Here is a 576,716-nt window from a genome sequence, read left to right as displayed (position 1 = left end):
GCATGGGAGACAGTCACTTGCAATCCCACAGCAAGAGAGAGAGAGAGAGAGAGAGAGAGATAAGAACCATTGGCTCATTTGTGATCATGTGACTTTCGGTGTCACGTACTACTCATATTGCAAGACACTGCTCATTTATCAAGTTAAAATTTATTAGAAATGTTCGCTTGTCTTGTGGAACACCCACAGGAGAAGTTACTCGCAATCCAAGGTTTTATTGTAATAGGAAAGAACCTACTACATGTGTGACACATAGTAGGTGTTAAAAATGGCAGACTCCATTTCTTCTCATGGTTGTATTTGACTAAAAGAGGTTCTTTCTATAGGAATTAAATATATATGTGTTAAGCACATGCTTTATACTGTGGGAGACACCAGCTGTGTGTAATACACTATCTCTGCTCTCATAGGCATTAAAAACTTGTTGAAGAAAGAAGACACTTCAAAGGTGTAACTGATCCAAAAGGCACTTTATGAAATATACAAAATGGTGCATGACCTGGCTGTATGGAATACAGAGAAGTGGGAGAATTTGAACTTGGAACTTCAGAGAAAGCCACACAAAAGATGCTCTGGGAACAGACAGACAAATAAGGTCATATTCAGGGTCCATAGTCAAATTCAGGGACCCTGAGTGGGCTATAGAGTTGGAAAGCAATATTAAATAAACTGGAAGAGACGATGCTGATCAGTGTCTATCTTTGATGCTAGAAAATGAAGAGCCATTGAAGAATTGCTTTCTTTTAATGCTAAAAAAAAGTTAAAATAGTTACTCAGAGATTTTTAGGGGTTTTTTGCATGCAAATTGACCTTTGCAAGGGAGATGATCCAAAGGCTGTTAATGAACCAAGGCAAAAGAGGATTTATGAAAGAAAGGAGAAAGGAAAGAGAAAAACTATGGATGGTCTGGGAAAAGTGAACCTTGGTTTACTCGTTTTGGGTAAACAGATTTTCTGGTAGCTAGATAAAAAGTCAGCTGGAGCATCTGATCTTGAGCAGGTTAATAAGGTATTGAATACAATCATTTTATTTCTTTTCAGATGTGGGGAAAGCTTACCTTTTAAGTGTGGCACACACATGTGACAGGCCATCTCTTTGGAATCCCTGCATATTTCTTTCATTAGCATCTCCACCTTCCTTAGGCCACAATATACCATGTCTTTCTTCAGAGGTAATTTAGTGACGGTATAGGAAATTTTGAAAATCAGGCAGAAAATCACCCTTTTAGTACAATTTTTTAGCAGGGGGTATCACTTCATGGTCAATTTCAATTTTTTTAAAACATTTATTTAATTTTGAGAGAAAGAGACAGACCGTGAGGGGGAGAGGGACAGAGAGGGAGGGAGACACAGAATCCGAAGCAGGCTCCAGGCTCTGAGCTGTCAGCACAGAGCCCGACACGGGGCTTGAACTCACGAACCGTGAGATCACGACCTGAGCTGAAGTTGGATGCTCAACCGACTGAGCCATTCAGGCACCCCACTTCATGGTCAATTTCATATGCTTTTTGCCTCACATCACTTTTTCTCACTCCCAGCTCCTCAGGGGTTTTGGGGGAAGCGGTTAAAGAAACACCAAAAAAGAAAAAAAAAAAAAGCAATATTTAGAGAAACAAAAATTCATAAGGAGCAAGTAAGAGGTCTTTCTAGAGTTGAAAGTTTGCTTGTGGAGGAGAAGGCTGGCTTGCTCTGAATGGTCCCAGAGCTCTTGAGTTAAGACCAAGAGGTAAACATCACAGAGAGACACCTTTTACCTTGTAGAGCACACTGAAAACCTTGCCTGCTGTCTCAGGGTGGTAAGTCCCCATCATTGTAGTTCAGGTGAGACAGGAAGGATCACCTACCAGAGACACTTCTGCAGGTATCTAAGCATGGAATATGGGGCAGGAATGAATGGCATCTCGGAGCCTAACATTTAGCCTGTTGGGCTGCTCTGGTGTTCTATAGTTGTGAACAAATCATCTTAAAAAACAGTGTCTTGAGGGGCGCCTGGGTGGCTCAGTGGGTTGAGCGTCTGACTTCAACTCAGGTCATGATCTCATGGTTCGTGAGTTCGAGCCCCGCATCGGGCTCTGTGGTGACAGCTTGGAGCCTGGAGCCTGCTTCGGATTCTGTGTCTCCCTCTCTCTCTCTGCCCCTCCCTTGCTCGCATTCTGTCTCTTTGTCTCTCAAAAATAAACAGACATTTAAAAAAATTTTTTTAAAAATAGTGTCTTGAGGGGCACCTGGGTGACTCACTTGAGCTAGTTGAGCATCTGACTCTTGATTTCGGCTTGGGTCATGATCTCACACTTCGTGAGATCACTCACTGTCAGCACAGAGCCTGCTTGGGATTCTTTCCCTCTCTCTCTGCACTTCCCCTGCTCACGCACTCTCTCTCTCAAAATAAATAAATAAACATTAAAAAAAATTAGTGGCTTGAGACTACAATAATCATTTGATTATTCTTTCTCACAGCTCTGAGGTTCAACTAAGCTCAGCTAGGCAGGTCTTGCTAGGGTATCTCACATCAGACAGTGGTTGGGGTTGGGATCCTCTCAAACACTCCCTCACTCCCATGTCCGCACCTGGGTTGGCAAGACTCAAACAGCTGCAGGGCTGGAATGCCTGGCATCCTTGGGCATTTCTCTCTCCCGTGTGCTCTTTTCAGTACTGTGACTTCAGAGGAATGGACCTCTTACAAGGTGGCTCAGAACTAGAAATGTACATGTCAGGAGAGCAATTGAGAGAGAGAGAGAGAGAGAGAGCACATGTGCCAGGCAGAAGTCATTTTGCCTTGGTGATTCAGCCTCCAAAGTCCCATGGAATCTCTTCTGCTGTCCTCTATTAATTGAGACAGTCACAAAGACCTGCCCGGGTTCAAAGGAAGAGGACATAGACTCTACTCTTGATGAGAGAAGTGGAAAACTTCTTGAAGTTCATGTGGGACCAGAGATATTCTTATATTCACTTTGGAAAACATGAACTGCCACATGAGCTATCTCGTGGATGAGTTTTCTCCCATTTCTGGATGGGATGTCAAGGCAACATCATAACTCTCTTAAGGTGCCTCAAGCTTCTGGGGACATGGATGTCTCTAATATAAATGTCATAACAGGGGTCTGCAGTCTTTATGTGAGGAGAGATAGTTCTTCTTTTCCCCAGTTCTTGAGATCAACCCAGAACTGAAGAAAGGGGAATAAACAGGACAGACCTGATAGTGACATTCATGAATAGTTCAGGGAGACAAACATGGGTCTAGATGCATGGATATGTATCCCTCTTCGCTGGGATTCTTGTGGAGAGGGAAACACTGTCAGCACCCACTGATTAGCCTTAATCTACAGGTTGGGAAAGATGGATTCTACATTTCTATCCATTTGCATCAGTGGGGGATCACGTTCAACTGCTAACAACAGAGATTCATTTGCAGTAGCTGGAACTCACAAAGGTTTATTATATAAAACACAGCTGAAAATCAGCAGGGCAGGGCAGTTCTGCAAATTCTTTGTGGGTCAGTCTTCCCCATATTTTTTTGCTCTGTTTTGCTGCTCTATTTTTCCATTTCCATTCAAAAGATCACCTCATAGTTCAAGGTGGCTGCTGGAGTTCCAGCTATTATATCCACATTCCAGGCAGCAGGAAGGAAGGAGGAAGCTTATCTCATTGTCTTTTATTTTTAGAGAGAGAGAGAGAGAGAGAGAGAGAGAAAGAGCAGGAGTTGGGGAGACAGGAAGAGGGAGTCCTAGGCAGGCTCCATACTTGGTGTGGAGCCCAGCATGGAGCTTGATCCCATGACCCTGGGATCATGATCTGAGCTAACATCAAGAGACAGAAGCTCAGTAGACTGAACCACCCAGGCACCCCTCACTGTCTTTTAAGTAGGCTTCTCAGAAGTCTCAAACTATATCACTTTGAACAGAACTTAGTTTTATGGGCTCACCTATTTACAAGCAAGGCTGGGAAATATAGTTTCTTAGCAGGAGATGTCTGAGGTTTTGTTTTCTAAAGACAAGAAGTGAAAATTAATATTTGCCTTATCTGTCAAATTTCTACTTAATGATAAAAAAAAGATACCCACCCAGTTAAATGAATCATAGAGACCTTTCTAGTGACATGTAATTGTGGTAACATTTCTTCTTTTTGAGCGCCTTCAAGAAATCAGAGATTTAATTCAATATTTCAAAATCTGAGATGGGAAATAGATTTTGTAGAATCTATTTCCACTCTGAACAGTTGATGACAGCATACAAAGCATGTTTTTAACACCACCTCACCGTCCCCCACCCCACACTTCTCCAATTTGGCCTTTTGGTCTAAATGACTGAAGTCACAGCTAATGCAAGATACAAGAGGACAATTTAAACCTTAAAGAATGGCATTAACTCTCTGCAGCATTCAGTGAGCTGGTCCCCGAGACTCTCCTTGACGTGCTGGCAATTTAGGTAATTGCCGCTATTAAGACATTTGCGTGTGTTACATACACACGAATGTGCATGCCCATCCACTCAGAGAATATCAGGAAGTGTTCTAGCTTTCTCCACCTGCAAACATCTAACCCTTGAAGGGCCACCTGAAGTTCCATTTCATTCCTGAATATTCTCCTAACACCTGTGCTCTGCCATGTCTCCCCTCTCTGTACTCAGAGACTGATTCTACTGTTTGCGTTTAACGACTAGTACCCAACATTTAACAAACATTTAAGAGAACGTATGGGCTGCCTGGGTGGCTCGGTTGAGTGTCCGACTCTCGATTGGGGGTCGGGTCGTGATCCCGAGGTTGTAGGATCAAGCCCGGCCTCAGGCTCTGTGCTAAGCATGGAGCCTGCTTGAGATTCTCTCCCTCTCCCTCTGCCCATCTCTCCTGCTTGTGCTCTCTCTCTCTGAAAAAAAATTAAATTAAATTAATTAAAAAAAATTAAATTAAATTAAAAAAAAAGAGAATGTCTAACATGAGTCTCAAACACTTTAGGACTTCAGTGTGGTCTATTAGTGTCATATGTAGGATCCTTATCTCTCCAGGTTGAGTGTGAGCTCTTTGAGGGCCTCATACTTGTTTTATATCATTCCATTTTAAGCATTAATTATTTCCTGGGTTGAGAGATTGCTCTGGTTCTAGGCATCAGAAACTAGAGGAGTGTATACTAACCGGGTCATTGCATGTTTCCACTAAGGAAAAACAAAACAAAACAAAACAAAAACCTTATTCCAAATCTTTTTTTTAAATTATTTTTAATTAAACTCTATGCCCAATGTGGGGCTCCAAGTCAAAATCCTGAGATCAAGAGGTACGTGTTTTACTGACTGATCCAGCCAGGCACCGCCTGACTCCAAATCTTTGAGTGTCAAAAGCAAACTGGAAGACACATTCCAGAATAGTGTGAAAATGGGAAAGACAGACAATACCAAGTGTGGAATCACTGGAATGCTCATTGTTGGTAGGAGTGCAAATTAGTACAGCCACTTTGGAAAGCTATTTAACCGTATCAACTAAAGTTGAACATAGGCATATTTTATGACCCAGCAACTCCACTTTGACTTAACTACTCAATAGAAATGCCTATCAACAACAATAGCAACACAACAAACGTGCACCAGAATGTTCATAGCACTATTCGTAATAGCTCCAAACTGGAAACTACCCATGTGTCTTTCAGCAGTATAATAGATAAAGAGATTAAATGAAATGTAAATTCAAACAATGGAATATTATAGGAAGACAAAAACGGGCAAACTCTCGCTGCATGAAACAACGTGGATAAATCTTACAAATACAACGTTGAGTGAGAGAAGCCAGGCATAAAATAGGCCTTGCTGTTTGGTTTCATTTATATGAATTTTAAAAACAGGCACACTAATCCATCCTATTGGAAATCAGGATAGAGGTTACCTGGAGTGGGAAGGGGTTGCCCATGGAAAGAGGCACAGTGAGGGTTTTGGGGGTGCTGTGAATGTTGTATTTCCCAGTCCGGGTGCTGGTGACATGGTTATGATGAAACACAAGCTGAGCTGTACACACGATGTTGCATTGTTATCTGAGTGTGTTACAGCTCAAAGAAAACATATTAGAAAACAAAGCCAGAAATGACAAGCTGTGGGATACAGTAGGTAATCACCCAACGCAAACTTCCTGTCTTCCTGGGCATTATAAAAGGAGAGGGTTACTAGAAAACCTCCAAACTTGCTTATCACTCTAACATCCTATGGTTCTACGATTCTATTAAGAGTCAAGGGGCGCCTGGGTGTCTCTGTAGGTTAAGCGTCCGACTTCAGCTCAGGTCATGACCTCACAGTTTGTGAGTTCGAGCCCCCTGTTGGGCTCTGTGCTTACAGCTTGGAGCCTGCCTCAGATCCTCTGTCCCCCTTCCCCACTTGTTCCTCTCTCTCTCAAAAATAAATAAAACTTTTTTTTTTTTTAAAGAGCCCCTTGGAAAAGGACTAGAAGAAGAGTTCTTTGACTCTAGGTCACAGAAAGAAATTCCAATTGCCAGGTAGGAGCCTGGGACCAGGCACCCCATGTGTCCGAGCCCACTGTCCGGTGTCCCAAGACCTGGGAGAGGGCGGTGTGCAGCTGTGCAGAGCATCCTTTACTAAAGAGGCGAGAGAGGCTGGGAGGCTGGCTGCAGATACACCTTCTAGATTTCCTCTTCCCCTTCTCTTATACCATCCTCTGTCTCCCTTCCATTGTCAGCAGCTTTCCTGGCTGGCACCCTTGGTTTTCCAGGGCTGACAGTCGGTTGGGAGAAATGCCCCTTTTCTCTCCCTTCGTTGGCAGCTGTCTCAGTTCTTCTCATTATGGCTGTTCCTGTGAGCTCACAGGTCCTCTGTATTGTGTGTTCTCCACCCACCTAATAGCTGAAGTTGCCCTAGTTCCTTTTCCTGGCGGCACACAGCATTTCAAAGTTAAATATGTCAAAAGTCTCCCTCTCTGCCTTACCTCTCAATGGCACACTTGTCCATTTCAGTGTGCTCCACTACACTGATGGCTCAGAAAAAATAATCAAGGGATAAAAATCAAGAATAGAGATGCTACAGGGGCACCTGAGTGGCTCAGTCAATTGAGCATCGACTTTGGCTCAGGTCACGATCTCACGGTTCCTGAGTTTAAGCCCCGCATCAAGCTCACTGCTGTTAGTGCAAAGCCCTCTTCAGATCCTCTCTCCCCCCTCTCTCTGCCCCTCCCCCACTCTCCCTCTTTCTCTGTATGTCTCTCAAAAATAAATAAAACATTTATAAAAAAAAGAATAGAGGTGCTACAGATGGGCAGAAGGATCGAAGGTGGAGATGGACATTGACCAGCACCTCCCAGCCAATCACTTAGTTATTAAGTAGTCTCTACTCACACGTGGGGACAGGTTACAGAAAACGCAAACAATGCCAGGTGTGCCCTCCACAAGCTCCTGACCTAAAGGGGATGCGGGATGCGGGCAAATGTAGAGGTAATCGACAAAGAGAAATCGCAAATGAATAATAATGCAACGATGAAATGGAAAAGACACAGGGACACAACAGGGGCCCGGGGGCCCCCAAGACAGTGCCAGTTGCATTAACAAAGCCTTGTGGAAGGCAGACAGGTTAAAATTGGAATCACTTTCAGTGCAGTCCAAGTCTGAGGCTGGTTTGGGAGATTAATGGAGCATGTGGCAGGCTGGCTCCATAATCATGAAATATAGACGGGACAGAAGTTGGCTCTGTGAGTTTCACTTGGGGGCTTCTTTTGTGGAAGATTATTTCCAAGGGAGGGAGAAGAAATAAGGGTGACTGTGTGAAGCTGAGGAAATTTTTGAGCAAGGAGAAATAAAATCTAGTCCATGCTGGGAGATTTGTCAGGATAAAAATCGTGCAGGTTCTACCAGTTGTGCTTGGAACGTTGTGGGAACTTGGCCTTTCCCCCTCCCACCCCCAGTGCATGGTCTGGGCCCTAGTCCTGCCTGCTTTGGGTCTGATGTGTTCACCGGGTCTCCAGAGGTAGACAGGCAGGGGAAGTAAAGAGTATCAGTTTATTCCTTCCACCCTCCATTCCCACCCCTGATAGAAAACACCAGTCATAGGGTGCCTGGGGGGCTCAGTCAATTAAGCATCTGACTCTTGGTTTCCGCTCAGGTCATGATCTCATGGTTTGTGAGTTTGAGCCCTGCATCGGGGCTTGAGATTCTGTCTGCCTCTCTCTCTGCTCTTTCCCTGCTCACTCTCTATCTCTCTCTCAAAATAAATAAAATTTAAGCATTATTCTTTTATCCTTTAATGTTTATTTATTTATTTATTTGAGTGAGAGAAAAAGACAGAGCATGAGTGGGGAAAGGACAGAGAGAGCGAGAGACACAGAATCGGAAGAAGGCTCCAGGCTCTGAGCTGTCAGCACACGCAGAGCTCAAACTCACAAGCCCTGAGATCATGACCTGAGCCAAAGTTGGACACTTAACCGACTGAGCCACCCAGGTGTCCGAATAAAAATAAACTTTAAAAAAAAGAAAAAGAAAAAGAAAAAAAAATCTTAAAAAAAATAAAAAAATAAAATACCAGTCACTAAACAATCTAATCCAACCATTAAAGGATGAGCCAGATGTGGTGAGATGTATCTCATCAACTTTTAATTTCTGTGGTTTTCTGGGCTGCAAACCAATTGGCTATAATAGAGAAAAATAGCCCAGGTTCTATGGGAAGTACATGAAGTAAAATACGATGCTGAAGACTGGACCTCACCACCTGCTTTCAGGATCATTGTCTAGAAAGTCACCAAAAGATGAAAAAGGGGACAAAACTTAATAGTAAATGCCATAAGAGCAAACACTTTTATGGGGTTTACCATGTACCCAACACGATGTTCTAAGTACTTGTTCGAACCACAACCCTGTGATCGAGTTACTGTAACTACGCGCATTTTAGAGAAAGAAAGCAACTGAAGGACAGGGATGTCCATGTCACTCATTCATTCATTTGACAAATATTTTTGAGCTCCTACTGTACGCCCAGACACAGGAGGTCTGCTCAATTGCAGTCGACAGAAGGCACAGTCACAAGCCTAGCCTGCACAGGCTGTCATAACAAAGTACCACGGACTCGGTGGCTTAAAGAGCAGTTTATTTTCTCACGGTTCTGGAGCCTGGAAGTCCCCAGAGAGGTGGTTTCTTCCAAGGTCTCTCTCCATAGCTTGCAGATGGCTGCCTCCTCACCATGTCCTCACACAACCTTTGCTCTGTGAATGTGCGTTTAAAAAAAATTTTTTTCTAATGTTTAGTTATTTTTTGGAGAGAGAGAGACAGAGAGAGAGAGAGAGAGAGAGAGAGAGAGAGACAGAAGGCGGGCAGGGGAGGAGCAAGAGGGAGAGGGAGACACAGAATCCAAAGCAGACTCCAGGCTCTGAGCTGTCAGCACAGAGCCCGACGTGGGGCTCGATCCCACAAACTGTGAGATCATGACCCGAGCCGAAGTTGGACCCTTAACCGACTGAGCCACCCCGAAGCCACTGTGAGTGTGCATTTTTGATGTCTCTGTGTCCTAATCTCCTCCTCCTATAAGGACACCAGACAGACTGGATTAAGGCTGTGGGTCTCATTTTTAACGTAATCACTTCTTTAAAAGCGCTATTTACAAATACGGTCACATCCTGAGGTACTGGGGTGGGGAGGTTAGGGCCTCAACATATGAATTGGGGGTGGGGTAGGCATGGACACCACTTAGCTCCTTATAGCTGGGAAGACAATTGGATCCCTTGACCAAGGTCATGGAACCTTCACCTCATCCCTCTAAACTGAGGTTGGAAGGTTTCTTTCCCCCAGTAACATCAGAATCCACCAAGAGTCTAAACCCTGAATGCCTGTGGCGGGCGGAGGAGGAGGCTCACCGAGGCCGTTTCCCACATTGTTATCCAACGGTCTACTGACTGCAGTACAATGGTGGCTTGTGTGCACCAAGGGAAGCAACAGTGTCCAATTGCCCAGAGTGTTTGCTAAAAATGCTGAAAAGGAAACATCTGCTTATACTATATTTCCCCCCCTTTTTTTTCTCTCTCTCAATGCTTCAAAAGCGAATAAAGTGGATTTCAGTAACCCTGCCACACAAAGCTGGATTCATGCCTTCAGTAATCCCTTCTATGCTTGTCACATTCATTCTTGCTCTGAGGCACTTCAAACACTGTTGATTTATTCTTCCATGAATCTGAATGAAGGTAACGCTGCGGAGCCAAGTCGCCCTCGCTCTTCGGGTGGGATTTCACGGTCTATCTGCCAACTCATTAAAAACACCCACCCCTTCCAGTTTCCCGGATTTATCCTGAATGTAATTTCTCTTAGTCTTCTTAATCTTGAAATAAAGAGCTTTTGGACCCCTCAGTGTATTATATCCTCCAAAATATTCTTTTACTTCAATCCCTTGAGATGATTTGGAAGAATATTTAAAAATGTTTAAAAGGGACGTGAGTGTGGCTGAGCAATCACAAGGCACTGGCTGCACAATGCTATCGAAATGTGTTCCCAACTTGAAATGTCCTGATCCCTTTAGAGGGCAGGGAAATAGACAGTTCAGACGCAGCCACTCCTAGGAAGATAAAGATCCTTGTATGTTTCCACAGAACCATTTTTCTCTCTCCTTTTCAAGCCCTTTGTAAATATTCAAGATTTGGAAATCCAGGTAGTACACGGCATCATAACTGCTGGTCTGGAAGGGCTGCAGACAATTTGGTGCCGCATCTAACTCCCTCCTGCTGTAAGTTAAAAAGGCTGTCTTTGGTGGAGAACAAAGAGCAGCCATCTGCTTATTCAGGAGCAGCCCCTTTTGTGCAGAAGAAGAAGCTGGAAGGATGTGCATTCTGTGCCCAGTTCCACTAGGGATTCCTTCTGTGACTTAAGAGATCATTTTACATCCCATCACCTCGTGGGTCTTCCCTTTAAGATGGCAGTGCTTTACCACGTTCCTCGCTCAGGGGAGTCTCGTGCAGAACAATTAAGGGTTAATTAATTAATTACAGAACGACCGACCAAGAGAGATAATGAGGATTTCTGCTGCATTTCCTTGGCTTTGGGTAAGGCTACCCCTAAATCAACTTTAATCAGGCGTAGGCCTCAATTTTTCATTCGTAGTCACACTGTGAGGTTTCAAATGAGCATGAATCCCTTGAATATAATTTTTCCCAACTCAGATATTTTTTCCCTTGCAAGACTGATCTCTAGTAACTACTTCACTGGGTTAATCAATAAGTGTTCTTGCATTAAATTTCATAGTTCTGAGTCGATGAAAATGACAAGCATTTTTTCTTTGCTATTTAATGTGGGTTTTTGTTGTTGTTACTGCTGTTGTTGTTGCATATCTAAGTTAAAAGGAAAAAAATCCATATGAGTTTGCTTATGTCCAGCATTTAAAAAAAATTTTTTTAATGTTCTATTTATTCTTAAGAGAGAGAGAGAGAGAGAGAGACAGAGCATGAGTGGGGGAGGGGCAGAGAGAGAGGGAGATACAGAATCCAAAGCAGGCTCCAGGCTCTGAGCTGTCAGCACAGAGCCTGACACAGGCTCGAACTCACAAACCGTGAGATCATGACCTGAGCCAAAGTTGGACGCTTAACTGACTGAGCCACCCAGGTGCCCCTGCTTATGTCCATCTTTTATCTTCAGAGATAGTCCTGCCCAAACCCGGGACAGAATAATGGCACACCTTGGATGCAAAATCAATGACTTTGAGAAAGAAAAAAAAAATCTCTGACCACCTGCTGATTATCCAAATGCTGGTTTTCTAGGGTGAACATGACCTATTTTCCTCCCCATCTCCCTCCTGGTGCTCACTCTGTTGACGGAAGATGGGCTGGAGTGCACATATGTAGACCAAGAAGGCTGCATGAATGGATATACTCCCTGCTGCTGGGAGGGCTGGCACGAGTTCTAAGCTCAACCCTAAAGAGCTGTAGTTCAAGTGCCTTTAACGTTTCAGACCAGTGATGCCCCAGGTGGTGGCTGAACTCTTATTTCCTTACCACCTGGTTCTATTCCAAACAGAATGGGATCTCTCATTCGTGTCCTGCAGAATGCAAGATACAGTTCCTCCACCATATAAAACAGCCCACTTCCCTCTCTCACGGCCATAGCAAATCACATCACTTTCTTGCTGAATGTAGAAAACTTCTCCCTTGGGCTAGAGGTGCAACCTCCACTGTTTCCAGTTTCCCAAAGAAATATGCTGTCACTGTCCTCAAGAAACATGTTCTACTTGGTGAAGACAGCTCAATTTTATTCAACTCATTCAACCAATGTTTACTGATGATCAATGTGTGACATCACTAGGAGCAAACTACTAGGAACAGAAAGAAGGTATCAGACACAGTCTGCCTCGACGGGGTCAGAGTTCATCTAGAGGATAAGAGCCACATAGCAAGGCAAGAAGGTTAAACGCAAATTCACTGGTCAAAGGAAATCTGGTCAAAGACGAGTAAACAGAAAAAGTTTAAGAGAAGATGGAAGTTTTTCTTTGGGGATTAAGTATCCAAAGTCCAAATCTGGGAATACTCAGAACTCATTCTTGCAGTAGAAATTCCTGTACTTTCGGGATGCCTGGGTGGCTCAGTCAGTTGAGCGTCCGACTCTTGATTTCGGCTCAGGTCATGATCCTAGGGTCGTGGGATCAAGCCCTGCTTCGGGTTCTGTACTGAGCATGGAGTTATCTGTACTGCTTGGGATTCTCTCTCTCTCTCCCCACACCCCTCCCCTGCTCTCTCTCTCTCTAAGAAGAAATAAAGAAAGGAAGGAAGAAAGAAAGAAAGGAAGAAAGAAAAAGAAATACCTATTTTTGCTGGGTTCAGAAGAATTTCTTTTTGGTAAATTCTTACAGATAAATCCAATTTTCTTCTTACTAATAGTGGAGTGAGTAGAGGGATCCCAGAGATAATCCAACCCCCTCATTTAAAAAGGTTTATTTATTTATTTATTTATATATTTATTTTGAGAGATCGAGAGAGAGAACAGGGAAGGGGCAGAGAGAGAGGGAAAGAGAGAGAATCTCAAGCAGGCTCCATGCTGTCAGCTCAGAGCCTGATGCAGGGCTTGAACTTACAAACTGTGATTTCATGACCTGAGCCAAAATCAAGAGTCATACACTTAACTGACTGAGCCACTCAGGTGCCCTCAACCCCCTCATTTCACATATTAGAAAAATCAAACTCCTAAGCTAAATGATTTGCCCAAAATCACATTGGTAACGAATGGTGGACTGGGTCTAGAATTCAATTTTCCTGCTCAATCTCATGTTATATGGGAATAAAAAAATTACTATGTATTTACTGTAATTTCCCACTGTATTTTTTCCTAATACCTTCAAATTTGTGGAGAAACCTTTAAGCTACATTAATAGAATTAATTAAAATATAATTTGATAGATTGCAAAATGGCCACAGATTCTTTCATTCTGTTACCCCTTGAATGTTTTCTTTACTTTATGACTGGCTTTAACCAATAGGGCATGAATGAGAGTAAGGTTAGCTGAGGCCTCAAGGGAGCTCATGCTTTGGGGCTTGCCCTCTGGCTGCTGTTGGAACACAGGCTCCATGTAAAGGAGCAGAACATAGCCTTCCGGATGATGAGAGACGCATGGACCAGTCAGACCAATTGCCCCCATCAGCCAACAGGCCAGGCAGCTCTCAGCCAAATCACCAACTGGCTACAAATCCATGAATGAGCCTGGCTGAACTCAGCCGAGCCTAGCACAGAACACCCAGTCAACTACTGAGCTAGATAAATGCTGGTAAGTCCCATAATAGTTGGTGATGGTTCATTGCAAAGCAAAAATTGGCTAATACAATGAATATAAGAATGAATAATAACCATTGAAGAAGTAAGTTCAAGCAGGAGGGTGCACGTTGCTAGTTGGAGTAAATGGTTAGAGGTTCCATTAAAAAAAATTTTTTTAATGTTTCTCTATTTTTGAGAGACAGAGACAGAGTGTGAGCAGGGGAGGGGAAGAGAGAGAGGGAGACACAGAATCCGAAGCAGGCTCCAGGCTCTGAGCTGTCAGCACAGAACCCAATGGGGGACTCAACCTCACAAACTGTGAGATCATGACCTGAGCTGAAGTCAGATGCTTAACTGACTGAGCCACCCGGGTGCCCCAAAAGGTTCCTTTTTAAACCTATACTTGATATTCTGGAGGGCAGAACCTTAGTGCTGAATTTGCTATTTTATGAAGGAAAAGGCAGAAGCTGTATGTTATCCTTTCTTCCCAGGAGAAACTTCTTTATGAGATGGAGGCAACTTCTCATTACACTTGTTTCCTAATTTAATTTCGAGCCTTGGCCAATAACTGGCCACTAATTAACATGAAATTGCAAATGAAACTTACTATTAAGAGCACACACAGTCGTCTACACATGCACACATGCGTGCACAGGCACACACACACGCGATGCTGACAGATGCAGAATTGTGCCTCGTCTTACAGGATCATTTGTCCGGGAGACTGCATATTGTGATCTCTTCCAGCCAGAGCTCTGTTTACTGTGGATTTCTTCCAAGATAACCCTTGGCATTCTTCAAACAAAGATTTCTCTTTTACCAAGAACATCTCTATAATGCAATATGCTTTTCTGGAGTTGAAATATAACCCTGATAGAATATAAAGATAACTCCTTGTAATAAATAAATGAAACACTATATCCTGTGTTCTCTGAGAACAAACTTAAAAGAAAAACAGTTTTTAAAGTCCATTCAGAAAGAGATAGGCTCCTGACAATATTTGGAAACTTCTTCCCACTGCATCATCTTAGAAGTTCTAGGAGAAATATATATCTTAAGACAAATACATAACCAGTTTGGAAAACAAGAAGAGGTGTTTTTGGTAGATCAGAAGGAAAATAAGATTGTACCATAAAAAGGAAAAGCCCACGTAGGAAAAGACTTCCATAAAATATGGGTGGCTTCCAGCCTAAAGGTAGCATAACTGGGAGTGGACAAGGATCTGGGTGGGGGTGGCTTCTGGATCGCTGGTTGGGATAATGCCAACAAACAAGCCAGATGGTTGACCACTCTTCTTCCCTTTCCACCTCCCCACCAGCTGGATGGTGCTCAACTGGACTGCCTTAATCTAAGTAAAGTGAATCTGGCAGCTAGATGGGAGAGGCATCGCACAATCCTCAGGGGAATGGTGACCAAAAGGAGTACTGGAAATGACCATGTCCGGAGCATGGCATGCTTTGCCTACCCACGCATCCTGTGCCCACCGTCTACTCCCAAACCCAGGCAGGGATGCAGTCCACCCCACCTAGAAGCAGATCCTTCTCATCCAGTGTAATCAATGATGGGTGGCCGTGACGAACAGACAAAATATTCACAGAATCAGGTGAACAGGAAATCAAGGCAAGAATCCACAAACATGTGAATGGATCAAAAACACGGACAAAGGCTCACCCAACTCAACAAATGGAGAAACGCAGTTAATACGGCAAACAGAAGAAGCTTTTAGAATGGTTGTAATCCCCATTCTTAAGTGCATCTTAAGAGGACACTGTAGCCATCAAAAACAATGAGTTGAAGATCTAGGAAAAAAGTTTTTTTTATGTTTATTTATTTTTGACACAGAGAGAGAGAGACAGAGCATGAGCGGGGGAGGGGCAGAGAGAGAGGGAGACACAGAATCTGAAACAGGCTCCAGGCTCTGAGCTGTCAGCACAGAGCCCGACGCGGGGCTCGGACTCACAGACTGCGAGATCATGACCTGAGCCAAAGTTGGGCGCTCAACAGACTGAGCCACCCAGGTGCCCCGATCTAGGAAAAATTTTTAAATGTGTTTTTAAAATTAAAAACCAAGTAATGGTGGGGTGCCTATGTGACTCGGTTGAGTGTCTGACTCTTGATGTCAGCTCAGGTCATGATCTCATGAGATTGAGCCCCATATCGGGCTCTGCGCTGACAGCATGGAGCCTACTTGGGATTCTCTCTCTCTCTCCCTCTCTCTCCCTGCCCCTCCTCATTCTCTCTCTCTCTCTCTTTCATAAATAAATAAATAAACATTAAAAAAATTAAACCGAGTAATGGGACAAACAGCAAAATAGACATTGATTGTCACATAAGTTGGTGGCCTAGAATAGGAATTCTGCCAGAATGCTGAACAAGAGAAGAAAGCATTATAAGGCAGAGAAGAAAAATTAAGGGATTTGGAGGAACAAGTCAGAAGTCCCAATATTGTCTAGTAATAATTCTGGGAGAGAATAGAGTGAAGGGTGAGCATGAGAACACTCAAAGCAGTAACAGAAAAGGAAGTCACAAAACTAAAGAAAAACAGCACTCGAACTGGGAGGCTTAGCTCTATACTATTGACAAGAGATATATCTATATTATAACCATGCTGAAGGTTGAAAATAAATACATATAAAGCTCTATAAGGTAAAAGCTACCAAAAGAGGGCTGAAGACCAGTATTTCTAGGCAAATTGAAATCAGAAAACATTACAGGTACTAGAGGTATTTCATACTGATAAAAGGAACAATGAGCCACCGCAACTGTTATAAACTCTATGCCCCTTCTTTCCCTGCTTTAGAATATTAAAAAAAAATTTTTAACGTTTATTTCTTATTGAGAGACAGAGAGACACAGAGCATGAGAGGGGAGGGGCAGCGAGAGGGGGAGACACAGAATCTGAAGCAGGCTCCAGGCCCCGAGCTGTCAGCACAGAGCCCGACATGGGGCTCAAACTCACAAACTGCGAGATCATGACCTGAGCCGAAGTCAGTCACCCAACCAACTGAACCACCCAGGTGCCCCGGTGCTTTAGAATATTTAAACAAAAAGTGAATAGAAGAAAAACCTAAACAAATTCATCCCAACGGATACTAGTGATTACAACTGGGGAGGAGGGAGATTTGGAGATTTGGTTTAGACAATAAAGAAGACTGAGCCACTCAGGTGCCCCTAAAGAAGACTTTCCTAAATCTGTATTACTTGAAATTATTTTTACAAATAGATGGATCCATATATTAATTTTTCACATAATTTAAAAAATAAGAACTATATATTTTAGTTTGTACCCTACTTAATAGTACTTTACATATTTAAGCCGGAAATAATTCCAACCCCAGCCCAAACTGGTCTTCCTTTCTCATTTACTAAAATCTTGTTCATCTCTGCCACATAGATTTTATTACTAAATATCTTGCCTTTTTGCACTGTTAAGTTGTTAAGTGGACTTCGATCGTGTAACTTCAATTAGGGTATCCTGGATGAAAAGGGTTTTTCTTATATTCTAAATAATAGCAGAATATTATTAATAGCATTCAGAAGTAGTGTTTTGTAATGAGTGCTTCTGATGTAGTACTATTTGTATTATCTCATTTAATCTTCTCAATGGCCCTTTAGAATAAGTACCAGGACAGATCCCACTTTACAGGTGGGGCAGTTGAAGGTTTTTTTTTTTTTTTTTTTCTTCTTCTTCCTTAGGCAGGATAAATAACTTGTCCAAATTCCCAGAGCAAATAACAACAGAAAGAACCAATATTTGAAAGTAGGTCGGTCCAATGCGGGATTCTGAATTTTAACCGCTGTGAACCGGTCTGGGCACACAGAACCTGCTCAACATAGGTTTTGATGGCTGTTGGCTGATTTCATGTCTCTCGGGCAGTCCCCTGGCTTCAACTCTCTTTGATGTCAAGAGAAGGGATCTGAATTGGAGCATTTGAAGTCATAATTAACGACTGTAGTCAGGGGAGGATCTCAGCAATCATTTTACAGGGGAAGAAAATGAAGCCCAGAGAGGTTAAGGGAGTAGCCCCAGGTCACAGAGCTCGATCCTGGAACAGCTAGTACTGAAACCAACTCTCTTAGCTCCTGGATGGCAAACGCAGCAGGTGCAGCTTCCAACCGGCCCGTCTGCCGCATTGTTGGCTAGGGCTCTCCCAGCTGCTCCCTCCCTGGCTCCAAGCCCCAGCACATAAACCGCCCACAGTGTGGCTTGAAGTGGACCACTCGACCCATCGCCATGGGCTTTTCCAGAATGAAGGTGTGAAAATCAGAAAGGATTCCAGGAGCAGAATACAGGACTTCAGACGGTAAAAGAGGTGCCGAGGGGAGAAAACCAGAGAAAGGTTACAGAATAGAATAGAAAGACAGAAAGATACAGAGAATAGAAAGATCCTGAGAAAATCCGGAAGGCAGAAGAACTGGGGCTGTCCAAGGGGGAGAGAACAGCTTCAGACAACCCCCAGAAGGACTGGATGAAAACCAACCAGAACCTTCTGTAGTCATTCCAGGGCTCTTGTTTCTTCTGTGGTTGCCTCATCTGTGAGTAGTCACCATGAGAAACACCTAACTGTGGCCTTTGTCTGGGGTACAAGCTGTAGTCTGTGAAATGACCTGTAAAATAAAACGGATTTTGTTTCCTTTCCTGTTTTTATAAAAAAGCTTTGTAAACATTTTCTTTAAACTGTGTGTTTCAAAGCCAGAGGTGTTTCAAAAATGAAGCCATGAACACCTCTTGCCTAGATTCTCCAATGGTTTTGCCACGTCTCTGTGTATTTTTCCTATTCTTTTTCTTGCTGAACCAGTTCAGAATTCATATATCTTAACTCTTTACCCCTAAATACCTCAACCTACATATCCTAAGAACAGGGACATTCCCTTCTGTAATTAAAACCTAATCATCCTGGTTATTTTACACTGGTACACTATTTAAATTTTTTTTTTTAATTTTTTTTTTTAACATTTATTTATTTTTGAGACAGAGAGAGACGGAGCATGAACGGGGGAGGGTCAGAGAGAGGGAGACACAGAATCTGAAACAGGCTCCAGGCTCTGAGCTGTTAGCACAGAGCCCGACGTGGGGCTCGAACTCACGGACCGCGAGATCGTGACCTGAGCCGAAGTCGGCCGCTTAACCGACTGAGCCACCAGGCGCCCCTTTAAATTTTTTTTTAATGTTTATTTATTTTTGAGAGAGAGAGAGAGACAGACAGACAGAGTGTGAGTGGACGACGGGTAGAAAGATAGAAGGAGACACAGAATCTGAAGCAGGCCCCAGGCTCTGAGCTGTCAGCACAGTGGGGCTTGAACTCATGAACCATGAGATCATGACCTGAGCCGAAGGCAGATGCTTAGCCAACTGAGCCAACCAGGTGCCCCTCGCTGGTACACTATTATTGTCGACTCTCCAGTCCATATTCAAATTGCACCAGCTTCTCTTAAAAATATTCTTTATAGGGGCGCCTGAGTGGCTCAATCAGTTAAGCATCAGACTCTTGGTTTCAGCTCAGGTCATGATCTCATGGTTTGTGGGTTCGAGTACTGCATTGGGCTCTGCACTGACAGTGTGGAGCCTACTTGGGATTCTCTCTCTCTCTCTCTCTCTCTCAAAGAAACTTAAAAAAAAATGTTTTTTATAGCATTTTTTTCCCCCTGATCCAGGAATCCATCTCAGATCAAACACTGCATAGAACTGACATTTCTCCTTAGCCTCCTTTAATCTGGAACCGTTCCTCAGCCATTCTTTGTTCTTCATGACCTTGACATTTTGAATAGTACTAGCTGTCCCTCAGTTGGGGGTTATCCAGTGTTTTCTTGTGATGAGAATCATTCAGTTTTCATGGCAGGCCTCCTGCAAGAGTGAGGTTGTGTTCAAGTGCAATGGCTTTAATCACAAGGATTTTATATGGTATTAATCCTGTTTAAGGAGTGTAATGCTAAGTGACACCAAATTAACCAGGAAGCAAGCCCTGAAGAGAGAAAGCACACTCAAAAGGGAGGTCAGTGTGTTGACAATACTCTCACTGCCTGCCCATTCAGTATGCAAAACAACTTCCTCTCAGTGAGCTCCCTTCACACTGACCTCTTTATTTCTACCACGAGGACACCACTGAGCGCCATTAATTTTTCTGCAGAAAGGAGGGGAAAAAATCTAGGCGGAAAATTACTCTTCATTTCAGTCTGCCCATAAATGCAAATGTAAAAACTCTCATTGTCAAACATAATCATTGCCCTTCGGAAACATCATAGCCTTCAAAGAATTTGAAGAGTTGGAAGAATTAAATCAACTGCCTAGTTTTCACCACTGAAATTTTTAAAAATGATGAGGTCAGCCTGTCCCCTTTAAAGACGTCCATTTCACCGTATGTTTATAGCCATGTTTGTGTTAAGGGTGTTGTGTTAAGCTTTCGTTTAAGAAGCTCATAATGTTGAGTTTCTGAACGCTAAAGGTACCTCCTGCATTTACTGGTTTCCATTTCCCAAACTCATCTCTTCTGTCCGGGCACCTGCCAACCCTTGCTCCAAGCCTCCATTGTCTTCCTCAACACTGTTCTAAGAGTTTCCTGACTGCACGCAGCACCCACTCTTGCTCCAGCAGAATCCAGTTTCCACAGAGCAGACAAATAGATTCCCCTACAATGTACCTCAGATCCTGCTACTTTCCTGCCCAGTGACTTCCTCTTCACTGACTTTCTCAAAATCCAAGTCGCCTACCACGGCCAAAAGGATTACCCCTTCCTCCTTCTCCAACTGCCCCTCCTCCTCTTCTCTCCTTCAATCAGCCTCTTCCAGTCATGCTAACTGTTCTGTTCCTTGAGTGAGCCTGTCTCATTCACCTCAGGGCCTTCGTACTTGCCAATCTTTCTGCGTGGAACCCTTTTTTCCTTGACTTGACCCAAGAGAGTTCCTTCTTGTCATTTGGGTGGCAGCTCAAATGTCACCTCATAGGAGAGGTTCCACTCCAAACCAGTCACATCCTTCGGAAAATTTTCTGAATTCTCTTTCTGAATTTATCCCGTTGATACATTTGTTTATAATTTCATCATGTGACTCCACTGCAACCTAAGGTCCATGGAGACAAAAAGCGTTTTTTTTCTTGCTCCCTGCCAAATCTTGAGTGCCTAAAATGACTTCTGGCATGGGACGGGTGCTCTGTAAATATCTATTGGATGCGTGAAGATGATTATAGATTAAAACTAGACACCACTGATCCGGTGTTGAACAAATGCTATTGCCTTAACGAGCTATCCACCTTGGTCACCAGATTTACTTCCAAATGCTTTAGCTATTTACAAAGATAGTTCTACCAATTAAGGGAAAATAAACAGGGATGGGGGCCGAAGCATTAAGGAATAAAAACGTGAAACACGAGGGCCTCATGCAAATATGTTTCATATATTTCATATGTAACATATACAGTGGTTTAACTTAACCTTAACCTAAGGAGTGCAATAAATGAACCTTAAGAAGTACACAGTCTATTGCACGTGATGCCACCCTGTCCCAGGTCCCATAGCCTGCTGTCCACCTCTTGTGAGTCTCTATAGCACTTCATCTTCCTTCTGCTTGTCTCCCCAAATGTAGGCTTTTCCCCAAAATGGAGGTGAGATAGCCTTCTTTTTTGCTAATAAATAATGTAGTTTATTTATTTATTGAGAGAGAGAGTGTGTGCACACAGGCAGGGAAGGGACACAGAGAGAGAGAATCTTGGTGCTGGCAGTACAGAGCCCGACATGGGGCTCGATCCAACAAACCAGGAGATCATGACCTGAGCTGAAATCAAGAGTCAGACGCTTAACTAATGGAGCCATCCAGGTGCCCGGAAAGCCTTCTCTCTCTATATGCCTTGTTTCTCAGTGTTCTCATTGACTTCATAGCTGTACCCATCATTTTTCAACCAGAAAATCCCAAATTCATCTCTCAGTGCATTCCAGATCATTGCCAGCTGGAATTTTTTTGGCAATCTGAATACTTCTTAGAATGCCTCAGCAAGTCCGGTCTAGTTTGTCCAGAAGGCAAAAGGCCCGTAGTTGCCCATTATTCAGAAAGGTCTGTTAATTTCTGAAGTGCATAGATCATATCTCACTTCATTTCTTTATGATAGAATAAGGATCCACTGAGGCAAGTTTGAGGTCACATAAACTTAGCAGGAAATAAAGACTATGTTAGTGGAAATACACACATTGCAATGGCTTTTTGTGTGTGTGATAAACGACACCAAAGTTAGTGGCTTAAAACAGTAACCATTTTCTTGGTTTGTGATTCTGTGGGTTCGACCTCGGGCTAGGGCTCATCCAGTTGGTTCTTCTGGTCTTGGCTGGGCTTAGTCATGCACCTGCCCTCAACTGCTGAGTTGGCCGGGGCAGAGGTACTTCAACTCTTACCTCTGCTTCCTGGGGTCTCTCATACTCCAGGAGGCTAGCTTGGGCTTGCTCTCATGGTGATGATGGACGGGATCCCGGGAGAGCAAGAAGTGTGCAGGGCCCCTGGGAGTGTGCCCTGGGAAGTGTGCAGGGAGTGTGATTCCTAGGCTTGGAACTAGCACGCCGCCAGTTCCACTACTTGTACGCTACCACACAAACCACAAGGCCATCATCTCTCGATGGGAGATGCGGCAAAGCCACACTGCCTGGGGGTGTGGATGCAGCCGGGGAGAAGATTGTGGCTATTTCCACAAACAGTTCACCACAGTAAGGAGTGGTTTGCTAGGGGAATGCATCTCTTTGAAGTGTGTGTAAGAGAAGACACACGGAAAATGGTAGTCAGGCAACAAACCCTAACTTCTTCTTCTGTGTTTGCAGGAAATACCATAAGCCACGACCTGGTCCTCGCTAAGTGTGCTGCTCCTCGGGAAGGAAGTTGGAACTGCTACTGCTCCAGAACAGTTGTGCCCCAGTGGGTGCCCGCCTGGCCCCGACCGGTTCCCTGGGAGTGGGAGATGATGACAGCCACAGCAAGTAAAGCCTGAGATAGCAGTCTGGATGTGGCTTGGAAGCTACAGGGGATCAACCACCTGCCTGAACGGGTGACGGAAAAGCTCAGCTCAGGAGGATGGCAGAGGGGAGTGAGGCTTCTAGGACAGTGCGTTTGGTCATTCCTTTTCTACCTGCCCTGTTACTATGACAACCGAAGGCTGTCTTGTAGATTCATCAAATAGACAGGGGCATATTTGAAGTGCAGGAGAACTGCTTTGATGGAGATTTATTTTTTTTTCTCTAACTTGCCACAAGCAGGTGCTACTTCCTGAATTTTTTTCATTGGCAGTCCTGAATGGAAATTTACATGCCGATAAATCAGATTAAGGCTTTCTCAGGCAGTTAGAGGAAGGTGCCAATACATCCTGGCTGCTTATTCCAATCCCTTGTAATGCTTTTCAAACATATTGGAGCCCCACAAGCAAGAAATATAATTGGTGTAAGGTGGTACCCCTTAAGGATTTTTTTACACGTTTATTTATTTATTTTTGAGAAGGGGGGCAGGGACAGAGAGAGAGGGAGATGGAGGCTCCAAAGCAGGCTCTGTACTGACAGCAGAGAGCCTGATGCGGGGCTCGAACTCACGAACCTTGAGATCATGACCTGAGCTGAAATCAAGAGCAGGATGTTTAACCCACTGAGCCACCCAGGCGCCCCAATGATTTTGTTTTTAAAGGTGACCAGGTGACTGATGTGCATCTAGAGTTTTGAATGGCTGTGCTAACGTGATAAACTCGAAGTCATGAAGAATGACGGTGTTGCAAAAGCACTTGTAGGTGTATTTGTGTTTTAATTCTGGCTCCACCACCTTCTAAGTTGTGTGGCCTTGAGAAACCTCACTGTCCTCATCCACATAATGGGACCAATAATACCTATTGCACACCACTTGTGAGGACAAGAAATAGCATTTTTTTAAAATATGAAATTTATTGTCAAATTGGTTTCCACACAACACCCAGTGGTCATCCCAACAGGTGCCCTCCTCAATATCCATCACCCACCCTCCCCTCCCTCCCACCCCCATCAACCCTCAGCCTGTTCTCAGTTTTTAAGAGTCTCCTATGCTTTGGCTCTCTCCCTCTCTAACCTCTTTTTTTTTTTTTTTTTTTTTTTTTTTTTTTTTTTTTTAAGAAATAACATTTTGAAAGTATACAGCAGGGGTGCCTGGGCGGCTCAGTTGATTAAGTGTCTGACTCTTGGTTTTGGCTCAGGTCATGATCTCACGGTTCGTAAGATTGAGCCCCGCATCCAGCTCTGCGTTGACAACGTGGAGTCTGCTTGGCATTCTCTCTCTGCCTCTCTCTCTGCCCCTCCCCTGCTCGTGCTCTCTCTCTCTCTCTCTCTCTCTCTCTCTTACTCTCAAAATAAATAAATAAACATTTTTTAAAAAGTGTAGAGCAAAAGAAAATGAAAGGAAATGTCAAATTATAAGGAATGGCCAAGAACAAATGAAACTGATTGGGAATGCACAACTGGATGATAAAACTCTTACTAAAGTGTCTACCTATCAAAGTCAGAGTACATATTTGTACACCCATGTTTATGGCAGCATTATTCACAATATCAAAAGGTGGAAACAACCCAAATGTCCATCAACGCATGAATGGTCAAGCAAAATGTGGTGATACACACAGTGGAATATCATACAGGAAGGAATTTCTGACACTTGCTACAACAAGAAAGCACCCTAAAGACATATGCTAAGTGAAATAAAGAAGTCACAAAAGGACAAATACGGTATGAGTCCACTTACATGGAGAACCTAGGGTAGTTGAGGCTGGACACTTGGTTCCTGGGCCTGTTTTATTTACTTCTTAAATTATTTTTTAATGTTTATTTATTTATTTTTTGAGAGACAGAGAGTGAGTGGAGAGGGGTGGAGAGAGAGGGAGACGTAGAATCCGAAGCAAGCTTCAGGCTCCAAGCTGTCAGTACAGAGCCCAATGCGAGCCTTGAACTCATAAACCATGAGATCATGACCTGAGCCGAAGTCAGACGCTTAACCGACTCAGCCAACCGGGTGCCCCTGTTTTAAAAGCATAAGCAGAACCATAGTTGTCTTAGTTGCCTTATTAACTCAGCTCCACATTCTGGCTTGTTCCTGACTTAATTAACTTTGCCATTTTACTCCCATTCCTTGTTGACCCAATGATTGTAGAAGAATGCTTACCTCCAGATTGTTTCAAGGCCCCCTTCCTCAAGGTTTCAAGAACCCCCTGACTCTCCTCTCATGTATATAAGCTGCCCTGAGGCTCAACGGGGCAAGGCAGTCCCCTGCCTCCTTTGTGAGCTTCCCTTCTGATAATAAAGCTTTCCCTGCTTCAAAACCAGTGTGTCAGACATTGGTTTCCCGTGCAGTGGGTGCACGGATGAGTTTGGGTTTGGTAACACACTCAAATTCACAGAGACGGAAAATAGAATGGCACTTGCCAGGGGCTGGGGAAGGGGGTAATGGAATATCGTTTACTGGGTACAGAGTTTCAGTTGTGGAAGATGAGAAAGTTCTGGAGATGGATAATGGTGATGTTTGCACAACAGTGTGAATGTACTAAATGCCAATGAATTGCACACTTAAAAATAGCTCAAAAGATGAATTTTCTATTATGCATTTCACTACAATAAAGAAGATAAAACAATGGTTTTGTTTCGTGGGGAAAGGAAACAAGAGGTTCTGATTAGGGTGAAGCAAACGGGAGGGTCTAGTGTCACCAGCCAGGTTCTGTTTCTTGACGCGGTGGTGTTCACAACGGTATTTCGCCTCGTAATAATTCATTATTTGTTTTGTTTCATTTTCTGTTTTACAACTTGACAGTAAAAAGGTTTTTTTTTTTTTTAATGAAGACATAATAAACAAACAGAATTGCATTCGCCGTGTAGATAGCCATTGTTCTGTGGGTCATTCTCGTCCGTGCCCCTCTCCACCCTCCTCCTCTTCCTCCTCTGCTTCCCCCTGCTCCTCCGTCTCCACCACGACCACCCACCTAGCATGATGCTCTGCCCACAGGTGGCTCCAAGACCCACCTGCTGTATTAGTGATGACAACACTGGACCCATAAAGGCTGCAGGACGCAACTTTAGTGCCCTCAGTCTGATGGGAGAGGCCAAACCACCAGGCCTGACCTAAGTGCCGGGAGTAAAGGGTAATCACAGGTGCAGTCATGGGGCAGTATCAACTGAGGCACCTTTTTACCAAGAGGGAGGGTTTCCCAAGCCTACTCTGAAAATCCCAAGCTGGATTCATGTCTAGGATACACTGAGTCCTGTTTTAGAGCTCCGTGCTCAGTTGGCCCCGGGTGCATGAAAATTAATGTCCAGCGTGAGATGATGCAGAGCTAGGAATTAGATAGTTCAGATTATAAGTGCTGGAGGCATTCAGAGCAAAAGGAAGTGGCCTTGAAAGATGAAAAAGGCTTGGAGAGGCAGAGGGAAGCCTGAAAAGGAATGACTTTCCAGGAGCCAAGACAAAGAGGAGTTGGCTGGCATTTTGTGACTTGGGAAAAGACCAGCGGGGACCAGGGAGACGGGTGGGGAAATTGGGTTAGACTGGTCACCTGGATCCAGATGTGGGGTGGCCTTGGAGTCAGGCAGAGAAATGCACATTTGAAATGGTGGGAAATAGGCGGTCATTGAAGATTTTTGAGCAAAGGTAATGAAAGGATTGATTTTAGCAGTAACCCTGGAGGAAGATGGAACGTTCTTGGGGGACAGATCTGTGACACACAAGAGAGGTTCATTTGAGAGGAAAACCGGCAGGACTTGATAATAACTTGAGATGGGAATAAGAGAAGAAAACCATTTCTAGGGAATTAGGGAAGGCAGGTGGTCTGCTTCTAGCATTCTTTATTTAAGCTCTAGACAATCTCGACTTTGGCTGAACCACTGAATCAACTGGAGATCTTGTTAAGATGTAGACCGATTCAGCGCATCTGGCTCCAAATTCTGCATTTCTACCAAGCACCCTGGTGAGGCTGATACTGCTGGTCCATAGATTAACCGCACTTTGGGAAGAAAAGTTTTAGAACCATAGTTTCCAACTAGACTGTGCCTGGGAGTCTTCTGGAGAGCTTTTAAAAACCCAACGCCCAAGGCCAGACGTCTTCAGTCAGAATCTCTGGGTTGGTGGGAAGTAGGCATTAGGTTATCTAAAGTTCTCCAGGGGGCTCACTTGTACAGCCTGGGTTCAGCTGAGCTTTGGATGCTCTAGATTTCAGAGGTTAAAAGAACATATTTAAAAACATCTTCACGGGGCGCCTGTGTGGCTCAGTCGGTTTAACGTCCGTCTTTGGCTCAGGTCATGATCTCACAGTTTGTGGGTTCGAGCCCCGCATCGGGCTCTGTGCTGACAGCTCAGAGCCTGGAACCTGCTTCGGATTCCATGTTTCCCTCTCTCTCTGATCCTCTCCTGCTCACACTTGGTGTCTCTCTCTCAAAAATAAAATAAACATTAATTTTTTTTAATTAAAAAAAAACCCAACATCTTCAAAACCTTCCTAGCAATATTTTTTAGGGAAAATGACTTCCTCAAGATTTTTCTGGAGCGGTTCCATAAATACCCCTTTTTTGAAACAACAAACTTGCGTGCATCCGATAATCAACAACAACAAAAATCAAATTGTCCCTTAAGATGCAAGGTGCCTGAGTAAAATAACAGTAGATCTTTAATGCTACTGCAGGGAGTACATTTTTTTAAGCTGCAGGGTAGGAGACGGTTTGCAAGGCCTGCAAATGCTGGTGATTTATGAGCACGAATGCACAGTGCAGAAGCTGTTGAATTGCTTCAGCTCATCAAAGAAGCTTCTCTGAGAGGTATTTTGAAGACTTCCTGCTGGTCTTCAGTCCGGGTTTCTGTAAATCCATCTCTGAGTGGTCAGGGCTTCTCTGCTCCCTGCTCTACCAGGTGCCCAGACTCAGCCCTCTGCTCCTCATTAATCTTGACCATGTTGGAAAAACACGCAAGGCAAAACCCTATACTGAGTGGCAATTAAAGTACTTTACAACAGACCGCAAATTGTGGCTGTAAAAGAGTACTCCTCCCGGGGCTTTCTCCCAGCTCCCTGAAATTTATAGCAAGTGGCCTTCATTCTCGCGGGTATTAGAATTACACAATGCTGGCACTGGGCGGAGAAATTTAAGAGGCGGGCACAGACCCTCACCAAATGCACAAGCCCCTTTTAATCTGATTTCTGCTGGGCAGCCTGGCTGAGATAGAAATCGAGCTATCGCATTTCCTCCTGTGTGCATAGAGAGGCAGTGTGGTATCGTGCAAATATCCCTAATTCCAGAGCCAAGGGACCCGTTTCTTATTCGAGTCTTGTGTTTCAGTAGCCAGAGTTCCCTCGTCTAGTAATCTGGAATCAGACTGCCTTTTCTGAGGGATTGTTATGGTCAGGGATATGCTGATAGATGTTTAACACCAAGCTCTGGTGGGCAGAGGGAGCCCAAACTGTTTGCTGATTTGCATGGTATGAATACCCCTATCGTGGCCTATTTCAAACTGCCAACCCAGTATTCCTGAACCCACAGCAACATGCCATTTGTAGCGTGCACACCGTCCAGATACTATAACTCCAACCTACTTACAACTTCAAGGACATAGGTGATAGTAAAATGTAATAAAAACATTAGAGAGTGATGGAGTTTAGATATTTATCACCTTTTAAAAATACAATTTATTTAAGTGTAAGTTTACGTAGCTTAATCTTAAACAATGGATGTTTAAAAACCAGCTCACAAACATTCCTACAAAATTTTTAATTGGCTCTCGCAAGCCAGGAGAAGGTGGCTCCAGCGTACTCTGGGTTGTGACGACCTAATGAAATAACGTGTAAAAACATCCAGCATAGAGGCACCTGGGTGGCTCAGTCGGTTGAGTGCCTGACTTGGGTTCAGGTCATGATCTCACAGTTTGTGAGTTCGAGCCCTGTGTCAGGCTGTCTGCTGTCAGCACAGAGTGGGCTTCAGATCCTCTATCTCCCTTGCTCTCTGCCCCTCCCCTGCCTCAGAAAAACCCACCACATTCAGCATATTCATTAGGCATTTGTTTGCTAGGGCCGGCATGATAAAATACCACAGATTTGGTGACTTAAGCAACAGGAATTTATTTCCTCACAGTCTGGAGCCTGGAAGTCCAAGTTTAAGGTGTCGGCAAAGTTGTTTTTTGTGTGTTTGTTTGTTTGTTTTTCTGAGGTCTCTTTTCTTGGCTTGTAGATGGCCACCTTCTTGCTGTGTCTTCACATGGCCTTTGCTCTGTGGGTGCCTATCCCTGGCATAACCTCTTTTTGTAACGACACCAATCCTACGGGTTTAGGGCTCCACTCTTATGACCTTGTTTAACCTTAATTATCTCTTTTAAAACCCTATCTCCAAATGCAGTCATTTTATGGGTTATAGATTCAACATAGAAATTTGAGGGCGAGCACAATTCAGTCACTCTCAGCATTTAATAAATATTGCTTGCATATGAATGCAAATAGTGAAGTTTCAATAATGAGCTGAGAATGACCTATCTTCTTCTCTTAGAGGCTTTTTTTTTTTTTTTTTTTAATCCTATAGGGAGACTTAGGCTATCTATGGCTAAGAAAATCTTGACTGGGATCTCTCTTTACTGTGCTGAGGCTCATATGCAGAAGGTCCAAGAAAATGTCAAGGGCTATACAAATTGAAAATTAGCATCGTGGTTACTATTTCTTTCTCTACCGTGACTGGTTGTTGTGACTGTCATTTTGATACCAGCTAAAATTTCTCTCTAAGTCATGTATGCCCTTAGGGGATGCCTTTAGGTATGTAACAGTCCATAGCTGGCATGTGATTATTTATGTTTTGTTCTGTTTACTTCTTTACGCCTAGAGTCTGTGGAGCATAGAGGTTAACAGTTCAATCTCTAAAACCCGAATGCCTAGATTTGAATCTCAGCTTCACAATTATATTGTCATGGGTACAAACCACAGGTGTTGTTATATCATGCTATGATTTTTGCAGAAGTTAAAAGGTCCCCATCCAAAGGGGAATGATCATCACCAGGAATATGATCATCTTCCAAACATTTAGGTTTCTTTCGCTTACCGCAGCAAAGGAGAACACACTCCAGGGAAGCCATGGATGTCTGAGTAAGAAGGAATTAGGATGGGATTCTTGTCGGATCAGTCCTGTGAGTGTTTCTAGGGAGTGTTTCTAGGGAGTGAAGGAAGTGGCTGGGGGTGGGGCTTGGGCGAGAAGACACTTTCGATGGGTCCTGTCAATGCAAGGGGGTCACTCAGTAATTGGGAATCGACATCATTTTTATCTAGAGGGTAAGCAAGGCTAAAGTCGTAAGTGGTAAAGAAGCTATAGTCACTTGTGTTAGCTGTAAGAGGGGAGAGTCCAGCCACTTTTGTGCTTCTAGAGGATCCTGCTCTTTGCTTTATTTAAAGTATTGTCACTGTTGACAGTGAATTTGTCTGATGATCATTTTACAGTCTTTGAGCATTGTTTATTTCAATTGGGATCATTATGGTCCAATTGTCTTCAGGAATGTTTCCTCATAGGTGGCTCAAAATAGTATTCTCATCACTACTTAGATATTATATCATAATTATTAAACAAGCAGCTATTTAAGACATGAGTAAAGAAGCATATATATTACCATAGCATATATATTTTGTGAATTATGCACACATATACATTATCTTGACAAGCATATTTCAGTGTAAGTGTGGGTTTTTTTTAAAGTCTAGTATTTTAGGGGCACCGGCATGGCTCAGTCAGTTAAGTGTCTGACTTTGGCTCAGGTTATAATCTCATGGTTGGTGAGTTCGAACCCCATGTCGGGCTCTGTGCCGACAGCTCAGAGCCTGGAGCCTGCTTCGGATTCTCTGTCTCCCTCTCTCTCTGCTCCTTCCCTGCTCCCTCTCTCTCTCTCTTTCTCTCTCTAAAATAAATAAACTTTAAAAAAATGAAAAAAATTCTAGTATTTAATTTTATACAATTTACAAACATTATTCTGAGAAAGAATTCATAGGCTTCACCAGCTGTTCAAGAGGTCTAAGGAATCCAGAAGTTTAAGAACATGGGATAGCCCAACCCCTTCATTTTATGGACCAAGTGACAGTCTTCAAGAGGACACTTTAAGTCAGTGGCAAAGGAGGATGAAGATCCACTTTTGTGTCCTCCGAGGCAGGAAAGAAGAAGGAAAAGAGTGGAAAAGCCAGGGACTTTGGAGACCAACAGACCAGCATTTTTTGGAATAATAACACTGACTTAGTTTGGGTCTCCTTGAAAATAAAACAAATGGCAGAACTTCCTTTTAGTATTTTGTTGAGGAGTCCAACCCCAGGCCAGTGAGAGTGAGAAAAGGAAAATGAGACAGGGATGGATGGAAAAGAAATATAAGGTGATGGATCACTGAGTTTACTGCATGAGAATGCAGACGATTATTCAATCAGGAGGGTGGTCCACAGCAGTAAAGAATCAGAGTCACAGTAAGAGTGAAGACTAATGAAGGAGACACCAAGTCCTAAGTCTACTGCCTGGACCTGTCTTCATACTCCCAGGTTAGGGGCACATCGATAAGTTTGGCAAAAACACATTCTTCATGGATTAGCAAGAGGTAAGTTAACGATGGTGGCAGTGGGAGTCTCTATTGAGGGACACTTGAAACTGAGGAACTTTGGCAAGGTGCATAAATTGTACTTAATATGAATATCTATCTCATGCCATTGCCGTGAGGAATAGAAAAAAAGCACTGAGCCCAGAAGAAAATTCCATAATTGGAATATACAACATAATTGGCAATATCCACCTGCATACACCTCTTCTGGCATTTTTTGTACCTTACTGTAGAAACTTCCCTCAGTGACCTTTCCTCAAGGATCTCAGAATGTGGTAGTCTCTTACCCAAAAGTGTCTTACTCCTCAGACTTGGCTGCACATTGGAATCAGCTGGAGAATTTAAAAAAGAATGATGCGTGGGTCTCACCCCAGTGATTCTGGCTCAGTTGGCTAGGGGTCCAGCCTGGGCATCCGTTGATCTCAAAGGAGGGGTTGAGTCACGATTACAAAAGCTGAAATGCCAAACCAAAAACCCGCAGCCTCTTCAGTGGGTCTTCGTTTTATTCCTCATTTCAACTCTCTGCATTCCTTGGATTGGTTTTGCTTGAAAATTCCCCTCTGATTGCACCTTCGGGTGATCTAGACCAAAGGTACCCTGACATTCTTACCGTTCCCTTTCCCAAGAGGCCCTAAGAGAGAAATTTCTGCCTCTACCAACTTCGTGTAGGTAGTGCAGGCAACACCATTTTTTTTCCTCTCCATCACAGCTGTTTTTCTGTACAGGTGAAATCAGACACACTTGCTAATTGTGATTTTGCTCTGGGCATTGCAGTGGCCGTAAGTCTAGACTGAAGCTAAAGTATTGGGGGCCACTGCTAGTTGAAGATCACTCAGGAATGAAAGTGACAAATCTCTAGAATTAGTCGCCAGTAACATATTGAAAGATCTACACTCAGGATCTCAGACAGTTGGGAAGAGAAGGTGAATCGCTCGGACTAATCCCTCTCCACCTTGCATGAGCTCTCTTCCACAAGGTCCTGGCAGACATGTGGCCAAAGCATTTGATTTATGTAAATTAGTTTTTTAACTCCCAGGTTTTCAAGAACACAGCGATTGGATAAAATGAGGGCCATCTGAGGTCCTCATGGAGTTCACCAGGTGGTTGTGAGTTGGAGTACAATGAAGCTGCCTGTTATAATGAGAAACATTCAAGGCATTGCTATTCTGCACACAAATGCACAAAGAGATTGTTATTCAGGAGGTGTGTAAAGAGTTACCTTATTGCTATTCAAAAGGCGCTTTCTCATTTGAAGAAGTCAAGGAAATCAATATGCTGTAGTGACTGAGGCATTCAGAAGCTCAAGGCATAATAGAGAATGAGCCCCTCCCCCCTCCCCCCAAACCCACAGATCAAAATCAAAGCTCCAGTCTTGCTTGTAAGAGTGGAGACTTGGAAAATACACAAGGCAGGAGCTTGGCCTTGTTCCCCAGAGAGATAAAAGGTTATGGTTATTTCAGAGAATAAGAGAAAGCATCAAAGTTTGAAAATAAACATTTGAACTTTTTTTTTTCGAATAGTTATCTAAAGTCAATGGAAGCTTTTGAGAATGGCCCATCATTTGATAGCATGTGTGCACGCACATGCGTGCATGCTATTAACAATGCCTGCTGCAGCCAAGATCAGCAATACATAATTTCTTTTTACCCTTGACTTTGAAACAACATTCAAACCAGATGTGGAAATATAAAAAGAGAGGTCTACTGGCATCACACAGCCCCTAAAAAAAAACCCATTTCCTTATTTTGCTATTTGAACATAAGGAAGCATATGCAAAATTTATTACCTTTTATTTTTGTCATAAAATTGGAATAAAGCCTTTATGGAGAATTTACAATGCTCAGGTGACTATGCTAAGGTTTGTAATTGAACCACATCTTTGCTATTTTAATATTTAATACAGTCCAACCTGTGAACTCAGATTTGTGCCGGGCACCTGGGTGACCAGCTGTCCCAATTTGCCTGGGACTGTTCTAGTTTGGGCACTAAAAGTCCTGCATCCTGAGAAACCCTTCACTCTCAGGCCAACTAGGAAAACTGGTGACTCTCCTGGGCATTGAGGAAATTACCAAAGAAAGAGAAGTTCCTAAACTTGAGGAGTTTACAACTTAATTGGATTTAAAAACAAAGATCCATATATTCAACTGACAGGTCCACTTCAAGAAAGAATGTGACTAATATAAGCTTAGTCTATAATTAACATAGTGGTAATGCTGTAAACAAGTACTAAGGAAAAGCTCAGGAAAATAAGTACTTCAAAAGAAAGAGAAGTGAGTTTGCTTTGAAGTTCTTAAAACTTTCAAGTGTTGAGTCAAATATTTATTGAGGGACAAGCATAGTGCCGAGCAGGGTATATAATGTCAAACAAGGCATACGTTTGCCTAGAGACTTAGTTCTGGTCTCTGTGCCACTAAATCATCCCATTTTCATGAGCAAATCACTTACCTTGGTTTTCTTATTTATAAAAGGGGTATTATAATATTACCTTCCTTACCTATCTCATAGGGATATTGGGAGAATCATATGAGATGAGTAGTATATATAAAAACATTTTGAGGGGCACCTGGGTGGCTCAGTCGGTTAAGCATCCGACTTCGGCTCAGGTCATGATCTCATGGTTTGTGAGTTCAAGCCCTGCGTCGGGCTCTGTGCCGACAGCTCAGAGCCTGGAACCTGCTGCAGATTCTGTGTCTCCCTCTCTCTCTGCCCTTACCCCACTTGCACTTTGTCTCTTTGTCTCTCTGTCTCTCTGTCTCTCTGTCTCTCTCTCAAGAACAACAACAACAAAATAAACGATAAAAACATTTTGAAAACTACAGAATGCAGTGCTAATATAGGGAGTAAGTAATGTTATTTTTATCATGCTGATGAAGAGGAAAATAAACCCACAGTATGACTTCAATGGTCTATAACTGTGTTGGCCAACATGGTAGCCCCGTTGGCTATTTGGATTGAAATAAAATTAATTAAAGTTAAATAAAACTTTAAAAAGTCAGTTCCTGGGGCGCCTGGGTGGCTCAGTCGGTTAACCGTCCGACTTCGGCTCAGGTCACGATCTCACTGTCCGTGGGTTCGAGCCCCGTATCGGGCTCTGTGCTGACTGCTCAGAGCCTGGAGCCTGTTTCAGATTCTGTGTCTCCCTCTCTCTCTGACCCTCCCCTGTTCATGCTCTGTCTCTCTCTGTCTCAAAAATAAATAAATGTTAAAAAAAAAAAAAGTCAGTTCCTCAGTCACCCTAACCATATTTCAAGTCCTTAATAACTATAGATGGCTGGTGGCTACCATAACCAATAATGGAAATAATTTCTGCATTGTGAAAAATTATCCCATTATCACCGCAAGTTCTACAGAACACAGCTAGTCTAGAAGTAAATGATTAAAATTTTATACCTTGAATATGGTGATAATATGTCTTTGAGGTAGGGTCATTTCTATATAAAAGCAGGAAGGTAATGATGATGCTGTACTGTATGGCCATAAGTCAAGGTGTGGTAGTCATTACTGCTATTCACTGCTTAGTCCAGTTCTCTTTCTTTTCTGGGCATATGTTAGCATGGCACTTTCCAGAGCCCTTCTAGTTGATTCGGTCAGAACCATGACCAATTATTGTCAATAAACACAAGTGAGGTAAGTCACTTCCAGGTTGAGGATTTAAATTATTAATGAAAAGCGATCTAGGGTTCTATCCTTATTCTTCCATATTTACTAGAACCGTCCCAGATAATGGCTGCTGATCAACCTGTGTCACAGCAGAGTTCATTTCCCAGCTGACCCTTGATGGACATGTAGAAGGGGCAAGAAGCCAACCTTTGTTTGTGTATGCCCCTGAAATTCCAGGAGTGTTTGTTATGTTGGCATAACCTAGCCTATCCTGACTGATACTTTACTCTTGAACTAAGAACAACAAAAGACCCTATTGTCTAGGTCTCTGATCCTAGTTCTTCTCTAGCCCTGACCATTCACCAAATACACACACACACACACACACACACACACACACACACTTAGACTCACATGCACATGTAGTAAAAACAGAACAAAACAAAAAAGATACAGCAGACCCGCCTACCCACAAATGCATCCAAGCTGCTCTGCCTTGCTTTCTTGCCAAGAGAAGATTCAAAGCCACATGTAACTCATTTACCACAGCCTGGTTTTAGAAACAGAGTATAATGTTCTTGTTTTCTTTTATGAGGTTCTGGATATTATGATTTCATGAGGACTAGAGTTGGTGTAACTGGAACCTGACGTTTCCAACGTGGGTTCATACACTATTTACCAGAACGTACCTTTAGTCTTCGTCTCTCCATCTGTAAAATGGAGGAAGCAAGAAGAATGATAGCCATCTCAAGTGCTGAAGAGACAATTTCCCCTACTGAGAGGAAGTGTGGGATTTGCTAGGTTAATGACAGAAAGTACTTAGTTTTTGAGGAATGGAAGAAGATAGATTGGCACAAATTATTCATGTTCTGCTGCCTGATCCCAAAGCAAAGATTCCATTTTAAAATGCCAGGCAGCAATTTAGCTTTTGCAACACATTACATATTATACTAAAGAGGTGCCATTGGGAAAACGTTGTGAAGAAAGTGCAGAAATCTCATCTTTCTATGCAAATATATTGAAGCATCCCCCATGGATCAGTATACAGTACTGTACCTGATGCTTCTACTGCTATTCATCAACATTGCTCAGCCCAGTGTCTACACATTGCTCCCCTCTACTTCCTCCTGCCACTCAATTCTATAAAGCGTAGAGCCCGGCTTGCAAGATGATTTGCTGTCATAGCTACGGAGTGTCTACAAGCAAAGGGAAAGAGATATACATCAAGTACCTACTTGGAGTGCCATGTATCAAGCATTTTCCCCTCACATTAGCTTTTTGACCTTTTAAAAAAAACTCTGAGAAGTAGCTAGCATGATCTTCACTTTTCACACATGGAAACCAAGGTGCAGAGATGTTGCCTAACGTGTGCAACAGACTCACCATTCACATGCACACATTTACCTACAGACCAGTGGCTTCTTATGACAAACACCTGTCACCTTTTGCCTGGTTTGCTCTGGCTACAGAAGCAAGCTGAGCCCACATACAGATCAGAACAGAAAGGCTGGAGTGTTAATACCGCTGGGAGCAGTCCTCAGACCCTCATGGGTAGATGTCAGTGGATAAATGCCCAAAGCTCCTTTTCCTCTTGTGTAGGAGTACACAGACGCAGGCTTTGCATGGCCTCCCACAGTTCTCCAGCGTGAATGAGTCACAATTGCCCATCGTAGTAAATTGCTCAGTAACATAACTTGTATAGGTTTCCTTCCCTTTGCTGCCTCACTTCCCCGCTCCCATGTTAGTGCTTCCTAGAATCACCTCCTGAGTTCACTACTTGTCCTCAAAGCCTTTTCTCAGTCTGCTTTCAGAGTGAACCCAATGTCAGACAGTGTTCCAGCCCATATAATTAACAAATGCTAGAGCCAAGACTCAAATTTGTCTGACTCTATACATTAGGAGAGACTAATTTTTCAAATGATCTCTTGTCTTCGCTCCAGACCGTTGTGATGGATACTGAACACCACAGAGATAAAAGATTAAGGCAGGGCGTTATTGTCTCTACCAATGACCTCTGTGTTCTCCAGGGCCTTGACTTGATCCTTCTAAAGGCAGCAGCCCCTCAGGGAATCTGCCCCTGAAAGGCTTCTTGGCCCTTGAGCATCTGGGGAAGTGAGTACTACCACAGAAAGATACCCTTCCTGAGAACTCAAAAAGAATTTGGAGGGAAAGTTTCTGGAAACTCATTTTGATGTCTCAGAATGCAACCCAGGTTGCTGCATTTATGAACAGCCAGAGTAGTGAGGGAGAAGATATTCTACTCTGCTTATTACCACCTTAATTGTAGGTATACAGGAAGGCCAACCACACAGTCAACAGTGGTATCTCCACTTGCCTACTTTTGCCATGGCCATAAGCCCAATTACCTATGGTTGGAAACTCCCTGCAAGGATGAAGTTCCCTTATGTATCAATCACAGCAAGCAAGCCATTTCAGGAAGAAAGCATAACCTGAACTATGGAAGACTGATTATCTTCCTTGTAGATTTTATTATCGATGCCTCGTCCAAGTTGATCTGAGAAGTAGCTAGCATGATCTTCATTTTTCACACATGGAAACCAAGGTATGTAAATTTCTTTTTGGATGTTAGAGTCTACCCCAAGTTAAGAATGTCATCGCCATGACTGCCTTTACAAATGACATCACCCATCAGGGAATGAGAGTCAAGAATCTGGCCACCAGAGAGGGGAGTACTGCCTGGCACAGCCAGGAACTATAGTAGTGTATTTAATAAATACACATAAAGGAAATTGAGTCATGGTTTTCCTTGAAGTCTAATAAGATGCTTGAACTAAGGTCAAGTGATATATGGGTTTTTGTAAGAGAGATGAAGGGAAGAGGTGATGAGACATAGCCAGAGGGATTCAGTTCACAGAAAAGTAACACCTTCCCCCAAGTGCCTGCTGCCTTGACATCCTCAAGATTCTAGATTTCCCCAGGTGCCCTTTCCCTTATTATTAACAAATGGTTTTAAAAATTGCTTCTTATTAAAAAGTGGCTTGTGACATTTTTAAGATTATTTAAGTAGATCTTAAAAGTTTTCATCACTAGAAAAAAAATTGTAATGATGCTAGGTGATTGATGTTAACTAGACTTACTGTGATCACTTCACAATATATACCAACATTGAACCATCTTGTTGGACACCTGAAACTAATATAATACATGAAGTATATCTAAAGTTTTAAAAAATGGCTTGTGCGATTTCAAGAGCTTCCGTCAGGCCAGAGATGGGACAACTTGAGTACTAATAACGAGTATAATGACAAATGATTGAAACTTAGCAAATATGTTTTTTTTTTAATTTTTTTAATGTTTATTATTTTTGAGAGACAGACAGAGACAGCATGAGTGGGAGAGGGCAGAGAGAGAAAGGGAGACCCAGAATATGAAGCAGGCTCCAGGCTCCGAGCTGTCAGCACAGAGCCCGATGCGGGGCTCGAACTCACCAACCGTGAGATCATGACCTGAGCCGAAGTCAGATGCTCAACCGACTGAGCCACCCAGGCGCCCTGCAAGTATGTTTTTTTAATGTTTACTTATTTATGAGAGAGATGGAGAGAGAGAGAGCAGGGGGAGAGGCAGAGAGAGAGAGGGAGACAGAAGATCCGAAGCAGGCTCTGCACTGACAGCCAAGAGCCCAATGCAGGGCTTTAACTCGTGAAGCCCAAGACCATGACCTGAGCCGAAGTCAGAGGCTCAACTGACTGAGCCAGGTGCCCCAACAAATACGTTGAAATATATGAGTTCATAATCACTTAAACATTGATTGGAAACCATTGGGGGGGTAGAAACAAAACAACACATCACAGGTTTTCAAAACTGGTAAATAAAGAGGATGAGTTAATAAAAGAGTAGGAAAGAAGTCCCCTGCCCCATACCCTGCACTAATGGAGGTTGTAGATCCTGGTCCATTACCTCTGAGGGGTGTGAGGATACACTTTTTCTACCGCAGCAGCCCCTGCCATGCTTCCCTTCCCCACCGCTGGCTAATGCCCCCAGCTCTGCTTGCCTCCGCTGGGGCTGTCTTCCTTCCCAGTGTCTTCAGCCCACACCGGATGCAGCCTGCAAGCTTCTTTCCGCCCCCCACCCCCCAACACAACACTGTCACGAGCCAGTTCCACTTGGAAGACTTTAATTAAATTCTTGGGGAAATGGTGGCAGAAGAAAGCACAAAAAAACAACCAATTAAAATTAAACAACAGACGTCTCCATTTTGAAGTTCTTTGATCACCCTCCCTCCTTGGAGAGTCTCTCCCATTTTCTGCAGATTCTGGCTGGTATCATCCACATAGCTTGGGTCTCCCCTCCTTTTCTTTCCTTTCAAATATCTCTCAAAACCCCGCTCCCTCTCACCAGAAGCCCTTACCAGCCTCTTTAAACTTTCTAAAGCTTTTCAATTTCTTTTAAGGCAAATAAATTAACCCCTTCTTGATTAAATCTCTCCCAATCCAGATTATCCCCTGGAGAACATGACAGATATAATCGAATATGCCCATTTAAATTGCTTTTCTTAAACAAAAGAGACATTTCTCGCTAATTAGAATTCTGGCTTCTTGATGGTCTGTGTGATTCAAACTCTGGTCAATTTCTTTTTTTTTTTAATCTTCTCATTATAATGAAAAGTCTCTAACATTTTTAAAGGTTTAATTTCAAGTACTCGTTGGTGCTATTAATCAAAGATGCATTATGTATACATTTCAAACTAACTTTATTAATCAGCATGCCAATTACTTTTTAGTTTGTGTGGTCTGTTTCCCCCTCAGGCACCAGCCATCAGTTACTTTTGATCCAAAGTGCAGGCCTTTCAGCCTTGTTCATTGTAGTATTAGTCTATGACCTTCGCAAACAGACTGTTGCTTTGTTTGGGGGGGAAAAAATCTAATTACTGTAGCTAAATGAACTGGAATTAATTAAGTTGTGGATACTTGACATTTATAGTTAATTAGTCATATCTATCATAAAAATAAAAATTGGGCCTCTTATCTCTCTGTTTTATCAACCATGCTGAAAATCAATAGCGTTTCTAGAAGTAGGGGGCAGGATAGGGGAGTTCTGTACCAAGTCTCACAGCCTGTTTGACCCAGAAGTAAACACAGGACACTGTTAAATGATGGCTAGAAATTTCTTAGCTGGAGAGAGTTCTCTGGAAAAGAATCAGGGCTTCAGGCATTTCCAGGTGGGGACTTTGAGACAGCATAATTTGGGGACCTCTGTACAGGAAACTTGCTACATTAAAGAAATGGAGGCTTTCTTTAGCTTTCTTCAGTGTTTACGTGTTGAGTCTCCATTCGTCAACGGTCCCTGTGCCCAAGATGAGCACGGTCAGCCACAGCTAGGAGACAAGGGGCTAAAAGCCCATGGGAGGTTTGCTGAAGTCACCCAAGGTCCATTATTCTTCAGCCTTCCCTTCAGTGAAGGGTGTCATCTACGGGGAGTGAGTTCATAGGGTCACCGTGTAGGTATTAATTTACAGAAGTATAAATAAACATGAAGAGATCAGAGAGTTGTGCCTTGTTTTTGGGCCCCCGTGGTAAGCTTCCAGCTTCCTTCCAGGACGGCTGGTGCACTTCATATTTCTGTCAGCAATGTGTGAGATCATACTTCTCCCCAGAATTATATCGATATTATAGCTCCTCCAAGTTTTTGGTTTTTTTTTCAAGTCGATGGATGTAATGTTCCTTTGTTAGGCTAATTTGAATTTCGTTGATGACAAGTTAGCATCTTCTCACAGTTTGACTTTTGGCAACATCCGTTAGAATTCAAATTGTATGTTCTTGGTGTATCATTTCCACTCCTGGAAACACATTTGAAAGAAATAATGCCTTTTTTGTGTAATATACTTATATGTATAACAGCCTTGTTCACAGCTAAAAGCTGGACACAGGTCAGTGCCCATTAACAGAGAAATGGCTGGCTAAATCACGATGTGTCTATATTATGAAGTACTATACAGGCATTAAAAAAGAGCAAATTAGAGGGGTGCCTGGGTGGCTCAGTCAGTTGAGTGCCTGACTCTTGATTTCGGCTCAGGTCGTGATCTCAATGTTTGTGGGTTTGAGCCCTGTGTTGGGCTCTGTGCTGACAGTGTAGGGCCTACTTGGGATTTTCTCTCTCTCTCCCTCTCTCTCTCTCTCTGCCCCTTCCCTCCTCTCTCAAAATAAATAAATAAACAAACAATAAGAGCAAATTGGAGCTATACCACACGACATGTAAGGATTTCCTTATAGTGTTATTGAATGAGTAAACTAAGAAGCTGAAAGTAGGTACAATATCATTCCATTTTCGAATGTAAAACCATCCTTGGACCAGGCAAGAGAATCCTTGGCCCTGGGCCTTGTGCTCTTCAGGGCTTTGTTCTGGACCTTTTCCAGAGTTAGTGTGTGCAAGTTAAAGGGATGTGCCTACCCAAAGACCCTATGCTTCCATTCAGACCTTGGAACCCTGAAATTTCTCACTCAAACAGCTCTAAACCCAGTTATAAGGTCTGCATGGACCTCTTCCTTTGATCTTTCTTCTCAAAGTTGTCCATGCTAGGTCAAGTACCCCTAGGCCCAAAGGGAGGCCAAGGGGTAGCTTTTTGTGGAGGATACAAATAGGGCTTGAACTTGTAGACTGAGGTATCCATGTGTGTGGGCAAAGGTCTCTAGCTATGTGCAGAATGGAGTTAGGGGTAAGAAGGGAAGGAGACAGATCATAGGCTGAGAATCTCCTTTTGTGTTCTTGCCACAGTCCTACAAATATTAAAGTCAGGCCACCCACAGACATGGCACATTTGACCAATGACCAGACACCCTTTCAATTGTGGCTGGGAAGGTATTTAATGTGGCCACACAGGAGGTGCCAAGTTGTGCAAAAAGGTATGTTTCTTTGTCTGTTTCGTCTCCAGGCAGAAAAAAATTGTTCCCAACGGAGGATCTTTAGAACACTGCACACTGAAGGGATGAAGGTCCCATAGAACAGTGGCGCCTCCGAAGAGAAAGCAGACGCCGAGCCGTCAGCATCTGCAGAGAACTTCTAACTGGAGCCTCAGGTACAGCTCCAGCACAGCACAGTGTGGACATTCCAGGACACATCAGCCCTGCGAGACCAGGGGAACGCATCAGAAAGTCCGGCTCAGCCCCATAGTGCCCAGGTTGAAGACTGTAGGCGCCTATCAGAACCCACTGGAGGATCTTCCTGTTGAGTGGCATCTATATTTACCCAACGCAAGGCACAGGTTTGATGCAACAAATCCAGGTGTCAAAGGGCGCCTGGGTGGTTCGGTCAGTTAAGCGTCTAACTTCAGCTCAGGTCATGATCTCACGGTCCGTGGGTTCGAGCCCCGCATCAGGCTCTGTGCTGACAGCTCAGAGCCTGGAGCCTGCCTCGGATTCTGTGTCCCCTCTCTCTCTTTGCCCCTCCCCTGTTCATGCTCTGTCTCACACTGTCTCTCAAGAATACATAAATGTTAAAAAATAAAAAAAATCCATGCATCGATAAGCCTCTGCATATGTTTATATGTGGATACTTCGGTGAGGTAGTTCCTGTGGAAAAATAAGAGTCAAGATTTTATCTAGGACTGCATAAATCTAGATAAGGAATGTCCCTTCCAGACCCCATTTTAATGAGATCATTTTCTCTATGGATTTATGATGCTTCACAGAACTTGCTGGCATTCCCTAGAAAAAGATGCCCCTCAATATCATGTCTTCCCCAAACGCTTCAGACATTTATTGGGCTTACAGTTGTTGAAAATATTTAAAATTATCACATAGTCATAAAAGGTTTCTACTGGAATGAAACATTTAGTTCAATAATTTTTCAATGCCTTTTTTTTTTTTTTTTTTAATTCTTAGAGCAAAAACAAAACGGATAAAAGCTGAGCTGATCTAACCGAATTAGGGCTGGGGATTTCTATCTCCCTTCACTGGCCACCCCTGATCCAAATTTAAATACCAAATCTGAGCCAAATTTAAATACCAAATTTAAATACCAAATTTAAATAGATCATGTTCCTTCTTCTTATTTTAGGTAAAGAAAGGGCGTTATTAAGAGGTTAACCCTTGGAAGGAAGTAAAGATTTATTATTGTGCTTATTATGTGAAATATTAGGACATAAATATAATAATAGCAACACTGGTCATCACTTTATGAGCACTGTAGGCAAAGCACTGGGCCAAGCCACTTACCTCTATTACCTCATGCAATCCTCTTAACAACCCCATAAGATAGATACTAATGCTATCCTCATTTTCGGACGAGAAAACAGGCTTCAAGATCCAGCAAGTGGAAGAGTCTGAGTTCAGAGATATGGTCCCTGATGGCAAAATCTTTTTTTTCTTTTCATGTTTATTTATTTATTTTGAGAAGACAGAGAGAAAGAGAGAGAGCATGTGACTGAGGCAGGGGCAGAAAGAGAGGGAGAGAGAGAATCCCAAGAAAGCTCCACAATGTCAGCACAGAGCCCAAAGCAGGACTCATACTCATGAACCATAAGATCATGACCTGACCTGAAATCCAGAGTCAGATGCTTAACCGACTGAGCCACGAGGTGCCACCCCCCCCCCACCCCTCCTCCCAGTGCCAGAATTTTAATCTCCACTCTCTATAGCAGATTTTCTTAACTATGGCACTATTGACATCGGCAACCACATAATTCTCTGGTTCGGAGAGCTGTCCTGTGTATGGTAGAATGCTTAACGGCATCTTTCGCCTCTTTCTCCCCATGGATGCCCGTAGCACCCTCATGGTGATCAAAAATATCTCCAGACTTTACCAGATGTCCAAAGTGAAGCAAAATTGCCCCCACTAAATGTGGCCCCAAATTGCCTAGTCAACAGATAGACTAAGTATTCATAAAATCATTTTATGGAGTGCTGTCTTCACATGGCTGCCCGTGTGGATCTATGACATGGACCAGCTAAATAGCTGATAGAAGACTCCACACAATAGTCACTCTGGGGAATCACTGATGAAAGAAGCTTGCCTTGTGTATCCAAGCAACAGGTGTATTTACTGACTATTTCCCCTTCCAGGCTGTCACAGTGTTACTCCATAGACACTGGTCCAAGTGTCTTAACCATAATAATTTCTTTCGGAAAAATTGTATCCAATAGAGGGCAGTTCTAGATTTGGGGTGCCTGGAGGTGATTAGGTTTGGGGGTCCATTTTAGAAGAAAGGAATAGAAAATTTGTATAAACACAAAATTCAGGGCAGTGCCTTGGAGGTGCTTATACTTTGCGATAAATACACCTCTGGACGCATAGGAAAGGTATTCTGCCTGTTTTATGCACACATAAGAACTCCTGATGCTGTTTAGCATAGCCATTCTGCATTCTTCCACACTAAGGTGGCATAGCCATTTTCTCTTTTATGATGGCTTTACTATATCAGAGTGATGGAAGCTTCCTTGTTGCACCAAGATTGATAAGATCTCGCCTGAAAGTATGCTATCCAAATTATGGAAGGAATTTTTCTTGCTTAGTAGCAATTTAATAGGGCTGGTATAAAGTAAAACGGAGTAAATACTTGAAAAAGCAAGTTCCGCTTCACTGATGAAAACCATACTGTGGGTCTGAAGTAGCCAACTTGCTGACTATTAAGAAGAATTATGTTTCACTCCCCTGCTCATAAAGTGTCGTGAAGTTTTCTAATCAATAACATTTCCTTCGCTTTATTAAGTACAGAAAGTGATTGGGTGGAAAAATCAACTTGATAAACCTCAGCAATAATTTAATTTGCCTTCTTTAAAATTTCTCACCCAGCAGGCAAGAGTAAAAACTGTGGTAAACACATTAGGGGGAATAGTGGATTATGGTAATGAGGAAAGTCTGTCCCATAATACCCACCCCGAGTCGTTAGCGCGATTCATACTTCGTTTGCTGATCTGAAGGGGGGCAGCAGAGTGTTATAGACGCTTCTCTTTACCCAGCAGGTTCTGCTACACTTCCTAATTAAGAAAAACAACCCGTACCCCACTTTCCCTCCTCAGCTTCATATCAGCCTCCATATTTCTTCCATTTCTGCTTTGGGAGAAAGATGAATGCATTAAGTGGCAAGGTCATGGCAAGAAAGTAATTCATCCCCATCTCCCCTTCTTCCTCTGTATCCCCTGAGAACGACCCAGAATAGAGGCTAAATAAATGCTGGTTTCTAAGAGCTTACAGAACACGCTTTAAAGGGATCCCTTGGCAATACCCATAACCTTACATAGTGAGTCCCTTTACCAAGCAGGGCATGTGTGCCCCAGCTGCCGAGATTGTGGGTGGATATACCACACACAGCTGCTCCCTTCTCCCGAGGATCGCCCTCGGTCAAAGGTGCACTCATCCACTAGGGCTGACATAACCAAGTACCTCAGACTGGGAAGCTTAAACAACAGAAATGTACCTCCTCACAGAGGTGGAGGCCAGAAGTCCAATATCAAAGTGTTGGAATCATTGAGTCATTCTGAGGACTCTCTCCTTGGCTTGTTGATGGCCATCTGTTCTGGTATCTTCTGTGGTCTTCCCTTTGCATGAGTGTCTGTGTCTGAATTTCTTCTTTTAAGAAGACAGACATATTGGATTAGGACCCACATTAATGGCCCCATTTTAGTGTAATTACTTCTTTGAAGGCTGTCTCCAAATACAGTCACTCCCTGAGGTACTGGGGGTTAGGAATTCAACCTATGAATCTGGGAATAGAGGGGACAAAATTAAGTTTATAAAAAAAAGGGCATGGCAGGGGAGCCTGGGTGTCTCAGTCAGTTGAGCATCCAACTCTTGATTTTGGCTCAGGTCACAATCCCAAGGTCGTGGGATTGAGACCCAAGTCAGGCTTCACATTGAGCATGGAGCCTACTTGAGATTCTCTCTCTCCTCTCTCTCTCTCTCTCTCTCTCTCTCTCTGCCTCTCTCTCCCTTTCCCCTCTCCCCAGCTTGCACACTCTGTCTCTAAAATGAAATAGATGAAATAAAATAAAATAAAATAAAACAGAATAAAATAAAAAATGGTAGCACAATCCCCAGCTGTTTACAGCCAAAAACTGACATGGGATTCAAAAAACTGGCCCTCTTACCTCAAGGTCAGACCAACTCTGTGGTGAATCTGTGCTCCAGAGTTCCCCACGCAATCAGGTTGAAGTTTGTCTGAACCTGAAACCACACCCTTGCTTAACTTTTATCCCCTGTCCTATCCTGCTCTCCTCACTTGTTTTTTCTTGAGCTTTCTTCCCCAACAAATCATTTTCACAGGAATACCCATCTCAGGCTCTGCTTATAGGGGACATGGTCTTTTAGGACTGATCAGGATCTTAGAAAACAGGAAACCCAGTTTCCAGCCATGGTCCAGCTTGCTGTTTATTTAACTTTGGGCAATCTGACTTATCTTTTTCCTCACCTATAAAATGACAGTGGGATAAAATGACCTCTAAGTTTCTTGCCAGCTCCTATGGCTATATGTCTCCTACTAACCCATCCAGTGCCCTTATATTTCTTTTTTTTAAGTTTATTTACTTATGTTGATAGAGAGAGACAGAGAGAGAGCAAGCAGGAGAGAGGGAGAGAGAAGGAGAGAGAGAATCTTGAGCAGGCTTTGTGCTGACAGTGTGGAGCCCGATGCAAGTCTTGAACTCGCAAACCATGAGATCATGACCTGAGCCGAGATCAAGAGTTGGATGCTTAACTGACTGAGCCACCCAGGTGGCCCTCCCCATATTTCTGTTGTAACTAATGCATCCACTGCAAAACTAACCTCTATGGCGTTGGAGTCCTTAGCTGACATCAAACCCCTTTTCTTATATTTTTTCCTCCTAGTTTAAGTGGTTAAACAAGAGAGATAATCGGCAGCTACAGAAAAGCTGCCATCAATATTGCCACCAGAGACAACCTTGAAGACTTCCCCATCTTGGCCAGACTTGAGGTAGGAGCATTGTATATACTCAAATCTGTAACAGGCAAAAGAATTCCTTAAAAATTATTGAATTGCCAAGTAACAATAGCACAGAAACACTTGTCAGTCAATCCATTAAAACCAGTTTCTTTTCCCATCAGTCATTTGAACACATCACCAAGGCTAACTAGACCACTAGATGGGTTTTGTATTTCATTGAAACTAAAAAGTTATCAATAGCATGCTATTATTTTATGTACCTTTCAAAGAAAAAAAAAAAAACAACAATTCCATTTCAGACATGTTGCATTTAAAAAAAAATTTTTTTTAATGTTTATTTGTTTTTGAGAGAGAGAGACAGAGCATGAGCAGGGAAGGGCAGAGAGAGAGGGAGACACAGAATCCGAAGCAGGCTCCAGGCTCTGAGCTGTCAGCACAGAGCCTGACACGGGGCTCAAACCCACGAACTGCGAGATCATGACCCGAGCCGAAGTCAGATACTTAACCGACTGAGCCACCCAGTGCCCCATTTTGCATTTTTATCTGCTAGAATTTTTTATCCTAATGAAAGAGGATTTTGTATCCGTATTGAATTTTTTATCTGTGTGAAATGAATTAGATTCATTTAAACATTTTTTTTTTTATCTATCAGCCTCATACATTAAAAAAGGAAAGTAGACAGGAAATGTTGTTTAAGATATTCTCAAAACTTCTTCACATTTGGAGTTTAATTCTGAATCACTTTCAGCTCCCTTTTACCAGTGACTCAATTGATGTCATCTTTTGTGCCAAGAGCCAAAGTGACAAGCCACTTCTTAAAACACGTGCACCGCTCTCACCTACGGGGTTTTCCTTTAAGCCACTGACACCATGTTATAAGGGTTTTGTTCTGGTTTTTGGCTTTTGGTTTTTACTTTTCATTATGGAGAATTTTGAACAAAGCAAAAAATGTAATAAGATAATGAACCACGCTTCTGTGGATCCATCACCTAGCAACTACCAGCCACCAGCATCTGCCATCCCCAACTTCATAAACTTTCTTCTCCCCTGTATAATTCTGAAACAAATGTCTGACAGATCATTCCATGTGACGCGTCATTCCGACATGTGTCTGAGATCTCATTCATTCATAAACCTTTCAGTATATATATCTTTAAAATACAGTTTTATTTTTTAAGTTTATCTATTTTATTGTATTGTATTGTATTTTTTATTTATTGTATTGTATTGTATTTTAAGAGAGAGAGAGAGAGCACGAGCAGAGGAGAAGAGAGAGAGGGAAAGAATCCCACGCACGTTCCATGCTGTCAGCATGGAGCCCAATGTGGGGCTCAAACTCACAAACTGTAAGATCAGGACCTGAGCCGAAACCAAGAGTCAGAAGCTTAAATGACTGAACACCCCAGGCACCCCGAAGATAGGATTATTTTTAATATAATTTCAATACCCTTTCCAACACGAAGAAAATTAATAATTCCTTAACACCACCAAATATCCAGGCCATGTTCAAATTTCCAATGATTTCACAAACGTTATAACCTTTTAAAAACGTAAAAAAAAATAAGGATCCAAATAAAGTCCTCACATGGTATTTTATTGATATATCTTTTTTTTTAAATCTCTCTCCTCTGTTCACCTTTTTTCACTGCAATTTATTTCTTGAAGCAATTGGGTTGTTTGCCCATGCAGAGTTGTCATCATCTAAATATTGTTGATTTCATCCCTGTAGTGTAATTTAAAATATCCCTTTGTCACTTGTGTTTCTTGTTAATTGTGTGTTATTTTTCATCTAAAAGTTTGATTGCAGATAGGTTTGATTTTTTCGGCAGGAACACTTCATAGTGTTGTATTCTTCCATCAGGAGGCATAGAATGTCTGTTTTTCTCTTCTTGTGATGTTATCAGCCCTTGATGTTTGATGCCAAGATCCACTGGTTCATTAGCAGTTGCGAAAAGGTGACATTCCAATTCTATAATTCTCCTTCACCTAAAGGCTGAAAGTTTCTATAAAGGGAAACTTTCTCTCATTTCATCTACCAATTCTGCAAGTTTTATTTCATCCACGCACCAGACAGTCATTCCCTTTTACCCCTACCACCTGGCCATGAGTGATTGAAATAGAGTTGTTCGTGTGCATTTAGGGGCCATGTAGTATGAAAAGAATCGCTTCCTTAAGCATCGGAATTACACTTGTTGCTGAGGAGTCTCTCATGGAGAGCTGCATTGGAGTCCAGAATAGTTAGGAACAGATGATGTGCTTCTCTGAACTCACACTTTCTTGCAGAGTTCTGTTTGTGTGCATTGGTGTGTTTGTCAAATGTGTACAGTTTAACTCATATAAATTAAATGCAAATATGACCTATAATACTATAAACTTTGTTATATTATAGTGGTTAGTTCTATGCACTGTGTGTTTCTCTTCCCTTAGATTATTAGCACATTTATATAATCTTTTAAAAAATTTTTCACGTTTATTTATTTATTTTGAGACACACAGAGAGAGAGAGACAGAAAGAGAGAGAACAAGCCAGGGAGGGGCAGAGAGAAGAGACACAATCCCAAGTAGGCTTCACACCATCTGAGCAGAGCCTGATGTGAGGCTCGAACTCAAGAATCGTGAGATCATGACCTGAGCAGAGATCAAGAGTCGGGCACTTAACTGACTGAGCCACTTAGGAATGCTGCACATCTACATAATTTTAATCAACCTCAAAGTCCTCAAAGTCAAGGTTCTTACAAAAGTCACATGCCCTGAATCCCCTCATTCTTACCTCCCTTTCAGTCTGAGCAGCCCTCAGTTGTGTTCTCCCAACCATTGCCAAGACAGGAGCCCTACACAAACATGTCCTCACTCTAGTAGCTGGGGGTCTCATCTATACTGTAGCCTAAGCCCAGTTTCCATGGCCCATGATGCTCAAAAAACCCACACAAAGTAACTATTATTACTTTTTTTTATCCCATGAAAAAACTGAGGTTAAGAGACATAAAGGAGCTTCTGTATAGTAAAAGAGTTCATGAGCGTAGGGTTCATTTTCCTCTATATTTTCCAAACAAGATCCTGTCTAGTATCTTTTTTTTAATATAAATTTTTTAAATGAAATGTAACCTATGGAAAAAAATGCAAAAATCATTAAGTGCACAGCCCAATGGATTTTCACAAAATAAACACACCCATGTCCTCAGAAACCAGCTCAAGAAAGAGAACAGGATTCCAGAAGCCCCTTCATGTCCTTTCCTGTTACGGCCAGACATAACAGTAACCACCATCTAAATTTCTAACAGAATAGATTATTTCTATCTATTTTTGAACTTATATAAATAGAATCATACCAAATGTACTATTTTGTGTCCAGCTTCTCTCACACAGCATGAGAATCATCTAGCCAAGATCTACATTTCTCAGGCTCCCTTGCAGCTAGGGGGTGCTGTATAACTACTCGCGGTCAATGGAATGTGAGGGAAAGTGTCATTACCAGACACAGGTGGTAAGAATCTTATGTGCCTTCCTCACACTCTCCTTGCATCTCCTATGAAGACCCTTGAAGGCATGTGTTGAGACTGGCAGTATTTAAGCTGGAAGGGTGCTGAATTCCTAACACACTTCTCAGGCAAGCAGTGCAACCTGACTGGAAACATCCATGTGTGACTTTGCATGAGCAAGAAATACACTCTACCACAGTGAGCCATGCAGGTTTGGGAAATATTTGTTATAGCAGCTGGCCAAGCCTGATTGATACAGGGGGTCTCCTGGTACCTCTGTTTTTCAGGACATAGCTTCATAGGAAGACATCCAATGTGGCAAAAGAGTACTTTTCCCTTATCTCTTTCTTTCCCCCTTAAAGAAATGATTTCTTCAGCATAGGAAAGGAAAACAGCCCCTGAGTTTAAATGTCAGAATAAGGGGGTGTTTGGGGGGTGGAACAGGCTATAAAATAGAGAATAAAAAAGTGAATATATGGGGCTCCTAGGTGGTTCAGTTGGTTAAGCATCCCACTCTTGATTTGGGCTCAGGTCATGCCCCTCTCTCTCTGCCCCTTCCCTGCTCACTCTCTTCCTCTCTCTCAAAATAAATAAATAAAACATTTTACAAAAGTGAATATTTGAAAGAACTGAGAAACACAAGATTGTATTATGATGAAAGATACTTCTTTTTAAAATTTTTTTTAAATGTTTATTTATTTTTGAGAGAGAGAGAGAGAGAGAGAGACAGTGAGTGCTAGCGGGGGAGGGGCAGAGAGAGAGAGAGGGAGACACAGAATCTGAAGCAGGCTCCAGGCTCTGAGCTGTCAGCACAGAGCCCGACGCGGGGCTCGAACCCACGAGCTGTGAGATCATGACCCGAGCCGAAGTCGGATGCTCAACCGACTGAGCCTCCCAGGTGCCCCCTCACTTCTTTTTTAAATTGATGGGTAAGTTGACACATAATATTACGTTAGTTTCAGCTGTACAACATAGTGATTGGGCAAGACCATATGTTGTGCTCACCACAAGTGTAGCCACACCTGTCACCATACAATACTAATACAATACCATTGACTGCATTCCCTATGCTGTGCCTTCCACCCCTGGTGACTTATTCTTTCTATACCTGGACACCTGTACCGCCCACTTTTCTTCACTCATTTTGCTCTTCCTCTACCCCTCAAGGTGTTCACTTCTTGCCTCTGCTACATTTAAAATACAGAAATTATTTTTTCCTACATTTCTATTTCTAGGTCACTGGGGATGATAGTGTGTGTGGGGATGATTCTAGATTTTTCATGATATTGTCTGTTTACTCTCGGAAAATATGCCTGGAGGATTCCTGTTGTTTTTAGTGGCAAGGAAGACAATTGAGGGCACTTGAATTATTTTTTAATTTTTTTAACATTTATTCATTTTGGAGAGACAGAGAGACGGAGCGTGAGTGAGGGAGGAGCAGAGAGAGAGGGAAACACAGAATCTGAAGCAGGATCCAGGCTCTGAGCTGGAGCACAGAGCCCGATGCAGGGGTGGAACTCACGAACCATGAGATCATGACCTGAGCCGAAGTCAGTCGTTCAACCAACTGAGCTACACAGGTGCCCCATGGGCACTTGAATTTTGAATCTAGAACAAAGGTTAGCAATCTTTTTCGGTAAGGGGCCAGATAACAAATATTTTAGGCTTTGTGGGTCACATACAGTCTCTGACATATACTCATCTTTGGGTTTCTGTTTGCTTGTTTACAAACCTTTAAAAATGTACAAGCTGTCTTAGCTCAAACTATACAAATCCGGGGCACTGGCTGGATGTGGCCGGGGGGCCATAGTTTGCCAAACCTCAGTCTAGAGCATTGCTCACTTTGACCTGGATTCTCATGTCTCTGGAGTTGGAGACATTGTGGAGAGAACTTGCCTTCAAATCCATAACCTGGAACAAATTAAACAGGGCTATTTACTCAAGCATTCCTTGGTTGGTGCTGGAGACATCAAGGAGGTTCTTTTTTTTTTTTTTTTCAATTTTTTTAATGTTTATTTACTTTTGAGAGAGAGAGAGAGAGAAAATGAGCAGGGGAGGGGCAGAGAGAGGGAGACACAGAATCTGAAGCAGGCTCCAGGCTCCGAGCTGTCAGCGCAGAGCCTGATGCAGAGCTCGAACTATCTGCTAGCTCTGACCGAACTATCAAATCATGACCCGAGCTGAAGTTGGAAACCCAACCAACTGAGCCACCCAGGCACCACCAAGGATGTTCTTTTCATTCTTCTCCAGCTTCCCAGTCCAAAGAGTCCTCAGTGAGGATGTCAACAGCCAGAGGCCTGACTGAATAGCTCTTGCCTCAGAGCAGGTGTGTATGGACCACAGAACCCACAATTCCCTAATGCCTTCTGCCAGCAGAGCTCATCCTCGGTGGTGTCAACAGGAAGATTGCTCATTTCAGACTATTTTCATTTCCAGCCTAGTGCCGCTTCATCATGGTGATGTTTTTATTTGCTTCTAAACCCCTGGGGTTGTCTCTCTATTCACTGCAACTTCTGAGTTGGTGGCCACTGAGTTCCTGGACTCCTCACCAGTGCCTGCTACTTCTTGCCCTGGGGCCAATGTGAGGCCCCTCAGGCAGATGCTAATAAACCATTGTGGACACTTTGCCCAGATATTTCTGTCTCACTCTTTCATGGGAGCTTTAAATCCCAGCTGCTCCAAGTGTGGCCTTGGAGCCAGTAGCATCAGCATTCCCTTGAAACTTGATAGAAATGCAGACCTGGGATGCTGCCTCAGAATTATTCAACCTGGCTCTGCATTATTAACAATATCCCTGGGTGATTGGTATGCACATTAAATTTCGAGAAGCGCTGCTCTAACATTAGTTTTGTAGATAGTTTAGCTACAAGGTTCTCAGCTCTGTCTATGCATTGAGCTACCTGAGGAGCTTGAAAACACACAGATGGCTGAGTCCCACCCTCACAGTTTCTAATTGATTTTTCTAGGTGCAGGCAAATCAGTATCTCCTGGTTTCACACAAGGATCACTTAAGCCCCACTACAAACCAATAAAATCAGAATCTCTGGGAGAGGATTTTTGGTTTAGCGAATCTGCCCCGGCCCCTGGCCCAGACATATTGGCAGTTTCCGTGAACAATCTGTGTATTTTGGTGTAGGCTGAAAGGAGCCTTTGTGGTAGGGCTTTGTAGTTATAAACAGCTATATTATAATCTATCCCCAAAGCTCAGTGGTTTAAAACAGCAAACATTATTTAGCTCATGAATCTACAATTTTGACAGGGCTCAGCAAGGACAGCTCATCTCCCTCTACTCAGTGTCAGCTGGGACAGCTTACCTGAGGACCAGAGGACTTCCAAGATGGCACACTCACGTGGCTGGCAAGGTGGTTCTCTCTGTTGGTTGGAAGCTCAGCCAGTTTGGTGGGCTTGGTTACTCTCCACGTGGGCCTCTCCACATGCTGCTTGAGCTTCCTTACGGCATGGTGTCTGGGTCCTTGCAGTGAGTGTTCCACAGAAGAACCGGGCAGAAGCTATATTGTCTTTTATGACCTAGCGTCACAAGTCATATTGGATCCCTTCTGCCATAATCACAAGATAATAAAAGTCATATTATAAGAAAGACCATATGAGATGGAAGATACTGTTGCAACCATCTTTGAAAAGTATATGTCACTCACCACGGACCACCTAGAACATGTCTGTATGATGGTGAAATGACCAGTGACAGAGCTGACCCATCAGCATTATCACAATGATCAAAACCTTTCAATATCCAGAAGAAAGAGAAGCCTGACCCCAATATCTAGAGGCTTGCTTTAAAATAAAGTGTACTCAAAAAAATAAAAATAAATTAAATATAGTATATTCATCGACAATTTGAGATATGAAAATGCCAACAGATCAGGATCTGCCAACAGATCTTTCTTGTCTTTGAAAAGATCATTTGTTATTCACAGTTCCTAAGAGGAGGTAGCATGCCATGTCATGGGGGGCCACCTGAGAAAACAATGAGCTTGGTAACATGCAGACAGAGAGGGGAACTGTGTGCGAGAGCCTTTACTGTGGTTTCTTCAGGAAAGAATACATGAGGCAAGATAAGCAGGCCTAGGATTGGGTGGTTTGAATTATTTTCGCAGGCCCTGGGACACAGGAGCTGCCCCTGGTTGTCCGGTACCTGGCCCTGGGGTGATTAGGCAAGTGGATAGTAGCCCACAGTGTGAGATCCTGTAAAGGAAGTGGTAAGAATGTGGGCTGTGGATTGGTTGATTTGTATTTGAAAAGCGTGCTCATGGGCATGTTTTTCACCATCTCCAGGAATTGGCTAGCACAGGAAGGGGTCAGCCAGACCCCAGATGTCAAAGCAACAGAATACAGAAAATAAAATACATGGTTAATACAATACTAGGATCCATGTTTTTCCAGAGCCTTTTTCAGATCTCACTATGGTAACAACTGTCATGCAGTCATTCAGCTAATAACTTCTGCCATTTCATGGCCTAATAGCTCGACATTCTCCTTTGTCTCGGACAAGCAGGGGCACTTCTTGGCTGTTTGCCCCCAAACTGCATTTTGTAATAGCCAGGCAGATTAAATGCTATCAGGAGGGCTCCAGAGGACAATCAAAAAACTAGACATAATCCTGTTATAAAGGATGAAGTAGGCAGAGGAGGCAATTCTCTGTTTATACAGAATCTATGGGGTACTTCCTTTAAGGGATCCCACTGCAGTAGCCAAGGAGGTGGAATTTAATAGGATTATTAAAGCCTATCTATCCTAGAATTCCCCGTCCCAGTTCACTAGAGGGTATTCTGGGCCTGGCCATTCATTCTCTTGGCCGGAATCTAAACTCAGTTGGGCTGTCGCTAGGAAAGCCCGCTCAGGCCATCTCCATGTGGTTGGGCTTCCTCACAACATGGCAGCTGGCTCAGAGACTGAGCACCCCAAGTGTAAGCATTTTAAGAAGCAGGAAGCAGAAAAGCAGAAGCAGTGAGTCTTCTCATAGACTACGCCTGGGACTGGCACAGCGTCACTCTGTTACACCCTACAGATTAAGCAGCCACTGGGACAAGCCCAGATTATAGGGGAGAAGAACAAATCCCCCCTCTCAAAACAGAGTGACAGCATCCACAGTCATCTTGAACCCACCATGCAATGTGAAGCCGTCCACGAGAAACCAGACTGTCTCTGAAGACACAGTTTATTGCTAATGCCATCCTTTTCCCTCTGCTCAGCCAAGAAACGTTTTACTGTTTAGTCTCAATTCATAATTTTACCAGGATGTGCTGAAGTGTGTGTCTTTTTTCATTAATCACATTTGGAGCTCCGCGAGCACTTTTATCTGCAAACCAAGTCTTTGTCGGGCAAGCAAAGTTTTCAATTATGTGTGTGATTAACTCTCTTCCATCTGTCTCATCCACTCCATCTGGAATGCCTATTAGTCTCTCTTAGGTCTCCTAGATCTGGCCTCCAAATTTTTTTTTTTTTTTTTTGCCTGATGGCTTCTATTTCTGTATTATTCTTTCTGTTTTGAGAGAGGGTTTTTTTTTTCACTTTGTACTTTATCTTCCCAGCCGCTAATTCAATTGTTAGGAGAGACCGTTGTCTTCTTTCCATTTGTTTATTCATCAGGACAGGGCAGAGAGATGCTGGGGTAAGGGTGGACAACACACCTAAAATTTTTATCTCCAAATTAAGATATGAATAAAAATCATGCTATCAAGGAGCTCCTTTGCTTGTAATGTATTCTGTGTGTGTGTGTGTGTGTGTGTGTGTGTGTGTGTGTAACCTATGTATGCAAAGATTTCCACTTACATGTGGCATTTATGAAAGATTAGATAAGTGGGCATCTCCCCCTTTTCCAGTTTTAGGACATAACCTTTAAAACTAATTACAGCTTTTCAAAATGCATTTTAATATAATTAACATGAACGATTAATACCTTAATATAACATATAATCGTTTAAAGTTATACACAGCTGGTAAGAACAAAACAAGGCGCTGCCCCCCTAAGTGATGTATTACATGGACTCCTCAAAAAGAAAAAAGAGAAAATTGTAATATTTTAGGGGCGCCTGGGTGGCTCAGTCAGTTAGGCGTCCGACTTCGGCCCAGGTCATGATCCCGCACTTTGTGGGTTCAAGCCCCACGTCGGGCTCTGTGCGGAAAGCTGGGAGCCTGGAGCCTGTTTCGGATTCTGTGTCTCCCTCTCTCTCTGCCCCTCCTCTGCTTGCACCCTGTCTGTCTGTCTCCCAAAAATAAAGAAATATTTTTAAAAAGGAAACTGTAATATTTTAATGAAAATGTAAGCATATAAAACAGGTAAGATGGCCAAAATTATTATGTACACTATCCTTGGAGATGAATCCTGTGTGGGTTTCTCCACATCTGAGTCTCTGCCTATAATTATTTGCATGAACAAATGATCTGTTTTGTTTGTTCAGTTGCTGAGAGTAAAAAGAGAAGGTGTATGTGGGTCGAATGAAAAAGGCAGTAGTAATCACTTCTTCAGGGGATGTTCTGGAAGTGGGAGCGCTGGGCTAGCAGCAGCAGCGTCTGGGAACTTTGGAGAGATGCAAATTCGTGGACCTCCACCCCAGACCTACAGAATTTTATTTCTATTCATTTATTTTTTAAAGCTTATTTATTTATTTTGAGAGAGAGAGAGAGGGAGAGAGAGAAAGAGTGCATGGGTGTGAGAGAGCAGGGGAGGGGCAGAGCGAGAGGGAGGGAGGGGCAGAGCCTCCCACGCAGGCTCCTCACTGTTGGCTCAGAGCCCCACGTGGGGTCCCATCTCACAACCGTGAGATCAAGGCCTGAGCCAAAATCAGAAGTCGGATGCTCAACCTACTGAGCCACCCAAGCTGATATACTCCCAAGCTGAAGAACTGCTTCTCTAATCTGCAGTGTCATCAAAGAAGGGCAAAATTGTCACCTTTCCTATAGACCAGGAAGCCACGCTGGTAACAGTGGTCAGGTTTCTTGTGACCACTTCCTTTCCATCTCAGTCCACCAAATCTCCTTCATTGTCCTCAAACCCCTCCCAGTTCACATTTCCTCATTCTTGGACAACCACTTAAATCATATCTGACATAACTCAAAAATTGTTTTAGAAAGTATCTGTTTAGGTGATTTTTTTTTTTACTTCTCAGAGTCAATTTTGGTAATTTGTCTCATAAACACTTATGCATTTATGATAGATCACCAACTGTATTATTCAACACTAATTATTTTTCATGTCCTCTGTAGTTTGCCACAATAATTAATTTGCTTACATTCTTTCCAACATTTTATTTCTTTTTTAATGTTTATTTATTTTTGAGAGAAAGAGAGAGAAAGACAGAATGTGTAAGCAGGAGAGGGGCAGAGAATGAGGGACAGAGGATCCAGAACAGGCTCTGCACTGTTAGCATAGAGCCTGTTTCGGGGCTCAAGCTCACAAACCATGAGATCATGACCTGACCCAAAGTCATCGGACGCTTAACCCACTCAGCCACCCCGGTGCCCTCTTTCTAACATTTTATTATAGGGGTCTTCAAATGCACACAAAAATGGAAAGAATTGTACAAGGAGCCAGATATGCACCATCTAGATCCTACAACTGTTGATGCTTTTCTTTGCTTTATCACAAACCTATCTATCAGTCCATTTTACTTTTCTTTTTTCTAAAGTTTATTTATTGACTTTGAGAGAGAGAATGCACAGAGGAGGGCAAAGAGAAAGGGAGAGAGAATCCCAAGCAGGCTCTGTGCTGAGCAGAGCCCAACACGGGGCTTGAACCTATGAACCCCGAGATCATGACCTGAGCTGAAACCAAGAGTCAGATGCTTAACCGACTGAGCTGCCCAAGCGCCTCAGTCCATTTTACTTTTTGATGCATTTATTACTATGTTGTAGATATCAGTACGCCTCACCCCTGAACACTTCAGTATGAGTATCACTAGCTAGACATTAGTATTGGTTTCTGTTTTTGAAGTTAAAATTTTCATAAAGTGTAATGTTTACATCTCAGCTGTTCAATTTGATGAGTTTTGGCAAATATATACAGGTGTGTGCCTCGAATCCTCTCCTATTCCCCAATGTGACAGTAGGGGATAAGGAAAATTGTTATAGAATGATCAGCTCTGAGATATATGCGGATATTTATTGAACAAAGATAAATAATCATTTAGATATCTAGTCAGGTAAGAGTCATGTATAATGGAGGAATTAAGACTGGCCATGGGGCGCCTGAGCAGCTCAGTCGGTTAAGCATCCGACTCTTTTTTTTTTTTTTTTTACATTTTATTTATTTTTGATAGAGACAGCACAAGTGGGGGAAGGGCAGAGAGAGACAGAGACACAGAATCCAAAGCAGGTTCCAGGCTCCAAACTGTCAGCACAGAGCCCGATGCGGGGCTCAAACTCACGAACCATAAGATCATGACCTGAGCTGAAGCCAGGCGCTTAACTGACTGAGCCACCCAGGTGCCCCAAGCATCCAACTCTTGGTTTCGGCTCAGGTCATGATCTCATGGTTCATGAGTTTCAGCCCCGCTTTGGGCTCTGCACTGATGGTGTAGAGACTGCTTGGGATTATCTCTCTTGTCTCTCTCTCTCTGCCCCTCCTCTGAATGTTCTCTCTCTCTCCCCCCCTAAAATAAATAAATAAACTTAAAAAAAAAAAGACTGGCCTCAAGCACCTCAATTCTGAAAGGAAGTAGAAAATATCAGAAAGATTTGGAGGAATAGTGTGGTGTAATCTCTGTGAATTTGAATGGACACAGTAAAGTGAAGAGATGATATTTTCAGACAGTAAGAACTCAAACAATATCATACCCATGAGCCACTATCAAAGAAGACTACTTTTGAATAAAATATAGCAGCCAAGACTAGTGGAAAAGCCACCAGTGATACTAGTGGGGACAGTATCTCTGTATAATAAAAATAAAACAAAAAACTGAGTAATGAGGTCTAGAAGGTAAATTTTATATACTTAGATAAAGGAAATAATTATTTTATCGAAGCAGAAGTAAAAAGATATGAATACCAGCCTCCTCATTTTGTAAGGGGATTTGTCCAAATTTTAAACCACGAAGCTGAAACGGGGTAGATGAGGAGTTTTCTCTCTGCTTCCTTCTTTAGCTGTGACGCACACCCCACCTCACTGCTGGAACCACAGCCTGCCCCAAAACATGCAAAGGCATCTTGATAAAGTGATGAAAGCAGACTTGAGCATAATCACCCATCGGAATTATGTGAAGCGGAGACTGACCTTGGCAGTGGGATATTTTATCTTATATAAGCTTCACTCTGATGCTCACATTAAAAAAAAAAAATGCATAATGCCCTTGAGCTGGACTAGAAACACTGAGACATAAGAAATTGGACCCGGGGTGGGGGGGAGTTCAGGGTAGAGGGGCCAAGAGACCTAGTGGGCCAAAGGGGAGTGGGGGAAAGAAAGGGAAGGAAAAATCTGCCTCTTTCACCTCCTCTCACTAAGTTAACAACGGGCTTTTTCTTAAATCCTCACCCTCACTAATTATCCTTGTTTTCTGCCTCCACTGGGCTCTCAGAGGCCTGCACCTTCCTTGCGGGCTGTGGACCTCTCCATTTCTCTGGCCTTCCATTTCCTTCCTATAAAATGAAACTAATAATTCCTGAGTACAATAACACCTGGGCCGATGAGCCCGTAAGGTTGTGGTGAGGTTTGAATACAATAGTGGTAAAGGCATTTTGCAAGTGTGGCCCAGGCGGGAGCTCCTATGGGATATCCTCTGACCCACAGGAAACAGGTGGGTCATGCTCTTCCCTCCTATGCTGCTTTGTTTCTCAGTGCAACCACTGCATTCATCGTCCACGAGGCAGAAAAGCTCCCCCTTCCACCTGCAGCCTCGAGTCTTCTCTGTGTGGGTCATGTGGCATCTCCGTCAAAGCTGCAGGGGGTAAGAGATACAAGGAACCAGTGAACAGTCTTTCCGCCAATTTAATTATAGTAAGTGGAAACTGACCAGAGATGGCCTTTTCAAATTACTAAGGTTTGTTATAGCATCATTTGACATATCAAAGAATTTAATCTCTCTAGACTAAATCTTCCCTATTCATTCATACACGTTTCTTTGGAGCAGGGGTTATAAGCCACCCTGTTCTACTCCCTAGGAGATCCCAGGAAGGGACAGCAGGCACCTTGTAGGCATGGATACTCCCTAACCTCCCTGGTATCTGTAGGGACCATCACTGTGGATTGGATCTCATCCAAGGGCTCTTGTACCAGTGAAATCCAGGGCTCTGGCCAGCAACTGAACCACCCATCATTAAGCAGACGGCACATGCCCTGGTAGCTCACGATAGGTACCATCAAGCTGTGAATACTTATGGTTCTTCTTCAATTTATTTCTTGAAGTCTAATTGTGTTTCTCTATGGTGTCGCAATCAAGTTACATTTTACACGTGAATACAAACTGTTGTTATTCTCGTTATTAGGAACGGTTTCTCTGTGATTGTTTCCCTCAAGGGTCCTGCTTGTTCAGACCCTTACTATGATTGTATACAAATTCGCCAACCCTAATGTATACTGACCCTGGCTCTGATTAGCGCAGATGTTGGCTCTGCTACCGAATTTCCCAAACCGGCCATGGGTTTCATGGGTTTGTAAACCAACCCTCACAGGTTAGTGGTGACATTTTACGAGAGCCCATCGCCGGAATGTGAGCAGCCCTCGCGTGTGCCTATTGATAGAGCGATGTGACCAGCACTGGGACTTTAAAGTTATAGTTCATGTGCTTATTACCCTCAGTCTCCACAAGACAAATGTCAAGTTCTCAGAGGATCCCCTCAGCGCTCTTCTCACAAGGCTGGAGGTGAGAGTAAGCAACTCCCTCCCTCCTCCTCCTCTTCTAAGTAATCTTGGTAGAAGATGGGGGGGGGGAATTCCACATCCCTTTTATACCCAAGAGGTTGGTTGCATCAGGCGTTTGGCATAGATTCCATTCTCTACGGAATGGAGAATCTGGCACCTGTCGTTTTCTTGTAAGCCTGTGGAGGCCTTGGTGAAAACTCGAAACAAAGATTCTCATTTTAACATCCTACTAAATATTGCTATTCTGTTTAAGTGAAAAGGCATTAAAGTCTGTAAAAAGAAAACCTATTCACAAAACATTGCAAAATCAATTAATCCAATACACCAAATGTAAACAAGCAATTGATGTGTTTTAAAATTGTAAAGAACATGCTTATCTTGGCGACTTGGAGACCCAACTGATACCCTTATTAATAAGCCCAATGACACTGTTTTAATAAGCCAACATCCCTACACATCATTTGGAAAGGGAAGAAAAAGAGAAAATTGACTTTTTCTTCCGTGTTTATTGCTGAGATTACTAAAATAATTCACACACAAAGAAGCTCAGAGTCGAGAGCTTGTCTTATTTTTCAGTGAAATGAGCCCATCTTCAAAATCTCCATCTTTTCATTTGACCCTTCTGGTGCTATGCAGTCTTAAATATCTAGGTGGTACTCGAAAAACAAGTTTAAGGATGGTAGCGTCCAACTGGCCCCGGATACCTGACTCACCACACTATTGTGTTACCAGTACACTCCACACTCGGGCGCCGGGCCACCTTCAGCTACACTTGGCCAAGACACCAAAACCAACCACTTGTTCCCGCTGGGACTTGGCAGCCGACAGCCGGTTTGCCCTTGGTCAGAACGGGCTTGGAGACCAGGCATACCACACCCAAAGATTCCAGCCGTCAGCTTCCAAGTGACTGAAGGAGCAAAGAAGATGGAGTTGAGGTCAGTCCTTAGTCATTATCGTGGTAGGGAGCAGATACTCTGATGCAGGGGTGCTCAGAGCTTGACTGAGGTCTGAATCCCTGCTGTGGTTGGCAGCACATCTCTAGTGGGCTCTGTCCAAAGCATCTGAGTCATTAGAGTGGTCTGGAATAACACTGGAGGGTCAAGGTCCATTAATAATAGCATTTGGCAGTGGCCAGGATGCTGGAGGTGACCCTGATGCCGCGGCCATTTATAACATCATCAGTCATTGGCACTTTTGAGTGCAAATGTGTATTAGATCACCATTGAGATTAACAGGGATACTGGGCAGAAGGAGAAAGCCTGAAGGTGTATAGGTGAAGGGGAAGGACATTGATTTTGGACAGAAAAGCCTTTGAAAGCAAAACTATAAGAAAATGCATTACGAGTAAGAACATGTAGACCAACTGTTGGTAGCTGAGGAAAGAGGACAGGATACATCATCCATTTGCTCAACCAGGCAGAGACGAATGTGACAGAGGGCTCACAAAGATTTGCTTTGCTTTAGGTTTGTGTCTTATTCGTTTTTTTGGCCCCGTTTTCTTCTGGCTCAGCGACTCCAGAAAGAATTGTGTTTATTTTCCTTTGAGGAGTCAGGTCCCTTGGGTTCCCACTTGCTTTGAGCAGCAGGAGAACCAAAAAGGAACGAATTATGAACACTCTGAAAAAACAGATTCATGCAAATACACTAGAGATGGTGTTCAAGAAGAGTTTATTCAAGGGAAACTGGAGCTTTCACAACCCTGCCAAGGTCAGCGCGTCCCGTGGTGTTTCCCCACGGATTGGCATCCATGCCTCCAGTCAAGAGGAGCCCATCCTCCCCTGCTGTCTGCTCAGGAGGTCCCTGGCTCCATCAGGTCTTGCTATTCAAAGGGTCATTATTCAGCATCCTGACTTCTACTTCCACTCTGCCACTTTTTGACCATTTTGCTGCTCTCTAGCTCTGCTGCCTCAAGGTGGGCAGCAGGGGAAGTTACAGGACCTAAACCATGAACCCGCCATTGTTGTTACTGCTGATGGATGGTCAGGTGAAGGGGAGATGGGACTATGCCCCAGATGGAGGGTCAAGATATTCTGGGAATTTTAGCAGCTTATTCCATTTACATGGAATAGCAGCAATATCCATTTACATGGAAATTTGACAGTTAGCTATATGTAGGTCAGCCGTAAGGCAAGACTCAGACCAGACAAGCAAAAAATAAGTTTACCCTAAGTGATTGCTTTGTGAGTTTGAAAAATAAGTTTCTCCTAAATGATTGCTTTGGGAGTTTGACTTTAGAGACTAAAGGAGAAAGGGAAGATGAAGAAGAAGTGGGTCTGAGTATGGGGCTGACCACTCTCTTTTAGAAAAAATTGCTGACAGCCTTGTGATGCTGTAGCTATGAGATTTCTATCCTGCGACTGACTCACCAGCACCCCAGCTGGTGACTCCAGGCGAAGCCACCTGAATCAGAGGCTGTCAGTCCATGGGCTTGTCATCAACCTATGAAAAAAATTGAGTTTGTAAATTCTTGGGAATTTGAATTAAGTGCCATAGAAAAACAGTTGCTTTAGAAAGTAGAATGAACACCAAAGAAGCTTTCCTGGGCCATGTTCCAGTAGCCATGACAAGGGAGTGGACAATCTGAGGAAAATCAAGAGATGGAAAGAGGTAGACTCTTTAGCACGTAACCGAGTCATGTTGGTGGCTGTGTAAAGACCTGGGAGTCCCTGCTGCTGGGGTCTCTGGAGCTGTCTCATGAATCTGCATTTTTGCTTGTGCTGATTTCCAAACAGTGATTATCGCTCAAGCACAAAATAGCTAAGTGCATCTCTAGGATGACTTCTCAGGAATGATGTAGTGGGGATGTCTGCTTTCGGGGGGAATGAGAGGGAGCGGACTTCTGCCCCTCCACACGCTGGACATCAGTGGCTGTTCAGCTACCTGAATTCAGTCTCACATGCCCCCTTCACACGCCCCATCGAAAACAGTGACAGAGTAAGGTGGAGTTTGCCACTTGGCAGAGTTAGGACATAGGTGAATCTTGTCTTCTCTGTTCAGTAGTTTTCCTTTTTATGTGTTATAATGTTTTGTTGAAGAACATCTGGATGTACATCCAGAATAAATCTTAAGAGGGCAGCTCCACAAATTTTCACAAACTGCACTCATCAGTGTAACAAAGGCACAGAAACCCGGATCGAGAAAGAGGACATCACCAGCCAGTCAGCAGTGCCGTGGGGTCCACTTTCCATCAGAACCACCCCCCCAACCCCCCAGTTAAAGTCACTACATTTGCCTGCTTCCATATTTTGTGTGAATGGAATCATAAAATATGTGCTTTCTGGTGCCTGAATTCTTTATGCAATATTATACTTTAGAGATTCATCCATGTTGCTGCCTGTAATTGTAGATTTCTGCTGATGTGTAGCATTCTATTATATGAATCTACCACAGTTTTCTGTTCTACTGTTGATGGACATCTGGGTTGTTTTAGGTTGGGGCCGTCACAAATAATGCCGCAAGGATCATTCCTGAACACGCGTACACATTTCTGTTGGGCATATACGAAGGAACGGAACTGTTAGATAATAGAGCATGCAGATGTTTAGTGTTTATGGACACTACCAAAGATTTGCCAAAGTAGTTGACCGTTAGCTTTCTCTTTAAAAAAATTTTTTTGTTGTTTATTTATTTTGAGAGAGACAGAGACAGCCTGATCAGGGGAGGGGCAGAGAGAGAGAATCGCAAGGAGGCTCCACACTGCCAGCACAGAGCCCGGCGCAGGGCTTGAACCCACATCGTGAGACCATGACCTGAGCCAAAACTGAGAGTTGGATGCTTAACCAACTGAGCCACCCACGTGCCCCAACTTTCTCTTTAATGCTCCCTTATCTCTGCTTCAGTGCTTACATTTTTGTCCAGTCCCTACCTGCCACCATCACCCACCTCCCATACCCCAGAATTCCAAGCTTCTCTACTGCCTTCAGCTGCCCGAGGTTTGGCTGAATTCACACACATCCTAACCTTGCACGACATTAAATATTCTGGATCTTTCCTTTGAAAAAGAAATCTTTTCTTAAAACCTGCCTCCATTCCTGCAGCCCTTAAGACAGCAGGCTAAATGCCTCCAGGGTCCAGTTTGTCTTCAAACAAGGGCACTTTAAGACTCAAGGACACATTATATCTGTTCCTGCTATAGTTCCCATGGTCGGGTCCTGATGATTCTTTTTCTTTCCTTCTTTCTTTTTTTAAGGTTTATTTATTTATTTTGAGAGAGAGACAGAGAGAGAGAGAGAGAACAAGCAAGGAGGGCAGGGAAGAGAGAGAGGGAGAAAGAGAGACTCTCAAGCAGGCTCTGCACCCAGCACTGAGCCCAATGTGGGGGCTCCATCTTACGACTGTGAGATCACGACCATGAGATCACCACCAGAACCGAATCCAATAGTGGAATGCTCATTTGACTGAGCCACCCAGATGCCCCCTGATGATTCTCTTTCATGCCTGACTTGATTCACTATTGACCAAGCTCATCAAATCTAATGTGTCCTGTGTCCCAAGCCCTCTGCAACCACCCCTCCAGGAGGAGCTAGGTAGCATCGCTCCTGTCCCAACAGAGTACATCAACACTTGACACTCCACTGTCCCATCCACTGGCCCTCCTCTCTTGGTGCCCATCCCCAGATTTGGTGCCTCAGAGTCAGCTGGGCTAAGTGCCTTCTTTGGGAGAAGCAACATCTAGGAATCTAGACGATGGCAACCTTGAAGAGTTGCTCACTGAGGATTCCAGCAATGCTAGGCATTTTCTTGACATAGTTATCTGCCTACAGGAAAAGGAAAGAGCACGAGGGGAAATATTTTTGGAAGGCAGATCCTTCATCATCCCTCAACTTCCAACTCTCAGCTGCTCTCTGGGCTTCAATGACACAAAGCAGGACTCTCGGTTCCTGCATTTTTACTAATTCACTAAGGATCTAGCAAGGTTGGGACCTGTTCCCGGGTACTTGTGAGACACGATAGCAGTGCTTTTTTTGTTCACCGAATTTTGAAAATTAGTAATTTAATAGAGTGCCTAGTTTAGTTTATTGTAGTAGATACTATACAAAAGTATGTTTTTTATTAATGTTTATATTACTGACATATCAGATATGCTTTTATGTACAATTCAGTTCGACAAATATTTATTGACCATTTGTAATGTGTGAGGTATTGCAAATAAGTTGCAGTTCCGGCTTTCAAAGGAGGCATTGAATTTAGCCCTTAGGGAAATGATTACCCTTGAGGAATTAGGAGCCATTAAGGATTTTACTGTTGGTGTTTTTGGTTCTGGTTGCCCAGAAACAAACCGTGAAACAGAGACATGACGGCAAGTTATTTGGGAGGTGTTGTAGATGTTGCTGGTGTCTTGCCCGCACCTTGCACTCATTTGGATAGACCACAGTCAAGGACTGAATACTGGAGATTGGGGCAGTGGTAAAAGATCAGCCCACCTTCAAATGCAAGGTATGATAACCTTGTGACGTCAATCATGCTCCAGAGTCCCCCCACCCCACCCCATGGGATCAGGCTGAAGCTAGACTTCCAAAACCACATCCTTTCTCAGCTCCTTCCCTGCCTATCATGCTCCCCTCGTGAGCTTTAAGGTTTCTCCCTCAGAAGCACTCAGTCCATAAATCACTTCTGTAAGACTTCTCATCTGAGGCTCTACTTCTAGGGAACCTGACATAAGGTAGGAGGGAATCCCAGGGAGCATTTGTAGGAGACAGGTGAAATGATACAGGCAAGGAGGCCGAAAGTCTGCGATATCAGCGTGTCACCATACGGGCAACTGGGGTTCTACTCCTCAAGGATGATGCCGTCAAATTTGGCAACTAAAAATGCAGGATGCTCTATTAAATGAGAAGGTCTAACAAACTACAAATAATTTTTTTTTTTTTTAGTAGAACAATGTCCCGTGCAATACTTAGGACATATTTAACGAAACTGTTTTCCATTATTTGTCTGAAATTCAAAGTTAGCGGGACATCCTACCTCGCATCTAGCCCTTCTCTGTAGGCCTCTCGGAGACAAGGCAGTCTAGAGCATGTCTCAAAGTTGTCCCATTCAAGGGATGAGGGAGCTGGGGTATTTATCCTTCAACTCAGTCATCATTGGCTATATGATACGCCTGATGGTATTAACTGGTTGGTACTTCGGCCATGGTCTGGAGACTGGCAGAAAGACAACCAGCAGGCAGAGAGTAGCCATCTTGCAGGAAAATGGTCTCAACTGGTACCGGAACGGTGAGTGCAACAGGACACGGGCAAGACAGCAACAGTAGAGCCAGCTGGAGCTTTCCTGAATTCCTGACAGCGAAGTCAGATAAAGGCAGCTCTGTCTTTCCTCAGTTCTCTGAATGAGTTGAGATTATGACCACAGCACATGAAGGAGACAATTAGGCTGAAAGGAACTAACTGTTACAACAAACTGTGACAGATGGAAGGGTGTGTGTTCGTGTGTGTACCTGACAGAGAGAGAGAGGAAAGGCAGAGTTTACTCTTCCGGAGATCCATAAGAAACTGAAAAATTCCTGACCTGTCATTTTCACCAGAAGTAACGGTGCAATTATAGGAAGTGTCTGGGTAGTTCTAAAATTCTTTTGGAAACCAGGGAACAAGTTCTGTTTCCATTTCCAGTTAGAATAATAAAACCAAGTGATTGCCTCTCCATCATCAAGCCCAATTAGATTTTCAAAATTCTCTTTACACCAATAAGTGTCAATACTATGGGTATGTCTTTTTATCATCAGTTCATTGAGTTTCCATACGCCATCTGCTCTAACACATGGGGAATGTATATTTTCTCTTGTTTTTACCATTCTTTGGGAATTGTTTAATCTCTAATCAAAGCCTGTGAAAATGAACTAGACATAATTTCAGTGCTATTTCTTCATTCGTTGTGTAAATGTGTATATTCTTCTGGTCTGAAGGGCCATGGCCTCACTTGGGAACAGTGCAATTCATTTAGACAGTGGTAAGAAACCATTATTTTTTTTCTGAGCTCAAATTCTAGTTTTAAATTATTAGGAATAAATGTAGTTTGGTCTTGTGACATGTGATATATTCAATGGCTCTAGGGAGAAGGCATAAAATATGAATGAAATGAAATGTCTTTTAGTGGCATGTCAGAGGTTAGACATCAAGTTTCATTGTTTCTAAATAACATTGAGGACATTCAGTCTTGGCTTTTTTTTTTTTTTTTCCTTTTCCTGTTCTTATGAGAGGAGCATTATATCTGATTCATTCTTAAATTTTTTTTGTTACATTTATTTATTTTTGAGAGACAGAGTGAGACAAAGTGAGAGTAGGGGAGGGGCAGAGAGAGAGGGAGACACAGAACCTGAAGCAGGCTCCAGTCTCCGAGTTGTTACCACAGATCCCGATGCGGGACTCGAACCCACAAACTGTGAGTTCATGACCTGAGCTGAAGTCGGACAACTAACTGACTGAGCCACCCAGGCGCCACTCTGACTCATTTTTTTTTTTAATTTTTTTTTTTAACGTTTATTTATTTTTGAGACAGAGAGTGACAGAGCATGAACGGGGAGGGTCAGAGAGAGAGGGAGACACAGAATCTGAAGCAGGCTCCAGGCTCTGAGCTGTCAGCACAGAGCCCGACGCGGGGCTCGAACTCATGGACCGCGAGATCATGACCTGAGCCGAAGTCAGATGCTTAACCAACTGAGCCACCCAGGCGCCCCTCTGACTCATTTTTAAAGTCATGGTAATGGACCATAGCCTGCCCAAACTCATCCATGAGCCAGCTAGCCTGTTGTCCCACTTGTATCATTTCTGTCTTTAGAGGCAATGTGAATGGACAGTAGCTGCGGCCGTCATGTACAGTTGTACAGGTTGTTTACAAAGACACCCAATCAAATTATTGAGTTGGGGCTAAAATCCAGTCATATCCCACTCACCAAGTTATATCCCACTCACCAGGGCACATGGCTACTTCCCTCCTAGAGGAAGGGGCATTTTTTCTTTCTTTCTTTTTTTTTTTTTTAAGCTTATTTTTATTTGTTTTTGAAAGAGAGATAGAGAGCAAGTGGGGGAGGGACAGAGAGACACGAAGAGAGAGAATCCCAATCAGACTCCGCACTGCCAGCATGGAGTCCAGTGCGGGGCTTGAACTTACAAACCATGAGATCATGACCTGAGCCGAAACCAAGAGACAGACGCTTAACCGACTGAGCCACCCAGGCACCCCCCCAACCCCCAACCAGGCACTTTTTCTTAATAAACAGAAAGGTGGCCAAATGGACTATTAAAAATCTTAGCCATAGCCCTCAAAGGCATGGATTCTATGGATTTTGAAACCAAGTTATTTAGGCATTCCTGGCAGGTTTTTCACTGTTACTAATTCCATTACTATGCTTCATTAAGACATAGTTTATTTATAATACTCAGGATCTCTGTGAATTGTTGCAGAGTCCTTTCCCCTCAAAGCCTCCCAAAAAATGCAGACTAGTCTAGGTGTTCCACAGTGCAGCAAAAATGGCTGCCCGCCCTCTGAGGGAAGGAAATGCCCTAATTCTCACAAATTGAGGTGTGGAATTTTCCATACCATGTAAGAACTGTCCATCACCACAAATTTCTTGACCCTCAGACTGGCATAACAACCCCTGCAGCACAGCCCTTTGGGGGATAATTCTGTGAAGAGAGGCTAGGATTGACTGAGGGATAGTAATTCTTATCACCTCGATGGCGAGTAACATAAATCCAGGGTGTCCATAAGACTAATGCCAATTTAAACTTTAATTGCTTTGGAAGTACAAATGCTATAAGCTTAGAGCAAATAGCACTTGAAAAGTTAATTATCAGAGCATCTGGTTGGTTCAGTGAACATGTGCTTTCTGATCTCAGAGTGGTGAGTTCAAGTCCCACGTTGGGTATGGAGCCTACTTTTAAAAAAATGAAAGGTTGGGGCACCTAGGTGGCTCTGTCGGTTGAGCGTCAGACTCTTGGTTTCAGCTCAGGTCATGATCTCCCTGTTTCATGGGTTTGAGCCCTGCATCAGGCTCTGCGTTGCCAGCACAGAGCCTGCTTGGGATTCTCTGTCTCCCTTTCTCTCTGCCCCACCCCAACTCGTGCTGTCTATGACTCTCTCAAAATAAATAAAGAAACTGAAAAAAATTTAAATAAAATAAAAATAAAACCCTTAAAAAATGAAAGGTTAATTATTAGAATTTTCAAATGGTAATATGTTCTTACTAAATTTAACACAACCATTGCCCTGTGTTATGGATCACTCTAGTCAATTTTTGAACACGGTAAATTTTATAAGCTGCTTTTCAGTGATCAACCAATAATAGAGGCTTTGTCACATACATGATAGCTTTGAAGTGACCCCCACAGAAACAGCCTAATGGAGCTACATCAGGTGATGACACTGCCATACAAGAAGACCCCACTCTGGATCCACTGGCCTGAGAGGGGTTACCCAGAAACTGTTGCACGTAAAAAAATTCAATTTAAGATATAGTGTTTAAAATTTGTGAAAGTAAATAAGTGTAAAGTACACTTAAACCCTCAAACTTTCAAAGGAGTATTTTGTAGATTTGTAGCATTGATATTTCCGAAGTTACTCACACTTAAAAGTACACAGAGACTTTTGGGACATGCTGTGTGGTCCCGTAGGATGACACAGAACTTTCTTTTCTTCAAATTTGTTTCAATGTTTATTTATTTATTTATTTATTATTCATTTATTTATTTGTTTATTTATTTATATTTAGAGAGAGAGAGAGCAGAGAGAGAGGGAGAGAATCCCAAGTAGGCTCTGGGATGTCAGCGTGGAGCCCAGTGTGGAGCTCGATCCCACAACCATGAGATCGTGACCTGAGCTGAAATCAAGAGTCAGACACTTAACTGGCTGAAGCATCTCAGTGCCCCTTCCTAAAAATTTTTAAAAATATTTATTTATTTACTTGGAGAGAGAGCTCGTGTGCGAGCAGGCGAGGGGCAGAGAGAGACAGAGAGGGAGAACCTGAAGCAAAAACTTCCACACGTGACCGTATTTAATGTGCACAGCACATCATGAGGTCAGCTTACTGCCTCCGCCTTACAATCCAGTAAGCTGGATCTCTACTCCTTTGCTGTCAACACAAGCCGCTAGCCTTGTGTGGCTATTGAACACTGGAAATGTAGTGAGACAGAACTGATAGGTGTTATAAGTCTAAACACATATAGGATTTTGAAGACTTGGTAAGGAAAGATAATGTAAAATATCTTATTAATAAAATTTTAATATCGACATGCACTGAAATAAAGAGTTTGGATTAGGTTAGATTAAAAAATTTTTAATTCATTCCACCTGTTTCTTTATACTTTGTAAAGTAGTTGCTAGAAAATTTTAAATCACACTTGTGGCTCACATTTATATTTCTTTAAGTGTTCATTTAGTTTTAGAGAGAGAGAGAATGGGAGACAGAGAGCAGGGGAGGGGCAGAGAGAGAGGGGAACACAGAATCCAAAGCAGGCTCCAGGCTCTGAGCTGTCGGCACAAAGCTTGGTGTGGGACTCGAACTCCTGAACCGTGAGATCATGACCTAAGCCAAAGTTGGACACTTAACCGACGGAGCCACCCAGGCATGCCATCACTTTATATTTCTGTAGGACAGCACTGCTCTAGATCAATGCATCAACACCGGCTACCCACAAATATAAGTCTGTGACATGTTCTGTCTCACAGTGAGGAATTAACTAGATTTATGCATTGTCCTTTGGGAGATACTTGAGTTTTCTGGGAAACTGTTAAAAACTACAAATTTTAACCTCAATGATTTGTTTCTAATGAGGAAAATTCAGGAACTATTTTGGTTGTATAGTAACTTATTCCACTGAGAGACGAAGTCAAAGTGAGGGTTGAGAGGATCTCAGAAAGATGCCCTGAATCTAAGAGGTTGCTTTGCCTCTAAGCTTTGAGAAGCAGTAGCTTCCAGAGGCTTCCATTCCTCTGTCAAGTGAGGAGGTGACACTAATCTACCTGCAAAGCTATCAACAGGGACCAGGAATGTCAGGTGGGAAACTGTTGCCAACTTCCTTCATGAGAGCAGGAGAGGAGAGCTGGTTTGGATTGTAAACTCGCTTCCTCAGCTCAATCATGCTTTCTTGACTGTATGTTAGAAAGGCTAACAAATGCCAAGAGATCCAACATAAGACTCCATGTAGGTGAAGAGACTTTGTCTCACCTAAGAGCAGTGTTTAAATATGCTTGTACCTCAGCAGTAATCTCCAGGATCTGGACAATTAAGTTGTCATCTACCTGATGTCCTTGAACCTTCACTTCATCATCAATAAAGTGGAAGATAATATCACTCACCTCATGGGATTGTTGTGTGGTTTAAGTAAGACAACAGTTTAAAAAAAAAAACAACAACCATTAAGTGTATCAATTAGCCTTTGCTGCATAACAAATGATTCCAAAACTTAGTGACTTATTAGAAAATTTTTTTCTCAAAATCCCATAGCTATCTTTGTGGTTTTTTTTCCCTGAGCTTGGCCTCCTTCATGCAGCTGCATTCAGCTTCAGGGTTGGCTGGCCATCTCTCTCTCTGTGGTCCTTCATTCTCCGGGGGCTAGACTGGGCTCCTTCATATGGTAGTGGCAGCCTAATGCATACGCACTTACCAAGCCTCTACCTCCATCATATTAGCTGATATCCCATTGGTGAAAGCAAGTCACATGGCCAACTCTAGAATGATTTTAAGTGGTGTTGACACCAGGAGGTATATTTCATTAGGGGCCATTATTTAAATAATCTACCACACCGGGCTGCCATTGACTGAATCCTTACTATGACCAGGCACTGGGCTAAGCATATCTTATGTCATTTAACTTACTGACAACCTGGGGAGTCTGGTGCCTTTTAGCTACATTTTACAGGTATGAAACTAAGGCTGAGTGAGATGGAACTCTATGCCTAAGGTTCCAGGAGCTATTCACTGGCCTCGATCCCTCTAAAATTTGTGTTCTAAAATCCGATTACACCTCACATTCAACATTAGGAAAGGAAAGGAAAAGGGAGGGAAAAGAGAAGATTCTACTTTCTGTGGTGTCTTGAATTACCCTCAAGAAAAATCCCTGGCCAAAATCTTAGAGGTCTGAGGAAACAAAGCAAACAGCTCAAGGCACGAGACAGTCCGACTTAGAGCAATCTGAGACACCTCACCTTTTCAGGGTTTTGTCTCTTAACACGAAAAGCCAAGGGACAGGCGAACCTGGAGGGACCACTGCTATGACACACATTATTACAGCTCTAAAGTTGAAACTTATCAGTTGGGCTGATAAGAACTATAAAACTCATTGACATTTTCTGACTATTTGATTTCCCCCTTTCCCCAATTCCACGTTTATTTTTTTCCCATGTTTATGTTTACACCCCCTCACACAGAGAAGCAAAGATGTTAGACAACTTATGTATTCCAACCAGCAGATAAAGTCGTGATCACAGACAAGCTCCTGCAGAATGGGAGTGCCATTATCTTTCTTAGAAAATGGGATATGGCTTGGAAAGTGAGCGTCTCCATAAAGAAGCAGAAACTCTCTTTTTAGATAAAAATCTCATTAATAATTCTTTTCTCAAATGGGAAGAGAAGAGGCAAAGATTTGTTGAGATGGAGACCGCAGAAGCAGATAGCAGCAATCCCTGGCTGCAGCCTGGAGATGCTGGCGGAAGGCGCTAAAGGTTACGTGAATGAGGGTCGTTAATATTCATGGCGGCATCTGGTACTATGTTGCCAGGAGACAGTAATGAGAACAGAGCATCTTCCAGGTCTAATGGCACTGCGGCTGCCACATCAATCCTGCCGTCCCCAGAAATGAGATCTCTATCATTTGCAAACAGGGAAGCACTGGTGGCTTGGCTGTCATTCCAGAAGGTCACTAAAAGATATGCAGATGAGCTGCCCATATTTCTTGGGCTGACACCCACCAGTGTCCCTGCACAGCTATGCCTTTTCAGGGACACCGTCTGACAAGGCAAGTCATACGGGGATAGAAGGAACTGGGTATCTGCTCTTGATTCTTAGAACACTTTGTGAAGTTCTGTCCTCATGGATTGGGTTTCCCTACAGATGTCTACTACATGAACTTCTTTGGAGGCATTTATCCTCATCAGTTTTGTGCTCTCAGAACCTGTGTGAGCGTCTTTGCTTGCCCAACTGTAAGGTCCTCAAGAGCATCCACCAAAACAGGTCATCATAACCCCTAAGCCAGGTGCCAACTTGGATTGTCCCAGGAGCAGACCCTGAGACCAAGGTTCGACCTACGGTATTCAGTTCTTCCCCTGGTTAATGGGATTCTAAATGAGAAAGTTATTTCAAGATCTTATCTGTCTCTATTCTCTTCCAAAAGGGGCCAGAGCTTTCCATACACGTTTAGAGACCAGATAGGTGTAAAGCTCTTTTTACATTTGTATCAAAATTTCCCACTTTCTTACCACTTTTTTGAGAGAGAGAGAGAGAGAGACTGCAACCAGGGGAGGAGCAGAAGGAGAGAGAAATACAGATAATCTCAAGCAGGCTCCATGCCTAGCGTGGAGCCCGATGCAGGGCTCTGTCTCACCAGCCTTGTGATCATAACCTGAGCCAAAATTAAGGGTCAGATGCTTAACTGACTGAACCACCCAGGTGTCCCTCTTACCACTTTTAAATATAACTTCTCATGTTATTCTCACCACAACTTGGTGGATTAGATCATCCAAAAGCTACTTATTTTGTATTTGCCACATATGGATGAGGACACAAGGAAGTCCTCACCCTTGTGGAATCACCTTTCAGTGGGGTCGTGGGGAAAACAGACAACAAACAAACATATGCATAAATTCATTTATTCATACATCCAACAAATAGTTATTGATCACCTATTCTGTTCGAGGCATCCTTCTGCATACTGAGGAGACAGCACAGATGAAACAAAATTCTCCTTTCTTAAAGATTGTGACTTAATAGTCATAATTATGACAAATGATTACAAATAATGACAGCAAAACCTTAAAAATAGAAATCCATTATAAGTGGAAATAAATGCAATGAACCAAAATTAAGACAAGAAGAATGATTTGGGGCATGCTTTTACTATTTTAACTGGTGATCAGGGAAGTGTTCTCAGAGGAGGTAACATTGAGCAGAGACATGAAGTCACCCAAATACTGGTGCACTGAGTCAGCTCATTTGGCTCCCAAGAACTGATGGGGCACATCTCTTCTCAACTCCACATTCAACGACATCACTTTGGGAGCTTAAAATCAGCCATGGTGGGGGTGCCTGGGTGGCTCAGTTGGTTAAGCATCTCTTGGTTTCGACCCAGGTCATGATCTCATGGTTTGTGGGTTTGAGCCCTGTGTCGGGCTCTGCACTGGCCATGTGGAGCCCACTTGGAACTCTCTCTCAATGCCCCTTCTCTGCTCATTCTCTCTCTCTCTCTCAAAATAAATAAATAAACTTAAAAAAAAAAAAAAAAAACAGCCCTGGTAGGAGGAGTTGTACACCATAGATGGGCAAATGTTATAAATCAGGACTTTTTTTTCAGTCAGTTGTTAAGTATTTATCAATATCCAATTGCATGCAAATCCTCAGGGACAGAATCTTGGCAGAAAGAACATCCAGTATGAAGGCTCTGGATTGCAAGAATGTTTTATTTGTTGAGAAATACCAAAAAGATCAGACATGTCTTGAACAGTGGTCCTCACCACCTAGGAAATGTTTAGAATTACAGATTCCTGGGCTTTACCTCAGACTTGCTGAATCAGAAACTCTGGAGACCAGAAATCTATATTAAAAACCCTCCAGGTGACTCTGCTGCAGGGGTAAGTTTGACAACCACTGGTCTAAACTAAGCACATGACCAAGTAGGAAAGTGGGCGGAAGCAAGCTTGGAGACTGAGGCCTGCTCACAGGGGGCCTTCTGGCTTTGCTAAGGACTTGTGATGGTTTATGCATCAACTTGGCCGGGCCACAGTGACCAGACATTTGGTCAAACATGATTCTGGATATTTCTATAGGGTGTTTTAAAATAAGATTTATGTTTAAATTGCTGGGTTTTGGGTAAAAGCAGGTTGCTTCTCACAATGTAGGTGATCCCCATTCAATTAGTTGAAAGCCTAAACAGAACAAAAGACTGGCTTCCCTGAGCAAAGGGGAAATCTGCCAGCAAATGGCCCTTGGACTTGAACTTCTGCATTGGCCCTTCCATGGGTCTCCAGCATGATGGCCTATCCTGTAGATTTTGAACTTGCCAGTCTCTGTAATCACATGAGCCAATTCCGTAACAGAAAGTTCTATCCTTCTGGCTCTGTGATTTTGCTTCTCTAGAAAACCTTGACTGACACAGGACTCAAGCTTTTTCTCTTAGTGAGGTGTAACACCTAACAGTAGGGCAGCAGGAGGAGGAGGCTTGAATCAGGGGCATGACATTAACTGACATGTTTTCAAAGCTTCCCTCTACAACCTGGGTCCTATGGCTCCAGGGCCAAATACAGCCTTCAGCCATTTCAGACAGCTAAATGCAACATGTGATCCTGCATTTGAACTTGGTCCAGAAACAGGATATCAGTGCAACAGATGGTGACATTTGGATCAGGTCTGCAGGTTAGTTAACAGTATTGTACCTGTGTTAATTTCCTGGTGGTAACACTTCATCTGTGATGTATTGAGATGTTAATGTTTAGAGAAGTTGGGAGAAGGGTGTGCAGAAATTCTTTGTATGAATTTTGCAAACTTTTGGTAAACCACGTATTATGGTTTACAAAACAAGAACTTAAAAAAGGAAACAGGGACGCCTGGGTGGCTCAGTTGGTTAAGCGTCCGACTTCAGCTCAGGTCATGATCTCACGGTCCGTGAGTTCGAGCCCCGCATCGGGCTCTGTGCTGACAGCTCGTAGCCTGGAGCCTGTTTCAGATTCTGTGTCTCCCTCTCTCTCTGGCCCTCCCCCGTTCATGCTCTATCTCTCTCTGTCTCAAAATAAATAGACGTTTAAACAAAAAGTTAAAAAAAAAAAAAAAAGGAAACAAAAACAAGCAGAAACAAAGATCACTAGCGGCCCTTGAAGAGCAGACCATGGCGGAGCGTAATAGCTGTTGGGACTCTGATGGGGGACGCAGAGGATGAGTAACCGATACCATGGAGACAAAATTGAAGGTAAAGCTGACATAGCCCCTTGACTTCGGTAGCCTTTCTCATTTATAGATGAAAGCCTTCCGTCTCAAAAGGGATTGAACAAAAAGGAGCTTGTTGACTCACATAACAGAAAAGGCTGATGGCAGGTATTAACCTTAAAAATAAAACAGGGGAGTCTGAGTGGCTTAGTTGGTTAAGCATCCAGCTCTTGAATTTGGCTCAGGTCACGATCTCTCGGTCGTGATATCAAGTCCCACATCGGGCTCCATGCCGAGCACGGACCCTATAGGAATTCTCTCTCTCCTTCTTTCTCTGTCCCTCCCCCACTCATGCACATTCTCTCTCTCTCTCTCTCTCTCTCTCCCCACTCCCCCCCCCCAAATAAATAAATAAACATTTTTAAAAAGTCGGTTATTATACCAGCCAAATGGGTTTATTCCGGAATAGCAGAGAATTGCAATTTGGGATAAGCAAGCTATGGAAAAACTATAGGCAAGCCTGGAGAACAAAGTGGAGGAACACTCTTCTCCAGAGGAAAGGAGGGAGTCAGGAGGGGTTGTTATATAAGCAACACTGTAAACTGGGAGTTGGAAGTGTTGCCAGGCAAGGAGAAAATCTTTCTCCCTCCTGCTGGAGTAGTAAGGTGTAGAATTCTTCCAGTAGAGAATACTAGGTATGTCTCTTCCTCTCTGGGTCTGTAATTGATGTTGAATGGCAGGGCGCGAGCGCTCCTCCCATCTGACCTACCTACTCCACTGCAGTGAAGTTTCCCTTTACTAATTTTCTCACAGGCATGGCTGGGTTCAGAAGCTCAAATCACATCATCATGGCTCATCGCTCCTTTTCTTCATGGCACATTTCTGCTTTCCTCTGTATTTACATAATTCTTGGGTTAACCACAACATCTTCAGGCTTACATCCTTTTTAAAGCTAGCAATACCATAGGAAATAGGCCTCCTCTTCTCCAAGTGGTCCAGGGAGAGTCTCAGAATTAAGTAATTAGGCTTACCTTGGGTCCTGTTCCCAGTGATGGACCAACTTTGAAGGAAATCTGAATATGTCACCTCAAATTATACCTCTTTGGCATAAAAATTATTTTGAGCTGGAGGCAATTCAGAAGCAGTAAACACAGAAAAACGTTCCCCTTTATTCCTGAAGGCAGGAAATAAATTCTGCTTTCCCTGGAGACAGACTTATCAGCCCAGACATGGTACCAGAGGAATCTGCAAACAAACTTGTTAAATTCACCCTTATCTCCCTAGTGACTTCTTCACCATTTATTGACCTGGCCCAAATCCCTTTGTCTTGTCAATTCGTTACAGATTTATTGTTTCTTCGTCTACAAGGTACACAAGTTTCCTGTTCCAGTCACTTCTCCAGATCTTTGTTCTCTTGTGAAGGCGCCCAAGCACATGTAAAAATTTAATAAAATGTGCATGCTTTCTCTTGTTGTTAGTTTGACTTTCAGAACCAGCCAGGGACCTTAAGAGGGTGGAAGAAAAAATTTTCCTTCTATACAACCTCTTGGAAGATCCATAGAACACACTGATTGGCCAGCGCGGGATCATCTGACCACCAAGGTGGCTAAGCCCAGGGGTGCGGGGGGGTCATTTTCACCCAAACCTGTGATCCAAGAGCTGGGGAGGGGTGATTTCCCTTAAAAAAAAAAAAAAAGATGTTTTATCTGGAAGGAGATGGACAACAGGAAGATCAAATTGGGTGGACAAATATTTTAGTATGTGTGGACACGTCAAGGTGACTTACTTAGAATCATAATGGTGAATATATACCTAAGCAGATACTTCGGTCTCTACATCAGAATTCTTTCTTGTTCCCTCCAGACAGTCATGGAAGTCTCTCCTTGGATGGGTCTGAATTCCCATAAAGAGAATTTTTAGGAACCGGAGTTGAGAAGTTAGGCTGTCTGTGCATTTTCTCCAAACAGTTGAGAAGAGTGGACACCAAACTACCCTAAATCTTGAGAAGTCTTGCAATCTCAAAATCTTAAACCTTCCTTCCTCCACAGAGCTTTTTCCCCACTTGCTGAAAGTGAGACTGTGGTTCATTCCCCCTGCCCTTCATCTGTCATCCTGACATTCAGTTATTACTAAGGGAAATCAATGTCTTCCAGGAGGTCAGAGCTCTGTGGAGCTCCCTGCAGCTCAGTGAATCACTGCTCTCCCAGTCTGCAAAGCATGTGGGCAAGCCTGGGGAACCGAGTCTGAAGCTGGGGCAGTGGGGGGACAGGAGGAAATGTGGCAGGAGGGGATCAGGACAACACCCACCAGCAGCTAACTTGGTTTTGACCTATGTCAGCTCACAGAGCCCTGTCCTGAGGCCAAGTGATGACCAAGCAACGGGAGAGGGGAGCAAGCTAGACTGGTGGGTTGGCAGGCTGGTTGCCTGGACAGGACATCCCAAGGTTTTGGCCCTTAGCATGGACAATATTAGCTTGTGGTCTGGTCCTCATGCGTGGGCATCCAGGATTCTACTTGTTCATCTTCCACTTCTGATGACAAACTCAACCCATCAAAGACTAGTATGTATGCCAGAATGATGCCAGTTTACTAATTTGCAAGAGAAGAGATGTCTTTTCAATATTCAGCATACTCATCGACAATAACTCTTTCCCAGAATTAAGGTAGTTGGAGAGTCAAAGCAATCATTAGAAGGCTGCTTGCAGGCATTGTGGGGAGACAGACCATCAGAGCAAAGGGAGATGGGAGGTCTTCTACGATTGTTTACCCCACAAAAGGCAGAGTCTAGCAGATTTGGGCTGCCACACAAGGCCCTTTCCAGGGACAAAACTGGGCCCAGACATCACTAATCCATCACAGATCTCATTTAGGCCAAGCCTAAAATACAAGTTAATATGGCATCCCAAACAACCACAACCAAATTATTGGAAGTGGCCCATGAGGTGATATCTTCTAGGTATATATTATATATTAGGTATATATGTATAAATAATTTAGGTATACACACACACACCCCATCCCCCACCCCCACACATTAGTTTGAGGATTGTATGAAAATAAGCTGTGGCCAAATTTGGCCTGGGAGTTATAGTGTGCCAATCCCTGCTCTAAATTATAGGATTTATTTTTAAATACTCTGATCAATAGAAACTAAACAAAAGGGAATGGATTTCTGATGCAAAACACAGGCAGCGACTAGGAATATTTGGTACCTGTGATGACTGAAGATCTAAGACCTGTTACAAAAACAAAATTCAACTGAGTGAGTTTAAAAATCTAGGGGTGCCTGCGTGGCTCAGTCGGTTAAGTGTCCAACTTCAGCTCAGGTCATGATCTCATGGTTGGTGTGTTTGAGCCCTACGTCGGGCTCTGTGCTGACAGCTCAGAGCCTGTAGCCTGCTTCAGATTCTGTGTCTCTGCCCCTCCCATGCTTGCACTGTCTCTCTCATTCTCTCTCAAAAAATGAATAAACATTTAAAAAAATGTAAACATCTAGTTGGCATTATCCAATTATTTGGGAATCTGGCAACATCTTATTAAGCAAGTAGAAAGCAAGGAGCTGTACAAAACGGAAGGTGGTTGGGGGGCAAGGAAGTTATTAGCAAAAGAAAACAAAAGGCAAGGTCATGTTCCTTTAGGGAGAAGGTCAGGGGTCTTATAAGATGGATTACCTTAGCTTCCTTTGGGGATGGAGAGGACCCATATAACAGATTACCTTGTTGTTGCTGACCAGAAAATTCCTGACCAGCCGGTTAAGACTACATTTCTGAAAGAGGTTAAAATTGAAGTTAAGTTAGGTATTGAGTTCTTGGTGACTTGGCACAAGCAATGCCATTTTGGGCCTGGAGTTTTCTTTTTAACAGACCTAAAGGTCCTTATAGAATAGAACCTGGCAGAGGTTACATTTAAAACCCCACATGGAAAGAGCAAGGGTGCTTGGGGAGCACCGTCCTCAGGGGTCAGGATGCTTCTATTCTAGTTAACATGTCAATGGAAAAATTAGAAGCCATAGTCCAGAGACCAACGTGCCAAAGATAACCTTTCTGGTTATTTTGTCTTCAACTGTTGGTTCTTCTCTATTGCCTTTCTCTAAAGGCAAAACCACTAAAAGGTCTACATTCTTATCTTCAGGGGCAGCAGAGAAGACTGTGCCTCTCCACCTCCAGTCTCAGACAAGATGCTTAACCGACTGAGCCACTCAGGTGCCCCTCTATCCAATTTAAAGATTGTACAGAGGACAGGCGCCTGGGTGGCTCAGAGGGTTGAGAGCCTTACTTCAGCTCAGGTCATGATCTCACAGTTCGTGAGTTGGGGCCCTGTGTCGGGCTCTGTGCTGACAGCACGGAGCCTGGAACCTGCTTCAGATTCTGTCTGTCTGTCTGTCTTTCTGTCTGTCTCTCTCTCTCTCTGTCCCTCCCCTGCTTGTGTTCTCTCTCTTTCTCTCAAAAATAAACAAATAAACACTTAAAAAAAAAAAAGAGTGTACAGAAACAGGGTACTCAAAAATTCTATAGCTCAAAGTATGGCACCCTAGAAAGAGAAGGTTTAGGGTCTCTCTCTTGCCTCTCTCCCTCTTGCTCTCTTTCTCTCTGGAAATGATACTCACAATGAAACAAATTCTGGGCGTGCAAAATACTTATGGAGAGCAGTTCCATTGTCGTTATAGTCCATTAACTTTCTAAGGTTTCTCTTTTGGAAAATTGTTTTTGCTTACATGCGCTAAGACAGAGAAAAACACCCTTTTGGAAAGCTGCAGAAGCTTTAAATGGATTCAAAGAGGTTTTCAAAAGCATTTCAAGCCATTCTAGGTAGCACAGGTGTTGACATATCCTAGAGAACCCACTTCCCAATGTCTTCAGGTTAGGTCCAACAAATTCTCTTCCCCATTTCTGCTTTGGGCAGGGCTGGAAGAAATAGAGGTGAAGGCAGGCCAGATCATGAGTCTGACATATTCCCAAGCAGCCAGGAGCTTTGGTGTGGACAGAATCCCTTTAAAAAAAAAAATAAATTATATATATATATATATATATATATATATATATATATATACACACATATATATATATATATATACACATATATATATATACATATATACATATATATGTATATATATATATATAAACGAAGGAAAAAAAGACAGAGCTGAGCTGGATGGGAAGGTATCTGGGATACTGGGATACCACATTTGTTGGAGATTTGCCTACAGTCTCACTGAGCTTAGCACTTAGTTTGAGGTGACTTTGTTCACCTGCATCTAGGGAGATGCTCGGTGAGAAGGGATAGGAGAAGGGGGTGTCACACATTCCCAGGGTGACTTTCTTATTTCTCAACAGCAATGTGAACATCCAGGGCCCGAAGCATCTATATTAAATTAGGAGTCCTAACGCACTATTAAAAGCCAAGTATAAATGTTTCAGGTCAACCTCTGTTGGTGATTATTCATTTCATTATCAATTAATGAATTGAAATGATTCATTTCTATTAACGTATGATTAATGCATGTGAATAGTTCAGAGATACTGTCTGCAAGTAGAACTTCCCTGTCTTTGTCCTTCCTCCTCCTTTTCTGATTCAGTAGGAGTTTAATTGCAGTTGTCAAAGCCATCCTATTTCAAACAGAAAGGGATCTACAACAGGGAAGTAGGTGCTTACAAAGCTGTCAGCAACACGGCAGAAAGGATCTAGGCTGAGTTTTCAGAAGGACTTCCGGAACAAGCCTCCCTAAGGAGCTGCTGCGTGGCCACGGTCAGGAAGCCACAGAAGAGCTACCCCAGGGCCCGAGGCCACACAGCCTCTGTAATGATCTGAGGTCAGGAAGCCACCACCACACCAGTAGCTCCAGGAACATGTCACCTCGGCTATGACCCATCCTGATAAATGGGTTTCTCATGCTTCACTTTCTGAGAGTCTGGGACCTCTGCTGTCACAGCTGCAGGCAAACTACAATCCCCTGACCACAATTCACTGCAGAAACATAAGAGGGAACAAAGAAGCACGAAAAGAGTCTCTGTCTTATTGTTGCCTTCCAAATACTATAGATGTCTCCTGAAAGTGATTTGGTTCCCCAAGGGGCAAGGGAATCTGTAAATGTAGGCTTTATCTTTTCAATCTCTAGCAATAGTTGTAAGAAAGTGGGATGGAATGGAGTGGACAAAACTAGAATGCCTGCTTTACCTTCCTTTCTTTTATTTTTTTTAATTGTTTTTCTTTGTGTTTATTCATTTATTTTGAGAGAGAGAGAGAGAGAGCATAACAAGGGTGGGGGGAGGCAGAGAGAGACAGAGAGAGAGAGAGAGAGAGGGAGGGAATCCCAAGCAGGCTCCATGCCACCAGGGCAGAGCCCTAGGGGGCGGGCTCGATCCCACAAACTGTGAGATCATGACCTGAGCAGAAATCAAGACTCAGAGGCTTAACTGGCTGAGCCACCTAGGTGTCCCACCTACCTTCCTTTCTTGCGTAGTGATATCTTCATTTAGAAACTTCTTTAAATACATACATACATACATACATACATAGAAAGAAACTTCTTTCACACCCAAGTAGAAGTGACTGATGGCAGTCAAAGCATTATTGTTTCCAGGTAGATCTATATGTGCCGAAAATTTTAAATGGGAGAGCTTTTTATTAAGTGGAAAGATAGCAAGCTTCAGGATATATGTATAAAATTATGCCATATTAGAAAAACTATTTATATGTGTGTATATATATGGGTATTTGCACATATACGTGCATGTATACACATATACATACACAAAAACTGCTTATATAAGAATTATGTGTTTGTATCCACATACATAAGTGAAAGCGTAGCATAGAAAAGTCTAGAAGGATATACACCTCACTCATTAACAGTGGTTAACTCTGGGTGTGGGAATAGGGAATAATGTGAGAGGGAATTTTTTTATTTGTATAGCTTTGAATGTTTTATAAAAAATCTATATGACTTTTCAAATAGTGTAGTATTTTGAAAGTCTTGAAACCATATCACCTGTGAAGAGTTGTGGCCAGTCCTCTGGAATGCCAATCTGCGTGGTAGCTACATGGGATTCTACATATGTAAAAACACCCATTACAGCGTACACATGAGACTGTCATAGTTTACTTTATGTGATTTATGCTTCAATAAAACAAACAAGTAAAATAGATAAAAGATATAACAGTCTCAGCTAGTTGAAAGGTATGGGAGAGCACTTGGCAGAGCACATCTAAATAATGTCAAGGTATGTGGTCTTAGGCAACTTATGGAACTTCCCTGAAACTCAGTTTTACTCATCTGTACAGTGGGTATTAGAATAGTTGCCATCTCTGTATTATAGCACGAATTAAACAAGCTAGTTTATGTAAAATACTACGTGCCTGGATCATAACAAGCACACAACAGTGATTATGGAGGGAGTCCTTCTTCTCATCTATCAGAGTAAATATATTCTTTTTCTATGTCTATGATAATAGATTACCACAAACTGGGTGTTTTTTTTTTTTTGTTTTTTTTGTTTTTTTTTTTTAAATTTTTTTAACGTTTATTTTTGAGACAGAGAGAGACAGAGCATGAACGGGGGAGGGTCAGAGAGAGAGGGAGACACAGAATCTGAAACAGGCTCCAGGCTCTGAGCTGTCAGCACAGAGCCCGACGTGGGGCTTGAACTCACGGACCGCGAGATCATGACCTGAGCCGAAGTCGGACGCTTAACCGACTGAGCCACCCAGGCGCCCCCAAACTGGGTGTTTTAAAAGAGAGATTTAGGGGAAACTGGGTGGCTCAGTGGGTTAAGCATCTGACTTCTGCTCAGGTCACAATCTCACAGTCAGTGAGTTCGAGCCCAGTGTCGGGCTCTGTGCTGACAGCTCAGAGCCTGGAGCCTGCTTCGGATTCTGTGTCTCCCTGTCTCCTGTCTCTCCCCTGCTCGTGGTCTGTCTTTCTCTCTCTCTCAAAAAGAAGTAAATGTTAAAAAAAAAAAAGTTTTTAAAAAAATATTTTTTTCACAGTTCGGGAGTCCAGAAATCCAAAATAAATGTGTCTGCAGGGCTGGGTCCTTCTGGAGAGGGAGAAGAGAATCTGCTCTGTGCCTGTCTCCTAGCTTCTGGTGGCCGCCGGCCACCCTTAGCCCTCCTTGGCTTGTGGACTGTTAAATTAATTAAACAAGGAGACCATTACACTGAGTGGCCCTTCTGCTCTGGTGGCCCACAGGAGCAACCCAAACCTCAGCCTGCAAATGCCTCCAGGTTAAGGAACGAAAGCCTCAGGGTAACCAATCACAGGCAAGGAGCCATTAGGAGCCTACTACAGTAGGTCACATAACTTCCTTTCTTTGCTTCCATACCTTCTCTGCACTGGTTCTGTCCTTGGAGTGCTTCTGACCTCTTCTGCTTTCTTGATGCCAGATTTGAACTGATTTTTGCCCAAATAAACTCTTCAAACTTTTAACATGCCTTGGCTTATCTTTTAACAAGACACTTCGCTCCATTCTCTGCCTTTATCTTCCCGTGGCCTTCTGCCCTGTGTGGGTGTCTCTTTGTACCCCTCTCCTCTCCTTGTAAGCACACCAGTTATGGCACTGTGGGCTCAGCCTAATCCAGCATGACCTTGTGACCTCATCTTGACTCTGAAAAGACCCTACTTCCCAATAAGATCATATTCTGAGGTTTCAGGTAGACATAGGTGGGGGGGTGGGGGTGACACTGTTGATCCCACTGTAGCCAGACATTACTATCCAGCACTCATGCTCAGAAACATTTAAAGGGCAAGGGAGGGGGGATGGGGGTCTCATTCTCCCCAGAGGCAGCCAGGAATCAGAGTCCCTGATTACCCAATATTTGTAGACTTCTAGTTTACCGTGTTTAATAAAAAATAAAGTGCCAAGTGAGGATAAATCACAAAACTCCTATGGCTATGATCCAGGCTGCTATCCTGACAGCAATATCATTTTGCATAAATAAAATGCAAACTTTTCACCGCCGTCAGTAATAAACACATACTATAAACTCCCAAGTCTTGTGTAAACGCTCTATTTGTTTCCTTCCATTTTAATAGGCAAGACTGGCCTCTGTGATTCTTGAGGTTGCTTTTTAAATGTGCCACTAGAGGGAGGAAAGGCTGTATGTTTGTTTTTGGAGTGCATATTGCAGGATAATGAGGTTTCCTTTGTGCAATTACGGCAAGTATGAGCTCCGTGTGTGATGGCAGAGTAATTCCGTCTTCACGTTGACGATGCACACGGCATTTGCAGATCCGAATGGTACAGTATGAATCACAGACTGGGTTCCCATTAAAAGCGTATTGTTTGGATGGAGATGGGGATCTATAACAATTCAAATGCTTTCTTTAATCACCGAGGTTCAAACGCTGCCTTTAAAATTGGACTTTCGCAAAGTAAGGATAGGCACTGCGTTACACACAGAGTGGCTTCTGGAAAGAACCGTGGTGCGGTCATTTGAGAAGATGGGAGGATACAGTGGAAGGGCTTCAAGATTTGCCATTGAAAGCCCAACATGGTGACCTCTCAGGTTTGTTTTTATGCAAATATGGATGCCACATTGCTAAGCAGAGTGATCTAGCCCTGAGAAAAATAATAACAGTAATAATTAACTCTTAGGTAATACTTAACTGTGTACCAGTGCTTTACGTATGTCAACTCATTCTTCCCAGCAACCTTTCAAGGTAGATAATCCCATTATTCTCCTTATTTTACAGATGAGGAAACTGAGGCCCATGCTCACAAAGGTAGTGAGTACCAAAGCTGGTTGCAGGGTCCAGACTCTTAACCATGATGCTATGCAGCCTTCCAAGGTAAACTTATTGGTCCAAGGTCCCACCCAGATGCTTTAATTTTTTATTTAAGTTTACTGATTTATTTGAGAGACAGAGACACTGCGAGTAGGGGAAGGGGAGAGAGAGAGAGAGAGGGAGAGAGAATCCCAAGCAAGCTCCACACCGTCAGTGCAGAGCCCGATGTGGCGCTCGAACCCATGAAACCATGAGATCATAACCTGAGCCAAAACCAAGAGTGGGACCCTTAACTGACAGAGCCACCCCGGCGCCCCTCACCAGATGCTTTAACAAGGTGCCACCATACTCCTACTTTAAGCTAAAATTAAAAAAAAATTAAAAAACCAACCCCCAAATAGCAATGCCGAGTGCTGATGAGGATATGGAATAGCGGAACTCTCACATTCTTGGTATGACTCAGTCCCTTGGGAAACAGTTTGGTCATTTCTCTTATAAAGTTAAATATAAAATTACTACATGATGCAGAAATCCCACTTCTAGGTGCTTATCCAAGAAAGATAAAAAAGTGTCCACACAAAAACCTGCACATGAACATTTACAGCTGCTTGATTCATTTTTGCCCCAAACTAGAAACAAACCAAATGTCTGTCACTTGGTGGATGGAAAAACTATTGTACCTCTGTGTAAAAGAATATTACTTAGCAACTAGAGGGGACAAACTCCTCCACAAACCTGGATGAATCTCATATAAGTTATGCTAAATGAGACAAGCAAGACTCAAAAGCTACATTCCATATGAGTCTAGACAACGTTCTGGAAAAGGCAACATTACAAGAATCGAAAGTGACCAGCGATTGCCAAGGGCCGGGGGTGGAGAAGAGCAGACCTAGGGACGGCACGAGGAAATTTTGGGGGTGTGGAACTGTCCTAGATCTTTATCGCAGTGGGGGCTTCCCAACTCTATGTGTTTGTCCAAACTCACAGAACCCTTTACTGGAAAGGGTGAATATTGCCATACGTAAACATGAAAGTGAAAGACAACGTAAACAACGAAGGCAGGATTTGAACTCAGGCTGTCTGACTACAACTCCTCGCCTTTTCCGACACGCCCTGATGTGTAACCTTGAGAAAGCCCCTTGGCATTTCTTGGCACCACTTCTCTCACTGCACAATGGGGATAGTGATACCGATATCAGGATTGCTGCAAGATCATGTAAGAGTCGATGTCCAGGAAACAAAAGCCACATGAGGTATTTGACAGCAAGAATGCAATTACATAGGGATTGGAGGAAAGCAAAAGGGAACACTGAGGTAGTAACTGCAGGAAGTGGCTATCACTCTTAGGGCTGGGGAACCAAGGGAAGAAATCAGAGTTCTGACAGAATCTATAAAGTAGGAGGAGACGCCCCTCCTAGGAACTTGGACGCGGATCTCTGAAGGGGGCACACCGCATGGCTGCAGTTGGTCCTTCTACAGGCATGGGAGGCAGAACAAAGCTCAAAACTCAAGCCAACCGATGCCATTGGGGAAAATGCTATGGTTAGAGTCATGCTGACGGGGAAAGCAGCGAAACGGGGATGCTGCAATTCCCCCATCCCATGCCCTGCCAAGCCCCACTTCTAGCCTTCCAATTTCCCTCACAGCCTCCTAGTGCCAGAACCTATGCAGAAGCCCGCCGATGAAGCTATGGAGTTCGCAGGACTCACCATCCAAAGGCAGAGTGCGAAAGTGTGGGTTTGGGGTGGAGAACCTAATAACTGTCAGAGGTATATACTCAGCACTCATTCATTCATTCATCAAATATTTTTTTAAGAATCAGATACTCAGCTAGGCAAGACTCCCGTCCTTAAGGAGCTGAAACTAAATAAGAAAAAATAGAGCAAGCTAAGCAGGGGTCTCAGTGTGTGTGTGTTGATTGGGTATTGCAAGCAGACATGGGAATGTTTCCGGGGAGAAGTCATCTCCTCCAGGTGTCAGATGCTTGGAGCAGTAAAGCTAGCACATTATTGCTCTGAATGGCATTAAGACTCTGGCTGTCTTCCTGGGGAGAGAAAGGACTCTCTGTGCTCCCCTGACATCCGTGGGTCTTGCTTTGAGATGGGCAGGATCCGATAATCTGAGTTGCCTAGAAATAATCCTGCATGGGGTTGTTAGCCCAACAAATCCTCATGGCTAAATTTCTCTGGGATCCCAAGTGTTCCAGTCTCTCCTCCATCCTCCCTTTCTCCTTATAAATGAATGAATGAATGAATGAATGAGTCCCAAAAGTCCAGATCCCATTTTAGAACAAAGATGAAGTCCCATTGCCTTTGCCTATTATATATACAGATATTCATGTAGCCATCTTTATAAAGGTATTGACTTGACTCAATTATCCAGCTTCAAAATAATTTTGATTGTCCCAGTTGGTTTATTACACACTGTAGGCAAAATTTCTTCTGGCTTAGTAGCCTATCTTATGCTTGGGCAAGACACTGTTCCCATCCCAGTAAACTGCCTTCCAATTGAAGCTTGTCTCAGGCTCTGTTTCTAGAGAATCTGAACTAAGACATCAGTTATTCCTGCAAGTTCTCAAAGTGATCCTTTTAGGTGCCCACAAAACAGTCACATGCAGTCACCCCTGCTGCTGACGGGTCTGCTCCCATGATGAGAACATCACTCTCCATACTAAGGATTTCGTCCCCAGATGTGCTCAGAGTTTACAATTCTCAGGGAGCTGTGTGCAGTGCAGGAATGTGGGGGGCAGAACACAGTGTGTGGGCATCTGGAGGGGCTGAACAAGCCCCCCATTCTGTATGAAGTGCTTCCACCCTTGTGACCCAGGAACTGCTATCAACCCAACGTAGCAGGCCACGTCAAACTGGCCAAGTCCTTGTGTCAAAGCCAAAGACTTAATGTCAAAATATGTTTGAGCTACCGTAGTCAACCTTACTCCAAGTTCAGCTTTCTTCTCGGTGATTCTACGCATGTAACACTCTGCAGGGGAAAGAACGTGAGTTTTGGGCCTCGTTCTGATATATCAAATCACTTAATTTCTCTGTCCCTCAATGTTCGCCTCTGCAAAATAGGACACTAATACCCACATCGCAGTCTCCTTGTAAAAAGTACATTAAACCATATGAAACAAACAATATGAGGCCCGGTTCAAGTGGTAGCGTTGTAGGTTTTTATGAAGGGGCCGCAGCTACCTTCATAAACCTTCAGGCGTTGTCTTTGGCCTCCCTGGTCCACTCTACCTATATTAACATGTAAATGAATGCAAATATTGACAGTACAACTGGCCTACAGCGTGAAGACACTTTGATAATGCCATATGCCCCTTGGGACTTCTTCCATTTTATGTTGTTTCTTCTTCCTTACCTCGCCTGTCTTAGCCCCCTGTCCATCCCTCTTCTGTCTCCTTCTCTCTTCTTGCCCTTTCACTTCTCTTTCCCTGAGCTGTATGCCTATGTTAATAGGAAGAGAGGCTAATCGACCTTTGGGGATCACATAAAAGCATCACAGATCTGCCCCTTATGCATTCAGCCTATAAAAGATGCTCCCTGCAGCCCACCGGTATCCTGGCACTCACCTTCTCCATTATGTCCTGCAAACAGATGGAACACCCTACAGGCTTTCTCTGGCATGCTCAGTCCACTCACGGGACTGTCTGGAAATGCTAGGAACAACTCTCTGCTAAGAAGAAAACAAGAGTTGGAGGATTAATGCCCCTGTTTCCTTGCCTCTTGGGTCTATCAATTCTATGGCATGTTCTCCACAGCCACGCAGACATGGCAAGCAGGACTGAGTCACCCATTGGGGAAGCAACCTAATCCTTAACACGCCTTGGATTGCCTTCCTCCCTTCCCATCTCACTTGTCCACTCCCTGTTGGTGCATTCCAATACTTCTCTCAGTTCTGCTTGGAGGTTGGGGGGCAACTCAACATAAGACACCACTCCAACCCACCCAACATTTTCAGCCTCAGGGTGGTCCCTCCCTGTCATGGTCTAAGAGTCAGGAACCAGACATCCCATGCTAGAAAGAGAAAAGATGTTGTGAAGATCTGCCGTAGTGCACCCGCGACCAGTTTTCTTTGTTTGTTCCAAATAGAAGACATGATTATGGTCATAACTCACTGGATATTATTAAATCTTTCTGGTTCTCACTAGCACAGGCATTTGTCACCCAGCATTATCTCTTTATTACCTAACCATAACAGTTTTCTCATTTCTCGAAAGACACAGCAACAGTTCTGCGAACAATGAAGACAAAATTGGCTGATAGGGGAGATATATTGGGGGTACCAAAAACTCACCGACAAAGAGTTATTAAAACATCTCCCTGGTACAGTTAAGAAAGAAAACCAACAAATTGTTCCATTTCAGCTAACGTGAAGGCAGGTAGGTCGGGGGAAGAAAGAAGAGATCCCTTAGAGACATCCTTATTGTTCCATTCCCTGGCTCAGTAACAATTAGATGTCAACCACAAACACCTATTTTTCATTCATTCCCTCATGTATTGATCTCCAGCCAACATTCTTGCCTAAAATTGCAAAGCTGAGGGAGGTAAATTTTTTTTACTTTCAGCAAACTCAACACTAATGGTCAAATTTAAGTGACAAACATTCCTCATGATAAAAATAAGGCCCAAAGCTCCAGCACGAGTCATGCACTGCTTTCCATTCATCTAAACCCTTATTACTAGCAGCAGCTTGAAGATATAGTGAGCAAGGACTTCCACTAGATGTGTTCATTGTGAATTTTAAAGATTTCTATTAAAATACAACCACCAACCAAACGGAAAACCCATAAAAAGTAAGATCATTCATAATTTCTCATACTTAAAATTTTATGTAAAATAAGAAAAAAAAATATCTCTTCTTCCCCCCCCCCCCCCTTCAATCACTCTCCCACTCCCGGGGAATGGGATTGCGTTCCCACTGGGGTGGTGTTGGGGGTGGGAGCATAATTCCACTGTGATAGACAGACCTCCAGCCCCTTTGCATGCCCACTAGACATATTTATATTACATTCCCCACCCCCTGCAGCTATTTCTCTAATGAAAATAAAGGAATGTGTTCATATTGTTCAGAAATTTTCATTTCTACATAATAGATTGTGTATAAGCCCATGGCATCCACTTTTAACAGTTGTATACTGTTCCAGATTTAGATCTTCACTTCCCAAAGGGTGTTCAGTGAGAACCAGTTCTCTGAGATGTGTTCTCTCTCATTTATATCATTTGTGTGTGTGTGTGTGTGTGTGTGTGTGTGTGATTTCAATTTATAGTTCAATCTCTTGCAGATTTACAAAGCATACAAATCTATCAAGGATTTTGACATGTCTTCCAAAGCCCCCAATTTTTTATTCTGTGTAACAAAATGATCACAAATTTCTTGGATCACAGAAAATCCTCTATTATGGGAGTGTCCATTATTCTGCTAGAAAACACACCCTTAATACACTTAGGGAGACATTCATTTAATTGGGTGGCTGGGTGGCTCAGTCAGTTGAGTGCCTGACTCTTGATTTTGGCTCAGATTATGATCTCATGGTTTATGAGATCAAGCCCCACATTGGACTCTGTGCTGACAGCATGGAGCCTGTTTGGGACTCTCTCTCTCAAAATAAATAAGTAAACATTAAAAAAATAATTAAATAAAATAATGCCCTACCTGGAGTCCATCTAAAGTTAGAGGAGAAACCCCCCTTGAACCATAAGAGTCAGAGAAAGAAAGCGAGGAGAAAGCCTCAGGGCTGAATCCTCCTGGGGCTGAACACTAAAGAGGAAATGTGGCTAGAAATCCAGAAAGAGCAATTCACACACCAATGAGATGCTTGCTGCCCCCGTGAGGAGTTTGAAACACACCTGGTGTCCACCCTGATGGAGCTGAGGGGTAAGCATGAAGAATGGGCTACTGGTTCCTCCTGTAAGAGCTCCTTTGAAAGGTGAGAAGTAAGGGGGTGTAGAGTATGCCACCCCAAAATATGCCTCTTTGACATAAGAATTCTTTTGAACTGATTATTTTGAGAAACTGCAGACATAGGAGAAGCTCTGAAAACAGACTAGAAATTACCCTTTTGTAGGGGAAATTTCCATGAAAAAGGCCTGTGCCAGGCAGAGAGCTATTGCCAGAAATATCTTGTCACTGAGAGACTTATCTGCATGGCAGGGTACCATTTGTTTACCAAACATCTCACCTTCCTGTCTTTGGAGCACAGGATCCTAGCCCTTTCCTTAGCCCTGGAATGCAAGCCTCAACCATCTGGCCTCCTTCTGAGCCTCATATCTTCGGGGGCCTCTGGCACCTAAGGACATATATAATAAAAGTTGTGGGTTTTTTTCCTCCTGTAAATTCATCTTTTTTTTTTTTTTTTTTTTTTTTTGAGCGAGAGAGAGACAGAGACAGAGACAGAGCATAAGTCAGGGAGGGGCAGAGAGAGAGGGAGACACCAAACCTGAAGCAGGCTCCATCCAGGCTCCAAGCTGTCAGCACAGAGCCTGATGCAGGGCTCAAACTCATGAACCATGAGATCATGATCTGAGCCAAAGTCGGGTGCTTAACCAACTGAGCCACCCAGGTGCCCCTAATTCATCTTTTATTACAGGGGTGTCTCAGCCAAGAACTCAAAGGGGTAGAAGGAAAATTATTTTTCCTTCCCTAGAGAATGATCACAGAGGGCAAAAACAAGACAAAATCAAAGGAAAAAAAAGTAAGGAGGAAGGAAAGAGCTAGCTGCCCCAAGCCAGCGTATTCTTCAGATCAAGCCACATGGGTAGAGACTGAGAATAAATACCACCTGATGTCATAATCTCTTCCAGCAGAGAGTCCAGTCCCAAGCATCAGAGTGACACCAAAGTCCTCTGTGACAAGGAGACCACAATGTCTCTATAGGACTCTGGAAAGGAAGACTTGAGAGCCCTAAAAGTCCACACAAAGCTGATTGTTTCCTCTCCAAGTTCTTGAAAGTCTGGTGTTGGCTCAGCAAAGCCTATTAACAATGATGCTTTGGGGGCTAAAATAATAATAATAATAATAGTAATAATAATAATAATAATAATAATAAACTTGTTTCTCAGTCTTTTGAGGCCAGTAGAGGAAATTTCAATAGCTCAAGTCAAAATGGGCCAATGCTTCTGTCTGATTTTTAGCAATAATAATTAGCTAGGTTTATCTAGCACTTACTATATGTAAGCCAAGCTCTGGAGAATGAACTCCCACATGAATTAGCTCATTTAGTCCTCAACAGGCCCTCTGTGGGTACTACATTAATAGCTAAGGAGACAGAAGACAGAAAGGGTTTACTGACTTGCCTGAGGTCACACAAATGAGACCACGTGAACCCAAACAATCTGATTCTGGACTGTCTATACTGGTCTACACTGCCCGCCAGAGTGTCAGTTCTTCCTGGCAGCTCAGAGTAAGGCTGGGTCTTCTTGCTTAGCTCTCAATGCCCTGGTGGGTCTATCCCATGCCAGACCCAGAACTGCCTTCTCTACCTTGGCTCATGTCTAGATGTCCTTGTTTTGCTATTGGTTGTTGGTGCTTCCCTTGGATTTCCTATAAATGGGGCATTTGAAAAATCCTAATGTCATCGATTGACCTAGGAGTTAAAGGGAATTTTTCTTGTGCCTTCGTCAAAGACAGAAAGGAAGGCTAACATTGGCTTAATGGTCCAACGTGGTGAGGAGTGAGGTGAACCATCCCTGTCATTCAGGGTGAAGGAAGGGGGCTAGAAGATAGAGTGAGAAAGTATAGAAACCTGTGTGTTTACCGAAGGATCAAGTGAGGACAAAGATGTCTCTCTCATCTCTTGGGCCGATCCTTCTCAGGGGCATGAGAGGCTGGTATAGATCCTGCATTAGTTACGTTTTTCTTCCAGTCTGATTCTATCTCTGGTTTTTCTAGTTGATGGTATGGGGAAGAGAAGGAGAGGAAAATGATGAAGTTCTGGGGTAATGGTGGTATGATAGGAAAAGATAGGATAAAATAGGGAAAGGATAGGACCTGAGGTCCCCAAATGGGAAAAAAAAACCCACATATTTTGGAACAATTCTAGGAGTGTCTGACTACAGCAAACCCCCTCAGGCTTAAGGTCCCTCTTAAGAATGTAACAGATACCACCTACTCTTCTTCAGGTTTCATTCAGGAATTTGACTAAAGACCTAACTAAAAATAAGTAGTAGACCACAAAGCCTATGACCCACAAGGAATGATATGGCCACAGAGCTCCCCTCATACAATGGAAATGAGCCAATTAGGAATGGACAACACAGCACCTGGAATTATCAAGCCAATGAGGGTAGAAACTGAGAAGGAAGGAGGGGGAAGGGGAAGGGGTGTGGGGTGACCAGAACCTTATAAAAGGAGAAGCCTTGCTGATAGTCCTTGGGCATTCACTTTCAAATGTCCCCTCTCTGTAAAGAGAGCTTTCTTTACTCCTCTTCCTAATCTTATACTCTAATCAACTTTTGCCTGCTGTTCCTTTTGTGCCCACCTCTTCATTCTTTGAAGCGGTGAGACAAGGATATCCCGGGTATTGGAGTAAAAAATCCTGCAACAGTGGGGTTCGGAGCTGGCGGCCAAGAAAGAATTCCTGAAGATGCCTTTGGCGCAAAAAGGTGATTTTATTAAAGCACAAGGACAGGACCCTTGGGCAGAAATAGCTGCAATGGGGTTGTGAAGGGTGGCTCCTTGATACCATGGGCTGGGGGAGGGTAAAGTCAAAGGGAAGTTTCCAAAGAGATTTTCGTATGCTAAAGGCTCACAGATTACTGGAGGTTTAGCTATTGTCTAGCTAAGGTGGTTTTTCCCTCTAGCAAAGCATTAACATTCAGACAGTAGAGAGTTCCTAGAGAAATGTTCTACTCTGCCTGCCTCAAGTATTTGTCAATGGGCTGCAGGTTAAAAGGAAATTCAATTCTATCTGCCATTTCCTTCTTGCCTTTGTTCCCCACATCACTCTGGAGGGGAGGGTGATCTTGGGGCTCCAGGAAACTGAGTCTATAGGTTTCTGCAAATTAGGCTATTGATAAAATTGCCTTTTTCTTGTAACTTACTAAGATATTTGTCATCTGATGGAGACTGTCAGTTTAACCATTTGTTTTCTGTCCTTTCCTTTGTCCTTGGGCAGCCTGGAGTGCCTGAGGAATGTCACACACATCCCACCTGGAGGTGGGGGTGTGCTAGCTTGTGCTTTGCCCTCTGCCTGCCTTATGCTCCCTCATCAGGGAACAGAGAGGCACAGCTCAAAGCTGGCAGTAGGAATCTTCTAGAGTCTGAGCAGAGAGATGGATGTGTCCAAACTCAGTTCTTATGGGCCCACCCACAGGGAACATTCACCTAAATTATCTTAAGCATCAGAAAGAAAACTATCCGTCATGTGGACAAAGGTAAAGGGAGAAATAGCCTTCCAGGAACTTCTACCTCCATGGCCCAGGGTGGAAGTGACTTGGGGCTCAGCTATGTCCACCTTGGAAGGGAGGAAGGCCTAAGGCCCCTGATTCCTCCTGGTTCAGGGCTGACCTTGCAGGCCTCCATCTTCCCTAAACCAGTCAGAGTCCTATTTCCCAGATCACCAGCCCCAGGACCCAGCCAGCTCCCCATGCTGCCCACACCTTCAGGCACAGCCTCCCCTGGGCTGCCCCATGAAGTAAGCAGTGGAGGCTTCCTGATAGGCTCACCTCCCGCAACGCCCACAGAGAAGGACTTGGACTGTCATCGCTCGGTCCCTGTTCCTCCTCGGGGGAAGAGTTCGACAGAACAGAAAATTATTTTCGTTGGATTTATAATGGACAATAATGAAAAAAATTCCTTCTCATCCAGATTAAGCCAATATATGCTCACTATATGCTCACTATCAGATAATTGACAATTAGTGTGTGTGTGTGTGTGTGTGTGTGTGTGTGTGTATGTATATATGTGTGTGTTGAGTGTATGTGTATACACACTAATATATATATATATAAATATATATAAATTTATTTTCAAGGAAAGTAAACCATTTATATAGGAAACTTTCATATGCAGGCCAAGGCCTGCCTCACCTTCCTTCATCTGCTTTACTTAGCCCACTCCAAGGTTAGAGAATAATATGCTTAGTTTTAAGAAATAAGCTCTGTGGGAGAGACTGGTCTTCACAGGAACACGCCCCAAGCCATCTCTAAGGGAGAATTCAGAAGCCCCACAAGAGGGCTGGACTGAGGTGAAGGAGTATGTTGCCGCAGGATGGTTCCGCGCACGAAGCAGGGGCAATGTGGAGGATCTGGGAGCAGCCTGAAGAGCAGGGAACAGACAAGTGTGATATATTCAGAAGGGGGCAGGCAGCCTGAGGGAAGATGGTGGGATTTATAAGGAAGGTCAGCTGATGAGAAAGTAGGGCGAAGGGGCAGTGTTCTTTCTAACATTTACCTTTGTTAAAAATAAAAACCAGGCGTGTCCATGGCTCAGTCGTTTGAGACTCCAACACTTGATTTTGCCTTAGGTCATAATCTCAGGGTCGTGGGATCGAGCCTTGCATCGGGCTCCATGCTCAGGGTTCCTGAGTTTGCTTAAGATTCTCTCTTTCCCTCTCCTTCTGCCCCTCCCTGCCTCTCTCAAATAAATAAATACATAAGTAACCCATAGGCTCAAAATGGTATTGTAAAGGTTAAATTGTAGTGTAGGGCTAACCTGTAGCCTTAAGAAATAACAGCTTTGTTTTAACACTGTAGATTAAGAGATAACAGCCTTGTCTTATCAATCTAAGGGAATAAAAGTTCAAGGAAAATCATCTGGATTAGTGTTTGATTGGATTGGGGCAAGGGCATGTCTGAACTGTTTCCACCCCCATCTGGGAACTATTTCTTTGTTCTGTTCCCAGGTGATGAAAAGACAATGTGGTCGGCTATAAAAACTCTGTACCCTGGCTGTTCGAGACGCACTCTGGTCAAGAGTGTCGGTCCCGATCGGTTGGCTTTGCCTCTCATTGCGATAAACTTTGTTGTGACTGTCACTGGTGCCCGTAGCATTCTGTTTCAGGAGTCGTGTGGATGCAACAGTATCGATTAGGCCAAGTCACCAAACCAGGGTTTAACACCTAACCTAATCAGAGCTTTGACCTTCCCCAGAAATATAGTTTTAACTGGTCAGTCAGGAGTTTTCTGGTCAGCACCAGTGAGGACATCTGTCACATGAGCCCTCTCCCTCCCCCAAAGGAAGATGAGGTACTCTGCAGGATTTGACCCCCTGTATTTCCTCATAAGGGAAAATGACCTTGCTTGAAACAATCCTTTTCTTTTGCTAATAACTCCCTTGCCCTCACCCTCCTTCCTATAAAAACTTTCCATTGTGTATGACTCTTCTCAGCTCCTTTCTACTCTCTAGATGAGGTGCTCATGAATGGCCTGATACAGCCAATTAGATCTTCAAATGTACTCAGTTGAATTTTTTTCTCTAACACCTGAAAGATATTTGCCAGTCTTTTATATACTTCTTTTATGATACTAAGTCTTTTGTAGGGGAAGAAAATTTTTTCTCTACCCTTCAAAAATAGCTTCTGGCTGGTCTAAGAATTAAATTGACATGAGACAGATTAACAGGAGGAAATCAAATTTAATGTCATACATCTGGGAACCCCGCATACAGGAGAGGTTCAAAGACATAAAGATAAAATGAGATGTATTTGCTCATCTTGAGCTAAGGAATGGGATGGGGGCCTGGGGCTTCAAAGGGACAGAGGACAATTCACAGGACAGTAAGAAAGATGTTTGGTAATGAGACGTTTGCCCAGCGGTACAGATAAGTCATTTACATAAAATGTATCTCATATAACAACTCTGATTCTGGGAAAGGCCCCCCATTTACATTCTTCCAGGCAGGTAAGGGAGGAGCAAAAGATTCTCAAGACCACAGGGTCTCACTTGCTTTCCGCTCAAAACAAGGTCACGTGCTAGAGTGGGACCTTTTGTGGAGACTTGCTCTGAACTCTCACTTAGAGATCTCAGTTAGGACTGGCTACAGTTTTCAACAGAGCACCTCCGGTAGCTATGGCTATCGTGTTGGACAGCACAGTTTCAGATCACAAGAAATAGGTCATGCTTTAAAAATGGCTGAGCACAAAGTAGAAGCAGCCAGAGTCCCTGAACTTCTGTGATGAGGGAGCGTGGGCCAAGTTGAGGGCAAAGTGCAGGTTGACAGCGACCCCCTCTCCCTGACACACACCCAGGTGGGAAATGTCCCATATTCCTTGGACTCTCCAGGCTACCCAGAACTGGGAAAGGACAACAAAACAAATGGTTAAGCTGCTAAGAGTCTCCACCAGTTTACCAGAAAAAGGTAATCCCATCATAGCCTGAAGTCCAGGAACTCCCCATTGTCTTAATGTTAAGGCTTTGCTAGAGGGGAAAACCACCTTAGCTTGACAATGGCTAGGCCTCTAGTAAGTCTTTGCATGTTACAAGTCTCTTTGGAAGCTCCTTCTCCCGTGACTCCGTAAGTGTCACCCCCCACACTTACAGTGTAGCTCTTCCTGCCACGGGCCCTGTCCCCGTGCCTTAATAAAATCACCTTTTTGCACGAAAGATGTCTTCAAGAATTCTTTTTTGGTCGTTGGCTCCAGACTCCATGAACCCCACCATCACCCCAAAACTTCATCATATGGAGCTGCCCTGCCAACACTGAGCAGTTTCTCTCTAAACTCTGTTTTCCATTAGAAAAGGAACTTTCCTATATAGATAGTTTACTTTCTAAATATATATATTTATATATATATATTTACTTATATATTAGTTTACTTTCTAAATATATATATTTATATATATATTATATATTATATATATTTCTATATATTAGTTTACTTTCTAAATATATATATTTATATATATATATATAAATATATATATCTTCTTTAAACCATTGTTGTTTTGGTTTTCTGCCACTTGTAGCAAAACCAAATTCTTTCTTTTTTTTTTTTTTTTTAATGTTTATCTATTTTTGAGAGACAGAGCATGAGGTGGGGGGGAGAGGCAAAGAGAGTGAGACAGAGGATCCAAAGTGGGCTCCCCTCTGTCAGCACAAAGCCTGTCTCAGGGCTTGAACCCACGAACTGTGAGATCATGACATGAGCCAAAGTCAGAGGAACCCTCAACCAACTGAGCCACCCAGGCGCCCCACAAAACCAAACGCTAACTGATTCATGATACTGTGTTATACAACGTCCCCAGTCTGCTCCCAGCCCTCATAGGCAGCAGGCACATTAAGGAAGCAATTCTGCTGTGCTAAGCAGAAGGGTTCCACAGAGATGGTACACTGGAGACCCACATAAGGGTTTTGTTTGGACTTGCCAGCGTTTGCTTGACATTTAAAAATCAGCAATTTCACACAAAATCCAGACTTTCAGCTTCTCTCAAAATACCACACGAACTGGCAATGCTGAGCCAGCCTTGACTGTCTGAGGCAGAGGCCCAGTGGTCCTTTCAGACAGCGCCTGTATTCTCCATTTGCCAAAGTCCCTTCTCTCCCTTTCCTTAAGACCATGGCTGTACCTCGCTCAAAGATGTTTAGTAGATGCTGGCCGTGACCTGGTCCAGCGTCGGCATCCTCCACCTTCTGTGAGTGTGATGTTTGACAGCTTTCCTCTTCTCCAGATCATCATTCTCAGCCACATGGGAGCTGCCTCCTAGGAGGCTGTGTGCCCTTTCCCACAGGGGGGACCTCCTTGCCGATGACTGGTTGACCCAGGCATACAAAAGGCTGGCCTCCTTGCCTCAAGGTGGGACAGACTCTGTAGGACGATCCATGCCAGAGCTCCCCGTGATGTCGGGCTGCGGCTCACCTCCAGCTGAGCCCACATCCCAGCTCAGCTTCTCCCCCTGCTCTCCCCCTGCTTCCTTCACTCCCTCTCCTGAGCGTGCTTCTGCAACAAAGCCAAGTGCACCAAAATTCCCATACCTGCCTCAGCTCCCAGCCCCTTGTAAAAATTTGAGTTTTCATGCTTAAACTGGGGAGACCCCTGAAGTGTGCCGAAACAGTGAAAACAGCATTTGTCCAGCAAGCGGGGCTGACAGGCTGGCCAGAAGAGACATGCTTCAAGTAGCCACAGTCAGCCTTCGGAGGTCAATAGAGACTGTCAGATCGATGGGTATCATGAGGGACCCAGAAGGCCTTCTTGCGGTGATCTGAGAGCTATTGTTCTGAGCAAGCACATGGTTCTCTGTACCATATACCTGGGCTTACTCATCTCCTGATTAGTGCTTCCCTTGACTTGGATGTCCTTCCACTGTCGCCAGCTAGGCAAACAGCTCATCCACAGGCAACACCATGAAGCCAGTCTGATCCCCGGCTGCTGTCAGGAAGAGCCAGCATATGGGAGTGTCTTCCTCAACATTTGCCTTAGCAGAAGGGCGTAGTTCTGGGCACGGGATAGCGAGCCCATTATTTCAGACTAATTAGGTACCGCTCAACCTTCACACTCTGCTGGAAAGGACTGCACCTCTAAGAGCGTGCGTATGGCACCCCCGGAGTTTCTAAGAGAACCTACTGAGAGGAGTGTCATCGGATGAGAGCCTCCAGCTGCTACGACTTCAGATCCACTCAGTGTTCGCACCGGGGCCATGCTGCTGCCGGCAAATGATTAAACATGGTGGGGGTATGAGAACCAAGGCAACCCTTGTTCCGAGGCTCCCCAGGGACCTGGCCGTGACCTGAGGCGCATCCTACCCAATCCCTCTCCTTTGCCATCCCTCCCTTCTCTGGAGTCAGGCCTGTATCTGCTCCGAAGTCTCTCCCTACCTACTCCTGTGCCCTTTCCCTTTGATTCTTTACAGTCATTTCCCCCAGGAAATTTCTTGTATCCATCCCAGCATCTGCTTCTTGTAGGACCCAAGCGGACACATTAGATTTAAGCCCTGGGGTCTGATCTGTGGAGCTGTGGGTGCAAAGTGAAGATCAAGTCCAAATGAGACATTATAATGGAATCCAAGGGAGCAACGCTTAAAATTATGGCAGACATTTGCTAATTGGAATGAAAAGATGTTTATGATAAGGTAAGCTGAGGAACTATAAAACATATAAACAATACAACATGTATTCCAAATTCATTTTGACAAATGTATATCTAGAAACATTTTAGAAGGCTCCATGTCGAAATGTTGACTGCTTTGCAGGAGTCTTTGTTTTTGTCTTTTTGCACATTTGCGGTTTCAAATTTCCCATAATAAAAGTTGTTTCAGCCCAGGAGGAGAATATACCTTAGAGCCTAGAGCACTTAGGGAAGGTCACACAGGGTGTGAGATTCCACGGAGCCCCAGGGCCACCCCAAGAAGGGGCACCATGGGCTGGGGCACCCATGGGCTGTGGGCACCACAGGCCTAAGGAAGAAGGGACCCTGCAGGCATGAAGATCTGAGGTAAGGCCCTGGAGAGAAGATATGTGGGGTCCCTCTCCCTTATCAAAGCAGGGATCGGTTCAATTCCTATCCCTGCCAGTGCCACCTGGCTGATTCCCATGTCTTCCTTCTATGACCCAATAGATCTGGTCACATGTATTATTATAGCTCATTCATTCATTCAACCAAAATGTATGGAGCTGTACTCTTGGCTAGGCCTTCTGTTAAGTTCTGAAGATTCTGGGATGGGACAGACACCAACCATTGCTTCTCAATACCCATTCTCTCCTTTTTTTTTGTGAAGAAAATGCCGATTTTGTGTAGGGCAGCAATGTGTCTGGTTACAAACCATATGTCCCAGCCCCCCTTGCAGCCAGGAGGGGCCTGGCTCAATTAGCAGGCACCTTGGCCCTTCAGCCTGCACCCTTCCTCAGCTCTGGAAAGGAGACTGAGTGCTGGAGAGGAAACCTCCTTGGGACCATAAATGGAGCACGAGGGACAAAGATCCCATATTGAAGATGTTGGGACAAAAACCTTGAAAGAATCCATTTCTGGCAGCATTATCAAATCACTGAAATGGATCTGCAGACTTCTTGTTATATGAGAAAAGCAAACCTCTCAATCTGTTTACACCACTGTTTTGGTGGTTTCTGTAACTTGCAGCTCAAAATCCTAAGTGGCCCAAACAGAGAATGAGTCCTAAGCCCTGCCTTACTATGTATGGACAGAGGGCAGAGAAGTCAAAGGCAATTATAAACCAGTGTTATTAGCAGTATAGACGGGAGGCACCTGGTTCTCTGGGTGCACACATAGAGAACAACTCACAGAAGCAGGGAGGTCAGAGAGGATTTTTAGAGGAGAAGATTTTTGGTTTCATCGTGAAAAGCAAGTAGGAATTAGGGACACAAAGGGAGGTACAGAGTGTGAATGCTTCTGGGTAGAAGCAGTTCCCAACGGCTGGAGCAAAGAATGACAATGTGTAGAGATGGGGGCCGGGGGTGCAAATCTTAATCCTTACCCAAGGCAAGGAGCCAGATTTGTACCCTTAGAAAAATGGAGCAGGGTGTTGGCATTTCAGCGAGAGTATCTGTGCTACTCAGTTTGGGAACCGATGGGCAGGGTAGGGTTGGGTGAATGATGCTGTCCTCCAGGCTCTTGGTGACACCGAGCCTCTGAGGATGGAAAGGGATCCCAGGAAGGTGAAGGGGCCTGAGAGGGAGCAGGAGGCCATCCTTGCATCTGAGCCGTGATGTGTAGGAATTCTATAAGAGGGAGACGCAATAGTAGGAAAGCATTCAGGGAATGGCCAGCCTAGGGCAGAGCCAGGGAGGGCTCAGGGAGGCCAGGGGTGGAGGGAGCATCAGGGGATGATGTTCTGTTTACCAGGGTGGTGCTTCTGAGGTTTAGTGGAAAGGTCCGGGCAGGGTAGGGGTGACGGGTCAGTGGGTCAAAACAGAATTGCCAGAGCAGTGTGGGCGGAAGGAAATAAGGTGGACAGTCACGTTTGCCTCAAAGGTGAGGATGTTAGTCCCAAGAGGTGTAGCTGCTTTTCGAGAATTCATCCCTGCCATCTCAGCCTGGAATGACTCACTCTGCTAACGAAGGCATGGGACATCTACTATGTGCCCAGAAATGTGGGTTTTAACCAGCCCTCTTAGGACGTCTAGTATCCACTAAAGTTTTTGAGAACCACTGGTCTAGATATGTGTTTCTCAACCTTAAATGTGCATACCTCGAAGATCCTACAGAGTACAGATTCTGACTCAGTAGATCTGGGCTGAGGGTGAACAAGCTGCATTTCTTTCTTTTCTTTTTTTTTAAATGTTTATTTACTTATTTATTTATTTTGAGAGAGAGGATGAGTGGGGGAGGGGCAGAGAAAGAGGGAGAGGGAGTCCCAAGCTCCACGCTGTCAGTGCAGAACCTTGTGATCATGACCTGAGCGAAATCAAGAATCGGATGTTTAACTGACTGAGCCGCCCAGGCGCCCCAAGAGAGTCTGCATTTCTCTTGTTATTCTTTAAGAAAAAAAATTTTTTTAACATTTATGCATTTTTGAGAGACAGAAACAGAGCCAGAGGGGGTGGGGCAGAGAGGGGGAGACACAGAATCTAAAGCAGGCTCCAGGCTCCAAGCTGTCACCACAGAGCCTGACGTGGTGCTCAAACCCACGAACCGTGAGATCATGACCTGAGTCAGACGCCCAACTGACTGAGCTGCCCAGGTGCCCTGAGAGTCTGCATTTCTAATAAGCTTCTGGGAGATGCTGCTGTTGCTGGCCACCGACCACACTTTGAGCAGCAAGGGTCTAGACAAGAGAACTTGTTGAGGCAGTAGAGAAACAGTTTCTAGAAAGGTCAAGGAATTGACTGCTTTAGCCTGCAGAAGGCTGAGAGATGATTTAGTGGCATTCTTCAAAGGACATTGTTTTAATTTTTTATTTTTTAATTGAGGTCAAGGCACTAGAGAAATGGGCCAGCTCCGAAGCAGGCATAATTTAGGATAGGCTGCTTTTCATAGGTAATGACATCTTTTTTTTTTTTTTAATGTTTATTTAATTTTGAGAGGGGGGTTGGGTAGGGGCAGAGACAGAGAGGGTGACAGAAGATCCAAAGTGGGTTCTGTGCCAATATCATAGGAAAAGATAGGATTCAGTAGGCAGAGAGGGAAAGATTAGGACCTGAGGTCCCTGGATGGGGGAAAAAACATATTTTGGAACAATGCCCAGAGTGTGTGACCACAGCAAACCCCCTCAGGCATAAGGTTCCTCTTAGGAATGTGACAGACCCCACCTACTCCCCCTCAGGTTTCCTTCAGGAATTTGACAATAGATCTGAGTATGGCCATAGGCCACCCCTCATACCATGGAAACAAGCCAATCAGGAATGGACAACCTGGCACCTAGAGTTACCTAGCCAATAAGGGTAGAACCTGAGAAGGAACAAGGGAGAAGAAAGGGGGAAGGCTGACCAGAACCTTATAAAACAAGGACCCTTGCCTATATATCGTCTTGGGCATTCGCTTTCGAATGTTCCCTCTCTGTAAAGAGAGCTTTCATAGTCTTCTTCATTTCTGACCTTATACTCAAGCTTTTGCCTACTACTTATTTTGTGTCCACCTCTTCATTCTTCGAAGTGGCGAGACAACGAATCCTGGGTATTGTGGTAAAAACAAAAACAAAAACCCTGCAACACTGATAGCAGAGAGCCCAGTGTGGGGCTTGAACTCACAAACAGTGAGAATGTGACCTGAGCCAAAGTCAGATGCTTAGCCAACTGAGCCACCCAGGCAGCTTGGTGATGGTCTTAAGTGAGAGCCCATCTCAAGGCTCCTGCCAGCTTGGGATTTCCAGAGAGGTTTTCCTCTCTGCACTACCCTGCTGACGTCTAGAGTCTCTGCTGTATGAAGTCTGAAGGGGACAAACTGGAAGCAAGGCGGGCAGGGGGGTAAGGGTGAATTGAGTTTAAGAAACTGCTGCTGTGGTGACAGCTGAAGGAAACCAAGAGTCAGTAATGGTGGCTTCTCCCAGTTCCTAAGGGAACCTTGTTGGGGGTGGAGAAGGCCGGGAGAGCATGTCACAAATGCCATTTGTCCCCTTAGACTGTCAGCTGAACCTGGCAAGGGCAAAGCCATAGCAGAATGACTCCAAATGCATTTAGATAGTGATGTGTGGGCCAGCAGAACGTCTCCAGGAATAACCTCACAGCTTCAGTCTAGGAAAGACAGATTTTATGCAAAGATAAGCCCTTTCCAGCCCCCACCCCAACCTGGGTCTCTATGTGCCATTGGGCAAAGATTTCTCAACTAACAACTCCCTCCAAAAGGAAATTCACCAAAGAAAAGGCTTCTGACAATATTTTTTTGCACATCAGAGAGAGATGATATGAGGGTAGTTAAATTTGCCAGGCACAGTATCAAGGCTTCAATACAAACTCCAATATTTACTAGCTTTGTGTCCTTGGGAAAATTACTTTGCCTCTCTGTGCTTCGGGTTCTTCATCAATCAGCTATATTTGCTTTCTTCCCTTTGCCAAGCTATGCGCTGAAGGCAGTGAGTGCATTTTGCTCATTTGTGTCTTCTGGTGGCACTTGACTGAGAAGTTTAAGGTCCCTGACTATTCGTTTTATGATTTAAGTTGGGAGCTCCAGGAAGTAAGTCCCACTGGCATTCTGGACAGGGAGGAAAAAGTGCCCGTACACTTGTGGTGGTTGTGCTGGGAAGGCTTTGGAGAAGAGAGGCCATTCAGGCTAGGATGGCATCATCATAAATTTCAGAGGAGGTGACAACTGCTGGGGTCCAAATGAGGTCATCGGGTTTCAGTCCCCTTGTCTTTGCCTCTAAGGCGGCTTTCCCCAGCATTGTGCTCCTTCTCCAGGTCAGCTCTTCACATCTCGACCACATGGAGCTCCAGGCAACTCCAGCTGAAATAGTTAAGGTTCTTAATTCTAACAAAAGTCCTGCGGTTGAGCCCTTCTCGGACTCTGATTGGCTCGTGTGCTGGTACCTTGGGCCTGGGTCTGCTCTTATTTGCTAGGCCAAGGCCACGTGCTCAGCTTGGATGCTGAATGGGGGTGGGACCAGCTCTACCTACTCTTAACCACTCTTATGCTGTGGGCTGAGGTTGGGGGAAGGGTAGTGCCTCAAGCAAATGCGGTGTTGCTTCGAGAAGCATCGGGAATGTATTTTGCCAGCCGAAACAGCATCTGACTCTCAGAGCATCCAGCCCTGTGCCCTCGACTCCCTGATTCTTTTTTGATCCCCATTCTCCATACCCTGGATGCTGGGACCCGGATTACACTTCATATCCCTCTTATCTTTCGACTGCCTACATCTGATTCTTGAGTTCAGTTCATAGGATTTAGCAAAATTCAGGGGAGACCAGAAAGAGTGGGTGACTCCACATACGGGGAGCATCCCAGGTCCTATTTGGCTTCACTTGGGTCTTTATGCCAATATTTGTTACATCGTCTCGAGGAGAAAGTACATTGTGAGTTCCACACAACTGCTCTACAGATGAGATTTGGGGAAACAAGTATTCAGAGACCAGGGATGCTCTGTCTCCATCTGGACCAACACTCACGTGTCACTCTTCCCACCTCTGGTAAAATAAAAGCAGCTAACTGAGGTGTCCTCAAGCAAAATCCACGAGACTCAACTCTGGCTTCTGATGGTAGTTTAAATGTTTTATTACTCTGACTAGAGCCAGGGCACAGGGGTGCAAGAGCGTCTGGCTCCGGGGGTCCCATACAGACCAGGTTCAGCCACTTGCTGTTGGCAAAATCCAAAGGCAGAGAAATGAGTAGTGGTGAAACAAGACAGGCATTGATTTCAATGAGGTCAACCCTGGGAAGAGGGCAAGCCGACTAGCTCTCAAAGACTGTCTCTGAAGTGCCAAAAAATATTTCCAGGTTTCTATAAAGGAAAATGTGGGACAAAGATCAGTGGATACGTGCAGGTAGGCAACGAGGGTCAAATGGATCATTGTCAAGGGCAAGATCTTGCTGGCTCAAGGCAGTCCTTATTGCTTGCAGGTGGGGGGGGGGGGTTGTGGGGGGCAGTTTTGGTTCCCACCAGGGGATACTTTGCCCGCAGGATCTTTTTGCCTGAGTTAAGAGATAAGCTGGAAAGAGCTTAATTAGAAAGTTTGAGGTCAAAGTGGAGGTATTTGAAATCCTCTTTCATGACTACTTTGTCCATTTTTGTGACTCTCCCACCCTGCCCTCACTTTATCTTTTCCCTGCTTCCAACCCCAACACCACAGGCTTCCCTCCCCACCCAATCCTGCCAGACCAGGCAGCATGCCTGCTAAGAAGAAGAGGTAGGGATTGCCCTTATTTTAAGGGATCTGAGGCTCTGTTTTTCTAACAGATCCTTCATTAAAATCATGGCCAGTAAGCAGTGGAAATAGTAGTGCCAAGAACAGTCGAGAAGCAGATGTTCATGAGAAAAGTCAGCCAATAGGTAAATCACCTGAGCTGAGGTAGGACTTCTGGGATCATAGCAGTTAGGACAGGATGAGGGACAGAAGACAAGATTGTGGTGATTTGCAATGTTATATCTGTAAGGGTTCTTTATGTGCAAGCAAGGAAAACTAACTTTAGTGCAAATAAGGGAGGAATGCAATTTATTAGAGGAAGGTGAGTGCCCAAGTAATAGGAAGAATATACGACCAGCCACGTCTCAGAGAGGATGGAAACCAGGTGGTTTGGAGACTAGACAGAGGAACCATTTTCTGTTCTTGTAAGATTCATTCCAGTTTCAAGTTTCCAGGAGTCTGGCTGACACACTCCTGAGAGCCCACCAGTGACTGCATGCAATGGCAAGAGACCGGTCCCCATAAGAAAGGTGAAGAGGCTATTACGAAAAGGCAGGCAAAACAGTGATTTTTTCCACCCCAGAGGTCATCGTATTGTATTTGTGGGCTTGTCTTTCTGTGTTATTTCTCCATTTCTTGGTGACAATTACAAAGATAAAGTTTCTGAGAAACATTGCAGTAACATTCCACAGGCTTGTTACTGAGTGCCTACGTTAGACCCTCTGCTGGTCATTGCACATAAAGGCGCCAAGGAAACATCATCATGGCCACCAGGGTTTAGAAGGAGGAGGTGGATGTGGAACTCATTGGGGCAATGCAGTATTGTTGGTGCTACGGAAGAGGTATGTCGTTCTAGATAGATGGAGAGTGCTCAGAGCAAGAGCAAAGGCACAGAGGCACCAAACCTTCTGGGTTATTGAAGTAGAGTAAGTTCTCAAATGATGAGGATGAAGTGGGGTGTGTGGAGAAGTCAGGCTAGACTGGCAATCGTAGGCCAGACCAGACCATGGAAGGTCTTTGAAATGAATCTGCAGGAAGGGGGAGCATTACAAGGGTTTGAAGCAGAGTAACATAATGATCTGATTTGCATATTAGGAAGATCCTGATAGCTTAGAATAAAGACTGGAAGAGGAAAAAGAAGATTTTTGCAAAAAAGCAATAGCACTAAGGGTGAAAAAGAGACAGCAAGTAAGTGCGGTGTTAAGAAGGAACCATTTACAAAACTTTGAGTTGATTTGTTGGGAAAGGTGAGGGCGAGGGAGGCACCTAGCGTCACTCTCAGGCTCATGGCTTAGGGAAAGAGGTAGATGGTGACACCATTTTTTTTAAAACCAGGTTTTCATGAGGAAAAAAAAAGAGGAAGGAATAGATTTGGGAGAGAAAAATGGAAGTTCAGTGACAGGTACTGGATCCTGGTTGTCTGTGGGGGCACCCAGGAAGAGCTCTGCAGTAAGACATTGGATCTTAACGTCCAGGAGCTGAGAGACATCAGCATGTGGCAGATGGGTATATGAAATGTAGGGGAGAGAAGAGAACATAGCTTTAGGTATGAATGCTTGAGAGCAGAGAATAAGGAGCTGGGAGAGGAGCCAGAGAAGGAACTGTCAGGGAGGTAGGAAGAGAACAAGAGTACTGAGAAGCCAGCAGAAGGTGATGTTTTAAGAACATGAAGTGCTTAACAATGTCAGATGCTCAGAGAGGTTCCTCACAATAAAGCTCAAAAACTCCACTGGATTTGACATTTGTAAGGTCATTGTTGACCAAAGCTAGATTTTCCAGTGGAGTGGTAGGACCAGAGGCCAGATTGGGGTAAGTCTAAGGGCTAACTGTGTGTCAAGGAGAGGGAGCCATGATCCTAGGAAGTTGACTTCTAATATACCTTCTAATATACCTTCTAATATACCCCATACCTGTAACCCCATGCTACTGGCTCCAAGATGACCTGGGCCTCTGAATGGGATTGGTTATGAAGTCATGCATTCATTCATCCATTCATTTATCTATTTGTTTTTCAAGTGTCTACTACATGCCAGGTAATGTGCTAGATACCCAGACTCAAAAGATGAGTAAGACCCAATTGTTGCCCTAGAGACTCCGATGACTTAATTGGGAGACACACACAAAGATCAGACATATTGCCATGTGATGGAGTCTGTGTTATGAAGAATGGGGAAGTCGTGGCAGGCTTCGCGGAGAAGTGACAATAGAGCAGGGTATTTATAGCAACTGTCACATAGACAATGGCCATCCAAGAAATCTTTTGAAGCAGGGGAATGATATGATCAGGTTTTTGCTATTGTTTTATGCATAAAAGTGATGAATTTTCACAAATATAATGCTCTCACATAGCTACCCTCCAGATCAAGAAGCAGGACATGACTAGCTCCCAGAAGCCCCTTATATCTCCTTGTAGCTACTGGCCCACCTTTATTATGACCTCTTTGCCTCCAGCCTTTTGAGTTTCTTCACACAGAAACAGTACATAGTACATGTTTTGGTCTTCTGTCTTTCACTGGACATTACATCTATGAGATTCTTCCATATTTCTATATACAGCACTGGATGCCTTTTGGGAAAATGTGCCAAAGATGTGAATGAGTAGATTGTAAAACTCAGTCCCTTCCTATATTTTATAGTCCTTGAACATATAATTGACCAATAACTCTTGGCTCCTTAACCCCAGCCAAATTTAAGTGGGTGGAGTTGGCTCTCCCTACTTCTACACCTCTCTCCTTAAGATTCATTATTCATTCCTCCGATTGCTTAAAATGTTCACTTAAGTACAAGATCTCTTGTATGTCCATGTTTGCACATGTGAGTATATTTGTGTTTGTGTGTTTGTGTGCATGTGTGTTGCCTGAGATGAGGGGAAAGGAACTCTATCTAGGGTTCCTAGAGGGGGAAGCAGGTGAGGCTGATAGGCTCTCCCAGATAGAAACAGGCCAGTTTGCAGGGCGTACGGCTGTGATGGGCAGAGTGGGAAGTGGAGCAGTGGACAGAGTGGCAGAGTGTGAATTATGGAGCCAGAGCTCAGGCTGTCCCAGTAATGAAGGGACCACCCTCAGAGGAGACCTAAGTCATTACTGTCATTCTAACTGCCACCCTCTCGAATGCTCAGGAAGCTTGCGAATCCCAGAGCAATTCATTCCCCATTTCTGCTGGAAGAAAAATGAGAAATCATACACTGGGAGGAATAAGTAATTCCTGCCTGTCTGCTCAAAAATACATCAAGACCCTGCAGAGAATATGCTTTGAAACCAAGGCCTTCAGATACTGAGCAGTCGGGCAGCTTCTGCTGCCAAGGTCTATGCTGCCTGACAGCTCCCCAGAAAATTCCTGAAGAAAGAGGTTATACTGCTGATAAAACCTACCCCCAGAGTCTCTCTTGGCTGAGTTTTGTCCTATGAGCCCTTTATTCTTTCCCTCACTTATTCAGAGGTTAATAAGCTTGTATTTTCAAGGACAGCTCTAGATGTAAAGGAGAGCTGGCTCTTTTCTCTCTCCACCTAGAACGAAGATTTGTTCTTTCTTAAATTGACAGTAGAAATGTTTTGGGACCTGAGATGCCATTTGAAAGGACTCTAGTGTAAATCCAGTAGGGCCTAGAGCCTTGTAGCGAGGAGTGAGCTGGGGGGGGTCCCGCAAGATGGCGGTTCCTAGCCTCTGAAACATGCATTGGCTTTCTCTCTGTCGGCATCTAATCAAGTGCTTTGCCATCTCTCTCTCTCTCTCTCTCTCTCTCTTGCTCTTGCTCTTACTCTCTTGCTCCATATTTGTGAATTTTCTTGTCTGTGAGAGTCTCATTATCTTATATACTGGCAGGTTGGCCTGTGGGTTAGAAATAACATCCTCCAGTGGCCTTAGGTTATGGATTGGGAGCCAAGACCCTGAGAAGTAGAAGGGTCTGTCCTAAAGACTTTCCAGATGGTTTTGGAGATGACTATACCTCAGTCAGTGATGAGGCATCATCATCCTGTGACTATGTCGGTGATATTATTCTTGACTTTTGTTTTAGAATGACACATTGGGATGCAGTTGCTCTAATGCCAGGAAAAGAAACCCATATACATCATAAGGATCAACTTGATATCATCAGAAACAATGAAAAATTAATGTTCTTGAGCCAGTGTTGCATTCTTTCTGCACTCAAAATTTCTGAAATGACTTATTTTTGGAGGCTCCAAGATGGCTGTGTGATTTCTAAAAGTAAACACATTATTTTAATTCCTTGGGTATACCGTCCAAAAGACAACAAAAGATAAGCCGAACTCCGTATACACTCAATTTCCGAACAAGCATCCGACTCTCACCTTTGGTTGCTCTGCTGAGACAAGATAAAGTATAATGGTAAACATATGGGCTCCCAAGGGCCAGCTCCATGAATAGCTGTGTGATCTTGGGCTACTAGCTTAGTCTCTCTGTGCCTCAACTTCCTCAATACAAAATGGCAATAATTTATGCCTACTTCAGAGATTCATCATGAAGTTTAAACGAGGTCAACCTTGAAAAGTGCTTAGAACAGTGTTTGAAATGTAGGAAGAACTCAATAAATGTCAGTTATTGTAAATGTTAATTTTCAAAATATGTCTCTCAGAATATCATAGCTCCTTTGGGGGCATGCATTGCCATTTTCATGCAGTGCTAGTCTAATGTCATACATATAATCAGTGCTCAGTAAATACTTGCTGGTTGGCTTACACATAAAAGGAGCTGGCTTGCACATAAATTGGAAAGGAGCAGGTCTCAGAAGAAATTTGTTGTTGTTGTTGTTTTATGATTTTATGGCACATATCCGCAATCCACAAATCCATTTTGATTCATTTATGGCTTTATTCTTCAAAGGTTTTTTTAATGTTTTTTTAAATGTTTTCATTTAATTTTGAGAGAGAGAGAGAGAGAGTGTGTGTGTGTGTGCACACGTGGGAGAGGCACAGAGAGAGGGAGACAGAAGATCTGAAGTGGGCTCTGTGCTGACAGCAGACAGCCTGATGTGGGGCTTGAACTCACAAACCGTGAGATCATGACCTGAGCCAAAGCCGGACACTCAACTGACTGAGCCATCCAGATGCCCCTATTCTCCAAGTTTTTACAATAAAAAAATTCAATTTAAGAGTCTATGGTGAATTGGATAAGTAAATAAATCCAAGTTATTCTATGCTGGGATAATATTTGTCTAGGGAAGGCTTTTATTGTAGCTAACGTTTGGATGACATCCTTCCACTCATTACCAACCTCTTTCCATCCATCAGTTCGTCCACGAAGTCATCATGAATCTCCTATTACATGCCATCATTAGCGTTAGACAGTGGGTCTATGGTGCCGCATAAATCCACGCCCTCATGATGTTTGCAATCTAACAGGAAGACAGTCTTCAAATAACCACACTAAATGCAAAACTGTAGTTGCAACAAGTACCCTGAAGAAAAATAGGTATGGTAATATATCCTGAAGAACTAAGGCATATGTACACGTACATATGTATGTGCATGTGTGCGTATGTGCACACTCTTGTATGCTTGCATACATATGTGGATATGCACAAATGTTCAACATGCATTTTTGAATTTTGAGCGTCATGAATTTTGTTGGTCTATTGGGTTAGACTGGTTAAAATCTAAACTGAACTGCTACTTTTATGTAATAGTGGTATAAAAATAGACGACCACCTTTTCCGTGCACATATTGTCTCCTGTACCTTTCCAGCTATTAACAGCAGCTACTTGTTTTTGTCTTTTTTTAAAGATTTTATTTTTAAGTAATCTCTATACCCAACCTGGGACTTGAATTCACAACCTCAAAGTCAAGAGCTGCCTGCTCTACCAACTGAGCCAGCCACACACCCCAATGACAGCTACTTGTTGAGCTCTAGCAGATACTGTGTTAAAGCTTGAATATCCCCAACAACACTATGAGGCAGGAACTGCCATTCTCCCCATTTCCAGATGAGGGGCTGAGGCAAGGTGAGTTCAATACCTTGTCCTAGGTCAGCCACATGGCAGCATGAGTCCCTGGCCATCTGCTTTTTTTTTTTTTTTAATTTTATTTTTTTAATGTTTATTTTAAAGAGAGAAACAGAGCACAAGTGGGAGAGGGGCAGAGAGAGGCGGGGACACAGAATCTGAAGCAGGATCCAGGCTCTGAGCTGTCAGCACAGAGCCTGAGGCGGGGCTCGAACCCACGAACTGTGAGATCATGACCTGAGCCGAAGTCGGACCCTTAACTGACGGAGCCACCCAGCCGCCCCATCTGGCCATCTGCTTTTGTCTTTCCTCACCAAACGCAGTAGAGAAATGGCTCCTGTGGAAGGCAGAGGTGTACAGGATCTGTAGGGAGCAAGAATGTGGTAACAGCTCAAAGTACTGCAAGAGGTGAGCTTGGAGAGTAACAGGGTTAGAATCCGATTGCACCAACTGGTCCCTTGTTCTCCCTGAGCGAGCTGACTGTTCTAACGCTTCAACAGCCTCTTCTATTTGGACAGCCTCTCATCTGAGTCCCTTGTTGAGGTGGAAGACATCAATTGCCAACTGTCTTCAGGACACCTTGCCTGATGGTGTCTGGCCCTTCCAACTCAGTAGGACCAAATTCATCCCCTCCCCCCATCTCCTGTTTCTCTCTTGTTCTCTCATTCCTATTGGTGACATTAATTTCAGATTCCTCTTCAGCTTCTCCCACCCCCAATATGAAGCAGCTCACAAGGTGAGGTGATTGCGTCTCGGGAACATCCTGTTTAACCCCAAGAGGCTTCAATCCTATGGCTCTTGTCGGGTGGTAGTATGGCTCCCATAGTCCCCTTTGAGACATGTTCTTCTCCACTGACATTCCTTGTCCCCTCATTCCTCAAAATCTGAGTCCCTGCATGAGAAGCCACCCATTCACCCCGTGCTCCTCAGCTCAGATGCTGAGAATCATTTCTGTGCTGGAAACGTGAATTGCTCTGGCCACACCGAAGGTCCCGAGAGATTTCTGTAACAGGAAAGTAGGTCATATTTCTTCTTTGGGAATAGATACTGGTGTCAGCAGATATGACACTCTTTGAAATTGAACTTGGCGATTCCTCAAAAGTGCTTGGATCCTCCCCAACACCATGCTAGCAGGCCCTCCAAAGAGGCCAGCCTCTGACTGCCCTGAGGTAATCTGAAGAAGCCAGCTGCTTAGAGAATCCGAGGCCAGTGTTTCAGGGGCCTGGGCCAGGTTGCACTTCTGTGCAGCACATGGTTCAGGCTGTGCGGTTGGCGGCAGCTTGTACATGCCTGGGTGGGCGGCAGGTGGAAGCTAACATTTTCAGGGGGGTCGGTCGGGTAGGGAAAGCACGTCCCGCTGAGGAGAGCGGTGAAACTACGAGAAGCTGCTAGTGGTGGGGGCACTTCGCGAAGGACTGAATTAAAAAACAAAACTGACTTCTAAGTTGGCACCAAATATTAATGATCGTTAACACTTGTGAAGAACTTAATGGTTTTAAAAGTACTTCACATATGGTATCTCAGTTAGTCCTTGTTGGAATTCCAGATGAAGCTTTTATGGTCTCACCACAACGTACCTTTCCTAGAGAGTGTTTATCACAATGACAATTATGCTTTTCTTTTGAGATTTCTTTTAAATGGGTGTCTTCCCTACTAAACTGTAAGAATCGTGAGGACAAATATTGTTTTCACTCAGCATTCTTTTTTTTTTTTTTTTTTTTTTAAGTAAGCTTCATACCCAGCCTGGAGCCCAATGTGGAGCTTGAACCCATGACCCTGAGATCAAGACCCTAGCTGAGATCAAGAGTCCAATGTTTAACCGACTGAGCCCCTCACTCAGCAGTCTAGGCCCAGCACCTACAGCAATGCTCTAGCATATAGTAGGTGCTCAGTTAATATTCAGTGAATGAAGGAATCCAGTAAGTAAATGAATGGCTGTATGATAATTGTATAAAAAATGTTACTGGGGCTCCTGGGTGGCTCAGTTGGCTAAGTGACCGACTCTTGATTTCGGCTTAGGTTGTTATACCAGGGTGGTGGGATCAAGCCGTGTCATGCTCTGCACAGAGCCTGCTTAATATTCTCTCTCTCCCTCTCTCTCTGCTCCATCCCCCCACTTGCATGCATATGCTTTCTGTCTCTCTCTTTCTAAAATTAAATAAATAAATAAATAAATAAATAAAACCCAAAAATGTTACCTAAGCAAAACACATCCTGGACAGATATGCATGTAGGACTTATTTTTTTTTTTAAGTTTATTTATTTATGAGAGATAGAGACAACATGAGTGGGGGAGGGGCAGAGAGAGAGGGAGACCCAGAATCCGAAGCAGGCTCTAGGCTCTGAGCTGTCAGCACAGAGCCCAACGTGGGGCTGGAGCTCACAAACCATGAGATCATGACCTGAGCCGAAGTTGGACACTTAACCGACTGAGCAACCCAGGTGCCCTTTCATTTTATTTTTACTTTTTAATTTATTTATTTTGAGAGAGTGAGTGTGAGTGGGGGAGGGGCAGAGAGAGAATCCCAAGCAGGCTCTGTGCTGGTGGCATAGAGCCTGATGCGGGGCTTGAACCCATGAACTGAGAGATCATGACCTGAGCCAAAATCGAGTTGGATGCTCAACCAAGTGAGCTACCTAGGCACGCCCAGGACTTATGTTTTTCAGTGAAGAGAGATTCTATTCTCATTGTTATTGTTTTATTCTTATTCTTATTCTTATTCTTATTCTTATGTTACCTTATGCCTAATGCACCAACAAACCTTTTAAGAACTTTTTATTTTGAAATAATTATAGATTCAGAGGAAGTTGCATAGAAATCACAGGGAAGTCACAAGCACACTTCATTCTTTATTTCTCCAGTTTTGAAATCTTGCATAACTGTAGTACAATTCCAAGCAATTTTTTTTAAAAGCTGTGTTTTAAAAAAGGACTTAAAGGAATCAAAATCACTATCTTAAAAAGATATTGGCATCCCCATGTTCACTGCACTATTATTTGCACTAGTCAAGACGTGGAGAAAGCCTGTATCCACTGACAGGTTAATGGATAAAAAAGATGTGATGTACATACATCTACATATGGTCCATGTGGAATGGACCTTAAGGGCATTATGCTTATTGAAGTCAGTCAGAGAAAGTCAATACTGTATGATCTCACTTGTATGTGGAATCTAAAATAAAAACAGAAATGAAAATAAAACAAAACAAAATCGAACTTACAGTTACAGTGAGGCAGGGGGTAAGGATGGGTGGGTGAAATGGGTAAACTTGGTCAAAAGGTACAAGTTTCCAGTTAGAAGAGAAGTAAGTCCTGGGGATGTGATGTAGAGCATGGTGACTGTAGTTAACGATACTGTGTCCCGTGTTACATAATCGCAAACTGCTAAGCTTGTGTGTTCCCATCACAAGAAACAAATTTTGTAGCTGCACGGTGACGGATATTAACTAAACTCATTGAGTTCATCATTTTGCTGTATCTCAAATCATTGCGTTGTATACCTAAAACTAGCACAATGCTTTGTGTCAATTATACCAGTAAAATGAAAAAGAACCTGAAGAGTAGACTGAGTCATACATGGAAAAGAAGACCATCTCCGTTCACTGTGAGGCTGAGGGGCTCATCCTGTAAAAGTCCCTTCCATGGTCTGGGTGCTCCCTTGTACACTTAACTCAGGTGGATATGGAGGGAGGTTCACAGGTGCACCTTGACATGGACCCCGGAAGCACACTTACTTAGCTGCTCCCCACCTCTGTTTTCCTTGGGGCTTCCAAGGGCCTCCCCCAGGACTTGAGAACCATGCGTCAGACTTAGTCTTACCATGTTCCTGCATTCACTGAGTCTGAGATACCCATCTCAGCACTCATTAGCAGTAGGACTTAGGGAATCAACCTGCACTTGTTTCACCTCTGTGAATAGTATTTATTGGAATGGGAAGTTGAATCTCTGGAGGCTGGTCTAAGGTGCATTGGATCGTTCTCCCCTTGCCATCAAACAAACCCTGGAAAACACTCAACAAATCAGAAGCCTAGTGCACGTTTTTCTTTTGCAGTGCATCTAAGGGGCTGTGAACAAGCATGGCCAACAATCGATCCCTACTCCTTAATGTGGTAGAAATTAAATGCTCTTCTTTCCTCCAGCCCAATCAAGCTCCCCATGTGGTAGATAGGAATAAAGCCCATGGATGGGCTGAAAGTGTCTGATTTCTGTAACGTCCTGTTACCTTAGCACCTCCCCCAAGTTGTGGAATTTCTTTACTTATCTCCCCTTAGTAAATAAGCAGGACTAAGAAAGCTAGGGTCATGGCTCAAGTAATTCTCAATGTTTATGGATTCGGTGAAGAATGAATTAAATCAACATTGCATGGCAATTCTTGATTTTTTTTTAAGTTTATTTATTTGAGAGAGAGAGACAGAGAGAGAGAGATGGTGGGGGAGGGGCAGAGAAAGAGGGAGAGAAAGAATCGCAAGCAGGTTCCCCGCTGTCAGCACAGAGCCCGACATGCGCTCAGTCTCACTAACTGCGAGATCATGACCTGAGCCAAAATCAAGAGTTGGATGCTCAACTGACTGAGCCGCCCAGCCTTCCCAATTCTTGATTTCTTTTGAATAAAATTAGAAATCATGAACTGCCCATCTTCACTGGTCAGCTAACCTGGCCAGATCATACCTTAAGCCCAGTCTTCTGTGTCTCATCATCTCTTGGTGTCATCTTGGCATTGTTTTGGCTGTAGTACAGCCATGATTTGGTTTCTGATGGGCTGTCTCCTTCTTCATCTTCCCACATCTGCTCATGGGTGAGGGTGCAAGGAAAGGAAAAGACTGCAGAGGCACAGAGAGGGAGACCTTGGCGTCACTGCTGTGCTGAAGCATGTGACCATCTCTGGGTAACTCGAATCTCTAGAATATTACACACGTGGAGAACTGACTATGCCATACATCTGGAGTCCATTCAAGCTCCATTGTTTCCCAGATAAGAAATTTAAAAATGTTTCTGTTTTGCTTTGGCGTAAGTTATCTGATTTGACTGTCCATACAGTTATCAAACTCATCAGACAATTATCTGTGTATTTCAGCACTGCTTATATGCACAGTGTGCCACTCTCAGACTGCAAAATGAAACTGGGAATTTTTCCTATCTGACAGTTTTTAAATTACTGTAGAAATGGAGGCATTTTTCATGTAGTTTATTTTACCTGTGTCTACCATGATATTCTAAGATACTTCTGAATCTTCAATCCAGGCAGCCTGCTAGGGTCACAAAAGCACAAAGGTAGACAGGCTGAATAAAATCTGGCTTTGTCCGAATTTATGATTAGCCCGGAGACTTCTCAGGCAGATAACAAGATGCCAAACATTAAAATAAGAAATTTCTCAGATTGAGAAAAAGAAACCTAATGACTGATTTTGTAAACAACACTGAGTTCCATCACTTGGGGCTCTTTTATTCCACACACAATGTTGCCTACCTACCATGTTGAACTGTAAACAAATGCTTGTCTTGTAAGTGTAAGGTTCTTGGGGATGCAGCATCCCAATAAGCATGGTTAGTGTGCCTCTGAGAAGTGTGTTCTATCATTCATTTCTGTGGTTTTGGTAGTCTATCATTGCAGGGTATCCTGGACCATTTCTTTCCAATGTATTAAGTACTTATAGACTGATGGACCTCGTTTTAAGCTTCATGGGTTTGGAAGAACATTAAAAAAAATAAAATATACAGTTCTGTCTCCTGAAGTGCCTGTTTATTTAACTTAGCCAAGTTGAACAAACATATCACCACTAGAAAGGGAAATTGTCTGTAAAGGCCAGTATGTTGATTTTGGAATGTGCTCTAGAGTTGCTCTCAACATTAGCCTGATAAACATGGAGACCTGCATTGATATTAACTGGTGAAAATGGCCGATGCAAATGAATGACACTGAAGATTTGGACTTGAGCCATCTCGTGTGCTATGTGAGGCGCAACAAAGAAATGGCAGGATTTCTTGGGGAGGATGATCAAGGTCTACGGAGGATAATGGATCCAGTCTTTCTAGATGTCCTGCAGCTAAGTTGACAGTGTGTAGTGGGATGATGGGTTCCTGCTGCCGTTCATTCCCAACCCTTCCTGTTCACAACTCTTTCTCAAAGTCACAGATAAAACAGTCCCCTTTCTTGTTTCCCTTCTGGTACACTATTCCCTCTTAAAGGCGAATAGTATCAAATCTAGAAAGGTAGTTTGTCTCCAGTTCCAGTGCTCTGAAATTTTTTTCCTGGTGTTGTTAAATGTAACTATTATATTTTGGCCAAACAGTATTGCAACTTTTCTTTTTCAGAGCAGTCAGTGTGTTCACGCTGTGCAACAGAAGGAGAAAAACGCTTATTTCCATATTTACTGTGCATGTTACTTCACCCCCAAGTGATTGATCATTTAAAGCAAGGTATTTGGCATTCTTCTTGAAAAGCACTAAATTAGTTCTTTTCCCATCCAATGCTGACTTTCAGCATAGAGACGCATATAGTGATGTTAAAAAAATAAATAAGTAAATCTTCGGTTTCTTTAAAGTGATATTATCGAGACATTCATATATAGTACTACTTAGCTATTTCATATGTACAATTTGATGGTATTTATTTATTTAAGTTTATTTATTTATTATGAGAGAGAGATAGTGGGGGAGGGGCAAAGAGAGAGGGAGAGAGAAAGAATACCAAGAAGGCTCTGCACTGCCAGGGCAGAGCCTGATGTGGGGCTTGAACTCATGGACTGTGAGATCATGACCTGAGCCAAAGTTGGATGCTTAATCAACTGAGCCATCTTGGTACCCTGTTATTTATTTTGATTTTTTTTTTCTTATTTTAGAGAGGGGGGGTGGGGCAGGAGAGGGGCAGAGAGAGAGAGAGAATTTCAAGCAGGCTCCATGCTCAGTGCAGAGCTCTATGTGGGGCTCCATCCCACAACTCAGGGATCACAAGCTGAAATCGAGAGTTGGATGCTCAACTGACTGAGACACCCAGGTGCCCCACAGTTTGATGGTTTTTAGTGTATTCACAGAGTTGTGCAACCTTAACCACCACCTAATTTTAGAATGTTTTCATCACTCACCACGAAACAGCTTTGTACCCATTAGAAGTCCCTCCCCACTGTACCTGTCCCCAAGCCCCTGACAACCACGAAACTACCTTCTGGGTCTATAGATTTGGCTATTCAGGGCCTTTGTTATAAATGGGCTCATATATATGATCTTTTGTGACTGGCTTCTTTTCCTTAGCATAATATTTTAAAGGTTCATCCAGATTGTAGCATGTATTAGTATCATATTTCTCTTTATTGCTGAGTAGTATTCCATTGTATGGACATACCACATTTTGTTTATCCTTCCATTATTTATGGACATTTGAGTGGTTTCCATTTTGGGGGCTATAATGAATAATGCTGATAGGGAAGCTTATGTATATATGTTTGGCTGAACATATATTTTCTTCTCTCTTGAATTTATAACTGGGAGTAGAATTGCTGGGTCATATGGTAACTCTACATGTAACATTTTAAAGAACTGCCAAACAGTTTTCCAGAGTGGCTAGACAATTCAACATTCTCACCATTGGAGGGTCTCAATTTTTTCACATCTTTGCTGACACATTTGTTATTTTTAGTCTTTTTTGGTTATAATAATTCCAGTGGATGTGAAGTACTATCTCATTGTGGTTTTGATTTTCATTTTTCTGGTGACTACTAATGCTGAGTACCTTCTCATGTCTTTATTGGACATTTGTATATGTTTGTTAGGGAAATCACTATTCAGACCTTTGTCCATTTTTTTAATTAGGTTGTCTTTTATTGCTGAATTTGTTGTTTGATTCCCTTTACAAACATATGATTCAGAAATACTTGAAAATATTTTCCCCCCTTGTGTGGGTTGTCTTTTCATTTTCTTATTGGTTTCCTTTGAAGAATAAACACTTTTTATTTTTTTAAAAGAAACTTTTTTTTTTTTTTTAACATTTATTTTTAGGAGAGCACAAGGCGGGGAGGGACAGAGACAGGGGAACAGGCTGACAGCAGTGAGCCCGATGTGGGGCTCAGACTCATGAACCAGGAGATCGTGACCTGAGCTGAAGTTGGACACTCAACTGACTGAGCCACCTAGGTGCCTCTAAACATTTTTGATTTTGATAAAACCATTTTGATATCCATTTTTTACTTTGGCACTTTTGTTTTTGGTATCATATTTAAAAAACTATTGCTTAACCCAAGGTCACAAGATTTCTTCCTATGTTTTCTTCTAAGAATCTTTTTTTTTTTTTTTAAGAGAGAGAATGTGAACAAGAGAGGAAGGCTCCATGGAGCCAGATGTGGGGCTCAACATGGGGCTCAACACGGGGTTCTATCCCACGACCCTTGGATCATGACCTGAGCCAAAATCGAGTCAGATGCTCAAGTGACTGAGACACCTAGGCATCCCTTCTAAGAATCTTATAATTTTTAGCCCTAACATTTAGGTCTAAGATTCATTTTGAGTTAATTTTTGCACGCGGAGTAAGGAAGGAATCCAACTTCATTCTTTTGAATGTGGATATCCAGCTGTCCCAGTGCCATTTGGTGAAAAGCCTGTTCTTTCCCCAACTAAATTATCTTGGCACTCTTGTCAAAAATCAATTGACTATAAATATAAAGGCTTATTTCTAGATTCTCATATTCTGTTGATTAAATGCCTATCCTTATCTGGTAGCACCTTGACTTAATTATTGTAGCTTTGCAGTAAGTTTTTAAATGGGAGAGTATGAATCTTCTCTTTTGTATCTCTTTTTTCAAGATTGTTTTGGCTATTGTGGGTCCTTTGAATTTTCATATGAGGTCTAACATCCCTTGGGCTGCATCTGCAAGAAAGTCAGCTGGGATTTTGATAGGGATCGTGTTGAATTTGAAGGTTAACGTGGAGAGTATTGCCATCTTAACAATAGCATGTCTTTCTATACATTTATTCCTAAGTATTTTTATTCTTTTTGATGCTAGTGTAAATTTCTCAAATTCATTTCTGGATTCTTCCCTGCTAGTGTGCTTGACACACGATTGGTTTTTGTCATTAATCTTGTATCCTGCAATCTTGCTCAACTTGATTTTCTGTACATAAGATCATTTCCTCTAGAAATAGAGATCGTTTAATAATTATTTTCTAGCCTGACTACCTTGTATTTCTTTTTTTCTTCTTTATCTCATTCCATCCCCTCTCTTTTTTCCCTAACTGCCCTGGCTAGAACCTCCAGTACTATGTTGACTAAAGTAGTGACAGCAGACTTGTCTTGTTCCTGATCTTAGGGGGAAAACATCCGACCCCTCACTATTAAGTGGGAGGAAAAGTCTCATGTTTATTATGCAGAACTGCTGGAACAGTTCTATATAGACATATACAAACATATATATAGTTCTATATAGACATATACATATAGATACCACGATGTAAGGCAAAACGGTCAGCTCAGGTGTTGATCACTGGACCTTCTTTTGCTTTTTTGTCCCTTTTTTTATTTTATGTTTGGTCCCAGCTAAGGAGACCTGAGATACCATATTAATTTTTCCTTATCATCTTCAGCATGCTATGATCAGCAGTCTACTACAAGTCTCCTCTTTTGTTTTTTTTTTTTCCCTCTTTATTCCTAATTCTCATATCCATTCTCCTTCCCCCTCCTACGCACCCATCCTAGTGTGCTGATAGGCATTCCCAGCACGCATGTATTCTTTAAAAATTCTTACTGTTTTGTGTCTGAGCTTTTAGTGTATGTAAATGGTATTAAAGGTGCTATGACGTCTGTTTCCTGATTTTTTTGTCTCGACGTTTCGTTCCAGGTTGGCGTTGAACGCACCTTCAATCTGTTGCTTCTGACTGCTTCATTGCACTCCGCTCCTGTTGTTGATCTTGCCCCATTGTGGTGGACCCCAAACTGCCATTCCCCACCCCCAGTACCACAGACAATGCTATGATGAAGGTCTTCATTCACATTTTCTTACATGCCTGCCCAAGGTATTCAAGTAAGGGATTTTGCCTCCTTTGGCTTCAACATGTTTAACACAGTGAAACAACATCAGTTTATTTTTCAGAATGACTGAGTTGACATTTCCAATGGCAGTATGAGTGGGAAGTTCTTGGTCTGCTCACAAACACTTGTGTTTTTTTATTTTTTTTTAATCTTTTTAAGTTGCTATCCTAAGGAGTGCAAGGTGGGTTCGTTGTTTTGATTGTAACTTCTCTGATTTTTAGTGAGACTGAGGATTTTTCATGTACTTCTTTTCATTTTTTCATTTTCTATCTGCAAACTGCTTATCTATATTCTCTACCCACTTTTCTCTTTGGTTTCTTCATTTTCCCTATTAATTTACAGGAGTTATTTGTATGTTTTAAACACTGACCCTAATCCCTTTCAGATAGTACAAGTATATCCTCCCAGGTGGCCATCTATTTGTCTATTTTTTATTGATATTATTACTAATGAATATATTTGGGGAGCTAATAGATTAAAATGATGACAATGGTCTAAGTTTGTTGTAAGTTGAGAATATATACGAAAAATTTTAAACATATGAGAGATTGGAGTGTCCATCTTCGTAGATCTAAAAGAAGTCCAGTCACCAGCAACAAGATTGATGGTGGTGGCTGGTATCTTGTAAAACATATATACACAGCACCCAACACACGCACACACGCACACACACACACACACACACACAACTCCCTCTTTAACTCACTAGTTTCTTGGTTCCATACTCATTGACCTCTTCTCATTGGTTTTCTTTCCGTTTACCTTCTCTTCCCTTTATCCTGAAGCAACTTTCTAAACGAACTGTGATCACTACATTTAAAAACATCAATAGGACAACTATTAGGGTGACAATTGTCAAAAAAAACCAAGAAAGAACAAATGTTGGCAAGGATCTAGAGAAGTTGGAACCCTTGTGCATTGTAAAATTGTACAATGTAAATGGTGTAACCTTTGTGGAAAACAGTATTGAAGTTCTTAAAAAAATTAAATCTGGAATACCATTTGACCCAGCAATCCCACTTTGGGGTACATACCAAAATACCAAAAGAATTAAAGGCTGGAATTTGAATAGATATTTATACACCCACATTGAAATAATCTGGTCACAAAAGGACAAATACTGTATGATTCCACTTCTATGAGGTTCCTAGAGTTGTCAAGTTCACAGATACAAAAAGTAGAATGGTTGTTACCAAGGGCTGGGGGAAGGGAGGAATAGGGAGTTATAGTCCATGGACATAGAATTTCAGTTTGGGAAGATGAAAAAGTTCTGGAGATGGATGGTGGGGACGGCTGCACAATAAAGTGAATGTACTTAATACCACAGAAATGTAGGTTTTAAAATGTTTAAAATGGTAGGGATGCCTGGCTGGCTCGGTAGTGGAACATGTGACAATTGATCTTGGGGTCGTGAGTTTGAGCCCCATGTTGGGTGTAGCGATTATTTAAAAATAAAATCTTAAAATTGTTTTTAAATGTTTATTTATTTATTTTGAGAGAGAGAGAGAGAGAGAGAGAGAGAGAGCATGCATGCATGGGGGCAGAGAGAGAGGGAGAGAAAGAATCCCAAGCAGGCTCTGTGCTGTCAGTGCAGAGCCTGACGAGGGGCTTGAACTCATGAACCGTGAGATCATGACCTGAGATGAAATCAAGAGTCGGATACTTAACTGACTGAGCCACCCAGACGCCCCCTCAAAACACCCTAACAGATTGGTTGACAGCTGGATACATGTGCTGCACCCACCTATGGAGATGAATTGGGGATATTTTGATTCTGGGGGAAGTAACAGGCCACGGGACCTTCTACTCCTTGTGTGGAGGTGTACAGGGCTGGGTTGAAGCCTGCTGCTTGGAGGGCCCTCAGGATGGAAAAACTCTTTGCAGTATAGAGATTGCCATCTGATACCTGGAACTTCGACAGAAGGTCTGGTGACGGGCTGGTGTTGGATAAAGCAGTGTCAGGGGCCAGGACATCAATGGCATGGCTTCCTAGGTTGGCCAGAGGTAAAAGTGTGCGGGCAAGAGTACTGATAGCCCTTCTGATAGTCTTGCTGCGGCCTGGCCACATGAACCCACTGAGCTGGGCATGTTTCAGAGACAGATAAGAAATGTACCAGGGAACCCTACGTCCTTCAACATCAAGTGTATCCTTAACCTGCATAAGCAACCGCTTGCCCCCATCACGTCCATGTGTCTGAGTGTCTCATTGTTGCTCACCAAGAGTGACTGAAGGGCTGAGGGGTCTCCATCTCTCCTAGATGGCTACCTGCAGACTCCCCAGTGTGCCTGGCCCCGTGCTGCCCGAGGGCTCTCTCCAGAGAATGTATGACCACCGCACCGTCTTTTTCAAAAGGCAAAATACCCGGGGATAAGGTAGGCCCCAGAAAGTCATTTCCCCTGAAAAGAGTTCAAGGAGATTGGAGGCTGACTGTGGTGATGAGCTGATCTATAATTGTGACAGGCTGATATTGTTCCTCCGTGCTGCAACAGACTTCAAGCGCCAAAGAGCTCGGGAAACAATGTCTTTAAAAAAGATGAAGCACAGATAATGGTTTTATTTTGTCTGAACCAAATAGGAAATCACATCCCAAACCCTTTCAATCACCCTGCGATGTCATTACCCCACTCCATCAACACCGCTCATAACCCCTGACAGTGACAAGAAGACCTCCATGATGGCATTTATCTCAGGGAAATGGATGTATTAGCTATTTGCGTGACCTCGGAAAGGCAACATTTGCAAGCTGAGAGGCATTCCACAGAAGCCATCCCTTTTGGTGGGAGTGAAGTCGAAACGTTGTTGCTGGAATTAGATCTCCTCTTGAAAATAGCTGTAGGAGAGAAAATGCCAACCCTCACCCCCCTTGCCCTCTGTCTCACACTCTCTCCTCCATTCCAGTCGGCCTGGTCCCACGTGGTCCACAATAAATGCTGTTCTCTATAATCAGCAATGAAAGAAATGGGGAACTGTGTTCTCCACTCTGGAATGTCACTGGTGCCTGATACCTGGCTATCCTGCTCTCCTCCTGCCCCTTCCCTGCATCACCTGGGGTTGAGAAACCCCCTGAGAAGGCTTGTGTGTATCTCTGTGAGTAGATGACCTATCAGAAAAACTCTCCTTTTGCTTTTCTCGTTCCCCTCCTGACTCTTTGACTTATTTTTTAAATTAAAAGTCAAGCACACCCCCACACCCAACATGAGGAATGTGAAGTGGTAAAACTTTGCAATGCCACAGTTCCTTCTGTACAAAGAGGCAGTATCTAAGGGCACCTGGGCAGCTCAGTCAGTTGTGTCCAACTCTTAATTTTGGCTCAGGTCATGATCTCATGGTCTGTGGGATCGAGCCCCAAGTTGGGCTCTGTGCTGACAGCGTGGAGCCTGCTTGGGATTCTCTCTTTCCCTCTTTCTCTCTCAAAATAAATAAATAAACTTAAAAAAAAAAAAGAGGCAGCATCTCTAAGGGGGTTTCCAGGTCTAGAATTTGGGGACTAGGATATTGAATGCTTCTCTTGCTCTCAAAGAAGAGGTGGGAAAGCAAATAGATGCACAGATATATGATAGGAAATAGTTGATGAGGACCTAGGAGCTATAGACACTCAAATAAATGGTGACTATATTATATAGGCATCATACATGTATTATGTGTGTGTGTACACATGTATGTATGCATAATTCTTTTATGTAAGCACATACATACAAACAGGTACAGAGATATAGATATAGGTATAGCTATAGATACAACTGAAGCCTGAAAAATCTTATGAGGGAGGTAATATTTCTTTTTTACAGAGGAAGCACTTTCAAATTTTATGAGTTCAAGCTGTTTGCCCCCAAACACCCCAAACTGAGGTTCCAACTCCAATGGCCCGGGCCCAATGGACATGTTTTCTTCTTCTGGTGATGACATCACAGTTGGCCTTTTTTGGGGAACCAGTTTTCTCCCAGGTCATGCAGCCTTCTAGCAAATGTCAAAAGGCCATGCTCTTCTCTGTCCAAAGATCAAGCAGGTGATCCAAGTCAGGTTAAGTATAGACTCTCTCCGATGACTCTGAATGCTGAAGGGAAAAGATGCATAATGACAGTGGGGGCTGATTCATCCCCATGGTTGTTGCCCAGAGAGACCGTCCCGTTTGTTTCTGAGTTCCCAAACCTCACGGCTACTCTGAGCCATGTCCTTTCTGAGGGTTGTTCCTTCAGGCTGTCCCTCCATGCTGTGAGCTTCCCCCGTATCCTCCTAACAAATCCCCTTCTGTGTAGGTAGGTGTGGTGGGTGTGGGAGTGTGCCCCCACTAGGCCTGGGGGGCTTCTTCCCCTGCTGTCACTGTGCTGGACACTGATGGCTCGCAGCTGAGGCCCTCCTAGCCCTCAGCCACCCAGAGCTTCCTTGCCCAAGTTCAGACCCTCTTCCAGGAGACAGTCTGCTGGGGTACAAAGGCCCAGTGTCCTTGCCTCATTCTGGACAAGCCCAAAAGCCATCCCGGGTCCAGAGCTCCCCTTAGGATCAACTTGAGGCCTCTGTTGAAATTACATCATGGTTCAATTTCTTCTTCCTGCTTCCTTTACTCCTTCTACACCTTGTAGCTTCTGTGAACCCCACCCAGTACTGCTGCTGTCAGCAGATTTCTTTTTCTTTTCCTTTTTTTAATTTTTTAAAAAAATGTTTATTTTTGAGAGAGAGACAGACAGACAGAATGCATGCGGTGGAAGGGCAGAGAGAGGGAAACACAGAATTTGAAGCAGGCTCCAGGCTCTGTCAGCACAGAGCCCAAAGTGGGGCTCCAACACAACAGTGAGATCATGACCGGAGCTGAGGTTGGACACTTAACCAACTGAGCCACCACTATTTGTAGATTTCCACCAGAGTCTGGGGAACATGACCTGACGGATCTGGGTAAACTTCTAAGACTTGCACCGAAGACCCCAAGTTGATTCAGCCTGCTCTGTGCACCCCTGTATGTGCTTGCTGGGACTGTCATAACAAGGTACCCCAGACTGAATGGCTGGAACAACAGAAATTTGTTTTCTCACAGTTCTAAAGGCTAAAAGTCTGAGATCAAAATGCTGTCAGGGTTGGTTTCTACAGAGGTGTCTCCCGTCGGCTTGTAGATGGCTGTCTTCTCCCTGTGTCTCCAGATCTTCCCTCTATCTACCTCCTACTTCCTTGTCTTATAAGGACACCAGTCATTGGATTAGAGCCCACCCTAATGACCTCATTTTAATGTAATTACCTCTTTTTAATTTTTTTAATGTCTGTTTATTTTTGAGAGAAAGAGAGCAAGCAGGGGAGGTGCAGAGCATGAGGGAGACAGAGAACCCGAAGCAGGCTCTGTGCTGTCAGTGCAAAGCCCAAAGCCCAATGTGGGACTCAAACCAATGAACCGATGAACCCTGAGATCACGACCTGACCCCAAGTCAGACACTCAACTGACTGAGCCACCCTAACAGAATTACCTCTTTTAAGGCCCTGTCTCTAACTACAGTCACTTTCTGAGGTACTGGCAGTTAGGACCTTAACATATGAGTTTGGAGAGGACACAAGTGAGCCCTTAACAGCCTCCAAAGCCTGAGCTCCTCCCAAAAGTCTCTGCGGGTTAGAATTACATGGTTTGCTAGCTAGCCTGTGAGCAGAGCAGTCTGAATGTTTGCGTCTCTCAGTGCTTAGCCCTCCTCGTTGGCAAATTGGATCCGACTGCAATCTGTAACCCCGAAAGGTAATGAATAATATTGATGGCAGTGCAGGATATATCAAATAGAAAGTGGAATTAAGATGTACTGATTTTAAGTGAAGGAGAACTGCTTGGTGCTTCCCTTTAAAGGCAGCCAAGCTACCAAATCAGTGGGGGAAGATGGATGGGTCAGTGGGGCCAGGATAACCAGAAGTCTTGTTAAAATAAATCAAGTTGGAGCCCCTTTGTGATTATTATTACTCTGAAAAAGAAAACTATGGAAGAATTTATTTTGTAATTTTGGTACAGGGAATGTCTTCTGAGAAAGTCACAATACCCAGAAGCAATTTGTTAAAAGGGATACATGCAACTACATTAGAACAATCACCATTGAGGGCTCCTGGGTGGCTCAGTCGGTTGAATGTCCGACTTCGGCTCAGGTTATGATCTCACGGTCCGTGGGTTCGAGCCCGCGTCGGGCTCTGTGCTGACAGCTCAGAGCCTGGAGCCTGCTTTGGATTCTGTGTCTCCCTCTCTCTCTGCCCCTCCCCTATTTGTATCTGTCTGTCTGTCTGTCTCTCTCAAAAGTAAATAAACATTAACAAAATTTAAAAAAAAGAAAAAAAGAAAAATCACCATTGAAATCCTGAGTGACCTACGGCTAATGGAGACGGGGGGGGGGGGGGGGGGGGGGCTCGAGGCACCGAACACTTTGAATATCTCACCCCCCCCACCGCCCCCACCCCCTCCCACCATCCCTCTGGCTGAACATCCATTGTCTACAAACGTGGAAGTGCTTGACATCACAGAGGACACTGCATTCTCGCTTCCAGGAGGGCATGCCCCGTTTCGCCAGCCCATGCCTAGAGATGTTGCATCACTACCCCATTCTTTTTTTAATTAAAAAAATTATTTTTAATGTTTACTCATTTTTTGAAAGAGAGACACAGAACACAAGTGGGGGAGGGGCAGAGAGAGAGGGAGACACAGAATCCAAGGCAGACTCCAGGCTCCCAGCTGTCAGTACAGAGCCTGACACAGGGCTCGAACTCACAAACCACAAGATCGTGACCTGAGCCAAAGTTGGACACTTAACCGACTGAGCCACCCCGACACCCCCATCAATACCCCATTCAGTCGTCGGTGGGCACAGGTGGGTTCTAGCCTGTGGAGACTGACTATGCCTCTCAGTCAAGGCCCTGCTGGCTGATGCATCTGAATTTGTGGCCACTGCTGCACCTGCTACGGTTGAAGCAAAGGGGAAGTCAGAGGAGTCTCATGAGAATGTGGGACTTGTCTTTTTGACAGCAACCAACTCAGCCAAGCGTTGCTTGTGGAACAAGGAAACAGAGGCTAACTTCTCTTTAAAAGAAAAAGAAAAGAATTTTAAAAATCTGCATGGGAACAAAAGCACAACAAATCAAGCCAAAACTGTTGGGGGAAAATGTTTAAATAATATTGCTGAAAATGCTGATTTCCCCAACTTATAAAGAATTTTTATAGAGTAATAAGGAAATAATACAATCTACTGGGCAAATCATGGAAATAGTTCGGAGATAAGGAAATACAAATAGTTTCTAGACATTTGAAAAACTACTGACTGGCACTAAAAATAAGAGAAATTCCTATTAAATCCAATTAAGACACCTTGAGAAGCTGTATTTTATTTTATTTTATTTTATTTTATTTATTTTTTAAGTTTATTTATTTATTTCGAGAGAAAGAGTGACAGAGCAAGAGCTGGGGAGGGGTAGAGAGAGAAGGAGAGAGAGGGAATCTCAAGCAGGTTCGTGCTGTCAGAGCAGGGCTCAAAGTGGGGCTCCATCCCATGAACCGTGAGATCATGACCTGAGCCAAAATCAAGACTTGGATACTTAACTGAATGAGCCACTGAGGCACCCTGGATACTGTACTTTAGCTATTATGATGGTAAAAGACAAAAAATAAAAATAAAAAAAAAATATAAGCACACTCAGGACTATTGAGGGTGTGGGGAAATAGTCACACTCATATGTCAGTGCAGGGATTAATTGTTGCTTTTTCAGGGATGGCAATTGGGAATACTCACGAAAATAAAAATGCATACAACCTGTGACCCATCTCACAGAGCATGAAACTGAATGTTCACAAAGATCTCTGGTTTAGCAGTGAAAGAGCGAAAGAGCTGACAATCCTGGGACAGAATGGATATCGTTGTACCCCAATACTCACTCTTCCCTCCTTGTTTCTTAATAGATCCCCAAGTTTTCAACACCATCCCTAGATCGTGACTACATTTCCCATCCTCCCTTGCAGCCAGGTGTAGCTTTGTGACTAGGTTTTGGAAAATGGATATAACTGAAGGGATTCTGTGAGCTGGGAAGTGTCTTTCTTGAGGGGGAACACATAGATCTTTCCTCTGGCTGGTAATGCAGACGTGAAGGCTGGAGCTTCAGCAGCTACCTTCGAACACAAAGAGAAAGATCTTAAGTCTTTGAGACTGTAGCTACCAATACCAGCCCTGAGACATCGAACTCTGCTCATTTTTTTTTTTCATGATATAAATGTCTATCTTGGTTGGGCTAAGTCATTATTTTACATACTTTAAAAAGGATTTTGGTAAGGTGACTCATAGTACATATGCAATATTACATACCAACCAACTCTTTAAAGGAAAGAGGCACATCTACTAATGTACACTCAGTAGTATATACAAGTATAGAGAGATGAAATGCTCTACAACACACATACACACACACACACACACGTACATGAAAAAAGCAAGGTGCAAAAAGGTGTTACAGTGTGTTGCTATTTCTACAAAGAATAAAAGTATCTAGATTGTATGTTTGTCTATGTATAGATTATCTCTTTCTGAAAGGGCACCAGACACTGGTGACCATAGTTGCCTCTAAGCAATGGAAGCAGAGGAATGGTAAAGGAAGGGAAGAGACTTCTACCTCTGTGCCCTTTTGTATCTTTTGGATTCATCTTTTGTGCATGTATTATCTATTTAAAATAAATAATAAACTTCAGAAAAATGGAAAGATGCAGCTGGGGTTGTCTGCTGAATTCCTCTGGGGCTGAGGCAGAAAAATCGAAATGGCCGGGGGAGGGGGAGAGGAAGAACAGAAGGAATGCATGGGAGGTGGTACATGCATGAGGGTCTAATTGCTTACAGCACACCATTAGAACCAGCAGATGGGGCAGACAGATGCAAATGAATAAAGCATTAGCAGGGAGATCCACAGAGAAGCAACAGGCCAGGGAGGAATTTGTGTGACAAATCTGAGCAGACCGGGTTCTGACTATGTGTGTTTTCTGCCCACATCAGAGAAATCAGCAGTAGTTACTTCTGGAGAACAGCAATGTATGGCTCTGTGCAGATCGAGGGCAGAGCAGGAGAGTGATTGAATTAACCATCAATCCCCCGAGTGTGACAATTTGTTTACTGCAACAAAACATTTTTTCTCCTTTCCTCCAGCTTAGAGTGTTTTTGATAGATATGTTTTTGAAAGTAGACGCTGGAGGGATGTTTCATTTTCTGGGTACTGAAAACACACCTGAACAAGGTGATTAGAGGTAGGCTGTTGAGTGTTTCAGAGACACTGGAATGAAGTGAGGATCCTTACCCTTTAGACATACCCTGTAGGACCGCTGCAGGGAAGACACAGGACTCTTGTGTTTAACAAGTGTGCTAAGGAAATTGGCATGAATGCTGCTTGAGATATAGACAACTAAGCAAAATTGTACAGCTCCGGTAAAAGTAACTCCAGTCAGGATCGTTAGTATAAACTGCCTGATTGGTAGCCAGCCAAGTGGCTCTAATGTAATAGTAGATGTTTACGATTGGTTTTAAGTCTTTTCTGAAGATAGCAATGAATTCTATGAACATGTTTGCTCAGCTTCAAAAATCGGTGTCAGTCACCTAGTGAAATGACTTGAAAGAAAACACAACAACCCGCAATGCCAAGTTCTGGTGACAATATGGAGCACCTAGACGTATCATACACCGCTGGTGGGAAGGCGAAGTCATTCAAATACTCTGGAGAGTGGTTTGGCTTTTTTTGAAAAACAAAAAACAAAAAACTGAAGTTTAACATACACTTAGCATCGAGCAAGAAATCCACTTCCTGGGTTTGAACCCCAAAGAAATGAAAACTGAGATTCACACAAAACCCTGTATGTGGATGTTGATAGTGGCTTATTCATAATTGTTAGAAACTGGAAACAACCCAAATGTCCTTTAACCTCTGAATGGATATACAGATTGTCGTATAATTAAGTACTGCTCAGGAATGAAAAGGAAGGAACTACTGAAACACTCAGCCACATGGCTGAATCTCAAATGTATTTGCTGAGTGAAAGAAGTCATACTCAAAAGACCACATACTGCATGATTCCATTTATACGACATTCTAAAAAAGATAAACTGTAAGGACAAAAGACAGATTAGTGGTTGCCAGGGGGTAGAGATGGAGGGAGGGACACAAGGGAATTTGGGGGGAAAGGTCATGATACAGTTCTACATTTTGATTGTATTGGTGGCCACACATCTGTATGCATTTCTCAAAACTCATAGAACTGCCTATTAAAAATGGTGAATAATGCTGTATGAAATGTATGTATGAAAATGATATCTTGAGGTACCTCAGGGTACCTGGGTGGCTCAGTCAGTTAAGCATCCAACTCTTGATCTCAGCTCAGGGCTTTATTTCAGAGTGGTGAGCTCCAGCTCCACACTGGGCTCCACACTGGGTGTAGGGCCTACTTAGAAAACAAACAAACAAACAAAACCCGCAGAAGATGCTACCTCAATAAATCTGACTTTAAAATAAAAAGTCTGGGACGTCTGGGTAGCTCAGTCAGTTGAATGTCTGGTGAAGAGCTGTGGAACCAATGATGGCTGTCTCAAGAGAAGATTCTCAAAGAGCCGGTGCCCACATAACTGTGAAAAAGATTTTTGTGGATGGCGTTGAAGAAGACACTGAAGAACATCATCTAAGAAGTTACGGTGGACAGTATGGGAAAAGTGAAGTGATTGAAATCATGACTGACCCAGGCGGTGGCAAAAAGAACGGCGTTGCTTTTGTGACATCTGATGACCATGACTCTGTGGACAAGATGGTCATTCAAGAACGCCATACTGGGACTGGCCACGATTGTGAAGTAAGGAGAGCTCTAGCTAAGCAAGAGATAGCTGGTGCTTCATCCAGCCAAAGAGGTTAAAGTTGCGGAGGAAACGTCACTGGGGGAGATGGCTTTGGTGGCAGTCAAGGTGGTGGTGGATATGGTGGCAATGGGGATGGCTATAACAGATTTGGTAATGACGGAAGTAACTCTGGAGGTGGCAGAAGCTATAATGATTTTGACAATTGCAACAACCAGTCTTCAGATTTGGGGGTCCATCCAGGGAGGAAATTTTGGAGGCAGAAGCCCTGGCCCCTGTGGCGGTGGAGGCCAATACTTTGCCAAACCACGAAACCAGAGTGGCCATGGTGGTTCCAGAAGCAGCAGTAGCTATGGCAGTGGTAGGAGGTTTTAATTACTGCCAGGAAACAAAGCTCAGCTGGAGAAGGGAGCCAGAGAAGTGAAAGGGAAGCTACAGGTTACAGCAGTAGTGAACTCTGTCAAGCACAGTGGTGGCAGGGCCCAGCTGCTACAAAGAAGACACGTTTTAGACAATACTCATGTGTATGGGCAAAAACTCAAGGGCCTTATTTGTGACTAATTGTATAACAGGTTGTCTTAGTTTCTGTTCTGTAGAAAGTGTAAAGCATTCCAACAACGGGTTTTAAGGTAGATTTTCTTTTGGCACCCATGCTGTTCATTGCTAAATGTAATAGTCTGCTCATGATGTTGAAGAAACATGTCTTTTTTTTATTAAAAAACTACATGAAGAAGACAAAAAAGCCTAGAATACATACCTAATATTTATGAGACAGAGAGAGAGATGGGATGACAGGACAAAGAGGGTTAAATGACTCGATGGGATTGATGTTAGACCCTGAGTGTCATGTTTGATAATGGGAGGCAAGAGGCTATAGACCCCCAAAGCAAATGTCACAGTGTTACGGTCTTGCTTAGGGCTGACTCTTTGTTTCAGTGTGTGATTGTGTTTGTTTGTTTTCTTCTGTTTCTTTATTTAATTCTACTTCTGACAGCCTTTTTTTTTTTCCCATTACTAGCACTTTTTCCAACATATCCTCTGCTGGGGAGGGAAAAGAGAAGGCCTAGCTCTGAGAATGCAGACATTTGGGTTAGAAGCATATGACTATCAGCAAATTTCTCCATACTTTTTCATCTGGCAGAGTTTTCCTCAATCAGTCACACATTTATATAGAAGTCTTGGTATCTCAGGGATCTTTTTGAACATTCATCTTTCAGCAATGAGTTTGAAACACCCCATTTTGTACTAATATTCCTTTTAGGGGGTTTGAATGGTTTCTGGAGCATATTTTCTGGAGCAGTAACAGAAAATCATAAAAACTCCGTGGCCTCATTATCGTGTCATTTGCACAGGGCCAATTGATCTGTATGATACCAGTTCTGTTAATTCTTCCCTGGAGTGCAGTGGCTCAGAGTCCCACTTACTTTTTTATATACAGAACAAAAACTATTACAGCTCCTAAGCATCCCGACTTTGTTCCTAGAAAAATGGAAAAGTTCAAATGTGTGCCTACCCCCGCTGGTAATGGACCACAGTCACATGGGAGCATGGTGGGCTCTTCTTACCATGGATGGCCAGAATATATCATCGTCTGAGGTCAGAGAGAAAGGGAATTTAAATACACTCTTGAGTATATTGGGACATCATATCAATTTTGTTGGTTTTGTTTCTTGTATTTTGAGTAGGCAGATAGAGTTTATTTTCAGGTTATTGGTCACTGAGAGCTTTTTGGACCCACCGCTGCTGGGTGCTCATTGTTGCGCATCTTCGACCTGCTGCCATAAAGCCTTGGACGTACCCCAGGATTACGAAATGTGATATTGGCCCCATAATTGTCTGTCATGAGCCTTGGGGGCTGCTTTGCTGTGGCTGAACACTCCATGATCCGTCTGTCAGCCTTGAAATGCTTCCCTGTTCTGATTCAGGCATGCAATGAAGCAGGTCACTGGGAGCTGTGCCTTCAGTAATCCTTCCAAGGTTTAAGTAGTCAAGGGGTGGGGGACTGAGGGGGTTAATAGCATGAAGGTTCAATCAGGTAAATCCGATGAACAAAGTATTTTATTTCTAGGCTTAGTTTCGCCTGGTAGCATTTGTCTCCCTATGTAAAGAGAGTGCAAATTACTATCCCATCATCTTCTGTACTGTATTGAATTATCAATATAATTGTAATCAGCACTTCTGGAAAGTGCTGATGGCCTATTTTGTACTTGTTTGTGTTAATCAATGTTAATTACAAAGCAAGCACAGGGGTTAACAAATTATAATGGGTTTAATTAAGCTTGACAGTAACAAATGGCATAACCTTTATGTTCTGACCTGGTTAGAGGAACAAAAAAGGACAGAATGGGCCAAAGAATCATCACACAGAAATTCATATGTATATACTGGTTTCTACAGAAACAGAGTCATGTAACGAGCTTACTGGTTTTACCGATTACCAACCCTAGCATTTACTAATCTGGCAATACTGGAAGTACAGAGAACTGTAAAACCTGTTCTCTAGCCTTGAAGGATTGATAATCTGGTTGGAAGTGAGACCCAGAAAACCAAGGTTTAAAATTTGCCAACGAGTAGCAAATGAGTGCCGCCAGCCACGGTGCAAAGCAGTTGGTGGAGGGGTTGATTATTGTGAGTTGGTGCCGGTGCATGGGGCGGGGAGGGGGCAACACTATTGGCAGTAGAACCCTCAGGATGGACTGGATGCAGGAGACAAGGAGAGGAAGTGGCATTCCTCTTGGATGTGCAGCTGAATCGAAGTGGGAATGCAGAAAATTGTGTTGTGAGAGCATTTATTCTTCCGTGAACCTGCTTCACTGATGTAAGTTCCACTGAGAGGGTGGGTGGTGAGGAAGGCAGTGTCGGGAGTCATGTTGCTGGTCTGAGCCTGCCTGCCTGTCTTCTCATTTGCAATGTAAGAAATGACCACGAAGACTCTTTCAGCTCCAGATTACAACTGCAAAGCCCTTGATTAGGGCCCTGTTTTACAGCTGATTTTTATGTCACTCATATTTCTATATATTTAAAAGTCTCCTGAATTGCCACATCCATCGAAAAACCCTTCTCATTATATAAGATAGGCTGTATTTGAATGCAAGCAATAACACCCACATACCCTAAACCAAAGGGCTTAAGCAACAAATTGGGTTATTGCTCATGAGATTTATCAGGGATGAAAAAATACCACTTCTCCACTACTCTCTTAAGTTTCTATCTGGGGTGTGTGAATTAAACTGCGGGAAGAAAGATTAACAGGAGAAAGGCCTTATTTTCTCTGCACATGGGGGGCATCACAGAAAAGAAATGAAAAATCCCCCAAAGTGTTCAGACCTAGGAGCTTACATACTGTTTTAACAAAGGGTGATAAAATGCAGAGAAGTGACTGGACAAAGGAAAAGGACTTGGGTTCCCAGGGATAGTAGATTGTGGGAAAGTAAATACATGAGGGAAACTAATGCAAGATGAGGGTTTTTTGTTTTTTTTTGTTTTTTTTAGTAAGTTTTGCTGGCTCTCTCTCTCTCCAGTAATAAGGACTACTCTTTTGATGGTATAGGAGAGGAGAGAAGAAACACCTTCACAAAAGGAAATTTATGTCCTGTTTTTAGGCAGGTGGGGGAGGGGAGGGGGCTCTTCCTGTGTTTGCTCCTTCTTAATTGTCCTTCTTAATTCTTATGTCAAAGCGACATATTTTGGGGTGGCATATCCTGATCCTCTTAGTCAACAAGTGGTTCTGCTTGTCTGGATGGATTCTGTCACCCTGGGATGCCCTCACTCATGCATCTGTGATCAGCTAGTGAGTTGGCTGGGGTGGGCTGGTGCCAGGGGACCCCACTCCCAAGTCTGGTGGTTGGCTGCCTGTTGGCTGTGGCACTGGGTTTGACTGGGTCAAGCCATCCTTAAGCAGGCCAGCCTGGGCTTGCTCACATGACAGCATCAGGGTCCCTCGGGTGAGTGGAAGTATGCAAGGCCTTCAGACACCTAGGTTTGAAAGTGACAAAGTTAATTCTGTGGCATTCTATGAGTCAGAGCAAGATACAAGGGCAGCCATACTAGAGAGGTAGAGAAACAGACACTGCCCCTGATTGAGGGTAGCTGCAACCTGACGTTGCAAGGTCCAAATACAGGTGGGGAAGCATTTATAACTGTCTTTAAATCTGTCACACTGTTTTAGGTAAGGAGGCTTTCTCACTATTCCTGGAGCAAGACCCCCACTTTCCCAACTCTGAACATTTTGTTCCAGGTATTTTCTCTGGCTTAGAAATCAGCTCTTCACCCATCTTGGGTTTCAAATTCCACCCATCCCTTTGCAAGGCCCATCTCCAAAACTAATTCATCCACAAGACGTCTCCCCATCCCTTCAACTAAATGTGGCTTCTCACTCTGAAGGGTTGAAATGTCGCCACAGACTCTACAAAGTCTGTCGATTCTGAACTATTTGTAACCATAGGTACAGTTACATGCAGTTGAGACAATCTTTTTTTCATCTTAGTATATAAAATGACTATGATTTAGGGTGATAGTTTCCATTAAATTGAATCTTCTGTGATTTCTTCATTCACTTCTGCTATAAAAGAGAGCTGGGATTCACAGCTACCTGCGTATAGATTTGTAGCAAAATTTCTATGTATGACTTTTGTGATTATCTTTGCTGTTACTTAGTAGCTCAGGTTTTACAATCCGGCTCCAAAGCACACTTTTTCAAATTATCTTTGCTTTTAATGTTTAGTATTTTAGGAGATCCTAAATTTACCTTTACATTTTATGACTTAGAAAATGAAAACGGTTCTGGGTTTGGATTTGATATCTGTAATTTCTATCTCTGATACTATCAGGCAATTGTTTGAAAACCAGAATCCTCTTTTCCACTTACTGGCTCACTGTTTAGCTCCTGAATTCAACTTAAGTCCCATGGTGTAAGACAACCCCACGAGGAGATATTAAGTGTACTGTGTGATAGAATGCTTGAGGTCAGTACTTTTAGCACACAGGAAAACAGATGGGTTTCTGAGATGTCAGTTGTATCCTATGTTCCAATTTAAGTGTGCCAGTCTGCTGTTTATCAAGGTTTTTTAAAAGTCATGTTTGTGAGAGAGTAAATCAATTTTATTCCTTAAAGGCTAGGGGAAGAAATACATCCCTGTATATATAGCTGATAGGGATATTGTTTTTTTGTTTGTTTGTTTTCTGCTGATGGTATTTCAAGATGATTCGAATATTTGTAGGCAGAGTGAACATTCTATTCTAGTGCTATCTCACTTTGAAATGAAGAAGCTAAGACTCAGGGAGTTTCAATCACTCACAACTATTTGGCAGAACAGAGATTGCTAAACATCAGAAAAAAAAAAAAATAAATGGAGACCCAAATATAAACTACATCAAAACAAGCAAAGTACCTCTTTTCCCACCTCCCCATTGTCCCTCTGTGAGTTGAAGCTTCACTGCCACCTAGTCAAAACCTCTATGCCAGATGTGTGGGGTCTAGTGTGTCTGCGATGCTCTGTTTTGTGTCAAATGGCAAGGTCATAGGAGGTCAGGGGCTTATAGGCGTGTGTAGGCTGCTGAAAAGAAGCTAACGAACGAAATAATGAATTAAACCTCACCACTAACCAACCAACCAACCAACCAACCAATAAAACCCCAGGCACAGAAAATCGCTTTATGAGTAAGCTAGAGCTCCTCCTATAAAGTTCAATTCGTTGTCTTTAAGAATTGAGCTGGCATTGCCGGGGGTGGGCCAGTCGGGTGTTCGGTGCGCCCAGACCCGGGAGCCTGGTCGCGAACAGTGGTGGCGGTGATTCGCTCCAGGGTCGGGCGGCTCGCCCCCCGCCCACCCCCGCGAATTGGGCACGCTCTGTTTGTCCCCGCTGAGCTCCCTTATAAGGCGGACCCCGCCCCTGCCTGGGGCGGCGGGGGCGGTGCGCCGGCTCCCTGGCCGCGCCTCCAAGCAGCCCGCCGCTACTGCGCATGTTTCGCGCGGCCCGGTCCAGCTTCCGGCTGTCCTTGTTTTCCTGCAGCCAGCAGTGGTGAAATCTGCACCCAGCTCTGCTCGCGCAAGTGGGAAAAACCCTGGGTTTTCAGGGCTCTGGAAAACAAATGGGATGCTGATTCCGGGCTAGCCGCGGGGCTCTAGGGAAGCAGAAGTAATGATTCCTTAATCTGAGTGGGTCACGTTTGCTGACATCATCTCACTTAATGCATTAATCAACTCCAGGGAGTTTCCGATTTGCCGTCAGGCAAAAAGCCTCAGAGGTGCCTAGCAATGCAGACTGCAGGAAGCCCAAAACTAGTGTAGGAGCTGGGGCTCAAATCTAGCAGCCCAGTGTCCACTCCCTAAGGCCTCTGTTACAGCTTGGCTTCCTGGACGAGCAGCCCCTCTTGCCTGGCTCTGGTCCCTTCATCTGAACAGAAGGCCACTGCTCCAGACACTCAGACAGACACCCTGGGAGTGTGAAATACCCGCAGGGAGGGAGAGGGGTGAGGGCAGAGCTTCCCTTCTCAGCCCTAGGGGGACTCCAGAGCCTGGTGGATCTTGAGGACCTGATACAGTGGGCCTGCCAGATCCTGACCATCAGCTGCCCTACTGGGCAGGAAGGAAGGGGTCCTGGAGTTGGGCTGCGGTGGGCTGAGCGGCTCTGAATGGGGCAGTAGGAGGAAGGCAGAACTCAGGTCTTGGCTGTGGTCACAGGTGGGTTCCTGGGTGTGTGTGAAGGAATACGTGAATGCATAGCTGAATAAATGAATTTATATTCTTCGGGAGAGGGCAACGGGGAGAGGAGGACTCAGGAAAAAAAGGCTGGGTCAGGCCTCACTTCTTATGCCCTAAGCTTTAAAGAGAGGGTCGTTTTCACGCCTAACTATGCTATGATTAAAACTGAACTACTAAACTGTAACAAATGCAAAAAAGTCCAATGAAGATCTGATTTCAGTCAGTGTAGCCATTCTCGCCAGCAGTTTAAAAACATCTAGTACCCTTTTTATTTTCATTTCTCGTCATCCCTGAATTGAGCGGTCCAAAACACACCCCTTGGTTGGGTAGCCTTAGAGCAGCAGAGAAGGACCTAGTGGGACAACCCACAAACAAGCTATGATAATCTCTGCGCCTCAGATTCTTGTTCTGTAAATTGGATGAGCTAACTCTTGCACAACGGGCTAAAACCAGGTCTCCTTATGGGTTGACACACTGTTTTCGGTCATCTGAGCCCCAGGACTGAGGTCTTCGCTCTGGCCCTAAGTTACTGCGACCCCTTCCCTTTCTTCCTCCTCCCTAGGTTTTCAGGTGATAAGACTGGGTTGTAGCTTTCCTGAAATCACTCCTCTTCTGTAACCCTGGGTGACTTACAGGCCACCGCCTGCGCGGAGGCTCTTCCTGACTAGGCGACCTTAGGTGGCGGTGCTCGGGCATCCCGACCCCGCCCCTCTTCGCCGCCCGGCCGCAGCCAAACCCCGGCGCGAGGATCACGCGGGCCGGAGTCGCTCTGGGCATGCTCAGTGGCCCGGCAGGTGGGGCCGCCGCGGGACGCCCGGTCCGGCCTGGAGCGGAGGGGCGGGGGTAGAGAGAGGGAAGTGGGCGGGAACGGAGGGCAGAGTCTCAAGAGTCGCCGGCGGCCGTGGGGCGCTGGGCAGGTGGGAGCCCGCGTGGGCCGGGCCGGGATGAGCGATGGCATCGGTCAAGGTGGCCGTGAGGGTCCGGCCCATGAATCGCAGGTGAGTTGGGGGAGGCCTTAGGCGGCCCCCCGATGCGCCCCCACTCGGATGAGCCTCATCTCCAAGTCCCTTCGAAGGGCAGCCTGGACCTAAGTGTCACGGGACGGTCTGCGGCCCACTGGTCCCTGGCTGTGGCCTCTGGGGGCCTGGAGCACTTCATGCTTTGCTGTCCCTTTTACCCTGCCCTTTTGGGGACCCTGGGGGTACCGAGTTCACGAAGCCACGTAGAAGATTCCTGCCGTATTAACTTGTGGAGGTTTGCGTGCCGCACCCCCCCCCCCCCCCAAGCGTCAAGGGATCACTTTCATGAAGGCGTAGCCTCCTTTGGGGGGAATATGAGAGTGGTTATGGGACACCTCAGCTGTCAGAGGAGCTCTCCTCAATTCTGTCAACTCAGAAATTCTCTAGTAACAGTAATGTTACTGTTTAATTTCTCAGTGAGCGAGGATTTCGAGTCCCTGAATGTGAACCCTAACTTCTAATCAGTAACTTAGCAATTCTTAACTTCACGTTCAAGAGTGTATGGGAAACTTTAGCAAAGTTTTGACTTCAGAGGGGGAAAAAAATCAAGGACACTTAGGCACACGTCTTTGAAATCCTCTGGTGTTAACAGAGGGGAAGAGCTATAAACATATTTAGAATTTAATCTTGTATTTTTCAACAAAGTAATGCTTTTCAGAATGATTTGACTCTTTATTCACTGAAAAAACAATCTGTGCTTGCTTCTCAATGACCTCTTTATAATCAGTTTAGGAAGATGCTTTAGAAGAGTTTTTAAATTGGTTTAACTTTAAAGAATGAAGTAGACGTAAATGGTATGTGTCCTTCTGAATTGACAGGCCAAGTTCACACAAGGCCATTTATTTTTATTGGCTTCTCAGTCAAGTTGTTGGACATTTGACTTACCATATGGCTTTTCCACTTTCTCATGTCAACTTGTGGAGGTAATTGTTTGGTGGTTCTGACAGCTGATTGGGGCATCAGAGGATCATAAAATTAAGTGATTGCCAGAATCTTCCTCCACTCACCCGAATCTCCTTTTTCTCTTGGCAAATAGGGAATCATTCTGGGTTGTAGCTATTGTAAACCAGTGCTTTTGTCATTTTTAAGTTACTTGTAAAGCTTTTTAGGGAAGGAGTTTGACTTTTTTGTAAGTCTGAAGAGAATATGGATGTTTTTCTGTGTATTCAGTCATACAGGACAAACAGACTCCTAAGTCATTTAGACCATTTAAAAAGATTTTTCTTTATTCTGGATTTACATGTATAAAGAAATTCCTCTCGCTCTTTGGAATAACATGAACACATGCTAGAAGATTGTATTGAGTAACTTTAGAAAGCACCTGCCAAATGCAAGGCACTGTCCTGAGTGCTATCTGGGGAACAAGGTGAATAAGGTGTTTTTTATTTTTTTAATAAGGTGAATGAGTTTGTTTTTTTAAATTTTTTAATGTTTATTTTTGAGAGAGAGAGAGAGTATGAGTGGGGGAAGGGGCAGAGAGAGAGAGAGAGAGAGACAGAGAGAGAGACAGAGAGGGAGACACTGAATCTGAAGCAGGCTCCAGGCTCTGAGCTGTCAGCAAAGAGCCTGACAAGGGGCCCAAACTCATGAACTGCAGGATCATGACCTGAGCCAGTCAATCGCTTAACCGACTGAGCCACCCCGGTGCCCCTAAGGTGAATGAGGTTTGATGAATGTCTTCTTAAGAGCCTACTGTCTGATGGGGTAGGGACTGCACCCTGGCAGGACTCTCCTAAAACATGGGGCTGGTTGGGAGGGATGGTGCAGGTGCAGTCCTTTGCCAGTGTAGGCCTGGAGCCAGTTACATGGAGCGGCTGCAGGAAATATCCAAAGTCATGTGATTTGAGGAGGTAGATTGAAGTGATGGTATTTATGCTTTCAGCAGAGAACTCTGGTGGTGGTATCAGAGGTAAGGAAGTAGTGGTCTGAACCAAAGGCAGAAATGGGAAGGCTGGGTATGTACACCAAGACAGTTTACTGGCAGAATCGACAGGATTTGGCAGGTCCTTGGATGGGAAGGAGGAGGACGGGGAAGAACAGAGAACCGTTAACTGAAGTTTGATGGTCAAGGAGGTAGAAGAGGTTTGGGGAAGGTGTGTAATGAGGTTGGTATATAACTTTTTGGAAGTGGGATGCAGTGTGTCAAGTACAAGCACCGTGTGGGCACAGAGTGAGTGCTGCCCTCGTGTTGACCCTGTTGTGTGGGAAGGGCATCTGTCTCTTTGGTGGCGTTCGCTAGACTTTTAGAAACATGGGTTTATGTCTCAGGTGATTTGAAGACTGACATTTGGAAATCTTTTGCACATGGAGGACAATTTAAGAGTATTACAGTGAGATTTCTCAGGAGGAAAAAATCTTATCTTTATAAAGCATATATATATATGCACATATATATGCATGCATACACGTATATACATATACTTATGTGTGTATATCTATCTATCTATATTTATAGGTATATATATAGCAGGTTACAAAAATAATGTTACAGTAAGAAGAAAAGGATTGGATACTGGGATATGCTTTTCTTTAGGATTCTAGGGAGAAGATTGGCTTGCCCCTCATGAAGGAGAATTAGCATAGCAAATTGTCATAACAGAGAAAGGAGAAGTGTCTCTTGAAGGAGGTGATGGTTTTTGTTGTCAGATGTTGCCAAGATGGTGCCCTGAGGATGTAAGATGAGGTCCTTGGTCTTGGAGACAGGAGCCTTGGTAACCTTCCAAAAGGCAGTTTCAAGGAGAGACAATGATCCAGAAGTTGGACATGAAATGGAAAGAGATGTACAAATGGCCAACCAGAAGTACCTGACCTAAACATGCACATTATAATAGCAGTAAGAAACTATTGTTTATCTGTGAGCTTGGTGGACCTTAACTGAACATCAGGTGCTGGGGAAAGTGGTGATGAAATCATAGAGGGTCAAAACCCCTGCACACTTTCTTAGTGGGAATTTGATGGTAGCTATCAAGATTGGAATTGAATAAATCCACTGATTGGGCAGTTTCATTTATAAAGATTTTATTTTATGGATTATATTCCTGTCTGCCAAGACGTATGTGTGAGGATGCAGGTAGGGATGTAGGTGCAGATGTAAAATTTTTGTTTTGTTAATCTTCAGAGGAGATTTAGGCAAAGAGGAAGCAATCGACAGAAAGCAAAGGCCTGAAGTTTTGGGAGGTGAGGGTCGCTGTTGGAGCTTGGCTCTAAAAGGATGGAGGCATGGCAGGGGGATGCTGACTTTCTGAGCCAGGAGCCTTTGCAGTAACTAGTCCTTGCGAACAAGCACCCAGTGCTTGATTCAGGCTAAGATGCAGTGCCTTTGTTTTTACTACGGTGGGGCTTTGGTTATGTGGCAGAAGTAGTAGTTTTCAGGTTTGAAAGAACTGTTATTTTGCATCACATAACAGCAGCTACTTTATGTGAGAGTTTGCTCTGTGGCAGTGGTACAAAATCTAATTTAATCTTTGCAACAGTCTTAGTAGGTACAGACTATTATTGTCATGCCATTGTACAGATTGGGAAACATAGTTAACTTGCTCGAAGTCAGTTTTCTTTTCTTTTTCTTTTCTCTTCCCTTCTTTCTTTTAATATTTATTTATTTTGAGAGGGACAGAGGGAGCGAGAGTGAGAGAGAGAATCCCAAGCAGACTCTGCGCTGTCAGTGCAAAGCCGAGGTGGGGCCTGAACTAATGAAATGTGAGATCATGACCTGAGCTGAAATCAAGAGTCTATGCTTCACTGACAGAGCCACCCAGGCACCCCGCCTGAAGTCAGTTTCGGAGGGCAGTCAGCCCTGTACTTTTTGAAAATGAGTAAAATGTTTGCAGAAACTTAATTTGTTCATTGCTTTTATGGGCAAAAGTTTAACATTTATGTATTGTCTTTTTATGCCTTATGTACGTATGTCTTATGTATGCCTTTTTCTTTGTGATATCTCCCATTGTTCTTAGGCCTGGCCTTTTCTTTTTATCGGTTTCATGTTTTACAGTTTTACAAGATACTTCTTTTCCCTTCTGAAGAGAACAAAATAATGATTTGGTAACTAATTCGTTCATTTCCTTTTGTTTTCAGTTGTTTGCTTTTTTTTGCAGAAACACTAGGTGATTCCTTTGCACCATCTATCCTGTCCCATTGATTTGCCAGTGTTGATGGGGCTGGGGTCTGAGGGCAGACTGCGTGGGTCCCAGTTTTGGCTGTCATTTACAAGCTGGGTAAATTTGAGCAAGACACTTAATTGTTTTAAACCTCAGTTTTCGCAACTGTGAAATGGTGATTGTAATTGTACATGCCTTATAGATTGTGAGGCAAGGTCTTTTTTTATATATTTTGTTACTGTGATTGACAAGATGACACATTTGAAATTGAAGTTCTGTAAATACGTAAAAGATTCGTGAGGTGTTACATGCAGTTCCCTCATATTTTCTGTCCTGTCCTATTTTATTCTATTGTCTTGTTAAAAAGAATGCTATTTCTAGATCCACTAGATTGACTTCCAAGATCTATTAATGAGTTGCAGTTGGCAGTCTGAAAAACAACCGTCGTGGGGTTCAAATGAGATCATGCATGTGGATAAAGCCCTCCACACAGTGCCTGGCATGCAGCGAGGGCTCTATAAGGATCAGTTATTGTTATTGCTGTTGTTTTCACATTTTAATGATGGCAACTTTAATAGTAAGTTTTTGAAAATTTTTTTGCCAAAAAAATATTTGCGAGTGCTGGCAACAGGCCAAGTGATAGCTTTTTAACGTGCTTTCTTATCTAATGAGGCAAGACCCCCCTCAGTCCTTCCCTTTTCTGACTGTTCTTAGCTTTCTTTCTGGACTAGCCTCTCAGGTGGACCCTACAGTCATGTCTATCAAGTTAAAAAGAGAAGAAGAAAAACTGTCAGTGGTATTTTGGGATTGACAGCTTTAGGGTGTACTAAAGTCTTATTTTACGAGTGTCAGGGTGGTCTCTTGGATCTGTGATGAAGACAACAGATGGCTCAGGTGTTAAGGGTGGGAGACATCTGTCAAGACGCTGCCATGTATCAGGCATCATGCTCATTTCTTTACCTTGGCAACTTCCTTTCCTGCTCCCACCAACTGAGTGACTGAGGGCTTGATTATGCCCATTTTACAGAGGGGAAACTGAGACCCTTGGATAATAGCCACTGGGGTCTGGGTTTGTGCCAAGTCTACCTTCCTGTCATTTCTGAAGCTCCTCCATTATACAGACACTGAGATGAGCAGAGGGCAGGGGACAGCCAGGCAGGTAGGAACGAGTACAGTTACAAGGGGTTTTAGACCAACCGAAGCTTCTTGTAAGAATCAGTTGACAGGTAGGTAGACAGGGTGTTGTGAGGACTTTCCTTTGTTAAGCTTGGGCTTTTATCCTTTTATGCTCCAGTTTGCTGGCCGGTACGTGGCTGTAGGCCGCTTGGGGCTATTTCAGTTAACATTAAGGGAGATTTCAGTTGTAGTTGCTCACTGCCGCCAGCCACATTCCAAACACTCAGTAGCCCACGTATTCAGCAGTGCAGACATAGAGCATGCCCATCATCGTGGAAAGTTCTCTCCGGCGGTAAGACTGAGCTGGCTTGAGTCCCAGATTTGCCGCTTCTTAGCTTCCTGCCTTGGAGCGTAAGTGCTCTGTGCTTCAGCGTCTTCAAGTATAAAATGGAGATCTTCACAGGACCCACCTTGTGGGCTGAGATGGTGCCTGAGTGCGCTAACACTTGCTAATGCTGTTGCGCCCCAGAGCAAGGGCTCTGTAAATCTTGGCTATTATTTTTAGGCATTGGGGGCTACTGATGGTTTTAAAACAGGGTTGTCATTTGCCATTTTATATTTTCAGAAGTTTCATCTAATACCAGTGTGGAGAACTGCTACCAGGACCAGCAACAATGAGCTTTTATTTAGTATTTGCCAAGTGCTGTGTGCTAAGTGCCTCTTATGCACTAGTAGTATCCTGTTGGCTTTCCTATCGTACTCTGGGATGCAAGACCCGGGGCCTAAATGTCTGTGTGAGTGGGCAGAGGCCAGTGCAGGAAGACCATAAAAACTGAAACATGACCCATGACGATGTGATTCTGGACTAGATTGGAGTCTTAATAGGTGTTGAAATTCAACCAAGTAAATTCGAAAATCTAATAGGCTTTATTAAGCAATTCATGAATCAGGCGGCATCCCTGTCTAGCAAATTGTAAGGAGCTCCAAGGAGTTGTACAAAATGGAAGGTTTTTATAGGAAGGAGGATAGGGTGAGAATTTATTAGCAGAAGAAAAGATTGTTTCAGGCAAGGTCACCTTCCCTGAGGGAGAACAAAGAGTTTTATTAGGTGGATCACTGTGTCTTCCTACCTCCATGGTGCTGACCAGAGAATTGTTGGCCGACTATGTTCCTGGGAGAGGTTGAAAGTACAGTTAGGTTAGATATTAAGCCCCACTTTGGTGACTTGGCCTAGCATAAGTAACTCCCATTTTGGCCTGCGGTTTTCTTTAAAAATTTTTTTTTTTCAATGTTTTTTATTTATTTTTGGGACAGAGAGAGACAGAGCATGAACGGGGGAGGGGCAGAGAGAGAGGGAGACACAGAATCGGAAACAGGCTCCAGGCTCCGAGCCATCAGCCCAGAGCCTGACGCGGGGCTCGAACTCAGGGACCGTGAGATCGTGACCTGGCTGAAGTCGGACACTTAACCGACTGCGCCACCCAGGCGCCCCCTGCGGTTTTCTTTTAACATAGGAAGGGGCACAGTCGAAGGATATAACTTGCAAGCAAAATCCTGAAGAAGCTTTTAGCATATTTTCTGACTGTGAAAATAATATACGCTTATAAAACAATGCATGCTCTGAAGACAAGTATGTCAAAGAAATCGAATTGAAAATAGCTCATAACTCCATGATCCAGGGATAGCTACGTGTAAACTTGATGCATTGGAATCCAGCCTTTTTTTTCCTTGTGTAGCAACAGAATGTGTACACTGTTTTATACCCTACTGTTTACATTTGTAAGAGACACCCTGAAGACCAATCGGCAGTGCACAGAGAGGCAAGAATCAAAGATGACTGAGTGGTTTGGGATATAAGTGGGAGAATGACTCCCCCGCAAAGTTAGGCTGCCAAGGTGAGCTGGTTGGGGTGGAGGGGCATGATGATGAGTTGAGTTGGCTCTGGATGCTGGTGGGGGATCCAGGCAGTAGGGACTCAGGTGAAGTATCAGCCCTGCAGTGTGCATTTGGATGTGGGTTCCTTGAAGGTGACGGTGGATGTGGTGGAAGTGAGCTTTGTTTCCAAGGAGAACGATAGTAAAGAAGGAAGGGTTGGTAGCAGAACAGTGTAACTGGCTGTGTGACACTTGCTCTTTAAGACTCAGTTCTCTTTTTGTAGGACATTGATTCTCAGGGTGGGCAGGGACAGCTGGGAATCACTGAGATTCTTTTAGGGAGTTGCCAAAGTCAGAACTACTTTTGCAGTAATACTAAGATAGTTGCTCTTTTCACCCTTCTCTCATGGGGGCGTTGCGGAGTTTTCCAGGAGCACCGTGATGTCGTGGCTCTGTGTGCCGTTCTATGTTTTAGAAATTTCTCAGTTTTAATTTCTTATATAGTAACTGTCAGTAAATAGTACTGCTGTTCTGCTTCTGTGAGGCACATGGCCAGACTTGGGCCCCAGCCCTCACCTGGGCACCACAAACCTGGGCGAGGCAAAGGAGAGGTGTGGTGTGTTTGTTTTTGTTTTAAAGAAGTGGAACTGGAAACAGGGAGGTAGGGGGTGGGAGAAAGAAGGTGTGGGGCAGCTGTGATGTTCCGGGTGAGTGAGGTTCCCCAGGGAGGGTCGTGCTGTCACTGACTCACGGGATTGGGAACACATGGAGGTTTTATCCCTTCTTTTAGACGGACTTGGCAAGTAACGTGAAGCGAGGGACTGGTGTTTTCTCATATACAAAATTTAAAAATATCTTAATGTGTATAATGCACTTAAATAAGCTATGAGTACTAGTAGTTTAAAAATGCTCTTTAATGACCTAGAGTATTAAATAAGCATGATTTGGTATTAACTTTTTGTTTTATTCATGGAGGCTGTGGGTGAGAGATCCAGAGTGTGTTTGTCTTTCTGTCTGTGTGTCAGAGGTTATTGAGAAATGTCCAGCTGTATAATACATAGAGCTTTGGTGTGAGGTTGATTCATTTTACACATCCTCATTTCATGGTTAATTTTCTAAATTGTTTCAATAGCTTTTGCTAGAAGTGGGAAGCCGTCTCGCTGAAGCTTGTTTTGGGAAGGAAAACGTTCTAGTCCCACCTACGGCTGGGGGAGGATGTGATAGTGCCTTATAATTCCCAACCCCTTCCCCAGGACTGAGAGCCTCTGGTTTGTTTTGGTGGCCCGGACTACGTTCCGTCCGGCTCCAGTTGCAGAGACAGTCCAGGAAAAAGTCCTTCATGGGAAGGCGGGCATCGTTCCCTTGGATTCAGCCTGCCAATTCCCATCAAGCTCAGAGGAGGTTCCCGCCAGCAGGACCTGGAAGCTTCCCCTCACTGTCCGGGGCTCTGGGCTGAGTGCTTGTTTCCTGCTCTATTTCCAAATACATTCATTATTCATTGTTGCTGCTTAGTAGGGGAGAAATAACTACGTCTGTGATCAGCATAGACACTTTGAACAAATTTCAGTGGGATATGTAGAATTTAAAGTCAGTTGAGAAAGAGCTTTCACTAATGGTGCTGATCAGTGATTTTTGTCATCGATTACTATTGCTAGCGGCTCATTCATTTACTAGGAACTCTGCTAAGGCTTGTGTGGTTGCTATCTAATTTAATTCCTAGCAACAGCCCTATAGGGATGAATACTGTTATCTCCATTTTATAGATGAGGAAACTCGGGATCAGAGAAAGATCGGGTCCTGGCCCCAGTTTTATCACATTACACTGGTTTTCTGGCTTCATAGCATTTACATTATCTGAGTGTATGTATGTGTGCATATGAATGTATTTTTGTGTGTTTGCTTTTTTATCATGTTCTTGCATAAATTCTGTGAGAGCCAGTAGCCTTGTCAGTCTTACTCATGGATGTTTCTCTGAAGCCTAGAACTGTGCCTGGCAGAGAAGGGTACTCAGAAAATATTGCATTAATAACTGCCACCTCCCTTGCTCCCTGTTTCCCCTATCTTTCAGTCTGTGGATGCTTATAAGGAATCAGGAACCCCTAGCCCAGCACCTGTTACAAGAAATCAGGAACTCCTAGCTCAGCACCTGTTTTAAGGAATCAGGAACCCCTAACCCAGCATCTGTGGGATGTCTCGCACTGCTCTGTGTGAGGAGGAAAAGGGAACTTCGATGATCTTCCTGTTGGATATTAGGAGGACAAGAGAAGTAGAAGAGGGCTGAGGAAGAGCCTGGGTGAAGAATAACAGCTTTGGAGCTTTCCCTGCATATTAAGTTAATTATACACAAATTGCACTTCGAATACTCATTATGTTTATCTCTTAAGGTTAGAGAATTGGAGATAAAGCACTTACTGTGTTTAAATGATACATAGTTTATGGGACAAAACACTCATGTGCCTTTTTTCAGGAAAAGGTTTTGTGTTTTTTGTTTGTTTTGTTTTGTTAGCTTTTTATCTTGAAATAATTTTGGAATTCCAACCTCCCCTAATATTCATGTCTTACATAACCGGGGTACAGCTGCCAAACCAAGAAATTATCTGTACAAGACTATTAACGAGACTATAGTTTTAACTTGACTGTCCTTTCTCTGTTCCAGCAACCAGTGTAGGACCCTACCTCACACTTAGTTGCCATGTCTCCTTAATTTCTTCTGGTCTGTGACAGTTCCTCAATTTCAAAAGAGTGCCAGTCAGTTAGCCTGTGGAATGGCCCTCAGTTTGGGTTTCTCTGATGTTTAATCATGATTGAATTGAAGAGGCAGTGTTGGTGAGAACACCACATAAGTAATATTCTGCTCTTCATTTCACATCATGCCAGGGTACATGGTGTTAGTCTGTCTTCTTAGTGGTGATGTTGACCTTGATCACTGGTTAACGTGATGTCTGCTGGTGGTGTCTGTGGTTGATAAATATCTGAGGGAGATACTTTGTGGGGAAAAGTTTTTTATTTATTTTTTTTTAATTTTAGAGAGAGAGAGAGAGTGCCGGGGGGACAGGGTAGGGGGTAGGGGCAGAGGAAGAGGGAGACTGAGAATCCTAAGCAGCTTCCACACAGGGCTGGATCTCCTGACCCAGATATCATGACCTGAGCCGAAATCAAGAGTCATGCTTAACCAACCGAGCCACTCAGGTGCCCCTGCAGGAAAAGTTTTAAATTTCAGTTTTATAACACTATTTTTATCTTCATGAGAACACATTTCAGATGTTCTAATAAAAGTTATTGTGAATATAAGATTCATTTAAAATATCCCCCCCACCCAACCTTGTGAAAAAGGATTCATCATACTTAAAATGAAGGACATTTGTGTTTTGGAAGGCTGATGATGATTGTACAGGACTGTGTATTTCTGACATCTGCAGTAAGACACGTATTAGCTCACCACATGCTGATGTCTTCTATTCTCTACTGTTTCATTAAAAAAAAAAAAATAAAAGATAGTTGTTACCCACTAAATTGATTTTAAGATCTGCAGTTTGGAAAACACTAGTGTAGTGGATTTATTGTCCAGAACAGAAATTGGTAAAATCTGATTTTTTTTTTTTTTTTTTCCCGAGAGAACATCAAAGTTAGGATTGTGTTAGATTGAAAGTCAATCCTGTTTCCTCTAAGACGCTGGAGGGCTCATGATCCCAAGAGGATAAATCAAGCTTAGAAGGAGATTTTTCAACTTTTAAGAGGCTAGGATTCTGAACATACCATGCGATGTCTACTTTCAGGATCTTGCTTTCTTGAGCTCTCATGGCCTCATGGTCTTTCGCCAGGTTACACCTGCTGATTCTTATTTTCAGGGTTTTATTAACAGAGTCTAAGCCATCACAGTGATTCTGCTTGGAAATTCTGCTTAGGGCAGAGGTAAATCACTCTGTGAGCTCCCTCTTAGTGGGACTTAAAGTTCCCTAGGAAGGTTTTAAGAAAAAATAATTCAAGGTGATGGAGACTAGCTCAAAAGTGAGAACAATTGCAGAGATGAAGCTTTTAAAAACAGATTTTGGTCTCTTCTTTTTCCTAAAGTTTTCCTGTGAGCTGTCTCTACTTGATCAGATTGAAAGGCAGTTGTGAGAAAAAATGTCACCAGTCCTGGGCTGGGACTCACATTGATGATCCAAATAAGGTGCTTTTCTTTTCTTCTTTCTCTTCTTTGTTTTGAGGTGGGGTTATGCCTTACCTGCTGAGCATCCTGGAAGTATTGGGCAAGCACTCTGCCCTGTCTAAAATGCTGAGTTGGTCTCTTGCTTGAACACTCTTTGCTAGGAACCAGCACAACAGAGTACTTCCCATTCCCCCCCTAACTCCCCCAGCCGCAGGTGGTGTAGTCCTTCTTTTCTTCTTTTTATTTTAATATATAAAAACTTTTCATTTTGAACATTTACAGAAAGTTGCAGAGTAGGGCAGAGTTTTCACGTGCCTTTTGCCCAACTTCCCTAAGTATTATCATCTTAGAAAACTATAATTAAAAACCAGCATAGTAACACTGATACAGTACTATTCACAATAGTGAATCTTAATCTGACTTATTCACATTTCCCAAATTTCCCCAATAGTGTCTTTCTTCAGGTCTAAAATCCAGTCCAAGATCGCACAATGAGTTTAGTTGTCTTGTAAAACATCTTAATTAAGCTCTTTTTGTTCTTAGGGCCAACTTTGTCTTTCCTGATATGATATTAAGGGTATGAATAGATAACATTTCCCCTAGAATAACTCTCTTTGAAAGATCGAGGAATTATGCCTCCTGGCATCCTTTTTTGGAATATAGACAGACACTTTGAGCTGTTAAGACCTTGGTTGGATTAATTGTTCCACATGTCAAATGGAAAAGACACATGGGGACCTTTCATCCTTGATGGGGTGGAAAGGTTTGGAATTTGGAGTGAGTTTGGGGGAAGGCAGGTCTTAGTGATGTGTCAAGGATTTTTTTTTTTTTTTTTTAAAGTTCATTTATTTTGAGAGAGAGAAAACATGCATGAACATGCACGAGCAAGTGGGTCAGGGCCAGAGAGAGAGAGAATCACAAGCAGGATCTGTGCTGTCAGCACAGAGCCTGATGTGGGGCTCGATCACATGAACCAAAAGATCATGACCTGAGCTGAAAACAAGAGTCAGATGCTTAACTGACTGAGCCACCCAGACACCCCTCAAGGATCGGTTTTAGACATAATTTGTTAAATTTGTAGTACAGGGGGTACAAACTCAATGCCTACATGGGACCAGATAGGCCTTCCACAATCCACATTACAAACTCTGAGTCAGGGAGGTAATCGTGTGTGGAGGGGCACTTGCTAGTTTCTCTAGTAAACTTCCTCCCATGTTTTAAGGACTTCACACTAAAGTTACCAACACTGTTTATCTGTTGCTCACATAAGCAGATCACTGTGTGTAGTTCCCAGTCAGCTGGTGCTCCTGGAGCCTCTACTCTCTGGGGCCTCACCATCCTCTCTCTCCAGCTAGTGGAAGGCAAGTGGAGGGTAGGGAGGTGCACCCACCTCCGTGGTGTGGAAGAAACATGTCACTAGTGCTCACCTCCCATTGGCCACATGGCCACACCTGGCTGCAGGGAAAGCTGGAAACCGTAGTTATTTTACTGGCTGGGACACCACTTCCTGGAGATAATTCTGTACTGTAAAGGGGAAGCTATCTAGTTCTGCACACTGTGTCTCGAGAGGCAACTCCATCTGTTCCAGCCAGTGATACCATCAAGGACCTTTGCACTTACATTTCTTTGTGGTACAGGTGTGGAAACCCAGATGTCCACATGTCCTGTTTCTTCCTTCTTAGTTAGATGTCACCTCCTCAGTTGTCTCATTGAAAATATCATCTCCCATGCCTGGTATTTCCTATCTCCCTTCTCAATTTTTTATTTTCCTTATCACTCTTATCACAATTTGGACAACTGTGTATTTTCCTTTTTTAGTGGTTTATTGTCAGAGTTACCCTATGAGGACCGGGGCCATTCCTGTCTTGTTCTTGGATATCTTTCTTGTACTTGACATGTGTTCAAGTATTGAATAAAATGGGAACACGGACTGTTGAAATCCTCCAAATTTCAAATGTTGGCTAGGGTTATAGCTAAAACAAACAAGCAAACCATGTCTATGGGTGTGATCCTGGCTGCTAGCCTGGGCCTTGGGTGGAGAGCCAGGTGCCAGGGGCTGGGGCTGGAAGACATGGGTTTGTTTTCCAGGTCTGCCACTTGCTCATTGTGTGAGTTTGGGTGTGTCACTTTACTTCTCTGGGTTTCAGAGCCTTCTTCTACAATATGAGACTAATAGTCCTCCCCACCTGCCCACCCCCACCCCCCACTTGCTGAATTATTGGACTTACTGTGTATCGAACTGTGCCAGACCCTGTGCTGGTTGCTGGGGGAACAAATGCTGAGTGAGGTGACCCCAGGAAGCTTCCAGGGAGAGGGGAGGTTTGATCTGGACCTTGTACAGTGGGAAAGAGTCATAGCAGAGGAAAGATATTTTAGTCATTAAGTACTTATTGAGCAGCTGTGTGTGCAGGGTGCTTTTCAAAGTTTGGAGATTCTTTGCTGAACAGGATGATAAAGTTGCTGCCCCCAGAGAGCTTATATTCTAGTATACAACTGTCGAATAGAAAGGCAGTGTCCCCCACATATGTAATTTAAAATTTTCTGGTAGTCACATTAAAAAAAAATAAAAATAAATGGGTGAAATTAACTTTATCAATCTAATTTAACCCATTATATTCAGAATGTCACTTCAATATGAAATCAGTAGAGTAAGTATTAATGAGATATTTTACATCCCTTTTTTGTACTTTCTTGGAAGTGTGGCATGTTTGTTATACTTACAGCACAACTAACCACGTTTCAAGTGCTCAGTAGCCACATGTGGCCAGTCACTGCCATATTGGGCAGCACAGGTCTGGGAGGTAAACAGATCATATGTAATGGCAGGTAGTTAAAAGTTCTATAAAGAAAATAAAGCAGGGTAAAAGGATAGCTAACCATACCAGGGGTCAGGAAGGGACTTTTTGGGTAGATAAAAGAAGGTGATGAACTATGGGGATATCTAAGAAGAATCCTCTAGGCAGAAGGAATAGCAAGTATGAAGGCCCTATGCCAAGAACATGCCTGGAATATGCACTGGATACTGGAGGCCATGTGGGAGGAAGTGTGATGCATCATGTGGAGCTTAGGAAACTATGGTAAGGTTGTAGGCTTATTGTGAGTGTAGTTAGGGCCATGGCAAGAGTGAGAGAATGGGAGTGACCTGATCTGACTTCACTTGTCCAAAGGTCACTTGGGCCACTGGTGGAGAATGGACTGTAAGGGGACAAGAATAGAAATGGGATGATTTGAGCAAGAGGTGTGGGTGTATATGATTATGATCATTCATACAGTCTTTCATCCTGCAAACATTCATTGGCCGCCTACGAAGTGCCAAGCATTATAGTTAGGCACTGGGGACACCAATGGGCATGATCTATGTTCTCAGGAAGCTCAGGCTAGCAAATGAGTGGCTGGTTCAGAGTGGCAAGCTTGAGTAGAGGGGCAGGCAGAGAACAAAGGGAGCCATTCTGTTGAGTAGGCAGGTGTGGTGATTTCTGGCTGTCCTATTTCTTTGCATGACTGATCACCAGGCTGGTGTCAGGCTAAAAGAGCTTGAGCTTAGGTGACCTGTAAGACCCTCGTAGCACTGAGGTCAGCAGCCTGTATTCTGTTGACTGTTGGGCAGCTGCTGAAGATGAGTTCAGGGAGATGTGGGGTCACACTCAGCCTGTGATGCAGGTAGTGGACCAGTTCTGGAAACAGGAGGATGGTGAGAAGGAAAGATGGGACACTGCAAAGGCAGGCTTTTGTCCCCAAGGGAAGCTTATTTCCAGTGGTAATGGTAACTTAGCCTACACTTTCTACTAACCAGTGGTTTTCAGATTTTCTGCTCTTTCTAATGACCAATAAATGAATTAAAGGATCAGTGGAAGGACTTCACTCCTCCTTGCCTGGAACATAAGTGCTTGTGGAACTGGTTTGATTATAATTTGATCTTGGCTGGAATTCCTCCCTCCTTTAATTTTGAAGAGTCGGAGGATTTTGTGGTTGTTTCTTTTTGCTGTCTTTCCCCTTTTCCCTTTTCTTCTGCTCTAACTTTTGAGAGAGAGCTATTGCTAATCAGTCCTAGATACATCGGATTTATTTTCTGTACCGTCTTTCTTAGCCTTTGGAGCACGTTTGTAGTTCTTGATTTGCTATTTCCGATTCATTTATTCATTCCTTCATTCAGCAGACATGGAGTGCTTTCTGCATACGGGAAACGACTTTCTTTTTTTTTTTCTTTTTTTTTTTTTACTTTTTTAATATATGAAATTTATTGTCAAATTGGTTTCCATACAACACCCAGTGCTCATCCCAAAAGGTGCCCTCCTCAATACCCATAACCCACCCTCCCCTCCCTCCCACCCCCCATCAACCCTCAGTTTGTTCTCAGTTTTTAACAGTCTCTTATGCTTTGGCTCTCTCCCACTCTAACCTCTTTTTTTTTTTTTTTCCTTCCCCTCCCCCATGGGTTTCTGTTAAGTTTCTCAGGATCCACATAAGAGTGAAACCATATGGTATCTGTCTTTCTCTGTATGGCTTATTTCACTTAGCATCACACTCTCCAGTTCCATCCACGTTGCTACAAAAGGCCATATTTCATTCTTTCTCATTGCCACATAGTATTCAATTGTGTATATAAACCACAATTTCTTTATCCATTCATCAGTGGATGGACATTTAGGCTCTTTCCATAATTTGGCTATTGTTGAGAGTGCTGCTATAAACATTGGGGTACAAGTGCCCCTATGCATCAGTACTCCTGTATCCCTTGGGTAAATTCCTAGCAGTGCTATTGCTGGGTCATAGGGTAGGTCTATTTTTAATTTTCTGAGGAACCTCCACACTGCTGGGAAACGACTTTCTTTGTGTGTGAGCTTTTCCTTGGAAGGATCCCTTTGCACTGTTTACTGATTACATTAGCGAGGCAGAGATTTCACTGTCCTGCAATCCCAGTCTTTCACACAGTACTTAGTACAGTGAAGGTGTGATAGAGGCATGGATATGGAGGAGCAGGTAAATTAGATGCTTCTTGTATCCTGGCTGTAGAGTGCTTGCATGGAATAGGCATAATCAGTGCTATTATAATTTTGTCTTGTACTTTTTAGGATTTCACGTGGATATTGTGATGGCAAAGCACAATCTGACATAGCTCAGTAATAAATGGACAAAGTCTACTAGTCACCAAGTATTTGGTTTTACTATATAGATAATAAAATACCGTAGGTATTTGGAGAAAGGAAGATAGTGTGAGCTCAAGTCTATAGGTAAGGAGTTATGGCAGGAGTTGAACATTGTGGTCTGACTAGGCTTAGCTTGGTGAAGAGCAGAGGTTTTCATGGTGACCTTGACATTTTGTCCAGCTACTGAGCTTTTATTGAGCCCTTTTCTTTGGTCAGAGACGATCGAGGGCATAGTCCCTACTCTCTAGTAGCTCGTGACCTAGTGGAAGTGACAGGAACAAAGGGAGCTTCAGAAGACCCCTAGGTAATGATGGTGTATTCGAGGCATGATGTATGAGGGTGGGGGTGTTGAGTGGCGCCCCTTCTAGGGATGGGAAGAACGTTCCAGAGGAGGATACCATGACAGGGTATGTGCCAGGCCATGTGCTAGACCAGTGGTTCTCAAACGTTTTTGGCTTTGGGGATTTCTGCAGTCCTCTTTGAGGACCCCAAAGAGCTTTTGTTTTTGTGGGCTACATAAGTCTATTATTTACCACATTAGGAATTAAAACAGAAAAACCTAAAACATAGGAGTATGTAAGCACACATTCCTTTAGCCGTCAGAACGATTCATCACACACATTGCAGCCCCTGGAAAACTCCACTGTGCACTTGGGAGAGAATGAGAGTGAAAAAGGCAAATAATGTCCTGGTATAATTATGAATATAGTTGACCTTCTAAACCCCGTCCCCCCCCACAGTCATTAACAACCACAAGGCAGCTGCTGGGTTGCATGTTGGGGATGTAATGGTGCATAAGCCAGGCACTGTCCTGGTCTTTGTTGGACTAGGTCCTGTGGTACTATGTACGGAAGCTTGTGGTGAGAGCTGGGGTCTAATTCAGACTTGGGGCATCAGGGAAGGTGCTTAGGGGAGAAACATCTAGCTAGATCGGAAGTGGGCGTTGGCCAGGGACAAGTATAGCAGATGGAGGGAACAACGTGGAAGGCCCAGAGACCTCATTTGAGGAGCTGAAGGAACTTCCAATGGCTGTGTGTTAATAATGCATTTGCTAGAACAATACCAGCAGTTTGCTTTCTCTGTGCAGCTTCAGTGTGATGTGATTTTATCCACTTGTTTGTTTTCAGAGGCACACATGGCTGTTCTTAAGCCCCTTCCCTGTGTGGCTTGTAGGCAGCTAAGGGCCTTGTTTCTTGGCACTTGTGTTGGAGAGCTTCCTGTTTCAAGTGCTGAACTGGGTTTGTCAAGCTTTGAAAACGCAAATGGAGCAGAGCCATGAAACGTGAGGGGGCTCAGTGTGCAGAAGAATGGAGACTGAATTAAAAAGCATAATTAATCATAAAAGAACAGAAAGGCGACACTTGAGACTTGAGGACTTGAGTGAAACAGAAGTGGAACTGCTCGTTTGATGTCATCGTATGATTGCAAGATGAGGCCTCGGTCTCAGACAGTGAGTGCCAGTGCATTGTGTACTAGCTCTTGCCCCTCCTCCCCTCCTTTGAAATGAGGTCCAAATTAGAGATGCCAGTATTACGCCAGGTGCAACTAGAGACTTCCTTTGCCCTCATATAGTTGTTGTAGGAGGGGCCTGCTTTATTGTGCATTTACTGTTCGGTCAGCTGAGTCCCAGAAATGAGGACAGACCTGTTTTGCTTTCTGCCTGTTTGATTGCAAAGAACATCATGATATCAGAGGGCTTTCTTACTTCAGGGCCTTCTGGCTTGATGACAAGGTTATTTCTTTCATTTCTGCGTAAATTGTGGTAGTGTATTCAGTTTCAAGGAATCTGGGATGAGTTCTTGAGTCTTAAGAACCAGCTAATGCTGCCCCAGCAGTACAGCTCTGGGGAAAGACAGCTTCACTCTTCAAAAGGGGCACACCTCGAGGGTATCAGGACATGAAAATACTGGCAGAGAGTCAGAAGGATTGGAAATTAAAGAGGTGCAGCCTATGCTGAAAAGATAGAAGCTATTCCTCACTGGTAGTTTCTTTAAGAAATCCTAAAGATGTTAGAAAGCCTGAACAGATCACACCTTATTTGCTCCAGGCTGGGTTAAGTCATGTTTTATTTTGTTAAAAGTCAGCTTCATTGGTTTCATCACATCAGCCAGCATTGTCATTGGCTCTCTGTCCCTCGAGGCGCCATGGGGAGAAGATAATAGAATCCAACAGAAAGTTTGAGAAGCCACAATCAAATTCTTTAGATTTGCTGGCAGTAGGTCATTTAAAAAGGTTTTTTTGCCATTAGAGGCATAACCTGCTCTCTGAAGTCTCCCAAGTTTTCTATGGGGTCTCAACTCCCGTGTCTGGGGAACTGGCAGAGAGCTGGTGACATGTGTGGGCTGTGGGGGTAAGCCAACATCACCTCCCTTTCTGCTGTCCTGTGGAGTATGGTCATAGGAGTGCCATTGTATTTCAGGAATAACAAGAATATTCACATAACATCTTCTGATTTTTTAAAGTACTGATAATTAATTAAAGATATTTTAGAATACAGAGTACGCTAGTCCTAGCCTTCAGATGCCACTGAAAAATATCTGGCATAGAATGAATGTTTAAAATTTCTCCCCTACATCAAAATAAAATGCTTCTGCACAGCAAAGGAAACAACCAACAAAACTAAAAGACAGCTTACCAGATGGGAGAAGATATTTACAAATGACACATTTGGTAAAGGGTTAGTATCCCAAGTATGTAAAGAACTTATATAACTGAACATCAAAAAAACATGGTCCAATTAAAAAATGGGCAGAAGACATGAACAGACATTTCTCCAAAGAAGACATCGAGATGGCCAACAGATAGATGAAAAGATACTCAACATTGCTTATCATCATGGAAAGGCAAATCAGAACCACAGTGAGATATCATATTATACCTGTCAGAATGGCTAATATCCAAAAGATAAGAAATAACAAGTGTTGTTGAGGATGTGGGAAAAAAGGAACCCTTGTACACTGTTGGCGAGTGAAAATTGGTGCAGCCACTGTGGAAAACAGTGTGGAGGTTCCTCAAAAAATTAAAAATAGGGGGGTGCCTGGGTAGCTTGGTCAGTTGAGCATTCGACTTCAGCTCAGGTCATGATCTCATGGTTCGTGGGTTTGAGCCCCGCATCAGGCTCTGTGCTGACAGCTCAGAGCCTGGAGCCTGCTTCAGATTCTGTGTCTCCCTCTCTCTCTGCACCTCCCCCGCTCACACTCTGTCTCTCTCTGTCTCAAAAATAAACATTAAGAAAAATTAAGAATAGAAACACCACTTGATCCATTAATTCCACTACTGGATATTTATCCAAAGAAAATGAAAACACTATTCAAAAAGAAACATGGACCCCTGTGTTTATTGCAGTGTTATTTACAATAGCCAAGATATGGAAGCAGCCCAAGTGTCCATGGATAGATGAATGGACAAAGAAGATGTGGTACACACACACCCACACCCCTACACACGTAGTGGAGTATTACTCATCCATAAAAAAGAATGAAATCTTGCCATTTGCAACAGCATGGATGCATCTAGAGAGTATAATGCTAAGTGGAATAAGTCAGAGAAAGACAAATACCATATGATCACACTCATGTGGAATTTAAAAAACAAAACAAATGAACAAAAAAAAGACAAAAAGCATACTTTTTTTTTTTTTTTTTTTTTTTAAGTTTAGTTATGTTTGAGAGAGAGAGAGAATCCCAAGCAGGCTCCACACTGTCAGCACAGGGCCTGATGCAGGGCTCAATCCCATGGCCCATGAGATCATGACCTGAGCTGAGATCAAGAGTCAGATGCTTAACTGACTGAGCCACCCATACATCCCCCCAAAACAGACTCTTTAACTATAGAGAAAAAATTGATGGTTGCCAGAGGGGAGTTGGGTGGGGGATGGGTGAAACAGGTGAAGGGGATTAAGAGTACACTTACCATGATGAGCATTGGGTGATATATAGAAATGTTGAATCACTGTATTGTACAACTGAAACTAATACAGCATTGTATGTTAATTATGCTGGAATTAAAAAAAATCTTTCTCTTTTATTTGCAACTCTTCAGACCATTTCCCCTTACTACTGTTCTGCATTACTGGTGTTTTCAATATTTGGTGGTGGTGGGGGGGGTTGTCATCTTTGAGTGCTCCTGGCTTGTCTCACTGTTGTGTCACAAGCATCCTTGAATTCCACTGAATGCTGAAAGATGCTGGTCCTTTCCGTGTTTCTGTGAAGACCAGGAAAGAGGTGTCATGGTTGGGGAGGGGGCTCCTGGAAGAGGTAGCCCTAAAGTAGCTTCTGTGAACAGTGCTGGTAATGCTGAGGACAGCAATTGGGTCTGCATAAGCCCGTCCTTCACTGCGTGCTTCGACTCTGTCCTCTGAATCCCGTAGTCTTCTCTAGGGCAGGTAGGGCAGGCAGGACTCATCCCTGTATTATGGACGGGCAGGCAGGCTTGGTCAGCAACACATTGGTCAGTTAGAGCTGCAGAATGTGAACCTGGCTCTTTGGACCCTGAAATTCTGGGCTACATTGCTGTGACTGTGGCAGACTGCATGCCTGAGCCCGAAGGCCTTTTCTTCTTTGTTGAGAGTTTTGGTGGCCTGCTTGATATTTTCCCACCTCTGTCATCTGGTTTCATACAAGGTCTGTGGTCATGGTGCGTTTTCTCCTTTGGGCTTTGCTAATGACATTGTGGGGGAGGCCCAGCTTGCCCTTCTGAGACCTTTAATGGGGGAAGTAGAAAAACCAGGAGTTTAGGATGCTGGCCTCACATCTCAGCCGACATCTCAGCCGATGGCTTCCCACCCCAGAGAGTGGATTTAACTTGTAGGGGGTGCAGCTGGGCATCAGGAATTTTAAAGTCCCTGGGAAATTGCTGTGTACAGCAGAGGTGGAGGGCTCCTGGGTTGGGAGACAGCTGGAATGTGATTACTGGTAACGCTCCAGCTCCTGGACACCCCGCATAATGTCAGTGTGCTCTCCATTGATGCCTCATGTTTTCCAGGTGATGACGAAATGAAAATCAGCCTGAGTGTAGAGTGTGGCTTCTTCCTCTGTTCTGTTTCTCTGCTGTTGTGCTTTGTTTTTTTTTTTTTTTTTTTTAACGTTTATTTATTTTTGAGACAGAGACAGAGCATGAACAGGGTGGGGGCAGAGAGAGAGGGAGACACAGAATCTGAAACGGGCTCCAGGCTCTGAGCTGTCAGCACAGAGCCCGACGCGGGGCTCGAACTCATGATCTGCAAGATCATGACCTGAGCCGAAGTTGGACGCTTAACCGACTGAGCCACCCAGGCGCCCCTCTGCTGTTGTGCTTTGTATCACTAGTCAGAAACTGCAGATGGGGCGTAGCATACTCCGTGTCTGACCAGTGTGGTCTGAAAAGCAGCGAGAGCCAGGGCAGGCAGGGAGCAGCTCTTCACCAAGCCTGGCTGTGTTTAGGCACCAAGGAAGGTGGTGTGACTCAGTTTTGTTCCAAGAATAGCCTGGAAAGGGTCTGATGACCTACCCCCTTGTCTCCTAGTATACAAAATGTGGGTGTTCCTTTAGGCAATGATTGGGTTTCCTTTTTGGACTGACTGCATTTCACTTACCATGTCAACCATATCAGATCTTTCCTTGGTCTGGCCTCCCGTGCTGGGGTGGGCCTTTGCTTTTACAGCCTGTTTGGTCTCACCCACATGGGGTGATTGTGGGATGGTGAAGGTCACGGTCTATGATTATACATCGCTGTATCCCTGAGAGCCTCGTAAAGGGGAGACATGCGTTTGTCCTTTGACCTACTCCTGCCTCTAGCCACTGTTGCTCTCTTTAATTTATTATACAATTGCAAGCTTGCCCTCGGGGACGAAGGGAAGGGGCTACTGGGCAAGAAGGACGGCATTCGTTTCCTGTCTTCAGACATCGAGTATATAGTCAGAATCACTAGATACCTTTCTCAAGTATTTAAAAATAAGTGAAGGAAGGGGCACCTGGGTGGCTCAGTGGGTTAAGCATCCAGCTTCGGCTGATGTCACAATCTCATGGTTTGTGGGTTCGAGCCCCGTGTCAGGCTCTGTGCTGCCAGCTCAGAGCCTGGAACCTGCTTTGGATTCAGTGTGTCCCTCTCTCTGTCCCTCCCCCCCTCTCAAAAATAAACATTAAAAATAAGTGAAAGAATTTTGGTGTTTCTGATGTTCTTTTTTATGAACTGTGGCCTCTGGATTGTGTTGATGAAGATAAGGCACTTTATAAATAAAACCTATGAAGATCAACTATCTGGTGGTTCTTCATAGTTTTGAGATCTGGCTAGAAAATTTGGCAAAATGTATTCTGGATTTCCTCCATTTCCACTCATTTTTGGGAAGCCCTGGAAAGGTTATTAACACAGAACTGCCCAACAGAATGTAAGCTCAAGGAGGGCAGGGCTTTTTGTTGTTTTTGTTTACTGGTGTATGTCCAGTGCCTCAGACAGCACAGGCACGATAAACACTTGCTGATGGATGGATCTTGGGTTTGTGATGGAGATGAACTGATTGTCTGCTGGGTGCCTGGCCTTGTGTTGCCTGTTTTCTTCTGTCACATTTTTCAGCAGAAAATGATGCATCAGACAAGCTCAACCCACAGCATTGCATAATTAGTACTTAAGTTTTTTTTTTTTTTTTAAGTTTATTTATTTAGTGTGAGAGAGAGAAAGAGAGAACACACACGCATGCAGGGGAGAGAGGATCCCAAGCAGGTTCTGTGCTCAGCATGGAGCCCAGCCGGATGCAGGGCTCGATCTCACGACCACAAGATCCAGACTGCGAGATCATGACCTGAGCTGATATCAAGAGTTGGAGGCTTAACCCCCTGAAACACTCAGGCACCCCTGTGTGATAGGTTTTATTCAGCCATTTTACAGGTGAGGAAACCAAGGCTTGGCAAAGTTCAATCAGGTGCTAAAGTCATAGAGCTGCCGAGAGGCAGGGTTTCAACGCAGGTGCCCAAAGCCCAGTGCTTCCCTGCACAATTATTAAACCACTCTGCTCGGCAACATCAGAAGCTGTGCTTGCATCTGATTCCGCTCTGACTCGAGGTGAAGTCTTTTGAAGAGTCTTACAAGTGAGTATTTTGAAGCATACCTTTCTCCTATCTGGTATATTTAGCTGGCAATGTGGTAAAAGGAATCAATCTTCTTTTTATGAGCCAGCTATTGTATTTTTTTTTTTTTTTCATAAAGCTGTCACTGAGAACATTTCTCTAAAATAGAGATAAATCTGGAAGGAGGGTTGTGGTAATGGTGTGGGGAAAGAGCCGAGAAAACTCATTTCTTCGTGTTTCGTGGCGCTGCCACATTGCCCAAGGGTATCTTTGGACGTTAAATAGTTGGCTTAATGTCTGAGCACAGGAAAACAAAAGGAAGTATTAGTAAAGTTCTCCCTGTTTACATTTAGGCCATTTCTTTTGCCACTTTCCTTTTGTGAACGTGTTGCTTCTGTGTTTTGGAGAAATGTGTTGAAGAAGTTTGGTCATACGCACATCCCTATTTTTCTTCTATGATTCAAAAGTGATGGACATTCTCACTGCCATGGTTCTGGAGTCAGCACAGCTGTGTGTCTCCGGGAAGAGCCGAACTTCATTTTTGCCTTTGGAGTTAACATCTGCTTGGTTAACTGATATTTATAGGGAAAACACATCTGCATTTAGAAATTAAAAATGTATAATGGACTTTGAAGCATAATTAACTGCATTTTAAGGCTTGGAATTCAAGAGTAGGATCTTGTTTTCACTTCACCTGTTTCATTGTTTCATTGCTTAATTCATTCATCCATCTAGGTGCTTTCTGTATGTCAGGGTGTAGTGCTAGGTATTATGGGGTATGCAAAAATTAAGGCATTATGTCTGCCCCCAGGAAGCGGGTGGACTGGTTGAGAAGACAAATATGTAGTCCCCCAATAGTAAACAGGTGGAAGGTAGAAACCACTATGATGTGTTATGAAATATCACAAAGATGTGTGTTAGGAAGTATCACACAGAAGATGTGGTGTGTTATGGAATATCACACAGAGGGTACTGGCTAGGAGAAGATTGGGAAGGCTTCCTGGAGGAGGAACATCAGAAAGTTTGAAGGAAGAGTGAGATGGAGGGGAAAAGTACATTCCAGACAAGAGGGCACAGCATGAGGGTCACTGTGAGTCCTGGAAAAAGGCGCTGTTTGGGATGGGATGGGGGCTTGGGTGGTACAGGTGTGTGTGGGAGATGAGGCTAGACGGGCTTCTTGTGCCCTGCATCTAGCACCTGATGCAACAGACACCTTGCATCCAATTTAGGGAGTAATCTTGGTGTGGATTGCTCACATGTGCAGCTGGCCCATTGTGTTCCCGTGGGAGCCCAAGCTTCCCTAACTCCCACCTTCAGGGGGAGGTAGTTGAAATCAAGTTTGGTGTTCTAGCTTTGCGCACAGCCCAGAGCCATTCACTGTGGCTTGGAAGTATTGACCGCTTACTTCCTCTAACTTTCCATAGTGCTGACTCTAGTAGCGACTTGGAGCAAGTCCCTTACCCTCCCGGGGCCTCACTTTTCTCTCTGCCCGAGTGGAGGTCATGGACGAGGTCTCTTCCGAGTCCATCATCTTCTTGTCAAGTGCTCATCTTGGCTCTCAAGCCCTTTACCATCTTGGTCTCCAGTGGTCCTCCCTGAAGAGTATCCAAAATTCCCTGCAAAGTGTCATTATCATCTTTAGTCTCAAGCAAAATTTAGTTCTTTTGGGCTTGAATTTTATAGTGTATGAAATTCTTCACCAGTTTTTCTCAACTGGGCCAGGGTTCTGTGACAGAATTAAATTATCCCTAATGCCCAGAGTAAGGCATCCACTGACTATATGTAATGAATTAACTTTCCTTCTATGCTTCTAGAATGGTACTGGTTATACACCTTCCTTAGGAGAAGTGAGAAAATAGTTTTCGGTATATGTGCATATTTTTTTCTTCCCTTCTTTCTTTCTGTTTAATTGCAAATTACATTATAGCTTTCATGCTGTTTTGCTACTTGCTCTTTCTTCCCACTTACCAGTGTTTTCAGTGACTGTGGTGTTCCAGAGTTCGGAAGAGGAGCCTTGGTTGGAAGCCAACAGTGATACCCTGAAAGGCACAGTCCAAATCTGGATTCTTGTTCTGGAATTGGGGCTGGGTGGGTTGGGCTCCATTCAGAAGAAGGGCCGAGCCCATCTAGTAAAGCACCCTTTCAGAAGGAGCTAAGAGGAACTACGCTTCCTCACTCATAGGGCCGAGGCTCCTCACAGCTGAGGAGGGCATCACAGATCACCCAGGTCAGTGCTTCCCAAACCTTGGTGGTTGAATATAGAGATTCCTGGTCCCCATCTGGGGGGATTCTCACTTGGTAGGTCTGGGTGGGGATGCTTCATGTGATTCTGTTGATCTGCAGGGCTTGGGAATCCTGGATGTGGCCCCATTGTCTTTTGGACACACCTGTGCTCTGACGGCGGCCCAGTGTCTCTCGTGTGGCCTGTAGGAAGGACCCTCCTTGGCTTCCTTTCTCTACTCTTGCCCCTCAGGAGTCCATGCACAGTAGCTGGGGGAGGATTTAAAAATGTAAGTGGGATTGTGCTATTCCCCTGTACTCTTAGCCCTCCTGTGTCTGTGGCCTGCTACCACATGTAAGTTCCAAAGTCCTATAAAGGCCTGACATACTTTGGCCCTGGCTTCCTTTTCTGACCCCATTTTGCTTACCCCCTCTTACCTGCAGTCACACTGGCCGTTTTGCTCTTTCCCCCAAACCTTGTGCTGGTTCCTGCCCCAGGGCCTTTTCCCTGCCTTTCTATTTATCTGGAATGTTTCTCCCAGATCTTTGCCTGCCCCTTGGCCTTCCTGCAGTCAGGCCTTTGCTCACACGTTAACCCCCTTGGAAAAGTCATTTCTAGCCACATGCCTCCCACTGCCTCTGCCCTCAATTCTATCCCATGACACTGTTTCATTTCTTTATAGCTAGTTACCAGTGTCTAAGATGGTATTGTTTTTATTTTTTTCTGCTCCCCTCACTATAATGCAGATTCCAGGCGGACTCTGTATTGTTTACCGCTTTTTCCCACACCAGGAATATTATCTGGCATGAAAGGTACTAAATATTTGAAGACTGAGTGAATGCAAATATCCGCATAAGGATTTGTCCCGATGAGGATTTGTCAGCCTCCACCTAAACCTCCTCAGGGACGATTCTGCACATGTCCAGGCAGCTCATTTGCATCGAGACAGCTCTGATTGTTATTGACACCACTCTGCCACAGTGGTGGCTGCCACTGGCCGGCACACTCTACCGCATGGATTGGGAGTTGGGGCGGTGGGGCCTGCGCTCGCCACCAGATCCTCTGTTGCCGCATCGTGTTGCCCGGCTGCCAGAGTGCGGTCAGCACGGCCTCAAGGTTGTGCCCCTTCCCCAGGCAGCCTCCCACAGTCCCCCGGCCAATAAGGAGCATTGAGGCCCAGCCTGGGCAACTCTGAAGGGCCGTCATAGTTCAGGGCTGCCTGTGGGGTCAGTCGAGGCTGCCCTGGGGCCTGTGTCATCGCAGTTCCACTGTCTTCTCTGCTCGGTCCTGCTGCCTTCTCCTTTTTCCAGGTGTCCATCCCAAGAGCACCCCGCTTGCTAAACTCCTTCACAGTATCTGCTTCTCCGGGATCCCAACCTGTAGCAGTGGGCTTGTTGCCTAATCTTTCAGGTTCATTACACCTTCTCCAGACCAGGGGAAATAAAAGGTTCACCTTAATTGCCTGCTATATGGCAGGGGTCAGTGGAGGATTTCACTTAGCATGGGACGCTCATAGCCTCCGAGACCATGACAGCACTGCTGTCCTTGGCTCGTCCGTGGAGGCAGGCCACAGGGAATGGAGTGGAGGCTCCGCAGACCTCTCACAGGCTGCCACTCCAGCTTGGCCCTTGGATGGAGGTCATGGTGCCACTTACCTCTGGCTGACCGCCGTGTGGTGAGGTGTGCTGTGAGGAGCTGAAATGAAGTCAGGGGGATTGCCTTAAAAACCCACTCCAGAATTTTCAGTGTCTGTCTCCCCCTGGGTTTTACCCCAAAACTGAGTTGCAGGCTTTTATGATTTCATGGAGAGCAACTAAGAGTAGTCAACAGTTCCATGATCTTTGAGTGGTCAGGATCAGCCAGAGAGGTTAAGGAGAAGCTGGTTTCAGGAGAATAGCCCTCCCTGAGTTTGTTTCTACATTTAGACAAAGGTGAGGGGACATGTATTATGTAGCCTCTGCTGCTGCATTGGGTACTGAGGGTGCAAGCGTATTTGAAGACTCAGCTAGGTATCTGTCTGTCTGGGCTCTAGGAGGGGAGGCGAACACACACGAATCTAACTGGAAGAGCCTGCTGGATGCACACCCGGCTAAGACATGGTGGCATCCCGGTTAGCAGGGGAAAATAAAGTGTGAGTAGATCTCACGTGATATTTGGGATATAATTACACTAAAAAACCATTTGTTTATCTGAAATTCACATTTAATTGAGTGTCCTGTATTTTATCTGGAGCCCTAATAAAAGGGCAAAGAGGCATGTCATGGGGGTAGCACAGAGGGACTAAGCAATTCATTGAGCATATGGGATCAGGATATAGTATAACTCAATACAAATATTGCATGAGATCTCATACCACTTACACCTTCCTCTTTATCCTCTCAGAAATGCCTTGTACATCTGGAAGCATATATGTGTGCATATTCTTTATGCTTTATTTATCTGCTTACCTGCAAACTGGATCAAGGTCTGCACACTGTTTGCTACTTATTCTTTCTCCGACCGAGCAGTTTTCCTTGGACTTCTTTCCATAGTGGTACCCATGGAGGTCACATATTCTTTTAAAAAATGGTGTTTTATTTTTAATTTTGCTTTGGAGTGTCCTGCCACCAAAGTGAAGGCAGTTAGATAGTCATAGGATGTAAGTTTGCATTTTTTATTTTTATTTTTTTTAATGTCTATTTATTTTGAGAGTGAGAAATAGAGAATGAGCAGGGGAGGGGCAGAGAGAGAAGGAGAAAGAGAATCCCAAGCAGGCTCCGTGGTCACAATGGAGCCTGACACAGAGCTCGATCTCACGGACTGTGAGATCATGACCTGAGCCGAAATCAAGAGTTAGATGCTTAACTGACTGAGCCACCTAGGTTCCTCTTGGCATTTTTTACTTTTAACTGAAGTATATAGTTCACATACAGTATTATTTTAGTTTCAGGTGTACAACATAGAGATTCTACAATTATATACAAAGTATGTAAGTTTTAAGATGACTTTGGGGGATACTGATTGACTTCAGAACTCGGGGTCAGTAAGCTGCTCTTCAGAATCTTCTTGGATAACACTCAGTTTGGAGATCTGAGTACTATCCAATCAGGCTGTCCATAATGGAGTGACCAAATACCATCAGCTGACCAACCGGAATCAATTTGAATTGCTGAATAATTTAAAAATATTTCAAAATACTTGAATTAACATAGTTTTTTTTTTTTTTTTTCCCCCTGATAAGCTTCCTCCTACTCACAAATCTGAGAGCTGACACAATTCATCTCTTTTCTGATTGGAGGTTTTACTCTTTTCCCTTCCTTCCTCCTTTTCCTTCACTCCAGTATTGATCTATATCTCAGTCTACTTATTCCAGCTGGTTCATTTGTAGCATCTTATGATCTAGTTTCCAGACCTTTCAAATAAATTACTCATTTATATGAAGGAGCCATAATTGACTTTTCGGTTGAGAAACCCAATTCACCAAAGTGGCTCGGGAGAGACATAGTTCATTTTGCTCTATTATCAAATCAATGTTCAAATAATATTTTAGGATTATTTATTTTCCTCAATATGAGAAAAATGTCAAGATTTATTTCCCATGTTTCTTAAATGTCAGAGGAAATTGACCTGAGCTGGGGGAACTCTCAATGCCTGGTGTTTTACAGTTCTCAGCTGAAGGATTAAAAGGCAAAGCACTGGGCACTGATTTTGAGTGTTGCCCTTGTGCTCAGTGGACTCAGGTTGTGGATTATGAACAAAGCTGGTTCTTGCTTCTCTGGGATTCACTAGACTAATTGGAGAGGTGACATTAGCAAGGATGTGGCCCGTGTGATTGGGGATGAACTAGGCAGGTGTATGAAGGGAAATGGTTTCTGAGGTTTTATGATGGTAGGTGAGTCAAATTAGACCCGAGAAAAGCCTTTCTTTGGAATGTGGATGGGGATTGGATGGCACCATAGCGTGTGGGAAAGCAAGAACCGAGAAGGGGGTGCATAGGGAGGCTGGCTTTAAGTAGAGGATGCACGTGGAGATGGCTAGGCTTGGGTAAGAGGCAATTATTTAACTTTTAGTCAGCCCATCACATTCAACAAGTATTTGATGAGCACCACAAAGTTGCAGGCGCTGTGCTAGGCCTGCGGATATAAACCCAGACAGGTAGGGTCCTTGCTTTTTAAGAAGTTCAGGGTCTGGTGGTGGGTAAGACAAGTAAGAGGACGCTCTAATGAGGGGATGGGAGAGAGGGCTCAGCGAAGTCTCTCCAGACGTGTGAGGTCTAACCTGAGTCTGGATGGCAGGCTGGGAGGCGGTCAGGATGAGGAGGTGGGATTGATACAGTGTTGAATGGCAACATTAGTTAGGGTCAGAGCAGGAAGGACCTTGTATACTGCTGAGAGTTGGATTTTATCCTGTAGCCTTTGAGAAGTCATTGAAGGAGTTAAAGCAGGGGAGCCTCAGGGTGAAATATGCAACTGGGGGAATCCCTCTGACAGCAGGGTAGAGTGTGGATGGGAAGGGAGAAGGCTGGAGGCAAGGACACTGGCGAGGTGGTGGCAACCCCAGATGCAGCAGTGTCTGTGGGGAGATGTGGCATGTGGCCAAGGTGGGTAGATGGGTGGTCAGTTTCACAGGACTTAGTAACTGACTGTTGGGTGTGGGGATGAGGGAGTGGGAGGTAAGGCTGTTGGTTGGAGTGCCACATGGACCTTGAAGTCACCTCTGATGGTTGAAGGCTCTGCAATGAAGCAAAGGCCATGACAGTAGCCTGTCTCCAGTGGACGAGATCTTGAGCAGGGTTGGTCAGCAGGTTGTGGAGGGAAAGAGACGAACTAACTTTTGAGATCTTCTTCAAAGAAGAAAAGCATTGCTTCCATTTGTGCTTTTCTTAGACTAAAATCATGTTGCAAAACACTCTAAAAATTAACACCGCAGTAACAGTAATGTACCTGCCTATTTTAGAATCCTACAGAACATTTTATTGTAAGAAATGATTTAGCCCATAATTAGTATGAAGTGTACACAGTGTTTTTCATTGCCGTCGTCCAAGATAGGAAGGTTCCTAAATATAATTTTGTTCTCCAGTACTGCTCCAGGGGGACGTCAATTCAGTCACCGTGATTAACGGTGATGATAACCATTCTTACCAAACGTCGATCCCCTGGAACTGCGAGGTGATCCAATTCAAGCCTATCTCGTGTACTTTCAAGTCTCCTTAGAGAGTCCTGAACCTTTGTGAAAGAACTGCCTAATTTAACCAAGGGCACTGTAGGAAAATTCCCGCTATCCACTCGTCAAAGATACTGCGTTAAGGCTGTGAGAGGTTTGACATCACAAGCGAGAGATCTGATGTGGTTTTGACAGGCAGAAACTGCCTTGTAGGAACATTAATACCTTGAGTGTTAAAATCTTTTCCTGGCATCCCCTACTGCAGTTTCTGACAGAGCGACATTCAGCCCTCCATCCTGTCTCTGAATTCACAGTGATTTCCATGTCAATATCTTCTGCTCCTGCAGCCTTTTGACGGCTGCAAGAGAGAGATGGATCTCAGGTTGTTGGTGTTAAATATTTTGAATTTTGATGAGATTTGAATTCATCAACGGGTGCTTTTGGTATTTGAGTGATTTCCACTAGTCACCAGACTTCGTACTGAGTGAGTGAGTGTCCCACCCTTTACCTTGGGCATGTATTTTATTTGTGATTTCCAGGACAAAGTTCGCAGGGTTTTCCATTGGCTGGGTTCATTAGATGGTTAAGAATATAAAGTTCCCCTTTGGCACCCAGATTATCTACGTTAGACACAGAAATATAGTCTTTTCCTTCTCCTAGAAGGGTATTGAGCCAACCAGAGTTGTAGAAAGTGACATAAATGTCACCATGGCCCGGGGTACCAAGCTTCTGGGTTTTCCTCTGAGTAAGATACATCTTTGGCTACAGGCAGTAAGGATTCTTTATTAATCCTTGGGTACCTGCTTTGATTAAAAGTGTAGATTTTTAACATGAAATGTTTGTTCTTCTCTAGTATTTATTTTTGTATCTTCATTTGTGTTAAAAGTGCTCATTAGCTTATTAGAATAAGAGGAATATTGGGGCGCCTGGGTGGCTCAGCCGGTTAAGCGTCCGACTTCGGCTCAGGTCATGATCTCACGGTCCGTGAGTTCGAGCCCCACGTCGGGCTCTGTGCTGACAGGTCAGAGCCTGGAGCCTGCTTTGGATTCTCTGTCTCCCTCTCTCTCTGACCCTCCCCCGTTCATGCTCTGTCTCTCTCTGTCTCAAAAATAAATAAACATTAAAAAAAAAATTTTAAAAAAGAATAAGAGGAATATCTGTTCAGAAGTTCAGTTTGCTGAATGGTCAGATCTAAAAAGATATTCTCATTTCAAACACTGTCCAGTTTTTTTTTGGGTCTTTGTAGCCCATGCTGGTTCTCAAACCGCCGTTGAGTTTCACCACCACCAGCTGGGGCATCACAGAAAATAAATATTGTCAGGTAAGCCCTGGCCTTCATCTTTTCATAGCATTGAATGGAATCTTCTGGAGGTCTTTGGATTTTTCCCCAAACCACAGCAGGTCCCTTTTCTTGGAAAAAGCTATGAAATAGCTTCTGAAATCCAGTAAGTTATTTTTTTATTGTGCTCAAACTCATGTGATGATGCTGTGGTGAGTATTTTTTCTAGTTTCTTCTTCAAAGATCATTCCAGCTGTTGTTGAATGACTTTTTGGAACTGAGAAGCACCATGTTGAGACATGACTTTGCTAAGATCTCTCTGAGCTGTGCCTCAGTTTCCATAACTGGTTCCTGCTTTCTTACTCCCTGGGTTTTTAAATATTCTGTCTTCAGTCCATTTTCCCCCTAAGTAATTCCCTTAACCTGATTTTTTTTAAGTTTATTTTTACTTATTTTGAGAGAAAGACAGAGAGCAAGTCGGGGAGGGGGCAGAGAGAGAGAGAGAGGGGGAGACAGAATCCCAAGCAGGCTACATGCTGCCAGCATAGAGCCCAGTGCAGGGCTCAACTCCACAGACTGCAAGATCATGACCTGAGCCAAAATCAAGAGCCGGACGCCCAACCGATTGAGCCACCCAGGTTGCCCCCTTACTCTGATTATTTTTAAGAATGACTTCAAGGTATTGGCAGCAACCTTACCTTGACATTGGGAAACAGTCTGGGTATAGAAAGGGCTAGAAACTGATAGCTTGGCAGGGTGCTGGGAATGAGGTAACCTGGAAGTCGTGACAGTCAGATGACTTCTTAGACACCAGTAAGTCAGACATTTGTCGTTTTTGGTCAGAAGCCACTGTACAACTTAAGAGCAAAGAGTAGAGACAGTGTCAGCCAGGCTATGTCCATATTCTGCCATATAATTTTATAAGTAAAACTTAAAGGTCAAAGTACAAAGGTGGTGAGTTTCTCAGTGTACCAAGTAGATAGATAACATTGGGGAGTAGGTCTTACGAGCAGTAGCATCAGGCTTATCATATTAAGATAATGTCAGCATAGCACTTTACAAACTTTCACATTCACCAGAATCACTTAGGGCTCTCGTTGCAGTGCAGGTGTATGGTGCAGCCTGAGAGCCCTCATTTCTGACAGGCTCCTGGGCTGCTGATGCTGCTTGTTCTTGGGCTGCATTTTGAGTCATGAGGGTATGAGCTGGGGCTCCTGTGTTTTTTGGGGTACAGAGCTCTTTGGGCAAGTAAGGAAAGCTGTGGGCCCTCGGAACAGTGAGCCTGCCACCTTCCCCCTCCCACGACCACATCCCAGTGCATATGATTTCAAGGTTGTGAACCCTTTGAAACCCACCCGGCATCTTCAGATTTCAGAAGTGGCTAATAGATGCTCAGATGACGTAATGGTCCTTCAGTCAGTATCTTCTCTAGTATATTTTATAGTGTGGATATTCATTTAAAACTAGGAAGGTACTGCTGTGGTTACCTACGGTTAGAATAAATGATCACGTGGGAGGGCCCTTTAACTCGCGCTGCTCCAAGGGTGTAAGGCTCTGAGCCTTGGAATTGCTTTACCTGTGACGTCTAGCAAGAGCGGTGGGCATGGTGTGAGTGGCATTTCTTCATGTTTTGTAAGTGAGCATTGACCAGTGGTATGAGCACCTGTCGTAGTCACTTCTGATCTTTGATCCCTGGATGATTTTGTGCTCCCGGCAGGTATTTGTTGATAAGAGTGGTTTTAAAGTGAAAGATCTGGACACACTAGGTTAGTGACTGAGAGCCCACCCACGTGCAGATGGAAGGGCTGGAGATGTGGCAGCCTGTGCGTTACTAAAACTAATTGTGTAGCTCTCTTGCTGGCCACGACATGCTGTTGGTACTTACGTGCTATAAGAAAGGGGTAGTTTGGTGAAATATTTGTTTTAAGACCACATGAGCACGGGGTGTCCCTGAGGCAGTTCTCACTTTTGGGTGAGATCTGGGCACCATGCGCATGGCAGGGATTTCATTTATTTGTCTGTCTTTTAAGCCATTGTTCTGTTTCATCCAGGCCTAGACTTCTTCAGACTGGCTGGAAAAGTTAAATCAGGCCGTAGGAGTCCATTGTAGTTCTTGAATGATGTTTACAACAGACTGTTTGGGTTTTATTATTCAGCCTGTTCATCCTAAGGTTGCCAGATGCCTTGTTCCTCCACCCCGGGATTATTTTTAAGTAAATACCAGATGCCATGTTATTTCACTTATAAATATTTCAATGTGTATCTCTTAAAGGTTGAGAGTTTTAAAAAAAAGCATCACAGTACCATTATGAAACCTAAAACGGTAGTAATAATTCCTTAATATCAAATTTTTAATCAGTGTAAGCATTTCCCTACATATCTTATAATTTCTAAAAATGCCTTTTCTGTTTGCACTGAAGTCCAATTGGTTGATAGGTCTTTAAAGTCTTTTTTTTTTTTTTTGTTAAATCTGTAGGTCCCCCTTCCATCTTTATGCTCCTTGCAGTTCATTGTTCTTGTTCTTGAATAAGCTGGGTCCCTTATCTGCCCACCTGCCTAGAAGCTGAATTTTGCTGATTGCCTCCTTGGCATTGATGGATGGATTCCCCCTGCCCCCTGTGTTTCCTGGCAGATCACGGTCCATCAGGTCTTGGGCAGAGTCAGTCTTCCATGTGGGAGGGATAAGATTTCTGCAGAGGGGTGCTGGTGTTTAAGTTTGGATGCCCAGGGTGTCTGGTTGTCTCCTGGTGGTGGAGTCAGCAGCCCATGATGGTCACTCTCTAAAGCCATGAGTTCACCAGAGTCGCCAAGTGCTGACATTCTAATTCTTTTGTTCCTTCTTGATGTATTAGGTAGAATACCCTGAAAAGAGAAACTTTCCCAAACAACTTTCCCAAATGCAGGTGGGGCGTCTGGGTGGCTCAGTCAGTTGAACATCAGACTCTGCTCAGGTCATAATCTCACGGTTCCTGGATTCAAGCCTCACCTAGGGCTCTACACTGAAAGTGTGGATCCTGCTTCTGATTCTCTCTCCCTCTCTCTGTCCCTCCCCTGTGTGCGTGCGCTCACATGCTCACACTCTCCCTCTTTCAAAAAAAATTATCATTAAAAAAAAAAATGATGGGGTGCCTGGGTGGCTCAGTCGGTTAAGTGTCTGACTTCGGCTCAGGTCATGATCTCACGGTTCGTGGGTTTGAGCCCCGCGTCAGGCTCTGTGCTGACAGCTCAGAGCTCAGAGCCTGGAGCCTGCTTTGGATTCTGTGTCTCCCTCTCTCTCTGCCCCTCCCCTGCTCGTGCTCTGTCTCTCTCTCTCTCAAAAATAGATAAACATTAAAAAAAAAAAACAACTAAAAAAAAAAAAAAAGGAAATGCAGGGTAAGTGCTTGAATCTTCCCCTTTATTTACTAGTTTTTAAAATAATGAGGTGATTCTTTTGATTCTCCAAAGGGGACATTTGGTTTTTATCTTTTAATTATGAGCTCATAATTTATGCGTATCTCACGCGTTTCAGTCTACTGCAGTTACTGTTCTTTCTGCCGCTGTGCTTTTGTCGGCGGCCACTTATCAGGTTGACTCCTGAGTCCTTTTGCTGCGGCTCTTGTCTTGGTTATTTCTCACTGTGTAACACAACTTAGGAGCTCCAAACTCCTAAGCCCCCAAATTTAGGGGCTTAAAACAACATTTATTATCTCACTGTTTCTGTGAGTCAGGAGTCTGGGTGGGGTTTACCTGGGTCCTCTGATGGCTCAGGGTCTCAAGGCTGCAGTCCAGGACCTTCCAGCCTGACTGGGGGAGGGACACTTCCAGGCTCACCCAGGTGGCTGCCAGCAGGCTGCAATTCCTTGCCATGTGAGTCTCTCCCAAAGTCTCGCAGTGTGGCAGCTGGCTGTCCCCATTGCCAGGGCTCTGAGAGAGACACCCTCAGGAGAGCCAGCAAGTCAGAAATCAGAATCATTTTATAACCCAAACTAGGAAGTGACAGATCATCACTTTTGGGGTGGTAGTGTTCTAGTTATTAGAAGTGAGTTTCTAGGTCCAACCCACTTGCTGGGGAGGGGATCGCACAGGGTCACAGATACCCGGAGGCAGGGATCACCAGGAACCATGTTAGACATTGCTTATGGACAACCTGGACAAACCAGTAAGTTTTGATGTGACAGCATCCTGCTTTCTTGTGTGAGAAGATAGTTCAAATATTTGGATTGAGTCTTTCTCCAAAGAACCCTGACCCTAAATGGAATTTATAATTTGGGCATAAGATTCTAGGCCTTTTCAGAGGACAAAGCTAGGGAGTACTTTCTTTTTCTTTCTCAATTTCAGATAAAGTTTATGCTAGCCCCATTCAGATTCATTATGAGAGAGTTTTTTTTACTTAACCTCATCCATCTTATGTTTGTATCTCTTTTCATCTAGAAACCTTGGTTCTCAAGGCCACAGCCATAATTACTCCATTATCATCCCATAATACACAAACAGAAGTCTCCGAATACCGACACTTACTTTACCATCAAATATATGATTACTGAAAATGCTTTAAGACTTCTTTATAGTTCTTTTTCTCTCCGGGCTATATCCCACTGCATTCTACAGTCAGATTCCAACATATAATGGAAATCATTTCACACTGTGCATGGCACCTGGGTGGTTCAGTCAGTTAAGTGTCTCACTCTTGGTTTTGGCTCAGGTCATGATCTTGAGGCTAGTGAGTTTGGGCCCCACATTGGGTTCAGTGCTGACAGTGCAGAGCCTGCTTGGGATTCTCTCCCCCTCTCTCACTGCCCCTCCCCTTCTTGTGTTCTCTCTGAAAAATAAATAAACTTAAAAAAAAAAAGGCAAAAACCTCTTTGACTTTGGCCGCACCAACTTCTTACTCAGCATGTCTCTGGAGGCAAGGGAAGTCAAAGCAAAAATGAACTATTGGGACCTCATCAAAATACAAAGCTTTTGCATAGCAAAAGAAACAATCAGCAAAACTAAAAGGCAACTGATGGAATGGGAGAAGATATCTGCAAACGACATATCAGATAAAGGGTTAGTATCCAAAATCAATAGAGAATTTATCAAACTTAACACCCCAAAAACAAATAATCCAGTGAAGAAATGGGCCAAAGAAATGAATAGACACTTCTCCAAAGAAGACATCCAGATGACCAACCGACACATGAAAAATGCTCAACATCTCTTATCATCAGGGAAACACAAATCAAAACCACCATGAGATACCACCTCACACCTGTCAGAATGGCTAACATTAACTACTCAGGCAACAACAGATGTTAGCAAGGATACAGAGAAAGGGGCATCCTTTTGCATTATTGGTGGGAATGCAAACTGGTGCAGCCACTTTGGAAAACTGTATGGAGGTTCCTCAAAAAATTAAAAATAGAACTACCCTACAACCCAGCAATTGCACTACTTGGTATTTATCCAAGGGATTCAGGTATGCTGTTTCGAAGGGGCACATGCACCCAATGTTTATAGAAGCACTATCAACAATAGCCAAAGTGTGGAAAGAGCCCAAGTGTCCATCAATGGATGAATGGATAAAGAAGATGTGGCACATATATGCAATGGAGTATTACTCAGCAATCAAAAAGAATGAAATCTTGCCATTTGCAACTATGTGGATGGAACTACAGGGTATTATGCTAAGTGAAATTAGTCAGAGAAAGACAAACATCATATCACTTCACTCATATGAGGACTTTAAGATACAAAACAGATGAACGTAAGGGAAGGGAAGCAAAAATAATATAAAAACAGGGAGGGGGACAAAACATAAGAGACTCCTAAATATAAAGAACAGAGGGTTGCTGGAGGGGTTGTGGGAGGGGGGATGGCTAAATGGGTAAGGGGCATTAAGGAATCTACTCCTGAAATCATTGTTGCACCATATGCTAACTAACTTGGATGTAAATTAAAAAATAAGTTATTAATTAAAAGTAAATTATTAATTAAAAATTAATTAAAATTATTAATTAAAAATAATAAATTATTAATTAAATGTCACACTGTGGTATGCCAGTTCACTTGCTTCAGCTTTTATGTTTTAGGTCGCTTTATTTTTTTTTAATTTTTTTATTTTTTTAAATTTTTTTTTTAACTTTTTTTTTTTTTTTTTTTTTTTTTGAGACAGAGAGAGACAGAGCATGAATGGGGGAGGGGCAGAGAGAGAGGGAGACACAGAATCGGAAGCAGGCTCCAGGCTCTGAGCCATCAGCCCAGAGCCCGACGTGGGGCTCGACGCGGGGCTCGAACTCACGGACCGCGAGATCGTGACCTGAGCCGAAGTCGGACACCCAACCGACTGAGCCACCCAGGCGCCCCTGGGTCACTTTATTTTTATTTTTTATTTTGAGAGAGAGAGAGAGAGCACATGCACATGTGGAAGGGGTAGAGAAAGAAGGAGAGAGAGAATCCCAAGCAGACTCTATCCTGTCAGCTCAGAGCCTGATGCAGGGCTCAATCCCATGAGTCATGACCTGAGCTGAAATCAAGAGTCAGATGTTCAACTGACTGAGCCACCCAGGCACCCCTTTTATTTTTATTTTAATTTAATTCTGTTTTTTAACATGGAACACATGACCTGCACTTCAACTGCACTAAAACACTGATCTGTTTTAGGTCATTAAAAAATAATCTTGTTTTATTTTCTTATAATTCTAGCATCCTAGGTATACTTTTCTCCACTTTTCATTCCCCTCTTAACAATACATCCTGGCTCCCATTCCCTAACAGTTGATAGAGACCTTCCTCATTCCTTTGTCAGTAACAGACCACTCCATTGTATAGATACATGGTTATTTATTCTCCAGAACTGTTCTCAGGAGTCCTGTGGACTTCCAGTTCTGCTGTTTTCCAGGCACTGCAGTTTCTGAATGTATATGGAAAGAAGGCGGGAGGAGGTGGCAGTGCCCTGGCTGCTTCTAGAAGCAGCACCTGTTTGCGACCATTCATACCAGTTTTCTACTTGGTTCTCCTCTTGGGTGGAGGGGAGAAGGTGTCTTTTATAACCAGGTAGGTGGGGCTGCTTTTTTCCTGAGTCACACAGCCCTCCACGGTTTCTGTCATTTAATTTACACTCCTCTTGGCTGGCAGTTAGAGATTCTTCCAGGTTTTGAGAACACATGATTTGTCAGTCTTAAGTTTTTTGATGGTGGCATCTGTTTTGTGTGTCTTTGTGTTTGTATTAGTAAAGATTTGGGAGGAGTGGTGTCACAGATTGTGCTTCAGATGCCATTTAAAAACAAACCCCCATATGTAAAAAGTAAATAAAACAAATGTTTTAAAAACAATCTTTTCTCTCCTAACTAGTACTGAATTTGTTTTGCAGGGAAAAGGACTTGGAAGCCAAATTCATTATTCAAATGGAGAAAAGCAAAACAACAATCACAAACTTAAAGGCAAGTAGCAACCTGGCCACACTCCACGAGCCTCCATGTTTGTTTTATTGTCAAAATGATTTCTGGGTAAATAAAACACATCTGCCATTTCCTTACCCCTCCTTCTCAGTTCAGCTAGCCACGTCAACTTGTACTTGTCTAGGGCTCAGTCATGAAGTGAAGGGCTATGTTTTATCTCTTCTCCTGCCCCCTAGTTTTATTTGATCTCAAAACCTTCAAGCTGTAGCCTTGGTGTGCAAACTCACAGATTTAGCCCCGACTACACAATGTTATCCTGTATCCTGTGCTAGATTCTTAGCCTGGCATCTAGCTGCATTTTGTGAATCATTAAGTAACTGTTGGCCCTAGATTTGTTTCCATTCTTTTTTTTTTTTTCAGTTTATTTATTTATTTTGAGAGAGAGAGCACGAGCAGGGGAGGTGCAGAGAGAGAGGGAGAGAGAGAGACAATCCCAAGCAGGCTCTGCACTGTCAGCGTGGAGCCTGCCATGGGGCTCGAACTCACAAACCGTGAGATCATGACCTGAGCCAAAACCAAGAGTTGGATATGACCAACTGATCCACCCAGGTGCCCCTCTTTACATTCTTAATGAAAATAATCATGTTTTTAAACTTGGCAAGGGGAACTTACATTATTATTAAAAATTCAGGGAACGAAAGATTTAAAAACATGGATTTTTTTTTTTTTTTTTTTCTGTAAAAGACAGTCGAGGCGCATCTGGGTGGCTCAGTTGGTTAAGCGTCCCGACTTCGGCTCAGGTCATGATCTCACGGTGCATGGGTTTGAGCCCCGCATTGGGCTCTGTGCTGACAGCTCAGAGCCTGGAGCCTGCTTTGGACTCTGTGTCTCCCTTTCTCTGCCCCACCCCTGCTCACACTCTGTCTCTGTCTCTCAAAAATAAATAAACATTAAAAAAAAATTAGAAGAGTTTTGATGGGGTGCCTGGGTGGCTCAGTCGGTTAAGCGGCCGACTTCGGCTCAGGTCATGATCTCGCGGTCCGTGAGTTCGAGCCCCACGTCGGGCTCTGTGCTGAAAGCTCAGAGCCTGGAGCCTGTTTCAGATTCTGTGTCTCCCTCTCTCTGACCCTCCCCCATTCATGCTCTGTCTCTCTCTGTCTCAAAAATAAATAAATGTTAAAAAAAAATTAAAAAAAAAAGTTTTGAAAAAGTTGGAAAAACCCAGAATTTTCTAGGATGGCATATTTCTTCCTTTTGCACTTACAATATCCTATTTTTCCCTTTGGTCAGTGAATTTGTTAAGAATTGTGAATACTTTTCACTTGGTAGGAGATATGAGTGTAAAATTAATAATAGTAAATCATGTGCTTGGTGGACTCTGCCCCTTTGTCCTCCCAAATTTGTCATTAACTTACAGGTTGGGGTTTCGGAGGCCTGCTGCTCCATGGCCAAGTGCAGATCAATCTCTAGTTGGATTTGTGTTAATTTGTGGCTCAAGGGACTAGATACTTTGGAATCTTAAAGTAGTCTACTTGATCTCCAGTGATAGAAGCTGGGGAATGCTCCTCTCTTCCAATTGGGTCATGCTCTAGATAATTTGATAGGCTTTCTTTGAGGCTCCGTGTCCCTTTGCCCCAGGCATTCTCCAGTGGAATGTCTTTCTTTCTCCTCTGAGCACAATCCTGGTACCTTCTAGCTCTGTCTGGCCCCACCTGGCTTGCCCTCCTTTGACCTCCCACATCTACTTGTATTTCTGCCTGTCATCACTTGACCATCACCTCCTGTTAGTTACCTTTGCTTTGCTTTGCTTCATGTATCTGTCTGCTCACCATGCTTTGGTACAAGTTTAATCTTTAAAAAATTATATTTACTGGAACAGAGCAAAGAGACCCTTGGCTTTGGATGCTTCTCTTCTTTGTGCATTATGGAATCAATTTTCCTTGATTGTTCTGGTGCCTTTTGAGTTTTACAAACATTTTCTTGTCCGATTTAACAAAAACAGATGTCCAGATTTTTAACATTTTAATAAGAACCGTAGAAATTGTGTATTTATAGAGTCTGAATTATATTGGAAAATATGATGCTCATTAAATTTTTTCAGCATGTGTCCAGGGAACTGTGTAAAGCATTGGTGGCTTATGATGATTTTTAAACATGGTTTTTGGCTCAATTTAAGTATATAGCAAGGTAGACAAGATACATGCAAATATCTGCAGTAAGCTCAGAATATGTCCTGGGAGAATATAGCCTCTCGGAGGTGGGAGCAATTACTTCTGGTCGTAGTGCCCAAGGGAAGCTTCATGGGAGAGGAAGCATCCCACCTGGAGTTTACAGTGGGGCTACAAAGCTGCACAACTCTAGGGGGCTCTAGTCACATCACCATCTATGTGAATGGCACCCCTTGGAGTTCTGTAGACCCTGACTCTGTTGGTTTTGGTTGGAGGGAACAGTAAAAAGAATTGAAGCCAGGAAAGAAGAGTCTGGCCAGAGTGTTGGCTTCATATAAGATAATCATAATAAAAAGTCCAGAAAAGAAGCCTTGGGTCATATCATAGCCTGGATTGCTGGGAGGAATTTAGGATCTCTCTCTCTCTCTCTCCCCCCAACCTCATCCTTCCCCTCCCCTCCCTTCCTTCCAACCTTACCCCCTCCTACCCTCTCTCTCTCCCTATGTATTTAGGAGGGTGTTCAGGAAGAATTAAATGCTTTTTTAGTCAAGTGATCATTATACATTTTTAATGGATTTTTCTTTTTCTTGAATTGGATAGATCATTTAGCTAGCAGTGCTCTTTACATTATTATCACAATCCTGTCTAGATACCAGAAGGAGGGACCGGGGACTCAGGAAGAGAACGGACGAAGACCTTCACCTATGACTTCTCTTTTTATTCTGCTGATACGAAAAGTCCAGATTATGTCTCACAAGAGATGGTATGATATTTTCATAATCTTTATTTTGATTTATTTCCATATTGAGGAAAAAAATGCCCATCCTGAAACTCTATAAAACATCTTGCTGATTTTTTCTCAATATAATTTATGTAAAATCTACCTCTGCTAACTTAGCTTTGTTACATAGCACCATTAAGCCTGAGAAGAATTCAGTCCCCAAAAAGTTGATTTTGTTTTTCACTTCTAAGCATGGTGATCATAACTTCCCCCCACCCTCCCACCCCCAAACTTGGAAAGGACTACCGTTTTGAAGGAGCTGTGTAAATAAAGCATTTGGGGAGCGCCGTTTGTATATTGCTAAGCCCAGCAAATAAGCCGCTCAGCTCTGAGTCCTGCTGTGATGCAGGGCTCTGGAAGTTAGATTTCAGACCAAAGCCCCACTTCCTGTGGACCATTTTAGGATTCTCGAAAGAAGGGTTCTAGAAGGAATGGGCATTTTGTTCAGAATTTTTCTAGAATCTAGAATGTAGCTGTAATTTGTCCAAGAAACCGGTGCTATAGGGTTTTATGGTCTAAAATGTGGATGTGACATGGCATAGAAGAACAGACTTGGAGATCCTCCCAGGAGACCATTGCATATTGATGCTGCATGTGAGCAGACTAAGGGGATTTCCCTGGGTGGGACCAGTTGGGTGTTTAAACAGAGCAGAGCTATGGGGAAGCATCGGTACAGGGGAGGAATATGGGCTTCTTCCTGGCTTCTTAACAGCTTCTTCAAATATATTGCTTTAGGACTGCATGTGTTACAACTAAGATAAGAATTCCTGTCTTGCCTACCCTGGGTTATAATCCTTGCGGTGGCATCTTAAAGTGGTATTATTGTCTAGTTGCTTGCAACTTGGTGTGTCCATGTTCCAGAACCACTGCATTGCCTAGAGCATGTTAAAAATGCAAAATCTGTACCAATTCCAGACCCACTGAACCAAACTGCATTTTTTAGCAGATTTGCACACCTCGACATTGGAGAACTTAGCATTGGTTAAGCACATTGGTTAACTTAAGCATTGGTTAAGTTTGTGGAAGAGGTCGGCTTACAGAGGCAATGTAAATGTTGGAGTTAAGATAGACAACTTAGAGAAATTATTCAAAGGAGAAGATTGGAGTGTTTGTATCCAGAATGTGTGGATTCAGCATCAGGGCAAAAATTGAAAGGATGACAGCAATAAGATTGAGAGCCATAAAGAACGATTAGCTGCCTGGGATGAAAGAGGGGCCAGGAACTAATGTTGCTTGAGTTTGTGTTGGTGTCTGAAACTCTGCTTCGCACTCATGTACTTGTCTCACTTCATTCTCAGAAAGCCAGATTTCACTTTAGCTCCATTTTTCTTTGTCGAAGAGACTCTGAGCTTAAATAATGTGCTCAAGTCCATACACCTAATGGACTTAATAGTAGCCGAGATGAGATCCTGGGGCTGATGTGTAGGGCAGGGGAGATGCCACTGGAGGGTCTTCAGGGCATAAGGTTGGTTTGTTCTAAATGATAGATGAATAGGGCAGCCTTATTGATGAATAAATGAGTGAGGAATGTTAAAGAACAAAATTCAACCGAGTAAATTTGAAAATCAAATTGGCTTTATTCATCGATTCATGAATCCTGCAGCATCCCATTCAGCAAGTAGAAAGGAGCTTTGAAGAGCTGTACAAGATGGAAGGATTTTATAGGCAGGAACAGGGTGGGACAAGTAGCACAAGAAAAGATTGTTTCAGGCAAGGTCATCTTCCCTTAGGCAGAAGAGTAGAGGGTGTTGTTTAGGTAGATCACCTCATCTTCCTCTGGGGGATGGAGAGGGCCCATGTGGGAGATGACCTCATTGGTGCTGATCAGAAAATTCCTGACCGACCAGTTGAGACTGCATATCTGGGGGAGTTTGAAACTGCAGTTAGGTTAGGTATTGAACCTCAGTTTGGTGACTTGGCCTAGCATAAGTGACTCCATTTTGGGCCTGTGGTTTTCTGTTTCACAGCAGCGCAGATAACTTTGCTGTTGAGGTAACTGGACTGATCAACATTGGCAGCTAGGAGTCTGGTGAGGAATAGAATGTTATAGGTATTGGAATCCAGATTTGGGCTTTAATGCAGGAATAAAAATGAAGTGGCTGGTGTGAGGGAATTTGTTCAGGGTAAAGCCAATTCATTCCACAGTCTTCAGAATGTCCTCAAGAGATGATGGATGAAGAGCCAGGAAGGTTTCCATGTCTAACTTACACAGCAAACGGTTGGATTTTCCTCCTTATTTAACCTGAATTTGAGGCCTTTTGGGGACAGAGGGCTGTGCTGAGGGAAAGTCCATGGGGGGAGGAGCAGAGCAGTGTGTGACAGCAGGACCTGGCACACTGGAGATGCTCGGTAAACATTTGCTGACTGACAGAAGTCGTTTACAGATGGTGGTTAATTTATGGGAACAGATGACATTTCCTGGTTCTACAAGAGTCAAGATCAGGGAAAGAGTAACAAGTTTAGCTCTTTTGGAAGTTAAAAATAAATGCTCAGAGTTTAAGAATAGTTTTAGTTTGTGCAAAGCTTCTGATAGGGATAATTTCCATGCTTCGAGTGATGGGTAGCATCTCTTCTCAGGTGTTTTGCGTTTTTCGACTATATAAATAACCTGAGATTGTTCCACTAAATTACAAAACTAAAAAAGCGTGGTGATGTATTAGTAAATACAGTACTACTTTCTAGCAGAAGCACATGTTAATAAAATCAGCATAGATACAGGAAAATACCTATTTTTTAAAACTCTATTAAAGAGAAGGGTAATCTTCCCTCACCCCTAATGTTAAAAATAGCTTCAATTTTGATTACTGATTAAAGTTTTCATGCTGTCATCTCTGGCCCAGGATTTGAGCTGTCAGGTTGTACCCCTGCATAAACAGGGGAAGATGCAAGCTTAGCATGATGTTGGTCTTCTCTTCCTCCTCCTTTTTATCCTTCTCATCTGGATAGAGGGGCATCTTGAGGAAATACATCATGCCTATTACTAGAGTTCAACCTAAGTTTCCCTTACTGTTAAATAGCAAGTAAGATGACCAGTAATATTTCTTCCTTACAAATTAATTTTAGATTTGGAAAAAAAAAATCACTGGACAATTTAAGTCTGTATTCACATAAATTAAAGACCATTAAATAAGGTCTGATTTTCTTAATGGTTCTTCAAAACTCCAAAGGGAGGCTTTGATCTCCTTGATTCAACCCTGGAGAAACTTGAAACCTAAGATCTCCCAGTTGACAAGCTGAATGGGTGAGTCTTTTGTTTTAACAGTGCCCTCTTGTGGGCAGTTCCCCTCAGTTGAGGCCCTGGGATGCCTTGGATCGCTCTGGAAATCCACTTGAAAATCTGTGCTCAGATATGCAGCTATTTGGGTCACCTGGCCAGGTGAGGATCTCAGCCGGGTTTTGATGTCGGTCGCCAGTGCCAGTCGAGGAGAGGAGAGCTCGGTCTCACAATGCAGCCACTCCCTCTCCACTTTGGTTTGATATTGATGCTAAACAGGTCCTTCCTGGGAGCTGCACTGGGGTAGCCTGTTTTCCTTGCCAAGAACCCCAAAGATGTGGACAGTGTCCCGCTGCTTCTCTGGGTCCTGGGACAACTTTGGGTGGGTTACTTGAAGCTGAGACTGAGCCCGGCCTGGGTCTCGGTGCATCCAGACCTGCATATTCTAGGCCTGTTTTGCAGTCATGTTCACCAGCACCAGGACCCTCCTCCTCCTGTTCCAGGCCCCCAGATCTGTTGGAGAAATCTAGCTGAGTTGGCTTTGTGGAGAAATAGGTAATAGTAAAATGGTGTGTGGGATTTTTTTATAAACATTTCTTTTTAATGTTTATTTCTGAGACGGAGAGAGTGCAGGAGAGTGTGAGCAGGGGAGGGGCAGAGAGGGAGGGAGACAGAAGATCCAAAGCAGGCTCCACGCTGACCTCAGAGAGCCCTATGCAAGGTTTGAACTCACCAAATGTGAGATCATGACGTAGCCAAAATCTGATACTTAACCGACTGAGCCACATAGGCAGCCTGGTGGGTGGGATTTTTAATCCTGGGAAAGAATTTTATTTTGAAAACGTTGGGGTTTGGTTTAAATATATTTTCAATGAGTTTGTTTTAGCCTCAGACAAAGGTATTACAGAAGATCCTTTTTTTATTCTTTGAGAACTTTATGGAAGGCTGTACTTCCTATCCAGTGGCACCCCATGATAGGGTAAAAATGACGTATGATTTTTATTTTTTGCTTAATCAAAGAGAATTGAAGAAATATTTAGAGTTTTTCCTCATGTTCCATATACCATGGTGAAAACTGATTTTAGACAGGTAGTCTGGAGCCCTGAGCCTCCCTGGGATTCCTGGCTTCTGCCTCTTCATGGTTTGTGGGAGGAGGTCCTTTCAGGGAGGACTGGGGCCTCATGCTTGATGTTGAGGGTGTGGGAGGAGGACACTAAAGGGTTTAGCACAGGCTTTGGGGTCAGAAATACCCAGGTGCAAATCCCATCTCTGCCACTCACTGTGTATGTTCACTCATCTCACTTCTCCCCCTGAGAAATGGATCTAAGTGATGCTTACTCACCCTGTAGCATTTTATGAGGACCAATATGTGAACTCCTTGTGACCTGCTATTACCATTGAGAGTTGAATAAGTCATCAGAATTTGAGAATAGGACTAGAAAATATCCACTCTTAGAGCTGAAATGGATACAAATTAACAGTATGAATGAGACTGGTCATTTTGGAAGTGACTCGATTGAAATGATAGTTTGGAAATCTTTGACCGAGAAACTGAGGAAAAAAAGTCCAAGCAAGATGGTGGCAAGATGGTACCTGAAGAAAGCTAAAGTCCAGTTGACTGTGTTTATATTTTGTCCTTGGATGATAAGCTGTGTTAGTAGCAGGGATAGTTTATGTGGAGCTGAGGTTGAGGGGCCTAGTGTTTATCAGCCTTGTCTAAGGATGGGTGTTCTGGCTGCAGGGCTTAGAACCCTGAAGGGGAGATGATGGGTCTCAAGTTCAGCTGATTCAGCGTCACTCACACGGACTAAACATGCCTGAAGGGTTAATGAGGCTCCCACCTTGGACTGTGGTGACTCCACAAAACAGTGCCTCACTTTTTCCTGGCTCTAAGAACCCAATCATGCTTCCTCTCTGACAGGGGAAAGGGCAACGTGAAGGTTTGTGGGGTTTGGACAGCTTTGGTTGGTCCCCTTCCCAACTGGGTGTACTCAGGATGGCCACACATGTCGATTGGCCTCACTGACATCAGTTGTCTGGGCGAAGTATTTGTCCTTCATCCTGTTTCATTTCCCAGAGTGTCCCACTGCAGCTGAGTGGTGCATCAGACACGGTCTCAGGCCAGTGTAGGCACAACCCCAGACCCCACACAGCTCCTGTCCCTGCCTTCTCCATCCGAGGCCAATATTCAAATAGGAGAAAGCATCTGGACTCTAACTCAGGGGAGCCCGGCCTTCCCAGCCTCATTCACACCCACCCATCACTCAACCTTCTGAGACTTATTTTGATGAATAGCCGGACTCTTCAAATGACAGTATTGATTTGGCATGCTTTGGGCAATAACTTCTGGCTGCAATGATTTTTAGGTTTTGAATATTTAGCTTCTGGAAGCTCTGATAGAATGCATAACTTTGTAAGTTTATTTAATTCTGAAATGGTAAATCATCATGCTTTAAAAGCATCTTTGCTTCTTAGACATGACTGTCATTTTGCCTTGTTTACATTCAGGAATTTTTTGTTAAGTAGGAAAAAGGATGGGGTTGCTTTTTTCTTCCTTAAAAAGTTTCCTTTTGATTAAAAACTGAGGTACATACATACTCTGTTGTTAATAATTGTGCGATGATTTTATTTATGTGGTGTAATACTTGCAAGACGAAAGTAGCATTCAAGAATATTTGTCAACATTAAAGGGGTTCTTACTAAAATCTATGGTAATTGTGTCTTTTGTGTTTTTTTTTTCCTGCTTTCAGGTTTTCAACACCCTCGGCACAGATGTCGTGAAGTCTGCATTTGAAGGTTATAATGCTTGTGTCTTTGCATATGGGCAAACTGGATCGGGAAAGTCATACACTATGATGGGAAATTCTGTACGTTGTTTTACACTGTGGGAAGAAAATTTCTTATTATCTCTCTTTGGACTGATAGAATTATCTCTTTTATCTACTTGGTCTGTACTAACTTGCTTTTCATGTTCTGATCATTCTTTAGCAATAAGATAAAACTCAGTAATAAGTTGGACTAAATTTCCTTTGAGAGATTTTAAATTAGAAATAGTTTTAAGTTTATAAGCATGAATAATGGATGCAAGTCTCAGTTCATTTTCCGTTTTTAAAGGCTTTATAATCTTATCAAAAAAGTATGCTGGGCCCACAAGTAATTTATTCTTCTTTTCTGCCAACACAACAGTTTGAATAAAATTACTGAACTCTGTTCTTTTTAAAATTATTCAAAACATATTTTCCCCAAGAAAAATGTAAAAAAAAAAAAAGAAAATCTAACTCTCTGGTGGGAAGGTACTACATAACTCCAGCATATACATCAAAAGAGAATTATGTAGTTTGTATGGAGTCTATGTAATTACGGAGTATGTAGAGTTTAGTAGTTATGCTGTATAAACTAACAGACATTAAAGTTATACTTACCCCAAAATATGGAAAAGTAAAAGCTATACATTATTGCAGGAACTTTATCTTGTTCTGTGTTTTCTCCAGATCTAGGTAGTGTTTGTGTGTTCTACTTATGTCCCAGTAAAAACTCTCTTCACTGCCTGTCAGACCTGTGGCCAGTTCTAGATGTGGAGGTGCGAGCAGGGGGTCACAGGGCTTCCTGCTGGCAGACACGTGGTGTCTTTAGTGCTGCAAGTTTGGTGGCTCATGGAAGGTAGTGGCAGTGCATTCCTAAAGGAGGGTGGGTCTTTCCAGATGAAAGTATTTGAGTGCCTGTGACCTGGCTTCTTAAATTCAGCCTTTTCCTTTACGGAAGTAGATGGATGCTGTCTTGTGAATCCTCAATGCTGAACAGAACGGAAGAATAAATAGGAGAGTAAACAGTTAGGGTCAGGAGTTTCACATTTCCTTTTATCATTACTTCTCCCTTCTGAGTTTCCCACTGTGCCTTTACAAAAAAAAAAAAAAAAGAAAATAAAGAAAAAAAGAAAAAGAAAAGAAAAAACCTTCTGTAAAAAAAATGAAATTTACATGTCGATTTGTTAGTAGCTATTTTGCCTAAGTTAAACATTCATAAAGTACTCCTAAATTACACCTGTTTTACTCTGACCTTTCGGTTGAGTACTGTTTGGGTCTTCCTTTTTGTTTTGTTTTTTAAAGGATGAACAAAAAATATGGTGAAAAGCCCAGTTTTCCTTGATAAGAATTGGTACCAACTTAATGGTATAAGGGAAAAAAATCTCTTAAAGCTGTAAAGATAATTCTTTTCTTTTTTTTTTTTAATTTTTCTTTTTAATGTTTATTTATTTTTGAGAGAGAGAGAGACAGAGCATGGGCAGGGGAGGGGCAGAGAGAGAGGGAGATACAGAATCCGAAGCAGGCCTCAGGCTCTGAGCAGTCAGCACAGAGCCTGATGTGGGGCTCGAACTCACGAACCCACAAACCGTGAGATCATGACCTGAGCTGAAGTCGGATGATCAACTGACTGAGCCATGCAGGCGCCCCACTAATTCTTTTATTTTTTTGCTGGGGTTGGGGGAATGTTGGGTGAAGGTAGAGAGGGTCTTTGGAGGGAAACACTGAAGCTCTGAAGTTTTGGTTTCCTGGCGAGAATACTTGGCCTCATCTTTAGCATCGTTCTGAGGTTTGTCGCTTGTTAATGCTGGCTGAAACATGAATATTCTTGAAGATGCCCACATTGTATAAGTAATATGATGTTATTAAAATCTGTCTAGGAAGGCCAGTGTAGGGATTAGTGCATCAAAGGAGGGATACACTACATGTTTTAATGTGGTCCTGTCACCTAAATTTTAAGACTTATCAGCTACTTTGAGTGCTTACGAAGATTTCATAGGTATTTTTCTTTTCTTCCCAGCATATATTTCACCTTCTTTGGTCATTTGACCTTATGAGCTTTTCCACATTTATTCTACAGCTGTAGACCATCTTGTTTAAAAGTTAAGGAATAGATCTGTTTTCAAGCCAGGATTCAACTGATTAACAGCTGATAGCTGTACATTACCCTAGACCCAGCATGTAGAAGCTAGAAAGCTTCATCCTTTCATTTCAGAGGATGGGAAGCAGTCCCGAGGGGGTAGATGGTGTGTCAGGGGCCTGCAGTGGTAGGCCTGGGGTTGACATGCAGGCCCCTTGAGTCTGAATCCACTCTGGCAAATTGCAGATTCAGCCATCAGTTGCTTTTATTTCAAGTGACAGCTGTGACATTCCTCTTTTACTGCAGGGCGATTCTGGCTTAATACCTCGGATTTGTGAAGGGCTCTTCAGTCAAATAAATGAAACCACCAGATGGGATGAAGCATCTTTTCGAACTGAAGTCAGGTAGGGCCCGTGGCCTGAGTAACTGAATATGTGAGCTTGGTTGTAGCTTCTCTCTAGGCTTGAGCAGTAGATAAAAGATAAGGCCTGCGGATTCCTGAAGGGAGAGGCTGCCTTTTCCCCTCCTGTACTATCGGAGCTGGAAGTAAAGCTTAAAACATGTCTGTTTTCAGTGACTTTCTTGGGTGCAATTTGGGTTAGGATTTGGGAGGCTGGCCAAAAAAAAAAAAAAAAAAAAAAAAAAAAAAAAATCCCTCTAGGTCAGAAACTCTAACTTAGGATGTTTATCTGAAAGAGAGCGAGCTTTCGACTTAGAAGTGTGTATCCCATTCACTTGCCTTATTCTTTTAGCTAAATAAGGTTTGTGTTATTCTTTGTGTTAGTAGGATCACTGTACACCTAATCTTAAAATAAATCTGGATGGATGAGGAGTCTTTTTCCTCCTTGAAATAAAACCTTTGTGGGGAACCAGTCTCATCATTGGGTTTGAGGACAGACACGGCGATCAGAGGTCTTTCTGGCTGGCCCAACCTCTCAGTGGCTGTGTAGCCTTGAACGGTTGTTTAAAACACTCTACACCTCCACTATGTAACCTGTAAAATGGGGATAATAGCAGTACCTACTTGTGGATTGTTGTAGGGATTAAATGAAGTAATCCACTTAAAGTGCTAAGCATGGTACCTGATAGATATGGTTACTGTCTATAAAGGTATGTTGCAGCTGTTATTGTTGTTGTTTTGTTGTTATTACTGTCTGAAATTATTTCACTGAATTCAATCCTATTTAAAATTTTTAGCTACTTAGAAATTTATAATGAACGTGTGCGAGATCTACTTAGGCGGAAGTCATCCAAAACCTTCAATTTAAGAGTCCGAGAGCATCCAAAAGAAGGACCTTATGTGGAGGGTAAGAGCAAGTATCTCACAGCTCTGTTCTTCTTGGGAATTTCCGTAAGAACAGTAGTTTCAGGGGGAAATGTGAGATAATGGCAATATGCAAAAGATTTATCTTTGGCATTTTATTATAGCAAAGATGACATGTGCCGTCACTACAGCTATCACTAGTAAGAATTTATACTTCATTGAGCATTCACTGATTTTGTGGGCTTGCCAATAGATTTCCTCTGGCTTCCAGAATAAGAACTCTCTGGAAACTTGTTTTCCTGTTCTCAGGCAAGATAACCAACCCTATAGGCTGCCTCTTTAAGGGGCATTGTGTCTTAGCGGTATATTTTTACTGACCTTAATGGTGGCTTATGACTGTATGGAGATTATAAGACCTCTCACCTTGAGAGAAGAGCGTTGACAGAGTTTCCTGTGCTGTGGTCCTTGGCATTTGTGTTGTGACACACTAGCTGCGTCACAGACACTTGTGAGGAACGTCACAAGTAATGGTGGGGGAAGGGCTGGCCCCTGCTAATTATTTATGAATAGGCTGGCTCCTCTCAACTTCCTGGCATAGGCGTTGAGTTGTGGCTGGCCTGTAGGAATCACAGACGTGCTTTCCTGTGGCTGTTGTCCTGCATTTGCGTCTCGTTGGAGGCAAGGCTGAGAACTGGTCATGGGCTTAAAGGTGTTCCTGTTTTGGTTGTCTTTTTCACCTGGTGACATCAGGTGTATTAACAGGCCCCATCTGCATTTTATTAAATTTCCAATGAAAATTTTGCCTTTTATGCCCAAAGTAAGGTGCATAACTATGTATTTGTTTTGTGGAGCGTAGAATAGCTATTATTGTTAATAGCTTTTAGGCTAACTGTGCCTTCATGCTTCCCTTTAATTGTCTTATCAGATGTTAAAACATATTATAAAGCTGGCTTATGAGGAGACAGAATAATCAGACAGAGGAAAACATCCAGAATATGATGTAGATACTTATGGGGATTTAGTTTCTAATAAATCTGATGTTCAAACATTGGACAAATATTGGTGGTTAAGCTGTCTGGGAGGAAAAAAAAGTAAATTGGCATCAGAACTCAGCTTTTGTGCCAGGATAAATGGCAAATGGAAAAAATATTTTAATATTGAAAGTGACTACTTTCAATAGCCAATAAAATGGCTACAAGAAACTGTGGGTTAATTTTTTCTTTCAGAAATTTGCAGAAAGGAAGTCTTTTAAAAATTTACTTAAAACCTAGAAACCATAAAATAAGTGTTAAATTTGAAATGGTAAAAAACAAACAAACAGAACAGAATAAAAATTTGGCAGAAATGCAGTCAGCAAGGTAAAAAGACGACTTGAAAAGTAGGAAAAATCTTTTCCATCCAAGTTCCAGACAAAGGACTAATTTCCCAATAATAAAGAGATTCCATAACCCGATAACAACAGACTCAACAACCAAGTAGACAAATGAACAAAAGATGTGAATAGACTTCACAGAAATGGGAATATGGATGATTTTTAAATGAAGGAAAGAATGCTTAGCCTCACTCATAATCAGAGAAAAGCAAAATAAAAAAGTCTTCAAGATACCATTTCTTACCTATCCCTGGCAGATGTAAGTAAGCCTAAGACAGTGTTGGGCGATAGACAGTCTCATCCATTGCTGCTTCTGGGTGTAAATTGCCTTCTATGGAGGACGGTGTTTGCAATATCCACCAAAATTTCAAATGTGCTTTGATCCAGAACTTCTGCCTCTTAAGAATTTTTTTTGTGCAGAAATATTCACACATATCTGAAAAGACCTATATACAAGATTATTTGTGTCGGCGTGACTTGTAATTGCGAATAGAATGTAAACAACATCTATAGTTTCAACAGGAGACTGGTTAAAATTGGTTATGGTGCATGCATACAGTTGAACACTTTGCAGTCATACAAATGAGTGAAGAATCACCTTAACTGATACAGAATATTCTTCAGTATATTATTGCATAGAAAAAAGCAGGATACAAATGGAATTACACACACACACACACACACACACACACACACACACACACCCATGTATGTAATTGCCTGCATATCTATGGGTTATTTTTAGAAGAGTATGGAGGAACTAATTACATTGGGTTGTCTGACACAGGGAAGTGAGAAGTGGGTTTAGGATGGGTGGTGGGAAACCCTTTACACAGTATATCTTTCATAGCTTTTGATTTTCCGAACATATGAATGTTCCCACAAAATGAATGACACGTTTTTTAAAGGATTAAAAAAAATGCTCTCAGGTTTTGCACGAAGCTAGTGTTTACGTTTCCCTTGCTATAACTAATGCTCATGAGGTCGATGATAATAGCTAACGTTTATCATAAATACCCTATGTGATAGGTACACGTTATCAGAGGTGACTGGGGCTCAACGAGGTTAAGTGACTTGTGCATAACCATGTAAGTCCACTGGTAAGCAGCAGAGTAGGACTTGATCCCCGAGTCTGTGTTATAAACTGCCACACCGTAGGAACAAGCAAGATCTTTAAACAAGTCAGCAAATTTGTACAGTTGTGTGTTATTTCCTAGGGGTAAATTTCTTATTCTGTTTATCATATATTAGGGAGATTTCTTCAGCCCCCCCGCCCTCTGCTTGTTTCCCAGATTTATCCAAACATTTAGTACAGAATTACGGTGATGTGGAAGAACTCATGGATGCAGGAAATATCAACCGAACCACAGCAGCGACTGGGATGAACGACGTCAGTAGCAGGTCTCATGCCATCTTCACCATCAAGTTCACTCAGGTGAGGACAGCTGGGGGGCCGGCTGGCTCCATCCTCGAGGTCTTTACTTGGTGATTAGCACCAGCTGAGGACCGATCATTGTTGAACCAGGAGCAGCAGCAGGCAAAGGTGAAGGCCTGTCATCTCCTTGTTAATTAGAGACGAACATGTGTTGTGTGCAGTTTCTCCGTGGTTACAGGCACCGTCATTTGAAATGTCCAGATGTGTACCCTCAAGAAATAGTTAGCAGGCCTCAGCCCTGTTCTAGACAGAAAAAACTTGCTTTTTGCATAATTAAGCAAAAGTTTTCAGTGTTGTGAGCTCTGTGGGAGATAATGGATTGCAAGTCAGACCAGCTGGAGGCCAAGGTGAGTAACTCATTGTGGTACATTATCGCTCCATGGCACTCGCCCCACAATGTTGATTATGATTATTTGAATGATATTAAAAGGCAACCAACGTTTTTAGGTACCAGTGTAAGAACTATTCTGATTATGAGGTGAGGTGTGTTGTGACTGTGTGTGGAATTACTGAAGGTAAATAGTTTAAGACCTAGGCCAGTAGAACAGATGAATGCAAACACGTAGGGTCCTCTCGGGACTTAAGCGTGTGTTAGGAGTTTGGGGATGTCCTGGCCTATGTTAGCCATTGAACATATCAGATACAAAAAATAGTATTTTATTCAGGAGGGGAATCCCAGAACCAAGAAAATAAAAAAAATTCTCAAAAATCAGTCAGAACAACTCCTAATAAATGCTCCACATCTTTACCTTTTGTTACATCTTTGCTTATGATTTACTGTAGTTTTTTGGATTTTCTCCTTCTTTCTGGTTAATGTGAGTTAGGATATGGCCACCTCTGGTTTCTAAGAGGCTTACATTTCTATCAAAATATGGTAATTTCTTTTTGGCATTTTGGCTCAGACTGTTAAATGTAGGTTAAAAGTCGTTGGGAAGGTAAGATTTTGGTAGAATTCAGAAGCAAGGAATACACTATTTAAGGTTTTCAGTGTTTTATAATTTGTGAAACAAGTTTTGACATTGAATAATGGTCAAATGGTCTTTTAATAACTGTCTACATTTATCGTATTTTGGAGAGCCATTGTGCTTGGAATGCTGAAGACTCTAGATGAGAACAAAACTACTTATTTATTTACTTCTACTTTCTTTGTTGAGTGCCCACAGTGACTTATGTCCTGTTCTACTACAGTCAGACTTAGTAAGCCTTTGTTGAGAATGACCGAGTGATTTGAGTAATGGAACAGATATCTTCAGAAAGTTTAAGAATTACATATGGTAGACTTCTGGTGTATTCAGTTTCATTTGGAAGTTTCTATAACCAGTAAGAAGGCCAACGAAACAACAAAATTAAAAACAAAAAACAAAAAAACCCCAAACCCTACCCCGAGAGATCACAGTGAGAAGTGGAAAATAATTAGAATTTGTATCACAGACAACATCAGGGCTCTTTACACCTCTTCAATTTTGCTTTTATATTTTGCTACAGGCAAAATTTGATTCTGAAATGCCGTGTGAAACCGTGAGTAAGATCCACCTAGTCGATCTTGCTGGAAGTGAGCGAGCGGATGCCACCGGTGCCACTGGGGTCAGACTGAAGGAAGGGGGGAATATTAACAAATCCCTCGTGACTCTGGGAAATGTCATTTCTGCCTTAGGTGGGTTTCTGCTTGTCCCCTGCCCCTCTTACTCTTCGTGGTACTGTATTAGCACAAAGCAATTATGTATAATGTTTGTGTTATAGTCTGAGAGGATAGCCTCAAGGTTTTCTGAAGCCAAATTAGAGAAAAAACTTTACTCTTTTTTTTTTTTCTTCTTCTTCTTCTTTTTCTTCTTCCTTCGTGCAGCTGATTTATCTCAGGACGCGGCAAACCCTCTTGTGAAGAAGAAACAAGTTTTCGTGCCTTACAGAGATTCTGTTTTGACTTGGCTGTTGAAAGATAGCCTTGGCGGGAACTCTAAAACCATCATGATCGCCAGTAAGAATTTCAAGTTCTTGTCCCCAGCATATAGTGTTTTATGTGAACTAACTGTAGATGTGTAAGTTTAAAGCATCTCGTTAGGAAATAGTGCCTTTTTTTTTAATCTTAAAAAAGATAATAGTTTTTCTATCTTGAAGAAAATCGCTGTGATCCCTGTCTACACTATCATATTATTAACTCTCTTTCCTGTTTCCTAGTTAGATAAACTTGCCATGTGTTGTGCAAATGCTCCTGCATTTTCACTCACTGGAAGAAGTGTGTAACAGAAAAAGATGTACAAAGGGGAGACAGTTGCTTGGAAGAACTCAAAAACTTTTAACCCCACTTTCTTTTGCCTTTTCTCCTCTTCCCTTCTTGTCTCTGTGTCTCCCCCATTCCCCAGGCCATGCATTATGGTAGAGAAAAGGGATCTAACCTAGGGTATGTACCCCAGATACAACTATCTAGTTACCTGAACCCTAAAGGCTGTGGTGGGGGTTCAGGGGAGTGGTTAACCAAAGCTTTAGAGGAGAAGAATTCACTCATCTACTGACTCTTTTGAAAAGTAATAATACCATGGATTTTTGCAGGTGGTAGACTTTGCCGGAACTTTTAAAAGTATTTTAATTTCTATGTAGTATTGAGAAGTATAAATAGTCTTAAAATCTTCTTCCTATATTTTCAACAGAGAAAACTCCTTATTTAAAGCACTGTGGAAAGTCTCGTATCTCATTTTAGAGTTGGTTAGATAGCTAGCTGATTCTAGACTTAAGAGGAGCAAAATGACATTTAATTTGGTATAGTGAGCACCTTTCCTATAAATCTTAGATAATTTTTAATATTCATTACCATGGCAATGAATATTTAGTCTATCCAATGACCCGGGGTTAATCTGACTTTTAAATTACAAACCAACTTTGTGTTAAATGAAACACGGAGTGCTGGATAAATTATTTTTTGAATTCATTCTTCACAGCCATTTCACCTGCTGATGTCAATTATGGAGAAACCCTAAGTACTCTTCGCTATGCAAATAGAGCCAAAAACATCATCAACAAGCCTACTATTAATGAGGACGCCAACGTCAAACTCATCCGTGAGCTGCGTGCTGAAATAGCCAGACTGAAAACGCTGCTTGCTCAAGGGAATCAGGTTGGGTTTTTTTGAGATTTATGGATAATTTTCTTTGAGTAATGACATCTATTTCTAGATCTTAATGAGACAATTATCGCACTCGTTGTATTGATTTGAGTAAATAAGTGCTAGGTAAAGCTTTGAATGAGTTAGCCAGTCTCCTTTACATTACCCTCACCTTGGCCTTTGCATTCATTATGGGCTCTGTGTGTAAGATTTCATCCACGAAGCCTGAAATGATTAAGTATCTAATAGTTATCAATTATGGATGGAAATTTAGCATGCAGTAGGATTAGCCACATAATCTCCATTAGTGGAAGGAAATTGAGGTGCTTGGAGTAAGATTTAAAATTCTACCCATGCATTTTATGGTTTGAAAATGTACTTTTACAGAATGAAAGACTTGTTTGAAGACCTTTCTGAATCTATTTTGTGTTGCCCATTACAGAGGTGGTTATGGTGATACAGTGACATGTGTGACACACCTGTAACTGGCTGAGATGATGTCCTTGAGGCCTTGCTTGACTGTCCAAATGGCTTCACCTCGGGATGTTTTGGGATTCCAGTGAAGGGCCTTTGTCCTTGTTTTTTCACAGTAAACTTGCTTATCTGTGTAGTGTGCATACAGAGTTATGTTCGTTCTTTAATGAATAGTGTGACTTAGGTTCTGATGGGTTTTAGATACTGTTGTAAAGAAAGTCCACCCTTGAAAGAAAATCAGGGATAGCTTTTTAAAATATTGGACTTAGATTTGAGTTAGAAATAAACAAAGATACATTTCTTCCCATTTTCCTAACCCATACATGGATGTCTTAAAGGTATTATTTGAAAAAAAAAAAAATGCTTTTCTTTAGATGCAGAGTGCCCTCTCTAGAGCAGCTTTTCATCTAGAAATGTATGGCCCTTGAAGCCCTTGACATACCATAAGTGGTTTGACCCATAAAACTATTGGCAGAATGAAAACCTCACTGAGTTTCCTGCATCCTGAAATGTACCTGACAGTTTATTCCCGTCCGATGTCAGACAGCATTTGAGTAGGAATTCTTCATTGCACTTAAAAATATCTCCATATAGGGGCACCTGGGTGGCTCAGTCGGGTGGTTGAGCAACCGACTCTTGATTTCTGCTCAGGTCATGATCCCAGGATTGTGGGATCCAGCCCCACATCAGGCTCTGCACTGAGCGTGGAACCTGCTTAAGATTCTTTCCCTCTCCCTCTGCCCTTACCCCACTGGCGCGTGTTCTCTCTCTAAAACAAAACAAAACAAAACAAAACAAAACAAAACAAAACATTCCACATATATTTTACTTTTTGATGTGGACCTTTCCTGTGTGTGAAGGCAAGTTGCCAGAATGAATAGTCCAGCTGTATATGATATTATCAGGCTCCCCTGACTTAGGACATGATAGTCATTTTAATTTGTATACCATGCTATTGGGATCTTTTTTTCCTTTCTTTTGTTGTTGTTTGTTTGTTTCTTAATTTTTGAGAGAGAGAGAGAGAGAGAGAGAGAATGAGAATGAGTATGAGTAGGGGAGGAGCAGACAGAAAGGGAGACACAGAATCTATAACAGGGCTCCAGGCTCTGAGCTGTCAGCAGAGAGCCTGACGCGGGGCTCGAACTCAGGAATGGCGAGATCATGACCTAGGCTGAAGTCAGACACTTAACCAACTGAGACACCCAGGCACCCTATGGGATCTTTTTTTCAGTGTCATAAAATTTTTATTTATCTAAAGTGAACACTTAAGGATGATTTGATAGGATCACCCACACTATTCTATGTGAAGGGAAGTATTTGGACGATTATTGGTGCGACTTGTTGTGCTTAATGATTTACTAAGTTGCGACAATGAAGGAAAAGAAAGATGAGCCTTTTTAAAATTTTTTTTTTTTTTTAACGTTTATTTACTTTTGAGACAGAGAGAGACAGAGCATGAATGGGGGAGGGTCAGAGAGAGAGGGAGACACAGAATCCGAAGCAGGCTCCAGGCTCCGAGCTGTCAGCACAGAGCCCGACGCGGGGCTTGAACTCACGGACCATGAGATCATGACCTGAGCCAAAGTCAGACGCCCAACCTACTGAGCCACCCAGGTGCCCCAAGATGAGCTTTTTTAAATGAACCTGAGGAAATCCTTGAAGGAAGCCTTATCATACAGACAGAAAAGTTTAATTTATTAAAAGTTTTTCATATTCTGTCTGAGGGATGTCTTGAGACGTATTGTGTGAGCCAGTTGCCTTTTATCTTCTTTCATGACCGAGGGCTGCTGCTGTAATTGAAGGAGTATTTTTGTGGGTGAGGGTGAGGATGGAAGAGATAGTTAAGTCTATTTTAGAACACACTGAAGATAAAATTCTTTGGTTAACTTCATACGTTATAATAAAAACAGGAGTCCAATTTAAAATAATTTATCACACTATGAAACTATAAATTGTTGTGGGACAGTACAGGCTTATCCTAAATTAATTAAATTTGTGATGCTCAGTAAAATAAGCAGGTGTTCTTAAGTACCCATTAAAAATCTCTGTATAATTTTTTTCTGGTAACATTGCTCTATTCCTACAATATTCCAAATGCTGCCATGGTTCATTGAGATGGTTATTCAGATCAAAGTCCCATTATTTGGCTAAGGGCAGCTAAATAAAAATCAACTCCTTTTAACAAGTTTTTGTATTTGCCAGTGCAAAATGTCAAATGCATCAGAATTTCAAAAGTACAAAGTAAATAAAGCACAAGAATATAATATGTATTTGTTTCTCCTACTACAGAGAAATACACAGATATGTGTAGTTGTTTGTATATATACATATATATGAACTCTGTATTTAAGAGTTATTTATGTGCAGGGAAACTACATATTGTAAGTGTACAGATTATTGAATTTTCGCAAGCCGGATCCACCGATCTAACCTGCGTCCCTATCAAGGAACATAAATTACCAGCATCCTGGAAGACCCCCTTGATATTCCTTTTCCAGGTGCTGCCTGCCATTTCTGTCAAGAGTAACTATTATCCTGACTTCTGAGGGCATAGATTAGGTTTTAGTGTTGCCTATTTTTGTTCTTTATGTAAATGGAATCATGTAGTATATACTCTTGGTCTCATTTCTTTCATTCAATGTCGTGTTTGTGAGATTGATCCATGGTGTTGCATGTAGTTGTAGATCCATTCATTCTCACTGCTGTATTGTATTCCATCACACAAGTGTGTCCCAACTCATTTATCCAGTGTAATTTTGATGGGCATTTGGGGAGTTTCCTTTATGGGGCTATAAGTGCTGTTGCTGACTTTCTTCTGCATGTCATTTAGCGAATGTACTGACGCGTTTCTGTTAGGTTTATACTTAAGAGTGGAGTTGGTGGGTCGGAAGGTGTACATATGCTCAGTTTTAGCCAGACAGTTTTTACAGTGCCTGTACTGGTTTACATCTACCATGAGCACACAAAAGTGCCCGATCTCGCTGCTGCAGGCCCTTGTCCACACTGGGTTCTGTCCAGTTTTCATTGTGACCATCTGACGGATGCACTGTTATGTTACAGAAGGATTTAGTTTGCACTTCTCAGATGATCAATGAAGTTGAGTATTTTGATCGCTTGTCCTTTCAATTGTTCTCTTTTGTTATATTTAAAGCATGTTTTCAGAATTCTACTTTAAAGCTGACAGAGAGAACGTCTGTGAACTCTTTTTCTCTTGGATATATCTGGAGATGAGAAAATTAAACAATATAGAAATGAAATAAGCCAGAAAAGTCGGGAAGCAAAGGAGGACACTAAAATGGAAATAGGATGAATTTCTCATCTGTATAGCTGGAGTCACAGAGAAACTTTAAACGATAGCTAGATAATAGAAATGTCATCATGTGCAAACTTTTAAGACACATCTCCAGGAGGGTCACAGACGGAAACTGTTATGATATTTGTATGAATGAACACAGGCCTACTAGGTAATTCAGAGGGGAAAGGAAGAAGTACAAAAACAGCATTATGTTGTTTTTACATTTTATATATATTATGCATACCTTAAAAAAGCACTTTATGGGGCGCCTGGGTGGCTCAGTAGGTTGAATGTCCGACTCAGGTCATGATCTCAGGGTCATAGGATCTAGCCCTGGTTTGGGCTCTGTGCTGAGTGTGGAGCCTGCTTGAGATTCTCTCCCTCTCCCTCCCCCTTCCTTTCCCCCTCCCCCTCATTCATGTGCTCTTTCTCTAAAACAAACAAAAAAGCACTTTATTATAGCAAAGAGTGTAATTCATAATTAAAACCAAACATATCAACTTTTATAAAGAAGAAACCCCCAAAAACTATAGGAAATAGCAGGATACAGAGCCAAACACATTTGCCACAGGGAGCTGTAATCCTCTGTCTCATTTCATGAGAGCTCACATAGACCAAGGTAAGGAAGGACGTAGCATATTTACATAACACCATGAAAATTTGCTCTAATCAGTACAAACCAGGAGAAATAGATCACCAACTTGTGCCACAAGTTTCCTTATTGTGAAAAGGGCTTCTTTTTTTTTTTTTTTTAATACTTTTATTTATTTTTGAGAGAGCAAGTGAGTGGGGGAGAGGCAGAGAGGAAGGGGGCAGAGGATCCAAAGCGGGCTCTGTGCTAATAGCGGTAAAGTCGATGCAGGGCTTGAACCCACAAACTGCGAGATCATGACCTGACACTCAACCGACTGAGCCATCCAGGTGCCCCCAAAAGTGCTTCTATTAAAAAAAAAAATAAGGAAAAGATCACAAGCTGACCGAAAAGTGAATAAAGAATATGAGCACAGTTCACAGGAAAAAGTTTCAAATGGTTTCTAAGTCTATGAAAAAATATTCAATGTCCCTTGAAATACAGTAAATGCAAATATTAAGAACAGTGAGATGAAAATATACGGATATGGATACATAGTCATTAAGCTGTGTATTTTGCTGCATGTAAATTATACCTCACATTTCTTAGAAAACGTATCAGATGGGCAAAGATCAAAATGCTTAATTGCAGAGTATATTGGCCCGGGTGGGAGGCGACAGGTGCTTATACATGTCGTTGGTGGAGTTGATGCTGCTGCAGTTGTGGTGCCGTGTTACCATTGGTTTAACACATGAACTTCACCTGAGTATTATTTAGTCCCGAACGTCTTTCTTCTAAATGGACACCTTGCAAACAGTAATTTAATTGAAAATGGCTTAGTTTGACCAGATATTTCCTTTAAGAGGACTTAGGTGGGTTTACCAAAAGGCCTAGTGGTCATGATAGCCCGCCCACCCGCATGTGTTCAGTCGGCGATTATCTGCTGAGTTGATGATGTGGTAGGAATGTTTCAGCTTTGAGTATAGATGAAAAATCCCTATAGCAGAGTCAGTGAAATTAGCCATGTTATAAAGGGGTCACTAATTGCTGTGACAATTGTCAGCCACATATAAACTGTGCAGGCATAATAAAGCCTGCCACCTGCATTTCTTCACTGGCAACTATTTGTCGAGTACCATCCGTGTGCAAGACGGCATGCTAGGTGCTGCAATAATGTGCTGTAGTAATGTGTTAGAAAAACTCCTTTTTTTCCGCTATGGATGAATTTCCTTTACTAGTGCTTATCTTGTTGGCTTTATTCTCCGTAATCTGGGTAAAAGTGGGAGGCCATCTTTATCACCAGACAACATCTCCAATGATAAAAATGGCCCCTAATAGGAGAATTGCATCTGGATTAGGACGGACTATATATAAACTGTAAATGTGGGTGGAAAGCCATAGGTTTGGGTTTCCCTGAGTGCAGTGACTCTTGTAACTGAGGATGTCTCTTGTGGACCCTAGAGGGTGTGCCTGAACAAGAGATGCTGCCTCTGGCGGGGTGTGGGGCTTCTAGGCCAAGGTGAGCCCCCTAGGTGCATGTTTCAATCTCAGCCCTTCGAGAGGGCTACAGATGGTAGCTCCTGACAGCTGTGGGGACTGTTGCAGAGACTTCATGAGGACCTTGCTGTCCTGTCCATGTGGAGTGTGGCCCATGGTAATCTTGTCAGCCTGAAAGTTTAACTGAGCCAACGAAGACCACTTATGGCTGTTGCATTCATTTGAATAGAAATTGAAATGTAAATAATAATGAAAAAAAAATGCTACAGTCTCTGAGGAGGAGAAGTTGGCAGTTAAAACAAAAAACATACATATAAATGACTCACAAATACCTTTGGAGGAATTTATTGATACACCTATGTACATGGTAGACTGTGGTATAGGATTGCTGTTTGCAGCATTGCTGGTAAAACAGAAGATTAGGAAAAAACCCTGCATTTCCATTACTGGGAAAGTGCTGACATAAATTATGGAATATTCATACATATGGATATATGATTTGAATATTCAAATATTGTCTACATATATGTATATATATATATGTATACATATATGGAATACTGTATGGTGAATTGGAATTGTTAAAAAGAACGAAGTGGTTTTATTTGTACTGAATTTTCTCCAGAATATATTGTTGAGAGAAAATGGCAGTATTCAGAATAGTGTTCTGCTAGTGTTTGTGCTGTTTAAAAAACAACAAAAATATGCGTGCATATGACCAGAATGACTTCAGGTTTACACAGCATACTGGGAAAAAGTGGTTGCCTGTGGATGGGGAGGGAGGAAGACCCTCTCTGTTTTTTGTTTTTTAAATTTTTTTACTTGAGTATAGCTGATGCACAGTTTCAGGTGTACAGCATAGTGATTGAACATCTTGTGATGTTCTGCTCACAAGTGTAGCTACCATCTGTCACCACACAATGCTATTAAAATATCATTGACTATATCCCCTCTGCTGTATCTTTGAAAGTTTTTTTTTAATGTTTATTTATTTTTGAGAGAGAGCCAGAGCACAAGTGGGAGATGGGCAGAGAGAGAGAGAGAGGGAGACACAGAATCTGAAGCAGGCTCCAGGCTCCAGGCTCCAGGCTGTCAGCCCAGAGCCTGATGCGGGGCTCGAACTCACGAACTGCGAGATCATGACCTGAGCCACAGTGGGATGTTTAACCAACTGAGCCACCCCGAAGTCCTCACACCCCCGCCCCCTCCACATGCTGTGCCTTTTATATGACCCCTTTCTTTTATTTCTGATGACATCCTAGGGAGCACTATGTCCCTACCTCTCAGGTTATGAGTTCCAAATACAGTCAGAGCCCCTCTGTGCCCCACCTGGCTCCCTGTGCTTCCCCTTCTGTGTCTTGTCCCCGTTCTAACCAGATTTTGGTGTTTGTCATTCGCGTGTCACTCTTTATACCTTTGCAACGCACATAAAGAAAGGGCTAGCCATACCACACATGGAGTATAATCCAGCAGTGAAGCTAAATTTCATTTGGATGTATCAACATGTATAATTCTCAGAAGGCTGTGATTGAGCAAGACTTATGCTTCTTTTTGAATTTTGTACATTGTGCGTATTCAGAACAGATGAATTCTTTCAGATTTAGGGATTTAGACCGTGTTTGATTTTGGTAAAATGTCAGTATGTAACATGTTTGTCTTTTTCCTTTGCTTTACTGATTTGTATTGCAAATGTGGGTTTGCTAGGATGCTATGGTTTTGAATATTACGAGATATGTACCCCATTGATTAAAGACTCAGTGATGACTGACACTTTTGGGGTGGTTGTGGGACAGTACTTTTCACCTTTGCTTAATAGTTATTTGGCTCTTTTTGATAATTTATTAATCATGGACAAATCCTTCCTGTAGATTATTGCTGTTTACTAATTACTTTTCTCTTTTATGGCTTAAATTGTAGATTGCCCTCCTAGACTCCCCCACAGCCTTAAGTATGGAGGAAAAACTTCAGCAGAATGAAGCAAGAGTAAGTGATACCTGACTCGTTATTCTTTAAAAATCTTTTCACTGTTATTTTAAGTGCACGCTTTTTAATACTTGCTGTTTAAACTCATTTTCCTTCTTCATTTCACTGAACCCTCCCTCTGCCTCACCCCATTTTTAAAGAAGCACGATGGTTGACTCTTGGTGTATCTCATCGTGTCCTCTGTGACTTATTAAATGGGATTTGTCTGGTACATGATGGTTACTGCAACTGAAATTCACATGCAGGCCGGGAGGCTGCTCGGTACTTCAGAGCACACAGGAGCCCCGAGTCGAGGGAGGCCATGTTCAACATTTATGAGACAGCGGTGGTCCCCACAGCTTAACCGTAGCTGAAGAATGACCACCGTTTAGTCTTTTTGTCATCCTTTTACTTTGTTTCCAGTGGGAAGTGCAGCACTGGGGGAATCTCTGAATACTCCATGTGGATGCTTAGTTTCCCTTAAGCTAGGGACAGCTGAAGCAGGGAGAGGGAGTGGCAGTGAGTGACCAGAAAGAGAGTGGCTCTGGAGATGTCGTGGGCTGACGTTGAGTGCTGGTATGCTGGCTCTTTCTGAAAGCCAGTTTCATGGCTGACCTGGTTCTGTGCTATTTTTGTTTTTTAAAAAAAGAGTCGTCTGTGAAAGAAAAACAGGCACTGAGAACATTTTTTGGGTTGGATTTTTGTTCACTGTGCTGAATGGTTACAGCAGATTGAGAAAGAAAATTGGATTCTATTGGTAAAGCTCTTTGAAGAGTACACAATACTGAAAATATAAATTGGCTTGTAGTTAGGAACTTGTTGACACTTCCCTGGGTAATTATGCTGATGAATTTGCTGATAATAGCATGAGTAAAAACATTAGTTTCTTACTCCCTATTTTTTCTGATGAAATTTTGTATTTTAGTGCTTCAAATTCTAATTTTGAGTGCTTTGAAATGGATATAGTCTTATATTGTTTCTTAATAATAGTTTTCAGGAATACCTAGCAAGTTAATAGAAAGCAATAAACATCTTAATTTGAATGCATTACACATGCTGTGACAGAAATGACTACGTATCTCGTTCATAACAATTTCTAAGTTTTAATCTAGTTTTCTGCTGACCTTTTACAATCGTTTGCTGTCTGTTTAGCTATAAATCTTATCACCTGGTCATTTGCTAGAGGTGGTATCACACATTGGTCTATTTTGTAAATGAAGATTATTTGCTTTAAAATCCATAGTAAAATAAACCCAAGGCATACTTAACAATTTGTTTAAAGCTAGAATTATTTGATTGAATTGGAAAAGGATTGATTGGCTTGTCATTTCTTCAGGAAGAACACACCTGTTGGTGAAATGCAGAAGCATTTATTATTGAATGCCGTGTTTGTCCGATAAATTGCCAGTGAGAATCTGTGAACCGATGATTATAAACTGGTAAATTCAATATACCAGTCCTTCCTTCTTCCGTAGGGAGAAAAGGCAGAACATTCCCTCTCGGAACATTGCCTCTCCGAAAGCTTTTCCAAAACACACCCTGATAGCCAGGTGGCTTTAACTGCCATCATTAGAGCCTGAAGTTGCCATCACTCAAGGGATGAGACGAAAGACTGGAGTGAATGTGCAGTTCCAGACAGCTCAGGACAGTCTTTGCAAACCGTTAAAAAAACACAAAAAGCAAAACTAGAGAGGGTCAGTCCTGTTTCTTTCATTTATTTGGTTTTAACCAAGAAGATGATTGATTTTGATTTTAATAGCTAGTGAAAATGAAGCGGTATTCTTTTAACTTAGTCAGCCCTATTTGGGGTAAATGGAGTAAAATGAACGACTGCCGAACAATTGAGTATAGGTGGGTTAGGTGTGGTTTGGTTTTCCTCTCCGGTAAGCCGTCCCTTCAGTTTCCCCACTTGTCAGTAACAAAGGCTTTCTGTCGGGGAGGTGTCTGACATGAGCACCTCCTCCAGTTGCTATATACTCAGTGGCGTGTGGGGGGTGTCTTGCTGTTGGCAGTGAGAGTGCAAGCAGGTGTATTCCCGGCATGCACTTCGGCCTGGTTAAATAAGCTAATGTCTCAGCTGCAAGAGCGGTACGTTCAGATGGGATGGGAGTGGAGAAGTGGCAGAACTGCTAAAGTAGGGGAGGAGGAAGGCTTTGAAAGGACGAGTGTCATCTGTCTGTCCAATCCTACCCCGTCCCTGGGGGGAGTCACTCTGTTTTAGCTTCAGGGATATTCCTTTTTACAGGACACATTTTTTTTTTTTTTCCTACCTCTCAATCTAATATCACTGTTTGCTTCTTAATGAATTACTTACTAGGACCATTTACAAAGTTTCATGGAACTAGCAAAATATTTTTATTAGATTTGAGGAGCGGTTTCCAACTGTGCTGTGTTCAACAATTGGGGGGATATTTTCTCCCCTAGGTTACAGCAGACTGGAAAGAAGCTGATTTTTATCAAAAGATTTTTGCTTTTACTAAAAGAGTTAAAGAGCTACCTTTTTTCTTTTTTAAGATAGAATGAGATTTATAAGTCCTATTAATTAGCTAAAGCAGCAGATTATCTCTTAAAGAAAACTGCAGCATCCAAGGTGATTTAATCACCCCATCTAATTAGAAAGAAAAGCAAATCACTATTTTTTTAGGACCTAGTGTATAATCGGGAAAAATTAACCCACTTAATGGGACATTCCCATTCTTGAACTTGTAATTTTTAGTTAATATCCAAGGAAGCAGCTTTTACTTAAGTATACCATGAAAAAGACTGTTGTAAAACTCTAGGCAACTTGACAATTTTTTTTTCCTGTTCTTTCGTTTGCTACAATGTAGGTTGTAGAATGAGATCAGCTTATTTGATGTATATTCGGTGATAGTTCTTTCAGGGATCAGAATTACTATGTAATTAAAGATATATATCGTACATCCTTCCATAAGCTATAAGAGTTTAGAAACTTTCTAGAAGAAAACCACAATAATGGATAATGAAGCAATCACACATGTGTACTTTTCCTTTTAGGTTCAAGAATTGACCAAGGAATGGACAAATAAGTGGAATGAAACCCAAAATATTTTGAAAGTAAGGACTATAATATGGTGCCTTAATCTTACTATCTTGGCTTAAATAGATAAAACTTTTTTTTTGCCTTCTACCTCATATATGGCTACTACATGCTTTGCTTAAGGTAAGACCAATGACTTTTGGGGGATTTGGGTTCTGGTTTAATTTTGAAGAAATGGAAATAGGAAATAGAGCTATGAGACATTAAAGGTGTGTATTTTCACATGCAGAGGGGTTGCTGATATGTAAGGTGTTTATTTTTACTTGCTGGAGTTTTTCCATTTTTGATTCAGCACATATTAAACTCCACTTAGTATTCAAGGGCATCCACTTTGCTTTCCTGCTTTTGTTAAACCCAATGTAAAAGTGATAGGTTAAATGGGGGGGGGGGATAAAAAAGTCTTGTGTCAGTATTGTAGAATGTGTGTGCATAGCATGGCTAGATTTCAGATTACGAAATTAGTAATTTCCTATTGGAATTTTTTTGTGTGTGTCTCAAGGGCTAGACAGAGATGGTCTGCATGTTTGGCGATGCTAATTGTGAAAGGATGTCACCAGTGGCCTCCAATTTTCATTTTCTGTGCTTCAAAATACACGCTTCTTCGTGTTTCCGGCTTTTGCCGAGTTGGCAGAAAACCTGAGTCTTCTATTGAGGGTCAATACCTCAACGACATTTGAGGTTCGGACCGGAATATAAGCTTTGATAGTGTCTGACTTCACACGTGAGGGAGGGGGATTCAGAGACCACTGAATCCTGGGTTTGTTTTTGAGGCCTATTCAGACAAAGTATTCTGGAAAGAGTGAAATGTCCTGTACCGTAGGTGAGGCTGGAGAGATCAGGTTTAGCTGCATGTCTTGGCAGAACCCTACCCTATATATGAAAAATGGGGCACCCACTTAACCGTTTCATGGGGGCAAACTCTTGAAGGCCTGGGTCAGCCATGTAGTTCTGTGCCTGACAGCTCTGAAAGAGGTCAGCAGCATATGCTGTAAAGTTCTCCACATGCCATTTAGGCAGCTTGGCCTGCTTTGAGGCTTAAAAAGACTTTCTCACAAGGTGGGAGGTTGAGCTGTGCTTCTCAGTGGGGGTGGGTTGTGATGGTCTGAGAGATGATGTTTCCCGTTACAGAAGGTAAGGGTTTCTGGAGGGGAGCCTCCTGATTCTGATGATAGTGTCATATTATTTTGAAGTACTTCTTCAGCATTTCCCATGTCAATAGATTTTTGTTCAGGAAACTAAGCAAAAGGCCTCACTTGCATTTGCAAGTACCATAGTCAGGTGTGGAGCAAGCACCCCCAAGACATGGGTAGTTTTCATCCTGTAGCTGCATCAGCTCTAATAGAATTGGAATTGGAGGTGATTTTGGGGCCCTGAGGCTAAGTTCTCCTCCAATTCCAATTCTATTATTCATAAATCTTTATTTTTATTTTTTTATAACTATTCAGATGAGAAGAATGGAAATGTGTTGTGTGCTAGGTGTCAAAGATTATGAGAAAGGCTAATGATATTTCAAATTTTTCCTGTCTCTCGCTCTTGCAAGCCCATTTTAGATTTCTCTGCTGGTATTTGTGTTTTAAATCTGTAGTCATTTTCTGCTTATATTTGCTGTTTTAGGGGCGGTCTTCCTCTCTTATTGGAAGACGGTGCCTGAGGGCTGAGGTGAAGGAAAGAAGGCGGCTACTCAAACGCTGTTTTTGAAAGCATTCTTTGGAAATTGATGAGGAAAATGAGTGTTATTCGATGAGTTTGTATCTGTGCGGTAATCTGTGTAATCCTTTCTCCTATTTCTGTTGTCGGACCGTTCTTTATCAGCTATTGCTCTAATAATGCTGCAGAGAACCCACCCCAACCCAGTGGCGTAAAACCACGTTTTCTCTCATGCGTGTGCAGGTTGGCTGGGGGTTGGCTGGGAGTTGGCTGGGCTTGGCTCCAGGCTGTGGGTGGGTTCCGGGTCTGCCCCACATGTCCCTCATCCTCTTGGACCGGCTAGTTTTCTGGGGCGTGCTCTTCTCATGGTCTTGGCCAAGGTATAGGCAGGCATGCCGAGTCGTGCAGGTGTGTTTCAGGCTTCTGCTTGTGCCGTGCTCGCTAGCATCACATTGACCAAAGCAAGTCACTTGACTGAACTAAAAAGCAAAGGGGAAAGAAGGATATTTTACTCACAATAAGGCGGTGCCAGGGTGTAAATGCAAACGTGCTTTCAGATAAGTAGTTCAGTCTGCACATGCCTGTGCTGAACTGTGGGAACTTGCTCTTATACTGAATTTGCACATTTTGTAGAGACAGGCCCAGTGAACCAGTAGGTTCCCAGGATTATGTTCAATGTCAAGACCCAACTGTTGACTCTGCCAGTTTCCCTGTTATCATCCTTTCCAAACCCCAATACTGAACATCCAAGGAGAGTCCTTTGGGGAACAGACAGATGAGAGTTATAACATCCAGGGGATAAAGGGAGAGACCAGGGCTGATTCAGTGTTTGTTGGTGCCATGCCTGTCTGCCTCGTTTCTTTTTCTTGTCCCAGTTTATAGACGAGTCGTTTCAGAGGAGCCACATGGCTATTGCTTGAAGAGAGGACTAAGGAGAGGGGCATAACCCATCTCATCAGGCGTCACATTGGTTTTTGTCGGCGTTGAGATGCCGGTGCTGTATGCTTGCATCTCCTCGGTCAGTGATGAGACCCGAGATTAGTTCATCAGTATACGCCACGTGGAGGTGCTCTGGGAGTAAATGAGAGCCCCCTCTCCTGCAGGGGTGGGACTCTCAGTCAGTGTACAAGGCAAAGGTCTCTTAAAGTCAGATTCATGTGAATTATGCTTGGAAGTTCCTTAATTTCCCTGGAAATCACTAGAGGCTGGGATCCTGGATGCTCACAAGCCAAGGAGTAACTTTGTTCCTTTCTTTTCATTTGGCCTGTGGCTTCCCTTGCTCTGGATGAGGGATCCAAGGTCCTCCTGAGTGGGGGTGGAGGGAGAGCAGAAGGCTGCTGGCCAGATTCATGCTCTGACAAAGGGTGACAGCTGTTTGCAGCCAGGCTGGTGGCACCGCGGTGGCAGTGACGGAGCCTCAGGCTTCGATCTGCAGAACTTGGATCTCAGGCTTCAGTTCTCTTTCTGACTCACTGGGTCGTGACACTTACCCACAACCATCACATACCCTGGTTCCTAGCTTGGATATCATGGTGGATGGCAACCTGTTCCCTAGATCCAGGTTAATAGGGGAAGAGATAATAAAGTTCTAAGAGTTCTTTTGGAAGTGGCTAATGAAGGTAGAAAGTATGTTAATCTTGAGGAGGCTGTTCTTAGGCAGTTAGGTAATGAGAGTTTTACTATCCTTCACAATGGGCTCTGTATATCCACTCCCTTGCCCTTAACCTGCCTTCCTTATTTCATTAATCTTCATTTTCTGCAAATTAGAGTCCAGGCTCCCAGAGGCAGTGAGCTCCTCAGTTCTCTGTTTACTTTGACAGTTCTCCCTGCCCCTGGGCCCCCGCCATCGCACCTGCCCTGCCAGACGTCTTGCTGGTCCCCGCACACCTGCGCATCGGGTCTCTTGGTGACTCTTGGCCTTTGCCTGTGTTGCTCCAGCATTCCAGATGTTTCCACTTTCTGGACCCATCAGAATCCCTGTGGAAGCTCTGTCCCTGCTCTCACTTCCACCCCACCTCCCAGTTGGAATGATTTTGTTCTCCTTGGGCCTTTAGAGCATTTGGCTTTGCCTCTGTCACAGCATCCATCATCATCTGAGGTTGGTGGCCTTGGTTTCTCCCCCTAAATAGGAGCAGCGTCTGGGTTAGGACTGTCCTATTATTCTGTAATATTATTCTGTAAAAATTATTCTGTAAGCCAGCTTCTGGAACTCTGCCTCTCACTGGGCAGGCAAGCAGCGAAAACTTAACCTCATTATGGTATCAAGAAGCAAAAACCCAAACCAAGACTTTTATATTAACTCTCTAGGCTGTCATATGAAATATCACAGACCAGGGGGCTTAAACAGCAGAACTTTATCTGCTCACAGCTCTGGAGGCCTCAAGTCCAGGATGAAGGTGACGGCAGGGCTGGTTCCTCCCGAGGCCTCTCTCCTTGGCGTGTGTCCTCATGTGGTCTTTTCTCAGTGTGCCTGCCTGTACGGCTGCTCATACTGTGTGTGTCCCAGTCTTCTCTTTTTACGAGGATGTCAGTCATATTACACTCTAACTGCTTCATTTTAGTGTCATTACATAAAGGCCCCGTCTCCAAATACAGTTATGTTCTGAGGTACTGCGGATGAGGACTTCAGTAGCTGAATTTTAGGGGGACCCAATTCAGCCATAACCTTGAAGCATACAAATCTGATGGTCTGGGGGAAGAAGTAACACGGAGTGTTGTGCAGGCACTGGTCTTATTCCTACCTGTGCCTTATGTTCCTTGTTCTTCTTTGAAAAGCTTATACATGAGGATGTGTTTTTATCCTTAGAAGGAATGTGGCTGTGTTCCTTTGGATTATGGTCCAGCCCTTCATTTGAATCAGTTAGATATTCGCCAGACTGGGGCTCCTGGACCAGCACCATCTGCATCGCTGGCCCTCAGGCTCCACTGCAGATGAGCTAAGTCAGAATCTAAGGTGCCTGGGTGGCAGGTCTGCACCATACAGTTTGAGGAAAGGTGGGGAGCAGTCTTGGGCTTTTTTGCCGTCGGATCCCTTTCCCTACTTCTCCGGCCCTGTCTTGGGTCATGGGGGGGCTACCCTTTCTCAGGCTCCTGGGGGACTCCCCTGGAGATTGGAGCGAGAAAGCAGATGTCTCCCCCTCAGGCTTCTTGTAGCATTCACATGGCCCAGCCCTGGCCTTGCCCCTGTGTCCCTCCTGCCCAGGGGTGATGCTGGTTCCTGCTGGGGTCAGTTTCTGGGTGGCCTTACCATCCCCAGTGGCTTCCCAGCTCCTCCTTCAGCCAAATAACCAATTCTCTGTTTTAAAGCCCCTGGGGTGTAAGCACTGAAGCAGCTTCTGTTCCATGGTTCAACCTGGTCTGATAGCAGAGTCAGTCCCACATCTCAGTCTCTTGACGTGCTGTGCCGGCTCCTGAGAATCTGGGTTGACTCTTCTCTTTTTGATCTTTCTAGTCTCTTCGAATACTGCCCCGGTGTGTTTTTCATCCTGGCTGAATTTGTGCTAAACCGTGATAACTCTCTTGGGTCTTGGAACTTACTGTTGTGATAAATCCAGCATCTACAAGCCTTGGGATCAATGCATTCCTGAGGCCTTGGTGTATCGTTCCCTTTTTGCATAGCTTCCATATTGTGCTGACTGCTTACTGTTTGAAGTGGTTTATAAAGTGGCTACTTGATGCGCCTCCTGGGGGCCTTTTGGCGTGGCTTTTTATAAATCCCGTATGTTTTATTGTTGATGAATTTTTTCAAGTAATGAGTCCCCGAATGCTTTGTCCATTCCCACTTTCTTCCCCCTCACCCGACCCCTTCACATACCTCTTTGGTGCGTCTGCTCTGTATCCGTTTTGGTTTCTCTGTTCCAGCGTTTTATAAACGGATGAAAAAAAAAATGCTCAAAGGTGTTATCTGACTTCCAAATAACTCCTTGAGTTCTGTGCTTCGAGATAAAGCACAGTCAGTTTGGACTGCACATTGAGCTCTCAAGTGTCTGACAGATGGTGTGGCAGAAGGGAGCGCTACTCTGCGGGGTCTGTCCAGAGCCTAATAGTGAAGTTCGGCCTGCGGCCCCGAGGGGGCTCTCTGTTTGCATCCCTCCAGCCTTGGCTACTCTTCTCATTTTTTAAAAAACTAGGGTCTGCTCCTTACTGAAAGCATATTCTTCGATTACTCAGCGTCTGACTTGCTTTTGTGTTTTATTGTCCTGCACAGAACGTCTGACTGTGGCTTGGCACAAGTGTAGGTCGGGGAGGAAGCGGGCTGCTTAGTTGGAGAGACTTGTCCTTGATAAGTGAGCTACTTATATAAGTTCCATGAAAGTTGTTTTTTTGTGTTTTTATCCCCCCCACCCCCACCCCCACCCCCACCCCAGACATTAATCGTACGGATTTTTTTCTTAAAAAAATTTTTTTTTAATGTTTATTTATTTTTGAGAGAGAGAGAACAAGTGAATGGGGGAGGGGCAGAGAGGGAGGGAGAGCGAGAATCCCAAGCAGGTTCCATGCCATCAGTGCAGAGCCTGACTCAGGGCTCGAACCCATCAACTGTGAGATCACAACCTGAGCTGAAATCAAGAGTCAGCCGCTTTATCAACTGAGCCTCCCAGGCGCCCCATGGAGTTTTTTGTTTTGTTTTGTTTTATTTTGTTCCTTACACACAGTAAACAATGAATTTGGAGGATGAAGCATATTTGAATCTATGTGACAGTGGGATCCATATGCAAATGATTTAAGTTTAAATTGTGCTGGGTCTTAATTTTCCATCCCTGAGGAAGAGAAGAGCAAGAGTATGGCAGGGCTGGCTAACACTTTGATGGAAGAAAATGTTTTACTTTTTCAGAACGTTTTGAGTAATAAGAAATAGAGTAAAATGAAATTAGAATCCTTGGTTTAAGATTTTCTGAGCTTAAGTTTCATGGATAGGCCTACTTTAAACCAACTTATTTCTGTTTTATGATAGAATCAGTCAACTGAACTTTTGTCTCTGGAAGATTATGGCAACCTATAAAAGATTTTTTTTTTTTTGCCTGGGCTGTCTGCTGTTTTCCATTTCGTGGAGCAAACGTGTACTGGGGAGGGTAATGAGTTTGGAAACAGCCCTAATAACTGGGGCCGTTGCTCAGCAGACATGTGGCAGGCCTTTGGATTTCTGCTGCCCAGGGCACTGAATCCTCTGGTTTCCAGAAAACCTACAAAGAAATCATGGGAGAGATGACACTTTTTGTGGCCTTTGCCTCCTTTAGATGCAGTTAATCTTGACCTCTTCTTGGTACAAGAACTGAACCTGGGGGTAGTAGCTCTAGGATAGAATTTTATTTATGGACATCGATTTTGCCCAGATTTTGGATTAAGGAGGAGACAGCTCTTTTCAACCACGGGTCACCTTCCTTATTAGCAACTGTGTGGGCATTTGATGGTTCAAAATTCTGACCTACGACAGTCTCACATATTGTTTATAGTTTGTAGTAGCATATAAAAATACAGACTGTTGTCTCTAGAGCTCATTTGGCTACGTGAAGATAATACATTGAATTTTCAAGTATCCATTCAAGCAGAGATTGGCTGCAGCGGGAATTTTAGAAGTCAGTGCTCTTTCCCCTTTGGTTTTCATTGTGAAAAGAGAGTGAGCCCAGCTCAGCACCTGCTCATTCATGCTGCCCACGTGCAGGTCATGCCTTTACGATCTCAGTAACTGCCTTGTGAGTTTCATTTTTTTTATGAGTTTTAAAAACTTTATTTTCAAACTTTTGAAAACTTTTTGGTAAAGAAGGGATAAAAGGTGGTGAGCTTTTTGTTTTTGTTTTTTGTTGGCATACCGATATCCTAATAAAATAGGACTGCTGCCTATGTTGATAAAGAAATTGCTAGTGTTACACTGAATTAAAAAATATTCTCCCTCTAGTGGCCTCCCCAGCTTCCCTCATTGTATCCCTCCTGTCCATCTACCCACTACCCATTCGTCCATTCATCCATTCCTGTCCATCTTCTCTCACCCTCCCTCATTCATTAAATGTATGTTTATTGAGAGCATCTTCTGTATCAGACATAGTTTGAGGCACTGGGTATACCTCATGAACAAAGCAAAAAAATCCCTGCCCTCATAGAGATCATTGCATCCTAGTGCTAGAAGGCTTTTCCCCCAAATTGGACATTCTTTTGTAAACATTCCATAACCTGGTCCTCTTCTCTTCTCCTTTAAAAATAGATTTATTAACACAACAATATAGTCCACTCCTCTGACTGTTTGATATTTGAGGTCTCAGATTATGTAAACTACATGTCTTACTTTTTCAGTTCTGGTATTTTATTAATTAAATATACTTAAAAAGATAACTTATACTAAGCGCATTAAAATGTCTGTCTGTATAGCGCTTTGAAAAGCCCCAGAGGCATAGAAAGCCTTTTTAAAGTTGACATCCATTAGGGTGGAAACTCCATGAGGGTACAGCTCTGGTTTTGTTTGCTGTTCAGAGCAGGTCTGAGCACTGAATGGACAGCTAGAAAGGCCCCTATGGGGCACATTACTAGAAAAGTTGTTTACGAATGAGTTAATCAATTATGCCCACCATTCTTTCTGTTAGGTGGTAAACTCCTTGAGGTCAGGGAACATGATCACTAGCTTTTGTATCTCATAAATTCTAGTGCTTTATGTACTAATTTTTTAAAAATAGGAAGTGTTCAGCAAATAACGGTTGAACTCAATTAACTGTGTTCTCCCATTTCTGAGAATGTTTCAGGACACATTTGAAGATTTTTGGTGCATAACATTCTGCCCTTAAGCCTAGTGGTTTTAACAGACTTACTATTTCCCATGATTTTGTGGTACAGGCTGGCTCAGCGGATTCCCAGGACGGTCCAGAATGGCTTCACTCACATGGGTGGTGGTTGGCTTGGTGTCCACTGTGGATGATCTGGTCATGTGTCTCTAATCCTCGGGCTCATTTATATGGTGGTTTTGAGGGAGGATGAACCCCAATGTCCAAGCATTTTTCAGCCCTCACTTGTACTTCATTGGATAATGTCTCCTTGGCCAGAGCTACTCATACGGCGAAAACCAGGGTGAGGTGTGAGGGAGTTACCCAATGGCATGGGTATAGGGTGAGCAGTGATTTCTTCCATTTTTGCAAAACAACTGACCACAAGAATCTTTTTCTCTATTCTCTGTGACCCGTTGCCTTACCAACCAGCCTCAGTGATTTGCAGCTGCGTTTTTGTGTATGAGTGCGTTTTCTTGTCTTTCCATAGAGGACGGTACGGAAAAGAGAGAGGATTTGGGATAGGGGTTGCAATATAGATGAATTGAGAGAGTGTCATAAGAACTTCTTTGTTTCCTCACTTTAATCTGCAGACTAATGTGGATGACTTTGTGTCCGTTTGAACAGAAGTCATCTACAAAGCCCCATGTGCAAAGCCCTTTCTCTTTTTTAGTGCATTCACACATACTATCTCATTGGCTCTTTCTTGATTTGAAGCAAGAGAAAAATGATGTGATTGCACTTGACATAGTATGTAGTTGTTAATTTGTCAACTTCTCATGAAAGTTGACACTGGCTGTTAATTTCCATCAAACGGTGTGTTCTCCCTTTTCTAAAGTTTTGTTCTTTGCAACTTCTTTTTGACGAAGGGCAGAGTAATAAAGTTATTGTTCTCTAAAACTTGGACTCAATAATGAATTGGGGGGACCACTGTCAACACTACAGCACTGGAGGTTGCCTGAAGAACTTGGCGGGGTCAGAGGCTAAGCGGGCGATTTACAGAACCAGCTCTGATATTGTTAATAATGCCAGGGCTCCCATATTTTCTGCCGCAGTTTTCAGCCTGAAGGAACTGCTCATAAATAAAGGCAATGCGAGTGTATGTTGGTTCTTACTTTTGAGTAACGTTTCTGGAGCAAAAGGCTCAGAAATATGTCAAATGCACACTGTTAAATGTTGGAACCATGCGATAAATTATTTTGAATACATAGGGGATTTTCCTTCTGATCTTTTGCAGCGAGGCATGTGCGTTGACGGGCTCTTACTGCATATTTATTGCCACGGTCAGGGAGGAAAAGATTGCCTGGTCATATGAAAGTATGCTTTATGTACACCTGAACTCACTGGGTGTGCTAAAGTGTAGGCACTTGGTTTCATTGGCGGGGAGTCTTAAAAAGCGACCATTTCATGGTACAGATCCGTTTATTGTTTGTGTCACCCCAGAGCACATCTAACTCACCTTGGATGAGTTCTAGCAGTTGTGAGTTTGAGAGGAAGGTGTGCTAGGGGCGGGGGGTGGGCGTGGAGTGAGGAGATGACTCTTGCCTGCCTCACCTAGAGAACTCTGCCTATACACCCTTCTGACCTGGGTCCCATTGACCTCTCTGTTTCTCAAAACCTCACCACAAGATGCAGACAAGAGTTGTACCTGTCACATAAAGTGACAGATGAGCACATGTAGGATTTTTAGTGTGGCATCCAGCACATAGTTAGCGCTGTAGGCATTACAGTAACGTTAACTGTTTTTTGTTTGGTTTTCTGGGAGTCCATCCTCTTTTACATAAAACTGGGTTGCCAGTAAGTAGTGTGTATCTTGCCAATTGGGCAGAAAAAAAATTATGTATATAGAAGCTTTCAAAAGTATATAATTTCATGCTCCAATGTGGCATTAATTCTAAGATACTGTATGGTATAGCATTTTATGTTTGTTTATTTCAAGTAACAGAAAATCCAATTCCAAACTTGCTTAAGCTCAGAGAAGAGTAATGGTGTGGAGGTAGCATGGGATTTAGGCATGGTTTAATCAGGGCTCTGGTTCTCTGGGATTCTTCTTGGTTTTGCCTTTTTGTTGTATTGACTTCATCTTCGTGTGTTCTGTTCTTGGAATGGCAAAGCGAGAGCAGCAGTTACTTTTATATCTACCTACCGTACCAAAGTGTCTGGGTTTCAGAGTGCCTGACAGAATTCCGAGCTTTGTACAGATTGGTGCATTTCTAAACCAGTTGTTGGGGCCGAGGAGATACCGTGTGCTGACTGGCCTTGGCTTGGGTTGTCCAAATCAAGGAAAGGCGTTGAGTTGATGATGTTGAGATGAGCTGATGAGTTGAGATGAACCAGGGCCCACCTTTGGAGCTGCGGTGAGGTCAAGACCATTGGCCACAGATGCTGTGCACTGTGTAGTGGGGGGAGAGGGTGAATCTTAGTGATGCCACCACGTTTTTCACAGACATAGAACCTGGTCACTTACTGGAGTGTGAAGTATCTTCATTGCGAACAGGAGGTGCAAGTTTTTGAAACATGCTTTTATTTCTTAGTAGAAAATGTTTTCGAATACTTTCTTTATGACTCAGAAGTCCTATATTCAGCTGAAAAATTATGTGAAAGGGCCCGCTGAGTATCTGTACTGTGGTGTGAATATGTCATAGGAGAGAAACCTGTCTTTTTGGTCTTAGAATTGAAAGATGGCACACAGTGAATTCCGTGTGTTGAAATGCATTTTCCTCTTCTCCCTTTGATTGATCACGTTATTTCAAATGAACCCTCGGTGTGGGTGTGTTCTCCTCTCCAGCTTTTCATATGTAGTTTTGAATTTAGCTTAATTTCCAATTGACCCCTTTAGCGTGATGTTTCCCAGCCCAGTCTACCTAGCAACAGTTACTATGAGCGGTGTGCTGGATTTGCCCCTCCATTTGTAACACAACAGCAGGTTTTAGGAGATTACTTTTCCTTAGCATCCTGCTTGATTTTGCCTTTGCATTATTTAAGGATGACAGCAGTTTCTCTTAACTCCAGGCAGCAGAGCCCCAAGGTTTTTGTGTTTTTTTCTTTTTAGCAAAAGTGATGGTTTTAAGAAGTATGTATCTGTAAGACAGTGTAATTAGCAAGTGGGCATCTCTACTGAAAAAGAAACATGGAGCTAGGTGGCATGTAGATATTTATTACCAGGATATTCTGTTACTTGCAGGGGGTGGAAACAGCTATACGTTTCTAATATGTCATGTAATACACTCTATAGCACCAGCTTTGCCAGCCAGAACCAGCTTTCCCCAGCAAGCTGTCTGTGTCTCAGAGATGACAGGAGTTAGTTTCAAATAGCTGTGGTTTCCCCTTGAAAGAATCTAACAACACAGGCATCACTAAAGGTGGTCATTTTCCTCCGGATCCAGTACACTCTATATTAATGTGTTATACGTAAGCCTTTCTTGTCCTTGCCGTTACAGTGACGATTACCCTGGCATTCTTAGCAGATCGGGCTGAGATCAGCAACAGAACTTGCTACAGCACTTCTTCAAGTTGCAAAGTCCAGTTTCTCACCCAGAACAACTTAAATGTCAGTTTGCTGCATGTCACAGAAGTTGCTTTTCCATGTACAAATGGTTTCCACTCAGAATCCCTTGTGGACCTTTTGCAAAGATCATTTTGTGGGTTCTTCAGACTCCAGGACGGAGAACTGTGGGAGATGGCACCCTAAACTCTCTCCTTTGAACAGGTGCCCAGTGCCTTCTCACAAGAGCAGGGACTCATATGGAAGATCACCCCTTAGAGCACATCTTGATGTGTTATCGCATGGGTGTGGGCTTCTGGAAAGAAATGGGACACATAACTTCCTGCAGTGTTTTGTGATCCCCACACTGGGCACTCATGCAAGCATTTGGAGCCATTGTGCGATGCCATTTGGAAAGAAATTTCAACTGAATAGATTACTTTGCATAAAATGGAGTGATTTATTCACAGGACTTTGAAAAACATTAGTGTTTATTTTTTAAATTTAGGTTCAGTGTACACAAAGTGTGCAGATCCGAAGCGTGCCACTCAGTGAACATGTGTAAAAAAGCGCACGTCTAGAGTGGACAGCTCATCAGTTTTGAGCTGTGTATGCACCATGTAACCCACACCCAGGTCAAGATAGAGAAATTTCCTACTCCCCAGGGGCTCCCTCTTGCCCTCCTCAGCCAGATGTTTCCTGCCTCCCTCTTGCAGAGGCCGTCCCCGTTGTGACGCTTGTTACACAGGGAAGGGTCACCTCTTCTTGAGTTTCATACGCACAGATTCATGCGGTATGTTCGGTTTCTGTGTTTGGCTTCTTTACTGCAGTGTGTTGCCTGTAAGATTCATCCATGCTGTGTCTAGCAGGAGTTTCTTCTTTATTATGCAACTCTACCACACTCTTTTTATCCATTCTCCCAGTGACTATCTCCGTTTGTGCGATTATGTCCAGCCTTTTGGTTATTAGGACTAGTGCTTCTGTGAACATTCTTGAACCTGTTTTGTCAGGTGCATCCTTTCACCAGGCCCCCTTTTCCTGGCTCTCATCTTGGTAAGAGTTGGTCCCGACTTGCCTGTCTCTTCCGTGTGTCTGCCCATTCTTTATGACCTTCGAATCCTTGACCCAAACATCCCCTGTTCCTCTCCCAGCTGGCTCTCATTCTGGGTGAGGCCCAGGGACCAAGGCCAGACCCCGTGTCCTGGCGGATCAGGTCTGGACCCAGCAGGAGCAGAACCACTCATCCACAAACAGCAGATGTTTGCCTTCAGTCTATGTGGGTTCTTTGTGTAATGTGTTTTTTTTTTTTTTTTCCTGTTTTCATCTGGGTTTAGTTTAATTGGGTGATTAACACAAATTAATTCTGATGTCTCTAGCTTTGTAGAAAGAATTTCAAAGGTTTTTAATACACTCTGTGGATTTTTTTTTTTTTTTCCTGTAAGTCTTCTTTTTTCACAGCCAGATATTTAATAATTTGTGTCCTAGAAAGCTGTTGTGGACAGCCTGGTTTTCCTTTGCTAGATTGTGGGGTCCAGAGGTAGAGATGTATTTTAATTGTTTTGGGAACCTTAGCCCTCTCCCCTTGCCCCCAAATCACTTTGCACCCAGCAATTTAATATTAATAAGAGTAATAGTAGATAATATTTATTGCACACTTTATTTACTATGTGTTAGGTGTTATTCTAAGTCACCAATATGTAATAGAAATGTAATGCAAACCACATAGTAGAGATTTAAAATTTTCTAATGACCACATTAAAGAAATAAAAATATATAGCTTACATTAATTTTAACAGTACACTTATTTAGACTACTATATAAAAATTACCACTTTGACATATAATCAATATAAAAATTATTACTGAAATATTTTATGCTCTTTTGTTAATGAGTCTTTGACATGCATGAATTTTACATTTACAGTGTATCTCCATTCAGATGCTAATTTATATAAGATACACTTGATCAGTATTTTGATTTTATAAAATTTATAGTTGAAAAATAGATTCTCATATTAACTGTGTTCCAAACATATTTAAAAGTTTTCCAATAAATCAACTGAGTTGTAGTTTAAGAATTTAAACCAATAAATTAAATGAAAATGATGAGTTCAGTTTTCCCACGGCATTAGCCACATTTTAAGGCTCTTTTCAGGAGCCACATGCATGCCACAGTTTTAAATGTCATATGTACTTTTTTTTTTTTTTTTTTAACATTTATTTATTTTTGAGACAGAGAGAGAGCATGAACAGGGGAGGGTCAGAGAAAGAGGGAGACACAGAATCTGAAACAGGCTCCAGGCTCTGAGCTGTCAGCACAGAGCCCGATGCGGGGCTTGAACCCACGGACCGCGAGATCATGACCTGAGCCGAAGTCGGCCGCTTAACCGACTGAGCCACCCAGGCGCCCCAAATGTCATATGTATTAATTTGTTCCATTCAGTAGTCTCGTGAGGATGGCATATTTGTTTTCTTTAAAAAAATTTTTAAGTTTATTATTTATTTTTGTGTGAGAGAGAGAGCATGAGTAGGGGAGGGTAAGAGAGAGGAGGAGACACAGAATCCAAAGCAGGCTCTAGGCTCCGAGCTGTTAGCACAGAGTCCAATGCAGGGCCCGAAATCACAAACCATGAGATCATGACCTGAGCTGAAGTTGGATGCTTAGCTCACTGAGCCACCCAGGTGCCCCATATGTATATTTTTTCAATTTACAGACAAGGAAACTGAGGCCCAGAGGGTACACAGTTAAGGAGGAGGAGATCTGAATTTGAACCCTGTCTTGAGGTCTGGGCTCGTGACTCTACTGCCCAGTTCTTGATCATTTGAAACTGACCTCAGTTTGTTTCATATTCACATGCACTGGCTTTTGTTTGGTCTTTCCCCTAACCCTGGTCTTTGTGCTTTTTCATATTATAAAGATTGATGAAAAAAGTGGTTTTAGAAAGTGACCCCATATTTGCCCTGAGTTTGGTTGTTCTTCAGTGTTTTAAAAACCAAAATAGATGATGGCCACTGTTTAAGTACCAGCTGCTCTGTTATCTCTGTAAATGTCAAGACAAGATTTGCTTTCTCTGCAGTAACGGCTCAGGGTTTCTTCTGTGTTTGGAAATGCTCTTTCTTTAATAATGATTCTGTTTTTTTTTGTTTTTTTTTTTCCACCAAGGTTGGGCTTACTCATCTCTTTTGCCTTGGCCCCTTTCTATAGTCTTTTTCTTTCTTTCTTTCTTTTTTTTTTTTTTTAACATTTACTTATTTTTGAGAGAGTGTGAGCCAGGGAGGGGCAGAGAGAGAGGGAGACACAGAGTCTGAAGGGGGCTCCAGGCTCTGAGCTGTCAGCACGGAGCCCGATGCGGGGCTCGAACCCACGAATCTCAAGATCACGGCCTGAGCCGAAGTTGGACGCTCAACTGACTGAGCTACCCAGGCACCATGGGTAAGACTAGTCAGTCTTTTTCTTAAGCAGAGAGTCACGGTTATTTCCCTGGGTACCGGTATTTTTTCATCCTGACGTGTGATAGTTGCCCTGTTGAACAATGTAGGCATTGGGGTGCCTGCACAGCCAGAAGTGTGCATGAAGTTTGACTTCCCCAAAACTTAACTACTCATAGCCAACTGTTGACTGGAAGCCTTACCGATTAAATGAACAGTTGATTAGCACGTGTTTTGTCTGTTTTATGTATTATAGAATGTATTTTTACAATGAAGCAGGCTAGAGAAAAGAAAATGTTATTAAAAATAAGGAAAGAGGCTACTTTTACAGTATTGTACTGTATTTATTGGAAACCGTCTGTATACAAGTGGAGACACACAGTTTAAGCCTGTGTTGTTCAAGGGTCAAGTGTACTGTCATTTTGAGTGCTGCATATGAAGAAAAGCAACATAGTGGTCAAGTGGTGATTTGGCGTAGTTCCTCTTTGGGCGCTGCGCTCCAGGTTCCTCTAAGACCCTACTCTTACTCTCTTCCTCCCTCTGAGGTCCCCTTTCTGTGGGTGTGTGCATCCCATCGCCTCTTCGCTGTGACTCTCATGTGAATGAAATGGACAAAGGCCTTATCCTCTCTGGGGTTCTTTCCCATTCTGGGTGGTCCCATAATTCAGACTTTTGAAATATTTTGACTATTTGATAATTATTTAAGTCTTACTAACTGAGGTGACCTGGTTTTGGTACTTGGATTTGCCCCTCACTAATTGGGTGACTTGAACCAAATATACCCCCTTTCTCTTGGTCTCATGTTTTTCTGCCATAAATGGCACGGTCTGGTCTAGATGAGCTCTAAGCTTTCCTTTTATTCGACAAGGACTTAGGTTCTTTCTCAGGAGGCTGCATGTCATTATCCCTGTGGGCCTCGCCTCTTGGGTGTGGGAATCCTTTCCTGTTTCTCTTTCTTCAGGGGTCTTCAGCAAGGGCTTGCTTTTAGTCCCTTGCTTCTGGATGTTTTGGGGAGGTAGGTGGGGACTACTCTTCTTTTTTGAACGTACCCTTGTGGCCTGTCTTAGTGTGGGCATTGATGCATCACATACATATATAATGTCACACAAATCATAAGTTTGCTGCTTGATGGATTTTCACAGACCAAACTGACATAACCTGCAATCAGGTGAAGAGGCAATGTTGTCAGCGCCTCCAAGTCCCTGCCATGCCCCCTTCCAGTCAGCGCTCCGTCCAAGGAGATGTCTAGCTTTACTTCTAGGAGCATAGCTTTGTTTATCCTTCATTTAAACTTTATACGTATGGAATCATACAGAATGTATGTATGTATGTATGTATGTATGTGTGTATGTATGTATTTGGTAACTGGATTCACTTTTCAACATTATGTTTGTAAGACCTATCTATAATTTTGCACATAGTTGTATTTTAATTATTGCATAAGCGTGGCTATGTCACAATTTGTTTATTCACTCTACCCTCTGAATTTAGGTTGTTTCCTGGTTTGGGCTGTTAGAAATAGTGCTGTTTTGAACCTTCTCGAACATGTCTTTTGGTGAATGTAAGATATCTCTGTTGGGTGTATGCCTAGGAGAATTGGTGGGTCCTAGAGCAGGTATATGTCCAGCTTTAGCAGATGCTGAAAGTAGGTTTTCCAAGTAGTTGTACTATTTATACCCTCACCTTCTGTGAGAGGCCCAGGTGCTCTCCCTCCTCGCCAACATTTGCAGTCTTCTGTCTTTTTTTTCCCCACTGGAGCCATTTTCATTGGGTCTTTCAAACTGGTTCTACGCGGCATTTCCTGATGGTTTTAAAAAACTTCCCATTATTTTTAATTAGACTTATTTTCCAGATGACTTCATCTCAGACCCTGTCATTATGTGAGCTGCCCCAGTGTTTGGTGTCCTTGGCCACGGGACGCTCCTCCAGGCTTCTCCAGCTCACCTCACTTTGTTTACGCATAGATTCGCTAGTCACCTAACAGAGCTGTCACTCTGTCACCAGATCCTCACAAATGCTTGAGGGGGACCTTCTGAGATACCTGGGGCATACCAGTGCAGTGGTCTGGAGCCAGCCTAAATCGGGTGGGTCTTTGGGGTTCAGCTTGCCTCATTTCCTTCCTTCTTGCTTGTTGAGTATAACCACTTCTCCACTGGACATCCCCTTCCCCCCATCTCTCTTTAGCTATTGGGAACAGTAGCTGTTATTTTAGCCAGGTCAACATTCTTTGTGCAAAGTGATAGAAATAACCATAATTGTAGCAAAAAATTCTAGGCACATTTTAAATTAATTATATCTCTTTCCTCATCTTAGAAAACATTTTCAATGAGCATTCCCACTAAACTAGGTAAAGAACCTAACTTTATTCTGGTGACAGTATTTTGCTTAACCAGAACATTCATGACTATCGTGGTTGAGCAACAAACCCCACTTGAATTACATTGATTTCTGAAGATCATTATTAAAAGGCTTTAGATAGTACTTATGGTTGAGAAAGTACAAGGTCATAGTAGATGCAGTTTCGTGTGTCTTTGATCTAGGTCGGGAATCATCTTAAATCTTTTTTTTAATTTTTTTATCTTGAGAGAGACAGCACGAATTGGGGAGGGGCAGCAAGAGAGGGAGAAAATCTCAAGCAGGCTCCATGTTGTCAGCGCAGAGCCCAACGTGGGGTGTGAACCCGTAAAGCTGTGAGATCATCACCTGAGCTGAAACCCAAGGTTGGACGCTTAACCGACTGAGCCACCCCTTAACGAAATCTTTTATGCTCCACACTGATTTCTGTTCATATCTCCTTTCTTTTCCCCAGTAGCACTGTCTTCTTCAAAGTGCTGTGTCATTATGTGTGGTTTAAGTAATTAAAACAGGATTCTGAACGAGACCTTAAAGATTATTCTGTTCATAGAACATGGGATGTAGAACAAGGGGCCCAGGTGAGAACCTAGGTGAAACTCTTCTCTTGTCCTAGCCTTTTTTTTTTTAAATGGAAATTGAAACCAAGAGAAATTAAATGATTTGGTCTCAGAGTTCTAGAGGTAGAACCAGGGCAAGCTCCTATTTTCGTACTCATAATTCAGTGCTCTTTGATTATTCTTTACTTACCTTTTAAAATGGTTTCCAGACACCTAGATTCTTAGTACAAAAATGGTACTTTACTTTGATGAAGAGAATATAGCTAGCCTGCATCTTTTAGAATATAATTTTAATATGTAAAATTTGGAGACAAGATTTAGCCCATGGCATATTTAAATCAGCAAGCCATTCTATAATGGGCCTCATCTGCATTTAAATTATTCTTCAGAGATTTTTGAAAGTTGGTTTTGAATAAATGGCTTATATTTATTGTTATATTAAGCCAGAGTGCTTTTTGGTTCAATTTAACAGGAAGTCTTTTAATGTCTGCAGAATCTCCTAACATTCCAGTCTGCTGTTAGTAAATAAAGATATGTTTGTGTTTAAAACAAACAAAAAATTGGAGAACAAAATGATTTCTTTACCTCAGCCAAACGAGTGTATTTTCTCAATGGGTTAATCTTAGAAGATATTTTAAATTTTGGATTGGAAGATAATTGACAACTGGCATTTCTAATTATGAAAAAAGATCTATTTTAGAGTTATACACATTCCAATTTTATAATACGCAGTTAATGTGATAATTGAAAGAAATGTTGTGCCGCAGGGTGCTTTTCAATTTCTTACCACTTGATGTCACTGCAGATAGGAAAAGCCGGCTGTCTGCCTGTTTAATTCCAGGGTCCTTGGTAGTGAAGTTGTCTGAAAGGACATGACAGGTACTGCTAAGTGGACTTGGGCTTGGTCACCGATTTCTGGATGCCGAATCTGTGTGAGAGATAAATTGTGAAGAATTTAGTATAACTAGTATCTTGTGGCTAACTCGAGAATTGCTGAGAAAAGATGAAATGTGCCATCAGGTTTCTGGAGATTGCTTTCTCAGTTTTAAAATAGTTTTTCTAAAATTGCTGCAGGAGCAGAATACCTGGATACATGTACCACGTTAATCTGGGTCTAGGTGGTCATTAAGATTAGCTTGCCACTCGAAAGCTTTATTTGTCCTTTGCTTGTATTTGTCACTTACAAAAATTTCTCGTTATGTCATTTCTTCTTTTACCTCACATTTTCCTTGGTTTCAACCCCCGAAATCCTGAGGAGGATTAAAATATATCATTCCTTGTCTTCTCTTTGCATTACCAATCGTACATTTGGTAATACCAGCTCCCTTGGCTTTTCAGTATAGTGGATGGAGAGTACTCCTCCTTGGTTTCTGCTGGTTTGTGAAGCTAAAAACCTTCATAGATAGGCAGATTGGATTTTCTCCCAGTCTCTTCCTTGTTCAATTAGTAACAATTAAGGATGCAAGAACGCGCACCCTGGAACCCAACTGCTTGAAACCCAGTCCCACCCAGCTCCGTTGCTGTCTGCGTGACCTTGGGTGGCTTCTTTAACCTTTCTGTGCCTCAGCTCCCTCCTCTGTGAAATGGAGATAGCCATACCTGTCTCATTGGGTCGTTGTGAGGATTAAATGAGTTGTTCGTGAAAGCATTGAAAGTAGTGCTTGGCAAATAACGTTCTCACGTTAAGAGCTTGTTAAATAAAGGCCTTCAGTTTCAGGCACTCTGTGGGCACATTGTTAAATGCTAAATAATCTAAAGTATATTCCGTTTTGTTAGGGAGGGAAGAAGAAAAACAAGTTTTTTCTCTTACAAAAGGACTGGTGTCAAAAGATAATGGCTATTACTGTCACTTCATTTATTCATTTACCATTTTACAGCACCTGCTTGGTAGGAGGTGCTGCGTGAACATGAATAAGACTTTTTTTGTGGCGAGGAAACCAAAATGTAAAGAAGTGATGAAATGAGTAGTTGTAGGTGCTGCGTTTATAAGGAAGAGTTAACTGCATCGGGGATGCGTTTGGATGCACGTAGCAGGAACCCGAGAAAGGGTCCCGTAAGCCAGTTAAGGGTTGTCCCTTTTCCCTCCCTGGATGGGAATTGTAGAGCGAGGCTAGCTACATGATTAGTGGTTCATGGCTGTCAGAGCTGAGAGGTCTGTGTCATTCTCTTGGTCTTTCCCTTGTGGTTTTGAGGCCAGTTCTGCAGCTATGTAATCACATCTGAGACTTAGGAGGAACAGGGAAGAACGGTGGGGCATATGTTAGCTGAATTTACCCCTCTTTTAAGCCCTCCTCAACAACCCTGCTTATATCTCATTGTAGAGTTATGCCACATGGCCCCTTCTGGCCGCAAGGAAGGCCAGGAAATGGTTTTCCAGCTGGGCACATTGCCATTCCTACCCAAACTGACTTTTTGTTCACACTGAAGAGAGGGAAAGCAGAGGCGGTCTTGACCACAAGCACTCACTGTGTGCCAGGCACTGACCAAATCATCTTACATGTAGTAATTCACTGGGATCTCATAACAGCCCTGCTGTATGGGTATTCATTAATCTGCTGGAGGAAATGGAGGCTGGAGTAAAGAAAAACAAGAAGCTTGTTGCACAGCCAGTAGGTGACCAGGCTGGCCAGAAATCAGTCTGAGGATTGGTGGAGGTGCCAAGGAGGCCTTGGTCAACAGGCCACACCTTCTGTAAGACAGTAGTGAGGATGTTAGGAGGGGCTCAGAGGAGAGCTGACCTTGAAGCCAACCATAGAACTGGGTTGATGTTGGGAGTCTTGGGCTGCGGTGGTAAAGGCTTTCTGATGGCTTGAGCTTAGAAGAACCCATTACTCTGAAGTTTTGGGGGAAGCTGAGAGAGCTTGGAACAAGGGTCTAGGAGGATAGAGGTGCCAAGGCTGGAGAAAGAACATAGGTCAGACCATGGTGGATATAATTTCCCCTTCAAAGCTCTTGCTGCTTTATTATTGCTTCAGGAAAAATACTCAGAGCTAATTTAAATTCTGAACATATATTCTGAAGACATTTTTCCAGTTTAGTTTCATTATCTGAGCCATCAGTATGTCTTTTGAAGTGTCTAAGAAGTATATTGAAATTTCTTATTCATTTCTCTCATTTCACATTGAATTAATGACATAGAATATTCAAAATGGATGGAGCCTTAGAACTGATCTCATTCAACCTTTTCATGTCATAGTTGGGAGCATCTGAAGCCTGAACATGATCTTTCCTTGCTGAGTGGTCTTCAGGATTACATGGGGAGTCAGTGTCCGAGTCTAGGTTAGAAGATCATTTTCTCATTCACAGTCCAGCGTCCTCCTACCATTCCAGTATTTCCCAAAGTGTGTTCTCCAAGCCCTGTGTATCTCCTTCGCAGTGTACTGATATTTGGGTAATCATCTGCAATGATGTGTTTAACATGCATCCTCCTTGGATTCTACCTCTAGTCCTTAGTTGAGTTCTTGACACAAAGAAGACACTCAGGAAATGTTTGTTGACAGATTATTCCAGTATTAATGTGGTTCCTTGAGAGAGGAAAAAAAAAAATCCTTGTTCAATTAAGTCTTGGAAATACTGGGTTAAACAAAAAGTTGGAAGAGCCTTTAATATACTCATGTGCTCTGTGGCTCTAAGATGATTATAAGGAGGGGGCTGCTCACTTTAAACTTAATGTGTTCTTTTTTTTAAAAAAAAATTAAGTTTATTTTGAAAGAGAGAATGAGCAGATGGGGGGCAGAGAGCGAGAGAGAGGGAGAGAGAGCATCCCTAGAAGGTTCCTCTTGGCATTCCATGCTGATAGCGTGGCTCAGTGCGGAGCTTGAACTTAAGAACTGTAAGATCATGACCTGAGCAGAAACCAAGAGTTGAACGCTTAACTGACTGATTTACTCAGGTGCCCAAAACTTAATGTGTTCTGAGGACTCCTGTTTGGCTGTAAGCCAAATGTCCTTTTTTGGTTTTGGTGTCCAGCCTGTGAGGGAACTTGTAGCCTGAATTGATTCCTTGGGACAAAAACAATTTTTATTCATTTTAGATTTCCTTCTGGTCTTTTGCTAGTAAAATGATGAAGGGTTTTCTGCTAAAAAATCTGTTGTTTGAGAAGATAGTCCCATTTTGAAAAATGATTCATGTTCTTAGTTCCTCAGAGCCCCGATCTTGTTTTTGTCCATCAAGCATTGATATTCGGTTGTGGTTAGGCTCTAAGGTTGGCCCACTGAAGTCTGTTTATCTCAGGGAATGAGGTGCCCTGAGATAATGGCTTGTGCAGTGTTTAGAGAGGGGATCGGCATGGTGATGGCACATAGAGTAGGTCAGCAAAGGCAGAATGCAAAGTCCCTGGGCTGGTGGTCGATGCACCGAGACGTTCTGGCTTGATCCACAAAGTGGCAAAAGCAAACACATGACACTATCCTGGGAAACTTGGTAATAACTGTGATATTAGTCATATGATGGGATTCACACAATGTTTCCCCAGAGTGTGTGGGAGTCTCCTCATCCCAGAGATTGGCTTAGGCCTTTTACCTTTGTCCCAGGGTAGATTTCTTTGCTTATGTAAAATTAGGATTACCTCTCCAGCTCCCACTCAGCATAGCTCGGTGGCCTAGAGCATCTACTCTAAGCCAGTGAGTTTGGGGTTGTAGCCTGTCTTGGCCACTTGTGAGTCTAGCAGAGTTACTTCAGCTTCCTTTTCCTTAAAATGGAGATAGTAATAATTTCTACCTCACCAGAACAATTCATGTAAAGATGTAATCTGTATAACTGCTTTGTACAGTGTCTACAAGAGAGGTTGGCATACTTGCCTTAAAGGACCAGATAGGGAATATTTTAGGAGCCATACTCATATTACTAAGTGGGACAAGCCAATCTGAAAAGACTGCATACTGTAAGATTCCAAGCAGATGGCATTCTGGAAAAGGTAAAACTATGGAGACAGTAAGATCAGTGGTTGTCAGAGATAGGTTGAGGAGAGCAAAGGATGAATAGGTAGAACACAGAGGATTTTTAGGGCAATACAATTATTCTGCAGTGGTGGATACATGTCAAAGCCCATAGAAGGTACAACAGCGATAGGGAAATATTTTTTTCCTAGTCTGTGGCTGATCTTCTCATTCTCTTGACATAGCAGAGGTTTTAAATTTAATAAAGTGCAGGTTAGCAATTATTTCTTTTGTTGGTAGTGCCTTTGGTGTTATATCTAAAAGTCACCACACCATTACCATACAAGAAGTCATCGAAGTCTTCTGCTGTGTTATCTTCTAGGAGTTTTATAGTTTTGCATCTTACATTTAGTTCTGTGATCCATTTTGAGTTTATCTTTGCAAAGGGTCCTTGCATGGTGTCTACTTTTTCTGTGAAAGCCCTTTGCATATGAATCATAGTTTTTAAAAAGTCTTAGTGTGGTAATTACAACTTCCCTCCTATATGTGACTCTGGTTCTGATGCTTTTTAAAATCCCTTCAAACTGTGTTTTTATCTTTTAGTATGCCTTGTAATTTTTAGTGAAAGGTGGACATGATGCACTGTGTAAGAGAAAGTGTGGTGATAGGCCTTCAGTACTGTAGTGGAAAGGTTTTGGAGGAGAGAAGCATTCTATAGTCCCATGATAGGGCTCAGTCTTTTGTTGAATCTATGCCCTTGGACTGTGAATGTCACAGTGTTTCTCAGTTGGTCCCCCCCATGTCACCTTAGGTGGGACAGGATGGCCAGAACGAGCTAGAATTGGGTATTTCCCTTCCCCCAGGTAGGTTAGGTTCTGATAAGACCCCAGAAAGCTGGGCTTTGGTAAAACAGTTTATACTGAGGGCAGGCCTTGTTAAGAAGAACAAAATGCTCTGACATATTTCAGGATGACTACTTTCCCCTGCCTCCTGCCGGAAGCATAAAGGAATTTTTCATTCTGATATTCACCGTGAGTGTCTGGTAGAGCTCCTGGAGGAGATCTTACAACATCTTGGCTGGCCCTCTGCAGTTTTTAACCAGCAGACTTGTCCCACTGAGCCTCCACCAATTTGTCAAACTATCATTTATGTTTTCTTACCCTAGCACTTTCTCATGCGTTTCTGCTCTAGTAACTTGTGGTCTTCTGTTTCTGACTGTCTGTCTCTCTAGTTTAGGGGGCAGCAGCTTGCACTGTGACCTCACTTCTCTGACAGTAAAAAAAAGTTTTTCATTTTTCAGTTTTTTTTTCCCAGCTTTTTTCTCTTGTTAGGATGGAGTGTGACTTCTAAGTTCCTTACATGGCAGACTAGAAATCAGAAGTTAGCTTTTTTTTTTTTAATTAATCCCAGAATGCATTCTCCTTCAAGTCTTGATCTGTGTTTAGTCATATTTTGCTCCCTATAATTTATATTTTTATTACAAAGTTGTAGTAGTCAAAACAGTCTGTTATTGGCATATAAATACAGACATATATATATAGACCAATGGAACAGAACTGAGAGCTCAGAAACAAGCCCACACATATTTGGTAAACTAATATTTGACAAGGGTACCAAAATATTATATATGGAAAGGATAGGCTCTGCAATAAAAGTGATACAGGGGAACCTAGACATTCATTTGCAAAAGAATGCAATTAGATACCATCTAATACCACATCACAAAAATTAACTCCAAATGGAATAGACTTAAGACCCAAAATCTTACGATAAATATAAGGAAACATAGGGAAAAACCTTTTTTGACATTGATACTGGCATTGGTTTTTTTGGAGGTGACATCAAAAGTGCAAGCAATAAAAGCAGAAATAAACAGGTGGGCCTACATCAAGCTAAAAAGCTTCTACAAAGCAAAAGAAACAGTCAACAGAATGAAAAGGCAACCTACAGAATGAGAGAAAATGTTTGCAAACCATCTGATAAGGGGTTAATATACAAAGCATATATGGAACTCTTACAACTCAATAGCAAAGAAACAATCCGATTAAAAACTGGATAAAGGGCTCGAATAGACATATTTTTTCCAAAGATGACGTACAAAGAACCAACAGGTACATGAAAAGATGCTCAGTATCACTCATCATCAGGGAAATGAAAGTCACAGCCACAATGAGATACTACCTCACACCTATCAGAATGGCTGTCATTGAAAAGACAAGGGGTAACTAGTGTTGGCAAGGGTATGGAGAAAAGGGAACCCTTTTGCACTGCTGGTGGGAATGCAAACTGGTGCAGCCACTCTGGAAAACAGTGTGGAGGTGCGTCAAAAAATTAAAAATAGAATTACTGTTTGATCCAGCAATCCCACTTCTGGGTATATATGTATATGAAGGAAGTAAAACCATTATCTTGAAGAAATACCTGCGATCCCATGTTCATTGCAGCATTCTTTGCAATAGCCGAGACAGGCTAAGAACCTAAGCATCCACTTATGGATGAATGGATAAAGAAGATGTAGTAGGTTGTGTGGAATATTCAGCCATTAAAAGGAAAGAGATCCTGCCTTTTGCAGCAATGTGGATGGACTTTGAAGACATTATGCTAAGTGAAATAAGTCAGAGAAAGGCGAATACTGTATGATCTCACTTATATGTAAAATCAATAAAAGGTGAACTTATAGAAATAGAGGGTAGAATGGTGGTTGACAGGGCCGGGGGGTTGAGGGAAATGGGAGATGTTGGCCAAAGGGTCTAAACTTCCATAAGATTAGTTAGTACTGGGGATATAGTGTACAGCATGATGAATATAGTTAATATTGTTTTATATACTTGAAAGCTGTTAAGAGAGTAGATCTTGAATATATTCACCACACACACAACAAAGGTAATGATGTTAGGGATAGAGGTTGTTAACTAACCTTATTAATTGTAATTGTTTTGCAGTATATATACGGGCATCTAGTCATCACATTGTGCACCTTAACCTTATGTACGTTATATGTCAATAATATCTCAAAGCTGGACAGATAATTAATATTTCAGTATAAAAAAGCCAAACAAGCTTCCCTCCCTGCCTCACACCTCTGAATCGTGTGGTGGTTAAGACTGCATCCTTTATATTTGGAGCACTGTTGTGGCATCCACTCAGCAAAGTGGTCTCTGTGTGCCTGCTGTGCTTCAGGCAGAGGCCGAGACCCTGGGCCTATGGGACCAGACCGACGAGGTTTCTGCTTTCATCAGATTTCCATCGTTCTGAACTTCTTACACATTTCTTAAGTTCAAGAAGAAAAGAAGTATAGGAAGAATGATTTTGTCTGTTCACTAAGAATTTCACTTAGAATTTTTTAAGTGAGAGGAAAGATAAGTCTGCTTTGTTCAGCCTTGGCTATGTAGAAGTTAGTATGGGAGGTGATTATATAAATGTTATGCACCTGTATAAATGTGCGTGTTGGGTTCTTGTTGGGAGCCTTAAAAATGATTTTTTTCTTTCACCTTTAGTTGTTGAACTGTTTAAAATGGTTGATGTAGAGACTTTGCATATGCATGTATATTTACATATGGGAATGCTATAGACGCAGCTACATTTTAAAATAACGTGTGTATTAAAATGATTTAAAATAAAAAATAGTGCAGGGGCCCACCGGAAGAGCTGCACACAGTACTTAGAGGTGCGTGGAATGCTTTGCTGGTGGAGGACGGAGCTGCTTGATGGACTGAGGCTGTCTGACCACCTCCGGGGATGTGAGAGGCTGTGGACCTAAGCTGCGTTAGCAACAAATCTCTTTTATTAAAGAACCTCTTGACTTCCCATTCATTATGGTTCAATTCCAGCATAGCGCCCAGCTCTCTGTGGAATTGGCGTGTTCTGGTTTATCTGGAGGCAGAGTGAATGAATGAATGAATGAATGACCCTAGAATGAATGACTACTTGAAGTCCTTGTTTGTTGTTGTTCCAGTGTTAGGCATTTCTTTCTTTTAGGAGCTGGAAATGCTTTTCGAGGCATGTATTAATCCTCTTGAGGCCACTTTTGCAATAAGGCAAGGGTCCTTATCTCTCGTACATTCACTTTTAAGTAGGTGGAAACCTGCACGAAGCATCCAACAGTTAAATGATTTATCAAAGGTCACTCCTAGAATGCACGGTGGTTAGGAATTTGACTCTTGGCTTCTCTTCATAGTCCAGAGTTCAGCCTGTCTCATCTTTTATGTCTGATAAATGTTCAGCTGGAACAGGTTCTCAAAGAACTAGGAATTGCTCTCTAACCTTTGGCAAATGACATTTTATTTAATTTTGAAAACCAGTACTTTGTGCATGACTGTTGTGTACTGTTGCGGTCGACAGTTGGGGTACACATGTGAAAAAGTGAAGAAAGGGATTCAGAGTCCAGTTCGCATGAAGAACTTAGCAGTGGGTCCCAGGGTGCCACAGAGCAGTGATGAGGCTGGAGCTTGGGGTGCTGGCCTGTCCTAAGCTGTAACCACGCTGGGAGCTAGATGGCAGAGGCCATCAAACTTCCTGATTTGTATATCTGCTAAAGGAACTTGGCAAAACCCTGCACTCACTTTCACATTTATAAATTTGTGTCTAATTGTGTTTTGTCACACATTTAACATCAGCACAAGCTAGGATTTTGGTGGATTTTAAATATTAACATTTTAAAATTTTACATTACTCTTTGAAATGAATCCAGTGAAATCTGAAATCACAGGGACTCAGCATCCACTATCATCTATGCAAAAATGAGTTAAAGGTCTCTTTTTAACTGTTGGAAATTTTACATCATTCTCTTCTCTCCTTGAACCTGTGTATCCAATTTGCCCTCCATTTTTTTTTTTTCCCTAGTGGAATGTATTTTTGCGCTTAGAAGTTTTTCTTTGATCATCCTATCCTAATCCCTTGCACTAAAACCATGCAAATGATTTGAAATGTAATTAAAAATATTTCCTAGAATCATGAGGCTGTAATTATTAAGAAAATTTCTTCCAGAGTGAGCTACCACGATAGTTATTAGTTGTACACACTTTATCAAAGCACCCTAAGGGTTATATGTTTTGGTGACTAATTATTATACCTTAAAAATGCTACTAAACAATGTGTCATTTACCCAATGTGTGGGACTTCCTCCTCAGTTAGAGGGACTGCTCACAGGGACATTGATGGAGGAGCACTTGCAAGTCGATGAGCTGGTGGGAGTAGGAAGAGAGTCATCTTTGCAGTGTCCTTCCCTTCTTCCCAGGGGTTTTAAGGTAATAAGGTAATAAGGTAATAAGCAGGTAATAAGCAGACAGTCATGTGGTGATCTGTCATCAGAAATCACTATTAATGCTCTGTGTGCTGACAACTTGAGATTTGGTCCTCCTTCAATTTTGTTGAAAGTCAAGAATTGGAAACCTCCCGACTTCCAAACAGGCTTTGTTATCTAGTCATTAGAATCATTCACTTTCTCAGTTTCTGGGAAGTTTACCAAAAAGGCTTTACCTCAGCTCATCAGACCCCTATCAATCATACCTGTTGTGGTTTTACTTTAAGGCACCTTTTAAATTCTATATACTCTGGAAAGGCTGAGAATGCGTTTTTATTTATATATTATTGGCTTTAAATGTATTTTTCTCTCTATACTATGTGTGTGGTGGAAACCATGAGGCTGTGGACTTATTATCTTTCTACTTAGGAAAAAAGAGTCTTCTGGTTTAAAAACATCAGGCTCATTCTTCGGTTGAAACAAACACATTAATATCTGTTCCTGTTCTGTTTTCCAGTCCTAAGATGGTTATATGGGGAGAACTAGGTACCGTACCCTTGCTAACTCGAAGTAAGGAAACTATTTTCAACGTGTCTTCTCATTCCCCCGGCTTGCCGTGTTGCCAACATCCCCTAAAATAGCTCAATCCAGGCCAGATACCCAGGTTCTATCACCAGCTTTGACTTCAACGGAAATGTGTGGAGGAAGGTAGGAAATCCTGTAATGTGCCTTGAGTCAGGAGGCTTAGGTTTAAACTAAATATTCACATTTTCTTTTTGCTTGGCACCTTGAGTATAATATAATTAGGATCGGTAGTGTTGGGTGTGGCTACTGCAGGCGGCTTCTTCAGATCCATTCTAGACAAGCATACAGGTGAAAATTGGAGATCTGGAGCCTTTGAATCTGTCCTTGCTTAGTATTCTCGGGAAGTTTCCATCTTTGGGCAACTTCCAGTTTGAGACTTCTGCTTTGGGGCAGTGACTCTCAAATACAAACACCTCTCTTTGCTCTGGTAGGCCAGAAATTTACTAAGAATTCATGTTTTTTCTGTAAATTCTTCTGATCATATGGTGCACAATTCTGTGCGCTTTTTATACCTGATTGTTACTTGTCAGTTATTTAGGTCACTAAAATTTGGTATTTATAAGGGTGAATTGGGAATGGCTGGTCAGTATTCCATTAAGAAATCTGTAATTTTCAGGAAGAGCTGTGCTGTCAGTCACAGTATTCTCAATTTGGGTTTGAGCTGGTAGTGGCTTTCAATCACAGATACTCTTTTTTTTTTTTGAAAGAGAGAGAGAGAGAGAGAGAGAGAGAGAGAGAGAGAGAGAGAGAGAAAGAGAGTGTGGGCAGGGGAGAGGGGCAGAGGGAGGGATAAGGAGAGAATCCCAAGCAGGCTCCATGCTGAGTGTCAAGCCCCATGCAGGGCTTGATCTCACAAACATGAGATCATGATCTGAGCTAAAATCAAGAGGTGGACACTTAACCAACTGAGCCACCCAGGCGCTCCTCATTCACTGATATTCTTGACTTAAAAAAATGTATAAATTGTGAGTTACCTTTAGTTTGGCTTCCTGGCGATCAGTATACCTTGTTATGTGTGTTTCATCTTTTCATGTATAGTGATGAGTGAAATGGATCTGTTTATTGTAAGCTGAGTTGGCATGATTTTGTTTCTTTCTGCATACTTTTTCATTTCTTGCTCCACAGAAAGCAGAACCATTGGGTCTCATGAGTTTCTAGATTCTTGATCTTTTTTTTTAAATATGAAATTTATTGTCAAATTGGTTTCCATACAATACCCAGTGCTCATCCCAACAGGTGCCCTGCTCAATACCCATCACCCACTCTCCCCGCCCTCCCACCCCCCATCAGCCCTCAGTTTGTTCTCAGTTTTGAAGAGTCTCTTATGCTTTGGCTCTCTCCCTCTCTAACTTTTTTTCCCCCCTTCCCCTCCCACATGGTCTTCTGTTAAGTTTCTCAGGATCCACATAAGAGTGAAAACATATGGTATGTGTCTTTCTCTGTATGACTTATTTCACTTAGCATAACACTCTCCAGTTCCATCCACGTTGCTACAAAAGGCCATATTTCATTCTTTCTCATTGCCACATAGTACTCCGTCGTGTATATAAACCACAATTTCTTTATCCATTCATCAGTTGATGGACATTTAGGCTCTTTCCATAATTTAGCTATTGTTGAGAGTGCTGCTATGAACATTGGGGTACAAGTGCCCCTATGCATCAGCACTCCTGTATCCCTTGGGTAAATTCCCAGCAGTGCTATTTCTCGGTCATAGGGTAGATCTATTTTTAATTTTTTGAGGCACCTCCACACTGTTTCCAGAGCGGCTGCACCAGTTTGCATTCCCACCAACAGTGCAAGAGGGTTCTCGTTTCTCCACATCCTCGCCAGCATCTATAGTCTCCTGATTTGTTCATTGTAGCCACTCTGACTGGCGTGAGGTGGTATCTCAGTGTGGTTTTGATTTGTATTTCCCTGATGAGGAGTGACGTTGAGCATCTTTCCATGTGCCTGTTGGCCATCTGGATGTCTTCTTTAGAGAAGTGTCTATTCATGTTTTCTGTCATTTCTTCACTGGATTATTTGTTTTCCGGGTGTGGAGTTTGGTGAGCTCTTTATAGATTTTGGATACTAGCCCTTTGTCCGATATGTCATTTGCAAATATCTTTTCCCATTCCATTGGTTGCCTTTTAGTTTTGTTGATTGTTTCCTTTGTAGTGCAGAAGCTTTTTATCTTCATGAGGTCCCAATAGTTCATTTTAGCTTTTAATTCCCTTGCCTTTGTGGATGTGTCAAGTAAGAAATTGCTGCGGCTGAGGTCAAAGAGGTTTTTTTCCTGCTTTCTCCTCTAGGGTTTTGATGGTTTCCTGTCTCACATTCAGGTCCTTTATCCATTTTGAGTTTATTTTTGTGAATGGTGTAAGAAAGTGGTCTAGTTTGATCCTTCTGCATGTTGCTGTCCAGTTCTCCCAGCACCATTTGTTAAAGAGACTGCCTTTTTTCCATTGGATATTCTTCCCTGCTTTGTCAAAGATCAGTTGGCGATACTTTTGTGGGTTCAATTCTGGAGTCTCTATTCTATTCCCTTGGTCTATGTGTCTGTTTTTGTGCCAATACCATGCTGTCTTGATGATTACAACTTTGTAGTAGAGGTTAAAGTCTCAGATTGTGATGCTTCCCGCTTTGGTTTTCTTCTTCAATATTGCTTTGGCTATTCGGGGTCTTTTGTGGTTCCATACAAATGTTAGGATTGCTTGTTCTAACTTTGAGAAGAATGCTGGTGCAATTTTGATTGGGATTGTATTCAGATTTTAATTTTAGATTATTGACTATTACACTCTGTATCTTTTTTCAAGGTCTTTTTCTTTCAATGTTTCCATCTGTATATAGATTATATTCAGCTTAAGCTCAGTACTTTCTCTGTTGTTCATTGCTTCCCACCAGTGTGTTTGGCCACGGGTTACCCCATTCCTCCCTTCACTCTGGTTTATCTCTTGGATGATATGAATGGAAGTATCACCTCTGGGATGTTGGAGGCTTTTGTAGTAAATGACAAATGGATTCCTTGTAGGGCTCATGATGCTTTTGCTGAAGTTTAAGCTCTATTTTCTTCCAAATCCTAGAGTCAAGGAGAAATCATAGACCATTGTACTTTAAATCCAGCTTGCATTTAATTTTTATTTGTACTTCTTTGTGCCATATTGTCATGAGATGTGCAGGTTTTGGCTACTTCTGTCTCATTCTGTCTGGATTCATAACATAAACAACTTGGGATTTCCATTGTATAAGTATTACTCCCCCATGATAAAACTCTTTATTTTCCCCATTTTTAAAATCTTACTGTTCTTTCAAATGAGTCATTTATGAGTGGAGAAGTGAGATATGTCAAGAACATTTGACAGTTTTGACTCTTAGAAGACAGCTGGGCGCTAAAAACGGTGAAGCCCGCTGAGCACAGGTCAGAAGCCAAAGAAGGGGTGTTGGAAATGTTTCAGAAACTTCTACTCCTCTGAGAGACCCCTCTGTGCACACATCTTAAGAAGGGCTTTTGAGTTTCCTGGCCTGCAGGAGATTAGCAAAAAGCAAATTAGAAGTGGGATAGGAGCTGTGAGAAGCAGGCCCAGATAGCAGGGATAAATGACAACCCGCTGATTTTAAAAGAGGCAGAATAATTTAAACAAATCCAAGCACTTTGTTGGCTCCTCGGTTCAGGCTAAAAGCTGCCACCACACCACCTTCAGAGGGCCCAGCCTGTGGCATGGACTGCATTCCGCCACATTGGAGTCATCAGAGGCCATGACGATGACTCAGAGCCCCAGAGACATACACAGTGCACTCAACCCAAGAGCCAGCAAAATGTGCTGCTCCTGTGAGGAAGATTTTTCTTGAATATAATTCCCTTTTATAAAATGGTTGAGAACTTCATAAAAGGAAGCCTAGGCTTTTGGGAAAATTCCTTTGTGGAGAATGCCTGACACCCACGCCTAGCCACTGTGTTGGTTAAATAGGCTCTTATAAGTGTATATATATATTATATTTTTTAATGCTTATTTTTGAGAGAGAGAGAGAGAGAGAGAGACAGAGTGAAAACAGGAGGGGCAAAGAGAGAGGGAGACACAGAATCAGAAGCAGGCTCCAGGGTCTGAGCTGTCAGCACGGAACCTGACGAGGGGCTCAAACCCACAAACTGAGATCATGACCTGAGCTGAAGGTCCCAACTGACTGAGCCACCCAGGAGAAGCAGTTTATATATATATATACGTGTGTGTGTGTGTGTGTGTGTGTGTGTGTGTGTGTGTATACACATACATATATATATACACATACACATATATATACATATGTATGTATACATATGTATATATATGTGTATGTATATATAAATATATATGTTTAAACATTTGTTTGGAACTCCTGAACCATGAGATCATGACCTGAGCCTAAACCAAGAGTCGGATGCTTAACCCACTGAGCCACCCAGTTGCCCCAGTTTTTGTATTTTGTTATTTTATGTGCAATTACAAGTTTCTTGGGGTCAGGGACTACATTTTGGGCATCTCTGTATTACCTAGAGTAGGTAGGTAGTCACTGAATATTTGTGCATGATAGTCTTAGTCTTGGTGGTGAGGGTATAACTCAAAAGTCAGAAATACCTATATGCCTGTAATTAAACTTATATTAAACTATTTGGCAAGAAATCATGACTTAAGGCACTTGTTAAAAAATGATAATCATACAAGCACTAGATTTGGTAAATGGGGAATTGGTGTTTGTTTAATGTAAATTCTAAAAAGACTTCTGATATGATTATTTTAATTATTAAAAGAAAACATACTGGGTATTAGTTGTATTATGTTTCATCCAGAAGTGAATCAAAATGCCTTTTAGAATAATAAGAAAACTAATACCTTCCATTTATACTGCACCCGTCTTCCAAAGAGTTCAAAGCATTTTCCAGGACTCATCTAATTAATCTTTTTGGCTCTCCTGCAGAGTAGCTAGTGGGGCATGGTGTGTGTGTGTGTGTGTGTGTGTGTGTGTGTGTGTGCGTGCAGACACATTTTTTATGTGGATTTCTTCCCTTCCCCCTTTTCTCCCTTCCTCCCTACCTCCCTCCCTTCCTTCACTTTCCATTTCATCTAATACAAACTCTTTTCTGAATCTAATCTTGGCTAGAATGTGGCATTTTGTTAAGTGTCATGTTTCAAAGAATTGCGTACCAGTTTTAGAATATTAGGCCACATTTATTCATAAAGACAGAGTTTTCTGGAAAAAAAAATATAGCGTGTGCTACTCATACACATCAGACCATTAATCAAAAATTGATATCAGGTATGCTATTAGAGCATAAATTTCAGCAGCGGCTTCCTGTTTTGACTCTTATAATAGAATTTGATTTCTTAGTAATTGCCTTTATTTTCATGCCCACCCTTGGGTGAGTAGATCGCTTAGGTGACTGAAGCAAGCACTTCATAGGAAAAGTGAGAAGCATGAGAAGGTGAAGTTATTCCCAATGTAACGTTTTCTCTTTACGTAAAGCAACCATATTAATTTTCTGTCGCCTTCGCCTCTTTGCCAGACTTGCTCACTTGGGCAGTTGTTTATGCTGCATCTGTCATTTTCTTTAATTGATATTCATCTGCGGCAGCCACCGATGCCTTTGTGGATCGCTCTCAAAGCAGCTGCGTTTTGGCAGTAAAGTGGCTCACAGCAAAACTACCCCATTTTGATCTGGGTTGTGGCAGAATCTTTAATGGATTTCTTGATTGATTAAAGTAGAAAGGCCTCACAAAACCACAAGAAAACTATCTCCCCCACCCCCATCTCCTGCAACACCGATTCTGGTTTCCTCTTGGTTGTGCTTTATTGGGTGGTGCAGGTAAATTTTTTTTTCTTCCCAAGAGAATAAAAGGATTTTACTTCCACCCTTTTTTCTGTGATCTTGAACTAGGGATGCCGGCATGGCCAAGCGGCGAAGAAGCTTTCCTTGACTATCACACCGTCCTGTGTCAGGTCCTTGTCAGTATCAAGGATCAGTTTCCTATCTAGGGGAGGCCTTGGTGTGACTCTTTATAAACATCTTGAGTGGGAAGCTTCACGATTGCATGAGGCAAAGACTTTTCAAGGTGTTACTCATACTCTTCTTTGTTTGTTGCCAGACAAGGCAAGGCGGCACTCACATAGGACCTGCTTAGCTGTTGAATACTGGATTGCAGACCACAGCCAGGCTTTTCATGGATGAGGCAAATGAAGCCTTCAAAAGGCAGAGTGTTCAGGACCCACCCCCCCCATCCTCTTTTTAACATCTCATGGAGCAGAAATGAAGGGCCATTGTGACGTTGATTTGTAATTCTTATAACTTCATTTAGGCAAAGTCATCCATTGACTTTTCATTATTAGGCAAATAGTGGTGAGTATGATTTCTGGGCGAAGACACTGCTCACAGAAATTTTGCAGCATTGCATGTTTTCTGTCCTTTTCAGTGTACGCAGATTTAGAAATACTAGGTTACCGGTACAGTTTACTAATGTTATTTTGTGTCCACAAAAAAGGAAATGCACGGCCTGTCTCTAAAGTGGAATTTAATCAGAAGTCTTTCGTAACATGAACCAAAGTAAAGGGTTATTTATCAGTGTTATCAGCAGGAGTAAGAAGTTGCTGAGATTCTAACCCAGGACCCATTTTATGTGTCTTTCTTGGACTAACTTGTAAATGAGAGTAGTTGGAGAATAGGATGAGGAGGGGACATTATCCTCATTTACGTTTCTGTGTCTTGATACCTGGGTGGAGTCTTCAGGCGCTGGAGGTTTGTTCCTACCTTGAGGCTTCAGAATTAGTTCTAGTTCTGAAGCCTAGAGCTTTATGGCAAGGCAGATTCCATCATGGCTAGATGAGCCTTGTCTACTCCATAGCATTCATAGATCAATAAAAAGCGTCAGGTGAATTTGGGTTCCATCTTTGTGGCAAAAAAAAAAACACAAAACACAAAACATGTTCTAGTGGAGGATGTGGTGTTGCAAGATAGTTGAGTGTGGTGTTTAGCATCATGGTTTCTGAAATCAGGTTACTTTTTAGTCCGGTCGTAGGTGCGTTATTTATTAGTTGTGTAATTTGGGTAGGTGTCTTAACATTTTAGATGTTATGATATTAGTGATCTCTTTTAGTTTCTCTTTCTTCTTTGGGATTACTATATGGAATTCAGAGGGCCCCACATTCTATCAGGGCCATATCGGCTAAAGGGCACACAAGGCATATATGTTTTGGAATAAAGGACTGTTGTGTACATGTGCACACATGAGTGTGTGCTTGAGCTTTAATTGGAATAAGAAAAAAGTGAGACTATTTTTAGCAAGATCATGGAAGGCCTTTTCTGTTTGCATTTTTGTTTCAAAGAAAGAAAAGCAATCTACTGCAAAGACATTAACGTCAGTTTGAATTTGAGAATGTAAGCATCGGAGAGCTATGTATTCCAAATTGGGCCTCCCAGAGGAAATATGAATCTGTCATGTATTTATATGAGTCAAATGTGGTGAGTTGGATTTTAGATACCTAGAAATCTTTCCCCAGATTCAGTCAGAGCTTCAAAATTATATGCCCGGACTGGATCATATTAGCTCCCAGTAGAATTGCTTTGATTGAACTAACTTTTGGCAACATCCGATGAACCTATGTTGAAGGACATTGTAATAAATGCCTTAGAAAGCAGGTTGCCATGTTTAATCTGAGGAGTTGTTAAGGACTAGTCTGTGTGTCTCTGTGACAACCAGAGGGGACAGTTCTCTTAGGAGGAAGGGCAGGTACTGTGCCAAGGAAAGGTTTTGTTTTTAACTCACAGATACTGTGAATCAGGTAGCCTCTTTGTATTGGCAGATATATTTAGCGTCAGAGGTATGTCCTACCCTAAATGGATGTATGTGTAGATCTTTCTGGCCAGCAGTCTGTAGCCTGTCCTTTACTTCTTAATTTAGCCTACTGCCCATTTGTCTCTTTTTTCCCTTTTCCTTATTATTATTATTATTATTATTATTATTATTATTATTATTTGGTTTTTATTTTTATTGTGTGTGGACTATTGTTGGGCACTAGAGTGGAAGTGACAAAGAATATATGTTGTTACTTTAATTCCTGTGAGCTGTTTACTTCTTGGTTTTGACAACAGTTGATAATTCATGCCTGATTCAATGATTTCACTAGAAGTTGTGGAGTAATGATTTTCTAACTTTATCATTCCTTCCTCCTTTATTAGCTAGTTTTCTTCTGTGCAGTTGACCTTCACTTATCACCAGGACCCACTTAGATCCTCTGAAAAGTCAGGATAAGTGCTTTCCCCCCACCCCCACCTTTTATTGTATTTTTAAAGTAAGGAATTGGTTTCATAGCTACTTAAAATGATGACAAATAAGTTGTTTTTTTTTTCCTTCTGGCACTTTCTTTTCCTCTTTATTCTTTTTCTGATTATTATTAACAAATCATGGAATTTCCTGCATCAGTATGCTTTAGTCAACTATAATTAGCATTCTTTTTGATTTAAAAATCTCACAATTTTGTTTAGTGGCTTTTTTTCCTACCTGTGTCCCTACACAACCTTACAATTTTTTTTAATGCTTATTTATTTTTTAGAAAGACAGAGAGAGACAGAGAGAGAGACAGAGAGACAGAAAGAGACAGAGCACGAGTGGGGGAGGGGCAGAGAAAAAGGGAGACAACAGTATCTGAAGCAGGCTCCAGGCTCTAGGCTCTGAGCTGTCAGCACAGAGCCCAACACAGGGCTCTAACTCACAAACTGTGAGATCATGACCTCAGCCAAAGTTAGAAGCTCAACCAATGAGCCACTCGGGCTCATAATCTTTTAAAACCTACTTGTTCTCTGGTGGAATGAGAAGTCCTAGGCGCATATTGAACCTCTTCTCTCTGAGAGTTGAAATCAGCCATCTCTCTAAGGAGCCCTGGTTCCTGTTAGTGGTGAATAGTGTTGATACCAATCTCTGAAACCTAGGGTTCCCGCTGCTGCTGGGGTGCGATGGCTTCTAAGCCATTTCATAAATACCATCTTTGTATTTTATTTCAAAATTATGTGTTTTCCTTTAAGTGAAAATTTTGATTCCGAAGACCATTAACAAATTATTTATTTGATTTATTCAATACTCATTTTATTTTTCTGAAAGCTTTCAGGACAGCATTACTAATATATAACTAATAAAAAAAATTAATGAAGGAAGTTTAAAATACATTTCTAGGTCTTTGTTTTCAGAATGTTAAGGAGGGTTTGTAACCAGGATGCTGTGTTAAAAATTTACCTAAAATAATTGTTTATGTGGTTGTGTTTTCATTTTGATGAATACTTGAATTCATTTGTTTCAGTTTATTTTCAATTTTAGGATTAAAAAATTTAAATTATTATGTTATACATTAAAATGATACACATAAAGAATAAAGTATATTTACATATATATATATACTTATTATACCTGTGTGTATATATAATATTAAATTTGTGCAGTTCTATAACCTAAATCAATATAGAAAGGTGTACAGAGATAAGTGTTTAGTTTTTATTATTGTCCATTTTTGTTAGTTATTTGTTTATCCTTCCAAAAGTTTTCCTTTTAGAAAGTATGAATACATGAATATGCTTTTGGAAAGCAATGAATATATATTTTTGTTCTCCACACTTGTTACACAAAAATAAGACAAGAAAATACACACATTGTTCTACATCGTTTTATTCATTTATCAATATATCCTAGTTCTCCTTAGAGATTTTCCTCATTAGTTTTTTTTTTCATAACAGAACAGTTATTGTGTGGATAGATATACTATATTCACTATCACTTGACCCAAGCTTTCTCTATTACGAGACAGTTTTTCTTTAATGTTTTGAAGAAAATGTTTTAATATCATAAGGAATAACTGCATGATGTGGGTGTGTGTGAAAGTCATTTTGTACTTTTCCCTGTGAATTCATAGAATAGAATTCTAGAAGTGAAATTGCTGAGTCAAGGATAAATTAATCTATAATTTAGGAAGGTATTGCCAAATCTTTTCCATAGAGGTTGTACTGTTTTGCTTTTTCCACAACCTCTCAACAGAGTATATTGTCATAGTAAAATTTTACCAGTGTGATAGATCAGAAATGGATCATGGTAGTTTTGATTTGTATTTTTCTTATAAGTGAAATTAAGAGAACGTTATATTTAAGGGCCAATTAATTGTATTTTCGTTTCTGTGAATTATTTGTTTCTGTATTTTTTTTTTTTTAATTTTACTATTGGCTTTTTGGTTATTCCCCTTCCCTGAATTTCTAAGATTTTTCATGCATCAATCAATTGTTAGTAAGTGTACATTACCAATTTTTTTTTTGCTTGATTTTTAAATTTTAATTTGTGTTTTTATTGTGTGGCCTGTGTGTATTTATACATGAATTATGTAGAAGTTTGTATTTGGGTTTATGGGTGTATGTGTGTGTGTGTGTGTGTGTGTGTATAATATAGTCACACAGTAGTTTTTATTGTCAAATTTATTAATCTTTTGTGACTTATGGATTTTGAATCATAACAAGACATTCTCCACTTTGACACTATAAAGGAGTGTATTTTTTTCACAGCATCTCTATAATTTTATGTTTTACATTGAAATCTTTGATCCACTTATAGTTTATCCTTTGTAAAGTACATAAAGTTATGGAGCTAACTTTGTCTTTTTAAAAAAAATTTTTTTTAATATTTTTAATTTTGAGAGAGAGAGCGAGAGAGAGAGAGAGAGAGAGAGAGAACTCGAATGGGGAGGGGCAGAGAGAGAAGGAAACACATAATTCGAAGCAGGCTCCAGGCTCTGAGCTGTCAGCACAGAGCCTGACGCGGGGCTCAAACCCATGAACTGTGAGATCATGACCTGAGCCAAAGTTGGACACTTAACCAACTGAGCCACCCAAGCATCCCAACTTTGTCTTTTTCTAAATGGCTATGGTAGGGGCCAAGGGCAACCTGCTCCAAGATGTGCCACTTTGGTATACTGATCATTTTGAATTGAAGGACCTTGGGAAACAGCCAGTGCAAGGATACTCAGACCCCTGTCCCCTTGCAAGTGGGAAATACATCTCCTGTACGAAAGGTACCCTCTCTGTACTAAGTAGTAAAGAGACATCTTTATCACCAGATATAGGGATTTTAAAGCCAAGAAAGCTGTAGAAACAAATCTTATTACTTTTTACTAATCTACTCCAGCCCAAATTTTGCTTACAATTCCTTATAAGAGCTCCCAAATGTCTATTTTCTTTATCCTGTCAATTCCTCTTGAATTTATTATCTTCTTGTTTAAAAACTGTAGAGAGATTGCCTGCTTTGGTCCATTTCTTTAGGTCTCTATTTCATTGTTGGGTCATGGTAGTTTTGATTTATATTTTTCTTACAAGTGAAATTAAGAGAATGTTTTATTTAAAGGCCAGTTAATTGGATTTTTCTTTTCTGTGAATTATTTGTTTCTATATTTTTTAAAAAAGTTTTCTATTTGCTTTTTTGGTTATTCCCCTAACCTGAATTTCTAAGTGTCTTCATATATTAACCAATTGTCAGTACATACACATATAGTAAAACTTAGGTTTTCTCCTCCTGGTAATCCGTTTTATGTCAATTTAATTCTCAAATCAGCTGGAGGACCTTGAAGGGTAGAAGGAAAAATATTTCCTCCCCTGCACTGTCCGGCTGTTATACTATGTACATTTACAATTTGATCTTTACCCAACTGTTTTGATAGGCCATCAAAAATACCAAATGTATTTAGATTCGTCTCTGAACTTTTAGACTTCTCTTTTGTTTGTCTATTCACTCATCTATTTCACTGTTTACATGATTTAATTCTGTGTTATTTAATGTCAAGGTTGTGATCCCTACACTCCTTTGGCTTTGCATTTGTCTGCTATACCATTGCTTCTAACTTCATTTTGAATCTTCCTGATTCATTTTGTGTTAATGTCTCTGTACCTGGTACAGAAAAGAGTTTTACTGTGTTCATCAACCTGCACATCATTGAATTAAGCCCTAAAATATAGATAGACAGATAGATAGATAGATAGATAGATAGATAGATACAACCAGTGTGATTGGTTTAGTTTTGTGATACTGACTTATGCATCACTTATGTATGTGTGTGTGCACATTTTGAAAGTATCTTCCCTGTGTATTCTGTTTGCTTAGCAATGTGTTTTTTATACTTCCAGTGTTTGGGGAGACCTATATTTTTGTGTTAGTAGTTTTATGACAATACAGTCGCAAAAGACTCAGTCCCTTTTCCTTTAGCTTAGACCTTGTCCGTTGGTCTCCTACAATGAACAACAATGAAATTAACTTATTGCTTCTTCCAGTTTCCTCTCCTTCTCATCTATCTATGCTTTTGGTCACTTGTGTGGAATTTCTTAGTGTTTAACTTTGTATCCTTAAATGAGACTTAGCAGCTTAAACTGCCATCCTTTCTACCTCAGCTGGTACCTAGGAGGTGGGCTATGAGTTGCACTACTGTTAAATTGTTGGTGCATGAATATTTCCATGCTATTCAGTCGTTTTTACCCCTGCGTTTATTAAGGTCTTAGTTCTATAGTGACAAATACTTATGGGTTTCCATCAGTCCTTGCTGAAGTTTCTCTCATGTCTTGGTTCGATAAAGCTTGTCCTCTGGTAGATTTCTCTGGAAGAACTCTTAGGAAAAATACTCCCTCAAAGCATCCATATACTGGTTCATTCATTGTTTCTTTGTAGGTACTGCTCCATTATTTTCTGGCATTGAATGTTGATGTTGAAGTCAGTTGCCAACCTGATTTGCTTTCCCGTACAGGTGACTTGGTCTTTTTGACTGGCTGCCCAAATGATCCTTCATCTTTAAAGTCTGTTGGCTTTCTAAGTGTATGTCTGGGTGTTTCCAGTCATATGATGTACCTTCCAATTCACAGTTTAGAGCAGGGGTCCACAAACTTTTTACATAAAGGACCAGAGAGTAGATGGTTTCAGCTTCGTAGGCCAGGTGCTCTCTGCCACAGCTACCAGCTCTGCTGTCATAGTGCTGAAGCAGCTGGAGGTGGCACTTTCACAGATGCATGTGACTGGATTTGGCCACAGGGCTCTAGTTTGCCAAGCCCTGGTGTAGAGAGTAGTGCTTTATTTCAGAGACCTTTGCTTGCAGTAGGTTTCAAATGTTTGGTGTGTTCCACTGTTTTGGTTTCTTGTTTGGATGGAGAACTGTATTTTGTTCCTTTGATCACTTTTTAAAATATCTGTCACCTTTTGTCTTATCTGTCTACCATTTGATCTTGGCTTCATTTTCAGAGCTTTTCTCATTTTTTACATTCTTCACTGTGCTTTCACGGATCTCTCTTTTCTCGTGCATTCTTTGTACTTTAGTCTTTGTTTCCTAATTACTTTTTTTCTTTTTATCCTCCCTGAGTTCTGTATATTTCTTCTCCCTTCCTTCTATTGTGTGATCATGTCTTTGAATTCTTGGAATGTTCTGTAATTTTCTAGCTTTTGTGACTATGTTTTTCTGGTGAATTTTCTTATGCTGAGAAATATATTTTTTTTTTCCCATAGTGGATATGGCAGTTTTAGTTGCCTTTTTGTTCCCATTTGAATTATTTGTATTTTCCTGAAATACCTACTAGTCGCAGGGGCCTGTAAGGGTAGGGGACTTAGGGCAGCCCTCCTGGTTTCTCAGCATAGCATCTTCTCCACAGCTGCTAGTGGAATGGGCAATTTCTTTGCTACATGCCACTGGCTCTTAGCATGTTTTGCACTTTCCATGCCTTTTCTTTCTGCGTCCCCCAATTCTTCCTGTTCTACCCCATTTGTTCTCAGACCCGGCTAGAGCAGTTCCCACAAAGGATGAGCCTCTCTCCTTCTGGTGGTGAATATTTTTTTGCTGGTGTTTTCTTGGTCTGCTACTAATAAAGTCCTTTTACCCCCACCCCCCCCCCCCCACCCTTCTCCATTCTTCCTGGTTATATTTTCTCCCCTGCACATGGCTGTCACCTCTCGTGCCATCGATTCTGCTGGTGCAGTTTTACCCCTGCATACATTATTTGAAACAGGCATCAATAAAAGGTTCTGTTTATTCTTCTAGTTGCTTTTCATGGTTTTTAGGGTAAGTGAATAATCCCCATAATTCCTACCTGAACCTGGACAGAGCCCATGTATTCGTTTTAAAATAGGCACACGTGAGCTTATTTTTAAAGTACAGAACATTAAAGTAAATGAAACCAAGACCTGACCAAAAAAAAAAAAAATTGCCTCCCAACCCTTTCTACGGATGTCTATGGGAATGTTTTGTGTGTTTTGGGCATGTAATCTTCACTAGAACTGGATAGTGTGAACATGAGGCAAGGTTTGTTTAATAGTTACTTCCTCTCCTGAATTCTGGTTTGCCAAGTTCACAAGAGAAGGCTTTAAGTGAACGTTGACCAAGATATTCTGAGAAACTGCGAATTGTTTTTTTGACGTGGTGGTATTTGTTTCAGCTTAATGGAAATGGCAATGCGATCCAAAGAAGGAAGTCTTCCAGTTACTTAGGAGAGCTATTTTGGGTCAGTTATGATTTACCAAGAATCACCATCGGTGTCCATTTAAATAGTGAGCGAAGTGCAGTTGCGTATGCCTAATCAACTTTCTGAGTGGCTAGAGGAGCCCCATTTTCCCCCTTGTTCCTCATTATTCTATGAAATGTGTTTCCATGTCTCCCGAGTCTAGCAGCATCTTGCATTTGCTGCTATAAATGTCTCCCATCAGAAGGCCAAATAAGGAAGTTACAATTATAGAAATGTTTTCCCTAAAGACATTAGCCACATGAGATGCTAAATGACTTGCACTATTTCAGTCCTTCTCATTTGTAGGTTTTTTTTCCCCCCACTGTGAGCTTGGAAGGCAGCTTGCAGAATATATGCTGACAAGTCTATTTTCTGTGTAATGTGGAAAAAAACATTGAGATAGAGATTGTGACTGACCCAAACCTGTCTGAGAATATGCAGGAATTAGAAGGTGACACTGCTGTCAGAGTGCCACCCAGCTGCCCCCTCCCACTGCCGCATTGCTTGTCAGTTCAAACAAATTGCAGTATTTTTTGGTGTGGAACACACTAAGCTATAACCTGCTCACAACATCCTACTATTTCTCTGCAAGAGTGGGCATGTTTTCAAGTGTCTTCAGAACTGAACTCCTGTCATTCAAAATATAGATGTGAAATCTTGTTTGTTTCTACATGTCCTGTGTCTCTTCCCATGGAAAGCTCAGCCCAGCCTCACCTCATTTGTTGAGCATATACTGGGTACCAGGTTCTTTTAGGTTGCTGGGCTTACAAACCTGAGTGTGATGCTGTCCTCGTTCTCAGAGAACTTAGCCCAGGGAGGGCGACAGCACGTAATTACAGTGCCATCAGCCGGGAACAACAGTAATGGAGCGTGTGTAAGGTGGGGAGCTTGAGCAGAGGAAAGAGCCTGTTGGGCGGGGTGTGTGTGTGATGCTAGGTGCAGGCACAGGGATCTCAGATGCACTTTGGCTCTCCTGTCCTCTCTCTGCCTCATGCTGGGAAAGCTTCTGCAGTAGAACTTGACCAACTTTAAACCAAAAAATTCAGTATGTTGATACTTTAAACTGGAAAGACACCTGATGGGTCTTTGAACTCTGTATGCAAATGTTTAATGGTAGCGTTGGGGCTTATGCGTTCATTTCTGTTGTGGCTCTAGAGCCAGGTTGCATGAACACCAAAACTCAGGTATGTGTGTGGGGGAGAGAGGGGGTACACTTGGAGGTATTCGTGTCTCTTCTAGCTTTGTGTTTCCTTTGTGAGCTACATTAGCAAACATCTATAAAATTGGAAGCGGTTAAAATTCAAACACAAGTAAATTTTACCATAGATTAATACTGAAGTAGGCTGGATTGCATTTAGAATTAAAAAAAAAAAAAAAAAAAAAACCTGTTTGCCCTTCCTGTACCATGTCCAGTGTTCCATGGTATATCAGTTAAAAAATTGATGTTTTGAAAGGTAGAAATTATCATTGTTTTCTTTTTCTTCTTAATTATTTCAATTTTCTTCTAGTATTTATGCTGTTTAGTCTCATACTTATTCTCATTAGAAACTGTGTTTCTGGTTCATCTTCATATCCCATGGTGTTTTGCTCCTGGAGGTACTCTGTGAGTGTTGAACCAAATTGTGCGAACTCTGTTCAGTTTTAGCAGCTATTTTTCTAGTAATTACCTCACCCATCTGCCATCCATTTTACTGTTGCTGATGTAATGAGAGGTCTTATATCCTATTATTAATAATTATGTTTAATTTACCTCTCAATTTTGACATTTGCATTCTGCTTTATAACCTTATTTCCAACAATTAATAAGAGATCTTTATTTTGAAAAAAAAAATTTACTGTAGTTGACTCAACAATGTCACATTAATTTCAGGTGCATAGCATAGTTGATTGGATGAGTCTGTATGTTCTGCTGTGCTCACCACAAGTGTGGCCACGATCTGTCACCATAGCTATTGCTATTGACTACATTTCCTGTGCTGTATGTTTTATTCTTGTGACTTACTCATTCCATACCTGGAAGCCTGTATCTCCCACTCCCCTTTGCCCATTTTACCCGTGCCCCCAACTCCCTGTTTTGAAATGGTTTCAGTGCTTATTGTCCCCCATGCCCACCTCCATTCTTGGGTGCTTTGTTTAGATCATCTCTTACTTATCTCAAAATAATTGTTTTCATAGTGAGTCTGCAGACCATCTTTTGCTGCTTGTGATACTTTGGCAGGTGGAAAATCATGCGGGTACAGAATTCTTTTGCTTTTGAGTTTTTTCCCCTTCAAAAACTGTGAATGTCACTTATGTTTTGGATTCTGTGTTGCTAAGGGAAATTCTTATGTCATTCTAATATTTTTCCCATTTGTGACTATTTGTCTTTTATCTTGATACTTACAGGTTTTATAATTTTACATTTTAGTTTTTATTTTATTTTAGTTTTTTTATTTTGTTTTGTTTTGTTTTGAGAGAGCGAGCGAGCACACACTTGAGCAGAGGGGGTTGAGGAGACGAGAGAGAAAGAGAGAGAGAATATGAGAATGAGAATGAGAATGAATGAGTCTTAAGCGGGCTCCACGTTCAGTGTGGAGCTTAATGCGGGGCATGATCCCATGACCCTGGGATCGTGACTTGAGCCAAAATCGAAAGTCAGACACTTAACTGACTGAGCCACCCAGGCTCCCTTACATTTTATATTTAATAAAATTCCTCCTCCTCTCCCTCCCCCCTCCTCCTCCTCCTCTTCTTTTTTGTCTTCCTCCTCAGAGATTTTTTCCCTCATCAGATGCTGGCCTCTTTTCAGCTTTTCTTTCCAGTGACTCTTTGTAGCTCGCTCTCATGTCTTCTCTTCCTCAGGAGTACCCATTTCCTTTCACTTAGATTTTCTGTTTCCTTCCTCTTTGTTGCTTATCTATTCTCACATTGTTTTCATCCCTTCATCCTGGACACTTTGCATTCTGTGACTACATCTCTTGTTCTCTGCCTCACTCATCTGGTTATTTGGAGTGCAAGTTTTGTTTCCTCTTTTAATACAGAAATTAATTCTGAGTTTGCACTCCCCTCTGCTGTTTCAGCTCTACGTCCTTCATTTCTCTCCACCCCCCATTTTTACATCACATATTCTTGGATTAGCCTCTGTTTCTTATTGTAAACAGAATAGAGCAAAATATTTTTTGGTATCTCGAATACACCGTTCCCCTTATTTTACATGGCAAAATCATTTTGCCTGGAGAGTCCCTCTTATTGGCTCTTGTGGGCTATTGTCGCTTGTTGTTTAAGTTACTAGTAGTTGTTGCCTATTGTTCTGTGGTCAGTGAGGACCGTTGATGTCTGTTAACATTGCTGAGTTTGTTGTTGCCGATGTTTGGGATCCTTGTGCTTGTCTGTTTGGGGGGAGTTTCTTTGGTCCCCAACACTGCTTGCCTTGCTGCGTGTTAGAAATCTTGGCCAGGCCGGAAGCTGAAGGACTGGTCTAGGTGGGCTGCACTTTGCCAAATTCTTGGTATCTTCTGGTCATTTGCCTAGCTCAGCTTGCTTTTCTGACAAGGGATGGTCTGTTGCCATCCTATTTTATGGGATTACTTGAAGATTTATTCATAATAGAAACATTTGTATTTTTTCTCTTGGCATAAATGCAGCCAAGATATAGGCTTGAGATAGGCAAGATATAAAGATGAGAAACATCTTTATAGGATGCTGTGTGGGCACCTCCCGTGCTTCTCGTCCTTCCTGTTTCCTCCTCCATGTGTCACGACACGGTGTGCAGTGGCTGGTGCCCTCCATCCTGGCTGTGAGTGACGGTTGATGTAGAAGGAGCACTAGCAAGGGATGATGAAATAGTCTAGGCTACTCCAGAAAGGCGGTTCCTCCCGCCCAGAATTGGCACTGGGGGTATGGAAAAGCAGGGGAAGGAACCTTTCTGGCTGCCCTTGCTGTCTTTCCTCAGACACTCACCTGTCTATGGTTTTATTATAAAACGTATCTCTCAGGATCTGGCGCATTATTACCAGTATTGCGAAATGCCAAAGTGTTTGTTTGGTTGCACTGATTTCTGTGTTTTTATCAGGGTTTCAATATGGACCTGGCTGAGAGTGGAGCCGCCGGTTTTGGCGGTTGCCATCATAAGCCGGAAGTTCTTATTAGAGCTTTTAACTTGCTTTTAATTTGGGGTGGACATTTTCAATGGACTTTCCCAGTGTAAGTTTCTGGCACAGCTTTTCTTTCCCTGATGAAATTTTGGGCTGCCCTCCAGGACCCTTCACCCCTCTTCTCATGACTAGTGAAGTTGGAGACAGGTCTGTGATCTCAATTCAAGAAGGTGATCAAAAAGGTTGGAGTATTTTTCACATTGGAATACGTCCCTGTGAGTTTTTACTTAGCTACAACTCCCTCTGTCTAATTGAAGGGTAGACTTTTTAGGTCATGGTGAATCTTTTAGAACAGGAAGGAAGAATGAAGAGATGTTCTAAGTGGTCCACATCTAATGTAAATTAGATAAGCCCCTAAAGAGAGGTATTAAACTCTTTCCTCTTTTCCTGTTTTCAAGTGCAGTCTATGATTTGAAGGACTTAAAGTGCTCACTTAGTTCACAGGGGAGTGTTCACTGTGTGTTTGAGTGTCTGCGCTGTGCTGGGGCTCTGAAAACCACCTTAAAAAAGACAGGTTCTTGTTCTAAAGAGGTGGTGGGGGAATCGAGTTGGTGAATATGAGTGGATTTAGTCCAGTGTGGGGTGATTTTTTTGAGTCCTAATATTTTCTCAGCTTCATCTCTAAGTTAAAAAAATTTTTTTTTTAATGTTTATTTATTTTTGAGAGAGAGACAGAGCGTGAGCAGGGGAGGGGCAGAGAGGGAGAGAGAGGGAGACACATAATACAAAGCAGGCTATAGGCTCTGAGCTGTCAGTACAGAGCCTGATGCAGGGCTCAAACTCACAAAACTGTGAGATCATGACCTGAGCTGAAGTCAGACATTTAACCGACTGAGCCACCCAGGCGCCTTAAGTTTTATATAGGAGCACTTCCTGTTCAGTCTGTAAAGTCTTCAGAAATCCACTCTTTGCTACCTAGCTTGCCTACTAATGTTTTAAGCTGAAATTGATACAATATCTAGGATTTAAATAGTATGGTCTCTAGAAATTAGATGAACATTTTCCTTGTTTAGCAGTTAGAATCCATGGACTTTTTAGGTGATCAAATTCTGGCAGCTATTTTATGCATATATATGTGTACGTATACATATATATATATATATATATATATGTATCTATCTATATATATATACATATTTGAATTAAGGGTATATTCTATTTTAAGGAATTGTTCTAATTTTGTAGATTTCCATTACTTAACATTTCTATATTTTAATTGGCCTAATAAAGCCTAAATTGATGACATTATCAGAGCATATGAGGATGCAGACGTAAAATGTTCCTGTAGGGAAGTGTTAATGGAATCAAGATGGTGCAGGAAGGCTCGCCACCCAGTTCACTTGCAGCCTCGAGGTATGCAGTGACATTTTAAAAATGTCTACTGAAGCCAGACAGTCGGTTCATTAGATTAATTAAAGTACAAACTAACCCCAATCTGGTGTTTTGATAATGGCCACAGGGCTGTTGAAGTTGGAATCGGCCTGTGTTTGACAGCACTGTCATTAAAACCACAATGGAATCGTCTCTATAGTTTCTCCTAAACTTTTGAATTTACCTTTTTAACAAAGGAGTGGACTTTCAGCATCCCTGATTGTTTTCTCAATGTTTAACTGATGTGTAAGGGTAAATCTGTTTTTTTATTAAAGGTGCCAGCCTCCTTGTCTCTTGTCTCATCTCTCCTGCTCATTGTGGGCCACTTGTGACATCAAGGCAGCAACAACAGGCTTCCACTCTCCCATAGGCTGTCCGTTCTGGCAGAATCAGGCAGGAAGAGGAGGTTGTCTACACTGTCAGTGGTCACATGCAGGTTTTTTTTGTTTTTTAAATTTTAATCCGTTACACACTGAAACATCTGTAAAATAGAATAATAAAAATGAATCGTTGGAATACCAAAATGAAACACAAGATACACAAAAATACAAGTCCCAATATATTTTTAAAGTTTTTTTTTAAATTCCAGTTAGTTAACATATGTGTAGTATTACTTTCAGGTGTACAATACAGTAATTCGACACTTCCATACATCACCTGGTGCTCATCACAACAAGTGCACTCCTTAATCCCCATCACGTATTTCACCCATCGCTCCACCCACCTACCCTCTGGTAACAGTCAGTTTGTCCTCTATAGTTAAGAGTCTGGTTTTGAGTTTGCCTGTCTCTTTGTCCCTTTCTTTTCCCTTTCCTTGTTTGTTTTGGTTCTCAAATTCCATGTATGAGTGAAATCGTATGTTATTAGTCTTTCTCTGAGCGACTTATTTCATTTAGCATAATATTCTCTAGCTCCATTTATATTGTTGCAAATGGCAAAATTTCATTCTTTTTTATAGCTGAGTAATATTCCATTATATATATATAAATCACATCTTTATCCATTCATCAGTTGATGGACACTTGGGTCATTTCCATAATTTGGCTATTGTAGATAATACTCCTATAAACATAGGAGTACATTTGTCTATTTGAATTAGTACTTTTGTATCCTTTGGGTAAATACCTAGTAGTGCAATTGCTGGATTAGAGGGTAGTTCTCTTTTTAACTTTTTGAGGAACTTCCATACTGTTTCCTAGAGTGACTGGTTCCCACTAACAGTACAAAAGGCTTTTCCATTCTCCACATTCTCAGCATCTGTTGTTTCTTGTGTTGTTGATTTTAGTCATGCTGATTTAGTCATTTTAGGTGTGAGGGGATATCTCATTGTAGTTTTGATTTACATTTCCCTAATGATAAGTGATGCTGAGCATTTTTTAACATGTCTGTTGGCCATCTGAATGTCTTTGGAGAAATGTCTGTTCATGTCTTGTCATTCTTGAATTGTATTATTCATTTTTGGGGGTGTTGAGCTTTATATATTCTTTATGTATTTTGGATATTGTTTATCGGATATGTCATTTGCAAATATCTTCTTCCATTCTGAGGGTTGCCTTTTAGTTTTGTTGATTGTTTCCTTCATTGTGCTTTTTTATTTTGTGTTTTTTGTGTTTTATGTTGTGTTTTTTATTTTGATATAGTCCCAGTAGTTTTGTTTTGTTTTGTTTTGTTTTTTTTTTGCTTTTGTCTCCCTTGCCTCAGGAGACATATCTAGAAAGAAGTTGCTGTGGCAGATGTCAAAGAAGTTACTGTATGTGTTCTCTTCTATGATTTTTATGGTTTTAAGTTTCATATTTGGATCTTTAACCCATTTTGAATTTACTTTAGTATACGATGTAAGAAAGTGGTCCAGTTTCGTTCTTTTTCATATTTGCAGATGGCATAATAGTATATATAGAAAACCTGAAAGACTCTACCAAAAACTGCTAGAACTGATGAATGAATTCATTAAAGTCACAGGATATAAAATCAACATACAGAATCTGTTGCATTTCTATATACCAATAATGAATTAGCAGAAAGAGAAATGAAAGAATCAGTCTCATTTACAATTGTACCAGAAACCATAAGATACCTAGGAATCAACCTAACCAATGAGATTAAAGACCTGTACTCTGAAAACTACAAAACACTGATGAAAGAAATTGAAGATGACATAAGGAAGTGAAAAGACATTCCATGCTCATAGATTATTGTTAAAATGTCTATATTACCCAAAGCGATAAACGCATTTAATACAATCCCTATCAAAACACCAACAGCATTTTTCACAGAGCTAGAAAAGACAGTCCTAAAATCTGTATGGAACCACAAAACACCCTGAATCACCAAAGTAATCTTGTCAAAGAAGAGCAAAGCTGGAGGCATCACAATTCTGGGCATCAGATTATATTACAAAGCTGTAGTAATCCAAACAGTATGGTACTAGCTCAAAAATAGACACGTAGATCAGTGGAACAGAATAGAAAACTCAAAAGTGGACCCACAATTATATGGTCAGTTAATCTTCGACAAAGCAGGAAAGGCTTTTTTTTCCAGTGGTGGGGGGGAATGGTCTCTTCAACAAATGGTGTTGGGAAAACTGGATAGCAACATACAAATTCTAGTATTTTATTATTAGATTCAATGCTCATAAAATTACTCTGTTTGCTCTTAAGGTTTCTGAACGCTTGCATTTAATTTCTGTACTTATTGTGGACCATACTCTGACTCACTGTGTTCTGGGCTTGTGTGTTACCATGTAAACACCCCGTGATTTTGTGAAAAAGGACCCGATGCACGTTCCCCTCTGAAAGTGCTGACCTGGGCAAAAATGTGACAGGATGTTGAAGTCTGCATTTTTAGGAAAGGGCTGTCAAAACTGCTTCTTGGTTGAGAAGACTTGAAATTCTAAGCCATTTGTGACTTGTTATTCAAATTGCCCACTTAAAAGTATGTTTAAATTAGCTCTTGTAAAGTTCTTGGTTGGAATGACTTCACATTGAGGGTGGGGGGGAATATGCATACAAATGAATATATACACACATATCTATAAATATACATATGCAGTGAGAATGAAAGAACAAATATATTTGTGTATTATTTATTCATTCTCATTTCCTCCCCCCAAATCTCTAATAAATATACATTGTAATAACACCCTGTATGGTTGGCCCCTGGGAATAGGAGGGTTTTGGCCACAGTTTAGTATACAATCTAGCTCATTTTCCAAGTCCCCAGGAAGGTTTTTGTATTGTTTCTGATGTGTAATGAGAAGCAATTATGAATGTCTATCTGTTCCCTCATCCAGCACTGAGAGGTTCATTGTACATGTGGGGTTACTCATCTCAGAGCTGTTGGCAATAGCCAGTGATTGAAAGATTCTGAGAGCCACTTAAATGCCCATGAATAGAAGACAGGTTAAATAAATTAGAGTGTATTCACACAATGAAATTGTTCATAACTCTATAAAACCTGAAGAAGCTCTTTATGTACTGATATGGAATGAACTCTAGAAATACTAAGTGGAGAGAGAGAGAGAGAGAGAGAGAGAGAGAGAGAGAGAGAGAGAGAGAAAGAAGAAGAAGAAGAAGAAGAAGAAGAAGAAGAAGAAGAAGAAGAAGAAGAAGAAGAAGAAGGAGGAGGAGGAGGAGGAGGAAGAGGAAGAAGAGGAGGAAGAAGAGGAGGAGGATGAGGGGGGAGGAGGAGGAGGAAGGGGAGGGAGGATGAGATGGGGGAGAGAGAAACAAGGCTCAGAATGGTATGCACTATGCACTGTCACAGGAGAGGCAAAATGACAACAGTGTGCTCCCTTGTGCCTGTGTCTCTGCAAAATTTCACAGGACCCTCTGGGGAAGGGTCCTGGTTTTCTCTGGTGTAGGAGTGGGATGGAGTGTTTACACTGCATAATCCTTTTATATGGTTTGAATTTTATTCTGTGTGAATGTATCAGTGATTAAAAAAAAAAAAACTAATTGAAATGACACAATCTGTTGATAATTTTAAAAACAGACCTGAGGCCATCAACGTTAAAACTGTGTGGGCTTGTGTCTCAGGCCGGACAAGGTTGTGTCCAAGATGATTGCTCCATTGCAGGGGAGATAAATATTTTTCTAAAAGCCGTTTAGCCTGTTGGGCAATAGTTGTGTGTTGTAATGATGAAGATATAAATACATAACCTTGCTGAACTCTTGCTTGGTCCCAGACACTGTTGTAATGGGCATTGAATGTTTTGTGCATACCATCTTATTTAAACTCAGTTTAGATAAGATACAAATTCAGTTAATATAAGTACTCGGGTTTCTGCTTTCAGAAACAGAGAGAGCAAGTTTAAGAACTCAGCTAAGGTCAAAGTTATGTATGTGTAGGAGCCCAGGATTGAGTGCAGGAAGTGGGATTGCAGAGCCTTGCCTCTCCTGACCAGGCCAATGTGGCGTGCCTGTCAATAGAGACTGTACAAAGCCCTGACACCCAGTGATTATCAAGTTCAGCAACTAAATTCTGGGGAAAGTACCCAACTTCTGTGCAAAACAGGACACAACACAGTGTTTATTGAGTCCTAGGTCTGTAGTAAATGATGCAAAGAAGACTCAGTGTCATATTGTCCTTGCTCAAAATAAACAATAACAAAAATATCAGAAGAAAATAATTTCTACAAGGAGAATGTTTAGACTGGATGGATAACCTTTAGTCCTACTGGTGTTATTATTTGCCACATCTTATAAGAACCCATAGTATTCACCAAACGACGATGATATGCCTACTATGTGTGCCAGAAACCACAGGTAAGGAAAGGTGTATGCGTAATCTCAACCTCAATTAAATACCATGGGAATGAGTATAACTGGGTAAATATTTGTTTTTTTCATTGGGCATGTTAGAAGTATGTTAATTATAAAGCAAAGCATGGCAGGGTTCAGGTAGAAGGAATCCACAAAGCTAGGGAAGCCATCCTTTGTTTTGATTGATGAACATTATGGATTGTTGTTATAGCTTCTGTTCTGCACAATCTCCTATTTACACATAATTTTATGCATAAAATGGATGAAAAGAGTATAATACCTTTTCCTATTCTCTGTGCCAGGCTAACATCCTTCATTAATTCAGTGTTGAAGTAAGAGATGGGGTGGGATGATCAAACCCTCTAATCCACTGATAACAGTGCCCCCTTAACACTTTGCCAGGCATATTGCTACGTTGAAGGAGGAGGGAAGGAAGGAAAGGAGGGAGGAAGGAGGATTAAGAATATTTTTAGGATGGACCTGATGAGAGTTTTAATCTATTCCTGCAACTGAATATTCCTTCAGATATTTTGCTTAACTGCCACTGAACAGATACATGTATATTTTTTCTTTATTGGCAGAAAATAAACTTCATAGGAAAAAATGGAGTTAATTTTCCTAAAGGGGGAAAAACTTAGTTTTAGCTAGTATTCTCTTTCTGGGTTACAAAAGTTTACCCCTTAGAACAGAGAAATGCAAGTTACCCATTTGGGGTGGAAAATAGATAACCCACTTCCCCATCATCTTAAATACAGCATAGCAGTAGAACAGCACCTTAAAACTTTTCATGGCGGGATTTGTTCTTGGTTTTGATCTGAAGAATGAAAGAATTTCTGGAAAGGGAGGTAATGCCTTGGCAGGGCCAGAAAATGGCCCGGCCTCTGGCATGGCACCTTTGAAGAATGCTTTCTCCTGGCTTGGCAAAGTGGGGTGATTAAAACCACAACCAGCTGAGAGGCGACATGTGAGACTTTGCTGTGGTGTAACAGCCTCAGTGTTCCTTAATGACCCAGACATCATCATCATGAAACTTGAGTAAATTTTATGCCCCATACAGGGACATTTTGAGGCCACACTTAGAGCTCTGCTCTTCGGTGCTACATCACATAAGTAACCATTATCCTGATTTCTATCTGCATACATGTTGTGCCTATGTTTGAACCTTAGACACGTAGAATGTTTCATCTTTTCTTCTCATCTGTCGGGCTTCTCTCCTCCACGTTTGGTTTGTGATATTCATCCATGATGTTTTCTATGGCTGCTGTTTGTGCCTTCTCATGACTAAGTATTATCGCATTGTCTGAATAAATGGCAGTTTACCCATTCTGCTCTTAACAGGCATTTGGGTAGTTCGCTGTTTTTTTGTGGGAGTATTTTGAATGGTGCTGTCATGAACATTTTCGAGCGTGTCTTTTAGGGAACACGTGTATGCATTTCTATGGTGTGGAGGTCAGCGGGATGCTTTAGTAAAGGGCTAGGTAGTAAACAGTTCCCTCCTTGTAGACCATGTTGCCTGTGTCGTGCCTACCCACACCTGCTGCTGCTGCACAAAAGCAACTGTAGACATTATGTAAATAAATGAACATGGGGATGTGTATTTTAATAAAACTTTGCTTATAGACATTGAAATTTAAATTTCATACAGTTTTCATATGTCATGAAATACAATTCTTTTGTTTTTGTTTTTGTTTTCAACCATCTAAAAATGTAAAAATAATCCTCAGCTCACCACTGCGTACAGAACCAGGCAGCTGGCTTGATTTGACCTGCGGCAGGAGTTGGCTGACCCCAGCCGCTGGGCATGTACCTAAGGGGGAATGCTGGGTCACGTGGTATAGATATTCTCCAACTATAGAAGACCCTGCCTGTTTTCCGTAGTGGTTCTCTCCATGTACTTAACAACATGTAAATAGTTCTGTATGAATGAAGCATGTAGATTTGAGAGTTTGGATTTTGTGATGTTGTTTCCTTACTTTTGAGTCCTGATTGGTTATGATTTTGAGAAGTTAGATGTTGAGATAAGCAGCTGGCACTGCACTTATTAACAGAAATAATTGGAGTACGTAATTGGACAGTGTTGCATGTGTACCTTTTATTTCGCTTATTGCTTTATTAATAGACCAGATAGGAAACACAATTTAAATTCTTATTTTGAATTTCAGGTTTCCTTGAACCACTCTGTAACCTTAGCCACACATGCTTTATTTGTAAAAAGATTTCAAATGTAATTTCTCTTTTTAAAATGGATTACATTTCACATTTTAATAAACTATTGGGGCCATGTGCAGTCAACATTCAAAATTATATTTGGGTTTTTGAAAGCCCTCCACTTGCATAATTTGAGTGAATGTGCCCTGTTGATTTACTGGGCAGTTTATCTTGCTAAAGGTATATTAATAATATTTCAAAGTGTAATGTATCACTTACAGGAATACTTGTGTAAAATATTGTTGGCCATGAGAGTATTTATGCAACCAAGACATATATTTATATTCCTGCTAAATTGATTGGGGGAGAAGGAGCTGGTCTTTTGGGATTGGTGCTCATATCAAGTGTTGTGAGGTAAATGACCTGAACTCTCAAAGGGACAGGATTTGAGTGGCAGGCCTTTTGAACAGGATTAACTCCTTGGGTTCTTAGAGGATACTTTATCTAGTTATTCATGGAGTACCAGGGTCACATCCCTCTGTGCTGGGCTTCCTTGCCATTCCCAAAGTTTACTGCACAGTCAGGGTGGAAACTCGCCTCTGTCCTGATGTGTGCTTCTGCTGGGCCCTCACTACTCATGGTGTCGACAGCTGTCTGAACAGTGGGGTTCATTAGACTGATTTGGTTTTAGTGTTTGGGGTGGATATAGGTTAATAGAAGGAAGAGGGTTATAGTCTCCCTTCTCTGTTAAAAGCAGGTTTTATTACGAACTAGGAGACAGAATGAGCCCATCCACTTGGGGTTGGGTCTTCACTGACTCGCCAGCATGTCTGGAGTATGCACTTTCCAGAAGGAATTCTTGAGAAGCCAGAAGTGTGCCTTGTCTTTAACTTTTTCTCTGTCTCTTCTTTTCTCTGTCTCCTCCTTTCTTAGTTTTCTAAGTCCCCTTGGGTAATGATAGGCTCATGTGGCTAAGAAACAAAAGAAATCTCTACCGAGTTCAGGAATTAAGCCCCTCCCTTCTCTCAGCTATTAGAGAAGACCTCTTCTCCCATTTTTGTGTGAAAGAGTGATGGGAAAGCAGCTGACCAAAAAAAAAAAAAAAAAAAAAAAAGGTGAACTGTGGGATCTTTGCTTTTGCATTTGTTTATTTCCTGCTTAATTTAGATCTGGGAATCCAGATACACTCTGTGAGTTCCCACTTATTTTCATCAGTGTGTTCCTGATGCCTGTGGAGGATGGTAGATTTTTACTGAAAGCCTCAATAGATTTTTCAGGGGTGATTTCTGCTGATAAAGGTTGGCTACACATCCCTTTGGCTTCCAGACATCTGCAGATTTTCCTTATCTCTGCACCTCTGTCTTATTGAGATACAATTGGCATACAACACTGGATTAGTTTTGGTGTACAACATGATGACCTGACACGTGTTTATTGCAAAATGGTCGCCACAATACGTTTAGTGAACATTCATCACCTTGCACATTTTTTTTTCTCATGATGAGAACTTTTAAGACTTACTCTCTCAGCAACTTTCAGTGTATACAATATAGTGTGTTAGCTTTATCACCAGGCTGTACATTACATCCTAATAGCTTATTTATCTTCTAACTGGAAGTTTGTGTCTTTTGACAACCTTCACTCATTCCACCTCCCTCCCTCCCCTCCCTCCCTCCCTCCCTGCCTGCCTCCACCTCTTGCAACCACCAATCTGTTCTCTGTGTCCATGAGTTTGGCTTTTTCAGATTCCACATATAGGTGAGATTGTACAGTATTTGCCTTCATCTGTCTGACTTATTTCACTTAGCATAATGCCCTCAAGGTCCATCCATGCTGTTGCAAATAGCAGGATTTCTTCCTTTTTAATGACTGAATAATATTCAATTGTGTATATACATATATATGTGTGTGTGTGTGTGTGTATATATATATACACACAGACACACATTTGTATACGCCACAATTTCTTTATCCATTCATCTGCTGATGAAATTAGGTTGTTTCCCTGACTTGGCTGTTCTAAACAATGCTGTAATGATCATAGGGGTGCAGATACCTTTTCGAGATCCTATTTTCACTTCCTTCAGATAGGTACAAGGAAGTGGAATTGCTGGATCATATAATAGTCCTATTTTTGATTTTTTGAGGAATTTCTGTATTATTTCCCATAGTGCCTGCACCAGTTTACACTTGCATGAGCAGTGCGCAAGGGTTCCTTTTTCTTCACATCCTTGCCAACACTTGTTACTTCTTGTCTTTTTGATGATAGCCATTCTGACAAATGTGAGGTGATCTCTCATTGTGGTTTTGATTGGCATTTTCCTGATGATGAGTGATGTTGAGCATCTTTTCACGTGTCTGTTGACCATCTGTGTGTCTTCCTTGGAGAAATGTTTACTTCGTTTTTCTGTCCATTTTTTTATTCATATTTTTGTTGTTGCTATTGTTGTTATGGGTTGTTATCAAGTTCTTTATATATGTTGGTTATTAACCCCTTATAAGGTTTGCAACATTTTCTCCCATTCTATAGGTTGCCTTTTCATTTTGTTGATCGTCTCTTTTATTGTGCCAGAAACCTTTTGAGATTCATGTGGTCCCACTTTTTTGTTTGTCTGGCTTTTGTTTTCTTAGCTTTTGGTGTCACATCAAAAAAAAAAAAATTATCATTGCCAAAACATTACTCCCTATGTTTTCTTCTAGGAGTTTTATGGTTTCAGGTTTTATATACAATCCTTTAATCCATTTTAAGGTTGATTTTTGTGTATGGTGTATGATAGTGGTCCAGTTTCATTCTTCTGCATGGGGCTGTCCAATTTTCCCAGCACCATTTGTTAAACAGACTATGCTTCTCCCCATTGTATATTCTTGTCCAGGTGGGTTTATTTCTGGCCTCTCTCTTCTATTCTATTGACTTATGTGTTTGCTTTTATGCAAATAACCGTACTGTTTTGTTTACTATGGCTTTGTAATATGGTTTGATATTAAGAAGTACAATGCCTCTAGCTTTGTTATTTCTCAAGATTGCTTATGCTTCTTGGGGTCTTTTGTGGTCCTATGCAAATTTTAGGATTGTTTGTCTTATTTCTATGAAAAATGCATTGGATTTTCATAGGAATTGTGTTGAATTTGTAGGTCACTTTGGGTATAATGGACATTTTAACAATATTAATTCTTCCAGTCCATGAGCGTGGAATATCTTTCCATTTGTTTGTGTCATCCTCAGTTTCTTTCATCAGTGTCTTAATTTTCAACGTGCAGGTCTTTCACCTCCTTGGTTAAATTTATTCCTAGGTATTTTATTCTGTTTTGATATAATTGTAAGTAGAATTGTTTTCTTAATTTCTCTTTCTGGTCATTATTAGTGTATGGACATGCAGCTGATTTTTGTGTATGAGTTTTGTATCCTGCAGCTTTACTGAATTTGTTTATTCTAATAGTGTTTTGATGGAGTCCTTGTGGTTGTCTCTATATAGTATCATGTCATTTGTGAGACAGTTTTACTTTTTCCTTTTCAATTTGGACACCTTTATTTCTTTTCTTGTCTAATTTCTCTGGTTATGGCCTCCAATACTATGTTGAATAAAAGTGGCAAGAGTGGGTGTCCTTTTCTTGTTCCTGATCTTAGAGGAAAAACTTTCACGTTTTCACCATTGAGTATGACGTTAGCTGCAGGCAGTTTTTCCTTGTGGAAGGCTTTTGGAGGAATGGTCTCTTGGCTTTCATTTTTGGAGGGTGAAATTTTGTTTTGTCATTCAGAGTTCCATCTTCAGAACATTATACAACATGCAATAAAAATACAATAAGATAATAGCCTTGGAGATATACTTAAGATTAAGTAAAATATATTTTAAATAAAATAAATTGAAATACAATAAGTTTAAAAGTTTTACATGAAAATATGTCCCTTTATTTATTGGAAAAGATTATTACATGTATTGTATTATTTTGGTTTCAAGTGTGTTTATTTAAAAAAAAATTTTTTTTAACGTTTATTTTTTGAGACAGAGAGAGACAGAGCATGAACGGGGGAGGGTCAGAGAGAGAGGGAGACACAGAATCTGAAACAGGTCCAGGCTCTGAGCTGTCAGCACAGAGCCCGATGCAGGGCTCAAACTCACAAACTGCGAGATTATGACCTGAGCCGAAGTCTGATGCTCAACCGACTCAGCCACCCAGGGGCTCCTCAGGTGTGTTTATTATAGAAAATTTGGGGACACCCGAGTGCTCAGTCGGTTAGTCATCCAACTTTGGTATCTGAGTTTGGCTCAGGTCTTGATCTCACGGTTCGTGAGTTCGATCCCTGCAATGGGCTCTCTGTTCTTCGCATGGAGCCCTCTTCGGATCCTCTGTCTCCCTTTCTCTGTCTGCACCTCCCCTGCTTGCAAGTGTGATTTTTCTTTCTCTCTCAAACATTTAAAAAAATTGGGAATGAAAAAAGTATAAAGAAAAAAATATCCAGAGATAATTTGTTTTTATTTTGTAGTATTGCGTGAGATGCAGGTCAAGTTCAGTCTCTCCTTGTCTTTTCTCTCTTTCTCATATTTATTTATTATATTTATTATGTATTCCAAATAGGTACATAACATGAGACACACACACACACACACACACACACACACACACACACCCTTGCTATAGATGGAATTGGTCCCTTCCAAAATCCATTTGTTGAAGCCCTAATCCCCAGTGCAACTGTAGTTGGATATAGAGCCTTTAGACAGTAATTAAGTGATTAAGAGTAATTAAATGAGGTCATAAGGTTGGGGTCCTAATCCAGTAGGACTGGTGGCCTTACCATAAGAGGAAGGAAGAGAAATCTGTCTCTCCACCATTGCTTGCATGCTCAAAAGAAAGGCCATGTGAGTACAAGGTGGGGTGGTGGCTCCTGCAAGCCACGAGTGGAGGCCCCGGAACAAAACCTACTTTGCTAGGACCTTGATCTTGGACTTCTCAGCCTCTAGAACCTTGAACAATAAATTTATGTTGTTTAAGCCACTCATTCTGTTGCATTTGTTACGGCAGCTCAAGATGACTAACAGACACGTACAAACACACACATGAATCATACATATACAGAGACCCACACATTTTAAACAGAAATCGAGATCATTTTCTATGTAATCTAATGCAGTTTTTTCTGATTATCATTAGCATGAATCACACTGTGATACATATATTTTTCTAATGTATGCCACATGCTTTTCCATATTAAGTCAGCTGAGACTAGTTTAGCTTTTTGTGTTGTGATGTAAAGCTTTATTTTGTTTTGTTTTTTTTTAATTTTTTTTTTTTAACATTTATTCATTTTTGAAAGGCAGAGAGAGACAGAGCATGAATAGGGGAGGGGCAGCGAGAGGGAGACACAGAAACAGAAGCAGGCTCCAGGCTCCGAGCCATCAGCACAGAGCCCGACGTGGGGCTCTAACTCATGGACCGCGAGATCATGACCTGAGCCGAAGTCAGCCACTTAACCGACTGAGCCACCCAGGCGCCCCAAGCTTTATTTTGTTTTAAACGTGGCCAGTATATAGTGATACGTCCGAGCCTGTTGAGATGTGAAGCATCTTTCGTGGGACACATAACTGAGATTATTTAAATGCCCAGCAGTGCGGAAGTGGACAGTCACAAGTGCAGGTGTAAAACATAGGAAGGCATGAGGTTTTCTGTGTGGGCTTTGGAGGACTGCACAAAGAGGTGTGACAGTGTTAGCGAACCTCTGTTCTGAGTTTAGTTATGTGGTTTCAGCAAACGATGCAGTCAGTCTCCTGAAGGTTCAGTTCTCTTATCTCTAAACCCGGATGGAGCTTGGTAGGAGCAAATGCTTAACAGAGGTGTTCTGAAATTCAGCCATGAAGCTCTTGATGGGCCCTTCCTCCATGACATTGGTGGGTGGCTGCACAGAGCCGTGTTTTCCTTCCTGGCTCTGGACCATTCCAGACTACTGAGTCTGCGGGATAACTGTGTGCTGGGTCTGAGAGGAGCCACCATGTGCCTCTGGCTTTTGCCTTTGTGAAGTGGATCTGCTGATACCGATCCCTTGAAGAAATGATGTCCAGTTAATTTATTACAGTAGTCCCCCCTTTTCCTCAGTTTCACTTTCCGCGGTTTCTGTTACCCCCATCAAGTGTGGTCCGGAAGCAGATGACCCTCCTCTCGACGGATTGTCAGAATGTCAGCAGTAGCCTACCACTGTATCACAGCACCTGCGTCATTCACCTCGCTCACATCTTCTCATCACGGAGGCATTCTATCATCTTGCATCATCACAAGGAGAAGTAGGAGTGCAGTACAATGAGATGTTTTGAGAGAGAAAGAGCACATTCACATAACTTTTACTACAGTATGTTCTTACGTAATTGTTCTGTTTTGGAACTATTGCTGTTAACTCTTACCATGCCTATTTTTTATAAATTAAACTTTATCATAGGTACATATGTATAGGAAAAAAAAAAACCAGTATACATTGGGTTTGGTACTATCTGTGGCTTCAGGCATCCACTGGGGGTGTTGGAATGTTTCCTGTGGATAAAGGGGGGACTACTGTACATTGCCTAAGGAAGAAAGCAACCTTTGTTACTCATGACATTGATACGGAGGCACATCAGTTTTTCTGTGGCCTGCATGTTATTTGCTGGCATGTGATGCCGTGTTATTAAATGGAACTCAGGAGGAAGGATGTGGAATGCGTGACTACACGCTCCTAGCCCATCAGCATCCAGCTTGACCCAGTGGAGTTGAATTTTGCTACAACTCTGAAAGTCTGTGCAGATTCCTCATGGGCAAGACTTTTGTCGGATAAAATATTGTTTGGAATAACTGTCCATGTACCAAGACCTTGACATTTTTTTGGTGAGACAGACATGCTAGTTGTGAATTTCAGGGTTTTTTTTTTTTTTTCTGGTAATGCTAATTATTTATGCTAAGCAAAGATATGGATGTTAATGATAATAGCTACCATCTGTAATCCTGATGAGTAGATACAGATAAATCTATTTAAAGATTAACACAGATGTAGTTTGATACACAGATGTAGCCATAGGTATGTTTACATAAGAGATATGTCATTACATATAACATTGACACAGATCTAGATTGGAGACAACAAAATGGAGATATAGATAATATATAAGAGGGTGTCTTTTATTCACTCCATCATCCCCAGCATATACTAGCATCTGGCAAGTAGCAGTTCATTAAATATTAGTTGAATGGGTTGCAGAAGCAGCTAACTGGAGGATGAGGGGATTGCAAGTTGATAAACTAGTAATATACTAACATGGTATATCCTCCAAGTGAGCCCAAAACAGAGGTGTCAGTCATATGGGGGGATATAGAAAATTATGGCACAATCCTGGATGTGAAATACCTGGGAGCTTAAAAAAAAAACAACTCATGCGGCACCTGGGTGGCTCAGTTGGTTAAGCGTCTGACACTTGATTTTGGCTCACGTCATGATCTCATGGTTCATGAGATTGAGCCCCATATCAGGCTCTGTGCTGGCAGTGCAGAGCCTGCTTGGGATTCTCTGTCTCCCTGTCTCTGCCTTCCTCTCCTCTCCTCTCCTCTCCTCTCCTCTCCTCTCCTCTCCTCTCCTCTCCTCTCCTTTCCTCTCCTCTCTCTAAGAAAGGAAGGAAGGAAGGAAGGAAGGAAGGAAGGAAGGAAGGAAGGAAGAAAAAAAAAACTTAAAAAAAAAATACCATGCTTGGGCCCTGCCCCTGAGATACTCAGTTAAGGGACAGAAAAGGGCTCAGGCATGATACTTTTTAAAAACTCCTTGGGTGATCTGCTGGTCTAACAGGACAAACAACTACACATAGATGTTAATGTCAGTAGTATGTATTCGACTGAGATCTGAGTGGTTAGGCTGCTTAACTGTGGTCAGTACAGGGGGCGTGTCCTCTGTGGATCTGAGTAGGCTCTAAATGTTTCCCACAGTAAGGGGAAAGATGGGGTAAGATTCAGATAGAGGAAGGGACTGCAAGGCTATTCCAAGCAGACATTCCAGCAAAGGCTGGAAGGTGGATATGAGTGTGACAAGAAAACAAGAGTAAACCAGCTTTACATGACCAAAGCGTGAGGCAGATGTCAGAGTGAAGCTTTCCAGGTTACAATGTGCCACTTAAAGTGACCCTTTCACTTAGCTTTCTTACCTGTGTTCAAATTTGTATTTTATAGAAATGCCCTTGTAGTACCTTCTGGTGAGCCCTTCTGAGTATTTTAGGCTTCCATTCAAATATACTTCAAATATACTAATGTACTTCTGATCACAAGATCCTGCTCTACTTAAAAAGCCTAGTTAAATATTAATGTGGGGAAATTTGCTCTTGCATATTTTCACACGTAATTTCTTTAATTGGTATTATGCATTTTGCATAATTTAAATACCAACATCTGGGTGATTTGCTCAGCCAGCAGAGGACTGCTTCATCAGAAAGATCTACACAGCACCGTCTCTGAACTGCCTGCCAAGAGTTAGCTGTTGGTGTTTAAAATAAAGAATGTTTTCTGTAACGGGAAGTGTAGTGGAAATTGAACTGCCCCAAGAGTTTCTGTTCATTAAAAGCACAATATTAATTCTATTTAGTGTTAGGGGCTGACTGCCAATAATCCTAGGAAATTTAGATTTGTTAGCACCATGGAGTAGGTGGTGGCCAGATTCTTCTCTTCCTATTTCTGCCCTGGTGAGTCTGGAACTGTTCACCGTCTGTTCTAAAGGTGTTTCTTTTGACCACAGGTACTTTAATGAGGATTGTTTCAAAGTCATGTGAAAAACAAGGTTTTTACATTTCTACCCTAACTTTCATGATGTAATAGGTGCCAATCTGATATCAGCATCATGATGCTAGGTAGACATGTGTTGGATACTTCTTAAATAATTTATGATGATAGTCTTTTAGGATCAAACCTTCACATTTAAGCAAGATTCCCTTATAAGCTTGACTTATTCCGGCCATTTTAAGTATTCTTTTGAGGTTCAAGAGCTGCTTTTGCCTAGCAAGGAGCATAAAAACAGGACTGATCAGAAACAGTCTCAGGCTTGGGATCAGAGATCACGATACTGTTAAATATTTTGGCTCTCACTGATCCCATCCTGAATTCTCTTTCTCTGGGCCTAGCTTGTTGTCCTGGAGCCACCATTTGCTTTCTGGAGGGGAAGACACACAGTAAATGTAATTTTGGTAGCCTTGAGTGCTCTGAAAATATTAAGCCCAGTGGAGTGGTAGAATATGTGCCCGGGAGTAGGGGAATGGGGTCTAGTAGGGCATAAACTTTATCTGAGCAGGGACTTTCTCCATTTACTCACTGCTATCTTTGATTTTGAGAGAGCAGGCAGCATGTGTGGTAAGAGCTTATTGACAAGAAGGGATAAGCAACAAAGTCGGGAGAGAATGTCCCAGGCAGAAAGAATAGCATGTGCAAAGGCCCTGTAGTGGGAATGAGGAGGCATTATGGCTGGAGCATTGTGAGTCAAGTGGAGAGAGGAGGGAGGCGAGGTTGGAGAGGTGCACAGGGGCCAGATGAAATGAGATGTGGGGGTCATTTTATTCTAAATGCATGGGAAACCACCATAGGGTTCTATGCGTGACCTTTTGATGTTTAGAAAAGGTGGCTCTGGCTCATATGCAGAATGGATTGTAGGGTGGCAAGAGAGGAAGCAGAAGGACCAACTGGGGGATGTCAGAGACTCCAGGTAGGACATGGTGGTAGCCAGATCAGCTCAGTAGCAGTGGAGACAGAAAGTTGTGGATGATTCAGACTTTGTTGTGTAGGTAGAGCTGATAGACCTACTGATGGTCTGGCTAGGGGAGCTGAGGCAAAGAGAAGCATCAAGGGTGGCATCTAGGTTGATCCACTTGATTCTTCCTTTTTTTTTTGTTTGTTTTCTCAAGCCATGGATTGCTAATTCTGCCTTCCCACCTAAACCTCCTCCTTGCTGGAGCCTCATTCTCATTAAGGCTGATCGCCAGTCCTCCCTTGATTCTAGGTCTGTGGTATCTGCTAGACCTTTTCAGTTATGGTAGACTTCCATTTCCTTATTAACTTCCACAGACTGTTCTTTCCTCTGTGTGTGTGTGTGTGTGTGTGTGTGTGTGTGTGTGTAAATCAGATTATGATTCAGAGAGCATAATTAAATAGAGCTCTCATAAGAAGGATTACATATTACCAATAGACTTGTAGGGTCATAGAACATGCTGTTAGCCACCCAGTATTATTTTTATTCACTTCTCTCTCACATTCTCTTCTGGGAACACAGCAAAAATAAAGTTATTTCCTGGAGGAATGTGAAGGAGATTCTTACCTCTTTTCATCATACTCAGGCTGCATGAACAAAGAGTGAAAGAAGACAGGATGATAGTTGGCGGTTCACATGTACAGCTTCATTGATTTCCTGGTAATCTTGGCAACTGTTTCCTTTCTCTGTTAGATTTCTTTCTGTGTGTGGAAGAACATACAAGAAATAGTAGCTTTTGGCTGAATGTCAGCTTGTGGTGTACTTTCAGGATTTCAGAGCTAGTTAGTGTTGCCAGTGACCGTTTATCATTTTGTATTATATGAGAAACGTGTAAATTACTTGAGAACACTTGCTAGTCAAGTTGGTGAGTGATTTTAACAAGTCACCAGTATCCACTTGCTGAGCTGTCTGCAAAGTATTACTAGTAAATGTCAGGATTGTTTTTTGTTGTTGTTTTTTTTTTTTTCCTGGCAATAAAAATCTTTTGGATATTTATCAGATATTTGCAACTCTTGCAAGCTCTCCAGTTTTCCTTATTTCTCATTAAGAAGAATATGTAAAATAGTTGAGAAGGATGTCTTAAGGTCAGTCCGCCTAAACTGATTGTCACAGAGTGCATCTACCTCTGCAGTGTCCTTTATAATCCCGCTTTTCTTTTTCCTCTGTTCCCATTCTTCCTGCACATCCTTGCCAGATTCATCTTCTAAAGTATCAACCCGTTCCTGTTTTCAAAATTCTCAATGGCTTCCTGTTTTCTGAATCAAATAATGATCCATCTACCTGGCTTTCCAGTCCATTTTTTTCCAGGTTTAGCAGGTAAAGTGAATTTCCAGGGGTCTCTTGTGGATATACCCATGTTTGCTGTTGCCCTGTCTTTTACTCAAGGAGTCCCCCAAACCTGGAGTATCCCTTATTTTCTTCCTTTTTGTAACCTGCTGAAATCCTACTCTTTAAAGAGGCATTTGGAGATGACATCACAGTTTCAAAGATGGGAGGAAATAATAAAAAGCAAAGCAAGCATCCCATGCTGCAGCAGAAAAACCACCGTGAACTCACTAATAGGGAGCAGATGACAAAGTCACAAGCCGGCCCTGAGGAAGAGGGAAGGTTGTTCCTAAGCCTGCACATCGGAAGCTGAATCAGTGAGGGTTCTTAAGGAATTAAAAAAAAAATATATTTTTTAATGTTTATTATATTTGAGAGACAGAGCACAAGCGGTGGAGGGGCAGAGAGAGAGAGAGGGAGGTACAGAATCTGAAGTAGGCTCAGGCTCTGAGCTGTCAGCACAGAGCCTGATGCAGGGCTTGAACCCACGAACCGTGTTATCAGGACCTGAGCCGAAGTCGGACACTTAACTGACTGAGCCACCCAGGCGCCCCTAAATCAGTGAGGGTTCTAAAAACCCTTCCCGGGGCCCTCCAGTCTGGGGAGATCCAAACTGATTTCCCTGTTCTTATTTGAAGAGCCATAGAAGTAGCTGGTGGTGGTAACTGGGAGGAAGTGAAATGCGGAGCTGATTCTCTTTGTAAGTAAAGGCCTGGTGAAATGGTGAGAGACCTGGGAGCAGGCTTCCCCACAGGAGTGGGATCTCAAGCAGGAGGAAGGAGCACAGTAGAGGATATTTCATGACCTTTGCTAAGAGAGGGCAGAGCCCTGGAATTCAAATTCACCCTAGAGCCTCTAGGGTGCTTTGTTTGAAACGTGGCTCTCGTCATTCCATCTGGCTAGGGAAAAGTGATAGAATGCAGGCTACTCAGTCTTTGAACTTGACAAGATCACAGGAACAGCAGGACAGGGGTAAAGGAGTTGCCCGTTGTGTGTTAGAGCCTACAGAATCTCTGGATTCCTAAGCATACACACCTGAGCACATATACGAGATGAGAGATAAAACTAGGGTAATTCTAGAAACATAGTTATAATAAGGGATGGGTGGACAGATGGACAGAAAGAAAGAAAGAAAGAAAGAAAGAAAGAAAGAAAGAAAGAAAGAGAAAAAGAAAGAAAGAAAGAAAGAAAGAAAGAAAGAAAGAAAGAAAGAAAAGAAAAGGAATCTAGCATGCAAAAGACAAAGGGTCCAGATCTCGATGAAAACATACCTCAAGGCATGGGAGTTCTTTACAATTGTTTCATTCTGTGGAACTAAAGTTAGTGAGAAATGTGAAGTCGATAAACAAAAGAAGATGATAATAAAAAGCAGAATGAGGTTGGGGGAAGAAAAAAAAAAAAACAGGAGATTGCAGACCTAAAGAAAGAGTGTGAGGTCCAAAACAACATCCAGTACAGCACTAATACGTAAAATTAGAAATACCAAGGGAAAGAATAGATGCCATTGAAATCAAATTACTAAAAGAGTAAAGGCTTCATAATGTCAATGAGCACAAATGAAATACTCAAGGTATTAAGTAATCAGAAGCTAAAATATGAAGAAGACAAAGACAATGTCATATAAGGATAATTGGCATCCCTGAAGTAGACAGTCAGCAAATGAAACAAAATGCGGTAGAAAACAAGCCAGTTTTCGTGAAATGAAGAAATAAGCAAAAGAACTGGGTCTGCAGATGAGTCTTGTATTCCAGGAAAATTTGGAGTACAGAAGGTTCAAGACTGAAATCTATCTTAATTAAGCTATTGGATTTCAGAGATAAAGGAGTTCTTCATACCCCCCTGGGCAGAAAAGCAGATTGTCTGCCGTGGACTAAAAGTTAGTGTAGCTTCCTATTTCCTCAGAGTAGCAGTCAGTTTCTGAAGATAATGGAGCCGTGTGTTCATCATTCTGAGGGAAAGGAAGTATGACCCGACGGTGGCCCAAACTGACACAGCTAAGGGGTTATTCAGGTGTGAGGGCAGGAGGCAGATATTTCCAAACGTGTACAAACTCGAGTAAGAGTGGTTAAAATCAAAGCACGTATGAAAAATGTACGTCGGCAGCACCGTCAGACCGCTAAATATGCTTCATGACGTTTTAACTTAGAAGGATATTTTAGGAAATAGCCCTTGTAATGAAGGAACATTTGGTTGAAATTCAACAAATACTTCAGTTTCTTTTCCTTTTGTTAAATTCACATAAAGTCACGTGCGGTGTGTTAAATGAAAAAGTAGCTTTGCTAGAGGCTAATTTTATTTTTTATAAAAGTCTTCCTGTCTGCCTGGCTTCCTCCCTCCCTCTTTACACACACTGCGGGCACCGGCTCCAGGGGAACCTTTCGTCTTCTGCTAAGTGTCATAGGCAAGTTGGCAGAAGTTAACTGCACTTTATACTGTGAGGCAAGGCTACAAAATTCCGCTAGTGAAACACATAATTCTCCATAGACTACATTTGCTCAAAAAAAGAGTCTGACATTTAATTTTTGGCTGTCAAAAAACAATCTACTTAAAATCACTTACTCCCTACCATGGCGAATAATCAGCACTTATTGAGTGACTGCTGTGTGCCCGGTGCAGCCATATTCACCTGACGTAGTCAGTGTGAAGAAAGACAGTTTCTATTCTTAGACAGCTCTTAATTTAGGTGGGACAGACACATCACCAGTTTTCCTAGTATTCCCCAAGTGAGATCCAGCTCTCAGGAGACTTCTCAAAAGGGAAAAATTGGTTTTGTTGTTGGTTAAGTTCTTGTTTTGGTTTTCACTTAGTCATTGAGGAAAGCTGTTGACTTTTGTCAGAAAGTACTAGATGCTGAGGATATGGCTGTGATTAAAAGAGGTAGGACCTCCGCTCAGTCTTATAAACAGGTATGGTGGTTACGTGGGGCGCTCCCAATGAACTAAGCCCTTGTGTGGTCTCCTCCCCTGGAATCGGCAGCCCTGCCTGTAACTCACCTGAACTGCTGGAATGTGCCAGAAGTGACACAGTGAGCGTAAAGGCACTGGACACATGTTTTAGGTTCAGAGAAACATATTGAACATATTATTTGCAAATGTAATGAACATAATGTTTAAAATAAGCTGATGGTATGTTTTGACACTTTTAGTCAGGCTATGGTTTCCTTTTTATACAATAATTGGTTGCCAGAAGCTTTGTTTCAATACAAAATACGTGCAGCTCTATATATTTTCCCATTTCTTTGGGACGTGGCGTTCCTAGAGTTGGGGGAGGGATGGCCAATTCTGCTATGTTAAATATTCCATCTTATCAAAGAGGTGTTTCATAAATTATGTATAACAGTAGATGCCACTCAATAAATATTTTATACGTGATAGATATTTTTGTCTGAAATTACTTTTTCACTTGAGCAATGATTTAAACCCTCGTTTTTAGTTTTATGAGGTGACACTTTTATAATATCGTGTAGTGAATGCAGCTTGAATGTCATGGAGCTTTAGAGCAGCATTAATCATAAATTCATCTGCCCCCACTCCCAGTCCTGGAAGACTGTCTCTTAATTCAGCTGTTACCCATATTGTGTATGGAAGTGTGTGTGAGAACATGCTGGTGTGTGTGCATGGGAAGGGGGAGGTGGGGACAGGTAATGCTTTTGACCTAGTGGCTCCAAAGTTATGAATTTCCAATGATTTTCAACATCTATGAGACTTATTTCAAGGAAGGGAAAAAGAAAGTATTTTTCAGTGGTGTAAAAAAAAAAAAAAGGAATATGAAACTAAACTGGGATGTAGTCCAAAACAATTTCTCTAGTTTGAGTGTGAGCTATGAGAATTTAAAATATTGCCTTTTCCTCGGGTTATTGTCCACTCTTATGCAGAAAGAAAATACATATGTCTCTGTACTTCTGAGAACAGTCACTGTCCTCTTCACATGGACCTAGAGGCCTGGAACATTCGTTGGCAGGCGGCTGCCTAACCACATATGTGGTACTGTCACAGTTCAGAGCCACCAGACCTTCCAGTGAGGACACTGTTTTATGAAATAGAACCGTGTGATTAAGTTCTCCACTCTAACATATATCTTTTTTTTTTTCTTTTTTTTAAAGCACATACTTTCCTCTCCTGCTTGAATTCTACAGTCAGGAGGAAAAGAACACATTCTACCAATATCTGAGAGATAGGAGTAGAGGCTGGTTTATTTAGAGTACTCATTTAACTAAGATTTGCGAGGGCCTTGGTACAGTAAATCAGGATTACTGAAGTCCCCGACCTGGAAGCCTGAGGTTTTGAGCCCTGCAGTGGGAGCCTGGCTGATAAGAGGAGTAATTGAAGAACAATGATACGCTTCATTTCCTTTTCTTGAATCGAAGTTATGCATTGGTCATTTTCTCTGCGTATCTATTTAATGGTTGTTAAATTAAATTGCTTTCTTTCAAGTGGTGATTTTTATGGGTTTTGTTGTTTTTTTTTTTTTTTTTTTTTTTTTGCATTTCATTCCATCACCCTCTTGCATGACTGCAGCTCTGTGGGTGTGTGTTTGAGACTCATATATCTGCAGAGATGAAGGCCCAGGGAACTTCTCTCTTCCTGCTACCCTTCCCCTGAACCTCTTAGTAACTCCCTTGTCTATAAGGTTGTGAAGTTCTGAATCCTTGACCTAGAGGATGACATCGTTTTAATATTTCAGTGACATGAAATACATTTATTCATTGCAGAAATGTAAGGTGTACTGAGTATGTTTCAGGCAGTGCTCGCTTTGGGGATCTAGAACTGTGCCCTGGTCACAGTGCGCATTATAGGGGTGGGGTAGGGAAGAGACCCGCTAGGAGTGTCTTTACCAGGAGCCTGGTTGGTAGCTTAGAGCTTGCTTCCCCGTCGCTCACATTATACCTAAGATCACAGAGTGCAGCGTTGTGCTCTTGGACGTGACTCAGTCAGAGCTCAGCATGGCCCAGCCTCAAGGCTGGACTTTTCACCTTCGGTCTTTGGAATTTATCTCAGATTTGTTTAGAAGCCTGATTTTAGAGCTCTTTTGTCTTGGTACCGATGGGCCTTATGTTAGGACAGGGACCCATGGTCTGTTGCCTGACCAGCGCTGTTGCCGCCCTGCCTGCATTTGTCGGAACTTCGTGTACCTGACCATTCATTCATTCATTCATTCATTCATTTGGCGATACTAACCAGTTACAATGTGTCAGACATGAGATTAGGCACTGGCTTATATTCTAGTCTGGACAGGTAATAAGCTCATATGTAATATATCATGTAGTGGTAATTGCTAAGGAGGGAAACATCAGGATAAAGGAGGTTAGTGCTTATTACTTTGTGTGGGGTGATGGGGAAGGTGGCATTTGAGTGGAGACTTGAGGTACTGGAGGCTGAGTTATTTATATTTATACACACACACACACACACACACACACACACACATATTTGAGAGTTCTTCTCAACTAGAGTTGATGTAGTTCCCCAGAGGATATTTGCTTGTATCTGGAGACTTTTTGGTTGTCACAGCCTTGTGGAAGTGGTAGGGTACTACTGGTATCTAGTGGGTATATAACCGAATTCAAGGGTTTGCTTGGGGTGCACCAAACTGAATGCCACCCAAGGAAAACAAAGAACTTTCAATAGGGAGATAGGGAGAGAGTTCTCAAAGCACTGTCCCCCCATGGGGTTAATACGGGAAACTTTAATTCAGCGTGTTAGGGAGCAGGGGCAGGGGGTTTGCATAGGTTTGCAAGGAGGCTTGCAGGGAGTTTGCCTTGGGTTCAGTTGTGCATGCCTGACATGTTAGCGTGCCAGTACATACATCCCATCTTTGAAATGGTGGAAAACTGCACTTATCGGAGGGGATCTTGGTATTGTAATGAGCTAAAGGTAACTTCAGAACAACTCGGGGGTTTCTGTAAAACCCAGGCTGTCCTCACCTCCAATCTGGCTCAAGCTGGCTTATGTAAAGGGATATCAGGTGAGACATACCTAGCAAGGGACTGTCAGGTCAAACACCTAACTGGGGCTTCTCCTTGGCTGGAGCTGTTGGTTCTACAAAAACGAAACACATTCCTTCCCTACTTTTGTTCTTTCCCCTCCTCCCTTCTGCTGATAGCTTTTAGCCCTCTTATTTGCATAACTTCCCATTGCATCATAGCTAACAGGTAGAGGCCAGGGGTACTGCTAAGCCACCTGCAGTGCACAAGGCATCCTCCCATGATGAAGAGCCATCTGATCTGAAATGTCAGTAGTGCCAGGGTCTGGAAGCCCTCTTCTAGGGGAAGGGAAGGGACAGACAGTAACAGAAGAAACAGCCACCATAAAAGCAGAAGGAACAACGATGCCTAAAGCCCTGAGTTGGGGACGGGCTGGCAAGTTTGAGGAAGGGCAAGGAGCCTCTGGACTCCTAGACAGCAGTGAGCAAGGTGGGGGGAGATGAGAACGGGAGGTTAGCAAGGGATGAGATCGTGCAGAGCTTTGTAGAACCTTACAAAGGCTTGGGCTTTCAACTCTATGAAACGGGAGGCCAGGGAAAGGATTCGAACAGGGGAGCAGCCTGCCCTCACATCCCTCTGGCTGCTGAGTAGAGCACATGACACAGTGGGGCACCAGTGGTGGTGGCCCGGTGAAAGATGATGGTGGTTGGGGCTCAGGAGGAATGTGGTGCAGGTGGTTCAATGTTGTCAGATTAGGTCATATTTTGAAGGCAGAGTCAACACTAAGCATGTAGGATTTAGAGAAAGAAAGGAGCAAAGTATAGCCTTGGTGTTTGGTCTGAACAATTAGAAGGAAGGTTGGCATTTACCGGGATGGTATGGTGTGCAGGTTTGAGAGGCAGGGGAAATCAAGGGTTGGGTTTTTCTTTTAATGTTTATTTATTTTGGGGGGGAGAGAGAGTGGGTGGGCACAAGTGAGGGAGGGGCAGAGAGACAGGGGGACAGAGGATCCTAAGCAGGCTCCGTGCTGACAGCAGAGAGCCTGATGCAGGACTCGAATTCACTAACCCCGAGATCATTACCTGAGCCAAAGTCAGATGCTCAAGCGACTGAGCCACCCAGGCACCCCAAGAGTTGGTTTTTTAATGTATTAGGTTTGAGCTGCCTGTTTGGCATCCCCATAGAATACACTGAGGTAAGTGATTGTATGTATGCATGAGTGTGGGGTCAAGGGAGAGGGCTGTCTGTAGCATTAGACTTGAGTCATCGCATGTAGATTGCAGGTGAAGTCCAGAGACAGGATGCGGTCATCAGGGAGTGACTATAGGTACTCTGGTCCCAAGGATGAAAGCCTGCAGGAGAGAGTGGGAGGGGAGGAATTGGAGAAACCACTAGTGTAGGGAAGACTTTGGAGGAGATTATCTCCAAAGGGACACAGAGAAATTGTTGGTAGTTGGAGGAGATGCAGAGCCAAGGGGGGTGGTCATGGTGGTCGTTGTTGGGAGAATGTGTAGCAGATTTTTATGTACGTAGGGATGACCTGGTAGGTATTAGAAGTTAGTTCAGGAGACAGAGGGTCAAGTACATCTGGCACAGAGGTTGCTAATGCACAGGAAAGGATTGCTTTGGGGAACATTCACAGTTTTGACCATAGTAACCAGTGAGAAGAGCTGACAGATTGGGAGACTTCTAGATATTAAGTGAAATAAGGGTTCTGAAGAGGGAGAAAGATTACTTTGTAGTTGGCTGGTCCTAGGACCTTTCCTAAACAAGACAAGGTCTGAGCTTGGTTTCAAAGAGGTTGTATTCATCAGGCAATAAGTTTACTTCATTTTATATTGAGCTTTTTGTATATTTCAAGTTCACTTTACCTGCCACATGCCAGGATCCCAGCATGAAGATTTTCCATTTTTCTTGCAGCTGTTTTGATGAGAAATAAAATACTACTCATTCTCTTTCCTCTAAGTAATCTTTCCTTTCCTTTCCCTCCTAATTTCAGGAACAAACTCTAGCCCTTAGGAAAGAAGGGATTGGAGTTGTTTTGGATTCTGAACTGCCCCATTTGATTGGCATTGATGATGACCTTCTGAGTACTGGAATCATCTTATATCACTTGAAGGTTAGAAGTGGCTTAAGTAGAACATAATTTTGTTTTCCGTTTCCTCTTTAGACACTAGCGGGGTTTCCTGTAATACTCTACATCCGTGAACACAACTATTACATTAGAGAATACACTACAAATCTTTGAGCCCTTTGGGGATTTTCGATGGTTCACTGGTGTTCTGTGGTATTAAAAGTTCCCATGTTTATGGAGTTCTAAAGCTAAATGAAGATCCATTTACTTTGCCTGCCACTTTGGAGAATCAGTGTGAGAGAGGTAAGGAACAAAAAGGCAGGCAGACCAAGGAAATAAAGTTACAACCACCTGGAGCTGAGATTTGCTAGATGTAATTTTCTAGTCCCTGGGGTTAATTATAAAGCGTGTCTCCAGCCTACATTATTGGGCCTGGTCCCAAACTGGCAATTTGTGTCAAGAGAACAGAATTACCACATTAGTATCAGTGGTTGCCTCTGTAACCTTGACTTAGTATCCTCTCTCTGATCCATGCCTTAAAATGAGGATAGTGTTGGATCTGAGCTTTGCAGGCTCCCATAAATTGTATCTTTAGATAGGAAGAACCTCTGGCCCCTAGAGGAGAAACTTGCCAGAAAGGATCAGGAACATCAGTGGGATTACCCACGTGGATAGAGTATGGATGCACGCCAAAAATAGGAGCCTACCCTTGTTGAGCAGGAAGCCTCAGGACCTGTGCATTTTCTGGGCAACATGGGACATTGTTACAGAGCCTCAGTGAACTCTAATTGCACTGAGGCTATGGCCTGTCTGGAACATTGCTCAGCCTATCAGCCATCAGCTTGCTTGGGTTTACATGAAAAATGGAGAAACAGACCATTCTTCATGTTCTTGCTAATAAATTCAACTTGACTTTTCTTCCTAGGAAGGTCAGACATATGTTGGTCGAGAAGATGCTTCAACAGAACAGGATATTGGTGAGAATCTTTATCAATTTCTTCTTCCCAGTGATTTTTAAAAATCATTTAATGAAGAATTTTCTTTCGAATGACTAACACTAAAGTGATTATAAAAAAAACCTCTTTTGCAAATACAGTATCGATCAGTATGTGCATTTCTATAATTTTGAGTGCAACTCAAATGAATGGAACAGAACAATTAGTTTAGTGAATAAAATGGAATTGTACATCCTTACCCCCACCGTATATACATTCTATACTCTGTCACAACTTTCGAGAGTAATTTAAATTAGTCTACTCTCGTCACAATGGGACAGTGATGAAAATGTGCTAACAGACACAGATAGAGGGTAGTAGATCCCTCAACAGGAAGGATATAGACACCTGTGCAATGATGCCAGAGTGCACAACACACACGCATATGGAGGTATGACTTCTGGGTTTCCTGAAAGTCTTTGCCGAAACCCACAGATAAGCAGTGATTCAGCCCGGGAGCAGGGTGAGGTCTTGTTAGGCTTTAAAAGCATACCTGGGCAACCGCTGTAGTGGTGGTGGTTGGTGTGCGTGTGTGTGTGTGTGTGTGTGTGTGTGTGTGTGTGTGTGTGACAAGGTGGGAAGTGGCAGGGGAAGAATTCTGTCTTCTCAGCTGTTTTTAGAATTGCTGGTAATGGACTTGCTTTCCTGCCAAGTGTAAGCTATTCATCACGCCAAAGCTAGCGTAGTTCTGTGTGTTTTACTATTTGCTGTGAAACTGGGAGAGCTGAAAACCAGTTCCCAGAAGTCCTCAGCTTCAACTGTTTTTGAGTGGAACTAGGTGTCAGGCCTCCTCTTCTGATCGTTAAATTGTGTGTTTGACCTTTGGGGTTGCTGTAAATGATGATGAGTGGTAAGAACACATGTTTTCTGTGCACAGAAAAGCTCAGTAGTATGGTTCAGTGGAGAACAGTGGGAGCTGTTTGATTTGTACTTCTGAGAAGCTAGCCAAGAACTGTGCCTGAAATTGTGTAGGTTTTTTTGACAGGCGTTCATGTCCATGCCTGGCCACTCACCCAAGTAAGAATAACTTGGTGTAGTCCTACAAGAATAGGTACTTTAGCGGCCTCATGCTCCGAGAGGTCAGTGGAGGTCATGTTCTCTCAGATTTGGCACAGGCTGTGGTGGTGTGCATCCCAGTGCAGCTTCTGGAGACTTCCTTGGGCCTCTCAAGATCCACGCCAGGCCAAGTTCACCTTTGGTTTCTGCTCCTGGAATGCAGTGTCTATAAGTGCAGAGGTTATAAGAAGGGCCTTGACCCACAGAGCCCTTTTGTTGCTTCCGTTTTACAGTGACCTTTGGGTGGCTGGTGGAGGAAATTTATTCAGCATCTGAGCCACACAATGGTATTCAATTAAGACAAGTTACTCAACTATATTCTCCCTGAAGATGAGAGAAATTAGCATGTGAGAACTTACTTCCTTACACAGGTGATATCCAGACCCTTTGAGGTAACATTCAGCGTTCTGTCAGTTGATGCCATGAAGTCCTGAAATTCACTTTTCTCCATGAACATAAATGTTCACTTCATAATATTTACATGGAAAAGGAAGGGTATTCAATATGGAAAAATAAGTAAAGGTTGGGACTCACTGTACTCGATAACAAAGAAGATATTATCTTTCTTTTTTGTTTTTCCAACTTAGTTCTTCATGGCCTCGACCTGGAGAGTGAGCACTGCATCTTTGAAAACGTCGGGGGGACGGTGACTCTGATACCCCTGAGCGGGTCTCAGTGTTCCGTGAATGGTGTTCAGATCATGGAGGCCACACACCTAAATCAAGGTATCTGGTTTTTGGTTTTCAGGGTTCTTTGTGTATGCCGTTGCTAGAGAACAAGTTGGCCAGGTAATGGGAGAATGTGTGCATCTTAGAATTAATTGCTCGTTAGTTATAAGAAATATGCAGACTGTTTGCTTCATTATGCTGTTTTCTGTTTTGCTGGAGGACTTCTTTATAATTCCAGTTGTCTTGTTGAATTAAACATATATATAGTTGTCTTAAAAATTATTGCTCTTATGGAAATATGACTTTAAAGGAATTTTTTTAAGTTAAAAAAGCACCTTTCAAATGCAAAACCTTAACACAGTGCCTGCTGTTAGTAACTTTATTACCATATTTGTATTCTTTTTGTGAATAGTTGTGATTGTAGCATACATACAGGATCTGGTATCATAGCTTTTTCTTTTTAAATAATTTCAGTTTTATGGAAAATTTGCAATTCTCATACAAAGAACTTTTTAGTTTTAGAAGCATTTGAAGGTAAATCACCAACATGATGCCCCACCACCCCTGAATACTTCAGTGTTTATTTCCTTTAAACAATGGCATTTTCCTGTGTAATTACAAGATAAGCATCCAGATTAGAAAACAAACTTCGGTACATTCCTGCCACCTGATCCTCAGACGCCCTTCAAGTTGTCGTTTGCCTAACAATGTCCACTGTGGGTCCGGGATTCAATCCGGCATCATGTGCTGCATTGAGTTGCCCCACCTGTCTTGTCTCTTTCAGTCTGGAAGAGTTCCTTTGTTTTCCTCTGACTCTTGGGACTTTGGCAGGTCAAATATGTTGCAGAATGTCCCTTTACACAAATGCAGCATCTATCCGCTGCTTCCTCGCGATGACACTAATATTGTGCCTTCTTGACAGGACTGTCCGAGAGATGATGCCCTGTTTTTCCCACATCCCATTACTGAGGAGATGCTTGCTTTGATCATTTGATTAAAATGCAGCTTGCCAGGCTTCTTTACTATGAAGCTACTCTCTTCCTCCTTTTTATTAATAAGGATATTGGGCAGGATTTTGAGATCATAAGTACCCATTCTTTATCACACTTTCACCCACTGGTTTTGGAACCATGTTGGGGGGTGCTGGTGTCTGATTGAATTATTATTCGGATGGATGCCACGTGGCAATCTCCCTCCTTCTACATTAGTTGGATTTTTACGGTAGGTATCAACAGGGTCACATGACTCGCTATTTTATTTGGTAGGTCTTGGTCTGTCTGTCATTATTTGTTTTGATACACAAATTGTCCCAGGTTTGGTGAGTGGGAGTTGCTCCAAGCCGATTTCTGTGTCCTTGGATCTTGTCCCCAGCATCGATGAGCACTTCCTTAATTTCTGACACAGTAACATGTTCTAGGCTTATCTCTTATACTTTGCTGGAATCAGCCAGTTCTCCAAGGAGCCTTGGTTCATCTCAGTGGAGAATGGGATTTAGAAACTAAGATCTGAGCTGTAGACGTATTCGTCGCTCTTGAGGTGTTGCTGTTCCCAGGTCCTGTTAGTCAAAAGAGTTAGGGAAAGTGTGTGTCTCTGTGTGTACAACACATACAACTATATTTATGTCTGTATGTGTGTCAGCATTTCAGCATCTATATTGCTGACCAGGAGTTCATATCAGTACCTCTAATCCAACACAATACCATAGCATTCTTTCCAGTTTTTTTCCTTTTTTCGTATTTGTAAATAGCTCCCTTTTCTGATAGTGATAAACCTGACTTCCATTATGTAACCAGTATCCTATCACTTCTGCCCCCTCCTCATGCAGGGATCCTCTTCTTCCTGTTCAGGCTTTGACACCCCATGCTGGACTACCACGCCACTGCCCTCACTTTTCTAGTGCAGACACTGAAACTTACTCCCATTCCCATGCTGATGCCTGCTTTGCATAGTCCCGCCTAATGGCTTTTGTACTGAGTCACGCGAGGAGGAACAAAGGAAAGAGTTGATATACCTTAAGCCCCCCCTTTTTTTTCTGTATATTATGCATAGTTTTATGATAACAGTTTTTCGTAGTTACATACTATCCTGTATCTGGTTTGACATAGGAATTGGACACATGGGGGAAATTGGACAGATGGAAAGCATATAGTTCATTGGTGTTAGTGAAGTCATGAGCAGAAATCAGTTGTAAGGAGTTATCTCAGAAATGAAGGATGGTATGGTACCAGAACCATCATCCTTTTATAGGAAGGGTATAGAATCCACTGAAGACATTCTAAAAGCAACTAATGGAGTACTCACCCATGAACCTACCACCAAGTCATCCACTCATCCATTGATCTCTTCATCTGTTTTTGTACTATTAGTATTTTTCAGTGTCAGGGTAAGTTGAGCTTGGGAAACATTTGGGTACCTTGGAGCTGGCTGGGAATGTCAGAGTTCAGCAGTAGCCAGTGACTAGCCCAAACCAAGGATACAGTGCCCAGTGATCATTACCAGAGCAGCATTTTCTGCTTGTCTGTAACCAGGACAAGGACTCTGGCAGTAAGGGTTGGAGAAGCTGGTTCTTGCTGGACAGCAGAGTAATAGTCATGGTGAGAGGCTGTCTGCCCTGAACCCAGAAAGTTACCATAATTGGCCAGCAGACAGGAGGTCACTATATAGGGCTTTTCAGTGGCTGTCCTGCTTGTGAGCACACCTGTTTGTTCACGCTTAGGACCTCAGGTGGAGGGCCTGCTGCTGTTCCTCTGGGCAGCAGGGCTGGTGCACAGGTCATGGTGAGAGGTGGGAGATGGGTCCCTTTGCGCAGTAGAGATCTCTGTAGGGGCTGCATCCCCGTCAGGTCAGGGGAAGTTGACCTTGCTCTGATGACTGTGTATTGTTATGGGATTTTATAAGAGGCTTGTACTGGTTTCCAATATCATCGTTAATGCATGAGTAGAACTTTAGAATTCATTTTGAAATATTTAATCGTTTAATACATCTGGGGTAGACCTAATTTAATTTTTTCCATATTGGTTTATCATTTATTATAACCTTATCTCATGCATGCTAAATACCCACCTCTCTTTCGAAGAAATTTACTTTCCCAAAAATGAACGCTGACACATAGCAACGTATCTATTTTGTGGCTTTCCACTTTGTTCGTGTACTCTGTATTTCTACTTTTGTACAGGTATCACACAATTTTAATGCTTGTTATGTTTTAATATGCTTTAATTTCTCTTCTTATTTGAGTGTTTTTGTGCTATTCATACCTGTTAATTTTTTCAAAGAAATTGTAGAATCACTGCTTCTGCCATTATGGGTCAAATAGTCTCTTGTGGGTCCTCTTGGAGGTTAACTTTTATGTGTAATGGTGTTTCTCTGAAAAAAATCAGTTTTAAGGTCCCAACAATACACTGTAAAAGGAGCTTTTAGAGCACATATTGTTTAACAGGGAAACTGCCTAGAACTTACTGTTCAGTATTGGGGTTATCTTCTACCCTTTGCCCACCCACCCCCATAGAAAGATTATTATTTATTTAGTTCAAAGAATTTGCTTATTATTCCACTGCCATCTGCTTATATAGCTATGATTATGTCTCTAATTCTCTTGGGAATTGAGGCATTGAAGGTAAGTAATAAATATATTTCCCATATAGTATTTTTATCAAGTTTTTTTTTAATCTTAAATTTTTACCTTAATTGAAAGTCCATTTAAAAAATATGCCTATTCAGGTTAGTGATCACTGAAACTAAATTTTTGACTTGTCCTCGGAAAGTAGTACTAATTGACATTTAAGGTTAATGGTCAGAATTATCTTTTTCCTGTGGGGTATCTTGTTTTTATTACCATGGTGCCATGATTTGGGCTTCAGCTCCTCTGGTGCTCTGCTGAGCTACCAACATAAAGCTACCGACATAAAAATGCCATGTTCCAAAGCATTAAAACACCGTGCACCAAGAACAAATGTCATTAGCAAGTCTTAGGGCAGTGAAATGCAAGATGACTTTGTGTTTCAAGGCATTACATGAACGAAGCAACAGAATACCGTTTTTTTTAAATGCACATACTTTCAGACTGAAACATCCGACCAAGGAAAGCCATGTGTACAGTCCTTCTGAAATTAAGGGTTAGACTTCTCCACATACCTTCGTTTTTGAGGATTATTAAAATGAGAACTGGAACACATTTTAAAAACACAACATATGCAGTGTGTTCTTTTTGGTTATGAAACTATGTAGTAAAAGCAAAAAGATGTGAATGGGACTAACGCATGCCTACTTTGGAATGGTGTTAACCTCTGGAGAGGAAGGGGGCGTCATGGGGAGTCTTTTATCAGGTAGGGCTACAAAAGAATTTTCAGCTGTATTTGTAAGATTTGATCTTTTAACAAAAACAAAAAACAAAACCAAACAAACAAACAAACAAACAAAAAACAAGACCAAAATGAAAAAGAGAAAGAATATGGACTTCATTAAAATATAATAATGGGGAAACAGAATTAAACATATCAGTATATTCATACTCCAAAAATTACTTGGCTTTTGCCCATGAAGCAGTTTAAGTGAAGGTGTCAAGAAGAGATGGATGTTAACCCAAGTCACAGCCATCTAACTGTATTGAGTCTGCATTTGACAGGATTCCAGGTTTACCCTGCATTACCAGCAGATTCCTGTCTTTTCACTATCAGTTTCCAGTTTATTGCTGATATTTGATCCTTAAACGTCTCTTTTCATTAGTAAATTATTTCATTTGGAAATGTGTTAGGCTGTCCCCTTAAAAAGCACAGGCAGTAATTACCACTTCCTTATCTAGATCACTTAAGAGATTTGTGAATGTCAACTAATAGGAGATTTACTTGTGTCTAGCAGATTTTCACCATTGTGGGAATTTTTTTTTTTTTTTAACCTGTATCAGTTAACAGCCTTACTTCGGGATTGTATAAACAGTACTTCCCCCGCCTTAAATTATAGGAGTGTTTCCATCTGGCAACATCACTAAAATGAAAAGCGTTTGCTAGTGCCGTGGGAATTAAATGAGATGACATACAGAATGTGTGTTGTCTAAAGCCCGGCACATGAAACCTTTCTCCTCCTCTTCCCTGAGTTCTTCCAGAAGCCACGCACGGCACATGCAGCATCACACCTGAGTGTGCTCTTCAATTGCTGTGTTCTCTGGAGCTTACGTTCCTCAGTCCCACGATGCCATAGAATGATTGCATCTAATGACTTTATAGAATAATAGTGTGATTCTGTAGAAAGGAGGCAATTGCTAGAGAAGAAAGCATGAATTTGACCAGGGTATCTAGTGCATAGGCCTTGAGCTGTTCTTGGTAGTGACCTTAGGCTTTTCTTCTTCTTTTTTCCAAATACTTACTATGAAATGGTACAAAAATCAAGTGAGTTACAGTTCAAAAAGTATTTCAGCATTTTCTATATAATTGCTAGGAACTCTTCTCTCTTACGTTAATTATTATTATTTTTGTCCTTTTACTATAAAATGTTACTCGAAAGCTGATAGTTGTTAAAAGGTGATTAATTTTCCCATTCATATCAGTGGACTCCCTTGGTCATCTGGCAGGTTTTTCAGAGCTGTTGAACGTTCATCTCTTCTTTCAGACATGCCGCAGAAACTGTATCTGGGGACTTTACACCTAGGTGCTTCTGAATGCGTTATGCTTGAGTGCCAAAATATATTTGCATCTATTCAAGTACTCAGAAAGAGGTAACAGGTGATCATCTGGGGAGTGGAGCTGAGGAGGCTTTGATAAAATTTTCATTTGCTTAAGCGCTGCTGTGAGTTGTTCAGTGGCAAATTAAGAAAGAGTTTTAGTGGAACTAGCAAGGGAAATGGATCTTCCAGCAGCTTTTCCAAGGTATCTAATGAACAGAAGAGATCTTTTGTACACTGCAGCCAGCCAGCAGATATCAGTGGCTGGCCTCCCAGTTAACTCACCTGTACTTGCTCATAAGTACTCACTATCATTAGATTTTTTCCTCAGACTTGAGATCTGTACATATGATCCCTTTTTCTTGTACATGGATGTTTCAGTAGATGCTTTTGAAAGTCAAAGCCCTGGCTCTTCTTAAAGACTCTACCCAAAGCCCACAGTTCTTAAAAGTGCATCCCCATATCAGTAACATCAGTAGTACCTAGAGCATTTTGAAATGTTCCGTCCTAGACCTACTGAGTCAGAAAATATAGGAACGGGGCCTAGTACTTTAGTTTTTCACAAGCCGTGTAAGTGATGTTGATGAACATCTGATATGAGACCAGCTGACCAAAACTAATAACACTGAAGACAGTTTCTTGGTGTCCCAGATGTTGGTGTACACGACAACCATATGATAGTCCCTTTAACCTCTTTCTTCTCTTCATTGGATTCATGTCTTGTTAGAGATTTTTCATGACCTCTCTGTTCCTTTTTAAATGTCACTTTTAGCTTCATGTTCCATAGAGTGGCTTGACAATGTGCCTTGGCATGGATTTCTTGATGTTTAGCTGTTTTGGATTTGCCCAGCTTCTTGAATCTGTAGGTTTATGTCTTTCTCCAGATTTGGGAACTTTTCAGTTGTTATACTCATTCAGTCATAGTCAAAATTAAATAACTTGTTTCCACCCTATAGTCTTTCTTCCCTTGTTCTGGGACTCCAATTACATGACTGTTAAGTATTTTAGTATTGTTCCACAAGTCCCTGAGGCTCTGTTTACTTATTTTTACCCTTTGGTAAGCTTTTTTTTTTTCTTTAAAAAAATTTTTTTTTTAATGTTTACTTATTTTTGAGAGAGAGAGAGAGAAAGCATGAGTGGGAAAAGGCAGAGAGAGAGGGAGACACAGAATCTGAAGCAGGCTCCAGGCTCTGAGCTGTCAGCACAGAGCCCAACTTGGGACTTGAACTCATGAACCATGAGATCATGACCTGAGCCGAAGTCAGACACTTAACTGAGCCACCCAGGTGCCCCTCTTTTTTCTTTTCAGATTAGATCATTTTAATTGGTCTGTCTTCAAGTTCACGGACTCTTTCTCTGTCCTTTCTACCTTTCTATTGAGCCTAACCAGTGTGTATTTTTATTCTGGTTGTTGTATTTTTTTAGTTGTACTATTTGATTCTTCTTTGAATAAATATCCTTTATTTCTTTGTTGTAACATTTTACCTTTCAAGATTATTCTCCTATTTTTGAATATTTATATAATAGCTGATTTAAAATCTTTATCAAATAAGTTCAACATCTCTATGATCTCCACGTTGACATATGTTGATTGATTTTTGCCATACACGTTGAGGTTGCCCCACTTCTTCATATGCTAAACAATACTAGATTGCATCCTGGATATTTTTGATATTTTGATATGAGACTCTGAGTCTTGTTTAAATCCTATGGGAAACGTTGATTTTGTTTTGTTTTGTTTTGTTTTGTTTTAGCAGGCGGTTGACCTGGTTGGATTCAGACCGTAAGTTAGAATTAGCCTCTGGGGGTTGTGATTCTAGTTCCAATGCCAATTCAATTTTCAAAGCCTTTGTGGTGCTATTCTGGTCTGTCCCGTGTGTGCTACCTAAGGGCCTGTCTGGGACCTGAGCCGTAGTCTGTATCTTAGGTCAGTCCTTGAAGTCTTTGTGTGCTGTTGAGGGTCAGAACTAAGTGGCGGAGGAGTTCATAAATAGTTCTGAGTCTGATTTCCTGAACTTCTCCTTCTGTGTCAACACTGAAGAGTCTTTCCATTTCTGTCATCTGGCTAGAAATCTGGAGCTTTATACTACTCTTTCATGTTCATTCTGTGCTTGTGCCCAAGTCTGGGGCCAAGAAGGAAGAGGGCAGAGAGAGAGAGAGAAGCTACAAGACTGTGCCCCACCCTCATGGAGATCATAGCTTGTCTGATTGGAGAGGGATTTCCCCTTCCTTGTAGGTATAGGCATCCGTGGGCCCCCTGCTGCTTCCTCTGTTGCTGCCAGGACACCCTCTCACTCCACCTTGAACCTGAACTAGAGGGCTTCTCCTGGAGTTCTTTCATTTGTGCTGATGTCAGCTTTTGGGTTTCCTCCTAGACTAAGCCAGGGAACACTGGAGGGTGCAAATAGTACATTCCCTGTCTGTCCATTGGTGCTTCAGATCCCTGTCTTCTTCAGCCCACCTTCTACTGCTTACTTGTCAGGGCCCTTGAATAACTCCTGCCTGCATTCTGCCCACACTGTAGTGGCATTCAGTGGGACAGACAGGGCGGGGTGTGTTTATCCATCTGTGCAGAACCCAAACTCCTCCCACAGGGTGGCTGTAGACTGCCAAAAAGGGAGAAATTTACCCAAAGCTGAATTCTGAAGTGGATAATGCATTTGTCAAAATGGCACATGGGGAAAAAGTGATGTAGATGTGCTTTGACCAAAGTGTGTGGCAAAGAAGTGTCTGAAGCCTGGAAGGTGGGTGAAGTGGAAGCCAGGAGCAGTGGGGGACCAGGGCTGCTGAATCGTGGCAGGTTTCTAGGGCTTGGGAACCGTAGACTGCAAGGTGTTCACCATTCAGTCAATGCATAATATGGTCGCTGACATGAAGGACAGTGTGACATTTGTGTAGCCCAAGGGGGCTTGGAGATGAGCAGTAACACAAGAGGGGTGATGGAGGGAAGAGACCCTTGTTGCTGCTTGGAGAGAAGGGAGGCATTTGGAAAGAACTATTTTGGAAGGAACGATAAAATATTGACAGCTTGGAGTGTGTAGGAGGCTAGAACTGAATAGTTGAGCTTGTTACTAACAGAATAAATGGTACTGTTGGCAACAAAGAATATGAAGTAAAGAAAGTTACTAATAGCCTGACCAGTTAGTATAATGCCTTCCATTCAGTACCTTAGAATTTGTCATTTTATATTCTACTGTCTGAAATCATCCTCTAATTATTTCATACAGTTTCTGCATTTTCCTTCAGAAGAATGAAAATTCCTTTTTGCATCTCCTGTCAGGCTTTCAGAAGAGAAAAATCAGCTCCCACTTGCCCCACCCCCACACACATCTAAACATTTCTTTGGGGATGGGACTGGAATATCTTGGGATTTTTACATAGCTCCAGAGTCAACCCATGCACACACTTGGACAAATAATTCTTGATGGATTATTTGGCTGGAAACCTCAATAACAAAGATTGAGAATCAATTTACTTTCTTCTCCAGAGTCTCACAATGTAGGTTTGCAATTTTTCCTTTACCAAGAGTGAACAAGGATTTAAGTAATTTATCTAAACCAGGAAATTGTAAATCCACATTTGAATTATAAATGTTGAAAGGGAGGGGGCCAGGCCTATGTGGCCTTTTGACAAGGTGTCATGTGTATTTATATCCTTCACAAATACTAGCAGACGACCTGATGGCATGCTTTGACACTGACGTCCGTTACCCTTGATGCTGAGTGCCTGTCACTTATCCAAGCTAGCTTTGAACCCCAAGCCACCTATCCTGTTTGAATTTGTCAGTATTCATATGAAATTTTCTTACCACAAGCACCATGTCAGATCTTAATCTTCCCCGTCTCATTGCCTGAAGCCCGTTTGGAGATAGAGAAAAATTACTATAATTCAGGTGTCTTAAGTAATAACATCAGTGTCACAAGAGCCCAAGGCCTTCAAACATATTACTTAATGCGTTCTCAAGTACTGGCGTTATTAGTGGAAATCAGACTTTCTTTTATCAGGTCCTCCAAATGGTGCCATCATCATAACTTATTTTAATGTAAATATTTTGAGGATGTTTTAAATCAGAAGGAAAATGATCCTACACAAACAAGTTTTAAGAACTTCACCCATCCTGCCTTACCCTGACCTGTATCTCAGTACCATTCTAGAAAATTACATACCCTGAGGCACCTGGTTGACTCAGTCAATTGAACGTTTCAGGTCTCATGGTTCGTGGGTTCGAGCCCTGCATCAGGCTCTATGCTGACAGCTCAGGGCCTGGAGCCTTCTTCGGATTCTGTGTCTTCCTCTCTCTCTGCCCCTCCCCTGCATGTGCTATGTCTTTCTCTGTCTTTCAAAAATAAATGAACATTAAAAAAAAAAAAATAGAAACTTATGTTCCTAGACAGAGATTTGCTTTTCTGACAATTGTTTCCAAAGTGAAAACTTCTCTTTCACGGAGCATGCTTTAGCCGTCTGTTATATCCTGTCTGTGTGCTTGGGGTGGGGGGTGGGGGGGGGGGCGAGGCTTTCTAAAGTAATCAAATTCAGAATTTGGAGACTGAAGCAAAATTTCACCAGGCCCCTTATTTTTTGGCCTCTAAACTCCTGTTACATTGGACCATCCACTTTTGGGAAGTATAGTTTTCTTACATGTTTGTATTAATTATAACCCAGAATTAATTAATTTGTACATCATCACCTCAGAAATATTCATATGACAACATTTAATAGGATAAAAGAGTTGATTTCTTTGTGCCGTCGCAGAATTAGAAAATCTCACATAAAATTTGAGGGTAATTAATAGTGATATTAACGATTGTCACTATACTGCTTAGAAATCCATAGAAATGTTTACATGTTTAATTTCACTTTCAGTGTACCTGAAATACTAAAACAGAAAATCTTCTGTGAAATCAGCATTCAGTGGTTTCATTCATAGAGATTTAAGCAAAGCATTTTTTTTTTCTTTCTTTCTATCTTTTTTTTGGTTGTTGTTAACAAGTGTCTCTGTGTACCCTTTTACAATGTCATTTCCCTTCCATTTCCTTTTAACACCATCTGGAACTTGTCTACCTTCTGGTATTTAACAGGCTCTGAAGTAAACTCAAAGAAGCCATCATGCATTTTAAGGAGGCTTAGATATGCTCTAAAAATTACAAACTAAACGCATCAGAAAAGTCCATCTGCTGTGACTAATCATGTTAACCTCCGATCAAGGAGTAGTTCATGGTTAAAGAGTTTAAGATCTGGAAGGAACCTTAGAAAGTATCCAGTTTGATGACTAGATAAGGAAACTGAATTCTGGAAAGGGTGAGCTTAACTCACCCTTGGCCACACAAGAGTTTGGGGCAGGGCAGATGCTCTGGGTCTTAACACACACAGATGTTAGGTAGATATGTACATATACGTACGTGCATGTGTGTGTCTGAGTGTGTGTGTGTGTGTGTGTGTGTGTATACACACACATACATACATATATACATACATACATATATATACATACATACATATATACACACACACATACATACATATACATTTATATATATATTCATGAGTAAGTAGGTTGGTAGGTAGGTTGGTAGATAAACTGATGGATAGATGTCCCAAGTTTTTCTTCTAGAGCTTCAGACCCATATTTCTGCCTGCCAAAGGCATCTCAAATTCATTATGTATAAAACCAAACTCAAGCTTTCTCTCCCAACCCAATATTGGTCCTTTTTCAGTATTCTCAGTCTGTGTGAACAGCTCCCCGTCCAACCAGCTGTTGCCTGCCAGTACCGAGGAACATCTTCTTTACCTCCCTTGTCCCCATATGCAGCCCATCATGGGGTCCTATTGACCTTATCTTCTACACATCTTCCTGATTTGTTTATTCTCCTTCTCTCCTCTCCCCTTCCCCCCAGTGCTGAACCACCATTGTCTTTGACCTGGACTCTTGCAGTAGCCTCCGACCTTATTTATCTGCATCTACCCTTGCCCTCTTTGCTTTCTTCTTCAAACAGTTGAAAGAATGAACTTTCTGAAACTTTCATCCAATCATGTGATGCTGCACAAAGCCTTTCACCATCTTCTTATGCACCCTCATGAAGTAAAAGTTGCTTTACTGTATCTTGAAAGATTCTATGTGGTCTCTTCCTTTCCCTCTCTCAAGCTTCATTGTGTGTACTGTTCTTCTCCCTTTCCTGTGCCGTAGGCATTTAACTGTCTTCCAGTCACTCAGCATCATCACCACCACCACCATCAGTTTTTCCTGCCATGGGACCTTTACACATGCCACTCCCTCACTCTCCGTGCTTCATCCTCAGAGCTTGTCTTAGGCACCGCTTCCCACTTCTTCTTTCCCTAACCTCCTCTAAATCAACCCTCTTCTTATGTGCTCTTTGAGTACCGGGCAGGTTATCTCTCCTTTAGGTGTAGCTTTGCATCTAATTGTGGACTTATTTGATTATTCACCTCTCTCTCTTACTTATAAATTCCATGAGGGCAGGGCATATGTCTGACTTGTTCAACTTTGTATCTGCAGTGCTTATCACAGTGACTAGCATGCACTCAGGGTTCATTAAGTACTTGTTGAATGAATGAATGAATGAAGGAATGAACAGCAGCATAATGTAAAAACAAAGCCAATTTTTTAAGTCAGTAGGTTTGTTGAGTAAAGGAATAAAATGAAATAGAAAGAAACCAGCCTTAACAGAGCCTCTTTTTTTTTTTTTAATGTTTATTTATTTTGAGAGAGAGAGAGTACACACGCAGGAGGGGTAGAGAGGGAGGGAGAGAGAGAATCGCAAATGGGCTGATTTGGGGCTTGATCTCATCAACCATGAGATCATGACCTGGACCAAAATCAGGAGTTGGACGCTTAACCGACTGAGCTACCCAGGGGCCCCTAACAAGCCTCTTTCTATGTGCCAAGCAGTTTATGCACATTATTTAGGTAGAAACAAGGAATGGTCATGGATAATTTTGTTTTCTTTTATAACTCTTAAAGGGATTTTTATGTGTATTTCATGCAAATACATGGGTGGCAAGATTATTTTCAATGATTTAATATGATATGAAATATGTCTCTGAAATACCATTCTATTTTTCCATTAACATATTTTAGCACTTTTCAACCTGCATGGCTGGGCATTTGATTAACAGGAAAAAAATAAAAAAAGAATTGGATTAAATGTAATTAGCACATTGAATATGATTGCCTTATTAATCTCTAATTTCCCTTCCAGAGCATTAAATATACCTATATCCTAGACATGGCTGCTTAACTTTTGACTTCTCTGTATGGCACATAGTTCTGAGTCCTGGTCATAAAAGGCATAGAAAACACCTTTCTTAATGATGGTAATGGTGCCTTTTCATGATTGGAAAATATACGAATATAATTTTCCATGAGGGGGATAAGCAGGTTGTAGATTGGTTACTATCTACTACTATACTTTTAAATCTCTGAAAACTGTGTTCTTCTTTTCATAGGACTCCCTCTCTGCTAGATAATGACAACTGCCAGAACCAACCCTTTCAGTAGTTCCCTGGGGTTATGACCTAACCTGTTAGGTTTTAACCATATTGAATTTGAGAATCTGAGGCAGTATGTTGAGTAGGCAGGTGGGTATACTGGCCTGAAGCTCTAGAATAGCCACCTGGGGCTACGATATTACTTTTGAGGCCCAGGTAGGGAAATAGTAGCCAAGTGAAGAGGTTGGTGACTGCTGTTACCCCACAGGTCACGTGCCCTGTCCAAAGGAGGCAGCCTTCAGCAGCCCAGGGATTTTGGCCAAGTGGCAATACAAATCTACTGATACATTACCTTCTAGTTTTTGAAGGGAAATCAGAAAGAAACTCAGTACTTTATGTAAAAACTGCAGATTTTTAACTGGCAGCTAATAATTTTAGTTTTTAAGTTTTCGCGGGGCACACAAAACATCTCTGAGCTGGTTTCTCTCAGGCCATCAATTTGTGACATATGATGCAACTTCTCTCCCTTGGCTCTCCAAGTCCTCACAGTGTCTGTTCTATCCTGGTGCTGTTTCTGATGCCCTGCATTTTGGGTGGATTTGACTCCCTCCTCTCCCCGCAGCAGGATAGGCCCGTTTCCCTGGCCAGGCTTAGCCCTTCCTGTGGTTTCCCCAAACTGGAATCACTTCTCTTGTCCTGGAGCTGCCTTGTGAGACCCAGCTGAGGTCTGTCCCCACCTACAGCAGCCTTGCACACATCACTTAGGTGCTTGACCCCTCATCACATGTCATCGTCTTCCGTGGTTGACTTCAGTGGATATGTTCTGTCCTCACAAAGAAGTTGCATTCTTTTTCAGGGCAAGGATTGAACATGGGGGTCTCTTCTAAGGTGTGATAGACTACTCCCGACGACGTAGTGAATCTCCTCTGGAACATCGCTTCCCTTAGATGCCTCTGATGACAAGGAGCTCACTGCCGTCTGTGGCACCCATGCCAGCTTTGAGCAGTTCTGAATTTAGAAAGTGTTTGTTTGCTTATTTGCTTAAAAATGCTAAAATTTGTCCCTGCCCTTACTTAACATTTTTGTTACCCTTGGGTACTTGGCTTGAATTCTGTTGCCTCTTGTGTGATCATTTTTTGAATAAGCAGAACCCTGGTCCATCAAATGGAGCCTTTCTCGTGTGTCTCATGTGGCCACCCAAATTTTAACAGAGTTTTAACAAGAAGCAGTGTTTTCACATGGTAATAGACCCTACACGTACACAATTTCTTTCCTGTCAAATCCTGAGGTAGATGTTAGTAGTGGTTACCTGTACTCTGCCAATTATACCATGTTTTCTTTTGAAAGCACTTTCCTTTGGGATTTCTCCTTTTACTGGCATTAATAAACATTTCCCAAATTTGTGACCATATGCTTTGGTTGGTATTACAGCATCTCTTTGTAGAACTCACTGCTTTTTTTTCTTCCTAACAATCAAAACTATAATTATCTGGATATTAAGTTTTAAATCTCGTAATATAATGCTTGAATCCATCACTTCTGCCTTAGTAACATGAGTATTGTGACACTCAGCTATAAAAATAAGAATATTTGCAGGTTTAAAATTGGCTTATATAAGCAGACTTTTGAGACTAAGTCTTTCCCTTATTATTACCATTTTATAGTGCACTGGAAATTACATTTCAGCTGTAAAATTCCACAACATGATGTTGTCAACCAACCGGTTGCTTACCGTGAACTCATTGCTGTTTTTGTATGTTCTTAGGTGCTGTGATACTCTTGGGAAGAACCAATATGTTTCGCTTTAACCATCCTAAGGAGGCTGCCAAGCTCAGGGAGAAGAGGAAGGTGAGCAGCATAACATCTCCAGGAGCCAATTCTGATTCTGGTGGGGCTGGGGCTGTGGGAGCGGTTTGATTTTCCGGAGTACGGAACTAGAAAAGTCACGCTGTAGCCTGTACTAACTGTACGGAGTTGTTTCTCAGTGGATGATTGGCTGATGAAGTAGGAGAGCAAACTGGTCAAGTCCAGAGCAGGGGGAGAAATGGCTCCTTCTAGACCCTTCTCTTCACCCCTCCACCCCCAAAAGGAGTTGGGCATTGTTTTGCATTAAGTGGGGAGTGACTTCCACTTATGAGGATCTGTTGTAGGAGTTAACCCAATATCAGAATCAGTTTCATCCAAAAGCTTGCTTCCTTTTTACTTTCAGCCATAGCAAATGAGACTTCTGGTTAGGGTGTGAAGCAGAGAGGGGGTGAGTTTGGGACAGCTAGTTGGATAGGGTCATCCAGAGGGCACTCTAAGTGCAGGACGGGTGAGGTGGGTAGAAGACCTGAGAGAGAAGGGAAGAGATGAGAGAGAATGTGTCTTGAGACACCGTATGTCCTTAGACTGAGGAAGGTAAAGGCTACAGCTAACATTTCTATGAGCCAGGCACTGTATGAAACTTCTACAGCATATTTTACTGCTTTATCTGTGTAGCAGTTCTTACTAACCCCATGTCACAGATGATCAAGATGAGAAACTGAGGCTTACTTGTTCCCTAACTAGCACGTGGCCAGCCTGCACTGCTGCCCTGACCCGCTGACCTAAAGGGTCTGCCCTTCACCCCTAAGTCACAGAGCCCTGCATGTCAACCTCCTATTGTGAGGGCTACCCAAGGGTGCCAGTGCCTTCGATGGGAAAGAACGAGAAAGCTGCAAACCCCAGCCTTCTCCATGGTTGCTCATTCCAGCCAGTGAAGCCTCTTATCTATTCTGGCCCAGGGTCTCCCTGGAGGGTCCTTATTGGTTCACAGTTGCAGAGGAAGAGAGGGAGGAAAATACATTTGCCAGTAGCTTTCCATGGAAGCAAACAGGTTAAGCTCTTACTTTTTGGTCTCCCTTCCCCTCTCCCTCCTCATCTTTATCCCTCAACACCTGTGAGTGCTGCTGAGAACAGGACACAGCTCCCGCCAGGAATGGAGGGTGACCCTTCCCTCCACTTCAGTGCAGCGTGGTCGAGGAGATCCCCATGGTTGTGCACTTCCTGGCTAGCTTCCCCTGTCCCGGCATGCTGGGGCCCCGCTGTGGTTAGCTGAGGCTTGGGTTGGAGTTGTATTTGTTGCCTGGCTGTCCCTGATTTGCCGCCCTCAGGTAGACCAGTTGGCGTGTGTGCTAATGAGGGGTATATGTACCTCATTGCCTCTCACAAGGTGAGAGCAGTGAGTCCAGGGCTGTGGCCCCCTCTCCCCCACTAAGGTAACCGCTCTGCCCTGTGTCTGCTCTTAGAGTGGCCTTCTGTCCTCCTTCAGCTTGTCCATGACTGACCTCTCGAAGTCCTGTGAGAACCTGTCCACGGTCATGTTGTATAACCCAGGGTGAGTGAACAGCAGCGTCTCCTTCCCTGTGACTGTCACTTTTGTGGTGTTTATTGTGTCAACCCCATTAAAGTCACTAGATAAAAATAAAATTTCTGCAATTGCTCCTCCTTAGCAAATCAGCCATAGTCATTTCCCAAGTCGCTTTTCAGCCCTTGCTCTGTCTGTACATAATTTTACTTGGTTGTAATCACAACATAAATGAGACTGTGTGTTCCGATTTTTTTTTTTTTTTTTTTTTTTTTTTTTTTTTTTTTTGCTTAACAGCGTAAGAAGCATTAGTGAGGGTTGTTACAGCCTTCGTTATCATTTTCGTAATTGTCTATTATTTTAGAATTGGCTCTTTGATTATGTAGTGTGTGATCCCCTTGGTTTAGGCACTTTCATCTCATTTTATAAATTTATTGTAATAACAGACAATTTTGATTCTGAGGGCATTCAGGAGTGCAGGAAATTGTGTTCAGTACATCCAAGCCTTGGGGGGGACCCCTGGGGACACAAAGAACTTTGTGGCTGGGTTGCTCAGGTCCTTCACAGTTTCAGTAGTGATGTGGTGGTGACAATGAAAATGCCTAAGAACAGGGAACTGCACAAAAGGACTTTGGGGTCCTTTCCTGTTTTATGAGGTCCCACAGTTTTATCTTTCCTACAGAGGGAATTTCCTATAAATCAGCAGAGGTAAATCTAACAACTGAAGAAGTGATGTAAAACTGACGACGATGTCTTTTAGAACTGCTCTGCACCGAGGAGTGGCTGCATTCCGTGCCAGGCACTGCATTCGGCATCTCATACCCGTTGTCTTAATTCTCTGGGTGACTGTCCCCACTTGACATGTGGAGAATTTATAGCCATTTGCTGGCCCATGTAAGGTCTCAGCCCATGCAGTGATCATGTAATTCCCTGCTTATCTCCAGCTGGGGGCCTTTTCAGACCTGGGGCCGGTGCCCTGCTAGAGCCCCCACCCCACCTGGGCAGTGCTCACAGATATGGAGTCTGGAGGCATCGCTCTTCTGGCGCAAGTCCCTTCACTGGTTTGTGAAAAGCAGGTTATGCCTATAAGGGATTTCTTCATTGCCATGGGAGTTTAAATCTGGGAGGGACCTTTGATCTTTTTTCCGGGATTCCTCATTTTATAGGCAAGCTGAAGACCAGATTTCACACCTGGCTGGAGCCAAAACAAACAAGCAGACAAACAGAAAACCCAAAGGAAAAAACAAAACAAAAAACAAACACCTAGTGCAACATCATAGCTGCAGGCTCCTGGGCCTCTCCCACTCTCCAGAACTTCTGCAAGTACAAGCCACAGTTAACTTTGTCAGCCTTTGTCTTTACCCATCTCACAGATCGGCTCTCCCATCTTATTACATAGCTGTTGAGGAGAGTTGTGCTCATCAAGTAAATCTGTCTTGAAATAATCTGTATCGATAAAGCCCTCAGAGCGCCTGGGTTATCGCTGCTTTGGAAGGCATGTTCCGTTGGAGGTCTTCAGTCCCTTGCAGTAGCGTTAGCAACTGCCTTTTGTGGTGGCTGGGATGGAGTCATTCATATACTCACTTTGTTTAATATAATATGCCAGTCTTTAGGGTTAATTTCAGTTTAAGTATTGTGAGCCCATCTGTTCAGTATTGTTTGACTAAACTGTTCTGGAATGCGTACCGTGCTTGCTCGTAATCATCTCCCAGTCCAGGACCCAGCTCTAGTCCTGGAATCCAGTTACCAGCTTCTTTATCCATGATCCTGGGGCCTTTTACTTTGAACCCATTTGGAAATCTTATGTGGCTGTTCGGTGCCTTTGAAAAGCCCCAGACTGATGTGCAGTCAGCTCGTCCTCTTGGAGACACAGCTGTGTCTCCAAGTCAGCTGTGAGCCCCCCTCTCCCTTGCATTGCCACATGGTATCCAAGGACTTCTTTTTTTTCTCCTCCAAGCGGAGGTGAATATGTAGTCCTCTTAAAAGTGATGCCAGTTTAGGTTGTTTGCTGGTTTTTACATTACAACGATCTTTCTCAATGTTTATAAAATACAGGTTAGAGTGTACTAATTTTTCACCCTCCAAACTTTTCGGTGACTTTCCGTGGTCCCAAACAATAGAATGCTAACCCCTTACCGTGTCACTCAGGCTCTCCACCATGAGTGCCGTCCTCGTAGCACATCCCTGTGTGTGTTCTGGGTTCTAGCCATTTCAGGGACCCTTCTGTTGCTCAGACCTGCCTGGACTAGCCGTGCCTTTTGGGCTTGTCTTTTGCTAGTTTCAGAGCTCTGGCATGCGTTTTGGGATGTGCCTACTTGTCCTCTAAAACACAGTGCATGCGGTCTGTCCTCTGGAAGCTATTCCCATCTTTCCTCTCCCAGTTGAAAGGAAGTGCTCCTTCTTCACTGTACATTCTGTCATCCTCATTCTGGTCCTCTTTGTAATGGACATTCATCAAACAACAAGCCTTTTCTGCCTGCCTCCTTTGGGGAGCGTAGTTCTACCCAGGGGCACAGCTGCCCACAACCCTAACAGGGTCAGTTTACAGCTCGCTAGAGGAGAGAGGCAGGCACAGGGGATTTACAAATGGGTGCAGAAAGTGGGAATGAAATGTCCTGAGCAGTGGAGTGATCAGGGAGGGCTTCCTGAGGAGGTGACATTGAATCCAAGACTCTGGAACGACAGAAAGGGGGAGAGAGGAGAGTCTTCCAGGAAGAGGACAAGTGCAATGGCTTCTACCAGAGGAATAGCAAGAGCTCAGAGTAGAGGGAATTCAGTCATCGGAGGTGAGGCTGGTGCATAGACTGGGGCCAGCTGTATAAGGCCTCTTAGGCCATTGGCAGGAGTTTGTCTCTTTTCTAAGAGGGCTAGGGAACTCTTCCAGGGCTTTCAGAAGAAAAGCAGCCCGATGATGTACTTCCTACTAACCTTAGAATGTATGTCACTTGGAGAAAGTAGCACGGAAACAAGAAACCGTTTAGAAAGCTGTTTCCTTTGTCCACGTAGAAGTGAGAGTGGCTTAGAATTGGGTGGTAGCCTTAGAGATGGAGTGCCATGGAATCAAGGGTCATGCCCAGGTTTCAGATGTAAATAGCTGGGCAGATGGTGTGTCTGTTCCTGAGATGGGGGAGGCAGGGAGAGTTGGCGTGAGCTGGCCTTTGCACAAGAGTTTAGCTCGTGTGAGTGTCTCTCCTATTTGATTGGAAGTGTTTTGAGGTCAGCAATTGTAGTAATTACTGTAGTAATTTACTTGTAGTAAATTTACTTGTAGTAAATTACAAGTAAATTACTTGTAGTAATTTCTATATTTTATTTTATTTTATTATATTTTAAAGTTTATTTATGTTGAGAGACAGAGACAGTGCAAGTGGGGGAGGGGTAGGAAGAAAGGGAGAGAGAAAGAATCCCAAGCAGGCCTCATGCTCGGAACCCAACCTGGGGTTCGAACTCATGAAACCATGAGATCATGACCTGAACCAAAACCAAGAGTGGGATGCTTAGCTGACTGAGCCACCCAGGCTAATTTCTGTATGTTGAAGTGTCATTCACGTAACGTGCATAGTAAATGTTTAGCAAACAGATTAAGAGGGAAATTTTAGTAGGATACATAGATCCTCTTGGGAAAGGATTTTTTGCTAATTTCTCTGGGCATGGATATTCCAAAGAGTGAAAAATGGTATACTATATAAAGGAATGTGTTTCTGTCACATGGGTCAATTCCTAAATGACACTGAAGTTATGTGAATAATCTCAAGATCATGTTCAGGATCCTCAAACAAAAAAATGGGAAGATGGTCTTGTGATGAAATTAATTAGACCAAGACAATCAGAGAATTCAAGTGAGAAGCAGCATCTGTGTTAGATTACATTGCAGTTGGCTGAGGAGATGGTTCTAGATGCATTTGATACTGCCGTTATGCATCCTGTTCACCTGGCTTCAGTTAACAGGCACATTTTGTCTCTGCCACCCTTGCGGTACTCATTTGTAAAGGCTCAGATTAAAATTACTCAATACTTCGCCAGCCTGACTTCATGCTCCCTCACGTCTAGCCCCCCTCAGCTTGCCACCTGCTGTAGAGAATGATTGCCCATGAATTAAAGCATAATTGGAGAAAAATTTCCTACTCTGATTTATGGGTGTCACGAGGTGTCTGCTCTAGCAACTTGGCAAAATGAAGCGGGATTGAAGTATCGCCATGCTGTTTATACTTTTTTTGATGTTACAGGTGTAAATACCCTCGGCTTAAAGTAAGTACCACGTGATAAACTGGAAGACCATTGGAAGAAATATGTTTTCTACTTGGACCCTGACTAAATATTTATTTATAGCTAGATAATGAGCTGCTTGGAACAAGAGCATGTTAGTTTCTCAAGATGGAAAATAGCCGAGATGCTTGCACAGATCAACACATATTTATTGAGAGTCTTCTGTGTAGAGAACCTAGAAGTGTCAGATGAATGTTCTTTCTGCCCAGGAGAACAGGCACACTCCCGTGAACTCATTTTGAGTGAAGGCCAGGCAGCATGTGATTCAGGGCAGAGAGTTGCCCCTGGGAGGTCTGGGAAGTGATCCTCCTCATATAGCCATGCCTTGTAATATGGTGGGTAACTTAGAAAACCAGAGACTTCCAGAAGGAATCCTTCTTGACACTGCGATTGCCTCCAGCCGGCATCATGGAATCTGAGTCTTAAGCCTAATTCCCAGGAACACTGTTTCCTCAACCCAGCTGTCCCTATCATAAAATTTTCCCGTTCCATCCCATTCAGCTCCCTCTCAGTGCCATAGCGACACATGCCTGGAATAAATCGCCAGAGAGCATCTCAGGAGAAGGGTAGTATGGAGGGGATAGTGGGGGTTATTAGGAGCCTTAAGTGAAAACCGGTCTGAAGCCTCTGGTCTAGTGCTTTCTTCTCTGTAGTTGAGGATATGAAGCTGTCGGGAGTCTGTAGTACTGCCTCAGCTTGGAGGACAAAGTGAGGAAGGATATTAAGTGAAGATTTGGTCTTGGACACCCTCCCCTTAGAAATCCCAAGTCACTCCCCTCAGTTCTTCTCGAGAATTCTCTCCAAGATTCACAAATGAACTGGATTCTGTGCCGGGCCTTGAGATGTTTACAAGTAGGAGAGGCAGGCTGAAGAGAAGAGATTCTGGGAGTAGGCAATTTTGTGGGCCGAGCAGAGGAGTGCTGGGAAGAGAGAGTCCTGCTGAGCAGAAGGGTGTGCTAAGAGGAGTCCGCAGGTTCAGGCCTGGCTCGGGAGCATTCTGAAAGCCAAGTATGGATGAGCAGACAGAGATGCACTGGGGTTCCTCCCAGAGATGCACTGGGGTTCGGGCAGGTGGATTAGAAGTAGGAGAGGGATGGCAGCTCGGGTTCTCTAGGCACATCCACGGTACCCGTGTATGTGTAATGTTTTTATAAATTCGATTAGCACGTCCAGAAGTTATGACCATGATTAAAATATATGGCCCCAAATGCAACAGAGAACAATTTTCTGTATATTCATCAGCATTTGGTAGCTCATTTCTTCACTGTTTTAAATTGTGATAGCATACACTTAACATAAAATTTACTGCCTTAACCACTTTTAAGTGTACAGTTCAGTTCATTCACATTATGGTGCAGCTCATCTCCAGAACTCTCCATTTTATAAAACTGAAACTCTGTGCCCATTAAACAGTAACTGCCCATTCCCTCCTTCTCCCAAACCCTGGCGATCACCATTGTAGTTTCTGTTTCGGAAGTTTGACTACTTGGGGTACCTCACGTAAGTAGACTCCTGCATGATTTGGCTTTTTGAGACTAGCTTATTTCACTTAGCATAATGTCTTCAAAGTTCATCCCTGTTGTAGCACGTGTCAGAACTTCCTCCTTCCTTTTTAAGGCTGAATAACATTCCATTGGACGTATGTACCACATCTTGTTTATCCACTCACCTGTTGAGGGACACTTGGGTTGCTCCTACCTTTTGGCTGTTGTGAATAATGCTGATATGAACACGGGTATACAAATATCTGTTTCAGGCCCTGCTTTCAGTTCTTTTGGGTATATACCCAGAAGTGGAATTGTTGGGGATGTGGTAATTCTGTTTTTAGTTTTTTGAGAAACTGCCATCCCATTTTCCACAGCATCTGTACCATTTTACATTCCCACCAACGGTGCACAAGGGTTCCAAATTCTCCACATCCTCGCCATCACTTGTTTTCTGTTCTGTTTTTTTCTTTTCTCGTTAAAATTTTTTTTCTTTTTACTTTTTAAAGTTTTTTTTATTTATTTTGAGAGAGAGATTGAGAGAGAGAGAGAGAGGGCACAAGCAGGGCACGAACAGTGTGGGCTCCATCCCATGAATGGTGAGATCATGACCTGAAGTGAAACCAAGAGTCGGATGCTTAACTGACTAAGCCATCTAGGTGCCCCTCTTTTTTTTTTTTTTTTAAATAATAGCCATCCTATGGGTATGGGGGGTGATGTTCCTTTGTATTTTGTTAAAAAAGTTTTTTTTCTCTTCCATTTTCTCAAGAATGTTTTATCCGGAAAGTGATGTCTGGAAATATAGAAAGAAAGAAGATCTCAAAATTTAGTTCCCCCAATAAATACAGTAAACAAATGATGAACATAAATCTAACATAGATTGATTTCCTGATGACCTCTCTCAAGCACTGCCACGTTCAGTTTAACCAGCCCATTGAGATTGGGTATCTTAAAACCTAATTGATGGTAGGAATCCAAGAAGTTTTTCTAGCCAAGGAGAGATGTGATCATCGTTGCATTGACAGATTCACTCTGGCAGCTGAGTAACAGAGGCACCAAGGAAGCTACGGGAAGGACACAGAGGTGAGGGCTTGAACTGAGACAGTGGTCAAAGGAACCTAGAAGAAGGGGTGGGCTCCACAGCCATTTGGGGCAGGAAGTCATGAAGCCTGGATGATTAATTGGATGTGGGAAGTAAAGATGTTGACTTCTGTTTTCTGGCTTAAATAATTGGTTGGGGATGGCATGCTACCTGGCTGAAATACAGATACAAGGGAAGGAAGAGCAGGTTGTCAAGAGGCAGGAGAATAATGAGTACAACCTTGAAAAACTGAGCCCCAGGCCTTGAACTTTCTCCCATAAGTGACTGTGCATTTGGGTACTCTGTCAGCCGCTGCATACCCCTGGACAAAGCTGGAGTCTCTGTGGCTTGACCAAACACCAGGATGAAGGAGGTTTCCCCTGTTGAGTAAAATAGATGTTCACAACATCTACCACTTTCCCCTCATCCCTTTGGCTCCTGTTTTAGGGCAGTCCTTTGTCCAGCCCTGTAGTGGGGCTGGAGTGAGTACGACAGATAGGGGCTCAGTCACCTTGGAGCATAACTCATTGCACAAGGAAGACCCTCATAAAGCTGTCAGAAATCAGGACACCAGTAGCATTGTCCTTGCACTTGCCAGGCTAGGATTCCTGGGATGTCTTTAAATTAAGGAAAGCTGTGCAGTTGAGCCCAGACCCCACCCCTCAATATGCTGCATCTCATTGAAGGGGATTCTTGTCACAGAATTCTCTGATCAGCAGGTGGCCAAGCCCTGGTGATTAGTGTAGAGGTTGGTATCCCCTACCTCATATTTGCCTCATCTCTTCTCTAGATATACTACTCAGCCATAAAAAAAGAGAAGGAAATCCTGCTTTTGTGACAACATGGATGGACCTTGAGGGCATTATGCTAAGTGAAATAAGTTAGAAAGAGAAAGACAAATATATATGATTTCACTTACGTGTAGAATCTAAAGAAACGGATCGGCCAAAACAAAAGAACTAAGCTCACAGATACCGAGAACAGATTGGTGGTTGCCAGAGGGGAGGAGGGCAAGTGGGTGCAGGTGGTAAAAAAGTACATACTCCCAGTAAGTAAATAAGTAATATAATGTGTAGTAACGTATAGCATGGTGACTATAGTTAATGTTATTATATGGCACATTTGAAAGTTTCTAAGAGAGTAAATCTTAAAGGTTCTCATCATAAGAAGAAAATTTTTGTAACTATCTATGGTGATGGGTGGTAACTAGACTTATGGTGATCATTTTGCAACATCTACAAATATAGAATCGCTGTGTTCACCTGAAACTAATATATATCAATTATACCTCAGTTAAAAAAAAAATAAAGTAAATGGCCAGTGTGATTAATACCTGAGGACTGGCAAATGTCATTAAGGTGACTGTCATGGCCCTGAAGGTGATTCCTGACTTCCTCTTTGCAGTGGCACAGGACAGACTCATTGACCTGCCTCATTGGGAAGACTGTCCCAACCTTAAGTCACACCTCCTTAGCCCTTTGTGGTGACTTCTTTCTCTAAGACCCCTCTTCTTCCCAGAATTTGATTTGGCCCCTCGGTGCCCACGTGGTGACTTCCAAGCTCCAGCACAATCATTCATGATTCTGTTCTCCAGCTTTGGCTTCTGTCACTTTCTACCTCCAACTTTATGCCTTGGTTTAAGTGGACAAAACAGATCTTTCACAGCTCTCTCCAGGTCAGGCCTCTCTATAAAACCTGTCCATAAAACCGTCCCACTCTTTCTCTTGGCCAGTCCTCTTCATCTTTCAAGCCCGAGTATCAGAATTGTCTCCTCAAGAAGCAGTCTGCGCGTCTCCGATTTGAGCTAAATGCTTTCTCTTTATTCTCTTGCAGGCATTTTGTGCATATTTTTAGCAGAGCCTTTTCCAAATTCATTTAATTGATGTTTGTGTCTGCTTTCCCACTAGGCTTCTTGTGGACAGAGACCGTTCCTTACTCATTTTTAATCTCCAGAAGCTCCCACATAGTGGGCTCTTAACAAATGTTCACTGAGCGGTAGGTTTTGGCCCGCAGATGTGCTCCCAGCACAAAGGATGTGTCTGTTCATAGGTCTTCAGATGCCTCGTGCTTCAGATGGGTCCTGTGCCCTTTTTAGTGTCTCCACTTTTTAGCTGGCCCCTGTCTTTTGAGTTTTTCACTCGTGCAGGCATACTTTTTTGTGGCTTTCTTAACTGTTACAAGTGACCATATCTCTTGGTTTCTTTGGTATCGTATAGACCTGAGTTTTTGGTTTTGTTTTTTTGCAGTAGACTGAAAATTACTGCTGAATACTCAGTTCCTCCTACTGCAAAGCTCTCTGAAAGAAGTATGTCCAGTTTACAAATTATCGTATGCAGTTGAGATCCAACTTATCTCTCTAAAGCAACAAAGCAACCGGTTCTTTTTCCTTTGTTCAGCAGGTAACCTACTGATTCTCCACATCACCCATGTCTAAAAAAAACCTCATGCTCTAAATCATAGTAAGATTTGGAGTTTTTGAAAGTGAAGTCTTTACTCCCCAAGAACGTTTAATCAGTCAAACTGGGCACATAAAGTTGGGTATATCATTTCTAGCAGAGTTTTGGATCTTACTCCTGGCCTACATCTCAAGCTCCCTGGAAACTAAGATTTGTATACACACATGCGTGGTACTTGGTGCCAGAGAAATTTTGGATGAGGCAAAGCAGCCCGGTGACTTCCTTTGGGAGTTAGTTCCACTTTGGAGTAGTGCCCAGTGAGGGTCTTTGCCAGGAAGTAATTTCGCTGCGGGGAAAGATTCCTCCGTAACCGGCACAGTCTTTATGAAGAAACCAAGCCCACTGCTTAGGCATCCTCTGTCTTGCTCTGAGACTGCAAACAGACAGCTAATTTGGCAGGATGTGGAAGCTTTCACAGCTTCTCAAAAGTGCTCTAAGCAAAATTATATACATTCCAAATTCATTTCAGTCTCGAAAATAAAGAGATTTTCACTTGTGCATTAGCATCCTTTAAGCAATAACCAGTGGTGAGTTGATTTACATGGGTATATTTGAATAATTGAATTCTGAAGACGAGAAACATCTGGCTTTCAAATCCATTCGGACCAAAAAATATCCAAATCAAAAATCAGACATGTATTTGGTAAGCCATCCAAGGAGCTTCATGGAGTGTGGCATTGCGAGCTGGGGTTTGGCTGGCATCAGGGCCGCCGCAGACCTCGGTAGCCGGGAAGGCTCCTAAGTGGGGATGGTCTGAAGTCATCAGCAATCAAGGAATGAAGACAGATGAGTGAAAATTATTTTCAGTCCAACGTTTTAACATGTTCATTATGGAAAACTTAGAAATTATAAACAAGCAAAAAAGAACTTACTGCATAGTCAACATGCCGCTGCATATTCGTCTCTACCCCTGGCTGTTCCACTGTGTAGCCATTTCTGTCTTTGTGTGTGTATGTATGTGGATACTCTTTTATACACACACACTTATATATTATTTATATGTGTTCTTTAACCAGGACGGGTTCATGAAGAGTTTTTGCACTTATTCACCTTTTCTTTTCATAAATATTTTCCTACATTATTTTAATGACCACGTGATATTGCATTCCTTGGGTATTCTGTGCCTTACTTCTTGTCTGTTGATAGGCATTTTGTCTAGTGTTAAGTTATCACAAGCAATTGGGGTGAACATATATGTAGCAGCTAAATCTTTTTGTTTCTCCATGATTACTTCCACAGGGGGAAAAAAAGTAGAGATGGAATTAGTAGGCCAGAAATGTAAATAGTTTTTTTTGTTTGTTTGTTTGTTTATTGGTTTCTTACTTTCATTTCATTTCATTTCATTTCATTTCATTTCATTTTTTATTGTTTATATTTTATTTTAGAGAAAGAGGGAGAGAGTGTTGGGGAGAAGGGCAGAGGGAGAGAGAGAGAATCTCAGGCAGGTTCCATGCTTTGCACAGAGCCTGACGTGTGGCTCGATCCCACGACTCTGGGATCATGACCTGAGCTGAATTCAAGAGTTGGACGCTCAACTGGCTGAGCCACCTGGGTGCCCCTGGAAATGTAAATAGTTTTAAGGCCCTTGATAAGTTGACAAATTGCTCTTCAGACCAAAAGCACACATCACCACCATTTTCTACCAGTACTGTAGGAGAGTTTCCAATTGCATACAAACTAGAAAGAGATCCTCTTGAAGTATAGAATACCAATATGAATACACCTTCTTGAGTGTAGCTGTAAGCTGTCTTCATAGGAACTAGATTCTGGGGAATCCTGCTAACGGTGGCTGTCTCTGGAAGCATGTCCTGGGCATCCTAATCATCACCAAGGACCTAGTTTGTCCTGTGTGGAGCTTCATGCTGTACTAGAATGCTATATGTACTTAGCTCCAGCCTTCCTGACCCTTTCAAGTCAAAAGTAGGGATGACAAATTAGAACGTAAAGCTGGAAGGAAGTAGATTCTGAATGAAGAGTTCTGGGATTTGTATCAAAAAGCCGGAGACACCAAGATGGCAGTGAGGACGTCTCACTGGCTGACAACAATTGTATGGAAAAAAAGTACAGTTGATCCTTAAACAATATGGGTTGTTCTTCGAACAGCACACATCCATTTGTATGCAGATTTTTTATTTTTTTCCTCTTAAAAAATTTATTTTAATTTTTATTTATTTACGAGAGATAAAGAGACATAGTGTGAATGGGGGAGGGGCAGAGAGAGAGGGAGACACAGAATCTGAAGCAGGCTCCAGGCTCCGAGCCATCAGCACAGAGCCCGACGCAGGGCTCCAACTCATGAGCTGTGAGATCATGACCTGAGCTGAAGTTGGATGCTTAACCAACTGAACCACCCAGGTGCCCCATGTAAATTTTTTCAGTAAATACAGTACACTACTGTGAATGTATTTCATCTTCCTTATGATCTTAATATTTTCTCTAGCTTATTATAAGAATACTGTACATAACATATATAAGATTCAAAATATGTGTTAGTTGAATTTATGATACCAATAAGACCTCTGGTCAACAGTAGACTATTAGTTAAGTTTTGGGGGAGTGAAAAGTTATATGTGGACTTTCAACTGTGTGATTTTTGACTGCATTGTTCAAGGGTCAGTTGTAGTTTCATTTTCTTTCCCATCTGCAGCCCCTTTCCTATTTCTTCCTTACGTCCTCCCTCCCCATTTCCTGCCTTCAGCTGAAAAAATAAATGCATCACATTAGAGAGAAAATATGGAGACCTCAATAATATGGTTACATCCTGTTGTACTGAGCCTTAGCCTCGCTGTGGATCACTGTAAGCTTCCAGAAAACAGTCACAGAATCTAATGTGTTGTTCACTCAGTGCCCAGCATCGTACCTGAAACTTAACAGACATCTGATGAATGTGAGCAAAGTGAATTCACTTTCCCCCCTTAATTCATACCAGTGTGGAAGGGGCTTCAGAAACAGAATCTGGTAATGGCTGGATATACTCTTTTTTTTTTTTTTTTTTAATTTTTTTTTAACGTTTATTTATTTTTGAGACAGAGAGAGACAGAGCATGAACAGGGGAGGAGCAGAGGGAGAGGGAGACACAGAATCTGAAACAGTGTCCAGGCTCTGAGCTGTCAGCACAGAGCCCGACATGGGGCTCGAACTCACGGACCGTGAGATCATGACCTGAGCTGAAGTCGGATGATTAACCGACCAAGCCACCCAGGCGCCCCTGGCTGGATATTACTCTTGATGAGATTTGCATCTTCAGGTGAGACCAGGGTCTCCACTATATCTCCTGAGAGAGAAGGTCACATCGCCTGTGAATACAGTGCCCTGCTAGCTCCACCTTTCTCTCTTCTCTCTACTTTCCGGTACTTTATCAATTCTCAATTCTTTTATCTTTTTTTTTTTTTTTTCTTGCTGACCTTGAGCATGGAAGTTTTATGCATGTAGTTGGCAATATTTATGTTGCTGCTGATTTGGTAGTTAGCCTGCATTTTAGTTGATGTTTATTTACTGTGTTTGTCTCTGCTGGTTTATTTTATCAGGCCTTGCCATTTCTCAAAAGTTTGCTTCGCTGCAAGGCTGATTTCTTCTCCAGTTTTTGGTCTCATTTGTCTTGCTTTTTTATGGACCATTTGCTAACTTTACAGTTGCTCTAGAGTGCCTTAAATAGCTTGTTAAGATACAGTCTTGGGGACCATGTGATGAAAGTGGGCTTCTTCCTTCCACTAATGGAGATTAGTGTTAATTACTGACTTTTTGGGTTTTTTTGTTTTGTTTTTTTGTCCTTGAATGGTATTCCACTGTGAACCACTTTAAGCGATGAGCTTCCTGTGTTTTCTGTTTTCAAAGTAGGCAGAAAGATGAGCTGTAAATTCAAAGAACAATCTGTCTTTATTCAGTTACCTTAGATTTGCATTGTCTGAGTAGCAGGCTGCATTTCCTCTTCCTTCATTTGATAATTGCACAGTTGAAAGCTGAACTATAAAGGTCAGCTGGGGAAATGAGACTTTTCCTGGTGAAATGGTGAATGGTAGTTGTGGGCAAGGATGGAAGATAGCAGATTTCCTTAGTCCTACATGGCGGCATGATTTGCCTTTGAAGATCCATGTTGTATTCACTTGAATACATGCCACGAGCTCTCCATAATTTGTTAACTCATTTGATGAGAGCTTCTTGCTGGTTCAGTCAAGGGTTCCAGTTGTACATATCCATTCTTGCTTCTGGGTCTTTTTGCACACGCTGTTTCCTTCTGGAGCACTCATCCATGTGTCCACCAGTTCCTCATGTGGCCGAATCCCACATAGTCTCTAAGATCCCAATTTATTTTATTTTTTATTTATTTTTAATTTTTTTATTATTATTTTAAAATATAATTTATAGTCAAATTGGTTTCCATACAACACCCAGTGTTCATCCCAGCAAGTGCCCTCCTCCCTGCCCATCACCCACTTTCCCCTCTCCCCCACCCACCCCCGTCAACCCTCAGTTTGTTCTCAGTATCCAAGAGTCTTTTATCTAAGATCCCAATTTAAATGTTGCTTCTTCAAAAAGGCCCTGCCAACCTCCATTTGAATTTCATCTCCTTAGCTATTCACTGAAAGCATCCTCTGTCTTTCCTCGGTAGCATTTGAAATAGGTGGTAATTGTGTCTCTTGGTCAACTGTCTACTCTTGGTCTATATATTTAGTAGTAAGTGAAAGGGTCTGATTTTCTTGATACTGTGTCCCTGCTCCAAGTAGGTGTTTGAGAAATAATTGTTGATAGAATGTGTGTGTGAATTGTTGTGCCCTGACAAGGCAGTTTCATCCCCTTCTTCTATCACAGACCATAATTCTAACCTTGAGAAGCTGTGCCCACATCAGTGACATTACGTGTTTAGTTCCCATACCTTATGATCTAGTCAGGTTAATCATCATTGTCGTTGGATAAAATGGAAATGAACCAGAGATTCACAGAAGCAAAAAGGAAGTTAAATGGTTGCTATAATCATGGTAGATTAAGAAAAAAATTTGAAACAGGTAGTTTGTCTCATTATAAATGGAAATGCTTGTTACAAAAAAGGAAAACATTCAGAAATGAATAAGGTAATCACAAGCATTCACAATCCTCCCACCAAAAAATAATGATTGGTTTATGTTTGTAATATTTACTTAGATTTATAGTATATGTGTTTAAATTGTACATCAGATATTGTAATTATGCATTATAATGATTACTTAAAAAAACAAATTGAGATCAAACTAGATATACAGTTCTATATCCTGCTTTTTCTTTTAACATTTTATTGTGAACTTTTCCTCATGCCATTGAAGACAAGTCTTCATTCTGTTTATATCATAATTGTAATTCTTGCTTAATCGTAGAGGACTTTTGGAACCCCTCCCCCCCCATAAATTGTTGCAATTAATCCACTTATGTAAATCTTTCCCACTTTTTTTTTTTCTTTTGTCAGCTACATCCACACTCCCTTGAATTCTGTATTTGATGGCAGCTACTGCTTACATTAAAGCAACAAGGGGAGGAATGAAGAGAGGTATGAGAGAGAAATAAGGAAAGGAATGGTTGATGACCCAGACCATAAAAGGCATGACAGTAGAGAGCAGGGAGTGGGCACACAGGCCGGTGGAGGTACGGCAGGTGTTCCCAGGACTACTGCTCACCCCCAGCCCGAGACAGAGGCACGCAGTGCAAGCATTGCTTGTTCGGTGTGGTAGCGTTTTGTCTTTCAGTGGGTGATATCAAAGAAGTACAAATGTGTAACGCAGATCTGTAACACTAAAGCCCTTCACTTCAGTGAAGGGAGAGGAGCTGTGGTGCATTTTAAGTCTTTCTCACATCTTCAAACTTCCCTCTGTGCTCTCTCTCTTCCCTCTGCTCAGAAACAGGCACAGCTGTTCTGAAACGAACCCCTTCTTGGACGACCCGGTGTAGATGGCACCACACCGTTTTCTGTGTCCACTATCATGTACCTCTCTAGCATGTAATTGCTTACATTAATCATGGTGCATCTGTATTTTCGAATTGCATGATATTAAACTATGTTAGACAGTAATCGTTAATGATCTGGGGACTTGTCGGAAGTATTCATTAAGAGGAAAAGGTTACAAAATGAACTCTGTTGTTGGCTCTCCTCTTGTGTGTATTATGTGTGGCTGTGGAGGCTAAAGGCTGTAGGCCGGGATGGATCATGGGGACTGTATCAGTAAAGTGTTTTACTTACTTGTATTTTGTGCATTTGCTACAGTTAGTGACCTTTCATCTTGAGAAGGGTGGAAAGCACCAAAAGTTGTTACTTCTTATGGCAAAGGGAGCTCTGCATTGGCTGACACCGTCAGTATTCCTCGTCCAGGGATTCTATGGCTATGTCATTGGGGTCTGGCTCTGAGCCTCTTGTACCTGACATCAAAGCACTACTCATAGCAGCCATTGGTTGAATGCCTACTATTTGCCTCACAGAAGGCCCTCAGGATACACAGTCAATTAAGGCAGGTCTCTTTCCTTAAGGAACCCTGGTGGACAGGGCTCTGTCTGCCCTCTGATCTGTAAGGCTCTGTGTGGTTTTGGTGGTTTTGGCTCTGGCTCCCTCTTGGGCCACAGTTGCTCTCATACCGTCACTATCTCCCGGTTCCATATGCTCTTACCATGCTGGTCTTGCTGTGCTCCCAGCATGCCACACACGTTGTCTCCTGGTCATTGGCCTGGCTTCCCACTCGTGTTGGCACCAGATACATCCTCATGGTTACTTCTTCCACTTAGCTCTCTCCTAAATGTCACCTTCTCTTTGTACCCTCTCTCTGGTCTTCATTTTTTTTTTTCCCATAACACTTATCGCATAACATACTCATTGTTAGTTAGCTGTCCTGCTCACTAGAATGGAAGGTTTATAATGGCAGGGACTTAGTTCCCTTTGCTGAACCCATAATGCCAGTGCCCTGGCACATGGACGCCATATTGAACAGATGAATTATTGGCTGTGTGAACTACTGTTTCCTGTTTTTTGTACCCAGTGTCTTGGGTAGAGGACTACACAGGTGTGGGAAGAAAGGTTGCCCACGGAGGTGCTCCCGAGAGTGTCAGCTTAACTTTTGACATTCTGTCCACGGTCTACCTTTTGGGTTTTATTTCTTCTCATCACTCCTTTATTTGTTCTGAGCAATAGCCAGGTGTGCCCTTTACTGCTTCCTTTGCTTGCATCTTTTGTCTTTCTTTTCCTGTTTTTCTTCAACTAGATTTCCCCCCACTCACCACACTACGCCCGTTGTTATTCTGTCCATCTGTCAAGGCCCAACTTGACAGCAGTTCCTCTGCTAGGCATCCTCTCGTCCCTGCAGCTATAAATGCTCTCCCTCCAACCCATCTCCTGTTAAAAATGGAACTTTCTCGGGTTCATCATGTGCTGTGATTGATCTGCATGCACATTTTATTTCACTTATAATCTACTCTTAAGATGCAAAGGCACTTTATCTATTCAGCATTGCCCTACATGTTAGGTGTTGATTCACATTTATCGGTGATGTGGCATTCATGGCTGAATCAGGTGGCAGGAAAATCACCTGAGGTACATACACTATTCTGGGTCCAACAGGGAGAGGTGCATTTTGGAATGATAAACCATTGTCAACTTCTGGGAGGCTGTTTCTGGGGTAAAAGTTACCATAGTTCAATTGAGGAGGTAAGGTAGAATTGCAGGGTCAAAGTGAGAATGGAGGAGGCGTAGGAGGAAGTGAGCTTTACTCTTGGCTCCTCTAAAGAAGAGGTCACCTTGGACCTCCCTCTACTACTCTCTGGGCCTCAGTCTCTTGGCCTATAAAATAGTGGGGGGAGCAGAGTGTAGGGTGTGTGCCAAGTTGAACGAACAATCTCTTGAGTCTCCATGTAGTCGTAACCACATGTGATCTTGCAGCTCAATCAGGTAGGTCTCCTGGGTTTAACATCTGGTTCTGGCTGCATTTATTGGAGCGAGTTTTACCACTGTTATGAGAAATAGGCTGGGGAGAAAACTCACTTAAAATGCTTTTAGTATCGGATTTTACTTTTTTTTTTTTTTTCAAAAGCAATCTTTGTTTCTTTGGGCACTTTCCATTTGCAATACAGAAGGCTTAAGACTGGCTCCTGAAAGTCTTTTCTGAGTACTTTCTAGACTAGGGATTTGAAAGTTTATTAGAAAACCATTCCCAGAGTACTAGGGATATTTGTGTTATAAACTCTGACTTCTAACTAAAAGGGGTTTAATTTCACAACCTCCTAGATTAAATTGCATTGTGAGACCCTCATTTTGATATATACATCTTGAATTGCAGTTGTATGTAAGTCACTGTATTACAGGCTATACAATGATTTGGGAGGAAAAAAGGGAAATGAGGAGGAGTGGCGTAGCAATTCTACTGTCTCTACAAAGCAATGATTCTTAGCTTTCTTTTTATTTATTTATTTATTTTTGAGAGAGAGTGAGAGCATGTGCTGGAGCACCTGCGCCTGTGAGTGGTGGAGGAGCAGAGAGAAGGGAACAGAGGATTCGAAGTGGGCTGTATGCTGACAGCAGAGAACCCAATGTGGGCCTGATGTGGGCTGGAACCCAGGAACCGTGAGATCATGACCTGAGCTGAAGTCGGACACTCGACTGACTGAGCCACCCAGGCACCCCTACTTTTAGCTTCCTAATAAAAGTCTCTAATGATGCACATAGGAAAGACCTCAGAGCCTTTCCATGAAGAGACAGGGTCTGGATGAATGGCCAGGTTATTTCATACATTTCCCTGTGCCTTCCTTGGGGTAAGTCTCTGGTTTCTGCTCAGGAAGATTATTGGATAAAACCTGCATCAACTCCAGCACCCGAATCCAAACTTCCTCTTCAGTCTTTAAGATCCACCCCTATCTCTTTGGGAGTTTGTTCCTTTGTAGTGAGGTGGTTTGAAACTGGCTGGAAGTTCCTGAGAGTGGTAGGGTGGTAAGAAGGTCAGCCATTCTGGTCTCACTGTTACCAGAACTGTTGTTGAAACCTAATCCCTTGTGAAGGATCAGGGACAAGTGAGCCATCTTGCATGGAGTTCTGGTCTTTTCTAGCTGCTTTCCACCTGGCCCTTGCCAGAATCTGGACTGCAGACTACCACCGTACATCCCAGGCAACGGGCCAGGAGTTCTTTAAGAAATGATGTATGCTTGATCAAAACCCAGCTACATAATTTGCAGGGTTCAGTGCATAGTGTAAACATGGGGCTTCTCGTTCAAATAGGAAGAGTCTCAAGATGACGGCAGTAGACAGTGAATGCAGGATCCTGTGTGTCCTCATAGGTGGCACACCCATGGGGTCAAACCTATGAGAACCTAAAAATCACGTGGGAAAAATTCTGGCTTACCCATGGCCTAAGAATTTTCTTTCCCCTCAGCTGTTCATGTACTTATGGAGAATGTCCATGCGGGGGACTACCTTGCCTTCAGCTCACCTCCATTGTCAGGTCACTCCCTTCTAGTCATGCTGGGGCCTGGGGCTCAGCCTCAGTTGCCCTCCACATCTGCCCCCCACCACAGCTGCCAGTACAAGTGTTGGCTGCACTGGAGTAGCTGTTTGCCTCCTTTTTGAAAGTGAAACGACATCAAAGACACAAAACTAATCACCCCTGGCATAACATAAGGACTCGGATATTTATGCCTTCAGTTCATTTAAATTTTTCTTTTTCTTTCTTTTTTTTGATAATCACAGTCTCACTTTCAATGTCATGGTGTGAACTGAGAAATTCCCACCCCCTTGCTTTTTCACTGCCGATGATAACAGGAATATAAATTGCAAGATGTGCAATTATACCTAAAAATGCTAGATGTCTTTTAATGCAAAAAAAAAAAAAAAGCCGTTTCTCATAAAAATAGATTGTATGCTGCTTTTTTTGTTGGACCTAACGCAGTATGTGTACTTCCAAATGTCATTTTAAAATGCTAAAAACAGCTGCAAAAATTACATCCTTTTGTGGTTTTCCTTTTAATTGTAACATTTAGGAAATTAGCATTTGGGGCCAAGATAATTCCAGTAAAATAAGGTAGTGAATTACAATTATTTAAAATGAAGCCACATTAAAATACAATTATAGTTGATATTCTTTCCCTGATATTAACACATTCACGTTTATCTTTCACAATCTCTTGAGGTTTGCTATTTGAAATAATTATCATTGATTAAGGAAAGAGGTGCATTTTAAAGTATGATTAGTAAATATGTAATATTTAATGGAAGTCATACAGTACCAGCAATAGCTAATTCACCTCGTATTTTGAAATATAGTTCTTGACTTTGTAATTATGACTCTCAGAATGGTTGGGACTTGGTTTTAAGTTAAGACTGAGCATCTTTATGTTTTGTTTTTGTTTTTTTTTTTAACTCTTATATTTTAGGACAGAAAGGTCATTTGTTATCAAGGACATTGCTTTTAGTAGGAAGCAGTCAAACTTTTTTTCCCATTTTAGAAAGAGACCACAGGAATGAATCCATACTTCTTCCTTATGAATTCAAATGGGAATCTTTCCTTGACTTCTTAACTCAGAACATTACATATCATTAGATGCCTCTCTTCAGGAGGGGTCAGACAGCCTCATTACATCTAAGGTTGACAGCTTCCGTTCGTCCAAGTTCTTTTCCTTTCCTTATCACAATCTGAAATGAGAACTTCTACCAAGGAGGAGCCAGGGTTCTCATCAGCCCAGAGACTCCGGTTCCCCTGAAGCTGCCCTCAGACCACCCTTCCCCTGCCCCACAGAGCTCTGATGTGTTCACTTATGGCACCTGCCTCTCCCAGCCTTTGCCCCTCCTTACTGTTGTCATCTAAACTTACTTTCTAAGCTTCACCATCTTTTTCAGTCCTGCTGTTATCTTGGGTGATTCCGTATGGATACTTATGGTTAAGTAAGCATATTTACTTCTTCAGCCTGGAGACTTCTTAGATTTCTTCATTTCACCTCTAAGAAGACTTGCCGCATCTCCACTTACTTCTCTGTCCAGTCAAGTTTTCATCCCCAACACTTGAGCCGTCCTCTTCCCAAATCCTCAGATGGTCCTTTGGTTCTTTCACTTGTTGGAGACCCACCTGGTTCCATTGAATTTTCTCCCTGCCCTGAACCTGTATCTGATATCTCAGCCCAATGCTATGAGAGAAAGCCATGTCAACACAGAGATGGGCACCTCTGTAAATTAATGATCCCTAGGCTTGAGTGATGCCCACCCACCCATCCCCTTTTAGTTTGTTGTCCTTATCAGTTCTCTTGCCCATTGGCCTTTTCAGGTATTACTAGTAATCTTCATGTTCTTTATGTCTCTAACCCCACCACCTTCCTCCTTATTCTTAGCAGAGGACCTTGCTTCTGACCTCACAGAGAATACAGAAGTCCTAAGAAACACCACACCAAAGCCCATGTCTGCTTTGCTTTTGTCTTTTCCTCCGTCCTTCCTGTCTCAATGGCTGAATTGCTCTTTGTCTTCTCCTACCTGTACTATGGATGCTGTAGGATTCATAGCTAATATTTGTTAACTGCTAAGTGCTCATTATATACTTCCATTGGATCCTCCACTCAGCAAGGACTAAGCTTATTCTCGAGTGTAGTTCCAGATGAGGAAATTAAGGCTTAGAGAAAAACTGTCCTGTGGTCTTATAGGAGCCAGGATTTGACCTGGGGTAGACTAATTCCAAAGCCCATGTTCTTAGCCATCATTCTGTCCTTTCCTTCCAATTCCAGCTTAGGGGCCTCTATCCCCAATTTGTTTACACTCTGTCTCTTCTGGCTTGTTTATACCAGGGTTTAAATACGCACAAGTCTCTTCCAGCTTTTAAAATGAGGACCCATTCTCCTAAAACTACCACTTCCCCTTCATAACTAACATTACTGAGAACACTGTCTATTGTTCAGCCTCTGCTCTCCTCCCATTCAGTCCCAGTCCACTGCAGTCTGGCCCCAAACCCAGAAAAGCTCACTCCAAGTTTGCCAGTGACCTCCATGTTGCTAAGTTCAGTGAGTTCTCCTTGGGCCCTATCTTACTTGACTTTCCTGGAGCATTTCATACTACTTTTCTCCCTTCCCTTTGTTTTCCTGTGCCCACTCTTTCCTGACCTTCTCTCTGTGTCTTTAACTGCTCCTTAGCCTTGTTCTCTGCCAGTCACTGCGGTATCCGCGGTCTTCCAGATTTGTCACTAAGCTCCTTTATTCTCATTCCATACATACATCCTGGGTAACCTCATCCGCTTTTGTGGTTTCAGTTGCAGTCTAGATGCTGGTGAATCCCAAGTCTGTATCTCCGTCCTTGTCAATGGCCCGAGAGCTAGACCTTTGTATGTATCTCCCTGCCTGCTGGACATCTCATTTAGTAGAACTTTCTGGAGTCATTAGCTTCCACAAATGTATGAAATTGGGCTTACCTTCTCGAAGGCAGGATGGAGAAGAGGTAAAAATTGTGAGCTCTGGCGTCAGGATTGATTCTGCCATTTACTAGTGATATGACCGTCCCTCACATGTCAAATGGGATAATGACGGCACCTACCTCACAGGGCCATTGCGAGAGTTAAATGAGAAGTCCTCAGAACCGGGCATAGAGTGAATCTTCAGGGGACGGTGGCTGCTGCCCTCATCTTGGCCACCATGAGTACTAGCACTAGTGTGGCTGCCATTACGACTTCTGCCTCCCCCACTGGTCTGTCCCCAGTGCTCTTCTCCATCTCAGTGGATCCCAATACATATTATTAAATGACTCATACATGGTCTCACAGTCCCTAGAACTTGTGTTCACACCTGCAGACCTTTTAGCTCTTGCTTTCCCACCTCCTATGTAATCCGGTCAGAAACCTGAGGGGCGTCTTTGACTCTTCCTTTCTTTAATGTTTATTTTTGAGAGAGAGAGAGAGAGAGAGAGAGAGAGAGAGAGAGAGAGAGAGAGAATGAGAGAGAATGAGTAGAAGAGGGGCAGAGAGAGAGGGAGACACACAGAATCTGAAGCAGGCTCCAGGCTCTGAGCTCTCAGCACAGAGCCCAGTGTGGGGCTCTAACTCACGAACCATAAGGTCATGACCTGAGCTGAAGTCTGATGCTTAACTGACTAAGCCACCCCAGCGCCCCAACTCTTTCTTTCTTATCACATGGGACTTTTCTGCCACCATCTTTAGGATCAAGTTCAGAGTCCTTAATATTTACTTTCCAAGGCCCTTCACCGTCTGCCTTCTTGTTGTCCTATTAGGCTTTGGGTCTTGCCGCTTCCCCCACAGCAAGCCAAGATGTGGTTTTATTGAGCTTCTCTTGAATTTCTGTATCATGAATGAGCAAGAATGGCACAGCTTAGGTATAAGTTTCCTCAGGAAGCTTGCCTTGATTCTAGGTACTACCAAATTCTGGAATCAGTACCCTGCTCTTGTATGTTATAACAGTGTGTCCTTCCTGGCTTGCAACCCGTTGGGTGTTCACTTGTGTTTATTTGACTGTCACAGACTGGGAGTCTTGTGGAGGCAGGGACCACATCACTGATACAGGCTGTCATGTCTCGTGTGCCCTCACCCTGTGCCTGGCACCATGCTCAATAAAATAAAAAAAAAAGTAGGTGCTCAGAGCATCATGTTAGAGATGAAGATATTAAAACTCACATTTTATGACCTCCTGAGATGACACAGCTCAGTAGCAACAATTGCAGTGGTCAGTAGCCCAGGTTTTAGTGTATCAAACTTGGATTCAAGTTCTCCCTCTGCTACTTACTTTTCTAAGCCTCAGTTTTCTGTTCTGTAAAATGGGGATGAGAAGCATGTCACCCTGGCAGGGTTGGGAGAACAGAGGAAGGGTATTGCCAGCTAAGAGCCTAGCCCAGCACCTGCCCCTGGTACACAGTCCTCAGGTGAGAGGATTTCATTCAAACCCAGGTCTCCCAACTCTCAGGGGAGCATTTGGTTTCAGACCACATGCCTGTGACATTGTCAGAGCAGTGTCTACTGTTGGTATACTGGGCTGTTCATAGAAAGTAAAACTAGAGATTAAAGGCAGTTCCATTAGGGGAATTCTCTGGTTTTGAAAGTGTTTAATCTAATGATTCTTTTTGACCATGTAAATATTTCTAGGAAGGCTAAACTGTACTGAAGTCTAAAAAATACCTACTAGGAAACATTTTCAAGGTTCTGTTTATTGTTGTATAACAGAGAACAATCACATACTAACTTTAATGAAACCTTATCCCTACTTAGTATAATGGCATATGTGCTGAGCTTGGGGACTTGCAAATACCCTTCATATATATTTATGTGATTGATTTCTCATGGATGGCAATGCCTACAGTCTACAGATTGTTTTCATTTGATCGGAGGATATGTATAACCCTAAATGACAAGTTTCAGGGAAGGTTTAAATCTTTTATTGTCTATCACAAATTGGAGCATTGCTCATGAATTGAGGGAGGCTGTTTTGGGAGTAGGCTGTCATGGGTTCAAATCCTGGCTCTTCCACATCTCACCATTATGACCTTGGGCAAGTTGTTTCACATACCTGAGCTCTGGGTTCCTTATCTGTAAGATGGAGAGACTTTGCTAACTTTAGGGTTTGCTGGGAAGACAAAGTAAGCTAACGTGGGTAAACGACCTAGCACAGCACTTAGTTCTGCTTATAAAAGACACCAGGCATCTTACTCTCAATGTTAGCTCAAATGAATAGGTAACACATCTATTTGGAATGTTTGTTAGCTCATTGTAAAGGTTACTTTTGCTAGTCTGGATTTGCATGTCATACGGGAAAGTTTGTGATGAATTTTTCCAGAGTTGAACTTTTTAGCTCTAACTGCCATTTACCACAGCAGGAAAATGTAGAAGTTTAAGAACTACAGTTTCATAAGATTTCACACTGTGAAATCTTGTAGTCATTAAGACTTGTATTTGAGGAGAATCAACTTTTGTTATCAATAGATTAGCAAATTGTTTTAAAATTCCCAGTGACTAGCCCCCTTTATTCTGGTAACGCTGTGGTAAATCTGTCTACAATCTACATAGCCCCCAGTAATTTCTGTATCCTAGAACTACTAGTCATAGGAAGATCTTGGTGGACTTCCCTGCGCTATAACCATCTACAAAGTAGTAAAAATATGAATTTGACTACTGTCAGAATTATTATTGGTACTCAGTTATTATTAGTGCTGTCATTATGATGGGAACATTGCAAACATAACACATCTAACTCCCTGGAGTCTTTGCTTCAAGCAATTTTTTGGAAGTACGATATTTATAAAAAGAGACTTCAATGTGTGCATGGCTATTGGCTGTTAAGTACCTTACTGCTTTTTTCCTGATGTTTCCCCCAGTTAATTCTTTTCTTAATTGATGTCTGTGCTCTCTCTCTTTGTCTCTCACCTCTCTGGCAGTCTTTTCCCTATAAAAGGACCCATCTGTCTAAGGTAGAGATTCTCTATTTTATATACTCATCAGTGATTAAGCTGCATGGAGTAGACATGCTTATCATTTAGAAGTTTCCTTTAACCCTGCTTTTTCAATACATTCGTGCTTTGTTTGTTTTCCTTCAGGTCAAATATATTCTTTTCAAGCCTGAATGCCAGCACCCAGAAGAATGTCTAATTTCTAATCATAGTCACAGAGCAAAGAAAACATTTTAAATTGCTAATCCATTGTAATTAAAAATAATGCTTAAAAAATGGATGCTCTTTCTAATATGCAACTATATACAGAGAATGAGAGAGAAAAGCTGTTTCTGAAAAGTGACTCATTTTCATTTGATTTTTATTAGACTTGAATTTGAGCGGCAACAGCGCGAAGAACTTGAAAAATTAGAAAGTAAAAGGTAAGCCATGTGGGGTACGGGTTTTAACACTACTGTAGTCTGTGGATTGTTGCATTACTGCTCCAGACGGATTTCTTCGAGTCTGTTTCACTACCTTGCTCTGGCTCTGTGTCAAGTATTTACGTGTTTAATGACTGTAGGTCATTTCTCTAGCTGGTTAGTTTTACCTCATGTTTGAATGTTTTGAAAACAGTACATCTTCAAATACTTGGGACAAAGTGGGAATAGAGTCAGTAGGCAAATTTCATACACTTGTTACATTTAATACGCTAAATGTATACTTATGTTTAATCTAAAAGCATATCCCCCTTAGTGATTATCGCCTGAGGTTTTAAAAAGCCAAAAAGAATGACAGTTCCCCTTCCTTATATCTCCTCCCCTTTTAAACATCTTTGCTTATGTTATTTGGCCATTTATATTTCCCTTCTATAATTTGCTTCTTTAAATTCTTGGCCCACTTTTCTCGTGTGTGTGTGTGTGTGTGTGTGTGTGTGTGTGTGTGTGTGATTTTTTTAGCTGATTGGGAGAGGTTTTTTTTTATATGTTCTGAATATAATTATCTGATAAAACTTAAGTATTTTCTCCTTCTCCCCACCCTCATCCTGTTTAACAAGCCAAGAAACAGAGTAAGGTTATATATTAGAGTAGAAACTAAAGGCCAGAGAAAATCTGTAAATTGGATATTTATTTTCTGGAACCTGGAGTTTAGAATTCTATAGACCAAGCATGACATGTAACCCCTGAAATCATGCATGTCAGTTTTCTATGGAGATTCCTGTTATTCTCAGTGTTATGTGTTAATAAACTAATATTTGGGGCCATTTGGTGATTATCATTTGTCCTAAACTAGTGATTAAATGCTAAATAGCATGCGGTTATTTGAGCTGCAACAATGAACTGTCGATTATCTTGACTTTGATATTTGACCCCAATGAGTTGAGGACAGCATAAGCATTTTTATTTAATGTCATTTTGTAACTGAATTTCTATTGAGTTTTAGCCATTGGGCTGAATAACATTATTCACATTTAAATTTAAATTGGGCACGGTTCTTTCTCTTTGAGCTCAGGGGGCTTTTAAAATTATATCATGCATAACACATTATGCTTATAGACTCTACAAAGAAATGATATCAGAGGCGACTTCAGGAGATTAGGCAAATGATATGTTGGACAGTTACAGAGTGAAAAAGCTAAGCAGTGTGCTGCCGGAAATGAAAAGGAAAGCAGTTCCTCCCACTTTTTATTTTAGTGAAGGGCCTGACTTTGTGGCACGTGTCCATGTTCAGAACATTTCAGGTAGGGAAAAGTTCGAGCACCATTCATATGTAGCGAGCAGACGATGATGGGTCAACGTTTGGCATTTCAGGAAACTCATAGAAGAAATGGAAGAAAAGCAGAAGTCAGATAAGGCAGAACTGGAGCGGATGCAGCAGGAGGTGGAGACTCAGCGCAAGGAGACAGAGATTGTCCAGCTGCAGATCCGCAAGCAGGAGGAGAGCCTCAAACGCCGCAGCTTCCACATCGAGAGCAAGCTGAAGGATTTGCTTGCCGAGAAGGAAAAGTTCGAAGAGGAAAGGCTGCGGGAGCAGCAGGAAATCGAGCTGCAGAAGAAGAAGCAGGAGGAGGAGAGCTTTCTCCGAGTCAAAGAAGAGCTCCAGCGGCTCCAGGAGCTCAACAACAACGAGAAGGCCGAGAAGATCCAGATATTTCGAGAGCTGGACCGCCTCAAGAAGGAGAAGGACGAGCAGTACGCCAAGCTCGAGTTGGAGAAGAAGAGGCTGGAGGAGCAGGAGAAGGAGCAGGTCGTGCTCGTGGTGCACCTAGAGGAGCAGCTGCGCCAGAAGCGGGAGATGAGCCGGCTCCTCCAGCGAGGGGAGGTGCAGCGGGTGGAGGAGGAGAGGAGGGACCTGGAGGGCATCCGGGAGGCCCTCCTGCGGGTGAAGGAGGCCCGGGCTGAAGGGGAGGACGACGGCGAGGAGTCAGAACGGGCTCAGCTGCGTTTCCTGGAGTTCAAGAGAAGGCAGCTGGTCAAGCTGGCCAACTTGGAGAAGGACCTGGTTCAGCAGAAGGACCTCCTGAGAAAAGAAGTCGAAGAGGAACAAGAACTCCTGGAGCGTTTAAAGTCTGCAAACGAAGATGACTTCAGAGTGTGGGAGAAAGATGCCGAGGGTGTCACACACGTCACCCAGGCGGCTCAAATCCTCGAGAAGATAAAGCCCGCGGAATACAGGCTGCAGTATAAGGAACGCCAGCTCCAGTACCTCCTGCAGCATCATTTGCCAACCCTGTTGGAGGAAAAGCAGAGAGCGTTTGAAATCCTTGACAGAGGTCCTCTCGGCTTAGACAACACTCTTTATCAAGTAGAAAAAGAAATGGAAGAAAAAGAGGAACAGCTCGCTCAGTACCAGGCCAACGCGAGCCAGCTGCAGAAGCTCCAAGCCACCTTTGAGTTCACTGCCAACATCGCCCGTCAGGAAGAAAAAGTGAGGAAGAAGGAAAAGGAGATCCTCGAGTCGCGGGAGAAGCAGCAGCGCGAGGCGCTGGAGCGGGCCGTGGCCAGGCTGGAGAGGAGGCACTGGGCCCTGCAGAGGCGCTCCACCCTGGGCCTGGAGATCGAGGAGCAGAGGCAGAGACTGGCCACCCTGAACAGCAGCAGCAGCGAGCAGTCCGGCCTCCGGGCCAGCCTGGAAGCTGAGCAGGAAGCCCTGGAGAAGGACCGGGAGAGGTGAGGCTGGACAGGGAGAGCACGGCACACCGTAGGTGCCAAAGGTGGTGTGTTTTCCACCCCCTCAAGGTGTGCGTCTCTCTGTCTTTCTAAAAAAGTGATTCTGTTCGCCTGTGTGTTCACTGATACACCAGCCAACGCTTGTGTTCCAACCAAAGCTGAGAAAAGCACCCCCCCCCGCCACATTTTCTTGCTCCTTAGGATCCTCATCTGAGAATCATTGGCATGCCATTGAAAAAAACACTCAAACAAAACCAGAGCCCTTGTCTATGACTCCACTGACCTATGGAATACGAATATTGTCATATTTGGTAAATACGACTGCTTCCAGCCTGCCCCCTCCCCTGTTTCTGTCCCCTCCCCTCCCCTCCCTTTTCTCTTTCCCTTCCCTTCCTCCCTCCTTTCTTCCTTCTGTCCTCCCCTTCTCACCCCCCCTCCCCCGACCCTCCCTCCTCAGAATTTTTCCTACCCTCCCCTATTCCCCGCGTCACCCTCACCCTGGGCCTAACATCTTCTCTGTGACCAGCACTAGTTACAATACAGCATCATCCCTTTGGTCACAGACCACACAGAGCAGGTGCTGATTTCCACCCCTGTTGGGAAACTGAAAAATAGCCCTTTTCCTTCCCTTCCTGATTCACAGTATTTGAAGGAGGCCCCAGGATTCTGTATTAAAAAGGAAACTGCTAAACAAACAAAATTCTCCAGGTGATTCATGAACACAGCGAGCGGTATATTCAAGCACGTGTGGTGATGATTTACTCATGTTACTTTTGGTGTTATGAAAAATAAAACTAGGAACTGGCACTATTTTCATGGTAAAGAAAGAGTATTTATCTTCTCCCACCCATTCCCTGTCACCACGCTTCCCACACGGTAGGTTCTCAGAAGGAATAAGTGCATGAAGTCAAGAACACTTTTTTCTGGTAGCCCAGCAGACGTGATGCCAAGACTCCCAGAAAGTCGGTAGTCTGCCTGGTGTGCAGACATCACCCGCTTTGTTGTCCTGTCCAGCTTTCATACCCTGGCCCACCCCGTTCCTGCCTGGCTGGCCTTGGCAGGCTCTTTGATCTTTGGGCCTCAGTGTGTCCTCTTACAAGAGGGCGGAGGAGACCAGGGGCCTGTGCATTTTCTTTAGCTCCAGACCCCTTGGTCGGTTGGGATCTTACCTGAAGCCCAGGTTGGAGGGCCTGGACCGCTGCCCCCTCTCCAGCATTCCAGGCACCCACAGCGCCTCCAGAGGGGCTGCAACCGAAGCCCAGTCGGCTGGCTTGTAGGAGCCCAGCTTGATATTGGCAGACGCCAAGGATCCATACTAACGACAAAGCAAGACCTGAGGCTGGAGCCTCTCTCCATCATCTTGCCTGAACAGGTTGGGACAACCTCCCTTTCAAATGATCTGCTTATACTGTGGGTTCTATTTACCTTTGCTCTCTGGTAATTCCCTCTGGCAAAACAGCAAGAAATAACAATCAAAAACCATAATGCTATTACTTCGGAGAAATAGGTTGGAGTTTTAAGAAAATGATTGCAGGTATGTTATGTAAATGAAATTGCCGGACAAAGCTCCAGCCCCAGGCAATTTAAAGTAGTGGAGGGCATGCTCTCAATTTATATCCTGCAGTGTGCAGTGAGAATGCCACGTGGGCTTTTAGCTTGATGTCCCTGGCTTTTGTCAACCAGCTTCACTCCCTGGCCATTAGTATTAATACTCTATTATAGCGGATACAGTATTGTGATTTCCAGGGAAGTGATTTCCTGATGTCAGCGTTCCTCCAGAAGCCACACAAAGGATGCTTTTGGCTTCATGTGTTTTGATGGAGTAGACTTTGCTAAGACCTAATTCAGGCCAACAAATTCTGAGCTCTTTGCTCTGGCTGTGATGCTACTGCAGCTTTCTGTGGGTGTTGGTTTTGTGTGTTATTATCTCTCTGGGTTCTCACAGCTAAGCCAGGGCCTGCCGTGCGGCCTGAGTCGGCCGCTTGTGAAATCCCACAAGTGTGAAATTTTAAATTCAAGTAGAACTAGCTTAGACAACAGTGCACTGAACTTGGCTTTCCTTGTTGGCTTCCTTATGAGCAAGATTTAATCCATTCTCTGCCATCTTTTCCACCCAGTGGTTATATAGTCATTGGGGACAAGTGTCACGCAGTTAGAAAGTGGCAGGTCTACTCACCAGCCCACTCTGAGCCACTTTGTCCTCTTGTCTTCATATGTGCTACAATCCTTTCCTGGGACGCCCTGCTTCCCTTGCTACCCATAGAAATCCTGTTGGGGCTTCAGGACCCCATGCCAACAACCCCTTTGCTCTGTGGTATCTTTTCCACTGCCCCACTCCTGAAAGATGTCTTTGACCGACTCTGGTACATGTCATCTTAACTATAAATGTTGGCAGTTACTTGCTTATATCTGGCTCGTTTTCCTTACCATCTCTAAGACTTTGTATTAATATTGTTCCCTTGTTCTTGGCCCACCAACTGGCCCCTGATGTCAATGTTTATGCATTTTTCTTCCTCCTTTGAAAAGACTACATGCTGTGGAAGTTGATGCTTAGTAAGTACTTGCTCATCAGCAGACAGATGAATGGCTGAGTTAGGCTGGGCATTACCTCCATGGAACCCATGAGTGCTGACCCTGGTGACGTTGTAATCACATCCCTGCGAGTTGAGAACTTGGCTTTCATGTAGGTCCATCAAATTGCTGTTGGTAACACCAGAGAGCTGGTAGGATCATGCTGTGCCAGCATCTGAAGCTAGAATCCTTGAAGTTTGGGACTGAAGGAATTTAGACTAGTTGACTCTTCAGATTGGCGTATGAAAAAATTGAGGCCCAGATTTCATTAACTCGCCTTAGTTCACACAGTGAGGGAGCTGTAGCGCCTATGTTTCCTGGGCCAAATTTACTGGCAAGCTTGGCCCTCTAGCCTCCTGGCCCTGGATCCAAGCATACCCGGGCCACCAGGAGAATGAGCTTACACACACTTGACCTCATATTGGATGTATCATTTATCATTGGAAATAAGTGTTTGTTTCTACAGTGGTTTAATTTCTCAAGATACCCACCTTGCCTTCCTAGGTCTCTCTCCTGTTTCCCTTTCCCACACCCTCTGCCTTAGCCAAAGTGGATTCCTAGTTTTTGTGACTTAGGCCTTTGTTCATATTGCTTTTTGTACCTGGAGAGCCCTTAACCCTCATCTCCAAATGCCCAAATTCCTACGGGCCTCTGAAGATTCAACTTAGAACTGCCTTGACCATGCAGATCCTCCTTGGGTTGGTGGTGGTTAAAAATTCTTTAAAGCATAGATCTCTTTTGTCAAACAGAGGTATGTAGGGGGATCCCCATATGTGGTCAAAGACCAACTGTTTTGTTGAGGCAGGGGTAGGGGGCTCAGAATCCTGTACATCTACCTCAGAGGATTGGCTCAGCACCGTGGGAATATCTTTGCCCTTGATAATTAAACTCTCTCCAACTTTTGAACACCTGCAGCATTGTTCTGAATCCTTCTCATGGCTCGTTATCCCCTTATACCTTGTCTGATGCATATGTGGCACTTTTACTACTAGAAGGTAAAGCTCTTTGCAAAAAGTGTCTAGATCCCCCATGGTTTCAAGAACAATGTCTCACCCAGTGAAGATGCTCTGGAAATACTGTTCATGAATGAATTCATGTAACTCCCATCTCTGTAGATTAGAGCATGAAATCCAGCAGTTGAAGCAGAAGATCTGTGAGGTTGATGGTGTTCAAAAGGGGCATCGTGGGACCATGGAGGGGAAGCTTCCTTCTTCCAGCTTGCCATCCAGTGCTGAAAAATCTCACCTGGTCCCTCTGATGGATGCCAGGTACTGGACATTAAACTGATGCCAAACTTACATTTGCCATGTGGTTTAATGACTCACTGTACCTTGTATTGTCCAGTGTGCATGTGAAGGGATCTATCAGAGGTGACTAGTGATAGGTGTCTCTGAGATATGTATACTTTGTCTCCATAAATTTATTGCCTGGGGGGAGAGGTATCATTTGAAGGGAACCAAAGATCTGAGGACTGGCCATCCAAATCCAAGGCATTTTAGAGTAGTATTGTGTGAGAAGGTAGAATTGGAAGGTCCAGGGAAACCACGTCATCTAGAAAGGAGTGAACCAAGGCCAGGCTGAGAAGAGCAAAGAAGTAGAGTTAATTGAACCATACCAAGAAGAAGGACCTCGTGCTGACAGTTAATTTATGAAGTCATTAATTACAAATAGATGAAGTCTGTTACAAAAACTGTACCAGTATATTTGGAATGGTCATGAATAGCATATATACCTGATGTTACTATAGTAAAATGGTTTTCAACTTGAGTGGTATTGTAAATTGCTCTGTGACTTAGAGCTTTCAGATAAGTTGACTTAATCATTCTTTGCCTATAAGAAAGTGGATTATTTTCGTCAACTCCAGCTGTGTCTTGGGGAGATTTCAAATTGGGCGGTCATGAGCCCTGGGCAGTAGGTGACATGTATTTGGATATCAAAATGTATTAAGAATGGTATGAGCCTCTGTGGCCCCTTAAAAGGTCTGCATCTTCAGTGGGGCTAGTTTAAACTCTAAATAAAAGGTCCAGAGAAGTAATTCATTTGTAAGTGCCCTTGGCTCTGGGTCAGCTGCACACGATTTTTCTTTCAGTATTGAAAGGTAACTACTGCATTTTATTATCCATTCTTCTGTGCTCTTTTACTTAAAATATTAATCTCTTTGCCTAACATTTCAGGAAATCATCAAGGCATGGTTCATAGTACCGAGATGTTTCTAGGAGTGCACATGTGCTTAGAAAGATGAAACCAGATTATTTTTTAGTGTGCTAAGAAATAAACATGCAAAACAGTTAATTTTAAATAATCCATCTAATCGGTGTCTGTATGGGGGAGGGAGAGTCTGGAGCTAAGCAAGCCTTCCATGTGGGCAGTCTGAGCCACTAGAAAGATTTTAGCTGGAACTAAAATTCTTCGGTTTTCCTGGTTTCTCTGGGTGGATGGTTGTACTTCATACACGTTCACCTCCATTCTCTAGGGTACCATATATTTAGTTGACAACTGCCTCAATCATCAGCTGTTTCTTGCTTCCACTGTCTTGGCCACATGCCAGGCAGTTTGAAAGGTAGAGGGGCCTTTAAAATGTGGTTTCTCACAGCCAGGTGCCTATGGAGAGACACGATGGAGCAGAAACAATTCAAGCCATTGTTCCCTTGGAATAGTGAAGATTCATAGAGATTGTGCCCACTCTCCCCCTCCCCTTTAATCCTCTTAAATGACTTTATGATATGAGAAATAACACTCACAATTTTCCATGTGAAGAAACTGAGGCTTGGTGAATGAAGTGTGGGTTTTCAGAGTCTGGTCTGAGGCCGTGGAGCCTTCTGAAGCCAGCATCTGCGATTCTCCTGTTGCAGGGGTTCCACCAAGGAGAGCCAGGAGAGATGTGGATGGGATCATGTCGTCTCCCTTGTATTCTCAAGATTCTGTTATTAGTCCACTTCTCTCTTGTTTGGAGAAAACCCAGATCATGAACACATGGCACTGCATTTCTTAGAAAGTAGAAAAATGGTCAAGGTCCCGAGTTGTTATGTTTGATGTTTAGAATGAGAGAGCACCTCTTTTTGAAGGGCGTAGTAAACTGAGGGTCTCAGATGCCCTCTGTGGTTAGAAATCTTTAAGTGCCACCTCCCCCATCTCTGTTGTTTGCAGGATCAGTGCTTACATTGAAGAAGAAGTCCAACGACGACTTCAGGATTTGCATCGCGTGATTGGCGAGGATAGCAGTGCATCTGCAGATGTGGCGAGGGTGAGCTGAGGGAGCCAAGCCATCAGTCATTTGTTTTATTTTTTTAAGTTTTTTTTTTTTTTTAATGTTTATTTGTATTTGAGAGACAGAGACAGAGCGTGAGTTGGGGAGGGACAGAGAGAGAGGGAGACAGAGAATCTGAAGCAGGCTCTAGGCTCTGAGGTATCAGCACAGAGCCCGACGCTGGGCTCGAACTCATGAGATCATGACCCAAGCCAAAGTCGGATGCTTAACCGACTGAGCCACCCATGCACCCCATCATTAGTTTTCAAGGTGACCTCTCCATAAGTTGGTGGAGGTAGTGGTGATGGGCCCCCTTATTATTGTTTCTCAGTGAAAACAGGAACCCTCTTGCACTGTTGGTGGGAATGCAAATTGGTGCAGCCGCTCTGGAAAGCAGTGTGGAGGTTCCTCAGAAAATTAAAAATAGACCTACCCTATGACCCAGCAATAGCACTGCTAGGAATTTATCCAAGGGATACAGGAGTACTGATGCATAGGGGCACCTGTACCCCAATGTTTATAGCGGCACTCTCAACAATAGCCAAATTATGGAAAGAGCCTAAATGTCCATCAACTGATGAATGGATAAAGAAATTGTGGTTTATATACACAATGGAATACTACGTGGCAATGAGAAAAAATGAAATATGGCCTTTTGTAGCAACATGGATGGAACTGGAGAGTGTGATGCTAAGTGAAATAAGCCATACAGAGAAAGACAGATACCATATGGTTTCACTCTTATGTGGATCCTGAGAAACATAACAGAAACCCATGGGGGAGGGGAAGGAAAAAAAAAAAAAAAAAAGAGGTTAGAGTGGGAGAGAGCCAAAGCATTAGAGACTGTTAAAAACTGAGAACAAACTGAGGGTTGATGGGGGGTGGGAGGGAGGGCAGGGTGGGTGATGGGTATTGAGGAGGGCACCTTTTGGGATGAGCACTGGGTGTTGTATGGAAACCAATTTGACAGTAAATTTCATATATTAAAAAATAAAAAAAAAAATTATTGTTTCTCAGTGAGAAAACTGAGATGCAGAATGTTTTCTAAAAATTAAATATAGCTTGGGTGGAGCTTAACATGTTATAAATAGTATTGGTTCAAGAGAAACTTTGTTTATTTAAGAATTTTTTACTTCTGGGGGAATTCTTAACTGAATATAGAGTCTACTAAAATGCTTTATTTACTTTGACTTATAAAGATTCTACATGTAACATTTTTCCGTTTTCTCCAAAAAATACAACCAATTTCCTTAAGTATTTAATTTTGCTTGATAAATTATCCTGAGTAGATATATAATTTTGCTTTTGAGAAGATACGTATTTGCGATGTTGATTTTTATCAAAATAGAAACATTTCATTCCTATTCCTCAAGTTAATAAGGTCCTAAGGAAGTTTTATTTCATTTATTTAATTTATTGAATTTTATTTAATATGTTCATATTATTCTTAGAATTTTAAGATTAGGAATAGATGCTTCAGTTCCCTTACAGGCAGATAGAGCGATAGAGTCATACTTACCTTGGGAATATAAATTCTATAGAAGGGATGTCATTGTTGAGCAAGTATGTTTCTTTAGAATTTTGTTCCCATAAATATTTCTAATCAAATCAGTTTCTTTTCCCTCTATGAACAAGCTATAATTTAATATAGAGGGCTTTTTATTTTCTTATCAGGATAATGAGAAACTCCACAATGGCACCATTCAACGTAAGCTAAAATATGAGGTAGGTAATGATTTTTCAGATTGATAAGGTCGCCTTAAATTATGGCATGCTCGTGTGATTAAATTTTCTTAATGTTTGGTTGTGTAATTAGAATTTTGAAGTCCCAGTGAGATTAATGGCTAATAGGGAAGGCAAGCTATTATATGGACTTAAAATTAAACGGAATCCTGCAGGTTGAAAACTGCTTGGACTTTATTTGAATGGCATGTAACTGTGGTGGAGGCTCCTTGCCCGGTTTTTCATTTGTAACAGTATCCTTTCTCCTGGTCTGCATTTAAAAGGCAAATTATATAATCAGAATCAGATATGGGGTTTGGAAATGAAACTGAACACTTCTCAATGTTTTAAAAACCCTGCTCATTTTATGGACTGTGAGTTGGCAGTAGTACAAAGGACATACTCTCGGTTGATTAGCTTATTTCTCTGGTGGATTGTCAAACCAAGGTTTATTTGGGCATACGATTTGTAAGGTTTTACTTGTAGTATTTTCTTCCACTGAGGGACCTGTCCTTCCCATACATTCCTAAATTAAAAAACAAAACAAAACAAAAACAAACAAAACAAAACTAGGTGGTAGAAGTCTTACAGATGGCGCCCATATATTACAGAACAGAGAACAAGAGGTGAAGGGCTGGGTGCCCCACAGGAGGCTTAGCTGATTTTGGCCACTGCCACGCCTCCACCCCGGTGGTCCAGTAATGACATTGTCTTCCTCTAGACATCCTTCTCTCTAGCAGATAACCTTGTGAAGTGTAGGACGTTGCCTGTTATTTCTTTGTGTCCACTGTGCCTGGCCTGTAGCGGGGAAGCCTTTCACAGTGCTGGTTCATAGCTCTGGTCATAGCAGTCTAACCAGGGCAGGTATAATTAAAGATTCCCACGAAGTGAACCAAGAGGCAAGAGAAATATGACTAAGGTTGAAATACTTGTCAATTTCCTTTTGGCCCTGTCATCTGATTTTCATTAAGTGTGCCCTGATTGCTTTTACATTTTGGACATACAGTCATGGACTTATTTTCACAACTAAATCTGACCTTTCGCAAATTGAGTCAAAGATCTTAGGATTTATTTTGGAACAATTGAAATATTAGACCAAGAAGTGGATACTGTGGATCAATCCCGCACAACATATTTCTTTCAAACACTTGGCAATTTGTAAGATAAATAATATGGAAATTGATGTCCTGTGTGTGAATCAGATCATCCATTCTTAAATCATGTATCAATCAATATGAATAGCTTAGGCTTTCGATTTAACCTCTGCATTAATCTACACAATGAAACCAATGACTGCAGGAATCTTCATGTGCAAAAAGATTTGCAAAAGGTGCTTCCAACCCCCATTTCAACTGTTTTTGACATCTTGAACAGAAAAGGTATCTTGCCCCGCTGCTGCCCAGAGATGTCACTGGCCCTTCCGGCAGAGAAGAGGGGAGGGAGGTGGATCGGAACAACCATCCGGGTCCTCCCACGACACAGAGCATCTCGGCGTCTCCTGCTCCCTCCTCAGCATCGTGCGAGAGAGCCCACCAGCGAAGACATCGGTCCTCTGTACACAAGGTGTGGCAGAATAGTGATCGTGGATACGGTCATCCTGAGTGTGCAGGCTGTTTCCAACCAAAACGTTTCAGTTTACCTGAAATCACATTTCTTAACGAAAGTAACACCAGTGACACAAAACATCAGCATCGGTCTGAACATCTCAGTGATCTGATGACTCGTAAAGATAAACACAACTTGGGAATCGAGTCCAGCTGGACTTTGCTGCAAGATTTGTCCCAAGAAGTGCCTCTACATAATGGAAGCAAGCAGACCAGGCAAAGCAAGTTACTCTGCTTGGTCCTCTCTGAAACGGTTTCTGGTGAGGAGGGTGCCTCCCACAGCGTTCCTCAGCATGCACCCGCCGGGAAGTTTTGTGGTGAGCAGCAAGTCGAGAGAGAGTTAGATGCTAAAAAAGCTAACTCTCCACAGTCCCTGATAAATATCAGGACAGAAGGAAACAGCAGGTTGGGCTGTTTTTACCACAGGCTGGCAGACCTTTATAAAGATACCAGCAGTCACCTGCTACAGGCTGGCACAGAGGTGATCCGCCAAGCCGGGCATATAGGGAACCTGTGTGACCCCAGGGGGCTCACCTCCCATGTGATGACATTTATCAGAAGACTACCATTTCTGAAACACTTTCCCCTGGACACGCCCCTGAAGTCACAGCAGGCGTCATCAGAGCCTTATTCTTTCCCCAGAGAAGCTCAGGCTGGCAGCAGCGATCCTGAAGAGGCAGGAGCCGCCAGGCCAGCAGAGGGCACCATGCCTTTCAGAGCACCAGGCCTCACTGCTGCCTCTGCTGCTGCAGGATCCCCAGACTCCTCCGCAAGCTCAGTGCTGCACCTAGAATCTGAAGATTCTAGAAGGAGACCCGCATTTAAGCAGACTCTTTTGCGATTCCCAGCCCAGATGCTGAAACTTCAGGAGCAGCCTCTAAAAGACTTTCTTGAGCACGTGGCTTGTTCCATACCAGAACTCTCAGGCGACATAAAGGAAGTCAAAGGTGTTTACTGGCTTGCTGTTGCTAACTGCACAGAACCTGACCCTCAGCCAGCATGTTTGCTTCTGCTTCATTCCATGCTATATGCTTTGGTTCTGTCAGATAACCCTTCAGCCTCAATGTGCATTTTTCATGCTCTGCCTCTCTCTGGACTAGAGGAAATCCAAGTCGGCTTTGGTGGGCAGAGCATTAGACTCTTGGGCTCTGCAGAGAGTCTCCTGCTCACCGTATTTAGTTACAGCAAAACCCTCTGTCAACAGATTTGCGGTGACCTCCTGTGTGTCCTGATGCCCGAGTTTGATGCTGCTGTCCGCACTAATCACCCTTTGTTCCAACAAGATCTGGTTCAGCTTTCTCTTGACTGGAAAGCAGAAATCCCTGATTTAGTTTTGGCAGATGGTGTTCGGTTATCATCCAGATTCCAGGATACCTTGGTTGACATGATTTACTTTCTTCATGGAAATATGGAAGTCAACATCCCCTCTCTGGCAGAGGTACAGTTACTGCTCTACACGACAGTCAGAGTCGAGGGTGACCCCGGCCAAGACAACCTCCAGTCGTTAGTCCTTCTGAACACCCACATTGCCCTTTTGAGGGAAGATCGAGTTTTCTATCCCCACACTCAGTCTCTAAACACACCTTCTCCACGAGCACATTTTGATGTGACCAGATGTCGTGCTTTAAGCGAATTGAGGTATGTCGTTGTTCCAGAGAAGGAAACCTTGTCAACCGTCCAACTTGTCTTCCCAGAAAAACTCAGACTCCCATCAGATTCAAGAAATAGCCCAGCTGAGCACTTTGAAGGAGGCCAGAACGTCCATTTGTTCCCTGGCATGCCGTGCCCTGAGGGCAGTCAGAACGTGGCACCCGAGGTCTGGAAACTGACCCTCAGCTCTCAGGATGAGGCTCTGTGGCTCATCGCACACTTGACAAGGCTCTCAGGAGGAAACTTATAAAAATACTTGGCATATTTTTTGAGATTTTTAATAAAATGAACATTATGAGAATAGTCAAAGACCCGGAAAGGCTCTGTGTAGCTAACTGATTTGACACTAGAAAAATACAGACCTCTAAAATTGAAAATGTAAATATGTTAAGTATGTACAATTAAAAAAAAAGGTGGGGGTAGCAGAGCACTGATAAAATATCTTTATCACCACCCTGCTTCCTTTTCTTGAACCTCAGCCTTGTAAATTTGGGTCTGCCTCATTATTTGTTAGGTGATTAAAGCATTTCTGATTGTTTTTGGCTTCATGTCGACTTCTAGTAGGGTGGCTTGGAATCTGTCTGTGTCTGCTGGATTCCGGCAGGCTAATTTGTGCTGCTTGAAAAAGTGCCCGGTTGGCAGTGACCTTCACTGACATCCTCCGTTTTAGCCATGATTAGGACAGCTCTGTAGCAGAGCACATTAGTAATGCATCAAGCTTCCTGGAAGGACCCAGGGATTTAAAATACCCTCCTCTCACTATAATACATGGAATGGAGACAGCACCACATGCCCTGCGGTGTCTTCTTCCTCAGTTAATTGCCTTTTCCTTCCTCCTTTCAGACTTTTTGACTATTGCTTTCCAACCTATGTGCTTTCAACTCCTTACTTGTTGGTTTAGTTTTGACTACCCTTCCCCCTATGCCACATGCCCCCCCACATGCCAGGACTTTCTCCGAGCTTTTATATTTCTGTCCTGGAAAGACTCTTCATCTTCAAGTCTGACTTTTTCTAACGGCTTCTGTAAGCAATCTTATCAGCTGCAGGGTCACCTCAGAAGGCATTCGGCTCTTTCCTCTGGCCGCCCTCCCTCTCCGACTCCCACCTAACACATCATCACTCACAGCCGCTGACCAGCATGTTCTGCTGGCCCGAGCTGGTCCGCTGGCCTCCCTTCTGAGATGAGTCCTGCCCATGGCAGCCTCAGGTATGTCTCTCTTCACAAAGTATGATCCGGTACTCAGCTGCCCTCCTCCTCTGTGAGAGGCTTGAAACTGGGCTCTTTAGAAGCTCTCTCTCCTCTGAGTGACCCTTTCTTTTTTATCCATCTCTGTTCAACATTCCTATGAGGAATTGCGTTACGTGTCTTATATTTATTAGCTATTTCATCGGGTCCTAGGTTTCACAGCCAGTGTTCTCCTGTCTCTTGGATGTGTATGTTCTACTAAATTCCAGAGTCTTAGAAGGAAGGAGGTGGATTCTTCACTGCTCCATCCTCTCTCTTCCACTTCTAGCCGGGATCATGATGAGCTCATGGTAGCTACTCATTGAATGTTGCAGGCAGTTGAGCAAATCAGCGATTCCACGAAGCCATTTATATTAGCCTTGGCATGGAGGGGTCATTCTTCTGTTCTAGCCAGACCTTTGGATGATGTACAATATAAGTGCCGTAGCCCTCTCTTCATTTCTACTCCTGATCACTGATAGGGGCAGTGTCAAAGCTTAACCCAGAAACTCACCGGCTCCCTTTGGCCACAAAGTACAGACTTTCCTTCTTTCCCCCTCAGAACTAACAAGCTACTTAATGTGTTCTGTGCTTCATCATTGATTTTCCTCTCCCCAGGTGTGGGGCAGTAAACAGGAAAGGGCAGGAAACTGGCAAGTGTGTTAGGATCTACACACCAGTGGCTGCTGTCTTATCTGCAATAACCATGTAGAGGCTTTTTGACTTTTTGAGGCAATAGGGTTCAGATGTTTTTAGGTGGAGCTTGTTTTTGTCACTTCCACCCTTCCCCCCATGCACACATACACACCCTGTTGCCTTATACATGAAGGGTTTTGAGTCTCTGATGAGGATATCATTAAAATTAGTTAGCTTGTCATGTTTTTGGCCGGAAGATCTACTGTGGAAGGAATTTCTTAAATGAACCATGGTAGCCTTCTAATATGTTATCAATAATTTTCACATAACTTCCCCCTTTTTTTGCTTTTTTCAGAAAATACTTTCTTAAAAATTGCCCCATTGATTAGTTTCTTAAGTATCCTTAATAAGAACAGAACTAATGATCATGAAAAACAGAGGGAATGAACTTTGAGATGTTAGCAGAGGGACAGTAGAGTTGGGAGGGAAACAGTACATAAGCAGCATGAGAACTTTAACAAAGAATGAAAAATATTAGACAGACTTGCTTGTCTTCATAGATTTAAAAAAACATAATTCTATGTTATAAATTATGGTCTTTAATATTGTTCGTAGATGGAGCATGCAGCAAATACAAGCATTGCATAAACGTCCTATTATTCATTATAACATCTTCCGTCTGCTTTATGACCCAGGTAGGCCACAATGAGGATTACATTCAGGTCTCACCACATAATAGAAGAGGCCTCTGGCAATTCAAATTTTACATGTCTCTTCTCTCACCTAAGCATACTTTTTATCTTGAGATCAAGTATGTTCCCTGATATGAGAATTTGATTTACTATCCATGAAGTAAGTAGTAAGGTTGTCATACCTTAGGTTGTCCCTGTAGAGGCCAGGGGAGTAGTGTTTGTGCCATTATCCACTGTGGCTTTAATCCTGCAGGCCTCCCTCTGTCTCCACTGGCTCATTCTTTAGGAGTTCTGGACCTGTGATGCTACTATAGGGAGCAAGTGTGAGCATCTCCATACTCAGCCTAACGGGGGATCGTCTCAGTTGTAATGAGTTCTTGCATCAAGAAAAAAAAAAAAAAAGGTTCATACATACTTTGTTCTGTGGCATTTTCATTGTTGTAGCATAGGCCTAAACATTTACATTGTGGAACTTGTTAATGCATTCTAGACAATACCTCTTTGAGTACTTCGAAATACTGATTTCATCTGAATTTGATTAAAATCCATTTTGTTCACAGCTGCCTGTTTTACAGAATTGTGGTTGGCAGGGTGAATTTATTCAGCCTTTGTTGAAGAACATTTCAAAACAGTTTGTCTTCCCTTTCTCATTACTTAAAAAATGTAAGTGCATCCCTTGGAGAGAATACTTATGCTTCCCAAGTAATAATTACGGTAATTTTTATTTACATTCTTTTTCCTACATGATTTCAAGTTTTGAATGATAGATTAGAGCACTTTTATTAATGCTTCTTTGAAGGTCAAGCAGTCTTACTGGCTAGGCCAGTGTCTAGTGAGGTTATTTTGTTAATTGTCTTAATTTGCATGTTAGACAATTCTGATTCATTATTTAAGATATCTTTTGTGATAGGTATTATATCAGTCAGCTCTTGCTGGGTAACAAACAACCCATAAAAAAATAAAAAGCTTTTATTTCTTACTGATGGTTGTAAGTAGGTTGAGGTGGCTCTACTTGTAGGCTATGGATCATCTGAAGTTTAGATAGTGTTGGTCTACTCCTGATGTCTCATTTTGAGGTCTGTGCTGAAGGGTCAGTGGCCATAATAATGATGACAGAAGCACATAAGATGCTGATGCATCATGTCTGCCAGTGTCCCACTGGCCAACACAAGTCATGCAACCAAGTCCAAAGTCCAGGGGCAAGGAACACTCGATCCACCAAGAAGCCATGGCAAGACTGGATATATGCTGCTGCAGGGAAAAGAAAAATTGGGACCAATAGTTCAGTCTGCATGGATATATTATGTCAAGGTCCTAAGGCTCTATTTAAAATAAAATTCAGATAAAGCTTGTAGGACTTCTCCCTAATGGAAGTATTCAGGTACTGGGAAGAACATATGTCATAGGACCATTGAAGTTACTTAGTTCAACTGGCTTTCCAATTTAGTCCTTTCTTGACACCTCCAGGACTGCTCACTCTCTACCTCACAGCAGTTTATTCAGTGGAACTGTTCTCATTGTTAGGCCATTCTTTCCATCATCATCTTTATTGTAATCTACATCTGTAGGGCCCATCCATCATTCGCATTCTTGGGTAACAGAATAGAACAAATCTGTTCCACAGTCTGTGTTATAATCTGACTGACCCTTCAGAGAAGACCATTATCTCTCTCACCTTCTCTGATTTTCCTTTTTTACCTCCAACATCCTTCAGTTCCTTTGTTGTTTCTTATCCAACATTGTTTCCAAACTACCACCATCCAATCTCTTGCTAGGGTTGCACCGTTGTAATTTTTTAAGACCTCCTTTATAAGGAATGGAACTGAATGATTCAGTTAGTAAGAAGGAAAGAGAGTCTGTTGTAAATCAGTCCTCCTGCCATTTAACACCTGGTTAAAATCTTTGGTGCTAAAGATGGCAGTGGATTCCAGTGATAACAATCCAAATCCCCCTTACATTGTGGTTGACAGTGTACCAACTTCTTTCCCATGTATGGCTCCTTTTGAGTCCCACAGTGATCCTCCTGGGATGGAGGAATTATCATCAATCTGCACTTCATATTTGGGAATTTAACTCAGAAAGGATCACTTGACTGAGAATTGGAATCAAACCCAGACCTTCTTTGTCCAGAACATCTATTCTTTCCACAATGCCAAAGTCAGTTCCTGGTCACATTGTCTGGGTAAATTTTTTTATTGATTTATTTTTCTCATGGGGATGACTATACTAGGGATAAATATTTGGAAGAACTATGAAGTTGATTCTTTTCTGACTTGTAAGTTCTTTTATTGGAATTTCTAGACATTGAAGATTATTTCTCTTTTTATGAGTTATATTTTCCCCCCAAAATTCCCGTGCAGATTTCTTTGCAATTCCCTTGTTCCATTGTATGAACCTTATGTCTCCTTTTTGCTCTCTGCATTTTTATCTCCTATAGAAGAGAAGCGTAGGTAAAGTCATAATGCGAATATGGTATAGATAACCTTGTATGCTCAATGTCGCTGCTTTACCTGAAGTTCAAACAATATGCTCTACAGATACCTGAAAGAATCTTCCCCTCCCTCCCAAATTTAATTTCTCTTGGGCCTTAGAACCGAGCACAGATTGAACCAAAACTAGGGCTCAGCAAGAATTAGTGAGTGAAGATGCGCGATCCTTTTGTGGCTAATCATGGACACTGTAGAATTGGAAAGGAGAAAAGTTGATTTTCCCTCCTGAACATCCCAAATTGCCAATGTTTGTGTTTGGTATAAGAACCACTTAGCAATTGTTGCCCTGTTCTCACTTATACTGGATCCATTCTTTAGTCTTTTTAAAATTTCATCCATTTAATGATGAGTTATCCCGAGAAAATGACCATTAAAGGGGCTAGTCTTTGGTGCTCTAGAGAAAGATGGTAACGTTCTTAATGATTTCAAGTTAAAACATTCATCAGATACCCAGTGTTTCCAAATCTTGAAATAACGTTGATCAACTCAGATCTCTATGGATGAAATCATCTATTCTGGTAAGAATCCTGGATCAGGAAATGTTAGCCATCCTTTTGGATTTACCCTAAATCCACTAAGAGTAAATAAGATATTCCACAAATATTTATGTCCAACGGCTTGTCATTTTCTGGGTAGTTTATCCCTAAAGATATATATCAAAAATGAAGAAATACTCCTTTATTTGAAAACCTTTATTTCTGTTTCCTCATGCAAGTTTTTTTAAATCACTTTAAGATAAGGTTAGCACTGTTTCTTCATGCCCTGGTGGTGTTAAGTCCTCACCTTGACCAACATGGTCAGGAGATACCTGTGGCATGTGTGGCTACATCTCTTAGCAAACTCCAGTTCAGCTCTATGTACTTAGCCTTCAGAGATGATGTGGTATTAGCTCAAGATCCCTTCATGACAGGGGTGCCTGGGTGGCTCAGTCAGTTGAGCATCTGACTTCGGCTCAGGTCATGATCTCGTGGTCTGTGAGTTCGAGCCCTGCGTCGGGCTCTGTGCTGACAGCTCAGAGCTTGGAGCCTGCTTCGGATTCTGTGTCTCCCACTCTCTCTGCCCCTCCTCCACTTATGCTCTGTTTCTCTCATTCTCAAAAATGAATAAATGTTAAAAAAAAAAGTTTTGAAAAATAAAAAAGAACCCTTCATGACAGAGGCAGGCTTCACCTTCCAGAGATGAATATAAACATGTCTTGGCTCTTTATTCATAATTTTGACTTGCTCACACAAGGTACCTTTATTCTCTGCTTCTGATAACATGGCTAATACTTGAAAATATAACTGATCCCCTAGCCCTCCCTCTGTCCCAGACCTCTGTTTTCAAACCTCCTGGGCATAGGAAGTCCTTGATATAAAATAGCTCTAATTAGAATTATCAATGTGGCATGTGTGGTGGAAAAAAGGAGGGAATAGAAATATGTGCTATGCTGGGAACAGAGAAGGGAGAATTGGTAGTTTTGTCAAAGTGATAAAAACCCAGGTTGCCTATATTTTAGAAAACCTTGGATATTTGGCTCTATAGAGGAGATCAGACGGCAGTCCTTAGGTCTGACCTTGTCCTAGTCAGAGCATACACTGAATTCAACCATCTGGTACATAATTAGAGTATTTAGGGGAAATGTTGATGACTCCCTGTAGAATTGGTCCATTCTGTGCCCTCTGCAGTGTCGACATTGATCTGAGTGGATGTTAATGCCACTTCCTATTAATTTCCTTAACTTGTCCCTTTTGAAGGAGACAGCCTTAGTGGGAAGAGAAGATTCTAATCTGAATATTCAAAATATAGTCTGTGATCTGCCTGCTTTTTTTGGCTGAGGACCCGACTATAGTGTTTCCCCAACAACAGAAAAATAGCATATTTGTTGACACAAGACATTATTTCATTAAAAGCTACCAGAAGAGTATTTCTTTGCATTTTATTTTAAAAGATGTTTCTTATGTATAGGAGTATAATCCAAGTTACTAATTATGTACTTTTCCTTGACCTTTCATTTCTAAACAGAACCCACTCCACAAGGCATTTAAAGTTCCTTGAAATGTCCTGCGTATTTATCCAGATCTGCTGTAAGATGTGTATCCAGCCTTTCATGTTTCTTTACCTCCTCCTGTGATGTATGACCAATTTCCCTTCCATGTCTAAGCATCTTCTTTGCCACATGTAGAAAAACCATGACTGATTCCAAAATAAATAGCTCCATAGAAATTTAAAAGCTCCCTTAAATAATAGGATATAACATGATACAGCACACATTTACTTGTCTAGTATAAAACTCAACATATTCAAAACATAGCTACTTTCAAATAAAAAATAAATTTCTGAAACATGTGTGTTAGTTTTCCTTCCTCTCTAACATAAACATAGTTTAGGGGAATGTCAGGAACCTTTCACACTGTATTCTGAGAATTCTACATTTCTCATGAAATTGACTTCAAAAAATAGTTTCTAAAAATCACATTGCAGCAGTGATTTGATAGAAACACATACTCTTTAGATTTGTCTCTCTGTTCATCTATCTGTAGATAAAGACTCAAACATCTTCAGATCCTTAGCAGTTATTTTTCAGTTACCCATTTCCGTAGTTGTACATTTCTCTACACTTGTTAATATGGAGTTACTCTGAAATCTGAGATTGAAGTAAACTGTGACTCTGGGCGATAGCGAGGACTCTGGTAATATTTCTAGCCCCTAGCATGCTAAATAATGAAGAGAGAAATATCAGTCTTCTCAGCACCAGATGCGGCTGAACTTGCTGTCTGATCCTGCGGTTGGGGCAGTGGCTCAGAACTGTGTTCTGTGGTATACGTGCAGGTGCTGATATATAAGGGGCCGTCCGAAATTTAGATGAGCTACATAAACATTACAGGATCCAGTTCCTCTCAGATAAATGGTCTCTACTTCTTTCATATACCCAGTTAAATTATCAAAGGCAAGAGTTTTTGTCTTTAAAGGGTGTATAATCCCAAGCTCCAAGCAACTTTCATTAGGGATTATTTCACAATTATAAAATTGTTAGAAACAGAGAACTTTCCAGTCCTAAAATGGCTATGTAGTAACCAGACCATCAATTTCAGTCTTATCCCACTTTGAATGTTGACTTATAAAAGGAGAAAGCTAAGTTGGCTAACTTTAGAATGTAATCCATCTGGAGTGGAGAAACCAAATCTTTGTTCAAAATTTGATGCAGTTGAGAAAAAACTAAAGGTCTTAGAAATTACAGAGACTTTGTAGAAGTTATTTTGTATTCTCAGGACCTATTCTCAGGACCTCGTGAATGGTACCTTGTGGGTGCTCAGTAAAAGATACCAACGTTTGATGTATATCCTAAGGGGGCCTCTAAGAAAAGGCATTTAGAAAGTTGAAGCCTCCATTGTTCGGTTAATAATATACACGGGTGATTTGGGCTGCAGCTCTTCCTCAGTAAAAGTCATGACATTTTATTTATTTATTTATTTTATTTTTTATTATTTTTTTAATTTTTTAACGTTTATTAATTATTGAGAGGCAGAGAGAGTGAGCGAGCAGGGGAGGGGCAGAGAGAGAAGGAGACACAGAATCTGAAGCAGGCTCCAGGCTCCGAGCTGTCAGCACAGAGCCTGACACGGTGCTCGAACTCACGAACCATGAGATCATGACCTGAGTCGAAGTAGGACACTTAACCGACTGAGCCACCCAGGTGCCCCAAAAGTCATGACATTTTAGATAGCCATGTGTGTATTCTTGTTTTTCTCACTCAGTGCCCCCATCAAAGTGTTTTGTTTTTTTAAGTTTTTATTTTAATTCTAGTTAACATCCAGCATTACATTCGCTTCAGGTATAGAATATAGGAATTCAACAAGTTCCATATAACACCCGGTGCTCATCATGACAAGTGCACTCCTTAATCCCCATCATCTATTTAGCCTACCCTCCACCCGTCTCCCCTTTGGTAACCATCAGTTTGTCCTCTGTAGTTGAGAATCTGTTTGTTGCTTTGTCTCTCTCTTACTTTTTCCCTTTGCTTGTTTATTTTGTTTCTTAAATTCCACATGAGTAAAATCATATGGTATTTGTCTTTCTTTGATTTACTTTGCTTGGCATAATACATTCTACCTCCATCTATGTCATTGCAAGTGGCAAGATTTCATTCTTTTTTTGTGGCCGAATAGTATTCCATTGTGTGTGTGTGTGTGTGTGTGTGTGTGTGTGTGTGTGTGTATACCACATCTTCTTTACCCATTCATCTATTGTTGGACACTTGGGCTGCTTCCATATTGTAAATTGTAAATAATGCCGCTATAAACCCCTGTCACAGTTTTAAAATCCTCCTAGAATTTACTTGTCAGTCTGCTTCTGACCAGAAGTCCTGCAGGGTGGGACACTGTCATGTTCACAGTTGGGTTTTTGCTCTATAGATGGGATTTGCTAAATACCATGCCCACTTCCATAGACATGAGACTGAGGTGCAGAAAGGGTGGGTGGGTGACTGTTACACTGAGACCAAGACCTAATGCTAGGATTTGATTCTGGGTCTTCTCTTTCCCCTCTCTGAATCTTTGAGGTGAACCCCACGTGCAATCCCAAGTGATTGCTTCAGGGATACCCCTAATGGTAGAGTTTCAATACCAAGTGTATTACACTTGATGTTGTTATCCACACCTTTTTAAACCCCCCTAATACACATAATAATACTGTTCCTAGTGCATTTAATTACTTTTCTTCCTTCTTCCTTTTCCTAATTCTAGCCTCTTAGCATAGAGAGAGCTCCTCATCAAATGAACTGTGGTATTGGCCTTTGGGTCTAACTGGTAGGAAGGACCAGGTTCCTCCTAAGGTAGAGCATGTGGGTCTTCGTTTCCCAACTAGTATTATCAGTTGCCAGAACCCCCACAGCTGCCAACTGCCAACTTTGTGAGTTTGAGCCCCATATCAGGCTCTGTGCTGACAGCTCAGAGCCTGGAGCCTGCTTTGGATTCTGTGTGTGTGTCTCTCTCTGCCCCTCACCTGCTCACACACTCTCTCTCAAAAGTAAATAAACATTAAAAAAAAAATATATATATATATATGTGTATGTAACATATATGTATGTAACATATATATGTGTATGTAACATTATATATATATATATATATATATATATATATATATGTAGTTATGAAGCATGGCATAGAAGGGGCATCTGGGTGAATCAGTCAGTTAAGTGTCTGACTCTTGGTTTCAGCTCAGGTCATGATCTCATAGTCCACGGATTTGAGCCCCACATTGGACTCTGCACTGACAGCAGAGCCTGCTTTGGATCCTCCCTCTTCCTCTCTTTCTGCCCCTCCCTTCCTTGAGCTCTCTCGCTCTCTCTCTCTCTCTCTCTCTCACTCTCACTCTCAAAATAAATAAATAAATATTTTTTAAAGAGCATGGCATGGAAGATTTCAGGGCTTAGGCAGTAGAGTACGAACTTTATGGCTAACACATAGCCATAGGTCAAAGACATTTCTTAACAGTAGATGTGCTTTTTGAAAATAAATAAAACCACTAAATTATTTCTCTTCCTTTTCACCCTTCAAAGAGATAAACATATTCCATGCTTCAGGAAATGTCTACCTTTCCAGTAATTTGGAAACATACTGTCAGTGAACTGAAAGGTCTTTGACAATGTGCACATTGAGAAACTCTTTTCTTTCTTTTTCTTTCTTTTTTTGTTTCTTTATTTTTTTTTTTTTTAAGAATTTCCACAGTGGCTTTTGACATCAGAGACAACTAAGTAGGTGTACCATTGCCATAAAATCAACAGTTCTTGTTTTGGGTGACCAGCCACACAGGGAAAAAATTAGAGGCTCTAAAAGGCTTTGGTAACTTCATACCATGCCAAAATGTTTACGGGGTCAGCTAGATGAAAGCAGTAATCTAAGACAAATTATACACCTGTCTGTCATCCAGAAATCTGAGCTTTCATTCCCACACAGCTAGGCTGGACCTTCCACATTACACCTGGCTAAGGATCCAGGACCACATATTACTCAGTGTTTCTTTTTAGTCAAATAAGTGAATTTTACTGCATAATCATGGCATTCCCATCTTCTTAAATTCTGTGTATGTTGGTTGAAATGTTCATTTGCTGACTTTATCTCAGGTGAAGTTATTCAAAAATTTCATGATGGCAGTATAAATGGTGATGGCGATGGGCCAGCAGGCATCATGGGGCACTGGGTTAGCCTGAGTTCAAATCCTAGCTCTGCCACCTGCCTTTGTCACATTATCTCAATTCGCAAACTTTGGGCCCTCACCTGGTAAGTAGGGTTCAGTAACAATTAATACCTCATAGGGAGATCGTGAGGATTAAATGAAATGATGCAGAAATGCATTAAATGAACTGTTTAGCACAGTCCTTAGTATATAGTAAGTATTCAATGAATGCTAACTATAATTACGGTAATTAATCTTTTATTACTGCTACTGGTTTAAAAACATATTTTCTTACGTTTTCTAAAGCCCCAGGTTAGCGCAAATGATAAGGATTGTTCAGAGATTTCTATCCATTTATACTCAAGAGAACTCATTTTGAAGATTTATTTTTTTCATAATGCTTCTTTCTCAAACCCCTCTGGCTTCCCACCATCCAGACCATAAATGTTTGTCAGAGCCAGGCTGATTATTAATCAAATAAAGCCTAAAGAAAATACTTGGTATTTATTTTAATTGTGGTTTAAAGAGCTTTCCCCACCATACTGGCTTATAAAAATGCCTAGAAGTTAAAAATGAAGTAAATTTGAATAAAGTCTTTAGCTTTTGGAGCTATATGTACAGCAATCTGATAGTCTGTGAAAAGAAAAGAAGTTTGTCAGATGATCAAGTCTTTTCAGAAAGGAATCTGGTTTACACTGATTTTTTAAAAAGTCGGGATATGTAATCTCTTTTTTCGCTTGTTCTTATAAATTGGAAGGAACTTCAAAGCCAAACAACATTTTGAAGTGCTTTTGCCCTAATTTCTTGGAATAGTATACCTCAAGAAATGGTCTTTTGTGATGAGAGAAACTTAGCATTTCTCTTTCAAAGGAAGCCATCATTTTTCTAAATAAACTCTACTAGTTTGATGCTCTCTTCTTTGCTTGAAACACATTTTCTCCCACCTGCCCAAACATGGTTTTTTCTGAACAGTGATCTGGGTTTCTCTTTGTTCTCCCCATCTGATGTGCCTTTGATAGAGGATGGTTTCTCGCTCTTTGGGAGCAAATCCAGACGACCTGAAGGACCCAATTAAAATTACTATTCCACGCTATGTGCTCTGCGGGCAAGGGAAGGACGAGCACTTCGAGTTTGAGGTCAAGGTAAGTGCCCCTTCTTTACTCTTCTGGAGGAATGGAGGCTTGAAGCTCCCAGGGCTTTCTCTGTCTATATACATATATACATATGAAAGGAGATGAAGCTACATGTGAACGTGTTGTTTTAAAGCATATTGGTCATGCCCTCCTTTAAACTGATATGTGAAAGTCTAGACTGTAAAACATGGAGGGAAGTTATGCCATAGAAGGTGGTGGTGGCTGGGGAGTCAGGCAGACACGGGAGAAAGTTCTTGTCACCAGCCCTACAGGCAGGGTGACCAACCCTTCCAGGTTATCCAGGACTGTTTTGCTTTCAGCACTGAAAGTTCTATGCCCTGGGAAACCAGTTCATGCCAGGCAAACCAGTGCAGTCGGTCACCCTATCCCTGGTGACCTATCCCTGGGCTTAAGCTCAGTTTTCTTATCTATAAAAGTGGGAATAATAATGTTTATGTTACAAGGATATCAGTGCACATAAAGTTATAACAGTTGCTATAATTACTACTGCTGCTTTTAGTGTTGTTTCTATTAGTATTAATTTAGGAAGCTTTCCTAATCCATTTTAGTCATGATTTGATTTATACAACTTTTCAGGAAGAAATGTGCCTGCTTCCTTACATCACACTTTCCAAAATAATGACTTCATCTTATTCCTAATTTAGTTCCATTGACTCATAACAATTCATTAAATATTGCTGGATGCTCTCCTCTCTTCAAAGAATTAATGATTAATAATAACACTTCTTCGTTTTCAAAGCTAGGCAAGGGTATTGATGTAATAACATCCACTAGGGTCACCAGTATATGGCTGTGTGAGGGTGTTCTTGGAGGTGAACATCAGGCTGGGAATCTGGACGCTGAGGTCTTTAGGCTCTGATTCTGTTGCTGTTTGTTGAGTGATGCTAAGTCTTTTACCTTCTCTGAGCCTCAGTTTTCTCACTGGTGAAATGCGGAAATTGGATTACACCGGTGGTTTCCAAATTTCTTCTTAGCAAAGACGTTTGTTGAGAAAATATTTATGAGGAAGGACACTGTGGAAAGCAGATCAGCATGGAGCTGCTGTGGGGGGAGAGGGCGGAGGGAGCCTGAAGCCAGCAGTCCCCACCCCCACCCCCAACATGCCCCTTGGTGGGGAGTGGAGCCCCTGGGTCCTTAAGGATCTCTCCCTTTTAGGCATGCATATTCATTTTCAGTCTTCCAGGAGAAAGAGTGCAGATGAGTTTTATAATTAATCAAGTTCTCAGATTCTTATCTCTATATATTGTTTTCCTTTTTATTTTTTAAACCTAGGCTCTAATTTCTATATTTGAGGTCTCTGCTGAGAGTACATGATGTCTGGGGGGGGGGGGGCGTGTGGTATTTTGAACGTCACTGACCAGATTGTGTGGTTTCTTATTAAAATGTTATGCCATGTCCAGGAGCCAGTACTTCTCACCGCCCCTGACTGTATGCCTAATGCCTGCTCAATTTCTGTTCTCAATCGTTTGAAATTGTATGTGTGTGTGTGTGTGTATTTAGAGTTCCCTTTGTACATACATGTAATGTTGTATACATTTATCAAAATACTCTCTGAAGGTATGTGTATTATTTCTATATTTAAAAAAATTTTTTTTTAATGTTTATTTTTGAGAGAGAGAGAGCATGCGCAAGCGGGGCAGGGGCAGAGAGAGAGGGAGACAAAATCCAAAGCAGGCTCCAGGCTCTGAGCTGTCAGCACAGAGCCCGACACGGGGCTTGACCTCACACACAGTGAGATCATGACCTGAGCCGAAGTCAGAGGGTTAACCGACTGAGCCACCCAGGCACCCCAGTCCATATTTTTAATTAGAGGGTAAAGACTGGCTTTCACCAGCTCAGAATTTGAATTCTCCTAAACAGAGAGCTCACAGCACTGGAGAACATGCAATGATTTTCATTGGTGCATAGATATATTTTATTTTAATAGATAAATGTGTTAATAAAATATAACCATTAAATTGATTTCATGCCTAAAAGATAAGATCATGGATAAAGAAGATACTTAGTTGATTTAGTATGATCTCACTTATATGTGGAACCTAAAAATAAAAACCAAGCTCATAGATACAGACAGATTGGTGGTTGCTGGGGTGGGTGAAATGGGTGCAGGTGGTCAAAAGGGACAAACTTCCAGTAATAAAATAAATAACTCCTGAGGATGTCAAGTATGGCTTCGTGATTATAGTTAATAATGCTGTATTCCATATTTGAAAGTTGCTGGAAGGGTAAATCTTTAAAAGTTCTCATCATAAGGAAAAAAATGTTGTAACCATGTGTTGTGACAGATACTCACAAGACTTATTGAGGTGATTGTTTCGCAATATATACAAATATTGAATCGTTGTATTATACACCTGAAACTAATACGATATATGTCAATTATACTTCAAGAATTAAAAAAAAGAAAAGAACTAGAAAAAAAAAAACTGAGTTGATTTAAATAAAACTGGCAGGCAAATAATAGTCCAGGCCTTATCAGATCTGGCCAAAATTGTGAAGATCATTCTGTGAAGGCAAGTTAGAGAACCCACATACAGAAAATCGTATGGGACCTTTCAGAATCCTGGCTTTCAATTCAGAATACATAAAATCCAAATCCAAAGAGTTTAGCTTTCTTTGAACTTATCAAAGCCAAGTTCTGAAAGCATATCAATTGCTCTGCTTCCTTCTTGTACTTATCCCAGGTGCTGTAATCGGCATCAGGAATGGCTTGTTAACACTTGCCGGAGAATCCCTAGTTCTCTGTGTAGGAAGGGCTGGCATGCATTGGCAGGTAGGTGTGCTGAGGGTCTGACATTCTTCTGGGGTTACTAGTCACAGAAACATCAGGGCCCCAGTACTAGAACATGACCTGAATATACTGCCCCTCCCCTGAACAAAACAAAAACGGCCGCACCCCAGCAAAGGCTTAGCTGTTGGGATAGTGCTGGGTGCGCCAATGTCCTGTCCAGGCTCCACCAGTTAACCTTACAAGCCGTAGTCTCACTGTGCCTCATCTGTAAAATGGGGATAAAGAGACCTACCTGGTTGGATTAGTATGAATAGTGCATGAACTTAGGTCATGTAAAGTATTTAGAACGGTGCCTGCCACATGCTAAGTGCTGGATAGGTGTTTGTTTTTAAAAAATAGGTAAATTTTTATTTAAAAAAAATTTTAAGTTTATTTATTTATTTTGAGGGAGATAGGGAGAGAGAAGGAGGAGGAGCAGAGAGAGAGAGAGAGCGAGAGAGAGAGAGAGAGAGAGGGAGAGAGAGAGAGAGAGAAAATCCCAAGCAAGCTATGTGCTGTTGGTGCACAGCCTGACACAAGGCTCAATCGCTCGCACCATGAGATCCTGAGCAGAAATCAAGAGTTGGATGCTTAACTGACTGAGCCACCCATGTGCCCCATAAAATAAGTAAATTTTTAAAAGGCACAAGGAATGACTGAGATTTTACCCTTGGAATCCTCTTAATGACTTTGGATGTATAGTTGTATCTTTGAGAGTTTGGGGGTTTTGTTTTGTTTCCATTTTGATTGTTAATTCCCCCTTAACATTCCTGAATTCTAAAATTAAGCATGGCAACCTTTTCCATCCATGATTTGACTATTTGATGCATTGACAGTTTTCTAGGACAGTCACACTTGTGATAACAGTTTGGCTACTACTAAAGTCTTTTCTTGATGAACCGGTGGCTTTCAGGCAGCTAAGGTAAAAAGTATTATTTTTTTAAGTCTGTTCTATTTAGTTTTAGAGACCTTTTTTGAAGGAAAATCTGATGTTAATGTAGATAGATATTTTATACTATAATACTATATACTCCAGAGAAATCTTCACTCCTTCTTTTTTAAACAAAAGCGATTTCTGTTTTCTGTTCTTCCCTGTTATGGTCTTCAAAGTCTCCTGGGATCCTGAATATACGCAGCAAGGCTCTGTCACCAACAGGGAACGGTCTTGTCAATGATGTCAGACCCCGGCTGACTGTATAACTTGCTCCGTGGTCACGGCCGGTTCATTTAAGGGGCCAAGCTGGCCCATGAACACACGGCGCCCCACTGGGTTCAAGTCTCCACAGGCTGAGTTTGCCCCAAGGAGTGGGGCAGGGAAGACAGCGTCTGGTGTAATAGCTGCCCTGAGCTCTGTCTTTCAGCTTCTCCCTCACCCTTCCTGTTCCCTCTGCCTCCTGCCCTTTTCTGCCTGCCTTTCCTGAGGTAGCATTTATTACTTAAGTTATTGCTTCTTCCTGGCCACTTTCATTTTAATCCCCAGTCGAGTGGCTCTGATTGGGCTGCTCCTTGCTGAATGAAGTAGTCATGAGCCAGGTTAAGGTACTCTCTGAGGTCAGGTGTGAGGAGTGGAATTTGGGGGAGGAAGGAGGACAACAGTGGTTCTCAAATGCTCACCTTCTGGTCCCTGATGAGTTCAAGGAAGTTCCCATTGCTGGGATTTAAAATGAGAAAAGTAGACTTTTTCATTAAACTAAAATTTAATTCAAAAGGACTGTCTTTTTCAAATCTTCTGTATACAGGGATTAAAAATATCTTTCTCTTATGAAGTAACTATGAGAATAGATACATATACAGGTTTTTGTTTTCTGGTCCCATTTGATTTTTTTCAGTTAATTTTGTTGAGGCATAATTTACATACAATGAAACGCACGTATTTAAGTGTAGTTTGACAAGTTTTGATGTGCGTATACCCATGCAACCAGCACATCGATCAAGACTTAGGACTTTTCAGTCATTCCAGAAAGTTTCTTGTGCCCCTTTACGGTGAGTGGCCCTGCACAGCTGTCTGCGACTATAGATGAGTAGTGTCTGTTCCAGCATGCCGTGGAGATGTGGCTGGCAGCAGTTACTTTTCCATGTCTGGCTCCTTCCACATAGCGTGATGTTTTGGAGATTCATCCATATAGCTGACTGGAACAGTAATTTGTTTTTTGTTTTTTGTTTTTTTATTACTAAATAGCCTCCCATTGTATAGATATATCATGATTTGTGGAATGGTATTTATCTTAATGTCCTTACTTGACAATACAGAAAGCTGTGATCTCCATGATGCACTCCCTTCACACCCCTCGCCACCCACTTATTTTGCTCATCCTTGAAGGACACATGCCTGGGAGACCCGGGGCGAGGGCCTTGGTTCCCATCACCATTGTGGTTATGCCTTCCAGCAGGTCGCAATAGCACATCCTTCTGGGACTGTGTCCACGTGTACTGCAAGAGATGTACGGCCTGCAGACTGATGTCACAGGCGGGCAGAGAGCTGTGGGCGTGCTAGTCTGGCTACTCTTGGAGAAGAGCACATTCTGTGCTGAATGGTGTTGAATGTCACCTGCTGGTCAGCAGAATGTACTGGTACAATACGTGCTTGCTCTAAACCACAGCTGTCACAGGTTATACCACTAACTGGACTCCAGCACTCATCGTAAAACTCCTGCTTCAAATGCTTTTCAGTGATTGATACAGGAAATCAATTACACTGCGTTATACTTGCCATTTTCAGTCAGCCAGGACCAGGGTGGATAGAATTTAATTTTTAAATTAGATTTCAGCAGGATGCAAAACACCGGCCCGGGAAATCTGTGGTTAAGTCTCACGGAGGCTGGCATACTCTTATGTTATAGAAATAACCTGGTGTTTCCAGCATCATTTTAAATTCTCTGCCCTTTAATTTACATATTAACATGATAATATAAAGAAATAAGCCAACACTGGTGTATTTTTTTTAATATTTTGTTTCCTAAGAGTCTTTATTCCTATAAAAACTGTAGGTAATCTTTACAGGAGATTGTTTTCTGTCTTCCTAGAGCCGCGACTTCTGCCGTGTTGTCCCCCTTCCCCCCATTCTCTGTCCTGTCACCTGGCTTCCTCCCTTCACTGCAGAGGTCACAGCGGCAGTCACATTGTTTTCTTTCAGTCACTGTCATGTTTATAGATGGTCTTCCTTTGGGCCCTCCTTGCTGAGTCCCCAGCCCTCCCAAAGGCTCTGACTGATAATGGTCACCCACCCAGGAGAGATCACTTAACAATGTGACACACACAAGTCCATCACTGGGTGTTCTTACTGGTCAGAGCCCTTGTAGAGCTTCGGGATTTTGTGTCCTTGTGCCCTTTGTAAACAGCCCCCCATGGGCTCCCTGTGCTCCGACTGTGCTGGTGGATTCAGACATTGAATAGCCATCCCACCCACTGTTTTCCTAATGATGTGGCTGCTTCTCTCATGGTCCAGTGCAAGTACAGGCAAATCATGCTTCTGGACTGTGTCTAAGTGCAAGAAAGCCAGTGCGTTCTGCCTCCCCGCTGCCTCTCCACCCTACCCTCCAGCGCGCCAGCTCACGCACATCCTGGCTCCGGCAGTCTCCAGCACCCACAGAGAGGTTCCGTTCTGCACAGAGAGGTAGCCCTCTACCCACTGTCCACTTGCTAGACATTATGCTGGTCACCTGAGCACGCCAGCCTTTGCTCAGGAAGCACCTGTTGTAGAGTCTTCTCTTCTAAGGAGCCCTCTGGCAACCTGGCAGCCTAGTCATACCCACCCCCATGCTGTTCAGAGAAGGACAGCGCCCTGCCCTTTTCGTGTGGTGGCAGGAGGTCAGCCCTTTGGGGCAGAATCACTTTGGTCCACTTGTGGACCAAAGGAACACAGGACTACATACTTTACTTCGAACACACAACATCTGAAACAAAACCGTTCCTAATTTCAGTCACGTGATTTGTGTCGAAGGTACCACAGGAACAGTCACCTCCTCTTGCCTCCAGATGCACCTGGTTTTCTGTAACTCCTGATCGGCGGCCTGAGAAGGAGAGGAGACACAGGGGGGAATGATAGCGGGAAGGTGTACCCTTGGGGTGGGTGCCCTTCCAGCACAAGCTTGTAGACCACCTGCGAGGGATTCCTGAGTGCCCAGTCTGTGGTGTCGTTTTCTTTCCTGTCACGTGAGCTTAGGTATGTGAGCCCCTCTTCTGGTCTCAGTCAGTGCTGCCCTGGAGTTGAAACGCAGCCAAAGGCAAAATTCAGGCGGCAGCTGGCCTCTGGCTTTTACAACTGAAGGAGCCACGTGACAGGGACCTCAGGGCCCGGGCCAGACAGAGCTGTGCAAAGGTATGAAGGGAGAGGAAGCAAACTGGCAGTGTATGATGTGCGTTATTTTGCCTGAACAGGTTTTCAAATATTTCGGTGAGTTCTCAGCATTTCAAACTTGGGAGATCTGACATAGAAATCCAAATTTCTCACGTTTCTGTAAAATATCAGAACATGTGGGAACCCTGGGCCGGTTTTCCTAAAGAGCAAGCCTGATTGGGGTGAGCCGGCGTCTCCTCTTGGTTTGAGGCTCGTGCCTCCACCGTGCCACAGACGTCATTGCCCCCAGCACAGAGGAGATCACCGGAGGGAACAGTACACGCCAAGTCCCGACTGCCCGGAAGGGCTCACAGACCAGATGGAGTCTCTGATCACATGGTTTATGAAGTCCATTTACACACACAGGGAGAGGGGAGCAGGTGGGCGGAGCACACTACCCGACCCCAGGGTCATACCGTGTCACCTGCCCTGTCTCTCTCTGCCCCAGAGCCTTCCCGCTCTGCTCGCCGTGCGCATTTGCCCCAAGGCCACGTGCCTGGCCGGTGCCCTGCTGAGCACCCCTGGTTTTCACCTGCACTTCTTGGGTAGCGCGCATGTGGGCCCAGCACGGGACCGGGTCCTTGTTGTCAACGGTGGTCCATTCAGGGCTGAATTAGCTGTTGGCCCTGAGCTGCCTGATCGTGACCTACTACTTTGTATCTCTAGGTAATGCTTTTGTCTGTTCTATTGTATTTATTTATCCCATCTGTCTCTAGCATGCCTTATAGGTTATAGGACTTTAGCACATCTTATGCATTCTTTTGTGTCTAGAAAGCTGCCTGTGTCCTGCCCTCTGTTCTGGCACATACCCTGAGGTTTATTTACCTGTCTCACCTGAGCTGCTGGCTTACTTACTGGCAGTGCTCAGCGCCTCTGAGGAGCTTCATCCGTCCTCTGTGGCAGAGCTGTAAGTGCTCAGGTAGCACTTAGACTCCCCCTGCGCTGCCTGCTGTCTTACACCCCTGTACTCACAGAGCCTCTCAGAGGTTTGTTCCTGGCTAAACCCTTCGGGCAGTTGCGTTTGCAGCCTCTCTTCAGGGGAGGACACCGTCATCTATCAGGGATCTTCCTCAGCCCGGGCACTTTGCCAGGCATTTCCGCAAATGTGGAAGCTATACCAGAATGGGGGTATTACTTGCATTTAATGAACTAGGCCATTATGAGTGATTTGCCCAAGGCCACATGGCCAGTGAGGAGATCCATACTGGTTCCTTTGCTTACTCATTTTAATGTGCCTTATTTATTTATTTATTTATTTATTTATTTATTTAAGGTTGAGAGAGAGCACAAGTTGGGGAGAGGGGCGGCAGGAGGGAGAGAGGGAGAAGGGAAAAGAGAGAGAATATGAATCCCAAGCAGGGTTGATGTTCATTGTGGAGCCCATGCAGGACTCTATCCCACAACCCTGGAATCAGGGCCTGAGCTGAAACTGAGAGTTGGGATGCTCAGCCAACTGAGCAACCCGGGTGCCCCAATGTGCCTGCTAAATTTCACTACTTTCTGCTCTTTTTAGGAGTCGATGCCATATTTTAGTGTTGCCCCGGATGGGGGGCCATTTCCACATCCTTGCCTACTTTCAAAACCTATTTTTGTGTGCATTTTAATTTTTTAGCTCGAGTTCTGGCCAAGTTACAGGCCCTCTGTAAATTGGGGCTATTAAGAAGGCTCTGACAGACCTGGAGAATTTGATGGTGGAGAGACCTGCCAGGGAGCATGAAGAGAGGAAATGCCCAGAAAATGTGCAGTTTGTGAGTTGGAGCAATCACGTTTACAGTCAGAGAAATTTCTCTTTATTTGGCAGAACAGAAATAAGCGCCATTCCAGTCTATTAGATAAACTGTGCACACATACATCTTTCAGAAATACTCCCAACTTGATAGAATATAAATGTTCAGAAGGATTTGTGTGTTGGCATCTGAATCTCTGCTTATTAGTGACTTGATAGATTCTCTCCCTGTATGTGTATTAGCATAGTCGAGACAAATGGAGTGTTGCATAAGCTGCGGTCCATCTAGATCCCTTTGTGTGTTATTTTCAAACATAAATAACAAGTCAAAGAAATAACATTGGGACTGGAAGAATCATATTTTATCCTATTTTTTTAAGCACCCCTCCCATCTTTTTGAGAACTTTGCCTGTCGCTACAAAAATTAAGACAAAACCTTTTTCCCTTCCCTTATTTTCACACAAAGCAACTCATCTTTTTATATCACTTTCACTTGGGGCAGTTGTGTTTGCCTTCACAAAATAAATGCTGCACATATGAAAAATGGCAAAGAAGAAATGAGATTGAGTCATAAGCACAGAAGGAAAGCAGTCAACTTGGTTTGGCCATGTTTGGCCTTGAATTTTCATTTCAAGTTTGTTTTATTCCTATAAGAATATATTAATAATTCCTCTTCCAAAACTTCAGATTTTTGGGAGGGAGGTTTAATATCTCTTCCTGGAATAAAATTGGTTTTAAACTAAATCACAGGGGTGCCTGGGCAGCTCAGTCCGTTAAGTGTCGGACTTCAGCTCAGGTCATGATCTCGTGCTCCATGGGTTTGAGCCCCGTGTCAGGCTCTGTGCTGACAGTTCAGAGGCTGGAGCCTGCTTCAGATTCTGTGTCTCCCTCTCTCTTTGACCCTCCCCCACTCACCCTCTGTCTGTCTGCCTCTCTCTCTCTCTCTCTCTCTATCTCTATCTCTCTCTCTCTCAAAAATAAACAGTAAAAAAAAATTTTTTTTTTTTAATTACAAAATGAGGGTCGCTGAGTGGCTCAGTTGGTTAAGCATCTGACTCTGGGTTTCAGTTCAAGTCATGATCTCACAGTTTGTGGATTTGAGCCTTGTGTTGGGCTCTGTGTTGACAGTGTGTACCTTGCTTGGTATTCTCTCTCTCTTCCCCTCTCTCTGACCCTCTCTCCCTCTTTCTCTCTCTCGCAATAAATAAATAAACTTAAAAAAAATAAATCATAAAATGGTTTGAACTCCCATTTTTGCAGTTGGTATCCAAAGATACCTCTTGCCTTTGAGTGGTGCCTAAGAAAAGACCTGTGATCACAGTGCTAGGAGTTACCATTTATTGGGTGCTAAAACAACCTGCTAATTGTTTCACATGTTTTTCATTCATCTGTAGTTTAGTATCCTGAGCCCATTTCACAGATGAAGAAACTGAGGCCTGGAGGAGTTGTGTAATGGAGCCCAGGTCACACAGCTAATTAGTGACTAGACTAAAGTTAGGATCTGAGTCTGTCTTCATCCAGAGCTTTTCACTATTCCATTCTCCAGTGATGACTGGTAGCGCATTTGCATTCTGGTCTTTGCCTCTGAATACCTCGGTAATTGGAAGGAAAATTGGTTAGGCAATTTCCCACAATTTTAAAGTAGAATAATTTCCCCTATTCCTCACTGGCTTTGCAGAAGTGTTAGGGGAAGGGAGAAGTACTTATTAGTAATGATCTTGGATTTGAAAGACATCCATCTTCTTAGAATCTTGGAGTCTTTTCATACTCTTTCAAATTTACCTTCAAACTACTAGATAGAGTAAGTATACTAAAATAAACGAAATTATCTCAAGTTTGAGGGCGCTGAAACTGAAGCATCGAGAGGTTGTAATTTCTAGTTATTGCAGAAGGCTGAGACTTTGGTCAGCGAGAAAGCTCTATTGGATCTTGCACCACTTCATAGTTACGTAGATGTGATGTAAGTCAGCAGTCGGCTTAGGCTCTTTTCTTCCCGACACACTGCATTCGGAGCAGGTTTGGAAGCCAAGGGCTCTGGGGCACTTCATGTACTTGTTGGTGCTGCGTCTTCATGGAAGGACGTCTGGGGAGTTTCCTGGATAGAAGACCGAATGATCTTACCTCGTCATGGGCCTCCTACTTTCCGAAATCTTTATGCTCCAGACTCCATACATCTCCCATCCATGTCACCAACAGCCAGGGCAGATCTGGGAGTGGATTATAGACTCCTCTCTCCTTCCCCAGTGCACTGGCTTTAAGACCGTGCTCCTGCTGGGGCCCGACTTCTTGACTCAGGTGCCCTGGAGACCGAATTTCCATTGTTGGTAGCCTCTTGGTTCATGGGACCACTGTGATGCAGGGGGATGCCTGGTCAGTTCAGGATCTCGTTACACAGAGTTCATGGGCATGATTCAAATGGCAGCTAGTCTCTTGCCTCCTGGGTGGTTGCTGACACAGTGTCTTTTCCTTTGTGTCCACTTGGCTACAGAGCTCAGCACTCCTCTGGGTTTCTCAGAAAGAAAGGCGTATAAACTTGCCTGAAATTTCCCCGGGGAAACCAAAGAAGGAGGTGCATTGCACATCTCAGAGCAAATTACTGAAAATACCCTGTTAGCTAATTATGTTCTCCCAAACATAATGTTCTCCAAATTTATGTTCACCAGCCTTCCCACTCCTGCTTCCAGATACCCTTCGGGAGCTCCAGCTGCTGCCCCCTTGCTAAGTGAAGATTCCACTCAAGCCTACTTCTTAGGCCTTTTTTTTCAAGTTTACATATCCAAAGGACCTTGACATTCAGAAACAAATGCTCTGAAGTTTAACTAGGACCCACCCCTTTAAAGGCAACTTAGAGACCACCTTTTGTTTCTTGATGTGTTTTGGGGGAGTCTTCATCTACTCTCCCTGTCCCACTCACTCTCCTTACCCCAAATCTTTTGTCACGGTATTTCTTCTCAATCAGCAGAATCCTCTCTCCAAAAGGAATTTGATAAATGACCGTTTGTCTTTCTTTGTTTTACAATTCATTACCCTCTCCCTTTATCTCCTCTAATGCATACTTTCTAAAAACTTGAAATAGCTACAGGTAAGTCAGAAACAGACTAAAATGCAGTTCATTCCACGGCCCACATTGCAGGAGAGAAAGGGAATTGGAAAATGCAGTAGAAAAGTATTAAGGTGCACCTGGGTGGCTCAGGTCATGATCTCACAGTTCGTGAGTTTGAGCCCTGTGTCAGGCTCTGTGCTGACAGCTTAGAGCCTGGAGCCTGCTTTAGATTCTCTCTCTCTCTCTCTCTCTCTCTCTCTCTCTCTCTCTGCCCCCCCCCCACTTGTTTTCTGTCTCTCTCTCAAAAATAAATAAAAATTCAAAAAAATTTTTTAAAGTATTTATTAAAAAGAGACCATGGGCTCCACTGTCTCCATTGTTTATTATTTAATAAATACTCATTCAGTACATAACATGTAACACGTAGCGTAGTGGTTCTTTTTTTATTTTTTAAAAAAAATTTTTTAACGTTTATTTATTTTTGAGACAGAGAGAGACAGAGCATGAACAGGGGAGGGTCAGAGAGAGAGGGAGACACAGAATCTGAAACAGGTTCCAGGCTCTGAGCTGTCAGCACAGAGCCCGACGTGGGGCTCAAACTCACGGACCGCGAGATCATGACCCGAGCTGAAGTCGGACGCTTAACCAACTGAGCCACCCAGGCGCCCCAGTGGTTCTTTTTTTAAAGACCATGATGGAACTATCAACATATTGAAGGACAGAAAAGATGAGTAAGCAGTTCATGTGCTCTAGGGTCAACTAAGTGGGGGAGAGAGAAACGTGCAGAAAACTAGAACAATGCAAAGCAAAATGGGGGTCAGGAAGAAGCAGTCAGGAAGATAACATTTTGTTTACCTAAGGCAGATGGGGGGATTTCAGTGAGTTGGAAAAGAGAGGGAGGGCTTTTGAGGCAGTGAGAAAGGCAGGATAGAGGCCTGAGGGCAGTCAGAGGTCAACGATCTGTGCTAAGAGGAAGCAGTACACCCGAGGCCAGGCTGGGAGGTGTGGGGGGGGGGGGAATCTCAGGTAGATAGTGGGGACAATGAAGTGAAGATGAAGAGGTTTGGTGGGGGATGGGGAGGCGGAGAATGAATGTAGCAACAGCATTATTTTGAGAGGGTTTGAAAGGTGCTCAGGAAGGTGGTTTTCGGTGACCCTAATCACCTCAGAAAACATTATCAGTCACTGTCCATGAGGACTGGAAATCTAGAAAATTTTGAAATACTCCTTGCAGAGAATGTAATCTGGAAGGATTTCTAAGTAGGAGTGACTCTGCTGAGTCAAAAGAGCATAAATTTCATACTTTCTGCTTTCTGTGGGAGGCAGCACACAGGAGAGAAAGCAGACACCCTAGACTGCCCGATTTGGGGGGTTATTCTAATGTGGCCCCACCAGAAAAGCCCAGGGAGCTGGGGAAATGAGGTCACCTCGCTGGTCCTCCAGTGGCAGGAAGACTGACCTGGAATCCAGCCTGGGCCTATGAGGAGTGATCAAGAGGGAAGAGGTGAGCTAAGAGACCAGAAGAGGTTACGAGCATCCCAGTGAAGACAGTGGACTCCACAAATGTAGGGCGAGCGTGCCCATTCGAAACCCTTTGAAGGATTTGGCCATCTTAGAGGTGGACCAGAGCAAGGAGTTACAGGATGATGGGCAGGCTGTGGTTAGTGAGGTGTTGGCCTCTTTTTCCACTTCCAATTTAGTTCCATTTTGACAGTTGTCTGAACTTTTAATTAAATCTGATGTATTAATACTTCCGACCATACAGATTCCAGTGTTTGTAAGAAGGTTCATGTTCCCTTGAACGTGTTCACAATTGTGTTGCTGACGACTATATTTTGCAAAAATCTGACAAAACTTTAGTATAATGTTTTAGCATAAAAACTTTTAGGAAATATTAGGTTGGCATTTTGATGATTTCCTCCAAACTATTACAAAGTAGAAGGAATTTTATTTTTACATACTTCAGGTACCTCCTCAAAATGTTTGAGAGAATTCCACAAGTAACTATTTACATGGAGGCCAGCTAGAAGAGTTTTCTTTGGGTGAAAAATTGTAGATTCTCGTCCTTACAAAGATAGATACATGCAAGGGAATATATACTGATGACAGATCTTAAAACTGGCAATTCTCAAACCAGCAAAATATGTATATAACATAAATTTGTGGAAAGCACTCAATCGAGAATTGTTTATAAGTAAATGCAGTTCATCTTGTGGACATGTTTATGGTGTTTAAGTTGCACTTGATCATTTTATGGCCCAGAAAAGATGGATTTGTATCAGCAGAACCATTCAGTGAGAGAGAAGTAATGAATTTGCTCCTCAAAGATACACAGTAATGATGCCCTGCTTTCTCAACACTGAAGAAAATAATCGAATATTTTGGTCTGATTTATCTGTTGTAGTGATCTGTCCCTTCTCTGCATCAACACCTTATCTCATGCCCAATTTTAATTTGGGGCAAAATAGGACTTTAATATATATCTCTCCTTTTTGTGTAGTTTGCCCAAACCTCATCTTGAAGGGGTTTGACATTTTCCTTGGAGAGATGACACATGCGGTCGCCTTGCCACCCACTTCTGCGGTGATCATGGCTGGCCTTAATTTTTTATCCTTGTCTTCATCCTCTTTCCATGTTGATAGACAAGGGGAGATTTAGATGGTTCATATGTGAAGTAGGAAGCTTGAGCTGTTTCAATCCCTGTACTTAACCTGGCTGATTTAGAAATCCCTCTACGTGTCACTGTAAGCTTAGGTTACAGATACATTGAAAAGGCACCATATTCTCCGTGCAGTTAAAAAAAGAAAGTATAGTATTGTGTGACTAATTCAAATAATCTGATTCAGATGAACCTCCAAGAAACCACCAGCACAGACTGTGTGGAGCCACAATTGCGGCAGGCTTTGTTCACCATTTTGGTTGCCCTGGGCCAAGCCTGGAACTCTTACCTGATTGGAAAAGCAAAATAATCTTAAGAACATCTTTCAGCAAACTACCAGTCCGGCACATAGTAGTAGCTCAATAAATGTTTATCTCTACAGTGAGAGTTCTCCTACTTCTACCCCAATTATTGCCAAAGGCTCATTCCCTTAGAAGGCTTAAAATTCTGTAGGGTAGAGAGGCATTCATATAACCGATACCAGTTCTATAAGTTAATTAGTACAACTTTAATTATATAACTGATATCCTGTGATATGTGCTCTGGTTAAGCATTGAGTACACACTAAGGAATCATGGAGGAGGGAATGATTTTTCCAGGGGCAGAAGAGGAGGAAGGAAGCTCCAAGGGAGGGACTGTGGTTTGTTTGGGTGCAGCCCTGGAGGCTGAACAGAAGCTCTCTAGTCATAGAATGGAACTATGAGAGGCCATTAAAAAGACCCTGCAAAAGACCAATGAATACATCATAGTTCTGTGTTAAGTGTGAGATTCTGTGTGAAATGTGAGATTTCTGATCCACCGGGAGCTGAGGGTAGAAAGGTAGCGTTCGGTCAGCTTGGAAAAGTCCCTGAATGCCATACTAAGGGCCCTTGGCATTGAGAGAGGGTGGGAGGCCAGTCAGCCACCATATTTTGATCCTGGACCAGCAATACTAGCCGTAGTTTATGGCATAGGTGCTTACCCTGAATCCCCTGAAAGGTTTGTTAAGACATGGGTTTTGGGCCACCTGGGTGGCTCAGCCAGGTAAGTGTCCGACTTCAGCTCAGGTCATAATCTCACAATTTGCTGGTTTGAGCCCCGCGTCGGGCTCTGTGCTGACAGTTCGGAGCCTGGAACCTGCTTCCGATTCTGTGTCTCCCTCTCTCTCTGCTCCTCCCCCATTCATGCTCAGTCTCTCTCTGTCTCTCAAAAATAAATTAAAACAAAACAAAACAAAACAAAACGTGGGTTGCCAGGCCCCACCTCAGAGTTCCTGATTAAATAAGTGTGGGTACAATGTCCGAGCTTGCATTTCTAACAAGTTGCCCAGTGAGGCTGGTGCTGCTGGTCAGGCATCACACTTTGAGAACCAGTGATTAAGACTATAGACTGAAACCTCGAGGGTTGAGGTCATTCAGATCTGTATGTGGGTTTGTTGACTTGAGTTTATTAAAATATCAAGTAAGATAGGCAATAAAATAAATCATTACCCAGAATGTGCCAATAATGATCTTCATTGTTCAACACTTTGGAGAAATTGTATATATGGTATTAATGGTTCCAGAGAGTCCCCTTCCTTTTTATTAATAGTGGGACTCTTGGAGTCACCAGCATAACACAGTGAAAACGGGGATGCCTCTGACACCTGTACAGACCTTATCAGGCCCAGTTCAAAGGAGTACATGTATAAAGCTGTGGAAAGGCCTCTGCACATTGGGCCATCTTTCTCTGTCCCCTCCCAGCTCTGCACACCACCATGTTAGCATCCCACATCCCACTGTGAGCACTGGGGGCTGATATCAAGAAAGTGGAAGGAAGTACATTGGATACCTTTCTGGGGATTCTCTCAAGGACTCCATCCTCTCCTTGTTGACTTGTTATCTGGTGCCCAATGCTCTCGATTCTGCTGCCCAGGAAATTACTTAGCCGTGTCACCTCCTCCCCAGGATTTGGTGTGTGTGTGTGTTGTTAGAGACATTGGTATCCCTTATAGAAGCACTCTTCTGGGCCCACTGTGGGAAAGGGGAATGAACCCCCAGACGGTGAGGTAGATTTCATTAGAGATTTCAAAAGGTGGTCCCACATTAATGAGCTGAGAAAACAAGGTAGAAAAACCATAGGCCAAAGCCCCACAAGCGAAGTGCCCACTTTACCGTATCTTTATCCTCATTTTTCCTTGAGGGCATCTCTTCCACCCAGAGAGATGAAAGAAGTATTGCTGTCTCATTGTCACCAAGAGCCTGAGCATATGTAAGACAAGTCCACCTTGGAGCTCCCTCTTCCTGCTCTTCATTTAGGATGCCTGTGACATGCCAAGTGCTCTTCTAAGGTGCGGTGAAAACCAGCGAAAAATGCCACCTCTCCTGGAACTTACATTCCAGTGGAGAAGGTAGACAGAAAACAGGATACCGTGGTGGGGAGTGAGTAGTGCCTAGTATAACAATAAGTTGGAGAAGAGGAGCAAGTAGTGTGGAGATGGGAAAGGGGGTGCGGTTTTAGATAGTATATCCTGAGAGGGTATCAATGAGAAGGTGACTTTTGAGCAAAGACCTAAAGGAAGTGAAGGAGCTAGTCATGTGGCAAGAGTATTCCAGAAAGAGGAAAAATCTCATGAAAAGTCCCCGAGGACATACCTTCTGTGTCGCACATTTGAAATGTTCCAGATCGGCGAGGAAACCAGAATGAGCAAGGGAGTGAGTGGTTGGAAATGATGCTGGGAAGGAGACAAATCATAGCGATCCTTGTAGGGCAGTTGAAGAACTTGAATTTGCACCCTGAGTGATATGGGGCAGCTTGGAAGGATGTCCACTTCAGGCAAAGCAATGGCCCCATCTGACTTCATTTTTGACAAGATCGCTTTGGCTGCTGTGTGAGAAGGGAAAGTCGGGGTTGGGGGGAGAGCAGAAGCAAGGAGATCCACTAGGAGGCTCTTAAAAATAACCCACACAAGAGAGGGTGGTGGCTTAGACTGAGATGTGAGCAGTGGTCATGTTGAGAACTGGGCAGTCTCATTACATTTAGGAGTTAGGTGGAAAGGATTTGCTGACTGAATGGATATGAGCTGTGAGAGAAAGAGGAACATGAAGGATGATGCCAGAGGTTTGGGATTGAACAGGTAGAAGAGTGGCATTGTCATCTACTGAGATGGGGACGCGGGAAGGTGAGCGAGTTTGGTAAGTTCAGCCATGTTAAGTCTGAGATGCAATTAGACCTCCAAATAGGCAGTAGGATATACAAGTCTGGTTTCAGGGGACAGATATGAGCACCCAGGGAATCATCAGCATATACATGTAAGCTATGAGATGGGGATGAGATCATTAAAGGAGTGAGTGCAGGTAGAAAATAAAACATGTTCAAGGACAAAGCCCTGGGACATATTGATGTTTAGAGGTCAGGGAGATAAGAAATCTCAGCAAAGAAAACTAAGGTAAGGGAGTGTAGCCACCTGGAAGCCAAATGAAAAAGGTGTTACAAGGAGGACCTGTCAGGTACATCAAATCCTGCTGATACATGGAGTATAATCAAGACCAAGAATTAACCAGTGGATTGGCAATATGGAAGTTGTTGATGACCTTGGTAAGAGTAGCTTGAGTGGAATGCTGTGTAGATTGGAGTGGATTCAAGGAATAATGGTAAGAAAGAAATCAAGATATCAAGAATAAACTCTTTCAAGGAGATTTGTTATGATGGGAAGAATAGAAATGGAGTGGTAATTAGAAAGGAAAGGGAGGCCGAGGTGGGAGTTTAAGATGACGGACATAAGAGCTCGTATAGATGCCGATGGGAGTAATCTAGTACAGGATGGGAATGTGTTGGTACAGGATAGAGAAGAGAAAATTGTGTATTGCAGTATCCTTCAGAAGGCAAAAGAGGATGGAATCCAGTGTTTAAGAAGAGGGCTTGATCTTAACAGGAGCACTGATCCATATCTCCTGCCTGATAACAGGGGAAAACGTGAGGTACAGGGTAGATGGTGGCAATGAGGAGACTCGCTTGAGGGTGCCTGTGGAAATGTTCTTTGGATTTCTTTCATTTTCTCAATGCAGTTGGAATTAAGGTTATCCACTGAGGACCAGGAGAGAAGTGATGGAGGCTTGAGGAGAAAGATGGGGTAGACTTTTAGAAAACTTACCTAGGAGAAGAGTGGATGGAACTGGAAAATGAGGTATGACTGGTGGGAGGCCTCCAGGCTGACTGAAAAGTGTGGACTGTGACTTTTAGATGAGACCAGTCAGTCCACTTGGTGGCGTTTTTTACTTCAGCCACATTCTACTAGGCAGATGCAGGACCATGTTGCATTTCACCAGGGCTATGGTTTAGTTCTTAGTCCAGGGAATTTCAAGAGCAGGATGAAGAGGTTTGAGGTGGAATGCAAGGGAATGGTGGTCATGATTGCCCATGGTTTCCAGGTTGAGTGAGGAAGGAACCAGGCAGAGGTCGAGGACCAGGTCACGGTGTCGGAAGGATCATCTGTGTGTTAATGGAGTGGACAAGATTCATGGCAGCAGTTCCATAGTGTTGGTGTGGATGACAGTGAGCAGAGCCCAAGACCTTCAGGGAGTTGGAGAAGTGACCAAGGTGCATCGGCCCCTGCAGGAAAGATGGAGAGCAGGATCGGAAGGCATGAGCTTCACAGAGGAGGGATTTTCAGAATGGACAGAGGAACGATGGTTTGAAAGTTGGGTAGGAGAACAACAGTGCCTTCCTACATCCCAGCAGAAAATAGTCCCTACTTGAGAGGACTGCAGGACAAGTGATTCTTCAGGGGAGAGCCAGTTTCCATTTAGAGTGAGGATGAAGGGGATGTTTCTGGAAGAGGCTAAGGATCTAGGGTGTTTTGCTGGTGACTGGTTAGGAGTTCAAAAGGTACAGTGGAAGCAACCAAAGAGAGCCAGGGAGCAGTAGAGACTGAGGGATGAGGGAGTTCTAGGCTTCTTTGATGACTTCCTATGGAATTCAAAGTCCCAACCCAGCAAGGGCTCACCTGTGAGCATCCAGCATCTTCCTGCTCCCAGGCCCTGAGTGTGGCCCCGTTAACATTCTGGGTTCTCTTGACAAGTAGACAGCATCGTGGCCCCTCCTGTTACAGTTCTCTCTTTGATACCTGGTTTGCATCCAGCCAGAGCAGTGTATTGCTATGTTCTCACCCTAAGGAAGTCCTCACACCCATGCTGATTGTGGTGGCCTCCCTCACAGTGCTTCAGTGGGGTCTATTGAAGAGGAGAGATCAGAGAGAAAGCTCCCCCTCCCCCAGCTTAGCCACAGGGAGCAGTGTGGTGACTTGCATACCAGCTTTAAAAACTTATAGCTGCAGAACTGTACTGTTTTTATTTAATTTAATGCCTTTATTTTTTTGTAAATATACTTACCTTTTTTGTTTCCTTAGAGAAATAACTTTTTAGGGGGAACTCATAAGAAGAAACCTGCCACAATTTAAAAAAAATCATTGAAAATAATGAATACATAAGGCTATGTTTCATTCTTTCTCATTGCCACATAGTATTCCATTGTGTATATAAACCACAATTTCTTTATCCATTCATCAGTTGATGGACATTTAGGCTCTTTCCATAATTTTGTTGTTGTTCAAAGTGCTGCCACAAACATTGGGGTACAAGTGCCCCTAGGTATATGGCCTTTTGTAGCAACGTGGATGGAACTGGAGAGTTCTGTTAAGTGAAATAAGTCATACAGAGAAAGACAGATACCATATGTTTTCACTCTTAAGTGGATCCTGAGAAGCTTAACAGAAGACCATGGGGGAGGGGAAGGAAAAAAAAAAGTTAGGGGGGGAGGGAGCCAAAACATAAGAGACTCTTAGAAACGGAGAACAAACTGAGGGTTGATGGGGGGTAGGAGGAGGGGAAAGTGGGTGATGAGGGAGGGCACCTGTTGGGATGAGCACTGGGTGTTGTATGGAAACCAATTTGACAATAAATTTCATATTAAAAAAAGAAAAAAAGAAAATAATGAATACAGAACCAGAATGCTGAACATTTTTTTTAAAAAAAAAGTAAAAGTACATGCTCCTGTAACCTAAAATCATCTCACTTGCCACTTTGGGAAATGAGCGAACCAAATGGCTGAGACTCAAGACTCACTCCTCCCGAAGCTACCCGCATGGGTATTCTCCCCACTATTGCTTCTCCCTTCCTACTGATCCCCTGTGGTTTATATGTGGGAGAGTCAGGTTGAATGACAGTGCTCGAGAAGGGCATTGCTGTAATGTGCAAGATAAGATTTCCCATAAAGGGATAAGACCCATGCGAGGGCCCTGCGGTGGGAAAGAGTATGTGCTTTCAGGGAGTATGCAGGAGTGAAGACACCTAAGGGGGGGCAGGCTTGAAATGAGGCTGCTGCAGGCAGTGGGTTAAAAATTTTAAATTAGGCTCTTTAAAATTAAAAATTTGGGCTCTTTTCTATGGCAGTATGAAACTACCACAGGGTCTTTAGGGGGGCAGAGTGTGTGGAATAAAGCTGCCCTTGCAGTTGTGCAGAGAAGGGATTGGAGGGGGCAAATGTGGATGCAGACAACTGGGGGAGGCCCTGGCAAAGGCCATCTGAGACCCGAAGGCCCAGAGTGAGAAGGTGATGATGGTGGAGGATGGAAGGATAGAACTCTAAGAAATGTTTACAAAGCAAAAAGAGCAAGACCTAGTACTCGTTGGACCTTGGTCACATTGGTGGGGAGGAGGGGATCAGGTGTGGCTTCAGCATCTGTTTGACAGGGCTTGCTGGATGGTGGCAAAATACACCAGATAAGAACTAGAGACTAGAGAGAGCATGTGGAGTTTGGTTTTAGACAACATGACCTTGAAGTTCCTATGGCGTGACATCTAGAGAATGATGTCTCCAACTCGGGTACATGGGTCTAGAGCTAGGAAGAAAAGTGGGAACTGTAATAGGAATTTGAGACTTGTTAGCCTGTGATTGTCCAGGCTGGTGGTGTCTACCAGCCTCCCCTTGTCACTGTGATCTTGATTATGTGAGCTGATGTGCCTCAGGACCTTTGCATGTGTACCAGTTAGCACATTCAACAGGAACTGTAAGTTCGACTACCAGTTAAAGATTGGACTGAGAATTCCTCCTCTAAAATAAAGCCAACTATGTTGTATGTTTTTATGCTAATAATTGAGTTACAGATTTTTTTTTTCTCATCTTTCTTTGTCCTCTTTCTCCTTCTGCCTTCTCTTCCTCCTTTTCCTCCTCCCTTTACTTCTTGGCTTCTCCTTCTCTCATTTTTTCCCATCCTATCCACTATGGTGGCATGTGGGAGCCTGCACTGACATTTTGTATGGGCACAGTGCCATAACAGAAAGGTCACCCTATGGGATTTACTTTCTACCACCCAAGTGGAGAGTAAAGGGACACTTTTTATAAGCCATTAAGAGGTGACTGTCTTTCATTTTACATAGGCACATGCTGCTTATAAACAGATTTAGGAACCAGAGATGCATCCTTAAGTAGAGAACCCTTATTATTTATAAGTCTTATTTATGCAGTTAGATTAATGTTTTCAGTTCTGGAGAAATTTCACATGCTAATCACTTTTTGTTAATTTTAAAATTATTTTTTTTAATTCTAGTCATTTTTTTCCCCTCTAATTAATGCTGATTTATTTTGATTTTCCTGGTAATAGATTACTGTCCTAGATGAGACATGGACCGTATTCAGGCGCTACAGTCGCTTTCGAGAAATGCATAAAACATTGAAGTTAAAGTATGCAGAGGTAAGTTATGAAATAATTATCTCCAATTAAGAACATTTATTTTATAAAGTAAATGAGCTGATTGCATTATCATGCCCCCCTCCCTTTAGGTATTAGCTTGTAAGTGTCACCAAGTTTTGTTGCAATTACGCATCTGTCAAAGGTAGCTTTTTAACTTTTGTTCTTTGTTTCATTTCTGTTCTACACAATTTAAACATTTTCTGAACACAGGATTTTGGAAGTGATAGTAAAGTGACAGTAAATGAATTCTACCCTTTTAGTACATTTTACCAATTTTAAACAAATATTTTAATAAACTTACAACTTCTTAATGGTAAGATCTACTAAAATGAAACAGTAATAAATCCCTCAATATAGATTTGCCCTTTTTTCTCTTAAAAAAGATATATTAATGCTTAGACTTCCACTTAATGAGAAATTAGGTCTTTAAGGTTAATTTGCCATCAAACATGGATGGGAGGTAGATAGTCAATATGGAATTCTCTAGAAGCAAGGGGGTATTTCATACATCTGATCAGATATCCAGAGTGTATTGATACATTATTAATCTTTTCCTCTTTGGGCAAAGACTAGTTTCTAAAATCCTTTTTTTTTTTTAGTATTTTTATTTATTTTTGAGACAGAGAGAGACAGAGCATGAGCAGGGGAGGGGCAGAGAAAGTGGGACACAGAATCCAAAGCAGGCTCCAGGCTCTTAGCTGTCAGCACAGAGCCTGACGCGGGGCTCAAACTCACGGGCCGTGAGATCGTGACCTGAGCTGAAGTGGGTCGCTTAACTGACTGAGCCACCCAGGCGCCCCTAAAATCCTTCTTAACAAAGAAAAGTATTCTTAAAGTTAATGTATACTTCCAAGTGAGCGAGTGAGTGAGTGAGTGTTTTTACTTGAACTAAAGGAAGCCTTGTATCTGCACAACTCTTTGGGAATTTTGGTTTGAACTGACTGCAAATCAGTCAGTAGTCACTGTCTAATACCTGCTTTCACTAAGTATTGCTTTCGACACTATTTTTATAGTTTCTTATGACAGCCTAGAAAACAATTTAGTCAGACATTTTTCCCTCACATCAAATAACTAATGCTTCCTTAACCTTTCCATGGCTCTTACTCTTTCCTATCTGATACAAATATAAAGAGAAATTCCTTTTTATAAATAAAAGCTTCCTTGAGTACTGGTAAAATTGAGGAATCCGAAATTCTCTTAAGCTCTTAGGTAGCAGTGAACTAAAAGCTGAAGAAGTGGCGAATTTGGATTTTAGTTCAGTGTTCCTCAAGAGGCTTCAGTTCCAGAAGTAACTGCATCAAAGTCAAGTTATTGAGTTTGTTTCTGCAATTTACTCTTCATGTCCCAAGTTAATACTGACAATAAAAATTGGAAGTATCATGTACATATTACCGTATAGAGTGACTTGTTTTTAAATTGAGCTTTGCAGCTCGTTACCTGCTTAATTATAAGTTACTCCACCAGTGCTTTAATAATGTGCAGGTTTTCCCCAATGCTACAAATGTATGTGTATCCTATCAATTATAATACGTGTGTATCATGCATTGCAGGATTTATTTCATATCTGTTCTTTCAGTGCCATTAGTTCAGCGCCATTGTATGTAGGCAGATTTAAAACATTCTAGTAATAGAGTGGCGGACAAGAACAAAAATGTCTTCTCTTACATATCCTGAATTCATATGGGGACACACTGACAATAAACAAGGAAAATATAATAACTAACACTTAACGTACACGCACACTATGTGACAGTTACCATCTTAAGTGAGCTGCATGCCTTCTAGGAAAAATATCCATAAAATGTAATGGGCAGAAGATGTTGGGCATTTTAGTATAAAGGTTGTTTCAGGGTTGGGCACTCAGATGCCAAGTCCTGATCAGTGTTTTTAAAGAAAATTTCAAAGCAAACAGAAGCAGTCTTTAAAAACATAATGGAAGAAAATACCCCTGAGGTTAAACATGATGTAAGTATATAAGTGGAAGAGATTGCCTGGTAGCCGGCAACATTAACGAACACAGATTGTCACATATGTGATAATCCTTTTCAAGGGCAGAAAGAGTGTACGTACCTGCTGAAAAAAGTTAAGTGAGCTTTGAATGAGGAAAATCGGGCTGGTCTCCTTCATCCAGTCAGTCACAAGTCTGTATTGAACCACCCCACACTGAATACCATTGTCGGCAAGACAGCCACATCCCCTCCTCTCAGGAAGCAGAGAGAATGAACAGTAAACAAACAAACCAACAAATAAGATAGTTTTAGATAATGTTAAGTGCCATGGAGAGAATAAAACAAGGTAGTGTGATCGTGTGGCATGAGAGCTAGGCAGGCCTGGGGAAATCTTAATGTTGAAAAGGAGCCAGGCATGAAAATCTGGGGTAGACACATCTGAAGTAAAGGGAACAGCAAATGCAAAGGCCCTGGGGTGGGACCGCGCCTGTTGGCCAAACATGTTCCAAGAATAAAAAGTCCTGTGAAAAGTGGCAAGTGTGGTAGAGATGAGGACAGGGAGGTAGGGACAGGAAGGAGGGACTGTATCATGTATCACTTGATCACAAGTATTGTGGGAAACCACCGAATGATATTAAAGAAGGTCTGGATGTGGAAACTAAGCTAGAATTTCCATTCTATCCGTGTATGACTTCCCATACAAACCCTTTTCCTGAAGGCAGGCTCACGATCTAACTGATAACCAAGATTAGAAATTGCTTTTCCTTGTTTTGAGTCCAACTTGGTGACTTTGCCTTCTTCTGAGGGCAAAAAATGTAAAGAACTTACAGACACATGTATGCATGTGTTTGAAAGAGAGGAGGTAATATGAGTAGTGATTTGAAACCATGTGGTGAGATCCTAAAATAAACACCGCCTGTAGAAAGGGAGGTTGTAATTACAAAGCCTGAGGGGGTGCCATTGAGCTTTACAGTAGCCACACTCTGACTGGTTTCCTCACCACTGACTGTTTCCCATGTCCTGGGTCTTGTGTTATGCTTTTGCCATTCAGGACCCTGTGGTCGGAGCCAGAGACTTGCCTCCTGTCACACACCTGGTGGGCAGAAGCCAGTCGGGAAGCCCAGGCAATTGGGCTCCATTTACTATCTCTAAACAAACAATAGTATAAAAATAGAAATGGGGGGAAAACATTATCTGTAAAAAGGCAGCAGCATGTCATTGTAGCTCTAGATAAATCTTATTTCAGTGAGAGGAGAACGACATTGCCCAGTTAACATTTTCAAGATGAAGCTTAAATGTCAAGTTGAATATCAGCTGTATTTTCTTCCATAAAGTTGATTTTTCTTTTGCGCAGCCTACCTTCACATACTCTTACGTGCTAAGTGTTTGTGGAGACTTGAGATCAATAATGTTCATTAGGTATTCAACAGTTATGATTGCTCTTATCATTGTGCATATTATTGACGTCTCTGTATATAACGTTAATCTTACTGAAGTAATCATCTATCTCCAAATGGTCTACTTGGCCTGTCGGCATCCTAGAAATCATTTGACTTGTTAAAGACGTAACTTCTTCAGGAAGGCCCAAAGGTTCACATAGAAGGATGCTGAAAATTTCCTTTCACAGATAACTGTTTCATAGCCAAGTGGGAACATATTTTATTTACCTCACTCCTTCACCAAATTGGGGTCATTATTTTGATAGAAGTATGAAACTCCTCTTGGTCTTTTAGTTACAAGGGTAACAAGATGGTTGATTATTTTTTTTTTTTTTTGTAATGATACATACTAAATTTACCAAGTTATACAAGGTTTCAAATTTTTAATCAAGCTGAAAAATATATTGAAAAAATACCCTTGAGGGGCGCCTGCGTGGCTCAGTCGGTTGGGCAATCGACTTCGGCTCAGGTCATGATCTCGCAGTTTGTGAGTTCGAGCCCCGCATCTGGCTCTGTGCTGACAGCTCAGAGCCTGGAGCCTGCTTCGGATTCTGTGTCTCTCCCCTCTGTCTAACCCTCCCCTGCTCACGCTCTGTGTCTCTCTGTCTCTCAATAATAAATAAACATTAAAAAAATAAAATAAAATAAAATAAAATAAAAAAAACAAAACCCTTGAATTCAAAAATACATAGGCTTTGTAATTACTTGCCAAGATGGAGAATCTTTGTTCACCTTGAAACTTTAGTTTGGGTTGTAGCTTATAATCTTTTGGAACTTTGAATTATATCCTGTTCATTCACATTTTCTTCTGGCATTTTAGCCCTGTTTTTCCTGGGGGATATACCTCTACAGGAGTTTGATATAACAGTTCTTTTTATGGCTATTTTCTTTTTTCTTTCAGTATTTTTTTTTCAGATAATAAATTACATGTGTATGGTAAAAGATTGAAGTCATTCAAAGATGTATACATAGAGTGTGAAAGTTTCTCTTAATCTGGCCCTCAGAAGTAATCATTTGCAATGCCCTCAGGAGTTCTTGGGTCCAGCTAAACATTCGTACTCACAGGACTTGCATAGGCCATACCTAGCGTTGATTGACCTGAGGAAGGTATAAGACAAATATCACTGCTTCCAGCAGAGTACCTACAAGAGACCTGCTGAGCTATAAAAGAAACCTCACTCAGAGAAGCCTGAATCTATGACTTCACACCAGATAGCTATCACTTCCCTAGTCTATACAAACAGTTTATCAGCTTATCAAGTGATTGATCATTTTGCCAGGAGCAGTGGTGTCTACTAACAAAGTGGGCATACCACCTTATCAGATTCGCAGATTCCTCTTCATGGACATAGGGGTAGTTTCCAGATTTTTGCTGCTGTGACTGCTTCTTTGTGGACATTCTTAAAGGTAGCTGCATGACTTCCGATTCACACATGCATACTTCCCTTGTGAAGAAATTGGGTAATTGCTCAACTGTTTTTAAAAGACTTAATTTATGAAGAACCAAGATTAGGAAAAGAACACACAAAACTTGGGTTGACTGAGAGCCCCGAGCCTTACCCCCAAGTAGTGGCAAGGTTTTAAGAATTCCTTAACCGTCATTCAGCTACGTCTTCTAATTTCCCTGTTTACTCCCATGTATTTGCCTAATTATTTACTGTGTACTATAATGTCTCCATAAGGAGAGGGATGTCAACTGGAGACCCCTCAGGGATACTTTATATACACTGGGTGGTGACCCGATTAAAACAGGAAGAGGCCATTGATTATTAGCTATAATGTGTGTCTGTGAAGAAAATAGAAGGACTTTAGGGGGATTACAAGCAAAACAAACCTGTGAATTGAAAGGACAAAGCCACTGGGTCCCATGAAACTCAGGCATGGGGACTGAGGGCAGGGACAAAGTAGACACTAAAGAAAAATTGAGTCCATTGTTTTTGTATCGTGACAAATTTCAGAAAAAGAAAACAAAGTTCTTTGTTCTGTGGAACACTAAAGAAGAACGGATTGGCTGCAGGTGGTGTTGGATCATATGTGAACATTACGTTCCTTCCATTTTCAGATTCACTGTGTGAGGGGCTGAGCCCTCACTCGAGGTGCTGCATTGTTCAAGGTTTTTAAAATTGTTGTTTTATTTTTGTTTATTCATTTCCCTTCATCTTAGCTTCTTCTGGATTCTAAATAGGTTTCCCTTTTGTCTTGAATTAATTGTCCTCTTGATATACTGACATGTATTGTGCAGGATAATAGCTCCTTCTAGCTTTCTTTCTCTGCTCCCCTTCATTGACCTTGTATGGAATCTTAATCAAATTAAACCCTGTGTTTTCAGATTCCACATCTGTAAAATGATAATGCCACAGCTAGTTTGTAAAAGACTGTGAAAGCCTCAGATAAAATATTTTATTGAAAGCGACTATGAAGTAATATGCAGCATCTGCTAGAGAGCATGTCTTTGAAATTTTATCATGCAAATCATTTCTGCAGTGCTCTTTATCTGTATGAAAAATTTTGTACTCCATTAAAGTCAGTAGTATAATCCCTTTAAACATCAGTCAAGTTATATGCTCAAACACAAATGTTCTCTTTTTGCCACGGAGGAGGTAGAGTTACCGTTAAGATCTCGTGTCCATGAAGTTTACCTATGGATCCACGTCATTGAGAGTGGACAATGATCTGATCAAAGCACAGTTTATCATGAAGCTGGGAAGAAAGACTATTTTAAGACCATGTTCCCTCTCAACCATCAGAATGAAGAGTGACAACATGGTGCCTGTGCCCCATCAACATTCTGGATGAGTGGTCTAGGGGGCTCTGTATGTATTTTATAAAGTAGGAGGACATGGGGCTGGAAGATGAGAGGGTCAGTGAGAGCTGCTCATTCTAGGAGGTTCGGAGATGCCACACTCTGATTTTAGAGGTCTTTAATTTTAATATATTTAACAAGTGCTAGAACCTAGTGGGCACCATACTTCTCAGGAGAACCATCTCACAGTGAGAGAAGTTAGGCATTGGAATCCATCATCAAGGGTCCTTTTATAATCTTGGCCAAGAGTCATTCGGAAGCAGGTTTGTGTTGGTCTTCCTGGAGGCAAAAGGATGAACCATGAAAATGGGCTATGTTCTGTATTGAAAGGTACCATCAAAATCAATGCTATGGGAACTTTTAATGCCCGTGTGTGGTGACAGCATACGTGGCATGGAACATGATGTGTGAATGTCTACCTCATAACTGAGTTATCACAGTGAGTCATTCGAGTCCCCAAGTGTCAAACAGGACCTCAGCCTCCATCAACCGCATCCCCAAGGGGGCTCCCTTCTCCCTACAGAGCTGAGGGGGTGGGGAAAATGTTTTCAAGAGCTTTTGAATAGAACATGAAAGATTGCTGTATGGAGCAACTCTTCTGTCTCAAGTGTAACGGTCTCTGGGTGCCCAGTAAATAACAGTGGGAGGGGAAAAAAAGGAGGTGGTTTAATTCGTATATGGACTTCCAGTTTGTGCTGATAGAACCATTTCTCACCTTCTGTATTTTCCAAGTAATTTCCCCAAAGCAGTACCAAAAATAAAAGGGGGTGGGGGTGGACAGGGAAGAAAAGAAACTGGCTCTTGGCCTTGGATTTGATTTGGACAGCTTTTTGCCATCCATCACTGAAATGCATTCTCAACAGTTTTATAACCAGCTTTCCAAATTTAATATAAAAATTGCAAATCTACTCACCACCCAAATTATAATGCTACCAACCATAGCCATAGGGAGCATTCAGTAAGCCTTAGATAAATTCACCTGTACCAAGAGCTCAGCCCCCTTGGATTTTTAAATAGCAAACAGCTATGTAGGCAAAAATAGAATGCCTCCTGCCAGCTTCCTGACCTAGTATGTTATGAGAGAGACCAAGGTACCTCACTGTATGGTTTGCAACACACTGTTCCCTCCACCCAAGACATAAAACAGTATTTTAATTACTTCTTTCAAGTGTATGGGGAGCTGGGGGCAAAAGACTTCAGAATTTTCTGGGAAGCTTTTTGCCAAACTAGGAAATTATGATTCAGTAAATCTGATGTGGGGCCTGAGAGTGGGTAGTTGTGAAGCATAGAGTATCAGGCTTTCCTCTGCAACCGGCAAGGAGACTTTTATAGCAACGGGTTGGACCCATTTGCACACTATGAAATGTAAGTACACCAAGGAGTCTTAAAGGTTTGGGCACTCCCAAACCTCATGGGGACTCATGAGGACTCATGGGGTGCCTGGGTGGCTCAGTCAGTTGAGCATCAGACTCTTGATTTCTGCTCAGGTCATGACCCCAGGGTTGTGCGATCGAGCCCTGCTTTGGGGGCTCTGTGCTGAGCATGGAGCCTGCTTAGGTCTCTCTATCTCTCTCTCTCTCTCTCTCTCTCTCTCTCTCTCTCTCTCCTCCCACTTGGCCCCTTCGCCGCTCATGCTGTCTGTCTCTTGGAAGGAAGGAAGGAAGGAAGGAAGGAAGGAAGGAAGGAAGGAAAGAAGGAATGAAGGAAGGACACTTAAATGCTCAGTTTTGTTGAAAGTCACATCAAGACTTGGGGTATAGGCAAAGTTCATGTCTCTTCATTCCTAGTCCTCTTTCTGTGTTTTGAATCTTCCTCTCCATGACCTTGGTCATTCACGAAAGGGGAATTTTCAGAGTGCCCCAGATGAGACCAAAGAGAAGAACATCTCTTCTCTGCAAAAATCTGTTAGTTGAATATTGTGACAAAGACAAGTTCTTGCCATGTCTCAGTCCCTGAAAGAGACAAGTAACATCATAATAAGAGATGGAAAATGCAAGCATCTGAGTTAGTCCAACTGTATAATTATTCTTAAATATGCAACATTAAACTCTCACATATCTGAAACATTTCTCACTTTCAAAATTGTTGCAGCATATATGAATGTCCTCAAATCTACCTTCATTGGCCCCTGCCTGAATAAGATTGATACTGGCTTTGGGAGGCTTTGTGTGATTGCATTTTAAAAAGTTATCATCTTTATACAGAATATGACCAAGTCCGTGCAGTCTTAACTATGTTCCCAGCGATGGTTTTGTACATAGGATGACTCCAAGTTTTAGCACTTCAGTGACAACAGGGCAGCAGCTCTGTCTGTGATATGTCCTCATTGTAATTGCTGGCTATACCATGTGGACCACCAGCAAAGAGTCCTGCTTTGTGCATTCATTCAGCAGATATTTGAGGAGAGTCTAGTATGTGCCTGGCTGTGGGCAAGATAGCAGGTATTCATCAATATTGTGTGGTGTGCTTATTATGAGAGGTCTGTTGTCATTGCTCCTTTAATAATCCACCCAGATTGTTCTGAAGAGTTGCTCTTTCATGCCTCTAGTGAAACTTGGAGGAGAGTTCCTTTTGTGTTTGTGAGTATATTTCTCAGTGACAGCTGTTCTTATAAGACCTTGGAAATTGCTATTAATTTTGAGTAGCCAGAAATGCTCCCACTTAGTCAGCTGTGAGAATTATAGCAGCCCTTTGATGAGTTTTCATTATTTGCATTTCTCAAAAGCTGGAGTGGCTAAAATTCACAGCCACAAACCTGCAGTGTGTGGATGTTTCAAATGCTGTCAGTCATCATGTAGGTATGTCTACTTACAAAAGTCAGGTTATAGCTGATATGACCAATTAGAGTGCCAGGTAGAATTTCCCCCCTTAATCTTTAAAAATCAGGTACTAGTTAGGTAGCCAAGTGTTATGGGAGTAAGGGAAAAAAAAAAAAAAAGCTTTGTAAATGAGGAATGAAAATAAAGTACACTTTTATTAGGTGGTAACAGAAGTCAAATGTTTTTCTTTCATTAGTAAAGATTCCACACTTTATTAGTTGTTTTCAGTTTTCTTTCAGTGATTTATAATCCAGTTTTAGCAGCTTAATTGTTATGAAATCATAACAGATAAACAAGGCTTTTTATCACTCATTTAAATTTCTGTATAAGGGCTGCCATTATTTATATTCAAAGAAATAATGATCCCATTTATCAAAATCTATGCGGTTGCCTCCGAGACCACCTGGGCTTAATATAGGGTCTGGCTCACCCAAAAAGTGAACTTGGCCAAGAGAGAAAGGCTTATAATAAAATCAAACGTTTCCATTGCATTTAATTTATCTTCGTGATGGCAGCAGACTGGCCGACCTATCTTATTATAATCTAATAAACATTGGAGTCAGCATTTGGGCATGATGGCTCTTTGAAGATAATTGAGCTGTGTGAGTTCACTGGGAGTCAGAAAGGGAAAAACCAACTCTGAGATCATTAAGATCATTAAGAAATATTACAAAGCAACAGAGAATGCGGACACTATCGCTGATACATATGCACATACATACATAGCTCACCAACTTCATGGATGAATGGATTCTCCATGCTTTCATTTTCCCAAAACTGAAATTCACAGGCAATTCCATAAAATGGCTGCTGGTTATAAGCAATTATTAATTGTCTTATCTGATGCTGTTGATAGTTCTTCATACAGATCTGTTGTTCAGCCTGCAAATTAGAGGCTTGTGGTTCAAACATTCAAAATGAAATTAACAACTCAGGGTTTTAGACTCTACAGTCACTGAAGAAGGGAAAGACATTTCATTGGAAGTCAGTAGGCCTCAAAATTACTGATTTCATTTTTCTAATGGCTTTTATTTCAATCTTTTTGTCTTTAGAATATGTTTTATTTACTGAATTGCAGAGCAAGCTTGTCATTATGTTTCTCTCAGGCCAAAGAAATGTGCTGTTTTAGCCTCATTTGTTTGTTTCCTGTGTTTTAGTCTGCATAATCACATTTCATAATTATACGAAGTAGGCCATAAGGGCTGTTAAGTTTTCTTCCAGTGTTCTCCAGGCCTACCATGTCTTCCACAAATATCCAATTTATTTGATCTCCGTCATCATTTTTAACTTAAACGTACAATTTTCCCATAAGAGCTCAAATATCTTTGCATCATTTCCCACTCCTGCTGCAAAGATAATGGTTGTAGCAGGAAAAGATACCATTTTAAGGGATTTCTCATGAATACTGCATTCCCGTTTGTATCTGTCCTTTTTCTATTCTACAACCTCTTGAAAAGTACCGTGCTTCATGATTATAAATCCGGCCCTATTTCCCTTCTACATACCTTTGCCTTTCTTCAAATAAGAATGCTGTGAGGATTTTGCAGGAAGTCAGGACATTCCTCAGAGGCAATGTAGCCAAGTATCTCCATGGTATCCAAATGCTACTCCTTCTTACTCAGCATACAGAGATTTTCATCATCAGTACTTGAGTTACAGAATTTCAGAGCTGAACAGAAACTTAAAACATCTTAGGTCAACTCCTTCATTTTAATAGGTGATAAAACTAGGTTTTTTTACATCGCTCGAGAATGTACCAGCAGCTCTGTGCTGAACCGAGACTTCAAAATCTGATTGCCCCAAATCCCAGGTTATTAAAAGAAAAAGACATATGGCACTAATTTAACTGTTCCATTAAATCTGTAAAGAGAATAATCACTTTTTATTGTTTCTATAAAGATGATGCATGCTCATTTATAAAAATTTCACATAATACAGAGAGAAAACAACAGATTGCCCCAAATCATTCTCTAAATATAATTAATGTTACTATTTAATGAACATTATCATACGTACTTAAATTAATAGGCACAGATAAAAGGATGGATATATAGATTGATAAAAAACTAAAATGAGAAAAAGAATGAAATATTTTTATAACATTAGGGTCATTCTAAATATTGTATCTTTAATTGCAAACAGTAAGTTTAATTTTACTTGAATTTGTCAGAAGTGAAAGAAAATGAAATTGAAGAAATTACTGAACTTCAAATTAAATGTTGCTCCACAAGAAGTTTTAAGTTCTCTAAAATATATAGGACTTTAAGAAAAAAAGATTATAAACAAACATTAGAATTTAGCTGCCAGTTTTCAAATGTGTTTCTAGTTTACAAATGACCAGTTGTGTTTCCCTTTTATGAGTGATCAACTGACTCTTCTAACAAAGTTAAGATCAGTACACTTATGTTTACTCCCATCTCCCAAATTTTAAGTCATTTTGTATTATCTTTTTACACTGTCAAGATATATAGCATTCACATTCTTTTATACCTAAATTCATATAATTATATATTATTAAACATTGTACATAGACTTACATAATTATATATTATTAAATATTGTGATTTTAAAAAATTTTTAACATTTATTCACTTTTGAGCGACAGACAGAGCAGTGAGTGGGGTGGGGGCAGAGAAAGAGGGAGACACAGAATCTGAAGCTGTCAGCACAGAGCCCGAAACAGGGCTTGAACTCACAAACCGTGAGATCATGACCTGAGCTGAAGTTGGATGCCCAACTGACTGAGCCACCCAGGCGCCCCTAAATATTGTGATTTTAAATAGAGGGGACATTTACTTTACGATAATTTCTTCATTCCTGAGATCTTTATATTGTGCTATCTCTTGGTTATTTTTTGATCATCCAGTACGTTTTTGAAAAGATGCAGCTTGATGTGTTTTACCAGAGTTCTTGTGTGCTTGAGAATGTCTCTCTGTGGCCTGTGCACTTGAAAGACACTTTGGTTAGGCATAAACTCTTTGGGTCATGTTGACTTTTCCCTTAGCACATTTCATTTTGCATTGTCCCTTACTCTCTATACTACATGCTAATCTGTGTTTTCATTGTGTTCATTCTACGTTTGTTTCTTCTACTGGGGCTTTCATTCTAATAAGCGTTTTTTGCTTTTTCCCCATTCTTTGTGGAGTGCTTCTGGCCCACTTTTTTTTTTCTTTTTCTCTTTTTTTTAGTAGGTTGTGGGTAGGGAGAGGTAGATAGTGAGGGTGTGGTGGTACTGATTTTTCAATCAACTTTTTTTTTTTTTTTTGGCTTGTCAGTTTTTGCTGAAAGCTGGACATGGTGTATTGGATGAAAGGAATTGAGGTAGATAGGCCTTCGGTGTGAGGTTTTATGTTCATTGGCTAGAATCCAGGCTGTGCTTGCTGTTTGCTGTAGCTGTGGTATCAGAGGCTACCGTTTTCCCAGGTGCCCTTGTTTTGGTCTTCCTGGTCTTTGGGTTTGGCTAAAGACTTCTTCAGTAGAGCCTGGGGCTTGTAGCTCTTTCCGCTGTAATCAGGAGGCCTCTTGATGTGGTGGTGAGGTGTGGCCAGAGGGAAGGGGAAAAGCCTGCATTGGCCTTTGATCAGGTGTCCTCTTTTAGTGAGCCTGCTGTGGGGCATTTTACTTTCCCCAGGTTTGGTTATCCCAAAGTGCTTAGATTCTGGTACAAGTTTCCCTTGAGGGCAGGCCATGTTAAGGACAACAGAGAGCTTTGGGTGTATTTCAGAATGATTACTTTTTTCTCTCCTGCTGGAAAGTAGCAGATTTTTCTCCCATCTCAGGATGAGAACCCGGCTAGACTCCTGGGGATAAAACTAACAGAAGTGTGCAGACCCCACATGTACCCAGGGTTTTTAACTCAAATACTAGTCTGTACTGAGCCTCCAGTAATTCACCAGTTACAGTTTATTTTTTAAAGTTTATTTATTGAGAGAGAGAGAGAGAGAGAATGAACAAACGGGGGAGGGCAGAGAGAAAGGGAGAAAGAGAATCTCAAGCAGGCTCTGCACTATCAGCTCAGAGGCCTGTGTGGGGCTTGATCTCACGAACCGTGAGATCATGACCAGAGCCCAAATCGAGAGTTGGAGGCTTAACCCACTGAGCCAGCCAGTGCCCCTCACCAATTACAGTTTAAATTGTTGCTGCCTCTCCCGTATCCAGCTACAGGCTTCTGCACCCAATAGGATATGGTTCTCAGTCTCTTCCTGCTTGTCTCTCTAGTTTGGGGACATTAGTTTGCCCCATGACCTCAGCTCTCTGATGGATCTACGAAGAGCTGTTGATTTTTAGTCTTTTCAGCTTTTTTCTTGTTTTGAGGGCAAGGGTGATGGCTTCCAAGCTTCTCAACGTGTCAGATCACAAGCCAGAAGTCCTATTTGAATAGTTTTAGATTTATACCTCCCCTGTTATTAACAACTTACACTACTATAGTACATGTGCCACAAGTAGTGAACTAATATTGATCCATTATTACTGTTTACATTTTTGAGATTTTCTTAGTTTTTACTTAATATCCCATTTCTGTTCCAGGATCCCATCCAGGAATCTGTCTTACATTTTATTGTGACACTTTTTTATACTTACCTAATTTTGATGACCTTGACAGTATTGAGGAATGCTGGTCAGGTATTTTACAGAATGTTCCCTGTTGGGATTTGTGTGATGCTTTTCTTGTGATTAGAGCTGTGGGTTTGGGGAGGAGAGAACTACAGAGGTAAAAGTGCCATTATGATCATGTCAGATGAAAGAGACAAACACTGTCCGTGGGGCTTATCACTGTTGATACTGATGTATATCACCTGGCTGAGGTTTCTCCCAGTTTCTCCCCCGGAATGTTACATGGCTTCCCCCTTTTCTACACTTACTCTTTGGAAGGAAGTCCCTGTGCACAGCACACATTTTAGTCATGGAGAGGTATGTTCCACGTCCTTCAGGGTGAGATAGCCACAAGTTATTTGGAAATCTTGTGCGTGGAGGGCTTGTCTTTCCTTTCCCGTGTCTGTCTTTATTCAGTTGTTTGCTTGTCCGGTCATATTTTGGCTATAAGCCAATACTAGTTTTTTTGTTTTGTTTTTTTTTTAATTTTGTTTTCAGATTATTTCATCTTTGGCCTTTAGGAACTCTTTCAGTTAATGCTTGTGCTCCTTTGTAACACTCCATCTTTGTGCTTTGAAGTTTCTGGGCACTTCCTTTCGGGCACTATGAGATGCTTCAGGCTTAGCTTACATCTTCCCTGTCCCAGTCCTTGAGTCAGCCATTTCTCTCAGAGCTGGCTCGCTTTTCCACCCCTCTCCCCTCGCGGTCTCTTCCTTCAACCTGTGTACTTCTTCAGCTCTTCTTTTGAGATGATTTTTGTGGTTCCTGCAAGACCATGAGTAACTTCTTTCCTTTTTTTTTTTTTTTTTAAAGTTTCTTTCTTTTAAGAGAGAGAAAGACAGCATTTGCAAGTGGGGGGGGGGGAGGGCAAAGAGAGAGGGAGAGAGAGAATCCCAAGCAGGCTCCTCACTGTCAGCATGGAGCCCGACATGGGGCTCGATCTCACAACTGTGCGGTCATGTCCCGAGCCAAAGTCAAGAGTCAGATGGGCGCCCAGCTGACTGAGCCCCCCAGGTGGCCCGTGAGTGACTCTGTGTCTGAACCCCTCTGGCTGTCTCTGGCCCGTTCTTCATGTGGTAGTGGTTCTTTATCTGCCTTTGCTTACATGTCCCTCATCCTCCTTCTCACCCCTACTCATTTAGTCATCGTACCAATCTGGGTTCCTCCTAATGGCATCTCATCTTTCAGTGCAGCAGACTAATGGCTGGGGGAACAGCAGCGTATCCCGGGGCGAGGGGAGGACAGATACTGGCGATGATGAAGGCAGCAACCTACTACATGCCTGACCTTCTGCCTGGGATTTTTCTGAATCTCTTTCCACCGGTTTTGTCTTTGTGACACATACTGTCTTCCTTTCCGGTGTTCCTGAGGGCTGTGGGATCGCTGTGGGGTACACTCTTGGCCTCAGACCTTTCCTCTCCTTAGTAGTGTGAGCTTCCCCAGGTCCTTCCCCACCCCCACAGCCCTTACCCGCCTTCCTCTCGCGGCGGCTGTCCCCTCCCTTTTCCTCGTCCCCAGATTTAGCCCTTTAATCACAGTGTAGTGGGCTGCCCAAGAGTTTGCATGCCTGCCTTTGTGGGCAGCTCATGATGCCAGCAGTCTGGGGGCGAGGTGAGGGCGGCCCCGGCAGCTCCCCATCTCCCCACTCCCCACAAGCTTTCCCTGGGTGCTGCCCAGGCTGCAGGGCAGAGCCCTGCCACTTTCCTAGTTTGGAGACACAGTGTTTCCTTTTCATCTCTTCTCTTGTTTTTCGTGCTTTTGAAGGGGAACAAATAAAGCTCCGCCAAAATAAATATAATTATTTTAATGGAGGCAGTATTTTTTTTTTTTTTTTTTTTTTTTTTTTTTTTTTTTTTTTTTTACCTTCAACCAGAACTGTTCCCTCACATCTTATCATTTGTAGAAAGGTTATTTTCTGGTAGAATCATACTTTCCAACACGAGACACCCTCTCCATGAGAGTTATAAGGGGGAAATCATGGCCCTTGTTCTTTATGAAGATGAAATGAAAGTGTAAGGAAAGTCATTTTTTCCCTCATTACTGAATCTCAGTATGTTGATAATTTGTATATGAATCACATTTATCTGAGTCGCTCTCGAATTTAGTTACTGTAAGGAATATAGAACTTAAGGAACTATGATTTTTAGAAATGTAGGACACTATATTTCCTTTATCACAGGTTACAAAGGCAATCAAAGAGGACATTGTCCCCCGCCTACAGATTGCCATTCACTGTTCCTGACAGTGTCTCTCATGGAAATCAAATCTAGACCATCTGCTAGATTAAAAAATAAGTCGATAAAAATGAAAATTTGTGAATATAAAGAACTTGAAAAGAGATAAAAACGACCAGCAAATATAATTTATCTTATTTACAAATTTCTGTTTAACATGAGGAAACCAAGCAAGCAAACAGAAGATGTTGATGTACGTCAGACATGAGTGGAGAAATCAGGGACAGTTTGGAACCGCCCCCTTTCTAACGCTTTCTTGTGTTCTTGTTGGAAATGTTACTTTTCAGACAGCAACACTTTCGGCAAAATGGAAGAGTTTCTCTTTTTTGTTTGGTGTGTTTATGTGTGTTTGTTTTTTGTTTGTTTGTTTTGACCATTTGTTCGTCTGTTTTGGCTCTCCAGGCACTTTATTTAAACTGACCAGTGGCTTTGTTGATCTTGGTAAATTATCCTTTTTAAAAAATTTAAGTAATTCTCAATCCAGACATGAAACCTATGGAGGATTGCTTCTGCTGTCTGTTTTAACAGAAACGAGGCAGTCACTTTGTTCTTGAAGAGAGAAAAAGTTCAGGTTTCTTCTCTGTTCTAGAGCTCTTCTTCTAAGGATTTTTATAATGTTACTGTTTTTTTTTAAATATAATTTATTGTCAAATTGGTTTCCATACAACACCCAGTGCTCGTCCCAAGTGCCCTCCTCCATGCATAATATTAATGTTTTAAGAACGAAGCAGTAATTCCTGTCTCCTTCCCCTAGTGCAGGTAAAGACTGTGATGGTCTCTTTTCCTTATGGAGGATGGGCTGATTCAGATGGCCGAGTGTGGCTCTATGTTCTGGGTCAACAGCTGTTGGTTCCCAAATGGCTTCCTGCATCACCTGGCCCCCATTCCCAACTCCTCGGCTGTTTCACTGTCATATACTTTTTAATATTAGATACTTCTAGTTTAGTATTATTTTTGAGTAAGAGAAATAGCCTTTGAAAGAATATCGGTTTGATATAGCCCACTGACAGTCCATCAAATGAGAATACTTACCCTTGGCAGGTAAAGCAGATGGAAATGTATCTTTGCCCTAGTGGTCGCTTAAAAATGTCAAAGTTTTATGCAGGGTTTAACCAGATGAAATTGCTGATATTCAACCATTTTTAACTTACAAAATTGGCAATTTCATCTCATTTAGCCTAAGAGCTTATAGATAGCAAGGCTTAAACACCAGTGTTAAGATTCTCTAAAAAGGAGAAATGAAGGTCATTTCCATTCTATCAGAAGGAAGAGAGTTGGAGAGCTGTTTCTGATGTAAATATAATTATTTTAATGGAGGCAGTATTTTTCTTTTATACTTTGTCTCACAGCCTTGCCTTTCTACTTTAATTTGCTCTGTGCCCCAGCCCCACCAAAAGCACATGGACCCACTAGTGTGCATTTCTATCATGATTCATACTGGAATTTCTGCCCCCGTTCCTTCCTCTCTTCAGCTGTGTATAAGGATAGCCACCGTTATTCCCAGTTTTTATTGTGAGAGGAGTAAGCTGACAGGAACGGACTAATCTCATAGGACCAATCCCAGGATGGACTTCTGGGAGCCTGCCTCCCAACCCAGCCCCTTTCCTGTTACCCCCACTGCTGTTGCTCTCCCGCATGTTCCCATTCCCTTGTTGGGTACCAGTCTTCATGGGGTTCTGTTCACAGCTCTTGGAACTGTTGGCCACTGCCTAGCAGCTATACATCACTCTTCTGGTTTAATATTCTTAAGAAGGGGTTACTTTTTTTCTTCTGAATCCTAGATTCCCAAGGACTTGAAAGGGGTTTTTCTGTACATTGCAGGCACCCTCTACAGCACTGTTGTGAAACACTCAGAGTCAGCGCTGATTCCTTGTCTCAACTCAGCCACGCCATGACTGTTTAAGTCTAGAACTAACTGTGTTTCCTGGTCTCTGAAGTTAAGTGGTTGAATATTATAGTCCTCTGATTATATGCCCGAAAGTTGTTAACAGGTGTCCTTTTCTTCTTAAAAATCTGAACGACAGCATTACACATACTTTATACGTGCCTGTTTCACAGGGTGGTTATTAACAGCACAAAATTTTATCCTCCCTCTCAGAATAGAGTATTGCTGTTGACAACGAGGACAGCTAAATGCTTGCTCCCCACCCGGTTCAGCTGCCTCAAGTCCTGTTAGTGCCCCATTTCTGATTGAGCACACAAACATGACTATAAATTTCCCCTGACAGAAACCACATCACCTCATCAGCCATATAAGAAAATGACAAAACAACCAACTGTGACAGCATGCCTGCCAAGGTTTCAGCGTCAGTGCTGGGGGGAAACATGCTTGTACAAGATAAAATCGGGGCTAGATAAAGCCCAAAAGACAAGCTCTGGTGTACCTGTCTTCTCGAAACTGCAACAGCTGGGAAGTGTGTTTTTGCCAGCGAGGCCAAGGTTCCAGAAAACCCTTTGCTCCCTGAGGCCACATCACCAGTCCAGGGATGGAGAGAGGGTCTAAGAGGATGTGGCATGCTGCTTTTCTTGTAATGAGCAGATCTCTAGCAAATCGTAACAGTAGCTAAGGTCCATCTGTCATTATTTCACTACATCTTCACAGAAACCTGGGGAAGTTTAGGATCGTTGTCCGCCGCCTTTCCGCAGGGAATATTTAGGCAGAGAGAAACACAACCAGTCAGCTAGATAGTGGTCAAGCCAAGATTCAGACTGGGTGTGCCTTACCTCAGTACCTAAGGTCTTTCACTTTACCTTGAACTGATTTTAAAGCTCCGTGTCATCACCAAAATTGGAACGTGGTTAGAGTAGGAGGAGAAGAGGTGCTCCATGCCACCCACCCCAAGTTTTCTCTGCTTTGGTACAACGCTAGAGTGTGAAAGGAGTAAACATCTTCCCAACCTCAGTTAACTTTAAAAAAGGACATTAAGTCCTCAAAGATACCTTGATGAGAGTTAACAAGGAGAATTGCTATTCATAAGAAAACAGAAGATACCTTAGATACCTAATAAAAGATGACAAAAGAGTTGAGCAGACACTTCCCCACAATGACCAACCAGATGATCAGTGAGCATGTGAAAGTGACACTCAACGTCATTAGTCGTTAGGAAAATGTAAACTTGAGCCACAGTAGAGATCACTGCCCACCCAGTGGAATTGCAAAGACAAACCAGAGATGGACCAGATATTGGCAAGGATCTGAAGCAACTGGATCTCTCAGTCCCTGCTCATGGGAGTGTCAGGTGGTTAAACCACTCCAGAAAACCATTCGGTAATTCCAACACAGCTGAACACTTTCATACCCTGTGACCCAGCATTTTTACTCCCAAGACTCTGACCGGCAGAAATCCCTGCATATGTTCATCAGAAGGCCTTTGGGAAAATGTTCATAGCAGCACAATTCCCAATGGCCCCAAACTAGAAACTAACCAGTAGCCCAGTAACACAAGACTATTAAATAAATGGTGGAATGTTCGTATAATGGAATACTGTGTAGCTACAAGAATGAGCAAACTATTGCTACACACAGCAAGGTGGATGGATCTCACAAACATGAGGTAGGGTGGTGAAGGCAGACACCAAGGAGTTCATAAAGCTCAAAAATAGGCAACACTGAGCCTCACTGTTAGAAGTCAGTCAGGCTAGTGTCAGTCTTTGTGGAGGGCGGGAGAGCAGGGCTGCGAGGGGGTGCTTGGCAGGGCCTACGGTGCTGATCATGTTCTCTTTCTTGATCTGGGTAGTGGCTTCAGTGTGTTGAGATGTTGAAAATTTACCAAGTTCACTTATGTGCACTTTACGTATATTCTTCTACTTTAATACTGAGCTTTTCAAGCACTAAATATATAGGCGCCGGTTCTTAATTTTTGACTGCCACTGTGGTAATAAAAATTTAAATCAACTAAGAGATTTACATGTGTATAAAACAGGGGTTTTGTGACACACTGTGACATATGTTTTGGAAGAAACGTTAATTTTTTTCTTGATAATCCTTCATCAGCCTCTCAGTTTGTCTGAACCCGACAAGGTGAGGAAGGCAGGAAATAGTGAATTTCACCAACACCAGCAATTATTGCTCTGCTTAGCATTCATTTGACCAGAGCAGCACTGGCTGGTCAGGTACTCATCAGATTATGGAGTTCTTTCTTGCCTCACGGCCTATAATAAAACTTATCTTTTTATTACGATTTTAATACCTCCAAGAAGAGAAGCACAAAGAAAATAACCATGAAATCCCGAGACCTGGCTAAAAGCAAATGCTAAACCTTTATTCTCTAAAGAACAAGGAAGATTCAAAGAGAGGTCCTCCCTTCATACGGGAATTCTTCATTTGTAACTATAGCTATAAAAAGGCAATATGGAATGTTTAAGGAACCTGAACAATGGTCTCAGGATGTTTTACAGAATGTTCCAGTACTGTGCAAGGTAAGCTTCCATTCCTAGCACAAAAATAATTGAATTCTAGCGTGAGGAGGAGACTAAAAGAACAAACTTGCGTTTTAACAAGTAAAACTTGGGAAACACCCATCTGAGACAAAATGTTGGGACTAAGACCTGTCCTTTCTCTGAGTTCCCATCATCTCTCCTCCTCATTTGACCATTGTGGAGTCCTACCCTGTCCATTCAAGGTCACACAGTAGATTAGTGACAGAGTAGGGGAGGACCTACCATCTTTAAATTTCCAACCTCTTCCTCTTTTCACCCCATGATAGAGACTGCAGATAATAGATAAATAAAAGCCAAAGGTCATAGGTATGATATTAATGCATCTCTTATAAAATATGTATTTCAGCTTGCTACCCTTGAGTTCCCTCCAAAGAAACTATTTGGAAACAAGGATGAACGAGTGATTGCTGAGAGGCGAAGTCACTTAGAGGTAACAGAATTAAGCTTTGCTTTCTCCGTATAGAAAATTTGCCATCTGATTGACCAGTGAGAATTGTTCCTGTTACAAACACTATGGCTCTTGTTCACGGATGTGAAGGTGTTGTTTCATTAACAGCGGAGGTGGCTGCGGAACATCGTAAAGTAACGACATCGGTTTACTTAAAATGTCCGTCCTTAACCCCCCTCTGGTGTAACAGAACGTTTTTCCGGCTTTGAAGGAGATCACATTTCTTCTAAGGGTTAGGAAGCAGGCTGTGGGTGAGAGCTAACGATTCGCAGAGACAGATGGTCTGTAATACAGATTGAGGTACAAAAGCTTGCTGCAAGAAGCTTGAATTAATTAACTGAAGATAGATAGTATTGCATTATTGTTACTTTTTTGAGAGAGTTGGAAGCAAAAAGACACATACCTATTTTGGTCATGGTGAGGCTTTGTTTGACTTGTTTTAATTTATTCTTCTGAGCCAGCTACATATAGAACTTTGGCTCAGCACAGCTTGTTTTTCTGAGTGCCTCGCTGCCAATACACATTGTTGACTGCTTTATGTAGTTTGTATTCCTTTTCAAGATAGAGTTGCTTATTTGGTTGGAATCTAACGCTGAGGCTGAATCTAGGTGCTAAGGCACGGTCATAGGTATCCTGGGTTGTATCTCCTGCCGTTGTGCCTGGCTCGTGTCCCTTGCCACTGAGGCGGGCAGGATAAAATTACAAATAGCTGACTACAGTCTCATGTCAGCAAGCTTTCATGGGGCCTCTCAAATTCCTCTGTGCTACTTATTTAAGAGGAATAATAATAAGACCTGTTGCAAATGAAATCAAGTAAGAGAAGGCCCAAGAGAGCCCCTCCTGAATCATGAAGTGCTACATCAAAATTAGGTTCTATTCTCATTCCTGGTGACAGCCAGTTTGAAATGACTGCCCGTGGGATCCACTTAATGCTAGTGAACCAAGGATTAGGGAAACATCCAGAGGCTGGAGGGTCCAGTGAGAGCAAAAGAAGGGGAGAAATGGGAAACTAAAATTAAAGATTAGGAGATTGTGGTCCATCAGGGGCAGCTTAGAGTTTTGAGATCCTCATATAGAATCGCTCTGAGGAAAGAAGGATTTTTCAGGGTGTAGCAATCCTTCCTGGCATTTGAGTTATACTGGAGGAATGATGCGTTTGAAGAGGTCCTGGGTCTATGAAGTCTGAGCTTTGAATGAATCATGGTAGGTTTCTAAAAATCATCTATGAGTTGGCATGACCCTGATACCCAACTGAAGGACTTGCCTTCAAGGGAAAGGTCATGGTGGTGAGCCTGCTTGATCAAGTTCTCTTAAAGGTTTGCTTTGTATCATACAAAAAAATGTACAAATAATGATAGAACTGGTGATGGTTTATTTATTTTTTTACCTAACCTTTACCCCCTTCAGTTATCTAGACTTGTTTTTAATGGAAAGGTGGAGCATGATAGTGTATAAAAACAAGTTTATAAACCAACAGGAAATAGACTATTATCTTTCCTAGCTTCTCAGGGCTCCTGTTGAATTCACACGGCCCCCGGCTGTGCCACTACAGATTGGGCATCTTGTGTGTTGAGTATTTGTGAGCTCTGCCCTTGGTGACTCCTGTCTTTCCATTCCAGGTTTCAGGGTCAGAGCACAGCTCGGGGGCCTCTTTCATTCCTGGTATTTAGGTGGGCCCATCTTTGTTCTTTCTGTGCCTCCCACCCAATCACCTAGCCCTACTAAGCCATCAATTGTTAATGAACAGAATTCTGTATTGATGTCTCTACCTATACAAGGAGCCATTCCATTGCCTGTGACTGTTATTTACCTGTGGCTTTAGCCTTTAAAGAATGGATTCCATGCCTCGTAGAAATAGGCACATTTTAAATTAAATGCATTTTCCTCATGCTGATGGTTAAATCTTAGAGTATTATGTCCTTTTCAAGGAGCAAGGATAATTCAGTTTCACTTTAGTGGAAAATTAATCTGAGATTCTTGAGTTAATTTCCCACGACTATTGTATCTTTTTTTTTTTTAATCTAACATCAGAAGCCACCATTTGATTTACTGTATTTTCATGTGAAAATTAACATAATTACTTTCCCTGAGTTTCTGTTCGATTTAATTCAGTATACATTTACTTAATTCCTAATACATGCTGGAGACAGTGCCAGGTATTATATAGAATAATTTCTTTCCCTCTAACAGCATATATTTAAATTCCTATATGAAACTTTACCTAGAGATAAAACTAAATACATAAATACGTACAGAAAAATGGATTTCAGTAGACTACCTTTGTGCTAATACGCTCTATATACATAGTTTTGCTCAAACGAAATTATCTGACAATTTTTTAAAATCCAGAAACGCAACTTTATAAACCTCCTCACCCTAAGTAGGCTGTATAAAGCGGTGTTTTAAGCAGGCATTCATTGGGCTTTGATCTGCCTTTCTATTAAAATAGTTCCAAGATTTAGAACTTGTGTTTAAGTTTATAGGCAGAAAATATAAAATATTTTCATATTAAAGACATAGACACCACGCTGGTTCTTCCCAAGCTATGTAACCTGTTACAGTACTTATTTGTAAAAATGATGGGTAGTAACAGGAATTTCTAACCGTCATGAGATGTTTTGGAGGTTGAGTTTCTTACTTTGGAAAGAATGATATTAGCTGTGTATGTGGTGGTGGTGATGATGGCAGTGTGGGAGCCTGAGGGTTGTAGCCTGGTTATAGTGCACCATAAAAGGTAGAAGTGAGTAAGAAGGCGATGATGGTCGATGGAGGGGTATAAATATGGCTTCCAGTGCTAGCTCTCGCTGATAAATTTGTATGTGGCCCACCCATACAAAGTTATTGGGCCAGCTCTAGTTTATACCTGGAACCCCATTTTCCAGAATCTGGCCTGCTATTGCTTTGCATCTCAAGCTCGAAAGCTGCCCAGCACTTTTGCTCAAAAAGAGCCATAGAATCTTTGAAGGTTTGTAATGTGGTTTGTAACATTGCTTCCCTTGAGGCCCTGGAGGAACCAGCACAGTGTAGGTTATGTGTCCTGGGCAGACCCTGCCATCAGGCAGTCAGAGGATTATGATGGCAACACTCCCCATGTGTGACATGCTTCCCAGGCTCATACATCCCTTTTTGTAACTTGGACAGCAGCCCAGGAGACATATGCTGGCAGGTAAGATAGTGGAGGTGACAGGAAACGAATACATCAGTCTCCGCCTGATGAATTATTTTGAGCAGAAAGGTTCTGTTTACTGTATTTGAAACCAGGTACCATTAATATTAGGCTGAACCGTAAGAAACTGCCATTGTTGTAGGTCAAAGTGACAAAATATTGGCAGAATCCTCTGCTTTCACATAATACTACTGCTATCTTCCATTTACCTGGGCATTCCCTAAGTACCAGGCATAAACAAAATGCTCATATGTCATCTTCTCCCCCAGTTAGCTTGTGAGGTGAGCTCTGTTATCATCTCCATGTTGTAGGCAAGGAGATCTAGGAGGAGGAGGGGGACCAAGAAGGTCCTACCACCAGTCACTGACAAAGCCTCAGCTCACACTACGGCGTCTTTCAGAGCAAGCCCCTGTCATAATAATCAGCATGCTCGAAGTTTGGAATGGAATGGAGTCGTCCTGTAAAGGAAATGTCTTTTCCTTTGAGGAAACATCATCTTCCAGCATTACACCACAATGTTAACTAAGATCCATTGCCTCATTATTTATTCTTAAATACCTTTTTTTTTTCATTCAGCAAGTATTGAGCACCTACTCTGTGCCAAGCAGTGTTCTACAAAACTCTAGAGCAACACAGTGTTTCTCATCTCTTTTTTCCTCATCTCTTAATTGACCCTGACTATAGGAGTGACCTCTCATTATATTTTCGTGCAAGGAAAAATACTTATCATAATTGTTGATTTTTAAATATTCACTTCATGGCTCATCAAAGGTTCTGAATCTCAATTGGTTATGGCTTTATTTTTAAATTAAAAAACATTTTTTTAATGTTTATTTTTGAGAGAGAGAGAGAGAGAGAGAGAGAGAGAGAGAGAGAGAGAACGCAAGCTGGGGAGGGGCCAAGAGAGAGGGAGACACAGAATCCAAAGGAGGCTCTAGGCTCTGAGCTGTCAGCACAGAGCCCGGTATGGGGCTCAAACTCACAAACCACAAGATCGTGACCTGAGCCAAAGTTGGACCCTTAACCGACCGAGCACCCAGGCGCCCCATGGCTTTGTTTATTTTTAAAGCATATGTCTACTGCTTTGTCAAATCATTACTATGCAGATTTATTTTCTATATGAATTGCCAAAGAGTATAAACTTAGAATATCTTCAGAGATTTTTGTGACTTTAAATATTTTATGCAAATATTATATGTAAAAAATACGTAGTACGTTATTATATGTATATCCAAATGGCTATCAAATTGAGTTCTAGTAAGAAAAATGTGGTTGGCCTTAAACACGGCTCTAGGATATACTGCTTCTCAGGCTGCAGTAGTAAAGAACCACTTATTTATGCTCTGTCATTTATTAGTACTTTCGCAAAATGAATGAGCATTAATTACTAGAAACATGAAATGAAAAATGAAATAAAAAGGTCATATAAAATGCAAGCATAATTATTGAGCTTACTATATATAGATTCAATAGACATAAAAATACTGTTAAATTGCAATACAGGCGTCCAAAACACATACCACATTTTGAGTAGCACTATTCCATAATGTCCAGAAAACCTCCCCTCCACTTCTGTTAAGACTCCTGTCACTGTTTTGCTTGTACCAAGAGACAGGTTTATGTCCCAGACCTTCCCTGTTGTACTCTTTTCAGTTCCTTGGAGGCAGCAGAATTGCCATCTCATTTGATTCTTAGCCTCCCGTGATATTTTTCACATGCTTCACAAATCCATTTAATTATTCAATGAATATCAGAAAATCTGCCCCCATTACCCCCAAATTAATGAGTTTTGTGTTCTGTTTTTGTTGATTGGTGAGAGGTACGTTTTTGGTTACTAATTTCAGGCAACATCATCATCTTACTTGGAAACATTTCTGCTAATCATCTTAACAGTCTATCATTTCAAGGAGTAGTCTGTAATTAATGAAAGTACGTGAAATCCTCTAAAACCATAAAGCTTTCAAGAATAATACAGCCACCTTTGGAAGTAAGAACCTGAGAGATTTCTAGGAAGTTTTCTTCAAAGTACTAAAGAGCATGCAGCAAGCCCAAGGCAACTTCTTTTTTTTCTTCCCCATTTTCATCTCATATTCTAGGGCCCTGTTAAGGATAAAAAGTGGTATAGTTGCTAAGCATGTGGGCCCTGGGGCAGATTGTCCTGGTCTTGAATCCCTGTGCCTCCCCTTTGGAGTTAATGTCACTGCTTCAGTTTCCTTCTCTGCAAAATAAGGATAAAGAACACCACCATCTTCCTAGAGTTGACCTTGGGGTTAAAGGGGGTCATGCATGTAGCACAGACTCTAGTACAGAGAAGAACATTCCAGACTGCTGGGCAGTCCAATGATGACAGTGAAGATGGGGGTAGTGGTGGTGGTAATGACAATGACAACAGTGATGGAGCCTTTGAGGCATGTTTAGATGTGCTTGAAGAGCCAGAGAAGGACAAGAGAGCACCGCCCTTCAGCAGCCATAACGTGTAACAATATGAGTATCTCGGTTTGTCACATCTACTTGGAAAATCAATGTCTGAGGGCAAAGACGCTAACATTATGTAAGTATTCTTATTCATGGTGACACCTGGATATCAGGAATCTCTTGCTTTAATACCAGCCTTTCTTTCAGCCTGTAAAATTATACTCTGAAAACTAGAACTGGTTTTTGATGATTTAATCGTGGTCAAGCTGTTATTCATTGTGAAAGAGATAAGAGGCATAGGATCATTATGAAATGAGCACACCTCCTCCACATTTACTTGGCTTTTATTCACAGCTGGTTAGTTCTCTTTGCATGTTTCCTGGGTCATTGGCTGCAAGACTGCCCACTGTGGAGTCCCCAGCTCACACCTGATGCGTCTCCTGAGCTTCTTCCCCTGAACAAATAGACACAGGTCAGTGCCTTTCAGCACAGACGCCCAGAAATATACCTCCTTTCCAACAGTGTTAGGTTTAGTGGCTCACGGCACTAAGGGAGAACATATACAATGGGAAGTACGGGGGGCATCCCAGCAAAAACATGTTACAAAGAACTTAAGGTAGGATTTGAGCTTGTTTTAGGTGATTTTGGGGAGTGTAAGAAAGTGGCGCTTTGCTCTGGACTGGTCTCTGGGCTGATTCTGTGAGTGTTTTAATAATTCTCATCTAGAGGGCAAGAAGAAGAGAGTGTTGTTAAAACTGTGATTGATGCGGCACGTGGGTGACTCAGTTGGTTGAGTGTCTGACTCTTGATGACTTCTGATTTTGGCTTAAGTCATGATCAAGCCCCTTGGGATCAAGCCCCATGAGATTTTCTTTCCATCTCTCTCTGCCCATTCCCTGCTTGCACACATGTGCACGCTCTCTCTCTCTCTCTCTCTGTCTGTCTCTCAAAATAAATAAATAAAACATTTTTTTAAAACTATGATAAAAAAGCAGTCAGCCATGTTAGCCAGAGTAGGGAGCTATTTGGGCATATTCATGGTTTGTACAGTGTTCATGTTTTTGTCTGTGTTTAGACGTGATAATGGAGCGGTCTTTGTGTGGGGGCAGGGAGGGGAAGGGGAGGCGCCTTCATGATCAGAGTAGCATTGTCCTGTGTTAGTATTCTTTGAAGTTGTTTATGGTTGACAGGAGAATGCTACAACTTAGCTGTGAGTACCAGGCCAACCCCTAGCTGTTTTTCTTGCTTTCTTTTTTTCTTACAATAAAGGGATGCCCAGAGTTACAGGTATAATCTTTCTAAATGGAAACAGTGCACTAAATGAAGAGCTGTTTCCAAAATAAAGTCTTGATAGTTCTACTGCCTTAGCTACCAAATACAGGTATTAGTGGTGATTGTCAGTACTGATGCCACCACTACCCCCCACTGCCAAGAGTCACTTTTCTGGCTTATGGTGCCCGCCACACATACAGTCTGGTTCTCCTCTGCCTATTATACTTTAGTTTTATGTTAGCTTCAAACCTTAAATTTCTAACAACAGAATCATTTGTTTAGACGTTTTATAGGTTGAGCCCTGTCAATTTCAGAGTAAATTTCAGGAGGTAAAAATCCTTAAGTTTTCTCATTCATTTAGCTATCTTAAAGATATCCAGCAGTTCTGTGCTTAATTTAACATCTCTTCCGTCTACATTCTGCTGATCTTGCAAAATGGATAATTGTAGAACCATTATTAAACGTAAATGTAAGAAATATTTCACACAAAGGACCATTTTCTTCCTCACTAATGTTTTTTTTTTTTTTTTCCTTTTGGTTTTCTGGTTGTTCACATTAACTGTTTTCTGTTATTAGTCCATTACCATCATCGTCAGTAGCAAAGCATTTTTGAAGGGGGTTAAGTGGCTGTCAAGTGCATTAGAGGGGATGGAGCCAGTTTGACAGCTGTTTCATCTTGATGCTTCGTGGAGTCAGAAGAACTGAAAAGGCTGTGATACTGGGGCTAAGGTTAGGGAAGGAGACAGCAAACTATGTGATATTGGAATCATGCAGAAGGTTCTAGAGTCAGACCTGGGCTTGAAACCCAGTGTCCGTGTGAACTTGGCAAGTTTCTTCTGTCTCTGAACTTCAGTTTCTTACTTACTAAGTGGCAGAACTAATATCTACTCTGTAGAGTTATTGGAATTACATGAGAAATCATATATACTGGGAGTAAGCCATGCCATAATGTGTGGGGAGAAGAATTATGAGAAAGAATGAACTCCACAGGTAAATTGCCAGTCAAGAAGATATTTTATATGACAAAAACCCTTATCCTATCAATGTAAGTGGTGCTTCATGGTCACATCAAAGATCGTGAGTCTCCAACAGGAAGGAAAATCCTACTTTGGTTTCCATGATTAGTTGTTGGTTTAGGAAGCCAAGATTAAATGTTACCCAAGAGAGTAAAGACTTTCAAATCCACATGGAGGCCTGGAGCGGGAAGGGAAGCACCCCCATACTGCCTTCAAACAGTTTTATTCTCTTGACATTTTTCTCCCTCTCTTCCGCCTGTTCTTCCTCCTCCCCCACACCCTCAAGGCATCCTGTATGGGGCAATGGCTAGCAACTCAGGAACTCAAAACACAAAGTGTTCCCCATCGTTGGGCTTGTGATCTAAAACTCTAAGCTGGCAATCAGGATCTCCATTTCTTTATTGATTATGATTAAGTCAACTGAAACATCTCCAAGCTTGGAGCATGTCCTTCAGTTCAGATGTCTTCTCCTCAGAGAGACCTGCCTCCAAGTGGAAGCAGCCTTGACCCATTAATCCCCACCATATCCCCCTATAGTGTCTTGATCACAACACTTAGTAGCAGTTGGAGGGAACTGTTGTGTGTTGGTTTGGTTTTTAAATGCTTTATATTTTACTAGAAGGTAAGTTCTGTGACGACAAGGATTCTAGCTGCCTTGTGTATTTGTTTCCTCAGTGCCTAGAACAGTATCTGGCCCTTGATAGATTCTCAGCAAATGTTTGTTGAATGACCAGTTAAAGCCATGCTGAACAGTATATGCACATATTTGTTCTGAAAAAATTTTTTTTTCTTTTCTCAAAAAGAGAGCATGTGCTTGACCTTGGGTTTGAATGCCAGCTCTGCCACTTTGTAGTACGCCACTGAGCAAACTCCTTACCCACTCTGAGTTTCATTATTCTCAGTGTAGAATAGGATCAAATGAGAACAGTATGTAAAAAGTACCTAATAGAAGTCATAACCCATAATACGTCCTTAATTGATACAGGATAATGGTTAAAAATGTACACTATACAGTCCAGTAAAGCTGTTTGCGAATCCTTGCTCTGCTGCTTACTGACTAGGTAACCTCTCTGTCAGGCTGTCTCCTCATCTATAAAATGGTGATAATAATTGTACCCACTTTGTATAATTGTGAGGGTTAAATGAGATGATTCATATAAAATACAAAATACTTGGGTGCCAGGTACATAGCAAACCCTAGAAATGATCATTGTTTTTGAAAATGTTGCTACCTCATAGTTGCCGTATAGTGACTTATATAGTAAGTATACTTTTATAATTAAACATTTAAAGTCCCTAATTAATGTCATGGGACAAAGAAAAGGAAATAAAAGGTCTACCTATTGAGAAGGAAGAAATAAAGCTGTCTTATTCACAAATGACATCATTATCTATGTAGAAAATTCAAAACTGAAACACCTTTTGGAATTGATAAGCCATTATGGCAAGATTGCAGGATACATTAGTTAATTGCATTCCCCTATACCAATAATTAACAAGTGGAATTTGGAATTAAAAACACAGTGTAATGGGGCACCTGGGTGGCTTGGTTGGTTTAGCATCTGACTATCGATTTCAGCTCAGGTCGTGATCTCACAGTTCATGAGTCTGAGCCCCACACTGGTCTCTGTGCTGACAGTGGAAAGCCTGCTTGGATTCTCTCTCTCTCCCTGTCTCTCTGCCCCTTGCCGCCCCCTCCCCCCAAATAAATAAACTTAAAAAAAAAAACAGTGCCATTTACATTAGCACCCACAAAAAGGAAATGCTTAGGTAAAAATCTAACAAAGTATGTGTAAGGTCTATATGAGGAAAACTATAAAACTCTGATGAAAGAAACCAAAGAACCAAATGAATGAGGTATTTCATGTCCTGAGTAGGGAGACTCAGTGTTGTTAAGATGCCAGGTCTTCCCAACTTGATTTATAGATTCATTGTAATCCCAATCAGAATCTCAGCAAGTTATCTTTTGACTATGGACAAACTGAAGTTTAAATGGAGAGGCAAAAGTCTGGAATAGCCAATACCATATTGAAGGAGGAGAACAGAGTTGGAGAACTGACACTACCCAACGTCAAGACTTACTAGAAGCTACAGAAATCAAAACAGTATGTTATTTGCAAAAGAACAGACAAATAAGTCAATGGAGCCCAGAACTAGACCCACGTAAATACAGTCAAGTGATATCTGACAAAGGCACAAAGGCAATACAATGTAGCAAAATAGTCTTTTCAACAAATGGTGCTGGGACAACTGGACATCCACATGCCAAAGGGGAAAATAATGAATCTAGACCTAGATCTTACATCCTTCACAGAAAGGAACTCAAAATGGATAGTAGATCTAAATGTAAAACACAAAACTCTTAGAAGCTAGCATAAGAGAAAACCAAGATGACCTTGGGTGTATGGTGATAAACTTTTAGATACAACATCAAAGGCACAGTCCATGAAAGATATAATCGATAAGCTCAAAGTCATTAAAATTGAAAAATTTTGTTCTACAAAGGCCCACACCTAGAGAATGAGAAGACAAGCCACAGACTGGGAAAAACTATTTGCAAAAGATATCTGATAAAGGACTCTTACACAAAACAATACAGTGAACTTTAAAAAGTCAACAATAAGATGATGAAAAACTCAATTGAAACATGGGCAAAGACATGAACAGACACCTCAGCAAAGAAGATATACAGCTGGCAAGTAAGCGTATAAAAAGGATGTTCATCAACATCATGTCATTAGGGAATTGAAAATTAAAAAAAAAAAACAAAAATGCTATACCCTCTCCACACCTATGAAAATGGCCAGAATAAAACACTAAGGACATCAAATGTTGATGAGGCTGTGGAGCAACAGGAACTCTCATTCATTGCTGGTGGGAATGCAAAATGGTGTGGCCACTTTGGAAGACAGTTGAACGTTTCTTATAAAAATAAAGACAGTCTTAATATTCAATTCAGCAGTTGCACTTCTTGCTGCTTACCCCAATGAGTTGAAAACCTATGTCCTCACATACACTTATATGTGAATGTTTATAGCAGGTTTATTTATAATTGTCAAAACTTGGAAGCAGTCAACATGTCCTTCAGTTAGTGAATAGATAAACCATGGTACACGAACCAACAGTTAAATATTACTCAACCCTAAAAAGAAATGAGCTATCAAGCCATGAAAAGACATAGGGGAACCTTAAATATATACTACTAAGTGAAAGAAACCAATCTGAACACTATATACTATATGATTCTAACTATGTGACATTTGGAAAAAGCATAACTTATGGAGATGGTGGAAAGATAATTGGTTACCAGGGGGAAGGGGGAAGGGAAGGATGAATGGGTGGAGCACAGAGGATATTTAGGGCAGTGAAACAACTCTGTATGATGCTATCATGGTGGATACATTATTTGTTTGGCAAAAGCCCACAGAATGCACAACACCAAGAGTGAACCCTAGTGTAATCTATGGACTTTGGATGATGATGATGATGATGATGATGATGATGATGATGTGTCGGTGTCATTTCATTGCTTTATGTAAGATGTCACACTCTGGTGTGGGATTTTAATAGTGGCTGCGGGCATGTGAGGGTAGGGGAGTATGTGGGAAATTTTTTTACCTTCTTCTCAATTTTCCCGTCAACCTATAACTGCTCTTAAACATATCATCAAAAACAAATTACAAATAAATCATTATGCAATCATCATACATTTATAATCTCCTTCTTTTTTTTTCCTCATTCTTCTTTCACTTCTACCCTCACATCCTCCAATTTTTCCAATGTCCCTTTATTGCTTTGCTAAAGAAAAAAGAAGGAAGAAAAATGGATGGATGGATGGATTTGACATCATTACACGTTTTTCTTAAGAGTATGAGGTTAATCTGTTAAAAGAAAGGTAATCATCCTCTAAACAAATAATATTTTTCATACGTATTTTATCCACTTTTAAGCAAATGATAATTTATATTCCATTAAGATTGGCTCACGCCTTACTCTGAAACTTTAAAGTCACTGTTTTGTCTCTTTACCAAGCACCATTTTTCTTTACTCTTTCTTTCCAAACTCAGATGTCTGTGTATATGATCAGTGCTTCTCAGAGTCTGCAAATTAATGAGGTGCCTATCCAGTGGACAGCCTTCACAAATTAAAACATTTCAACACAGAAACCAAGAAGGAAATCTCTTGTAATTGGATGTAACCATAAAATAAGGTTAAAGGCCACTTGGAATACTGATGTAATTGACAAATAGTTGCAAAGATCCTTTCCCCCTATAATTTTCATATATTACTACAAAGACTTTTTCACATTGGTATTAGGTTCAGAAGACCTTTGTGCTCTTCTCTCTTGTAGTATCACTTGGGATATTTTAGGTGACCTATTATTACATTTAATTACAGAGTATAATTTGTAAAGACTTTTTCCTTCAAGTGTCACTTCAAAAAAGTCTCAATAGAGGTTGCCCTTTCCTATACCTCTTAACTTTCCACTGTACTAAAACTAAATGCCCCTTCATTCTGTCAACTTAATGTGAAGATCTAGAAGGACTTGAGTACATTCATTTTAGCATCAAAATGTGTCTAGAATTTCCCATGGGAAAAGAGAAAACATCTTTATTGAAGGACATCGCCCCAGATCTCCTTGGTAATCTTCTTTGGCAATCCTTTCCAACCCATTCTGGTTCAGAAGAGGAATTAGATTTACCTAAGAATATAGTGTTTGTTAATATCAGGTGTTAAAAGAATTCTTAGTATCCAAGAATGTAATCCTGGTACATTTGCACATTTCTGCTCCTCCAGGGTTTATGCAAACTATCTTCAACTTTACAAACATTGATGCATTAAAGAAACTTTGAGATATCATGACATAGATATTAATGGTCTATTCTACCTCCTGTTTTCACTTTATTTCTCATGACAATATTTATGAAACCTCAGAAAGAATAATGTAATGAACCCCTGTGTGCCCTCCCATATCATTCAACTTCAACATTTCATTAGCATGTGTCCAGTTTTGTTTCATTTCTACCCTTAGGCATGGCATTACACACAATTTAAAGCAAATACCACACATTATATATTTTAACCATAAATATTTTAGGATGTACCTCTTAAGAAGCAAGACACTCAGGGTGCCTGGGTAACTCAGTCGGTTGAGCATCTGACTCTGGCTTTCGGCTCAGGTCATGATCCCAGGGTCTGGGGATCGAGCCCTATGTTGGGCTCCATGATGATTGTAGAGCCTGTTTTGGATTCTGTTTCTCCCCCTCTGCCCCTCTCTCCCACAAGCACATTGTCTCTCTCTAAAATAAGTACTTAAAGGGGCACCTGGGTGGCTCAGTTGGTTGAGCGTCCGAACTTTCATTCGGGTCATGATCTCACGGCTCGTGGGTTCGAGGTCCCCATCAGGCTCTGTGCTGGCAGCTCAGAGCCTGGAGCCTGCTTCGGATTCTGTGTCTCCCTCTCTCTCTACCCCTCCCCCACTCATGCTATGTCTCTAAAAAATGAATAAACCTTAAAAAAAATTTTTTTTAATAGGTACTTAAAAAATCAAGGCACTCTGTTTTTAAAAATATAATCATTATCATCACACATACACCCTAAAAATTAGCTAATCTTTCAAAATAAATAACCAGTCATTGTTCAAGCCACATCAGTCTTTTTTTTTTTTTTTCTCTCATCAGTAGATGAATCAGGACCCAAATTATATCCATACATGATATTGGTTGATATACCTCTAAAGTGTATAATAATCTATAGGTTTCCCTTCCCTCTTCTTTTTCTCACCATCTGTTTTTGATGAAGCCATACCATGTATCCATTAAATTCCTACATTTTGGGTTTTGCTAATGGCATCCTCGTGGTGTCATTCACCATGCTCCTCTAAACCTGCACTTTCTGAAAACCAGTAGTTATATTGAGAGGCTTGATCTAGTTTAGGTTTGATTTGGTGGGGGACAAGAACACTATATAAGAGGTGCTGTTCTGCCCATCTCAGAGGAAGTGTGTCTAGTGGTCACCTGTAATCTTTGGTCTTTATGAAAGCAGTGCACTGACAATGACAGTCATTGCCTATGAATCAGCATGGCTTGTCACTCAGTTGAATGAGACCTGGGGGTGGTAATGAAAGTTGTATGGATGCCCAAGACCTGGACACCAAGCTTAACAGTGAAATCTGGTATTAAATATATTTGTGAATTTTACATTTCTACATACAACTCATGGTATCGAAATAGTAGTGTTTTTTGTTTTTGTTTTGTTTTTTTTTTTACCACTTCACTAATCTGGCATTTGGAAACAAGTAGTTGGGGTTCTCCAGAGAAACAGAGCCTGTAGGGTATGTGTGTGTGTCTTTGTGAAGAGATTTATTATATGGAATTGGCTTACACAATAATGGAGCCTGAGAAGTCCCAAGATCTGCAACAAGGTAGAGACTGGGGACAGCCAGTGGTATGGTTCCAGTCTGAGCCTGAGGGCCTGAGAGCCCTGAGAGCTGCTGGTCTAAATTCTGTTCTGAGAGCCAGTAGTCTTGAGACCCAGGAAGTGCTGATCTTTCCATTCATGGCCACCGGCAAGAAAAGACCAGTGTCCCAGCTCAGTGCAGCGAGGCAAGAGATCCCTTGAACTCATGGAAGGGTCAGTTTTCTTGGTTCTGTGCAGGCTTTCAGCTGATTGACCGATGCCACCCACATTAGGGAGGACAGTCTGCTCAGATCGTACTCAAATTGTACTCAGTGTGTGTACTCAAATGTTACTCCCACCCCAAAACACCTTCACAAACAAACCAGAATGTTTGGCCAAATATCTGGGCACCCCATGACCCAGTCAAGTTGATGCATAAGGTTAACTGTGACAGAAGCCATTCTGTTCACCCCAGATACAGCTGCAGTGGTAATTTTTCCATTTGTTGGGCTTTTGATATTCTAATATCAGCCCCCACTACAGTCCCACCTCATGTGCTGTCCTAGCAGTAAATCAGTAACATCTGTCATCTCTCCAGGCCCCTTGCTCATTTACAAGGTGTTTGGGGCTTGACAAATACCTAACAGATATTCTCCAACTCTTTCCTGTTTGTGGAAATAGGATCTGATGAAAGTAATGCAACACAGCTCGAGATGGCAGGCTTAAGAGCTGTGCATGCTCTGTTCGTGGAGGTCAGCATACCACATTTTTCATTTCCCTGGTTTCTTTTAGAAGCAAAATGAAATGAAGCCTGAACATTGCAGTGTTAAACAGCTGGAGGGTTGTTCCTGCTCTCCTCCTAGATACAGCGCGGCATGGCTATTTGTTTTCTTTTATTAAATGTCTCATTGCCTCTGAAACAGAAGTAGAAATCACGAGTGGCATGGACCAAAGGAGCCTGCAGCCTAAGCTTACTTCTCTGTCGCCCATACCTGGAAGTAACTTGCCTGCTTGTTCGGAGACAGCTGTCAGCTTCAAGTTGCTACTGACCTTATTGTTTACTCTGCTTAATTAAATACCATTTTAATATTTTCTCATCTGCCTCCCCTTACAGCTCACATTCATGCTGCGGCACAACACGGGTGAGAAGGAAAGGTCTTTTAAGCCAGAGCACTTAATTAGCTTCCAGGCCCCAGGGGGAAGCATTGCATAGAAATACAGCTAAAAGTAGGGAAAAGAGTACCATAACCTGAGATGCAGCAGTTGATGGTTGAGAAAACGCTGACCACCTTCTGATGATGCCCATGTTATTAAAATTGTTTTGGGGGTGCTGGGTGTCTCAGTCAGTTAAGGGTCTGACTTTGGCTCAGGTCACGATCTCATGGTTCATAGGTTTGAGCCTCACCATGGGATCTGTGCTGACAGCTCAGAGCCTGGAGCCTGCTTTGGATCCTGTCTCCCACTTTCTCTGCCCCTTCCCTGCTCGTCCTCGGTCTCTCCCTAAGTCTAAAAAATAAATAAACGTTAAAAAAAAAAAGGTTTTGATTGTTTTGGAATCAGTGACCATTTTGAATCCCATATATGATAGTGACATGTTTGTATCATCAATTTCTGCTAGTATCCCTGCTTATTGGGTTATGCTTGCTCATGTCTGCCAGAGGCTACTAATTTTTCTCTTCCCCCTTGGTGTAAATCAAAGAATGGCCCCAACCCCCACCCTAAGGTTCTTAGTCCCTTCCAGGCACTGTCAGGTGACCATTTAGTGCCCCCTGCCTGTATTGTTTTACATGCAGTTAACAATCTTGTTAAGACTCATTGGAGGAGGAAATTCCTCATACATTAAGATATTATTATAAAATAAAATGTGGTATAAGATATAATTAATAGATTTAATTATAGATTCTATTATACAGATATAGGCATAGCTATAAATATAGTTATATAGGTATAATCTAGAAATAGATTATAGATGTATATGGAGATGTCAATAGATATAATTCAGTATTGTGTATAGATACATGGAAGTATTCGTATAAAATAAAAATCTGTTCTTGTTGTAAAAACATGCAACACAGGAGTTCCTGGAAATGATGGCAGCATGGCCCAGTTCCGTTAGTGCTGGCCGCCATTCCAGCTTGCTCCTGGGGCGATGCCACAGTCCAGCCCAGTGGATGTTAGCTAAGATATGGGGCAGGCTGGGAGCTAATTTGTAGCTCTTTATCTTCTGAATGTTCTGGAATCATTCTGACCATGAACTGACTTAGGCCCAGTGCATGAGCCACAGTCACATCAGTCTTATCACCTAAGGTTGCAATAAAACTTGCATTTTAAATTCTTTAAAAATGCTTGTTCATCCCTAAGAAGATAACGAGTAAGGTTTCTGTGAATCAAAAAGTCCTCATCAGAAAACCAAAAATGCTGAAGACTAAGAAAAATGCTGGGGAGGGAAGAAAGCTGCTGGAGCCAAGAGCAAAGACGACCCCCACCCAACCCCACCCCCATCACCCTGGCTGGCTTCCCAAGCTGGTTAGCAGGGAGCACTAAGCAAAGGACTCTCTCTTCACATCTAAAGCTGGGATCCCCCTTAATCACCACCAACCCCAGCCCCATCCTGTAGCAAACACATGCTGTGTGCTGTTCTGTGACCCTTTGACTTTCCCATGGTTCTGGTCACGGCCCTGGAGAAAAGCCGTACTATGTGCTACAGCGCCCCAGGGCTCGCTCGCTCTCTCCCTCTCTCCCTCAGGCTGCAGCCTAGTGGTTAGAGGGAAGTGAGGCCTGCCGCAAACAGTAAGAGACGAAGTATGGATAAATGTGCCTGCCTCCCGTCATTACAGATGACTCAGAAGCACAGTCTACATGTCTCTCGAAGGGTCCCCAGCAGGACCAAGTGCTGCCCTGGACGGTAACCTGTGCATCGACAGCCCTCTACTGGCCACCTCCTTTTCCCACTCTGACTTTCCCGCCCCTTTACCTCTGCATCCAAGATCATCTGTATATAATCTCCCTCTGTCTCTGCTTTCACAGGGTCTCAAATAGAGGCACTTGCCCAGAGGTCATTGCTCTTACAGTTGGGCATATATCCCTTCTGACCATTTTTCCAATGAGAGAGAGATTTTAAAACTTTTTTTTAAAAATCAGTGCCAATTATGGGTATGCTCAAATAGTTGTACTAGGCTTTCCTGGAAAGCAGTTTTCTGCATCCTGGGCATTTCATTCCCCTTTCCCTTGCAGCAACCCTTGCGATACCTTTTGGTATTTTCTTACAAACTAAAATTGCATTTGTGTATTGCTTCCTTTTTTTTTTTTTTTAATTTTGAAAGTTTATCTTGAGAGAGACAGCACGAGTGGGGGAGGGGCAGAGACAGAGAGAGGGAGGCAGAGAATCCCAAGCAGGCTTTTGCATCATCAGTGTGGAGCCCGACGTGGGGCTCGAACCCATGAACTATGAGATCGAGACCTAAGCTGAAACCAAGAGTTGGACACTAAACCGACTGAGCTACCCAGGTGACCCACCATTTTGATTTTTGGTACTCTGTATGTGACGTAATACTTCTCTGACCCTTACAAAAGCTCTGTCTATACCCAGGGTTCTGAGCTTTCCTGGTTCTACTTTGGTGAACAGCCCCTCAGTTCTGCTGGTTGTTCCATGTACATTCTCTCTCTAGTGTCCTTTATTTCTTTCTAGGAGATTGTTGTGATGATTTCCTCCTGTCAGGGTTTTTCCTCTTATTTCTTTCTGGAATACCATTTGTTTGTGTTGATCCCCTGGTCTTGTCCTCCTTGAATTTTCCTGTCTCTTATATTTGCCATTTCTTTCTGTCTCTTTCTCCTCCCCCCTCCCTCCTTCAGTTGCTCCTTCTCCGCAAAGTGTTTGCGAAGCACTGCACAACGCAATCCTTTTCATTCTTCCTGACCTTGTTTTAACATTGTGCTTATTACTTTTGCACCTTCTCATGCTTGTAACAAGCCTGAAGGCCTAGCTTCTTCCTGAAATGATCAATTATATTTATTTCCATTGACATCTGTATAGCTCCTTGTCATACATTCCTTTTGTTGCAATAGCCCAGAAGACATACACAGAATTCTTCTTGTGTGTCTGTTTATTTTAAGAACCAATTTCTCTTGGGACGCCTGGGTGGCTCAGTCGGTTAAGTGGCTGATTCTTGACTTCACCTCAGGTCATCATCTCACAGTTGGTGAGTTCAAGCTCCAAGTGTGGCTCTGCACTGAATCCCAATCCCTGCTTGAGATTCTCTCTCTCTCTCTCTCTCTCTCCCTCCCTCCCTCCCTCCCTCCCTCCCTCTCTCCCTCCCTCCCTCCCTCTCTCCCTCCCTCTCTCCCTCCCTCCCTCTCTCCCTCTGTCTCTCTCTCTCTGTCCCCCTCTCGCTCTCCCCCCACTCACTCATTCTTTCTCAAAATAAATTGAAAAAATAAAACTTAAAAAAAAGAACCACTTTGTCCAGTCTCTGCTAGTTCTCAGCTCACTGTTTATATCAACATCTGGCAGTCACCCTTTCTCTTTTATAAATTTGAATTAGGCTTTCTCGAAGATGCTTTGATTCCTTTCACTCCATTTATTTAGATTTGTTTTCCAAGTAAATTGTACTTTTATTAAAGGTGCTCACTGTGGCCTTTGCCAGTGAACTTCTGTACTGTCCTTTGTTGCTTCTGAAACTATATTTTAGAATTCAGGTAGTTTTTTTTTTTCCCCCCTTGGATGATCCCCTTTTTTTTTCTGTGTGTGTTGCTTATATTTCATAACAGTAATGAATCATAGCACATGTTGCAGTCCTTTGAGATGATACTTGGGAGAAAGAAACGGGTAAGAACATCAGTTTGTCCCAGTTTCACTCAACATTTTGTTTTATTGTTTGCCTGTGTAAAGCTCCCGTCCATTTTTAGATAGGCTTATTTCTGTTCCCAGGAATTCACTGCAATGCGGTTACATTTACATATATAATATTGATTCCAGGCAACCAAAAAAAAAAAAAAAGAAAGAAAGAAAAATTAACACTTTGCCTAATTTGTTTCCTAATTGAGATCACCTGTTTCATAGTATTTATAAGTAAAATTGAGAAACTCCTACGAAAATCAAGCAAGCATTTGCTAATCAGAGTTGAAAATGGCAGTAAATGAAGCCATCACCCTTTTCTCGGTGGATTTTTTAGCCTGCTGGAAACAAAGCCCCAGTGGATTCTGGAGCTTTTATTTCCGAGCTCTGTGGATAAAGTGCTATGAGCAGCAAGATAACCATCTGCCCTAACCATCTCCGTAGGCTGGGGTATTTATGCATTTTGGTGTCTGTTTGCTGCTGATTCACCTTCTCTTTGCCACTTCTGCTGCTTATTTATCTTCTAGTCCCCAACATTACATTTATTTGCAATTTCTTACTCGAAAGACTCTGGGCAATCCAAGTCATAGCTCAGTCAGTACAAACTGACATTTCTTACTTTGGAAGGCAGTTTCCTTATGACAGAAACTGGATGTCAAATTAGCCCAAATTAGCCCATTATTTCTTAGATTTAATGGCCCCATCGCTTTCTCCGCGATCCCCCGGCTGGTGTGATTTCCCTTTCATCTGTACGATCTTCTTTCCACATTTTGCCAGGACTCTGTTTTAACTTGTACCACATTGCTTTCAGTGCCTCTCAGCTGAGAACAATCTCGAGTGCTAAAAGTTGTGACAGCTGAAAGACTGTTGCTCCCACAGGCTCAGGTTCGTTGTGGGGAACAGGGCCAGACACGAGTATCCAAGGAAGCACGTGCTTCATCCCCTGCCCAACGGGCAACCTTTCCAACTTCTCTTCTGCAGCAACTTTTCAGATTTGGACAGAGGCCAAGGACAGTTGAAGAGTTTCTAAAGTTTGGCTTTGAAGCATAAGTTAAGATTTGATAGACTCCTTCTCTACAGTAATTTAGTAAACTTCCTTTGTTCAGAAGAGAGAAGATACTATAAATCTGTGAAATTTTGCTGCAAGGGAAGATCTGAAAGAGAGAAAACCCAGGCTTCTCATTGTTCAGCAGGATTTATTAACATTTAATATTAACCTAACATTCATTGCATCGGGTACCTAATAGACCGTGTCTTTTATGAGCAAAGTGCTGTGCAGGAGGTACATGTTTTCAATGTATATATTTTTCAACTTAGATACTTAATTGTGTGGATGATATCTGTTTGGTGAAGGAATTATTAAAAATCTACACCTACCCCATTCTTTTTTAGAATTAGAGATGTTATATGAGAGAAGGTTTGGTCTGGGTTTTCTCCCTGCCTCCAGCCTCCCCGACATAGTCAAGCCTCCATCATTGTCCCCAGTGAAAGGGATCATCGGTGTGGATAATCCAAATCCTCAGCTAATCCTCTCCGTGGGGTGGGGTCACAGGCCCACCGCTCAGGGCCACAGGCCTAATCACACCTAGGGCATGACCATGGCTCCCTCCTGGGACCTAGGGCAGTGGGTGGACACTGAGGAATAACTCCCAAGGCAGGGAGATATTCTGAAGGCAAATAGCCTCACAGGGATCATCAGGAGCCCCTCGTCCAAAGAACAAAAAAGGGGCAGTGGGTCTTCCCTCCTAGTCTCAAGAGCTGACCCTCTTGCCCTGGAATTCAGGGACTCATTGGTATTCAGGGATGGCCCAGTACAAGGCCAGCCTGAGGAAACTTGCCATCAATACAGAAGTGACCTCAGGTCAGACATAAAAGCAGGGGATGGTCCTGCTCAACCACAGGCATGGATGGTAGAGAGGAGCAAGATAGTCACGTGGGGGGTCCCTGAAGCGTCACACCATGTCCCGGTGCTTGCGCTTCTACTAAGAGGGAGACTTTGGGATGCCAGTAATGAATGCGCAACTACATCTTGATTCTTAAGCTTTTGGGGACCTTTGAATTTGAGGTTTCTTTGAATTTGAGTTTAAGTATATTATAGCCAAGAGGCACCACACAATGAGATTCTCATTTGAAAGTCTGTCAGTCACATTGGCCATTTGGAGCAGTCATCCCCCTCAAAATGTCAAGAACCTCTTTGAAGATGTAGATGGTGCAAGAAGGAATCGTGAGCTGAGAAACAAAGAATAGTTCTTTTTTTCCCCAGATAGCATTTTTCAGAATCTCAGTATCCAAACTATATCTTAAAATGAGCTTTGGGGGCATAGTTAATTTACCTGGTGTAGCCTATATTTTTAAACATATGAACATGATTCCCCATTTTGAGAAACACATTAACTCTTTCTTACTTTAAAGCAATTTTTGAAATAAAGGGTCTGCCAGTATCTGATATGAGGTGACTTTGGAAAAAAACCATTCCAGACTGTTGTCTTCCATTTTCCTTTGAAGGGGAAAACATTAAAGCATTAAATACTAACACATTTTAAGCCCACGTGCCCTGAAACATCTAAAAGAGGAGAAAATGATTATATTTGCAGATTAACTCTGCAAGGACAAAGCTGTGTAGATAATAATGTCACCTACTTAATAAATGCATGCTGTGACTTGGGCCCTGCCCCTAGCACCTGACAGACCTCTCATTTCATCTTCTGATTTAAAAAGCATTCTAATCAGATGAGGAAAGTGAGGTGCAGGAGAGTTTCACGACTTAATCTGGACCCCAGCATGGTAATGCCCCCCGTGCCCAGCGTGCTGGCTGCTGTGTGACTGGGTGCCCAGGACGTGGCTCACAGTGCAAGGGTAGGACTCCAGCAGTCGTGTGGTCCACATGGCCAGGTCCTCTTCCGCCCTCCCCGCCTGGATGCAGAGACAGTTGTTGTGTGTGGGACCCTTACCAATCTCTTAACCTAGATCCAGTAAACAAAAGTCAAAGAACCAGAGCGAGCCCTGGAAACTGCGCTTCTCCACAGCGTCTGTCCTCCCGTATTTTGCTTCAGCCGAATGAGGTTGAGAGGGGGGCCTGTCAGACTGCCTGGAAGCGGGTTTGCCTGCTCCCTTACAGCTGACATGCCATTGCTCCCGGCTCAAGATGCAGCCTCAGCTAGTTGCTCTCTTCCTTTCATGAGCCGAAAAGATGGGCCTGATACCGACTTGGGTTCTAGAGAAAAGCTCAACCAACTTCACAGCCTGAGCTGATGGATTTGGGGCTTTCTAATGTGGCCTGTTTGTCTGGGAGGGGGGGGGGGTCTCCCCCCAAGCTTGCTGGTCTACCAGGCCGGGTGGTCGAGATCATTGAAGCTCGCTTCTTACCCTAAGCAGGAACGCCAACCTGTAAAAACTGAATATCACATGACTTTAAATGCGCATTCCTTATAAAATGTTTAAAGCTCACTGGATTTTATTAGAATATGTGAACCAGACTGAGTATATTAAATTTATGAGTCCAATTGATGCAGTACCATAATAATTCAATACAATATGCTTATGTCATTAAGCTCATAAAGAAGATTCTCTGAATAGCTGTAATGAATAGATCCAATTCTGTAATCACAGACTAACATTTTCACCCTGATGAATTTTAACTGGGAGCTCTCAGAATTCTCTATAAAATCAAGAAATAAATTCCATATTTCAAATGATGGCTACTTATTTCAAGTATTTACTTTAAAACCGAGGATGGATAGAAAAGAATACCTGCTAAGATAGAATTATTCATTAGAAATACTAAAAAGGTTGGAAAAGGTTAGTAGCACAGACTGTGATGTATGGCTAGTCATAAATTATAAATAAAAACCAATGAGACTTTTCTATTCTGATTTGACTAATTTCATTGACTCTCTCATCCCTTACCTTCTTCCCATGCATATCTATTGTGATTATCTATCACCACGTAATAAACTACCCCAAAACTTAACTTCCTTAAAGCAGCCACCACTTTATTGCTTGTGATGCTGTGGTTCTGGAATTTGGCCAGGGCTTGGCCAAGTGGTTCATCTTTTCCAAATGTCAGGTATCATGTCAGGCCACTTACATGGCTGTATTCTGATCATGGTTCCACTGAGGACTGGGCTCAGATGGGGCACCGAAGCCTGCAAGGTGACTCCTTCACTGTCAGCTTTACTTCCAGTGTTTTCTCTTGGAAAACAGAAGGCCTGGCAGGATCCATGGATCAGAGAGAAGAGATGCTGTTGGAGCACAGTGAAGAAACTGCAACATGAGGACCATTGGAGAGCCGATCCAGTGAGCAGTACATTCCAGAAGTGTGTCCCCCGCGCTAAATGAACCCCACATAGTGTGTGGTCCAGCCATGCTGGACTCTTGGTGGGACCCCAAGCTGTTTGTTGTCACCATGAGGCTTTGCACATCCCCCCCCCCCTGCTGGGAATAGGCTTCTACAGTATCTTCCACAAGTATCTCTACCTGTCTGATTCTTACTCATCCTTCAGCTCTTGGCAGAAATGTCACCAGTTCCCAGGACTAGGCTGGATGCCTTTTCTATGTACTCCAAAATCATCTCATTCCATATTTTAATCAGAGCTTTACTTGTCCCAAGTCCCTGGAATGCCTGCATGTGACTCAAGACGAGAACTGACCTTATTCACTACTGACTCCTCAGCAGCATGACCTATAGAAAGCTCTCAGTAAATATTTGTTGGGTGCATGAATGAAGTCTCAAGAGGAGCCGACGAAGAACAAACCTTGATCCAGTCCTCAGAAGACAAGTAGGATTTAGACGAAGGATTCTGGACAATGAGGAGATGGTGCAGGGCGGCCCAGGCTCCTTTTCAGCACAGGCTCAGTGTCTGTTTTAGTCAACGTTGGACACCCAGTGCTTGGCACGCTGCTCCATGTAGGGCAGGTGTGTGGTAACTGTGGTGGATGGATGAGTTGCTTGAATTAAACCATCCTAATTTCATCAGAGTGTAGAGGACATTTAGGACCATGTCAGGAAAGGAACCCAGCATTTTTGATCCAGTGGAGACAAATTTTAGGATCCCTAAAATAGCCAGATAAAGGTGTCGACTAGAATTTATGAGAGTTTAGAACTGGGAAGACTTGAGTGAGTGAATATTGACCCCACTGGTAGGGGGTTGATTCATGATCCATGGCCAGTGGTGACCAGACCTCTCATGTCTAGAAATATCCCAGCATGTCTCCATCCCCGCTTGATTGGTCTTTGGAACCCATCAGTCAAGGATGAATTTTCCAAGTGCTACAAGGTAAATGAAACCTCTAAGTCTTATTAGACTGATCGTTATCTTTAAGCTGCCGCCCTGGCTAATGGCTTCTGGAAATGAATTCCAGCGAACTGTCTTCCCTGTTAATATGTCACAGTGGAAAGGTGGATAAGGCCCTACTACATTTTTAAAGTACGTTTTAATAATTTCAATAACTTTAAATTACATTACGAATTTATGTTAAAATTTTGTGAGATGAAGGGGCTCCACAACAATGAGATGGCTGGGGAAATCATGAGAGTGGCACAGCTGGGTGGTGCATGCCTGTGAAATGAGCAGCAGACTACACTTACAGTCATGAGCCCTGTTAAAGCAAGCTTTTTAGTAACCTAAAATAGTCATGACTTTATCCCCCTGAGCATTAAAGCAGAAGGAAGGGAGCCAAAAAATAAGGTAAGATCTTTGAAACGCTTCTGAAGCCCTCTTATTCCCACATGTTCTCTATGCGTGCGTGCGTGTGCACATGCGCGCGCACACACACACACACACTCACACACAGTAAATTCTGAGAGTCTGCATGGTATGGAGATCCCTAAAGAGAAGGGCTGTGTTTACATGCACATTTACTCATTACCTTTCAGGCTTAAGGGATTGCACCTTGTAAGTGACATTAAGCCATCTGCCTTTCTCCTGAATTTAAAGACCAAGTTGTTTGTCAGCTTCTATAGTCTGTTGACATTGGCTAAGCCACTGCCTCTTGGGATCTCAGTTTCCTCATCTGTAAACAGGATTCACATACCTGTCCTCCTCCACCTCAGCATGTCTTAGGAGTCATGGGAGCTCATGAACTGGTAAGTGTTTTGTACAAAGTGCCTGAAGATCCAAATCCAGCATCCGGGCCTTCCACATTCTCCTTCAAGTCCTGCTGTTCCCCACACAGAGCCCTGCACATGCTAGCCTTACTTACTCCCTTGTTCACACAGTTTGCTGAGTTTGGATACCACTTCATCTTCCCTCCTTTCCAGATCCCAGACCTGAAAGGAAATGCTGCAAGATGAGAAGGGCCACACTATCGAACTCCCTGCTGATCATGCAGGTTTTTGCCTGGAAGGACTATGGAGCATATGGTCGGTCCCAACAGACTAATGTTTCATCCAGAAACTCCAGAATTGAAAAGAACAAGCCAGCAGAGGCTATCGTAAGGCCAGCTTTTAGCTAGGTTGTTCCGGTAACTTAAGTACTTTTCCTTTCAGCTAGAGCAGAGCCTAAAATTATATTGTAGGGCACATATGAATCATGTTAACAAAATGACCTTCATCAAGAATGAAATAAAAATGAAAATAGCATGTAGCAGCACATTATATTTTCAATTTTTTTCCTCATGCAATGTATCGATTGAGGTACCAGGCTAAAGCTCTAAAATAATTGACTAAATTCTTGCTGAATTACCCTGTATTGCTGTAGGGAGTGTGCTTCACCTTTCAGAACTCATTAACACAGCCAGTAGACCATATTAGCCTGTGTTTTGGTTCAAAAGATTAATAATATTTAGTTGTTGTATTTTGAAATGGTGTTGGAATTTTGAAGATTGGCCTGCGTGTATATATCAGGCTTTGGGCAGGAGCTTTCCAGGTAAATGCTTGGCCAGAGATGTACCACTAGGATGCACTGACCCATCAAAAATGTTAGTCACTAAAGCCTCCTAGGAGTGAGAGAAGGGTGATTTGGGCAGATCTTGGTGTGACTACAGACTACACCCCCCACAGCCCAGGGGCTTGGATATGGTATAGGTGGAAGGTTTCCTCTGATCTTGACTGGCACCTACTACCTGCCAGTGCTCCGGAGTTAATGTCCGTTAACTTGTTTGCAAACAGTAGAAAATCACTGGGGCCACATTGTAAGCAAATGGACTTCTCCACTCCCAGGCTTGGGAAATGCCCGACCAAAGTCTCTCCTGGAGCTGCCCCTCTGTGAGAGAGGTCCCTGAATTTCTTACACTCTTATAAATGCTCTATGGCAGTGGCTGTGAAGTCAATAAGAGATCGATTCCAGCAGATTCCAAGTGGTATCTCCAGTAGCTCTTTGGCAGTGGGGTGCCCATCCCAGAATATGAATGGGAAAAACTCACCAGCCCTCTGCCATAAGTCAGCTAGATAACCAACCCCCAAAGAAGGGAAAGCTGTTTTTTCAGAAGGGAATCTGAGTGCTATTAGGGAAGGGAAAAGGAAGCAGGCCAGTCAAAACATGGCCAGTGCTCACCAAGGCTCTGTAAGGAAGATATCAGAGCATGAACAGAGTTACATTGGACTCTGTGGAGAAGAGTATAAGGCTCACAGCTAGAGGTCTTTTTCTCATGTTTGTATGGAACATTAACTCTAGAGAATCCAGAGGCCCCCTGTCTCTGAGAGCAGCCTCAGGCCTGGAAAAGGCAGCATATCTGGCTCAGTGTAGACAACCTTGCCTGGTGAGAGACAACAGTGCTCAGGACATGGGAGGCCCAACAGGATAAAACGGGGATGGTAGACGCTGGACAGCAGGCTGGTGATTGAGACCCAGCCTCTAGGGCTGAAAGATGTGGGTATGTATCTGCTATTCCCACCTCTGTGCTTCATGACCTTTGGGGCATTACTTAAGCCTCTTGGTCCTCAGTTTCTTCATCTGGCAGATGGGTCCCATGCAGTGTCCCTACTTCATAAATAGCTATTTCATAAATAGTTCTTGTGGTAAGTAAATGAGATATACCATGAAATGTTCTCACTGTGCCTAGAACATTACATGCCGTTGATAACTGGCCTCTTCGTAAGAGCAACAAGATGGCAGCTGGTCAGACTGTTGTGTGTACATGGGAGACAGTCCTCAGGAAATACTCAGAGTGGTCTTGGCAGGTATGAGTTGACCACTTTCCTTTGGAAAGGAGAGGTCAGGAGCCTGATGTAGGTGTCTCGAACAACCTGTGTGTCCTCGTCTTTCCTGTGGTCTTTCGGCCTTCTCTTGAAAAGCTCCTGGTCCCCTCAGGATTTTGTCTTATTTGGAGGTGGAGATTAAAAGCACATGCCTATTTAACATTTCCATTTGGAACACACCCATGGGGTGGTCTCTCCCAGTTTCGTCTACCCCTGCTCATTGCCTTTGCATGAATTGACTTTAAAAAATAATAAGAGGGGTACCTGGGTGGCTCAGTCGGTTAAGTGTTTGACTTTGGCTCAGGTCATGATCTCACTGTTTGTGGGTTTGAGTCCTGCGTCGGGCTCTGGGCTGACAACTCAGAGGCTGGAGCGTGCTTCAGATTCTGTGTCTCCCTCTCTCTCTGCCCCTCCTCCCGCTTGTGCTCGCTCGTAAATAAATAAATAAACATTAAAAAAAATTAAAACATAATAAGATATTCCCGCGGACTGTAGAAAAAAGGCACTTTATGGAATCAAGGTACTCTGTTCAGTACTGAAATGTGCGTTCAAGATCTGCCATCTAAGCCTGATTTTCTGAAAGTATCAATAAGAAAACACCTTATACTTTAGTGTTAGTCCAAGTAACAAAAAGTAAATAACCTAGATAAATGTCTCATATATTTCTTAAATCTTTTTTTTTTTTTTTTTTTTTTTTTTTTTTTTTTGCCAAATCAATACATGACTCACAGAGTTTGATCTCCAATATTGCTGTGCTATTTGCCTTCTCTCCCCTGTGGCTTCTGTTCTCCCTTCCATCCCAAAACTTCCTCTCTCACCCTCCTCTAGCCGGCCCCTCCATCTCTCAGGGCCCCTTTTGGCCCCTGCCCTTCAGAGGTTTGTTTTGCAATGAAAAAACTCTCCTATAATGTTTCTAATTCGTTGAATGAGGTCCCTGTATCTCCAGTTTCCATGGAGACATGCCAGTGAGTTCATTTAAAGAAAAAGACACTCCCTGCACCTAGTTTAGTTTACTGGTCTCTTGATGGCAGTGACCGGGCAGGGAAGGTATCTCCAATATTTTCTTTATTTTTATCTGTGTTTTTTAACTTTAACTTTTCATGACCCCCTTTGGGTTCCACTGGCCCTTTAAAGGTCCCCCACTCTTTGTGAACCAATTACGACAAATGCGGATACAACATCTGTCCCTAGATTTGAATACCTTCCATTCTGTCGGAATTCATCTCCAGGGCAAGCTGGTTGTGAGCATTAGTCTGCACACTCGTGCGGCCTGTGGGAGACGTGTAGCAGGGGCTGTTCCCAGCTCTGTTCGAGCTTTAGACTGTGGCAGACTTGTGGCCCCACACTCCAGTGCACAAGCTCCTCCTCATCCTTGCTGGAAACACTTCCCTCTTGACCTTCCCACAAGAGTCAGTTTGCACACGTGTATTTATCGCATTGTAAAGATTGGCCGGCCAGCAGGTGTGGTCTGCATTGGACACTCTCACCCACGTTGGATGGATTTTTGGGTCCCTCTAATTTTTGCTGTTCTCTGCTTCCCTTCCCCCAGTGAGGTTGAAGTCCGGTTCCTTTTGCCCCTGATGCAAAAAAGTACTGGTATAAGATCTTCATTTTTCAGCAATTGGTTTTGACACCTTCTTGCCTCGACCTGATCGCTCTTTCAAGCTCCTTTCCTGAGAGATTACCATGAGACCAGTAAGTGAGGAATACTGAACAAAAAAGACAGAGTCCGAGTTAAAAACCCTTGTTTTCCAAGTCCCCTCTCCTGATTGCTAGCCTTGCTCACCTCCCTGACAACAGGGTCCTCATCCAAAAATGGCTATGACTAATAAGAGCAGATAATTCTAGGCGGAGTACAATAACAACATACAACGAGGTGAGCTCAGAAATGCGGAGGCACAGTACAAATGTTTTGTTCTCTTGCTTTGGGGATGGCTTCATGGGTGTACACACGGTTCAAGACTCACCAGATTGTCCGTTTGAAGAATGTACAGTGTGCGTCAGTAAGAAATGAGACGTTAGAAGATTTTTAGAAAGTAAATTACTATACAGTGTCAATTATTAATAATTCTCATTACTTTTAAGAAAGTAGCTGATGAATTTTCCTTGAGCAGAGTGTCTTCTTTCAGAAGTAAATTTAAGGCCGGCAGTCCGTAGGGGCAGCTGGATGCCACTTCTGCTGGGCCGGGTTTTCGCAATCGTTGCGTGAGTGACATTGGGAAGGCAATAATGCTTGCATGGGGCTGTTCCGTGCATCGTAGGGTGCGCCTAGATGCACGCCACACCCCCCCACCCAGAGTAACGAAACCATCTGCAGACATCGCTGTGTGTCTTCTACGGGGTGGACCGCCCCTGGTGGGAACCACTGCTTCTCGGCCTCAGCCGTGTTTCACTGACAAATTTCTTTGTTAGTCAAAGTCCATAATAATTATGTTTAATGTCAGGGTTTGTGATAGGATCATTTATATTTTTGAAATAAGCTGAGGCAGTTATAAAGATTTAGGCTTACCCATTTTCTCTTGTAAATAACACTTGCCTGACCTGAAATATATGAACTATTTCTGTGTGTCCTCTTTTCCTTTAATACATCCTGCCTGCACCCACGTCTCATTCCATCCCCGGCATCTCGGATCCTCGTCCCAGACATGCTTTGCTTGCTCGGTGCCAGAAAAGGCGGCGACTGCTGTGATAAACACGTGCAGCCGTGGGGAGGGGCAGAGCAGGGGGTTCAGAGCAATTAATCTTAGTCAGAATTTCTTTTCATTGATGATTATGGGTTTTGCAAAATGACTCGTAAATATTAGTACTTGGAACTGACCCGCTTGTCCCCAGCATTTCTTTTCCTTTAAAGGATCCAAATCAGACAGTTACAGTGCTGTTTAAAAATGCTAGTGAGCAGCACATTCAGCATTCTACAGATGGCTAGCCTTTTTTCCCCCTCCCTTTAATTGGCTTTCTATTTAACGAGTAAGTTGGGGGGAAACGACCTGTTAAAAAATAGGATATTAACTGATGCCACTATTGTTGGCAATCAGACCACTTCCCCACCCCCCCATCCTGGCACCACATTGGCATTTCTCTGGGCATTGTCCGCAGGTAGACCTGAGGCCATGTTGCCCTGAGCCGGAGAGCAGAGCCACCCGCGTAATGGATGTGGTGGCTCTATTCCCTTGGGTTGGTCTGGTGAAGGCCAAGGACACACAGATTCCCATGTGCTGTTTCCAATGGCAGCAACAGCTCTTCCAAAGTGGGTGGCAAGTTGTTTCTGGGATTTCTTCTCTCTCCTTGACTCCACCCCACGACGACGTCTAACCACGTTTTGTCTCCCATCTCTTCCTCAGAAATACCTCAGGGACTTTTTCAGCGTGATGCTGCAGTCCGCGACGTCTCCCCTACACATCGACAAAGTGGGGCTGACTCTTTCCAAACACACCATCTGTGAGTTCTCGCCATTCTTCAAGAAAGGGGTCTTTGACTACAGCAGCCACGGGACGGGGTAGAGCTGGGGGTGACGGAGGAACCACCGATGCAGTGCCTTCTCGTCCACGTGGCCCTCCCGGCGCGCCGCAGCCTCCCACGCTCCTTCTGGGCCTGCCTCCTCCTGTGGCAGCCGGACGTGCAGCAGCCGGCCCGGGCCGCCCCGCCAGGGCCTCCCGGGTGCCTGACTTTGGACTGGCATGTTTCGCTTCGCTGGTGGTGACCCTGACGGGGCAGCTGCTACTGTTCCATTGCCGTTGAACGTGGCCTTTTCCCCCATAGTGCTCCCTCCTCCTCGCAGCGGGAGGCTGTCCCCTGTGGCAAAATGGACGTGGCCGGCTTATCTTGGGCCTCCCTGAGCCAAGCCAACCTGGGACCTCCCAAACTGGGTGTGCGGCTTACCAGACCTACCTGAAATGACTTTCATCTGGTTTCCTCTTCCACCAAAATATATCTTATTTTTTATATGCCTTCCAGATGGCTGGCTGTATCCCACGAGAAGCATTTTAAATGATTTCATTGTATTTTTTCCGTTTCCCCTCATTTGAGTCAGAACTTTTGTACGATACCTGACCACTGATGTTTACACAGAATTTCATATTCTGCAAAAGGGATTTATGGTCCAATCATGACTGGAATCTTCCATGCCTGAAAAATTAGATGTAGGCGACATCACTTAAAACATCTGTAAATCCATACAAACAGGATATATGTTTAATCTTGAATATCTAAGGAAATTTTCCTAAACGTAAATGGCTACTGTGCATTCTTAAGCTTTCTCCGCTAAGCACAAAACAAGCGCGTAGCTGAATGCATATTTTTAAATATTTTTTTTCACGTTTTTGTTACAGAATCTACTGGATCTTTGGCTGAAAGACTAGAATTTACAGTAGTTTATTAATGATCCCTTAAAATTACTCAGGACTTAATGTAGCATTGCACATCCATGTACAATGAAACTGCTTTGTTTTACTAAGAAGAAAAATGTAAGTAGAAAAACATGTGGCATATACTGAAATGTATATAATTCTACCTATAGATTTATATATGTACACACGCCTGTACAATAGTTGTATCAAAATATATAATCATCCACGCCAAATTTATTACAGGTATTTGCTATTTCAAAATTTAAATTGAGCTGCTATCAATATTAAATGAAGTTATAGAACCTATCCTGTAGCACCGTTTATTTTAAGTTTGCGACATGATCATCCCTACTGGTCTGTTTAAAAATTTATCTAACGTGTTTGGAAAGATCGGTAATGTATAATTTAGCATTTGTGTTGCAGAAGATGCTGTTAGAGTAACATTTGAAGCCACGAATGAATGGGGTAACAAAATGTGTTTGCATTCAGTCTTCTACAATATACCTGTGCAACTGAGCCCTCCAACCTGAAAAATATGTTTAAAGATGCAATTATCCCAATAAGGGGGAAAACTATTATTACACTAATTAGATATCATAGTTTAATATGACAAAAATGAGGACATTTAAAAATTGCTACAGAAAGACTTGCTTTTTGTCTCCAGCAGTGATTACAGGCATAGGTTTAGAGGCAATTACTACCAGAGAATTTAAACCTGCAGATTTAAGGATAAAGCTGGGAGATAATAATTAACCATAGGTCATTCATCTAAAAGAAGTCAAAACACTACAGATTGTCCCTCGTTTGCAGAGTAAACTAAATGGTCTTCTTCAGCTGACCAGATAATCTGTCCCCTGCCCTTTTGGACCTGTCTCTGAGGCCAGGCTCATGGCAAGCGTTTCACTGAAGTGACACAGGATACGATAATAATCTGGCAAGAATAAATAGACCCGTGTTTGTGAGCAGTGCAGGAGCCAGAAGACCCTTTGATTCCAATCCTCCTCTTAAGTAATCAGTATTGAGTTTGAAGTTCAAGTGCTAGCTGGCTCTGGCTAAAGCTGGCTGTAGTGTTTGTGGGTCATTTCACCTCTCTGAGCCTCAGTCTCCCCATCTGAAAACAAGCTGTTGCACAGGATAGTCTCTCTTTCCTGTTCTAGCCGTGGTCACAAGCAGGGGGATAACTACTCCTGATGGATGGGCCGGGTAAGCCCCTGGTGTGCGGATGTGAAATACAAACTTCTAACCAGACCCAAAGGCAGCTTGACCTGAATAAAACATGAGGGAATGTTGAAAAGCCAATGAAAAGTCTCACCTAAACAAATAATGGAGTTTCTGGAGTGTAGACAAAACAGATGTCAGAGTCAGGATGACAGAATTGAAGCTTTGTTAATTTAGACTGATTGAGAGCAGTAAAAGAAAATTAGCAGATACCGATTTTTTTACTTCGAGTGCCTCAAATAAAGTAGTGCTAAAATGACCGTTTTATCAATTCAGATTGAGGTGCCATCAACTTCTAAATATTCCTGTAGTCAGTTGGACAAATCTAAGGAACTTAGGATTCTTTAGGACCTAGGACCTAGCATGTCCTAGGTCTTGCTTACATAGTAAAATGTGTACACCAAGCTTGTTTATACTCACAAGTAGGGTAGGCGCCTTCGGCTGGGATCCCACCCAGGCCTCGCCGTCTTGACTAATTTGGGCTTGTGCATAGGGAATAGCTAAGTCATGCTGGCTTCCGAATGATGGGCATCTAGAAGATTCTCGGGCCCATAATGTGGAGATGCCTGGAGACTCATGAACTGGGTACCCAGGCCCCAGGGCCACTTCTGTGCACATCTGTATGTAGAAAGACCCAGTTCTCCACTTGGCTCCATCCACCCACTTCGTGCTCTGGCCAGCGCATGCTCGGCAGTCTGGGCAGAAGGAGCCAGAAGTTTCACAGCTTAGAGCATCTGTGAGCTCAGATATGTAGCTCCTGCAAGGCTGCAGTCCCTCGCCTCAGAGCCGGGGCACGTTGGTGTTCTGGGTGCGAGTTTCAAAGATGAGGTTCAGATCCACCTCCCCCAGTGCACAATCCGACGCGTGCCCCATCGCTTCCTCAGACGTGCCCTCCGGGGCAGAGAGCAGGCTTCTGTTGTGACGTGGCTCGTTGTTATGCCGAGCCTACCCCAAGCAGGCCTCATCTCCTCAGAGGGAACTTAGGGAACAATTCAAGATGGTCATGAGAGAATTTTCAGTGACATCCTGCTTTCCGATCGGTAGTGTTGGAGAGAGGTTTTAAATATGCTCCTTCACAAACGCCTAGAATGATGCCTTGAGGGGTCATTAGTCCAGGGTTGAACATTTCTCCCACGTGAGGCCCTTGTCTTCCCATATTCCCACACACCCATGCAAGAGTAGTTCAGGCTGGACTTTGTTACTGGGTAAGTGGGTTTTTTGGTTTGTTTTTGTTTGTTTTCATTTTGAAGAAGAGGAATAAGAAATGTCTGTAAAATAAATCCATGGCAAAATCAACTGCTTCAGTTTTACTTAAATTATCATGACAGGTGAGTTATGTTTTGGGGAAACTAATTAAAGACCATTAATCTAGGGGGACTCATTCTTGGCAGATTAAGCCCTGTCTGTCCCACCTTTTAATGGCAGGCCTCTTTCTATGTGCAAGAAGAGGACCCGGTTGTCGACTTTTTTCCTTTTGTTCAGAGTGTTTTTTTTCTGATGATAATTACATGGGTAACGATTCTCTGGTGCTGAAATTTTGAATTTTGCACATACAGAATTATTTCTGAGTTGAAACAAACCCACCGGTTGTTATAAATTTCTAAAGCGTCATATTTCAAATGGATCCTACAGTGGTACCTGGGAGTTACCTGAGGTGATGTTGGTGGTGGCCAGGCTGTTACCTTCAGAAGGCTTGTCCATCTGGGAACCCAGAAGAACCCAGCTACATTTTGAAATGGTAGGAAAGACAGAAAGACATTTGGCTGAACTGAAGGGGTTCAAGGATGTGAGTTTATCCTTGTTCCCTGCAAATAGCAATCTGCATGCATTTATCACTGTAGAATTCTATGCCCTATGCTCTGGCACTGTCTCTTACTGCACTGCCTTTCTAGAAGTTTCTCCCTTTTGTGCATCTCTTGGAAAATAACTAAATATAAAATGTTCTTCCTTTGACTATGCTCATTTGGTACCCCTTAATTTGAAAATTAAATAATAAAGGTTTTTTTTTTTAACCTGGGGATTACCTCTCCAAAAACTGATTCTTCTGTTGGAATTTGAGGTTCATCAATTTGATTTTGCTCCTTCTCCATTGCTGGAAAGGCAGAATCTTCCCCATTCAGGGAGAAATAGATGTGTTTGCAAAAAGATGCACAAACCGTCTTTCTTTCTGCATTGAAAATGGGGAAGTGCACTAGGTATAAAATTGGCAATGCACAGAGGGAAATGCATCAGCAGAATGCAAAAGCCCCAAAGGGTTAGCATACAAAGCTGTTCAGTACCATTAAGGCAGGTCACCTGAAAGAGAGAAACCTTTGTCTACAACTTAAGTCCGGGTAGGGAAAAAAAAAACGTGAAAAATATAGTTAAATATCTTCACTGCTTAAAAGCGGAGTTATTTTCCTCAAAGTGTTGTGAATCCTTATGCACAGTTAATATTTGCAGAAATGTTTCCAGTAGCACTTAAAGTTGTGCCTGAGAGCCTCTCACTAAATTACAGCCTGAGGGTCTGCTATTCCTGAGGCTCCTTCTTCCTTCTCAGCCAGGAGGAAGGAAAGGAAGGAGGGAGGAAGGGAGAAAGATTGCAGCTGCTTTTCCAAAGCTGCCAGGGAATATCTTAGAGGAGAGGATCACAGTGAACAATCATAGCAGTTGGCAGTGATTAAGAGCATCTTTAATATTTGCACTTTCATAGATTCTAAATTCTGTTAGCTTTTCTCCTGAAAACAAGCCAGAAGCTATGGTGTATGTGGGGCGGGGGTGGGGGGGGCGTGGTGAGGGGTGGCTGCAGGAATGGGGGTGTGTGGCTTGCCGTTATAAATGACTCTTTTTGGTTGGTGTTTTAAGCCCTAATTTTAATGAATGTAATAAGTAAAGTCGATTCACAGAGGGTGCAATTCTTTGATTGCAGAGTAATATTAAAACCCTGTTTATCCTTTATAAGCAGATGGGGAAAGTCATGTTTACATTATAAAGGATTTTCTTTGCCTTCTGGTACAAGGGCAGCAGCCTAAATATACCCACGTATAGATTTCTTTTTTCCGTAAAGAACTCAAGGCCAAAGAGTGCAGTGCTCCCCTTGGATTCTGAAGCGCAGAGTGTTCTAGAGTGGAGGATGCGTCTGAAGAGGTTGCTGTCCAGCAGCCTCGCTGTCTGTTGCACGTAGGCGCGTGTCTGATCAGGAAACCGGTGCCAGCTGGCCCAGCCCCACTACTCACACCGCCGCCTAGTCCTACCTCATTCATTTCCTGTGTAAGCCATTCCTCTCCCTGCCTTGTGCACCCCAGTGGCCCCTCTCTTGTTCTGTACCCCGTGAGGGTTTGGGAGAAAGGATGGACAAACACGGTGAGATGAGCCTCAGAAAGTTCATAAAGTATGGATGATGCTTGCCCTACTTAAAGCCAGCTGTGTACGTGTCACAGCCACACCGCCAGCCCCTTCCTGCCATGGGGAAGGTTGAAGGAAGGATCAGACCGAACTGTGGCCATTCATGTGAGTCCACTGGCCACATGTTAAGTATTGAGATCCTGGCTGAGAGAGAACATGGCACAGAGAAGGTAGAGCAACTGGTTGTGTTCTGCTCATTCCTGGTTGTGAGAGCACTGACCTGCTCATTGCTGGTATCCCACACACCATTCACCACATACTCATGAGTGTCTTCCATGTCCTAGCATGGGACTGGGGCCCCCACACTGTGGTGAGCTGTATGGCCATGGACCCACCCTCAGGGAGCTCTCATTCCACTCAGCGACCCACCAATGCTTGCCCAATCACATGACTGCAAATTGTGATAAATGGTATGGAACGAGAGTAGATGGTGCCAGGGGAGAACGTACGAGAGAAATGATTTCATCTGGGAGGCTCTGCAGTTTCCCTGAGCTAAGACCTGAGCAATGAGGAGAAATGAGTGCCAAGGAGGCAAAGGGATTGCCCCAAATTGAGGAAAGCGCATGTGTGCAAGAGGGAAAATGCTCATCGCTATAACATGACGAGAACATCAGGGACAGTGACAGGTTGGACTCCCATCCAACCGGGAACAGGCCTGACCGTGCTTAGCTTCCAAGATCAGACGAGATCAGGTACATTCAGGGTGGTATGGCCGTAGACATGACAGGTTGGAGAGAAAGAGGCCAGAGGAATGAACACCTGAGAGTTGCTGGCTGAAATTTTGTAAATGAGATCACGTTTCCCATCAGCCACCACTGTTTTGGAAGGATATTCCCCTGGGGGAAGAGCACATGGCAAGTAGGGCTCGTCCTTTAAAATCACACGTAATAAAAAGAAGCAAACTTCCTGATCCAATATTAACAACGAAGGGATAAGATCTGAGTGAGAGTACTGTCCTGTGCCATCTAAAGGCCGGAAGTTCTGCTCTTGTCATCTTGACCTTAGGTGTGTTTCAGATTCTGAGATTTCAGGGGCTTTTGCCTTAGAGAGGCATGATCTCACCAGACCCTCAGATGTCTTGCCGGGTGTGTCCAAAGTCCCATAATACAGTAGCCAGCAAACCCAAGTAAAGTTCATGTCTTGTCTTTGGGCTCCCACCTAATCCTTGCTTTGTAAACAGAAGAATAAGGAGCCCCATGCAGACATAGCTGTCAAGAAACTATGAGGTTATGGGGTTTGGTCTATGACTTAGACCAGCAGTTGCACAAGGACACTGTGTCCTCCTTAAGGCTGGGGCGCCATGATCTGCAGCCCTAAGCGGACATCAACTCCTCTGCCCACCTTTTGAAGCTGAGCATAAGCATCCCAGCCTCCCCCATGAAAGAAAAAAATTGCTTTCAGATTAAATAAACAGCCTGTAACCCATCCTGGGTACAGAGAAGCCCCTGGGCTGGAAAAGAAAGCAAAAATCTCTCAGCCAGCCTGAGAATGTGGTTCAATAAAGCAGGTCAGTTTCTGTGGATCAGGTGGCTCAGAGACTAACATCCCTAACACAGGGTCTTCCCAAAATTTCAGCCTGGTCCACTTTGTATGAATTCAGTGCTGCCATTCAAAAGGGCCATTGCTCTTCATACATTAATTCATGAGGCCATTTGGTGAGCTAGCTTCTCTGCTGGGTGCACACAGAAGGAGTCCTCCTTGGGCCCCCCAACGATGACAACATGACTAATAGGGGACAGACTACCACTGGCTGTGGCTGTGGTCACTGAAAGCTTCCCACAAAAGGAAGAGGCCATGGGGGCCAAGACACATGTCAGGTGAGGAGAAGGTGCAGCAGAAGTGAAGGATGACAGGTTGTGTTCAGCCTGACAGGGGGATACACCTGGCCTTGGGTATCACAAACAGCCAGGCCCACGCTGCCAATTCCCCTCTGCTGTGCTTCTGGCTCAAAGGCCTCCTCTCTCAGAGTCAGAAAGGGGATGTACATGCCGAGGCAAGAGTTCATTTTGTTGGGGGTGGGGACACTTCAAAGACAATCTCCCTAGGTAGCTTTTTTCAGGGACGAATCTATTGAAGTTAAAAGCAAGAGGAAAGATAGGGCGGGCCACCTAGGGCCCTCTGGCTGCACATGATACTTCTTTCTGGCATCAGGTAAAGTCAGGTTCCTGCTGCTTCTACTGAGTGCCACGCCAGCTTTCTGTGTCACCTCTTTGCACATGTGGCTATGACCTCAGTGAGCTGTGTAGGGCTCCTGAGAGCCTCAGATACCCTTGGGGATGGCAGGAGCTCTGCTAGTTTCCAAAAAAACCATGAATACTCTGCTACCAGCGTCCAAGCCTCTTGTTGTGTCCTTAAGCCAAGCAAAGCATTCAAAGCATAGAAGGAAAGTCTCCATCTGTTCTGGAAAGTCTGCCAGTAAGGCGGCATCTTGTGGATGAGGAATAGGTGATAATCCAAGCCGGCCCTGCAGAACACAACTTTAGCATACTTTTAATGCCTTCAGGGAGGTCTATGTTGCTCAGAGCGGCCCAAACAGAGGGGGCCTGTTATTTCTCGCGTTTTCTTCCTGTGCCTGCAACGGAACCGAAATTGCATCAGTTGAGTTGTACCACCTTTGGGACATTCTCCAAGCTCCTAGCAACACCACTCCACCTGGGTGGAGACAAAAGGATGTCAGAGCCGGAAGGAGCCTTGGAAACAATCTGGATCCAAGATCCGCTCAGAAGTTAGACACACAATACACATGTGGATGGAGAGGACATCCTCCACCAAAGGGAATTGAGGGCATGCTGCAAAAGTGCACACGTGGGAGCCGGGCAAGCCCGACCCACCTGCAGGTGGCACTCTGCCCATGGTTACCATTTGCAATCTCTGATTGAGTTTTGAGAGAAAGAGAGAGAGCATGAGCAGGGGAGGGGCAGAGAGAGAGGGAGTCAGAGAATCTGAGGCAGGCTCCAGGCTTCAAGCTGTCAGCTCAGAGCCCGACGTGGGGCTCAAACCCACGAGCTGTGAGATCATGACCTGAGCCAACGTCAGATGCTTAATCGACTGAGCCACCCAGGTGCCCCTGAAATCTCTAATTTAAATCCATCTCTTAATTTACCAAAGGCAAAGCATCTGGAAGGAGGTGATGGCTTACCCAAGTCACTGACCTGAGCCTCAACGTCCTACCACTGCCCAGATTAGAGGAAAATGCTGAGTGCATCAGTCAGGATAGGGATCGCACCATTTATTTTCATAAAGAGAATTTAAAACAACTATAGTTAATGTAGAAGGTGAAAAACAGAAAACTCCAAGGTATGGCAGAGGTAGTAGCCACAGGAAACAGCTGCCATCCAGAGTGCTGGGGAGAACATGAGAAGATTAGAATTATTAAAACTTAGAAGCTTGGAGGAAAGGCCGCCACAGAGTTGAAACTGACAGCCCAAAGGGAAGGGGCACTAGCACTGGTACTGGTGTCTGGGGGGGCAGGCGGGGAGGATCCTGAGGGATCCTCAGGGCTTCTGAGGATGAGGTGCTGGCGTCTCTACGGGCCAGGGTGCAGTGAGGCTTGTTGGCAAATGTTGGGAAACCTGCACACTGGATTCAGCTGCTGCTCCTGGAGGGGAGAAGTGTAGCTGGGGTGATGCTGACGGGAACAGGAAGTCGCCTAATCAGGAAGAGGAAGCAGACAGGAAGTGTTGTAGAGATGATGTTCACAGAAACAGAAAGCAAAAGAAACACATCCCTTCTTGCTCCCCTAGCCTTGCTTGTCTCCCTCTAGGGCCCTGTCTTGGCCAAGCGTAACTGGGAGCAGCTGGCAGAGCAGAAATAAGGTCTGCAGAGTCCCAGTCCCTGCATCCCAGAGCAGAGAGGGGCAGGTTTTGAGCTGGGAGATACATGTTCACTAACTGGCACACTGAGCTTTTGCTCCAGTTGAAGCCTGGACCTAACACTCATCAGCTATCAATCAATTTGCAGAGAACAATCTGGAAGCCAGGCCCCCTATCCCCTACCATAACCCATCACTGGACATCCTTTGGATGGCATGTATGCCAATTGCTGGACACAGGACACTATAGTCTGGGAGTTAATCTGCATGGGCTGTGTCCTCTAGGAGCTCACCTGCAAAGGTAAAATTTATTCCAAACATTTATCAGGTTGAAGCCCAAGAGACTGGACACTCCTGTCTCTCAAAGCGGCCGCAGCCATGTGGCACCTGCACAATGCAATGCTCGTCCCGTGGGAAATGATACCTCAAGCATCTCCTGCCGCATCTGCCTTTGCCATAGGCTACTTTTCCTGAAATGGAAAGAAGTGTTGAAAGACTGCTTTAAAAAGACAAGGGGCCAAAGCATCCTAGGACACCCCTCCCTGCACCAAAATGATAGTTGCTCTTTCTCTAATTCTTCCCTTACATGACAAAGAAAGTCATTTTGGAAGGATCTGCTCCAATCCCAGGGCCCTGGAAGGCTGAACTACAATCTCAATAGGCCTTGCAGACATACACGAGAATGTTTCTAGAGCATCTAGCAGGGAAGTGAGCTCTATGGTCAAGGGCCTGGGGACCCTGAATTTACATGCTGTTGATTAAATGCAGTGGTGTCACCATAGGGCCCTTATGAACCTGTGTGGAATCACCTCTATTCTCGCCACTCAAGGTTGGCAGCCTCATCCCTTCTGCCCGAGTGATCCGTAGTGCTACTCACCTGAGAAATTACTTCTCTGTGTTTATCCCCATGAGAGGCAAGATCAGCCATAACATTCCTGGCACTGGGCCATGACATTAACCTTCAAAGACCTGAAACGGCTATTTTCCTGGCTGTTGTGAACTTCAGAATTTGGGAACAGATATTTCCTGGAGACGTTTAACCTCCTGTGAGCAAAGGCGCTGAAGTGTTGCCTCGGTCTCGTTTTTCCCAGTCTCTGCTTGGCCTTTTTGCACAACTGCTTTTCTCACGTGGAGGCCTGTTCTGCTAAGCCACAGAATCCAAGGCTCGTCTTCCCATTTGAGCTTTCCTGCTCACCCATACCAGGAGTGGACACATCGGGTGTGAAGGAGTTATGCAGGAAAGTTCTGAAAGAGAACTGGCCAAAGAGTCCAGGGTCCCAAGAAATCGCTCTGCTGGCATACAACAAGCCTCCTGGTTCTGGGGCTCATACTTCTCTAATTATCAGAATGAAATCCTCAAGAAATGGAATGAACATTTAATAGTTGCTTGCTTCAACATCTTACCCCTCCAGTCAGCCCACAATGACTGGGCTGGTATCTGTCTTCCTCTTAAAATGGATGCTGTCCAGGGAACTCAAAGAACTTCATTTATTTTCATTAAATTTCCTGGTATCAGTGACAGACGATCAGCTCCTGGGTGTGGGGGATGACAAGTGGCTGAGAGTACATCTGATCGCAAAGAAAGCTTCATCCTGTAAAGGTGCAGAAGTGTGAGTTGTAACAGTCCCTGCCATCTGAGAAATACCCTGTCGCAGGGCTTATCAGGGGAGACAAGCCAAAGCCAGACCTACAAATTCAAGGGAATTCAATTAAAAGTGAGGTTTTTCAGAAAGGGAAGTCTGAATAGATAAGACATATTTGAAGCAATCTCTGTAATTAACCATCACCCATGTGGTAAAGGGGGAATGCCAAAATACAGGTAATTCAGAACATTCGTTCAAGCACTTGGGTTGAACGTCCTTCTCTTCTGCCCTATAACAAAAATCTCTAGTTCAGAATCTACTAATTCGAGTTGTACTTTTTCATCCTCTGTGAGGGCTGGCAGAGATGTCTCAGAAGGACAGAGAGGGCACACACAGAATGGCCTGATGTGACATCTTTGTGTCCAAGTGTCAAAGTTGTGAAGAGAAATGCTCGTCATCTTTTGAAGCTTGGGGGAATTGCTGTTTCCCGGAAACCCTGCTATCCTGAGACAAAGTCGAAGACAGTTCAGCTTACACCCCTCACATGCACAGGCTCCCCTCCAAGGGTGAAGCCCGGGCAGGGAAGCAGCAACCTGGCCATTCCTGGAGGGAACAGGGGTGAGCTTAAGGGTCACCCCCCCCATACCTGGTGGTCCCACCATTACTGCCATGGGGTCGGCAGGCTGTCTCTGACACCCACAGCAACTGTTAAGTGGGGCAAGGGAGGAGGGGAGGATGGGTATCACTGAGTTGGACCAGTGCTACCAAGACCACAGTCCTCCAAGGTCAAGGAGCTCCATCTCCCAGGATATTCCCTGAGGCAAGAAGCTCTGCCCCCACAGTGTGCTATTTCCAGTAACACGTTGTGACACCAAGGAAAGCCTATTTTCTGTTCTCTCTAAATGTGCTGTTACGTCATTGTCTGATGCAGAAGTGATCAAAGAAAATCCAACAAAAACAGTGGGAAACAATTACTATAGAATTGGGTCAAGCAATAAATTAATAATGACTCTTTAATATAATTGCCGTGAGACTCCACTTACATGAAAATTTTGAGAAGGCAAAGCCACGGGGAAAGGAAACATCAGTGCTTTCCAGGAGGGGGGATTTGGTGGGGGGAGGTTGGGGGAGGAGTTCCCCACAAAGGGGTAGCATGTGGGAATATTTTGGGGTGAGGGGCTGTTCTATGTCTTGAGTGTGGAGGGAGTTACAGAAGTGTAGGCATTTGGTAAGATTCATAGAACTGTATATTGCAAAAAGGTTTTACTGTATGTAAAGTATGCCATATATATACTTTTTTTTTCAGGAAATGATTCAGTAAAGTGTGTTGACTATCTGACTCTATTGCATATCATGACTGTTTCTTCTTCCTTTGTACCAGAAATGGCTAACATAGTCCTGTGGGAGAAAAATACAAAAATAAAAAGTAAAAAATAAAAAATAAAAAACCAAAGCCTCAGCCTCCAAAATCCAGTTGGCGAGCTTGGGCCCCAGGGCCTGACTGGGAGGGGGATATGGGGTTGATGGAAAATCTGTCACCTCCCTGTAGTCTGTCAGCCTACAGATGGCAGGGACCATTTCATGGCTCTCACCAGGTGCTCAATAACAGTTGTGAAATAGAAGATAGGGATGGGGCGTCACCAACCATGCCAGCTCCAGAGCCCTCTTCCCTCTCCCCTTCATACTCTCTTCTCCTTCCTTCTCTCTCCTATTTCCTCTCCCTTCTCACTCTTTCCCCAGCCCACCCCCACCAGTGTCTAAGGATTTCCACTGTCTCATAGCTAAAAGATCATGGGCCCAGATGATATCATCATGATTCTTACGGGAAAATGGATCCAGAGGTGTTTCTTCCCAGTCCTTCAAGTCTCTAGGAAGACTCCTGAGGTGGGACATCAGAACTCACTAGAAAAGTAACTGCAGGGTTCTCCAATCGCATGGAGCACCTCATGCTCAGGACTGTAAGATGAGAATGTTGTCACCATGTTAGGGGTCAGCAGGGGCCCAGCATGGTAAGGCTGTGCGAAGTGTGGGGTATCCGCTGAGCCCACTAGGGCCAAGTCACAAAAGCATCCAGTGAGGGGTTAGATTTCAGGACTCAGTGGGAAATACAAGACTGATAACAACTGTCTGTAACCTTCAGCTTCCATGTCCGATGCCCTCCTAAGTGATGAGTTCTGGAAGGACAAGACTGCATTTTTCTGTTCACTCCTGGTTCCCCTACTTCAGCACGTGGCATGCTCCATGGTTATTACACTGAGTTGGTGTGTATGTTTGGGGTTGGGGGCTGAGGGTAGCAATGACCAGCATTCTAAAAAGACTCCTCAGGCTACTGCTTGGAACAGACTAGAGGGACCAAAGTGGAAGATGCGAGTAAACTTCGGGAGCCTTGGCTGGGGCAGCCTCTGTGAGGAGAGAAAGACAGGGTGGGTGTCTGTCCCTTTGGTATCAACAGGATTGGATGGATGGACGTCCAATGTAATTGAAAACAAAGCTGCAGAAAAAAGATCATTGCCTTCTAAAACTGTGTTCTGGCTGAAATCCTTGCACTTCTTGGTATTTGGGAGGATAGGAAAAGTCAAGGAAAGGAAAAGTCAAGGTTGTGTTGGTCAACCTTCTTTGCTTCAGCGTGAACAGATTGGAAGTGCTCTCCCAAAACCCAGAGGTGGAGTATTGCTTCCAGGCTCCTAAATGTGTTGTTATTTCTTGTTCTTGTAAAAACCCAGAGCAAATAGCAAAGAGAAGGCTTATAACCAGAGGCTCATAGACATTCCAGATGCAACAGATGCTCGTGTGTGTGTCTGTGGGACATGGAAGAAGGGAGACAGTCGGGTTTCTAGGAAGTCTAGAAGTGGTGAACTGAAGCCAGATGGCCAAACCTGAGGGACTGTCATGGCACACTGGAGCATGAAATCTGATTCTGGAGGGGGAAGGTTTGGCAGGAGCCTGGGGGTGGTGATTCTCAGCTAGAGGTTTGTGTGTGGGATCCGGGATACTTCAGAGGTGGGTACTGGAGTACCTTAGTGTAAGGTCTTCCCTCAATCCCAGTTCAGCTTAGGTACTCAGCCACCCCATGTGTATGGGCCACAGTCAAATGCCAAAGTCAGTCCACCAGTCCTTCCTCCTCTTTTCCTTCAGTCCACAGCAGGTTTATGTTTGCCCATGCCTCAAAGTCTGCTTCCTTGCCTTTCTTCTCTCCCTTCTATGCTTTCTTTCCACTGTTCCATCCAGGGACAGAATCACAACCCAGGCCCATGGATTCTGCAAGTACAGGACCAGCTAAAGCATCCTGGTCACTGGGGTGGGTTCAGTAAGCTAAGATCATCTCCCAGAGAGGACACTTACACCATCATGGGCTGGCTCAACAAATTGAGGTCCATAGGGTAACGCTAATGGATGGAAGACCACAAGTAGGGTCCTCTACAGGCATAGTCAGAAGCTGTTACCCACAGGTGGAATTTCCTCCACCTGTCTCTCTCTCCCTCTCATTCTCTCCCTCCCTTTCAGAAATCTCAGCCCTGGTTTTAAAGTCTTCCAATGGGTCCAGTCAAGCCCTACCCAAATCATCCAAGATACTTCCTTTACTTAATGTTAACTGATGAAGACTTTTAATCCCAGCAGCAAAACACTTTCACAACAATATCTAGGGTAGCATTTGATTTCTAAGTTGGGGACTATAACCTCACCATCAAACACCCATCACAGAAGCCTGGCTCACCATGCAGAGTTTCCAGGCCTGTCAAGCTGCTGCTCAGTCGGTCCCAACCTGGAAAAGAGTCATGCTAAGAGGCATGACTTCTCTGCTGGCCATTGAGTGGCATTCTTCTGAGGCTGGGCTGTGATGCTGGGCAGGGGAAGCTGGTGGTGTGCAGGTACAGCTCTACAAGCAGGGAGGAGAACAGTAACGTTGTCATTCCAGGGACTCGGCAACAAGCCTAATTTGGTTCCCCATGGGATGAGAAATCTTGGTTTGTTGTGATAACTACTGAGATGCCCTAAACTGACTATTCCTCTTCCAAGATCCAATCTGAACTACGAAACTATCCCACACGATTAGTGGGAACTTTTGACCCCACAAATGGTGAGATATGTCCCCCAGGACATTCCCCTGAGTGAGCTTCATAAACTAGTATTTTAGATACTGCACAGACCAGATGGTCAGCCCAGGAATTCACCCTGGGTTCTCATGTCTCAGAACATGGGGTCCAGAGAGGAATCAAGACTCACTGCACCTGAAGGTGGCAGTGATGTTGGTATGAAAGGATGCAGATGGTGTTCACATCACAAAGAATGCCAAACACAACCTGAGAAAATAGTTTGTAATGTACATGACAAAGAATTGGTAGCACATGAAAAACTCTCTTTCAGATTAAGAAAATAGACTCATGTCTTTTTAGGACTCTGATTTTTATGATGGCAAAGAATCTGAACATAAAATTAACACCAACAAAAAGAAATTTAAGTGGCCACTGAACATTCCAACAGATGCTCAATTTTACTAGAAATTAAGATTTCAAATGAAGTCATCACTGGGCTGTCATTTGAGATACCTGGGAGTGATAAAATTTTAAAGAGATTCCGGTACCCCAATGAATGGAGAAATTGATACTCTTTCTGCTGCAGGGATGTTACTGATGAATCTCTCTATGGGTCAGTATTTGTCAAAAGTCTTTATGATTTTCACGTGCTCTGACTTATCTGTAGATTGTTTGCAGAGATGGCCCAAACATCTCCTCTTGTCCCACATGCCCTGTAGCAATGCGATCTGCCATTCTCCATCAGTTATCTGGTCTCACCTAGAGACTTGCTTTAACGAACAGAATGCTGCAGAAGTGAAGCATACAACTTCAGAGACTAGGCCTCAAGAGGTCCGGCAACTTCCATTTTTGCCATCTTGGAACCCTGAGCCACCAGTTAAAGACAGTAGGCTACACAGCCAGAGAGACCACTAGGAGAGAGAGGCTCTGGCTGATAGACAATGCCAACCATGAGACGTGTTCTATCTCAAGCCACCTCCTTGGCTGCAGCCAGATGAGCGATCCTGGCCAACACCTCATGGGGCAGAAGGACCACTGGGCTGAGCCCAGCCAAACCACACAATCGTGAGAAATGATAAACTGTTGCTGTTTTAAGGTATTATGTTTTAGGGTAGTTTGTTACCTAGCGATTTAAAATTCTATAGAAATGGACAAATGCACAAAAAGGTACAGGAACACTTAGGATAGTACTGTAACAACGAAAACAGATAAGATTTTTACAAAACCGAAATAATGCTTATAGAGGAATAGATGAAGGAATTAGGGTGTCTCCATTACAGTGAAATGCAACGCAGCTATTAAATATGCCAGCACAGCCCCATTTTATCAACACAGAAATATAAGTACAATACATTAAGTGAAAACAGCATGTTGTAGGAGAGTATGAATAGCTTAGTGGTGGAATGTGCAGGCTCTAGATAGTGGACTGAGTGTGAATAGTGGTCTCCACAATCAGTGTGCTGTGTGACCTTGAGGAAGGCACTTTGCCTTTCTGAGCCCTCAGTTTTTTCATCTGGAAAATGAAGATTTATCAGAGTATCTGTCAGAGATTCATGAGAATTAAATGAGGTAATTAAATAAATAGCTTATTAATAGTATGTGTAAAGTTAACTCATCATAGGAGCTCAATTAGTGGTAGCTTTTATTATGATTATGATCCTATTATTAAAATGTATGATTATTAATAGAATAATGTTAATATCAGTCTATTATATTACATAATAGTCATTGTATGTAATGTATTATATTAACATTAATTAATAAATAGCAATAGGAAACCCTATTTTTATGAAATATGTATATATATATATAAACTGCGTTACATATAAATATAAGTATATATTTATATGTATATATTTATAAATACGTTTATATTTACATAAATATATAAAACATATATGGAGCTGGATTTAGCAGATACTTCACTTTTTCCTCTATTCTCTTCTATTTTCAGAATTTTTATGGTGGGCTATATATTTTATTTTTTATAGTCATTTCTAAATTTTCAAAAGCAGGGACACCTGGTTGGCTCAGTCAGTTAAACATCCTGCTCTTGATTTCAGCTCAGGTCATGATCTCATGGTTGTGGGATCAAGCCTTGTGTCAGCCCCATGCTGAGCCTGGAGCCTGCTTGGGATTCTCTCTTTCGTTCTTTCTCTCTGCCCCTTCCCACTCATGCTCTCTCTCTCTCTCTCTCTCTCTCTCTCTCTAGGAAAAAACATTCTGTTTTCTACACTTCTTGATAATTTAACTTAGCTATGTCACAAAGAGTTTCCCTAAACTGTGTGTGAGTGTGGGGGTGTATCTGTGTTCCTTGCATATAATCCCAAATATGGGAGCCCCACAATTGATATTAAGCCCCGCAATTGTTGATTTAAACACATTACTTACTAAAAGCATTGAATGAATCTGTACTTCTTAGTAGAATTCGTATTAGAACACCTTGTCTCCTCTAACTCTGGTAATAAATTGCTAAGGGAAATGTGACATACCATTTTTAAAAAAAATCACGGAGTTATTTATGATGCGTAAAATCTAAGTATACAAAATCAGTTTTTCCCTGAAGAACTTCTCCTTTATTATATAGTAAGAAACTTCTAGTATTAGCACTGAAAAATCCCCTAAAGTCTGGGATCTTTTTGGACAAAGTTCAGAATTCATTTTCAGCACTACAACAGGGATCCTTAGAAATCTCAGCTAATTTTTCCCAAGCTAATACACAGGACATGCTGTTCTGGAGATGGAGGAGGAAGAATGAAGGACCAGGTGCACAGGGCACTCACACCATGGAATTTCGAGAGAGGAAATTCTTTAAAAGCCCACCACAGTTGTCTGTGGTCAAATACACACATCTTCTTATGTGGATATTTCAAGGCATTTTATAATGTTGAGATTTCCTATAATTGATGCAGTAAAGAAGTATTTTTGTCCAAAATTTCCTCAAATCATGGAGCACCTGGTCGGCTCAGTCAGTGGAACATGTGATTTTTGATCTCTGGGCTGTGAGTTTGAGCCCTACGTCGAGTGGAGAGGTTACGTAAAGATAAAATCTGTAAAAAAATTTCCTCAAGTCATTTGATCATAGAATTATGGAATCTTTTTGTTTGTTGATGTTTATTTGGGATGAAAGAGGAGGTGATTATTGATAGAAATAAGGTCTATTTTTATCTCACAGAACACACACTAGTGACTGGTGGATGGACTAAACGGTGGACAGAAGGAAGAGAGGGAAAGAGGAATAAAAAAGGAAGGAAGATAGGACATGACATAGGAAAGAAAACAAATAAGGTCTATAATTTTAAATGTATGATTCCAAACCCAAGAATGCTCTGAAATCAGAACAGGTTTTTCTTTTGTTTTGTTTGTTGTTTTTCTTTTTCCCTTCTGCGATTGATAGAGTCTCATTAGGTGGCAAATCTTAACCAGAAGTGACATGAGGTTATTTATAACCTTTACTGAGCCCTTCCAGTGAGAATATTCCTATGCTTTACTGTGGAAATATTCATGTGGACGATGATGGGGTTTCCCCTCAGACCCTGATGGGGTGTCACATACTCTAGGGTCACGGTGTCATGTTACGTTTTCCAAATCTGAAATATTCTGAATTCAGCTGGTTTGAAGGCATCTTGAGAAGAGACTGTGGGACTGTTTTGCCTCCATATTTGTAGAGCTGTTCATGTCAGGTACATTCACTTGCTGGCCTGTGAAATGGGGAGAGGGCCTCCCAGGTTGGTTTCAGTGGTTAAATATGATAATACACGCAGAAAACCAATGCCCTCTGGACACAGCGTGCTCTTCGAAATGTTCGCTGCTCTCTTCCCACTTTGTGCTGGACTGACCCCACCAGCCCATCTGGTCGGCATCGATGCTTCATCATCTCTGAGTTTTACCTGTCGCATGTCAGGAGAGCACTGAGCAGAAGCCAAGATTATGTCTCTGTGTGTTCCTCCCCCTGCAGAAACCCTAACATAATTACCACATAGGTCAGCTCTGCCATAAGAGGCTATGCCCGGGCTTGTTGTGTTTTCCTTCATACAGCTTTAATGTGTAAAACATACCATTTTAAATTAAAAAATTAAAAATTCAGAGGCATATCTCCAAACAAGACAGCGGCACCCTCTGTTGGAGTCCATAACATTGAAGTACACACACCATCATGCCAGGGACAGTTCACACAGATAGTCACCAGTGTCGTAAATCTGTGTCTGTAGCTGTGGATCCTAAGACTGAAATACTTATGAACAGATCAAGTCAACCTGACCGCTGCTTAAAAAGTCACCCCAGTTTGTTACGCTATTTAATGGGACCAAAGTACATATTTGTAGGGAAAAAATAGGAATGACAACTCCCTAATCACATGCTCTGAGTCTTGCATTCTTTGTAGGTTAGGAACAGGGGAGAAACAGAAATTTGGGAGGAGTAGCTAAACACATGGAAAGTAATAAAAATAATCAAAATTATTTATTTTTCTCATACTAAAAACCAAAACTTTTAGAGAGAAGTTTAGTAGGAATTTGGAAGGTTGATAACAAACCAGTTTGAGTTTCTTTGGAAAAATGGAGCCAGGCTCAGATGCTCAGAAGTCCTCCCAGTCAAGTAAGAAGATCCCAGGGCCATGGGATTCCTGCTGCTAAAAACAAACGAACAAAGCCACTAAAAAAAAAAAAAAAAAAAATCCCAGGGCCAAGATTAAGGAATTAAAGAAGGATTTGGAAAAACAAGGTGAGGCTTGAGGGTTGAGCTTCTGTGAGCTGTCTTCTGACCCTCCCTGCAAAGACAACTCTTAGGCAGTGTACCTGTCCATCTTCTGGCCTCAGCTTCTGTTTCTGTTTGGTGTAACACTCTTTATTCAAAAGATCTTTATTGAGCACCTGCAATGTATCAGGTACTGTTCTAGACACAGAGCAGATCACAGGGAAAACAGCAGACAGCTTTCCCCTTGCTCTCAGGCTCAGGTGAACAGGTGTGAATATTTAACCACTTAGATCTTGGGATGCTAAGCCAGGCAAGGGCTTCTGCTCCCAATGAATAATACCTTGGTCTGCATTTCTCAGAGTCTCGGGTACCAGCTCTATCCCTGTGTGTCTCTTACTAGTTGTAGTGAAGGTGGCTAGGTGTCCATGAAACTTTGTTCCCCACCTCCCCAGTAATGCAGCTGGTGCGGGGAAGTGGCTACCCAGCCAAGCTCTTTCTACCCCAGCTTGGTGGGGACTTATGACTAGTTCTAACCAATGGAATGTAAGTGGAGGGGATGTGAACTATTTCAAGGCCCATGCTTTTAAGACATGGGTGTACCTGTTCCATACTTGCTTTTCTTTCAACAAATGAATACAGACTAGGACAAGACCCTAGGGGTGGATGTGTGTCCTTGAATCACCATAGTGAGGAGAGCCACTTGCCCCAGTGAATAAATAAATTGCTACGATACTTTTTTTGTTGGAAGAAATGAATTGCTACTATATTTGTTGCATTTGGGGGTTTGTTGCAGGTCTTTAGCCGATCTTAACCAAAACACGTATCTTATGTCTTATTCTATAGTTATCTCTATATCTCTCTTCCAAGTTCCAGTTTGTAGCTCTCAGGAATCCTTTGTCTTTTCTCCTTTTTAGCCGAGTTATCCTGATTCCTTCTAATTCTTTCTGCCTTTTGTTTTTGTTGTATGTTTTCACTCCTCTTGAGATATTTTACGGTTATGCTTTTTTTTTTTTTTTTTTGCCACACATTCTAACAGCTACTTAAACCCCATTCTGATACACCTGTCAAATGGATGATTACCTCAATATATAAAGATCTCCTACAAATCAATAGAAAAATGGGAAAAGTATATAAATAGATGGTTCACAGAAAAGTAAATACAAATAGTAGTTGCATAAAAAGGTACTACTTTTCTCAAAATCAGAGAAATGTGAATAACATTTCATTGAGATATTTTTTCAACCATTACCCTGGCAAAGATAGAGTATATTAATATACTTTATTGACAAGAGTGTGAGAAGAAAGGCATCCTCATGCAGAGCTTTAGGGAGTATAAATTAGCATAAGCTCAGAGAGCGATTTGGCAATATCTTCAGAATTTCAGATGCACTTTGCATTTTGCCCTGCTATTCAATTTATAGGAACTTATCTTACAGATATTTTTATGGGTACAAATTTATGCATGGTCAAACTAATTAATTGCCATTTCCATAATTGTAAAATATTTTAGTATAACCAAGATGTTATCATTGAGGGATTGGTTAAATAAATTATGGTATATTCATGAATAGAAATATTAAGACCTTTAAGAAGCAGAGAGAAAGATCTTTATGCCCACATAAGGATACATTAAGGGGAAAAAAGTAGAGAATAATGTCTTTTGTACACTATTCTTTGGGTAAAAACATATATACATAAATACAAATGGTAATATAATTTATATGTATATATACATGGTCATATATTATATATATGATTGTGTATTTGTATGTATATTTGCCCATATAATATATATATATATATATATATATATAAATAATATATTACATACTATATACACATATCCACACACATATATGTATATACACATATATAGTATACATGTATATACATACATACACATACACACACAAATTTATAGAGGATACATTTGGGAAGTTGCACAAAAACTGGTCACATTATTGGCTACATGGAGGAAAATTAGGTAGATGTGGGTGGAGGAAGGAAGGAAACTTTTTACTGAATATATACTTCTAATTTTGAAACACAAAAATAAGAAATCTACTCAAAAAGGAAATACAAGTATTTCCTAAAACATTTATCTTTCTGTTATAACTATTTGCTCACTAGAGTCATTATTTGGGCTGGGACATTGGTGCTCAAACATTTTGGGAATTATGGTCATTTTTAAGGATCTGCTGAGATCCACAGATGAAAAATGTACACAATATTATATTCAGTTCCAGGGTATCCACGGACCTCTTCAGCTCAGTTACCAACTCCCAGTTAATAACTCCTGTTTAAAACAAACAAAACAAAACATGTAAACAATGAAGGGCAAATGAGAAGACCTATTTCTCCTCCCTCTTAGAAACTGTGTCCCACCATGTTTATTTCATTGTTCTTTGTTTTTGAACACCTACCCTTTTCATATCTAATTTTCTGGATTTCTTTTAAAAAAGAAGCCTTACAAAATTACACTAGTTCTGTGATTACATTTTTAAAAAGACTTTCCCTTAATTTCCTACCTCTTCTTGAGAATTGATTTCCCTTTGATACACATTCAGAAACACACTTTTGCTCACCCCCGGGGCTCACTTTTGAACAACTGTTCTTTTTCCTTGTCCTTGAACTCATTTAGTATAAGCCCTGTGTCCCTTTCCTTTGTTATTAAGCATACTTCCTGGAATCCACATTTGGAAAGAAGTTTCTTTTTATTAAAAAATTTTTTTAAAATATTTATTTATTTTTGAGAGAGAGAGAGAGAGAGAGAGCATGATCAAGCAGGGGAGGGGCAGAGAGAGAGAGAGGGAGAAACAGAATTGAAGCAGGCTCCAGGCTCTGAGCTGTCAGCACAGAGTGGGACTTGAGGCTGAACTCGAGAACCCTGAGATCATGACCTGAGCTGAAGTCCCACGCTTAACTGACTGAGTCACCCAGGTGCCCCTGGAAAGAAGTTTCTTACAATGAAGAAGTTTCTGTGATAGAAAAAAACCTAGCATGGAACTAGCACACAGTAGGTGCTCAATAAATGTCTTTCAGCACACTGTGCTTCAGAATGTTGCATGGCCTCAGCCTGCCTACAGTGCTGCCCACCTCCTTTCCTGAGATGGGTGCATTCAGTCCACACTGATACCAGGGTAAATAGAACCTGAAGCCCAAGGCCTCACAAGTGGGAGAGCATTACTCTGACTCACCTCATATACCACCTCCCACTTGGGTACTCTTCATTCCGGTGCTCCACCCAGATCTCCCCTTCCCATGAGGCATGTGTTCCTCTAGATACTTGGAATGATGCCTAGTGATGGCACTCAGCTGAGTGCCTTCCCCAAGAATTACATTTGGCTGAGGGGAGCCTCCTCCCTAAAGACTAGAACCCTTCCCTTGGGACAGTCCAATGACTGCGCCATGCAAGACCTACAAATGGCCGGCTCCTTACCTCAGTTCAGGGTAACTGGGAAAATCTTTCTGAGCTCTAGAGTGCTTCGTGGGATGGGCTGAGGCTGCTGTTGCAACTTGAAGACAGCCCAACTTCTCCCTCTGCCCAGCCAAGCTTCCCTCTCTTCCCCCCCCGATGCTGTCTCAAGAGCCTTCTGCCACAACCACCTGCACCTAATTCTCCATCTCAGAGTCTCTTTCCTAGGGAATGCAGAACTGTAAAACTCTCAGACATCGAGCCGTTCTGGAAAATGGCTTCTGATAGCTAATACTGCAGTGACCATCAATTGTTTTTACCAGCACAGCATCCTTACCCCCCTTCTCATATCAGCCTCTACATTTTCCTCAGGGTATGCCTACCACCCTTCCTCTCCACCCTTGGAGCTGAGCCCACCCCACTCCAGCCTGCCATGGGGGAAGGGGAGTGATCTATGCCTAGCCAATCAGAGCAGCACATTGCCTTGGCCACTGTGATTGGCTGGGGATGGCACATGACCCCAGCTGGGCCAATAAGAATCCTCCTCAGGATTTATGCTTCAACCATTGAGGCAAAAAAAAACAAAAACAAAAACAAAAAAAACAAAAAACAAAAAACAAAAACCATCTTTGTCCTGGAGTGATGAACTGACTGGATAAAAGAGGATTTCAGAGGAAAGCAGGATGAAAAGATGAAGATCGTTGATGACATCATTTGACCACCTGAACCTAGCTATTTCTCAACGCAGATCAACTATGAAGTTTCCCATGGGGAGTTAATGTATTTTCTTATTTAAGCTCATTTCAGTTGGGTTTCTCTTGAGACCAAAAGAGTCGTGTCTGATCCAGAGGGTTTATCTTTTAATTGCCCTCAATTACTAACAACAACAACGATGATGAAACATTTCAAGTTAGATTTTTTCTAAGATGAATCCTTTCCTGCTTCTTAAACAGAGCGCCGGAACTTGACTTTTTCCTGAATGCCTCTGGGACATTCCTTGTCATATCTCTGGCATCTTTACACTGATGCCCAAAGGGCTACCTTGAGGGCTTGCACCTGTAGGACTTGGTGTAGAGGGCTTATTAAGGTCTCATGTCTAATCACTTTGAATTGAAAATCTCTCTCATTACTGCCAGGCTGTTGTCTTTGCCATTTCTCTCTGCTGTCACTATCATTGCTTCTAGCAACCCCTCTCCTCCTCCTTAATTGCAGCTTTGACTTAGAGATCTGATCTCTGAGTTCATTTGAATTGTGTGTAAAGTAAGTGAGTGGAGGTTTTGAACAAATGCCTGGCAGACTCTCCTATGCCTTAGGTGTGTAAATTTTTGATATGTAGACACTGGATATTAAATATGGCCATTCAGTTGCATTTTATGATTTTTATACTTGTCCTGATATATGTTTCCATTCAGGAAATGTATGGGCTAGGAGACATCCGTCCATATAGGCAAGATGTGATATTTGTCCATGCAACCAGAAAACTTGGATGGTATAGGATGACCTCCGTCTGGAATATTGCTCTGTCCTGAACATAATGTTCTTAAAGGAATTCATTCCACATGAAGCAGTGACTTTCTGAATCAAGAAAACTAGAAGGAAGCCTACTGTAAAAGAGTCCATGCATATGCACATGCAAACCCCCAACTGGCATTTATGCCAAGTGATTTGTCACTTCGATTGGCATATCCTATGCCATCCTAGTTACTGATAATCCTGGGTAATCTGTACGTGTCCAGAGATGAAAGTGGAATTGCTAGCATTAAGTTGATTTCTCAGTTTAATTCCAGTTGTTTGTATCTCATGAACTTGACTTAGAGCAGCCAGAATATGATGCACTGACTTCTGCTAGCACCAATGACAGAGTCTGAGAGCCCGTAAGTGGAAAGAGGCACACAGACTGGGAAAGGAGAAATTTGCTTCCGTGTTCCCCTGTCTCTGGAGAGCAAAGAGCAATTATAGAAGGGAGGAAAATGTTCCCAAGAAAGGAGGAAATCTGACAGCCCCAGATAGTCAAACATCCTCAATTAGCATGAAAATGGCATGCGTTATTTTTGCACAAAGCGAACTAGTTTTGCCAATCACTTCAGCTCCTCTTTATCACTTTTGAGTATGTTTATTTTGATGGCTTTTTATTTATTCTTTTTTTTTTTCCCCGTGGCACGTCAGAAATATGGCCCCATCTGGAGACAGTGCACAACTTGATGCTTTCCACCGCCCTTCCAATCAGGAGTAACTATAGCTGTCGGGGGAGCACTGAAAAAATGTCAATTAGCTATAAAAGTTCCACAAACAAGCATTATGTCTTCCTCTTACGAGTCCCTGGGTGCAGCTCAAAATTGAGCAATAATGTCCACAGTTAAAAATGGCTGTTGGGGGCCCCAGCACTCTCTTTTCCCATTAATAATTGCTTGGCGCGGGTGCTGGCGTCACTGCATGTGCCCGGTGGAGCCCAGGCAACCGAAGGGTGTGTCAGCTAAGAAGAGCTACAGCTCCCATCACAATCACGGCGCGGAGGAGTGACCCCAAGTCCCTCCATGCTCATCCCACGTGGCAAGTTAATCCTCAGGGGAATGGGGACTTGAGCCACGTCTCGTCTCACGGCTGGTTATTCTTGAAGCTGTGCAAGCGCCGGCCGCCACTTCCTGCCCATGTCTCAGAATCACATCAGGATTGCTCTGGCTCCGAGGGAGAATTAGGGAGCAGTCGGCTTCTGGTGTCACTCTCTGTGATTGTCCAGGCGCCAGCCCACATGGCCTTTATTTATAGAATGCATGCTGTCCTCTAGGCTACGAAGGCAAAGCAAGTCTCTTCCACAAGTGAAATCAGGCACGTGGGGCCAGTGGATGTGGCCTGTCTTGACATGTGAAGTGTACTGAAACCTTATTTATGAAAACAGGCAGCTGGCCCAAGCGCTGTGGTTTGTCAGTTTGATTTTTTTTTTTTAATGTTGCATTACAATATTATTTATCTTGACTATTGAGGTTTTTGACACCCCCTTAAATCTTGTGCCTGCGGTCAGTGACTTACTCTCTTCACCCCACTCCCAGCTCTGCCTTTTAGCCAGAGAACAAGTGGATGTGGGTCCTGCTACAAGGGCTTGCCTGTGTGTTTCAAGGAAAGGACTATCCCATTTAGCAGAGTTGGGGAAGAAAAATCCAACAGTGCTGTGCATGGAAGTGGCATCTGGAAAGAGCACGAGGACACAGCCTGGTTTCAATTCTTGCTCTGTGGCTGTGTGACCTTCAGCAAATGATCCAACTTCTCTGAGTCTCAGGCTTTTCATCTACAAAGCTGAAATAATAATATCAACCTTGGAGTATGGCTGCGAAGATTAAATGAGATATGTATATCAAGTGGCTGGCACTTGATAAATGGCGCTTCGCCAAATGTTTGCAGAGCGAATAATCAATGCCAAAAATGTTAGTCGAAGGACGGGAGGATTTTATATGGTCAGATTGCCTTCAGCTGGACCTTTTTTGTCATTTCATATTCTATATCAACTTTTCATGATTTCTGCCTATGTTTATGTTCTATGCTAGACCCAAGGGTAGGATTAATATATAAATCTTTTCCATATTTCCCATTATGCTTTGGGCAAGCATCTGATAAGTATTTGTTGCATGAATGGAAAGCAAGGTTATTAGCGAACAATGGTATGAATAGATATAAAACCAGCGAGTGTGGTTCCGCATAGGTGACCTGAGCCATTTACAATACTGTCAGCCACGGGACCCTTAGGAGGGTTGGACTCAAAGGAGGTAAGTTCAGGGACCTTGAAAGTTACAGTGACCCAGTGATTCCCAATGGAGGGTCATATGCATAGATCATTGCCCGGGTCCTTGTCCCTCCAAGTGGGGGGGGGGGGGTGGCAAGGAGAAGAGAATTTAATGCTTTTGCTGTTCCCAGGGTTGGTCCATGGAGATTCAGTTCGTTCGTAACCTGCTCAAGAGTCAGAAAGTTCTGAGTTATCAGGGAAAGACTCTGCTGGGGGTTTTTTAGGTAAAAGATGTCAAGAGGGAAGCCTGTAAGTTGGTGACCATGTGATTTATCATCAAGCTGGGGTAATTTTGGAAGTTAAAGGGGATGCTGCTATAATTATACCGAAATGAAAGATACCAACCCAGGCTGTTCTGGGCAAAGCGGGACACACATTCACTCTCCTTCTAAGGCAAACACGCAAAGAGCCTCCTGCTCAGTGTTGGAAAGAATAAAGTCATCTGTGCCTCTGCCTGGTGGGCAGCCCTGGTTCCTTTTGCGAGGCGGGCCGCCGCATGCCTGCCCTTTGCAGCCCACTGCTGTCAGTGATTGGACAATTGTGCCTCCGTGTCCTCTCCTTAGCCAGAGGCCCAGGGTCCCTGAGAGTGGTTACTCACCTATGGATGGGGGCTGGCTCTCCTGTTGCACTTGTGATCTCTGTTTGAAAGAGCGATGTGTTGCAAGAGCCTGAAAAACGGAATCAGAAGTGAAGAGGCCCGCAGAATGCCAAAGAGGTGAACGGCGTGGGATGCCCAATTATCTTCTAGATAAAAGACTGGTGTAAGAACCGGAAAGGATGGTGGATAATCACCAAGTCTAACATGTCACCTACTGGCCTCCCCCTCCACCCAATTTGCTGTTGAGGAGGGTAAAATCAGGAGAGTAAAATAAAGTGCTCAGGCTTATGAATTCCTTCAAATTCATGGCTCTGGCCCACATGTGCTCCATGGATTCCAGACGCAAATACGCCACGGCTTCCTCGACATCTCTGCTGATGGAAATATTAGACTCAACGTGTCCAGGCAGGGCCCCTGATCTCTCGACACACCTGAGCGCCCTGCCCACCCCCTTCTCTCCACCCAGCAAGCCCTCCCTGTCAGTCATTCAGACCCCACATCTTGGGGTTACTTGTGACTCTTCCCATCTTCCTTCTGTGTCACATTTAATCTGTTAGAAAATACCATTCAGAATAAATCACTGTCTGACCACTGTCGCTACCTGTTTCAAACCCCCAGTGTCTCTCACCTGGACTGTTACTATTATTGCCTCCTAACTGCTTCCACTCATACCCGCCTACGGTCTTTTTGCCACTGAAGAGTCAGATGAATCCTTTTAAACCCTGTCCGTCCGTGTCATTCCTCTGCTCAAAAATCCCAAATCCGTCTTCCATCTTCTGCAGATTAAAAGCTGAAATCCTTACTCTGCCCTGCAAAGCCCTGCACAAACTTCACTCACCCCCGTACCAGCTCAGTCTCATCTTCTAAAGACACTCCCTTGTTCACATAGCTACAGCCATTCTGCACCCCCCTTCTGCTCCTCAAATAAACCAGTCATACCCCTGCCTCAGGCCCTTTGCATTGGCCGTTTTCATGTGCCTAGAATACTCTTCCCACCTAGCTAACTCACTCTCTGCCTTTAAGTCTTTGCTCAAATGTCAGCTTCTATTAAACTGCTACACCCTGTTCTTTTTCCCGTTTTGTTTTTCTGCATAGCATCTATCACCTTCTCATATACAGTAAAACCTTGGATTGCAAACGGCTGTCCTGTGAGTGTACTGCAAGACGAGCAAACATTTCTAACAAATTTTAACGCTTATTCATTCTTGAAAGACAGAGAGACAGAGCATGAGTGGGGGAGGGGCAGAAAGAGGGAGGGAGACACAGACTCTGAAGCAGGCTCCAGGCTCTGAGCTGTCAGCTCAGAGCCTGACACGCGGGGCTCAAACCACAAACTGTGAGATCATGACCTGCGCTGAAGTCGGATGCTTAACATACTGAGCCACCCAGGCACCCCCATTTCTAATAAATTTTAATTTGATGAGCAAGTGATGTCTTGCGATACAAGTAGCACGTGACGCCGAATGTCACATGATCACAACTGAGTCAGTGGTTCTTGCAATCCGCTTTGATATACAAGTGCTTTGGATCACAAGCATGTTTCTGGAATGAATTAGATTCGCAAACCAAGGCTTTACTCCACCCTGTATTTTACTTCTTATTTTCCATTTACTGTTTGTCTCCTCTGAGTGGAATATAAGCCCCCTGAAGGTAGGAATGTGTGTCTCATTACCTGCTGTCATCTCAGGGCAGGTATCTGGCACAAAGTAGGAATTCAGTGAATATTTTCTGACTGAATGAATTCTGCTCTTCGCCAAATGCCCAACATGTGTCAGGTGTGTACTCAGTATATCAAGATGTTCACAGCAGGATCTTCCTCTTAACATGGTCCTGAGGTTTTGGGATGGAGGTACAGCCAACCCCAGTGGGATGTAGTGATGATGAATAGCAGTGGTAAGGATGTAGCCGGCACCCTCTCCTGTTCTACCATGGGATTAAAATAGGCAATGTTTCCCCAGAGCGGGTGATGCTGGGACTGGAATTTGACAAGCAGGTGGAATTTCACCAGGCAGTGAAGCAGGGTGGCAGAGGTGTCCCTCACGTCTCAGCGGGTTTCCGCTCTGCATACTGATTCAGAGGACAAGGCTTGGTACCAGGGAAATAGGGATAAGGGATTATTTGTGATAGTCACGTTTCTCAGACAACATTTTCTTCTTGACAGACAGGATGATCTGACTGCTTCCCAGGACGCTCGAGTCACCCAAGTGACCCAGTTGGCTCACCTGCTGCTGAAATGAAAAACAATTTTCCTGGAGAGCAACCTGGGCAGGTGACCTTACAGCACCAGAGCCACTGCGCTGATCACCGTCCACTGAAATCATTGGCTGAGATGTAAGGATGCCCTGCTTTGTCCACAAAGCCTTTTCAGAACACAATGTGGTCCTGTATCCAATTTCCCCTGGGCTCTCAGGAAGCACTGGCTCATAAAGGGCCTTTGGTTTGTGATTTCTTAAGAGAATCTCCTTTGAAGCCAAAGATATGTCTGTTTTGGTTGAGTCCAGATTCTCTCTGAGGAATAAAAAGACCAGCACATATGTGATGTTTGTGAACTACTTCTGTGGCATCACCGAGAGAGAGAGAGAGAGAGAGAGAGAGAGAGCATGCATTGAAGCACTGGGCAGGTGCTGCTTTCTGGCTCGGGGGCCTGTGTGACCACAGGATTGTTCCAAATTCCACCATTGCCTGTCTGGGTAGGTTTGACCATTCTGGCAGGATCAGTAATATATTGGTTAACTATTTCTCTGTCACATATCACTGCTGCACTTGGTGGCCTAGACCAGCAAGAAATCCCTTCTCCCAATTTTGGATCGATCCTCTGCCAATTTTGTCTGAAACAGCTCATGAGACTGCATCCAGCTGGAAAAGCAGGTTGGCTGGAGCAGGGCTAAGCTGGGATGGCTGGAACGTCCTACCATGTGGTCTTTCATTCCAGAGTCTTTACAGTGGGAGTCTTCCTGGCATGATGGTCTCAGGATAACATCCCCAGGAGGCAAGCCCCAATACATGTAGCAGTTAGCAAGGGCTTACATCTTGTGGACTTGGCCCAAACAAGTCTCATGGGCAATCTCAGAGTCAAGTGTGGGAGAGGAACCACACACAGGGATGCTGCGAGGTGTGGTTTGTTGGGCCATGACTATAACCATCTTGCACAAAAGGAAAGAAGAGATCGCCAGCCACGCCCTCCTAGTCCAGGTCCTGTATCTCTTCTCTTCTGCCTGTTGATGTTTTACGGTTCCCACCACAGTCCTGTGTGTGCTGTTGGCCATGCTGCTAGACCATGGAACCAGGCAGCACCTAGGCCAACATGTACATCCTTAGCCTATTACCTCCAGTGAAGTTTTTAGGAAGGCAGGCCCTGCTTCCAGCTCTAATTCTGACCCTGAGCACCCAGAGCGATTCTAAATACACACAGATATCCCTTCTTCTTCCCCTGGAGTCAGAGGTAGCATTCTGCACCACAAAAAAGAAACCCCCGTTGGAGTTTGCCTCAGAGTCTGACGGGACAATGCCCCCCAACTTCCATGCACAGATGATGTCTCCAAACAGCAGGTCTCTCCTCTGTCATAGTCATCTTTAAGACTTAGAGTCTCTAAAGACTTCCCTCCTGGTATTTGTGCTCTTGTGTGACCCTCTTCATTTGAGTGGGAGCTGGCTTAATGACAACAGAATGTGGCAAAGTAATGTGACTTGACTCCTGAGAATAGATTATAAAAAGACTGAGGTCTCTATCTTGGGTACTGTCTTGCACTCTCTTGGGTCCCTTACTCTAGAAGAATCTGGCCACCAGTTGGTGAGGCAGTCCTGTGCAAAGGCCCACATCAGTGAACCTGAAAGCTGATCTTCTGACGTGTCTTACCAATAACAATGTGAGTGAGTGAGCTCAGAGGTTATCCTTCTCAGGCCGATTCTTGAGATGACTCAGCCCCAGCTGACACCCTTAGTACAGCCTGTGAGAGAGCCTGAGTCAGAACCACAAAGCCAAGATGCTCCTGGATCCCCAATCCACAGGAACTGGGAAATTACATGTGTTTGCTGTTTCCAGCTGCTACATCTGGGGCCCATTTGTTACACAGCAGTAGGTAACTAACACACAATCATATCCTCACTTTCGGACACAGCCTTTGTAAAAATGTGCAGAGCTCAGAACTCCCACCCCCACCCCGGACAGTGAGTACAAGACTAGCTGAAGCAAGAAGGAGGAGAAACAGGGAGGGAGTAAGGAGTCAGGAAGATTTCTTTGCCCCCACCCCCCCCCCCCCCGGAACCACTTGTCCCTACTTTCCTTCCCTTGGTGTTGTGGTCTTTCAGAATGATCATCCAAGCAGAAAACAGTCTTCTCAGGGTTAAGATGATAGCAACAAGTAATTTAATACTTTGTTTTGATTGGATTAGTAGTAAAGGCAATGCCTAGTCTCTAGCTGAGACAAGGAAAGTTTAGCTGTATAAATTAAATCTCTTTAGCATCATTGGTTTGAACAGCCTACTTATCTTTGCTCCAGATGCTCGATACATTTTTGCTTCTGTTATTCTGGGGTGGGAGGGGAAGCAAAAATGAATTCTTTTTTCTTAGGTAAGAGGACTGATCCCCTGTTCCTACCCCCCATGACTACTGCAGCACATATGGTCTACAGCCACTGAGAATAGTAATGGGTCTGCCTGACTTGGGTGAGCACCGGAGCAGAAATTTTCCCTCCTTTTAACACTTTGGCTCAGCGAGGCAGGCCAAGCCCTATAATCATCATTGATTATCTCATTCGGCGTGACTCCTGGGAAATCTTGGGTGAAAGCAAATTGAATTGGATATTTGCTGCCACTCTTGTAAAAGGAGCCCATCTTAGATTAATTTCAGGCATGATAGCAGCCTAGAAAATGAGGTCCCAGAGTAGTGTGGCTAAGGGGGTTGTCTGGCACTGTGAGAAAATGCAGCTCTTGTGAGCTGATGTATGTAAAGGCTTAATAGCAAAGCACAATCTTTTAACATAGAGGATTAGTCACAGAGGGGAGGCTCCTTCATAGATGAGCTCTCCCGGCTGGCACATGGAAAAGGCTGATTGTTAAAAAAGATTAATTAAATAAAGCCCATGCTGCATTGTTTCTGTGGGTGTCCTAGGCCCCCTAGGGAGAGAGGGCTGCCCCAGGTCTCTCGGGGTAGGCTCTTAGACATAAAGGGGAAAGAGTCCTTTTGTGGACCCTGGTTCATTCCACGCAATCCCTAGCCGTTAGTGGGGGAAGATGAATAGGCAAAACTTAAAAAGGCCAAGGGTTTATTTAATGAGAGGGGAGGATTGGGGCTGGCACGTCCTGCTGGAGGCCCAGTGGCACTGCTGGGAGACAGAGTAGCACTCACACTTGAGCCCTCAGGCACCTGCCTCACTTGGAAACACCCCGCCTGGCAGGAAGTGGGTCCTTTCTGAGCCTAGCAGAGGAGATTCCAAAAGGACAGTGGTCATGAGATTGGGTGACAGACATGGTGCCAACTAAACAAAGCCAATGATGTGAAATCAGCCCATAGGCACCAATGCTGCCGGCAAGCAGAGCTCATGGGCATCCCCCAGCAGAGCAAACAGGACTCTGGCTGTGAACTTGGGAAGATTTTATGGGCAATACTCGAACAACAAGAATAATAACAATGACACTAACATGAACTATTTATCAAGTGCCTTCTGTATGTCAGGATATTGAGATGTATCTCTCTATTTTGATATATGGGTATATATATATATATATATAAATAATGGCCCAGCAAGTAAGTATAATTTGTGGTGAAAAATATGGGTACTCCACCAAGGTCGCCTTGGGTCCCTTTTCACCCATTTCACCCTCCACCCATCTTGCTCCAACAGTAAGTACCGATGGCTACTTTTCATAGGATTTCTCCTCTGCTGGTAGAACTTGCTTTGCAGAGAGGGAGGTGCCTCAGTTTTTATATCCACTTTCCTTCCAACAGCCCTTAGCCAATGACTAACAGGTGCAGACATACAAAACACCTCTGGGTAGGGCCGACTCGGAGGCATGATTTGCAGCCCACAGTGCTCTTCAGGATCAGGCTGAGGCTGCCCTTTGCAGGACTTTTGCCTGAGATCAGTCTCCTGTTTGGCTCCCTCCTTTTTTCTCTCCTCTTCCCCCGCTCAATCTCCAGCTTCCTCTGGCAGTGCTTCCTAATACAAATCTTCATCTTGGGATCTGTTTCTGGGAAACCGAACTTAAGGCATCACCCCTGATTTTTAAGTTAGAAGCTGAAGCTGATGATGAGGTGAAGTCACAAACTTGCGCGTAGTGACACAAGTAAGTTTACAACCAATCCCATCTGACTCCAGAGTCCATGCTTTTCACATCTCCCACAAAAGCCCATTTCCAAGAGGAAGTTTTTCCTACAGAAACATGAGAAAAGCTCATGCTTATTATCATACTTTAGTTCCCTGCTAGGAGTGTTTCTTGCCCCTGGGACCAAGAGTTGGTCAAGGTCAAGACACTGCTAGCAGCAACTGCCTTGTAGGTGGATTTGTGGTTTCTTCTACGCCCAGATTATCTGCCGTGCCAATAGCTGTGGGATATATTGCAGTGTTGTGTCACTATTTTGTGTTCATTTCCTTTGAAAGCCAGCCAGGCAACTGCAATCATGGTCCTGTTGTTGCTACCTGCCTTCGAAAGAGCTAGTCAGGCCCAAGGGGAGATAAACTTCAGCAGCCTAACAGAGCCCAAGCGCTGGCCTTGGTGCCAGAGAAATTACCTAAAGTTGGAGAAGGAAGAACAGGATGGCAAAAAGACAGGCAGAGGCTGTCAACTTTTGACTCGGAAATGCATGGACTGAAATTCTAGCTTATAAACTAGACGAGTCACTTCAGACAAATTTCTTAACTTCCCTAGCCCTCAAGTCCTCATCGGCAAAATGGGAATTCTAATTGTCCCTAGTTTATAGAATCGCTGAGACTTTTGGATGAACTAATGTGTGCAAAGGACCTACTGCAAGGATTGGTATATGGTAAGTATTCGATCGTTGTACCTGTGCTTTAATTCATAGTTTAGTTGCAAATAGTTTTTCCTTATTTTAAGTAGGAGGGAATGGTCAGGAGATTGTATAAAATACAGCTGGCATGTCAGTGCATATCAGTGAATACTCAAACTCCGGCAAACTGTTCACTAAACGGGTCTTGTTTTGTGCCTATAATCAGGGAGAGGTAAGGGAAGACCCGTATTATAAAAGCTCCATTTTCTCATAGGAGCAGTGTCTTCCACAGCCCATTCAATGATCACAGCACAATATAGAGAGCCTATGACTGTGAATTTTTATATTCTGGAGGAGTTCTGTAACCTTCAGGCTTACAGATAAATAGTTAAGTGTAGACAGAAATTGCTTGGTTGTTGGCTTGAGGACCACTCAAGTTAATTTCCTACAAGTGTCCAATTGGCCCTATTTTCCAGGGGACCATTGCTTCTGGTTGTGATCTCAAACAGAGGCCTGAACAATGTTTATTTAGGTTCATAGTATGTCTACCGGAAATGTGCTTTATTCACCATGACTGCAATGATGCCGCAGAACAAACATTAAAACGTCGGTTGGCTTCATCAGACAGAAGTTGATGTTTTCTGCTTATGTGACCTTGGATCGGATGGAAGCTCTACTTCAAGGTATGGGTTTGGTCCAGGTCTGCTTATGTGTCTGCCTTCTGGGGCCCATGCTGAAGGGGCAGCGGCTCCCTGGGCTCACTCTGCTCGTGGCAGTCACAGGCCAAACCATGCCAGCACCTTTAAAGCCTCTGCATGTACGCACCTGCTAAGATTACATTGGTTGAAGCAATCACTGGACCAAGCCCCAAACCAAGTAGCTGAGGAAATATACTCTGTCCAGTGTAGGGGGAGGGTGTCCAAAGTCACACGACAAAGCACGTGGGTGAATAATTTTACAGTGGGAGAGGGAATGAAAGAGTGTGACAACAATCTAATCTAACACGTCAGAATAATGAGATATCACACTGGACTCAGAACAAGGACAGAAGACAGAAACAATCAAAGAGAGATCAGAGTGTTAGCTTAGGTGCTCTGAGCATTTGCTATGTAGTTGGTAGAAAACACGCTGAAATTACCCCGAAGGACACCCAGAGGTCTCTCTTCTCTTGCTGGTGATTATAAGTAAACAGATAAAAATAAATACACACATGTATATATCATAAGTTAATGACACATAAATGATCCCTTCAGGGTAGGCAGTCACTACTGTGGCTAAATCTGGCAGGGGGTGGGGTGGGGAAGAGACACTCACAGATTCTTGTTTGAGTAGAATTTTAGGATAAAAATCACCATTTCTTGAGCTGTGTAGGATTTCTTATGCAGGTCTTTGCTTGTTGGTTCTTGTCAGTTGAATTATCCGAAAGTGGCTCCATTAGCCTTTTAGCTAAGCAAAGCATTCCTGCAAGTACATACTGCTGAGTTGCATGCATTTTTGAAAAATTAAAATAGTAGTGGGCATGTCACCAGGCTCCAGAACTCTTGGCTAATGTGGATGTGTACCTGGCAAGAGTCCAGGTTGATTGGGGTGTATCATTGTCTCCCTTCCCAGAGTGTGACATCTGGGAGCTATGTGAGCAGCGGCATTCCTGGGAGAGCCACCCCCTGCCCACCTAAGGATCCAGCTAATTGGGCAGGGAGAGAATCCCTAAAAGGCTTCTGGTTTTCTTATCCCAGTCACACCTGAGCCCATGCTTAAAGGTCCTCAACAGTAATACCTGTGCTTTACATCTTCCCTCTCCCTTACTGAGTGTCTGGGTAAGTTCACTTCAAGGAACAGGGACAGAAATAAAATAAACCTTGGTGAAATTAATCCTGACCTCTGCCGATGAAAAATTGGGCATGATGTGATCAAAGCACACTTTTGAAGTGTGGCTCCCCTATATACCAGCCTTCACTTAACCAGAGGTCAAGACTCGGCAGGCCACGGCTGAACTTGGCCAGCTGAAATATTTGCTGTAGCAGATGAGAATGTGGACTTGTGTTCTTCTCTGTGTGGCAGACCCTCACTGTCGCCTCTGTGTCCCTGGTCCACTTGATTGATGTCTGTTACCCGACTGTCCCTGGAGCAATGTAAGCCTGAAACAATCCTAAGCCTCATTTTCCTCAGTGGCCAAATGTCGATGAAGTCTGTTTCCCAGGGTGGTGGGGAAAATCTAACGCAGCATTGAGGATAAATGCCCAGCACTGGTGAGCACTTCATGAACTCAGTTTCTCTTTCTTGATTCCTTTTTACGTTGCTTTCCCTTTTCTCTTTCCTGTTTCTCATTCCCCTCCCTCTTTTTTCCACTTTCTTAATTGTGATGCCTTGATATCTATTTTATTTCTTGGGTAAACTTTAAACAGGTTTTTGCCTGTCAGTGGGAGCTCTGGGTTATTCTGGCTTATCCTGAAGTGAAAGTCATATTGAATGCGTCTTCTGGTGCCCCACAATTTCTGGATTATCTAAAAGGCACAAAAGTGATTCAGCACTGAGTCAGTCAAGATGAAGTTCATTGCTCCTCTCTGGATTCATCCATTGGTGGCCAGACACCTCACCCCGGGGATCTTACAGTTGGTGAAATTAAACTACCTCACTATGAGAATAGAAAATAAACAAAAATATAATTCCAGTTAAGACCACCTAAGTAAGTGCATACTGCAGGAATAAACTAGCAACAGGAGAGTGATCAAGAGACTTGGAAATCAAAGTGGATGTAGAGACAGACTTTTCTAATCCCTTTCTTTTACAGTTAAAGAAACAGGGGCTTATTAAGTTAAGGGACTGTTCAAGGCACATGTGTATTTAGTGCCAAGGACCTTTGCACTTAATGCCCAGTTTTCATTCCTCACCATGCAGACTCGCTGATTACAAGAATCCAGAAGGTTTTCAGTGTCTGCATTTTGAATAACAAGAATTGAACTGGAGAGTAATAGGGGCAAAGGTTACATAATCAATGAAGAGATTATTGAGTAACAATGTTGACCTTGGTTGTGAAAAGAGAAAGGAAGGCACTGCTATAGTATTCGCATAACCCAGGGGGAGGAGAGCGGAGGGGAATGGAGATCTGAGATCGGGGGATAGGCTCTGATTTGGATACTTTCCAGCTGTAAACTTGAAAATGCCATTAAATTTCCTTAAGCACTATTTCCGATATTTGCAAAGTAAAGATAATTATTTCTGAGCTTCCTGCTTCGAAAGGTTATTGTGAGCTTCCAAATACAGATTATTTAGTCCAACAAAAACAGTTACTGTGCACCTGCACACACCAGAGATTCAAAGGTGAGTACAGCAAGAACACTCCACATATGCTAACTGATGAAACACTTACATGCATAAGAGAACGAATCATTATTATTACCACCTTGAGAGGTGCTCCCTCGAAGCAGTGACAGAATGACATCTGTTGGTGCTTCCATCACCCACACACAGCTCAGAGCTCTAGGCTTTGTTGGTCTTGGTAGTTACAGAACACATAAGACATTACCCAATGGCCATTGTTTAAAACGGTGCTTCTGAATTTTTTTTCTGCCTTTATAGACATGTGAGTTTCAGGAGTGACTACTCATGTGTCGTTCTTGATGAAGAATCATGATCCAGAAGGGAAAGTATGAGACAGAATATTATGGATCGAAGGCTGGATTTCTCAAGTTGCTTCATTCCCAACTTGTTTTAGGGTTCTGGATGACTCACCCCATTTTTCTGAGTTTGAATTTCCCTCAAGGAGAAGGAATCTTGCTCTGCTTGCTCCAGAGGTTTCATGGGGAGTCAAGATGGCACTAGGTGTGGAGGCATTTTTTTTTTTAATTTATAAGTGCTGAAAAAAAAAAAAAGTTCAGCAGCAGGCTTGCAACCTCTTTTGGACCATCTGGGGGAAAAAAAAGAGAAACCAGACAAATTCTCTTGCCAGCTCACTACTAACCAGATTTCCTGGAAAACACACACAAATGGTAATTTACCATTTGGTAAATGATATTTACCAGCAGAAAGATGAAGGAAAATCTTTGTCTGTGCACTACTTTTAGCAGGATTAACCTAGCCTGTGTCAACCGCTTATTGTAAATAAACCTGAAATTTATGCAGTTATGGGACATGGCTCAATGGAAAATGTTTCAGAAGCTACGTCATTTATTTGCCAATTGCTAATGCTTATAAGCTGAATCAGAAGTAAACTTGGTATTAGGTCTGATCAGTGATTCATGCTGAATCTCATTTGCATTATTTTTGTGTTAGGTCAGGTACCACCATAGGTAAGGTATGGAAAGATAGGTATAAAAAGGAGGTATTTCACAACTGAAATGACTCATGTGTTCAAACAATGCACTAGATGCAGTGCTTAAACCTCACATGTGAAATCTGAACCAAAGCAGTTCAGAGGAGGAGAACAGACATCTGAGGAGCTATGCTGACGATCTTAGATTTCCCTGAGGGGAACACATCTTGGCTGTGTCTCCCTATTTCCGGTAAACTTTGAATCAGAAATAAATTTGATCCTGAGTGTCATCAACGGTTTGAGTTGAGTCTCATTTGTTTCATCTCTGTGCTTCCTCAAGTGGCCTCGCAGATAAGGTACTATCATTACATTGTTTTTGAGCGTCACCAAGGAAGCAACTGAAAAACCCAAGCCAATCTTTAGGGTAAAGATTTTGTGTGTGTGTGAGACAAAAATAAAAGATAAAGAGAAACTGAGACTCTACAAAATGGTATCTTAAAACCTTTGAAGATGGAGAAGGCATTGGGGGAGAAAGAAAATGCCATGGGGCTTTGCTGACTCCGTCACAGTCAGAGAAGCAGCAAGTTAGAGCAGGCTCTTGGGAAGGCTCTTCAGTCACTTGTTTCACACAGCAGGTGTGGTCTCCAATGTCCACAGCTACAGATATTCCATTGATCATTTCTGTGGTTGGATTTTCCCCTCCCGACTAACTCCTGACCAGCCCACAAACCATTTGTGGTCTCTTCTGGGGTCCAGTAGGACAGCAGCTTTCTGTATTATTGCCTTCCTTCTCCTCTGTCGTTACCACGTATTACCTCTGTCATATCATCACCTAGATGATATATGTAAAGCTCAAAAAGCAGGAGAAATGAGGCAAGCCTGGACTCCCAAGTGCTCTGCCCCTCTGATTCCTTTGTTCACATATTGTCCATCCCCATTTTGAAAGCCAAGGGATAGAGGCAAAGTCAGGTGCAAGAGATGGCTATTCTCTTTAGTCTAAGTAAAAGTATTCTGTAAGGGGATTAGCCTAAAGAGGCAAGAAAGCAATATTTTATCTTCTTGGGATTCACAAAGGCTCACTTCTGCAAGCCCCAGACAGGGAATTGGAGAGAACAGTGGTTTTCCTCCTTGACTCTCCACCTTGGCTGCAGAATTACCTAGGGTGCTTTCTAAAAAATAGTATGCCTGGGCCCTGCTCCAGACTAGTTAAATTAGAATTTCTGAGTGACTCAGGTATGCTATTTAAATGTTTCTTAAGTGATTCTAATGGGTAGCCAGGGTTGCAAACTGCTGGGATAGACATTTTGTGGTCATTTGTTTTTGTGCTTATGAAGAGTCAGGCAGTAAATGTATTTTGGGTCATAAAGTGGCTCAGAGCCGAAATATTTGCTATTGTGAGAGAAGCTACATAAAATGACAACCCAGCCACAGACCAGAACATTGTCAGTTCAGCTATGAAACAATTTCTTTTGATGTTTATGGCACTAAAGATCCTGAGATGGTGCTGTCTGATGAGAAGGTGCTTAGTGATGCCCTGAGTCTATCTGTGAGTCAGAGAAACACCCTGATTTGACTTCTCCCTCTGCAAGTTTATCAACTTAAGGAGGGCATTAATATTTTTATCATTTTTTTTTACCATTTTTTTTTGTTAAAAATTATTTGCAAGTGTTATCTTATTAGAAAGTGTGAGATTCAAATCAGGTCAGGGACATAACCCTCCCCATGTCCTTCCCACTCATGGGGCAGACACTTCCGTTCTCAGGAGAAAAAGCACTGAATTTGTATGTTATTCCAGAAATTCTGAACTGTGCAGCCAACTGGATCACTTTAAGGACCCAAATGGGAGACATATTTGTAGTCAATGCCTGCACATAAGGTATTTCTTTCTGCATAATTTTGCTCTTAAAGATGATGGAATGAACTGTACTTTAATTAAATGCAGAGGGAACACTAATCTACTTTGAAAGGCACCACTAATCCACTTATTGGCAACCAAGGTATGTAGATACTAATGGGACTTTCAGAAGAACAGGCACAAGAGGGAAACCATTTCTAAGAAATACCAACCTTGGCATAGGCACAGTCGTGTGTATATCCATCATGGCCAATGGCTACCAAGAAACTTCAAGTTAATCCATTATACCTTCCTTAACTCATGCCTGTGTCTTCATTAGGGGGTATGTACATGATATAAGCACTTTTTAGTAAGCAAATGATATTAAGAAATTAAGGATCTATTTGTAACTTGGTTCTCAGGTCCAATTGTACATTAGTTTGGTCTTCTGTTAATAAACTTTTGTGTATGTGCTCCAAACTTCAAATTATTTTCTACATATTATTGTGGTCTTGTATGTCAGCCCTATGGAAAACTTTAAAAAGTAAGTTGTAGGCTATTGCACTTATTGATGTTAGTATGAATAGTTTCATGATACTGTTTTTGGTTTCCTTCCTTAAACAGACACTGGAACTTCTATAGCAAATTACTCACTCATAGAATATAAATGTTGTTCAGGAAATGCTCGAATATTTTCGGCAGAAGGAAGAAAAGTATATCAGCATTATTTATATATATATATATATATATATGTTTTAACATTTATTCATTTTTGAGAGACAGAGACAGAGCGTGAGTGGAGGAGGGGCAGAGAGAGAGGGAGACACAGAATTCGAAGCAGGCTCCAGGCTCTGAGCTGTCAGCACAGAGCCGGATGCAGGGCTCGAACTCACAAACTGCGAGGTCATGACCCAAGCTGAAGTCAGACGCTGAACCGACTGAGCCACCCAGGCACCCCTGCACTTTATTTATTTATTTTTTAATGTTTATTTATTTTTGAGGGGGCAATCCCCCACTAGCTAACTTGACAGTAAATTTTTTTAAGTCACAATAAAAATAAATGAATAAATAAATAAATAAATAAATAAATGAAGGTGTCTTTATTCCTGTTCTGTTAAAATTTACACTTGTTCATACACAGTTTTCTATTTTCAATTCTCTATTGAATTTAGCCCAATTCACATCCCTTTTGGATTGAAATAATGTGAACAGAATGACCTATGTCACTTCTAGCGTTAAGAGTGAATGATGATTCTTCATCCTTCCTCTCCCTCCTGCTACTGTGACTAGCCTGAGTTTCTGAGGGAAGGTGATGTGGAACAAACGCCTCCATTTATAAGTAATGAACATGCATCGTAAATAAGTCTGCCATGCACAACACTGAGCTCTGGGGATTGCCACCGCAGCATAACCTAGCCTATCCTGACCAGAAGAACTTCCTCCATCCATTGCAAGTATATTACTGACAAGCAGCATTTTGGAGAATTTACTAATTGTCTAGGTCAGAATTGACAGAGAAACCATACCTCTGACATTGTAACACCACCCAAGAAGAAACTTAGCTGTTATAGACCATTAGCTTATCCATCAATGAGCAAAAACTTGCAAGTGATCTAAACTGAGCAAACTTTTGACCCTATCTAGTACTGTTTCTCCTCTGCCTACAAAATATTTAGTAAATGGCAAATTTTAGTCAATAGTCAATTATAAGGAACTGCCTAAATTCTTAAGATGTAAGAAGTTATTTATATAAGGAATTTTTAGAAATCAACAAATCACTGTGAAAATTGCATATATTTTTTGTTCTTGTTGTTTCTACTGTTGCCAATGACTCTTGAATGAAATAATATTTGCTCCAATGAATTGAGTCCTTTTGAGGGTGAGAGATCTGGCTCTAATTCCAAATTTACCCAAATGACACAACGTCTCCAAATTAGCCATTTAAAATAATTCCCTTGAAAGTACGACTTGGAAATGCATACCAGAGAAGAAAGAAGAGTTTTTTTTAAGTTTACTAATGGCTGCCTTATTGTTCCCATTCTCCTGGGATCCTTCTCTCTTCTTGCTCTATGTGTTTTTTTCTTTGTCCTTCCCTCCCTCAGCTTCTAATGAAGACACCCAGCAGCATAAGAAGAATAAAGAGTTTTCTGAGCTGGTCTTGGGAATATGCAAAAGATTAAAATGTGTGCTGAATTGAGCCAAGGTTTATGGGTACAAAAACAGATCAGAAGGCCAAAGGGGAAATCAAGTCAGCGGCCAGAAGTGAAATCAGGAAAGGCAGTTGACAATAAGAATCAGCAACAGGAGCTCTGGGGAATCCCACAAAACAGATGGCTGCTTTTTTTTTTTTTTTTTTTTTTTTCCCAGCTTCACCATTACAGCTGCAAGATCTGCAGAGGCATAGCAAAGGCCCTGTGGGCTTCAGCTGCCATTCTGTGACCTTCAGGATGACCTCTAGCCTGTGGTTAAATTTTTTTTTTCCTTTACATTTATTTATTTTGGAGAGATAGAGACAGAGCACAAGTTTGGGAGGGGCAGAGAGAGGAGACACAGAATCCGAAGCAGGCTCCAGGCTCTGAGCTGTCAGCACAGAGCCCGATGCGGGGCTCAAACTCACGAACTGTGAGATCATGGCCTGAGCCAAAGTCGGACGTGAAGTTGGACGCTTAACCGACTGAGCCACCCAGGCGCCCCTCTCTAGCCTGAGATTTAGACCAGAATTTCTCATGACTCTCCTGCCCTCTCAATCCAGCTCTCCTTCACTACTCTGCCTCAATGAATAGCCTCTCTTCCATCAGTGTTCCGAAGCAGAATCCTTGGAGTTATCCTCAGATGCTCTATGTCCCCCATTCCCCACATACAATCCTGACGTTTTTACTTGGAAAATACCTATTCAATTCAAATTTCTTCTCTGTCCTCACTGTCTGTGGTGCATTTTCCTGTCACCAAACTTTTCCTGTTCCATTTCATCTGATGTAGGATACCAGAGTCAACCTCTTATAGAAGAAATTGGAATACCAGTATCTTAGCTACAGCAGGGTGGGGAAATGATGAAGTTATTTTATTCTGAGAACGAGTGAGCCCCTGAGAAGTTAGTACAGGGGATTCAGAGACAAACAGGTATAAAGAAACCTGTCAATGTGGGGGTTCTTTCTGCCAGGTTCCTGGTCTCTCTCCGGGTGCCACTTCTATGAAGGAACACAAATCCTGGCCCAAGGATGAGACACAGAAGAACATTACTGAAGGATTTCCCTCCAAGCTCTGCCCTACAGCCCTCCACTTCCTGGAATGGTTGACACCAGAAAAGACCATTCATTTTAAGAAAGACTGTGCCTTCATTCCATAGAAGTATTGTTTTATGGCTTCTACCAGATATACTTGAATAGGTACAGAGCTCTTAATATTTGCAGAAATGGCACAGAGAAGCCAGGGATGGAAGGCTGAGGCAGAAAATTGGATCTAAGGGGAAGGCCCTGGAGCACTCAATCTGAGATTATTAAGGGCCTGGCTTTGCAGAGAGGGCACAATGGGTGTTTTCAAGCAGGAATGAAACTCATTGCCATAAAGAGTGAAGTTGAGCATTCAGACCAAGCTAGGACAATGCGTGTATTTGAGCAGGAAGGGATAAATTTCGGTGTATTGCTCCTAATGCCATGTGCTGCATCCAATTTTATTTATTTATTTATTGAAAAATTATTTATTTACGTTTTTTTTCAAGTATTATTAACATGTAGGGCTATATTAGCTTCGAGTGTACGATATAATTTAATGTTTACAACAGCCTATTGATTCTTTGGGAGGCGGAGGTGCAAAGAAATTAGATCGACGCTTCCCTAATACTCTTAAAATTTGTTTATGTGAGTTATTTCTGTTAGTATTTATTAGAAATGAAAACACAATGGGACACCTGGGTGGCTCAGTCAGTTGAGCATCTGATTCTTGATTTCAGTTCAGGTCATGGGATCCAGCCCCTTGTCAGGGTCTGTGCTGAGTGGCGTGGGGGGGGGGGGGCGTTGCTTAAGATTTTCTCTCTCTTTCCCTCTCCTCTCTCTCTCCCTCTGCCCCTCTCCTCCACTAGCAGTCTCTTTCTCTCTCAAATAAAAAAAAATAAATTAAAACAAAAATTTTAAACACAAGTTGACAAAAACACATTCTATTATCCCCACAGCTTCATCTGAATCTCTCAACAAGTGCTTGATTGTGGGCCAGGAGGGGTGGGTCTCCAAACAAAGGCCCATGAGAGTACGATACAGACTCACTTTATACCATTGCATTTGGTGCTAGGTAATGGTGGGTCCATTTTCACTAGGAAATGGTGGGTCATGGCTGAAATCAGAAATGACCATGAGCCCTCGACACGGAGAGAATGTCTCAAAAGCGTTTATGTGAAATCTGACTTCTTTCTGAGAGCTTTCGGAATTCACAGTGAAACGCGGTGCGCATCGACCCTGTGTCTCAGTTCCACCCCTGCAAACCTCTAAGCCTCCCTGGAGTTTCTCGTATGGAACACCAGGCCCCTTAGGTGTGTGCAGGGAGGAGCTGCAAATAGGAGCTTCCTCTCATGGGCACTGCGGTGTCGGGTGAGCCAGGCTAGGCTGTGAGGATGTTGTAGTGACAGCGGTCATCTCGGGAAAGCGTGGCTCCATTTCTAGTCTGCTGATGATGGGTTTATCTTCCCTTGTAATGACTCTGTTCAGAGAGATGTTTACCACTCGCATCCCATTGGCGGGGCTCTGCAATCCATGAAAAGCCCTTTCAGGAGTCGTCACGTACATCTGTAAATGCCTGGAAATCAATGCCATTTAGCCAGCGGTAGTGACCTTTCAGACACAGAGATGATTTCGAAATGGCATGTGAAAGATAACATCCAGCAGTGCCAATACAACACACAGAATTTCCAATACCACTTTAAGGACCCTCTCTTGCAAAAATGGAGTAAAAGCCCAAGCTCAATATGCTTCACAGGCAGCTCTCAAAGCTCAAGAAAGAACGAAGGCTGGTCTGGTTCACAAGAAGGGTGTTAAGTGCCAGTTTTCACCCCCTTTGTCAAAGGTCACATCCAATGACTCCATCCCTCATAGAAGAGAGAAGAGAAGAGGGCCAAGACTTTGAGACTAAGGCTCTAGGTTCTTAGCTTCACTTTGTGATTCTGCCTGGGCATGTCCTCTCTGAGCCTGAACTTCTCCATATATGGAATGGGGTAAGAATATTTGTTGTATGTGCTTCAGAGGTGCAGGAGGCGTTTTAGAAACCTGAAATGTGTTTTCTCAAATAATCGTGGGGTGCCTAGATGGCTCAGTCAGTTGAGCATCCAGCTGTTGATTTGGGCCCAGGTAAGGGTGATCCCAGGGTTGTGGGATGGAGCCCCAAGTCAAACTTTGCGCTGAGCACGGGGCCTGCTTGATTCTCTTTCTCCCGCTGCCTCTTTCCTCTGCACGTGCACTCTCTCCCTGAAAAAAAAAATCCTTTCAAAAATAGTATTTATCAATTTTTTAAAACTTAGATCACAAAGATTAGCTAAAGTAATACACTAAAAATAATTTCAAATTCCATCATCATTTTTTTCTATTCATACATTCTTTCTTATGAATGTATGTATTTACTCTAAAAATGGTTATATTGACCATACTGTTTGTAACCTACTGTTTTACTTAACACTATATTGAATACAGCTTTCTAAGTCGTTTACTATTTTCCCCACAACTTTTAATGATTATGTAATATCCCATTGTGTATTTGGAGCATAATTTAGCCAACCAGTTTCTAACTATTGCATTTTCATGCACTTTCTCTTTTTCTCTCTCTGAGTTTCTTTTTGCCTTTCAGTTTTTCTCTTCTTCCTTTCTTTCTCTTTTTTCTTTCTCTCTTCTTTCTTCCTTCCTTCTTTGTTTTTCTTTCTTTCCTTTCCTCCTTTTCTTTCTCCAACCCACCCAGCTCCTTCTCACTTTCATTTTCTTCTTCCTTCTTTCTTTCCTTCCTTCCTTCCTCTCCTTGGCAATTATAAAGGATGTTGCTGGATGCTTCTCCCACCACTGTGATAGTCCCAAGGAGCAAGTGTAATAGAAACAAGGGACAGCCACATGGCAGGTTTAGCAAACCAAACCCTTTCCTGGGATCTTGAATATAGATCAAAAGGATGCAGGGGCTCCTGAGTGGTTCAGTCGGTTGAAGGTCTGGCTCTTGATTTCAGCTCAGGTCATGATCCCGGGGTCATGGGATGGAGATGCTTGGGATTCTCTCTCATGCGCTCTCCCTCTGTTCCTCTCTCCTGCAGCTCATGCTACAAAGACTTTCAGTTTGCGCCCATCCATTTCAGCCATGGCTATTCAGCATCCCCTTCTTTTCCTCCCTGTAATCCTGTGAGATCCTACAAATCTTTTTGATGAATTTCCCTCTTGCCTAAAGTAGCCATTGTCCATTTCTGCTGCTTGTTATCGAAAGATCTCTATAACAAATGCAATCAGGGAACATCTGTCGATTGTATAGTACTTACCTGACTTTTTAACATTTCAATTAATCAGAAACGGCCTACAGACACTAACATTCATGTTAAATCTATAATCTTGTTTATACTGAGATTTGGGGCTTTTTTGCCTTTATGAATGCATACTGCCTCTGGAAATAGTAAACTTATGCACTTTTTTTTAGCCCACCAAGTAAATTGATATTTGTTTAATTGGCAAACAAAATCTATTAGTGTTTTGGCTGGACCCTGCTGGGAATGAGATTCAGCCTCTAGACCCAGTTTTATAGGCTATTTCTGAACCTCGGAAAACAAAGATTTACTATCACTTTTATAGAAATGCTAATAGGACCATAACTATAGTAACACAGATGGCACAGCTGTGAAATATACATACATGTGTGCATAAAATAAAGCACGATTAGGGAAGTAGATGTTTGGATTGCCTATGAGACAGAGGAACTTTGCTGTGGGATGGTTTCTGTTTATCCACATGGCCTAGCAGAGCAGGTCACAGGATGGTTTTCTTTGTTGTCTTTTTTTCTGGTTTTCTTCAAGGATCCACACCCGAGCCTCCTCAGGGTCAGCCGGCACACTAGTTCTCTTATTATTCTCTCCCATCAGAAGGAGTTTACTGGGAGGCAAAGTGTCTTGGGAGCATTGGCCTTCAGGAATCCATTGATGATCAGCCAGTGGCTTCCAACTCAGAACCAAGAGCAGAACTGTGATAGTAATGACATTGTTGGGCTCTTGAACTGACTCCCTGACTTTCTTTGATGGCTGGTGAAGATGGCACATGTTACTGCAGAACAAGACGCAGCCACTCAACAGGATGCTGAAGAGTCAGACTGATTTGGGACTTAGAATGTGATAGACCTAGTTTTGAATTCAGCTCGGCCATGTTGACCTGACTGAGTAATTTATCCAACAAACTGCCTAGTTTTGGTCATTCTCTCTAAACCCTCAGTTTCTTACCTCAGAAATTCTTTCAAATGGTTGTGAGGATTTATGAAACAGTGAATGTCTGGTATGTAGTAAGCACTCTTCAATGGTTACTGTTATCACTTTTCAGTAATTATATTTGCCAGTAAGATATTTTGAGATTTAAAGAACTCCATAAACCTCAAGTAATGGGTTCATTAAAAAGATGCATTTGGGAATTTGGAAAAACAGGAATCCCACGTTGGTAGCAAGGAAAGGGAGATAGCTCAACAAGCAGGGTCAGGGACCCCCAGCATGTCTGAGCTTTGAAGAGTATGAAACTGGATCATCACGTAGCATTCAAGAAAGCTCTGGATGTCAGCAGCCAAAGCCTGTGTTGCCCTAATCTGGAATTTCCCTATTAACCTGACCTCTCTCCATTTATTTTTATCTTTTATCTTCCTTGTTCTCCCACTCCTAATGGCTTGTCAGAGCATCTTTTCAGTTCTTGCTGACCTTTTTGTACTTAGCAGTTTAGAGTTCAGGGATGTCAGAACCTAGCTCACCCTTTTTTGGGGGAGAAGTTTTCTTTCCAGGCTATATGATAAGCCTCATTCTGGCTACCTTGGGATAGATGCTTTTCCTGGTCAAAGTGGACACAGTGGAATTGCACTGTATCTACCTAATATAACTGAACTTAACTACATAAGCTACGTGGAGAGAGAAATAAGGAGAGACAGAGGGATGGGGAAAGAGAACACCTGTGATTTGCCAGCATTTCTTCTTGTGAGCAACTGTCTTGGGACAAGTGCCAAGTGGGTGATTTGAGTCTGTGGACTCCTCAGTTTTTCTTACTCATACATGAACTGCATGCGATTCCAGTGCTTGAATGTGGATATTTTTGGTACTGCACTCTCTTAGGTCAGGTGTCCAGGAAGCAGACTCTGAGATGGAAATTTGTGTTTAGGAGATGGAAATTGTGTTTAGGACATTTATTGGAGAGTGATCTTGGGACCTACATCTGTAGAGACTAGGAGAGCAGGGTAGGGCATGGAGAAGTTAAACCATGGTGCCTTTGCAACCAAATCTTCAGAATTATCCCAAGTTGAGTCAAGAGGGCCAGGTGTAAAACCATAAGAGACTCTTAAATACAGAGAACAAAGAGGAGAGGTGGCTGGTGGGATGGCCTAATTGGTTGATGGGTATTAAGGAGGGCACTTGTTGGGATGAACACTGGGTGTTATATGTAAGTGATGAATCACTGAATTCTACTCCAAAACCAAAAACAAACAAATAGAAAGAAGAGAAAAGAAAAGAAAAGAAAAGAAAAGAAAAGAAAAGAAGAAAAGAAAAGAAAAGAAAAGAAAAGAAAAGAAAAGAAAGGAAAAGAAAAGAAAAGAAAAGAAAAGAAAAGAGGGGCAAGGTCTACATACCTCCATGTTAACCAGTCAATGGATGCAGCTGCCCCCAGGAAAGGGGCATAGCCTTGGGCAAACAGCTGGGAGCCAAGAGCAAGTAATATTTCTGACAGTTGGGAAACAGGTGACTCATTCTGAAAAAGGGATTTGGGTACAGCCTCTACTGCATGTATCTATTTATTCTCCCGTTCATGTATCCATCTATCTACCATTCCATTCACTTAACACATATTCATTGAGTGCCATGTGCCGGTCACTCTCCTGAGGTTGGGGATGCACTAGAGTACAGAGATGCCCTCTTGGAGGCTACATTCCAGTGAGGGAACAGATGCCCAACTTCAGGTAGTGATAAAGGCTAGGAAGAAGAATAAAGCAAGGTAAGAGTTCAGAAAATGCCAGAGAATGTTATATGCTGTGCTCAGGGAAGAGCTTTCTGCCTAAGTACCTTTTTAAAAAATTTTTTTTTAAATGTTTTATTTGTTTTTAAGACATAGAGAGACAGAGTATGAGCGGGGATGGGGCAGAGAGAGAGGGAGACACAGAATCTGAAGCAGGAGCCAGGCTCCGAGCTGTGAGCACAGAGCCCGACGTGGGGCTCAAACTCACGAACTGTGAGATCATGACCTGAGCCGAAGTTGGACGCTTAGCCAACTGAGCCACCCAGGTGCCCCTGCCCAAGTTCCTTTTATGCAGTAACCTGAATGAAGTGAAGGAGCTGATGAGACCAATTGGGGAAGGAATGTTCCAGGCAGAAAGAGCAGCAAGTTCAGAAGTCCTGAGGCATACATGAGTTTGGCAGGAAGGAGGAAGTAGTCCTGGAATATAGGGTGTGGAGGGGAATGTGGTGAGAAATGTTGGAAAGGTAGGCATAAGACACATCCTATAAGGCCTTTAGGTCATGGAAAGGACTTAGAACATTATTTTGAGTGACATAGGCATCACTGGATGATTTTGAGCAGAGGAGTAATGTGATTTGACTTTCGCTTAAGCGAGACTACTCTGGCTACATGTGGGCAAGGGTGAAAGCATGGAGATCAACTGAGAGGCCAAAGGTCTAGGATGGTAAGTGGAGGAAGAGAAAAGTGACTTCTTAATAGCAACCTGCTATTTTATGTGATGTTCAACAAAATAAAACAATGATTAGTTTCCAACAATGGATGAAGAAAAATATCTGTATTGGGCTTGTTGCAGCAGAGTATACAAAGTGATGAATTCCTAAGAGATTTTTAAGAGTAGTTTTGGTAATATACAATTTTAAGTTTATTTGATAAATGTAAACTGTCACCCCTAGAACTTTTATAAAATGAGTTGTGAATGAACCTCTGTCATAGCATTCAACTCTTGAGGGTAGAGACTATGCTTTTCTCTGCATCCTCAATACTTAACATGGAGCCTGGGAATAAAATATTTGTGGAATAAATGAATTAATTATGAATGAAAAGAGTATGGTACTGAAAAGTATATCTGTCCTGTGTGGGCTCTGTACAGACTGGGTATGCTCTCAGTTGGATATTACATTCAATAAGAATGAGTCAATTAGATTCCTGGAAAATATAACATTTTCTCTGACCAATCAACTTGCATTTGAAGTGAGGATATTCTGAAAGGTCAGATGGGATTGAGAGTTCAAAATTTGGATGCTCAATTTCCAACAACTCAAAAAGCTGTAAAAAGACAATACTTTATTCTTCATTGTCAGGAGGCTAGATACCTAGGGCAGATTACATTTTCTAAAGATGGTTATTCATCCCAAATGCTCTTCTGCAATTGACCTTGCCAAGCCCATCAAGAGACTTTACCATCAAGAGAAGGAATCCATTTTCTACTTCCTTGAGTCTGGGTGTTCCCTGTGACTACCTTGATCAATAACATATGACAGACATGATGCTGTGCTAGTTTCAGACTTAGTTTAATTTGATTGACAGCTTCCTCTTTCAGCCTCTTGGAATGCTCACTCTTGTGACACTCCCTTTCAGAACGTGGCTGCCATGCTGTGGAACTCCCAAGCCACATGGAGGTATTTCAGTTGACAGCCTTAGCTAGCTGCAGTATCAGTTGCCAGTCAGGTGCGTATTGAGCCCAGTTGAGCCTGGTTGAGCCTTCATTCCAGCCCAGTTGAGCCTTCAGATGACTGCAGCCCCAGCTGACCCTTGGCTGAATTGCATGAGATACACCAAGTGAAAACTACTCAGCTGAGTCCAGTAAAACCAAATGACCATGAGAGATAATAAGTAGTTTCAAGCTACTAAGTTTTGGGGTGATTTGTTGTGGAACAATAGAGAACTGGAAAAATATCAATCATGGATATCAAATCACTTAGTGGATATTCACGCCAAGTGGAGTGGATCCCAAATCACATTCTCTTGAGATGATCTGGGACCCCTCCTACTTGCCATCCACTTAATAGGCATGGGGAGTAATATGCCTGTAGTTACAATTGTCATAGACTCATGAAGTCATGACTGAGCCTATGTGATTCCTTGCTATCATTTCTATCACCATTCCACTTTTCTCTCTCCCTACTATTGTCTGGCTCCTACTTCTTCCATGGAAATGGAGTTTCTTCTTTTTTATCTAGCTTCATTCTTCTGTACCATTTTCTTATTATTCTTACCTTTTTTTTTCCCTCTTCATCATTCTCTTACCTTTCCTATATCTTAGTCTTTCCAGGTTTGTAGCTGACTCTCCCCTAAATTCCTTTGAGTCCCACTACCTTTCTCTCTTTTGAGTTCCTTTTCTGTAGTGGACCACTGATGCTCCTGCCTGCCTGGAATTTCTTGCTTTTTGTCTTAGTGGCATCATGGAGATATACCTCCCTCATTTATGTGATGTGTGTGAGATCCTCAGTCAAGATCCTTTCCCCAAATCCTCAACCAAAGGTAGGTCATATTGTCCATGACCTGAAAAAGGATGGTTTTCAGTAGGGTATCAATAGAAAGTGGTGATTACTAAGTGCGGACACCTGACGAGGCGGCCCATTTCCTCTTCTATCTAGATCTGAGGAGCTCCTTCATTCTGTTCTGAGGACTGCTTATTTAATTCTTTTCTATTCCACCTGCTTACTGAACTATCCTTCCAACAGGTAATTTTAAATTTGAGTCAACCAGAATTATTTTCTGTTATCTGGGCCTAAATATCTTAGCTGACATATTATTTCCCTCTTCCCTCCCCGCCCCCACCTTTTATTCTCATTAATGCCCTCCCCTTAGTTCTGCTTTTCTATTTATTTCTCTGTGTTTCTCTTATTGTCTCTTTTCATAGTCATGTATACAAATGAACTTTCTCTCACATGCACCCTCCACATTTTTTTTTTTTCCCTTCAGGGTCTGCTTCTTTTCTTTTTATAATTAAATTGTTTTAAATTAAAATCTTCTGGGCCTTACTTATGCCCAATCAATTCCACATGGCTCTCCTTCCATGGCTGGTGGTCTGTGGGATTATAATAAATCTCTAAGCCTCTGCCATTGCTTTTAGTTTGCCAAGCTGGAGCTTATCCCTTACAGCTCCGTCCCAGAATGTCTACAGGTTCTTCCAGAAAACAATGGCTTTTTCTTGTTGGATGGCTCAGTTCTGTGAGCACCATGCCTCTCCTGCTGAGTCTGTGGTGGTGTTTGTGCAAGTCTAGTATTAATATGACACATCTTTACTGCTTTTTTGGAGGTCTTTTAGAAATCTGGCTGACAGGGTTGGCTCACAGAAAATATCAGGGTCTAGTGTTGACATAATTTTGGAGTGGCAAATAGGAGATCTGTGGGGCATTAGAATTCCAGACCCAGGCTGTGGGGCACCAGCATCCATTCTTTTAACCACTACCTATGCTGCTTCTCCTTGGGGTGCCAGTCTGCTTCTGCCATTTTCTGATTTGCCAGCATTGGTCTTGATGAGGACTGCACACAAGGGCAGGTCACAGGTAAGGTCTGTAGAGAGAATGTCCAGGGTCCATCTCTGAATAGCCTGATAGGAGGGAGAAGATAAGGAATACAAGGGTCAGTTGAGACAGTCTAAAACTGAAGAGGTTTATTTGTAGTGTGAAGTGGACATTGTTAGTTCCCTGTCCATCTTCGTTTGCCACTCACTATTCTTAATGTATGTTTTATTGATGGCTTCCCATTGCTGGCACCTAAAAACCAGAGGGCTTTTGCTGGCTGCAGGAATGTGCTTGGTCTGTGCATGGGGAAGGCCAGAAGTGCACAGGAATGTGCCCGGAGCAGCCTGAACCAATGATAAGGGGAAGTTGGTGAAGAAATACCTCACCTGTCTCACCTGTTGGAGGGGGAACTTCTTTGAGTTGCGTTCTGTACAGTCTTACATAGGTCCCCAGTGGGATGGAACTCTAGTTGTCCACAGACATAACCTGCTCATCAAAACACATCATATTGGCTGCCTTCCCATCCCTGTCTTATTCCTCATTCTCTACCAGTGCTTCGTGAGGTCACCCTTCACCCCAGTAAAACATTTACACTCAAATCCTTATCTCAGGGTCTATTATCTTGGAGAACCTAACCTGAAAAGAGGGTCCTCAAGTTGCAGAGCCAGTAGGTGGCAAGTCAGAGTGATGCTCCCAGGATAGAAAATCGGCAGCAAAAATTTCAAAACACAAATTAACCCTTTGAAGAGTTCCTCTTATTAAAGTGTGTGTGTGTGTGTTGTGTGTTTTGTGTGTGTTTGTGTGTTTGTGTGTGTGTGTGTAATGGTGGGTTGAGAATTTAAATATTGTGAAAATGACTCTGGACTGGGGCATATGAACTAGAAGCCTGCTGATACTACAGTCCCCATAAATTAAACAAGTCACTATATTTTCTTTATTGAGCTCCTTTCTGGAAAAAAAAAATTGCCCTGCTGACCTCACCAAGAAACCATGATAAGCAAGCATTAGCTGACAACTGTATGCCTTTAACAGCATACTGAAAATGGTAGTGGTGATGGGGCATTAAGTTTCCTTTACTTATTAAGGTTTCTTTAGTTTTTATGGTGAAATAGTTTTGATAACAATTTTTAAAATGCCAGCATTTGACAACAATTTTTAAATTTGATAACAACTAACTTGTTTCTGTGAAGGGCCCTGATTTTTAAGTTATATTCACTATACGTTCACTGATGTACAAAGTGCCACAGTGATGAACATGCATGTTCTGAGCTCTAAAATCATGAAAAGTTAATAGTTGTATTTCTGTTGTCCTGGGTCTTGTTTCCACTGTTGCTATTCATTTCCTATTTAACATGTTTCAAGAGTCCACAATTGAACTAGCTGATCCTTTCAAGTCAGCTTGTCTTTCACTGTGTTCAGGACTAGCACTTGGGGCTTTGATCTTTCCTGCATCCTGTCCGTGGATCAGGCTCTGAGTTTTCTCACTAGACCAGGAGGCTGTTGTGGGACCCTGGAAATACCAACCTTATTTTAATTCTGAGTCTTGAGAGTATGATGGGTTTGTTATAAGATTCAAGATTTAAGACTACAGATTCAGAAACTCAGTGCATTTGGTTTCTTCCATGATGATCTAGGGAATGGGTACAAAGAGAAGAGATGAAAGTTTGGTTGGTCCTAAGACCCAAAAGGAAATGTATTGAAAAGTTACATGCTATGCACACTATGCTGTGGCTTTCTCCATGATTCGCTTGTTAAATTTCCCTGGTAATCCTTCTAAATCCATTTTTGGTAGATAAGGAAACTCAGGTTCAGAGAAGTAAACTGACTTGCCTGAGATCACACGGCTCATGAATGCAGAGTTGAGATTCCACCCCAGTGCTTTCTTTGTCATTCTGTCCACTTTAAGTGTTTGGACACTTAAAGATGAGTATTGGGTTCTTCCAGAGTCACATACTCTCTTTGAACTTTCCCTACCTGTGTAGGGGTGTTGAGTCAGATGTTCACTTTAGTGATTCCAGCTTTTAGATTCTTGGTTGAGCTGTGAAAGGGTGAGCCTGTGCCAAAATGTCCTGGGTCTTCTATTTTACTGTTCTTATGATAGGATGAATTGACTTATCACATGAGACACATCTAAGATCATGAAATGTCTTTATGATGATTCCATCTGAGGCCTCCATTGGACATTCACGGAGACCTCTATAACGGTGTTCCTAGCAAGGCCTGCTTTAAGCTGGGTGGCTTGGGGTGGGAAGTTTCCCACACACAAATGCCCCCAGCCATGGTGTGTATATTCTTTTTGGCTTGCTTTCCCCTGCTACAGATTCCCAAATAGACTGTACAAGCTTTCCAAAGAAGCTAATGAGGTCTTGCCTCAGAGCCTTCCCAAACTGTTTGAGAGCACTTGGTAAAGGCCCACAGTAACTGTGCATCTCTTAACTCTATACTCCACACCACTTGCTTGCTGACCTCCAGGGTACCCACTATACCATGGCTTTTCTCAGAAATGGCACAAGGCCTTCTTTGTTTCGGATTGCTATTTCTAATTCTTGGCCTTGGTCTATCTGTAATTAGGGCTCCAGGTTTTGTCCCTTCGGCCTTTGCCTTTTTTCTCTTGGGATACTGATTCTGACTCATGTTTCTGACCACCTTCATTTTGGGGTTATATTGTCTAGAGCACTCTGCTTTCAGTCTGGTCATTTAAAAATTATTTTTTTATTTCAAAACATTTTTTTGAGTATAGCTGACATATGATGTTACATTAGTCTCAGGCATACAACATAGTGATTTGATTTCCTTATACATTATGCTATGCTCACTACAAGTGTAGTTACCCCACCATACAACACTATCACAATATCATTGACTATATTCCTGATACTATGCTTTTTATTCCTGTGACTTATTCATTCCATAACTGGAAACCTGTATCTTCCCACTCCTCTTCCCCCATTTTGCCCATCCCCTCACCCCTCTCTGGTTTGGCAACCATCAGTTTGTTCTCTGCATTTATGGGTCTGGTTACTTTTTTTTTTTTTTTAATTTTTTTTTTTTAACGTTTATTTATTTTTGAGACAGAGAGAGACAGAGCATGAACAGGGGAGGGCCAGAGAGAGAGGGAGACACAGAACCAGAAGCAGGCTCCAGGCTCTGAGCCATCAACCCAGAGCCCGACGCGGGGCTCGAACTCACGGACCGCGAGATCGTGACCTGAGCTGAAGTCAGACGCTCAACTGACTGAGCCACCCAGGCACCCCAGGTCTGGTTACTTTTGAATGAGCCCAACTCCACCTAGGAATCACTGTGATGATAGCTTGGTCTGGAATTTCCCCACCACCTTTACGAAGAGCAGTTTCAAATCCCGTTTCCAGTCTGAGTCAGGAAAATGGGGAATGTAATCTGCTCTCCAATTAGATGGGGGTGGAGATAAAGAGACTCTAAGATGAAAAAATTCACTCCTGCTAAAGTAGCAGTGGACTTGGTCCATGGCCTACTTCTGCCTTACTCTTTTTGGGCCATTTTTTTTTTTTTTTTTTTTTTTTCTACTGAGACTACCCAGAGGTATTGGCTTTCTATTGTTGCATAACAAATTATTACAAACTTAGTGACTTAAAGCAACACAAATTCACTTTCTTAGTGTCCATGGTTCAAGAATCTGGGTATAGGTTGGCTGGTTCGTCTGTTCAAGGTTTTACTGAGCTGAAGTCAAGGTGTTGGTTAGAGCTGTGATTCTCATCTGAGGCTCAGGCCCTCTGCCAGCTCACTGGTTGTGGGAAGAATTCATTTCCTTATGGTTACAGGACTAAGGCCCCATTCTTTTAGCTATTGAATAGGACTTCTTTAGAGTCCACTTATAGTTTCTGGACACATGAGCCCATGTGCTCATCTGATTAAGTCAGACCCACCCAGGGTAACCTCCTTTGGATGAATTCAAAGTCACCATAAGAGGGGATGACCTAGGGATTTTGTTGCTGTCGTACCCAGTGTGGGTACACAGCAGGAGTAGCTCTGTTCTCCACTGTTTTTGTGTCTTATGTTTAATTGGGGAATTGATACGTAAACAATTATTAATACAATTAGTGGTATTGTACACCTGATATTGTCAGGCTCATTAGCCCTTGGTTCTGCAGTTAAAACTGCTATTCAATATATATATATATGTGTGTGTGTGTGTGTATATATATATATATATATATATATATATATCATAACTATCACTTAGCAGCTCCATTCTTCCACTGCAGTGAGGGAAGGCTGGTGGCTTTGCTGCGTGGACATACAGAAGAGATCTGGGTTCTAACTCCCTCTTAAATAGACTTTCAGCCAAGTCTCCTTTTCTATGCTCCACTGACACTTTCAATTCCAAAAGTACTTGATGCAAACAATTCCTGAAACTTTGGGGGAGTTCTGTGATGTATTTCATGTTCTCCTCGGCTTAAGGATTCAGATTTCTAAAGTTAATTAACACTGATAAATCTGCTTTTGAAATTCTACTATTTTGTTCCTGCTGTCTTCTCCTATTTCCTTACTGACGCTTCATTGGAGTTTGGGGAGGAAGAGGATCTAAAAGAATGTACACCATGTGGCATCTCTAACTAAAACCTTGTTCATTTCACTCTTGGACTATCAGGAACCCATGAGTGATGGAAAGACATCACAATATAGAGAGGGTTTGGTGACCCAGCTGTGACATGAGCTAGCTGCATGACCTTGAGTGAGTCATCTGCTCTTGTTAAGTTTTACTTTTTGTGAAGTAAGGCATTGGATTAGGTAAATGTGAAAGCCTCATCAATGATTCTACATTATATCTCCATTTCCCAGGATTCTGAGTTGATTATACCAACACCATTTTCTTAGCATATTGGATAAAAGAATTTTTCCTGTAAAAATACTATCTTGGTTAGCTTTCTATTCCAGTGTACAAAAAGGTCACAGTAGACTTCTGACCAAGGTGCCCAAATCTTTAGGTTCATCCCCGGACAGAAAGTTCTAGCAGTTCTGCCACATTGAAGCATACGCCATCTTTTGGGATGATAATGTTTATTAGGAAGCAAACACTTAGCTTTGTTAGGCTTTTTCCTGGCTGCACTTTGGAAAGGCCATTAGGAGGAATTCTAAAATGGAGCCATCTTAGCCAAAGACTGAATCTCCTTAGAGCATAGTCCACAGTGTAGGTTGTCTCCTTGGAGCACAAACTCTTTGGGTAGAGCATAATGATGGTCCATTTCTGGTCAGGCTCCCTGTGCCAGGGTTGATGGCTGGAATTGTCCTGATGAGTTTGAGAGAAAGACGATTATTCTCAGGTCTATCTGTTGAATTATGGCAAATGAGACTATTTATTGTCTTATATATACCCTACGAAGACATTTAGAATAAATAATATAATAAAAATTGTGTTTTGAATTCTTTGGGAGAAAAGTGAATTATTTGTTTCACTGTGCGTATCTGACTCTCATATACGCATATTACACACACACATATATACGCAAATTTATATATATGCAAATATATGAATCTGACCCCTCTGTACATATATGATGAACTGTGACCTACTAAGTGTCAGTGTGCCTAAATATCCCTTCCAAACAAGGGTGAGAGGAGAGGAGATGAAAAGTTTCCTTTTATGTCGCCCAGCTCCTCCCAAGATTCATAAGAAGCAGGAGAAGCCATTTTCATGCAAGATCTAGGGAGACCTGGCAAGGGAAGAAGGGCTGCTGGGTTACCCAGGTAGCGAAGTAGGCCATACACTGTGGGAGCAGATACACCCCCTCCTTCCTGTTGAAACAGGGCATAGCTCTGGCATGCTGGAAAACCTCAGAGAAAGTCACAATGGTGTCCAGGCCTGGCAGTTAAGGGAGGAGGTCACAAGGAAGAGGAAAAGAGAGACTGCAGTCCCCATGTGGCAGCTGACTGAATCCAAGGCTTCCACAAATAAACTTTAAGGAGAGTCAGAGTGTTTATTTTTGCTTTAAGCTCAGCAGTTAGGGACAAAAGCCAGTTAAACGAAGGTTTAACATTCTTTGGAGCTTTCTTAAACATTCCATTAAAGCTAATTGTGGTAACCTGTGGATATGTTATGTTCCATGGCAAAAGAGGATTATGGTTGCAGATGGAATTAAGGTTGTTAATCAGCCGACCTTAAAATAGCAAGGTTTGGGGCTCAGTCGGTTAGGTGTCCGACTTTGGCTCAGGTTATGATATCACTGTTCATGGGTTCAAGCCCTGCTTCGGGCTCTGTGCTGACAGCTCAGAGCCCGGAGCCTGCTTCAGATTCTGTGTCTCCCTCTCTCTCTCTCTCTCTCTCTTTCTCTCTCTGCCCCTCCCCAGCTCGTGCTCTCTCTCTCTCTGTCAAAAAACAAAATAAATAAATAAACAATAAACATTTTAAAAAATAAAAAATAAATAAAATAGCAAGCTTAGCCTGATTCTCCAGGTGGGCCCAATCTCATCACATGAAGTCTTTACAGAAAAAGGAAGCTAAGAGTGGGCTCAAGAGATGTGACATGAGGAGAATTCAACACGCCATTGCTGCCCTTGACAATGTAAGAAGGGGGGCATGAGCCAAGGGATATGGCAGCTTCTAGAAGGAACAGCCCTCAGTTTTTTCAGCCAGCCAGAAAATGGGGACCTAGTCCTGTAACTTCAAAGAACTGAATTCTGCCAGCAACCAAAGTAGGCAGGAAGCTGATGCTCCCCTATAAACCAGGGACTTCAGAAAGACATACAGCCTACTGATACCTGGATTTTTGCATGGTGAGACACCTGCCAGACTGTGACCTACAGAACTATAAGATAACAAATTTGTGTTGCCTTAAACTAATGAATTTGTGGTGAGCTGTTATGGCAGCAAAACTATTACGATAATCAAAATGCAGAGGCCTAGACAGTCCAGTCTCTCTGCATCTTTAAATATTCTTTTTTTCAGAATCGCTCCCAATCTAAGACCTCTTTCTCTATTTCTATTCTCTTATTCAAACATGACCTTGAAAATATATTTCCCTTATGTTTTCTACCTTTCATTCAGTATTTGCTGGAAATTTGACTCTATTGTCTTCATTCATTGGGTAAAAGTTTTCTATCAACCCATATTTTGGCAGTTTTTAGTCTTGTGATTTTGTTTGTTTGTTTTACACCTTTAAAAGACTGTTCTAGGGGTGCCTGGGTGGCTCAGTTGGTTACGTGTCCAACTTTGGCTTAGGTCATGGTCCCATGGTTCATGGGTTCAAGCCCTGCGTTGGGCTCTGTGCTGACAGCTCAGAGCCTGGACCCTGCTTCAGATTCTGTGTCTCCCTCTCTCTGCCTCTCCCCCACTCACTCTTGCTCTCTCTCTCTCAAAAATGAATAAATGTTAAAAAGAAAAAGGACTGTTCTAACTCCCTATACCAGGTTTAAAAATTACATGTAAGAGGCGCTACTAACCTGAAAAGATGTACCATCTCAAGTAACCATGCAAATGTAAATACAAATAACGAGTTGTTTTGAACTGTCATGTGGCCAAACTTAAATGACATATCATATGATGTGTTGATGAGCATGAAGGGAAGTATGTGATTTTATACACTGCTAAGAGGGTGTGTAATCTGTGAAGTCTCCTGGAAAGGAAATGTGACAATATTTCCATAAATAAAAGTGTGAGTTCCCTGGTACTTAGAGATGTGCACAAAGGTAAAAATGTCTATTCTGGCATTGTTTGAGATTGTGTGGAATTAGAAACCTAAATAAATGGCCAAGGTAACACATATAAAAACATTGGGAGGAGAGGGGGAGAGGGGGTGGGAGTATAAAGAACATTCAGCCCTTGATTCTGATCACTTCTCTATTGTTGAATGTTTTACAGTGAGGATCTGACCATGATTCCTAAAGTAATATGAAATGGGAAAAGTTCCCCCCCCCCAAGCAAGCAAACAAACAAATAATAAAAAAGGAGGGGTGAGTGGATGGTTCAGTTAAGCGACTCAGTCTTGATTTCAGCTCAAGTCATGATCTCATGGTTAGTGAGATCGAGCCCTGCATTGAGCTCTGTGCTGAAAGCTCGGTGCCTGTTTGGGATTCTCTGTCTCCCTTTCTCTCTGCCCCTTCCCTGCTCTCTCTCAGTTTCTCTAAATAATACAAAATGTTACATAAAAAAAAGAAGATCACATTGAGGTTTTTTGTTTTTTTTTTTTCCAGGAGAAATCCAGGTCTCCTTCTACTTTTCAAAATTAAAATGAAACCAGCCTGTTGTCAAAACCCAAAAAGTTCAGGCAGCAGGTGGATAATTTAGTCATGGCGCTGGCTGTTTAGTTATTTGGATAATTGAATTTAAGCCATCATGGATAATGTAATCCAGTTTAATTTGCAAAAATGTCAGGCCTGGAGACAGATCAGAAGGAAAACATTTGGTGATGGCAGAAACGTCATTGGAGAGACTTCCTTTGTGTTACGAGCTGTCTGTAAGAACCGACCCATTCCCAATATAAGGACTTAGATTGAAAAGATTTGATTAAAAACCTTGGCAATCTGGTGTGTGTTGTTAATGTTAGTGTTACATAATGCATTTTGCTAATTTATTTATGAAATGTTTGATTTAGTAGTCCATTTGCCCCTTGTCAAAAGCATCTGGGAATGCCTTCATTTTCAATTTGTTTACTTGAATAATAATTTGATTTGGGTTTCCCATTTGGCAAGTTTATTCTGATCCCAGTAACGTCTATAATGAGACCACATGGTTGATTCCTATTGTTCTGGAAATTTTGGTCTTCATTTCAAATGTCACATGCAGCGAACCACCCATCATTTTCCAGCCAAAACATGTGCTTGTTGGCTTTGAAAAAGAACTGTAAGTAAAAATGACATTTCCTCCATTTATTCCTTGGATCAACAGCCAAACACATTTCTGCTTTTACTGCTTTTTGTTAGTCCCTATTGTGCCCACCGCTGTGCCCAGATTTGGGCATGACTGGCACTTATTTGCTTCTTGTCTGCTGGGAGAAAAGTCATCATAAAAAATGTCTGTAGGAAGAGTCTTAGACAACATGGGAGGAGAGTAGACATTGTGAGTAGATGTCGTGGATAGGACTCAAGTTTAGTTTGTTTCAGAGAGACTAATAGTTTTCTGGGTTCTGGATATACAGACTGAAATACTGGAACACACTGAGATACAAGCAGCTCTGCCTGGGGACCCTTCCTGTGTGCATTTACTTTGGTGCCCTGTGGGCAAGAATGCAGACCAGCAGTACTTAGTGGTTCAGTGTCAGAGGGAAGTGGGACCTGATAAGACATCAGTGCCTTTTAGGACTTTTGAATGCATATCAGAATCCCCTTGGGAGACTCAGAAACATAGAGAGATGTACTGAAGTCTTAATGCATGCTGATGGTTGCCCTGACTTTGTAATACCCATCTGATTCACATGCTGTGGCTGATTGGTTATACATGGCTTTCACCATGAACTGTATATTTGTACTCTATTGAAGCAATCTTTTTGCAGTGGTTTGTTTTGCCAAAACATCAATATGGCAGAATAAGGATGTGTAGAGTAGGAACCTTGCCATAACTATAACTTCTGAAACCTTTGTGATCCAGCAGAATCTGGTCACTGGAGTGCTCATTTGTAGCTAAAGGTCATCTCACTATTTAATAGTATTTATGGTTTGTTTTCTAGAGGTCATAGAGCGAAGACAAAAAAAATGGAGGAAATGATGACCTTTCATATAGAAGGGCAGCTATATTAGAAAAAGTCACCAGAGTATAGGCTCCTGTTGCCAAGTTAGTTATGTGATGAGTTATAACTATAACTATAGACCTGAGATAGGTTTCCAAAAGCGAATCAGTGAGAGAGTATCACTATCACTGATTCCAAACCAGGGGAATAGAAGTCTGGAGGCTTTTTAAATTTGCCCAAGGAAACCTCTGACTCTGGCATCTCTATATCCACCTGTGTCCTCTGCCAAACCTGTTTTTCATAATGCATTGCTTTTATTGGTCTTCCTTGGAACATATGTTGGGTCCTTGATAGTCACAGAGTATCTATCTTCATAGATGGGGTCTCTGCATGTGTGAGGACAACCTGGTGGTCATTAAGCCAGGCAAGGGCATAACCCAGACTGCTCATCTTCCATATCAGCTGGGCGATAGCCTGGGCTCTTTGAAAATCACAGGCTGGCTGTGATGTCCTCAGGGACCTAAGTTCCTTACCTTAAGTCTTTACCAAAGTATCTAGTGTGCTTATGTTGTTCTGTAAGGTAGAGAGAGAATACTGCGTTTTTTCAGGAAACACAGCTTCAGACTAGTCCTTAATTATTTAAATATTTACTTTACCTTGGTCTGCATGTTTCTACCTAGAAGACTATATCTTACACCCAGATTTTTTGTGTGTGTAATGCTTAAATGAGATCAAAACCTCTCATCTTGGGTCATTCATATTGTGTCCTTGGGAGCCACTGATTCAAATGTACTGGTTCTTAATATAAGTGGTAAAGGGACCGTAATCAATCATCCCATGGGGGTCATGTTTAGTGTTAAGCACACTGATGACATTCTGAACAATGCTGTAATTTCATAATGATCTAGACATGACGTCATCAAGGAGGAAAAGGTATCAGAGCCTCAGACCTTGCCCTGCAGGCCCCAACTGAAATCATTGATTCACCACCTAAGCTGAACTTTGGAATCACTGAGATGCTTTTGCAAACTTCTGATAGCCAGGCCACCCTCCAGGTCAATTAAATTGAAATCTCTGGGGTGGGACATGGGCACCTGCTTTTATAACTCCATGGGTGATTCACGTGTGGAGCTGAGGCTGAGAGCGACTGTTCTGGTTGCCTTGCTTCCCCAAATGTGGCCCTTGGATGGACAACATTGGCCTCTCTTGGGAGCTTGTCTGAAATGCTGAATGTTGGCTCTACCTGAGACCTAGTGAGTCAGAATCTGCATTTTAACGAGATCCATATACAGCTCCTATTGTCCCTTTGGACAATCTAGTAACAAGGTTTCCCAGAACAGGGAAAAGAAAGCAATCCATACTTTTTTGTCTTAATGTGACAGATTAAAGAGAAAATGACTCCCATATTATTACATACTTTTTAAAGTGCTAAAAAAACACTACTTAAGTACTTAAAATTAAAAATTATATTTGGACTCTAAGAAAGCCTGCCTAATATTTTTTTTGTGGGCAAAATGTGATTCAAAATTGTAGCCAAGACAATATTTATAATAAATGGAAAGCATTGGGCTTTGTTCGGCTTAGTGATGCTCTTGAAGGCATTTCACATAAATATATAGCACACAAGGTATGACAATTATTTTGTGATTTTTTTTTTTTGGTACCATTTTGTATCTACTGGGAGAGACATTACTTTTTCAAGGGAGAGGTTGAATATAAAAGGGTGATTGCAAACAATACATCGAGGCTTTACCACTTGTAGAAACACAAACGCAGACAGAGGTGAACTGTATTTTCAAAGCAAAGGAAAATATTCAAAACTGTTGGTGGGTGGAATTTACATAGATCTTGATCAAATATGCATTCGCCGTCCTAAATTTGAGACTTCACCACAGCACATAGCCTTGTCACATGGAGTGTTGGTTCTTTGAAATAGCAGAAAAGAGAGGTCAATAGCTGCTGAGAAGGAGCACATGTGGAAAAATAAACAGATACAGGGAGGTCTAGGCTGAAGAGAGAAATTGCCTTCTGTGAGACCTCATTTGCTGGACACCATGCTGGGTGCTCCACATACAGAGGACAGCAAGCTGATTAAGGCTTCAAAGGTAAGCTCCTTACCTTAAGAGTGGAAGTGGACACAAAACCAGACCTCTTTGCTTCCTCTGTGATGCCAGGTCATTGGGAAGTTCTTGAGGACCTCAGTGAACAATATTGCTGTTGTACTGGAGGCCCAGAACCTACCTTGCCAATTTTTAGTGCCTTTCAAAACAGCAGGGTGATATTTTATCCATTCTCTTCCCTTCTCCTTTCTTTCTTATTACCTTCCTGGCTGCTCCTTGCTCTCTGGCTTTTAAACTGTAGGTCGTCTGCCTTTACCAATCAGCATCAGAAAAGCTATCTCCTTGTTATATTGTCCCCAGATTCCCATTAATCCTTTGGTGAGTATTTAAGGATGCTTTGCCTACAGAAAATTTCTGTCCACTTGCCTGGCAGCAAAAGAAACTATGTTTCCAAGATTCTTTCTGACAATTCTGACATGATCATAGCAATGTAAGATCCAGTGTCCCAATGTTCTCTTTACTTAGTGTCCCAGTGCTGTGACATGAGGCTCAGTTTATTTTTTTCAGAAACTTCCTGCCTCTAATCTCTTTGGCTAAAAGTCAAGGGCAGTTCGTTCACAAGATATCAGGATCTTAGGTTAAACTCCTCAAGCTGGTTGAGATATAGTAAGCCTAACTCCCATCTATGTGCAGCTCTGTCCCACCTGTCTTGGAGGATGAGCAGCTACCCTCAATGCCCATGACTCAATACGATTTCATTCTCAAGATGACAACCACATGGCCTGTATGACCTCGCACTGTTAGTTCTCTCTCTCCTCCCTTAGAGTTCACCTCCCTCCTCACTATCGTCAATACTCTAAAGGCACAAATTGGTCACAGATTAGCTGCGGTGCCTATAGAACTGTTCGTTTTAATTAAATTAGTGTTCAACATTTAAAGATCAGAAGATTTCATAGAAAAGTCATATTTTTGTTTTCTCCTCAAAACCCAAGTGAGACCAAAAAGGAGATCCAGGGAATGGGCCAACCTGGCAGCCATGCCTGGAGAGAGTCCCACCTGTTCCCGAAGATGACCCACCCCACTTTCTTCCTTCACTCAGTCCATCCCTTTGTAACTTGAACTAAACAATGGGTAATTCCATCCCATCCTCTTCATTTCTTCTCTTTTCATGTGTGACTAATCTTTTAATTCATTAAAAATTTTTTCCAATTATTATACTTTTCATTTTGAGAAATTTTATTTGGTTCTTTTCCCATGACTCAATACAATTCCATGCTCAAGATCACAACCACCTGGGCTGTATGACCTCCCACTGTTAGTTCTCTCTCTCCTCCCCTAGAGTTCGCCTCCCTCCCCACTATCGCCAATACTCTAAAGGCACAAACTGGTCACAGACTAGCTGTGGTGCCTATAGAACTGTTCGTTTTAATTCAGTTAGTGTTTGACCATTCCTTGTAGTATCTGATTCTTTTTTTCATGTGTTTGGATTTCTCTTTTATTCCTTAAAGCATATCAAAAATAGTTATTTTACCTGTGAGCCTGACAACTCCAATAGCTGAAGACCTTGTGATTCTGTGCCTGCCCTGATTTGTCCCAGCCCATGGCAGCTTGTCTGTGAACTGCCCATTTAGGTTGCAGCTTGACCTGTGTGATTTCTTTGGGGCCTTGGTTGATTCTCTCCATAAAGGAATTAAATCTGTTCCTACATGTTGCCTGGGACACTACCACTATGGGACTACTTTAAAGTTTCTTGAGGTTTCTTGAACTATAAATGTAGTTCTGACACTGAGGCATCCCAGCTGGAGGTGATAGGTAGCATGGGGATCACCTCTACTGAGCTGTACTGACACATGCTCATCTCCTGAGCTACTGACCCTTGTCGGCCAAAGCTTTGGTGTCTGTTCACTAATGAGAAATGATATTCTACAATCATGGATCAGTGAGCCATTTCAGAGTAAAATGTAGCAGCCTGTTGGTATTGTTTAGTAACAATATTTGGATTTATGATTTATTCTTGGTTTTGGTGGAATCTGGGGAAAAGAGTTGAGTTTTAAGATACGACTGGTCACTTACCTAGAATGTATCTATTAGAGACCCCCAACATGAACAGTTTCTGATACCAAGGTACCAAGGTACCAAGGCACTTCACCTACCCGCCCCCCCCCCATAAGCACACATATACACACATGTGTGCACACACTGGTCCTTGTTACAACCTGGAGACAAAGTTCTCCAAGGAGACCCAGCCATGGAAGGACAAAGAAACTATGGCCTGCAGTCTCCTGACCCCTTTCCAAGCATGTCCCTGTCCTGCTGCTGCTGTGCTGAATTCCTTGTCCACTGTTGTATGAATTTAAACTGGATCTTGTTTTTCCAGCAGTGGAATAGCTAAGGTGATTGATGTGTAATGAACACTATAGGCTCCTCTCAGATTCCCCACCTCTCTGGGGCTAAACTTCAGTGTCTTTTCCTGGAGTTCCATGCAGCTGATGAAGGGAAATCGCAGTGTATTTCATGGTTTGCTGCAAACACACAGGGCTCCTCCCTTCCCTCTGTTTCTGGGTTTCTCTGAGGATTCCTTATTTCCAATCCAGGTCACAGATGCATTTAATCCAGAATTGTTTTTTCAATCGGGCCTTACGCAGTATATCCAATCTTCTAAACTGCCAGAAACAAAAATCTCGAGGTGTGTGTGTGTGCGTGCACACACACACACACACATGAAATATACATGTGTGTACATATATACAGCTATGTACACACATGTTTTTATATATGTATATATATATATATATATATATATGAACACATACATAATCATGATTCTCTAACCCACTGTGTTCTGGTTTTCACCCCTTCTACACTGCCCATCCCTTTAATTTTGCTGTTACTGGGGCACCTGGGTGGCTCAGTCAGTTGAGCGTCCAACTCTTGATTTTGGCTCAGGTCATGATTCCAAGACTGTGGATCCAGCCCCACATTGGGCTCTACTCTAAGCATGAAGCCTGCTTAAGATTCTCCTCTTTCTCTCTCTCTCCCTCTGCCCCTCTCCCCTGCTTGCACACTCTCTCTCTCTAAAAGAAAGAAAGAAAGAAGGAAAGAAAGAAAGAAAGAAAGAAAGAAAGAAAGAAAGGGAGGGAAGAAAGAAAGAAAGGAAGGAAGGAAGGAAGGAAGAAAGGAAGGAAGGAAGGAAGAAAGGAAGGAAGGAATAAAGGAAGGAAGGAAGGAAGGAGGGAAGAAAGGAAGGAAGGAAGGAAGGAAGGAAGGAAGGAAGAAAGAAAGGAAGGAAGGAAGGAAGGAAGGAAAAAAAAATTGCAGTTACTTAAGGTGCTGTCCTCTTTTTTCTCCTATTCTGTCTCTTGTCACTACCTCAGACTACTGCCTGCTGCTTGCAGACCACTTACAACCTACTGCCAATTTTTGTAAGTAAAGTGTTGCAGAAACGGGGCCACACCCAGTTGTTTCTGGCTTGTCGATGGCTGTTTATAGCGGTGGATTAAACAGGTCCACAAAGCCTAAAATATTTACTCTGTGCCCCTTAACAGAAGGATAAAAGGGCTCCAAAGTGCTTCGCTGTTGCATTCTGCATGTCACCTTTTGATGTGTGCTATTATATGAAATTGCATGGTGTTTCACACAGGAGAATGTCCTACTTGCTGTGAAAAGTTCATTAAGCATCTAATGGGGAATTATGCCTTGGGATGTCTCATATGGGGTGTCAATATAGCCACATGTTGGGTGGATGTGTATGAAAGGACAACAGTGACACCTGACAGGTCTCTTTTAGGAGTTCGTGAATAATAGATTTTCTGATTATGGAGAACAGAATTGCCGAACAGAGTTTCTGACCTGCACCTCTGGCCCCAAGAAGCAAGGAATTGGGGCTCTGCATCAGGCTCTCTGCCGTCAGCATGGAGCCAGGAGCCTCTTTGGATCCTCTCTCTCCCTCTCTCTCTGCCCCTACCCTGCTCGCACTCTCTCTCTCTCTCTCAAAAACAAATAAACATTAAAAAAAAAAAAAAAAAAAAAAAAAAAAAAAAAACAGGAGAAGCAAGGTATTCAAACCACAGTGTCAAGGAGCCAACCCGGAGAGAGATGGTGAGTAAAGCTGGTTCATGCCTGGGGTCACCAGCAGAGACCAACTCTACTCTGAGGTCTTACCACAGCACAAGTGTGAAGTCCACCCTCGGCCAGGCTGTCGGGGCCAGCTGGAGAAGAACTCACCTGCGTGCGGCCACTGCTTCGCTTCCTGGGGACCACAGAGCAGGGAGCCCCGGTTATGAACCGTCTGACTTTCAGGACTGGGGGGTGGGTGGTAAAAAACTTCAAAGGCATACTGTGCTTCCCTCTTATCTGCTGTGCCCCTGAAACCAGGCATCTGTTTGGAGAGCTTGGGTGTCAAGAGGGCTTACTCCAATCACTTGCGGGGTGAATTGGCAGGGATGTGAGGGAGCTTCCTCTACTCAGATTCTGAGGACTTGGGCTGAACAAATTGTTCAACTTGCAGGGAAGGTCAAGGTCTGGAGTTTTTGAGTCGTCCCGCAGCTAAGGGGCTAGGAGATTGCATTTCTAAAGGGTTCTGATTAGCAAATGAGGCTGTACGCTCGGACTGAGCTGGCATTGGTGAGGCAGCAGGTAGCGGGCACTTTTGCATTTCAGTGATTCTCTCACAGTCTATCAGAGGCTTGCGCTGCTTTTTACTGAGGCTGTGTTATCCCATTTACCCACCCTCAGGCCTCGAGTACCCAGGGCCGCCTGACCTGGGGCCACACACAGCACAGACATATGACCTGCAGGTGGCCATCTCACACTGGGGGTGGCTGCTCAACCATCTGGGAAGCACTTCAGAGGCGGTACTGAAACTGGCCCAGCACTCTCTCCTGCCCTCTTTCCCACATGTGTTCTTGCCACCACCCAAGTGAGCCCAAGACCTGGTCCCTGCTTCTCACGGATTCCATCCAATGGCAACTGAATCACGTCCTTTTATTATTTTTTTTTTATTTTTTAAAGTTTATGTATTTATTTTGAGAGAGAAAGAGAGAGAGAGAGAGAGAGAGAGAACCAGCAGAGGAGGGAGAATCCCAAGCCGACTCTGTGCTGTCAGCATGAGGCCAGATGTGGGGCTCAAACTCACGAATGGTGAGATCATTACCTGAGCGGAAATCAAGTTGGACACTTAATTGACTGAGCCACGCAGGTGCCCCAGAATCCTGTCCTTTTTAGCAACTTGCTTGGGATCTCGTTTCTCACTGGTGTCATCTGTCTCTAAAGAGACCTGCTTGGTCTCTTGTCCTGCTGTTCTCCGTTCATCCTTGATTCATCTTCCTGGCCAGCTCCCTCCTCCTGCCTGCTACCAGCTCTGTGCTTTCCAGCACCTTCCCCATTCTTCTAGGTGGCCTGAAGGCTTCTTCATGTTCTGCCCTAACCTGGAGCTCCATTTCCAGGCTCATACTCCTCCTTGCCTCCTAGCCCAGCTCAATGCTTTAGTCACATCCTGGGGGCTCCTATAGGGAAACCACGCCCTCCTCCCATTTTTCCTGGCTGTGGCCACTGTACCCACACTTGACTGCACCACATTGGACTGTGCCACACGGGGTGCAGGTGTCTGCAGCTCTCAGTCATCTTAAGCCTCCTTTGTTTGGTCTCCCTCAGATGCTGTGCTGGAATATAAACTCCATTTGGGCAGGAGTCTCAGTTTTACTGATGAATTAGTTCTCTTAGTCCAGAACAGTGCTTAGCCCATGGAACGGGCTCGATAAAATATTTGCAGAAGAAATGAATTTGAAGGGGTTTCTCTTTATAATCCGCTACCATTTCTAACAACTTTTCTTATCAGTAAGTTTTCCCTCTGTTCCAATTAAATCCCTCTGCTACAAAAAGCAAGCACATCCTTGTCTGGGTTTTTGAGGCAGCTGCCAAACCAATTAGGCTCCCATTGCCATAAAGCACAGTAACCTGGATTCAAAGGATTCAGTGAGTCTTTGCTGACATTTTTGTCTCCTCTACTCTGAGTAAGTTTGATTTCTTGACTAATCTCTTCAGAAATTTGTTGCTATATTCACAGACTAGTCTGGAAAGGGCCCACATTAGGCAGGCGGTTTCTGATGTTTACAAAAGAGTACAAGGTTTGGGCTTTTCTCTTCTTAGGTCTTACTACAGGGTCTGGAAACATCTTGAAAGCAATGCCTGGTGCTCAAGTGGGTTCTTGGTGTCCAGTGGTCTGGGAAAGTCTGTGAACTTGAATGCCTATGGCTTTGGATCTGTTTCTAATGGAAATCATCAGAAATAAAGTGGTTTCATACCCCCCCCCACCCCCACCCCTTTGGTGGAAAGCTCTTTGTTGGCAAATGGAGCCATTTAAGATTTGTCCTCTCAATGCCGGCTCAAGACCAGGACTCTGTCTCCGTAGAGAGGGCTGTCCTTGGAAAGGTTGAAACTAGGAAAGAGATGGCAATACCCCATCCCCTTTCTCCACCCTGTTCTTCCTCCTGGAAGTGCCCACTAATGGGAAGATAGGAACAGGGAGGGTGGACAGAAGGTGTAAGTGAGTGGCACTTTACTCTGGAACAAAGTGCTTCCTCAAAACACAGTGTCCAAGACATGAGATGCCCCAAGAACTGGAGGAGCGCCTGGGTGGCTCAGTCGGTTAAGGGTCCAACTCTTGATGTTGGCTCATGTCATGATCTCATAGTTCGTGGGTTTGAGCCGCCTGTCGGGCTCTGTGCTGAGAGTGGGGAGACTGCTTGGGATTCTCTCTCTCCCTCTCTCTTTGCCCCTCCCCTGCTGGCATGCTCTCTCTCTCTCTCTCAAAATAAATAAATGAACATTAAAAAAATAAAAATGAAAAAAAAAAAAAAGAACTGGGGCCCTGAGCTACTTTGTTTGACCTTGTTGAGAATCCCACATGACATTGGGGTGGAAACAGTACCAAAACCAGCTTGTGCGATGTACCTACGGTGGCAATGAAGGAGTGTCAGGGTGGCCAAAACTCTACTGGCCTTCTAAGCTGTCTCCTTCATTCTCGCTGTATCTCCTAGATATCCACCTCCATACTGAAGCCTGAATAATCTTTCTAAATCAGAAACCCAACCAACACCTGTCTCTGCTTCATGTCCCTCAATACTCTCTGTGATGTGTATGCTCGCACCTGCGTTCCATGGCGCTTCATGACCTGCCTGGTATCTCCTTCCCTGGCCTCACTTCTGCTCTCAGCCTACTGCAGACATAGGCCTCCAAGGTCATCGGAGTCTGCAGGTTCTTGCTTCTCCTGGCCTAGGCCCCCTTCCCATTGTTTCTCATGCCCCATATCCTTCCCCTGTTTTTCCTTATCGGACTACACTCTATCCATTTTTTCAGACTACCTTTATGGGTCTTCTACTCTCCAGGAATACTTCCCACTCTTCCATCACCTCAGTGTCAGTAAGAAGTGTTTGTCCATTTTTAAGCATTTACTGATTGCCCACTGCATGCCAGGTGTGAGAAACAGAGCGGAGACAAAGACTCAGCCTTTATCCTTGACGAGCACACAGACTGGATGTCCAAGTGTCCTATTCATAGTTCATGAACTTCAAAGAGTGAGAAAATCGAGAGGCCGTTCCTCGTATACAGGAAGCACTTAATCATTATGTGATAAGTTTTGTTTAAAAGTTAAAAATGAAACATGAGCTTTTAGAATCATAGGCCAACATTCATATATCAAAGCATGATATTCTCTTTATGGTGAACATAAATACCTGTGCTATTACATACATTTATTAGCATAATGTAAGTGTTTAGCACTACAGGTCTGGTGGGATCAAAAATGGAACTTCTGTCCAGTGTGAACGTTTCACCATGTCCTGCAGAAAGGCTCCCATTCTGGGCTCAGCAGAAATGCTCAAAGTTTGGAATTTATGTTTAATATTGCCCTTATGGTATGCCATGGTTGCTATGGAAATGATGCTATTGTTTATTATTGAATGAAGAGTAACAATGAGCCCAATAAAATAAATCTATAATATTGATACTGAGAAATCTTGGAATGTGGTTATTTTGTTTTTTTCTTCCTCATTTGTCAGAAGCCAATTGAAAAAGGCCTTCCAATTAGTGGAAGGGCACACTAAATTTGTGTATCTGCTGGCCCCATGAGGTAATTCATTTCTGATAATAAAAAGGAGCATTACCTAATTCAAACTGTTATTATGCTGGTGTATTGGGCAACCATAAAATGCACCTACACAAATAATTTATTAACCATATGATAATAAGGAAACATGCCTAAGCTGCTGGAAAGTTCTCTTCAGTCCACAGAGACCGGTGGGCAGACTTGATTACTTTCAGGGTGGCTGTGTTAACATGGGAAATGATCAGTTCAGCAGCCTGAATGTTCCCATCGATATCTAATAGAAACTTTGTTGCAGTTATACTCAGTGGGAGATCAAGTCTCAATCAAAAAAAATTCTGTCAACAGCCATTTGTGAAGTTCAGTAAGAACACTGAAGAGATTTAGTGTTGCTAAAATGGAACGCAGTGGCTCTCAGAAAACTGGAGGGGATGCTCACTGACCTCACACAAGCCACTGGAAAAGATTTTAGGACTGAATAAAATGGTTGGATTTCAATGGCAGGGCCTAGCTCTGAAGAAAAGCAGCTCATTTAGTTTTGGCTTTAATATTTGGAGGGAAATACTCTGTATCCAGTGATAATAACACAAAATATATTCTGATCCTTTCAGTAGCCCAATTTTTGGCAGGCCTTCCCAATTCAGGGGACCATTTTCTCCAAGTAGAACAAGAGAATGGATGAGTATCTGTTGATCCATAGCCACTCCACAACTTGCTCTAAACAACAACTGTTTTACTGTTCAGTATTCTGTTGGTCAGGGTTTTGGGCAGGGCCAGTGGGGGAAAGGTGATGGCTTGTCTCTGCCCTAAGTGTTGTCAGCCAGGCGTCTTGACTGGGGTTGGAGGAGCCAAGATGACCCCACTCACGCAGCTGGAGTTTTGGTAATGGCTGTCAGCTGGGATGTCTCAATTCTCCTTCACGTGTCCTTTCTCTTCCTCCAGGGCTTCTAGCTCCCCATGACCTCCTAGTCTGTCAGAATACTGGATTTCATTACATGGCAAGAGGACAAAAAGGAAGCTGCCATGCCTCTTCACGCCTAGCATCAGAGGCTCCATACTTCTCTTCTGCCCTATTCTTTTGGTCAGTGCAAGTCACAGGGCCAGCTGAGGTTCCAGGATGGAGGAATAGACCCACCCCTTGGTAGAGAGAGCAGAAAATTCACACTGGGAAGAGCATAAGGGGTGGGAGGGATTGAGGTGGTGACATTAGAAAACATTTTACCATGGAGGGTGAAACTATAATCACTTTTTTTAATGTTTATTTACTTATTTTAAACAGAGAGAAAGGGCGCAAGAGCAAGCAGGGGAGGAGTAGAGAGAGAGAGGGAGAGAGAGAATCCTAAGCAGTCTCCACGCTTGCTCAGCACAAAGCCTGACATGGGGCTTGATCTCACAACTGTGAGATCATGACCTGAGCCGAAATCAAGAGCTGGATGCTTAACTGACTGAGCCACCCAAGCACCCCTAAACTATAATCACATTTGAATGTTCAACCAGCCTTGGAAGTCATTGCTGTGCCCTTTGTCTCTGAACCCTGAAATTAGAGAAATCAAGCCCAGGTGTGTTGTTTGTTCCCCAGCAACCCCACTGTCCAAAGTTTGGTTGTCACATATGGTTTGGACACCAGGATAAGCCAACGTGCCAGCAAGGTGATGCTATGTAGTGGTCAAGGTCCTCATTGATCATCTGGTTTCTGCACTCGCCTTCTGTCAGCTGGTTTAAAGAGGTCTTTCAAAGAGGTGACCGATTAAAACCAAATTTACATTATTGAAGCCAAACAATATGGAGCTGAAGTCAGTCCTTTAATCTCTTCCAGAAAGATTCTAGGGAGCTGTCTCTCTGGAGAGTAATATTGAAGCATTGTTTCATCACCTTGGGTTGGAAAAACCCATGTCATTTTTTTAAAAAACCTTAAAAAATTATTATTAGTTTCCATTAGGCTGCTACATTGTTTATTTTAGCACTGCCATCATTTCACAGTCTCACCCCCTCTGATTGCCAATGAATGATCCTGGGAGTTCTTCCATGGTTGCCTAGTAACAAGCTAGCTGAGGCCAGGAGGTACCTCTGTCCCTAGAAGGAGAGAATGACATTGCATCCAAAATCAACTTTCCAAAGGACAAGTGACACTCCGAGATTCAAGGTTCTAGAACTGAGGACTTGTGTGTCATCTAATTCCTTTGCCTGTGAGTCCCAGCCAGCAGCAAGTAATGTCTTAAGTGTTTTCCAGGCCTCGCCAGACAGGAATACCAGTCCTGTTCTTACAGATAAGAGAATCAGCTGTTTCTCCCAACCAAGATTGCTATGGAAAACAAAGTACATTGGAGTATGTGCAAATTTGTAGGAATATTTTGGCTTCCTCAGGGCTGTTTATTTTCATGACCAAGCATGTGTGTATACACATATATTTAGGTAAAGAAAGGTACTCAGTAGATGCAACAGATCTTGACCCCTGGGCCGAGGAGTGAATACGTGACTTCCTGGTTAAGTATAGAGCATTATCCCCCAGCAAGAGTAATTCCAAGAAGTCATGTGATTAACGCGGAGCAGAGCTGTCTTTCCCTGGAAGGGATATGTTGACATTGGAAAAGAGAAGCTCTGACTTACTGTGTGGTGTCTGGTTGGTCATTTCCCAGTCCTACAGAGAAGCTCCCATGTCTTCAGTAGGAGACAACAAAGACAACATACAAAAAGAGACAAGGAGAGATGTGAGACAGCAGAGATGGAGACGGTGTCAGGACTGAGTCCCCAGTGATTGTTCTCTAGATCCTGAGTCATGGAGGTCTTTCTTTCAGCTCTTTCAGAGCCATTTAGCATCTTTCCTTGCTACGGGAAACTAATTCCTTCACTTTGTGCTTGCTAACCCAATTTTACTAATATACCAAGTTTTGTCAACCTTCACCATATAAAATTGCTGGGCTTCAAAGAACACAGCTGACTCCTGGGTTTTTATTTCAACTCCATAAGAAAGCTCATAATGGGTGCATAATATTGTGATTGTTCTTTGCAATATAGCCATAGAGAAATATAAAGATTGTGTAAGCTAAGTAGATTATTAACTCATCCATATAAAGTTGAAGTAAATATAAATAAAACATATATAATGCAAATACCTTCTGGCTTGACATCCCCTGTTGCTGATTGCATTTTAGCTGCAACAATATCTCCCGTCCCACATGTTCTTCTACAATGTGAACTTGACACTTCATCTATCATGACATTCAGTCTCCGTTCCCTTTCTTTGGACCTAGGCAAGTGTGTGTCTCATTAGTAATGAATAGAAAGTGACAAAAATGAGGCTGTGTGATTTCTGAGGCTAGGTCATACAAGCAATGTTGCTCTCACCTTGATAGCTGGGACACTTGGTGTGTTTTTTGTTTGTTTGTTTGTTTGTTTTTTGTTTTGTTTGGTTTGGTTTGGTTTTGGTTTTGAGCAGTGACCAGCAATGGAGTAAGTCTGAATATCTTGAGGTCACCAGACTGTCAGGAAGTTCAGGTTAATGGAGAGACCATGTGTGGGTCCTCCAGTTGATAGTTTAAGAGAAGATCCTAGATGAAAATCAGGATCAATTACCAGACCCACGGATAAAGACACATCCTGATGATGCCAAACCCCATCAAGTCCACCGCAGCATATTATTTCTGGGAGGTCTACAAAGGGTCTCCCACGCGTATTCATGAAGCAGTCTCTGCCTGCTGTCTCTGCTGTTATCACATGATCTATCCTTGTCACTGTCTTTCTTCTCTTGTGACACTACCTGAGATTCCCCGTTACTGCCTTTTCCCTTCCCCCACTCTCATTTCAAAGTCCTTGTCAAAGAAGAATGATTCTAGGGGCGCCTGGGTGGCGCAGTCGGTTAAGCGTCCGACTTCAGCCAGGTCACGATCTCGCGGTCCGTGAGTTCGAGCCCCGCGTCAGGCTCTGGGCTGATGGCTCGGAGCCTGGAGCCTGTTTCCGATTCTGTGTCTCCCTCTCTCTCTGCCCCTCCCCCGTTCATGCTCTGTCTCTCTCTGTCCCAAAAATAAATAAAATACGTTGGGAAAAAAAAAATTTAAAAAGAAGAATGATTCTAAAGCTTTTAGTACTTGGTGATTCCATAGCTCATGAAGAATCAGTATTGGGGCAGGAAGAGACCCATGGCCCTAATTTTTGGTCATACTTTGTCACCTGGGCTCCAAAGCAGCTCAGGGTGTCACAAAGCCACTCCTTAGCAGTTTCATCCTGGCCCCGGTAGCCATACTTCCTCAATAGCTGTTACAAGAGCACTTACTATGGGACAGGACTATTCCAAACACTTCAAGGATATTAGCTTACTTAACCTACAGAACAGCCCCATGAGTTTTGTTGTTTTGTTTGAACAGGTGAAGATACTGAGTTACAGTGACGTGAAGTAACTTCCCCAAGGTCACCCAGCTAGGAAGTCATAGAGCCAGGAGTCAAATCCAGGCAGTCTACTCAAAAGTCCATGCTTTTAACCATTGATCCTGATGAGTCCTTAGGGGCTCACATCCAGTCAATGTGGCCAGAGAGAGAACAGAAGACACTCTGTCTCCTCCGTCTTCCTTATCTCTCTTGTATCTCCTTCCCAGTTATGCTAGTTGGTCAATGTGTGTGCGGTGTGTGTGTGAATGGGTGTGTGCACATGCACGTTTGCGTGTGTGTGTGCACCCATGTGTTTCTATACTGTGTATACTTGAAAGCTGATCATGGCTTGCCTAAGTCTACGGATGAAGATAAGACCAACCAATGTTTGTTATAAGAGATGAGCAAGCCCTAACCCGGCCAACCTTAAAGGCATCTGGGTTTTTAAGAGCTTTCCGGGCCCTTTGATGAAACCTATCATGCCAGACTAATGATGCTGCTGTTTGCCATTCATTCTCATCGGGTTTAATGAAGATAAAGGGGCTCTCTTTATGTGTCCAGTTGGGCTTAACAAATTAACCAGCCTGCCAAAAGGGTACATGCAAACAGAATATTTGTCCTCATAATGTTCATTAGGAGGGAGAAAGTTAACTAACCTTTTTTGCGGTGTTTCTTTTCCCAGGGCCCAGTGAGAGCCGCGGAGCTGAAACATTGTCTCTAATCTTATTTCCGATGGGCCTTTCCCTAACTTCTCCTTTTATGATCTTTTCACAGCTGTTATATCGAATCAGTATCATTATGTGTTTAAAAAAATATTATGCTCTGTGTTTCAGAGCTAACTACCCAGAACTAAATATTCTGGCCCTTTTTGGAAGATGACAGGCGATTAGAGATCTGGAAAGGGTGGCAGGGTTGTTTGTTTGCTTGTGTCCTCTTGGCAGCTCCCGGTGAATGATATGAAAGCAGCAGTTCTCAGATTTTTGCTACAGGTTCGTGGTGTAACTACGAACTGCTCTGTATGGTGGATTGCAAAGGTGGTGCAATGCCTCCCTTTCTTGAGTGTAGACCTCTTTGCAGTGTAACTTGGTCCCTCTTCACATCATGAGGTGGAACCTGTACTTTGTACCTTGAAGCCAGGCTTAGAAGCGTGACTTGTTCTGTTAAATGAGATGTCAGCAAAGGCTTGAAGGGTACTTATGCCTTGGAGTTTGCTCTCTCTTGCTGCACCTGGAATCGTGAGACCCCTATGTTACCTGGACTCAGCTAGCCAGGTGAGTCAAATACAGCTGACTCAAGTAAACCAAATCCTTATTGAGTTAGACTTTTGTAAGATCAGACATTCAAAACTGAGAATAAGACCTGTTTGAAAACCAGTTATATAACATATTACCATATTCATGAATGTCTAGCATACTGAATAAAAGGGACAGCAAAACCTTGGATTGTGAGTAAGTTACTCACATGCTAGTAAGTTTCACTAGCATTCTGAAAGATGAACAAACATTTCTAATAAACTTTAACTTGACCAACAAGCAATGTCTTGCGATACAAGTAGAACGTGATGCCTGATGTCACATGGTCACAAGTGAGCCAATGGTTCTTGAAATTCACTTTGATATATGAGGGCTTTTGGTGACAAGCATGTTTCTGGAACGAATTATGCTGGCAAACCAAGGTTTTACTCTACTTCAATAGAACTGACGCAGTGTTCTCATTTGGGTTCTTTCCCCCAACGACCTGCCCCCATCAATGTCCAGCTACAACAAGTTAGTTACAAGATGAAGCACAAAAAAACACTGAGACAGCCAGGGCAAAGGTGAAAAAAGTTGTCTAGGACCAAAGGGATTTTAGCTGTTGGCTGAGTAGCTCTGCTTTCAGAATAGACAAGGAAATTCAGAAGTCTGGAAGAACACTGGGGTAAAAAAAAAATTTAATTAAAAAACAAACCCACAAACAACAAAAACATCAATCAGAATAGAATAGCTTTTAATCCAACTTCCAAACCGAACCCACCTTGCACATCTTATATCTCACATATTTTTCAGATCTTTTGTGTGGAACTGATTTAATGTCTATGAAACTTCTAGAAATCCTGGGATTACAGACAGTAAGGAAATGTTGCAAAAGCCCAATACAAAAGAAAAATAAAAGAAAGGAGATGCTGCTGAAAGCTTAGATGATCTCATTTGCAGCTTCTCACATGATGGGGCATGAGGACAAAGAAATAAAAGCGGGCTGTTCAAAGAAGTACTGTGTTCTAGGGGCACCTGGGTGGCTCAGTTGGTTAAGCATCCGACCCCAGCTCAGGTCGTGATCTCATGGTTCATGAGTTCAAGCCCTACATTGGGCTTTGTGCTGACAGCTCAGAGCCTGGAGCCTGCTTCGGATTCTGTGTCTCCCTCTCTCTGCTCCTCCCCCATGCGTGCTCTGTCTCTCTCCTTCTCTCTCTCTCTCTTTCTCAAAAATAAATAAATAAATAAATAAACAAACAAACATTAAAAAAAAAAAGAAGTACTATGTTCTAAACCATTCCTTCTCATCCTACCATCTTGTCCATGTAGGATAGGCAAACACCTCTTAACAGTGGTTTTATAAAGGCGCTTCTGGATTTTGTAGCTGTCAGTACACTTCTCAGTTATACCACACTATTTTGATTTTCGAAAGGATATAGCTCATTTTGCAAATTTTGTATGTTTGGCAATTATTTCCAGATAAAAATTTTTGAAAATGTAGCTCCAGAATCCCCTGGGTGGCTCAGTTGGTTGAGCATCCAACTTCGCCTCAGTCATGATCTCGTGGTTCATGAGTTTGAGCCCCGCGTCGGGCTCTGTGCTGACAGCTCAGAGCCTGGAGCCTGCTTTGGATTCTGTGTCTCCCTTTCTGTCTGCTCCTCCCCCACTCATGCTCTGTCTCCCTCTGTCTCAAAAATAAGTAAACATTAAAAGTACTTCCTCTTTAACGTATTCTCTTTCTCAAAAATAAACATTAAAAAAAAGTAGCTCCATGGAAAATACCTTAAAATATTCATTCTAATCAATAGCTTGTTGAGAACCTATTAAGTACCCACTACTGAGCTGGACACCACTGCAGATAATAATAATAAACTATACCACTTACTGCTACTTAGGTAAGGTTAGTCCCTTTAAAGAAACTGATTAAAACTCTCAATGGGCAAGTATTACTTACACTAGAAATTTTTTTAAACTCATGACCAGTCATGAATATTTTCAACATAAAGATTGGATCTTAGCTTTGGTGACTTTAAGTTATCACCACATCATGAACCAACATGTTGTTCAAGGACTTTGCTTTTTTCCAAGGAGCATTTACAAAAAAAACATCTCCAAGTAACTTTTCCTTGCCAGATCTTTGGGCCTGGATGCTTTCCTCTCTGGAGACTGTGTCCAAATGGACTTTGCTCAGAGCTGGGTCTTTGTTGCTGTTGGTTTTTCTCTCCTCCCTGGAATTTCCAAACTTCTAGGCAAGGAGTCTGAATGCCCCCTATGGGGTTTAGAATACATTAAAACTTTTCTTCCATCATATCACTTATTATCTGCAATTACATGACAGTGAATCATTAGAAGTTCCTCTCTTTACTGTGATAGGCTAATTTTGATGATCAGCTGAAGAACTGTTAAATTTTATGCCAATGCTCCACTGTCACTATGGAATTAGTATTCAGAGTCCTGGTTGGGGAAAGTTCTAACAAGACCTAAAGGTTGGGGAGGCGAGTCTTTGCTTCCTGAGGTGCTGGGACTTAGATCCTCTAAGCATTGATCTTACAATTTGGCATCTTAATGTCTTTTCTGGAGATTTCAAAATGAATCTTGTGTACTTTTCAGCCTCTAACTGATCCTGGAATGGAAACAGAAGACAGCCAATTTGCACAGTGCTGAAAATGATACAGAAGCTTGTTGTAAGTCATGTAACGACATGGGCCAGAGAGGCCATGTCCCTTCCTAGAGCGAACTATTTAAAAGTGTGGGGCTCCAGGCAGACAGAAAGAGGGACATAGAACATATGAAATTCAGTGCTGTTTTTCTTAGAGCTCCTCAGGTACGTTGCTTCAGGGGTGTTCATCAAGTGAACAGTGTGTGTGAAGAAGGATTTAAACATCAAAGAGCAGTCAGAGAAGAAAGTCTTAAAGTGCTTTTCTACTGAACTTTGTATGATTTTTAGTTTTAGCTCTTGAACCCCAGTTCCTACTTTCAGTCATGGCCCATATCCAACACTGGAGAACAAAATTATGTTTCCCATGAATATTTCTCATGACCAGCTGTGGTGGATGCTCTCCTCTCCCCCCGTCCTCTCCTCAGTACCCCTTGCCCCCCATCCCAGGACTTGTGACATATCAGGGAGTTAGGCTTCTGGGAGCAGCTTCCGGCCAGGGATGAATGCAAGTGGGAAGGTGAATGCCCCTGCTCTCTCACACCTTGAGTGGGACCACTCTGAGGTATGTTTAATACTGTTAACTCCTCAGGCGGATTAAGCCCCAGTTGCCCAGAGCGGAAGTCTCCCTCAGTATTGGCTGCTTCCCTCCTTGGTCTCACTTCCTTACTTTGCTGCAAGTACTTCCTAAGGGCAGCACCCAAACCTATCTACTCCTGTGTCAGGGTCTACAAACTAGAGGAAACCAACTAAAGACATAGCATTTAAAAAGAGCCCCTTAGTTCTATTTATTCGTCATTCATCCATCACTCATTTACTGTAGACCCGCCATGTGTAAGGCACAATGCTAGGGCCTGGAGAAAGAGAGAGGAGAGGCATGCACCTTCCTGTTCCTTAGAAGTGACTTAAAACAAGGACACCATAAGAGAGGCTTGTGAATTCTCCAAGATCTCCAGACTAACGGTTCCTCCAGGAGCCCCTGGAATGACCCCCTTGTGTCCTCTAAACAGATTGTGGATAGGAGATTACTACACAACTTCCTTGACTTTTTTCCTGCCCATTGCTTCTCCTCGGTCTTATCTCTGTGTCTCTATTCACTCTTCTTTTTAATTTTTTAAAAATATGTATTCATTTTTGAGAGACAGAGAGACGGAGTGTGAATGAGTAGAGGCACAGAGAGAGAGAGAGACAGAATCTGAAGCAGGCTCCAGGCTCTGAGCTGTCAACAGAGTCAGACGTGGGGCTTGAACTCACAGACAGTGAGGTCATGACCTGAACTGAAGTTGGATGCTTAATGGACTGAGCCACCCAGGTGCCCCAGTTTTTTTTTTTAATTGAAGTTTACTTGACACACAATGCTACGTTATTTTCAGGTGTACAACATAGTGATTGGACAACTCAGTTTTGAGTTCTTGAAGATGTTTTCTTTGAAATGTTTGATTGATACAAAATATCAAACATTTTGTATAGAAACACGTATAGAAAATTGCCCGTGTTACCCTAGAAGTCTGTCTTTAAGACTCCCTGCAGACACTCCTCCCACAGGGTAATTGCCATCCTGATTTCCCCAGAGTGTTTTGTTTTCTTTTAACTTTATTTTATTTATTTATTTTTTAAATTTTTTTAATGTTTATTTATTCTTGAGACAGAGAGAGACAGAGCATGAACGGGGGAGGGGCAGAGAGAGGGAGACACAGAATCAGAAGCAGGCTCCAGGCTCTGAGCCATCAGCCCAGAGCCCGACGCAGGGCTCGAACTCACAGACCGAGAGATCATGACCTGAGCTGAAGTCGGATGCTCAACCAACTGAGACACCCAGGCATCCCTTTTTTTTAATTGTTAATGTTTATTTATTTTTGAGAGAGAGACAGAGACCAAGTGTGAGCAGGGGAGGGGCAGAGATAGAGGGAGACACCATCCTGAAGCAGGCTTCAGGCTTGGAGCTGTCAGCACAAAGCTTAATGTGGGGCTCAAACCCACGAACCATGAGATCATGACCTGAGCGAAGTAGGACGCTCAACCGACTGAGCCACCCAGGCTCCCCTGTTTTCTTTTAACTTTAAATATTCTTGTCTGTGAGGTTCATCCATTGTTCTGGACTTAACTGTGCATTGTTCATGCTCATTACTGTGTAGTATTCCAATGTGTGAGCAGTGATTTATCTGCTCGATTATATTTTGTTTTGTTTTGTTTTTTTTTATCTCCACCCCCAACATGGGGTTCAAATTCATGACTCAGATCAAGACGCATGCTCTACCCACTAAGCCAAGCGCCCCTATCTGCTCTACTGTTGATGGGCAGTTGAGTGGTTTCTAGTGGAGCTCATTATGAATAGTGCTGCTGTGAACATTCTAGCACATCTTTTGATGAATATATGGGTACATTTCCATTGGGTATTTGCTCAGAAGTGACGTTGGGTCATAGAATATGCGTGCATGTTCAGCTTTGGTGGATGCTCACCGTTTTCAGCAGTGGGTGTAGTGGATTCCACTCCCACCAACAGGGTATGAGAGTCCCATTTTTCCAAATCCTTTCTAATGATTGATTTTTATCCATTTCTTCTCATTTTAGCTAGTCTGGTGGGTGTGAGCTATGCCTTTTTGATTTTTCTATAGATAAAGACTTAAATATTTGATCTCTGTTTGCAGCAGAAAGCCAACCGTCTCCTATGAGTTTTGTGACTAATAAAAAATTTTGCACCTGCTATTAAACTTTTGCTTTGGCACAGTTTTTGTTCATAATCTTTGAAATTATGACTCATTGTGAGGGCTGCATTTTGCAAAGCCAATCTGAATACTTTAACCAGCTAATCTTCCTTTCCACCTGGGAAGTGTTTGCATCACCCCCTCTCTAATGAAATGTGGACCCACCCACCTGAGCATCCCTCCCTGTCAGTCCTTTCTGCCTCATTATCTCCCTGATGCTTTCATTTTTCACTCCATTTTTCTGCTTGATCTCCACCAATCTTTTGAACCACACCCCCCCCCCGCCGCCCCCCCCCCCCCCCCCGCCACCACCACAAAGCAACAAGCATGTCTTTTCTTTTGCTTGTGTGTTCATCTTTTCCCAGGAAGTCCTTGAGGGGACACACACGTTAGTCCTTAAGTATTCTCTTTTGCTTCTAAATGTTAATTTGTCCTTAGAGCAGATATAATGTTTAAGAGTGATTAAGAGTGTAGGGTCTGAGGCCTTCCTTCCTTCCTTCCTTCCTTCCTTCCTTCCTTCCTTCCTCAAATGTTTATGGAAGACTATCATGTGTCTGATCTTGTGCCAGGAGCTAGGATGTAATGGTAAGAAAAGCAGTTATGGTCCCTTTCCTCAATGAGTATATAATTTCGTTTCCATAATAAAAATCAGATATTCACACTAATATGTTATTACAAGCTGTGATATGTATTGAGGAAGAAAGGCATGGGGTTCTTGGATAGTGCCTAACAAAGAGATATGACCTAGTCAGGTGCTGTGAGAAAGAGACTGTTGGCCTGAGGCCTACATGATGGGAAGAATTAAGTAGCTACCCCATCCTCATTGGGGAGCATCTTTAAGGGATTATTTACTCTTTTAGTAATTGTCCATTGCCAGCAGTAGAGGGGGAGAGTCTGTGTTAGAGACTACTTACTTGGCGCACACCCCTCCCCATAAACCACATATCTTGGTGTGGATACCCTTGTGTAGAACCTTTCTACACTAATTGGTCTTGGTCATGTGACTTTTTTGGCCAATGGGAAATTAGCAAGCATGACCCAAGCAGACGCTCCCTCCTGAAACCTTGGTTTCAAGTTTGACTATACTGTTGGAAAGTTCGTGTGGAAAGATGCCCTCAAGGCTAGGAGACTATAGGGAAAGTGAGAGTCAGAGAGAGAAATCGAGCCAGCTCCCAGTGATTCTAGCTAAAGCTTGTGAATGATACCATCCTAGCTCTTCTATTTCCCAGTCAAGCCACCCCAGCCCACATCACGTGGGGCAGAAGCATCCCTACTTTGCCGTGCCTGAACTGTAGAATCCTGAGCAATAAATTGTGTCTCTTCTTTTAAGCCATGAAATTGTGAGATAGTTTGTTGTATGTAAGAGATGCCTGAAGCATGTTCTTTATTCATCTTATCTGATTTGGGCGCTTACTGTGTTTCAGATGGCACTGAATGGAATCAATGCCTTTCTTCATGTAGTACAAACTCAGGAATTTTAACCTCAAGTTCATGAACTCCTTGAAATCATATTCCCAATTTTGTATTATATATATATATATATATATATATATATATATACACACACACACACACACATTACCTATGTATATATATACACATTGCCTATATTATTTTGTATTTTATATATATATATATATATATATATACACACATTACCTATACACACACACACACACACACATACATACATATATATATTTTTTTCTTTCCCCCTGGAGGGAGGACTCATGGCTTTCACTATACTATTCTCGAAAGGATCTGTGATTCCCAAAAGTAGAGAATAAGTGTTTCAGAAGAAAATAGATCCTTTAGATCTAGAAGGAGGTATATTCTACAAAAACGTCATTTTGGATAAAGTGCTCTCTGGGAACAAAGAGAAAAAAATGATTAATTATGCTAATTGGTGTTGGGGTGGTCTCCACAGTGAAGGTGATATAACTTTGTCTCCTTGAGACCACCTTAAGTAAAACAGCCTGGAATTTTATGCCAAATAATTTGTTTCTCCTCTTGTGTTACATAGAGTTCATTGTACCTCTAATCTTTTAACTCACTGAGACACCCAGGAGCCCTATGTCTCTGATATTTTAAGATGGGCCAATTTCCTCACACTTCCTCTAAAGACAAATAAGAATTTAAATAAATAAATTCCAGATATTACAGTAAGTAATAAAACTCAGGATTAGGCTTGCTTCCAGCATTCCTGGGGTCTAGGGTAGAAGTAAAAATGGAGGTTCACATACAATGGCTGAATATTTTAAAGTTACAAGTTAGAAATAATCAACTGTTTTTTTAATTTAAAAAAATTAACGTTTATTTATTTTTGAAAGAGAGAGACACAGAGCGTGAGTGGGGGAGGGGCAAAGAGAGAGGGAGACACAGAATCCAAAGCAGGATCCAGACTCTGAGCTGTCAGCACAGAGCCCCACATGAGACTCAAACCCACAAACTGTGAGATCATGAACTGAGCCAAAGCTGGATGCTTAACCGACTGAGCCACCGACAAGCCCCAGGAATAATAATAAACTCTTAAATAAAATATATTCTGTTCTCTTACCTTGTCAAAGTTAGCTTCCAATGCAAAATTCTCAAGACATTTCAGAAATCTCTACTTGCAGGTGGCAGTGTGGAGAGAGATGGTCAGGCTCCCTGTGTTAGAGAATGACCTGTCTCTTTTCTCTTCCCAACCCCTAGCTCTGTCCTACACAGGAATATCAACCCACATGTCCATGATGTGTCCATATGTCCCCATTAGCAGCCATCCCTTTGGACCCTCTCAAGTTTGGGATTACACAGAGCAGCAGCATAGTTTACCGCAGAAGGGTAGAACTTTCCTTACGATGGACCCAGGGAAAGGGTTCATGTAAGCCCTTAAAGTGAACTGTGGACCGTTTGGGCAGGGAATTTTAAAGTCTCAGACATTTGGTGTCTAATCTAGAAGGAGGTATTGGGATCTAGGTACATAGAACCCTTTGGCCTCATAGATTCCTCACCCCCATGGTGGAGCCAGAAGAGGACCAGAGTGAAGCCCCTTAAGATTGTGGCTTTTGAGCATGTGCAATGTGGCTGGCTGGTCCAGACTGAGATGTGTTGAACGAGTTGATTGTAAAATGCATATTGCATGTTAAAGATGCAGTACAAAGAAAATAAAAAGAATGCAAGATTTCTCATTAAAGGCATTATAGTTATTTCTTTTGCTTTTTTATTTTTTAAATGAAGATACAGAAAAATTTAAATTACCTATGTGGCTCGTATTTGTGGCTTTCTTGGACAGTGCTGCTCTAAAGCATGGGGCCCAGGGCAGTGGCCCCTGTTGTCCTGATATGATGTATCACAGTGATAATGCTCTAGACAGCTCTCTCCTTCCCCACCCCAGCCCCATCCACTCCCACACAACTCTTACCTTGTTTTGATCATTCTCACCTCCCAGATGCCTCTTAGATTCATGGTCAGACTTTGATGTATTATTTTGGACTCCTACCCTAGGATTTAACAACCTTCCTGACTCTTCTCACACTGGCTTTCTGGTATTTATTTCTGACTTACTTCTCTCCTTTGCCCCTCCCTCCCACTTCCCATTGTCTTGAATGAGGACCTTTGTTCTCATCCCCAGCACCATGAGTCTGGCTCTTTAGGTATTACCCAGCCTATCCCTGGTTTTCCTTGTGAAGAGTAAGATCCCATAAGCTCCTTTACTCTCTGTGGGTCATTTTGGATGTAGACTATCTTAAGTATTTGCTATAAGGGCTTGCGTTTGATGGATAATAGCTTTCTTCTTAATCCTCTCAGAAAACCTATTTGCATTTTTGCTGGAGTTTTCAAGTATTTCCCTAAGGATGGAATCCAGGGGCAAGCTGATGGGGGAGGAGGCAAATTCTAGACTTTACTTAAAGATTTTATAAATCTTTCTCTTTGCAAATATTATTCACTCAAAAAAATAGGTTTTAGAGACCTTGTGATGACTTAGTCACTGCTCTTCTAAGTTCAAGGACTCAATTGTGAGTAAAAATGGAGAAATCCCCCTTAATAAATTCATTAGGAATCAAGGAATACAATATGCTCTATTGTAGAGGAGCATTTGGTGCTGTAGTTGGAAGGTCAGGGAGGTGAGGGTAGCTTCTCAGAAAGACATCCCCTGAGAAATCGATAAGTTACTGAAAAAATAAATGGCTTCTTCAGACCCTTAATGGGGATTAGTGCTTATATGAGAAGGAGAGAAGCATGAAGCTTACTGGTGACATGTTGGAGGCCTGGCCATGCCTCTCTCCCTTAGAGACTTTTCTTTGCATAACACCCTCACAGCAAATGAGATTCAAATTTTTGGCCTTGTAGCAGTCCACAGCATATGGGATTGGATTCCTTGCCTCCCTAAAAGGCCACATTGCTACTTCATGGATATTTGGTTCTAACTGGAATAGGGATAATATTTTGAAATATTTCCCTTTGCAATTATTCTTTTGGAATTATTTTCCTTGCAGAGCGTGTACTTTCAAAGCCAGAGAAGTTGAGTTTGCCCCAGAGAAAAGAGGATACAAAATTACTCAGGGTAAACCAAAGGTTGAATTCTTGGCTTTTGGGACTGCTCTTGAGTCTATGGTGAGACAAGAATCTCAAAATTCAAGTGAAAGAACCAGGAAGTTGAGGAAGGAAAGGAACATGCTGTTTGTTTTCTTCTTCATGGAAGACCTGACCGTTTATCCTTGAGGAGGAAATTCAGTAAAATATTCACAAAGCTATTGAAAGGGCGGGCCTATGCCACAGACTCCATCTTGTTCTGTGTCCTTCACCTTGACGCCTCCTCCCCTTGAGTAACCTCCTGCTCACCTGCCTAACAGGACTCCCACCCTTCCCCAGTCAATTGGCTGAGGCCACAGCCATTACCTCACCAACTGCCCCTAGGCCCCAATAAAACCTTTGTGCTTTTGAAACTCGCTCTCTCTCCCTGGTGTCTCACCACTGCGTCGGTGCAGGTAGGGGACTGAGCTCGAGCTAGCTCGAATAAAGGCTCTTTTGCTTTTGCATCAGACTCAGCTCCCTGGTGGTCTTTGGGGATCACGAATTCTGGGCATAACACTATGAGAGTTGGTGAACTCTTACTTATGGTTTAAGACTCAACTCCAAGATCCCTGTCTGAGTGTTCCTGCATTGAGCACCCAGTCTTATAACTCCCATAATGGCTCTGAGTATGGACCTATTTTCTGAAAAATGCTTCAGTTCCTTCAAAACAGGGGTCATTTTTTAAAAATCTTTGTATCTCCAGCTCTAGCACAGCACTGGAATGATACTGAGACTCAGTAAATGTTTATTAAGCAAGTAAATAAAGGAGCAAATTCTCAAAGAGTTGGGAGAAAACAGCAAGAAACAAGTCTGATACAAGGCAAGGCTGGGGGTGGGGCACATTTTTTCAACCAGTAATCAGGATTTCAAAACACTGACTATGGACGTGATAAGGATTGTCCCAGGTTTTGAGTGGCCATCTTGAGAAATACCCACATGTCACATGAAATGTAATCCTTGAGCCTTTCTATGTGTCATTTGGAAAAGGACAAAGAACCCAAATTGGAGTTCTAATCCCTTCATCTGGCACTGATTATAGTTATGTGACCTTCAGAATTACTTTTTTTTCAACTGCAATGTATCTTGGTGTCCATCTTGTCCAACTGTCTCCCTTTGCAGATGAGTGAACTGAGTCCCAGAATCATTAAGTGGCTTGCTAAAGTTTATACACAAGGCACTGGCTGAGACCTTTTCTCCAACAGAATGTTGAACGTGGCACCTCTACTTGGCTGCCAAGAGAGAGGGTATGGCATGATTGAAAGCAGCCATCATGGAAAATCTTCAGGTCTAAGATAAGAGGCAAGTATAAAGTAGGGAAATGAAGCCAAAGTCACTGACCAGGTGTCTGACTAAAGGTGCTGAGAGAGATGTCACAATGACAGACTTGAGATGGAGCAAAGTCATGAATCAGCAAAGATAACTGTTGGGCTCCAAGAGGAAACTCAGGTAACTTGATCCTAAGGGTTGATTCCAAGAGCCCAGGTTCAATGCTGACCTCAGATGCAACAACATCTTAAAAATCGCAGCTCTCACCTAACAGTGCCTAGGGAACAACTCTTCTCAAATGTGATGACAGGGCCTGTCAGTAGTATTTCTGGGTTTTAAGTTGCTAGTTCTGCCTGGGTGTCTGTTCAGAAAACCCTTCGCTTTGACTAATGGCCCAGTAACTTTGTTGGTTCCTCAAAGGCAGAGAATGACTTACAGTTCCATTTACCTTGAGAACCCAGCAGAATACCAGGCACATTGGGTACTGTATTTGTCAGGTAGGACAACAAATAATTCCTGGCTAACAAATAAGCCCTGAAATCTCAGAGGTTTCACATCAAGGAGTGATTTCTCTCTGGTGCGAGACCTGAAAGGGTCTCCTCCAAGCAGACACTCAGATATCCAGGCTACTTCCCCTAGAGGCTCTGCCAGTTCAACACATGGTCTCCATAGTGCTTTCCAAAGGAAGAGAGCTATGGTGGAGGCACACTGGCTTTTCACTGCTTTAGTTCAGAAATATTCAAGTTGCTTTAGCTCAACATCCTCAGGCAGGCTTTAAAGCAAAGGTAGCCTTAATTGAGGGTCTAGTGTCTTTGCTTCAATGCAACAGAGTCATGCAGCTGATGGAGTTCCAGTGATACAGCACACATGCCGACCTGGCACAGGTGCAGGAGATAGATTCCAAATTATCCAGCTCTGTCACTTATTATGCCTGTGACCTTGGATATTGTATAAAATGGATATAATAATAATAATAATCATTGTTTTCAGGATTGTTTAGAAGGCTCACTGAGACAGTGAATGTGAAAAGGGTTTTTAAAGTCTCAGATACTATTAGAACTTTTGTAAGATCTTTTTCCCTCTGTTTTTTCCTCTCCAGGGCACTTTGTAGTTGTTACTGTTTTACATCACTCTACAAGTGAGTTACAAAGTTTGACCATGAATAGAGAGGGTTAACACAGGATTGGAGCCTGTTTATTGTTAATTTTTCTGGGTTGTCACTACCTACCACAGATCCTAGGACATAATGACACTTAACAAGTATCTGCTAAATTAATAGATGATTGAATGAATGAACTTGAAACCTCACCAATGCACTAAAGAGAGGGAACCTACTCAAGCCCTCTGGTTTTCTGACTTAATTGTAAATCTCTTAGAATTATAGTCTAGTATTCCACATGGACTACACATCATTGCTTTCCCTTCACCATCCACCCATCTATTTCCCTTTACTCCATAAACTCTCTCCCTAGAATCAAAAAAGGGCCCTTGGGGCCAGAGATGCAATAATGTATTTTCTGTTGTGTTTTCTCTTCCTCCAACCAAAATGATTATCCTTCCCCTTCTGCTAGCCTGGAACAACTCTAACAATAATAATACCTATAATATAATAATAATAACAGGAACACCAATAATAACAATAACAGTGAACTGAGTACTACTTGCTAGTCACTTTGCTGAGCACGTAACATCCACTATGTTTGTTAGTCCTCCCACAATCTTGGAGTGGGATCTGCTTCTTGTTTTAGAGATGAGGGAATTGGTAAGGTGATAATAGTGTTATGATTTGAGTGACTCTGACTCCCAAACTTTTGCTCTGAACTGCTTTTCAATACTGCCCCTTTCAGAGTAAGCCACAGTCCTCTTTCCAGATAGTGACATTGAACTTATTTTTGCTTCTAAACTCATTGTGATTTTTTTTTTATTTGCAAGCTTATCTTTTCTAAGAACGTTAGTCATACTTTCAGCATCCATGATTGGCTGTTTCAAACATAAAACATGACACTGATGATGAACTTACATAGGAGACACACGTATTTGTCTGAGTTGTTACTCCCAGAACTGCGGTATTTCTGTTTCCTCTGAAGGTTAAGTTAAATTTATTTGCCTACTTTCTTATTCTAACTTTGTTCTTCAGAATATTCTTTCTGCCATGCCTCCCAATCATGTTGGTTTTAGGGTAAATGGTGCTCCCGGTGCTCTTGCTGGCCCAACCTGCTCAAAGTTGGACATATAAACAAAAAATTCCTCCTTGCTCACAGATTCTGTGGGCCAGGAATTCAAATCTGGCAAAGCAGAGGACTCTTTGCTGCCCCCATGATGACTGAAGACTCAGCTGGGAAGACTTGATTGGTTGGGTGTGACTAGAACATCTGGGGGTTGGGCAGCTGGCACTGAGGATCAGCTTCCATGATGGTTTCACTACTCACATGTCTGGTTCTTGGGCCTGGGGACAGACTGTTGACCAGAACACCCACATGTGATCTCTCCACATTGCTTGGGGCTTCCTCACAAAATGGCGGCTGTGTTCCCTGAAAGTGTGCATTGAGAGGAAGCAGTCTGAGAGCAACTTGACCAGGATAATCAGGGGAGAGCTGAATGGGCTATTTTGATCTAGCCGTAGAGTCACACAGCATTATTTTTACTTTGTTCTCTTAAGCTACAAGTAAGTCATAAATCCAGCCCAGGTTGGAGAGGAGTGGAGTGACATTCCACCTCTCAACTGTAAGAGTTTGCAAGAATTTTCAGCCATTGGTAAAACAAGTCAGTAAAGAGCATTCATTGATGTGTTGATATTCTTAAGAGCAATTTGAGCACAGCACTCAAAGAGAGGGCAGGATGACACAAACCACAACACTTAAAGAAATAAAAAACCTAAATTGGTAAACTGAGTCATGGCACAATCTTATGATACAGCAACTCTAGTTATTAAAATTACAATTTCAAGTGATATTTAAAGATAAGGAGAAATGTGCCAAGTTGGAAAATGCTACAGTCAGTATGTAGAACCTCTACATATAATCACAGATTGAAAGAATCTGGCATTATGGATGATTTTTCTTTTCTTATGCTTATCCATATGTGTGAATATTTTTACAATAAGCATATGTTGCTTTTGTAATCAGTAAAAAAAATGAGATAGAAGGAAGGAGGAATTTGGAAAAATGAAAACATCTGCATTAGTTTCTGAAGAGCAAGAAATTGTTGGGTCAAGCTATCTTTTGCACGTGTGTGGGGGGAGGGGGGAGAGGGGGGAGTCTGACCTTCTGGAGCCTGGAGGGCAGCTGGTCAGGCAGACTTGAGGGGCACTGTATAGGGGGAGGGAACTTTGCATCATTACATACAGGCCCTAGATTGGGGGGGAGGTAGTCAGATGGGGAGACTTGTGCAAAGCCAAATGGATAGTTAGCGGAAAGGCTCGGCAGGAAGCACAGGCCACTCAGTCCCGGGCCTAGACGTTTCCCCCCGACCTGCTGCCATTGTCAATGAACTGACAAGCAGTGGCTGCCTGCGCCTTACACAGAGGACTGACACATTTCCACTCCCAGCGGGCTTCTTGCCTGCGGCACTGTGTCTATGAGCACGTGTGAAAGCTTTTGGCTTGGGAAAGCAGAGTGTGATTTTATGGAAATTGGGTAGGGTGTTGCGATAAACTTAGCAATCGTTGGTCATATCCAATGACAGGTGACAATTTTATTCTGAAAGAAGCTGAACCAGAGAGAGGAATGGGGAGAAGCTTAACGACAGGGAGCTTCTTTGGTTAAAGGGAAAATGAGAAAGCTCCAATTCTAAGGATGGCTTAGGGGAAGAGCCCCACAATTCACATGTTCAGTTTCTAAAGCTTTCTAGGGGGCCAGATGGCATTGGTGCATCTAAAGGCAGCTCAGAAAGAATAGATCTTCTGTATCTCTAACATATTTTCCCTTTGTAGTATGAGACACATGTTCAACCCATCTCTGAAAACAGAATTCAAGATTAAAATATTTTGCCATCAGTATTCTATATTTTTACTTTCCAGTTCCATTGCATTAGGGCAAAAGCCTCATAGAGATGCTTCTGGCTTTTCATACCTTCTTTTACCACCTGTGAATCTTTAATAAAGAGCGGTAGCCCGAGGCAGGTGCAGATGGGCCTATGACAGTTTGGGAGGTTGGCTGAAGGAACCAAGGAAGAACAAACACTCATAACCTGGACTCAGTCATTCAGAGGGTTTCCTGGACAAGACCACGGCCAGAAACACTTCCAAAGACATGGGCTGTGGCACAAAGTGTCATACAACCCTGATGGACAGGGCTAAAGTGTGAAATTTTTTCCACATTTTGATTCAGCTAGAAGTAAATTATACCGATTGCTTTTGTGGTTTGTCTCTGCCTATTTTCAGAGAAAGTGTCAAGGAATGATTATTGTTTTTCATAAGTTCATAGGACCAGAGGATATGAGCAGTTTTTCCTAATTCTTAGACAGTGTTCTGCCATTCTATTTGAGATGCTCTTTTCATCCTCTTCCTCCTCCCTCACTGAGAACCTCCCATGTATCCTGCACATTATGTAAATATATTTTTAAAAATGTTTTCCTTTTTTAATATTTATTTATTTTTTGAGAGACAGAGCATGAGTGGAGGAGGAGTGGACAGAGAGAGAGAGACACACAGAATCCGAAACAAGCTCCAGGCTCTGTGCTGTCAGCATGGGGCTCAAACTCACAGACCGTGAGATCATGACCTGAGCCAAAGTTGGAGCTTAACAGACTGAGCAACCCATATGCCCCTATGTAAATTTTTTTCATAAGAACTGTAGAGGGCTGTTATGATTCTTCTCATTAAAAGATGAACGAACCTCTAGACTAGAGGATTATAGAGGTTAGTTACTACTCAAGGCCACCGGCTACTAGGTTATTGGGATGGGTATGAAATCCACGTTATATGGGGATGTTTTATACCTGAAGGCAGAGAACCTGGCTACTTCAGGTAGTGAGGGCTAGGTTCTCCACAATGGATGTAAGGTTTCCCAAGAAGAGTTTTGGGTGATGCAGATTATAAGGCCAATGTCTTTCTAAAAGAGACAAGAAATTTCCTCCAGCAGAGAGAAGCTTGGAGAAGCCTATGATTGCAGGGGGCAAGCCTGGGAGGGCACCGGTGAGCAGAGCTGGTACTGGTGACAGGGTACACAGCAGCCAGTCACCCTGCACCTCTTGGCCGTGTAGAAACTTTCATGGTATATCACTTCACCTAGAGATCATTTAGAATCCAAAAATTTTGACTTTAAATATAAGGTATCAATTAAATACAAAAATAAGCTCTTTAAACACTTGGCTAAAATATCCTTAAAATGTGGAATTCCACACAAAATAGCAAAGGACACACAAGGGCACATTTATAGAATGGTCAAAGTTCGGTATTTGAAATACAAGAATAATTCAGAAGCGGCCACAGGCAAATTTGTTTAAAAATGATTAAAAGCCAAATAGATTTCTAAAAAGGATAGACACTGGAAAGGATTCAGGGAGAGAGATTAAATATTAGACAAGTTGGTCATTAGATGATTAACCATTAAGAAACTTAGCTTCAGGGAGAATTAGCTCAAGTCCAAATAGATTCCCTGGAAGCTGCAAGTGATTGTGGCTAACATCCCAGGGATTTTGAGTGGTGGTGGGATATTGCAAACTGACGACAAACTCTTCAGAGATCACATGGTTGTGTGGAGGAAGGAATACTGGAATATCTGAAGGATGAGGGTAACATTGTTAAAAAATTTTTTTAACATTATATTTATTTTTGAGAGACAGAGACAGAGCACAAGTGGGAGAGGGGTAGAGAGAGAAGGAGACACAGAATCTGAAGCAGACTCCAGACTCTGAGCTGTCAGCACAGAGCCCAATGTGGAGCTTGAACCCACGAACTGTGAGATCATGACCTGAGCCGAAGTTGGATGCCTAACTGACTGTGCCACTCAGGCGCCCCAAGGGTAACTCTTATCGTCTACAATTTCTTGCCACGATTCTAGGGCCAGAGGGCTGATTCATTTGAGAAAAAAGCTGTGTACTCTCCTTGGAATGGGGGAGTCATGTGCTGAGCAGAGGGGTACTAAAAGGGAGAAACCAATGTTTTGGGGTAACATACAGGCAGCAAGAGAGATGGAAGATGTTTGGCAGCTGTTGATGGAGAACACTGGGCAGGAAAAGAGGTATCTAAAGATTAGTCTTAAGACAAGGAATTCCATACCCTTGACAATGCCCTTGGCAATGTTCTTGCCCTTAAGGAAACCTAAAGAAAAATGTTATTCTTCAAGCTTCTAAGGGCAGATTCCGTTGTTGGAATCTGTTCCATTGTTGTTAGATTCATTGACAAGCGAAGAGCAGCCTCAATATTGCCCAGCTATATTAAAGTTACAATCTGGTAGAAGACATGTTGGAAGATACTAGAAGACTAACATTTTGAGCTCCTTTACTTAATCTTCTTTTTGCTGTCCAGGGCACTATGAGTAGGAAGTGCCCGTTGAGCTATACGGTATATTTCCAAATGCCTGGGAGTGGGAATGTGCTTATGGAGTTAAGCCAAGAGAACTACAAACACGAGGACAAAAAGTGTTGGCCCACCGGTGTGCTATTTCATTATTTTTTTATGTAATAGAGCCAGAAGACAAAAACCTGAAGATCTCACATTAAAATTGGGTTTCCCATTCCTGGTGGGAAACTGGAAAGTATGAGAATAACATAACACATGACATTATTGGCTGGACCTCAGAGGTGACTGTCCTCTGTCTGTGGGACGTGTGCTCTCTGGCTTGCCACGTGCCCCAGCACTACTTGCTGCATCACCAGGCCCCTGTCATTCTTGATGCCCCTGCCCCCACAGGCTCCACACTGTGTTAGGAGCCATAAGCACCAAGTACCTGGGCCTATGAGTCATCACGACCTGGCAAAGGAGATGCTGGAGACGGGCCACATCTCCCAAATGCCTTCTTTGGTGGCAACTACAGAGTGAGGGAGAAACAAGGACTCCCACAAATTAAGCTTGAGTCTAGCGGCTTCGCATGGTGAGTGTGGAGGGAGGAGGCAGGGGTGTATGAGGGGGTGTGGGAAGGCAGCAGATTTCATGAAATATAAAGCTCCATGGAAGGGAATGATGGAGTGGATTAAAGCCAGGAAGTAAACACATATAAATATTTGATACAGAGTTCTAAAGCAGCAACTGAGACAGGGAGAGGACAATAAATAAAGATAAAAAAGATAAAGATGCTCTTGAAATGTATGCAAATCAAGCCAGCCATCTTTGGGACTATTACAGCGTGAGAATGGGAAATAAGTGATACACGAGCCTGAGAGGCTGTGCATTGAATTTAAACTTTTCCTTGGGTATTTATGAGAAAGCTAAGGCACCTTCCCTGAATTTAGGCTGGAAGTTCCTCCAAGTATTGCCTCTTATGCCTTTTGTGAGTCACACAGAATGCTGGAGAAGGGGAAGGTGCGTGCAGGATTAGCAGAGCAGTAAACCGTTGTAGGCATCGTTTCTCGGTATGCCGGATGCTCTTGGAGATAACCACAGTTCTCTGGAGACATTGGTCCCCTTGGGACAGCAGGCTTCTGCAGATGGTGCAGCTGAGTGATTAACCCAGCAGGACCTTGGATTCCATTCTGATGTCCCAAAGAAAGTGAGGGTTTCTTTGAAATCAGGAAACATTCCCAGGAGCCCAACCTGGATACAAGTGAGCCTCTCTTGAGAGGCCAGCCCCCTGGGAGAGAGCATCTTCCTGTAGGATGCTTGGGCTTTCTGGGGTCCAGAGTATTGCTCCAAAGAAAGGTAGAGTGAGCAGAGTTCTACACATAATCACATGTGCACTGGAGGAATCACTTAGAGGGGAGCATCTGCCTGTTATAACCACTTAATTAAAGGGAGAAATTGCTAAGATGGCCTTACTAAATGCAGATGAATGAAGATGGTTATGGTTAGCATTAAAACTGGTACTATTTCTTGTTAACTTCTATTATTGCATATCTCTGGGGGGGAAGAAAAGAGGAAGGCTAATGGCAGTTTGGGTGAAAATGGCTTCCAACTATCTAGAAGGGGGAAGAAAAAAGTGCCTCTCAATTCTCTGAAATCGCACACAACTGCATCTATCCTGAGTCATGCTGTTCTGAAACCTTTGTTGAGAGAATGACATAGGGGCACTTCGTTAATTAATTTTGTGACTTATTTCTTTAAAACTTTGCTCTTCCTGAGTTAAGCTGCCCACCCCCTCCCTTATCCAGTTCAGCCTATCTTACCTTCTAAATCTCTCTCAATCTGGTTACTTCCTCTCCTGTCCAGTGTGGTCTGCACATTTCTCCATACTTTCATCTGGGCTTTATGTCCCAGCTATGGTCCTCTTTTCAGAATGAAATCTGTTGCTTAAAATCCCTCAAGAATGTCTAATGGCTCTTTGGGTAAAAAATAAAAAAAGAAAAAAAAGAAACATGTTCTACAAACTTGCTACTTGACTGTGGTCCCTCTATCAGCTACCCAGGTATTTCCCTGGAGCTTTCTAGTAATTCAGAATCAGGGGCACCTTGATGTCTCAGTTGGTTAAGCATCTGACTCTTGATTTCAGCTCAGATCATAATCCCAGGGTTATGGGATTGAGCCCTGTATTGGGCTCTGTGCTGAGTGTGGAACATGCTTAAGATTCTCTCTCTGTCTCTGTCTCTCTCTCCCTCTGCCCCTCTCCCTTGTGTGCTCTCTCTATATAATAAAAAAAATTTAAAAACCAAGCAAACAAGAAGAAATGCAGAATCAGTGTCCACATTTTTGCATGATCCCCAGGTAATTCACAAGTACGTTAAAGTTTAAGAGGCACAGTCCTGCAGGGGCATCTGGGTGTCTCAGTCAGTTGAGTATCTGACTCTTGGTTTTGGCTCAGGTCATGGTCCCAGGGTACTGGGATCAAGCCCGACATTGGGTTCTGCATTGGGTGTGGAGTCTTCTTGGAATTCTCTCTCTTTTTCTCTACCCCTCTCCCCTGCTTGCACTCTGTCTCTAAAAAAGAAAAAGAAAAAGAATAAAAAGGCACTGTCCTGCAAGGTTTTGTGTTCTTTCGCTACTAGCTACCAATCTTACAAACCTGCCTAACATTTATGGGTTCTGGACAAGGGTAAAAATGGAAGCCCATAAACCTAATGCCTAAATATTTAAAAATTAAGCTAGATGTTAAGTAAACTATTTTCTGTCCTTCTATCTTGGAACAATACACCTTCATAATGATCTAGAAAACTAGGTTTCCTTTAGGAATCCTGTACTCTTCGTAGTTCCATGCCATAACATATCAAAAAGCCTTGGGGCGCCTGGGTGGCTTGGTTGGTTAAGCGTCCGACTTCGGCTCAGGTCATGATCTCACGGTCCGTGAGTTCAAGCCCCGCGTCGGGCTCTGTGCTGACAGCTCAGAGCCTGGAGCCTGCTTCTGATTCTGTGTCTCCCTCTCTCTCTGACCCTCCCCCATTCATGCTCTGTCTCTCTCTGTCTCAAAAATAAATAAACGTTAAAAAAAACAAAACAAAACAAAACAAAAAAAAAAGCCTTGAGCATAAATAGATACCCCATCCACCCATCCAACATCTGTCCACAGAGCCACCAATAGCTGTCCTGTGGACATTTTTCAGGCTTAGAGGCTCCTTTTAGCACCATGGTCCACCTTCATAAGTGTAGATTCATGAAAGAGGTAAGTCAGGCCTTGGAAGCAGGGTGAGAGTTTTTTGAAGAAGGAATTCTGTGCATCCTGGGAGGACAGCTCTGGACTCTGGGAGACCAACATCTCTTTAGCCCTAAAAGTCCTTGACCCATGGGGAAGGAAGGGGCTAGACAAATTCAGCCTTCTAAAGGAGGTCCTTCTAAAATCAGGGGCCTCTTTTACCTCAGTTGGAGGTCAGTACTATTCTCTAAGCTTCTCTTGAGTTGTGGCCTTCAATACTCCCTGACACAGGCATCCTGGTCTTTTTTTCAGTCCCCCAGCCTTGCTCACTTCTTCTCTCCCAGTGTAGGGCCATCATATCCGATGACTGCTTTGCCCAGAAGTGTTCCCTCCTCAAATTGTGTGCATAATGCCATGCATCCTTGAGATAACAGCTCAAGCATTGTTTCCAAAGGGAAGGATTCCACAACCTCCCTGATGAATATGCTCCATTAGGGAAGGAACAATGACTGGTTTTACTCTAGCATCAAGCACGGTGCTTTAACACACAATATGTGTTGATACCTATTTGTGGAATGATTGCATGAATCTTTGTGATAGAACAACTAAACAGAATATGCAAGGTTTCAATGACTAAGCAGAAAAATTTTCCTGTCTATACTTCATATAGACAAGGTCTAACGAGTCACATATGCTGTGTAGTGTTGTTTAGAATATCTCAGATAACTTTTTGACAATCTGAAAGATTGAAATAGGATCTTGCTTTGTTTATTCCAGAAAAGACCACTTGTTCTTTCTTTTTTTTTCAATTTATAAAATAAGCTATATTTATTTTTTTATGTGCAAATTCATTTTCTTTGAGCATAGTTGATACACAATGTTACCTTTGCTTCAGGTGTACAACTTAGTGATTTGACAAGTTTATACATTATGGTATGATACAGACTTGCAATTATGGAATGAATAAGTCACAGGAATAAAAGGTACAGCATAAGGAATATAGTCAATGATATTGTAATAGCAATGTAACGGGACAGATGGTAGCTACATTTGTGAAGACCATTGATTCTTTTAACGAAAGCTCTGTTTTCTAAAATTTCCTATCATTTCATCATACTGCTTTGGAAAATGTTATCTGTACTTTAACTATAGTCAGATATAGACAAACAAAATTTACTACATTCTCATTTCTTGTGTGTCCTTTAAATTGATGTGATTTGAATTGTGCACTTTTGTTTTTCAAACTGTCTTACCCTCGTTTGCCATGTGCATCAGCTTTTGCTATGTAACAAACAAATTTAGGGGCTTAAAAGATGAGCAGTTTTATTTAGGCTATTATTTGGTGGGTCTGATAGGAAGATCTCCTGGACTAGGCCAGCCAGTCTGGGGGCTCTGTCATGCATCTGTGGTTATCTGGTGGGTCTTCTGACAGCTGGTTCACCTAAGATGGTGTCAGTCACATGTCTAATGCTTTGGTGGCGATTGACTGGAAAGCTAGGTTTTCCTCCATGTGGTTCTTCATTTTAGTCAGGCTAGCTAAGGCTTGTTCACATGGTGGTCTCAAGGTTTCAAGCACGATCAGAGAAGACAAGCCTCAATCCATACTCTTTAATCTTCAGTTTGTGTCACATTTGCTAATGTTCCATTGTTCTAAAATGTGTCACACAGACAGCCAAGATTAAAGGGGTGGAGAAATGGATTTTATTCCTGGATTGGAGAATTGAAAAATTGTGGCCAGTCTTCCAATCTAACATACTATATGCAAGCCATTATTTCTCAAGATAATCCCCAGTGTATTTTCTAGGATTGCCCTTCAGAAAAATGCCAATTTTCTCTTTGACTTTTTCTCCAATATATTTAACAACCAATAATAGAACTAACCCTGGCTTCAGCTTCGAAGCTTAAAAGCTACAAAGAATGAATAACAGGAAGGCCTGTGTATGCCTAGCAGCATCTAGGACTGATTCTACAAGTGGGCACCCACTCCTAATCCAAGCTGGAAAAGTTCATGGGACAAGATGGCACCAGCTGAATTTATCCCAAGTGGGCAGCAGGAAGAGGATGGGGGCATCTGTGGTTTCTATCCTGTTCTCCAGGAAACCTGTTACAAACTATATTTCTGGAAGACAGTGCAATCTGCTCTGTCAGATGGAAGCCACCATGATTCATATCTTAAGGATATGAGACTTTGGAAATCCCATATTTGACTGTGTTGCTAGAACAAAATGTATTCAGGGGAAATAATATATCTTGTCTCTGAAAATTCATTTGCTTTGACCTTAATATTGCTTATGACATGATGAAGCAGTATCAACATAGAGGACCACTCTGACCCAGACGGCCTGAATTTGAATCCAAATTTTACCATCAGTTTGCAGCATGGCTTTTACTAAGTTAGCTAAACAATCTATCCATGCCTCAGTCTCCTCATATATAAGATTAAGATCATGATAGCACTCACTTCATTGGTTATTTTGAGGATGAAATGAGAAATGAGTACATGTGTCTAAAGTACTTATGACAGGACTGGCACATGTTAGGAATTCAATAAATATTAGCTCTTTCTATTTATCAGTAAAATAAGATAGATGTGAAATGTTTCCATGGGGAAATTCTTTGATCGAATGGATCCTTTCTATATTGGACTGGTTTATTCTCCTGTACTCAAGCGAGATACTTGAGTTGTTGGGCTTTTTTTCTCCTTTTTATAAGAGAACTAATTATAACATTGCTTTCTTGCTATACTGAGGAGAGTTAATTGTTAATAATCTTCTTCTAAGATAGAAGGGGGGATAACAACTGAATCCATCTTACGTGTGGCTTTCCACCATCATATATTTTAAATGTTATCACTTTCCAAGTGATCATTAAATTATGATGTTGACAAAAGAATATTTGGACCAAGAGTGAAATCACTTTATTTCTAGATCTGATCTTGTCCTGTATTAGCAGGGTGGTCTCAGGAAATGTCCTTAACATCTTTTAAAAATGATGGAAACTTGGGGCACCTGGGTGGCTCAGTCAGTTAAGCATCCGACTCTTGGTTTTGGCTCAGGTCATAATCTCACAGATCGGGGGTTGGAGCCTTGGCATTGGGCTCAGCACTGACAGCGCAGGGCCTGCTTGAAATTCTCCCTTTCTCCCTCTCTCTGTCCCTCGCCACCACCCACCAAAATAAATAAATAAACTTAAAAAAATGATGTAACCTCGTAGACTAGAATAATCCATATAAGACAATTGATCTGTATTGGAAAGACCAAAGCAAGCTGGTAAGTGGATGATTCTAGGCAGTGACATGAATATTCTGTAGTGAGGAGTATAATCATGAAGGGACATTTTAAGAGGTGATTCAGTCTTTTTGTTTCCATATGAAGATAGGGAAGTGGGTTTATATTGAACTTTGAAAAATAAAAAGAAGTTAAAAAAATAAAAAGTTTTAGTGAAACTGCAATATGAATCTGAAATCATCTCATCTGGGAATCTGTGAAGGACTGAGACTTGCTGAATTCTAGGTAGGGGCAGCTGTTTCTATAAAGTACCCAGGGCTGCTGCAGTGCATGTGTTCAGGACTTTGGTGACCGCAGCATAATTTTTGGCTTGTTGTGTGGTCATTCAATAGTATTTAATTCAATAAATATTTATGGAGTGCCTACTGTTTTGGGCACTGTGTGATAGGGTGACAGATGGAGACAACACTCTGGTTTATGACTTCACAAGTGGCCATAAAATTCCATGCACTGTCCTAAATATCAGACATTAGTTGTATTAGAGTACTACTTTAAAGGTCTTGAACAAGGACCATGACTGTAGGACAATAGGCCTAGACTAGAGCGTTAGTGCCTCTTAACCAGAACTCAGGGCCTACCATAAATTAAGATGTGTGCGTTATATAGAGGCTTGCCCAATTATGTTTCAGTGCCTGTATAATTGTGAGGCTTTATTTTGGGGTCTGGGGGATGGCAAAATGCAGAACGTATACTTGTTGTGGAGCAAAGTATTTCTGCAGGTTGAAGACCCATGCCAGGAGATCTATTTACAGATCTCTCCTGAGAGACCTAGATACAGATAGCATTTTCTAGATATATTCTACAGAATGACAAGCAATTCTTAGTGGGAGTCATGAATTGGAGGCTAGAGGCATTGAAGGCGGAGATTTTTTACCAATAATTCATTTTATAGTGAAGTTTGTATAGTGATGTCTCTAGACAGAAAGACAGAGGTAGAAGGGTTGCCCTTGAGTATATTTTCAACCCCATCTATGGAGGATGTAGTACTAACATCTTTGTTTTGAACTGCCCAATAACCTGAAAGCTTCAATTCTGGACCTTTAGGTCAAAGCATTTACAGATGATCTAGAGCTCTAATTAAAGAATCTGATAGTTTGCATTTTACTTAAGACACGAATTAGTTGTGAGGGCTTGGGAAGTGGGTTAAATGAGGCATATCTTAGTTTTCTAATCTGTAAAATGGACAAAACAGCACCTCCATCTTATGGTTAATTGGAAGGACTAATCACACAGAGCATTTAGGTAGTGTCGGATGCAAAGTTTTACCGCTTATAGGATTCATGATCAGGTAACTGAGATATATAGGCTTAACTGGGCTTGACTTTTTAATTGATTAACATAAAAATTGCACTGTGCACATTTTCTGTGGGGTTAAGTGGTACTTTGGAATTTTGCTATTTAAGCTGCTGTTATCTATAGGTTATATCTATATAGTGCAATTACATTGATTGCTTTCCATTCAATTCTACATTTTGTTTTTTAGTTGGGATAATGAGCAATTGCAGAGATACTGATGGAAGTTACCGAGCTTAAGGCAACCAAACAAACACATCTATCCATTATTACTGTGGAAGCAGCCCTACTGTAACTGCCAGGAAGCATTGGAGTCTTTCCTACTAGAAAAATCTTACATCTCCCATTGTCCTCTCTTAGCTCTCAACTCTTTCTAATGAATTGGAATCATCTGGAGACTCATTGGTTGAACAAGGAGGAAGATGTATTAGTTATCTATTGCTGCACAACAAACCATCCCAAAACTTAGTGGTCTAAAACAACAATTATCATACTTGTTCATGATTCTCTGGGCAAGCCCTCTGGGCTAGGCACATCCAGAAGTTCTTCTGCTGGTCTTGCTTCAGGTCACTCTGTGGCCACAGTCATCTGAAGTCTCATCTGAGGCTGGAAGTTCTAAGATGACCTCTCTCCCCTGTCTGGCAAGCTAGCTCAGGCTTTTTCACATGGCAGCAGCATTCCAAAAAGGCAAGAGCAGATACTGAAAGATCACTTGAGGTCAAAACTCAGAAATTTCATGACATAAAAGCAAGTTAAAAGGCCCGCTCAGAATCAAGTTGTGAGGGAATCGACTCTACCACTTGATAGGAACATCTGCAAAGATGTGGTGGCAATTTTAATGTACCACAGAAGGGGAAGGGAAGAAAGAAAAAAAAGTAAATGACAGAAACATTTACTGACTGTGCACTACATCAAACACCTCTCAATGATAATAGCTAGCATTCTCCGAGGGCTTGCCCTGTGCCGGACACTGGATGCATATATACCCTATATGCGTATCTCTTTACTGTTCCTAACAACAACAATAATGTCAATAACATTATCATCTCTGTTTCCCAGATGAGACCTCAGACAGCTTAAAATTTCTTTTGAAGTGACATGACTTGTCAATGACAGATAGGATGTTTGAGTTTAGGTTTCTCTTACTCTGGAGAGCAACTTCTTGATCTTGTGCTCTTACAAATATGAAAGTTTGCAGGAAACCTCGCGGTTCTCCTTGTTTCTCTTGCCTTGAGTGAGAGGTTAATTGACTGGTAGCCAAGAAAATGGCAGTTGTCAATTGGAAGGAGCACCAGGGAAAACTATTTTACTTATGGATCCTCCAAAAGACCTGAGGTGGTCTCTGTAGTATGGCTGCCAGTATCCTTTGATAACATCCAGTTATACCAGGTCAGTATCATTTCCCTTTTTAGAATTTCTTAGCCTGGTGGACAATGCCCGTCTAAGCTGCAAGAGATCCTGGGGCTGTGGGGGCTGTGGACGGGTGCCACCCACCCTATCAGAGCCAGCTATGCCAAGTGTGCTCTTTTTTTTTTTTTTTTTTTAAGTACTGAGCTTATCAGCCTTAAATATAACCAAGACTCCCAGGAAGTCAGCAGATAGCTTGCTTGTCAGCCCATCATGTATTTGCAGCCTCCTGACCCCATTCCCTTGTGGTATCTTCTCCCTCAAGCACACTAAACTCTCATTTTCCCCCTTTTTCGAGACCATAGAACTACCCTGATTGCTTCCAGGGCTTCTTCTTCATTCTGAGGGGGAAAGGACATCTTTGTGGTTCTACTGTGATTGACTCCTGAAAACAACTAAGTGACTTTCTGGCTTCTCTGTCACCAAAGTAGAGAAAAATTTACTGCCCTCCCCCCCCCGCCCAGAAAAAAAAAAAAAAAAACAAACACCAAAATTAAATATTCACTGAGGCATTTGCTATAATATCTTGTGATTTTTGTCACCCTTTGGAACAGTTCCTAACATTTTCTGAGTCGAGGTTATTACAGAGAGTCTGATGAAATCATCTTGCTAAGAAAATCGTGCATTCCCAAATACCAAATTTTGGATACATTTCTAGCCTGAGTTAGAAATACCTGCTTTAGAAGAATTTGAGTCTTTGATTCAGAGAAGTCAGTAGATCAGAGGCAGAAAATGCGAGGGATCCATCCAGACCAGTGGTAATTGACCCTGGTTGCTCATTAGATTCTCCTGGGGCGATTTAAAAAAAAAAAATGGGATGTCCAGGCTGCATCCTAGACCAGCTAAATCAGAATCTCTGAGGGTGGGTCAATGGGCATCAGAATTTTTAACTGTTCCCCAAGGGATTTCAAATTGCAGCCAAATTTGTCAGACCAGCACTGTTCTGAACACAGCTAGCATATGTACTAGCTGCATGACCTCAGGAATCACTAAATTCCATTGTGAGCCTCAGTTTCCTGTTATGGAATGCTGATGATATTAGTACTGAACTCATAAGGTTATTTTGAGGAAAGAAATGATTTACTATATCTAAAGCTCCTGGAGGAGGATGTGTCACATAGTATGCAAAGTCATTATATTTTTATTAGAAAATGCAATGACTTGGGGCACCTGGGTGGCTCATTCAGTTAAGTGACCAACTTTGACTCAGGTCATGATCTCACGGTTTGTGAGTTCCAGCCTTGCATCGGGGTCTTTGCTGTCAGTGCAGAGCCGTCTTTGGATCCTTGGTCTCCCTCTTTTTCTGCCCTTGCCCCCCTTGCACTCTTTCTCTCTCTGTCTCAAAAAATAAATAAGCTTTGGGGCACCTGGGTGCCTCAGTCAGTTAAGCATCCTACTCTTGATTTTGGCTCAGGTCATGATCTCACGGTTTCGTGAGTTTGAGCCTTGCACTGGGCTCTGGCTGGCAGCAGGGAGACTGATTGGGATTCTCTCCGTCTCTCTCTGCCCCTTCCCTGCTTGCGTTATCTCTGTCTCTCTCAAATAAATAAATTAAAACTTAAAAAAATAAACTTAAAAATAAAAAGAAAATGCAATGACCAACATCCTTCTAAACTTCGTTCATTTACACCACGCATTGTTGTGTTGCAATACCAAGGGTTCATATTTTTATTTTTTTGAAGTAGGCTTCACACGTAATATGGGGCTTGAGCCCCCAACCCTGAAATCTAGCGCCACTGAGCCAACTAGATGCCACCCCCGCCCCCCCGCGTCCCCACCGCCTCAAGGGTTCTTACTTGAACCCTGCTTTCAGTTTCTTTTTTTAAACAAGGGGAAAAACAAAGGGCAAAAGTGTCTGGTTGCTTCTGGTGTTAGTAAGTGTCACTGCCTCGCATTTCATGGGAGTGTTGAATCATCTTCCTTAAATTTAGGGTTTCTGCTTTCCAGTTGTTCAGTGTTTTTGGTCAAAGTTGTCACGTTGAGCTCCAGAGTCAGCTACCACTGGATTTAAATCCTCTTGGTTTTAAATTCTCCAGGTGTATAGCTTTCATGCTCTCTGGGATGTGTTTTATGAGCAGGGCTTATTCAATCTTTTCCCTTCCAAGGGAAGCTCTGAGGTGTGGGATGAGGTTGTCTGTGAGCCTCTGTTGACAAAGGCATCTCATGCAGTAAATGTAGGGCTCTCTGATATAGAGTGGAATTTTCTTTACATAGACTGCACCACCAATTTTTCCACAAAATAAATGTGACTGGCAGCTTTATCTGAGACACTTTGAGGTTCTCTTCTGCCAAGCTTGTAGCCATAAACCTCGTGTTCCATTCTAAGTGCACCTACAATAGTCAAAACAGAGATTATGATGATATGTTTCCTAAAATATCAATCTTGTTTTGAAATTATAGACAGTTGCAGAGAAATAGCATAGGCACAAAATTTACCCAGGTTTTGTTCTGTGGCTACAGATGATGAAAATTAAAGACTTAGAAGAAATCTGGATTTTTAATTATAAAACAAATTACTGTACTACTGAATTCTTTAAAACAGTGCTTCCTTAGGCTGTTATGGCCAATTCTATTGAGAGCCCATTACTGTAGCCATGGAAGTACAAGAAAATGTAGGTGAATAGAAATTTCTATACATGCTATTCCTGAAACTTAAGGAAAAAGAATTCTTAGATGAAACCAGAGTTTTCTAAATGTGGTTGCCCATCAGACTTATGAGATTAAAAAACAAAAAATCTTATGACCATGTAACATTTTTGTTTTTGAGATATAAATTACATACAATAAAATGTACTATATAGTAAGTGTTGGGTTGGTGAGTTTGGATTGTTCTATACAATCACATTAACACTACTCAAAATAAGGAATTTTTTGTCATTCCAGAAAGTGACCTTATACCTATTTCCAGTCAGTTCTCTTCTCCCTGGGAACCACCACTTTCTGGCTTCTCTCACAGTAATTTAACTGGTTCCCATACAGTGTATGCTATCTTGGGCCTGGCTTCTTTTGCTCAGCATAATCTTGATGAAATTCACTTTTACTCTTGTGAGTAGTTCATTCATTTTTTTTTTTTTTTTTTTTTTTTTTTTTTATTGCTGAATGGTATTCCACTGCATGAGTACCACAATTTCTTTATCTGTTCTCCTATTGATAGACATTTGGATTACTTCCATTGTGGAGTTATTTTTTCTAAGGATTTTAAGAACATTCTTTTACAAGCCTTTTTGTGGACATACTTCATCACTGTTCTTGGGTAATATTTAGCAGTGAAATTGCTGGATCATCGGGTAGATATCTATTGTTTAATTTCATAAGAAGTCACCAAAAAGTGTACCATTTTATACTCCAGCCAGAAATGTATGTGCTTCTTGAGTAGCTTTTTCAAATTAGAGATGTCTGCCCTATCATTCCACTCAGAATACTGTTAATGATGCTCTAAGCATCTGTAGATAGAATTTTGTATACTTATGATCTATTCAGACAAATATTTAATTAACAAACTCAAAAACGATCTTAATGTTAGGAATAAGCACATTGATTTGTGTGACTGTGTTTTTCTCACATTTCAAGATTCTTTCTCATTTATCAGTTCATGAATCATTTTTAAAATTGAGCTATAATTTACATACCATAAAATTTACCCATTTAAATGTGCTCAGTACAGTGGTTTTCAGTATAATGCCAAAGTTGTGCAACCTTCATGGCTACCTAATTCCAGACCATTTTCATCATTCCAAAGACCCTGTGCCCATGCACAGTCATTTCCCATTCTTTTTTCCTTCCAGCCCTTGGCAACCATTAATCTATTTTCTGTTTATATGGATTTGCCTATCTTGACATTTCATGTAAATGAAATCATACAATATGTAGCCTTTTATGTCAGGCTGTTTTCACTTTGTACAATGTTTTCAAGTTTCATTCATGTTGCAGAATATATCAGCACTTCACTCATTTAAATGGATCCGTGAGATTCCATTGTCTGAATATCCCAAATTTTTTTCATCCATTCATCAACTGATGGACATTTAGGTTGTTTCCACTATTATGAAAAATGTTGCTACAAACACTTGCATGCAAGTTTTTGTGTGAGCATATTTTTCCAATCCTCTTGGGTATATATCTACGAGTGGAATTCTTAGGCTATATGGTAGCTCTATCTTAAACCATTTGAGGAACTTCCAGACAGTCTTCTACAGCAGCTGCGTCATTTTACCTTCCCACCAGCAGTATGTGAGTGTTCCAATTTCTTTACATTCTTTCCAAGACTTGTTGTTACCTGTCTTTTTGATTAGAGCCATACTAGTGGGTACAAAGTTCTATCTCATTGTGGTTTTGATTTTCATTTCCTCAATGACTAATCATGTTGAGAATAATCTCATATGCTTTTTGGATATATATGTCCAAAAATACATATATATGTATATATGTATTCAAATCCTTTATCCCTTTAAAAAATTGGATTATTTGTCCTTTTATCCTTGAGTTGTAAGAATATTTTGTAGATTATGAATACAAATTCCTTCTCAGATAGATGATTTGTAAATATTTTCTCCCATTCTGTGGGCTGTCTTTTCACTTTCTTGTAGTGTCATTGGAAGCACAAAAGATTTTAATTTTGATGAAGCTCAATTTATCTTTTGTGATTTGTGCTTTTTGTGTCATCTACACCATTGTATAATCCAAGGTCATGAGACTTATGCTTAAGGTTTCATCCAAGGGTTTTTGCTCTTGGATCCATTTAGTTCTTTGATCCCTTTTCTTTCTTTCTTTTTTTTTTTTAATTTTATTTTTTTAATGTTTATTTGTTTTGAGAGAGAGAGAGAGAGAGAGAGAGACAGACAGAGACAGAGACAGAATCTGAAGCCTTCTCTAGGCTCTGAGCTGTCAGCACAGAGCCCGACACAGGGCTCGACCTCACAAACTGTGAGATCATGACCTGAACCAAAGTCGGACACTCATCTGACTGAGCCACCTGGGCACCCCAAGTTCTTTGATCCAATTTTTTTCTGTGATGTGAGGTAGGGATCCAAATTGATTCTTCTGCATGTATACTCACATGCAAAATATTGAGTATTTTCTCAATACTATTTGTTGAAAAGATTACTCTTTACTCATTAAATTGTCTGGCACCTTGATGAAAATCACTTGACCATAAATATAAGGAATTATTTTTGGAATCTTACCTCTATTCCATTGGTCCATATGTCTGCCTATGCTAGTACCACACAGTCTTGATTACTGTAAATTCATGGTATGTTTTGAAATTGGAAAAGTGTGAGTCCTTCAACTTTGTTCTTTTTAAAGATACTTTTGATTATTCTGGGTCCTTTGCATTTCCACGAGAATTTTAGGATGAGTTTGTTAATTTTTGCAAAAATCCAGCTAGGAATTAGATAGAGATTACTTGGGAGAGTTGTATAACCTATCAGAATCTCAGCTTTTTTTCTTCTATTAAATGAAGCTCCATTACAGGATATATGCAAATGTTAAATGATGCATGAGATTGCAATATAAACTCTAAGAGCTTTGCACATACAAAAGTTATTTCTTTTCTTTAACCTACACTTGAAGGTGCAGTTCAGTAATATCAGAATGCATTGATCTTTTCTTTTTTTGGATCTCAAGACCTGAATATCTAATCACTTCTTGATCTCCATACCTCCCAAAGTTGGGACTTCTCTTTTTGTTCTCTGTGATGAACAGACTTTAAGATGGTTCCCATATTCCTGCCACCCTTAGTATTCATGCCTTTGTATAATCTCCCTCTGAATGTGGGTGCGACCTATGACTTGTTTCTAATCAGTAGAATGTGGCAAAGTGATGAGATGTTACATTATAGACTATCTTGCTACTAGACTTCCTCTTTTTCTCTTTTGCTGATTTCGAAGAAGTAAGCTTTCTTGTTGTGTGACATGACCTATAGAAAGGGCTGCTTGGCAAGATGCTGCAAGAGTCCTCTAGAACCTAAGAGGGGCTTCCCACCAGAGCTGGAAATTATACGGGCTATTATAATATGGCTTTATGGCTGCAAAGAAACAAATACTGCTAATCACTTGAGTGAATTTGAAAACAGATTCATCAGTAGGCAACGACTCTTACAAGAGCTCCAAAAGCCAAACAGAACAGAAAGGTAGCCTCCACTTAGTTAAAACATTCTGAAATGGCAAGGTTGTGAGTTTCCTGCTGCTCAAATATGAAAAAGGCTTTGGAAAAAAGTGAGAAATCTAGGTTGTCTTCCTGCTGGAAAAACAGTAAGAAGGAAAGAGACTGTCTTGCCCTTCACAGAGGAACCACAAAGCCTCCTCCAAACTCTCCCTGCAGTTGGGCAGCAATTTGTCTGATTCTCAGCCCCTCCATGGAACGTCATGCAGGGTCCTCACCCAGATGCCAGTGAGGCTTGGCTTGCAGGAGTGGCAAGAGGTCTCATCCCCATGTTATCCCCCACAGTGCTAGGGAACATCAGATGCATATCTCCCAGCATTGTGGATACTGCCAAGCACCTGCTCATGCCTTCCCCAAGCTGGGTGCACCCACACCAAGGAATAGATCACTACACCTCTCTGGGGGAGATGGGGCCTCTCCAGCTGTCTGGCGCGTGACTGCCCCTGGTTCTCACAAACAATGTACCTCAGGAGAGGCCAGCTGTGCTCTAGCAAATGACAAACAGTCCCTGAAGGAGAGAGTGATGAATGAATTTGAGGAGCCTTTGTCCCAGTTGCTTTCGTCTCAGTGTTGCTGCTGTGGGCTCTACTGTCTACATCTCCACACTAAGGCACAGTTCCAGGTGGGAGACTATCTCCATCTCACAGCAGGTGCCATTCAGTGCTTTCCCCACAGTACTTCCTGGATCCTGTCACCTGGCAAGTTAGCACTGAAGCTGGTATGATTAGATGCCAGTTTGCCACCAGGCTGGCAGAGGGCCCCTCAGGGATGTTGATTGTTGTCTATGAGGAAAGGGGGTTGCTATGTGCCAGCCCTGAGCATTCTTGGGGCTTTGTAGCCAGTACAGGGCCTGCCATGACTATGTAATTCAGTAACAGCAAGAACTGGGGCCCACCAAGGGCTTAAGGGACAGCCCTGACTCCCCTTTATTTTGTTTCAAAGTCTTTGAATGTGAATGAGTTATTTTCCTGGCAAGAACATCCATAGCTTTCATTATATCCTTTAACAGTTACTGAGGCTCTTTCCAGGTGCTATGCTAAGCACTTAACTACATTTATGCCATTTAACCCTTACAATGAACCACAGGTAGGTGTTATTATTACATACATTTTACAGATGAAGAAATTGAGGGCTGGAGATGGGAGATTATTGTTTAAAGTCACACACTGAAGAAGTAGGAGAGTGAGGATTCAAGGTCAGATTATACCACAAGAGTCTCTGTAACCCAAGAAAAGTTGTGACACCTTGTGTGAATGAGCCCATTTGGAAAACAGCATTACTTCCCTTTTCTTGGTACCTCAAGATATGGTTCTCATTCATGAAGTGACTGTATCGGCTTCCATCCACCAGTGTGATATGTGACATGACCTTTATAAATGACGTACTCTGGAACATATTTCTGTATTTTTAAAATTTTCTTCCCCCCTCCTTCCCTCTCTTTCTTCCTTGGTGTTTAGTATAGTAAAATATATACCTTGATGAAAATTTTCATGTTCATAGATAAACATGCATGTAACCACTACTCAGATGATGGCATAGAATAGATATCAAGACTTTGGGGGCACCTGGGTGGCTCAGTCAGTTAAGTGTGCCCAACTCTTGATTTCAGTTCAGGTCATGATATGGTTGTGAGACTGAGCCTTGCATTGGGCTCTTTGCTTGACATGTAGCCTGCTTCAGATTCTCTCTCTCCCTCTTCTTCTGCCCTTCCCCCACTCATGCTAGTTATTTCTCTCTCTCTCTCTCTCTCTCTCTCTCTCTCTCTCTCTCTTTCTCTCTCTCTCTTGAAGAAATCAGCAGACTCTGTAGAGGGCCAGATAGTAAGTAATTTAGGCTTTGGAGGCCATATTGTCTTTGTGGCAACACTCAACTCTGCCATTGCAGTCCAAAAGCAGCTATGGCCATATGTAAATAAATGTGTGTGGCTATGTTCCAAGAAAATTTTATATACAAAAATCAGATGGTGGGTCAGATCTGGCTCTTGGCCATAGCCTGCTGAATCTTGCTATAGAATATTCCCAGCACCTCAAAATGCTCACCTGCTCCCTTTCATAATCAATAATAACTTTCCCCACCCATCCAGAGGAAACTGCTATTTTGACATCAGTAACAATATATTTTTTTTTTCTGTTCTTGGACTATAGGTAAACGGAATCACACAATACTATTCCTTTTTTTTTTTTACTCAATACCACGTATGTGCAAATCACCTGTGTTGCTGCATGTAGCAGTAATTCATTTATATTTATTATTGTTGCTTTGTATTATATTATTGTTTCCATTCAGTGACTGTACTACAATTATTTATATGTTCTCCTACTGTTGGAAATTTGGATTGTTTTCGGTTTGGGGCTATGCTGAATACCCCTGGGGGTGAAAAAATTCTTTAGTTCCTTTTGAGGAATCTATACAAATGCAAGCAAAACCCTGAATAATATCTTGACTGATCACCATGCTAATTAAACTAATAAATTGCCCTAGCACACACTTTGGAAATGTATACCTGAATAGATGCAAGGTTCAAGTCTGCTTACATTATGGACCCTTCCACCTTCCCATACTCTTGTTTGGAAAGGGTAAAGACACATTTTCAGTGGTTGTTTAATGAGGACCTGCTGAGTACAGGGCAATGCGCTTGGAATCCAGAGGTTTAGCTTTCCCTCCTGGGAGATCTGTGCCTTTGGCTGTGACAGGTAACCTCTTTGAGCTTCTTTCCTCACCTGTGAAATGGGAGAGAGGCAATATGTGAGAATAAAAATGCTTATGAACTGTATTGCCATTCATGTATAAGGTGGTAGCATTATCATACAAATATATATAAATCATGGTGCTGTCCTCCAAAAGTACTCAATGTAGTGAAAATAAGTACCACAAAGCATAGTATGTGATCATGTCAAATAGTAAACACTGAGGAGATTTGTGCTTGGACCAGCCACAGTGTGACGGGGATGATGGAAAAAGCTAATCCAGCAGGTAGAGCTAACAGGGTTTTTGGACAGACTGAATATGGAGAGTAAGAGAAAAACACAAGGATGATTCATTCTGGGTTTTATTGCCTGAGCCACGAGACCAAGAGCATTGCCACTGAGTGGCATAGACTGGAAGGAGAAGGTTTTGCTCTGAGTTGTACTGTGAGGGTGGACATGATTTCCCTGAGAGGAGGATATAGGGAATTCTAAATGAAAGTCCATTTCATACAAAAGGGAACTGGGGAGACCTTTGGTGGGTCATTTGGTCAAAGCTGAGGATTAGAGAAAATGAACAAAACTGCATGATAATTGGTGGCAGATGGGCCATGCTGGTGAACATGATGGTTGTCCTATGTGCACAGGAAGACAACTGGAAGTTTTCAAGCCAGGACTTTAAAGCCTTGGAAGTAAGTCAGTGAGACCCTAAACACTTCTTACTGAACCTCTTCCTCAGGCCAATCTGCTCACTGATTTGTTCTTTGAGAGATATGCAAAAGTACTGTTCAAACTATTTAAAAGATAGGAGCAAGTATTTACTTACTCACATAACCTGTGTTGGCCCCATGAGCCACAGCAGGAATTGTTTTGGAGCTCTTATTTGTGACTGCAAGAATGAAGCAGAGAGGTGGACGATTCCATGCTTATATTTACAGAAACACACATTTCCTCCAATTATTCAAGAATCAAGGGTGTCCAAGGAAGGCCAATCACAAGACAAAATTTGAAGCAAAATAAAACATTAACCATGATGCTGAAAGATCTGATTGTGGTTCTTATCCAAGCCACCCCATCACCAAGTAATCTTGGGCAAGTTACCCACTGAGCTTGAGATTAGTGCCCTCATCTGCAAAAGCAGGTAGTCATCCTTCCTGACCTTCCTTCCAGGGCTATAATAAAAGTATAATAAGATGCTGTAAGTCAAACACTTTATATGCTGCAATGTGCTGATCAGTCTCCTTGTCAGTGCAGTGAATTAGGGCAGCAAACTTACTCTGCTTCCAGTCCCTATTCATTTCCCAAAGATCAAGCAAAGCTGGCTTTCCAGACTCGTCTTAAAAATCAGTGGCTGGGATTCTGCTGGCCACTGCTAGCACAAGGATGGGACAGGCAGAACAAAGAGGGGAGTGACCCCAAGGGCACACTGAGACACTGTGGGAGACACTGGTGCAACAGTGGTTGCCTTTCTGCAGATGGAACCAGGCAGGTTAGAATCTGAGGTTCTTGTCTTTAGGGTTCTCATCCAAGATCTGTGTGGTTCCAGGGCACCTTTACCTTACAAGCTCTTTGCCAATCATGGGTAGTTCTCCAAAGTCCTCTGTGAAGTTGGGAGACTTCAGGAAGCTGACTCTGACATCTTGGAAAGTGAGAGAATGACTCTCTTTTCTCTTTTCTGTTTTCAGAGTGCCCTGTCATACCCTCAGGCAGGCCCACATCAGCCCTAAATGCCAGGAGGACCCACAGCTGCTCTGGACTCCATGGCTCCCAGGTACTCACCTGCCTTATTTCAGAGGAGGCCTGAGGCCAGAGCTTGTCCTTTTAACTGTCTTCACCACTGGGCTTCCCTGGCCCTTGAGGAAACACAAGCAAGCAAACACATCTGCCTGTGGCAATGTGTGCATAGTAATTATTATCCTTTATAACAAAGACTCTGATGCCTCATAATTGAAAAGGAATCCACTAAATTATTTAAAAAAACATTTAGTGGTTTATGGGAAGGTGTGGTTGTATAGAGCCTGAAATTTGTTAAGAGTTGAGAGTTTGTTAAGAGTCTGAAATTTGGCCTCTGAGGAAACTGGGTTCAAATCTCAGTTCTGCCATTAATGGAACAGAGGCAACTTTGGGCTAGTCAATTCACTGTCTAAGCTTCATTTTCCTCATCTGTGAGGGGGACACAATGATACCTGCCTTGTAGGATTATTGTATGAATCATATAACACGTGGTAAATGATTCCAATCATGCTTGTTACAGTATGATAGATAGTAAAGAGGTAGTATTTTGATAATACTATCAAATACTATCTGGCTAGCCAGAACTCAAGTCCATGTCCCGCAAAAATTAGCTGAAATGAGAAAGCATGGGTACATTTAAACTATGGTAGAGAATCAAAGACATCAACTTCAGTTTCTGGTTGCAGCTAACTGACCTGGATTTATTCACATCTTGTATGCATGTCTATGGTTCCTGCCCTCCCACGATGACTCAGGGTTTGGCTGTGTGACTTGCTTTGGCTAATGGAACAAAAGCAAACATGATATAAACTGATACTTTGAGAGTGCTTTGTGGACTCTCTTGTGGCTCTTGGAGACTTGTTGAGCAGCCATGTGAGCAAGTCTGGGCCAGTCCTGCTGGAGAATGAGACATATGAAGAGATGAGCTATCTCAACAGAGACAACTCACAGATGACCTGGCCAGTGACTTCATATACATGAATGAGCTTACGTGAGACAGGCAGAAGAGCCAGCCAGCTGATCCCAGCCCAAATTGCCACCCCACAGCATCATGAGTTAAGTAAATGGCTATGTTCAGCCACAAAGTTTCAGTGGCTTATTACATAGTTATAGATAATTCATACACCAACTCCCCAGAGACTGAGAGCTTTAGTAAAACTTCAGAAAGGACTAGTTTGGGTCTTTTTCCTTTTGCGTGCAAGAATGCAAGAAGTCCTTGTGTCTACAGACAAGAATTTTGCTGACCTAGCAACATGGATCTCACTAGGATACAGAGAAATGCATTAAAACCTCTGGTAGAAATCTCTAGCATGGCTTAGTAAGCCTCTCAGTCTACATCCATACACATCCCATGAAACATTATAAAGCCTTGCTCATCAGCCCCAGATTACTGAGCTGAGTATAATCAATAAAGCACTGCTCATAGGAGATCATCATTTTAGACTTAAGTAGAGGTGGCTTGGCTGTTGTACTTAGACTATTTAGAGGCAGTAATGAGTTCAATTTGATTTTTTATTTCCAGCCCAGGAAGTTGGCTTCTGTTCTTTTCCCAGAGATGGGGAAGAGATTTTAAAATTAGTTACATGAGACTGAATTTAGCCTCTCAAAGGTGATATTGAGGAAGCTGAAAAGGCAGTGAGAGAGTCTGGAGAAGGAGCCAAGATTGGGTCATCTCTGGTCGTACTCAGGAGTTTGGTGGTTAGAAACTAGCCAGGACTCCTCAGCTGGCAGCCAGAGCTCTCATATGCCCTAGACATTTTCTGAGCATTGTGACCAGCACAATTCCAATAGGACAGAAGGGAGATCTATGCATGTATTAAGTCCAGTCAACTGTTTCTTACCCAGGCTCAACAAAAGGCTGAGGAACAATGACATCCTATCTTTATGGATTTAATAAACAGTACTAATAACCACCACCACTAATTATTGAACAGGTTCTATGAATCAGGCACTTAATGAGTGTTATCTCTAACCATTACAGTGTAGTAGGTGCTGTTCTCATTTCCTACCTACAGAGGGGAAACCTGCTGCCCAGGGATGTTAAATAACTCAAGTGTACACAACCAGTCAATATTCAAACCCAGGAAGCTCCTGCCCCTTACGCTATGCCCCACTGCTCTTACAATGAGCCAAGCAGGTCTAGTAATGCCTACAAAGGTCATGAGGTCCAGCTCCTGTCTCCGGGTTAGGCTGAATCAAAAGCATCTTATTGCCATAATGTGCACTGCTGTGCATCTGATGAGCGGAGAAAATTTAGATATTCACAAAGAATATTGCAGACTTTTCCTTTTCTGGAATAAGAGGCTCCTCTACATTGTTAACCCAAACATCTAAGTCCATTTTCTTTGGCTATGCTCTCAATGGGTATGGAAAACCTATTCACACTGCTCTTATGGGAAAACAGAGAAGACAGCAACATAGGCAGTGTAATTGGCAGGCTCATCATTGGTCCTTCTTCTTCAAGGCCTCCATTCATCAATTACTCATTCATTCATTCTTCACTTATTCATTCTTTAAGCATTTATTATCTACCATGCTTACTTTAAAAAATATATATTTATTTATTTATTCATTTTGGGGGGGGTGGGGGAAGGGTCATAGACAGAGGGAGAGAGAGGAAGAATCCCAAGCAGGCTCCATGCTGTCAATACAGAGACTGCTGAGGGGCAGGATCCCATGAACCACAAGATTATGACCTGAGCCAAATCAAGAGTTGGACACTTAACTGACTGAGCCACCCAGGTGCCCAGACCATGCTTGCTTTTGATCTTATTTTTATCCTTAACATGATCGCCATCCCAAAGTCTCAACTTGTTTTTATATAAAATAAATATGTCTGTAAAGTAAATATAATAAAGTTAACTCTAGCTGTGCTCAAAAGAAGTTCAACATTCTTGGGAAGAGTATCCTTTCTGTAACCTGGGGAAGTCCCACATGTAACTGAGGGCTAAGCTAGCCATCACTGGAGCGGGTGAGATTTGTGGCTCTTAAGAGGAATGGCCAATAGGTACATGAAAAAGTGCTCAACATCTCCAATCATCAGGGAAATGCAAATCACAACCACAAGAAGATATCACCTCATACCTATTAGAGTGCGAATTATCAAAAAAACAAAAAACAACAGTGTTGGTGAGGGTGTGCACTGTTGGTAGGAATGTAAATGGGTACAGCCGTTATGGAAAATAGTATGGAGGGTCCTTAACTAAAAATAGCACTATCATATGATCCAGCAACTCCACTTCTGGGAATTTATCCACAGGAAATGAAATCTGGATCTTGTAGAGATATCTGCACTCTCATGTTCTTTGCAACATTATTCACAATAGCCAAGATTTGGAAACAATCTGTGTCTGCCAATAGGTGAATGGATTTAAAGAAGTGATATGTATCTATAATAGATATAGATATATATTTATATTTTATATGATATATTTTATATTGTGTAATATAGAGAATATAATATTTATATAATGTATTTATAGTAGATATTTTCTCTCTATATATTTTATATATGTATACACACACATATAGATATTTATAAAATGAAATGTTATTCAGTCTTAGAAAAGAAAGAAATCTTGTCATTTGTGACAACATGGATTAACCTGGAGGACATTATGCTAAGTGAAATAAATGAGACAGAGAAAGACAAATATTGCAAGATGTCAGTTATCCATGGACCCTAAAAAAAAAAAATCAAACACTTAGAAGCAGAGAGTGGTGGCACCAACAGGGTGGAAAGTGAGGAAATGGGAGTCTGGGAGATGCTGGTCAAAAAATGTACAAAATTTCATATATAGAGAATGAATAAGTTTTGGAAACCTAATGGTGACTATGGTTAACAATACTGTATTGTATACCTGAAATTTGTTCAGAGATCTTAATTGTTTTCATCAAAATCAAACAAATAAGTACCCCCCTCCCACCAAAAGATGACCAAGTGGGATGATGAACATGTTAATTAGTTTGATTGTGGTATTCTTGCATACACAATACAGAAGAAAGGACACTTTATTTTAAAAAATATGTGTGGGGGATACACACACACACACACACACACACACACACACATATATATATTTGTTGTTATTGTTGTTTGTTTGCCACAGGCAAACCAGAATAGAATCAATGGTGTGAACCAGTTCATCCTGGCTCATAAGAGCTTTTAGTTAAGCTATGAAAACTTTTGTGAGCTGTTGGTAGCCTAAATTGGATATGTTGGAAGTACTTTACCCACAAAAATTGGCTAAAAATCAGAACTGCAGCCTTCCCATCCTACCCCTGCCCTGGAAATCAGATTGTTATTTATCACACACCAATGAGAGTAGTCCAGATAACACCTGCAGTGTAAGCCAGGAGAGTGTTTTTGTTTTGTTTTGTTTTGTTTTGTTTTTCTTATTTTGTAATGCAACTGCCTGACTTAAGATTTGATTGCCAAGGCATCAGTTTCAAAGAGGCATCCTCTTCAAAGATGGCTATCTGGAAAAACACAATGCCAGCCACACAACTAGATAAAGCACCAGGCTCCCTCACCTCCCATGATGGAGGCTCCTTTGATTTAGATATATTGTTTGGTTTTGATAACTGACCATAAAAGCCACTTGACTTTTCTTTTTCTTGTGCTTTAAATTTTCACTCTTATGTTTTAAACTCACCAATAAAGAATGAGCCTGCGAAATTCTAGGCCCCCACCGTTCATCCCAATAAAAGCAGATCTGTCCGGAGTGCTGTCTCTCTCTACCCATGACCTTGCTGTGTAGCACCAGGTACACTATGTAATTTCCAGGTCTTGTAAGTAACAGACCTCTATTTTCTTCAGAGCTTCCTGATAGTTGCTGCTGAAGGTCATCTTGCAATCATGGGTAGGTTTAAGAGCAACACTGACTATTGATAGGCTGAGGCTGGCACAAAGCAACACTCATTAAGAATTTGTCAGTGCTCCGTAGTTCCTTGGGAAATGTCAAGCAGGTTTTGCTCAAGAATGTGTCAAACTCAGAGGGGCGTTTTGGCCTCCTCTGTGCTAGGCCATTTTGGGGATCTTTTGATCACAATAAAACGCACGTTGAAGACTCTAAGAGAAAGTCAGAAGTTTGTACATGCACCATCAAATATAAAGCCAAAGAACATATGCATATTACCCGTACTGCCTCCAGCCCATCATTTATCTGAACTATCCTGAGCCCTAGGGAGTGTTGATCACTCAATGTTTGGTATTGAGAAGAGAGGGGCCTTATACATACCCTGCAGCCAAGTCCATCAGGGAAGGACCAAGCTGAAAATGTGTCTTTTCTCTCTCCCTCCAACACCATCCCTTTCTTCCACCCTAAGGAATAGAAATCACAGGCTCATGGTGAAATACAATTATATCTTACTTTTTCCTTATTTGAGATGAAAGATGAAAAAGGACAAGGGTTCCCTTAGTGATATATGAAAGGATACATATAAAAAAAGAATAATTAGGGTCTTTAAATACGTGTTTTTCAGGGTATTTGCAGTTGTGCCCATTTTCCCTCGGGATGAATGCAATCACAGTGTTATATTGAGCACTCACAATATGCCTTAAGTCACTCTGCACGTATGAGTGGAGTGATTTATGTTAGGCAGTAGATAATCAGCCCCAATCTCATCTAAGGGTGCAGCATCTTTGCCTAAGAAAAACTATTTTTCAGGTAAAAAAAACCCAAAACCACAACATTGCATGAAGGTGCTGGGGTTAGCAAGATCACTTGGAGATTATTCTCTAGGGTCTTCTATATGGGCCTCCTGTGTCTTCTCAGCTTCTGTTGGTGAGGTTTCCCTCATTCAAGCAACTTCCATGGTGTCCTAAACGGGGCCACTGTCTGCTGGGTCCACTCATTACATCTCCTTCTTCACCTCTGGATCCTTCTACCCATCTGCTACAGCCATTAGCTGGCACACTTTAAGAGGCTTTAGGAATTCTATCAGTGAAGTCCTTTTCCCCTTGTAGTAGAATGCTGGTCTTCCCTTGAGGAGCCTGTTCTCCAATCACCACATCAGTGTGTGCATTGTTGGTGGCCCAGCCCTGAAGTTTAGAACAGAATTAGGACCTTTGCAACCACTCACTCCCTTATGCTATACTTTTTTTTTTTTTTTTTTTTTTTGGAGATGCCTGAGGATTGATGTCACTGTCTCAGACTCAGGGCATCTTCAATTCACCCCAAGCTTGTGTTTTCCAGTATCCCTAATGCTGTGTCCCTTCCCCTCCAAAGCACTAGTCCCTTTGATCAAGGCCCAGAAGAAGAAGATGTTGTCAAATGCCATCGTTTGCTTAAGGGTCAGGTACACAGTGACCGGTCTAGAGGTCGCCCCCTTCAGTTGATGACAGTTCTGACCTTAAAAATGCGTTCCTATCATTACCCTGAAGTTCCTGTTTCTTCTGCCCACTGGTCCTACGACGATCCTTTGAGGTCCTGCAGATACAGCTTTATATACTCTTCCCATCAGAGTCCTGCACACATAGGACACAGCCATTCTGCCCCCGGACAGCACAGGCATGCTTCCCAAGGGAAGATGCATTTTAGGTGATAACCTGTAGTAAGCATATGAAGTCTAAATATTAAAGCCAAGTAGAAGAAATTATGCTGGGAAATTGGAACACATCAGAATTTTCCTTAGCTCCACTCTCTCTTAGGGACCTGTGGGTACTCCAGAGGTATCTCAGAACCTGATATCTCAGAAACTCATGATATCATCTGATATCTCAGAAACTCATGTAGACACCAGCCCTGCATTCCTGTGTTGTCCAGCTAATTGTGTTGGGCCCTTGTAATCCCTCTTTTCACGTTCTACTTGCCTGAAGTATTTTATAACCTTGATTGGGAGCTAGATTGTTTCTGTAGTATATTGAATTTAAGACAGCTTAGGATCTTTAAATGGGATGAAGCCTTTGTTACCAGGAAGTCTGGGATGGAGGGGAAATACTGGAGGTGCCATCTGCCAGAAGGATTATGAAGACTGTGAAGCTCTGAGCAAGATGATACAGAGCCTCTCCATGGGCAGGGGAGAAGGGGTTTCTGTGATCTATACAAACTTCCATCAACACGATACTGCTTTATGAGCTTAAGCTTAAGCTGGTGCACTGCTTTCTCTGTGACGTCTCTTGACTTCGAGCAAACATTTCCCATATTATTACAAACTGTCTTGGTCAGGGTTTTGTTTTTTGGGTGTTTTTTTTTTAGGTTGGTTTGCACATTTAAATATATTTAACATTAAGTAGTTTTGATTAATCAATTAAGCAGTTGTGATTTCCAAATTACTATGGGGCTCTAAAAACTGTATGATGCAGAGTTTGGGGTCTTTGCAATAATCACATATATGTCCTCTTCCCTTTGGTGGAGTGGGAGGGCTCCTAATGACAGGTTGGAGAATCAAAGAGGGTAGAGTTAAAAAGGTAACTAAAATGGTTATTGCTAAGGGATCAGGGCAGAAAGGTACTAAAAAGAATTCAGAGGAGATAATACTTCCTTTGGACTGAGCAGGACAAGCTTTCTGAATGAGATGGCCCCTGGGGCACTAAAGGGTTTGCTTGAAGTTTCATAGATGGAGAGTAGTTGTCAGGGATTCAGGAGGGAAGAACTTGAGCAAAGGAGGTGTTAATCAAAAGGAAAATGTGGAAGGCAGAACAATGGCCTCACAGATCCTGGTCCTAATAGGTTTCTAACCCTAAGAACCAGTGAAAAGCTTACATCACACAGCAAAAGGGGCTTTGGAGATGTGGTACAAGTTAAGTGTCTTGAGATGGGGAGATTATCCTAGATTGCCCAGGTAGACCAAAGCAGAGGATCCTTCCCAGTTGTGGCCAGAAAGAAATGTAATGGTGGAGGAAGGGTCAGATAGGCAGTAATGCTGGTTTTGAAGATTGGAAGGAAGGGCCATAAGTCAAGGGATGTGGGTAGCTGCTAGAAGCTGGAAAAGGCAAGGAAATGGATCCTTCTCTAGATTTTCCAGAAGGGGATATTACCTTCATTTTAGCCCATTGAGACCCATGTTGGACTTCTGATCCACAAAACAAACAAGTAATAATTGTATGTTGTTTTTAGTTACTACGTTCATGGTGACTTGTTATGGCAGCAGTAGAGAACTAAGACATTTGGTATTAAAAGAGCGTTAGTGGGTGTCCCTGGCCAGAATTTATAAAGCGTGAAGATGAAGAATTGGAACAGAGTTCTGATAAGAAGGATAGAAACAGATTTTGAAAGGCTTTGGTGTGTTGTGTGATATTATTATAGAACGGATTAACAATTTTGAACCATTGACTAACATGGATTCTGAAATATGTATGTCTTAGAGCTTCTCAGAAGCTATGTCCCATATTTTGTAGCTCAAACAACTATTGAAGAACAAAAACCCCATGAAAAGAAAATCTTAACATACAACAACTAAAATTGGCCAATTATATGTTGCAATCTCCCATACAACAGAATTTTATGGTAAAGAATTTGGAGCCTTCTGGAACCTTATGAAAGATTTAAGACATAGAACCTGTTCAGCATTACCCTCTGTTAATTGTCTATATGAGTGCAACATTGGCTTAGTGTTCTGCATTTGAAAATTGTCTCTATCCTTTTTCAACCCACCAGGGAAATCAGTGAAATGGTTAAGGAGATTGACTCAGTGGTGTTAGGTGACTTGCCTCGGGTCACAAAGCCTTTAAATGAGAGCTGGTGCTTGGACTCCAGTTATTCTCCAGGAGTGCTGCCAGATTCCAGGGAAGACACTGGCTGTTCTTTGGGCTATAGAAATGGGAACTCTCAGCCAAATCACTAGGTCTCCTGCTGCCAGCCTATGTGAGATATGGTCAAAGGGACATGAAACTCTCCCTCATAGCTGGTATTCACAGGCAGGCTGCACTAAGGCTCCTTTCCATTACACCAGAACACATTTAAAGGCCTTTCCCACCCAGATGTAAAGGGGCTGCTTTCTGGGATCTCATGAGGAAACAGCAAGCACAACACTCTTTGTAGTGGTATCTTGATAAATGAAGAAATTCTGCAATATGGTTTCTACCATATGTCATGTTGCCTAGATGTGTCCCATTCCCAAACCATACTTCTTCTTTCCCCTTTATAACATAATAGGTTTCTTTGGCTCACAGTATCTGGGGGTCAGTGGGAGGCTGGGGAGGGGAAAGATGGAGTGCTGTCTCTGCTCAAGGGTGTGGGCCAGAGTTTTGTTGAATGAATTCAGGTTATGATTCTATACACTTCTTTGTCCCTTTCTTCCCATCAGTAAGAAGACTGTGAAGTGAGAGAAAAATAGAGGTCTTTGTTACATCTGAAACTGAGATTAACACAATGAAGGGTCATGCGTTTGAAGGGAAAATTCTGTTTGTAGGAAAATTCAGATTTGCTTAGACCTTACTTTAAAATGACTCCGTTGTTATATGAAACATAGCAAGGATACTGTTAATAGCAAGGAGCTGGGAACTACTGGTTGTGAGGTTGAGGTCTCAAAGATATCTAAGCGGGAAAATTGCTTCCTATTGTCTTGGTGATACAGGTGTGTTGATTATTATTTATTTCTGTTTAGACTCTGTACGTGTCTCCATTAGCTCTTGATACATAGCAAACTACCTTTCAACTTAGTGGCCTGAAAACAACAATTTTATTTACGTCATGATTCCTTGGTTTGTCTGGATGGTTTCATCAATATTTGCTGGGATCTTTTATGTATTTGTGGATGGCTGGAAGCTGGATTGTGTAGGATGGCCTCACTATGTGCCTGGAGCCAGTTTGTTGGTCTTGGGGGAGCTCAGATGGAGCACTTCATCTCTATTCCATGTCTCTTATCCCAGACTTCTTTACACAGAGGCTCAATTCTAAAGGAAGCCAGAGATCAAGGCTCCGTGAGCCAGCGCAGTACAAGTCTCTGTTGCATCATGTGTACCGATGTCCATTGGTTAAACCAGGTCACATAGCCAAGTCCAGATTCAAGAGGAAGAGAAAGAGACCCCACCTCTTGGTGGGAGGAGCTTTAAAGCCACATTGCAGAGAAACATCGAAATAGGAGTAGAGAGAATTTGTGACCATTTTTGCAATCCACCACAGCATACAGTATTGCCGTAAGATCAGGCATCTCATTTCGCAAGAAAGGTCAATACTTCTTTCCTCTTATTAAATTTATTTCCCATATCTGAGATCTCAACCTAAAGGTGGTGAATTTAATACTATATATAAGAACCATTAAAATAGCCAAACTCTTTGCCCTGGAAATTCTCTTCTTAAAATCTTTGCTAAGTAAATAATTCTAAATATGGAAAAAATTGTATGCATGGTGATATTCCTCAAGCTTATTTATAGAAATGCAAAGTGTAAATAATTTAAATCACCAGCAAAAGAGGAGTGGTTAATAATATATCCACTTGAAGGAATATTATAAAAAGTAAAATTGTGCTTATGTGTATAATAATAGCAAGAATTCTATTATAATGATAATTTTAAAATGGAATACTTAATACTGGTAGAAAACAAAAAACCAGAAAGATATAAAAAAGCCTAATGCATGTATTGTTGTTTTAGGGATAATGGGATTATCAGTGATTGTTTTTTACTTCTGCTATTTTCTTTTCCTTTTTTCCCCCCAATAATCATGCTTGCTTTTGTAACAGGAAATAACATTTTTATTAAAAACATTTTATGAACAGGAAGAATAAAACTCTCTATGGAATTATTCTTTATTCTTTTACTTTGGAAAAAATAGCTACCATTGTTACATATCTTTTCTGGGTTACCTATCGACTGAGTGGTTTTGTTATCTTCTTGATGGTTGGTTAGGATGTGATTTCTTCCCTTCTGGGTCACTTCATGTGACCAAGAACTCAAACAAGATGCTCCTTCTTCAGTTAGCTTTGTTGTTTTTCCCTGTGTGAATTGCCCATTTATTCCAGAATATACCGAGTATTCAAGGTATCAGGGGAGTCTGGAAAATGCTACAGAAGGATGCAGTAAGGAATTTCTGTTCAATGAATCTGACTTTGAGAAACATCTACAAAGCATTTCCTACAGACAAGGCTCAGCCCTTACTTAGGGCTGTATAAGAATCATTTCCAGAGGTTAGAACCTAGCCAAGAGGCATGTGTGTTGACTCCTGGCTCTGTGGCAAGGCAGACAGACAGTGAGTATCATAGTAGAGGGAGATATGAATTTTATTTAAAGGTTGGAGGAAATAGAAAACCCTTCCAGAAAGTAAAGTACAGAACTAACCCCAAGATCATCCCAACACAACTACCTGGCCAGGGATGTGAGAAACTGGGAGAGGCTGAGGCCACAATGGAGAAGCCCTCAAATGGCAGTTGGGGAGTCTGGACTTTATAAGTGGGTGTTGAAGAGTGATTTTTGAAGCAGAAGTGAACAAAGTTACATCTGTCCTCTGGAAGTTTACTAGAGTAGAGATTGCAGACTGGTGGCCCACACGTGGCATGGGACCACCCAGGGGGAAGGGTTGGTTTGGTTCTAAGACGTTTTGTTTTTAAAAACGTTTTTCATGTCAGTTAACATTCTAAAACTAACTCAGACTTCAAATATTCTTTAAGAGAAAAAAAGAAGAGGAGATTCATGAGTACTAAGCCACATTTCTCTAGTTTCCTACAACCTTCCCTCCCTCCTTTTGTCACTTGCCTCACCGTCATAGGCCTTGTGGCTGAGGACATCAGGTAGGGGAACTGCGAATGAGGTATGGCTGTGCTGTCCAGTATGGTAGCCACAGGTGCAGGCAACTATTTCAATTGGAATTAAATTAAGAAAACTCAATTTACAGTCACAGGAGCCACATTTCTGGTTCTCACTTATCATATGTGACTTGGCTTCCATGTTGGATGGTGCAGATAAAGAACATTTTCAACATTCCAAGAAGTTCTGGACAGCACTGGTACTGGGGCACATTAGGAGGCCACTGTGGCAGTCACAAAGCCCCTAAAATAAGCAGTTGTAGTAGAACTGGAGAGTGACATCTCTCCTCTTTAGGGCACGATTTTGGTTGGCTTCTCACTGACGCAATTAGATTGAAGTCTGTTGTTGAACTCTCATTTTGTTGAGAGTTTGAAAGCACATTCTTTGCCTGTGGGACAGTGTTTGACAAGCATTCCAGGAGTGTGTACCTGTGTATTTAAGAATACAGATAATTTTCACCCTAAGTTGATTTCTTTGAAATGCTTACTCTTTGGTATCTGAGAAACCTGAAGAGCTAAGTGCTATAAAAGCTCACGAAAGCACCAAATGGGAAGCATTTTGAGTGCCTTAGAGGAGAGATACTCCAGATGCTGGAAGTACTATTATTCACAAAAACAGTGTCAAGACAGTCCCATTTGTGACCTCTATCTATTACAATTGTAGGCAGAAGGAACTTACTGGTAGCGACAAGAGTGGTTTTGCTCCACTTATCATCCTGGATCCTGACTCCACACAGTACTCTCCTGTGAAAATCAGGGACTTGAGAACACAGGATTCATGCCTGTGTGCATGTGGGTCCACTATCGTTGTAGATATATCAGTACTGGCAGAAATACAAAGGGCTTCTCAGCTGGATCCTGCTCAGTTCCTCAGTTTCTCTTATGCCTGGGCACAGCCTGGTGAGTGAGAAATGGTGCTCTTTATGTTAGCCACTATAAATAAACATCAGGAGTCGTGTGCTGTTGGATGGACAGAAGAGATGCCTTTGAGAAACACTGAATTCTAAGACAGGAGAGCTAGCGGTTACTTATGGTACTTCTAAAGGGGATTCAAAGTCCTTACGCCATCCATTTGAGTCTTGGCAAGGCCAGTGGTATCCTCATAGGAACCTAAGTAAAAATATGCGAGGAGTCACTCACCTTTCTAAATCTTCTTTGTTGGAGAATAATGAACTCTCTTCTTTGGCCCAATGAACCTTCTCTCAGTAGATAAGAAAATTATTATCTTTGCACAAATAATAACCATCACAAAAGCTTGAAAATCTTCACTTTTTTTGAAGAAGATAACTTTATTGTCCCAATTAGTTTGCACATCTGGTCCTCTCTTCATTAAAAACAATTCCTTAGAGACATTGTCTTATAGATTATTGATTCTCCCTCACTCCAAAGTCCATTAGACATGACACTTAACTACTTAATTTAAAATACTTAATAATAAATGCTTTACTGAAGTATAATATGATTACAGAAAAGTGCACGAGTGATAAATGTTCGGCTTAATTAATCATTACAAAGGGATGACACTTGAATATCTGACACCCAGGTCAAGACATAGAACATTATCAGCACCGCAGAGGTCCCCTCATACCCTATCCCAACACTTTCTCTTCCTGTTTTCTCCCTGAAGGTAGCTATTATCCAGAATTATAACATCACAATTAGTTTTTTCTGTTTTATTACACATACACTTGTTTATGGTTGGCTTTTTCAGTATGCATTGTGTTTGAGAGTCATGCATATTGCCATGGAGATCATTTTGATTGCTATATGGTATTTTACTGCATGAATATATCATTATTACTTGTCCATTTCACTGTTTACGGACATTTGTGTTGTTACCAGGCTGATGCTGTTAATGCTGCTGTGAGCATTCTTGTTCATGTTTTTCAGTGCACACGGACTTGCTGGGTCACAAGGTAATTGTATGCTCAACCTTAATGGATACTTCTAATAGTCTTCCAAATGAGCGTGGCAGTTTACACTCTCACCGATTTTGGTTGTTCTATATCCTTCCCAGCACTTGGTATTATCAGTCTTAAAATTTTAACCATTCTGGAGTGTGTGTAATAGTATCTTTTTGTGGTTTTGGTTTGCAATCTCTTGCCGATTAGTGTTATTAATATGTGTTTACTTTCTCAGGTATTTACTAATTGCTTGCATATCCTCCTTAATTAAGTGAATTATCAAATGCTTTGCCCATTTTCCTGTTGGGTTTTCTGTCTTTTACATGATGATTCATAGGAGCTCTTCACATACTTTGAGTATAAGCTCCTTACCAGTTGCATGTGTTCAAAATATCTTCTCCCACTCTGTGACTCTTCATTTTCTTAATGATATGTTTGGAAAAACCAAAATGTAGCAAATCTGACCATTTTTTCCTTATTATTAGTCCTTTTTGTACAGCCTTAAAGCAATCTTGCCCGACTCTAAGTTTGTGAAGATATTCTTTTTTTGTGTTTTTGAGGAGCTTTATTTACTTTTCTCATTTAGATCTACAATCCGTGTGGAATTTGATTAATTGATTTTTACACATGATATTTCACTGTTTCCATATGGACATACATATTTCTTCTGAAAGCCTCATTTTCTTCCATGAGGGCATTTGGTTGATCCAGTCTTATTGAATGAAAAGTACTTTGGTTTTTACTGGTTTGTCCTGCACATTTGGTCATCAGTCAACTGTCAATCTATGCATGGGTCGGTTTCCCACCTCTATTTAGCCCCATTGCTCAGTCTATCAGGTTTACTTATTATTTTTATTTTTTAAGTTTATTTATTTATTTTGAGAGAGATAGAGAAAGAGTGAGAGAGAGACAGAAAGCAGGGGAGGCACAGAGAGAGAGGGAGAGAGAGAATCTGAAGCAGGCTCTGAACTGACAGCACAGAGCCTGATGTTGGTGCTCGAACTCACAAATCATGAAGTCATGACTGAAATCAAGAGTCAGCATGTTAACCAACTGAGCCACCCAGGTGTCCTTATTTATTTATTTATTGTAGGCTCATAATAACTTTTGGTAGCTAGGAGAGTAAATCATCCAGCATTATTCCTTTTGTTCAAGATTGGTTTGGCTTTTGGTCCTTTATATTTACTTATAATTTTAAAATCAGCTTATAAATTTTGATACACCTGTAGACAGTTGGGATATTGTTTGGTATTACATTAAATCTATAGCTTAACTTAGTGAGAATTTACATCTTTACATTATTGTCTTACAAACCTATTTATTTGCGTATAATTTGTCTCAGTAAAATTTCATGTTTTGTCTCTAATGTCTTTTATTATTTTCTGAGAGAATCCATCCCAAAAAGAAAGCATTCACCATTTCACCTTCAAGAACAATATTGGATGACTTTTTATACGGTTTTGTTTTGTTATTAAATATCCTTTATTAGGGGCCCTTGGCTGTCTCAGTCAGTAAAGCATGCGACTCTTGACATCAGGGTTGTGAGTTTGAGCCCCAGATTGGGTTTAGAGATTTCCTGAAAAGAAAATCTTTAAAAATAAATAAATACATATCCTTTTCAGATTAATCCATGAACATTTTGACGTTGTGCCATGTTTGTTTTAATTTTAGGTGTTTTTAAAGGACCTAAAATAAGCTATTAAAGTTTTAGCTATGGCAAGGTTAAGAGCACAGTCTGTTGCATTTAGCCTCTGAGCTTCAGCTCATCTCTTGCTCCACCACTGAACTGGAAGGAGAGAGGAAAAAGACCACACTGCTATAGAGCCACGGAATGTCTGAAGACTGTCCTGAGAAGAGTCAGCGGATATCCACTGGGAAATCCAAAATTCTTTCGAAAATAAATGAGGACTGTCTAGTATTCTCATATGAAGTGTTAGAGAAAGACCAAGAGATTTCTTACGACAGGCAGATGTGTATAACAATAGCCTGGCACATTTGCACTTTTAACATCACACCTTTTATTTCATTGTGTCTTTATAACTACCCTAGTTTCAATATAGTGCAACTTTACAGAAAAAAGGAAGATCAATCATCCGTTGTCACAGAACTAGAAAAGTCTAAGCTGAAACTAGAAATGAGGTCCCCTGGATTCTTGGTCTGAGCTCCTGTGACTGGAACCTAGGAGCGTATGAAAAGTACAAAATATAAAAGCCATACTAGGTCCCCCAAAAGGAGACTCATATTAGAATATGCAATATGTGGGGTGCCTGGCTGGCTTAGTCCATTCAGTGTTTGACTCTTGATTTCGACTCGGGTCATGATCTCCCAGTTTGTGTGTTTGAGCCCCGTGTAGGGCTCTGTGCTGACAGTGTGGAGCCTGCTTGGTATTCTCTCTTTCCCTCTCTCTTTGCCCCTCCCCTGCTTGTGCTCTTTTTCTCTCTCAAAATAAATAAATAAACTTCAAAATAAAAGAAAAAAAAAAAAAGAATATGCAACATGCAAAAAATGTAATTTTATAAAAAGTAGTTCCTTATAAAAACATGGCTCATCCTCAAAACAAACTGTTGTGGGAGAATACAGGCAGGAAGCTTCGACTTCCCTCTCCCCCTGAGAAGGAAGTGAGTTCTTTTTGTTCTTTCCTCTCCTCTCTCTCATCTACTTCTCCCTGTATGCCTTGTTTTGGCCAATGAAATGTGAGCAAAAGCGACACATATTGCTTTCAGACGAAAGCATTTTCTTGCCAGTATTTGGCTCTCTAGCCCACTTCCCCTTGTGATGGAGATTATGGCACCCTGGGTCAATGTGGAGGTGCCAGAAGATGGAAACCAACCTTGAATTCTGAAAATCCCTGGAGAGTCACCCATACCCACAGCAGGTTTTCTGTGAGTGAGAAAGAAACATTTGTTTCTTAAGCCACTAAGACTTGTGGGTTGTTTGCTATTGCAGCATAGCCTATTTTATCCTGACTGATACATCAGAGCAAATAAGATATGCTCCCTGCAGGCCTAGCCAAGGCTCAGCTCTCTCATTTCTATTTTCTTCTGCTAGGACCTTGGATAAGTCAGGATGTCCTTACTCTGAAGGCACAGCTATCCTCAATTCAGTTGGTGAACAAGAAAGAAAGAGGTATGGAGACCGTTTTAGCCTTATGTCCAGCCATGGTCTCCAATATTACCATAGCATTAATCCTCACCTAGGTTCTTTTATCTATTTTTAAAATGGCTTGGACATTTGCTACTCAAACTGTGATCCATGGAAAAGCAGCATGGGAGCACCACCTGGGAACTTGTTGGAAATGCAGAGTCTCAGGTCTCACCCTACACCTGCTATATTATGATCTGTATTTTCAAAGCAGCCCCAAGTGATTGACATGGAAATTCCAGCTTGAGAAGCAATGTCTTAATTTTGGCAGTAAGTTAAAAAGAGTGTTTTGGTTTCCTTCCACTTCCAGAGCCCCCATAGTGGATGGATGTCTGACCCCCTTGCCCTGACCTCCTAACCTACCATTCCCTCTTTAGAACACTGTGCAGATTCCTACTGCAGCTCTTATTAATATAAAGGGAACCTTTAGGTTTCTGATCTTTGGCTATTTGGTCCTCCTTTGCATCATGTCATAAGCCAGAAGTGAGCCCAAATATAAGGAATGAGTATCCAAAGTTCTCTTTCCTCTAGGCGTGCTCATTTGTCTCGTACATGGGAAAGGCAACCTGGAGGGTTTTTCCTATTCTGTGCCTCCTGTCTTGCTCTTGACCTTGCTCAGGCCTCATGTAAACAGATGAACTTGGCAAGTGCCAGGGCTGCTGCTACTCCCTCCGAATCTGCCTTCCCATTTCCTCCCTGGCCGCAGTCCATGCTTCTGCCCTTCCTCTGCCATTCCTGCATAAAGGTGCCAGGGACAAGACAAAACTGCCTCCATGGCTGTGCTCTCAAATGACAAGAAGCCAAAAGCTGAGTCAGGAACTGTGCTAAGCTTAAATCAGGGCTAATGCCACTTGGAGCCCAGGCTGTGTCTGCTGGGTCTAGGTTATCGGATGACAAGGCACAGTCTTGTCTTTGCTGCTCCAGTCCCCTGCCCTGGACTGGCCTTGCTCTTGGCATCTCCTTCCTCACTTTCTACATGCTGCTGGCAAGCCGATGCTGGGGGGTTGCCAATGGGAGGCCACTGTCTGCTGCTCCAAGCTGCTTCCTCCCTGCTGCTTGTGAAAGCAGTTCTTCATGGGAAACGCGGCCTGATGCCTTCCACAAAGAATGACTTTCATCAAGGCTGTGGCATGGGGCTTCACAGTGGGAGCTGCTGGACGCAGGGCTAGGAGGGAGGGGCGGAGATTCGGCTACAGTGGCAGATGGAAGCTGGCCCAAGGCGGATGTCGAGTGCCTTCTTCAATATGCCTTTCCCTTTTAATCTTCTCTTGAGCAGAGCTGATCAATTAGAGCTGTAATTATTTTAATCTTCTTCTTCGCTGTCCCTGTCTGACTGTCTGCCACTGCCCGTCGACCCTTTCTGCTAACAATGGACTCAGGTGGCAGCTTCGCAGAGGCCACTTCAGGCTGCCCATCTTTCATAACAGGCCAAACAATGATGCAAGATTGCACAGCCAGGGACCATCACCTTCTCTCCTGTGCAACCTCTGACAAAGCTTTCACCTCTCCCTTTCCTTTGCCAAGTTAGTCAGCTCCATGGGTGGGTGAGAGAAACAAGATTTTCAAAATGATAGCTATATAGTATTTATATCATGCATTTCAGCATCATGGGAGTTGTAAGAGGAACACCATTTTGGAATCAGAAAGATGTGGGTCTCTACCTGTATGTGGATCTTTTCATCTCTGTGTCTCTGAGTCCTCATCTGTTAAATGGGTATCATGATAACTTCTCTGAGCATTGTAAGGACTGGATGAAGTTATGAGTCTGTAGCTCAGAGCACAACACTGGGACCCAATAACAGCTGGATAAGGGTGAGCTATTTTTTAAATCATTAGTTATGTCTCTGTGGCTATAGGAAACAGGTGTCTGGAGAAATGAATTAAATAGGCAACCCTGGATTTGTGACGTGTCATTATGGATAAACAGAGCCCCTCCTTGTCCCATCATGGGTGGTAGAATGAGGAAAATAATGCAAACTAGACAGGTTTGGAATATTTGAATAAAATAATTTTTTTACCCATGAGCTCTTATGAAGTGAAAGAGGCAGATAGTCTATGGCTCACAAGAGAAAGACTTTGATATTCTGGTGGGTCCTGGGCCAGATAAGCATCAGTTCATTCAGATCTTGGAGTTTGGTGAGTATGGATGGGGGTGAGTTAGAGGGGGGAGATTCTAGGCTCTTCTCTGTGAATAATGCAAACCATTCCTAGCTACTCTCCCCACCTCATCCCCCCCCCCCACACTTCTCATACTCAAATATTCCATTTTGTTCAGCTCAGAACAAAAAACAAGGAAAAGAGGGGCTTCAAATACAAAGACAGCTGGGACATGGTTTCTGCTCTTAAAGATTTCATGGTAAGGGGGCAGGGGCAGGTAGAGAAGCTTAACTGGAAATTTGTGGCAAGCCTTAGGTAGATCTAAATACTGAATCTGTAGGAGAACATATAAGAGTTTACCAACCTAGCAACTGAGGATATATGGGGGAGGGATGTTCAGGGAAGGCAACATTTCTGGGATTATATCTCTTTTTGGGTAATTTTGAGATGCAATCACGATAATCTTTAGTGTAATCATATGTATCAGTTAGTTTTTGCTGCATAACAAACAGCTCAAATATGAGCTCCAAATAATAATTATTTAGTTCACAATTCCAGGGGTCAGTGAGTGGTTCTTCTGTTTGAGATAGCTGAGCTAACCTCTGCTGGGCTTGCTATCTGTGGCCATTTGGAAGGTTAGCTGGTTGGATGACCTCAATCGCAGCTGGAGTGAATTGGTTCCCCTCTATATGTTCTCTCATTCTCAAGCTGATATCTTGGGCTCACTTACACGGCAGTTTCAGCAAAAAAGCAAGCCCCAAACTCAAGTGCTATTCAAGTCTGCATTAGCCAAAGCAAGCCCCAAACTAAAGTGCTATTCAAGTCTGCATTAGCCAACACAAGTCACAAGCCCAACCCAGATTTAAGAGGTGCTAAAATAAATTCTACTTCTTGACAGAAGGGGAAGAATTTTTGGCCATTTTTTCTCAGTCTATCATATTGTTTATATTTAGGATACAAAGGTAAAAAAGGGGCAGAGACATATGAAATCTGGAGCATAGGGATCTTGATGCCAAAAAAACAGATCACCATCTAAGTAAGGGACATCTTACTGCCCAAGTAAGGGTCAATGCCCGATATTCCATCTTTGAAGAGACATTCTGCTGTGTTAGACATTGCCTATCCCAGTTGTCTTTTTTTTTTTTTTGAAATTAAAATACCCTTGGGAGGTGGTGATACATTCAAGTATAATTAGTCACTTCATTTGAGCTATCCTCCAGGGCAGGAATAACTTAATTGCAATGAAGGCCATGAGAGAACTTCATTGGAGAATTAGTGATAGTGGGATGGAACCTAGGAGAAGAGGGCTAGGAAAGGCCAAGGGGAGACCCAAGCTTGGCTATAGCTACATCTCAGTTTTGCCTGAAGCTGGCCCTGCATCTGAGTGTGCAGGGGTGAAACTTATTGCAAAGTCGTTTGCAGAACTTATCTTCCATAGCTTAGAAGCCAGATGTCCTGGGAAGGATGTGAGCAGCATGCCGTGATACCTCACTGACAACCTGACAAATGGTCTCCTTTCTCATCCCTCCACCAGCTCAGCTACTGACTGAACAGTTGGTGCATCCATCCTGCTGTGGGTCCTGCCTCAGTGACCGCCCCTAGGTGATCACTTCCCCAACTTCCAGGGGGTCATTTGGTGGGAAGCCAAGAGCTTAGAGTAGTAGTTCTCAAACATTGGCAAACCTCATATTTACTTAATTTACTGAGTTTGATAAAACAGATCGGTGGGCCCCACCCAGATTTTCTGATTCTGTAGGTCTGAGGTGGGGCCTAAGCCTTTCTAACCAGTTGCCAGGTGACACTGATCCTAATGATCGAGGACCACATTTGGAGAACCCCTCACTTAGGGATTTGAATAACTTGTCAATGTACGTAGGATTCTCCTCACTGCAGAAGTTCTCAAACTTGGCTGCATGTAGGGACCACTTTAAACACTTTAGTGCCTAGGCTTCACCTACAGAGAATCTGATTTAATTGGTCTGAGTGAGCCTGTTATTTATCATTTTTTAAAGTCCTTGGGTGATTCTGGTATACACCACTGTCTCATTGTGGTGATTCTCAAAGAGTGGTTCCCAGATGCGCAGCAGCAGCAGCAGCACCTAGGAGCTTGTTAGAAATGCATATTCCCAGACCCTCCCCAGATCTACCGTATTAGAAACTCTGGCAGTGAGGCCCAGCAGTTTGTTTTAACAAGTCCTCCATGTGAATCTGAAATTTTACTCACCAGCCTTCTTAGATGAAACAGAGCCTGTGATGACCATCTTGGAGGACCTCCTATGAAACCTTATTCTTTGGAAGATGAGCTCTGGGAAGGTGATGTGTAGTTTGCGAACTATGGGGTGCAGGATATTCCATCAGAAGTCTTTGAAATAAAATCTTTGACAGAAACATGGGTACACATAGACCTACGGAGATTTCTTAGTCTAGACTGGAGGAAAGAATTTCCACGCCCATCTTGCTCTGACCTCCAAGGCAGCCTCTGAGATCCTTTCCCTCGACCCCTGAGCATGGAGTGAGAACAGGGAAATTCTGCCCTAGCTCTAGCACGAAGTTAGTTGTGTGACCTCTCTGTGTCTTTGTTTCCTTATTCTAAATGTATGACATGATTTGCATCAATTGAATCATCTACCTTACACTTCTAAGTAGGTCAAGTGAGATTTCACAGGTATGGTTTCATAGTGTTTTATGATTCTTGTTCAATAAGAAGAATATTAATGAAAGACTTGTTCTTGTCTCATGTGCATACAGCTTGCATGATGACTTTCCCCAGCTTGGGAAAAGCAAAGTTAAAAAATCATGTCCTTTTGATTTTATAAATTGTTTTGAACCCCCCACATGCCAGAGTAGCAGGGAATATATAGGAATGTAGGAATTCCTCACTGGGGCCTCCACAACCGCCAGGTGTCTGAGATCTCCTAGGATTTTCTTCTAGGGAACAAAAGCTATTAGACATGTCTCTAGATGTTGCTCAGAGCACTGGAGCATGATCGGTGGGGACCATGGCTCCTTCTGCCTCTGCTACTGCCTCTGCTACACAGGTGAGTCTGGGCAGCCCATGGGGCACCTCTTACTGCTTGATAATGCTCTTGACAATCTTGAAAGGTTCTAGAATTGTCCCCTTCTTGGGCCTCAAAGACACTGTACTTTCATAGGCACACACACACACACACACACACACACACACCTCACATACTTTCAACCTCATCCTCAAGCTACCAAGTTGCAGAGTTTAGAGGGGCTTTCAGTTTTGGCCTTGAGCTAGAGCTAGCCCTATGAACCTACAGAAAAAATACACTCATTCAGGTGCTTTCTGGGAGTTGGCAAGATAAATAAATGAGAGCAGCAAGGCCAGAAACTATAGCAGAAGCTTTACCTAACTTCATTTTCCTAGATATCCATTGCCAAGATCTGGTCTATTTTCCTTCCATTCATATGAACAAGGCTCAGAACCCAAGAGCTTCCATGAAGTCTAAGGAACAGGAAGATTCTCTTCCCAGTGGATGTTGTCATTGGATGTTGGCATCTTGGGGTACTTTCCTTGGAGCCAGATCAATGTAATGAAAAACACCTTCGGAAAAAGTGTTTGCACTAATGTTTTAAGCCAATTGTTTGCAAAGAGTGGTAATTGGGTCAGAGGCATCAGCATTGCCTGGAAACTTTTTAGAACTGTGTCCTCACCCTTTACTTATGAATCGGGAACTCTGGGATGCAGCCCTGCAATCTGTGTTTTTTCAAGCCTGCTGGATGAGCCTGAGGCATGCTAAATTTGAGAACCATTGCTTTAAGTCAGTGGATTTCAACCTTGGCTGCACATTAGAATCACCTAGAGAGATTTAAAAACTCTCCATGCCCAAGACATACCCCAGATCAATTAAGTAAAAACCTCTGGAAGTGAGACCCAGGCATCAGTATTTCTAAAAATTCTCTAGATGATTCCAGTGTGAGCCATGGTAAAGAGAGTCACTACTTTAAAACCACTGCAAATAACCAAATTATATCAACTGCACAAATGGTGTTTTCCATTGCAACTGTTACTGATGGCTGAAAATAAAGACTGTAACGAAACAAAATTGACCTAAAAACTCTTCAAAAACAGTGAGTCTCACAGGCAAGGTGTAGCAGGGAATCAGGCATTAACTCATAAATTCTATCACCATAGATGGTCCCACTGATAATTCAGACTGTTTTCCCCTTTATTCTCCTAAAATTTCTTGGCATGGGAGAATCATTTACTGGTGCAAGACAGAGAAAACGGGCAGGATCTCATGAGGAAGAAAATGCCATGATAGATGTGATGTGAATCTGTTTTAATACAGAGGCTTAGTCCGAGATGGGGTTTTGTTTTTTTAGGAGCCAAATTCAGAAAAGGCAGTTCTTACTCATAAAAGCCTTTGCCTATTAAAGTGCCTCAGTCCGTTTAACACCATTGGATTTAATCAAAAGGCCTATAAAGCAACTCCGCCCCTTCAGCTTTTATTACATTGCTCAGTGAGATCATTCTGCTGGTTTCCTCCAGCTGCCTTCTCTCTCTGGGACTCTGAGGATGAAGCAATGAGTCTGACCCTCTGACACCGTCAGGCTCAACTTTAGCAACATTCTGTTTCGATAGTGACTCCAACCTTAAGAGATGTGTGAGGTGATTTAACTTCAAGTTGGAAAATCAAGCCCTCTGATTTGGATGACTGCCCTGATGGGCAATTCACCTGTGTGATTGATTTCACAAATCTGTTCTCTTGCCTCTTGGTGTTATGAACCTGGAAGCAGCAGAAGGGAAGAGAGAGAGAGAGAAGGAGGGAGAGGGAGATTGAGAGAGAGGGAAATAGAAGGAAAGAGGGGAGGGAGGGAGAGGGGAAGAAGGAGGGAGGGAGAGAAAGAGAAAGACTGACTGAAGTCTTGGAGGCAGCTGGATGCATGGAGGACAAGCAGGTGGCTTCTATTCTAACTTTGAGAGCTGCCTTTAATGAGAGTAACAATCTCTCTTAATTGCCTTAGCAGTGTGCACCCTCAGGTCATCTGCATTCGCTGTCCACAGTGCTGTTTCTGTGTTCTCTGGGTACAGATCTCATTACACCGTTGAGTTTCCCTAAAGGATCTATTCTCACAAAAGCAGCAGTGGCCTAATAGATTTTGCTAAATAATTTATATCAGGGATGGGGGAAGGAGGGGTTCGGTTGTATCCTCCATGGTAAATGACTTCAACCCTCATGGAAATTTCTATCCTCCAAGGTTTCTCTTTAGCTCTACCATCACAGAACTGCAGTTCTAATCTATTTTCCTCCCTAATATTTTTCCTGGGGAATTTCAAGATTTTCTCATCTCCAGTTGGCTTTCCCAGGAATGATGGGTATAGAGGGAAGATGAAAAGTGATAAAGTATAAGAAAAGAATAGGGGCTCTGTGGAGGGTGCTGGAGTATGCATCCTCCCACCCACACCTTTACTCTTCATGGTTTCTCCTTTGGACTTTTGGCACTGATATTCTTGACTTTGGCTGCCAACCAAAGGCTCTTGACAACTGTCTTTGACTTTGTCTCTCAACTGAATTTGGTGGGCACCACTCCCTCTCTGGAAGAGCCCCCTACCTGACCTTTGCTGGTCCAGGCCATTTACTTGCTGAAATTTTGCACAGTGTATATAGCCTTATAATCCTTGTAATCACGATTGAAGTCCTTTCTCCTTTGTTTTGTCCTTGGTGGGGGAAAATGCCCACCTCCACAAAAACTTCTCTTTCTAGGTCGACAAAGGGAGGCTCTCATTTGCATCTGAAGAAACTGGTTCTCATCAGTCTTCTTGGAGATAAAGGCATCACATGGAAGAGATGGCATCTTAGTTCTTGTAACATCTGTCACCTTATCAACGGTACCAGGTGAGTATCTGCAGGCTGTGTTGACTGAAACTATATATCATCAAGGAAGAGAAACCAAAAACAAACTGTGTAGGATGCTGTCTTTAAATGCTGCCTCTTGACTTTGCATTTGGGGTTAAAAGTACAAAGGAGTGAAGGCAGGAATATAGCTTAGCCTGTATTCATGAATACAAAAATTAGCTTAAAAAATGGGAAGGGCACATAAGCACAGTTGTGGAAATGCATAAATTCCATATTAGCCGGAAACACGATTCTCTTCTCCTTCAGTTAGGATAAATAAGAAAGTGCTTGCAACACAAGAGCAGGGCACATTTTCTTCAGACTTCAGAGCTAATAGGAAAAAACAACAACAACAACAACAAAAACAAACTAGCAAACTCTATCTTCGTTTTGAGAGAAGATAAATGTGAAGGACATTTCCCCTACACCCAGGACTGTTTAGATGCCCTGTTCAAATCAATCTTTTGTAAAGACATGCCTTCTATCTCATTCATAATGGTCTGATTCCTTTGTCATTTCCACTGTTCATTTCTGCTTCTCTCCATGCTGAATTGCTTTTTGTGCAAGTTAGGATTATGGCTTGATTTTTTGAAATTGGCTTCAAATCTTGTAATTAAAGCTTTCTTTTCATCAAAATAAGTACAAAAAAGGGTTGGGTTAAAACGCATTTCTAGCCAGCTTGTGTGAGATGTGTGCTCACTGAGTGGGAGTAAGGCTGGCTCTCATATTTAGCATGGACGCTTGTGAGGGAACTTCAAAGACAGTAGAGGCCAGGGCAAGGCTGGCTTTTCCAGCAAGCCCGGTTTTGTCTATATTCACTCAGCTGGAGACACCCCTGACTAAGCCAGTACATGAAGAATCTAGGCATCGTGGGGAGATGTGCATCTTCTGGGTTATTGCATATACACGCATTTTCCCAGGCAGTGAAGTGAACTTTGCTGTTGGCCAAAGGGGCACTTAATGGGGAAGCAGGAACTTGACTTTGCTAGCATTAGTAGAAAAGAATGGACTCTCTCTTCTTGTGATCTGTATGTGAACTTCTCCTACCATTTAGGGAAGCGTCTTCCAAAATGCAGTACATCAGTGTTCTCAAACAACAGGGCTCCTGGGTGGCTTAGTTGGTTGAGCCTCTGACTGAGGCTCGGGTCATGATCTCACGGTTTGTGGGTTTGAGCCCCATGTGAGGCTCTGTGCTGACAGCTCAGAGCCTGGAGCCTGCTTCGGAATATGTATCTCCTCTCTCTGCCCCTCCTCTGCTCACATTCTCTCTCTCAAAAATGAATAAACGTTTAAAAATTTTTAATAAAAAAAACATTTTGGTCTTTGCACCCTTTACATTCCTAAAAATTACTGCAAACCCAAAAAAAGCTTCTGTTTATATGGATTAAATCTACCCATATGTACCATATCAGAACTTAAAATTGAAAAATGTAATTTATTGATTCAATAAAAATAACAGAAATAAACATGTCAACATAGAGAACATATTTTATTAAAATAACCAATATTTTCCAAATAAGAAGTTTAGTGAAAAGTACAGCATCGTTTACATTTTTGCAAATCTTAATGTCAGGAGAACGGGAGGAATAAAATTTTCTTTTTCCAAGGTTTTCCCAGCTGGACTAAGAATTCAATTGACATGACACAGAGTAAGAGGAGAAAAAAACCCCAAAGTTTTATTACATGCACATGGAGGCCCAATAATGAAATTGAGATTCAAACAAATAACCAACGCAGGTAGTTTTTATATATTTTAGACAAAGAGACAATAAATTTGTGAGGAATTGATAGGAGAAAGCAAACAGAGGTGTGGGATTTTTAATTAGTAAGGAATTCTAAGTGGAATTTGGGCTAGAATAGACTAGTAAAAAAGTTACAAGGTTTGTTTCTACAACATTCTCAGCTTTAAAGTCCCTTAACTCTGGTGATAAGGATGTCTCTTTACTTCTTAGTATAACTTTCAAATGGGAGATGTATTTCTGCTTTCAGGGAACAGGGGAGGGTCTGGGTATCCTCACACTGGCTGTTTCCCAAGGTGCTTCAATTCAAAACAATCAGTATGTCATTGTGGTATATTTTGGTCCTTGGCCCCTAATAGGAGACAGTTAGCTAGATTCTCATATCTGCTTTTGTCTTCAACCTATGTGATATCTCACATCATATAGCCTCTGGGAAACTCCACTGTACATTCTTGAGACTAATGAGATTGAAAAGGCAAATACCATTTTAGGATTATTTTAAAAATAGTTTTGACCTTGTGAACACGTAAGGTTCTTGGAGGCCCCAGGGGTCCCTGGGCCACACTCTGAGAATCACAATGGTCAATAAACCCAGGTGGTTCAAGGATGATTTTATGTGGTAGAGAGATACTTATTTTTTGCTGCGTTGGTTTTTTGTGTTTATGTGTTTTAATGGATATATTCTATTTCTGGCCAAGGATATGATTTTTACTTATACTGAGTGCTTACCTTTAAAATGGATTCATTTAGTTTTTGATGCCTAGGTGGTTCAGTCAATTAAATAAACACCAGACTCTTCATTTCAGCTCAGGTCATGATCTCACAGTCGTGAGATTGAGCCCCATGTCAGGTTCTGTGCTGAGCATTGAGGCTGCTTGGGATTCTCTCTTCCTCTCTGTCACTCCCCTGCTCACACTTTCTCTCTCTCTCAAAATAAATAAATAAACATTTAAGAAAGAAAGAAATAAAATAGATTTATTTAGTTTTTTAAAAAAATTATCTAATTTTACTTATCTGAAGTTTTAGAATAGGCAATGGTAAGAAAACTATCAGGACAGTAGTCCTCTCGGGGTGGAAATCATGACTCACATAAAGGGATTTTCTGGGGTGACAGTAATGTTCTATATCTTGATAGAGGTTTAGGTCAAAATTCATCATATAGTATACTTATGAACTTTTTATTTCATTTTTTTTGTATCTTATAAAACACATTGTAAAAGGCCCTTAACGCCAATCAATGATATGCATGTTGAAGTAGTAAGGGCAACGTATACTGATATCTGTAACTCACTTACAAATGCATCAGAAATAAGCTGAATTGATGGGGAGATGGAGGGACGTGAAAAAGCCAACATAATAAAATGTCCATGGTGGCACCTAGATGATTGGTATGTAGACGTTTTGTGCAAAATATTTTCAACTTCTTAATATGAGAATTTTCATAAGAAAATATTGAGGGAAAGTGACTAGATGTGGGGCACAATGTTACATAAAATAATAGTGGTGTCACATGATGGGGCAAATGTTGTGATACTTGAGAGACTGCAGGTAAGGAAGCAAAGGACTTGGAAAAGCAAGTGGAAGTACTTCTTTCTGTCCCTCCCACCTCGGATCAAATGCCCCTGCCAACTGTCAATACTGGAGGCTTAGCAGGTGCCAGGCACTGCAATGGGTGTCACGGCAAGGAGCAGACATGAATACAACATTTGTGAGGGGGACAGAGAAATGAGCAAACAGCAGCTTTATTGTGAACATTCAATCCAATCTTCAACTTTCAAGCTGGTGGTTTTTTTTATTTTTTTTTAATTTTTTTTTTAATCTTTATTTTTGAGAGAGAGAGAGAGAGAGAGAGAGTGAGTGGGGGAGGGGCAGAGAGAGAGGGAGACACACAGTCTGAAGCAGGTGCCAGGCTCTGAGCCCTCGGCACAGAGCCTGACTCGGGGCTTGAACTCAACGAACTGTGAGATCACGACCTGAGCCGAAGTCGGTCGCCCAACCGACTGCGCCACCCAGGCACCCCTGGTGTTGTTGTTTTTATCACTCCTGAGTATAGATGGAGAAACTGAGGCTCAGCACAGCTTATCAATTACCACACAGTAAGTAAAGGATGGAGGTGGATTTAAACTTTATGTTTGTATGGCTCTGAATTGATTATAGTAAAAGGCAGCATTAGATACAGGCTCAATAGTGATAGAAGGGAGTTGGTATAGAAGAACGGAGGAAGGATAGGGCATCTGGGTGGCCCAACTGGTAAGTGTCTGACTCTTGGTTTTGGCTCAGGTCATGATCTCATGGTTCGTGAGTTTGGTCCCCACGTGGGGCTCTGCGCTGACAGCACAGAGCCTGCTGGGATTCTCTCTCTCCCTCTCTGTCCCTCCCCCACTCATACTCTCTCTCTCTCTCTCTCTCTCTCTCTCAAATAATCTTAAAGAAAAACAAAAAGAAGAGCAGAGGAAGGAGATGTAGATTTTGACTTCATGAAAAAAGTCTTATAGAAGCAGAGCCTCAAAGAATCAGTGTCATTTTGATAAAAAGAGAAGGGGATGTGGGGAAAGGCTGCCTAGAAAAGCATGAGTTATAGCAGACGACCTACCTGGTATGAATCCCAGTTTCACCCTTTGCCAACTGTGTGACCTTTGGAACACACCCAAGCTTAAGTTTCCTCATCCATAAATGCTGGTAATAACAATAAGACTTCAAATGGTTTATGAGAATTCCATGAACTGGTGCATGAAAAGTGTTTAGTTCAATGCTCTTGAATGAATATGAGCTATTGTTGTTTCAGCCATAGGCAAGAAAAGAGCACTTCATGTCGTGTTTTTTTGTTTTTGTTTTTTTTCTGTTACATTATGTAGCCCACGTGGGTGCACAGAACAGGCAGATGCCTTGGGTCCTGCAGGAGATGCCTTGATCAGGAGCCTCATGTGGATGCTGGAGCGGGTAGCTTTTGTCTTTGTGTTCACACACCTGTGGTGGCCAGCACAATGCTGGTTTTAATAGAGACTTGAAAATATTTATCAAACTGTAGTTTGAGTTCCAATCCTGTCTATCAGCCTAGGGTCAAACCCTCGAAAACAAGTTATTTTCAGGCTCTCTTTATTCTCATTCACGATTCTCCTGCTGATCCTCTTCTCAGAGGGACCTGCTTTGCCTTCCATGAAATACCTACTGCTTTTCTATATCTCTACCTCCTAGTGAATTAACTGAATTGTCCTACTCAGTGAATTAACTGAAGTGTCCTACTCACAAATTTTCCCTTTCTCAAAGCTAGTCACCTTTTATCTTCCAATGACCCCTCTTGCTTTCCTCCTCACTCCTACTTCCCCATCTGTCAACACTGAGATGAACCTGGGTAGGAGGATGGGTGGGAACGAGTTGGTGGCTGGTGTGGGGCTCACTCAAAGGAATGAGGGATGGAGAAGACCAAGAAAACAGCTGGAATATTCAGCTGGCTGCTGGAGCTTGATGCTAAGTGAGGGTATTAAATGCGAATCCAGATGCCTGAGAAATGGAAGCAGATACATCTGTAAAAAATGGGGATGAACCAACATTAGGGCAGAGTTCAGACGCCATTAAATCTATGCACTCTTCCTAGTCATTTAGTGAACTGTGGTCACTGTGGGTACTGCGCTGGGGAGAGAACAGAGCAGCCATCAGCCAACATGTCTGTCCTCATGGAGATTACTTCCTAGTGGGGTGAACAGTACACACAATACACAAAGAAAACATAGTGTTGAAGGTAGTTATCACAGAATGGTAAGAGTTAGAAAGAGAGACATGCATGACAGAGACTTCAGGGAACGAGGGCATTAGAGCTGAAATCTGAAGAATGGGAAGGAACCAGCCATATTAAAATGGGGAAGTGTAACTGGTAGGGAGATTTGCAAGAGGAAGACCCTGAAAGGGGGACAAAACTGGCATTTCCTCTTAATTTTCAATTTCTTTAAACTAAGAAAACCCACAGTAGTTCACCCATTTCTCCCACTCTGTACCTCTTGCCTCTGGCAACCACCCATCTGTTCTCTGTATCTATGATCTTGGTTTTGTTGTAGTGGTGGTTTAGATCCCACATATAAGAGAGATCATATGGTATTTTTCTTTCTCTGACTTATTTCACTGAGCATAATGCCCTTGAGGTCCATTCAAGATTACATTCTTTTTTTTTTTTTTTTAGATTACATTCTTTTTTTATGGCTGAAATAATATTCCATTCTGGGGTGTGTGTGTGTGTGTGTGTGTGCATGTGTATGCTAAATATTCCAAATATATACATGCCAAATATATATACAAATATTCCATTGTATTTCTTTACCTATGCATTCATCAAGATATGGCTGTTTCCATATCTTGGCTATTGTAAATAATGCTGCAGTGAACATGGGGGTGTGTATATCTTTTCAAATTAGTGTTTTTATTTTCTTTCGATAATTACCCAGAAGTGGAATTACTGGATCATATGGTAGTTCTATTTTTAAATTTTTTTGAGGACCCCCCATACTGTTTTCCATAGAGGCTGCACCAATTTACATTCCCACCAAGAGTGCACAAAGATTCCCCTTTCTCCACATGCTCGCCATCAATTGTTATTTCTTGTCTTTTTGATGATAACCATTCTAACAGGTGCGAGTGATATCTCACTGTGGCTTCAGTTTGCATTTCCCTGATGATTAATTATGTTGAGCATCTTTTCATGTACCTATTGGCCATCGGTATGTCTTCTCTGAGAAAATATCTATTCATGTGTTTTGCCCATTTTTAAATTGGATTATTTGGGTTT

At 42.4% G+C, this 576,716-nt stretch overlaps 1 protein-coding gene and 1 pseudogene across 4 annotated transcripts; both read left to right on the top strand.

The window, feature by feature from the left end:
• Positions 1-126,179: 126,179 nt before the first annotated feature.
• Positions 126,180-135,111, top strand: LOC102962161 (annotated as a pseudogene).
• A 7,195-nt stretch (positions 135,112-142,306) lies between these two features.
• On the top strand, positions 142,307-430,761 carry KIF16B (kinesin family member 16B). 4 transcript variants are annotated; one of them, XM_015539588.2, is made up of 27 exons: positions 142,307-142,437; positions 181,855-181,924; positions 184,700-184,813; positions 190,796-190,912; positions 193,233-193,330; positions 194,124-194,233; positions 196,855-196,997; positions 198,483-198,651; positions 198,841-198,972; positions 199,931-200,106; positions 207,849-207,914; positions 210,909-210,968; positions 285,775-285,894; positions 286,775-286,826; positions 288,488-288,625; positions 303,436-303,518; positions 304,940-305,028; positions 330,009-330,062; positions 331,431-332,789; positions 336,476-336,628; positions 338,508-338,604; positions 340,282-340,332; positions 355,804-355,926; positions 378,091-378,180; positions 398,804-398,887; positions 422,211-422,303; positions 429,486-430,761. In XM_015539588.2, exons 1-27 carry the CDS (start codon positions 142,391-142,393, stop codon positions 429,642-429,644), a joined length of 4,047 nt encoding a protein of 1,348 aa, XP_015395074.2. In that variant the 5' UTR covers positions 142,307-142,390; the 3' UTR covers positions 429,645-430,761. The 4 variants fall into 4 exon arrangements, with proteins under 4 accessions (XP_015395074.2, XP_015395075.2, XP_007086861.2 ...); XM_015539589.2 differs by lacking the exon at positions 422,211-422,303; XM_007086799.3 differs by lacking the exons at positions 355,804-355,926; positions 378,091-378,180; positions 398,804-398,887; positions 422,211-422,303; positions 429,486-430,761 and adding an exon at positions 341,704-344,121.
• Positions 430,762-576,716: the final 145,955 nt, after the last annotated feature.

Source organism: Panthera tigris, chromosome A3, assembly GCF_018350195.1.
Source record: "Panthera tigris isolate Pti1 chromosome A3, P.tigris_Pti1_mat1.1, whole genome shotgun sequence".
In the NCBI taxonomy this organism is placed as follows: Eukaryota; Metazoa; Chordata; class Mammalia; order Carnivora; family Felidae; genus Panthera; species Panthera tigris.
The sequence above is the reverse complement of the archived record's forward strand: the minus strand, read 5'-3'. Positions and strand labels throughout refer to the sequence as shown.

Excerpts from the sequence above, each read along its gene's own strand:
- KIF16B (XM_007086799.3), top strand. The coding sequence starts at position 142,391 with ATGGCATCGGTCAAGGTGGCCGTGAGGGTCCGGCCCATGAATCGCAG. Across the intron at positions 194,234-196,854 it reads AGAAGGACCTTATGTGGAGG|ATTTATCCAAACATTTAGTA; the intron begins GTAAGAGCAAGT and ends CTTGTTTCCCAG. Across the intron at positions 288,626-303,435 it reads GGCCACACACCTAAATCAAG|GTGCTGTGATACTCTTGGGA; the intron begins GTATCTGGTTTT and ends GTATGTTCTTAG.